Raw genomic sequence first — 533,122 nt, 5'->3', positions numbered from 1 at the left:
CATTTGGTAGTAGTGGCAGGGATCCCAAGAGCAGCAAATGGGGATGCTTCTGTGCACAAGGACTTGTCAGACATCTGCCTGTGTCATGTTTACTAAAGCCTGTCTGGAGCAAGTCAAGAGGCCAGCCTGGAGTCTGTGTGGGTGGGCTCTACCAAAGAGTGTGGGTAGAAGGAGGGGGTAATTTGTGTCCATTTTTACAATCTACCACAGTCTTTACTGTTGCATGCTTCTTACGAAAAGTCCTTTGTACAGAAATTATGCCTCCTCCTGTCCAGTACTTCTACTAGAGAATAGAGAGGGAGTTTTCCCCATTTGTGTTAAACTGATAACATAATTTGGTGCTTTTTTGTCACTTGAGGCCCTTTGCTCATGTAGTTGTTGGTCTTCATGGAGCCTAGTTATGCGCTAGGATAACCCCTCTGGATCCATTCCTAAGACAAAGTGAACCCCTCCACTCAGGTGTCCTGGACAGCTGAAAATTGTGAAGAGTTCCTCCTTTGTCAGAGATCTGGAAATAGTGCAAATAGAGAATGAAGGAATAAGAAAAAAATAATATGTTGACTTCTCTCTATCTCTTGGTATCCTAGAAATGTCTCATTGCAGTTAAAGGATTAAAGCAGTTTCTAGCTCAGGGAGGCAGCCAGCCCTTAAATTTGGCACACTGTAGGACAGTACCACCCATCCAATGCTACATACCATTTCGGGAGGTTTGCTGATACCCTGAAGCCAAGTCATCCAGGCTTAGAAGTTGGAGGAGGCAACAGTTACATAGGTGAGGAGACTAAACTGAGTTTCTTAAAAGTGGTTAGGGGCTAGGGTACAGAACGTACAGATTTAGAGTCAGTTACCAGAGCTGAGAACCAACATGTGCCAGCACTTTTAGTATACCAAAACATTTCATCATCACAACAACTTCAATGGATATTGGATGCGTATATGTGCGTGTGCGCGTATGTACGTGTGTGTGTGTGTGTGTGTGTGTGTGATTATCATTAGTACTTCACTTTGGCACTTAAGCGTCCGGTTGGTGAAGGGACTTGTTGGAATGCAGACCAAGATCGCCTGAAAATGAGCTCAGAACTCCATATCCTCACTGTTGAGGCAAGTATGATTCAACTCTTGGAGATTAAGGAGATACTGTTCATTTAGCGTGTGACTTTCCAGTGTCCTGTGTTGTGGCCAGTTTGTCAAATGGCCGCACAATCCATGGCCCACCTGATCCTCCTAATAGAAAGCTAGCTCTTTACTTCTTTAGCCCGACCACCTTCTGCCTGATGTTATGTGTATGTGAAATCCTTGTTTTTCCGTGTAATTTATCAGCCATTGTTTTTATGAACTAGAAGATAAAGGATGCTATGGACTTAGAGGCTCAAAACGTAGATTTGTGACCATTTCTGACTGTTTGAGAAACATTCCCCCCTCTAAAATATTCCCTAATTCTCCTTAAGTCTGGGATTGGTTGCTCCCCAGTCATTTGTGCTTTTTGTGTGTCTCTCTATTATGGCACTCACCTGCTTTTCTTACTACCATTTAACAGTTTTTGGAGAGCAGGCATCATGTCTGCTCATTGGGGTTCACTTGTGTCTAAAACACAGTGGGCACTCAGAAATGCTGAGGGAATTGGCATAAAGACATCTGTCATAATCATATGCTGGTATAGTGAGTGCATGGGTAATTGATAATAATTGCGATGCATATGATCAGAATGGTTTTAGCTAAAAAGACTCAGATAATTAACAGGTTTATATTACCAAGAGCTTCAGTGGTAATCTTGGGAAATGGGAGGAGTGGCAAAATTGGCCTAAGAACATTTTATGTCCTGTATGGCAAGACAGTTTGCCTGAGCATCCATTAATGTGACTGAAATCCTCCTTAAAGTAAAAAAAAAAAATTTGCTCACAAACCAGAGCGCCAATTTGAACAAATAATGCTCATGTCCCAAAGATGCTGAAAGTTGATTGATGTAGCACAATAGGTGTGATGAAGGCAGCTGGTGAGACAGAGCTGAAAAGCTGGCGTGGAAGAGGAGCTGAGAGGAAAGCTGTTTTGAAGAAATGCTGCACCGAAAGTAAATCAGTATGCACACTACCTTTCTCAGGTCCACAGTCATTGTACAGACTTGGTTATCTAAAGTGTAACAGACCATGGCAGCTGTAAACTTGGAGAATGACAGTCATGAATTGGATGTTTGAGGATAAATATTTAATGTGCTATAGTTTGCCTTTTTGTGTTTGTCTCAGCCCTTCTCACTCAAAATTCTTATTGTAGAAAATGAAATTGTTTCATAAGTACTCTGAAGGTCACTCGTAATGGCTTATTTTATCTCTACTCATGCCTTCTGTTTGTGTTATGGGCTTGAGGAATATTTAATGAGTAAGTGACAGAATTTTGTCATTTTTTTTGTTGTCCGTACACAAACTACCTAACTCTTATGTCACCTTCCTATCATATACTAGGAGTGGATGGTAGCTGTCCCAGTGAAGTAAAACAAGTAAACAAACCAAAAGGCTGAAATAAGTAACCAAAATATCAAAATGAATGACATTCAAATTTGACTTCTCCATGGTATACCTATTTACAGCACCATAGATGACCAAGAATTAACCATGGAAGTAGGTACTCTACAGAGCTGCAATTAAAAGAAAAAGACAAACAACATTGATGGTGGGTACCAATTCCCATCTTCCAGATAAAAATATTATTTTAAAATTTATATTCTCTTTATGAAAGCTCAATTTATAATAACAGTACCTGGGTCTTAAAAATATAGAGGTTGACCAAATAGTAAAATTTGTAACAAGAGAAGGCAGGCAGTCTGCAGTCTTGGTATACAGCAATGTAATGAAGAGATGTACTTGAAGAAAAAAATTATAATAATTCAACTCTGAGGAGTCTTGAGAAAAAGTAGGTTATTCTATTCTCCTGAGTTTGTTAATACTAATGAGCAATCTGGTTAAAAGTTAAATATGAAATCTTAAAAGTATTGCCTATCCACAAATTTCATTTTCTAGATCTTTATCCTTCAAGAATGTTTTCTAGAGAGCACCCAGTGCACCAACTAGAGAAACATAGGTGACTTCCTTTGGAGGAGAAGCATTAAAGCAGTCCCACAAATTGGAAGGAAAAGGGCCCTGGCCTCTCCAATTGGGCTTTTGAGAGGCTGTCCCTTCTGCACCTTGTTACATCAGTTATGCACCCCACCCCTTAATCCTGCTACTCTTTCAAACCACTGTGTCATTCTCAAAAAATGGACAATACTTAGTTGTCTGCACCTTCTGCCCACCCACTCCTTCCTGTCTGGCTTCTGCGTTCATCTGTGCTGCATATCAACTATTGCCCTTCGGATCCACTCCCCACACTTCTTCCTATTCTGGACCCTGAGAGGCTGTACTTTAGAGATGCTTTAGTAGACTCCATTGCCCTCTGGCTTAGGGTTGACCGGTTTAGTAAATGAAAACACAGGTCACCTGGTTAAATTAGAATTTCCAGTAAATCGATAATTTTTTAGTGTATGTCCCATGCCATATGAATATAAACACTTAGATTTACCAGAAATTCAAATTTAACTGTGTGTCTTGTATTTTATCTGGCTTCCCATTGGTTTAGTCAATGGGAGTACTAACAGGTAACGGAGGAAATGAGAGTGAGGTCATAGTATTTCCCTGCCCTGTTCCCTCTTGGCTGGGTTGATACAGGCTGATTTTATCCCTTGACAGATGGTCACAGCTCCTGTCAGGCAGTCATTGTGTTCCAGGAACCTTTCCTTTCCCAAGTGCCTTCTGACCTAGGGAAGGTAAATACTTCTCCAATGTTCACATTCTTTGTTCCTCCTTAATAGTACCTGGGTACTTCGTTAACCCTTGTCATTTCCCTACTTCCTTCTCACACTGCCCATACCTTTTAAAAAAATTTATTTATTTGGCTGTGTCGGTCTTAGTTGCAGCATGCGGGATCTTTTAGTTGCGGCATGCGGGATCTTTAGCTGCAGCATGCAAACTCTTAGTTGCTGTATGTGGGATCTAGTTCCCTGACCAGGTATCGAACCCAGGTCCCCTGCATTGGGAGCGCGGAGTCTTAGCCGCTGGACCACCAGGGAAGTCCCCCATACCTTTTTAATACTATCTTTATTAAATGCTTCTTAAATAGCCCAGATTGAGCATGTTATCTATTTCCTGCTTGGATCCCTAAACAGATGAGCTCTTACAGATCTAGTCCCAACATTGTCTTTTGGACCCTGGCACCCTCTGTTTCTCACAGCAGTGGCAATGTTGACCCTAGACTCCTTTTGTGAACTGTGGATGCACTGCCCCTCCCTTCTTCAACTCCTCGTTGCTGGATGTCTTCCTTTTCCTACCTCTAATATCCAGGTATTTCCCTGGTTTGACTTTTACCCTGTTTTCTGTATACAATATCTTGGATTCAACTATTACCTTTATGTAGAACTGATTTTATTCTTTTATTTATCATGATGCCAATGACAGAAAATATTCACATGTATGACATAATGCCTTGAATTTGCCCAAAGTGCGATGAGGTCTGAAGAAATTGGTTTGGAACTAAAAAAATAGTTGTAATGGTTAATTTTATGTGTCAACTTGGCTGAGCCATGGTGCCCAGATATTTCATCAAACATTATTCTGGATGTGTTCTGTGAGGGTGTTTTTGTATGAGATTTACAATTAAATTGGCGGACTTTGAGTAAAGCAGATTGCCCTTTATAATGTGGTGAGCCTCATCCAGTCATTTGATGGATAGAATAAAAATGCTGACCTCCCCTAAGGAAGAAGGAATATTGCAGTAGACTTCAACAGCAACGTCAGCTCTTCCTGGGTCTCCAGCCTGCCAGCCCACCATGCAGATTTTGGATTTGGCAGCCTCCATAATCACAAGAGACAATTCCTTAACATCTATCTCCTATCTATCTACCTATCTATCTATTTATCTATCTACACACACACACACACACACCCTATTGGTTTTGTTTCTCTGGAGAACCCTGACTAATGTAATAGTGCATAGAATGCTTTCAGGTGGGGGAAGAGGGTGGGCATGACAGTCATGCACTAAAGCAGTTTCCAAAGGTATGATATGGATTAGATTGACTGCAGATTATAAAATATTTAGGTCGGGCTGGGTTTAACTGTGTTGCTTTCTCGCCCACCTGGGAAAGCTTTTCAGAATGCGGGTCAGTGAGAACGAATTTATTATTGGCACACGTAGTTCATATACTTTTGCCTGCAAGAAACAAAGTTCTTAGACTGGCTTAAACAATAAGCACATTTATGATCTCATGGAACAGGAAGTTCAAAGGTAGGACAGGCCCTTGGTCTGCTGTGTCTAGGCTCTTGAGTTCTCTTGCCTCCTCAGACTGGCTACATAACGGGTGAAGCTTTTCCAGGCCTCATGTCTGGAAATGCATAAAAATGTTCAGAGGAAAGAGAATGATTGTCTCTTCTTTGATGCATTTCTCAGAAGCTAGGACAACTTTCCTGAAAGTCTCCTTCATGTAATCTCAGTGGCCAGAATTGGGTCATATGCACATTCCTAAAACTATCCCTGGCAAGGGGGATACCATGATTGGCTTAGACAAACTGGAATCTCCTCCTGAGCTGCAAATGGGGTTGGCTTCCACTGGATCCTGTTGCATGGTTACCTGAAGCAAAGCAGGGTGTCAAGAAGAAAGAAGGAGCAAGCAGATGTTGGGCACGTAGCCAACAAAGTCCATCCAGTGAGTCACCTGGATCTTGGCTGTCCCTTTTTTTCATGCAGCTGGGTGTTGTCTTGGTACTCTGCTAAACAAATGATTGCTTTCTTTAAAAAAAGAATCAAACCACACTCATTATATGGTTTCTTGAAAACTTACTTCAGTTACTGGGATGTGAGGATGTTAAATCATATAGCATGTGACAGTTTAATAGGAAACCCCCATTAAGTGTCTCTGCTCTCATGTCTCTTCCTCCTCCCCCTTCTCTTGCATCCCTCCATTCATCAAATCCTCATATAGTTTCTCTCCCCTTTTCTATTTCAGGAATTGAACTCACACCCTTTTCCTTGTCTCATGCAGGGAATCTCTGCTTACTACTATTGATTTGTGGCCCTGAAAGCCCAGCTGCAACCCTCAGATTTATCAAAGTACCCATTTCCTCAGCAGTTGCTGAGAAAAGAAATTTTCTTCATACCATTATGTAGAGAAAAGTCTATAATACTCTATTTTCTTTGAAAGTGTAAAGCTTTTGCAAACTTGGTATTTTAAGCAATATTAGTAAAAGTGTACTTGTGACCTATCTCACAGCAATTGCAATGGATCAGAGTGCTGAGACTGTGTAGTAGAGGACTTCTAATCAATAATAACTGATAACCTGACCTCTCTCCTGAGCTTGAGTCTCATATATGCTGCTCATCTCCACCAGACAGGAATTATGTTCAATTATGTTCAAAATGAAATAGTCTTCCATTGCAAACTTATCTCTCCTGTTTCCTATTGCTATTAACAGCATCACTGTCCTCCCAGCAGTCATTTTAATTTCTTTCTCCATTGCTCTTTCTATTAATCTAGCACTTCCCAAAATTTGGTCTGGGGATTTAATAGGTGTTGCTTGAAGAAAGTGTTCTGTTGGCCAAATGCCGTTGGGGAATACTATATACCATATCCCTGTCTTGGAGCGTTACAATGCACATTCAAATATTAAAGACCCTGAGAAATTCTGTAGAACAGAAGGCAGTTAACCCCTATTTGATCTAACATTTCCTGGATTTATTTGATCACAGAATCATTTTTGCTGGGAATATGTTTTCATATATCCTGGGATATTAGTATTTCATGGAAAATAGGGAAAACATCACTCTAAGCATTTTCTAAATAAGGATGGGGAACAAAATTAATATTTATTGAGTGTCTAGTAAGAACCATATTCATAGGTGAAGTAGATTTTTGAAAAAATTCCAATACTGGGGCCTGCCAGCCACAAGTGCCATGCTGCAGGCCTTCTGTGGGTGGCCTGCCTTTGAGACAGAGGGCTGCCTCTGAGACAGAGGCCAGCCTCAGTGAGCCACAGATGTGTGTGGGCTGAGCCTCCCTCACAGGGCTCACAGGTTTCTGGGACTCAGCCTGGGCTTTAAATGTGCCGGAAAAGCCTCGGGCTGCTTAAGACAGCCCTGGTTCTACCTGCTGTATTCTCTGTCCCTCCTTCCTGCCCTGTGTCAGCTATCATGGAGCCCTGTCTAATTTAGGGCGGGGGGTGGGGGGGAATTCTGTAAAGAAGGTGGAAAGTCATTTTTCTATAATTTGTGAAGTTGTGAAAAAGCCATTATCATGGCTTTTACCCTGAATATTGGAACATTTCAGAAATAATAAAGGTATTTTCCTAATTTCCAAAAAGAATTTCCAATACCACTAATAAGGAAAAAAAGCCCAAGTACTTCTTTTAGTAAACAGACTTAGACAGAAACCCAACTTCATGATGACAAAGTGTAGATTTACCTTAAATATTACGGTAATTGGCATTTACATGTTCTACTCTTTCTCCCTTATCTTTCTAAATGAAGGGTAATGGCTAACTCTGCTTTACCTTCTGAAAACTGCTTGTGTCACATTTCACTCTGAGATTTTCATTAAAAGCCACTAGAATTTGTGGCCTAGGGTTTCAATTATCATTTTATTATAGGCAGAATCAAGTATTCATAGGTCATAAATATTTTATTCTATATTGCACTACCAGACCAAGGACTTAACAAGTCTTTTTATACCTTAAAACTTTTTTTTTTTGCAGTACGAGGGCCTCTCACTGTTGTGGCCTCTTCCGTTGCGGAGCACAGGCTCCGGACGCGCAGGCTCAGCGGCCATGGCTCACGGGCCCAGCCGCTCCGTGGCATGTGGGATCTTCCCGGACCGGGGCACGAACCTGTGTCCCCTGCATCGGCAGGCGGACTCCCACCCACTGCACCACCAGGGAAGCCCCCCTTAAAACTTAAAAAAAAATTATTTTGGTTGGAATTTTTTAAAATTTTATTTATTTATTTATTTTTAGGCTGCATTGGGTCTCCGTTGCTGTGCACGGGCTTTCTCTAGTTGTGGCGAGTGGGGGCTACTCTTTGTTGCGGTGCGCAGGCTTCTCATTGCGGTGACTTCTCTTGTTGTGGAGCACAGGCTCTAGGTGCACTAGCTTCGGTAGTTGTGGTGCGCAGGCCCTAGAGCACAGGCTCAGTAGTGGCGCATGGGCTTAGTTGCTTTGCGGCATGCGGGATCTTCCCGGATGACGGATTGAACCTGTGTCCCCTGTATTGGCAGGCGGATTCTTAACCAGTGCACCACCAGGGAAGTCCTACCTTAAAATTTAATGTGTTGAATTCATGTAGATGCCTAATAAATGTCCATTTATTTATTGAACATGAGAATGTAAGATTCTATAGGTTCTTAGCCTAACCTTAAGAACTATCAGAAAAAAATTGCATTTAATTAAACTTAAGTCTATACAAATGGATAGAGTTGCCAGGTAAGAAAACAAACTGAAAGGGGTAATCTGAAGCAAATTTAGAAATATTTGGGAGAGGAGAAATTCAAGTAGTAATTGGAAAGTGAGAAGAGAAAAAATGGATTAAAAGTAGCATATTTTTCAATATTGTACACTTTTGATTATTTAATTCACATTTTTATTAAAAAAATATACAAACTCTGAGTAGACATTTCAGATAGTATATTGATAAGCTAATTGATATAACACTGGCCATTAAAGAGTTGATTGGGCTTTTTTTTTTTAATGAGACCCAAGAATTGGCCACATGAAAGCCCTTAGTCAATGCTTGAAAAACAAATTGCATAGTGTAAATAATGGCTTTTTAAAAACTGAAGTACATCAAACAAACATTTCTAAAAGGCTCCAGCAAATATAGGAATCTGAAAACACTTTTCTGTTCAAGCCAGCTGAAGAAAAGAAAAGAACATAGGGAAATCATAAAGCAAAGAGCATTTCTTTTCAGAATGCCTCTTTCTCATAAGTAGTTTAAAGTCCAGTGGAGTATGCAAAAAGCTCTTTCATAAAGCAGGAAGATAGGGAAAGAAGCTGTTGGCATTTCTGATTTTATTGAATAACTGCAAAACAGTAGCTATGAAAGACAAAAAAAACCTCAAGGAAATGGGTAATTGAGAGGCACGATAAGACGGTTTAAAAAAAAGTAGATGAAGTAAGTGTGGAGGCAAATTTAATGCCTCTCACTTCAGAGAAATCAGGCAGAGAAAAGTATCTCAAGAGATTGCCAGACAGATGGCATGCTAAAGAACCTTCGATTTCTCTGAAGATGAGCTTGCCTCAGTTGAAGTCCTGGAGTAGGGGAAGGAGTTTTTCTGAGTAGAGGATAAGTGGATCATCTCACCTTTCAGTTGCTGCTGATGTGGAGTGAAGGTGATGATTATTCATGGGAAAATATCAATGATGAAATTTTTAAATATTTCTAGACTTTTAGAACTAAACAGTAGAAAATATTTCTAGAATTTTAGTTCTAAACAGAAGAACTAAACAGTAGAACAGTAGGGCATGTGAGCATAACGTCCAATTTATTCAGTGTATGCGGCACATAGTGACTTTCTTCCAAACTGTACCATATGTAAGTGCGGAAATAAGAGTAACTTTGTAGTGGAGACTCCTGATAAACATTACCTCAGCCAGGTGATCAAGGTCAACATCAGCAGTGATAAGTAATGTTGACAGTATATACCCTTGATACTATATGAAGAAAATGGCACTTGACCTCTGTGGTCTTCCTGTAAAATCCCCTAACTCCAGTTGAATCATGGGAAAAAATCAGATAAATCCCAATTAAGTGACACTGTATGAAATATCTGACCAGTATTCATCAAAGTTGTCAAGGTCATCAAAAACAAGGAAAGTCTGAGAAACTGTAATAGCCAAGAGGAGCCTAAGGACACGTGATTACTAAATGTGATGTGACATCGTGCATGGGATCATACAACAGAAGAAGAACATTACATAAAAACTAAGGAGAGCTGAATGAAGTAGGGACTTAATCATAATGCACCAACATTAGTTCTTTAATTGTGACAAATGTACCATTCTAATGCTAATAATAGGGAAAACTGAGTGAGAGATATATGGGAACTCTGTACTATCTTCACAACTTTTGTGTAAATCTAAAACTATTCTAAAATGAAAATTTTATTTAAACATTTTTAAAAAAGCATTTATGATGAATGCTGGCACCTGAAGATGTTGGCTGAGAAATTGTCACAAAGATGTGATATTTAATATTTGATAGCCAAGGCTTGTGATGTGAAACTTGTTTTTTCCATAAACTGATTTGCTTGGATGAAATACCTTATTTTTTAAATGGCTAAAATACTTCTACATGCATTCAGCAAAACTAGCTCCAAAAAAGAAATCTGGTAGGCAAAAAAAAAAAAAAAAAAAAAAAAAAAAAAAGTGAAAAGGGTCCACAGATGAAAAAAAGCACTCTGTAATTTTATTTATAAAAAGTTCAACATATAATTAAGGGAAAATTAATCTAGAATGTTAGAAGTTGAAATGGTGATTATTTGGGGGGATATGACTAGGAGGGGCATTAGGGCTGCTTCAGGGAGCATAATGCTCCTTTTCTTGATTTGTATGGTAGTTACCACACTATATTCACTTTGTGAAAATTCACTGGGCTGTAAGCTTTTGTATGCTTATTTTCGATATGTATATTATACTTCAATTTAAAACTTCATTGAAGAAAACAGCTGAACTTGAGAAGTTTGCCAAATTGCTTTTCAACATTTAAAAAAATGTGGACTATAAATGGTTTCTGAATAGTAAACACATTTCAAAGCAGAAAACCTAGTAGTGCTGTGTTGTTAGAAATGTATGTTGTCCATACACTTACTCACTCATTCCACAAATATTTATTAAACACCTAGGACTGGCTTGTATCTAAAACCATAGATTATATGGGAAATAAATCTATAAATAGACAGTAATATGATAATTGCTATAATGGATATGTGTGCAAATGTAATGGAATTCTAGAGATGTTCTTTGGTCTGTTAGGGGAAAGTCAGAGAAGGCTACTCAATAAGGAGGGACACATGAGTTGAAACATGATGAAAGAGCACACATTTGCCTAAAAGAGAGTGAGTATTGTTAACATTGAACAAGGTGAGATGAGGAGAGAATTCTAGACAGAGGTAACAGCTAGAGTAAAGTCACAGAGGCAGGATGAATTTTGGAAAATTTTTTGATTGGGAGAGTGGCAGGAAGTGATGGAAGCTAAGTGTTATTGACTAAATGATTATGTCCTCCCTGAAATTCGTAAGTTGAAGCTCTGGCCTCCAGTGTGGTGGTATTATGAGGTGGGGTGTTTGGGAGGTAATTAGGTTTAGATGAGGTCATGAGGGTGGGGTCCTTACTTTGGGATTAGTGTCCTTATAAGAAGAGACCAGAGCTTGCCCCCCACCACCCACTTCTCTCCCCACCTGTGAGGACACAGTTAGAAGATGGCTGTCTGCAAGCCAGGAAGAGAGACTTCATCAGACACTGAATTTGCCTGCATCTTAATCTTCGACTTCCAGCCTCCAGAACTGTGAGAAATAAATGTTCATTGTTTAAGCCACCCAGTCTATGGTATTTTGTTATGGTAGTCAAAACTGACTAAGACACTGAGGCAATAGAGGAAGACAGGAGCCAGATCATAAAAAGCCATATATATCATGGAGAAGAAAAGACTTTATCCAGGAGATTAGGAGCTTTAAGCAGTGAGTAATATGATAAGAAATATGATTAGAAAGATAACTCAAAGGCAGTGTGGAGGAATGCTTGGAAGGAGCATGACTAGAAGCAGAATGACCAGTGAAGAAGCTACTGTAAGAGTGAGGAGAGAGATGATGTCAGTGTGGACAGAGAGCAGCACACAGAGAAGGTTAAGATTTACAGTTGGCAGGTCTTAGTGATTAATTAGTTAGGGAGGGCGACAGGTAGGAGTCCAAGATGACATGGTGGTACCACTGATGAGGATAGAGAGCACCAAAGGAAAAGTGGGAATGTGGAGGAAGATGAGTTCTGTCTGGGACATGTTGAATTTGGGACCTCCAGGTGGGGACGTCTAGCAGGTAGTTGGATATAATGGGAATGGGGCCCAGAAGAATGATCTGGAGCTATGAGAGTTTTCTGTGGTGGATACATAGTTAGTAATTAAAACTGAGTTTACTTGTGAAGAGTAAGAAGATCATCATGGATGAGGGTGTGTAGATAAAAGGGTTAAACAGTTGAAACTGTTAAGAGCGTTGCTGAAGTGCTGTACTATATGTATGGGTCCAAACACTTTAAGAAGGAAAGCGTGGTCAAGTGTGGATGTATGGAGTGGCCAAGAGACCGGAGGACCTTGTGGGATGGAATTATGGGATTTGGAAGAGTGAGGGGATGAGAAAATGAAAAGGGTGTGAGCTTGTGATGAGAGAGTATATTACCAGAGGTTAAGATATTCAGGCTGGGCTAGTTCTGAGTATAAATAGAATGTGAGTTCCATGAGAACAGGAGTATTTCAATTCTGTATGCCCAGTATGTAGGACAGAGTATGGCACATAATTAGTGCTCAATAAATATTTGTTGAATAGATGAATGGGGCATCACTAAAGTAGCCTGAGGGGGAAGTTAATGGATTGGATGAGATCGAAGAAGTCTGTTGAAGTTCTTAGAAAACTTGTATATGACTCTCTGTTTTTCTCTTGCTGCTTTTAGAATCCTCTCTTTTACTTTTGCCATTTTAATTAAGATATGTTTTGCTGTGGGTCTGTTTGGGTTCATCTTGTTTGGGATCCTCTGTGCTTCCTGTACCTAGATATCCATTTTCTTTAGGTTCAGGAAGTTTTCAGCTATAATTTCTTCAAATATATTTTCGATCCCCTTCTCTCTTTCTCCTCCTTCTGGAATCACTATTATGCATAAGTTGGCACACTTTATATTACCCCCATAGACCTTGTATGTTGCTTTCATTTTTTAAAAATTTGTCTTTCTGTCTGCTGTTCTGATTGGGTGATTTCCCTTATTCTATATTCCATGACACTTATTTGTTCTTCTGTGTCATTTAGTCGGCTATTCATTGCTTCTAGATTGCTTTTTGTCTTGGAAGTTGAATTATCTATTTTTTATTGGTTCATCTTTATAGTTTCTAGTTCCTTGTTACAGTGATCTGCATTTCTATTGATGATCTTTCTTAACCCAGTTGGCGTTTTTATTACCTTTTTGAACTCAGTGTCTGGTAGAGTAGTGAGTTCTGTTTCATTATTTGTTCTTTCAGGGGATTTCTCTTGCTCTTTTAATCACGAGTAGTTCCTCTGCTTTTTCATTTTACCTAACTTTCTCAGACTCTATGAATTTAGGAGAAACAGTTATCTATTGTGGTCTTGAAGGAGTGCTTTTATGTGGGAGCATCCCTCTGTAGACTGTGTGTGTCCAGTGTCTTTGGTGTGAGGGCTATTTCTGATATGGACACCAGCCACGTCTTTCCTCAAGGTTTGCTGGACGTTATCACCTTGATAGGGCGTGTGGTTGGTGTTGAGGGATCTAAAGCCTGTGCAGGGTGTGAGGTGGGACTTCTCTGCTCTGTGGCTGTCACCACCTTGTCAGGAGTGTGGTCTGCTCCCCAGTTGTTGGAATAGAAGCCCTGAGGGCCAATCTCAGTCAGTCTCCATTCCCCTTGAGTGCATGCTGTGCCCTAAAGGAGGCGATTGCTAAAGCAAGTGGGGCTTGTGTGCTCACAGAGGACTGATGTGCCACCTGTGTGGGTGTCCGTGGCTCTGTTTAGGCATAGCCCAAGATAGCATCCCTTCCCTTGTTGCAGTCATCCCAGATCTAGTGCAAGGCTGTGGTGTGGAGTGGGTGGGGCCAGAATATTCGCTAGGTTGGGACTGGGAGTCAGGGTGTTGTGGCTGTAGGAATTGAGGTGGCTGTGCTGCTGCTAGAGATGTGGGCTGCCTCTGTGGCAGTCTTCTCCCAGGACCTGTCTGCCCCAGATGTAGCACTAAGCTGTGGTATGGAGTGGGCAGGGCCAGAGTGCTCTGGGAGATGACCTGCTGTACACTCCTGCAGCACTACCGCCCCATGCCTGCACTGCCAATGGCCACCTCTGCCCCACCCAGATCACACCCCAGGCCCCCCAGTCTGTCTCTGCATAGCTAGACTGAATCTTTTCCCAGGGCTCAGTTGGCCCAGATCTCACACCAGGCTGTGGTGTAGAATGAGCAGGGCTGGTGTGCTTTCCCCTTCGGATTGAGGAGTGCGGCAAGGCGGCAGCCATCAGTGCAAGGCTTTCTCCGCCCTGACTGTTGGCAAGCCAGCACGCATACACTCCTCACGAGTAGCGTCCAGGCTTCTCCAGCCCTTCTGTCTGTCCCAGCAGTTCTCCCAACAGCCATGGAGGGGGGGTTGTCTCCTCTGCACAGGACCCCAGGACTGGGATGCCCAGACTGTGGCTCAACCTGCTTGCTCCCCAGGGCAAGGGTCCACCCATGTGGACCTTCTCTTCCTTTCAGAACCCTTCTGGGGCGCAGGTCCCAACCTGATGCCTTTTTTTCCAACCTAGTCGGTTACATGGAGATCTTTCTTATAGCTTTGATTGTGCAGTTCTTCTGCCAGTTCCTGTTAGTTTTTCACGAGAATTGTTCCACATGTAGATGTAGTTTTGATGTGTTTGTGGAGGGAGGTGAGCTCCACATCCTCCTACTCTGCCATCTTGACCTCTTCACCCAAAATACTGTAATGAAGACTTTGCAGCTAAGAATTTACAATGGGGAGGTGATAGTCTCTTCAATAAATGGTGTTGGGAAAACTGGAGAGTCACATGCAAAAGAATGAAACTGAACCCCTATCTTACACCATACACAAAAATCAACTGAAAATGGATTAAAGAGCCGAATGTAAGACTCCAAACCATGAAACCATAAAAATCCTAGAAAAAAGCACCTCCTTTTTTTAAAAAAAATTTATTCATTTTACTTTTGGCTGCATTGCGTCTTCGTTGTTGCATGCGGGCTTTCTCTAGTTGCGGCGAGTGGGGGCTACTCTTTGTTGCAGTGCACGGGCTTCTCATTGCGGTGGCTTCTCTTGTTGCGGAGTATGGGCTCTAGGTGCGAGGGTTTCAGTTGTTGTGGTGTGTGGGCTCAGTAGTTGTGGTGCGCGGGCTCAGTAGTTGTGGCACATGGGCTTAGTTGCTCCACGGCATGTGGGATCTTCCTGGACCAGGGCTTGAACCCATGTCCCCTGCATTAGCAGGTGGATTCTTAACCACTGTGCCACCAGGGAAACCCGAAAGCAGCTCCTTGACATTGGTCTTGGCAATGACCTTTTGGATCTGATACCAAAAGCAAAGGCAACAAAAGCAAAAATAAACAGGTGGGACTACATCAAACTAAAAAGCTTTAGTTTTTTTTTAACATCTTTATTGAAGTATAATTGCTTTACAATGGTGTGTTAGTTTCTGCTTTATAACAAAGTGAATCAGCTATACATATACATATATCCCCATATCTCTTCCCTCATGCGTCTGCCTCCCACCCTCCCTATCCCACCCCTCTAGGTGGTCACAAAGCACAAAGCTGATCTCCCTGTGCTATGCGGCAGCTTCCCACTAGCTATCTATTTTACATTTGGTAGTATATATAAGTCCATGCACTCTCTCACTTCATCCCAGCTTACCCTTCCCGCTCCCCGTGTCCTCAAGTCCATTCTCTACATCTGCGTCTTTATTTCTGTCCTGCCCCTAGGTTCTTCAGAACCTTTTTTTTTTTTTAGATTCCATATATATGTGTTAAAATCTTTAGTTTTTGACAGCAAAGGAAATCATCAATAAAATTAAAAAGCAACTTACATATGGGAGAAAATATATGCAAATCATATATCTGATAAAGGGTTAATATCCAAAATATATAAAGAACTCATACAACTCAGCAGAAAAAGAAAACAATCCGATTAAAAAATGGGCAGGAGAAGTGAATGGATATTGTTCCAAAGAAGACATACAGATGGCCAACAGGTACATGAAAAGATGCTCAACATAACTAATTAGGAAAATGCAAATCAGAACCACAATGAGATATTACATCACACCTGTTAGAATGGCTATTATAAAAAACAATAGATAACAAATGTTGGAGAGGATGTGAAGAAAAGAGAACACTTGTAATGCTGTTCTTGGGAATTTAAATTGGTACTGCAAATTTGGGAAGCAGTATGGAGTTTCCTCAAAAAATTAAGTATAGAACTAGCATATTATCCAGCAATTCAACTTCTAAGTATTTATCCAAGGGAAATGAAATCACTATCTCAAAAGATATCTGTACCATTATAGCATTATTTACAATAACCAAGACATGGAAACAACCTAACTGTCCACTGATGAATGAATGGATAAAACATATTTTTTTTATATATATATATATATATATATATATATATAAAATGAACTATTTTTTAGCCATAAAATGAGAAAGAAATCCTGCCATTTGTAACAACATGGATGGATCTTGAGGGCATTATGCTAAGTGAAATAAATCAGAGAAAGACAAATACAAATATGATATGACAAATATGATCTCACTGATATGTGGAATCTAAAACAAAGAAAGAAACAAACAAAAAACACCAAACTCATAGATACAGAGAACAGATTGGTGGTTGCCAGAGGCAGGGATGGGGAGTGGAGGAAATGGTGGTCAAAATGTACGAATTTCCAGTTATAAGATAAGTAAGTCTTGAGGATGTAATATACAACATGAGAAGTATAGTTAATACTACTGTATTATATATTTGAAAGTTGCTAAGAAAGTAAATCTTGATTTACTTGAAGAGAAATCTTAATTTTTCTTTTTTTCTTAAAAATTAAGAAAAATCTTAATTTTTTCTTGTGTTCTCATTACAAGAAAAAATTGTAACTATGTGTAGTGATGGATGTTAACCAACTTTATTGTGGTAATCATTTCACAATATATACATGTATCAAATCATTATGTTGTATGCCTAAAATGAATACAATGTTATATGTCAATTATATCTCAATAAAAAAAAAAGACTTTTCTCTTTACCTGTAAATGAAAAAGTTCCCACTTAAAAAAAATGACCAAACTGTAGTGACACCTTTATATATCTAAGTTTTACTTGAACTTGAACTCACAAGCTGAGTTGATGTTTGTAAAACTCCTACCACTTCTGATGAAATTGATAGAGAATGGTTAAAACAGAAGAAAAAATTACTATTTATTGCTAGGAAAAATCTTGTCTTTAGTGTCGGTCTCTATGATACCATTTTTACTGTGTTATTTAAGACCCAGAAATGAAGATTATGTATCAAAATGCTTATTTTCTCTTTCTAGATCTGGCACCCAGTACTATGGAATAACTTGTGATCTGGTTAACGCTTAAAGTCTGGCTCCCTCTACTGGAGGATATGATACTTTCCCTCCCTTCCGTTTAACTGAGGTCCAAAAAGCATATGCAGGACAGGGGTTCATAGCTCAGGTTTTTCCAATCTTCATGCATATGGAAATTGCCTGATTGACCAACTGTGCACGTATAATAAATTATGTATGATGCATGTCTCTAACATTTTATAGCAATTACTGCATCAAAATAAGTTAATAAATATTTCTTGATGGCCTACTACGTGTCAGAAAAAGAGAGATATTCAAAAATGTGTGAGACATGATCTTTGCTCCTCAAAGAGCTTGTAGTTCATTAAGTTGTATGAATGATGATTCCAGGTTAAACACAGCTACCTGGTCTGCAACTCCAAATGGCCAAATTAAGTGACCTTTTTCACAGTAAGAAACACTAATTCTTGACAGACGATTGATAATTTCTTTGCATAGCCACTTAATCTCCTTGATTGGGTGTTGGTTCCTATATAACTAGCTGTGAGGATTGACTGGCTTTCTGAACTGGAAATTAGTGATTTTAATGAGAGGGTGATATTTGTGTTGGGATGGGTTATAAAATTTTGATTTCATTATTACTGTAGAAGATGATTTTGAATTCTCTCAGTGAATAATCTAAAGTTGTTTTTTAATGGAAATATTAGACTCTTCATAAGTTGATTCCTTAGAAAGCACATCTGCATATCTGGTTCTATTTATTGGTCCAGCAGTCTCAACCTTAAGCTCATCTTGCAGTGCTAAAATGCCTACGTAAATCTTTTGTAATCAGTTCAGTATGTTACTTTTATCTGCCCACTGGAACTTCCACATCCATTATAGTAAAACCATTCCTACATACCTGTATGTGTGTATACAGACCCTCACCTAATAGTGAGCTAGTAAGCAGAGAGAATAGAGCCCTAAAGCCATTCTGACTTTGTTTGGACCACTCTACTGTTCACTTATTCTGCTGCCTCAAGAAGCAATGTTAAGTTATTATTCATATGGAGGCAGTCCATTGTAGTGATTGCCAGAGCTTCAAGCCCCAGCTCTGCCTTTTGCCAGCTGTTTCACCTTGGGAAATTTACTTAACCTCTTTATGCCTCACATACCTCCTGAGGTTGTGGTGGTGAATAGTAAACTAATATACACGAAGCCATTAGAACAGATTCTGATATATAGTAAGCACATATATGTATCCACTTACATTATTATCACTCGATTTGTAAGTGCGAGGAAAACTAATATGGTATATATAAATTCTAGGAAAGGATTAAAAAGACAACTTACAAAATGAGACCCAACTAAATAAATACCACCTGATGCTGGTGCTGGACACACAGATGTGGGGGAGAGGTTATTCTCTGGGGAGAGTGTGCCTTTTCAGTACCCAGAGGCATCACTGTGGGAAACCTCAGTTCCAACCTAATGAACTAAATGTCCGTTCCCTGCTGTTCCCATATTTTCCGCTTAGAAGATATAAAATCATTATGGGAATGATTTTTTTGTTTAAGTCCACTGGGAAATAGCAACCCCTAGAGTCAAAAGTCAAATAATTATATCTGAGCACAACACATCTCTCTTCCTCCTGAAACATCTTTTTTTTTTTTTTTTTTTTTTTTTTTTTTTTTGCGATACGCGGGCCTCTCACTCTTGTGGCCTCTTCTGTTGTGGAGCACAGGCTCCGGACACGCAGGCTCGGCGGCCATGGCTCACGGGCCCAGCAGCTCCGTGGCATGTGGGATCTTCCTGGACCAGGGCACGAACCCATGTCCACTGCATCGGCAGGCGGACTCTCAACCACTGCGCCACCAGGGAAGCCCCTAAAACATCTTTAGAAAACATAGACTCTTCTATTTCAAACTCATTCGTAGTTCTTGGGTGCTAGGTTTTAGCATCAAAGGAAAGGCACAACTGGAAACAAAAGGACTCTGTGTTCTTAATATTCACAATGTAACATCAGGTGCTTCCTCGGCACCTCTCTGAAGACTTTAGACAACATGAAATGCCTTCCAGAGCTGAGAATGATTCTGAGGTTTAGCAGTACCTCATTTTCATCAAGGTAGATGTAAATGTGATTATTGCAAATGACTAGAGCTTTTCCAAGCATTTAGCTTTTAAAATTCAGATGAGATTTAATCAACTGTTCCCTGTTTTATATCACTGACATCTCTTATTTTCAGCCCAGAAATCAAGCTGAGCTAGAATTAGGATCCTGTTTTCCAGGCTGTTTCTGAAAGATAAAAAGACTAATTGGTTCACAGCTTCTTCAAAGCCTGTACAACAGGTTGAGTTTTAGAAGTTTAATCATTTGTGTTAGTGTACGGTGTCTATCTGATTACTGACAAACCGACAACTTCTATGAGCTGTTTTCTCTTAGTGCCTGTGATCTCACCAGCGCAAAGCATGGTTTCACCATAAGCATCTTGCCGGTTTAATTGGGGACCTCACATCATGTTACTAGTTGATACAAATCCATTTGGCATTAATGAATGGACAGCATGTACTTCATAGCCATTCTGCTATAAGTTAGCAATGAATAAACCCATTAAAATGAAAGTTTGCTTTACTTCTTGCATTACAGTGTGAGGAGATCTGATGACTTGCTTCACAGAGAAACTGCTGAAAACTACTTTAAAAAATATTAAAGCCTCTGGAAATGGTCCTAAGAACAAACAGCAAGTGAAGAAACATCTATTCAAGAAAATCTGCAAAAATTTGGTAAGAAAGGTGAACAAGGAGCACTCTCTCCTTCTCTTCTCCCAGCTCAGTGAGGCAGACTTCATGCCAGACTGCTGCAGACAACAGGACAGGGATCTCTCTCCTCCCTGTTCCCAGTTGGAGGGCTTTCTTCCCAGGAGAAACAGGACTTCAGCATTTCTTTCTTATTTTTAAAATTTCCTTTATTCAAGTATAGTTGATTAACAATGTTGTATTAATTTCTGCTGTGCAGCAAAGTGATTCAGTTATACATATATATATATATATATATATACACATTATTTTTCATAGTCTTTTCCATTATGGTTTATCACAGGATATTGAATATAGTTCCCTGTGCTATACAGTAGGACCTTGTTGTTTATCCATTCTATATATAATAGTTTGTACCTGCTAATCCCAAACTCCCAGTCCATCCCTCCCCCACTCCCTCTTTCATTTGGCAACCACAAGTTTGTTCTCTATGCCTGTGAGTCTATTTCTCTTTCATAGATAAATTCATTTGTGTCATATTTTAGATTCTGCATATAAGTGATATCATATAGTATTTGTCTTTCTCTTTCTGACTTACTTCACTTAGTATGATAATCTCTAGGTCCATCCATGTTGCTACAAATGGCATTATTTTATCCTTTTTTATGGCTGAATAGTATTCCATTGTATATATGTACCACATCTTCTTTATTCATTCATCTGTTGATGGACATTTAGGTTGCTTCCATGTATTGGCTATTGTAAATAGTGCTGCAATGAACACTGGAGTGCATGTATCTTTTCGAATTATGGTTTTCTCCATATATATGCCCAGGAGTGGAATTGCTGGATTATATGGTAGTTCTATTTTTGGCTTTTTGAGGAACCTCCCTACTGTTTCCACAGTGGCTGTACCAACTCACATTCCTACCAACAGTGTAGGAGGGTTCCCTTTTCTCCACACCCTCTCCAGCATTTGTTATTTGTAGACTTGTTAATGATGGCTATTATGACCGGTGTGAGGTGGTACCTCATTGTAGTTTTGATTTGCATTTCTTAATAATTAGCGATGTTGACCACCTTTTCCTGTGCCTGTTGGCCATGTGTATGTCTTCTTTGGAGAAATGTCTATTTAGGTCTTCTGTCCATTTTTTGGTTGTGGTTTCTTTCTTTCTTTCTTTCTTTCTTTCTTTCTTTCTCTCTCTCTCTCTCTCTCTCTCCCCCCCTCTTCCTCCCTCCCTCCCTCCTTCCCTCCCTCCCTCCTTCCCTCCTTCCCTCCCTCCCTCCCTCTCTCTCTTTCCTTTTTTCTTTCTTTCTTTCTTTCTTTCTTTCTTTCTTTCTTTCTTTCTTTCTTTCTTTCTTTCTTTCTTTCTTTCTTTCTGTTACTGAGTTGTATGAGCTGTTTGTATATTTTGGAAATTAAGTCCTTGTTGGTTGCATCATTTGCAAATATTTTCTCCCAGTCCATAGGTTGTCTTTTCATTTTGTTTATGGTTTCCATTACTGTACAAAAGCTTGTAAGCTTGATTAGGTCCCATTTGTTTGTTTTTGCTTTTATTTCTATTGCCTTGAGAGACTGATTTAAGAAAACATTGGTATGATTTATGCCAGAGAATGTTTTGTCTATGTTCTCTTCTAGGAGTTTTATGGTGTCATGTCTTATATTTAAGTATTTAAGCCATTTTGAGTTTATTTTTGTGTATGGTATGAGGGTGGGTTCTAACTTTATTGATTTACATGTGGCTGTCCAACTTTCCAAATACCACTTTCTGAAGAGACTATCTTTTCTCCATTGTATATTCTTGCCTCCTTTGTCAAAGATAAATTGACCGTAGGTGTGTGGGTTTATTTCTGGGCTCTCTCTTCTGTTCCATTGATCCATATGTCTGCTTTTGTGCCAATACCATGCTGTTTTGATTACTGAAGCTTTGTAGTATTGTCTGAAGCCTGGGAGGGTTATGCCTTTTGCTTTGTTGTTTTTCCTCAGAATTGCTTTGGCAATTCTGGGTCTTTTATGGTTCCATAGGACTTCAGCATTTCTCATCCTGCTCTCCAGCTCTCTGTTGTTGAGGCTAAGGCCTGGGTCAGTACAATCAATAAATGAGGGCACCCTTCCCATCAGGCCCCACTCACGGAATGGTGACTTACCTTGCGCGTGACATGCTGAGAGTACCGGGGCTCCATCACCCTTACCCCAGCTTATGACATAGTGGTTTCATGCCAGGATAAGCAAACTCAGGCTCCTGCCTCCCCCATCCACCAAGTTTGCAGCTCCTAGAGCACAGGTGTCACTCAGAGAGAAATTTGCCTTTGTTCCCACCCCCAGCTTCAGAGCCTTGGCTCAGAGATTTTCACCTGGGCAAAGAAGCAGGCCATAAAATAGACAGCAATCAATCTCTTCGCCCCCACACTGACTTCATTCACAATAAACCATGCAGAAATACAAGCCAAAGTGCACTCTTAAGAACAGTGGAAATAGTGGTGAAATGTCATTGTGAGGCAAATTTGTGGATTTAATAAAATAGAGCTTAGATGGAGGTTGGCTACATCTTGGCTACTTTGCAAGAGAGCACCAGAATAAGACAGTTGGAAGGAACCCTCCTGGGGTGAGAACAAATACCAAATGCTGATATCAGAAACCATTCCTTCAAAGGAGCCATAATTTGATAGGATTAATTTATGGAGCTGTTTATGGGTGTTATACAAAACAATAGTACAACTAGCTAGCAATTAGTGGATTTTAACAGCTGGTTGTGGTCAGAGAAAGAAAAAAAAAAGAGGGCCCTACCAATATCACTGTCATCCCAGGATTACTGAGGGCATACCCAAAGTTTGAAGGATACAAATCAATTGTATTTTTATATACTTTGCAACATGTAAACCAAAAACGAATTTAAGAAAACTCTATTTATGGTAGCATCAAAACGAATGAAATCTTAGTAACAAATTTAACAAAAGAAGTTCAGCATTATACTCTGAAAACTACAAAACAATTTTGAAAGAAATTAAGATCTAAGTAAATGGAAAACCTTCCCAGATCTATGGATTGGAAAAATTACGCTGTTAAGATGGCAATACTCCCCAGGTTGGTCTGCAGATTCAACACAATTTCTACCTGAATCTGAGCTGATTACTTTGTAGAAATTGCCAACTGTGGAAATTGACTTATGTTAAAATTCATATGGAACTGAAGGGGCCAAAAATAGCCAAAAAATCCTGCAAACAGAATAAATAAGAGGATTCATACTTCCTGACTTCAAAGTTTACTACAAAACAATGGTAATGAAGACAGCATGGTACTGGCACAATAATAGACATATACAGACTTATCCCTGTTTTCATTTTCTGTAGTTTTAGTTACCTGCAGTCAACCATAGTCTGAAAATATTAAATGGAAAATTCCATAAATAATTCATAAGTTTATAATTGTGAACCATTCTGAGTAGCATAATCAAATCTCACAATATTTCATTCCATCCCACCTGAGATGTGAACCATCCCCTTGTCCAGTTTATCCCACCTGTTAGTCACTTAGTAACTGCCTTGGTTATCAGATTGACTGTTGTGGTATCACAGTGCTTATATTCAGGTAACCCTTACTTTACTTAATAATGGCCTCAAAGAGCAAGAGTAGTGATGCTGGCTGTTTGGATATGCCAAAGATATGCTTCCTTTAAGTGGAAAGGTGAAAGTTCTCAACTTAATAAGGAAAGAAAAGAAATTGTATGCTGAAGTTGCTAAGTTCTACAGTAAAAACAAATCTTCTGTCCATGAAATTGTGAGGAAGAAAAAGGAAATTCATGCTAGTTTTGCTGTTGTACCTCAAACTACAAAAGTTATGGCCATAGTGCATGATATGTACTTAGTTAAGATGAAAAGGGCATTAAATTTGTACAATAAAATACTTTGAGAGACCACATTGACATAAATTTATTATAGTATATTGTTATATTCTCTTGTTCTATTTTATTATTATTGTTGTTAATCTCTTACTGTGCCTAATTTATAAATTAAACTTTACCATAGGTATTATGTATAGGAAAAAACATAGTATATAGAGGATTTGGTACTATCCACGGTTTCAGGTATCCACTGGGGATCTTGGAACAAATGTACCCCCTTTAAGGAGGGCTACCACAGATCAATGGAGTAGAATTGAGAGTTCATAAATAAATAAATACCTCTATGGTTAACTGATTTATAACACAGATGCCAATGATCACTCAATGGGGAAAGAATAGTCTTTTCAACAAATGATGCTAGGACAATGGGATAACCACATACAAAGGAATGAAGTTGGAACCTTACCTCACACCATAAATAACTGTCAGCTCAAAATGGACCAAAGGTCTAAGTGTAAGAGCTAAAACTGTGAAATTTTTGGAATAAAATATAGGGTAAATCTTCATGACCTTGAATTTGTCAAAGGATTCTTATATATGACACCAAAACCAGGAGCAACAATAGAAAAAACAGAAATTGAATTTCATCAAAATTAAAAACTTTTGTGCTTCACAGGACACAATCAAGAAAATAGAAAGACAAGCTACAGAATAGGAGAAAATATTTGCAAATCACACATCTGATAAAGAACTTGTACCTAGAATATATAGAGAATTCTTATGACTTAATAAGAAAAAGTCAAATGAGCCAACTAGAAAATGGGTAAATGGTCTGAATAGACATTTCTCCAAGAAAGATATACAAATCATGGAAAGATGATTGACATTTTTAGTCATTAGGGACATGCAAATCAAAACCACAGTGAGATACCTCTACACTAACTAAGATGGCTAGAATTAAAAAGTCAGGTAATAACAAGTGTTGCTGAAGATGTGGAGAAATTGGAACCCTCATAAGCTGCCAGTGGGAATGTAAAATGTGGCTGCTTTGGAAACAGTTCCTCAAATGATTAAACATAGTTACCACATGCCCCAGCAATTCTATTCCTAGGTATATATCCAAGAGAAAGAAAACATATGTTCACACAAAAACTTGCCTATAAATGTGTATAGCAACATTATTCATAATAGCCTAAAGGTGGGAACAACCCAAATGTCCATGAACAGATGAATGGATAAACAAAAGGTGGTATATCCATACAATGAAATATTATTTGGCCAAAAGGTAAAAATAAAACAGTGGAACATGCTGTAACTTGAATGAACCTTGATAACATCCTAAGTGAAAGGAGCCAGTCACAAAAGACCACATATTTATGCTTCTACTCAGAAGTAAAATCCAGAATAGGGAAATCTATGGAGACAAAAAGTAGATTAATGTTTGCTTAAGGCTGGGGAGGGAAGTTTGTTTGTTTATTTGGCTGTGCTGCAGGGCTTGCAGGATGTTACTTCCCCAACCAGGGATCAAACCCATGCCCCCTGCATTGGAAGGGCGGAGTCCTAACCACTGGACCACCAGGGAATTCCCCCAAATCTTTAAAAGATAAAGTGTTGCTGAAAGAAGGAAGACAAATAAATATAGGGATAAAATACGTAAAATAGTGAGGATGTTGGCCAGTGTGGGGTTTTGAGCATCTGTGAGGTCAGGATGCCTGGTCATTGCATCACCTGTAACATTTATTGATATGCCGGAGTAACACTGAAAATAATAAATACACATTCAGATTTATCTCCCTAATACTTTAAAATAGAAGGCATTTAGAAACAGAAACTATAAAGCTTTCTTGTATGTTAGGGACCACAATCTTTCCTGGGTTCCAAAGTGTTCGCACATCTAGCTTAAAACTTACAATGTCCTTCCAAATCCAATAGTAATTAAGAGTTATCTCTGCTATATTTTAGAGAAATGAGGCACAGGAAATTTATGATCTTACCTGGCACATATTCCTAAGTATTATTTCATTCTAAAAACCTACATTATCTCCCACTAAAAAGTAAACTCCATGATTCATTCATTCAACAAATGTTTATTACAGTGTTCCAAGCACTGTTCTAAGGACAGTTTTTCTCAGGGAGCAAAACACAAAATTTTATGTCCTCATGGAATGTACATTCTGTTAAGAGGAGACAATAAGCTTAATAAATAAGTAAATCATAGGTGTGTTTGAAGGTAGCCAATCCTGTGGAGAAAAGAGACCATGAGAGCAATGGTTTAAAGTGTTTATACATGAAAACCACAGTGCTCAGAATAATGCCTGGCTCAGGGAGGCACAATGAATATTTGTTGAATAAATGAATGAATGAATAGATGTAATTCAAACTGTATGTTTGGCTCCTAAAGGTTTGCAGTTTGCACTTTTGGACTGGTTTTATTTTATTTTTTTAATTACTGCAGCTGTAGAAAGAATTTAACATCCGTCCTCCTTTTCTGTTCTGCTTTGCTCTAAAAGGTGGCATAGTACAGTGGTTAAGCACAGAAATCTCTGGAGGGACTTCCCTGGCGGTCCAGTGGTTAGGACTCCGAGCTTCCACTGCAGGAGGCACAGATTCCGTCCCTGGTTGGGGAAGATCCCACATGCTGTGTGGCCAAAAAAAAAAAAAAAAAAAGAAATCTCTGGAGCCAGGCTGCATAGATTCAAATTCCAGCTTTATCATGAATTTCTGAAAACTTTAATTTTATTTATCTTTATTTATAACAATTTTTAAACTGCATTCCTTTCATTAACTAAAACTTGAGGTTTTGTGTTTTGAAGATCTCCCTCTTACAGATAATTTCAACGTTGTTTGTTAGCTTCATCCTGATCATACCCTTGAGTTCTTATATTCAGTCAACATTTATTTTGTGTCAGTTGTTTGCAAAAAACTGTCCTGGGTACTAAGGATATTATATAATGATGTGCCCATCATAGATGGATGTTAATGAGTCTCTTCTGCTCTTAGTAGAAAATTTGATATATCTAGGTTCCACACGAGATGTGAACCTCTTGTCAGCTGGGACTGCCTTGTTCACATCTAACATCCTTAGCACCTTACACACACAGTGACTGGTACATATAGACATACAGCAAATGTTTAATTAATGAAAAAAGTTATTCTGTAACTACAATCAATTATATATGCAAAAGGCACACCTCTGTCAGTGGTTGGACATTCTGTTTAAAATATCTTTGGTCTGTCTGAGGTTGGCCTGACTGGGTCTGGACTCCCTTTCAAACCAAGCGAGTCTGCATGGTCAGAGGACCAGGTGACCCGTAGCTTGGCAGGAGCCCAGAATATGCTTCTCTGCCTTGGACATCAGCCAGGATGGGGCCAAGTTCAGAGAGTAACTCCTTCCCTCTTTAGATGTGCTGTTGCAACTCTCCCTTGTGAGCTGATTTTTCATTCCTGTGTTTTGGTTACATTTTCTTATTTCTTCTCTTTTTTTGCGGGGGGGGGGGGGGGGGTCCAGTTTTTAAAGTAAAACAACAGTAGGGTTTGTTAAAGGGTCTCATCAAATAGTGATTTATTAGCTATGATATAATGACATCAGGAAATAGCAAGCTCTTTGGCTATTTATTTCCCTTGTTATGGATAGAAAAAGTAAGTATAGAGATGTCTCAGTTGCTATGGATACCAAGTCTTCGAGATAATAGAATTCTTTTAACATAATCCAGTTCAGTTAGGTTGGCTTTTTTCTTAACTATTATGTCTACCCAACATACTCTTTATTTATTTAATTTATTTTTTTAACATCTTTATTGGAGTATAATTGCTTTACAATGGTGTGTTAGTTTCTGCTTTATAACAAAGTGAATCAGCTATACATATACATATCCTCTCCCTCTTGCGTCTCCCTCCCACCCCCTATCCCACCCCTCTAGGTGTTCACAAAGCACCAAGCTGATCTCCCTGTGCTATGTGGCTGCTTCCCACTAGCTATCAGTTTTACATTTGGTAGTGTATATATGTCCATGCCACTCTCTCACTTTGTCCCAGCTTACCTTTCCCCCTCCCTGTGTCCTCAAGTCCGTTCTCTAGTAGGTCTGTGTCTTAATTCCCGTCCTGCCCCTAGGTTCTTCGTGACCTTTTTTTTTTTTTAGATTCCATATATATGTGTTAGCATACAGTATTTATTTTTCTCTTTCTGACTTACTTCACTCTGTATGACAGACTCTAGGTCCATCCACCTCACTACAAATAATTCAATTTCATTTCTTTTTATGGCTGAGTAATATTCCATTGTATATATGTGCCACATCTTCTTTATCCATTCATCTGTCGATGGACACTTAGGTTGCTTCCATGTCCTGGCTATTGTAAATAGAGCTACAATGAACATTGTGGTATATGACTCTTTTTGAATTATGGTTTTCTCGGGGCAACATACTCTTTTTAAATACAAAAAATTACACCCTTTTCTCCCAACATCAGAAAGTGTATTTTAATTTTTTCTCCAATTTTGCCCTGAAATTTTTCATTTTCTTATAGCTCCTCTTTTTTTTCACTAGAAAAGATGATTTGGAGAAATAAATATCTCTGGCTTTAATTATATCTAAGCAGGAAAACTGATTTCATTGGTTCCACATAATTACACACAAATATCACAACAAGATTGACTCAGTTGTAATGTTCAGATTTTTTTAACTCAATCTTTGAAAACCAGGTTGATTATTAAAAGGTATATAACCATTTTATTGGTTTATTGAGTCAGAATTCTTTAAAATAGAATCTCTTGGGCTTCCCTGGTGGCACAGTGGTTGGGAGTCCGCCTGCCAATGCAGGGGACACGGGTTTGTGCCCTGGTCCGGGAAGATCCCACATGCCGTGGAGCAGCTGGGCCTGTGAGCTGTGGCCGCTGAGCCTGCGCGTCCGGAGCCTGTGCTCCGCAACAGGAGAGGCCACAACAGTGAGAGGCCCAAATACTGCAAAAATAAATAAATAAATAAATAAAATAAAATAGAATCTCTTTAGGATGAATACTTTTGAACACAGCATTAATTCATTGTTGCAGAGGACAAAAAAAATCACCAAATCTACAAAATAAAACTCCAAAAATGACAATTCATAGTTCAGGAGTGTGAGAAAAGTCTATTCCCATATGTAAAAGTAGTCAGACACCTCGTTAAGAACATACATTTAAAAATTTTTAAATACCAGTTAAATCCTCATTCATCTATTTTTCTTTTTTCTTTTTTACATCTTTATTGGAGTATAATTGCTTTACTTACTAACTAAATGGTGTTAGTTTCTGCTTTATAACAAAGTGAATCAGTTATACATATACATATGTTCCCATATCTCTTCCCTCTTGCGTCTCCCTCCCTCCCACCCTCCCTATCCCACCCCTCCAGGCGGTCACAAAGCACCGAGCTGATCTCCCTGTGCTATGCGGCTCCTTCCCACTATCTACCTTACGTTTGGTAGCATTCACCTATTTTTCAAACGAAGTTGTTAGAGTGAATTTATCAAAATCCAGTATGTTTTGTTTTGTTTTTTGCGGTACGCAGGCCTCTTACTGTTGTGGCCTCTCTCGTTGCGGAGCACAGGCTCCGGACGCGCAGGCTCAGCGGCCATGGCTCACGGGCCCAGCCGCTCTGCCGCATGTGGGATCTTCCCGGACCGGGGCACGAACCCGTGTCTCCTGCATCGGCAGGCGGACTCTCAACAACTGCGCCACCAGGGAAGCTCTCCAGTATGTTTTTGAACTCCTACTTTGGTGCCTCGTTCTTCATTTTAACTTATATATATACTTTTTTAGAGTAGCGTTGTGTTCATCATATAAATTTAAAATTTGTGCAATAAACATTTTTCTGGACTTTTTTTTTTTAAACAATAGAAATTTATTTTCTCACAGTTTTGGAGGCTGGGAATTCCAAGATCAAGGACTGACATGGTTCTGTTTTCAGTGATAGCTCTCTTCCCGGCTTGTAGATGGGTGCCTTCTTTCTGGACTGTTTTGCTGGAGGCTGCCATGTTAGAGATGAAAGGGCCAGTTTATGAGTCCCAAGGCCTGGATTTTAGTCCCAACTCTGCCTCTAGTTGTGTGACCTCAGATGAGTCATTTAACCTCTCAGATCTTAAGTTCCTCATCCAAGAATTAGACATCAGACTACATAATTTTCCAAAGCCCCCTTGACATCCTAGAATATCTACATTGCTTTGAAATTTATCCAAATCTCCAATGGATATCCAGCATCAAGGTTAGTAACTGTTTTAAATAGGCATACTGAGTTCAAAATGAAATAGAAAAGAGAAAGCTTTAGAAGTACAAGCCTGCTAGCAACTTTTTTCTTTTTTCCAGTCCTGCAGTACATTTAAAATAGTTTTAAATTTGCAGTGGAAAATAGGAATTATTTCCTATTTCCTAAATCCAACGTTCAGGTGGATCATTTCAAAACCTTTATTTTTGGTGATACTTTCCCCAGATGGAAATTAAGTGTGTAAGAGTAATACTGGCTAATACTAGCACTTATTGCCCTTACTAAATGTCAAGCACTTTGCTAAGTGCTTTATATGGGTCTTCTCATTAATCCTCACAGCAACACTATGACACAGATATTGTGATGTTTATTTTACAGATAAAAGTGGACATGATAAGGTCCTAGGTGGCTCAAATAATAAGGTGGCAGGGCCAGAATTTGAATCCAAATTGACTGACTTTATATGTCCAGAGCATATAAACTCTGTCATGCACAGATATTCATGTTTTTTTTTTGTGGGTTATGCATTCTTCATATGTCATAACATATGTTATCTCCTGTGCAGTGGTCCTTCTATGCATGCCTGATCTCAGTGAAAGGTACCACACCCATCAATAAACAACAAGACAGAAACTTGGGAATTATACCTGATATTTCCCATTCTCTTATTTCCGCTCCCTACCCATGCAGCCCATCACCAAGTCCATCCCATTTTATTTATTAAATAGCTCTAAAAATGGATTTATGAGTCAGGGTCCCAGAGCAACACTGGCACACTTGAAGGGTTTCACCAAAGAGACTTTAATGAAGGGACCATTTATAGTGGTGTGGAAAAGCCCCAACTAACGTACAAGAAATGGTGGAGCACCATGGTGGAGCATCAAGGGACTGGCAACAGTGGAATGCTGTTAGCATGTGTTATGAGTTGAATTGTGTCCCCCCACAAAAGATATGTTGGAGTCCTAACCCCCAATGCCTCACCCTCTTGCTTAAGACTTTAACTGGGTCCTCATTGCTCTTAAGGTAAAACACAAATTTAAAACTGGGCTATAAGGGCATGTGGGGTCTAGCCCCTCACCTAGGACTTCTTTCTCACTCTTGCTGTGTGTGTGTATGTGTCTAGCCTCACTGGCTTTCTCTCATTACCTCTAATGCATTGTGCTCCCTCTCACCAGGGAAACTTGGTATGTGGATGCTTTTCCTTCTGCCTGGGTACAGTGCCCACCTTTGTTCCTATTGTGTTAGCCGAGGTTTCTTTCAGGAAATAGAGCAGTCCAGTCAACAGTCCTAATTTTCGAGTCATCTGAGGCTCCAGAATGTGAGTGATCAAATCTTCAGTTGGTTTCAGTCTCCAGCACCAAGTGAGAGAGTCTTCCTGAATAATCAGCTGAACCCAAAACACTGTGAGGTGGGACAAGTCATTCTTATCATTCCCTATCTAAAGTCCCAAACTATAGAATCCCTGTGCTGAAAGAAAAAAATATTTTTTTCAGCCACAGAATTTTGAGATAACTTTTAAAAATCAGTGATGCGTATCTACATAGAAAACGTTTTGGATATATATTTTTTAAAATATTAAGGATGGGTTTGTTTGGGGGGTATGATTGGGAGAAGATACATAGTAGGAAAAGGGAGGAAATGTTTACATGTTAAAGGGAATATGTTCTTTTACAGTGACATGAAGTAGTAGAAGCTTTGTGTATTTGAATGAACCAAGAGTTCTAGAGAGAAATTGACATGGTGGAGGGAACAGTGTTGGAGATGGAGTGGGAGTGGTCCATGCGGCCTCAGAGAAGGTTTTTGCAGAAGAAATCTCAGCCCTCCCTTCCTTTCCCACTACCACCTTTGATATTTTGGTTTGTGTCAACCAAATGTCACTTCAGAGAGTCAAGGGGAGGAAACAAGCTAGCAGAGTCTTCTATTTGGGGGCTCTCCACAAGAAGACCCTCTTTATTACCGTCAATTTCTACAATAGCTACTGCAACTACAAACCAAAAATCTTTGCATATGGCTGTTGAAAAGCTATGAATAGATTTAATGAGTGAGATCTCATCCCTGCTCTGTAAAAATTCACAGTGAAAGAATGAGTCCTAGTTGACACTCCACTGGCTTTTGTTTTTAGTTACACTACAGTTCCCAGAGACTAAAAGGACCCTGAGGTGGGAATAAGCCTGATATGTTCAAGTGACTGGGAGAAGGTTAAAGCATCATAAATAAGAGGAAGAGAGAAATGAAATCTGAGGCTTAAGTACAGGGCAGAATATATAGGGCCTTTTAGGCTTAGATAAGGGATTTTATTCTTAACGCAACAGACAACCATTGGAGGGTTGTAAACTGGAAGGTGATATGATCTGATTTACACATTGTACAGAACTCTCTGAGGTGCCATTTGCAGAATGTGAGCAAAGGGACACCACTCAGGAGATTGTTGCAGCTGTCTAGGTGAAGGTTTATGGTGCAGAAACCCAGACTCGAGTTTGGGCAGGGAAAATGGAGAGAAGTGGTTGGATAAAGGGTGTCCTTTTGGGGTAGTGCTGTCAAGACTTCCTGATGGATCAAATGTTGGGGTAGGAGTAGGGGAGAAGTCCAATGTGATGTCTAGTTTCTGATTGGAGGGACTAGATCGATGGTGGTACCATTTATTGAGATGGGGCAGATTAAGGGAGGAGTATATTTGGTGGGAAAAAAAATGAAGAGTTCTGTCTTGGTGATCTTAGGTTTGAGATGCGTGGGACCATCGAAGTGGAAATGTTGTAATGGCTCTAATGGGGCCCCCTGATTCCAATCCTGACTCCATTTCCCTGCCCTCCCCTGACTTCTCTATTCTGTTCTGCAAGCCACTGCTCTGTTAATCTTCCTAAAGCCTGGCTCGAATCAAGCAAGGTCCATGCTTAAAAATATTCAGCATGCCCTTATTGCCCTCAGAATCATGTACAGATACTTCAGTCTGGTTTTCAACCCTTGATTTATATTCTGAGTGTCTTCTTTCAGCCTTATCTCTTGCTCTGCTTTATTATCTACTGTATGACTTAGCCAAACTGGACAGTTTTCTGTTCCTCAAATGTACCTTGCATATTCCTGTTTCCAAATCCTGGCTCAAGTTTTCCCCTTTACCTGGACTCTCTTCAAACTCAATAGTCATAATCAATTAGGACTCAATTGAAATTATAAACATATGACTCTAGACCTTTATGGATGTTGGTATAACACTGACACTGAATTATTGCTTTAGTTATTCTTCTTATGTGTGCCTACCATCTTTCTGGCATTTAAAATGCATTAATATCAAGTAATAGTTTCAAGTGCATTTTATTAAACAGTGAAGGGGTCATGTGGTTCCAAATGAATAGAATGAGAGGTACACATCTTTGAAGTCTCATTAGTCGTTACTGAGGAGCCATGAGAGCAAAACTCACCACTCAGAAGTTCAAAATAATTTTTGAAAAGTTAAAAGCCTAGGGGATGATTTATGGAAAAATCCAGTGGAAACCCCCTCTCATAAAATAAAATAAGGGCATCAATATTATTAAAGGAAAGCGGGGTGAGAGTAGGATTTTAATAGTAATAATACCCTTGAATAGCAACTTAAATGCTAGCACCAACATTCTTACTGATGTTGGTGTTACTATTCCTACTTTAGTGAGAGGCCCTGTGTTGCCTTTTGAAAAAGTTTACAAAGCCCTGGTACCTTTAACAGAGTTTTGTGCTCTGTGGGCTCACATCATTACATCCATCAGAAAACACATCTACTAATGAGAAAGAAGAAGTAACATGGTGGTTAGGTGCCATCCAGAATATAAAAAAAGCCACTTCATGCTTGTTGGAATTTGCATATTTATATTCTGTTGGAAAAAAAATGTCACAAGTATAATAACTGTAGGTTAGTAAATTTTGCCATCAATTACAAAATATTTTTAAATTCAGTGTTATGTAGAGTACTTACCTAGTCTCTACAAATTTTTTTTTAATGAAGTGTTTTTATTGGTTGCATCATACGTGACTAGAATAGTGGTTATTATTTTTGAGTCTGTGGCTAAGGTGACATAGAATAAATTGTACCTATTGATCATCAACTTGATTCCCATTAAGATTCATAGTTCAACACAGATTGAGCTATATAGTGAACACAGGATCGGATCTTCTTTTAGCCTGGGGTTCATAATTCCAACCCCAGGCATTTAAAAATTGCCCTTTGAATAGCTCTCCTGTCCACTGGTGCTATTTGAGGCCTTAAAATTTCATTACCCCCTTGAACATGTTAATTTAGTTTAGAACAGATGTGTGTGACATCTGTGCACATATGTTTCCTGCAGAATTCTTGGGAGTGGAGGATCAGTCCTCCAAATTTGAAGCAGATCCCTTATGATGAACACACTTGAAATCACTATTTCTGGATCTGAGAAATTACACTACCTCCCTATCTCTAAAACTACCAGTGTTCTATGTGGCAGGCAGTCATGCAATTTAATGAGTTGCCTTTTTCTTCCTCCCAGATTTTTCCCCTAGCACATTACAGTTTTCCAGCTGGGATTGGGCTTGGGACTCACTCATTCCTGGGCCTGGAAGTCAGTCTGGCAGGCCCAGTCCCAGAGCTATGGCCTCCTTACAAAGCCAGCTTTCTAAGGGAGCTCCTTGACTACAGAGAAACCCATCAGAGCATGAAGTTTCTTTCAGCAACTTTTGAGAGCTCTGACAAATGTTCTGCACATTTTCACCAGGTGTTCTGACTTCCCAATGAGGTTTCTATGGCTCCACAGTCAACATTTTCTAATGCTGACTTTGGAGCTTAGGAGAGAGCTCCAAGATATAATGTCATTTTACATTTAAAAAAAAGTCATTTCAAAAATGATAGGAATGTCAGTTATAGTTGAGAATGGCACTGAAACGTCTTCTGCCAGGGCAGGCATACCCTCCTAGAGAGGAGCCCCCCACAGTCCAGTGTTCATACTCATCATGCAGGGGTGAGTGATGCTCACCACACCAGAGTCCACAGTCAAAGTGCTCCTGCCATCTGGCAGATGACCATGGAAAGGTAGGTATAGGAAACCAGAATATGCCGCCCCAAAATATAACTTTGGGAGACCAGAATATGCCATTTTAAATAGGCCTCTTTGGCATAAGGATTATTTTGAGAAACAGCAGACAAGGGAAAAGCTCTGAAAACAGAGTAGAAGTTACCCTTGGGAAGGGAAATTTACATTTATAAAGGAAACTACCATTTGTAAGGGTGTCTCTTTCTCTGTACCAGGAAAAGAAAGATGACTCTAAATCCTAAAAGACTCTTATTAGTGGAGAAGACACTTACATCTGCATAACAAATCTTACCCTTCTTTACTGTACTTGTCTGGTCATTTTCCCATAACTGGCCTCCCCTGTACCCGTCTTCCTTTTTTTTTTAGCTGAAGATGGTTTCTAAGCTCAAGTTCTAGCCACCTCTTTGAATTTACTCATCCCTGAGTTTCTCCCATGTATATGAGAGATATACATGTTAATAAACTTCTGTTTGTTTTTCTCTTGTTAATCTGTCTTTCATAACATTGGTCCCAGCCAAAAAACTAGAAAAGCAAAAGGAAAAATGTTTTCTTCCTCTTCATAGGGATGTAACAAACTCGAGCCCATCGTCACCCACAAACTGGCCTTTTTTGGGTGCAGATTTTATAACACATAGATATTTTTCTATTGCTCCCATCTGGGGAATCAATCAGCTTTAAAAAAAGTCTCCCAAAGTGATTCTGTCAAAATCCCAGTCCATAATCCTCAGCGTCTGTCCTAAATCTCTCCTGCTATGTCTACTATGACCTAGTGTGATTTATTGCAGGGCCAGGTAATCTTGGAAACACATCAAATCATTGGGTTACAGTTCAACAACCATTAGTTTCTACAGGTAGTTCAGCACTCATTTAAAGATAATTCAGATTTTTTTTTTTTTTTTTTTCGGTACGCAGGCCTCTCACTGCTGTGGCCTCTCCCACTGCGGAGCACAGGCTCCGGACACACAGGCTCAGCGGCCATGGCTCACGGGCCCAGCCGCTCTGCCGCATGTGGGATCTTCCCGGACCGGGGCACGAACCCGTGTCCCCTGCATCGGCAGGTGGACTCTCAACCACTGCGCCGCCAGGGAAGCCCAATAATTCAGATTTTTATAATAACATCTAGAAGTTATTATAAACACTAAGGTTATACATTGTGAATAATTAAGAATTATGGAGCTCGGCCCATGTAGGAGGCATGGACTAAGTGCTTTGACTGCATTATTTTACTCTCGTGAAATCTCACTATCATAGGTGCTAGTTATGCCAATTTTACAGATGAAAATAGAGATTCAGAGAAGGGTACCTTGCCTAGTTAGTCAGTGGTAAAACTAGATCTGGAACCTAAGGGTATCTAAGACCAAAATACGTCATTTTAGCTACCGTGCTATGTTTTTCCTCACAGTCCTTATCTGGTTTGTTTTTACTTTCCAGTCAAAATTTGAGCTAATCTTTTCCATTTCCCTGGCCTTTGGGAAAGCACTTGGACCCCAAATATCATCCCTTTCTTTGGGTTTCAAGCAGTTGTTGGGAAAACATAATTAAAAGCCAAATCTCTCAATCCAGAAAATCTTGCCACAAAGATGGAAGAGAAAGAGACAATTTTAATGTTGAAGAAGCATTAAACCAGAATGTGATGAGCATCACCGGCAACCCACTGAAGGGACTGCAAGACAGAGGGAAATCTCGCTCTTTTATGTAGCTGAGTGGCAATTACATGAGATAGGTTTTGCAATTTGCGGTCAGGTGACAAGTTAGACCCGTCTCCTCCCAGGATGCTGGGGGATGGGCCTTACTTTTCTTAATGATTACATTCCAAAGAGATGGCTGCTGGGTCCTTGAGGAAATTTTTCCGAGTTGTGAGACTGGCAATTAAAGTCATTAAGAAGATTTACATACCTCTGAGAAGGACAGAGAAAGAAATTCTGAAGGAAAACAGAGGGGAGGGAGGAAAATCTTCTCCCTGATTTTCAACAGGGAGAATTTAGCCTCTTATTTCTAATTTGCACTTGCCTCTTACACTATCTAAATCTTAATTCTTCAGGATTACATTAAGCTTGATCCACCCTTCTCCATACACCCGGCTTTTGGGGTCAGTAACTCTTTACTGCCCCTTCTCCAAAAATTTCCTGAAGAGTTCTCACCACACCACTCCACCTAGGATTTCCCTGCTTTGGTCTCTCAGCTGTCTCTAAAGCAGCTACCACTCTGAGACACAAGTTTCCTTAGGAATAGCATTAGAGTGATCATTAGCTTCTCTTCAAATGAATTTACATTTCACTCACTCTGGGTGCTGGACTGGGAAAACTCCCAAATACACATCCTATGGAGGACTCTTCCTGCCCCCCAGCATTCAGTGACTCAGATTATACTTTCTGGAAGAGGTCAGCCTCCAGGAAGAATCTCTCCAGGAGAAAGATCAAAGTGGCCTGTCAGACAGAGATCCAGTTTCCAGTTAAGTGACCAGAAAAAACAGTTCACTGCCTGAGCTTTATATAAATCAAGCCTCAGTGGAATCCCAGGATTATGTAGGGGAGGAAAAAGTTTTCCTCCAGCCGCTTAAGGTTCCTGGCTGGGTCTGAAAGTTAAATTGACAAAGACAGAGTAACAAGGGGAAAGCATACAAGCTTATTTAATACACGTTTGACATGACATAGGAGCCTTCATTAAGGAAATGAAGACCTGCAGAAACCATTAAACCTGAGTATTTTATGCTAGGTTTGATGACGGGTGCACATTTGAGAAGGAACATGATAAGTTAAGGACTATGAGGTTAAGTGTAGTAAATTGAGGGAAACTTAGCAAGGCCTGTTTCAGTCCGATTCCTCTCTGTGTGCCTTTGTCTTGGAGATCAGGATGCTCCTTTCCTCTGGGAGTAGGGAGGACACCTCTCACATGAGGGTCTTATGACCTGCTTGCGGGGAGAGGGGTGGGAGGTCAGAGAGACCAACTTGTTTCTACTGTTTTCTCAACCTCCTTCAGTCAAGGTGCCATATTTTAGGGTGGTGTGTTCTGAACCCCATCACTTACCATGAATTGCATTGTCCAACACGGGAGTGCAGCTCCTGAGGGTGCCTCCCCTCCAATTCTCCTTTTGACAATTCTTGTCCCCCTAGCATCTCTTTTATACACAGAGCTGTTTTTTAAAAACAACGAATTTCATCTATGGATGAAGTGATATGATGCTGAAGGGGATCAGGATATGCCATCTCAAAATATGTCACTTTAGCTTAAGAATTATTTTCAGCTGAAAGCATTTGAGTTGCTGAAATCCCTTATCTGCCTCAAAGCAGTGCCTCAAAATTTCACCACTCCTTTGGGTATCCGCTTCCTTCTGTGATGTCTCTGTGCAAGTAAATTTAAAAATTAGTAAACTTATATGCCTTCTCTCCTGTTAATCTGTCTTTTGTCTTTTAAGTTTAATTTACAGGCCTCCCCAGCCACTGAACCTAAGATGGCAGAAGAAAAGTTTTTCTTCTTCTATGTCTAGGATTTGCTTTAAAATAATGTGGAAGGGGAGAATGGGTGGGAAAGAACTGGCAATGGGTGGATGGTTGTTTAGGCTGGTGATACCTCATTTTGTATATATTTAACATTCTCCATACTGAAAAGGTTAAAAAAAATAGTTGAGTTCTTTTGTTGCCAAGAATTTGCTGATTCGGTTTGCTTTCTTTGGTTATGATTTTGATTATTAGGATAATAACAAGGAAGAATTTATGGTTGAAAATTCACCACCAGATTTTTGCAGGAGAGAGTTGGTTGTCTCTATGGGTAGTGTAAGTGATCACCTGCACGTACACTAATACCTATTATGTATTGAAGGCCTACGATATGCTAGACACCATGTGCAGTACTTCATAAACACTATTTTGAATCTTTGCCAAAACCTGCCAGGTAGGTATTATTATCTCCGTCTTCCAAGCATGGGAACTGAGACTCTGATATTAAGTTAGCCAGGGTCACCCAGCCAGTAAGTGACAGAGCTGGTATTCAAACACAAGCGTGTCCCCCTCAACTCTCTGCTCCTTCATTTATATATTTGACAAATGTTTATTGAATGCCTGTCACGTACCAGGCATTATTCAGAGCCATGAACTTGGAAAATGCCATCTTTGCCCAAATCAGCAGAACCTGCAATCTCCTTCTTCTACCCTGAACCACTTCCAACTCATGGATTTGACTCTGGGCAGGAAAGCAGGTTCTGACGCTTATCTTCTCCCAACTATATGGAAAGCCAAGGTACAGCAAAGTTATTGTCAGGAAAAATTATCCAAGACTTGGAAATATGCTAAAAAGATTATTGAATGTTGTTTCAGTGAAGTGCTGGGCACTGTGTAGTGGATGCTTTGGGGATTAGCTGATTACATAGAGGTGACAACTTTTGGTTGTCTTTTGATTGATGGATATTGTCCCATTTGATAAGGATAGAAGTTCTTTTATGGAAAACTGATAGCAATGTAAATGATTCCGGCCAATAGCAAGAATATAGAGACAACTGATTTTTGCCCTGCAGAAAAAATCATCCTAAACATTACACTTTATTACTTGATAGGACATTAACCAAACTTGTTCTTATTAGCAAAACTGTGTCAGCCTTCTTGATTGCCAGTGTCTGGCTGGTTTGGAGAAGTCAGGGGCCAAGTCATGGTTGGTCTTGCAGACTGTGAGGAGGAGTCTGGATTTTACTGAAAGTGTGATGTGAAGCCATTGGAAAGGTTTAAGCAAAGGAGTGACATAATGTGAATTATGCTCTCTAAGGACCACTGAGGCTGCAAGGTGTTCTGAAGTCAGATAGACATGGGGCTTTGGGAAAGCTATTCCATCTCTCTTGACTACAGATCCCTCACAGTAAGTAAAATGATAACTGCATGCAAGATTGTTGTGAAGATTACATGAGGCTAGAGACATGCATACCTACCCCTCCTGACATAAGTCATGGGTCACTTACACGAGTGTGTCTGCACTAAGCTAGGCTGGGCTGACTTAGCCATTAGAAGCATCCAGGTGGCATCTTCTGGATGATCCTTACTTCCTCTCTAAAGGGAGAGGGGGTCATGGAGGTAGTTAGCCTAGGTAGGGGACAGGGGTGAAGGTGAGAATAAGAATTTAAACTCATGCTTTATGAGCCCTGGCAAATCTGCAAATCTAGATTGAATAAGGAAGAGCTGAATAGGGGTTTTGTTTTGTTTTGTTTTTGTAGACAAATGTGAAATATTCCTTATTGTTATTCTTGTGAAAGCCAGAAAGGAAGGAGGGAAGGAAGGAGGGAAGGGAAGGGAAGGGAAGGATGGAAAGAAGATGCCCTACATTGCAGATAGGTTTGAGTTGAAGAAATTCTCTCATGCATAGGTTTCTTGATCTTCCTTTTTGAAGGTCCCTGAGTACTGACTTTCTATCCCTTTTGCTTGGGGCAGTTCTTTAGGCCTAATTATAGGAAAGGGAAACCTGGCCTGAAAAAACTCTGAGAAGAAAGAAGAAAAGAAAGAACCTTTGGTTCCCCAGAATGTCTGAGGATTCTCCTTACCCTTTACTGGTGGGGTATCACCAAGGGTGTCTTATACCTGGTAGAGCACCTGGTGCAGCAACACCACCATGAGGTTAATATCATCTTCCCCACTGAACAGTTGTTGAAACTGAGGTCCAGAGAGCTTGAGTAATGCATAGCTGGTCAGTAGTGTGGCTAGTACAGAAAACATATTCTACCTGACTCCAAATCTCACACTCTAAACCTCGTGGTAGGTATGTATCAGCATTTTCATATGGTTTATTTTCTATTTGAGACATTGCCAGAAACCAGCAGTTAATAAGGCACATCTTGGCTTTATGCCCTGTATTAGCTCAGGTCATATTTTGTATCATTGAATCTGATGGCTATTTCTCTGCCATGTGATCATTTCTGTGATCTTAGGAGAGTCTGTCTTCCTACCCCTGAATTGACAGAGTGGGATATGAAGCATTAAGACTGAGGAAGGAATATGTGTGTGTGTGCGTGCGAGAGGGAGAGAGAGAGAGAGAGAAAGAGAGAGAGAGGCAGAGAGGCTCTGTGTGTTTTGGGGGCAGGGAGAATATGCTTATTTTAATTTTTGGAGACAATGCAGTAATTCATCATCACATAAATTCTGGTCTGTGGTAGCCCTTTGTGGTATTTAGCTCACTAGTAAAACTTTCTGCTTTCATTTGTTCCAATCGTAGCCATTTTTGTAAATGACTAAAGCAATTGGCTCCTTGGTTTATTTCTCCTCCTGAGATGTATGTAGGAGAAAGTAGAGTAAAACAGAGTTGTTTTTGAAACTAGCAAGAGAATCTCTGACACTCCTCCTTACATTTTTAAAAGAGGCATTTAAAAGCAACTTTCTTCTTTGGTTAGTTCTTGCATATTTGCCTACAGAAGTGAGGCACTAATGGTGGTGGGTGAGACAGTGGGCTGCCAAGGCCATGTTCCACCCAAAAGCCATGTCATCACAATTCGGACTCACTCCTCAGCACTGGGCCTTATTCGTCATGACTCATTGGTTGTATGTGGACAAAACCCACCCAAACCAACTTAAGCAAAAGAATTTATTAAAAGGGCAAAGAGATGTTTTAGAATATTCCAAGGCAGGGATGCAGCTAAGCCAGGAGCAGATGGGAACCACAAGAGTGTGTCTCTGTGTCTGCTTCATTTTTCTGTCTTTCTGCAGTCTAGCTTCCTCTGATTTTTTGATTTTGTTGGAAAAAACTAGTTTTCAAACAGCTTTTGAGCTTAAATGTTATAGTTGTGATTCTCCAGAAATATTTATCTTTGTCTCTTTCTGTGCCACACCTCCCACCCCTTTCTCTCTTTCTCCAGTGAGAAAAGAAGAGACTCTGATTTATTAATCTCGGTCAGTTGCCCACCCCCAGGCCAATCACCCATGGCCATGGTATTGCAGAACTTTATACTACAGAGCAAGGCTGCATAGAGCTCGGTGGCTATGACCATGTGTATGGGGCTGGGGTGGGGGGTGTCCACTATACATGTGTTGGTTTGCAAAGGTATATTTAACTGTGCTTCTTGGGATTTTCCAGGAACGATGGAAGCTGATGGCTATGTAGTGGTTGGTCTGATCAGACAGGCTGACCCTCATAACTGGAGTCATATCTCTCATGATTGTGATGTATTCTGTTTTATTTCCTGTAACTTTAATAGTGGTTCCATGTCATCTCATGAGAAATTTATTCACTGTAGCTTTAAGGAGGCAAAATGGAGCAGCAACAGCTTCCAAAGATGAGCTTAAGAAAGAAAAACAGTTCTGGGAAAAGGAGTATATAGTTTCCCATGATTTTCTTTTAATTCAAAGATCCAGAAGCCTCCAATATTAAGATGTAAATTGAATAAAATTTGTGTCCTCCATGGCCAGCACTGGAGAACAATTCTCCAAAGGTGAAGGGGCTGGACCTCATGGTCCTGACTCTTGTCTTCTATTATCATCCGACTTTTAAGAATCTCCTATCATTTTCCACTGTTACCATCATTTTATTTGGGCTGTAGGTGATCTTTAATATTTCTTATGGATGGACACTTGATTGCCCTGACACCCCAAAACTCAGTGGTGACAAGGTTGGCACGTTCAAACAAGATTTTACTTAAGGTCAAGAGAAATGAGATAACATAGCTTACGAAATAGAGTCACCCTTTATGAACATTTGGAAGAGGGTGCTTTCAATTTCTTTCTATTTGTATTTCCATCTTTGCTTTTCACAGTACTGAGGAGTGTGATGAGCACGTGCAAAAAAGCACTGAGTTCCATCCACAAGTGAGTGTTACTAGGCAGTGGGGGAGAGGATTTGTTGTCAAAGAATGGTTGGGTAGAATATTCCTACTTCACTCCCGTGGTTTCTGTCATCACGTATTTTTAAAAAATCTTCTCTGCAAAGTTCACTTTTGTCATTGTATTTGTTTTCTAATACTGTTGCAACAAATTACCACAAACTTAGTGACTTAACACAAATTTATTATTATGTACCTCTGGAGGTCAGAAGTCCAACATGGGTCTCACTGGGCTAAAATTAAGGTGTTGACAGTCTTTCTTTCTGGAGACTCCAGAGGAGAAGTGTATTTTTGCGGAGCCTGTGCCCCGCAACGGGAGAGCCACAACAGTGAGAGGCCCGCGTACCGCAAAAAAAAAAAAAAAAAAAAAAAAAAATCTATAAAGTGTACAAGTAGCGTATAACTGGGCCACAAGTGGGCCACCAAGCAAACTGCTCCGCCTAAGACAGTGCCGCCTTCCAACTGGGAGGTGGTGCTCTGCCTTATAAGTGGCTCTCCAGGGTGGCAGTTTCAAATTTAGGAAGATGAGCCTGTCTTTCACTCAAATCCAGTGGAGCAATTAGCAACCCCACAGCCAAATACATCCTGTCCCGAAGAGTGGCCTATTTGAAATTTCAAGCAAAATGTTTCTGTTAGCAACTTAACTAGTAACTGTAAACTAGTACTCCTAAGCCTTGCCCATACCACATTTTAAAAATCCATTCATTTATCAATGGACATTTAGGTTGCTTCAAACTTTTGGCTGTTGTGAATAATTCTGCAATGTACACAGGTGTACAGATATCTCTTTAAGATCCTGTTTTAAATTTTAATTGGATATATACCCAAAAATGGGATTGCTGGATCCTATCGCCATTCTATTTTTAACTTTTTTGAGGAACCTCCATACTGTTTTCCACAGTGGCTGCACCATTTTACATTCCCACCAACAGTGCACAAGGGTTCCAATTTTTGCACGTCCTTACCCAGACTCTTTTATAGCTGGGTTTTTCATGTGGCTTAAGTGGTACCAAGCACATGCCACTGAGAGATGTGGAAGGCAGAAGTTCACATTGTGAAGCTGTTCCTGGGCAAGCGACGTGTGAGATGTTTGGTTTCCTGTGACAGAAGTAGCTGAGGTCCCAGTGGCTGGTACTTAGCTTTGGGGATGTCAAGAAGCAGAACATGGGACATCGATTTCTCTTGCACGGAGATCAGCAGAGGCAGTGGGCAGCCTTCTGACTGTGGCAGCAAACTCCGCAGTATTGTTCTGGAAGTTGTTCCTGGAATCTCAGCCTGGTGCCTGCATCTCCAGCTCTTCCAGTGATTTTGTAAACACCTAATTCTAGGAGTGATGGAGGGAGTGGGGATCACATGGTAAAACCTGACTCCCAGTTGTCTGCCTTCTGCTTAAACTTGTTGGAGGGGTTCCTGTTATCTGTGACTGAACCCTGACTGACATAGACCCTCCCTGGTAGGAGCCGCAACGTGAAATAGGGGAGCTTTCAATGCTTATGTCTCAGCTATGCGAGAATGCTTATTTCTCTAAGAGAGAATGGAGATAGCACAGACAGAGACAGAGAGTTTAAGTAAGACTGAATTTAGGTTCCCACTATCCAGGAGGCCCCTCAACGCATATTACCAGTTCATAATTTGGTTATACAACCTGCCTGTGATTACAAGAGATACCCCCAAATCTTTACTATGAATTCTGCCTTTTGCTTAAGCTCATTCGAGATGGATTTCTGCCACTAGCCAATCAAAAGTTGCATTGGGGTGTAGAGTACCTTGGAGATGTTATTACTGGATTATAACTTTAAATAATTAGCCTATTAATTGAGTCCTCCTCTCTACTCTGCCAAATTTACTGTAACTTATTCTGATCATTCAGAGTTTGGAGTGAGAAGGTCAAACCCAAGGCCAGGGCTTGCGTCTGCTTTGGTTCACAACTACAGCTGTCATCCTAACAGATCTTTCACTGCTGGAAAATCACGTCAAATTAAGGGGCCTACTGTTGGCAGCTTAAAAATCTATAAAGTGGGGCTTCCCTGGTGGCGCAGTGGTTGACAGTCTGCCTGCCGATGCAGGGTACACGGGTTCGTGACCCGGTCCGGGAAGATCCCACATGCCGTGGAGCGGCTGGGCCCGTGAGCCATGGCCGCTGAGCCTGCGTGTCCAGAGCCTGTGCTCCGCAACGGGAGAGCCACAACAGTGAGAGGCCCGCGTACCGCAAAAAAAAAAAAAAAAAAAAAAAAAAAATCTATAAAGTGTACAAGTAGCGTATAACTGGGCCACAAGTGGGCCACCAAGCAAACTGCTCCGCCTAAGACAGTGCCACCTTCCAACTGGGAGGTGGTGCTCTGCCTTATAAGTGGCTCTCCAGGGTGGCAGTTTCAAATTTAGGAAGATGAGCCTGTCTTTCACTCAAATCCAGTGGAGCAATTAGCAACCCCACAGCCAAATACATCCTGTCCCGAAGAGTGGCCTATTTGAAATTTCAAGCAAAATGTTTCTGTTAGCAACTTAACTAGTAACTGTAAACTAGTACTCCTAAGCCTTGCCCATAACCACCACTGGGTGGCAGCCAGCTGCCAAGTGTCAGATCAGCTATAGGAGACAATTTTCGGCCATGTGTGACCACCCTGTGTGTGCTTTTTTGTTTGGAACGATCCCTTACCCCTACCCCTTGCTGAAAGCATACCCCTGGGGGTCATGTTTCTCCATGTGATCCCTGCTCCCTTTGTTACTCCTGCTTTTCAAATCCTTTGACCTGCCCTTGGAGGAGCCAATCTTTGATTAGCCAGTGATCCACCAGACTTGTTCTCCAGAAAGTGAAGTAAGGAAGATACGACCTCATTGGTAGTGAGGACTGGAGTTCAAAGAGCCTATGGACTAAAAGCACAAGCAGTGAAGGAAAAAAATTAATTGGATTTCATTGGAATTAATAACTTTAGTGTATCAAAGAATACTGTCAAGAAAGTGAAAAGACAACCCATAGAATGGGAGAAAATATTTGCAAATCATATATCTAAGGGACTAATATCCAGAATATATAAAGAATTCTTACAACCCAATAACAAAAGACAACCCAATTTAGAAAATGAGCAAAGGATATGAATAGACATTTCTCCAGATAAAGTGTACAAATGGCAAATATGCACATGAAAAGATGCTTAACATCACTAGCCATTAGGGAAACGCTAATAAAACCAACAGTGAGATACCATTTCACACCCACTGTGGTGGCTATAATAAATTTTTTAAAAAGGAAAATAACGAGTGTTAGGGGTTGGAGAAATGGAACCCTTATACATTCCTGGTGGGAATGTAAAATGGTACAGCTGCTGTGGAAAATAGTCTGGCAGTTCACCAAATAGTTAAACATAATGTTAACATATATGACCCAGCAATTCCACTCCTAGGTATATGCCCAAGAGAGTTGAAAACATGTTCATACAAAAACTCGTATATGAATGTTTGTAGCAGCATTGCTCATAATAGCCAAAAATAGTGAAATCAACCCTGCCCGTAGTGGCTTACAGTCCTGGGGTGGGGTAGGGAATTAGACTGGGTTATATGTGCAGAGAAAGATGTGAGAGGCAGAGAGGTGGTCCCTGCCTGGGGGTGCTTACACTCTGCTGGGGCAAAGAGACTAAAATCAATAGAAACAAACACACATGTAAACCCTATACATAATCAGGAACTGGGCTGAAACAAGGATAAATTTTGGTAAAAAAGCTGGACCTTAAGCAAGGTTTAGTTTGGCGGGGAAGTGGGCTGAGGAGAGACCCTCATGATGTGGAGGAACAAACCAGGGCCAGGGCTCAGGCACTGCAATGCTAATGCAAATGTCAGCTTGGCCACTAGCTGTATGAGTATTTGTAATTTTCTGGGCCTCAACTTCCCAGATTGCAGAAGGGGGAGGTAGATTAGTTAATCTCTATGGTCCTTTAAGAGTTTTTACAAGTTGTTTTTTACAGGTATAGTGAAAAATGGAATTGGTTTAATAAGGGAGGAAAGTCTTGGGAAAAGAACTATAAAACTTATTCGCAAAAGCTAATTCTTCTGATTAGGGGCCACTATTGGCATCTGAAAAGGGATGTTTTGTAGTTTTATTCTTATGGATGTGTGTAGGATTCAGGAATATTTATGTACATGACTGAAGGGGAGGAGGAATGGAATTCCATGTACATCACTGATATTTGACTAAGTGATCTAGTTGATTCTACCAACTGCCCAGATATGGCATATTTGTGCATAAGATTGAAACTGAGACTGTGGAAGCAAAAAACTGTGGGGAAATATGGCATTTTGAAAGAATAACTCCTTGTACTTTTTGTAGTGTGCATAGAGGCAAGACAGAAAGTAGAAGATGAAGCTAGAAAGTAGAAGATGAAGCTATGTGGCTAGAACTCAGGGCTCCCTCACTGACCACAGCTGTCCCCCGCAACTCTCCATTCCTTCATTCCTGCCAGACAACCTTTTCTCCACATCACTTCTCATCCCTCTGTCATTCTTTATTCTTTCAGTCCGTCAGTCCTCTTTTGACTCCTCTTGACTCCTTATAAACTCTGAACTCCAAATCAGTTGTTGCCTTACCCCCAACAATTCTCAAATTAGTTGTCGCTTTGCCCTCCCACCCTGTCTTCCACATCAGTGGGAGCTCCTTCAATCCCCCTCTTCCCTGACAAAGTTTGCCCATGCTTCCTTTTGGGACTTATACCCTGGGAATTTCTCTATATCTTTTCAAACCTCCTTCTCATCTCAGCCAAAATTCTACCGTGCCCCCTAACAAGACTAGTTCCTGATACCTGTCCCTTTAATAATGCTGTATATCTGTATATTTTGTCCCTTCCCACTGGCATTTTCCAGTTTACAAAAACAAACCACTTCTTTTTGTCCAGCTTTAATACTCAGAAATATTGGTAATAAACAAAGTAAACTTAATATTTTAACCCGATCTGTTAGCTGTTGTTGAAATTTGAGGGAACAGAGCTTCAGATCAAGTTATGAAGTAGAAGGACACACATTTTGAATAGAAACCCCAACTCAAAGGGGCTTCAACACTGAATGAAAATTCTAAAGAGGGGCTGGCCACAGGGAAAACTTGATTTTGTGACTCACTGATGTCATCAAGAACCTGGTTTCTTTCATTTTGTCTGTTTCCCCTTCCATGGTGTCAATTTCATTTAAAATAAGCTCTTCTTGTGGTCCCAAGATGCCTGCAAGCACTCCCTGAGCCATGGGCTTTCAATACAGGCAAGAGAAACTTCATTGCAACCTCCCCAGCCAAAGCCCTGATGTTTATTCTGATTCGTCTGACTCAGGTTGTGTGCTCACCTCCGATCGCTGTGGTTATGAAGGGAAATGTAATGATTACCATAGCCTCAGTCACATGCTCTACTCCTATAGCTGGAGTGGAGTTTTCTTTCCTGAAACTATATGACTCCCTTAAACTAAATCATAGTGCTTGCCCTTTGCTCATTTACCTACAGGACATGCAGATAGGTTTGGACCACTTACTGACTGCTCTCTGATCCTACGTCTAGTTGGTGCTCTAACTTTTCTTAGCTCCAGCCCTCGCACTCAAGTCAGAGCACTAGATGTTAACAAAGTACCATGTGGAAAGCTCCAGAACCATGTGTGGAAGCCTCTGGGCAGAGATGAAAGGATGCAGGGAAGTGATGGGGTGTGGGGTAAGGACTGCTTAGCCATATAATAGTCATGTGGTGATGCCATGACTTTAACTCTCCAAACATCTGCTGGGAGGCTCCTATTGCTAAAAGTGGAACAGCTGATTAGAGGACAAAATGAATTCTGACCAGAAAGGAAAAGCCAGTTGGTGAAACAGAAGGTATGGGAAACATGGCAGGAAGTGTGAGTCACCTTGAAATTCATCGTGGCAGAGAAGGGGAACAAATGGGTATGTTCAGACACATCCGTTGGCTTTTTTTTTTGGTACGCGGGCCTCTCACTGTTGTGGCCTCTCCCATTACGGAGCACAGGCTCCGGACGCGCAGGCTCAGTGGCCATGGCTCACGGGCCCAGCCGCTCCGCGGCATGTGGGGTCTTCCCGGACCGGGGCACGAACCCGCGTCCCCTGCATCGGCAGGCGGACCCTCAACAACTGCGCCACCAGGGAAGCTCTTTTTTTTTTTTTTTAATCAGAGAAAGGCAAAATGAGTCCATAGTCAGTTTCTAAAAGGGACTATCACTTAAGAAGAATAAGTAGCTTTTAAAAAAGGAATGCTTACTCTGTAATTTTGGGTTAGCCTAATGAGAAGGACACTGAGAAGACATTAAAGAAATAAAACATGCTCAAGGAACAACCCAAGCTTAGATTTAGAAAGAACAAAAACAACCTCAGAAGCAGGCCACATGGTTAAGGATGCATATAAGACCACAGACATGGCACAAATCTATACAGATGCTACATCCTGAACGCTAACTGTGAATATGTTTATGTAACAATCCAATGTTACATCAATAATAATAAATAAAAATTCTTTTAAAAAAAGTTTGGTGTTTTCACTTATTTTTTAAAGCAAAAAAAAAAAAAAAAAAAAGCCCACAAAAAAGGAAGAGATTATTGTTTGGGGAAGATGTATAAAGAGAAAGCAGAACCCTTCAGCTGCCTTTTTTGTCTACCTTTCCCCTCTTAAGGAAACTTTTTTTTTTAACATAGAAATGCTAGTACGTCAGAGAGAACTGTAGTCCGAGAGAATAAAGATGATAGTAAGAGTATTAGCCCATTAAAATGCATTTCAGTACTTAAGCCAAATGAATTATAGCCAAAGACATTGAAGCAACTTGCTTATGTGTTTATCTTGGGATCTGTAATAGGCAGAATAATGGCTTCCTCCAAAGATGTCCTCATCCTAATCACTGAAATCTGTGACGATGCCACCTGACACGGCAAAAGGGACTTTGCTGATGTGATTAAATTAAAGATCTTGAGACGGAAAGATTACCTGGTTTTCTGGATGGGCATAATGTAATCACAAGGATCCTTATAAAAAGGAGGCAAGAAAACCAGAGAAGATGATCTGATCATGGAAACAAAGGTCAGAGTGATGCGATTGCTGGCTCCTGGCCATGAACCAAGCAAGTAACATGGGGGCCTTTAGAAGCTGGAAAAGGCAAGGGACTGGGTTCTGCCTTCAGAGACTCCAGAAGGAATGCAGCCCTGCTGATACCTTGATTTTAGCCTGGTGATACTGATTTCAGACTTCTGAACTTCAGAACTGTAATATGACAAATCTGTGTTTTTTTAAGCCAATAAACATATGGTAATTTGTTACAGCAGCAATAGGAAACTAATACAGGATCATTACTTCAGACTTGGAAAACCACTGCAAAAAGAAAAGTTACCCAAGGCTGGTGGTGGGCATGTTCCAATTTTATAAGGAGAATTCACAAACTTGATATTAATTATTGGTGAAATTTTGAACTAAATTACTAAATAAGTAGTTTGCAAGCACTTAGAAAGGTAGGAAATCATCAGGAACAAGTATAAATTAACTAAGACTCAAATATCTCCAAATAGGTGACTGAGGTTTTCAACCTATTAGAGTTATTATTAGGGATATGTCTGTGTGGAGCAAACAAAAGATTCAGCAAACCTTTTGATAAAGTGCCCTATGATAATTATGCAGACAAAATAAATAAATGTAGACTAAACCACAGAAAATTTAGATGAATTCATAGTTGACTGAACAAATGTACCTGAAGTATGTTGATTTAATGGATCAAAGCCAATTTGGAAAAAAAAGTCTTCCTTACTTTTTTTGACCAAATCCTATTAAGAGTTTTTAAAATCAACAACATGGATGGCTGTAAATGTATCCTACTGAGACAATATTAATAGGTGGGTGGAAAGAATTAGTATTTTAGAAATCTCAGGGTGGAAAAGTTGGACATAAGCTAGCAAGATAAAATTGAAAAGGGATGTATGTAATATCTGGCACTAGTTTTAAAAGAAACATTTGCAAAATTACAGTGTAGGAGAGATCTGGAATGGCAGAAATTCTTATTTCAGAACAAAATGATTCTTGGCGATTTTAGTCGATGATGAATGAACTTTGAATCAAGTAGAGTGTGGTCTAACTACGAGTTAATCTTGGGTTGCATTTTTGGAAGCTAGGCCTTCAGATCTGCCGTGGTCTAACTGCTGCTGGAGTAGGGACCTCGTTTTGCCACCACACAAGCAGGCTGTGATCTAAAGGCCTCTGGAAGCCATATCTGTGATCGTGGGTCCTGAAGATATAAATATGCAGGTGTCTCATGGGGCCAATGCATAGACCAGCTTGGTTAGAGTAGAGGGCTCTCGTTGGAGAAGAGATGAGAGGAATCAGGTTGGCAGGGTAGGTTAAGGCAGATTGCGGAGGCTAAGCTCTTGAATTCCCAGCCTAAAGAGTGTAAGTCATCTTTTAGGCAATAAGGAGGTTTCAAACATTCTTAAGGGGTGGAGGGCAGATGAGAATTGTGTTTTTGAGGTTATATCTGACATTTTGAATGACACAGAGGCAATGTGATGGAAAAGTAAGGGTGGGGTGGTATTCTGGTCTTCAATTTACTGGATATTTAACTCTGAGCAAGATTCTTTACCTCTCTGTCTCCTTTACCTTCCTGTCTCCTTACCTGTGATATGGGAATAATAATAGAATTTACCTTATAAAGTTGTTTGAGGATTAAAGACTTAAAATGTATGAATTGCTTGGAACAGTTCCTCGTATAAAATAGTGCTCAACAAATTCTAGCAAGTCACTACTATTAGAGTTCAAACTGGAATGTGTGGGCACTAAAAACTACAGAAAGGGAGGGACAGCTGCATGGAGCATGATGAAGGCAAAATCCAGAGACCTTGTTGCTTTCCTGGACCTTAGCCTGTTCTTAGCTGTCTCTCTTGCGTGTTCTCGCCTTTGCTCTCATCATGGCTGCAGGGCTGGGTCTGCATGGTGTTCCACCTGGTTGCCTTGCAGCCTGAAGTCTCCCCTTCACCCATGCCCAGAGTGATCTCCATAGCCATTTAACTCTTACATTATATTTCCTTAATTATCTTTTCATGTGTGCACATGTCTCACTCTGCTCAGTTCAGCCTTATTGAGGTCAGGGACTGTTTTACATATTCCTTTTTATCTCCCACAACATCTGGCGCAGTGTCTTGCAGACGCTCCAAAACTGAATATTATTAATAAAGGCACAGGTTAAGTTAGTGATGATTCCAAGCTTCCAAGCATTTGTTATGGGGAAAATGGTGGTGCTGAGGATGAAAGAGTGAAGCACAATGAGAAGCAATTAGCTTTAAAAGTCAATGTGTTCCGCTTGGGGTATAGTGAGGTCATAAATTACTTGGGGTTAGTTTCCAAAAACACTAAAGCAGAAATCTAATGGACACAAAATTACCATTTAAATCCCTTAAATCTCCAAGTCTCTCTCTAAGTGATTTCAGTTGCATTGGAACTGGTCATTCTCTCTTCAGTTGAACACAGATAAAGTTACTGGGTTATGTTTGGAGGACATGCTGCACCAAAAGTTATGCTTTCCTGAGTGTGTATGTGGTGAGGGTTCTGTCTGCATCTTTCCAAAGTGGGTCTTGTGAATTATGCATATTCACAGTGTGTATGATTGGACTCCATTGTAATTATGTGGCTTTCAGGTAGAGAGGATGAATTCCCTCCGCTCTTTTTACTCTTCCCTCCTTCTCTCTATAGTTGTGCCTCCACTTTCTACACTATCCCAAATACCCATACAGGGTAAGAAAGCAAAGGATATTCAGGAAATGCTCTTCATTCCTTTAGCAGATGTGGACTATTGCATCAATCAGCAGATTAGTAGACCGTTTGGGATAAAAAAACTATCAGCCTAATACTGTGTGTAACTATTCACAGTTATAATTCAGAGGGGACATTTTTAAAACATCAGTTAACTTTGGAAGGAAAGGTGCAAATCCAAGTGCAATGTTTCACTAAGCTAGACTTAAGAAACAATTTTAACAATTCTGATGAATATGGAAGCCAGCAATTGAATAAAACAACCCTTTAGGCATCTCATCCTGGGAACAATCTAGCCATGCAGTGGTGGTCAATAGACAACAGTTGACTGATAGAAATTAGCCATGAGCTAAGCCTAAATATGAGCAACATGAGTTCTTCACCTCCAGTGCCTGAGAAGGGTTACCTTGTTTTGTTGATATTGCTGTTAAGGAAAAATAAAATCATGAATCTGGATATCCTTCCCCTTGATATTAACCATCTGCCCAAATGTAACCCACTTATTTCCTAGCTGACATTCGACTTTTGTGGTTCTTTCTTTTCATAGTGATTATATGAAAAGTCCCTAATGGTGACTGGTGTTCACTAATGTAAAGTGGAACCATCGTTTGGAGGCTGGCTTCAAGTTCTTCTTCAACTACAAGCCCCTGTCTCCAAAATTCCTTAAATTCAAATATTAAAACTCCAAGAGGATGGCAAGGCAAACCCATGTTCCTTGTGAAAACCTCCCAAAGGAAATCTGTTTTGAAAATTCTTTTAGAAGGTGAGAAGGAAGAGTTGAGCAAAAGGATGCAAGGCCAAGGTCAACGAGCACTGACTGAAGGGAAAAGGGATGTCAGCCTGTTTTTTAGGATCCCCCCCAGGTGCAGAGAGGAATACTTACTCTGCTAATGGTGAGCAGCTGTTCAAACAGAGGGGCTAACCTCAACTGTCTTAACTAAAAGTGGTTGAAAAAATAATGTTTAAAACAAGTGACAAAAAAATAAAAAATAAAACAAGTGACAAGAAGCTATCTCTAAATTTGAAGGATTATGCAGCAAAGGTGGGATTAGAAGATACTCCTTAAACTAAAGCTACTGAATATTTTGCTCAAACTTTGACTTTTGTTTGGTTTATTGCCTGCATGCGGTTAGTCCCATTAGAGAGAGAGGTACTTGCTTCCATGAGCCCAAGTGTTTATTGCGTGGGTAACACTGGGGAGACTCCAAAAAAATTTGGAGTGATACCCATAACTAGTCACACCCTTGGAAGTTTTCTCATCAGCCTGAAATATGACTGAGTCTTAAAATGTTAAACAGAAGGGAGAGTTAATTTTTGTTGAGCCTTATTTCCATTGGTAAGAGAATTACAAATAACTGCAATGAGATGCCTGGTGAGGGCATTGCTCCCTAGATGGAGATGCATTCAGTGTACCCCTATTTATCTATCAGTATTTTCCACTTCCCCGTAAGCCTTTTAAATAACTAATTCAATGTGCTCTTCTGGAGGCTTCCTGGGTCAGAGGCTGTGTGGCATCTGCTTTTGTGTTTTTCCAGCCCCTACCTTTTCTGCAGTAGGTTTGATTCACAGTGACCCAGGAGGATCTCATGAACATTTAAAGCCCAAATGTAGGTGGAGGAAGTGGAGAGACTGGCTTTTTTCTCACTTGGTGGGTGATGACGTGTTGGAGATGGATGTGAATGCCAAGAGTCCAAAGGAGAGAAAGACGCAACTTGAACTGGAATTCTAAACTCTTTCCCAGCAACTGCTGTGTGATGGACACAGTTGCTCTTGAAGGTAGAAATCTGTTCTGTTCCAGATTCTCTGGTTTTTATTCTCAGATGTTGACCAGAATTTCAATCCAGTTGAGATGGATACTGTGTTAGTGGAATTTACATTGCACCACTTAGAAAATGTTTCCCTTTCAGTTGGCCCTGACCTATGTGTTTCTCCCTCTGTCTTCCTCTTGCGGAGATAAAATGCTCTGCAAAGACTTAATGGTTTTACAGCCATGCAGCTGGCAGCAGTAGATCACAGAGCTCAGTGCAGAAATCCAATTATTTCCTTTGTCTGAGATGAAAACCGATACTTTGCGGGTGGTGGGGGAAGGGCCTCTGCTGCAGGGTTGCTTTTTTTTTTTTTAACATCTTTATTGGGGTATAATTGCTTTACAATGGTGTGTTAGTTTCTGCTTTATAACAAAGTGAATCAGTTATACATATACATATGTTCCCATACCTCTTCCCTCTTGCGTCTCCCTCCCTCCCACCCACCCTCCCTCCAGGCAGTCACAAAGCACCGAGCTGATATCCCTGTGCCATGCGGCTGCTTCCCACTAGTTATCTACCTTACATTTGTTAGTGTATATATGTCCATGCCTCTCTCTCGCCCTGTCACAGCTCACCCTTCCCCCTCCCCGTATCCTCAAGTCCGTTCTCCAGTAGGTCTGTGTCTTTATTTCTGTCTTACCCCTAGGTTCTTCATGACATTTTTTTTTTCTTAAATTCCATATATATGTGTTAGCATACGGTAGGGTTGCTTGATGTTAAGATTTTGTTCTAGAAAGGACAGGTCCTCTGATGCAGCTTGATTCCTGGGTCACAGAAGCTTACTTTTCTCTCCAGTTGGTGCTGGCCACCTGAACACACTTGGGATCCAGAAAATAGGATAAAAGAACCCCTTAGTCTACTGGCTCCTTTAGGGCTTAAGATGAGTGGTTGAACTAGCATTAAATAGCCTAGGCCAATGATGATGGTGATTCCAACAACTTACTGTCAATGTAGGAGATATTTGGGGAGTAATTTGAAAAGAAAAGCTGCCACTGAGAACACCTAAGCCTTGGAAAGCAAATGTAGAAAGAAATTCATTCACAGAGAGGTTAAGATAGCCAGAAACACCACTCTCTGGGGTGTTTCATTTGCTTAGGGTAGGTAGGAGAATTTCCAACTCCAAAACAAAGAAAGAATATTTATGTCTTAGTTCTGAAAAGAAGTAGCCATTGAAAAATGCAAAAAGAATAGAAACAGCTACATAGTTTCATAGTTATCAGAAACCACTCTGTCACCCTACCTGATACTCTCATATGTTCCCTCTCCATTTTGTCCCAACAATCTTGTAAAACGATATGATTATGAGCTTCTTCACAAAGGAGCCCAGAGAAGTGACTTATTCAAAGAATTAAATAATTAAAATTAGAGCTGGGATCAAAAATTGGGCAGGATAGGATAGGGCAGGAGTGTGGACCTTGAAGTTAAAGAGATCTGGGTTTGAATTCCTGTTCTGCAGCATAAGAGCTCAGATCTCTTATCCAAGCATTCATTCCTTTATCTATAAAATGGTGAAATAGTTCTTACCTTGGTGATATGTTATGAGGATTACTGATAATGTACATAACTGTATTTTCCCCATAATAATCCTGTAGAGTAGGTGAAAGGCAACAGTGAGTAATAAGACAGAAAGGAAATTGGACTCATTATGGAGGAACTAAAATCCATCAGCTCTGCCTGTCAAGATGCTTGGCCACAAGGGATAGAGATGGGCTTTGACCAACAGTGATATGGCATGGCTGAGCCTATTATAGGCTTAGTGGAAGCTTATAGGAAATATAGCACTGTAGAATAACAAAGCTTTTCCTATATGGCCATAGTTAGACTTTTTTATTTTTTTAAATTTATTTTATTGACGTATAGTCGATTTACAATGTTGTGTTAATTTCTACTGTACAGCAAAGTGATTCAGTTATATATACATTCTTTTTCATATGCTTTTCTATTATGGTTTATCAGAGGATATTGAATATATTGTAGTTCCCTGTGTTATACAGTAGGACCTTGTTGTTTATGCATTCTCTATGTAATAGTTTGCATCTGCTAATCCCAAACTCCCAATCCATCCCTCCCCCACCCACCCCTCCCTCTTGGAAACCACAAGTCTGTTCTCTATGTCTGTGAGTCTATTTCTGTTTCGTAGATAAGTTCATTTGTGTCATATTTTAGATTCCACATATAAGTGATATCATATGGTATTTGTCTTTCTGACTTACTTCACTTAGTATGATAATCTCTAGGTCCATCCATGTTGCTGCCAATGGCATTAGCTCATTCTCTTTTAGGCCACAGTTAGACTCTTGAATACAAACTCCAGCCTAAAAGTATAAAAGGCAGGAGTCTTACTTTACATGGGATGCTTTGTCTTCTGAACCTCAGCCATGCCCCTATGAAGAGCTAGGACCCACTCACTCAAGTATCCTCTCCTATTGTCTACAATTTGCTGTTGTCTACAATTTGCTGTTGTCTACAATTTGCTTATTGGCTGGTTTGGGAATAAACTGAAGTTAAAGCATTGTTAAAACCTCATCCAAGTCATCATGCTTGTCAGTCCTCAAACTTGGACCATCCCTTTATGGTCTGGCCTAGCTAACTAATTTATGCCAAAGAATAATGAATTTAAAAGATACAGAGTAGTAGGTCAGGGGATGAAAAGAAATGCTGAGCAACCAGACCTCCATAGAAGGGAGTCTGGGCTAATTTGAGATCTACTGGAGGCAGAAATGACTGAGCAGTCTTTCAGGGGTTCCACTGATGGGTTGATTAGTTTCAATGATTTTCCCAAACTTGGGTCACTCCCCTGAAGATTCAAAGTCCTAGGGGAAAAAATCTGACTGGTCCAGTTCAGGTCACATGTTCACTGTCTCACCCAGACCCTATCCAATGAAGGAGGGGCATTTTTTTCAAGGAAGCTAAGGTAGAAGGGAAGCTGAGTAGGTCAAAACATCTGGCTGTCTCTCCTCCTGTTAGGATACTCAGTAGAAAAGTTACAGTCTCCTGATGTTGTAGCCCCACAGTCTTTCTCTGAGGAAAGCTGCCTCTGCAGAGTACAGTGAAAGAATGATTAACTAAAACCTGTCCACGTTTTGCATATCACTCCTGGGCTAAGTACATCTATGCCTGTTAGTGAGTGAACAAGCTTCAGTATAATCTAATATGAAAACTGCAACTGAGTACCTCACAGTTCAAACGCTGCAGGGTTGCATTTTGAACAAGAAGTCAGTATTTTGGCATCTATGCACATATCTGGAAATACGCCTCCTGATACGTGAATAAGAAGCTTATTCGATTCTAGGTTTTTTTGCTTAGAAAGGTATCTCTCCTAAGCAGCTGGAAAACAGGAGCTGTTTGGGATTGCAGCAGGAAGCGTCACAGAAGGACTAATGTCTTGGCCACCTCAGTTTTCTGGGGAATGGCAGATGAGTCTCAGCTGTTCTGTCCCTGCAGCCTAATATTCTGGTTCATCCTAGGTCAAAGCATTCCAAAACAGCTCTTCAACACCCAATCCACTCCCTAAGCAAAGTGGCTTCACTCTGAGGCCTGATTCTCTATCCCTGCCCCTCTCCCTACATTCTCAGGGGCCAAGGACTTTCTCCCCACACAGCCCTCTCAGAATCTGTTTTTAGCAAAGGATGTGAAGTACTCATTCATAAAAAGAGTAAACAATAGCTAATATTTGTGTAACACTTCATATGCTTTTAAATGTTATCTCTTTCAATCTTTGCAATGACCCCAAGAGCTGGAATGCTCATTTCCCCCTTCATATCCTCTCTGTACCTTTCTCTATCCTTCTGACTGTCCCCAGGAGATTGACTTTCTATGGACTATGTCACAGGCTTCCTTGCCCATTGGTTTTTTCTTGGGTTTGGCCAGTGGGAGGCTCCAGCAGGATAGAGGTGGGTGAGAGGAGAAGGAAATCAAGGTATGTTTTCCCCTGGCTCCCTCCGTGCTGGACCAGGGATTAATACCATCTGTATTTCCCTTGAAAGGCCACAGCTCCTGCTGTGTAGCCCTTTTCTCTAGCTACAGCCATAGCTCTCTCCTCTCATGGTAACTGTCCTCTCTCCTTGTCCCTTCACATCTAGGAGTGATAAGGGCTCCCTTCCCGCAGTGCTTCGATACATCTTGTTGGTTTCTCTGAACCCTTAACTGAGCTTTGTAAATAGTCCCCCATTTAACCCTCCTCAGTTACCCTGTTTGAGTGTATTATCTATTTGCTGCTGGGATTCTCCCTGTTCCAGCTGAGTATTACTGTCCCTATTTTATAGGCAAAAAATCTGTGGCCCAACAGTGTTGAACACAGGTTGTCCATCTACAAAACCCAGTCTCCCTCTTCTAACCTTGTCTATGCAACCGTCTTCATATTTAAGAGAGCTCATTGTCTTTAGCTAAAGTATTACTCTGGCCTTTCAGGCCTTAACTCATATGTGGGGATGTATTTTTGGAAGAGAAACTCTTTCTTCTTCCCACCAGGAATAGGTTCCACTCTGTCCCACCCACCACATGTGATCTGGGACCTCATTTTCAGTTTGTGAAGAACCTTTCCTTCTTTAGTTTAAAAAGAATTATTGTGAATTCCCTCTTTTCACTAAGGAATACCTCCTGAGATTTTGATATTTTCAATCCTATTAAGCAGAACTCTTAAACTTAATTATTTGAAAACAACATTAACAAAATCTGATTCAAGGCAAGTCCTGAAATGCCAGATCAAAAAGGAAACTTATTAGCTATCTTTTTTTCTATTCTAGATGCTACAAAACACATTAGAGCTGGAAATGCCTTTAGAGATTATCCAGATTCTTAACCTCATTTTGAGTAACATAGACCCTCTTAAAATTTGAAAATCTATGAACTCTTTTCCCTTAGAAATGCAAATTCTCTCTCTCTCTCTCTCTCTCTCACACACACACACACACACACATGCATGCACACAAAATATTACCTATAATTTGAAGGTTCATTGTCATCCTGAAGCCCACTCATTGGCCCCCATATTAAACCTCCCTATCCTAGGCTAATTCCTTAGTTTTACAGATATGGAAGCTTATACTCAGTCAGTAAAGTGCAGTAAATGACTGGCCCAAGGTCACACATGTCATTAGTTGGTGTATCAATCAGGTTGGGCTAAGTTATGCTACAGTAACAAACAACAAACTGTCCATGTCGTAAAACAACATATTTATTTCTCATTCATGCTGTTTCCACTGTAGGTTAGCTAGGTGCTCTGCTCCATATAATTTTTACTTTGGAATACAAGATGACAGACAGATGTCATCTAGAACATCATCTGTCAACATGACAGAAGAAGAGAGAACATTGCACACGATGTGCTGATTCTAAAGCTTCCGCCTGAAAGGGACACATCACTGCTATTCATATTTCATTGGCCAAAGCAAATCATATGGTCATACCTAACCTCAAGGGTGGCAGAGGAACCTTGGTGGATAGTGCAATTGATGAAGAAAGCTGGAAAACCCAGAAGTAGAACCAAGGCATTTTAATTTTTTGTCCAGCACTCTGTACACTCCCAAGGTTTCCACAGTATAATCTAATTCTTCTGGGTGTATCCCACAGGTTTGTCATTAGCTTGGGAAGGCTGTATTTCTGAAATGCAATCAAGACAAAGTTGGAGGCTTCTGTTTATCTTATTCGTAAATGCTGATTTTCTGGCACAGTTCATTTAAGATGCTACAGTAATAACGGAGGCCTGTTCACACTGGGTGTGTTGTCTTTAATTTTATAGAACACTCATTTTTCAAACTAAAAATCCTTTCTACTGTCTGAATTGTTCTTATGCTTCCAATACTCATTTGCTGATTCTTCATAGCTTGGGACCCATGGTGTTACCAATGCAAACACAGAGGAGTTTCTGGATTTTTCTACTTTAACAATGGGTGATAGTTGTGGCTCTATTTTTTATCTTCAGTTCTTCATTCATTCCCCGATTTACTGAATACCTGCTTTGCCCTGAGGGCTGTGATGAGAACTAAGTTAGAAAATTCACAAAGCCTGGTGCAGAGTAGTTCCTCAAAACATGTTGGCTGGTTTGTTTGTATGTGTTTATTTTTTATTTTGAAATCAATGTAGGATTAATGCTTGAAAGCACACACTTACTATAAGATTTAGATGATTTATTAACTTCTCTGTGCCTCAGTTTTCTCATTTATTAAACAGGAACAATAATACTACCGAACCCTTGGGCTGTGATAAGGATTAATTGTAATAATACATGGAAAGCATCTACCCTAGGACACCTGGCTTGGAGAAAGTCCTTGATGGCATTAGCTATTGTTCCTGTTATCAGGAAGATTACTAGAAAATATGATGGCTATTTACCAAGTGGCACTGTAGCAAGGAGAAAAAAGTATAGGCTTTGGAATTAGGTAGCTTTGAGTTCCAATCTCAATTCTGTCGTGGTGTGAATTTAGGCAAGTTACTGTTCTGAGCTTTGGTCTCTTCTACAGCATTCGTACTAGCCCTGCTCCCCTTGCAGGGTGCTTGGCAGTCCCTAGGGGGATACAGTATCATAATGTATCACCCAGTGCATGGCATGTTGGAGACAGTGAATAAATATTAGTTCTCTGGATGCTGTGGGGCATACAAAGATGAACAAAGGAAACAAACCCTCTCTTTCCCGACTTCCAGGGGTTTTTAATCTTGCTGGGGAGATAAGACATGTCCACAAATAACTATAGATACCCTAAAATGGTGAGTGCTGTGAAAGAGCTACAGCTAATGGGCTGTGGGTGTTTGCAGTCAGTGGGTTACTAAAAGAGGGTCATTTGAGCTGGGCTGTTGGCTTTGGCTGAGAAAAGGAGCTCTTTACTAAGGAGCTACTTTAATTTACAAACCCCGCTTGTTTTCCTTTTTCTCTCCCTCCTCATTACCACCTCCTCACCCCCAAACCCCAGAATACCCTATTATGCACCACTGGTAATTTTTGTGTGGAGGGGAGAAATTCATTATCCTCACTGCCAGTAGAGTTTGCTGATGCACTCTGTTTTCGGGCTGTGATATTTACAGCATCTCAGTTAAGATTTAATTTTCTATTATTCTCTGAACTTTGCAGCCCTCATTTTTCATTTGCTGTCTGAGATGTGTTGCTCCAGCACCCTGGAACCACTGCTGGAAAGACTTATTTAACATTCAGAATCGATGAACAAACAGGAGAAACATTTTCCCAGAGACAGGCCACAAGGGATGTGAGCTTTAGCTTTGATTCTTAGTAATAGTTTTATACTCTTCTTTCTGCTTTCTGTGGCTAACTGCACTTCTCTACCTAAGTATCAGATAAGATGCCTTGGAGGTACCTGAACTTGGGTGTTCTTGCCTGGAAATGTTATAGTCCAGGATCTCTCTGGTGTTGTTATTATTTCCTTTTAATCTTGGCCTCTGGATTTGTTTGATACCACAGGAAATCTTTTTTTTTTTTTTTTTCCTTTTTCTCTCATGAGTCTCTTGCTAGAATTGCCCTATGACACAAAAACTTGTCTAAAGAGATCTCAGGGCTAGCAGACCTTTTTCCTGCCTCATTATTTTTGGATTCATTTAGTTGCTGAAACAGAATTGTGATTAAAGTGTTTATCCACTCCGGGGCTCATTGCTTCCTACACAGCACCTTCCTCTTGACTCCATGAGAGTGTTCATCAGGGATGGAGGTGGTTGAATATTTTCTCATTCCATTGCTTTCACTCTCAGCCCATCTACTAAGGTGTTAGCAGACTTACTGTTATTCTTGACCTGTGACATTTTGGTAACTGCCTGCTCTTCTCCAATGTATATATCCACATCACTGCACTGGAAGCAGCCATTTTATACAACTTGACTATGCCTTCCTAGCCATACTTTATCAGTGGGTGGGAACTTAACAAAAACAGTCTTCCCTGGGATATTGGATTTGGGACTGAGAGAGAGTTAGGCCAGTCTCTTTATACGGGCTGGAGCCATGAATGTGAAAGTGAGGGTGAAACGGAGCAGGACCCTATGGTCCTTACCCCCATGTCCTCAGCCTGCCTGCCATCTGCGGAAAATTTTAGCCAAAGAATAAGTTTAATCAGAGAAGTGAGAAAATGCAGAAGCAAAGGAAAACAGTCAAAGGAGACTGAATAATAATAGTTCAGTCATTAATCAAAGTCAAGGACCTTTAGTTCCTCCTCAAGGGCTGTAGATAATATCCTGAGCCACATCCTGCGAGCTGTCTTATAGATACGGAAACCCCCACCAGGTGGAAGAAGTGAACTACATGATGACCAGGCTGCAGCCATGACATAAGCTGCCACAATTCCGAGAATTGGCCTCAAAGAAATGGGAACAAATGGACCACGGAACTGAAGATTAACTGTACTTAAAACATCAAGATGATGCTGGTCAGACCACTGATGACCAGTTTCAGAGCTGACTGTGCTGTTTCTGCATGTGGCCCCCTCCCTCTGTCTACAAAAGCTCTTGTCCACTGATTGTGTGGGGGGGAGTCAGCCTTTGGACAGGAGTCCACTCTCCGCCCTGCCCCCTCCACTGGTTGCCGGCCTCAAAAATAAAGCAAACTTTCCTTTCCACCAACCTGGCCTCTTTATTTGCTTTTGAGCAGCGAGCAGCCGGACCCCACTTTTGGTTACAAGGGGAGTTAGATGCCATTTTTCTTCCAGGTGGAACCAGAGCTCAGTGAGAAAAAAAATAGAGCAGGCATGCAGAAAGGCGAGAGTGGAGACATAGAGATGGAGGGTCCTGAGGGCAACTTGGAGCTCTTGTACTATTTGTTCCTACAGCCAAGTAGTGTCTTTCTTTGAGTGAGATTGATTCTTCATTGGGTACCACAGATACCCTCAAACCTTTCCAATAAATCTCCTCATTGGCTTAGACTAGTGAAAGTTGGTTTCTTCATAGTTAATCAGAGTCCTATTTGTCACATGTTTTTCTATACCAAATTGCTGGTTTCATGTTTCTGGTGATAGCTAACAAGAGAAAGTTTACACCATTATTCAGTACCTTTCTGACCACAAAGGAAAATGTTGAAACTTAAATGTGCTCAAAAAAGAACCATTAGGTAGACTCAAAAAATTGAAATCAAGGTCCTAAAGAGATATCTATACACCCATGTTCATAGCAGGATTATTAACAATAGCAAAAAATGGGAAGCAACCAAAGCAACCATCAGTGACGGAATGGATAAACAGAACATGGTCTATACATACAAGGGAATATTATTCAGCCTTAAAAAGGAAAGAAATTCTGTCACATGCTACAACATGGATGAAACTAGAGGACATTATGCAAACTTAAATAAGCCAGTCACAAAAAGACAAATACAGTATAATTCCATTTATACAAGGTACCTAGAGTAGTCACATTCATAGAGACAGAAAGTATCAATAGAATGGTGGTTGCCAGGGGCTGGGGGGAGGGATGAATGGGAAGTTATTGTTTAATGGGTACAGAATTTCAGTTTTGAAAGATGAAAAGAGAGATCTGGAGATTAATTGCCCAACAATGTGAATGTACATAACACTACTGAACTATATGGTAAAAATGGTTGACAAGGTAAATTTTACACTATGTATTTTTTATCACAATTTTAAAAAATAATAAAATTCCCTGAAGAATATCACTGATTTCTGGAATGTGGACAGAGGTAGTGGGATGAGCCTGGGCTATGAGTGAGAAGCCCTTATTCTATTCCTGGCTTTGGACTCAAAGAAGCATGACTTGTCCAGCACCATTTAACTTCCTTATGCCTCACTTCACTCATATGTTCCTTGAATTCATTCATACAAGTCTCTGCTATGTAGTTTCTAGGTCCCCTGCAAAATGCTGGGAACATGAAGATGAATAAGATGTAGGTTGCTGGAGAAGCTTATCCATAGGGAGTGATCTCTGAGCATGTCTAGAAAGATGAACTGAGGAATTCACCAGGTGGGAAAGTGAGAGATTGGCATTCCAGGCAGAGAAGCAGCATGCCCAAAAACCCAGAGTCATGAACAGGCCTGATACGTTTAGAGAAATCTGAGAAACACTTTTGTGTTGAAGTCTGGGCAGCAGATGGGGACAGATAAGACAGTGGTGGGAGATGGTGCTGAGTAGGGAGACCAAGACTGGACTGTGGAAGGGCTTCCTACCGATTATTTTAGAAACAGGCAATGTTTCCCTCTACATGTTCTGTGGACCTCTGGCCCCTCAAGAGGCTCTTAGGGAAATAATCTGGGAGATGTTCCACACTCTACCTCCTTCTTGGATATTTTGGATATCCCTTAGCATACAAAAAGTTAGAAGAATTCCTGTTATAAAAATCCTGACTGACTTTGTTTAACACAGCATTTCCCAAATTTATATCCATGGAATTTTTTTGTATATATCCTTTAGTGGCAGACCTACATTTTAAAAAATCACTTTGGAAAATCTGTGTTAAGTCTGGGACCCTGGAATATAGGGCACACTTAATTTTCGTTTCATCTTTTAAAACATGAGGGAGTTTTACTGGGAGATGATCTCTCATTCTGTATTTTCAAGACTCTGGTTCCTTAACTGCCTTCTTCTGCTAACTTTCCCAGATGGGGAGATGTCATATAGGAGAAAGCTACAATGTAAGAGGCAGCTGGATTAGGCATCTGTGTACATGTTCTGCCCCAAAGGCATGCCCTACTTCTTCCCTTTACCTCCAGAAGCAGGTCTCTGAGACAAAGATTTAAGTGCAAGTAATTTATTTGGGAAGTGATCCCAGGAAACATTTGTGGTGGACTGAGAAAGTGAAGCAAGGGAGGTAAGGCAGTGGATAAATAATGTGTTATCAAGCAATTTTTTTACTGGGGACAACTGGGGCTTTGGGGAGCTCTGAGAGGTAGTGTAGACTTTGCACCTCCAAGTTATTCTACTGGAGTGGCGAGGGATCTGGGGCATCTGTCCACCAGCTCCTGCCAGTGGGTAGTTTAGGGTTGATCCTTTTAATTCCCTGACACTTCTCATCTCTCAGCCACGTGGACAGAGCAGACTCCAGGGGCTAGAGAAAGCTGGCAGAGGCATGCAGGGGCTGGCATCTGGAAGTCAGACTGACTGGTATGGACCAAGGGGATAAGGATGGGGCACTTGAAAGTGTCCGCTACAGTTTGGAAGCTGGAGAAGCTGGAGAGAACATTGTTACTACTTTAGTCTGTTTATCGTGAAGGAAGAGTCTGATAGAGTGGTACCTTTCTGTTCACTGCTTCAAGATTCTAGAATTTTACCTGTAGCTCTCTTCTTTTACACAATATCCCAATGATCTCATTTCCAATTATTTGCTGATTTAACTCTCATTTTCACCTTTTGTACTCACCTTTTGTATTCACCTAAATTTAGGTCCCAGATTTTTTATTTATCTGATTTTTACTCTAAACCATATCTTAGCCCTTCTGAAGAGGCACTGTTGTTACCATCAAGTTCCTGCTTTTGTTTTGGGCTGGAATATCCTTTCTAAATTGCCTTTAATTTTTTATGGAGAAAGGTTCCTTGTCCTCACGTCTTCTGACTATTGAATAGGAGAAAATTAGATGGGCCACTTTGAACTATGTCCCTAAATCTATCCTTTCAATTCCCTCTCAGCAGCCCTCAGACCAAGCCACTTGGACATCCCAATCTCAGGGCTTATTTTTTCATCATTAATCAACTCACACTTCATTTTTATCCATGTTTCATTTATTCATTCAACAATAATTCATTGAGGTTCTGCCATGTACACGAGGCACTGCTGCCAATGATCTTGGAGTAGGAGGTGAGAGGTGAGGATGCAGGGGAACAGTGGTTCCACAGAACAGATTCTGGAGAGATAGGCTTGAGTGAAAGGTTCATTTCTGCCTTGGGCAAGTCATTTTGTCTTTCTGAGGCTCAGATAACTCATCTATACAATGAGAATAATCATAATACCTCTACGATGGGCAGAATTATTATTCATATCCATATGTTAAATTACCAATCCCCGGTACCTCATATTTGGAGATAAGTTCTTTTTATTTTAATACATCTTTATTGGAGTATAATTGCTTTACAATGTTGTGTTAGTTTCTGCTGGACAATAAAGTGAATCAGCTATACATATAAATATATCCCCATATCCCCTCCCTCTTGCGTCTCCCTCCCACCCTCCCTATCCCACCCCTCTAGGTGGTCACAGAGCACCAAGCTGATCTCCCTGTGCTATGCAGTAGCTTCCCACTAGCTATCTATTTTACATTTGGTAGTGTATATATGTCAATGCTACTCTCTCACTACGTCCCAGCCTCCCCTTCCCCTGCTGTGTCCTCAAGTCCGTTCTCAACATCTGCATCTTTATTCCTGCCCTACCACTAGTTTCATCACTACCATTTTTCTAGATTCCATATATATGCGTTAGCATCTTTTCATGTGCCTCTTAGCCATCTGTATGTCTTCTTTGGAGAAATGTCTGTTTAGGTCTTCTGCCCATTTTTTGATTGGGCTGTGTTTTTTTTTGATATTGAGCTGCATGAGCTGCTTGTATATTTTGGAGATTAATCCTTTGTCAGTTGCTTCGTTTGTAAATATTTTCTCCCATTCTGAGGCTTATCTTTTTGTCTTATTTACTGTTTCCTTCGTTGTGCAAAAGCTTTTAAGTTTCATTAGGTCCCATTTTTTAGTTTTGTTTTTATTTCCATTACTCTAGGAGGTGGGTCAAAAAGGATCTTGCTGTGATTTATGTCATAGAGTGTTCTGTCTATGTTTTCCTCTAAGAGTTTTATAGTGTCTGACCTTACATTTAGGTCTTTAATCCATTTTGAGTTTATTTTTGTGTATGGTGTTAGGGAATGTTCTAATTTCATTCTTTTAGATGTAGCTGTCCAGTTTTCCCAGCACCACTTATTGAAGAGGCTGTCTTTCCCCCATTGTATATTCTTGCCTCCTTTATCAAAGATAAGGTGACCATATATGCGTGGGTTTATTTCTGGGCTTTCTATCCTGTTCCATTGATCTGTATTTCTGTTTTTGTGGCAGTACCATACTCTCTTGATTAGGGAGATAAGGTCCTTGAAGACGTAATTAAGCTAAAATTGGCCATTGAGGTGGGGCCTTAATCCAACGTAACTAGTGTCCTTTTAAGAAGAGGAAGAGACACAGGGGTGCATGTATGTATAGAAATGACCATGTGAAAAAGCAACAAGAGGGTGGCCATGTGCAAGCCAGAGGAATTCAGCACTGCCAGCACCTTAATCTTGGACTTCTAAGCCTCCAAAACTGTAAGAAAATAAATTTCTGTTGTTTAAGCTAGCCAGTTTGTGGTATTTTGTTATGGCAGTCCTAGCAAACTAATACACCTACTTTCTGTGATTATTAAGAATGCACACATAACAGTACAGTCCCCGACACACATAAAATGATGAATACATGCATAGAATTATTTTTGCTATTATTATTACAGAGATAAACTAGACTTAGATGCCATACTGAAACTACGCTTCATTCAGATGGAGAAACACAGACTGAAATATCTATAAAACAAGATGGAAAATGCTAAGTGCCAAAAAGAGGTAGAGAACAACCCATGGTAGTCAGAGGAGGAAGAGCTGGGAGGAAAAAGCCAGGGGAGGCTGAGGTGGGTTTGACAGAGGTAGCATTTGACCTGGGGCAGATAGGATTAGTGCATACAGATGGCAGAGCTGGGATGTTAATTGTATACATATTTTAAATTATCTATATTATATGTTAATATGCTGCATGCATAAATATCTATACTTGATTGACCTGTAACAATATACATGCACTATTCATTCAGTCAATAGATATTTATTGGATGCCCACATGAAGGTACTGTTCTAGATGCTAAGGAAACAGCAATGAACAAGCAAAATCTCTACCATTATCAAACTTATATTTCAGGGAGTAATGTTCATGATTGTTAAGAATAAAAAGATTCTGAAATGGTATGTGCAGTATGATCCTATTTTTAACATATATTTGAATATATAAATTAATATATTAGAACAGTGATATCATGTGTGTACAATTACACATAAATAGAAAGTGAGAGAGCTAGAACAACAGAAATTTGGAAAGATAGATACAAAAGTGTTAACTGTGATTATATTTCAGTGCTAGAATTATCTTTTCTCATTTTTGTTTATCTGTATTTACCAAATTTGGGTGCAGTAAACTTATGTTTTATACATAATGTTTAAAAAGTTGTGTATAGTGTGTGCAATTAAACAACTAAGCTATAAAAGTTAGAACTTTAACAGAAGTTGCAAAGAGCCCTTGCCTACTTTCCTTATTCCCATCTCCTAGATAGTTGTCACTTCTCCCACCCGAAGGCTTGTTTTTGTTATTCTTCTCGTTTCCACCTGAGGGACTCTTGGTGTTCGACTTTCCCCTACAGCTGCTACCACCACCTTGTTTGTAGTCAATAAATCCTTTTATTTCATAAAATAAAATCTTCAGTGGAGGGGATTGCTTTTCCCAGACAACATTGTGCTCAAATTCTGAATTTTCAGGCTTTTAGAAAGAAAAATACTCAATAGTAATAATAAATGCAGATGACTGCTATTTCTATTTGCTTTACAGTTCTCAAGCGTGTAGAAGATGTTCAGATAAAGCTGGCTAGAAAGTAGCTCATGGATTTTGTCAAGACAGGCAAAGCCCACAGAATTTAGGATCCCCTTGACAGTGCCAGTCTCCCATTCACAAAAGGGCTTCTGATATAAAAACATGGTGCCCTTCCAGGCCCCCAAATGCACAGGAGGTGGACCCTGACTCACCAGCTCTTGGCCCAGGACCTCAGCCATTGACTGCATTGGCAGAGCCAATTTCTAGGCTGAGGTTCAGGAAAAGTTGGTCATGGCATCACTTCTGGCAAACACAAGTATGTTTTTTTTTCCACTGAGGACCCAATTTCCTTGGCATGACCTGGTTTATCTGGCAAAGTTAGTTAGTGTTGTTGTAGCTTTCCAGAGCTGCCCTCATCCCGTAAATAGGGTGGGTATGGTGATTTTAATAAGCTTACAGCTTCGAGTGTATTTTCACATTTCCTTCTGTTTATTTACACTGGTTTTTTACCCTAGTCGTTCCTGTCTTTTCTCCTTAAATCAAATGCTGGAAATTTTAACTACAACTTTGCAGTGCATGTATTTATCCCATAAATATTTCTTTAACCTGATTTGTCACTTATGATTGTGGGCCCTGCTGTCATTTTTTTTTTTTTAATTTTATTTTTGGCTGTGTTGGGTTTTTGTTGCTGCGTGCGGGCTTTTCTCTAGTTGCGGCGAGCGGGGGCTACTCTTCATTGCAGTGCGTGGGTTTCTCATTGCGGTGGCTTCTCTTGTTGCAGAGCACGGGCTCTAAGCACGTGGGCTTCAGTAGTTGTGGCTTGAGGGCTCGTAGTTGTGGCGCACGGACTTAGTTGCTCCACGGCATGTGGGATCTTCTTGGACCAGGGCTCAAACCTGTGTTCCCTGCATTGGCAGGCGGATTCTTTTTTTCTTTTTTCTTTTTTTTTTTTTTTTTTTTGCGGTTCGTGGGCCTCTCACTGTTGTGGCCTCTCCCGCTGCGGAGCACAGGCTCCGGACGCGCAGGCCCAGCGGCCACGGCTCACGGGCCCAGCCGCTCCGCGGCACGTGGGATCCTCCCGGACCGGGGCACAAACCCGTGTCCCCTACATCGGCAGGCGGACTCTCAACCACTGTGCCACCATGGAAGCCCCCTGCTGTCATTTTAAGTAAAATTAATCAATTCGCCTCTGTAAGTTTTAAAAAGATGTAGGTCTGGTGGGGGTGGTTATTATTTGAGTAATGATTTATGTGGATTCTGGGCAAAAGAGAATGAGCTATTTAAATATTGAAGTGAACACACATAGGTATATTCATGCCACTGGGGAAAAAACCCTCAAAGTTGAAAAAAATTTTTTATTCCTCATCAAGAAAGCCATTTATGTGATTGTTTCACTTTGTTACTTAAAAAATTTCAGTTTTCTATCGCCTTTAAGATAAGTACATTAAACTGGCCTATCGGATCTGGATGCACTGGCCACTGTCTCTTCTGCAGCCTCAAGCCTCACACTCTAACCAGAGTATAATCAGTTTCTTTCATTTCCTCTAGAACATGAAACTATTTCACCTCCAGTTCTTCACGTTATATTTTTTTCTTCCTGGAATGCTCTACCCATTACTCTTGGTCTAGGTAATTCCTTCTTATTTGTCAGGTCTCATCTCACAAGTGGCTTCCCCTGGGGAGCCTTCCGAAATCCCCTTGGCCTAAATTAAGGTCCATTCCTCTGTGCTGTGTCATCATAGCAAGTCATTGCTTGTCTCCTCCCTTAGTCTGTAAAATTGCTGAAAATAGAGACCATGCCTTTATGTTACCATTTTACCCCTTGTACCTAGCACAGTGCCTGACTGGCACATAGTAGGCACTCAATAAATATTTCTTGACTGAATGGATACCTTGGAATAATTTGTCCAAAGAATCAGGTTTAAAGTGATTTTATGAGTCCCATGCTGCCATTTATTTGGTTGACTGACTTATTCAATCAATCCAGATTGGACAGTTATTACTGAACACCATTATGTGTCAGCTGCTTCCACCTACAGTCTTTCATTGATCATCCCATTACCTTTCTATTTCACTGCTGAGGACATGCAAGCGCAGTGAGGCTGAAGTACTTGATCATGGTGACTGATGAATAAAAAGAATCCTGAACTTCAGATATCTAACTTATCCCTCTAGACTCTGTGTCAGGGTGCTGCCTCTTTAAACTTCTGACCGTTACCATGTTTTGTTGCTACAACATTTGCTAAGCTATCATGTGAGAATTTAGGAATCTTTGAATTGCCTACATAAAAGATACAACTGAGACAAAAGTCAAAATGGAATCCTGGAGGGGAATTGAGGAAAGAAGCACTGGTCTAGGGATCCAGACATTTGGGTTCTCTTCTTACTTGTGTTACTGACCATCTGTGTGACATTGGGCATGTCACTTAGTCCCTCTGGGCCTTAGCCTTCTCATCTATACAATCAGTGAGAGTTACTGGATGATTTTTTAGGGGCCTTCCAACTTTAAATTCTATGATCCTAAGCATGAAAGCTGGTGTGAGGCATCAGACTCTCACAATGATTACTGCTCAGGGTATCATCAAGTCTACCTGAAAGAGTTCACGTCTCGAGGACTGTTCTGAAATTGCATTCTGAAGGTAAGAAGTGAAGAGAATCAACACAATTTCATATCACCTTCTTATTTACTTTTTTGTACATACATAGGTAACAAAATAATAACCATGAGTCATAGGGGGAATTGAATGAAAAGAATGAATTACTAGCAATCAATATGCCACCTTTTCATCAGCTGTCATTATGGGCCTTTGAATAAGCCCCAGTGAATGCTGGCCCTCTTCTGTATGCCTTCCTGTATTCATCGAACAGGCTCCTTCTAATCCAGACTTATTCTATGAAAATTGTTTGTAGCTCTGTGCTTCTTTTTTTTTTTTTTTTTTTTAATTTTGCGGTAAGCGGGCCTCTCACTGTTGTGGCCTCTCCCCTTGCAGAGCACAGGCTCCGGACGCGCAGGCTCAGCGGCCATGGCTCACGGGCCCAGCCGCTCCGCGGCATGTGGGATCTTCCCAGACCGGGGCACAAACCCGCGTCCCCTGCATCAGCAGGCGGACTCTCAACCACTGCGCCACCAGGGAAGCCCAGCTCTGTGCTTCTTGAAGCTACCTTACGTATTTAAGCAATTAGTAATCATACTTCACATCTTATTGCTGCACAAGCATATCTGAAATGTAAAAATGCAAACTGTAAGGAATGAAAATAGACTTTATTTGCACATAAATTGATTTCCATGAACAATTAAAACTTACCATATTTGTAATGATTTTTAGAGGTTCTAAAGTAAATAGAGTAATTACATTACCCACATGTGAACATAGTAAAATAACAGAAAAACTGTCATTCTGAATTAAAAACGAGAGCTAATTTTGGCTTTATTGTAGTTGAAAACAACAGAGTAAATTTAAAATATATGTAACTTTAAAACTTGAGGTTATCATAGAACGTATATCAGTGAGTACCTTAAAACTCCCTTTGAAAATTGAAGTTGTAGAAAGGGAAACAGAAGGAAATTAAAATTAACAAGACTGAATTTGAAGATTAGTCTGAGCTAAAACAGTAGGCATGGCCAAAATGATAGAAACTGGAATAGAAAATGAGAGTATGTATTTTTCCTGTTTTCTCTGTTTGTGTGACTTTGAAACTACATCAAAAAATCAGAAAGTTCATTTTTTCCTGTCACCAGCTGTGTCAATTTAGGCAAGTCACTTTAAGTCTTTGGAGAGAAATTTTGCTCTGCATGGAATTAATATTTTATAAAAAGCTTTAAGCCTTAGTAACTTTAGGAAAATGCTAAAAGGTCCTACCCGGAATGACACCATAGATTTCAGCCTTATTCTAAGTTAAATAAATTCTGGAAGTAGGTGTCCACTTTTTATGGAAACAATGATGCATTTTGTTCCCGTATTGGATCAACTTCCTGTCTTAAAATGGGATTTCTGTTAAGAAGTGGCCTGATCATTGACACTGTGGTATAGGAATGTAAAGGACAAATCCCACAGAGCATAGATGGGAAAATTCCTGAGGTTCTTAACCTATATGGTAAAATGTAGAATATGCTCCATTAAAAGACAGACTTAGAATCAAGAGATATATTTCTAGCAGTGTTTTTGTAGTACTGAGACATCTCATGAAAAGTGGATCTCTTTTCTCTTTTAAGATTGTTGCGCATTTTAAAAAAGAAGTTAATTAAGAAGAGCATTGCTTCCTTGTTGACCAAAAATCAATAATAACATCGCAGAGTTTTATGGCACCTTTCTCAAAAGAACTTAATATATTCAAGTGAGAAATTCTATTTTTCTTATTCATAAAATTTCTAATTTGATTTTTCTCAGTGATAACGTAAAAAAAATATATAACCTATGGATCATAGAGAGTGTTTATTTTAATTGGTTGAAATTCAGAGAGAAGCAGGAAATGGGGTGAGCTTCAGTGTTAAAATGTGGAAGGGAACTTCACTTAAGTTTCAAAACAACCATAACTGCAACAACGTAGATTTAGGAAGCAGGGCTCATTTTGATGTTGAACTTGAACCAAGCATTCAGGAGTGAACTCTGGGTGAACTATAAGAGTTAGCTGAAGCAGGATGAACTACAAGAGTCAGCTGAAGCAGGAGAAGCGGGAGAAAAAGATGATGAGCATGAGAAAAGGATTCAGTTAGTGCAAGAGAGAATGGTGCTGAGCTATGTGGCTCAGATGGGAGAACAGGGATGGAGGGTGTATGAGGCATTGTGGATAATATGGAAGTTATGGCAAGAGATTGCTAAGGCTATAAACATGAAGTCAGAGGGAGAGGGACGTAGTAAACATGAGGGTGGTGATTATTGGAGGGTACATCTGACTTTTCATCAAATATGCATTACTGAAAAGTGTGAAAATCTAATTGTCATAAAGTAAAAATGTATGTAATAGTTAGCTATTTAAAGGAAATTTGTGGCTCTAAGGGAGAGGGTACTTTTGTAATATGAATGCCAATCCCCTAACTTCTTTGAAAATTCATTTTTTTGTGTATATTGAGTTTTCTTAGAGCAATGGGCAACCGAATTAGGCAGTTGAGAGGGAAATACACATTACTTAAGCTTTGGGTGTGGCATCAAGAAAGGACAGAATATTCCCAACTGAAAGAGGCTATTGCAATTTTTTAATTCAACTCCATTCTCTGATGAATAAAACTGAAGATTAAATGCTTTGCTCCAGGTCAACCTGGGGTTCACTGAGAGTTAACCAACTCTTAAGTGATTTGTTCATGGCCCTCAGATGGCTGGCTGAAAAATGAGTGCTATAACTCAGTAGCCCTGCTTCCCACACAGGCCTCATTCTCCGCATCTCACTTGGACTGGATGGTTTGTTATGTACAGAGAATGAAACAAAGTCACAGAGCAGCTGTGAAATTTTGTCCTCAGGGGCCCTTTCCAACTTCAAAATTCTATGATTCTATATCATCCGTGCATCTCTTGTTTTTTAAGACTGTTACCTAAAAAGATCCATTGTAAGATCAGGAGTCAGCCAAAAAAAGAAATAACTGTATTGGCTCCCAAATGGCCAGGTAGTATAGTAATATATCTCATAGAAGGAGATAGATAATGTTCAAAGAAGAAATTTATCTTCCAGAAAGCAATAAAGCTTTAAAAAACACCAGCCTAGTTTCCCTTCAGTTCTGCCAGAATCTATCAAATATGGCACCTTAAATTGGTCCAAGTTTCACAGATACTAGGAAACCACAAGTGTGATGTTTTTGACGATGCCATACATCTCCCAAAACACATCATTTTGTTCCAACTTTCTCTTCTGCACATGCCATTTAACTTAGCTTCTTGTCATTTCTTCTCAGAGATCACATGTATGTCTAGCTCCCCAGAAATGGAACCCTTTATTTGTAACTGCAGAAAATACATTATTTGAGAATTCAGAAGAGAGACAGAGACAGAGAGAGAGACAGAGATACACACAGAGAGATTAAACACCATTCTCAGGCACCCACTTTTCTATTCTCTGCAAAGTGCCATAGAGATGATCCACGAATAAGGGCTCCAATTTTAACCTCAGGGTTTGGAAATTATTTTATTTCTAAGTAGCAGCCTTACATCACCTATTTCTCATTTTGATCTCTTTTTTCCCTTATCTCACATACATATTTCTTGATAAAAATATTTTAGGTTGGGACTTCCCTGGCAGTCCAGTGGTTAAGACTCCACACTTCCACTGCAGGTGGCAGAAGTTTGATCCCTGGTGGGGAACTAGGATCCCACATGCCACACAGCATGGCCAAAAAACAAACAACAACAACAAAAAGCTGCTCTAAAATATATTTTAGGTCATTATGCATTCATGTGAAATTTTTAACGTAGCAACATTTTGTTGGGTTATCCAAAGAAGAATAGGAATGACTGTTCTGAAAAAGTGTTCCAAAACTAAACTACCTTTAAATAGAAATCATGTTCTGTGACAAGAACATTGTCTAAGTTTTAAATTGTATGTAAAATATCAAAACATTTAATAATTAGCCATTCTATGCTTCAATATAAACAGAACCATAGAATCAAAGAGTGCTAGAGCTGGAAGAAACATTAGAATTTCCAGGGGATTTTTCTCATATTACAGATGAGGAAACTGAAGTCCACCACAAGCAGATTAGGAGGAGAGCTAGCTAGCCCTGCCTCAGCTGCCAGTCTATAAAGAGCATTAAACCATCACTAGGATAAATGAGAAATCAGAGCCAGATAACTCAGCTGTTCATATACAGCTCCTTATTTGTACAGTCAGCTGAAAGTTGACAGCCTGCTAAAATGTCTGGAATTAGAGAATGCATGGCGTAGTATGTTAACCAAGTGTAAATGACTTATTTTATTATCTGAATTTCAGTTTCCTCAATTTGCCTGCAAACACACTAATTTTTAAATTCACAAAAGAAAGGAGAACAAGAAATACAGAAGAATAGGTGACATATTCCTAGAGCTTTTAGAAACAGTGATCCTACTTTGGCCAATAGAAAATACACTGTTAATTAAATTTACTTCTGAAAGCGAACACTTTAAATTTCAAATTCTCTCTAATCTTACAAAATAACAAGCATGAAAAAATAATGGTTGACCAAGTGCCAAATCATTAGCTTTCCTCAGATTCCCACAATTCCTAGGAGAGGCTTTTCCAAGATCATGGAGCCATTGCTACATTCATATCAACCAATATAATTAAACAAATATTGGTGCTGTGCCTGCACTAGAATGCTGGGGCTACACAAATCAAGTAGTGATCCAGTTTCTTCCCCCAGGATCTTACATTCTAATCATGACAAACACACACAGACATGAAAATACCACAGACTAAATCTTGGCAGAGATAGCTGGAGGTCCCTAGGATCACAGGAAGTGGAAAGCCTGTGTCTACTGGTGGAAACTGAGAGGCTTCACAGAGGAGGCCACATTAGACTGATAATTGAATGATAAGTAGGAGTTTGTCAGGTGGAAGAGGGCAGGAAAGGGGAACCAAAAGGTCATGGGGTCAATGGAAACATCAGCATAAGCAACCATAGCCGAGAAGACTGAGAAACTTATTCTGATGAAATGTTCGGCTAAAATATTAATATTATTCTTCAAAAACATCAGCAAAAGAAAGTGAGGACGTGTAGTGGTTATAATGATTCACCACCCAGATCCCCCTTTGGACCTTATGGACTTATTCCTCCAGTTGCTGAGAGTGATGCTGAGACCATCCTCAGCCATCAGCCTTCTCCAGGAAGACTCATCTGAAAGGAGTTCCATTTCCTAAGGTGTCATCCTTTCTCTGAGGCATATGTGATAACAGGTCAAGGTGGAGGTGCCCCAACTTGAGACAATGCTGAAAGGCTCACTCCTATCTCAGAGCTCCCCCAGGGACTGGCTGAATCTATTTGCATCACAGCCTAACTTCTGTCTCCGCCCAGTCCTGCTTCCATCTCTTTCCATGACTGTTGATCCCAGGAGCACTCTTTAATAAATTTCCTGCATGCTGATCTCCATGTCAGTGCTTTCTCCTGAGGTATAGAGGGATAACTAAATAGTATAGGATCAAGGAAGATATAGAATATCACATCTCGACAATCAGGAGCCCACCAAGTCCTGTACTCACTGAAGGGTGGTAGGATTGAGAAGCCAGGATCAGTCACCAGCTTAAGGCAATCACATCTGAACCTTTCCTTCTAGCACTTTCCACTTAGAACAATTTTGCCCTTTTAGTCCTCTTTCTGACAATCTCCAAACCCTTTCCCCCATTCCTACCTTCAAGGGCTTCTAGGAGTTTCTTGGGCTCCTGCTTCCAGATGACCTTCCTGTGAGCCTTTAGCTGAGTTCTACTCCTGGAGCTCCTCCAGATACTTCCTCCAGTAGTTCAATGTAGTAATTCTCAAAATGTGGTCCTCAGACTGCCTGAATCAGGTGCTTCTTTAAAATTCAGATAACAGGCTCCAGTCCACTAATTCAGCTGGAGAAGCAGAGTCATGGGGGGCAGAATCTGTATTATAAACAATCGCCCACTAAGGTTTGAGAATCTTTTCCTCAGAATCTGGGGAATGTACTAAAGAGAAACAATGACAAGTGTTTTGGAATTGCCTGTGGAATCAATTGTTATATAATTGTTAGAGATCTTTATAATTCAGTGACAAAACCAGTGTAGATAATGCATTTACTCCTGTTGGTGAAGATACCGGGGCTTCAACTTGCTGTCAGTGGCTGGGATAGAGGCCCTCTGAATCTAACCAGGCTTCAGAAATCAGAGAAGTCTGACCACATCTGCATCTGGGATGGTTCTGGGTATTTATTTATTTATTTATTTATTTTTTTTGCGGTACGCGGGCCTCTCATTGTTGTGGCCTCTCCCATTGCAGAGCACTGGCTCCAGACACGCAGGCTCAGCGGCCATGGCTCATGGGCCTAGCCGCTCCGCGGCATGTGGGATCTTCCCGGACCGGGGCACGAACCTGTGTCCCCTGCACCAGCAGGCAGACTCTCAACCACTGCGCCACCAGGGAAGCCCGGTTCTGGGTATTGTTTGGATCTATGGTGGGGTGCTGGGGGACTGTTTTTCAGAGAGTGTAGTGTCTTGCTGAAAGACGGAGTTGGGTAACTGTCAGGCAACTTTCAAAGGCTTAGTTCCAGGTCATTCACAAGTATCTATTCAGCTGGAAGATAAAGAGCTGAGTTTTAACTAGGGTAGAGCAACCAAGGATTTGCCAAGGGGCACTGAAATATCGACAGTGTTGTTGTAAATAATTGTTGTTTAAATAATTGAAAATATTTGTTGTTGAAAATAATTTTTTTAAAAATCAGCTTGAGGTAAAAATTAAATTTAATTAAACACACCTCTTTTGAGTGTATAGTTCAATAATTTTGGACAAATATACAACCATGCAACCATTGCCATAATCAGATAATGAACATTAATATCATACCACAAGTTCTCTCGTGCGCCATTTGCAGTCAATCCCCACCCACCATTCCTTGTGTAAGCCAACCATTGGGCTACTTTCTGTCACAGTAGATAAGCGTGGACTTTTCTAGAACATAGAAGGCTATCTCCACTAGATATATAATTCTAACAGTTTTTTCTTTTAGCATTTTAAAGATGGTGTTTTATTATTACCTCACTTGCATAGTTTCTGATAATTTCTGTAATCATTTTTATCTTTGTTTCTATGAACTGTATCTTCCTCCTCTGGTTGCTTTTAAGATTTTTCTCTCATTGATGTTGTTCAATTTGATTATAATATGCTTTGGTGTGTGGGGTGTGTGTGTGTGTGTGTGTGTGTGTGTGTGTGTGTGTGTGTGTGTGTGTAGTGATACTGCTTGGGATTCACTGAGCCTTGGATCCATAGGTTTATGGTTTTTATCAAATTTCAACATCTTTTTGACCATTATATCTTCAGATATTTTTTTAATGCCTTAGTTTCTCATCTATGAGATGGGGATAATGACAATATCTATTTTATAAAGTTATTATTGAAGATAATAAAAGTCTGCTTCAAATAGGATGTCATATAATGAATTGTATGAAACTGATCAAGTTTGAGATTGAAAAGGGATACTATTTTTTCCAGTTTTATTGAAATATAATTGATGTATAATTTTGTATTGGTTTAAAGTGTACAACATAATGATTGATATATGTAAATTTTGCAAAATGATTACCGTAGTAAGTTTAGTTATCATCCATCACTTCACATAGTTACAGTTTTTTTCCTTGTAGTGGGAGTTTTTAAGATCTACTCTCTTAGCAACTTTCAAATGTATAATACAGTATTGTTAACTAAAATCATTGTGTTGTACCTTTCATCCCCAGGTTTTATTTATCTTATATCTGGAAGTTTGTACCTTTTGACAACCTTCCCCCACTTCCCCCACCTCTCACTTCCTGCCCCCACTTCTGGCAACCACCAGTCTGTTCTTTTCTATGAATTCACTTTTTAAGATTCCATATATAAATGAGATTATACAGTATTCATCTTTCTATGTCTGACTTATTTCACTTAGCATAATGCCCTTGAAGTCCATCCATGTTGTTTCAAATGGCAGGATTTCCTTCTTTTTTAAGGCTGAAATATCTGTCTTACTAGCTAGCTAGCTACCACATCTTCTTTATCCATTGATGTGTTGATGAACACTTAGGTTGTTTCCATGTCAAGAGGGGCACTATTAATGTTTATGCTGGCCACGGGCATGAGCCAAGACTATTCCAGGCAAACCAGTATGCATGGTCACCCTAGCTATGAGAATAAAGCTTCTGGTATAGCTTCCATCTGTAACTTGAGGGACAGCTCTGGTGTAGAGGAAGATTCCTCCCCACTCCACCTCCCCCTCACCTTCCTGGAAATGAATGTATTTGCCCTGAATTGGAGTGAAGGCACCAGGACTGTAGCTTGGACTGTAACACTAATCAGCTGTGTGGTGCTGAACAGCCCTTGCTGACCCCCAGGGTTTTGTTTTATTGTGTTTTAATTGACTGTTTTTTTAGAGCAGTTTTTTGTTTACATGAAACTGTGCAGACATACAGAGAGTTCCTGTATATTCTCTCTCTCACCCTTACAGTTCCCCTATCATTAACATCTTGCATTAGTGATGCACTTGTTATAATTGATGGCCAATACTGATACATTATTATTAAAGTCCATAGTTTACATTAGGATTCACTCTGTATTGTACAGTTCTATGGATTTTACCAAATGCATAATGTCCTATATTCACCATTACAGCATCATACAGAAAGAATAGTTTCACTGCCCTGTAAATCCCTTGTGCAACACTTATTCACCCATCTCCCCTACCCACTCCCAGTCCCTGGCAACTACTGATCTTTTTACTGTCACTATAGTTTTGCCTTTCTCAGAATGTATATAGTTAGAATCATACAGTACATAGCCTTTTACAAATGGGTTCTTTCAGAGAGCAATATGCATTTAAGATTCCCCCATATTTTTTAGTAGCTTTTTTTTCAGAATAAAATTCCACTGTATGAATGAACCATAATTTATTTATCCATTTGCCTTTTGAAGAACATCATGGTTGTTTCCAGTTACTGAAAATTGTGATAAACTGCTATAAATATTTGTGTGTAGGTTTTTGTTTCTCATCTCATTTGGGTAAATACCTAGGAACATGATTGCTGGATTATATGGTAAGACTATGATTAATTTTTAAGAAATTGCAAAACTGTCTTCCAAAGTGGCTGTACCATTTTGCATTCCCTCCAGCAATAAATGAGAGTTCCTGTTACTCCACATCATTGGTATTGTCATTTTTCTAGATTTTAGTCATTCTAATAGGTGTGTAGTGATATCACATTTTTGTTGTAATTTCCTATTGACATGATGTTAAGCATCTTTTCTACACTTATTTGCCATTTGCAAATCTTTGTTGGTGAGATGTCTGTTAAAGTCTTAGGCCCACTTTAATATCAGGTTGTTTGTTTTCTTATTGTTGAGCTTTAAAAAGTTTTTTTTTTTTTTTAATATATTTTGGGTAGTAGTACTTTATCAAATAAATGTGCCTTTTGCAAGTATTTTTTCCCAGTCCATGGCTTGTCTTTTTATTCTCTTAGTCTTCAAATATTTTAATAGTCCCCTGCCCTTCTGGGAATACAGTTATATGTATGTTAGAATGCTTCACACTTTCCAGAGATTACTGAAGCTCTGTTCATTGTTTCAGTCTTTTTTTCTCTCTTTGTTTCAGTTTGGATAGTTTCAATTTGTTCTATCTTCAAGTTCACTGATCTTCTCTTTTGCAGTATCCAATCTGCTATTAATCCCACTCAGTGAAATTTTTCTTTCTACACAGTGAATATTTTTACCTCTAGAATTTCTTTGGGTTCTTTTTTTATTTTCAATTTCTCTTCTCATTATATTTCCTTTACATACTTGAAAGTGTTTATAATAGCTATTTTAATATCTTTGTTAATTCCATTATTTTTGTCATTTTGGGGTCCATTTCAATTGACTGGTTTTCTCTCCAAGTTGTGGGTCACATTTTGCTGCTTTTTGTGCCTTGTAATTTTTATTGAATACTGGATATTGTAAATTTTAGGATATTGAATATTGGATTTTGTTTTTTCTCCTTAAAGAGTATTAGACTTTGTTCTGGTAGGTAGTAATACTTGCTGACCAGCTTTATCCTTTCAAGGCTTGTCTAAACCTCTGTTAGGGCAGGTTTGGGGTAAATTTTAATCTAGGACTAGTTTATCTGATTATTAAGTGTGACCCTTCTGGAGTTTCTACTGAATGCCCTGAGTATTCTCCTCTTTGGTTGATCAGAACTTCAGTATTTCCCAGTCCTGTGTGAGCTCTGGGAATTTTTCAGTGTGCAGTTCCCTAGTCATTCTTTGCCTGACATAAAGGAATTTCATCCTATACACTCATGGCTTAATATTAGCAATGGACTCTAAAGGAACTCTGTGCAAATTTCTGGAGCTCTTTCTCTGCCACATGGATTCCAGCTGCCTTCACCTCCCTGAACTCAGTGATTTTATTGTACTTGCTGTGAACCTCCTCCCTGCACTGCTTTCCTGAAGGTGACTCCAGACAGAAAGCCAGGGCAATCATTAAGACTCACGTCATGTTTTTTCCTTTCTCTCAAAACAATTATAGTCATATCCTGCCTGTTGTTCAATATCTAAAAATGTTATTTAGTATATTTTTCTAAGTTCAAATTATTTCATCATGGTTGGAAACAGAATTTCCAGTATTAAATATTTTTAAATTATTCAATCTTTCTCCAGCTGTGGTTGAGAGCTTATTCTAGCTCTGAACCAGCCCCTTTGATAACTGGTGAAAGACCTAGGCAAGAGAGGTCTCTCCTCTGGACCCCACCCTTTAGAGGAATACACAAGCACATACACAAATGAATTTATTAGGAACATCTGGGCAGTGGTGCCTTTGTCAGTTGAGATCTGATTTCAGGTGACTTACACTGTTCAGGCCCAAGGGGACTGCTTCTTTACATCTCTGCCCCTGTGTCCTTGAATCAAAATGTTTCCAAAAGTGACTACATTTGAATGCCAGGAAGGTTTGTGGGTGGTGCCACTGATGATTTCAGAGGCAGACACTGCTTTAGGGAGCTGGGAGGATTTGAATGGCAGAAGCACTTAGTGAGAGAAAAGACAAATTGTCAAATTCTTCTTCTTAGACAGCATGAATGCAAAAAATTCGTATTTATCATTTGCCAATAATGTCAAGTGTTCATTTTCTCTTGCTTCTCTTTGTGCTACAATTTACTGTACCAGAGATACTCACAAATTATTGTAGTATCTGCAACAGTTGCACATGACAACTGAAGAATGCTTGGAAATAGTAAAAAATTAATATTTATGTTAAATTTGTATGTATGTAGATGTGGATGTAGATATAGCATGTGTGAAGTGTGATACTGATTTTTTAAATTAATTAATTAATTTTTGGCTGCGTTGCACCGCATGCGGGATCTTAGTTCCCCAACCAGGGATCAAACCTGTGCCCCCTGCGGTGGAAGCATGGAGTCTTAACCACTGGACTGCCAGGGAAGTCCCTGATACTGATTTTTTACCTCACCAGCTAAACCAATGTTGAATTCTAGAATTTTGAATAGGTTAAATTTTGCTAAAATATTAAGATTTAAATAAATTTCCAAAAGAGCAGTTTTTATAATTTCAACATTATTTAAAACTTTTTAAAATTTAACATTTGCTATTCATTTAGTTATCATTTGCCTTTTAATTTTAATATATAATTTTGAATATGTCAGAAGAAATAAAATTCCAAAAACATGAAAAAATTTATTTTTTAACATTTAATTTAAATTTTTGGTAAAAATATATTCAAGATTTTTGTACTTTGAATAAATTATATTTTAATATTTTATACCATTGGGAGTGACTACAGGTTGCAATCATGATAAATGAGTATAAGTTACAATCATTATCATAATAATGCAATCATGACAAAATAAAAGTAATCATAATAACCATACCAAAATGTAGTTCAATTAAGTAGCTGAAGAGGAAAAACTAACCCTCATTATGAAGATGTATTTGTCAAGGCAGGAGGGTAGGATGTATTTTATTTAATGGTTAGTTAACTTGATTTGTAACTTTTAAATAGTTGTGAGGTGAGAGCCATCAATTGTATTCCTGCTCTGAACCCCATGAACATTAGGGGTGGGCCTGGTTGAGAGGGATGGAGACAAAATCTCCTCCCCAGTTGGGAGAGGGTCTCGTTGTGTGTGTTGTGTCCAGACTGGGCAGGGTGACGTAAGAAGTGTAGGAAGACTGACTAGAAAATATTTGTCCCCAGGATTGCTAGCTATGCCTCTGGTCTGGGGTTTGCTTTCACTAACCAGTGGTTCTGTGATGGAGGTCAAGGGTAAGCAGGCTTGGCTTGGGGGCAGAATTCTAGCCAGCAAAGGACTTAAGGGTAAACAGGGACACTAAGGCAGACATCTGTCCGTTTAGACAAGGTTGGGGGTAGTGATGGTGGTGGTTGGCGGGGAGGAGAGGACAGACAGGAGATGCCTGCCCTATCTCCCCTCTCTCCCCTCTGGAGAGAGGTCCAGTGGGACACCAGCACCCCTTGGATACAGGCTCCCATTGGCCAGTTGTGCCAAGACTCCTGGAATACCTCCTACACTGGTCACAATCGGCCAGACTCTGAGCTGGTGGAAAACATGACTGACTCCTGCTCAAAAGGATGAAAGACAAAAAATAATAGGGGATATTTTCATCTATCCCATGTGATTAAGAATAGTATTTGCAGTAATGTTTGATAAACAGTTTAGTCATAAGCACTTCACTAGGCATGTCTCCTGTGACAAAATTGATGTTCTGTCTGTGATTGGCTCTGCTGGGTGACTTTGGCTGAACCAGGACTGATGGTGTGTTGTCTTTGTGCCAGTTCCTGTGCTAGGCACTGGGAGAACTTTGAGCAGGAGAGAGTAGGTATCAGTGTTTAATGGACTGCTCTAGCTGCCAGAGGAAATTGTGCCTGTGAGAGACAGTCACTGAAATAAATCAGAGATGTTTTGAAATAACCATGCGGCCCATTCATTTGGCTAGCAGATGGTGCGTATTTCTCCCCAAAGTGATCCATGTCCTGTGCACATAATGTCAGTAAAGCCCAAACTGATGATTGTCTTACCCAAGGTGAAACGCTAGTGCCAGTTACAAATTAGCCAAAGACACATGATCTGTTAGAAGGGAGGGACTGTGCCACCTTGGTTTCTGTATCTCTAGTTCCTAGCTCGGGGGTTAGCTCTGGCTGCACATTACAAACACCAGGAAGCCTTGAAAGTACTGCTGCCCAAGTCTCCAGACCAATTAAATCAGAATCTCTTAGAGATTGGGCACTGGCACATTATGTTTTTTAAAGCTTCCCAGGTGATTGCAATGCTTGGTTAAGGCTGGTGTTTGCTAAGCTAGCTCTCAAGCTGGACACATAGTAATTACTCCATAAACGTGCAATAAACTCAACGGGGAGCATTTAGCTTTTGCAGATACCACTTTAAGGGAGAGACAGAAACTGATGAGGGAAGGGCTGTATTCTTCCAGTTAGCAAACTGCAGAAGTAGGGAAGGGTTTATCTAGAGGTGTGACCTCCTGGCTGTTAACAAGGTATGTGCGTAAGGGGGAGGGGTGGCGATTTTAGGCCCTTTTGGGAAACAGTGAGGCAACAGCCTTTCTAAGGTGAGTATACCTCTTCGGGGCAGAAGTCCAGGGCTGTGGTGGAGTCATTAGAATTTTAAAGTTGTACCACATCTGCTGCTTTTTGTGGAACAAATAACCTCTGTTCAGATTTTCCAATTTGCTCATGTTTCTGAGATACATCAGCTTCCTCTAGTACTGGGGGAAAGCTTGGCCCGCTGACCCTGGCAAAGGGACAGGAATGGCCGTTCTTGGTGTGTATGAAATGCACAACCCCAGACTGCTCAGTCCTGTGAGCTTTGTATTTGTACCAAAATGTGAGTCTGGGCTTAAAGGGGGTCCTTAAAGGGGTATTTGAGAATTTCCCAAGTCCACAGAACAATGTACAAGTTTGTGTACAAGAAAAACATTAAAAACAGTGAACTAACTGTTCTAATGAGAGGATTATGAATATACTGTACTGAGAGGCCAACTTAATGGCTCTTACTCTTCCTTTTTCTTCTTCCCTGGGAAGGGGAATTAGTGCACAGCCACGCACAGATGACTACTTTAGGCAGTATTTACACTTAGAACTTGTTCTTCATGGGAATTTCCCTCATTTTGATTATCGGCTGTGTATGGCTGAGTTCCAAGAGTGGGCCGAATGATGACTCTCCAAAAGGAAAGAATGTCACACCTCGTGTTGCAATGTTTTTCATTGTTATTCTGTATCCTCTAGTAACATGTCTTAATAGCAGAGACACGTCTGAGCATTTTGAGGGTTTGCTTAATACCTTAGATATTCTACTTTATCAAAAAAATAAAAATAAAAGAATGAATGCAAAGATGAATAGACAGATGGATGAAGGGCCAACAACAGTAACCTCCAACATCTGTGATTGAACCATGACTTGTTCCGTCATGCAAATCTGACCCATCTTGGTTTTAGTCTCAGTTGGGTTTTGTCTAGGTACAAGGAGCATATCTGCTGATTGATAGTGAACCCAACATTGATTTCACTTTGTGTCAGATTTTGTTCTCTTCTGATTATTGACTCATAATCTCAGATGTTTATTGTGTCCTTATGTCTGTACTTGATGGTGAGGGTAGAATAAGATGAAATGTTTAGGGTACATCGCAAGAACAGAACTGACTTTTTAAAAATATGTAACTTTATCTTTCATTCTATTTACAACTTTACACATCTAATAAACAAATGACAAGCTTTTTGGAAGCTGGCTGCCACTTGTAATATCAGAAAAATGTTATGAAATCTTGGGAATTTTACAGCTAGGAACCTGGAGTTACCTAGTACATTTTATAGATGAAGAAACCAAGACTTGGCGATAGATCCTGCAACAGCACATTCAGAACTAGGACTCAATGGGATATAACTGGTCAAACTGGATCAGGAAGCAAAACCTAACATAGACCCTTTGTCATATGACAAAGGATCCTTCTTTTTTTTCTTCCACTATGAATAGGGGTAATCTATTTGTCAAGGCAAAGAGATTTGGGAGGTGGGGGTAAGTGGGAATAAGAAGGTAGGGAGAAAGGAAGGGTGAATGTTTGTTAGGAATGAATTTCCTCATAGCTATAGCGAATGTTATTCTAGTAACCTTGAACACTGTTGAGATTTCCATAAACCTAGACTCAAGACTACTTAGGAATTGATGGTGGTGGTGGTCACATCTTATTGGTGTCAGAACCAGCTTAGGGTGCCTCAATTCTGTCCTTTTGACCAATTGACCCCTTGGCCATGACAATCATACTCCTCTTGCTGTGGTATTAACTCCCGCAATCCCTAGTTGCATGTGGCCCCCAACACAGTGTATCACTTGCATCAATTTAGTTTTGCAGCTGTCTCTAGGGCTCAACTCCCAGCCCAGACATTTTAGGGATAAAATAAGAGTAAGTATGTTAAATGAAACCTTAAGTATCACAGCAGTGAATGACAATAGCGTTCCTCAGACAAACAGTCTGCTGAGGAAGGAAGGAGTGAATTAATCAGTACCAGTTAGTGTTATTACTTAGATTGACTTGAATGGGGGGATGTGGTCCATGAGTTGCTCAACCTTGGCCAAGTCACTTTCCCTCTTTGGGTCTCATTTCCTCATCTGTGTAATGAGATAGTGAGACTAGCAAGCCTCTAGATATTCTTTTGGTTCTAACATTCTAACTAGTATTTTATTAGCCTATTTATTTCTTTTACCCTTTTTCCTCCATACATGGTTCACTGCAGGCAGTAGGTGGAGAGGTGGACTGTATGCTGGCCAGTGCTTGAGGGTTAAGCACTGGCCCATTTACAACTGGTTCACCAACTGTGACATCCTGTACTGTCTCTTCAACAGGTCACTTCCTCTCTGGGACCTGCCACCTATAAACTGATCATGCTCATCATTGCTCTTTTCCCTTGCAAAATCCATTCATTTCTAAGAAACTTCAGTCTTTCTCCCCAGCCATAGCCTCTCTGCCCTTTAGTAAGACAGAGTCTGGTACGATGATTCCCCCTTTTCTGTGCATCAAGAAAACAGTCCACTTGGAGACCTGTTAATATAGCCTGATGAGACAAGCTATATTTCGATTTGGTGACTTGGGGATTTGAAACACAGAGCCTACTTTAAAATTAATTTTGAACATTAGATTTCATTTTTGGTTCCAAAAAGCACCCATCATATACAAATCTTTACTTGTAGATGTATCCTACATATGATCGGCTATGCTTTCTGTCGATTTTTACTCTTCTATAGTTCCTTGAGCTTTCTTTGTAACAGGAATTAATACATGGACATTCTTTGGTCCCAGAGGAAGCATTTTTCCCAGGAAATGAAAGTCTGCTGTTTTCTCTGACAACTTTTATTTTGTGTTTCTTTGAGGTGGATTCCTGAGTCATGTAACCAGTGAACTATGCCAAGTTCTTTTATTAAAATCTCACTGAAGCCTGTGAGATCAGTGAAGAACCACAGCATTACAACATTATTTGACCTGAGAGAAACTTTGAAGATTATAAAATCCAATCCGCTCTCTTCACAGATAAAGAAGTAAAGCTCAGAGAAGTGCAACTTGTCTGAGGTCACACAGCTTACAAGTAACACAGAATGAGAGCTAGAATCCAGTTCTCCTAATTTTTAGCATACACACTTTAGCAGGCATGGGGGGTGCCGGAGGGCGGTAGAGTAAATGCAACAAATACAGTCACCTCTGTGGTAACTTTATGTTCTAAGGAAGCCCGTTTTCCAGTTGTGTATTTTAAAGTTTTTAAATTTGATATTTAACAAATGTCCGAGATTATAAAATAATCTTAGTACTACTGTGTATTACAAGAATATCTTCCTAGTCCAGGTAGTAAACTCTGGAGACAGGAAGGTAATGGGGAACAAAGCCAATAGGGTGGAGGGGTACGCCTTGCCTATAGACCTTCGAGTCCCTTCCTGCCCACCGTCATCTTTCAGCTCCTCCTCCATAATCTCCTCCTCCTGCTTTTCCTCTGATATTTACAAAGCGTTGGACCAAGAAGACAGTGCATGCTGGGTGACCTATTTACTCCCCTAGTGGAAGCTGTAGATTCTTTGACTGTAATATTAGCAAGGATTTCTCCTCACTCACCAGTTAACCCCCAGCACAGTATCTGTCAGTCAATAAATATTTTCTTCAGTGGGTCAGTGATTAAATATGTATTGAAAGCAGGATCTTGAATTCAATGTAATGATCTGCTTTTGTGAAGATAAACTGGTTCAGAGCTTGATGAAAATTTTTCTAAAACTTACCATATAGAGTATACCAATTCTTAAACCATGAGTACCTTGGGAAGGCCATCAGTCATTCACAGCTTGATACGGATTCATCTCCCTGGGTTTGCTTTCCTCCTTGCCGTGAGTTGAGATCAATCACATTTGGAGGGAGAATGAGGCAAAGGTAAAGAATTGTATGTGGGCGTGGTGGGTGGCGGGCTTGGGGAGGCTGGCCTCACTGCACAGTGATGACAGGGAGAAGGGGCTTCAGAAGACAGAACAAGAAGCTAAAAGGTTGACGAGACTAGCAAACAAAGCCTATTTCACAATTTTGTTTGAGGCTGATACTGCTAGATTCCAGTATGAGGGAAGTGAGCTTACTTTTAGATGCAGATGATTCATTAACAAGCTCATTATAAATTCTCAGGAAGAAATTTGACCCTGTGTTCTGTTTTTTGTCTGAGAATCCTTTCCCTTCTGCAGTCTCCAACCCCCTCTTACCTCCCTCCCTCTGTCTCTGTCTCTCTGTCCTTCTTTCTCCCCCACCTCCTTTTCCCTCTTTCCCTCTCCCTCTCTCCCTCCCTCTCCAAACCTTCATACTGGATAGAAACAGATTCTCCCAATTGTCGCTGGGGCCAGGTATCATCAGTTAAATCCTGATCATTTCAACAACAACATAGCCTGCAGTTCACACACCGTCAGGCCTTCTGGCAGCACTCCAAACACATGCCCTTGTTCAGGGGAAATCAGGACCAGCAGTGCTCTGAACTGCACTTTTCAAAAACTGTTGTCCACTTGTGCCAACAGAATGGGGAAAATTTCCTTTCAACGCTGCCATGAAGAGCATCCAGATGTTTTCGCTGAGCTAAAGTGCACCTTCACCAGAGGCTGCTTCTTACCGCAGCTGCCAGGATCCCTTGGGAAGGCAAGCCATACTTAGCTCCACGAAGTGGTGTCATGGGCAACTTGGGGCCAGGAAGTCTCAGGGGAAAGCATGCTGGGTTTTGCACCAGGTGATCTGAGTTTAACTCCTCACCTTTTCTTGGCAGGTGGCGTTGGGTAAAAGCCCCTGAGCTCCACCCCGCTTGTCTGCAAATAGACCCCAAGCCCTGCCCTGCCCGTCAATAGAGCTGTTGTCGTTTCTTTAGCTTACACTCTATGCTGGGCACACTTGTGCCTCCAGTAACGCACTTACTCCTCACGGCATCCCTGTGGGTGGTTAGACACCATCGCTATTCTCATATTACAGATGGTCAAGCCCCAGCTCAGAGTGTTTAGGAGAACCAAGGGAGCACGACTGGGAAGGGGAAAACTGAGGTTTGCAACCAGGCCTGTTTTCGAGTTGTTGAAAAGACCATTGTATTGCATGTGGAAGGGCTTTGAAAACCATAATCTAGAGACTGCAAACCAGAGTGATTCAAAAGCACAGGATTTTATAGTCTGAGAGGGCTCTGGCTGTGGGTGTTAGGCGAGTTATTCATCCTCTCCAGCCTCAGATTTTCCCTCTGGAGATGATAAGAGTAACTACCTCCTGGGGTTACCATTGGGATGAATGAAATTGTACATTTAAAGCATGGGGCACAGTGCCTGGCACGGTAGTCCCCCATAAGTGTTTGCCTCTGCTAGTATTGTTGGGAGGATGATTTAAGTTTGTGGTTCTAAATTAAAGGAAATAATGTTCACAGCCCTTTTCTCATCTTACACATGCCGTCATCTGTTTACTTCTTATTCCCACTGAAAAGCAAAAGCCAGAAGGAAAGCTGATTACTGATATCAATTTTTAACAAGAACATTTTTTGGTATGAGTAACACATGTACTTAAGCTTCTTTGTTCCTCAGACTGAATGAGTGAAATGCAACACACAGTACATCAATAAATCATGGCCAGTGCCCCTTCCTGTCACATCCATCCCCTGCTGGCCCTCAACCAGGGTTCTCAGCATCCACCCCTCCTGCCTTTCATCCCAATCTGCTTTTGCTTTTTGCCTGTTTCTTGACTCTGCACTCCTCTCTCACCTCTGCTCCTCTGGGTTAGTATTCACCCCTTTCTTTCACTATTGGGTCCCAGTAGTCCATTATCACCTCTGTTTTAGTGGAACCTCTGGCCCTCACCATCACTTTGGTCTCAGGCCCAAACTTCAGGTCCCAGCCAAGGTCCATGGGGCCCCACTCCATTGTAACTGATGGTGGAGACACACTGGTTTTCCTCAGGCTTGTGCTGCTTTGCCTTCTACTGCTCTCTATTTTTAACTTTCATTTTTTTTGTGGAGGGAATTATTTTATTTTTTTATTGAGGTATACTTGATGTACATTTTTTAATTTTATACAGCAGGTCCTTATTAGCCATCAGTCTTATACACATTAGTGTATACATGTCACTCGCAATCTCCCAATTCATCCCACCACCACCACCCACCCCACGCGGCTTTCCCCCTTGGTGCCCATACGTTTGTTCTCTACATCTGTGTCTCAATTTCTGCCCTGCAAACCAGTTCATCTGTACCATTTTTCTAGGTTCCACATATATGTATTAATATACAATATTTGTTTTTCTCTTTCTGACTTACTTCACTCTGTATGACAGTCTCTAGATCCATCCACGTCTCTACAAATGACCTAATTTCGTTCCTTTTTTTGGCTGAGTAATATTCCATTGTATATATGTACCACTTCTTTATCCATTCATCTGTCGATGGGCATTAAGTTGCTCTATGGCCTGGCTACTTTAAATAGTGGTGCAATGAACATTGGGGTGCATGGGTCTTTTTGAATTATGGTTTTCACTAGGTATATGCCCAGTAGTGGGATTGCTGGGTCATAAGGTAATTCTATTTTTAGTTTTTTAAGGAACATCCATACTGTTCTCCATAGTGGCTGTATCAATTTACATTCCCACCAACAGTGCAGAGGGTTCCCTTTTCTCCACACCCTCTCCAGCATTTGTTGTTTGTAGATTTTCTGATGATGCCCATTCTAACTGGTGTGAGGTGATACCTCATTGTAGTTTTGATTTGCATTTCTCTAATAATTAGTGATGTTGAGCAGCTTTTCATGTGCCTCTTGACCATCTGTATGTCTTCTTTGGAGAAATGTCTATTTAGGTCTTCTGCCCATTTTTGGATTGCTTTGTTTGTTTTTTTAAATATTGAGCTGCATGAGCTGTTTATATATTGTGGAGATTAATCCTTTGTCTGTTGATTCATTTGCAAATATTTTCTCCCATTCTGAGGGTTGTCTTTTCATCTTGTGTATGGTTTCCTTTGCTGTGCAAAAGCTTTGACGTTTCATTAGGTCCCATTTGTTTATTTTTGTTTTTATTTCCACTACTTTTGGAGGTGGATCAAAAAGAATCTTGCTGTGATATATGTCAAAGAGTGTTCTTCCTATGTTTTCCTCTAAGAGTTTTATAGTGTCTGGTTTTACATTTAGGTCTCTAATCCATTTTGAGTTTATTTTTGTGTATGGTGTTAGGGAGTGTTCTAATTTCATTCATTTACATGTAGCTGTCCAGTTTTCCCAGCGCCACGTATTGAAGAGACTGTCTTTTCTCCATTGTGTATCCTTGCCTCCTTTGTCATAGATAGTTGACCATAGGTGCGTGGGTTTATCTCTGGGCTTTCTATCTTGTTCCATTGATCTATGTTTCTGTTTTTGTGCCAGTACCATATTGTCTTGATTACTGTAGCTTTGTAGTATAGCCTGAAGTCAGGGAGCTTGATTCCTCCAGCTCCGTTGTTTTCCCTCAAGACTGCGTTGGCTCTTCAGGGCCTTTTGTGTCTCCATACAAATTTTAAGCTTTTTGTTCTAGTTCTGTAAAAAATGCCATTGGTAATTTGATAGGGATTGCATTGAATCTGTAGATTGCTTTGGGTAGTATAGTCATTTTCACAATATTGATTCTTCCAATCCAAGAACATGGTATATCTCTCCATCTGTTGGTATCATTTTTAATTTCTTTCATCAGTGTCTTATAGTTTTCTGCATATAGGTCTTTTGTCTCCCTAGGTAGATTTATTTCTAGGTATTTTATTCTTTTTGTTGCAATGGTAAATGGTAGTGTTTCCTTAATTTCTCTTTCAGATTTTTCATCATTAGTGTATAGGAATGCAAGAATTTCTGTGCATTAATTTTGTATCCTGCAACTTTACCAGATTCATTGATTAGGTCTAGTAGTTCTCTGGTGGCATCTTTAGGATTCTCCATGTATAGTATCATGTCATCTGCAAGCACTGACAGTTTTACTTCTTCTTTTCCAGTTTGGATTCATTTTATTTCTTTTTGTTCTCTGATTGCCATGGCTAGGACTTCCAAAAGTATGTTGAATGATAGCGGTGAGAGTGGACATCCTTGTCTTGTTCCTGATCTGAGAGGAAATGCTTTCAATTTTTCACCATTGAGAATGATGTTTGCTGTGGGTTTGTCGTATATGACCTTTATTATGTTGAGGTAGGTTCCCTCTATGCCCACTTTCTGGAGAGTTTTTATCATAAATGGGTGTTGAATTTTGTCAAAAGCTTTTTCTGCATCTATTGAGATGATCATATGGTTTTTATTCTTCAATTTGTTAATATGGTTTATCACATTGATTGATTTGTGTATATTGAAGAATCCTTGCATCCCTGGGATAAATCCCACTTGATCATGGTGTATGATCCTTTTAATGTGCTGTTGGATTCTGTTTGCTAGTATTTTGTTGAGGATTTTTGCATCTATATTCATCAGTGATATTGGTCTGTAATTTCCTTTTTTTGTAGTATCTTTGTGTGGTTTTGCTATCGGGGTGATGGTGGCCTCATAGAATGAGTTTGGGAGTGTTCCTTCCTCTGCAATTTTTTGGAAGAATTTGAGAAGAATAGGTGTTAGCTCTTCTCTAAATGTTTGATAGAATTCACCTTTGAGGCTATCTGGTCCTGGACTTTTGTTTGTTGGAAGATTTTTAATCACAGTTTCAATTTCATTACTTGTGATTTGTCTGTTCATATTTTCTATTTCTTCCTGGTTCAGTCTTGGAAGGTTATGCCTTTCTAAGAATTTGTCCATTTCTTCCAGGTTGTCCATTTTATTGGCATAAAGTTGCTTGTAGTAGTCTCTTAGGATGCTTTGTATTTCTGCGGTGTCTGTTGTAACTTCTCCTTTTTCATTTCTAATTTTATTGACTTGGGTCCTCTCCCTCTTTTTCTTGATGCGTCTGGCTAATGGTTTACCAATTTTGTTTATCTTCTCAAAGAACCAGCTTTTAGTTTTATTGATCTTTGCTGTTGTTTTCTTTGTTTCTATTTCATTTATTTCTGCTCTGATCTTTATAATTTCTTTCCTTCTGCTAACTTTGGGTTTTGTTTGTTCTTCTTTCTCTAGTTCCTTTAGGTGTAAGGTTAGATTGTTTATTTGAGATTTTTCTTGTTTCTTGAGGTAGGCTTGTATAGCTATTAACTTCCCTGTTAGAACTGCTTTTTCTGCATCCCATAGGTTTTGGATTGTCATGTTTTCATTGTCATTTGTCTCTAGGTATTTTTTGTTTTCCTCAGTGATATCTTGGTTATTTAGTAATGTATTTTTTAACCTCCATGTGTTTGTGGTTTTTATGTTTTTTTCCCTGTAAGTCAGTTCTAATCTCATAGCGTTGTGGTCAGAAAAGATGTTTGCTATGATTTTAATTTTCTTAAATTTACTGTGGCTTGATTTGTGACCCAAGATGTGATCTATCCTGGAGAATGTTCTGTGCGCACTTGAGAAGAAAGTGTAATCTGCTGTTTCTGGATGGAATGTCCTATAAATATCAATTAAATCTGTCTGGCCTATTGTGTCATTTAAAGCTTCTGTTTCCTTATTTATTTTCATTTTGGATGATCTGTCCATTGGTGTAAGTGAGGTGTTAAAGTTCCCCACTATTATTACTACTGTCGATTTCCTCTTTTATAGCTGTTAGCAGTTGCCTTATGTATTGAGGTGCTCCTATGTTGGGTGCATATATATTTATAATTGTTATATCTTCTTCTTGGATTGATCCCTTGATGATTATGTAGTATCCTTCCTTGTCTCTGGTAACATTCTTTTTTTAAAAGTCTATTTTATCTGATATAAGTATTGCTACTCCAGCTTTCTTTTGATTTCCATGGAATACCTTCCTCCATCCCCTCACTTTCAGTCTGTATGTGTCCCTAGGTCTGAAGTGGGTCTCTTGTAGACAGCATATAGATGGGTCTTGTTTTTGTATCCATTCAGCAAGCCTGTGTCTTTTGGTTGGAGCATTTAATCCATTCACATTTAAGGTAATTATTGATATGTATGTTCCTGTGACCATTTTCTTAATTGTTTTGGGTTTGTTTTTGTAGGTCCTTTTCTTCTCTTGTGTTTCCCACTTAGAGAATCTCCTTTAGCATTTGTTGTAGAGCTGGTTTGGTGGTGCTGAATTCTCTTAGCTTTTGCTTGTTTGTAGATCTTTTGATTTCTCTATTGAATCTGAATGAGATCCTTGCTGGGTAGAGTAATCTTGGTTGTAGGTTCTTCCCTTTCATTACTTTAAGTATATCATGCCACTCCCTTCTGGCTATAGAGTTTCTGCTGAGAAATCAGCTGTTAACCTTATGGGAGTTCCCTTGTATGTTATTTGTCGTTTTTCCCTTGCTGCTTTCAATAATTTTTCTTTGTCTTTAATTTTTGCCAGTTTGATTACTATGTGTCTTGGTGTGTTTCTCCTTGGGTTTGTCCTGTATGGGACTCTCTGCGCTTCCTGGACTTGGGTGACTATTTCCTTTCTCACGTTAGGGAACTTTTCAACTGTAATCTCTTCTAATATTTTCTTGGGTCCTTTCTCTCTCTCTTCTCCTTCTGGGACCCCTATAATGTGAATGTTGTTGTGTTTAATGTTGTCGCAGAGGTCTCTTAGGCTGTCTTCATTTCTTTTCATTGTTTTTTCTTTATTCTGTTCCGCAGCTGTGAATTCCACCATTGCGTCTTCCAGGTCACTTATCCGTTCTTCTGCCTCAGTTATTCTGCAATTGGTTCCTTCTAGTGTAGTTTTCATTTCAGTTATTGTATTGTTTATGTCCGTTTGTTTGTTCTTTAATTCTTCTAGATCTTTGTTAAACATTTCTTGCATCTTCTTGATCTTTGCCTCCATTCTTTTTCTGAGGTCCTAGATCCTCTTCACTCTCATTATTCTGAATTCTTTTTCTGGAAGGTTGCCTGTCTCTGCTTCATTTAGTTGTTTTTCTGGGGTTTTATCTTGTTCCTTCATCTGGTACATAGCCCTCTGTCTTTTCATCTTGTCTATCTTTCTGTGAATGTGGTTTCTGTTCCACAGGCTCCAGGATTGTAGTTCTGCTTGCTTCTGCTTTCTGCCCTCTGGTGGATGAGGCTATCTAAGAGGCTTGTGCAAGTTCCTTGATGGGAGGGACTGGTGGTGGGTCTGATGTACAATATTATGTTTCAGGTGTACAATATAGTAATTCACAATTTTTAAAGATTATACTCCATTTGTAGTTATCATAAAATACTGGCTATATTCCTCATGTTGTACAATATATCCTTATAGCTTGTTTTTAAAAAATTATTTTTTGGCCACACTGCACAGCATGCAGGATCTTAGTTCCCTGACCAGGAATTGAACCCATGCCCCTGCAGTGGAAGCGCAGAGTCTTAACCACTGGACCACCAGGGAAGTCCCTCCTTGTAGCTTATTTTATACATAATAGTTTGTACCTCTTAACCCCCTACCTCTATATTGCCCCATCCTGCCTTCCCTTTCCCCACTGGTAACCACTAGTTTTTTCTGTCTGTGAGTCTGCTTCTTTTTTGTTAATATTCACCAGTTTGTTGTATTTTTTTAGATTCTACATATAAGTTATATCATACAGTATTTATCTTTCTCTGTCTGACTTATGTCACTTAGCATAATACCCTCCAAGTCTATCCATGTTGCTGCAAATGGCAAAATTTCATTCTTTTTATGGCTGAGTAGTACTCCACTGTATATATATGTATATATATGTGTGTGTATATATATATATTATATATATATATTATATACATATGCCACATCTTCTTTATTCATTCATCTGTTGATGGACACTGAGGTTGCTTCCATATCTTGGCAATTGTAAACAATGCTGCTATGAACATTGGGGTGCAAGTATCTTTTTGAGTTAGTGGTTTTGTTTTCTTCGGATGCACCAATTTACATTCCCACTAATAGTGCCCAAGGGTTCCCTTTTCTCCACTTCCTTGCCAACATTTGTTATTTTTGTTCTTTTTGATGATAGCCATTCTGACAGTTGTGAGGTGTTATCTCATTGTGGTTTTGATTTTCATTTCCCTGATGATGAGTGATGTTGAGCATCTTTTCATGTGCCTGTTTGCCATCTGCATTTCCTCTTTGGAAAAATGTGTATTCAGTTTCTCTGCCCATTTTAAAATCAGGTTTTTTTTTTAATGTTTTTGTATGAGCTGTTTATATATGTTGGATATTAACCCCTTATCATTTGCAAATATTTTCTTTTATTCAGTAGGCTGTCTTTTCCTTTTGCTGATGGTTTCCTTTGCTGTGCAAAAGCTTTTGAGTTTAATTAGGTCCCATTTGTTTATTTTTGCTTTTATTTCCTTTGCTTTAGGATACAGATCCAAAAAACTATGATTTATGTCAGAAAATGTTCTGCCTATGTTTTCCTCTAGGATTTTTATGATTTCCAGTCTTACATTTAGGTCTTTAACCCATTTTGAGTTTATTTTTGTATATGGTTTTTAGCTCTCTTATGATTCATACAGGGGTATGTACCAAGCAAAATAGCAATTGAGGCTCAGACTGTGTCTCTCAATGTCAGACCTCCAGATGTTTCCCCAAACCCAAAAGTTTGGATCATGTAGCTAAATTCCTGTTCCTGAGTGAATTGTTAACTTTTCCTCCTCATGTGGCATCATGTAGGCACAGCCTGTGACTCATGAAAGTTAAGAGCAGGATCTCTCAGAGCACAGACACTGGAATCATCTCTGATGAAATATGCCTTTTCTAAATAAGCAGCCAAAGAGGTCTTTTCAGGCTAGTGGCAAAACTGGAACATGTAAAGTTTTCATAAAGGTCTTATGTAAGTTTTAGTAATAGGGAAAGACAGTGTAGCATTAATCTCTTTCATGTGAGCAAAGAAGCATGCATGCTCTTTCAAATAACTTTTTCCTCAGTGTCCTCCAAGGAATCTCCAAGTCTTCCTTCTACCCACACCTCCCTGGTTCACATGGTGGAATGGAAATTGCATGAATTACAGAGGAGTTACCCAGACCTGGGATGGAAGTCCAGCTCAAACACTGATACACTGCGTGTGTGCCGAGCAAAGTTTGTTCATTTCTACAGCTCCTGACAACAGAGGTGTAAGACCTAAAACCTACCTCTTAGGAGAGTTAAAAGAGTTAATATATGTAACATACTAGCACAAAGTCGAGCTATAAGTGTGTGATGTTCGTCCAGGTAGCTACATGAATGGTATGTGTCCTTGTGTCTATATAGGTCTACATAATGCTGTCACTTTATATCCTTCTCATTTTGGTGGGCCGTTTGATACAAATATCATTCTCTAATCATAGGGATCATTTGAAATTTCATGTTGATCCCAGTGGTAACTCTCGAGTGAGTTGTCCATTAAAAAATTTTTTTAATAGCCTTCTTTTTAGACACTATCAGGTTGTTGGGTTTGTTTTGATTGTGTGTGTGTGTGTATGTGTGTGTGTGTGTGTGTGTGTGTGTGTGTGTGTGTCTCCTAATTTTTCAGTTCTTTCCACTGTCAGTTTGTCTCCTGCAAGTCTCTGTTAGAAGTGGTCCTGGTGACTATCCAGTTGGTCTGGCCCGTGGGGCTCTTCCAACTCGCTGATTTCAGAATTTCCATTGCCCTCTAACAGCCACTGTCCTTCAAATGTGTCCTTAGCTAGTTTAGTGCTAGGTGGCCTGTTTGCTCTAGCAAATACATCTGAATGCTTTCTTTTGCCAGAAAAAGTTTTACTAAGGTGCTCTTTTTTTCCCCTGAAAAATATCCGCCTGGTGTTTGATGGTTTGGAACTTTATGCTTGATCTGTTGTCAATGAGTAAATTTCCCGGGGGGTTAATAAAGCCCTTGGGCAGGGTGTTAACTCTTTAAGGGTACCACTTTATTACTTAGTTATAATTTGAGAGTTCTAAAAACGTATTATTTTCCTTCTCATTGAGAGAGGACTTGAATTTGTCTCAAAAATACATGCCATACAAATTAAATAAATTGCAAAGATGTCAGATATTGGTAAGAATTCAAAACAAGAGAAAGAGTAGCACTTGGCCCCGTATAGTTGAAGTTGTCAGATAGCCAGTTTGTCTCCAAGTTTCCCAGTAACCAAAGCAAAGAGGAAAACTCCCTCAGTTTTAACTGATACAGTTTGATAATATAAATCTAAACTTTTTCTCAAGCCAAGAGGGAATTCTTTGTGACCCTTCCCCAAGAAAAGCCATTGCAATAATTCTCAAAGCTCTAGTTTGACCTGAATTGCTGGACAACTAAAAACCTTTGGGACAGTTTTCAGCTGACCTGGGCCTAGGAAAACACTATGGCAGTTTTCATGGGTGTATAAACGGAACAAAGCTATAATGTGTAATCTCCTATGCATGGACATAAGAATGAGGGTATTTTAAAAAAATTTTTATTGAACTATAGTTGATTTACAATGCTTTGTTAATTTCTACTGTACAGTAAAGTGATTCAGTTATACATATATATATTCTTTTTCATATTTTTTCTATTATGGTTTATCACAGGATATTGACTATAGTTCCCTGTACTATACAGTAGGACCTTGTTGTTTATCCATTCTATATATAATAGTTTATATCTGCTGATCCCAAACTCCCAATCCTTCCCTCTGTCTCCCCCGACCTTGGCAACTGCAAGTCTGTTCTCTATGTCTGTGAGTCTATTTCTGTTTTGTAGTTAGGTTCATTTGTGCCGTATTTTAAATTCCACATATAAATGATATCATATGGTATTTGTCTTTCTCTTTCTGACTTACTTCGCTTAGTATGATAATCTCTAGGTCCATCCATGCTGCTGCAAATGGCATTATTTCATTCTTTTTTTTGACTGAGTAATATTCCATTGTATATATGTACCACATCTTCTTTATCCAGAAAGAGGGTTTTAGAGAGCAATGCAAGCATGTTCCTGGCTCTTCCATGTAGCAGCATTATGCAGTGTGGTGTAACTGAAAATAATACTAAATTACTGAATGTGTATAATTTCAGAACATTCAACTCAAGGGAAAGGTTTATTCATCTTTCAAGGGCCTGCTGAAGTGTCTGTATCCTGTGAAGTTCTGAGACATTTCAGGGGCCCTGGCATAATCTACAGCGAATTAGGGAGGGCTGTCTATGTCCTCTATGTCTCAATTATAATATTATAATGATTTACTTCCATGTCTGCTCCTCAGCTAGATTGTGAGATCACTGAGAGGAAACTGTCTTATTCATCACTGGATACCAGTGCCTAGCATGGCGCCTTCTATAGTAAATGCTGAGTGTAAGAGGAGTAGATATTATGTGCTCATCAGAGTTCTAAGTGCTTTACATGGTTTTCCTCATTTTGTCCTTCTCACAGCTCTGTGAGGTAGTTACTATTATTACTTCCATTTTACAAATGAAGAAACCATGGCCTAAAGAGTGATTTGCTTGTTTAATTGAAGTAAATGGTAGAAGAGAATTTAAGCCCATTCTCTCAACTAGTACACTAGTATGAAGACCAAGTCTTAAGTGTTTTGAGTAGGTAAACCAGTTGTGGGTTTGGGAGGCACTGCACATGTCAGCGGGTTGTGTCACAGGAAAAGAGTAAGATACAGTGTTTATTGAGACGTTTGAATCTGAATTCCCTTTCATTATCCCAGGAGTGGAGAGCCCTCTCTGACTTATGGCAAACACTTTATAGATCCTCATTTCTTAAATTAAAATTTGGTAATATAGCTAAACAGGTTTGTGGATGGTACTATATTAACTGATTGGAAGCTACCAGATAGAAAAATAGAGACAATAATCTCTGCTTCTAATTTCTCCTAAATGTGTACTCTCTCTCAATGCAAAGTACTATTTACAACTTCGCATTACTCTAAACTCAGCACTTTTTTAGCTGGCCTGACATCTTCTATTGTTGTCTGGGGGAAAGAATGAAACAGTTGCACTAATCTAATCTTGGTATTTACTCTAAGATTTTGATAAATAAATCCCTGTTCTGAAAGGGAACAATGCCCTTTTGATATGCTTCACATATTTCTTTTCCAAGGGCATCCCGAATGGGTTGACTACAAATATTTCTGCTAATGAGATGGCCTTGAAATATCACTGCTGTGATTATAGGCATAAATAGTGAATTTCATTAGGTTACTTGAGTCCCACTTTTGATGGCATAGTAAATCTCAGAACAGCAGTGGGCGGTAGATAGATGAAGGGCTTTTTTGGATATAATTAACTTATTTGAGTGCAACTACTAGCTCTCTTAGCATAGCAATTCTAACTCAGTCTCAGGCTACTTTAAGTACATAAAACAATTCAGCACTGTTATAGGAATTCTACATGAACCCAAAGGATTAATACGTTTAAAAAACAAAGACTCTAGTTTGAGAGAGGCATGAAGATATTGATTAAACTCTCCCTTTACTTCATAATATTCACTGTAATTTGGTTATAATCTAGGCATTAATACCTGGTACCTCAAGTGATATTACAAAGTATACTCACAATAAATTTAATTTAATCAAATCCTTAATGTTTTGTCCTAAATGATACTCTTCTTTGTCAGTTCTTAGATGATTATTCCTCTTGTTGTATATTCTGATGAACTCAAATTTTATTTGTGAATGTGTGTTGGCATTCAGGGTGAATAAAGGGATTTTTCTAAGCCAGGAATGTGCATGGTCTTGGAGATACATCTAGAGTTACAACAATAATGCATGAAAATGCCTGTTTCCCCACCTCTTCACCAATGCTGTTTTGAAGAGACCAGGCCAATTATCTTGTAGAGTGTTCCATATTCTGAATTTTTCTGATTGTTTTCTCATGGTGGTGTTTAATTTGTTTCTCTATCACTTGCACTTCCTGTAAACTTGAAGTTAGATCTAAAAGCCTGAGAAGTTTCTGGTTCAATGTTTTTGGAGCAAATTGTTCATAGGTGATGCTGTATACTTCATGTTGCATTGCATCCTGGGGCATATCATGTCACATTAGCCCTCTATTCACAATGCTCGGTTATGATGGTACCCTCTATTGTGAAGGCACACTTCTCACTTCACAATTAGAAAGTAGTTGATGGAATGCATTTATTTAATGTTAAGAATATTGATCATATTTGCATATGTTATTGGCTAAGAAAGTAATTTCCATTGTTGAGGAAGCAAAGATTTTTGTTTGTTTGTTTGGAGCCGGGGCAGGGGTATTCCAGCATTTCTCAATTCACACCAGGCAGATTCCTACTTATCAGTAAGTCCTTGAGGATAATCAGGCCAAGGAAACCTTAGACAATTCTGTTACTGAAACCATTTTAAGGGTTAAAGATAGATAAAAGATTAAGCCAGGGAATTTGGAGGATAATTTTAGCTTTATTTACTTTTTTAATAGGAAAAACATTCATGTGATTCAAAATTCAAAATGTATAAAGGGTAAACAGTGAAGGGCTCTGTTCTAGTTATCTCTTACTGCCTAGCAAACCACTCCAAAATAGTGGCTTAAAACAGTAATGATGTCATTAGTTGCTAATGAAGCTGGGGGTCAATGGGTCAGTTCTCCTTCAGGGTCTCTTATGCAGTTACTGTCAGAAAGTGGCTAGAGTTGGGGTCATCTCAAAGGTTTTTCACTTGCACGTCTGGTGCTGGAGCTGGGAAGACTCGAGCAGCTGGGGCTTCTAGGGCATTTCTATTCTCTCTCTCCTGGAGTGACTGTCCCATGGGGAACCTGCAGACGCTGCCGAGACTTTTCAAACGCTGCCTTGGGCACCACCACTTCTACTGCATTCTGTTCATCAGGGCAGTTGCAAAGGCCCACCAAACTCCCAGGGAAGGGTCCTGTACTCCACCTCCTGATGGGAGGAGGGTCAAAGGATTTGCAGCTCTGCTTCAAAACCATCATGTACCCTCTCATGCTTTTTTTTCCCCAGCCACTCAGTTTACTTTTACCAATGCAACCAATGTCACCAGTTTCTTTCGTTTTTTTTTTTCACAAAGAGCATTTAATTAACTAATTCATTTCTTTACACATAACTGAAGTGATGTTACAGTACATAAGTTATTTACAACTGTGCAGTAACATGTTGCAAAATAAATTATCTAGAAGGCAGCAAAAGTACATTGTGAACGTGTATAAAACTGTACAGCGTTTACCGGTACACTTTTTATATGATTATTGGCTCTGTAGTGTTTCAAGTTATGTTCTCAGAAAGAGTAACAAAATGCCCAAGATTAAAGGAAAAAATATAGAAACCACGTGGATTTGACTCCATTAAGAACACAGCCGAAAGTCCTGCCTCTGTGTCCCTGTGAGGCGGGCGGGCGGCGCAGCCAGACCCTCACCCGGCCCGGCGTCCCAGCCCAGGTGCGAGGCCGGCACCGTCCGCAGGCAGGTTCGTGGCGACAGGACGGCAGCCGGTCCGAAACTCTCCCCACCCTCCGACCCGGAGGCCGCTGTTGGTGAGGGGTGGACGCCTTAATTTTATTCTCTTTAGTCGATCAGAAATGGAACAAGGAATTTTAAAAACGCTCTTCGTCCTGCAGCTCCTGAGATGCCTGTGCAGCCGCCGGAAAAGAGCCTGAGGCTGCCGTGTCCGTGCACGCGACCCCGGCTCCGCGTCCTCCCGCGGCGGCGGGTGTGAAAGAGGCGCGTGCCAGGGGCCCAGCGCGGGGTTCTCACTGGGTGTCCCCACCGGGGACGTGGTCTCCTTCCACCTCCCGGACTCGGCGGCAGACGTAGGGGGCTCGCCTGTGTCCCGGGCAGCTGTCTCACCGCGTCAGGCCGGAAGGAGCACGAAGTCATCGTTGACGTCGACCATGGGCACGTAGAAGGACGGCACCTCGTTCACACACCGGGACTTGCGCCCGGCGGGGCCCAGCTCCTGCACCTTCACCTGCCACTCCATCCTCTGCACGCAGCCTCGTGCTGCTGCCGCATCAGGAGACACTGTCACCAGTTTCTTGCGACGCATTTAAGAGCTGCTCTATAGACAAGATGAGCATACATATTCTTCCCACTTAGCATGATGTATGCGGTGTACTGTACCTTGTTTTTTTCTTAACAATATTTCATGGAGATTATTCAAATCAGTCCATAAAAAGAATCTTAATTTTGAAAATACTCCTACAGTGTTGCATTATATAGATATACCATGATGATTTAACCATTCCCTTGTTAATGCATATTCAGGTCATTTCTAATCTTTTAATATTACAAAAAACAATAATATGAATAACTTTGGACATACATACATCATTTTGGATATATATAAGCCTATTTGATTTATAAATTCCTATATATAGAATTACAGGGTTAAAATGATATGAATATTTAAAATTTTGATAAATATTTCCACATTGCCCTTCATATAGGATGCAAACATTTTTACTTCCACTATGCATGAGAGGGTCCACTGCCTTACACCCTTACAAAGCAAAATTTTCTCAAATGTTTTGAGTTTTGGTACGTAAAAAATTACTTTTAATTCAATGTGGTTTTAATGTGCATTCTTTTTTTTTTTTTTTTTTTTTTTTTTTTTTTGCGGTACGCGGGCCTCTCGCTGTTGTGGCCTTTCCCGTTGCGGAGTACAGGCTCCGGACGCACAGGCTCAGCGGCCATGGCTCACGGGCCCAGCCGCTCCGCTGCATGTGGGATCTTCCCGGACCGGGACACGAACCCGCGTCCCCTGCATCGGCAGGCGGACTCTCAACCACTGCGCCACCAGGGAAGCCCTTAATGTGCATTCTTTTAATGAGTGAGTTTGAGCACTTCTTTTCCTATGTTTAAGAGCCAAGGGCTTCCCTGGTGGCGCAGTGGTTAAGAATCCACCTGTCAGTGCGGGGGACACGGGTTGGAGCCTGGGAAGATCCCACATACCGCAGAGCAGCTAAGCCCGTGTGCCACAACTACTGAGCCTGCGCTTTAGAGCCTGCGAGCCACAACTACTGAGCCCACGTGCCTAGAGCCCGTGCTCCGCAACAAGAGAAGCCACAGCAATGAGAAACCTGCTCGCTGCAACTAGAGAAAGCCCACTCTCAGCAATGAAGACCCAACACAGCCAAAAATAAAAAAAATTATTTAAAAAAAAAAACTTGTATTTTTCTCAATTCCTGAAAAAAGTTAAAAGATCATTTTAACAAAATGTTTGAGATGAGTGAAAAGTGAGATAATCCACATTTCTGATAAACCTAAAGACCTTTTAATCATTCAAAAAGTGCTCTTTTCCTGACTTCTATAAATGAGTAAGTGATGAAGATTTATTACCTTTGTGATTCTTTTACCTTTTTTTTTTTTTTTTCAGCTGCACTGCACAGCATGTGGGATCTCAGTTCCCTGACCAGGGATTGAAGCCGGGTTCCCTGCAGTGGAAGCTAGGAGTCTCAACCACTGGACCACCAGGGAAGCCCCCCTTTGTGATTCTTAGACTCTGTCAAACCCAGCCTTCAATTCCCAGGTGGGCAGTAATGGATTTGAGATATTATAATTAGATGATAACCACTCTTTATCAGTAAAATTATTAATTTAAGAAAGGTTTCCTCTCTATCCCTTAGGGCTTACTACAAAACTTTCATTATTTCTGTGAACCGTTCTCTAACATCCTGATTTGAGATGAATGATCTGTCTTTGGATTTTGTGTGCTTTTCCTTGACTTCCTCCATACACACCACTTTTACTGTCTCTTCCTCTCCCTCCTCAGCTAATATTTTATTTTTTGGATTCATGGGATTCATGGCAGTTTAGTCGGGTACAGTGACAATGTAGTAAGTAACAAACAGAATTTTGGTAAAACTCTGTAAGCAAGAGAGAGGACAAATTGGTATGGTTGAGAAGATACTAGTACTGGAGCCAAAAAACCTGCCATTCACTCACCTGGCTGTGGGCTGGTTGGTCAACTTTTCAGGGAATCCATTTATTCATAGGAAAGTGAGGATAATACTTAACTTGCTGGGTTGTTGTGAAGATGAAGAGAAAGAATGTTTTCAGCGAACGTTTATCGAATGCCTCTCATGTGCCGGTGTCTTTGTATTCTTGATCTCATTAGTCCTCAGAGAGGTCCACTAACTTTCCAACTTACTGATTGTATTACTTTCTTAGGGCTGCCATAACAAATTACCATAAAATAGGTGGCTTAAAACAACAGAAATATATATTTACACAGTTCTGGAGACCAGAAGTCTAAAACTAAGGTGTCAGCAGGGTTGATTCCTTCTAAAGGAGCTGAGGGAGAATCCATTCCGTGCCTCTCACCGAGCTTCTGGTGGCTGCCCACAGTTCTTGGAATCCCTTGGCTTATTGATACATCACTCCAACTCTGCCTACATCTTCATGTGGACTTCCCGTCTGTGTGTGTCTGTCTTCTTTTCTGTCTCTTATAAGGACACTTGTCATTGGACAAGTGTCTAAAGTCCCTAAATCTGAGATGATCTCATCTCAAGATTTTTAACTTAATTACATCTATTAAGACCCTATTTCCAAATAAGGATCACATTCACAGGTACCAAAGGTTAGGAACTGGACATATCTTTTGAAGGCCAGCATTCAACCCACTATAGTGACCAAGCTAAGAACTGAATCCAGGTTCTTTCTGATTCCAAGATCAATGTGCTATGGACTCTACCATGCTCTCTCCTTCCTTGAGACTTCTTTGCCAATGTTAAGGACCACATCACAGTTTCTTCTCCTTCTTGTTCTGCAATTATATAGTTCCCTGTACTTCTAATTCATACCAGAAAGTAACCTTGGCCCCTGAAAGAGATCACTGAATTCTACTAATTTAGGCAGGTATTCCCTGCCTAAATAATTTTTGAATAATAAGTTGAGTTGTGCATTTGGGAGTTGTTAAATTATCCAAGTTTGTAGCAAAAAACAAGAAGATAGTTAACATTTATTAACCGCTTATTATGTGTCAGGCCTGTGCTGAGTGCTTCACATGCATCATCTCATTTCATCTTAGAACAGTGACCGTTACTATCTCTCATTTACAGTAGAAAATGAGGTTCAGAGAGGTTAAGGACCTTAAGCAGCTTTTAAGTCACAGAGTTGCTAAGTGGTGGAGCTGAGATTCAAACCCAGGCATCTGACACCAAACCTTATGCTCTTGAAACTAGAGTACAGTAACATTACCAGTGGAGCTCCTGACATGGAATTCATATCTCCCTACCACCAGGCTGGGCAGGAGGCAGTGGGGCTTAATGAAAGAAGACTTGTTAATCATGAAAATTAACCATGTATTTCTAATGGGAAGAGATCGGGCGTTCAGATGTCTCTTTCTTTTCCCTCATTTCATTTTTGTAGTGACACTGTTGAAAGATATTTGGAACCACTGAGTGAAAAGCACTTGGAGCTTCAGCTCAGTTTTTAGGGAAAAAAAAATCAGGGTATTTCCTTTCTGTCATTACTGTTCCAATCCCTTCAGTCTGGAGTTTCCCTATGCATTCATTACTCAGAACAGTTGTTTTGAATTTGTCAGCACATTATAATGTAATTTTGCTGAAGAAATATAGCATTCTTCCCCCGCCACAAAGGCCAAATTTGTTTTCATTTGCTATTAATGTAAAACAAATTTCCCTTCACCAAGGTACTATAGTAAAAAGCCACCTAACTACAAGAAAGGATGTTGTTAAGTCAGATGTAGTCAGCCTACAATTCTTTCTTTCTGACTAATATTTTTAAATTATCTTTAGTTGACACAGAAAGATGAATCATTAATATGATCCCAAAGTCTAAGCAAAAGTTTATTGCTTGACAGTATATTCATTTATTTTTAATGCTTATGTCTATTTTTAACGAACGGCTTTGTAAAAATATCTTAACTACTCAAAACATTAACTACACTGTCTGCCATTCCATCAACTTAAGTAACTGCTGAACTTAACCAGAACTGCTCTTTGTCTTCTCTTGCCTGTAATGCAATTCGTTAATGATGGCATGTTTATAGCTTATACGAAAAAGGTCATCTTCTTTTGTATATTGTCCTCTTTAATTAACTTAGGATCCTTGAAAAAGAATTTAAGCCTAAAAGTCCTTCTGATAGATTTCTTATTTTCCTCCTAAGGTAACAATGTCACTTGTATTTAAAGGATCAAGGTAGCTTGCTTCAACTCCAAAGCAGTCTTTGTAAATCACGCACTTGAGAGGTTCTTGGGAACACACGCCTGGATTCAGGGTTGCACCATTACTGCGCTAGGATGAGTGAGATTAGGGAAAACAAAACAAAACAAAACAAAACAAGAGAGCTGGCAAGAAAGGAGAAGATTGGCACTTCTGCCCCTTTGCTCAACTACTTTTTCTTCTCAGTATTTGATACAGTAAGTCACCAGGACGACAAAAGGCAAAGAGACAGAAGGTGGAATTGCATTGCAACTGGCAACCAATGTGTGTTGACTTCTGAGAGTCATAAAAAAGAAAACTAACAGTTGTATATAAAGCGTCTATTTTCTTGTTTGGAGCATTACGTGCCCAAAATGAACACTTGATGATTCTAGCTCAATATACTGTTTTTAGATTTTCTATAAATTTGAAAGAAACAGAATATCTCCCCTGGGTTTCTGCAGGCCATGGATTTGCTTGACAACAGTGAATTCAGGGAATTTCCTAACACCTCTGTGGGGAAGCTGTGTTTTTCATTGTGGAGTCAGGGAAGCTGAAGAGCAGAGAGTTTAAGTGATTCACTCAAGGTCAACTGGAGATCAGGGAATATTTGGCTCCAAAGTTCCTGGGCTAATTATTATTTGGTTATTCTCTCTCTCTGATTTATACATATATTAATAATTGGTTTTTATTTAAAGCTGGAGAGAATGAGTCTGAAGACCTTTTAGAAAAGAAAACCAGCTTTTGGGACTTCCCTGGTGGGCCAGTGTTTAAGACTTCGCCTTCCAATGCAGGGGGTGTGGGTTCAATCCCTGGTTGGGGAGTTAAGATCCCACATGCCTCACAGCCAAAAAACCAAAACACAAAACAGAAGCAATATTGTAACAAATTCAATAAAGACTTTAAAAATAGTCCACAAAAAAAAAAATCTTAAAAAGAAAAAACCAGCTTCTGATATTTTTCTTATCAATAAAGCACATTCTCCTCTTCTTGATTCAAGGCCTTTTAAATCTTCTTTCATTGCTCAAGGACTGTCCCTGTTAACCGCTATTCTGTTTTTGTTTCTATGAATTTGACTGTTCTAGGTACCTCACGTAAGTGGAATCGTGTACTATTTGTCCTTTTACGTCTGGTTTATTTCACTTAGCTTAATGTTTTTAAGGTTCATCCACGTTGTAACATGTACCAGAATTTCATTTGTTTTTGAGGCTGAATAATATTCCATTACATACACACACACACACACACACACACACACACACACACATATACCATGTTTAATTTATTCATTCATCTATTGATGGACATTTGGGCTGCTTCTTTCTACCTCTTGGCTATCATGATAATGCTTCTTTGAACACTGATGTACAAATATCTATTTGAGTACCTACTTTCAATTCTTTTTTTTTAATTAATTAATTTATTTATTATTTTTGGCTGTGTTGGGTCTTCGTTTCTGTGCGAGGGCCTTCTCTAGTTGCGGCGAGCGGGGACCACTCTTCATTGTGGTGCGCGAACCTCTCACTATCGCGGCGTCTCTTGTTGCGGAGCACAGGCCCCAGACGCGCAGGCTCAGTAGTTGTGGCTCACGGGCCTGGTTGCTCCGCAGCATGTGGGATCTTCCCAGACCAGAGTTCGAACCCGTGTCCCCTGCATTGGCAGGCAGACTCCCAACCACTGCGCCACCAGGGAAGCCCAATTCTTTTGAGTATATATATCTAGAAGTAGAATTGCTAGATCACATGGTAATTCTATGTTTAAAATTTGAGGAACTACCATATTGTTTTCCACAGCAGCTACACCATTTTATATTGCTGGCAGCAAATGCACAATGGTTCCAGTTTCTCCACATCCTCTCCAACATTCGTTATTTTGTTTTTTTGGTAACAGCCATCCTAATGAGTATGAAGTGGATAATCAATTTGATTTTAAACAATATTAGCTATAGTGGACATGTGTCACATTTGCAGTGACCCATCTTCTGAATAGCTTTTCTAACTATGGAGAATTTCCATAAATTCTACTGCTCCAATGTAGATCTCAGAGTTCAAATCCCCAGCTTCTTTCACAGCTAAATGGACCTTGCATGATCCATTAATCAGATGCACCTATGCAAGATTTTAATTTCTAAATGACTAATAAAAAATATAAGCTCAGTTCAGTGCTTCCATTTGTTGGCTTGAGTGGTGGCAATGGAGCCTGGCTTTGGGGGGCATTCACAGTGGCAACAGGTCCAATGCTGTCAAGTTCCTGAAGTCTAGGGTGACAGTGGAATTTCCTCATCAAGCTATTTCTGTGGCATGATTTTGGGCATTGTTCCTGGAAACCCAGCCTCAAGCCTATTTCTCCAGCCAAAAAAGTCCACTACAATCTAATTTAGTTGCATATCCAATTGATTACTTGTCTTCACCCTGCCCCATACTACCAGCTATGCTTCTGCCTGGGGGCCTTTGAGTGGGGAAAGGGCATTTTCTACATGTTCACGCTTCCTTCTGTCTTTTTCCTGTAGTCTAAGTTCTTGCATTACAGGAGCAGGGGGGATGGATAAAGATAAAAAAGAATGTTCACCTAACTGGTGCTTTTGTGGTTCCCTCTCAGAGAGCATTACCCTCTCTGTGGCCTGGATCTAAATGCTTGTCCTCTGGTGGTAGACTTTTCTATATATGCAAGTGACCAGAGAGCTGTGGAATCTGCACAAGACTCATAGACATAGAGAACAGACTTGTGGTTGCCAAGCAGGGGAGAGGGAGAGGGATGGACTGAGTCATTAAAGAATAATGAGTCATTATTATCATATCATATAAGAATAATCTGTCATTAAAGAATAGGGAGATTCAGTAAAGCATGGTTGAAGGCAGTAAATGGAAAAAAAATCCAACCAGTTTATATTTATGCCTCTGTGAATTCAGGTTGTCTAACATGCTAGTTACTGAAGATGCCTCCATTTGAGAGCCCTGTTTGTATATGCGAGTCTCGCTTCCAGCTCCTCACATCCCCTGAACCCATCTGCTGACCTGAGAGGTCCACTCAGACTTGACTTTACCACCCCACCCCCGACGCCAACATAGTCCATGATAGAACACCCCACAGACTCCAGCTACTGGAGTCCTTGCTTGATGGCTCACCCTCTTGGTTGGGGTGCTAGCAAGGCAGCTCAAGCCTGGCTACTTGTGAACCCACAGGAAACTGACACAGCTTTGCCCCCACCAAATAGTGAGAGTACAGACTGCTACACACTTGCATCCTCTCTGCCCTGCCATCTTTTTCCATTTATTTATATAGGTACAGGGCACAGATCAGCAAGCACACTGTATAAACAGAAGCCAAGCTAAGGAATAAGATGTCAAAAAGACACTTTAGATCTGAGAGTTTCATATTTGGAGCCCTTTTCACATTGTGGGGATTTGGAAAAAAGCAGCTTCCCTTTCCTCTCCCAAGGGGAGAGGAGGGAAAAGCCACAGTACTCTCATCCTTCACCAGCAACACCCCACTCTCAAGATTCTCCTTTCTCGCCCTGATCTTCTCTTATATAAACTAGAGTTGGAAGGGCATGCGGGGCAGAGGCTGAGAGTTCCAGAGCCCATTTAACCACTTCTTAATAATCCCTGGAAGAAGTGCCACTTGGTTTCATTTCTCTTTCAAATCTGGGGCATTTCATACCTCTTTTATCTCTGAGCACTAGGTCATGTCCCACCAATATTCTGTTACATCCATTCCCTGGATATTTGTTCTCGTGGTCTCTGGACAATAGCTCATGTCCCACTCAGCAGTCTATTACATCCAGTCCCTGGATAGTTTTCCTCAAATTATTTCTTTCATTTTTTTCTCATTCCTTTTCTCTGTTTTCTCTTTCTGAAACTCTCATTATTCAGATATTGGCCTTCCTAGACTGTTTTATACAATGTTTTATAATATAATGTAAGGGTTTATACTTTCTATATAAAATACACGCAAATATAAATTTATGTAACATAATATAATATTTTATATATTTCTCATATTTCCCTTTCTTTGGTTTATGCTCTGCTTTTGGGGAGATTGACTCACCTGAATTTCCAAACTTTCTATTGAGTGTTTTAGTTCTGCTATCATGTTATTAATTTCTAAGGGCTCTTTTATGTTCTCTGAATGTTCCTTTTTAAATAGCATTCTGACCCTGTTTCTAGGATTTAGTATCATTGCTTATCTCTTTGAAGATACTAATAATAGTTTTATTTTGAAGTTTTCTCTTCCCTTCATAGTTTAATTTTCCTCCAAGTTGTTTTTCTCTCTTTGTGGTTTGTTTGTTTGATCTTTTTCTTATTTATTAGAGGCATTCTGCAGCTGTCTGGTAATATTTAGGTGTCTGCTTATGTTTAATTGTGGGTGAGTAAAAAAGCTGATTGGAAGGTCTGAGTGGGTTTCATTGGAGGGTGATATGGCTGGACTATTTGTTGGGGGAAACCTCAATATCAGTATCTTAAGTTCTTCCTCTGGGTCAGATATCCCAGAGGTAACTCTTCTTCTAATTCTTCCACCTGGAGAGAAAACGTTTGGTCATAACCATTTCTGGAAGGTAGGTGGGTGAACAGGGTTTGGAGGTGGGGTCCCACTCAGCTTTCAGTGTCTGCGTATTCATCTACTCACCCTGGTTTCAGTATGGTACTCTTGCTCTTAACCGGGTCTGTGTCATCCAAGTCCAATATACTTCTGTTTTTCCCTTTTCACAGAATAAACATCCATACTTTTGCTAGGGTGGTGTGATGGTTAATTTCATGATGTAACTTGACTGGACTAAGAGATGTTCAGATAGCTGGTAAAACATTACTTCTAGATGTGTCTGTAAGGGTGTCCCTGAAAGAGGTTAGCATTTGAATTGGTGGACTGAGTAAAAAAGATCACCCTCACCAATGCAGGTGGGCATCATCCAATCTGCTGAGGGCCTGAATGAAAAGAAAATGTAGAGAAAGGGTGAATTTACTCTTTGCTTGAGCTGGGACATCCATCTTCTCCTGCTCTTGGACATCCGTATCCTGGTTCTTAGGCCTTTGGACTTGGACCAGGTGGATCCTTTGGCTCCCCTCGTTCTCAGGTTTAGGTTTGGACTGGAACTCTACCACTGGCTCTCTCGGGCCTCCAGCTTGCAGACAGCAGATCATGGGACTTCTCAGCTTCCATAATTGCATGAGCCAATCCCTCATAATAAATCTCTTTCTGTATATGTATATATACTTTTGGTTCTGTTTCTCTGGAGAACTGACTAATACAGGTGGGGAGGACAAGTCATCCATAGCATGGGGTATGGAGGGGATCGAGGAAGGTAGTGCTTCCCAAATGGCTTTCTAACCCTCCTTATTTTAAGCCACCCTCTTCATGCCCATTTCTAATGTTACCTGGTGTCACCATCTCCTGGACTGTTGATGGTGTTGCAGAATTAACCAAGCCAGCTTCAAATCTGACTTCCTTTGATCTGCTTAGTCAGTTTTTATTTTTCCATCTTCTTTCTAGCTTCTAAAACCTTGTTGTTGTCTCCTCTCCCATTTTCCATATTCTTAAATGTTCATACATTTCTAAATAATATCTATCTACTCATTGTGGTTTTTATGTGGTTTCTGGAGAAGCAAAATTTGGATGAATATGTTCAATCCACCATCTTTACCCAGAACTTTAATCTAGAAGCCTACATCCAACTGAACTATTTTTTATGACAGATGTTTTCAAAGGTTTGGAGAATAGACCTCTCTAGATCTTTGCTGAAAAAGGTTACTAAAGGATATATTTCAAAAATCAGGAAAATGAACCTTGAAGGAAAGCATGGACTACAAGAATCAATAGACTTGGTGGCCTGGTGGAGATCCAGGTGGATGCCACCTATGGGGAAGTTATTCCCTTCTGGAAGAATGTGGGGATGTCTTTGTTTTTTATTATTTATTTTTTTATTGAAGTATCGTTGACTTACAATGTTGTGCTAATTTCTGCTGTACAGCAAAGTGACTCAGTTATACACATATATGTCTTTTTAAATATTTTTTCCATTATGGTTTATCCCAGGAGATTGGATATAGTTCCCTGTGTTATACATTAGGACCTTGTCGTTTATCCATTCTAAATATAATAGTTTGCATCTGCTATCCCCAAACTCAGTCCATCCCTCTCCCTCTCCCCTGCTTGGCAACCACAAGTCTGTTCTCTATGTCTATGAGTCTGTTTCTGTTTTGTAGATAAGTTCATTTGTGCCATATTTTAGATTCCACATATAAGTGATATCATATGGTATTTGTCTATCTCTTTCTGACTTACTTCACTTAGTATGATAATCTCTAGGTCCATCCATGTTGCTGCAAATGGCATTATTTCGTTCTTTTTTAAATGACTGAGTAGTATTCCATTGTATATATGTACCACATCTTCTGGAAGAATGTGGGGATGTCTTTGGCCCAGTATGGAAACTTAGCAAAGAGACAGAAGGCAGCCCCCACTATAAAGCATTTCCAAAGCTAGAGTGAAGGAAGCCACCCCGGTCCACTGCCTCGTTCTGGAATGAAGCCTAGAGGTGAGGGAATCAGTTTCCCCAGTTCTCTGCCAAGCCTAGAGGTGAGGGAATCAGTTTCCCCACAGAACATCCCCATTCCCCACCACCATGAGAGAAATTCTGCATCCAATGAGTTAGATATCCAGAAGTCTAATTTGAACCTGGGTGAGTGAATAAATAAAACCTCCTCATAACAAAATAAGTTTAAAATGTGCATATAAAGTTGTCAAATGGGTCATGAAAAAAACCACCTTTTCACTTTGGGAGGAGTTATGAGGGCTCCAGCAATTCAGAAACAATATGTCTCACTTAAAAGTTTCTCTCTGTTTCTTTTTCTTGGAACACACATTTACTGGGCACAGACAGACTTGCCCCTCAGGCTATGTTATAACCAGGGCCCAAGATAACTTCCTTTAGCCTCTAGAAACACAGTCCTGTAAGATGCCTCTTGATATATTCCATCCCATTTTGTTTGCTCCACCTCAAGTAGTGTCAAATAAAGATTTCTATTTTAATCCTAAAACTATCTTCTTTGTTTTAAATTTAAGTATATAGTTGATTTTAAATATTATATTAGTTTCAGGTACAGCATAGTGATTCAGTATTTTTACAGATTATACTCCATTAAAGGTTATTACAACATAATGGCTATAATTCCCTGTGCTATATAATATATCCTTCTTTCTTATCTATTTTATACATAGTAGTTTGTATCTCTTAATTCCATACCCCTAATTTGCCCCTCCCCCTTCCCTCTCCCCGTTGGTAACCACCAGCTGGTTTTCTATATCTGTGAGTCTGTTTCTGTTTTACATATACATTCATTTGTATCATTTTTTTAGATTCTACATATAAGTGGTATCATACAGTATTTGTCTTTGACTTATTTCACTAAGCATAATATTCTCTATCTCCATCCATGTTGCTGCAAATGGCAGAATTTCATTTTTTTAATGGATGAGTAATAGTCCATTTATATAAATATAAGTATATATATATCTCACCACATCTTCTTTATCTATTCTTCTGTTGATGGGCCTTTGGGTTGCTTCCTTATCTTGGCTATTGTAAGTTGTCCTGTTATGAACATTAGGGTACATGTATCTTTTCAAATTAGTGTTTTAATTTTTTTCCAGATATGTACCCAGGAGTTGCATTGCTGGATCATATGGTAGTTCTATTTTTAGTTTTTTGAGGAACATCCATACTGTTTTCCATAGTGGCTGCATGAATTTACATTCCTACCAACAGTATACAAGATTCCCTTTTCTCCACATCTTCTCCAACAATTTGTTATTTTTATGCTTTTTGATGATAGCCATTCTGACAGGTGTGATATCTCATTCGTGTTTTTATTTGCATTTCTCTAATAATTAGCAATGTTAAGCATCTTTTCATGTGCCTGTTAGCCATCTGTATATCTTCTTTGGAAAAATGTCTCTTCAGGTCTTTTGCCCATTTTGAGTTTTTTTGCTTAAAACAACAGAAATTTATTCTTCCACAGTTCTAGAGGCTAGAAGTCCAAAACTAGTAACATAGGACCAAAACTCCCTTCTGAGGGACTAGGAAAGAATCCATTCTTTGCCTCTTCCAGTTTCTGGTGGCTGAGGGCATTCCTTGGCTTATGGCCACATCACTCCTATCTCTGCCTTCATAGTCACATATCGTTCTCCCTTTTGCCCGTATTTTGACTGGGTTGTTTGTTTTTTTAATATTGAGTTGTATGAGCTGTTTATATTTTTTGGATATTAACCCCATGTCGATCATATTATTTGCAAATATTTTCTCCCATTCTGTAGGTTGTCTTTTCATCTTGTCGATGGTTTCCCTTGCTGTGCAAAAGCTTTTAAGTTTAATTAGTCCTATTTGTTTATTTTATTTTATTTTTTTAACATCTTTGTTGGAATATAATTGCTTTACAATGGTGTGTTAGTTTCTGCTTTATAACAAAGTGAATCAGCTATACATATACATATATCCTCATATCTCCTCCCTCTTGCATATTTGTTTATTTCTGATCTCATTTCTTTTACCATAGGAGACAGATCCATAAAAAGATTGCTATGATTTATGTCAAAGAGTGTTCTGCCTATGTTGTCTTCTATGAGTTTTATGGTTTCAGGTCTTAACATTTAGGAATTTAATCCATTTTGAGTTTATTTTTGTATATGGTGTGAGGAAATGTTCTAATCTCATTCTTTTACATGTAGCTATCCGGTTTTCCCAGATCCACTTGTTGAAGAGACTGTCTTTTCTCCATTGTATATTCTTCCCTCCCTAGACTAAAACTATTTTCTTCATTACTATTTTTAATGTTCTAGTTGTTGGTAATTATAATGGAATTCACTCAATACTTTACATTTTTCTTCTCTTCTGATAGAAGATCAAAGCTACAGTTTACCAATAGTCCAATTTGTATTTCTAGTTTCTGTACCCCCTGTACTCGACCTCCAAAGGCAGGACACTATGTGAAAGGCTATTTTGATGACTAGACTACATCTTCAGTTTCAACTACAAGCCTAGACCCGTGAAAAACTTAGGTGGGTAGAAAATTAATAGTAAATATTTGTATGGTGCTTACAGAGTGCCAGGTACTCTTTTAAGTATTCTAACAATATAAACTCATCTCGTATTCACAACCACCCAGTGAGATAGGTGCTATTATTATTTTCATCTTACAGAAGAGGAAACTGAGGCATAGAGAGACCAAACGATGTACTGTAGGTTCACAGGTAATAAGTGACAGAAGACAAGTTGAACCTTAGTGGTTTGGCTCCAGAGTCCACAGTCTCAGTGACAAAATCATGTTCCCTGTTCTGATACAATACTCTCTTATTCTTTTAAAACAGCTTTCCCCCCCCCTGTTAACACTAAAATTATTTAATTTTGCTGCTGATGAAAAGATTAAGTCAGTGCCTTCTTAACCCTGGCTCAATAGAATCACCTTGGAGAGCTTTAAAGAAATAGCAATGCTTTGGTCCTATCTCACAAATTATGATTTAATTGGTCGGTGGAGCCCAAACTTTGTATTAAAAGAAGCAACTCCCCAGATGGTTCTATTGTGCATCCGGAATCATGATGCACTGGATTAGCTCATTGAAGCATCTTGCAATACCTGGTGGTAGAATTTCTTCATTATCACCAATTACTTGGGCCTTTAAATCCCCAGTGTTTCAGCCCTTTGCATTTCAGTCTTCCAGATTAGTAGTAATAGTGTGAATTGGCTTCTCATGGATAATGTGTCTTTGCACAGCATGCACTCGTGCATGCATGCACACACCTCATATGCCTGTTCAGAGCTGATATTCGCTGTCTGTCACCTTCCCAGTTGGTGTTCATTCTGTGTCTCAGTGCCCAGGACTTACTGGTTGTGAATATCATCTTGTCCCTCTTCAGTTTGTTTGTTTGTTTGTTTTAAAAAATATTTATTTATTTGGCTGCACTGGGTCTTAATTGCGGCACATGGGGTCTTCGTTGCCACATGCGGGATCTTTTTTAGTTGTGGCATGTGGGATCTAGTTGCCTAACCAGGGATTGAACCCAGGCCCCCTGCATTGGGAGCCCAGTCTTAGCCACTGGACCACCAGGGAAGTCCCCCCTATTCAGTTTAGACCAAATCACGTAATGTGTAGATCCCCAATCTAACACATTAATAACGTCAGAGGCTAAGCTGGGATTTCACTCCTCTTTTCGGAAATATTTTTGGCTACAGAATGCTTTTTCTTCCTCATTTTCCCCATGCCACAGCACTCAGACAAAACTTGAGGAGAAAGCATACCACCTGGGTTTAGCCCAACTTGCCCACGGGCCTCACTGGTCTCTGGAGCCACCATTAACTGTAATAAATCAAATTCCAATGTCCTTCAGCTCCCTCTTAGCCCCAACAGGTGACATAGAGCCTCAACTCCCAGGACTGGGAGGAATGTCCCAAGGGAGCACATACACCCTCACAAACTAACCTGTACCCATTCTCGCTGCCCTGAACCCTGAAATGCTAAAGGGCTGGAGGTCTGTGGCGAAGTGCATTGTGACACTGCTCACCTGCTCTTTTCTTAATATGGCCACGGGGGTCTAGAGCTCTTTGTGGCCCAGTGTTTTGTAGAGAAGAGAGCTTCCTGGCTTTCCCAACAGCCTAGCCTTCCTCCTGGACCCAAACAAGAGTCCACAGGGTGAGGCTGGGACAACCCAGGAGGCAGGATGCAGGCTGTTGCATCATCTCTATTTCCCTGCAACAGCCAAGGCTTGGTGCCTCCTTCCAGGGGCCGAGCCCTCTCCCTGGAGCTTCCTCTGCCTCTCATGAAAGTAGGCTTCTGAGAGCCTTCCCCGCTCCCCTCTCCCCAGTCCCAGCTGTGTTGCTCTGACACCAGAAAGCCTGCTCTGACTCCCTGTTCACACTGCACATCTGTGTAGCTCATTCGTTTCTATAAACATCCCCAAGGATGACCTACAGTTTACATTTAGCTCTTTTTCTTCCAACCACAGGGATGAAACTTAGGCAGGCCTCCGGGCTGTGTGGACCAGTGAGCTATGCCGGTCCTTAGCCTTTCCTTCAACAAGCATTTATTGAGTGCCTACAATCAGCTGTGCACAGACATGACACAGGAGCAGACACAAAGATAAAGCAGATGTGTTCTCTGCCCTTGAAATCTCAGCCTCCATTGCAGAACAGAGACATAAATAAAGTCATTGCGATACAGCGCAACACACGCTGCAGCTTGGGTGTGGGGGACAGTGAAGAACAGGCTTGGAGAGGGGGACGTTTGAACTGGGTCTTGAGAAATGAATAGGAGTGCGTGAGTTTCCTAGGGTTGCATACAAAGTACCACAAATTGGGTGGCTTAAACAACAGAAATGTCAGTTCTGGGGCCCAGAAATCCAAGATCAAAGTGTCAGCAGGGTTGGTTCCTTCTAAGGGCTGTGAGAGAGAATCAGTTCCAGGCCTGTCACCTAGCTTTAGTTTGTTGGTTGCTGGCAGTGTTTCTCTTACCTTGGCTTGTAGAAGCATCGCCCTGATCTCTGCCGTTGTCTTCATTCACGTGGCGTTCTCCTTGTGTGTGACTGTGTCCAAATTTCCCCTTTTGTAAGGACAACAATCATATTGGATTAGGGCCCACACTACTCCAATGTGGCCTCATCTTAACTAATTACATCTGCAATGACCCTATTCCCAAATAAGGTCACATTCTGAGGTGCTGAGGGCTAGGACTTGAACAGATCAACGTGGGTGTGAGGAGATGATTCAACCCATAATAAGGACTTTACCAACTAGGGAAGGGGAGGAAGGCGTTCTGATTCTCAACAAAAAGGAGCACGTGTGAACATGTGAGAGGGATAAGACGATGCAGTCTGAGAAAGGGAAGTGGGTGCACAGGTATTGGTGTGGGATGGAGAGGTAGGGCCTCTGATTACAAAGGGCTTTTCCAGCAGGACTCCGGGTATCGACACTTCACTGGGACAGAGAGAAATTTGCCTCTCTGGCCTCAGCCCAGCCTAGGGTGGAGGAAGGAGGTGAGGGATCCAGGAACAGGACACTTCAAAGTGTCTGCTCACACCTCCCCTGTGTTGGAAGATTAGAGAGATCAAGAGGGCTTTGCTGGTAGCTAGATCTGGGTTTACGTCCAGCCCCCCTACCCTTGGGCGAATCGCTTCAATGCTTTGGCTGTAGTTTCTTCCTCCATAAATTGAGCATGAAACCACCTGGCACATCATAAACACTCAACAAAAGGTGGTATCATCACTGTGATGAGTCAGCCTAGAGAACTTTGACCAAAAAAAAAAAAAAATTAAAAGGTTTCATTCAAATCATAATGAAGGATGTCTGACACCAAGCTAGGATTCGGAGTAAGCTGATGAAGAAGAGATTAATGATGGAGAGAAAGTATCTATTCAATATCTATTTCCTTTTAAATGCTCACTCTGAAAGAAATATCTACTTTCCCAGTTCAGGTCATTTGAGTGCAGCAATTTAAACAGTGGGGTATATATTTTGTAATAAAAGGAGATTTGTAATAACTGGTTAACCTTGGGCCTTGTTCCCTCACGGGGGATGATTCTGACCCACAGCAGGCATGTGACTGCTCCTCAGGGGTGAGAGGCAGCTGGTGCTGGGCAGGAAGCAAGGGACAATGCCAGCCGGCCTCGGGGCAGAGCCCCCAGACACCTCCTGCTGGAATGCGACGAAGGTCACTGGCAGGACAAGCCACAGAGCCTGGAGTTATTTTACCAGCTCATTTTCAGCCTGATGGTGTACATGTTCGTGTGTATGTGCGGAGAGAGAGACAATGCGAAAGTAAGGTAGCAAAACACTGAGGCTAGAGTGGGCATGAGAGGTAGAGGCGAGCCCAGACAGAGACCTACAAAGAGACAGAGACAAAACAGCGACGAGCAGTGGGATGTGCCAGGTTCTGTGAGAGGCGAGCCTCGTGCCCACAGAGACAGCAGGTTGCTTTGCCTGCCTGTGGTGTAGGCGGCCCTTGTGAGGAGAGACAGGTCTTTGCCAAGAGGAAGATTTTAGGGGCACTGCAGCGTATGCCATCAAATTCCAGCTTCACACTGGCTGGACATGTGACCTTGAACAAGTTAAATGACCCTTCTGGTCCCGTTTCCTTGTCTGTAAGCGAAGATAACAGGGGTCTTCACCTGATAGAAATGTTGCATGGATTAAATGAGATAACACACATAGAGTGCCAGGCATGTGCTCGCTTGATGTATAATACTCTGTATGAGTTTCCTACGGCTGCTACAACATACTACCACAGACTGGCTGCTTTAAAACAACAGGATGTTATTCTCTCACAGTGGAGGCCAGAAGTCTGAAATCCAGGTGTCTGCAGGGCTACACTCCTGCTCTAGGAGAGAATCTGTTCTTTGCCTCTTCCAGCTTCATTCTTTGCCTTGGGGCTGCATCACTCCAATCTCAGCCTCCCTCTTTACATTGCCTGTTACTTCTCTTCTCTCTCTTATAAGGACACTTGCCATTAATTTAGGACCCACCCCATAATCCAGGATGAACTCATCTCAAGATCCCTAATTTAATTACATCTGCATAGCCCTCTTTCCAAATAAGGTCACATCCACAAGTTCTGGGATATAAACATATCCTTTTGGGGGGCTACCATTTAACCCACTACACTACCTAATGTTTATTGAGTGCTTTCTAAAATCAGAACTTTATGTGCATTATTTGATTATTCAATTAAGCTACATCTTACGGAGAGAGGCCCAGGTAGTTCTTACCTTGGGGCCTCATGCTGTTTTCCCAAATGATGTGGCAGTGAACAGCCATGTGGCTTTGTGAAGTGTGTTGACACACATCATTTCTAGATTTTCCAGATTCCTTCCTTGGCCCTCTCCACATACAATATCCTTTCCCTTCCCTGTAAAATGTCTTCAGGAAAGAACTTGTCCCAGCTGCTGGGAGTGTTGTCATCAAACAGCCTTCAGCTGTTCGCCCCTTTGGGTTGGCCTCCGTGTAGAGAGCCGCCTCATTGGAGCTCACTGTTCCAGTGTGGGCCACATCCAATGACAGATGGAGGCAGCTGTACAAAGAGCCAGGCCATTTTAACCTAACATGGGGCAAGTTAAATGGGCCATTTAAACTCCAGAGTTTCCTGTGGGGTCAGAAGGGGCTTCAAGGGACCTGATTGCATTGTCACTTCTCCCTGGACCCAATCCTGCTTCTTCCCACTCCCTTCCACAGGAGCTGATCCCAAGGGTGCCCCCTAGTGAACATTCTGTGCACTAAACTCCAAGTCAGAGTCTGCTCTCCAGAGTCCCCGGTCTGTGCCAATGTGGAACGGTCATCTGTTCTTGGGATCATGCAATTATATGTGAAATAGAAATTTTACTCCAACTAATTCTGCACTTACGTGTAATGATCCAGTTTCTCATAGGTGGCAATAAACGATGTCACCTTTAAGTATTAAATCGTAGTTTTAAATTTTTGGAGATCTCTTTAGGGCTTTGAAGTTTTTCATTTTCCTAACACCTGGAACATGCAAATGAATCTAAGGCAACCCAAAAGCTTTGAAATACTCCATAGGTACCTGGGAAGAGGAGAACCGGTTTGTTAGTTGCTGAAAATTTGTTTGGTTGAAAATAGTGTTTTGAAGTTTCAACTGGATTCATATCCATCTTTAAATTTTTAATTAAGTAAGTTGATGAAATTCATCAGATATGTAGCACCATCTGCGAGCAAGAAATCAAAAAAGAAAGACAACGGAGATAGGCTACTGTATCCGTTGAGAAAATAGGCTTTTGGAATAAAGCCAATCTGAGTTTGAATCTTGTCTCTACCACGTGCTGTCACTGAACTCTGCACTTCGGTTTCCCCATCTATTAAATGGGGATAATAATGGTGCATACCCCATAGAGTCTTTGAGAAAGTTACATGAGATTATCTATCTAAAATGTTTATAATAGTAAACATGATAAGTGTTTTTATTATCATTAGCTACTCCCTGAGGCAAAGCATATAAACACACACACTAAACAAATTTTAGATCATTTGAGCCACTGCCTACAGAAAACTCCTGAAACCTTGTCTAAACTTATTTTTAAAAGGATCCGGGAGCTTTATTCTTATTAGAGAGAAGGTTTTCAAGTTTTCTCATCATGAAGATGACATCTGAGTCAAGACCTAGAGGTAGTGCCAGCATGAGTCCTGTGGCTCTCCCGGCATGAGCATTTCAAACAGAGAGAACAGCCAGTGTGAAATTCTGAGAGGACAGCTAGACTGTGTCTGAGGACCAGCCAGGAGGTCCATGTAGCTGGAGGGAAGTAAGCAGGGCAGAATAGGTCAGAGATATAAGTGGGTGGGGATAGGTTTTGTAGGACCTGGTAGGCCATTGTGAAGAGTCTGGATTCTGCTAAATGATTGATGGAGTTGTTAGGAGTCTGGAACCAAGGAGTGACATAGTCCGACTTCTCTGTCAAAAGGACGCCCCGACAACTGTGTTAAGAATGGAATGGAGGTGTGCAAGGCAGAAGCAGCAAGGAGACCACCTTTCGGAAACTACTGCAGCATCCCCAGCAAACAGCAGTGGCGACTGGGATCAGGGCAGTCATGTGGGCTTGGAGCACGGTCAGTACCTGCTATGTTTTGAATCCTGAACTGACAGAATTTGGTAATGTCCTGAGACGAAGAAAAGAGTCAAGGATAACACTAAGTATTTTGTCCTGAGCAACTGGAAGGGAAAGGCTCCTTTCACTGAGATGAGGAAGATGCAGGGGAGAGACAGGTTTGGGAAGGAATATGAGGTGTTCATGCTGGGACCTGTTAAGTATGAGATAGCTCTTAAGCATCCAAGTGAAAATGCTGAGGTGGCAGTGAGACAGAAGAGTCTGGAGGCAGTCGGCCATCTGGACTAGAAAAATGTTTGGGAGATATCAGGTTTTAGTTGGTGTTTCAAACTATGAGACTGGATGAAATCGCTGAGGAAGTGAGGAGAAAGGGAAACAGGAGCTGAAAGGATAGAACTTGGAGGCACCCTAGTATCCGGGGGTCAGAGAAAGAAAAATAAACAGCGAGGAGAAGAATGAAAGACAAGGAAAACAGAGTCTGGAAACCAAGTGAAGGCATGTGAGCAGGGCTTTGATGGTTGAACAAGAGTTTGTTAGGCCCGTGGTCCTCAAAGTGTGGTCCCAGACTAGCAGCATCAGCACCTGGAAACTTGTTAGGAATGTGCAGAATCTTGGACCACAGACCAGAACTACTGAATCAGAAACTCTGATCGTGGGCTTCTGATGTACCCTAAAATTTGAGAATCATTGCCCTAGGCATAACATTGCCTGCCCAATATAATAAAGAGCATTAAGAAGAACCCCCACCCCTATCACCACTTTCTTTACTGGAGGAGACTATTTTTAAAGACCCACTTAGTGCTCAAAGCAAATTTGTAGCCAATGGGTACTTCACCATAACCCCCTCCCTGACATCACTACCCCCATCCCAATTTAGAAACCTTCTACTAATTTATCATGGCTCTTTGGAGAGGCGGAATGCCCCCATTTCACCGGACAGAGGGAATGCTGAGCACCAGACATGCCAAACATTCCACTGCTAAATAAAGGCGGGGGGGGGGGGGGGTGTTCCAAGGTTAGCGTTAACGGGCCATAAACACTGAAACTCTTAGATGTAAAGCTTATTCCACCCAACCGTTCCCAAAATTTCCTCTAGGTTTTCCTAAGAGAATTCCACCCTCTTCCATTCTGGGGAGAAAAGGTTAAAATTAGGGCAAGCCCCGCAGGACTGGCATTCCAGATAGAGGGAGGCTGTCCCCAGAAATAAGCTGGTTCCCACTAGGATGGGCGGGGTGGGGCGGGGCGCCTCCAGTCCCAGTTCAGCCGAGGGGCTCCCGGGAGGCCTGCCCTCTCCAGTATCTGCCAGGGGTCTGGTCTCAAGCTTTAAAAATCTGAGCCGTGGCACTGCATCCCGACCTCTCCTCTCCCAGCCAGTTCTGGCTGGCTTTTCAAAAGTGTGCAGTTGTCTCCTCCCTGCCCAGCCCCATCCTCGCCCAGGACCAGCTGTGCGGCCGGCCGGCTTCACTTAGGACGCGAGCGCACCGAGCGGCGCTCACAGTTCAGGCACCTTCGGCTTTCCGCTCTGCTCGCGGGGCCGTTTTGCAAAGTTGGGCAGCTCCAAGCGCAAGCTTTGCCTCCGACTTCTCCCTCCCCCGATTCCAGGCGCCCCCGCTTCCCACACTCCTTCCACCCGGAGCAGCCTGTCCCAGCGGGCTGGCGGCTCGCATCCCTGTCCAGTCTTCCTCCCCGACCATGCTGTTCGGGGGCGTCCTGCTGGCGGTGCAAGGTAAGGCCTGGATCCGGGGTGGGGGGGTTCCTCCGAGGGGCGCTCTCGTGACCCTCTCCCAATCCCGCAGCCCTGCTGGTCGGGCTCGCGGTCCTAGGCTGGGCCATCCGAGGACGCCTACGGATCCATCTCCACAGCCGCTAACCTCCCTCCCCGAGCCCAGCGACCGCGCACGGGTCGCGCAGTGCAAGCGCCCTGGGCGGGGGCGGCAATACTGCCTCCCTCTCCCGTCCCCTCCCGCACCCCTTCTCACTATCACCAGGTGGTTCCCCAGGGTGCCCTGAGTTGGTGTAAACGCTCCTGAGACCGAGCCTGAACTGAAACCCGCTTTGTGCCAGCAGCCCTGCAGCTTGCCGGTGCCCTGGACCTGCCCGCGGGATCCTGCGCGTTCGAAGAGAGCACCTGCGACTTTGACTCGGTGTTCGAGTTCCTGCCATGGATTTTAAACGAGGAAGGTAAGGGGGTCAGTGCACAGGGGCCCAAGGTGAACTTTCCTTTTTTGCTGGTTGGCTCTTTCGCATGGGCAATGTTATCATCTTGGAGTTAAGTACTCTCAGGAGGAGAAGTGTGAGTCACGGATCATCTTTCCAACTCTCAGCTGTGCTGCATGGATGGCCAATGAAGAGATGGAGGCCTTTGTTTACCTGGCCTGTGGGTAGCGGCTCTGCGATTTTGCCCACCCCCTCCCCCCATGGAAGGGAGAAAGGGGGCACAGCTGATGATTGTCTCCCACCGGCTGCGTGCCCTCTGCAGGTCAACAGCCTCTCTGGTCCGCAGTAGACACCTTGGTGAGCTGGGAAAGTTGGGTGAGGTTAGTTTTCTTCTCGTCCTGCAGAAATGGTGCCCTAATTCTGTGATGGGACCTCAGTGCTAAACCTCACATTTATGTTGTGCTTGACAGCGTTTTGTTGCATGACATCACCCTCATGTTATTGTTGTATTTATAATCCAGTACTTGGCGAAAGAGGATACCAAGTCCATGGCCATGTGCCTGAGGTCTCTCAGCTGGCTGGCATTGGTCATTGTCTTACCACTCATACCGTTCGGGTTCGAGTGACAAAGTTGAAATGTGGGCTCTTCAGATATAGCTTCTTGCCCTTCATTTATTTAGTAAAAAATAAGTAGTTCTCTAACTCCCAAGAGGAGGCACTTCTTTCCCTTATCTCTCACTTGTGCCACCCCATTAAGAAGCTTGATGCCCCAGGCCACTGGGACTGGGAAATAGCCTCCTTTAAAAAACACTGCAGCATAAAAGAGACCAGCTAACCTCCTTCCCAGGAATCTCAGTTGTCCTCAGGCCCCCACATTATCTAAGCTCCCTGGAGAAGGTGGAGGTTCAGAACCCCTGCTTAGCATGTATGAACTGTCATCACAGCTTTTCTGCCTTGGGCTTCTGTTTGGGGCTTTGCATATACTAGCTTCTCTGACATTGGCAGGGAGGTGATGTTAGCCCCATTTTACAGAGGAGGGACTCTCAGTCTTACAATATTCAAATGGCTGGCCCATGTCCCAAGCTACCAGTCAGTGGCCAGCTCTGAGCTGACTAGATCAGGGAAAAAACAGGAGGGAACTACTCAGTGGTAAGCTTTATTTATTGCCAACAATTGCCAAGTCTTTCCTACAGAGTACTTAGGGGTAGCTGGGAAAAATCAATTCATGATTTATCGTTTGAAGGATTCCTACCTTGCTGATTGCCTTAGGGAAGTCTCTTTCATCTCACCACCTTACCCCTTTCCCTGTCTGGTTGTGTTTGAAGCACTTTGAGCAGTGGCCTGACCTGGACCACATGACTGGCTTTGGAGAGCATTATTCTCTAGCACAGTGCTTTAGCTGCATCAAAATTACCTGGTGGGTATGTCAGGACACAGGTTGCTGGGCCCCACCTCTGAGTTTCAGAGTCAGTGGGTCTGGGATGGGCCTGAAAATTTGCATATCTAACAAGTTCCCAGGTGATGCTGCTGGTCTGGAGATCACATTTTGAGAACCATTGACCTTTGAGAACCCCTACCTCTGCTGGTGGCCCTGTGCAGGGCTAGGACTAAGGTGAAAGAGCCCCTTGCATGACCCTGAGAGTGAAAACCTCCTTAAATCTTGTGCCCTAGACACCCCTCTTGCCTCGCCCTAGCCTGTCTCTGAGAAAAGGAAATCAACATCACCCCTTAATCCAGGAGCCTCAGTCCTGTGCCCCCATTGCCAGGCCTCCGTCAGGATGGTGGCCCCCTGGCAGCCTGCTCCTGGGTCAGTGGGCAGGCCACAGCTCGCTGCACTCAACTGCCACCCAGACCCGCAGGAAGTGCTCTCTGCTGAGTTGGCACCTCTGCACCAGTGGCAGTTAAACTGTGCCCCTCCAGGAAAACAGGACGATACTTATAGGGAAAGGTGATTGTGGTTTATAGCAAAATGAAGACACTGTTGCTTTCCTCTTTGCTTTCTTTTTAACTTCTAACAGCCACAGCTTTCTGGCTCAGGGTTGGGGAAAGTTCATTCATTCTCCTCTGAGCATTCCCCGGGGAGCAGGCTGGTTAGGCTTCCATCCTTACGTATCACGTTTTTCGGAGGCCAGAACTTGGACATAACAGTCCACTCCAGAGGCACAGCGAGGTAGGGGTGTGGCAGCCACTGCTGCTGCCTGCTGAGAAGCCATCACTAAGAATTTCCGGCATAAACCCATTCCTAGGTTGGTAGATTAAAGACAATACAAGTGTCCCAGGCTGAAATCTGTTCACAAGCCTTTCTGCAAATTTACTTCATCTGGCTGCAAAAACCCTTTGAAGCTGGTTCCATCCACCTCCGTGTATTGTATGGCGGCATAGAAAATTATAGGTTTCAGTGACTTTTGCCCACAAGTATTTGGAACGCAAATAGCACTTTCTAGATGTCCTTGGTCAGTAGGTTAATTTACAGTGGAGAGATCAATGCTAAAGCCCAGTGACGAGAGTTAAGTAGAGAAAAAAATCTGCCAATTAGAATTCCATTACAGGAGATTCAAATCGGGAGTCATTGTCTCAAAATATCTCCCAGCTGCCCCAAGTTGTATTTGAGGTCCACCCCTTTGGTTTACTTAGAGTATTAGGTCTCTAAGCCTCTCCAATTACAATTCCAATGTCCCTAGCTCATGGCCATTTTGAAATATGCTTGATTTCCACTGGGCACAAAATGGATGAGTTTTGACAAGGCGATGCATTGACTTGGGTTGCATACCATAGGAAGGGTATCCCCAGGGACAGAGGGTGGCACCAGAGCAGGTGACTGGGCACGGCAACCTAGCCTCGTCTACTTTCCAGTTTCTTGTTTTCTTGATTTACCTCCATGTTTTCGGTAGGATATTTTAATTTTCTCTCACTTGTCAAGGCAAGTGAGATTGTGTCAGAATCAAACTTTGAACTTGCATCTAAATTTTAGGTTTGAATTAAACCCTGGAAAGAAGAGATCTATTTTATCCTATAAAAATCTCCCTTATTCATTCATTTATCATCTAAAAAAATCTTTATTCATTCGCAGTTCAGAGAATATTGGAACCCCTTTGAACAGTCGTCCTCAGCTGAAGTCGAGATTGTTGGTTCCATTTCCCCACTGCCAGCTGTGGGGGGCAGAAGCCCTCCGGCTGAGCATTCTTGGACACTGTAAAGTTGGCCTCACATCAGAATGGTCACGACGAGTCATCGGCTGGGTGTTGGCTTCATTCCAATCTTTGGACCCCTTGGTTTAGCATCTTTAAGCTGGCTCTATGAGGAAGTCATTGGAGGAACTGAGGGAGGGAGGGGGTAAAATCCAAACCCAGGTACTGCTCCTTAATTAGAAGTTTGGAACCCTAAGCCACCCCAGAGGGAAAGGTAGGTGTGGACATGTCAGGTTAAGAGGAGGTAAAAAAGGAAATTCAAAGCACTTGTAGAGAAAGTATTTTTTTTTTCTACAACAGTGGGGGTCAGTGTTTGAGGAATTGCCTAATACAGGAAGAATTTGGATGGTATTTGTACCCAGGAGCAAGTGATGGTATCTGAGGCAGGCTGGCCAGCTAGAAGTTTGGCATAACCAATGGGGGGCGGGTGGTAGAGTAGGCCGATATTTCAGTGTACGTACATGTGTGTGTCTCTTCCTGTCAACCTCCTTTCTTCACCCAAACCCCTTCCTTCTCTCTTAAGGACACTTTCAGTTACTTGGTCAGCTGAGTTTCACTTCTTCACTCAGTCATGTGCTAGTTATTAATACTGATAAATCCTGCCTGATATTTCTTGAGGCCCGGCTGGAGCCAGAAGTCTAGCCAGCATCCCCGGGGGCCTTCCTAGAGGAGGAGGACCAGTCCCCCCTTTCTGTGGGTTACAGCTCTCTTTCTGACTCAGCATCCCACCCTGACATCAGGAGTTCATCAGGCAATTCCCACCCTCTGGATCTGCTTAAACCTGCATCACCTCTGCTTGTTGGTCTCTTGATGCCCTTTATACAGAAACACAGCCCCCGTGTTTTGGAGAGGCTGAGAGCAGCACAAGTCTGGGGTGTTCCTCAGATGCCTCTCGGAGTAACAGTCGACCCCAGGAACTGGCCGAGTTCTTCCTGCAATGCCCTGTGGCGTTCCCCGGCCCGCCCTGGCTACTACTGATGTCAGGTTGAACCTGGCTCTTGTGAGCTGTGCCTGAGCGTGACCTTGGTTCTGCCCTGGCTCTGCCTGGGATCCTAGATCCTAGAGCTGGGCCTTGGAGTTCATCCAGTGCAACCTTCTCATTTTACGGAGGCGTGCACTGGGGCCCAGACAGGCTCCCAGTCAGGGTCAATGACCAAGTCAGTGGCAGCCCTGGGGCAGGGCCTCATTTCCTCAGCTCTTCACCTTTCTTTCTTCTAGCATTGCTGCCTCTCCCAATGTCCCTGTCTTCACCAGCTCCTGGACCTTGACACTTTGGTGTGTTAGTTAAACTCTGCAACGTGTTAGAAACTCTTCATCAGACATCTAATTATATTTCATACATGTGGAAGAACATGGGTTCCGAAGATGCAGTGCTTTGGGCCTACCAAACCCACAAAACACTATATTTTATGCCAGACCATGCATTTATTCACTCAGATGTGTAGGGATCCCACCTGCCTGCAATCTTTAGCATATAAAAGAGTGCCTGGCACATAGTAGATGCTCAACAAATATTTGTTGGATGAATGAATTTGCTGAAGGAATAACTTCAATATTGGATGATTAAAAAGTCCTTATGCGTTTCGTGTGTGCCTCTGGTTCATTCTGCCCCTTCAAAGGTAGTTCCTTAGCATAAGAAACAATGTAAGCCTAGTGGTTAATATGAACTCTAGAGTTGGACAGCTTGGATTAGAATCCAGGCTCTACCCTTATATGCTGTATGGCTTTGGGCAAATTATTTAACCCCTCTGTGTCTCAGTTTCCTTGGCTGTAAAATGGAGATAATTAAAGCACCTATCTCCTAAGATTGTTATGAAGACTAAATACATTAATATATTTAACACATAGTGAGCACTTTATACATGTAGCCTATTATTATTGTTACTCTTATTATTACTAGTTTTGTATTTTATCAAACATTATTTCTTCAATTCAGACAGCTTTCCAACACAGCTTCTGGATTGCTCAGGAGAATGTATTTTTCTTTTCATTATAGTTTTGCCATTTGTTCTCTATTCCAACCAGAGGAAGAGCTTTCCTTTTCTTATTGTTTGGCTCTATTTTATTTATTTATTTAATAATTTAATCATCCGTTAGCCTCCTGGGCCATCTAAGTTTTGTGTGGCTGACTGAAGTGTGGACATAAAATAATAAGACTAAGTTTCGCACTTGGTTTACAGTCTCTCCCTATGACTTAGACCTTTTTCTCTATAAATTCTTAGTTTTTGTCAGGAATGCTTTGGTCCCTGCCCCAGCCTGTTCTTCCCTACTTATCTGTCCCACGGAGCTGGTGCCTCAGCATCTATCAAGTTCCATGCTGGTCCCTTCTAGCAGACCTCTGAACTCTCACCTCCTAAGCTCTTAGGCAGGTCCCTAACCCATGGCCTCCCCGTCAATCAATCTGAGTTCTTGGGTTCTCTTACCTGGCCCCTCCACTTGGGACTTAACCTACCTGGACTGGTAATCTCTGCCTGCTCCTCTCTACTGTGACTCACTTCTCTGGATGTAGGCTCTGTCTGGCCTTCCTATCAAGGCCAACACCCAGTCTGGGTTCCTCCCTACTCAAATTAGAGTTGCTGAATGGGAAGTTGCTACCCATCTCCTGGTCTGATCCCTGACAAGGCGCCCAGGATTTTTGGGATGTTTTCCTTCCCATAATTGCAGAAGTCAGCTGTGGTCACAATATATTGGGAGGAAAAAGTAATTTCTTGTCACAGGACTTTCTGCTTTCACTGTCATCTTCAAATCTCTTAGCATGCGGTCCCCAGGTTTTATGACTTGCGTTTTGGGATATGCTATTTATAAAAAATCCTGGTTCTTAAAATAGCAGAACCTATTTGGTAGGTCACCCCAGCAATAGTCCTACTTCTGTCTCTTGTTAAACAATGTTTGATTTTTAAGAATTTGAGTGAAACCTATTTATGTTAATAGAAGTGATGGGCATCTTGATATATAAGCCCAGCAGGTAGCTGAACATGTGTCGGGCGTCTTTGCTGGTCAATCCTGATTTTTACTTCTACCAGTTATCCCACCCACTCTTCCTCAATTTCTCTTATGCTTGTCTTAATCAATTCAGTCATATAAATGTATTCATGCATTCAGATCTAGGCTCTTGCAGCATTTGATTATATGTTTAATTTCATATATATGTAGGTATGTATATGAAATACCTACAGGAAGACGGTAGTACTTAACACAGAAGAACATATGGCTGGTGATAAACGAGGAAGTTATTTAAGACCAAAGAACTTTCACAGTATATCAGAAATTTCTATCATATCCGTTAGGCCATACCTAATTAAGGAAAGCATAATGTCATAACTAATATCAATAAGACATTCCTGACAAAAAATAGGAATTTATAGAGAAATTCTCACACCTGTGCATTAGGCCAATGGTTCTCAACCCTGACTGGACATTAAAATCACCTAAAAGTTTCTTTAAAAATAGTTGTCTCCAGCCCTACCCCAAGAGACTCTGATTTACTTGGCCAGACATGGGGCCAGACTTGGTGCTGTTAACAAATAGACATTAAGAAATGAACAGACCTGGTGTTGTTAACAAATAGACACTAAGAAATGAACCAACTCCCTAGGTGATTCCAATATGCAGCCAGGGTTGAGGGCAGTGATTAGAAGAATGGCCAACTGCCCCCATCTCCCCGCAACCAGATGTAAAAAGAAGGAACGTCCTCTTATTAAGGATCCTTTAATGATTACCAATTGCCAACATGGTAAAGTGCAAACTGCCTAGCTTGGCACACAAGGTCCTTCGTGATTTGCCCCCAGCTGTATTTCTACTCTTCCCTCCCATTAATCCCCAGCGTGCTGTTCATTCAACATGCTCTTTACTTTCTTGCCTCCCCGCTCTATTTGTGCTGTTCTCTACGTCTGTATTATCCTGCTTTTCCATTCCCCTGCCCCATCCCGGCCTATTTAAATCTATCCGTGCTTTGATGTAGGGCTCTTTTTTGAAACATTCCCTGATTTTCCCAAGTAAATGAACCTCTCCCTTTCCTCTTTGTCCTCCCTTCCCATGGCTCTCTTCACGTTCCACCATGTAAATCTTCTTAGTGTCTCCTTATCGGCGTCCCCACCTCTTCACCTCATCAGAGTGTTACACTGTAAGAACAGGGATCACATGCTTCACACAACACCTGACAGACAGTGTGTGGTACAAACAAACATTCTGGATTTAATCAATCTCTAAAGCCCTTATTGAGATTGATTTAAAACAAAACAAAACAAAACAAAACTTGACATTTTCCCCTGTAGTGAAAGAGGTTGTGTTTAAAAATCCTTCCTACCATAGGACTTCAAAGACTTTGGAGGCTTCTGTGGTAATTTCCAGATATAACAGTGAAGCCGTAGTTCAGCTTGCCTCACCAATGTGTGATTTGTTTCATCCCCGACATACCCATGGGCAAATAGCCCTTGGATTATTTACCCATCAGGGCTGCCCGAATCCCTTGATCCTCTGCCATCACAAACAATCATAAAGCAGCCTTGAGAGTGACACTGATGGGTCTAAAAAGTATTTTTTGCAAAAGATGAACAGACTTTGAACTAGCTGTTGAGAACTGTTGTTTCTAAGGAACTAAAGTGCGAGACATCAGTATAGTACCCACCCTATGGGATATTTGTCTGCTCCTGGAAGCAGCTCTTGCATACTGTGGTGACTTATGGAGAAACCAAAGGATTAGGTTTATGATTCAGTGTTATCTGCCAGAATATTTGCTTTTTCTACTTTCTGAGACATTTATCTGTGTTTTGGGGGATCCTGAGGTTTAGAATAAAATAATAAACCAAAACAAGTGGTATCATGCCATAATGTCATAGTATCATGAATGAATCATATGTTTTACAGAAAAAGTTTCTAAAGAATATTAAAGCAGAAACTAACACACCATTGTAAAGCAATTATATTCCAATAAAGATGTTTAAAAAAAAAAGAATATTCATTCTATCAACACACATTTGAGTGCCCACTACCCATCAGGCACTATATTAGTTGTTGGAGTACAGAGAGTGCATGAAATACATACGCAGTCATGGTCCCTGACCTTTGTGGTCACCAGAGACCAACAGGAAGAAATATAAATCTGTAATTATGGTAGAGAGCAAAAGGAATTGTATACTAGCCCAAGAGTTTCATTGCAAACTGCATAAGTAGGCTGTTTAAATTAAGCAGAAAAGAAATTTATTGGAAGGGTATTAACTAGCTCTCAGAATCAGAAGGAAGTCTAGAGAGCTATATTTGGGCAAGGGTAAAGAGATACATATTGTAGGCAAAATCCTACTGGAGGAGCCATTTGTGGACTTTACCACTAGATATTTGTTACTGCACTTCTGGGCCTGCCTGTTCGTTATTCTGTAGACAATGAGTAGTGATATTGCTTGCTCTCCAGTCCAGTAGCTGAGAAGAGGATTGATTTGAGGAAGATTGGCAATGGAGAGGCTAGTTAGGGAACTGTGCAGTGGACTAGCTAAGAGATGATGAGGGCTTGAAATAGGACAAGGGGAGTAAGGTAAAAGGGAGAGAGTAAATAAAACACCAGAAAGGGGACTAAATTGACAGGACTTGCTAATTGATTGGGCGGGAGTAACAAGTCAGGGAAAGTGACTCCCAGATTTCTGGTTTGGACAGCTGTTTGTTTGAGGGTGTCAACAGTTGAGAGAATTTCAAACTGAAAATTATGTTAGGGTAGAAGAAGTTGTGTTCAGTTCTGAGTTACCTGGGAAACATCCAGGTGGAGATTTCCAGCAGGACTTTGATGTAGGAAGCTGAAGGTCAGGTACAGTCTGGGTAGTACTATGGCTGTGGGAATCCTTAGCATAAAGACAGTGGTTGAAATCTTGAGAAGAGGTAAGATCACCCAAAGAGAATGTATAAAGTGGTAACAGCAGGAAGCTGAGGGTGGAGCCTTAAATTCATGTTTAAGGATTAAGCATAGGAAGGAGATGGTGGAATAAATGAAACAGAAGGAACTAGACATAGAGGAGGAGGAGAATTAGGAAAGTGCAGGGCCTCAGAAGCCAAAGGACTTAGGAGTTTCTAAAGCAGAGAGGTGGGCACAGTATGACTTGTCTGTTGGAAATGACAATTAGGTGCTTGAATGAGCGCAGTGTCAGTGAAATGATGAGGACAGACCCTGAATGCCCTGGTGGAAGAATGAAGGGAGAATGTAAACAGTTAGCAGAGTTCTCAGTAAGTTCAGATGTTCTCTCTTTCTCAGAGAGAGGTTCGACCAATACCTCTAAAGAAACTTGAGATGAAAGAGTTTTTGTTTTGTTGGTTTTTTTTTTTTTTTTTTTTTTTTAGGAAGGGGAGACTTGAGCTTGTTTTTGAAGTGAGAGGAAAGGATCGGTAAAGAAAGAAGATTCAGGAGACAGGGGGGCTCTAGCTCTGCACTAGAACCAATTTCCACTTTGACGATTCAGAAACCTCAAGAACATACCGATTTCTTGGACCCACATAACCCAAGATCCCTCCATTGAATGGCTCAATAACACTTGTGTCAACTTCAAAATGTGTGAAATTTTATTTCTACTGTAAATGCAGAGGATGTAGGAGATTGGGCTGAATCTGTGGTAATTAGGATGCATCCTAGAATATACTTATCAAAAAGCAAAACCAAACCTTTTATAGGCTACAGGAGAATGTTTGGGTATAAGGAAACTTTAACAGCATAGCATATTCTATTTCTGTTATAGGAATAGTTCCCAGCGAGAACTGTGAAGTAAAACCTAGTGAAATAGTTACACAATATAGCTTCCTATGCAGCCATGGTGTGTGACCCATAGGTGGCCTTTCATGGTACCTGTCGAGTACATTTATCGTCGTCGTCTGTAACCTTCACAACAGTCAACAGTCCTGGAGGTGGTTTTTATCAACATCAACACAAAGAGGCAGGATATGGACTGAAGCATATGTGGCTCCAAAGATTGGAGCTTCACTGGGCCCTAGGCTCCTTCCCATCAGAGAGTAAGTTGTTACCTTCATATTTCCAGAGGTCATCACCGAGGAAGACAGACCTGCAAGATTTATGCTTCCCTAGAGGTAGTGGGAAACCTCTGCAAAATACTGATGGTGTCCCAATATTCCAACTCCTGCCCTGGGGTTCCAGGCCCCAGATACAACCAGCATGCCTGCCATGTGGTGGTAAGCCTTTGGAACCACGCAAGCATCAAGCCAAGATAGGGAAATATACTTCTACTTATTTTTTCCATAACAGATTAAAGTTTACTCTTGGAACCATTTGAAGGATTCTCTTCTCAGTCCTCAGCATTATCTTGGCAGAGAACTTTAGGGAAAATTTACAGCTTGACCTAAAATGCTTTGGCAGTCTTAAGGAATACTCCTAAACTTCAAATTCATCCATTCGTACTGTGAACGAATTAAAAGAATACACAGATAAATGTGTTTTTGCAAGCCAGTTGCCCTACTACACGAGCAGTTTGGTACTCACTCGTTCCATTACTCCTAACAGAATGGCAGTGTTGCTATCCAGCAACATTATATAATATTGTAATATATAACTTAGCTCTATGCTCAGAGAAATTTCCATTCCTTATTTGAAAAACTTTTGCCTCACTGCCAAAGAGAGCTGAAGTGTTATTTGGGGCCACATTTGTAATGAAGATGACTTTAATATGCTTTAACTTCACCAAGAAGATGCCTTCTTTGCTTACCAATATTTTATGACTAAGACCATATTGTCTGATACCATAACTTAATAAGTTTTCTTTTTTAAGCTTCTGCAGATTTCTTTTAATTTTGTGACTTTATGAAAAATGGGTAATAGACTAGAGTGTGTTTAAAGTGTATTGTGACTCTGCATTAGCCCATTTTAAAATATAAGCTTTATGGAAAGCTTTTGATTTTCCACTACAAATCCTGAAAGTTGGGAATACGCATCTGAAAACATTTTCCCTTTTCCAAAAATTCTGATGAGGAAAATGTGAGTTACACATTAGTACCGTTTTTGGTTTTTTTTGAGAATCAGCACTGAAGAGCAGACCCTTTGTTTTTGTTTTGTTTTTTTTTAAATCTGTAGCCTTTGTTTAATTCACAGTTTCTTATATTTAAAGGATCATGGGTATTTTAGGTAAAATCTATTAATGTCCTGAAAACATTTTGGCTTTTTGAGAAATCCTGTCTTACAGAGGAGTATTCATCAGACACAATCCCTTCTACAGGAATAACCTACCGTAGGAGACCAAAATATAGGTAATAAAATATTATGCCCTTTTGTTAGTGCACTCAGATCCAAGAAGCAGAATTAAAAGCAGGATTAAAAAGTCTCCATGTGTATATACCTGGAATTTTATCTCTTCATTCTGCCTCTATCTGCACACCTATTCCAAGAAATAACTGAGTTCTTCACAGTTTGATGTTTGTCTGGGACTCGTTAAGTAGATATAACAATTGCTGATATTCTTGTTTTACTCATTGTCTTTTTTCTGAGTTATGATCTGTCCATTCAATTCAAAGCGCATCTGCTTCTTTGGTCCTCTGAACCAAAATTCACATTACCATACACTAATTCCATGTTAAATTCCATGGTCAATATCCCTGCTGGTATAATTTCAGTCACATTGATAAGAAATCATTCATTCAGGAGGTAGAAACAGTTTGCAGGTACATACATTGCCAGAGTTAATCAGGTGATAATTTTGTATATCAAGTTATTATGTACAAATGTTGTTATTAACAGTAAGGGACAGAGCTGGAACTCAAAGCTAAATTGTCCAACCCTATTTTCCAAGTGACACTGATCCATTTTTATAAAACATCACTCTGCATTACAGAGTACTTATTATTAGAAACTGAGTTTCTTGGGAAAAAAAGTCAGCCAAATCTTCCAACAAAAGTCATTATAACATACAAGCATTTACTAAAGAAGTGACTTCTCAAAACTTTCTTGTCACTTACTACTAGCTTAGAGCATATACTTTCTAATGGTGGTAAAATATTTATTAGTTTCACATATCTTTGTCTCGTAAATACAGTTCTATACATAGAAAAGTGAACAAATTATTTTAAAATATTCAGTATTCTATTTGGTGATTTTAGAATAGATTTTTTAACATCTTTACTGGAGTATAATTGCTTTACAATCGTGTGTTAGTTTCTGCTTTATAACAAAGTGAATCAGTTATACATATACATATGTCCCCATATCTCTTCCCTCTTGCATCTCCCTCCCTCCCTCCCTCCCTCCCACCCTCCCTATCCCACCCCTCTAGGTGGTCACAAAGCACCGAGCTGATCTCCCTGTGCTATGCGGCTGCTTGCCACTAGCTATCTATTTTACGTTTGGTAGTGTATACATGTCCATGCCTCTCTCTCACTTTGTCACAGCTCACCTCCCTGTGTCCTCAAGTCCATTCTCTAGTAGGTCTGCATCTTTATTCCCATCTTGCCCCTAGGTTCTTCTGAACAAATTTTTTTTCTTTTTTTTTTTTTTATAGATCCCATATATATGTGTTAGCGTACGGTATTTGTTCTTCTCTTTCTGACTTACTTCACTCTGTATCACAGTCTCTGGGTCCATCCACCTCACTACAAATAACTCAGTTTCATTCCTTTTTATGGCTGAGTAATATTCCATTGTATATATGTGCCACATCTTCTTCGTCCATTAATCTGTCGATGGACACTTAGGTTGCTTCCATGTCCTGGCTATTGTAAATAGAGCTGCAATGAACATTGTGGTACATGACTCTTTTTGAATTATGGTTTTCTCAGGGTATATGCCCAGTAGTGGGATTGCTGGATCATATGATAATTCTCTTTTCAGTTTTTTAAGGAACCTCCATACTGTTCTCCATAGTGGCTGTATCAATTTACATTCCCACCAACAGTGCAAGAGGGTTCCCTTTTCTCCACACCCTCTCCAGCATTTATTGTTTGTAGATTTTTTTTTTCTGCAGTATGCGGGCCTCTCACTGCTGCGGCCTCTCCTGCTGCGGAGCACAGGCTCCAGACGCACAGGCCCAGCGGCCACGGCCCACGGGCCCAGTCGCTCCGTGGCACGTGGGATCCTCCCAGACCGGGGCACGAACCCGTGTCCCCCGCACCAGCAGGCGGACTCTCAACCACTGCGCCACCAGGGAAGCCCATTTGTAGATTTTTTGATGATGGCCATTCTGACCGGTGTGAGATGATATCTCATTGTAGTTTTGATTTTCATTTTTCTAATGATTTACATTGTTGAGCATTCTTTCATGTGTTTGTTGGCAATCTGTATATCTTCTTTGGAGAAATGTCTATTTAGGTATTCTGCCCAGTTTTGGATTGGGTTGTTCGTTTTTTTGATATTGAGCTGCATGAGTTGCTTATATGTTTTGGAGATTAATCCTTTGTCAGTTGCTTAATTTGCAAATATACTCTCCCATTCTGAGGGTTGTCTTTTCAACTTGCTTATGGTTTCCTTTGCTGTGCAAAAGCTTTTAAGTTTCATTAGGTCCCAGTTGTTTGTTTTTATTTCCATTTCTCTAGGAGGTGGGTCAAAAAGGATCTTGCTGTGATTTATGTCATAGAGTGTTCTGCCTATGTTTTCCTCTAAGAGTTTGATGGTGTCTGGCCTTACATTTAGGTCTTTAATCCATTTTGAGTTTATTTTTGTGTTTGGTGTTAGGGAGTGTTGTAATTTCATTCTTTTAAATGTACCTGTCTAGTTTTCCCAGCACCACTTATTGAAGAAGCTGTCTTTTCTCCACTGTATATTGTTGCCTCCTTTATCAAAGATAAGGTGACCATATGTGTGTGGGTTTATCTCTGGGCTTTCTATCCTGTTCCATTGATCTATATTTCTGTTTTTGTGCCAGTACCATACTGTCTTGATTACTGTAGCTTTGTAGTATAGTGTGAAGTCAGGGATCCTGATTCCTTTGGCTCCATTTTTCATTCTCAAATTGCTTTGGCTATTCAGGGTCTTTTGTGTTTCCATACAAATTGTGAAATTTTTTGTTTTAGTTCTGTGAAAAATGTCAGTGGTAGTTTGATAGGGACTGCATTGAATCTGTTGATTGCTTTGGGTAGTACAGTCATTTTCACAATGTTGATTCTTCCAATCCAAGAACATGGTATATCTCTCCATCTATTTGTATCATCTTTAATTTCTTTCATCAGTGTCTTATAATTTTCTGCATACAGGTCTTTTATCTCCTTAGCTAGGTTTATTCCTAGATATTTTATTCTTTTTGTTGCAATGGTAAATGGGAGTGTTTTCTTAATTTCACTCTAAGATGTTTCATCATTAGTGTGTAGGAATGCAAGAGATTTCTGTGCATTAATTTTTTATCCTGCTACTTTACCAAATTCATTGATTAGCTCCAGTAGTTTTCTGATAGCATCTTTAGGATTCTCTATGTATAGTATCATGTCACCTGCAAACAGTGACACCTTTACTTCTTCTTTTCCAATCTGGATTCCTTTTATTTCTTTCTCTTCTCTGATTGCTGTTGCTAAAACTTCCAAAACTATGTTGAACAATAGTCGTGAGAGTGGGCAACCTTGTCTTCTTCCTGATCTTAGTGGAAATGGTTTCAGTTTTTCACCATTGAGGACGATGTTTGTTGTGGGTTTGTCATATATGGCCTTCATTATGTTTAGGAAAATTCCCTCTATGCCTACTTTCTGGAGGGTTTTTATCATAAACAGGCGTTGAATTTTGTCAAAAGCTTTCTCTGCATCTATTGAGATGATCATTTGGTTTTTCTCCTTCAATTTGTCAATATGGTGCATCACATTGATTGATTTGCATATATTGAAGAATCCTTGCATTCCTGGGATAAACCCCACTTGATCATAGTGTATGATCCTTTTAATGTGCTGTTGGATTCTGTTTGCTAGTATTTTGTTGAGGATTTTTTTTTTTTTTTTTTTGGTATGCGGCCCTCTCACTGTTGTGGCATCTGCCATTGTGGAGCACAGGCTCCAGACTTGTAGGCTCAACGGCCATGGCTCACGGGCGTAGCCACTCCGCAGCATGTGGCATCTTCCCAGACCGGGGCGGCAGGCAGACTCTCAACCACTGTGCCACCAGGGAAGCCCTTGTTGAGGATTTTTGCATATATGTTCATCAGTGATATTGGCCTGTAGTTTTCTTTCTTTGTGATGTCTTTGTCTGGTTTTGGTATCCGGGTGATGGTGGCCTCGTAGAATGAATTTGGGAGGGTTCCTCTCTCTGCTATATTTTGGAAGCGTTAGAGAAGGATAGGTGTTAGCTCTTCTCTAAATGCTTCGCCTGTGAAGCCATCTCGTCCTGGGCTTTTGTTGGTTGTAAGATTTTTTGTGTGTGTGTGTGGTATGCGGGCCTCTCACTGTCGTGGCCTCTCCCCTTGCGGAGCACAGGCTCCAGAAGCGCAGGCTCAGCAGCCATGGCTCACGGGCCCAGCCGCTCCGTGGCATGTGGGATCCTCCCGGACTGGGGCACAAACCCGCATCCCCTGCATCAGCAGGTGGACTCTCAACCACTGCACCACCAGGGAAGCCCTGTTGTAAGATTTTTAATCACAGTTTCAATTTCAGTGCTTTTGATTGCTCTGTTCATATTTTCTGTTTCTTCCTGGTTCAGTCTTGGAAGGTTGTGCATTTCTAAGGATTTGTCCATTTCGTCCAGGTTGTCCATTTTATTGGCATATAACAGTGCCAGTTGTTACTTCTCCTTTTTTATTTCAAATTCTTGATTTGAGTCTTCTCCCTTTTTTTCTTGATGAGTCTGGCTAATGGTTTATCAATTTTGTTTATCTTCTCAAAGAACCAACTTTTAGTTTCATTGATCTTTGCTATCATTTCCTTCATTTCTTTTTCATTTCTTTCTGATCTGATCTTTATTATTTCTTTCCTTCTGCTAACTTTGGGGTTTTTTTCTTCTTCTTTCTCTAATTGCTTTAGGTGTAAGGTTAGGTTGTTTATTTGAGATGTTTCTTGTTTCTTAAGGTAGGATTGTATTGCTATAACCTCCCTCTTAGAACTGCTTTTGCTGCATCCCATAGGTTTTGGGTCATTGTGTTTTCATTGTCATTTGTTTCTAGGTATTTTTTGGTTTCCTCTTTGATTTCTTCAGTGATCTCTTGGTTACTAAGTGGTGTGTTGTTTAGCCTCCCTGTGTTTGTATTTCTTACAGATTTTTTCCTGTAATTGATATCTAGTCTCATAGCGTTGTGGTCAGAAAAGATACTTGATACGTATTCAATTTTCTTAAATTTACCAACGCTTGATTTGTGATCCAAGATTTGATCTATCCTGGAGAATGTTCCATGAGCACTTGAGAAGAATGCGTGTTCTGTTGTTTTAGGATGGAATGTCCTATAAATATCAATTAAGTCCATCTTGTTTAATGTATCATTTAAAACTTGTGTTTCCTTATTTGTTTTCATTGTGGATGATCTGTCCATCGGTGAAAGTAGGGTGTTAAAGTCCCCTACTATGAATGTGTTACTGTCAATTTCCCCTTTTATGGCTGTTAGTATTTGCCTTATGTATTGAGGTGCTCCTATGTTGGGTGCATAAATATTTACAATTGTTATATCTTCTTCTTGGATTCATCCCTTGATCATTATATAGTGTCCTTCTTTGTCTCTTGTAATAGTCTTTGTTTTAAAGTCTATTTTGTCTGATATGAGAATTGCTATTCCAGCTTTCTTTTGATTTCCATTTGCATGGAATATCTTTTTCCATCCCCTCACTTTCAGTCTGTATGTGTCCCTAAGTCTGAAGTGGGTCTTTTGTAGACAGTGTATATACGGGTTGTTTTTGTATCCATTCTGCCAGTCTATGTCTTTTGGTTGGAGCATTTAATCCATTTACATTTAAGGTAATTATTGATATGTATGTTCCTATTACCATTTTCTTAATTGTTTTGGGTTTATTATTGTAGGTCTTTTCCTTCTCTTGTGTTTCTTGCCTAGAGAAGTTCCTTTAGCATTTCTTGTAAAGCTGGTTTGGTGGTGCTGAATTCTCTTAGCTTTTGCTTGTCTGTAAAAGTTTTAATTTCTTCGTCAAACCTGAAAGAGATCCTTGCTGGGTAGAGTAATCTTGGTTGTAGGTTTTTCTCCTTCATCATTTTAATTATGTCCTGCCACTTCCTTCTGGCTTGCAGAGTTTCTGCTGAAAGATCAGCTGTTAACCTTATGGGGATTCCCTTGTGTGTTATTTGTTGTTTTTCCCTTGCTGCTTTTAATAATATTTGTTCTTTGTATTTATTTTTTGATAGTTTGATTAATATGTGTCTTGACATGTTTCTCCTTGGATTGATCCGTATGGGACTCTCTGTGCTTCCTGGACTTGATTAACTATTTTCTTTCCCATATTAAGGGAGTTTTCAACTATAATCTCTTCAGATATTTTCTCAGTTCCTTTCTTTTTCTCTTCTTCTTCTGGGACCCCTATAATTCGAATGTTGGTGCATTTAGTGTTGTCCCAGAGGTCTCTGAGACTGTCCTCAATTCTTTTCATTCTTCTTTCTTTATTCGAGCAGATCCTTTTGAACTCACATTTTAAAAGCCCTAATATATCATAGGTTATATGTTTTATCTGAAGATTTTCATCTTTGTTTTCAACATGAAATAGTTAATAACCTACCTACAGGTGGTTCTCTACTGAATATTGTGTAATAAAGGAGAAGCGATATTGAAGATGATGTATCTGAAGATGCATAGTATTCACATGAGTTATAATTCATGTTTTTTCTTCTAGTGTCATTGAGATGTAGTTGACATACAGCACTGTATAAATTTAAGGTGTACAGCATAATGTTTTGACTTATATATATCATGAAATGATTACTGCAGTAAGTTTAGTGAACATCCATCATCTCATGTGGATGCAAAATAACAGAAAAAGGAAAAGATATTTTTTCCTTGTGATGAGAACTCTTAGGATTTGCTCTCTTAACAAGTTTCGTATGTAATGTACCGCAGCACTAATTGTATTTATCATGTAGTACGTTATGTCCCTAGTATGTATTTATCTTATAACTGGAAGTGGTACCTTTAGACCACCTTCACCCAATTCCCTTTCCCTCCAAATCCCACCTCTGGTAACTGCAGATCTAATCTCTTTTTCTATGTGTTTGTTTTTTTGAAGTATAAATGACCTACAACACCTTGTGAGTTCCTTTTGTACAACATAGTGATTTGTTATTTTTGTACATTACAAAATGATCACCACAGTAAGTCTATTTACCATCTGTCACCATACATGGATATTACATTATTATTTCCTCTATTCCCCACACTGTACATTTCATCCCCATGACTCATTTATTTTGTAACTAGAAGCTTGTACCTCTTAATCTCCCTCACCTATTTCACTCATTCCTCCACCCCCCATCCTCCATGGCAACCACCTGTTTGTTCTGTATATCTATAAGTCTCTTTCTGATTTGTTAGGTTTATTCATTTGTTTTGTTTTTTAGATTCCACATATAAGTGAAATCGTATGATATTTGTCTTTGTCTGACTTATTTCACTTAGCATAATATCCTCCAGGTCCATCCATGTTGTCACAAAAGGCTTTATTTCATTCTTTTTTTATGGCTGAGTAATATTCCATTGTATATATACACCACATCTCCTTTATCTATTCGTCTATTGATAAGCACTTAGGTTGCTTCCATATCTTGGCTATTAGGCATGCATGATTCATTTTTAATCTTGGACTTGTGAAGTAGGACTTATTTGCTTTCCATACATGTATGCTCTAAAGAGTATTGAATGTAAAAGGAAACTAGAGTAGCTATAGAGAATAAATCCCAGGTTTTTAGACCACCCTCCATTTAAAGAACACATCAATAATTACCAATGATTTCATGCTCAATTTTGATCCACGTGGGCCTCTTGTCTGTCAAGTATGTCGTTAAGCAACTTTTGAGAGAGGTTGAGGGCAACCTATTGTGTAACAGCTGAAAATGGACAGCTTAGTTGTTAATAAAATTTCTCTGTCCCTCAGAATATCCCTCAAGCCTCTTGCCTCTCCACAAACTCAGCTACTCACAATAAAAATTTCTGGGAGATGAAAAGGGTGTGAAATTGTTTATATTTTTAATTAACTCTGTTCATTTGTCATTTTGGTGATCAGGAAGTCATTCATAATTTTGTGACAATATTCTGTCATAAAATAAGTTTCGATACATTAATGGATGATCTCTTGCTGAGCGTAATATTAGCCTAGTAGTCTAAGATTTCTTAGAAAATTAATGGGTCTTGGAAAAATAGATAATATTCACCATCATTCTATCCAAATGTGCAGTGAAACATGGTCATACACAGTAGACACTGCATTTGAGGCTCAGATGATTTAAGAACTTTTCCTTAGAAACACTCGACAAAGGAAAAATCCTGAAGAATAAACTGCAGGGATTCAGAGTTCTGATCTCCTTTCAGTCTTGATCACCAACCACCAGCTGCATTGCAGAATGACTTGCCATCAAGGTACTCTCAGCTGGGAGCTGAGGATGATACCTGGCGTATTTTATTTAAATATTTTGAGAATGGACACATCAATGATCATTTTTTATGTTTATCCTTAGATCTTTTTTCAGAGTTTCTAAAACTCAAAGACCATTTACAAGCATTTACTGAGCACTGGGTGAATGTGTTGGCATTGAGCTAGAAGACCCAGTAGACAAATAATGATAATTATTTTATCTAGCATTTATCGGGCAATTCTAATATGCCAAGCACTGTGCTAGATGCCTTGCATGTATAATCTCATTGAATTCTTACAATAACCCAATGAGGAGATACTCATTACAGATGAAGAAACTGGGATTTAGAGGGTTTTTTTTTTAACATTCCCAAAGTCATGGAACAAGTAATTGATGGAGCCTGGATTTTAACCTACATTTGTCTCCAAAGACTAAGAAAAGAATCATTCTGCTATTTTATCTCTGTTTCCCCATTCTCCCCTAACATGGGGTCTCAAAGGATCTTTGTGATAGAAATATTAATGATAGCTATAATAATAGCTAACTTGTAAATACTCATCTATATATTATTCTGTATTTGATGTTATTAACTAATTTAATTCTCCCAACAGCTTAGTGAGTTGAGTCTTATTTTCATCCTCATTTTAGGGTTAAGGGAAGTGAGGCATACAGAGGTAATATAACTTGCAGGTCACAGGGATCCCAGGTGGCAAGGCTGTATTTTGTAACAGGTCTTCTTGTTCCAGTCTGTGCTCTGTGAAGGAAATAGCAATTATAATACTCATTTTTTTCCAGTGCACTTTGAGGTGAGAAACTTTTCTACTTAAGTTCTGATGTGAATGACTAAGAGAACCATGAAAGGGCATTGTTTCTTCCAGATTCTTCCATACACAAGGGCAGTATCACCAAATAAATTCTAATTTGAGGAAATTTTAAATCAATCTTTTCCTTTAGAAATGGCACGGAACCCTGGGGCAACAGAAGAATTCCTGCTTGGTTCCAAGTTCTAAATGAGATTACATTGGGAACTCCTATGAGAGTCTCGCAGTCAAAGCATCCCCACGACTGCCCCACATTCTCTGGACAAATTCCAGTAGAACTTATGTTCCTTGATAATCTTATGGTCTTGTTTTAAAAATATGTCAAGTATCCTCATGCAAAAAAAAAAAAAGAAAGAAAAATGTAATATCTGTCTGCTTGGGTTATGGAAAAAGACATTAGGCACTCAAATCAGTAGGGATATAAGCAGGAGACACCAAACAAGCAGAAGGACAATGAAAATCCCTCAACCTTGGAGCAAAAGCAACAAATGACCCCTTGGTAAAACTTACATTTTAGCTTAGCTAAAGAAAGACATGCATTTCGGTCTTGAGGTTTTTTTTTTCTTTTCAGTCATGACTATGTATGTATTTGTTTACTTTTGAATGTCTAATTTCTTTCTTTAAAAATTTTATTGATGATGGCTATTCTTACAGCAGAAACTAACACAACATTGTAAAGCAATTATACTCCAATAAAGATGTTAAAAAAAAATTTTACTGAAGTATAGTTGATTTACCATGTGTTAATTTCTCTGTACAGCAAAGTGACTCAGTTATACATATATATAGATTCTTTTTCATATTCTTTTCCATTATGGTTTGTCGCAGGGTATTGAATATAGTTCCCTGTGCTCTACAGTAGGACACTGTTGTTTATCCATTCTATATATAATAGTTTGCCTCTGCTAATCCCAAACTCCCATTCCTTCCTTCCCCTCCCTGCCCTTGGCAACCACAAGTCTCTTCTCTATATCTGTGAGTCTGTTTTTCGTAGATATGTTGATTTGTATTGTATTTTAGATTCCACATATAAGTGATATTTGGTCTTGAGTTTTGACTAAAAATATAAACTCATGAGTAGTCAGCAGTGAAAGCGTAGCCCTAGGCAGTTGATCAGTGAGTTTGCATCTGTCAACAAAATGTAAGGGCCTGGTGGACAATATGCTAAGAGGCTCAGTATTCAGCTCTTATATGACTGGTCAGTTATTTCTGTGGAGCTGTAATATATAGTATGGTAAATTACTTGTCAGTGAGATCCTCAGCCATGATATAATAATAATGACCGCTTGTCACTATGTTGCAGATACCATGCCCATATTATTTCTAAACCCTATTATAACCTTGTATGATCTGTGTGGCTATATCCATTTTAAAGATATAGCAACTGAGACCCAGCAAGGTGACTCAGCTTGCCCCAGGTCACACAGCCAGAGCAGGATGGGGTCCAGGTCTGTCTGCTCCAAAGCCTGTGTCTGTTCCACTATCTTGCCATTGGATGTCTGGCGCTGGATTTGATGCTGAAGGGGCTTCCAAAGAAGGGCAGGACTTAACTTCTGCCCTCTAGTAGTGAATAGGATTCCAACCTCTCAGATGTTGACCATTTTGACAACCTTTTCTCCCAAACCAGCCTCTTTACCTCTTTGCCTTTGCCAGGAGCTGTTGGCCTTTGCCATCATCCATCATAAACATCTCTCCCAAACTCCACTGGGGCTGGGGATTGCTTTGTGTCCCCAGCACCTGGCCTCATCATGGTAGGCATTTAAGGAGGGCTTATTGGACTCAATTCAACTCATCTTCCTCCCTCCCTTCCTGTTAAGCTCAGCTTTCATGATCCCCTCCCCTCTTTGTTTCTCCCACTGGCTCTCAGTCCTTTATGACTGGCTCTTCCAAGCCTAAAACTAGTTCTTTCTTCAATCATTCAGGGGACCTAGTGTTTCTATCATAAAACTGCCATCATGTCCCACTTCCCAAAGCCAGCTTTGGTAAAGTTCAAGTGGAGAGAAAACTTTTGCCCACTAGTTCTTTTGGTCCTCAATCCTTGAAGAATAGATTTCTTCATCCTTTCTCCAGGGACGGCGTGATGACTCATAGCTCTGTTAGCTAGAAGAGATGCTTAAAAGGCTCAACGGTTCTGTCCCCATGAAGCCTGCCCTCCCACACTTAATACCAATTCACAAGATCCATTTACTGGAGCTCACGACATGCTTAATTCACTGATAAATGAAATAGGCGAGAATGTTCAGTAGTGCCATTTCCTATCCTAGAACCCTCTTCCCCCAGACCCTCATGTAGCTGTCTCCTTCTCATCATCTCAGCCTGAGCTGAGATGTTACCCTCTTCCTGGGGCACCCCATACCCCAGGTATGACCTCCCTCATGGTCACTATCACATTGCCCAATTTTAATTCTCTCTGTAGCACATTAGCTCTGATATTTTTCTTGTTTATTTAATTATGTATTTATTGTCTGCCAACCCTGTTAAACTGTAAGTTTTGCGATAGCAAGGAACCTGTCTCACTTGTGTCACTGTGGATTCTCCCATGCCCAACACAGTGTTTACCACCAGAAAGGTACTCAATAAATATTTGACAAGTGGATGAACAAATCTTAGTCACTGCGGTGCTGCTGCCTTGGAAATGTATGAAGGCCAACACATTATCAGGATTTGCTGAATGAAAAGAAATACCAGGTGAGCCTGGGCATCACAGAGACATTCTGTGAATGTGTCTAGGCAGAAGCATCAGATAGAAAAGGTGAATTTTTCAGTTACGTTTTGGTCCTGCCATTATGATGCCACCAACTCTCCCATTGTCTGCCAGTTTGAGCAAGTGTTTTACTGGAGAACAGAGATTTATCACACAGACACAGGATAGTATTTTCTTCCTTTTTTTTTTTTTTTTTTTTTTTTTTTTGCGTTACGCGGGCTTCTCACTGCTGTGGCCTCTCCTGTTGCGGAGCACAGGCTCTGGACGCGCAGGCTCAGCGGCCATGGCTCACGGGCCCAGCCGCTCCGCGGCATGTGGGATCCTCCCGGACCGGGGCACGAACCCGCGTCCCCTGCATCGGCCGGCGGACTCTCAACCACTGTGCCTCCAGGGAAGCCCAGTATTTTCTTCTTTTGACAAATGTGGAAGGCAATTTGTGGAACAAAGAAAGATATAGAACATTTAAAAACTAAATTCTAAGACATTGCCCAAACATGAATTAGAAGGGGCGTGTGTGTGTGTGCGCGCGCCTGTGTGTGTGTGTGTGTGTGTGTGTGTGTGTGTGCCTGTGTGTGAAGAATAAATCCTTAGGTAGTCTGTGGTGTGAGAGTGATTTTTCAGAAAACTGGCTAGTTCCTTGTAGTACAGATTGTGTGTAAATTATTCAAGCAACTGTTGTGATTTTCTTCTCTTCCCCTAAGATCAGCCAAGCTGATACCTGAAATCCATCATGGTAATCAGATTCCAGACCATGTGGAAAACATTCTCCCTTATCACAGATTTTTCTTTTATGATCCCAATAACACAGACCTCCATGTGAAGCCCTTGAAGCAGTTTGAAAAGAAATTCCCAAATAATGGATGTGATTGTCTGGCTGTAGCTCTCATGCATTCTTGTAAAAATGCACACAGCGTGTTGCGTCTCTCCACCCTTCTCTCTCTGGAGGCATGTGATAACCAGTATCACAACCAAGGTCTTAGATCTGTGTTCCCCAGGCGCATTTAGAACCATGACTACTCATTGCTGTCATTTATTTTGGGCCCCTGTGTGCTTCACCTCATTTCATCTCACAATCACCCTCTGAAGTGGGTGACATTCCCTCTAGTTCACAAGTGAGGAAACGGAAGTCTCTAGTGGCTAAGTGGTCTGCCTGACCTCACACAGCTAGAAGTGGCAGAGCTGGGGCAAGAAGGCTTATCATGGTATCTGTCCTGCCACAGCACTCCCAAAGCACTGGCAGTATTATTGAACCTCTCTTAAAGCATTTATTGCTCTTTCATTTTATTGGCCTTATTTAAGAACATATCTTTTCCCTCCTATTATGCTATGATTCTAGAAGTTAGCATCCATGTCTCTTCCTTCTCTTAATCTCCTATATACCTTACCAAATGCCCTGCACATAATAAATCAGGGCCGGGACTGGGGTGAGGTAAGTGAGGCACTCATCATGGCTGTAAAAGTTCAGGGGACCCCATAAAAACTCAGTCATCAAAATACATAATAATAATATTTATTTATGTTTTTACCTTTTGACCCTCTTTACCCATTTCTCCCATCCCCCATCTCCCACTTTTGGCAATCACCAATCTGTTCTTTATGTCTATGAGCTTGTTTTTTTCCCTTTACATTCTACATATAAGAGCGATCACATGGTATGGTATTTGTCTTTCTCTGTCTGACTTACTTCACTTAGCACAATACCTTTAAGGTCTATTCATGTTGTTGCAAATGGCAAGATTTTGTTCTTTTTTATGGCTGAATAATACTCCATTTTTTGTGCGTATATGTATATATATACCACATCTTCTTTATCCATTAATCCATTGATGGACACTTAGGTTTTTTCCAGATCTTGGCTTTTGTAAAGAGTGCTGCAATGAACATGGGAGTGAATATATCTTTTCAAGTTACTGTCTTCATTTTTCTTTATATAAATACCTAGAAGTGGAATTGCTGGATCATATGGGTCATAGTTCTATTTTTAATTTTTTGAGGCACCTCCATACTGTTTTGTTACATTCCCACCAATAGTGCACAAGCGTTCCCTTTTCTCCACACCCTTGCCAGCACTTGTTATTTGTGGTCTTTTTGGTTATAGCCACTCTGACAGGTGTGAGATGGCATCTCATTGTGGTTTTGATTTGCATTTCCCTGATAACTAATGACGCTGAGCATCTTTTCATGTACCTGTTAGCCATCTGTATGTCTTCTTTTGAAAAATGTCTATTTTAAAAATGCAAAACTAATGCAAAAATTCCATGATGAAGAAAATATTAAAATTTAAATAAAGACAGACTCCGACCCTGGACTTGGCCTCCCTTGCCTAGTCCCAGCCCTGTAAAAGCACTTAAAATATATTAAATGAATGGACTATAGAATTGGTGTTTGGCTCACGTGAGCTAAATGTGCCATTAATGATCTAGTGAAGTGTTACCATTCAGAACTCATTGATGAATCAGATGGACTAAAGCTCTTGGACTTTCTTGCTGTCAGTCTGTCCATAAAGATGTTGATTCAGCTGTACTGGTCACACTCACCCAAGCCTGGAAGAGCCACCAGAGTCCAGCTTCCCTACCAGTCTGAGCAGCAGTCTACCCAACAGGGGGAGTTTTCTTAGCAATTCTAAATTAAAAACTGCCCTTGGTTGTCTAAGATTCTGAAGTTCCTGGAATTTCTCTTTCATTTTGTTATTTTCCCACTTTCCTTATTCTTGTTATTTAAAGAAATCAGAATAGTTATTTTGGAAGAACACACTGTAAGATATATAAATATATGAGTTATATAAATATGTGTGTGTGTGTGTGTGTGTGTGTGTGTGTGTGTATCGACATCTCTCCCACTGTTCCCATCCCTCCACCAGGGCTCAGTAGATTATAATAAGTTCAGTAAATATTTGTGAATTTACTAATTGGACTGTAAGAGATGGACTGGAGGAAAAAGAATAGTTTAATTTTGAGGATATTAAATTAATATCTGAAGTCACCATTTTACAGCTGGCAAAAAGCTTTATACCAAAAAGGTCAGCAGGCTTAATTTGTTTTCACTTAAGCCTATTTTTTCATGCTGTTTTCATTATTTGTATTAGGAACATTGAAGACTTAGCCAAGTGAGGAATCTGTAAGTGGAATGCAGTTGCTTTGTCATTCACAGTAGCAATTAATAAGACAGAAATCTGGGGTCTAAGTGTCCATTGGGCAGCTTCTCATCTCAGCAAACATGCTCATTACAGAATGAATCACCACTTTCAGGGGGAACTTTAGTCTCTCTTCAGAGACATGTCTCTCTAAGCCATAGAATTAAAATGTTGAAAACAAGCTTCAAGTCCACAAATGGTAAGACCAACTAGAAATGGAAACTTCAGGGAAAAGAGGTGCCCTTGGTGCTGTGCCAGTGAGGGATTGGGTAGAGGCACCTCTGTTCTTTCCCTCAGGTGTAGCTGTCCTATCTGGAGCTTGGGTGTTGTTGCTCTGGGCCTAGACCATTGAAAAGAAGAACAATTGCCATTAGGATAAATCTTTCTATGCTTATGTATAATCTACCTAGACAGGCACAATTTAGAAAGACTTAGCAATTTTCAGAAGACCAGATTATTCATGCATTCAACAAATACCTACTGAAGACCTACGTATGCCCAGTGCTGGGGATTCAGGAGTGAACAAAATAATAGTCCATGTCACATAGAGCATGCATCCTGGCGGGGAGAGCTTGAGATAAATGATGCAACTAACAACAGTACAACATGGCAGAAGGTGTAAGTTTCATGGAGAGAAATGGGACAGGGTAAGTGTGGGCTCAGGTGGGCAGGGAAAGACTCTCTGGAGAGGAAACGTTTGATCTGAGGCTGGAATGCTATGTTGGGGGAAGGCAAGGAGGTCAGTGTAGCTGCTAGTGAGAGAGGGGGCTAGGGAGAGGAGATGAGGCCACACAGGAATCTGGGGGCCAGATCATGTCAGCCTAGTGCAGGCCATGGAGACTTACGACTTTATTCTGAGAGAGACGGAAGCCTCTGGAGGTTTTTAGCAAGTAATGACCTGATATGACTTTTGTTTTATAAAGGTCACTCTGACTTCTAGGTGGAGAAGGGCTAGTGCCTTGACCCTGGATACCCAGAAGCCAGGCATAATCCTGCCCTTGTGGAGCTTATAATTTGGTGGGGAATTTTGGCAATGGGCACATAAACAAAGAAATAAAGTCAGTTCAGGTACATTATGAATAAAATGAAAGAGGGTGATGGGAAATCATGAAGGATGGGACTGCCTGCTACAGTTAATTGTTAGGAGAGCTTCTCTGGTGACGTTGAACTGAGAGCAGAGTGAGGAGAAAGAGCAGCCATGCACCAGGGAGGGAGGGCGAGGAGTATACCAGGTGGACGGTGAGCAGTGCAAAGGCCCTGAGGTAGGAGTGAACTGCGTGTGATGGAGGAACAGAAAGGAGGCCCGTGTGACCAGAGCACAGTGAGCTAAGGAGAGAGGTCGAGAGGTAGGCAGGGCTCGATCTTGGGGAGATATGTTCAGGCAATGGTGAGAAATTTGGATTCTAATCTATAATAATTGAAGTGGACATCCATTGAAGGGATTTAAGTATGAATTCTATTTTAAAAGGGTCACACTTCTGCTTTGTGGAGAATAAATACGCAGTGAGAATGGAAGTTAGGACACCAACCTTTGCAGTAATGTATACAAGAGATAATAGTGGTTTCGATACTGGTAGAGTTTGTAGAGTTGAAGAGTAGGTTTGGGACATATTTTGGAGGTAAGCCAACAGGATTCATTAATGCAGTGGATGTGGGAAGTAAGGAGAATCAAGAATAATCTCTAGGTAATTGACTTGAGCAACTGGATAGATGGTGTGCCATTTACAGAGATGGAGAAGAATGGGAGAGGGACAGATGGGAGAGGGCCAAAGTGAGGAGAGGGAAAATCAAGAGTTCTGATTTGACATGTGACATTTGAGGCCCTTGTTGGAGCTTTAAATGAAGATGTCCAGCAGACAATTCGATATGGGTGTCTGGAGTTCAGAGTAGAGGTCTGATGGTGAGACAAAAATTTGGGAATTATCTGCATGCAACTAGTATTTAATGCCCAGGACTACATGATCAGCTAGCAAAATAATATAGATAAGAAGAGAGAGAGGGTAGAAGACTAAGCCCTGAGGATGTTCCAAAGTTTAGAGTGGAGACATAGAGAAGGTGCCAACCAGGAGGACTAAGAAGAGGTGGCCAGGTAAGCAGAAGACAAGTCAACACAGGGGGATGCTGTAGAAGCTAAAGGAAGAGAGTGTTTCTAGCGGGAGTATCCAACTGTGTTGAATGCAGCAGAGAAGTGAGATGAAGACAAAGAGAAAATATTGGATTTGGAACAACACTGAAGGTTTCTGGTGATCTTGGCAAGAACAGTTTGAGTAGAATAGAGAAAGCAGTTTTGAGCAGTTTCCCTTTGGCTGGGGGAGCCAAGTTTCATGACCCCTCCTGAAGTCATCTGTAAATTTTTATCTCTTAGAGCACAGAGAAATATACAAATTTCCTTCCACTGTCGAGCAGACTGAAAATGGTTGCATTCTCTGGCGTAGAATTAACCAGTTTTTGTTTTCTTCCGTTTCATTAAAAAACAAACCAGGGTCTGATTTCTTCACTTGTACTTATTGCTTTTTTTGCCTATTAATTTTGAAATTATTGGGATCGTGGAATGGCACAGATGGAGGGGTGTTTGTAATCCCTTTATTTTATGGATGAGGAAACAGAAACCTGGAAAAGTAGAATGATAGAGGCAGGTTAGAATCCAGGAATCTTTTAACTACTTTATATTTAGGCTTTATGATCCATGTAACTCTCCCCCTCATTCCCAAATGCACCCAGTTGAATCAGATTAGAACAGTGGTCCCGGGTAGCTTGAGATAAAGGCATTCTGCCTCCAAGATTGCTTCTGATCTGAGACTGTACTTGTAAACTGGAATCAGCTTCATTGATTTGGTCATTTTTTAGGATATTACAGAAGATACTGTTGATGAGGGTCTGGAAAACACTCAGTGTCCTGTATCTATGGCATGCACACTCTCATAGTTCTCTACTTGCTCAGATACAGCCCCCTGCAGATTTCCAGGCAGATACCAGTAAACGTTTCACATGGCTGTGCAGTGAAACCTGTTTGACTTACACTTTTTGGGTGGAAGTTGCCCGTGCTCCTAGCCTCAGCAAGCTTAGAGTGTACAAGGGTGAAAACCATACACAGAGCAAACGAGTAATGAATTCAGAGGTCTTTTATCTGACAAGGTGCTCAGGTGGTCCTCGGGACCAGTCATTGGCTGGTATGGCCTTTATATGAGTTTATTATTTAAAGATAGGATCCTTCTCTTTGGTGATACAAGTGGAAAACTCAAGTGGGAGATGCAGCGCTTTTGGATAACTTAAGAAAATCACTTTGTATATGAGGAAGACATCTCTTAGCCTTTCTTTGTGGCTCTAATAGACTGCCTAACTATATGGATCACCAGTATGGTATCACTGTGATGAGAGCTCCTCACCAGAACTTGCATCAGAACCAGATCTCAACCTACCACCATGCACGCCCCACCCAGGGTCTGAGTGTGCTCAGCCATGTGGTCTTATACAAGGCATTTATCCTAAGTCTTATTTTCAACATCTGCAGAAGGAGGAGAATTCCCATAAAGAGTACTGTGAGGCTCATGTGAACTGATTTGAGTGGATGAACATTACAAACTGTAAAGCTTTATACAATTGTGAGCTGTTAAAAGACTTACAAAGAGAATCCAGAGCTGAATTAAGCTTGACAGTTTGACAACTCAAAAGTATAAGACACTATAAAAGTAAGGAAAATATTTATTTTAGTTAAATTGTAAATTAGGCAAAAGGCTGTTTTATGAATATTCAGGGCACATGTGCTACTTTTTAAAAGGCACACTAATGACTCTGAATCTAGCACAGCCTGTATTCCGAGGTACCACCTGGAGCTGGGGACAAGGGAAATAGCATTTATTGTGTGTCTCTTCTGCAGGGGTGTGGGGCTTTGGGCTAGGCAGGATTCAGCAATGATGGAGACAGGGATCTTTCCTGTGAAAGATTATAAGCCAATAGGGAATAGGAGGCAAACATCCAGGTTCCAGGACGGAATGTGGTATGTGTAACAGAAGAGGTACAAAGGTTCACAGAGTCCAAAGAGTGGAGAAGTTTTGTTAGGGAAGGGAAGGCAGCAGAGAAGTTTTCTGAAAGAGGTGAAATTTCTGATGTGCTGTGATGGATGAATAGGATTCTGAAAGTTGGGTAAGGCAAGCCAGGTACACGGCAAAGACACAAAGATAGGTTGCAAAGTTTATGCCAGTATAAGAGTGGTCCAACATGAATGGAGCAAAGGTCAAAATGGGAGAATTATCATAGCTAACACTTATTGAGTGCTTACTGCATGTCAACCTGTCCTAAAGGTATTAAGCATATTTCTTCAGGGATCATCATAGTGACCCTATGGGACAGGTATTATTGATGCCATTGAGTTGATGAGCAAAGTGGGGCACAGGCAGGTTGAGTAAATTGCCCATGGTCACCCTGCTAGTAAGTGACTGAGGCAAGACTTGAACTCAAAACAGTGTTATTCAAAGGTCTAAACTTTAGACCACTGTGCTATGCTGCACTCCCATATTCTAAGAGATGAAAAGCTGAAATGAGACTGAATATCTCCTCTGGGGTTACACTACCACGGAATTATTAGGAGCAGGTACAAGTGTGCTCTTATTTCGGTAGACCAGTGTTCCCCCAAATTGGCACATGGACTACTAACGAGACATTGCCCAACAGTTTTGAAAAGTTATATATTTATCTTAATATGTATTTAGCATGTCAAAACCTTGATTGTGGAAATTTTTACTTAGAATGCTACTTTTTTTTTTTTTTTGCGGTACACGGGACTGTCACTGTTGTGGCCTCTCCCGTTGCGGAGCACAGGCTCTGGACGCGCAGGCTCAGCGTTCGTGGCTCACGGGCCCAGCCGCTCCGCGGCATGTGGGATCTTCCCGGACCGGGGCACGAACCCGCGTCCCCTGCATCGGCAGGCGGACTCTCAACCACTGCGTCACCAGGGAAGCCCTACCCACAGGTATTTTTAATGTGTTTTTCTAATCATAGCACAAGTTTCTTGTGCAGCCTGCTTTCTGGGATGATAGGCTAACATAAGCCTCAGGATCCTCCGTAGTTTTGTGAGTCAAATAACCAGGGCTTGTCTTTGTAAACATTTCATAGATACAACATTTCAGAAGCAAATTGTGAATTTACACAGCCTTCTGATAATTAGTTTAGAATAGGGTACCTGACAAGTTTGTATAAATCGAATGCTACTTTGTTCCTTAGTGACTAGCACAATGTTTCTTACTGCTGAGATGGGGAACTCTTTGAAGATGATCGAGAATATTTAGCATTCACACTGATCCACACTGGAGTAACCTGGAAGGGAACTGCTTTGCTTTCTGGAACTTCTTGTTCCTAAAGAGTTTCAGGAAAAGTTGGAGAAGAATTTTAGCCAGACGTATATACAATGGAATATTACTCGGCCATAAAAAGAAACGAAATTGAATTATTTGTAGTGAGGTGGATGGACCTAGAGTCTGTCATATAGAGTGAAGTAAGTCAGAAAGAGAAAAATAAATACCATATGCTAACACATATATATGGAATCTTAAAAAAATAATGGTTCTCGTGAACCTAGGGGCAGGCCATGAATAAAGACACAGACGTAGAGAATGGACTTGAAGACACGGGAAGGGGGAAGGGTAAGCTGGGATGCAGTGAGAGAGTGGCACTGACATATAGACACTACCAAATGTAAAATAGATAGCTAGTGGGAAGCAGCCGCATAGCACAGGGAGATCAGCTTGGTGCTTTGTGACCACCTAGAGGGGTGGGATAGGGAGGGTGGGAGGGAGACGCAAGAGGGAGGGGATATGGGGCTATACGTATGCATACAGCTGACTCACTTTGTTATACAGCAGAAACTAACACAACATTGTGAAGCAATTATGCTCCAATAAAGATGTTAAATTAAAAAAAAAAGAATTTTAACCAGAAACATTTGTCCTTTTGGTTACTCTCCCCTTGTTTCCTAGGACGTCATTTTTATGTCAGCATGATGTTGGCTGAAGAAGAATTTATTCCTCTTAACAATTTCCTCAACTAAGATTAATGGTCTTAATGTGCCTTTTTGAAGTCATGTCCCTACCACGTCCCTCATGGGGGAGGTGGTTTCAAAAGGGATAAGCTGACTTTTGGAAATGGTGTAGGGTGAGTGAAGGCTGCTGGTGGGTCATCGTTTCACTGTGTGTTGTTAGAAACAGGCATGCTCTTTGGGAGATCCCATATCCTTCCTTGCCCAGTGACCGCTTGATTTCTTTAGGTTCCTGAGAAACACATAGGTACAAAGTGGGCATGGGCCTGACTGCTTCTTGGGAGGAAAGGAAACGAAATCTAGACTCACCCTATGCATGTCTGGGCCCAGACCTTTACTAGTAGAAGCATATGGAAGAAGGAGAAGGAAGACTAAACCAACATGAGCTTGTGGACTTCAGAAAGCTCCACTACTTCAAAATTGTGGCTCAGTCCTTATCATAAATTCTAGGAGCTTCCCTCTTTTTTTGGAGAGTGGACTTTCTTTCTCTTAATTTTAATTAATCCTTTGGAATAAGGAAGGTGAGAGGTAGGGAGTTTGTACCTTCAACTCTACCCCCTGCCCCCATATGGCTAGTGTTGTATAAATCGCTACAAGTGTTGAGCGATGTCCAGGACTTGAGTCACTGAAAGCACAGGGCTGAACACATCGTCGGTGTCCAGTAACTTCCTATTGACTGCATGTTTGATTGATTTGGGAGACAAGAAGATCTTATAACAATATATTTTACATATGATGTGGTCTTTGGGCCTGGAACTTGAGTAGTAAATTATATTCAAACTCCAGGCCATTTCTAGACTCTTTATAGGCATTTTTTTGCCATAGATCCTTGGCTGATACACTCACTGTCTTATCCCTTTTCTCTTTTTCCCATTTCAGCAGAATATATTCTTCTCCCATTTCCACACTCAATTGTCTCCTCCCTGCTTTTTATGGTAAATATTCTGAGATTTAATATATAATGTCAGTAAAATATTTTTTCAATAAATAGTGTGGAAAGGTGTTCAAAAATCATGACCAATTAAATATTTGCATATCAATGGTCAATGAATCTCTTAACACCAGATATCCCAAGTCTAGAACACTGTAAAACTGAGGAAATAAAAAAGAACCTAACGGAATCCTTCCGTTAACAGTGATTTTCAGAGGTTCAGAAGGAGATCACTGGTCTACCAGGGTGGGAGACACTTACTGACACTAGTTTTGATGGTTAACTTGGGTTACATTGGGTTAATAGTGTGTATTTTACCATACACTGTGACCCATTCCTCCTCATAAAGGAGACCAACTGTGAGATGAAGGAAAACTTGAAAGCAGTACTTGATTTACCCAAGATGTCATAGTTTCTTTTCATGAATCAGGAAATTCCCTGATGGGGACCATGCTACATCCCAGGGGTTCCAGAATTAAGAGATTGCTCTATTTTTCTTTCCATTCGAGTAGGAATAATTAGCTAACGAACATAACAGGAGTCATAAGTCTAGGGTTTTTGGTGAAAATTTTATGATCCTCAAATTTTATAAGGTCAAAATGCCTGCTTGTTTTTGTTTTAACATCTTTATTGGAGTATAATTGCTTTACAATGGTGTGTTAGTTTCTGTTTTATGACAAAGTGAATCAGCTATACATATACATATATCCCCATATCTCTTTCCTCTTGCGTCTCCCTCCCTCCCACCCTCCCTATCCCACCCCTCTAGGTGGTCACAAAGCACCGAGCTGCTTGTTTAATTTCTCTGAATTATCATATACCCTCCCTTCCTCCCAGGATTATTGTGAGATCAATGGAGACAGGGGAGATATAAAATGTTTTATAAAACTTAATATTCTGTAGACACTTGAGGTATATATATTTTTTATTTTTTACTTATCGATAAGATAAAGGCAAAGAAAGAAAATGCAGCACACAATATTTGGGTAATTTTTTGCTTCAGCACTGTTTGAAATCATTTCCATTGGGGAGTTGCCGATAGGGGAAGAAATCAAGAGTCAGCAATTATAGAAAGAAAGCAAAGTGATGATATATTAAAGAAACTAAGTTGGGGAGCAGAAGGGGAGCACCTGGGCTTAGAGAAGATTGTTTATAAATAGATGAACAAAGAGGCTGAAAGAAGGACCAAAATGAAATTGATGTTTTTCTTTACTTGCCAAAAATTCCTGGGAATATATTACAAAGTAAACTTATGCAATATGAAGGAGGCACATTGCAAGTCTGAATTTAAAATATAAATGTGGAATATTTAAAAGAGCCCTCATTTCAACTATTTCAGGAACCACTCAGATTAAAACCTCATAGAGCTTATTAAAGATTGGCTGCCCATTAAGTAGGTGCCATCAATATTGTGACTGATAATAATAATTTAAGAATCATTTATTATTAGGAAGTTTTTAGTGTTATGGTAAGTTGGAGAGGGCAGAAGATGCTGACCCTCATCTAGTTTATCTTGTCTTTAATTCTCTCAACAAGAGCAAGGTATGGAGATTTCCTGCCCAGCAGCACCATCTCCATATAAAACCAATCTCAAAGAAATTTGGTTCCCAATTGTACTGATCCCACCATTGTGTGACTCATCTGCCTGGATCCCAAGTTCCCAAGGAGTAAACGTCCGGTTCTAGCTGAGGCCCCCTTTCCTCAGGATAAGTTCTCAATAAGTGACCCTGAATTCTAGTCCCTTCCAAAGTAGATTATAAATTCTTTTCATTTTAGAATTATGATAGTGCGTGTGCTAGGATAATAGTGGTAGCTTCATACTTATCAAATATTTTCTGCATACCAGCCATAACTCATTTAATCCTCACAACAGATCCATGAGCTGGATATTAGTACTGTTATTATTCCCACTTTACAGAAGAGGAAATTGAGGCACAATGAAAAAGCTAAGTAACTTGCCCAGATTATACTGAACTAGATTTGAATCTAGGCAACTGAGTTTTTAACTGATAGACTGTATTGTCTCTCTAAATACTTGCATTCCCAAACTTCTGAACTATTGGAAGATTAAAAAATAGTACTTGTTTCTATCTCTGCCATATTAAAATGGAAAAGTGAGATAAAAAGAGTACACCAAAAATTAAAGGCGAGAGAGGCACATTTTAAGAGGAAAGATGAAAACATATTTTTATTACTTCTGTTTAAGATGCAACAGAAATTTGTGTAAGGGAATGAAAAATTGGCTACAAAAGAGTAAAGCTCTCATTTCCAAGCTTAAGTATGTGCAGATATGTGATTTAGAAGGGAGAAGGCTTGCACTTTTGACAAGCCAAGTTTGTTTTAATTTGTGGTACTTGTACATCTTGTACCTGAGCAGCACTGAGTATTTGTAATAAATTGTCCTAGTTGGTTTAAAACCAAAATAAAACCAAGAGCTGGTGTCAGGGCTGATTCATTCCAAAGGGAAGACTTCCATCCAGGCAACAGAAAATTCTGTGGGAGTGGACCACTGACTTTGTCTTGTCTAGATGCCGGGCTGGCCACTGCAAATGTCAGTATGCTCCCTGTAGCTCAGATGCCTCCCCTGAAGTTACGGAAGGGATTCTTAAACTCTGGCCTTTGGCCAAGGACATTGAAGACTTGTTGGAAAGAGCCACTACTTTGCAGTGATTTATAGACAGTGTGCAGCAGCTTTTGAATAATAAATTGTATCCAGGGACCTGGCAACTTTCAGATCATGATCAAGTGGAAGTCCTTTATATTTCTGGTGTAAACCATGAATCTCATCTCACCAAAACAGTGCTGGGCACAAAGGGGTTAGAACCTCTCTCCTGGCCTGGCCACAATCCCCTTCTTTCATCATTCCAGTCCTGTTGATGTCTTATCCATGTTGCTCACTTCAACATTTTACATGGCTCTGGTTAGTGCCTTGGTATTACTTCAATAGGTAAACAGCTAAAGAAAACTATGTCTGCAGCTGCTCAAAGCTCAGTCCTTAAATGCTTAGGGTCATGGGCCTCTTTGAGAATCTGATGAGAGCCATGGATTCTCTCCCAGCAAAATATTCAGACACATAATGGTTTGTCTACAATGTCATGAACCTCTGAAACCATCCCTGTACCCAGGGTAGGAACCGTGGCCCTAATAACTTTAAATGAAAGGCTCTATTTTGAAATCCAGGCTCCTTCTAGCTCACACTTTGCCATCCCCAGGTGTAGCCCTTATCCTCATGGCCTCAGATAGTGGCAAATGTTCCAGCCATTGTAAATGCATCCAAGGCAGGAAGATGGATGGGAAAGATAATTTTAAGGGCATCTCCCGAAAGTTGCCCATACGACATATACTTATGTGCAGGACTAGCTCCGTGGGCATGCAACCAGTACAGTTACATGAGGCCTTTTGGTTTGGGTTTAGGGCTCTGTAGCCACCATCTTGAATTTCTTAATAAATTCATGTTTGTGTTTCGTAAGTGAAGTTCAGTGGAACAGTGGAGAACGCGCTGGGGGCTTGAGGCCTCAGCTCAGGCAGGGTTCCACCCACTGCCTCCTCTTACTTCCCCAGGACGAGTTCTCCACAGCTGACCCCTTTCCCCCTGGCGCCCTGGGCCTTCCCAGTCTCCCCATCTCCATCTCCACCTAGCAGTTGCTGTGGCCCTCTGCACCCAGTTGCAGTTGCCTATGCGTCTAGGGAGGATTTGTGTCAGGTGAAGTGTCCCAAGGCAACTTGGAGCAGGGCATGGCGACTGTGGTCCCCACCCTGAGGCACCAGTGTCAGAGCACACAAAGCAGGACTCATTGGGGGCTTAGCAACGCACTCACCTTCACCACAGACACCAAGACCATCCCAGCACGTAGAGGTCGTAACACACTTGGGGGTCCCCCATCTGCAGTGGGCGGTGGCAGCGGGACTGTGGGAAGAGTAGATGCCTAGCCTGACTTCCCAGCCCCCAGTGTTGAACAAGATGGGGAACCCAGTATCCTCTGGGCTGTCCTCCTGGTGCCTTTGAGTGTCTCCACTTCCCCCCCAGAATCTGCGTGCCCCAGGGAGCAACATCAAACAGCAAATAAAAATCATCCTGACAGGTCAAGTGAGAAATTTCAGAAGAAATGTAAAAGCTTTATATTTAATACCTTTAATAGCGCCCTTTTCCTGCCTTTTCAGCAAAAGGCTCTTCATTTTCATTTTGCACCAAACCCTTCAAATTATGTAGTCAGTCCTGCTCTGTCTCACTTGCCAGCCACAAAGAGCTGCAAGAGAGACTGATAAATACAATCTTTGTTCTGGGTGGCTATGCCCAGCCCCAAATCAAGAGTTCAGTTACCATGGAAGATGGGGGATAATGGATATTGGGGTAGATAACTAGCAGTTTCCACCTTGTAAGATAACACTAAAAATAATTACCAGGGATCAAGCATTATTGAAAGTGTTAACAACTTTTAGCTCATTTAATCTTGAAGGCAATAGTACTATTAGCCCCAGTTTACAGTTAAAACAGCAGCACCCAGATATGAAATCACTTGCCCCAGAACACGTGTCTAGCAAGTGATGGAGCCAGGATTCAAACTTGGGCAGTTTGGATTTTAAGTCCAGGATCCCTGTGTGGCACTGCCCTTGCAGTTTAGCCAGCAAAAACCACGCTCTGTGGCTCAACAGGGATGCTCCAGTTTACTAAGACAGTGAAGATCTTATAAAAAGTTAGGTCATGGGATCACCTGTACCAGAATTGCTACAGTGCTTGTTTAAAATGTGGCTTCCTCGGCTCTAATCCAGGGTACTGAATCAGAATATCTCAGGATAGATCACAAGAATCTTCGTTTTAAACAAATTCCTCCAGGTGATTCTTAGGAACTTTAAGAAATGTTGCTCGAAAGTTTATGTTTACAGTAAACTTCCCGAGATGAGTGTTGTCTGGGAATTTGTGAGGAACGGGATACTCGTATTAATACATTGCGTCAGGAAAGCAAAAGGTGACAACCCAGTGAAAGGGAATTTGGCAATATCTACCGAGACTCCAGATGCTTTGGCCCTGTGATATAGCAGTCCCACTTCCTGACATTTATCCTACAAATAGACCTACACATGTATGAAATGGCAGAGGTACAAGATTGTTCATGGCGGCATAGTTCATCATAGCAAAATATTGGAAGCAGCCCAGGCATCCAGCAGTGGAGAGCTGGCCAAGTCGCTCCACACACTGGCACAGAATGAGGAAGAACGCTAAGTTCTGAGGTAGGGAAAGCTCTAGGACATCTTGAGAGGTGAAGAAAACACAGTGCCCATAGTGTGCATAGTACAGCCAGGCCAGAGAATCACCTCCCGCAAACGATTCTCTCTTTATGAACTCTGATCTCAGGGCTGGCACGGCAGGTGCGGGCAGTAGAGTCAGCTGTGGCCCCTCTTAGTAAGCCCTAGGTTGCTGAAGGCTCCCTGACAGCTGTCTTTAGAATTAATGGAGGTACTTAGGGCCTCTCTGCCCTAGGCAAGGTGGGTCCTATTCATCAGTTCCACGACAAAGGAAATCATTCTATTACATCTCTTGGAAACAGTAAACCTAGCTCTTGAGTGTAGAATGATTCCAAGACTGCACAAACTTTTTCATCATTTCCCATTGGAAAAGCTGCTGCCTCAGACCTGGACTGGATCTGGGGGGAACAAACTTTATGTATTTATTTTTTAAGTGGTTTGGATGATTGGTCCTCTTCTTCTAGCTCTGTATGATGCCTATCTCCTCTTGAATTTGGATTGCTCTCTCCTGGTAGGGTGTTTTCTTTTGTACCTAAGAGAATGCTTACACTCTTGACTGGAAATATGAGGGAGTTTCAATAACAGATTGTTCTCTAAAAATAGTCCTCTCAGTTTTTCCCATTAAATTAGGTGTCAAATCTCAGAGCTAGTAGAGCAGTTTATTAGAGCAAAAGCAGCACAGAGTGTTCCCTTGGAGATCGTCATATATGGCCGTGAAACCCCAAGAAGGCAGAACTTGGAATTCTTCATGAGTTAGAGAAACCCAAATAACAAGTCAATTTTTTTTTCTTTATTTAAAAAATAAGGGTTAAAAAACACTCTGGCAACAAGAAGTAGATAAATAGTACATGATCCATTAGCATAATAAAAATTCTGTTGCTTCCTGTGTTTGGGGCCTGAATTAATTTATTCTGAGTTCTGTCATGACCAGTAGTGGTTCCAGAATGTGGGGTGGGGAGAGCTTGAAGCTACATTTTCATGGTCATTTATGTAAGATCAAAGAAGTATAAATTGACCGTGTCAAGGAGTGAAGGGGTAGCCGATGGACAGTAGAGGTGAAGCTCTCCTTCACCATCCCCTCAGGCTTCACCTTGGCACTTTAATTGCTCTAATTGGTAGATGATTCTCATCACAAAGGCCCAAAGTTATATCCAAGGTTAATCTGAACCAGCCAAGTCCAGTAGAACCTTCTGTGATGATGAGAATATTGTGAACCTGTTCTGTCCAATAGCCACTGGTCATTGAACAGTTGATATGTAGCTAGTATAACTGAGGAACCAAATTTTTAATTGTATTTCATTTCAACTACTTTACATTTATTTTTATTTATTTATTTATTTTTTGTGGTACGCGGGCATCTCACTGCTGTGGCCTCTCCCGTTGCAGAGCACAGGCTCCGGACGCACAGGCTCAGCGGCCATGGCTCATGGGCCCAGCTGCTCCGCGGCTTGTGGGATCTTCCCGGACTGGGGCACGAACCCACGTCCCCTGCATCGGCAGGCGGACTCTCAACCACTGTGCCACCAGGGAAGCCCTCAACTACTTTAAATTTAAATAGTCACATTTAAATGGCTAGCAGCTACCATTTGGATAGCGTAGCTCCCAGAGCTTGGAAGAGGAGTCAGGAATTATGATTTCTGAACTCTTCCTTTATGGCAAATTAAGATGATGGTAATGTCATATTAGTGCTGTGTGCATTCATTGTCCATCTTATAGAATAGATATAACTGACCCTTGCCTCCCCCTTTTGGACGTTCTGAGAGGGGTGGGCCATCCCAACTTCCTTATTGGGTTCCGTGAGCCAGAGATGTCAATGCCAAGCTGTTCTTTGATTGTGTTTGTCCATTTGCAAGAATCAAACCAGGGATTCAGTCCCTGGAGGGGCAGATGGGTATGAAAGCGCTGCTCAGACAATAGAGGTGTGAAATCACAACACTGCACCTGATATTCACAAGTGAGAACACCTCTCTTGTGTATGTGTATTCCTTTAAAGTCAATCAATTCATTAATATCAGGGACTTGCCTTGACTTACATAAAACCCAAGCCCACCAATTCCTGCTTATAATTTTTACCAGAAAATAGAAAAAAACTAATTGCTGTAGCACACAGTGTGTGTGGTTATAACAATTAGGGGCTAATTTATTGTTATAAAACAGTCTTGTGTGTAGTGTAGATATCCAAGGTGGCTTTGCAAAAGCAAACATCATTCAATCTTGTGTATTTTACGAACCCTAAGTCAATCTGATCACTCTCTCCTACCTCCAGTTTCTCCCTTCAGAGTATTCATGTTTTATCGTAGTCCATTCAGTGGTATTTTCCAAATCACCTGGTACCTAATTTTTTTTTTTATGCTGCTGATTAAGAGACAATGCATAGTCGAGCCTCCCATCATGTAACCCACCAGGTCCTGCCAACAAAAGTCCTCATCTCCAACCCTCACACACTTACATCTCTAGGCCTAGGCTCCAGAATTTTTAAGATATAGGTCTAGTCATTTTTTCCTTAGGAATTCTATCTCCTTAGGAAGTGGGGAGGTTCGATGGCCCAGAGCAAGCCCAGCCTGCTTCAGATCCTCAGCTCCTGCTGACCTGTACTCCTAAGACTGTCCATCTGGAAGGCCCAAGACCTCCAGCGTTAGCACAGAGGGAGCCATCCTCCAGAGCTAGTCTTCACTCCAGCCTCCACTTAGCCTGTGTGCTTTGTGGTCAAGGCCTAGTGTTGGGCCACCATCTCTTGGCTTCTGATGCATGCCCATTGGTAATAACATGCTTTACTTGACCCCCTAAGGGGAAGCCCTAAAATGCCATAGACCGGTAACTACTGTAGTTGTTAGAACTCCCGAAAGAGTTGAATCCTCTTGGCATAGATTAATGAGTTTTACATAATAGTCTAAGATGTTTTTGTGACATTAGGACATAGAAGCTCTCCAAAGGGCTTATTCAAGGAACAAATTTATAACACTTACAAGCTGCTATAATGACATTAACTACTCTCATCTCCTACTGAGCAAGACACCCAGCAGAGTGCAGTGAATATAAACAGGCCTAGAATTTCAGATCTTATTGTTCTGTTAATGAGCACATATGGTCCTTGAGCATACAGTGTGGGTGGTCCGATGGGGGTTATGAATCAAAGCCAAGAGGTTTTGTTCTCTGGTCAACCTCTGCATGTTATTTGTGAGCACTTGACTAATTGATCCTAAACTGCACGTTTAATGGCCACTTTTGGATTTTTGGCAGGAAAATGGCTACTTTTTTATTCTCAGATGTCATAATATATCCACCCTTTACAAACCAGAGCCCCAGCATGGACATGTGAATGGTCTCTTGGGTGAGATTAGAGGCCCTCCCTTTGATCCACAGCCCACGGCGTGACCTTGAGGAAGTCTTGGCCAGGTGTGCCTTCAGCCTTCCCCAACGCAAGCAAAACACACCTGCTCTTTATCTGGCTGAGTGGGAACGTGTGCAGCTGCGGTAGATTAAAACCAATGAACGTTTATCTGCAAACAGAGCTCCTTGGTGGTTAGATGTTATGCAATTACAAGTGCTATTGCTAAATATTACCCTGATTTACTTTGTATATGTTGAAACATTTAAAATTGATCACGCATTTTGTAGAAAATAGAATATTTTCCCAGTCTCCTGTTTTTGCTTTAAGTGATCAGAACAATTCAAATAATACAGAAGTGTATAAATGACTAAGTCTTCTTGAGGTAACGAATGTTAACGTAGAGCATTGCAGGTAACTTTTCACAATCCCTCTATGTGTGTAGAAATAGAAATTCTTATTTTTATAGTTTATAAAAGCACAAATATGCCTTTCATATGCTATGGCTATATACACACACAAATATATATATATTTTACATATACTTACATATATATATTTACATTTACATATATTTACATATACAGTACTTATACATATAATATATCTCCAAGTCAATACAGAGATACCTCATTCTTTTTAGTAATTCCCTAGTAGTCTATAATACGGTCCAGCATTTCCCCAGTGCTGGCCACTGTAGTGTTTCCTCTGTTCTTAAGTGATAAGGACAAAAGCAAAGGTTGTTACCTTGGCTTTATGATTTTTTTCATGTACTTCATTTTGACCTTCAGTTTGTTTTAATCTCCTCTTAATTAGGTTTTCTGTCCTTCACATGCCCGGTGATTTTTTTTAAAAATATGTATTTTTTAATCTTAAGGCCCCTTATTAAGAAAAAAGGAAGAGAAAAGTGCCTTGCTCTACAGTGATAGAGCTTGCAGGGATAGTTGGTTGGTTGCGTGAGCATTTGGCAGTATTGCTTGTTTACAAGGTCTGTTTCCTAGGTTTCCGTGTGTCATTGCCAATCTGTGTGACTTGGCAGCCAACAGCTCTTCCTAAACCATGTCTTGTGGCCAAATGCAAACTGAATGTCAAGGAACGGAAAATATTGCAAAATTTTTAAATGGTCAGGAAGGTTTTAATTGCAAGACAGGTCTAGTTTTTATTTTGTGAAAAATAGTGTGGAAACACCTAATTTTTAAAAATTCCCTTGAGCATTTACATTGCACACAAGGACTGAGAATATTTTTTAACATAGTACTTCTGTACTAGGCTGTTAGCTCACTGAGGTAGGCCTCTTTATATATTTTTGTATTATGTGTGGCTTAAAGTAGGTACTCAGTAAATGTCTTTTGAGCTAAATGGACCATTAAAAAAAAAAGTCTTGCTGAAGAGGGACTCTTGGATGTTTGTCTGATGCAGAGAAGAGGGCTCGGTGAGACAGTGGGGAAAGGACAGCCCAGGCATAAGATTCAATTTGAGATTAGGAGGAGACCAGGAAAGTGAGGTAATTCCATTTGCTCTAGTGATTGGCGCTAAATCAGATCTTGAGGATGTTTATCTTGGGCCTGAGAGCAATGGAAAGCCACAAGAACCTTTCTGGTGGAATGGGGGCAGGGAGGGAATGGCCAGATCAGTGAGTGGAGAAGCTGACTGGGGCTTTTATGCGTCATTGTGATTGATGAACTGGGAGGGACCGTCCTCTCCTGCCCGTTGCATGGAATGAGTTTGTTGTACCTTGTTTTTATAGTTTGTTCTGCCAGGTTTCCATGCATCAAAGAATATTCAGAACAATAGAAACAAAACTCTAATTTTTCATACTGTGAGTTGGTCTGTAGTCTGATTTTTGTGTATGTGTATACATACCACATATTTCCACAGATCCATCAAGAAAAATATAATTGGGGAACAACTCAAAAACCCTTCAAGAACAATGAAACTTCCTCCCTAGTCCTCAGTCTTCCTGAGTTTCTTGGTGGCCTCCAAAACGTTAGCCAGTCTCTCAAATGCTATCGAAGCTTGTGGATAGATTCAGCACTCTGGAGGTCCTATAATTCATTGTATGAGCCAGCCCAAGACCCAGTCCACTAACAAGCTTCAAAATATCATCTTTATTTTGGAAGTCTTTGTAGTCGGCCAGAACTTCCTCCCAGGAATATCTAAGTAAGCTGACCAAATAAAATTGATTTACCTAATACTTGCCTCTGTCCTACTGTGCCTGTTCTGGATGTTCTCACTTGTGATGACCTCATTTCTAGGCAAAATAAAAGATATCCTGCCTGGACATTCCAGGCTATCCCAGTTCTGGCGAGACCCATGAGTTGGGTGTGGCTTAAGCCTAACAAGCAGGGGAAAATGCCAAGAGAAGGATAAATAGTACTTTCCATCTTGCTTCTTGATACAGACCATGAAGTGTTAAGATATAAAGAACATGGAGTAATGACAGCAACTTCAAATGATTATTGCAAAACTCAAATAAAAGAGTGTGGGTAGAAGCTCTATGTAAACTTCAGAAAGCTCTGTGAATTATAGTTATTACTTGTTCCGGAATGCAAAATTCATTAGGTAAAAAAATTCTAAAACCAGCTGTCTTGAAAAGCCTAGCTTCAGTCTACTGTAATTTCCCCATGAAAGTCTGTTATCCACCTATTAGAAAAGTTGGTGAAAAGTACGTTCTCTCATCTAATGTCACTAGTTTTTTATGATTTTGCCTCAATTATTTCTGATTTGGAGTGTTTTCTTTTAATCTCTGCAAAAATATTGGGGTATACTTTTTTCTGTATATGTAAATCCTTCGTCTTTTAATCCAAGAATTCAAAGATGTGGCTGGGCTTCCCTTTAAAAGGCAAGTCAAGAGTTCTTGCAGCCTTACATCTAAAGAGCCTGCTACAAGTGACCTAGTCCAGATTTGGGTCTGTCTTTGGCATGATTCCTGTTTAGAAAACAGTGCCAATCATGGAAGTTACTTTTCTTTGAAGAGAGGCAATTCCCTCTTTCAGACCTGCAAGCTTAAGAAGCAATTTCCTCTACCTGGCTTACTCTTCTTGGTGCTTAATACAGCACCACCTGCAAATCGGAACTTTCTAATAAATGCCAACCCTTCTGCACCAGAGGAATGTTGAAAATATTAAAATATATATATATATATATATATTTTAAACTACCATAGGAATATTCTAGGAGACATTATCATCGCGAAATTTCAAAACATGGGTTTTTTTTTTTTTTTTTTACGCCCTAGCATCTCCCACCAAGGATTGAATTAACAGAAAGGAAACATAGGGCATTTTATTTTGTGAGTAAAATCAGCGTCCAGAATAGCCAGTGTGACCAAGTTTTGAAAACCATGGAAGTGAGCAGTGGCTGTGATTGTCTTTTCCCAAGAATGAGAACAGTTTCAGATATGAATGGGTGGTTTGTTTGTTATTGTCCTCACCTCTCTATACTCATGTTGCACCATTGGTTTAGCAGTAAAGAATCTAGTCTAATATGTTCATTTAAAAGCGTATATCTGGGCTTCCCTGGTGGCACAGTGGTTGAGAGTCCGCCTGCCAATGCAGGGGACACGGGTTCGTGCCCCGGTCCGGGAGGATCCCACATGTCGCCAAGTGGCTGGGCCCGTGAGCCATGGCCGCTGAGCCTGCGCGTCCGGAGCCTGTGCTCCACAACGGGAGAGGCCACAATAGTGAGAGGCCCGCGTACTGCAAAAAAAAAAAAAAAAAAAAAAAAAAAGCGTATATCTAAGGGATTCTCCAATTTTAGTTTCACAAAGTTATATTTGTTTTGGACTGAATTTTTGGAAAATAGAGCACATTTCAGTTTTTGATTTTAAGTATTGTTTGTTCTATAATCAAAGCAGTGAAGGACTCCGAGTCCAGTGACAATTTTTCTGCATGGATATACATAATATGTCTTCTAAGCCAAAGCAAGTCCTGTCTGATGGATCACTTATGACAATCTCTTCTGTTAAAGAGTAGTAACAGTCACCAGGCCAGAGGGAGTTGTAACTGAAGACAAGGATGATCTTTCTCAATGAGGGAAGCCAGCCAGCTCCAGGTCAAGCCTTGCATTCCATTCCCTTGGCTTCATTCCTCTTCTCCTCGTTACCCATGATTTCTTCTTTCTTACACCCCTCATCACAAGCCAAAGCCCAGTCTCTCAGGGACCTGAGGAAGCAACAGAGACAACTGCCTTGTAGTCCCTCAAGTTTATATTTATTAATGTGGATTCTGTTACTTATTGTTAGTGAGAAGATTCTTTAGCCAGACACAATTAAAATGTAAAAATCATACAGAGAAACATCTTGCTTCCATTGCAGTAAAGATGAGCATGTTCTGGCTTTAACACTAATTAGCTGAGAGACTTAAGAAGAGTTCACAGAGGGGGTTGGACTCAATGACATCTCAAGTCTTTTCTAATGTTAATATTTTGTGATCTCCAAGAAACCATACAAAGAAACCCAACTAGACATTACCAATATCTCCTTTAATATGTCAAGTCCTCTTGGGCTTCAAAATACCAACTAGAACCCACTTCCCTTCTTCTGCACACTCTCAACTTACATAATGTGGGGCTGGTTTTTGTGAGGGACTTACAACTCCCAAATTTCTTATCCAGGTCCCTCACATCCCCCACTGCCAGATCTGACATCTCCACCTCTTATTTTGCCACCTCCTTATGTTGTATCTTGGCTATAGTCTTTGAAGAGTTGCCACTCAGCTCTCACTCAAGGTGACCTGACTTAAGCTCACCAGGGAGGAGTAAATAATGCCATGAGCATCTATTTTGTTTATAGCTATATCTCCAGGACCTTAGAACAGTGCCTGGTACAGAGTAGATGCTCAATAAGTATTGTTGAGCTCAGAGCTGGCACCACATCATGATGTCTTGGGCCCCACATAGTCACAATCACACACTGGATAGGTATCACCAGTCATTCTCTTCTCTGTTACCACCCCACCCCATGCCCAACTATTATTCCACTTGCAACCTGTTTTTTTATTTTTTCTTCCTTCTGCCTGATTCATTTCCTAGGTTAATCTATAAAAATTTCCTATCCACTTAATTAATAATCTAAATGTCATGTTTTCATTTAGTGAATAAGCCATTTGGAATGAGTTTGGTTTCCCAATTATTGTTATGATCCACTGACTCAATAAGGCGAATACAGCCAAAGAACTTTGAGATAAATGACACTGCTTGTCCTTGAACCCAAGGGACTTTGGGCTCTACTACTGAGGAGTCAACTGAAGCAAACTTTTCTACACTATTAATAGTACTTGGTCAGAGGGCAATAAAGTCTAACAGTTGCCTGCATAAAGGTCACACCCAGGGATTGTTATTATTATGAACTATCAGTGAAGTTGTAGTAATGGGAAAAATTAAACTTGTTTTAATATAAGACTTTCTAACATCTAATAAATACTATATCCCATTTCCTCTAATCTACAAGTGTAGGTGCCCAGAAGAGCCAATATGAAGTCAAAGGTGAACATTAACACATTAAAACTGCACCACAGGGCCCCTTGTTGTTCACAGCAACGTTGGTCCTGGGATGAACTTCTGTTCCCAAATTAAGTGGGATAGACTCTTGAAAAACAAATTATATGAACTTTGAGAGGACAATATTTCCTGTCACAACCTCATCCACTCCCCACCCCTCCAGCCTTCCTGGCCCATCACCAAAGAGGCTATTACCACAGGCTGTAGACATCATCCCTAGAGCTTTAAGTCAAACCTTCCAGTAGAGTGTTGCAATTGGTTCCCTAAGCCTCCAGGGACCAAGTTCATTCCATCAGGGATGGTACCAGTTGGGAATTCTGGGCCGTAGAAGATGAGATCCTTCATTTCTTAGGGTCTTAGCTTTGTCAGAGCACCTCTTGCCCAGGGAGCTATCCAAGGTGCTGTCTGAAACTCCTTGTCTTCTGGTAGATCTGAATATTTTGTCCCAGTATTGTCATATATTTCTGCCTCTCTTAAGCCTCACCCTTCTGTATTTGTCTAATCCTGAAACAATCTGTCTGTCTCAATTTGGATCCTTCCTGACCACTACTTGCTTCCAAATCCTGAGATGTGTTGTGACACATTCATAGCTCGCCCTCAACTAACCCTTTGCCTGCGTCTTGTCTTGACTCTGCCTAGTCTGACTTAACTCTTGTCCTCTCTCACCCTGTTGCCCATCTGGGCCTTCTGTATCTATAACACATGTAAGCACAGTAATATAAATCAGAAGTTAATCAATAAGAGAAAGTACACCTCAAGTTATATATGATTTTATTTTTGTATTAATATAAATTGCCTAAGTTATTGATATATATGGTTGACAAAAAGCTCTCTAATGAGAAAACTTCTAGGTATACAGACTAGAAGGACACACTGAGAAATAATTTTCATTCTTAATTTATTGTCTTTCAGCATGTTTCCTAGAGTAAATTCAATATTCAGCTACTGTGGGCAAGATCAACATTATTCTAGGAACATATATTTGTCATACAGACTCTAGTCACATTGGCAATTATGTGAAATAGAACAAAGAGAATTGTTTTGACTATACTAGTAGACAACCCATTCTGGCAATTGGTGCTAAAATGTATTTTTAAGATACATTTTAAAAATATTTGGAACACTCCAAATTTATATACAGTGTCAAATTTGCCTAGAAGTTAATATATTTTTAATGTAAGATTAGTAATTTATGTTCCCATAAAAGTGCTTTTACGTACTTTCATAAAAATTGTCTCATTTGATTTCCTCTACATGTGTACGTTGTCTCTATAAGGAAAAGCAAATATTAACTTATAGCACTGTGGATACACATCAGGTGTTGTGCAATTGATTGTGTAGCAAGTACTCTGCTGTTTTCAGCTTCTTCTGCAATGATTGCACTGTCTTGAGAAAGAAAAACAAACAAACCTCCAAGCACAACAGCCTCTGTTTTCTAGCTATGAAGAGATTGTCTGCCTTGAGTATTACCAGTGGTGTTTGTATTGGCATTTATGGCAAGGCTAATGACTGCATGGAACTATGTCCATTCCTTTTCCCAGTCCCTGTGTGACCAATGACCCACATCTCTAAGATAGTTCTCAAGATTAGAGGTACAGATCATTGCCCTTAACAATTTTTTATGTCTGTATGAAGCTAATAAGCCTTCCAGGGACTGAGCTCTTGACCTTGGCTTCTGACCAACTCTTAGCATAGAGGGACCACATCCCAGATTAGCCTTGACTCATTTTATTTATTTATTTATTTTTAGTTATTTTTGGCTGCATCATGTCTTAGTTGTGGCACGTGGGATCTTCGTTGAGGCATGCAGATCTTTCGTTGCGGCGCCCAGGCTTCTCTCTAGTTGTGGTGTGCAGGCTCCGGGGCGCGTGGGCTCTGTAGTTGTGGTGCACAGGTTCCAGAGTGCATGGGCTCTGTAGTTTGTGGCACACAGGCTCTCTAGTTGAGGCCCATGAGCTCAGTAGTTGTGGTGCACAGGCTTAGTTGACCCCCGGCATGTGGGATCTTAGTTCCCTGACCAGGGAATGAACCCGCGTCCCCTGCATTGTAAGGCAGATTTTTACCACTGGAAGTCCCAAGCCTTGACTCATTTTAGACTTCAATATAAATAGAACTGGAATGGTCAAATAATCCGTTGTAGCAGTAGAGCCCACTCTTCCAATAAAACCTTATTAGAGATCCTGGTGAATAATATAGATAAAAGGAGATTGAGTTCCACGAAGGAAAGTCTGGGAACTTGGGTCCCCATTACCCTCCCATCGCTTGAGACACTACAGGGCTCCACAAAGCTCTGTCTGAGGACTACTGATTGTTCAGTTCCTTTACTTTATAGATGGGTACACTCAGGCTTGGAGAGGTGAACTCACAGTTCGAGGCCACATAGCTAAGAAGGAGTAAAGCTGAGACAAAAGACTCGTCTCCTGACCACCTTCTGCTGCCCACTTCACATCCTCTGCCTCCTCCCTTCCCATTCCCTGATGCCTCATGGTTGAAACCATACATCATGCACTAACTCTGGATTCTGTATTGATAGGGCTTTTTTGTCCTCAACCAAAAACTACTCTAATTTAAACTAGCTTCAATTAAAGGACTTCGTCACCTAACATAAATTAGAAGTTCAGGGATATCTGACTTCAGGTGCAACTAGAAGCTTAAAAATTCCATCCATTTCAATCTTTGTCTCTTTATAGCTCTTGGTTCTGGCTTCTGTTGTGCTAGCTTCATTTCCAAGGGGCCTTTCATCACGGACTCCAGCAGGTGGAGGCATCCAATGTTCTTATAACTGATAGTTCCTGTGAAAAGGAAGTTTCTCCTAACTTCTTCAGAATTCTCATGATTGAGCCTCATTTACCTGAGTTGGTCTATGTGCTCATTCCTGAACCAACCTCTGTGGCCAAAAGGGTTTAAATGATCTGATTGGTCAAGCCTGGGTCAAGTGGCCACCCCTGCAACGGGAGGTTGAAGTCAGTCACAATCGAACCATTTAGGTTGAAGATAAGGAAGGGCTGGTTTCTCAGGGAAGAAACAGGTTGCTGTTAACCAGAACTAGGAGGGAATGGATGCTGGGAAGGTAAAAACAACATGGATCTACTGAAACACCCTCAACTCTTAGGTGGCTTTTCAGACTGATACTTAGGAACAGAGGTGAGAGGGCTCGCCACAGAGCTAGCTGCCTGCACAGTTGCTACTTCTGTAGGACCCCAGACCCACCTCTATTATGAACTCTTTATTTATTACACAGTTGGAGAACATACAGGGATTTCTTGATTTTTTTAAAAAAAAGCACAGGGCCTTCCCTGGTAGCGCAGCGGTTGAGAGTCCACCTGCCGACGCAGGGGACACGGGTTCGTGCCCCGGTCTGGGAACATCCCACATGCCGCGGAGCGGCTGGGCCCGTGAGCCATGGCTGCTGAGCCTGCGCGTCTGGAGCCTGTGCTCTGCAACGGGAGAGGCCACAACAGTGAGAGGCCCGCGTACCGCAACAACAACAAAAAGAAAAGCACAGAGTTTAAACGTACCCTATATGTTTGGAGACAGTTGGTAGAGATGTCCAGATAATCCATTAGAAGGCTTGATACATTTGAGAGTGTTTGGTTGGGAGAGGACGGAACAAGATCAGAAAACTTCCAGAAAAGTCTCTAAACAGTACGTAGTATTGATAACCCCAGATTGCTCTGCTCTCCTCTGTCTATAGCCCCACCCCCACCCCACCACCTGCTGGGATGGAGTATGTTCCCATACCAAACAAAGCTATGAACTGAGCAAGGCTCATAGCTAGGTCAGCTCAGGTGTACACACTCTGGGAGGGAAAGGCTGCCTTTCAGGTTTCCTAGGTGACAAAATAATAACAGTGGTGGAAGAACAAGATTGCTTTAGGATATTACAGTGTTAATCCTGTAGTTTTACAGCAGGATTCTAATTTAGGTTTCAACTAGAGGTATTTTAGGAGACTGATTAATGGAGATGTGGACCTGGAAATGCAGACACTTGGGTTCGTCTCAATTCTGCAATAGATTATCAGGTTGACTTTGATCAAATTTCTCACCCTCTTTGGGTCTTAGTTTCCTTTCCAAAAGGAAAGGTTGAAAATATAATAACAACTAACTTTGATAAAAATTAGTGTTTTCCAAAGTGGAGTATGCATGCCATAGTAGTTTATAAGGTTATTTTAGGTGGCACATGGCCATATTTTACAATTTTGATAATTATGTATTTTCCCAGTTTTATTGAGATATAATTGACATATAATTTATGTATGTATACTAGATTAACCAGCACAGCAACTCCCCAGTTTCATGAACAGTATTGCTAAGGAACCAGATAAAATAAGTATTATATTTTTTCAAAGATGAGTACAGTTAAAGAAAAACATAATATAACATTAGAACCTGTGGTACACAGATGTGGAAAAACCCCAAGCATGGTGCATGAATTATACAATTTAAGAAAACTCTGATATACATAACCTCAAAATTTTAAAAATTTTGTTAGAGTAGTATAATAATGATTTGACAAATATGAAATCTGAGACCACTCTTTATTGAGAACCTACACTACACCAGTTGCTATGCTAGGCACTTCCCATGCATGAGATTTTTGAATTTTTACAAACATCCTTCAAGGTACATATTTTTATCCCCATTTTACCCCTGAGGAACTAAAGCTTAGAGGAGGTTAATTAACTTTTCTGAAGTCAGGCAGTTATTGGCTGAGTTGTTATTTTAAGTAAGAACTACCTGATTCTAAAACCATGCTCTTTCCACCAACAACACTATCACTCCAGGACTCGTGGCTGACAGAAAAGTAAAACCAGGACAGGACCTCATATCTTCTGACTTCAACTCCTGGCAGGTTTTTCTCTAAAATTCACAGTGCTTCAAATTCCAGAGGGGCTTTCTGATGCTTTTCACAGTCTAAACAGGGCTGGACACATGAGCAGACAGGACATGAAGCTTCCTACTTTGTCTGACTCTGTGAGTACTCCCCTTCCTCTATCCTATAAATTCATCATTATAGCTCTAATTTCATATATGTTTGAATTTTTGCATCTCAAGAAGATTGTCTTCCCTCTCTGCAAGTTTGAGATTACCGTATAGTTTACACCCTAGTAGGGAATGGGTGAGAGCTGGCAGGAAAACGCAGTGAATTATAAACAGGCTGTTCCTCAGAGTGTACACAGGAGGATGTGTCAGGAGGGGAGTAAGGATGGTGGGGGAAGAGAGAAGAATGAAGAAGTGCCACGGTGAAGGATGAAGGTTGACTAAAAACTTGGGAAGACACCAAAGACAAAGCCCCCATGGTTTTGTAATTTTCTCTCAGTCTATCTCTAGGCCCAAAATAAATCTTAGGAACCATTGGTACAATGACTCAATTGTGCCTTCCTCATAGGTCTGCTGTTATGATTTAAAGAGATAAACATTTAAATGATTAGGGCTTGACCCATAATTAGCCCTCCTGAAAATGGTAGCTATTATAGTTATGGTGGTAATTATGTGTGCTGTTGAAAATGATCATTTTCTAACCTTGACATGTCTTATGCTCCTGTAAATATAAGATGTTTTGAAAACTCATTAAGGGGCTCCCTGGAGGCTCAGTGGTTAAGAATCCACCTGCCAATGCAGGGGACCCAGGTTTGAGCCCTGGTCCGAGTGGATCCCACATGCCGCAGAGCAACTAAGCCCATGTACCACAACTACTGAGCCTGCGCTCTAGAGCTCGTGAGCCACAATTACTGAAGCCCGTACGCCACAACTACTGAAGCCCACGAGCCCTGAAGCCTGTGCTCCGCAACAAGAGAAGCCACCGCGGTGAGAAGCCTGTGCACCGCAACGAAGACCCAACACAGCCAAAATAAATAAATTAAATTATTTAGAAAAAAGAAAACTCATTAAATTCCATGCTAAAAAAGTCATAAATCAAAGGACAAATGATAAACTGGGGAGCGTTGCAACAAGTGACAGATATTAGGCTAATCTCCTTATTATGTAAAGAATTTCTGTAAATTAATAATGAAAGACTAAAAACTGAATAGAAACATGGGCCAAAGACAACACAAAAAGGAAAATCAATGACTTTAAAACATGTAAAAAGTTGTTTAACTTCACTCATAATGAGAGAAATTCAAATTACAACTACAAGGACATACTATTATACATTTGTATAAAAACTCAAAAGCTATGTTTAAATATACATATATGTATTAGTATATGAATAAAGTATTTGTGGAAGGATGTCCCAGAAATTGAGAGTAAGAGAGAGGCTTACCTTCACTGTGTTATATCTTTCAGTTTTGCATAATTCAGTACCACCTATTCAAAAATAATCATAATAAAATTAAAAAACACTGAAACCACATGAAGTGTGTGGCCCTGGAGTCCTGAGACTCATGGCTCGTGTCCTTCTTTGCCACCCCTTTCCCTGCCTGGCTTGGCTCTCTGCTGTGCTGGAGTAAGGCACACGTCACAGGCCAGCAGGTGCAGAACCTTCAGGAAGGGTCAGAAGGGGAGGGGAAAAGAGCCACAGCCTCAGCCCTTTTATCTGAAAGGGTCCCCAGTGACCCTCAAATCTAATATTCTCTTTTCACAGAAAAAGAATTGGCCTGGAGCCTAGAGTTGCCAAGTAAATAGAGGAAGTCCAGTTCAGTTTGAATTTCAGATAAACAGGCAATTTTTTAGCATAAGTATGCCCCACGCAATATTTGGGACATACATCAGTATTTTTAATTGCTTAATCTGGCAATCCAAGTGGGATCCTGAACCTGGCTTCTCACCAGGCTGCATGTATTCTCCGAGCCTGGCTTTCCTGATCTACGAAATGAAGGGTAATAACTCTCCAGCTTTATCGTGGGGTTGCTGTGAGGATTAAACATGCCCCGGTGCTTAGTGAATAACTAAGTCTTCTAAAATCGTAAAGAATGAACACAGCTTCTCTCAGCATCATTGTTATCAAAACCCTAGTCTCCATGGCAGACAACTTATTGAAACCCACTGTCTTGTTTTCTACCAACTTTGCTGTGATTTCTTATAAGCTGTAGGCACATAGTCATACATTTATTTTCATGTTTAAGGAGGATTCTAAAATATTTTAACTGGGACTTCATTATTGTTTTTGGACTTAAACTTGTTGCCTTTATTTTAACCATATTTATCGTAAGTTGAGTGGCAGAATGTCCTGCTTAATTCAATTAGCATATATTTATTGAACACCTAGTATGTGGCAGGCGTTGGAAGGAAGGGGTGAGTAAAACAGACACAGATCCTGACTTCCCTGAATGCATGGTCTGGCTGAGATTCAGCAGTGGTAGGGCCAAAGGAAGAGGTAGACAGGCAAGATGAGTGTTTCTCAAGCCTGGCTTGACTTTAGATCATCTGGGGGGATTCTGAAAATTCTACTGTTAGTAGGGTGAACAACCAGGCCAATTTGTCCAGGATGCAGGGGTTCCTCAGGACATGGACTGATGTCTAGACTACACTGCAGACCCAGGTCTCCCTTGGTGATTGCAAGGTGCACCCAGGGTTAAGAACTCCTGGCTTAGAAGGAGCATAGAGCATGTTGGCTCTCAAACTCAATAGAGTCTATTTGACAAATGAGAAGCTCTCAGCCAGCGTGAATGTGGTTACTTACATAGACATGTAGAGAGTGAATGCGTGCACTAGACCCAACGCCCAGCTAACTGGATAAAACAGACATGAAAGGAGCAGGAATCCAGCTTGGAGTGGGCAGTGTGGGGAGTGGCTCTGGTCAGTAGTGTACTAGACTGCTGTGCTGTGGAGACCCAAGACTGTCTAAGTCCAGGGTGTCCACGCCTGGTCCTGAGGACAAGTTTTAGGGCCCCTGGAAAGGAGGTTGATTGGAAGGGAACAGAGTTGGTAGGTAAAATTGCCCTGGACCACAAATGACTGTATCAAACTCTTGAGCCCACCTGACAGTCACAGCCACTTTTCTTTGTTCTGTTAATAGGTGGACATCTGTGTTCAGTTATGTTAGAGAAACAAAAAGAAGCCACAAATCTAGATGAGATCACTCATTTTACAGATATTACAGGGTTTACTTTCATCTAAACTCCTCTTTCTATTATTATGCTCACACCAGTGCAAGTTGTATCTTCTCTGTAAGGCAACAAAATAAAATGTGTTTACCTCTAGAGCTATAATTTCAAGTTGAACATTCTTGTTCGTACTTGCTTTAATACTTTATAATAGGTGTAAAATGCAGAATTTGAAATGAGGAAGTGCAAATAAAAGTGATGTGTATGTATAAATATTTGTTTAAATTCAGATTTATTTATTTACCTGTACTGTGGTGAAATTTTCATAGGCACTCCTATTTTATTCTGGTTTGAATGAAGCTAGAATGTGTATAACTCCTTTTGTTTGGCAAAATTGCCTTGCATAATGCATAAGCAAAAATATTCAGCTGTGCTCTTGGTGGTTATTATTAGCAAAACTGTAAGATAGAGAGTCACAGTCTCTTGTAAGTCAAAATAAGAAAACTTCCTTATAAATGAATGTATATTCCATGGAAGAAGAATACTTTTTTCCTTCCAGGTACACTCAGGGAAACTGAAGAGAGAATCCAGTTACCTATGCATACCCATCCCCTGATGTCATCGCTCTCTGCATTTCCTTTATCTTAAATAGAGGGACACTTCCAAGTTTCCAAGGAATATCTTACCTACTTGGCAATTCATGTAGTGGAAAACGTGTTCTGAGAACTGGTCTTTGGTAGAACAAACACTATCTGGTAACGCAGCCTTTTCTTATACTTTCGTACTTCTTTATTAAATACTACGTAAAGTGTAGCTCCCTTTCCAAATACCCCATGACCTTTCACTGTGGGCTCATCTCTTGGTTTTCTGTTGGTAGTTGCTAAGGTAAACTTCTCTTCTAAAACTGCCACTGGGGCCAAAAGTGTTCAAAGCTACGCCCTTCCCAGACCCTGTGAAAAAGAGTGAAGCAAACATCTGTGGTAGTGGCTTCAAATGTTGGCGTACTGTTTACACTGGAGATTGCCTCCTGGCATTTGTTTTACTTTTGCTAGGCTTAATGTTTCATAATCTTTTAAGACTACTTTTGCGGTGTTAGCCAGGATATAAGAGTAATTTTCCTGTTGCCAGGGGGAACGAAAATGACATTTGAGACATCTGAGCAATGCTGACCTCATCACTTCCTGATGTATTGCTGATCCCTGCACTTCGGAACTCCTTGAAATTTGAAGCTGATAAAACTATAGCTCTCTTTAATCCAGAAATGTCACACACTGAAACATTTCCTGAATGCTTCTCACAGACTCTGCGTTCCAGGAAGGCAAAGAATTATACACTTTAACAATCCTTTATGTATCTTGACATAATGAGAATTTGTGTTTCAGAAAGTATTAACAGTGGGAGCATATGTGAAAATATTAAGTGTGGTGTGAGTTGCCAGTGAAGTTACAGCTCTCATTAAATATCATTTTTTCCAGAATAATAGTAAATTGAGTAATTTATGAAGTTCAAACCGAATGAGAAATCTCCATAATAAAAAACTTTTAATGCGTCCTTTATGTGTAAACATAACTGTATCTATCATTAGGAAGGAGTTTACCCATTTATTTTATTTTATTTTATAAATTTATTTATTTTTGGCTGCGTTGGGTCTTTGTTGCTGTGCATGGGCTTTGTCTAGTTGTGGCGAGCGGGGGCTACTCTTCGTTACAGTGCGCGGGCTTCTCATTGCGGTGGCTTCTCTTGTAGTGGAGCACGGGCTCTAGGTGCGCGGGCTTCAGTTGTTGTGGTACGCAGGCTCAGTAGTTGTGGTGCACTGGCTTAGTTGCTCGGTGGCATTACCCATTTATTTTAAAATATAGAAAGTATCTACAAGGAAGCAGGTAGATGTGGTATATGCCCTTATATGCTTAAAGCCTGTGAGGAATACAGATAATCAAAAAATTAAGAATAAAAATTTTAATACTGGGACTTCCCTGGTGGCGCAGTGGTTGAGAGTCTGCCTGCCGATGCAGGGGACACGGGTTCGTGCCCCGGTCCGGGAAGATTCCACATAAATTTTAATACTGATACGAAAAGAGACTTAGAAGAGACATTTAACCAGGTTTGGAGGTGGAGGTTAGCAAAGGCTGCTGGAAAAGACAGTATTTAAACAGGACCACCGTGTACAGTTGTCTAGGTTGTGCATTGCACAACTGTACTTTTTGGCTCTGTTAAGTTAAGACGTTAATGACGTGTGGTGGTGAGTGACCTAGGAAAGGAGGCAGGAAGTAGTGGAGTGGAACGTATGAAGGGAAGCCAATGAAAGAGCATCCCAAGTAAAGGAGATAGCGTGTGAGAAAGCCTGGAAGCAAGAGAGTAGGTGATGCCTTAGCTTAGCAGAACTAAAAGAAATTCTGTGGCTGCCACGTAGACTGTGAAAAGAGTATGGTGGTTAAAATATGAAAGTCAGAAAAACAGGACCTTATAAATCAAGGACAGTGGGGAACCCCTCAAGTGTTTTAGGCCAGAAAGTAATATGATGAGTTAGGCACAGTAGAAGTAACACTCTGGACACAGTGTGGAGATCAGATTAGAGTAGGGCAAGACTGAAGCAGTAAGACCTATTGGGAGTCTCTGGCAACAATATAGACAAAAGATGGTGTTCCAGACTGGAGCAGTGGAGGGAACTTGGTGGAATGGATGGCTGTGAGAGAAATTTAGGAAGTTAAGTCATCAAGATTGATACAATTTTGGAGAAGGAAGGAGGTGGAGGAATCAATGAAAATACTGAGATTTCTCAATTGGTCATTGGATAGTCAGGGCTCCATTCACTTGGATTTGGAGCACAGAGGAAGAGCAGGATTTTGAGGAAAGAGAGGAGTTTGTGTCTATGACGTGTCCAAATGGAGACACCCAGCAGGAAGTTAGATGTATGGGTTTGGAGGATAATCAGGGACCCAGTTTGTGAACTAGACTTGGGAATCACCTGTATAAAAATTACGCTGGAAGACATAGGAGTGGTGAATCAGGTAGTTTGGAAGCCTGAAGCAGAAAAAAACCTAAATAACGGTGGTTTAAACTGAGATTTGTTTTTCTCTTTCATAATGAATAGTGCAGAGGTAGGAAGTCAGAATGTTTAGAAGACTCGACAATATAAGTAAGAATAGCCAGCTCCTTCTGGGTTTCTGCCCTACACACAGCAATGGCTTCCATCCTCAGGGTTGCCTGCTAGGTTGACCAACTGTGTTGGTTTGCCTGGGACTGAAGGGGTTCCCCAGACATGAGACTTTCCATTTTAAAACGAGGAAAGTCCCAGGCTACCTGGAATGAGTCAGTTACCTCTGCACATCCTAGTTTTGTGATGGCCACTGCAGCTCCAACCTGCTGCATCCACACCTCAGACAGGAAGAAGAAGGAAGGGAGGACAAAAGAGACAGGCCAACTGACTGAGGCCCTCTTTAAGGAGCTTTCTTGGAAGCCCCATCCAACAACTTTCTCTTACATCTCTGTCTAGAACTCAGTCATTGGCCACCTCCACGTGCAGGGGTGGCATGGCAACAGCAATGTCGTGGCTGGGTACATTGGCAGCCCCATCAAATTATGGTTCTTTAGAGAGAAAGCAGAGATACTGGGTGTGCAATTAGCAGTTCCTGCCACAATGAAGAAGACTCATCAGGGCAGAGAAACCAGACCCAGACCCAGTGAAGTACAAACCCTGAAGAGACAAACAAAGATGGAAATCCCCACAGAGAAGAGCCAGAAGTAGAAGGTAGGAGCAAAACTACTACAAAGGGTAGAGCCTCTTTGCTGCACCATGGAAGGTTTCATTCTGGGAGGGGTTTCTTACCGCTTGGGACCAAAATAAAACTGCAAATGCTACTCACTTCTCAATTATAGATTATTCCATAAATTGCATTTCAGAAGCGGGTCATGTCTATAAAGTTGTGCTACAAATCAACCACCCTTGGTATATTGATTCCTGGGAGGATTTAGATTTAAGCTCATGCCTCTTAAACCTCATTAGTCTCCTTATCCACTGAAGCTAACCAAAAGCCAGGTGTTTCGTGCAGTTTCATTGAATGGGACTGAGAAGTTTCTTGAAACTGTGTCATTATTAAGGACCTCATATGGCAAAAAGAAAGAAGAAAGGAAGCTATTCCCATTAAAAACATTGACTGAAAACAGATATGACTTGCAAAATTTGTAGAGCGATCCTTTCTAGCCCAGCAGGGAGATTGGGAGCCTGATGGACTTGTTTTATGTTAGACAGTACAGAGCACCCTGTTGTCTGGCACCTAGGGGTCCAAATACAGCATGGAAATGGATTACCCGTGAGAAGCACACATGGTGCCTTCTGCTCTGTATAAGTTAGTAAATACTTATTAAGACACTGGGTTGAAATTCTGGGCTGTGCCTTTTACTTACAGGTCTCTGGTCTGTCAGTGTTGCCCTCACTCTGAGTGGCTTGAAAACCCTTCATTTCCATGTTGCCCTGCTCCCCACTTCCCAGCAATATTTATAGGTGAAATTGGCTAGGGTCCTCTGAGCCCAAGACTGTGGGGTCTCTCTGTCCACTGTCACTAACCAGAGTGCAGGTGCAAAAACTTATCCTGTATGCATTGATTCTAACCATCGATTTGTTAACATCCTTTTGGTGGGGGAAATGTGCCCTACTGTGGGTCAGTTATAAGGCATACCCTAATTTTAGAAAACTATGTATTTAAAACCCTTTTAGATGTGAGGCAATGTGATAGAAAAGTTCATCTGCTTACTGTGTTATGGAAAGGAATAGCATTTGTAGAAAAGTCTATACGGGCTACCATATAAAACTATCCATCCCTTCAGGATCCCAGTGTAAGGAAAAGGAGGAAAACTTTGCTCTCCTGACATAGGAAGGTTAGTACACTCATGAAAAGGTAAATTAATAAAGAGACATACAGGGAAATATTTGGAAGCAGCACAGAGCATAGGGAAATGCATGGACTCAGAGCCAAACCTTCACTTACTAGCTGTGACCTTGGACTGCTGAATTAGCCTTCGTGAAGCTCTGTTTCCTCCCTTGTAAAGTGATAATTCCCACCTGACAAGATCATTCGTCAGGATTAAGAGAGAAGAAAGTATGTCGAGAACCTAGTGCCTGCAGTGCAATGAATGCTAGTCCCCTTTGAACTTTGTTTCTTAACAGATGACTTGAGATGCATTCTGTTTTTTTAAAATTAATTAATTTATTTTTGGTTGTGTTGGGTCTTTCGTTGCTGCGCGCGGGCTTTCTCTAGTTGCGGCGAGCGGGGGCTGCTCTTTGTTGTGGTGCGCGGGCTTCTCATTGCGGTGGCTTCTCTTGTTGTGGAGCATGTGGGCTTCAGTAGTTGTGGCTCACGGTCTCTAGAGCGCAGCCTCAGTAGTTGTGGCACACGGGCTTATTTGCTATGTGGCATGTGGGATCTTCCCAGACCAGGGATCGAACCCGTGTCCCCTGCATTGGCAGGCAGATTCTTAACCACTGTGCTACCAGGGAAATCCGAGTTGAATTCTTGAAAGCTGTCTTCATTTTCATATCAAAATTATACTCATATAGTGAGTATAATACAGAGGATAATAGTAAAGTTGGAAACTTCAAACAGAAGGTGAGAATAGTTTATGTAAGTCAGAGACATTTGTGATTTTTCTTAGATATTTTCAGAACAGAACATTCTTCTGCCAGAGGTAACCAGTACATTTATAAATAATTGTCAATCTGACTGATAAACAAACATTTAATACAGTTTTTACATTTGGGGAATGCTATACCATTTGTTTTCTAATAACACAATCAACTGTTTTTGAGACCCCCTGTACCCATTGCATTTTCTATACTTTTTAATTTTTGCAAAGTCTTTGATGTGCAAAGAAAGCAAGACTCCTTCAAAATGTAAGCTGATGGCTGATACATAATTCAGGATGCAGTTGCATGGAAGCCTCCTCTCTCCATGAAAGGAATCTGGTTCTTTGCAAAATACTTTATGAGCATTTGCCAGATGCTTTGCATGTATTGTTGTCCAGGCTGATTTGATCAGCTGGTGGAGCCTAAAGATGATAGCCAACAGAAAATATAGTTGGGCAATGGGACGGGACAGACCGGGAGGGGCTGGGACCTAGAAAAAGATGTGCCCAGAGTAGTAGAGCAGGCACTAGGGAGAATGGATGCAGCTGCACATGGATCTTCCATATAGTGGGCAGAAGTTGGTGTCAGAAGGGCAGGACAATAGGCAGCAGGCAGAACTAGTAGCAGTTAATATCAGGGAGGTCCGGTATGAGAAGATGAGATGGGCTAGCCATCAGGAAAATCATGCTGATCAGATCTTTGGAAAAATAAGACCTAACATTCATTAAGAGCTTACCACATGCCCTTGGACACTGTGCTAAGAGCTAATCTTATTTAATCTTCTTTAAAACTCTACAAAGTCGGTATTTAGCATCCTCATTTTACCTGTGAAGAAAGTGAGTCTCAGCATATGTGACTGGCTGAAAGTGACATGATTTGTAAGTAGTGTGTTTGGGATTTCAACCAATATCTGGCTGGAGTGATAGCCACAGAGTTTTAACCACTCTGCTTCCACAGACAGGGCCCAATCCAGACAGGCAGGCAGTAGGGCATTCAGGAAATCTGGCAAGAAGATCCTTGCCTGAGTTCAGGGACTGGACTTCAGCCCTGGGAAGGAAGCTGCCAAAAAGAAGGCAGTGTCTTTGTCTTAGACATGCGAGACACTAAGAGCTAAACAAACAGAGATGTAGGCAGCATTATCAGACCTGGGTCACAAGGTTTCAGCCAGAACGATATCAGGGGTAAATATATTGAATTCTACTTCAGATGGTGGTTAATCCTGGGTGAGAGCCGTGGGGCTTAGCTGTGAGGATGGGAACTGCTGAGGATGGGCAGCCAGGAGAGCCCTAGTACTCAAGAGGACAAAGGTGTAGATTTCAACAGCAGAGTCAATTAGGTTGAAAAGAATGAAGACTGTTCTCACGTCAGCATTGTGAATGTGCTGCTGGTCTGTTACCTGAACGAATATCACCTCTGAACCATAGTGGAAAAAAAGTAAGAAGACAATATAAATTTCTTTCTGTTGAACAACTAAAGGACTCCCCCCACCCCTGCCGCCATGATGAGAAGAGAAATAATTAACGATTAACATTACACTTTACAAGGCATTTTTATATATATCATTTTCATCAGGTTTCCACAACAACTCTGTAGATATGAAATCATTTCTCACTTGAGCTTTACATTCTAAAGTCAGTATGAAAAGTGAAAATTGGATACCGTCAAAATTGCCCTTGAAAGTTCCTTAAATTACACAGAGTATAGCATACATGGTTTTCTATATGTTATACCATTTCTATGTACAACACAGCCGATTTTCGTTTTTGTGTTGAAATACATAAAATAAATTTCATTTAGTGGCTATTCGTATGAAAAACCTATTTCATACAAGTATGTATGTATTGCACTGGTTGGAGTGCTTTAGTTGGTTTGTCATTTTCTAAGTATACTGAGTGATTTCTCAAATATTGAATGTATATGTAATAGGACTCCACTGTTTATTATTCCCATTTTGTAGGTAAAGAGACTGATGATGCATTTAGCATATGCATGATGTAGTTTTAAGCCAAGGTTATGCTTTGCAACCACTGTTCCATACAGTCACCCCAGCATGATTATCACACCTGAATGCCAGTACATTCATTAGCAAAAAGAATTGCAGGGATACCAAGAAGTCCCTCGTGATTTATGCCCTGGCCATACCACCATAGTGATGGCCTGGGATTTAGTCCCATCACACTGTGGCTTGGCTAATAGAAGTCATTAATACATTGAGCTCGAGCTGTGCAGATATGTGTAGCATTTGAGGATGACCTCGAGACTCAGTTTTTATGTCTGCCTTCACTGGAACAGAAAAGCCTTTTCTGTTGTTTTCTGATGCCTGCCTGTGACTAGAAGACACCTTCAGACCCTGAGGCATGTGGAGCCTGTCCATTCTGGCAGGATGGTTTAATTATTGGTTTTGACTGCTGACTTTAAAAAAAAATCTGTTTGGAAGTTTATGGCCCTTTTCTGACCCCTTATAAAGATTTTATCATTTCCAATAACTATCTCATAAATTAGTTCAAATTACCTAAGCAGCAGTATTTGAAAAGGGTCCTTCCCTCCCCTCCTGTCATCATGTTTCCAACACTGGCTAGTAAATCTCCCCCAGACCCTTGGCCCCATGCGTCATAGTCAACAACACAGTCCACATGTGATTTCTGCCATCCTTTGCCTTTTTCTTGTTTGTGTTTAACATCTCTGAATGATTGTTTTCTATTCTTACTGGTTAAAAAGTTGGGAAATGGAGTGATGTCTGCAGGAATGGTAGAGTAAGGACTTCAGAAAATCCTCTCCCCATAAACATTTATTCAAGGAAAAGGATTGAGTATCAGTAAGAACAGTGAACTTTGTGGTATTTTAACTTACCCTATCCTATCCTGATCTTTAGGTGCATATGGAAATGCAAGGGACCCAGAATAGTCAAAACAGTCTTGAAAAATAAGAATGAAGTCAGAAGGCTCATACTTCTCAATTTCAAAGTTACTACAAAGCTATAGTAAGCAAGACTGTGTGGTAATGGCATAAGGATAGACATAGATCAATGGACTAGAACTGACAGTTCAGAAATAAACCTTTATATCTATGCTCAATTGATTTTCAACGGAAGTGTCCAAATAATTTAATGGGCAAAAATTAACTCAAAATATATCAAAGACCTAAATGTAAGAGCTAAAACTATAAACTCTTAGAGGAAAACATAGGTGTAAACCTTCATGACCTTAAATTAAACAATTAATTCCTAGTTATGACACCAAAAGTACACACAACCAAAGAAAAAATAGAAAATTGGACTTCATCAAAATTAAAAACTTCTGTACTTCAAAGAAGACCATTAAGAAAGCGAAAAGACAACCTACAGAATGGGAAAAAAATATTTGCAAATCATGTGTCTGATAAAATCTAGTATCCAGATTATGTAGAATCTCTTATAACTTAACAATAAAAAGATAAATAACCCAATTTTTTTAAATGAGCAAAGGACTTAAATAGACATTTCTCCAAAGAAGATATATAAATGGCCTATAGGCACATGAAAAGATGTTCTACATCATTAGCCATTAGAAAAATGCAAATCAAAAGCACTATTAGATACCACTTCACATCTACTAGGATGGCTGTAATAATTTTTTTAAAGATGGACAGTAACAAGTGTTGGTGAACATGTAGAGAAGTTGAACTCTCATACGCTGTTAGTAGACATGTAAATGGTGTTGCCACTTCAGAAAACAGTTTGGCAGCTCCTCAAAGGGTTAAATGTAGAGTTACCATATGACCTAACAATTTCACTCCTAAGCATATACCTAAGGGAATTGAAACTTATATCTACATAAAAAGTTGCACAAAAATGTTCATATTAGCATTGTTAATATTAATCAAAAGTAGAAACAACACAAATGTCCAACTGATGAGGGGATAAATAATAGTGATATATCCATAAAATAGAATATTATTCAGCTTCAAAAAAGAATGAAATTTTGATATATGCTACAACATAATAAACCTCAAAAACATTGTGCTAAGTGAAAGAAGTCAGTCACAAAAGACCACGTATTATATAATTCCATTCATATGGAATTTCCAGTATAGGTAAATCCATATACACAGAAAGTAGATTCGTGGTTTCCAGAGGCTAGGGGGAGGGAAAAATGAGGAATGACTATTAATGGGTATGGAATTTCCTTTGGGGGGGATGAAAAGATTCTGAAAATAGATAGTGGTAATGGTTGCACAACTTTGTGAGTATACTAAAAAACACTGAACTGCATTAAAAGGGTGAATTTTATTGTATGTAAATTATGTCCAAGATTAAATTCCAGCTGTCAATCTCATTAGGATGGAATAAATGAAATATTTCATACACAGAGGAAACTTCATTAACTAAGTGGTGAAATGATTTTTTTCTTTCTTTTTTTCTTTAATTGAAGTATAGTTGATTACAATGTTGTGTTAATTTCTGCTGAACAACAAAATGATTGTTATACATATATACACATTTTAAAATATTCTTTTCCATTATGGTTTATCTCAGGATATTGAATATAGTTCCCTGTGCTATACAGTAGGTCCTTGTTGTTTATCCATTCTATACGTAATAGTTTGTATCGGCTAACCCCAGACTCCCAGTCAATCCCTCCCCCTTGACAACCACAAGTCTGTTCTCTATGTCTGTGAATCTGTTTCGGTTTCATAGATACGTTCATTTGTATCATATTTTAGATTCCACATATAAGTGATATCATATGGTATTTGTCTTTCTCTGTCTGACTTACTTCACTTAGTATGATAATCTCTAGTTGCATCCATGTTGCTGCAAAGTAGCCATACTACATATGGCTGAGTAGTATTCCATTGTATATAAATAACACATTTTCTTTATCCACTCATCTATCAATGGACATTTAGCTTGATTCCATGTCGTGGCTATTGTGAATAGTGCTGCTATGAACATAGGGGTGCATATATCTTTTTGAATTATAGTTTTGTCCATATATATGCCCAGGAGTGGGACTGCTGGATCATATGGTAATTCTATTTTTAGTTTTTTGAGGAAACTTCATACTGTTTTCCATAGTGGCTTCATCAACTTAGATTCCCACCAACAATGTAGGAGGGTTCCCTTTTCTCTACACCCTCTCCAGCATTACTTATTTATAGACATTTTTTAACGTCTTTATTGGAGTATAATTGCTTTACAATGGTGTGATACTTTCTGCTTTATAAAAAAGTGAATCAGTTATACGTATACATATGTCCCCATATCTCTTCCCTCTTGCGTCTCCCTCCCTCCCACCCTCCCTATCCCACCCCTCTAGGTGTTCACAAAGCACCGAGCTGATCTCCCTGTGCTATGCGGCTGCTTCCCACTAGCTATCTATTTTAGGTTTGGTAGTGTATATATCTCCATGCCCTTCCCCCTCCCTGTATCCTCAAGTCCATTCTCTAGTAGGTCTGTGTCTTTATTCCCATCTTGCCCTTAGGTTCTTCAGAACTTTTCTTTTTTTTTTTTTAATTCTATATATGTGTGTTAGCATATGGTATTTGTTTTTCTCTTTCTGACTTACTTCACTCTCTATGACAGACTCTAGGTCCATCCACCTCAATACAAATAACTCAATTTCGTTTATTTTTATGGCTGAGTAATATTCCATTGTATATATGTGCCACATCTTCTTTGTCCATTCATCTGTTGATGGACACTTAGGTAGGTTCCATGTCCTGGCTATTATAAATAGAGCTGCAATGAACATTTTGGTACACGACTCTTTTTGAATTATGGTTTTCTCAGGGTATATGTGCAGTAGTGGGATTGCTGGGTCATATGGTAGTTCTATTTTCAGTTTTTAAGGAACTTCCATACTGTTCTCCACAGTGGCTGTATCAATTTACATTCCCACCCAAGGAATACTTCCCAAGTGCAAGAGGGTTCCATTTTCTCCACACCCTCTCCAGCATTTATTGTTTGTAGATTTTTTGATGATGGCCATTCTGACTGGTGTGAGATGATATCTCATTGTAGTTTTCATTTGCACTTCTCTAATGAATAACGATGTTGAGAATTCTTTCATGTGTTTGTTGGCAATCTGTATATCTTCTTTGGAGAAATGTCTATTTAGGTATTCTGCCCTAAATAGACATTGGATTGGGTTTTTTGTTTTTTTGATATTGAGCTGCATGAGCAGCTTGCAAATTTTGGAGATTAATCCTTTGTCAGTTGCTTCAGTTGCAAATACTTTCTCCCATTCGGAGGGTTTCGTTTCATCTTGTTTATGGTTTCCTTTGCTGTGCAAAAGCTTTTAAGTTTCATTAGGTCCCAGTTGTTTATTTTTATTTCCATTTCTCTAGGAGGTGGGTCAAAAAGGATCTTGCTGTGATTTATGTCATAGAGTGTTCTGCCTATGTTTTCCTCTAAGAGTTTGATAGTGTCTGGCCTTACATTTAGGTCTTTAATCCATTTTAAGTTTATTTGTGTGTATGGTGTTAGGGAGTGTTGTAATTTCATTCTTTTACATGTAGTTGTCCAGTTTTCCCAGCACCACTTATTGAAGAGGCTGTCTTTTCCCCATTGTATATTCTTGCCTCCTTTATCAAAGATAAAGTGGCCATATATGCATCGGTTTATCTCTGGGCTTTCTATCCTTTTCCATTGATCTATATTTCTGTTTTTGTGTCAGTACCATACTGTCTTGATTACTGTAGCTTTGTAGTATACTCTGAAGTCAGGGAGCCTGATTCCTCCAGCTCCGATTTTCTTTCTCAAGATTGCTTTGGCTATTTGGGGTCTTTTGTGTTTCCATAAAAATTGTGAAATGTTTAGCTGTGGTTCTGTGAAAAATGCCAGTGGCAGTTTGATAGGGATTGCATTGAATCTGTTGATTGCTTTGGGTAGTAGAGTCATTTTCACAATGTTGATTCTTCCAATCCAAGAACATGGTATATCTCTCCATCTACTTGTATTATCTTTAATTTCTTTCATCAGTGTCTTATAATTTTCTGCATACAGGTGTTTTGTCTCCTTAGGTAGGTTTATTCCTAGGTATTTTATTCATTTTGTTGCAATGGTAAATGGGAGTGTTTTCTTAATTTCATTTTCAGATGTTTCATCATTAGTGTATAGGAATGTAAGAGATTTCTGTGCATTAATTTTGTATCCTGCTACTTACCAAATTCACTGATTAGCTCTAGTAGTTTTCTGGTAGCATCTTTAGGATTCTCTATGTATAGTATCATGTCATCCGCAAACAGTGACAGCTTTACTTCTTCTTTTCCAATCTGGATTCCTTTTATTTATTTCTCTTCTCTGATTGCTGTGGCTAAAACTTCCAAAACTATGTTGAACAATAGTTGTGAGAGTGGGCAACCTTGTCTTCTTCCTGATCTTAGTGGAAATGGTTTCAGTTTTTCACCATTGAGGATGATGTTGGCTGTGGGTTTGTTATATATGGCCTTCATTATGTTCAGGAAAATTCCCTCTATGCCTACTTTCTGGAGGGTTTTTTATCATAAATGGGTGCTGAATTTTGTCAAAAGCTTTCTCTGCGTATATTGAGATGATCATTTGGTTTTTCTCCTTGAATTGTTAATATTGTGTATCACATTGATTAATTTGCATATATTGAAGAATCCTTGCATTCCTGAAATAAACCCCACTTGATCATGGTGTATGATCCTTTTAATGTGCTGTTGGATTCTGTTTGCTAGTATTTTGTTGAGGATTTTTGCATCTATGTTCATCAATGATATTGGCCTGTAGTTTTCTTTCTTTGTGACATCTTTGTCTGGTTTTGGTATCAGGGTCATGGTGGCCTCGTAGAATGAGTTTGGGAGTGTTCCTCCCTCTGCTATATTTTGGAAGAGTTTGAGAAGGATAGGTGTTAGCTCTTCTCTAAATGTTTGATAGAATTCGCCTGTGAAGCCATCTGGTCCTGGGCTTTTGATTGTTGGAAGATTTTTAATCACAGTTTAAATTTCAGTGCTTGTGATTGGTCTGTTCATATTTTCTATTTCTTCCTGGTTCGGTCTCGGAAGGTTTTGCATTTCTAAGAATTTGTCCATTTCTTCCAGGTTGTCCATTTTATTGGCATAGAGCTGCTTGTAGTAATCTCTCATGATCCTTTGTATTTCTACAGTGTCAGTTGTTACTTCTCCTTTTTCATTTCTAATTCTGTTGATTTGAGTCTTCTCCCTTTTTTTCTTGATGAGTCTGGCTAATGGTTTATCAATTTTATCTTCTCGAAGAACCAGCTTTTAGTTTTATTGATTTTTGCTATCCTTTCCTTCATTTCATTTTCATTTATTTCTGATCTGATCTTTATGATTTTTTTCCTTCTGCTAACTTTGGGGGTTTTTGTTCTTCTTTCTCTAATTGCTTTAGGTGTAAGATTAGGTTGTTTATTTGAGATGTTTCTTGTTTCTTAAGGTAGGATTGTATTGCTATAAACTTCCCTCCTAGAACTCCTTTTGCTGTATCCCATAGGTTTTGGGTCATCGTGTTTTCATTGTCATTTGTTTCTAGTTATTTTTTTATTTCCTCTTTGACTTCTTCAGTGACCTCTTGGTTATTAAGTAGTGTATTGTTTAGCCTCCATGTGTTTGTATTTCTTACAGAGTTTTTCCTGTAATTGATATCTAATCTCATAGCGTTGTGGTTGGAAAAGACACTTGATACAATTTCAATTTTCTTAAATTTACCAAGGCTTGATTTGTGACCCAAGATTTGATCTATCCTGGAGACTCTTCCATAAGCAGTTGAGAAGTATGTGTATTCTGTTGTTTTAGGCTGGAATGTCCTATAAATATCAATTAAGTCCATCTTGTTTAAAATGTCATTTGAAGCTTGTGTTTCCTTATTTATTTTCATTTGGATGATGTGTCCATTGGTGAAAGTGGGGTGTTAAAGTCCCCTACTGTGATTGTGTTACTGTCAATTTCCTCTTTTATGGCTGTTAGTATTTGCCTTATGTATTGAGATGCTCCTATGTTGGGTGCATAAATATTTACAATTGTTATATCTCCTTCTTGGATTGATCCCTTGATCATTATGTAATGTCCTTCTTTGTCTCTTGTAATAAATAGTCTTTGTTTTAAAGTCTATTTTGTCTGATATGAGAATTGCTACTCCAGCTTTCTTTTGATTTCCATTTGCATGGAATATCTTTTTCCATCCCCTCACTTTCAGTCTGTATGTGTCCCTAGGTCTGAAGTGGGTCTCTTGTAGACAGTGTATATACAGGTGTTGTTTTTGTATCCATTCTGCCAGTCTATGTCTTTTGGTTGGAGCATTTAATCCATTTACCTTTAAGGTAATTATCAATATGTATGTTCCTATTACCATTTTCTTAATTGTTTGAGTTTGTTATTGTAGGTCTTTTCTTTCTCTTGTGTTTCCTGCCTAGAGAAGTTCCTTTAGCATTTCTTGTAAAGCTGGTTTGGTGGTGTTAAATTCTCTTAGCTTTTGCTTGTCTGTAAAGGTTTTAATTTCTCTGTCAAATCTGAATGAGATCCTTGCTGGGTAGAGTAATCTTGGTTGTAGGTTTTTCTCCTTTGTCACTTTAAATATGTCCTTCCTCTCCCTTATGGCTTGCAGAGTTTCTGCTGAAAGATCAGCTGTTAACCTTATGGGGATTCCCTTGTGTGTTATTTGTTGTTTTTCCCTTGCTGCTTTTAATATGTTTTCTTTGTACTTAATTTTTGATAGTTTGATTACTATGTGTCTTGACATGTTTCTCCTTGGATTTATCCTGTATGGGACTCTCTGTGCTTCCTGGACTTGATTAACTATTTCCTTTCCCATATTAGGGAAGTTTTCTACTATAATCTCTTCAAATATTTTCTCAGTCCCTTTCTTTTTCTCTTCTTCTTCTGGGACCCCTATAATTTGAATGTTGGTGCATTTAATGTTGTCCCAGAGGTCTCTGAGACTGTCCTCAATTCTTTTCATTCTTTTTTCTTTATTCTGCTTTGCAGTAGTTATTTCTTCTATTTTATCTTCCAGGTAACTTATCCGTTCTTCTTCCTCAGTTATTCTGTGATTGATTCCTTCTAGAGAATTTTAAATTTCATTTATCATGTTGTTCATCCCTGTTTGTTTGCTCTTTAGTTCTTCTAGTTCCTTGTTAAATGTTTCTTGTGTTTTCTCTATTCTATTTCCAAGATTTTGGATCATTTTTACCACCTTTATTCTGAATTATTTTTCAGGTAGACTGCCTATTTCTTCTTCATTTGTTAGGTCTCTTGGGTTTTTACCTTTCTCCTTCATCTGCTGTGTGTTTCTCTCTCTTCCCATTTTGCTTAACTTACTGTGTTTGGGGTGTCCTTTTCGCAGGCTGCAGGTTTGTAGTTCCCATTGTTTTTGGTGTCTGTGCCCAGTGGCTAAGGTTGGTTCAGTAGGTTTTGGAGGCTTCCTAGTGGAGGGGACTGGTGCCTGTGTTCTGGTGGATAAGGCTGGATCTTGTCTTTCTGGTGGGCAGGTCCACATCTGGTGGTGTGTTTCGGGGTGTCTGTGGCCTTATTATGATTTTAGGCAGCCTCTGTGCTAATGGATGGGGTTGTATTGCTGTCTTACTAGTTGTTTGGCATGGGGTGTCCAGCACTGTAGATTGCTGGCCGTTGAGTGGAGCTGGGTCTTGGCGTTAAGATGGAGATCTCTGGGAGATTTTTGCCGTTTGATATTACGTGAAGCTGGGAGGTCTCTTGTGGACCAGTGTCCTGAACCTCAGTGGCACAGCCCTGACACCTGGGTGGGGCACCAAGAGCCTTTCATCCACATGGCTCAGAATAAAAGGGAGAAAAAAAAGAAAGAAGAAGGTAATATAAAATAAATAAAATTAAGTAAAATAAAATAAAGTTAGTAAAATAAAAAATAATTTTAAAAAACTTGTTAAGTAATAAAAAAAAGAAAGAAAGAAGAGAGCAACCAAACCAAAAAACAAATCCACCAATGATAACAAGTGCTAAAAACTATACAGAAAAAAAAGACAGACATAACCCTAGAACAAATGGTAAAAGCAAAGCTATACAGACAAAATCACACACAGAAGCATACACATACACACTCACAAAAAGAGAAAAAGGGGGAAATATATATATACATTCTTGCTCCCAAAGTCCACCTCCTCAATTTCGGATGATTCATTGTGTATTCAGGTATTCCACAGATACAGGGTACATCAAGTTGATTGTGGAGCTTTAATCCGCTGCTCCTGAGGCTGCTGGGAGAGATTTCCCTTTCTCTTCTTTGTTCGCACAGCTCCCGTGGTTCAGCTTTGGATTTGGATTCATCTCTGCGTGTAGGTCGCCTGAGGGCGTCTGTTCTTCGTCCAGACAGGACGGGGTTAAAGGAGTCACTGATTCGGGGGCTCTGGCTCACTCAGGCCAGGGGGAAGAGAGGGGCACGGAGTGTGGGGCGGGCCTGCGGCGGCAGAGGCCGGCGTGACATTGCACCAGCCTGAGGCGCGCTGTGCGTTCTTCCGGGGAAGTTGTTCCTGGATCCCGGGAACCTGGCAGTGGCGGGCTACACAGCCTCCCAGGAGGGGAGGTGTAGATAGTGACCTGTGCTTGCACATAGGCTTCTTGGTGGCGGCAGCAGCAGCCTTAGTGTCTCATGCCCGTCTCTGGGGTCCACACCGTTAGCCGCGGCTCGTGCCCGTCTCTGGAGCTCCTTTAAGCAGCGCTCTGAATCCCCTCTCCTCGCGCACCAGGAAATAATAAAGCAAGAAAAAGTCTCTTGCCTCTTCAGCAGGTCCAGACTCTTTCCCGGACTCCCTCCCGGCTAGCTGTGGCACACTAGCCCCCTTCAGGCTGTGTTCACACCGCCAACCCCAGTCATCTCCCTGCACTCCGACCGAAGCCCGAGCCTCAGCTCCCAGCCCCGCCCGCCCTGGCGGGTGAGCAGACAAGCCTCTCGGGCTGGTGAGTGCCGGTTGGCACCGATCCTCTGTGCGGGAATCTCTCCGCTTTGCCCTCCGCACCCCTGTTGCTGCGCTCTCCTCCGCGGCTCCGAAGCTTCCCTCCCGCTACCCACAGTCTCCTCCCGCAAAGGGGCTTCTAGTGTGTGGAAACCTTTCCTCCTTCACAGCTCCCTCCCACTGGTGCAGGTCCCATCCCTATTCTTTTGTCTCTGTTTTTTCTTTTTTCTTTTGCCCTACCCAGGTACGTGGGGAGTTTCTTGCCTTTTGGGAGGTCTGAGGTCTTCTGCCAGCGTTCAGCAGGTGTTCTGTAGGAGCTGTTCCACATGTAGATGTATTTCTGATATATCTGTGGAGAGGAGGGTGATCTCCACATCTTACTCTTCAGCCATCTTGAAGGCCCTCTCTATTTGTAGACTTTCTGATCGGTGTCAGGTGGTACCTCATTGTAGTTTTGATTTGCGTTTCTCTAATAATCAGTGATGTTGAACAGCTTTTCATGTGCCTACTGGCCATCTGTATGTTTCTTTGGAGAAATGTCCTTTTAGGTCTTCTGCCCATTTTTTGATTGGGTTGTTTGGGTTTTTTTGTTGTTATTGTGTTGTATGAGTTGTTTGTATATTTTGGAAATTAAGTCCTTGTCAGTCGCATTGTTTGCAAATATTTTCTCCCATTCTGTAGGTTGTCTTTTCATTTTGTTTATGGTTTCTTTTGCTGTGCAAAAGCTTGTAAGTTTGATTAGGTCCCATTTGTTTATTGAAATGATTATTTTTAATAAAGTAAGAGAAATAGCTCACCAAAAACATTATCATTTTTTTCTAGAATAGCAATTTTATTAGTGGCAGTCCAGGGAAAGTCACCATCCCTGATATCAGTATCTTCCTCATTCTTTCTTAATTTTCTAAAAGCTCTTCAAAATGTGCCACATTCCTTTTAGTTCAATTTGGCTCTAATATGACCACAAGATGTAATCTGACCACAAGCAAGGATAAGAAATAGTTCCAGCTTAGGTGCCAGTTCAGATTAATTGGTAGTGATTACATGGAACACTGTATTTAGAAGGATTCTGAGGCTATATCCAGGCTGAGCAAAAAAAAAAAAACTGTAGTGATTAACTAAGAACTAAGAATCTCTGTTTTGAGATTGGCAGTGGTAGTGGAGGTGGGTAGCTCTTGAGCTAGTTATTTGATCTAGGAAAATGCATTATTCAGCTGAGTGGATGCAAAATCACTTGGGTGGATAAATCTTTGGATGGACTGTAATGCAGCTAATATGCATATCCACACAGCATGACCTAAGAGCGATTTTGAGGTCTGTAATTTGCATGCAGAATCTCAATAATTTGAAACAGCCAATATTTATGGCCAAGATGTCAAAATCACTCAATAAATAGCATTAACTTTCATACTGTATAACATCATGGTATTTAAAATAATACATTTTATATACTGTGTGTTCTCAAAGGCTTTTAACATAAGAGCATTAGCATATGCTTATAATAAAATCTGATATAATAAAAGATTATGTCAAGAAAGATTGTTTTATGGCATTCACTGAAAAATCAAGATAATCGCCAGTAGATGTAGTCATTGAGCCTACTATAACACACATTTACTTAAGTTTGAGTTCTACCTCCATGTAAAACTATTTCCTCCCTCCTTTGCATGCTATCAGTACTTACATGCCTGACCTTTCTTTGATAGATAAGAAGTGTCCTGAGAATGAGTCCTATTTCTCTGTCAGATGTGTAAATCAGTGGTTCTCAAATTGTGACCCACAGACCAGCAGCATCGGCATTACCTGGAACTTTTCAGAAATGCAGTCTGTTAGATGTGCAGCATCACCCCAGACCTACTGGATCGGAAACTCTAGGAGTGGGCCCAGTAATCTGGGTTTGAACAAGCCCTCCAGGTGACTCTGGGCTCAAGTTTGAGAGGCCCTGCTGTGAGTTGTTCCTTTCTAGAATGGGGAAAGGAAGGAGGGAAAGAAATTGGGCAAGTGCCCCAGGGAGAAGTGGGCCTCGTACGGCAACTAAGTTGGCATGCAATGTAAACATCCATAGGACACAGCACGGACTTTCTTTGTTTCTTTCTTCTTTTATATCCCATGTACCAACCCTCTACTTCCTCAGAAAAGGTTTGAAGTGCTCTCAGGATCTCCATCAATTCCCATCTCCACCCCACCCCACTACCAGTCTGCTTAGAGTCCCTTCTTTTGGGGTAGTAGCAGGGTGGGACAAGGAGGATGGTGCTTATTCATTCCGTCGTGTCATAATGAAGCAACATTATGTTTCAAAAAAGGGTTGGCATCAAGAACCCCAGCTTAGGGGCTTCCCTGGTGGCGCAGTGGTTGAGAGTCCGCCAGCCCATGCAGGGGACACGGGTTCGTGCCCCGGTCCAGGAGGATCCCACACGCCGCGGAGCGGCTGGGCCCTTGAGCCATGGCCGCTGAGCCTGCGCATCTGGAGCCTGTGCTCCACAAGGGGAGAGGCCACAGCAGTGAGAGGCCAGTGTACCGCAAAAAAAAAAAAAAAAAGAACCCCAGCTTAGTTAGTGCTTCAAAACCCAACAAACCCCACAGCTAGTAAATCTATGTGAAGCACTTAAAGCAGCACCTGGTTCATAATGAGTGTTCGCTGTACCTAGGCGGTAATGGTGTTGCTGGTGATTACTGCCAGGACCAGGTTTATCCACAGAGGGTGCCTGGGTTGGCATCTAGAAGCAGTCGTATTTGCACCCAGTGGGTAGTTGCTATGTTGAGAAGACTGCCAGCTGGAGATAGATCTTGATCTTGAAAGCTTCCACAGGCAAGTGAGGCTCCTTGAAGTCAACGCCCTAACTGTTCCTTAACTGTGAGGGAGGTCATCAGCTGAGCTGCCACTGGCCTGTCTGCACTTGCCACAGGATGGGGCTGGGATGAGCATTTGGGGCAGCAAGTGTGGGAAGAGGGGCTGAAGAACATCAAGCAAAGAGGCCTTTTAGGGCCTTTCCAGTAAGAATTTAGTGTTGGGAAGCCCCAAATGCAAGGGGTAGGGTGGGTGGTCACATGACAGAAGACTGCCTATTAGATGCTGGCCACGAATGTGGGAACCTCTGAGCAAGCATGAGGGTTCAGGTCAGAAAGGCAGAGGGTCCCCAAGACCCACAGGCAGATCAGATTAGTGTTAAGGAAGCCAACGACCAGAGTTAGACTTGGAAGGCTCAAGTGAGAATTCTCGGTTCCAACCCCTTTTTTTGTCATAGAAATGCTGTTTTACAGCCTGCTGTAGCCAGCAGAGCACCCCTTGTCCATATTAGGAGGATGAGGGGAGAGGGGGCAGGAGGAGGGAGGGGGAGTGAAAGAGGGAAAGGAAAGGAGGAGGGAGTGGAGAGGGATGGGAGAAAAGGGAAGGGGAGGACAGAAGGGAAGGGGAGGAAGGAGGGAGCGAGGAAGGGGACAAGGGAGGAGAGGGAAATAATGCTTGCTGGCCCCAGTGTGTCTACTGATTTCCAAGCCCTGTCCTACATGTTTTGCACGTACTTTCTCACTTAGTTATCAGAACTATGAGATTCGGTCATGGAAGAGTCTAGAGGAAGAGAGTCTTATGCCTAATGAACTTGCAATGAACGTTTTCTGCCTAGGCTCTAAGATCTAAGGTAACCAAATCAATTTAATCTACAATAATGAGGCAAGTCAAATGCAGATTGAGTCATTAGGGATGAGGGAAGCTATGGAAAGGGAAGGGAGGCTTTCTGACTCCAGTAGAGGAATGCTGCTCCTCCAGATTCTGAAGCCCCTTAGCCTGGGTTCTCAAACTCATATGCCTATGGGGACCAGGAAGATGAATGCAATGTGCTAAATGGGCCTATTATAAGGTGATAATAGGCAACAGACACTTGGCTTCAATGTCAGAAGGTTATAGGGAGTAGTGGGGATTGTGGCAAAATGGAGCCCGCATACCACCTCTGAAGAGGCAGCACTACTCAGCTCTGGATTGTTCTTGTCATGTGTCATGTGCAAGTAGCCTCAGTGTTACTGGACCTTCTAATTTTTCACCAGAAGCAGAGACCCCGTGTTCAGGCAACATTCAGTGGCCCCACAAAATGCATCTGCAGGCAGTATCTGCCCTCAGATTTACGGGACCACAGTTGTGTATTTTCCTGAGTTGTGAGCAGAAGATTGATCTCTTCTCTGTGTCCCTTTCTCCTTCCAGGCCATTACATTTACGTGGACACCTCCTTTGCCAAGCAGGGGGAGAAAGCCGTGCTGCTGAGTTCTGATGTACAGACTGAGGAATGGAGCTGCCTTCGACTGGTCTACCAGATAACCACATCTTCGGGGTCTCCATCAGAGCCCAGCCGGCTGAACCTCTATGTGAGATTTGATGATGAAAGCTTTGATCGCTTGCTTTGGTCAGCCAAGGAACCTTCGGACAGCTGGCTCATAGCCAGCTTGGACTTGCAAAACAGTTCCAAGAAATTCAAGGTAGGCAGAGTTTATGTGCAGGGCTTCTTATTTGGCAGTATGCTATTCTAAGATCTTATGAAAACTTCTGCTATTGAAGTTAGTTTTCTCCTGTGTTAGGATGTGACATCTTATGGGAGCTGCATCATAGAAAAATATCAGTAGCGTAAATTAGTATTTTGTTGATTCCTTAAAAGAGTTTCTTCCCAGATTTGTTTTGTGTGTATTTAAGTGGGATTTCTGTAAGACTCTAAAAGGGGCTCAAACCAACCTCTTCAATGGGAATTTATTTTCCAGTGGGCTTTAGGGAGCATTCTCATTTCTTATAATTTTTTTTCTTATAATTTTGTTTCATCCTCCTAAGTTATGTGTGATATGTGTTTATGTTGTCTTCCTGATGGTTTGTTTGCTATAAATTTTGAACAAGACATTAACTGTAATAAAAAAATGAAAATACATTGAAAGAGGAAAGATACTTAAAGGACATGTTCTGATTCCTTTTCAGAGATGGAAGTTGTTCCATCAGAAGTAATGGGAAAATAAGGTAGAGAAAGTAAGATAAAGTTGGATGTGTATTGGAGCAGGGAAGGAAGATGTAATCTGAACTCGGCCATGAAGTGTGATATTTAGTGAGAACATGTCATGGGGGACAAAGCGGAGCCTTCAAGAAAACGTTCTCCATTCCTAGTCCGCTTTTCAATTCCCTATGCCATATCTCTTCTTCCTCAACAAGCTTTGAAATACGGTATTCTCCTACATTCCCTGTCTACTTGTAGTCCCTCCCATCAGGCAGCAGGGTGGATTAAGGGACGGAGCATTGAAGGTCTGAGCTCCCTATTTCACAGCGTCCTCCGGACAGTGTATCACACCCTAGACCTACCAGCATAGCTGCAAAATATTGGACTAAAATCACATAAGGAGAAGCAAATATTTTCAGAAGCAGGACCTACTGTGAACAGTGCTTGAAATCAGCCACATAAGTTGTTATGCTTCTCTCTGTTCTTTATGTAAAATTTTCAAATTTTCAGTAATATAGAAACTACAAGATGAGTTTTGAGCGTCTTCCACCTCATGCAGAAATCCCCCACCACTAGTCAAATGACACTTCCTACCTCCTCCTGCAAGGGATTTATTTTTTTCCCCGCTGAGGCCTCTGCCTTCAGTTCCTGGCTAGTCTCAGAATGGATTTCCCCAGGGACACAAGCTCTCCTGTCCCTCTGCAGCCAACTGGTGCCCCACAAGCACCGGAGAAGGTGGTGACTGCGCTTATGATGGAAGACAGCTGACTCTGAGCTCTTATTGGAACCTTGATCACCTCAAAGTTCTGAGAATATGTGTATGAGCTTGTACACACATGCACACACACACACACACACACACACATGCCTTCTTTCAGTAAAGCCCATCATGAGATTGGTATCCTATAGCAATGAGCCGAGACAAACAATCTCGTTTTGCCTTGAATCGCTGAACAGCTCCTGACAAGTAGCTGAAATACTAATAAAGGACACGTGGTGTTTTAAAGTCTAACTCCCTTCTCCCGCATGTGTTGTACAGATTTTAATAGAAGGTGTGCTAGGACATGGAAATACAGCCAGCATCGCACTCTTTGAAATCAAGATAACAACTGGCTACTGTATCGGTAAGTGGGTTTCCTTTTCATTGCATCCGAACATGCATCTTTTTCTAAAATCTCCTGTTGCCAGGGGAATTGAATCAATCTGAAAAGCAGGGCATTTTATAAAGGACACCATGCAGTGCATTTTGAATTTTGCATCACTTGCGTGTTGTATGATGTTTCTCTGTCTTTAGCAGAGGAAGGCTCATTAGAGTTTGCCTCGATTGACTGGGTTGATGAAAGAAAAGTAGATGCAGCGACTGTAACCTGAGTTGCTGCCTTAAGCTCAACATATTCTAATAAACGTGACATCCAGTTTGCTGCATATTCAGATTTTTGTAGCTTTTGCCAGAAAGCAGGCATCCTGTTACCTCTTTATTACCTCTTTCCTCACTTTCCTCCATTTCTCTCTTACACACCATTGCTCTGTCTTTATACTCACAGTTGTCACTTGATTCCACTTGAGCAGGGTTGGTAGGTGCCTCTTCTGTGCCAGCTTCTGAGAGGGCATCAAAAGCAGACATACTCTATGTCCTGAGGTCACTCACCTTCCATTCGCCTCCTACTGAAGCTGTTTCTGTATATGACAAATTCTGCTGGAGAAGGACAAGCCATGCTGTGGAGGTGTCGGGAGGAGGGGAGAAAATTGGACAGGACTGAATCCAGGAGATGCATTTGAGCCGTAGTTTCAAGAAGGAGTAGAATTTAGTCAGGTAGAGGAGCAGAGTAGGAAGGAAAGCACTCTTTCTGGGCAGACCCCATAGTGGGTGGACAGCACCGAGTGTGTCCAGGCAAAGGCGAGAGGCTGGGTAGTGTTTGAGGTGAGAATCAGCACTGTTAAGGGAGTCTGTTAAGGAAGAGTCTGGAGCCCAGCTGTGGAGCTTGGGTTCCGGGATTATGTGGTTGGGAGGCCTTAGAAGTCAGTCATCAGGGGAGGGGCCTGCAGCTGCGTTTTCAGATGATGACTGGCTGCCGCATGGAAAATGAGTTGGAAACAAAGAAAATAGGTCAGAGATAGAAAAACCCTTAGGAAGTGATTGTGACCTTACAGAGGGGACATACGAGGGTCTAAAATTGGGGTTGGCAGTGGAATGGGATAAAGGTGGTAGATCTGAGGGATTTTTCAGCACTGACCGTACTTGGAGGCTGAATGGCTGTGGAAAGGAAAGAGGCAAGAGAGTCAAGGGCAGTTCTGAAAGAAAACCGACCTAGATTGCGACCATTTTCTGAAGATTGTGACCATTTTCTGAGTTAAGACTGTATCTTCCTTGGAGCTCCTTAGTGGCGGCTGCGGGGATCTTAACACTCTACCGACTTGAGTCGTACCTACCTAGTGGAGCGCCACCTACTGGCTTAGTCAATGCACTGCTGCCCTCAGCCTCTGTTTCATTACCGGCAAAATGGGGATAAAATATTTCCCTCGTAGGATTGTTGTGGGGACTAATAAGATCAGGGATGTGAAGGTTATTGTCACAGTGCTTGGCACTCAAAAATGTTAATTGCTTTTCTCCAAATCACTTGATGGAGAAATAGGAGCGCTGATATTTCTTCTTGTTGAACTGTATGATCGTACTCTCACCTTACCTTTCTTTCTGTGCACTCTTTTTGCTCCCCTTGTTTGTAAAATGAGGTTAATAATAGTACATACCTTGTAGGGTTGTTTTGAGGATTAGATAATTTAATTTGTATAAAGTGCTCAGAGCACTGCCTGGCACATTGAGGAATATTTTGCTTTTCCTTTACTCTGTGGCAGCCTTTGGCACCGACTCTTGGGCATGGGTTAGCGGATGCTGTAGTGGAAAAGTTGAAAATGAAAATCTTAAAAATGTTCAGTGCTTGTTAATACAAAAGCACACTGATAACTCTATCAGTCAGGACCCTGGCAGGAAAGTGGAAACAGAGTACATTCAACCTGAGTAATTTGAGGAAAACTCACTAAAGGGACTACAAAGGTGTGGGTGGGTGAAGGAAACCAGTCAAAGCTAGTGCAGTAATCCAGGACTAGTCAGAGTGATGACTCATGAGCCATCAATATCTTTAGGTCTGAAGGGGCAAGGGAGAAGGGGTTACCAGAACCTGGAGACAGTAGCTGTACGGTCCCTCAGTAGAGAGACACAGCCAACCCATGGCAACCTGGCAGAGAGGGAGCTGGAGGAATAAACACCCCCAACCTTGCTCTCCTCCTACCTTCCATTGGTTGAATCCAATGAGAAGCCAGAAGGCAGGGAAGTCCATACAAGGCCGCACACGTCAGCCTCTGGAGAATGGAGCCCCGTGGAAGAAAGGTGGGTGGGACTGGAGGGGCCAATAAGAGATGACCAGCACAATCACACTTCATATTTTTAATTGATAATTATGGGGGTCAATGAAAGAACTGGCTTGTGAGTTTCTTGTTCCCCGTAAAGGAGTCTGTTGACTGGGAACAATTTATCTGTGCAAACATGTCAGTGCTATTGAAAAGGGGAAAGAGAGTCTCTTTGTCTTCTCTTTTATCTCCACTCCGGAGCTGCAGAAGGACCCAGTGCCTAAGATATTCCTGTCCCGACTACGCTGACCAGGTTCTTGTTTATAAGCAAAGCAGATGATTTTAGAATCTAGGAAACATGCCCCTTAACCCTTAGCTTAGCACCTTGTCTACTATCAAGAGAGAAGGGGATGGGGGAATGGGCTACCAGAAAGGCGGTGGATAAACTTTCTGGAGCTAAAAGCATAGCTCTAAATAGCGCTTTGACACAGAGTTGGCTGATTGACCAAGCACTAACCATGTGTCTGGCACTGTGCTGGCAGCTGTCCACACTTACCACAGCCCTGTGCAGAGGGAGTGTCCCCCTATTTCTCCTAGGAACAAATAGAGGCTAGGAGAGGTCACACAGCAAGCCACATGGCAAGTAGGCAGAAGGGCCACAATCCAAAGAAGCAATGATGAATTATAATCTCTGTTCATTACAGGATCTCTCTTCTTGACCGACATTGTCCAGGGGTCCTGGTACGAAGATCCCAGTGGTCAAAGGGAGTGAGAAACATATCTGAGTATCTAATAGCAAACTGCAGTAAGCCTGGGTGTACCCAGGCATAACTACATCTACATGAAGTCTGTTTTTATTTCTCTCTTGCCAGAATGTGACTTTGAAGAAAATCATCTCTGTGGCTTTGTGAACCGCTGGAACCCCAACGTGAACTGGTTTGTTGGAGGAGGAAATATGCGGAACTCCCACTCCATTCTTCCGCAGGACCACACCTTCAGGAGTGAACTGGGTGAGCTGGGGACAAATGGAGTCCTTGTTCCAGGATAACTGTTTCTGCCATCTCTCTCTACATTGACCTGACTGTGGCTTGTCGACAGAGAAGGAGACAGAGAGAGGAGGGTGAGTAGGGACCGAGAGACCTGGTGGAAGAGAAGAGTAAGCCGTGAGAGAGAGGCAAACTGCAGACACGAGCTCTGTAACTAAGGAGAAGGCCACCCAGATAACAGCTTTTCTTCCCCTGTGACCTGGTCTTGCTATTTTCTTTTTCTTTTTTTTTTAACATCTTTATTGGAGTGTAATTGCTTTACAATGGTGTGTTAGTTTCTGCTTTACAACAAAATGAATCAGTTATATATATACATATGTTCCCATATCTCTTCCCTCTTGCATCTGCCTCCCTCCCACCCTCCCTATTCCACCCCTCCAGGCGGTCACAAAGCACCGAGGTCTTGCTATTTTCACATTTCCATATTATGCTTGACTTTCTTCTGTTTGCTGTTCAACATTTCTTATTTCTAAAGACAAGGCTGGAATAATCCTAGGTTACTTTTCACTAAAAATACATGGAGTGATGGGAATAAGTTTTTAAGAACTTCCCTGGTGGCAGGGAGGGGAGCCAATAGTACTGATGGTCAGTCCTGAATGCGGTGAGCAATAGGGCCCCCTAGTGGCCAAGCGGGCTGGTTCTCTGTAGGGAAAATAGGGAGGAGAGGTCATCAGTGAGCAGTGGGCTGGAGGAGAAAGTCCCCACAGAGACAGGGCAAGGGCTTGCATCCTTGTGAGTTATGGCAGCTCTCACCGGGACCTTGGTAGGCTTCATAAAAGCCTAGGTCTCCCTGCAGTTGCAAAACATTCCAGTCATCAACTGTAAGTTCTTGTTGACCAGCGAGAAGATTCTGGTGACTGGCTTTCCATCAAGGACAGAATAGGAATGTTGGTTCTGCTGCAAAGGGTAACATTTTCCCCTTCATTCCTTTGCCATGCAGATATTGAGGTGATCTGCTCAGTCACAATAAATTGCTGATGATGACAGTGTGTCCCCTTCAGCTGCCTGAAGACATGGCAACTTTTTATGGTTCTTTACTTCATTCCTCATTCACTGTAGTTTCTCTTCATGTGAATATTTTTAACCACGTCTCCAACTTTTTTAAAGTGTCCATCCTATGGCTTATCTTGGCTTTGGACAGTCTTCATTCTGTCCTTATTGTTATCTTTGCTCCTGTTCTGTCTCCTTTATATCCAGAGTCTCAGATTCAGTTTCCCAAAGGGGCCAGGCAGATGGTATAAAGAGAGTGACATATAGGCTGGGTGAGGACGGTGGCAAACTAGAGAGCATGGACCACATACAAAGAGTACTCAACTTCAATTAGTTGCCACCATGCGAGAATGCAAGCCCAGGGAACCAGGTCTTTCAGTTTTGCAAGATAATCAGCAAGGCGTGGGTTTTATGTGAAATTTCCCCAATTTTTAACTTGGTGAATATTCTCTTAAAAAACACCACAAGGCCAACCAAACACATCTTCAGGTCAGACCCAGTTAGCCAACTTCTACTTTGCAACCTTTTTTGTAAGTTCCTTTTCTTTTTTAACATGCCCAGTCTTCTTAGAACAACATATTTATAAGTAACCATATATAAGAAAGATTGGAGTCTCCTGTCTCCTGTGGTTTACCTGTTTAAGACTAAGCCAACTTTTTTTTTTGCGGTACTCGGGCCTCTCACCGTTGCGGCCCCTCCCGCCGCAGAGCACAGGCTCCGGCGCAGGCTCAGCGGCCATGGCTCACGGGCCCAGCTGCTCCGCGGCATGTGGGATCTTCCCGGACTGGGGCACGAACCCATGTCCCCTGCATCGGCAGGCGGACTCTCAACCACTGCGCCACCAGGGAAGCCCTGGATCTAGCATTTTCATTCATTCAACACTGTATTAGGTATGATTGGAAAAATGACAATTAAAATGACAGGTCCTCTATGGCCCCTGCCTGGTTTCAAGGAACATACATTTGAGAAAGAGGAAAAGATTTCTACCACAAATGGATGTAAGACAAAGTAGTATGTGTCGAGTGCTTCCAAAAAAAAAAAGAAAGGTGCTTGGTATTCAGCGACAAGAGGGATCACTTACTGTTTGGATGTTCTAGAAGACATGATGCGAGAAGTCAAGTGTATTTGAAGGATGGGCATGATTTGGACAGGCAGAGACAAGAGAGGCAGGAGCCATGATGCCTCTGGCAAGCGGTAGCAGCTGAGAAAGAGAGATGAGTGAGAAAACAGTATGGGGGCAGTTCTAAAAGGCTTTGAATGCCAGGAAAGAGATTTTAACTTTATTCCATTGATGATGGGAGGCCATTGGAGGTCTTTGAGAAGAGAGAGTTGCAATCACAGCAGTGTGTTAGTTTGATTAACCAGATGGTGATTATCTCAGTAGATACAGGACTGAAAGGTAGAACAAGAGAACGAAAAATGCCCCAGAAACCATTTCTTTAGATACATCTATGGTCACTTACATAAGGAATTGAAATTAGAAAAAGACCAAAAATGTATTCACTTCCTTCTTTTAAAAGTAAGGTTTAGCACTCTTGGAGATGACAAAAGATTTGGGTTTCCATATGTATATCCATATTTTGGTCCTAAAGACACACAGCCCATCACTACTTGTGGCCATTGTAGGAACCACACGTCTAATGAGTGTTATGTGTAGAGTGAATGATAAGCTGTTATGACAGATTAATCCATGAATCTGAATGAGTATTTTAAATGACAGTTGGGTTAACTCAAAACAATAAAATGTTACTACCTCTTGAAACCTTTGTTTAAATGAATAAAACAACTAACAATGTCTTGGGGTTTCAAAAAGAAATGCCAGATGACATTTTCTTAATTTATGGAAGTTGGCTGATTTTGAGATTGTTTTTCTGCCATATTTAAAAATTCTAGTGCAAGGAATAGAGAGAATCTTGAAAGACTAATGCATTAAAATTGCAATAATCCTTGGTGTCATTATCACAGATGTATAAGCTTCAGTGTTAGATAACTGTTCCCAAATTACTTAAAAATTAGTTCCAAAGTCAGATCCTCTGGGTAACCAATATCATGACCTAATAATTACTTGTTCAGTGCATCATTTTTCATTCTCAATGGTGGCAAGGACCAGGTGGCTTGGAGAACACGTATTTCTTGGGAGAGACAGCAGATCTGTGGACTAGTGTCAAATCATCCACTTGACTATGTTACCTGAGTATCATCTATTCTTTGAAGAATGCATCACCACTAGTTCTTCCTCACTCTCATTTGTGAGCACAGAACATTCTGACCATATTTGCATCAACAAGAGACAGAGGAGGACTAGGCTAGAGGTCAGAAGGCTTGTGCTCCAGACCCAGTTAGTTATCAGAGCCCTCTATTACTTTGGGTGATCAGTGGACATTTGGTCCTGTCTAGAACGTCCAGTAAGACATTTGGCCCATGCCATAAGGTCCTTGAAATTTGGTCCTCTCCAAAACATCCATAAGCATATTTGGTCCATGCCAAATGGTTTTGGACAGGACCAAATATCAAGGACCTTTGGCGTCTACCAAATGTCATATGGACCAGATATTTCATGGATATCTTATGGACTTGAGGATATGGGGAAGGGGAAGGGGAAGCTGTGAAAAAGCGAGAGAGTGGCATGGACATATATACACTACCAAACGTAAAGTAGATAGTTAGTGGGAAGCAACTGCACAGCACAGGGAGATCAGCTCGGTGCTTTGTGAACACCTAGAGGGGTGGGATAGGGAGGGTGGGAGGGAGGGAGACGCAAGAGGGAAGAGATATGGGAACATATGTATATGTATAGCTGATTCACTTTGTTATAAAGCAGAAACTAACACACCATTGTAAAGCAATTATACTCTAATAAAGATGTTAAAAGGAAAATTACTGAAAATATGGAAGACTGACAATGACTGAGAAACAATATTATTAGACTATGTAACAAAAATAGACAATAAATAATGCCAAACTAATCATTTTTTAAAAAAAGCAATCTATAGATTCAATGCAATCCCTATCAAACTGCCAATGGCATTCTTCACAGACTTAGAACAAAAAATTTTACAATTCACATGGAAACACAAAAGACCCCGAATAGCCAAAGCAATCTTGAAAAAGAAAAATGGAGTTGGAGGAATCAGGCTCCCTGACTTCAAACTATACCACAAAGCTACAGTAATCAAGACAGTATGGTGCTGCCCCCAAAACAGAAATATAGATCAGTGGTACAAGATAGAATGCCCAGAGATAAACCCATGCACTATGGGCACCTAATTTATGACAAAGGAGGCGAGAACATACAATGGAGAAAAGACAGCCTCTTCAATAAGTGGTGCTGGGAAAACTGGACAGCTACATGTAAAAGAATGAAATTAGAACACCACCTAACACTATACACAAAAATAAACTCCAAATGGGTTAAAGACTTAAATGTAAGACCATGCACTATAAAACTCTTATAGGAGGAAAACATAAACCATAACAAGATCTTTGACATAAACCACAGCAAGATCCTTTTTGACCCACCTCCTAGAGTAATGGAAGTAAAAACAAAAATAAACAAATGGGACCTAATGAAACTTAAAAGCTTTTGCACAGCAAAGGAAACCATAAACAAGACAAAAAGACAGCTCTCAGAATGGGAGAAAATATTTGCAAATGAAACAACAGACAAAGGATTAATCTCCAAAATATACAAACAGCTCATGGGGCTCAATATCAAAAAAACAAACAGTCCAGTTAAAAAATGGGTGGAAGACCTAAATAGACATTTCACCAAGGAAGACATACAGATGGCCAAGAGGCATATGGAAGATGCTCAATATCACTAATTATTAGAGAAACGCAAATCAAAACTACAATGAGGTATCACCTCACACCAGTCAGAATGGTCATTATCAAAAAATCTAGAAACAATAAATGCTGGAAAGGGTGTGGTGAAAAGGGAACCCTCCTGCACTGTTGGTGGGAATGTAAATTGATACAACCAGTATGGAAAACAGTATGGAAGTTCCTTAAAAAACTAAAAATAGAACTACCATACGACCCAGCAATCCCACTACTGGGCATATACCCTGAGAAAACCATAATTCAAAAAGAGACATGTACCACAATGTTCATTGCAGCTCTATTTACAATAGCCAGGACGTGGAACCAACCTAAGTGTCCATCAACAGATGAATGGATAAAGAAGATGTGGCACATATATACAATGGAATATTACTCAGCCATAAAAAGAAATGAAATTGAGTTATCTGTAGTGAGGTGGATGGACCTAGAGTCTGTCATAGAGAGTGAAGTAAGTCAGAAAGAGAAAAACAAATACCGTATGCTAACGCATGTATATGGAATCTAAAAAAAAAAAAAAAATGGTACTGATGAACCTAGTTGCAGGCAGGAATAAAGAGGTAGACATAGAAAATGGACTTGAGGACATGGGGTGGGAGGGCAAAGCTGGGGCAAAGTAAGAGTAGCATTGACATATATATACTACCAAATGGAAAATAGTTGGCTGGCGGGAAGCAGCAGCACAGCACAGGGAGATCGGCTCGGTGCTTTGTGATGACCCAGGGGGTGGGATAGGGAGAATGGGAGGGGGGCTCAAGAGGGAGGAGATATGTGGACATATGTATGCATGTAGCTGATTCACTTTGTTGTGCAACAGAAACTAACACAGTATTGTGAGGCAATTATACTCCAATAGAGATCTATTTAAAAAAAAACAAGAGTGCTTTGGGTCCCTCTTGAGTACATATAAATACATTGCATTTGACATTAGAAAAAAAGAAGAAGGGAGACTAAAGGGACTAAGGAATGGGAAAAAGAGGACCTGGCCTTTCTAATATCTCGACCAGGAGATTTTCTAATATCTATATCAAGAGATAGGCATGATGACATGGTCATCCCTGAGGAGCACAGAGACTTGGTAGTAGGGTGTATTACCCCTGCTGTAGGCACTCGCCTCTCTCCTCTCCCCTCCCTCTCTCCATTCCATCTCCTCCTCTTCATCTTTTCTATCTTTTCTCTTCTTCCTTGGCTATTCTAAAACACCTGACAAAGGCAGGCAGCTTTGCCCTCTAGCATTGTTTAGTCCCCTGACATCAATACCAAGGCCTATAGAAGTCGTTGATCCTGAGCCTGAAGGGAAGGAATCCAGGAAGACTTTTATCTCCCTTCCAGCAAAGCATCTGATTATAGTCATCCTAGTCAGAGCCTGAACATCAGAATGACGCTTCTTCATTGATCACTCATTCATTCATTCAACAAACACATAATAAGCACTCTTTATAGGTCAGGTATTCTTGCATATCCTGGTGATACAAAAACTGTCACTGACCTCAAAGAGATCACAGGAACCAATTCTTCCAAAGTGCTATTCCCTAGAATACCAGTACTTGAGTATAAAAGTCTATATATGAGAGAAGAAGGGCTATATATGTGATCAAATAAACTGTGGAAACCCAGAGCTAAAGAAAGCTAAACAGATTTATTTCAGGACTTCTCAGTGCCTTTAATATAGTTCTGTGTTAATGTATATTATGGCATTTCTCAAAATGTTCAAATACTGAAATGCTATGTAAACATGCATAGTGATGTATGATCAATAGAGGTATGAAATAAATGATATGGGATCATAGAGAAGTGAAAGACCACCTTGGTTTTGGGGGTCAGGGGAGGCTTTCTACAGGAAGTCATATCAGAACTGGAATTTGGCCTGATGGATAAGGAGAAGATAAGTTTAGCATATGCAGAGGTGTACAGGCATGAGAGTGAATGGTTTCTTTGATGTCTAGGGAGTATTTGAGAATGCCAGTATGGAAGATGATGGCAGAGTAGGCCCTAGATCCTAGGTTATGTTTCTGCTTATGATCATCAGGAATCTTGAATACTTACTTTCCACTCACTTCTTCCAGCTCTTCTCTGCTATTTCACTTCGACTTCTCTTCAACTTTTGGAGTGAGGTTTTGCCCAATCAGTAGCCAAAGAGCCTTCTCATTCCCACCCAATACACACACACACACACACACACACACACACACACTCATTCATACTCCTCACACGTAGACTCCTATGTTAAGACTTCCCTGCTGCATAGGACAGGGCTAAAAAAGATGGGTTCTAAAAATTTTAAAATGTTTTACTTGAAAAGCTCTGTGCTCATATGACTCAAAGGTTTGACCAAGATCACTCTTGGGGAAAAAAAAAAAAACCTCCAATGCTCTAAACAAGAGAGAGGTTGCCTTCTTATTACATTTACCTTCTACCAGGTATATTGATTTTCCCTGAGCTCCATCAATTTTGGTGGCAAAGGAAAGATTAAATGGTTCAGATGTCTGCCCGCAGCAGCAGATTTGCCTCTATATAAACTCATCTCCTGTTCATTCGTTTCCTGGAAGCAGCTTATGCTTTTGCTTTCAGATGAAAACTGGAGAAACAAACAGCAGGGGTGAGGGCAGCTGTGTGCCTGCTCAGAAACTTCAGAGCTGCCGAGCTGCCGAAGGAAGTCTTCCCCGGAGGCTCTGGCTTCCGTGTTATAGAAGAGGGAACAGTGTATGTAATATCTGAAAAATATTATGTGGATATAAGTTTTCCTTCATTTGGCTGTGTGTTTTTAACAGCCCCAAACAGTGAGTCAGATTTTTCAAATGAGCACCATGTCTCCAAATTCCTGTCTTATGGTGGAAATGACTACCACAGTAAGATTGTGGTGGAATACTGAAGGGGCTGGGATATTATGTTGCTTTTTCTTACTCAGTTTGGATTCATCACATATGGATTTTTTTTCCTTTTTTAATATTTTATGAAGTGAAACAAAATCCTTCAGGGGGTAACCTACTGACAGCTCAGATCATTACTGTCTCCTACCTGCCTTAGCAAAAAGAAGATAATTGCTGGAAAGATAATGAGGGAAATCTGTTTCTTTGCTGAGATTTTAGAAATCAGGTCTGCATATGGTGCCATCGTAGAAGGAGCTGAACAAAGTTTCAAAATGTAAAATAAGGTCAGAACTGTTTTATTCCATCAAAGACCGTGAGATGGACGGATCGTCTTTCCATAACTCATGACATTCTTTTCCCATTTCAGTTTGGATTGAGTTCAAGCATCATCTTAACAGCACCTGTTCATTGTCTCTCCGCACTGATCCATTTGGTTCATTGCATAAGCACCCAGTAGGGGAGCAGCTTTATTAATTTTCTTACCATTGCCTTTGTGCAAGCTCTGCTGGATCTCCTTTCTCTGTCCTTGGGTGACTTTACCATGGCTTTCCAGGCACTTTCAAGTATTAACAAATAGCTTCGTTTTTAAGGATTAAGTTCAGTCAAGTCAAAACTCCATTTTCTCATCCAGTTCAAATTTTCCCCCAGACCAGACCACAGAGCAGCATCAGAGAAGGGATTGGGCTTTATTTCTTCATACTTCTTCCCTTTGCTCTTTTCTTCCTCTTTCCCCACTCACATGGCTGCTTCTAGTTCCTCCAGGGTTGGGAAAGGTGGGATGGGGGTGGAACAGAAATGGAAGGGAAGGTGACAAAAGGTTGTATGTGACCAGTGCTGTTTAATCTGGGGTCGATGCCCTTCACACTGCAGGTGGCCAGATGCTGGCCATTTCTCTCACAGCCAATGACAAAAATGATGCACTCTCTGGCCATCTATGAATCTCCCTTAGTGCCTGTCACTAGGTACACCACACCAACCCCTTTCTTTTTTAACATCACCAGCCCCTTTCTGTTGGGGTTAACACCCTGCATGCAGTCTCTTTGAGAAGAGTTGTTTAAGGCGCTCTAGCCCAGCTACCTTCTGAGTTGCCCACTTAGGCTTAGGGAAAACTCAAATCTTTGCCCCATCAACCTCTAGAAGTACAGCTCCCTGGCAACAAAAATCCTTTCTCTCCATTCTGCCCTCACAGGCCCCTACAACCTCTAGCTGCATGCAGCCAAGAGTTAGGCCCCAGCCTCTGTACCCCACAAACTCCAGTTCCACTGATCAAATTCTCCCATTAACTCTGCCACCCTCCTCTCAAGGCCCAAGGCAGTCACAGAACCCAGGAACTTGCAAGCATGGGTGGGGATGAAATTAGATGGTAGTTTCCCTCCCCCATCCTCTCTACAAGTGGTTCCCTGAAGCCCCCTCCCTTGGATCAAGGTAAGAAAGGGGAAGCAATCTCCTCCCGTTCCCTTGGGGGGTCAAAAAGAAACACATGACAGGTCAGCTCTGTGACAATTCTCTTCAAAGAAACTCTGTTTCCAGTCTCTCTGATCCCTCCTTGGCCTTCTCATATATACAGGCTGGCAGGGTTGGTGGAGAGATGGGCTACTCTGGTAGAGCTGGCTTAGATTCCAGGTCTGCCACAAGGTAGCACATCCAACAGGGATGGTCTAGCACCACTCTGTAGAAAGTAGAGGGACTTGTCCCCCATCATTCTTGGCACTGAGGTCTTAGCAGAAACTAGGAGAAGTTCCATTCAATCTGACTCTACTATAGAGTCAGACTTTATTATAGTAAAACTTACCCAAACCCTTAGAACTAAAGGTTCAGCAGATGACTCTCAGCTCCATAGACTGGAGAGCGGGCATGATAACTTGCTGTCTTTGGGTACTGTCTCCTCACGACGGCAGCAGACCAGCTGGCATACATTCCTTCAAGTTTTCTCCCTTACCTGGGAGACAGCTTGTCCAGACAACCAGGACACAGATGCAGACGTTGCAACTGGAGCACAAATGTGGCCAATGGGACCAAATCATAGATGAGTCAGAGGACGCCATTGGCATCGCAGGCAAGCCAAGGGCAATCTCTGTGGAATGCTGGTTAGCCAGACTCTTTGAAAATAAAAGTTCAGGAGCTGCCCTCAAAGTTCTTTTCCTAAGTCAAGGGAAAATGGCTGACTACCAGTGGGCCACTGGTTCCACAACAAAAGTTGAGCTAGTACAGAGGACTGCTGCAAGAAAGTCCTCTTCAGAAGCAAGCGTACATGTGCTGTTATCGCAGGCATTATGCCAGAGGGGCCTGAGCTTTGGCTGGCATCACCGAGAGTTTTGATCTTTCAACAGGATCCCCAGTGATTTTGTTGATTATAGGATCCTTTCCACCTAAGATCTATCTATACCTACTTTCATCTTTCATTTAAAGAATCTGATAAAAGTTGCTTCTTCTAGAGATTCTACCAGCTCTAGAACCCTGGACCAGATAGCAGGGTTGGCCTCATTGAGCTGGGCAGGAAAATTCTCATAATATCAGACACTAGACATAATTTCCCGAGGACTCCAGGCTACCTTTTTCATTCCCCTTGGAAGTGTACACAAAACAGTGCCTGCACACTCCCCCCCCCACCAACCACTGGCTCCTCTTCCTCAGAGCAGATTGTACCCGATGCCACACACTCAGCCTGGGCTGGTGGTCATTTCTCTGGCCCAGCCCCCTGGGGTAGACACCTGGTGATTTCTGAATCATCTCCACCCTTTCAACTGATATGATAAACTTCTGATGAGCTACCTTTTATTTCCCAGTGAAAAACAGTCTTAGTAAATAATACCCAACTTGGCAACAAAGGAATGATGGAGAGGAAAGGGAGGGGCAACAGAATGTGGTCTAGTCTAGTGGTTCCATATGAGACTTGGTGTCAGCAGTCCTGGTCTGATTCCCAGCAGGCTCTCTGACTCACTTTGAGCAGGTCACATTGTGTTTGCTGTTTTTTTGCATCAGGAATGGGATTGTGGCTCACTTGGCCTAGTGTCTTGTGCATGGGCACAAGGCACTTAACTGCAAATTCAGGGGTTAAACTATTGTCCACCCAGGAGGTGAGTAAGTAGCCTTGAAAGAACACTGTCAGATAGCTGTGAACTGTGAGGAAGATACATTCATAATGGGTTAGAGTGTGAGACATTGCCCCTAAACACAGTTATCGTGCACTCCAGAAGTAGAATGAATAATTTCTAGTGGATTTGTGAGGTCTCCTAGATTTACTGAGAGTCTCGTGGAGCCTTTGGAGGTGCCCGTCACCCCGGGTAGACTGATTTCCTGCTTCATGGCTGTGGCAGTTTGGGTCCTCCAAGAAGCAGTCACTAAGCTGGGATTAGGTGGAAAGAGACTTATTGGGGGAAATGGCTGGGAAGCATAAGTGGGGAGAGAGCTGGAGCAGCTGGAGGCCAGGACCATGTGTCCATTAGGCATAGAAGTCCCAGTGCCTAGGAGACCTGACATTTTTAGGAATCCGTGAGCATGTTTTAATTTGATTTATTTTAAAATCAGAGGGAAAAAATGAATGTCATAATAACAAATATTATAATAGGTCCAGCCTAGATCATATTCATCTTTATATGAATGCAGTTATAAAATAAAAATTTTATATATTTTGTGGAGAAAGGGGTCCAGCGCAGCAAAAGTGCCTAGGGCCCCAACAAAAGTCCTAACGTGGCCTGGGTGGGGAGAGCCTTCAGCACAGGATGGAAGGCTAACACCTGTGAAAGAGGGGGGCCAGGCCGATGGGGAGTTGCTGAAGAGCCCCAGAATGGCCTTGCCCTGGTACCCCTGCTCTGCTTGGTCATCAGCTGAGGACACCCGATGTGGCATGGCCTTGGCACACATTGCTGTTGTGGATCCAAAGGTGAAGCAGCTGGACACTGAATGGAGAGTATGTCAGGAGCCCGCCAGCATGGCCCCGCAATGAGGTACCAAGGAAACAAAGTATGACAGCTCCTCTACCCTTTCTCCCTGGCTGGATATCTTGGAAAGAGATTGTTTCACCGGTTAGACAAATTACAAAGGGCATAAAAACCTCCTCTCTGCCTTTGACACTCACATGCATTCTCAGTGAGCAAAGGCGTGTTACAGGGCTAGCTGGTCACACCCATTCTGCATTAGTCGGAGCTACCTGGCCACCAGCAGTGCTTTAGAGGACACCCGAGCTTAGGAGGGGGGTTCATGGCCCTGCTTCCTTATCAGAGGTTCTTGGATTCTGCTCGGTCTGACATTCTGATTCTTCCTTTAAAATCCCTCCCCAGGGGTGGCCAATTGGGAGCCCATCAGCTGTTTCCAGTCTTGCAGATATGTTTATTTGGCACACACAAAATTTAAAAAATTATGATGGGAGGTGTTATGGGTTGAATTATATTTCCTCAAAATTCATATGTTGAAGTCCTAACCCACAGAAATTCAGAATGTGACCTATTTGGAAATGTGGTCATTACAGATGTAATTGGTTAAGATGAGGTCATACTAAAGTAGGGTGGGCCCCAAGTCCAATATGACTGGTGTCTTTATAAAAAGGGGAAATTTGGACACAGAGAGATACATGCACAGAAAGGAGAATACCATGTGAACATGAAGGCAGAGATCAATCCGTCAGTGTCAACGAGTGCCAATGCCAAAGAAGCTAGGAGAGAGAGAGGCATAGAATAGGGTCTCCCTCACAGTCATCAGAGGGAACTAATTTTTCTTGTACATTGACCTTGGACTTCTAGCCTCCTGAAGTGTGGAACAACAAGTCTCTTTAGTTTCAGCAACTCATTTGTGGTGCTGTTATGGTAACCCTAGCAAACTAATAGAGGTATCATTTTTAAATGAATGGATTTGCCAGAAAATTCTGGATTTTGAGTTTCAATGGGAAAAGCTTGCAGCACCTGGCTGCATGTCAGGGCATCAGCTGGAAGTAGAGGGATGGGCTCTCAGGGAAGAGCACAGGTCCATGCACGGGGCTGGCGCCCCTTACCACCAGCTGGTTGTTGCAGCCCGAGAATATGGACCCAGCACTATCAGATTTTCTGATTTTTTCAGAGAAGCCTAATTTCTGCTTCTCGTTGCTGGTAAAATGTGATTTTCAATGTTGGCAGCTAATCCATCACTCTATTTTCTCCCTGACCCACTCCACTTCAATCATATACTTGATCTGGCTGGCTGCTCTGATCATCTGAGTTTGTGATTTCTGGTTATTCACAGTTGCATGGCTTGGCAAGATGATCAGACAATTCTGTTTAAGCAAGGGAGATTTTTCAGAGGGGTTGAACAATTTGCTACCAGGAGAAAATGAGTTTTAATTTATTCACCTTTCCCCTCTGCCATGTTGCAGTGAGGATCTTTCTGAGACCCTGTATGTGTTTTGAATCACCATTTGTTGAGGACCTACCACATACTAGGCAGTGTGCTAGATGCAAAGTAAGTCTCCAGTGTGTGAATTCATATATTCTTCCTAATATCCTTACTGCTATTTTGCTGAGGATAAAAGGAATGATTATAAACCTGTCACCAGGTAATAAAAGCAAAGACATTAAGCTGTAATTGTTCTGAGCTTGTAAATAGAAAGGCCGTTCTATCAAAGCTTCATTGCTATTACTCCTCTGTCACTGCAGCTCAAATAAATTTAGACAAAATTGCTGGTAATAATAGTACCATACTGGGGAAAGCATGGTACTAAAAACATTAATGGCATTGCTTTACTTCATTATAATCATGTTAGGCAATTACAATGTGCCAGGCACATGCTAACCACTTCACATACATAATCTCATTTAATACTCAGATCAACCATATGAGAGAAATATTTGATTCCTATTCTAGAGATCACAAATTGAAGCCCAGAGATATTGAGTGACTTACTCAAAGTCCCAGGGATGCTAAGATATAGAGCAGGATTCAAAGTCAGTTCTTTTTTTTTTTTTTTTTTTTTTTTGTGGTACGCGGGCCTCTCACTGTCGTGGCCTCTCCCATTGCGGAGCACAGGCTCCGGACGCGCAGGCCCAGCGGCCGTGGCTCACGGGCCCAGCCGCTCTGCGGCATGTGGGATCCTCCCCGACCGGGGCACGAACCCGTGTCCCCTGCATCGGCAGGCGGACTCTCAACCACTGCGCCACCAGGGAAGCCCCAAAGTCAGTTCTTTTAATGTCCAATCCAAGCTCTCCCCATTCTGCCTCACAGTTTCTCTCTTTCACCAAAATGCCTCTAATGCAGTCAGCCTTTGGGTCCGGAGCCCACCAAAGCCTTGCCACGGGTGGGGTCCCAAGTTCAACTTCCCCAATCCTAACCCTGTCAACAGTGTTGACTGACCTACACATTCTATTAAAGAGGTACAAATTGTCATCTAGTTTGAATTCATATCAGTTTCACTCAAAGAACACACAGCGACATTTTGTGTACATGGGAAAGATGTACAGGAGGGTCACTGCGATTTTAAGAACAGATGGTATGTTTGGTATGCTCTTAGAAACCGTACAACTCAAAGAAGGCTTGTTGGAGGGGGACTTCTGGGGTAATGTCCTGCTTTTTTTTTTCACAGCTGTGTTCAGCTTGTAAAAATTCAAACACTTTACAGATGACACATCGACGTTTCTCTATGTATGTTTTACTTCAATCAAAATTAAGGGGAAGAAAAAGAATGGTGCTTATCTAGTATTAAGCAGAGCACAGGGAACTCCACTATTTATCTCCAAGCTGCAACATTCATCAACCCGTGGCCAAACTTCTTTCCTCAATAACTCATTCGCTTCCTCTCCTCCACTCCCGCTGGATTATTGTGAAGTAAATCCCAGATCATGTAGTTGTGTCTGAGACTCCGCCCGCCTGTCTTAGGCTGTTTTCTCTGTGTGATTTCAGGCCACTACATGTATGTGGACTCGGTTTACGTCACGCATTACCAGGAGGTGGCACAGCTCATCTCCCCAGTGACCACGGCCCCCATGTCTGGCTGCTTGTTGTTTTATTACCAACTCCAGCAGGGGAATGACAGCATCTTCTCCGTGTATACGAGGGATGCGGCTGGCCTGTACGAGGAGATCTGGAAAATGGGCAATCCAGGGAATGCTGACTGGAACCTCGCTGAGGTGGAGTTCAGCGCCCCATACCCCATGGAGGTAGGTGTGCCAGGTGTGCCCTGGCCTGGCCGCTCTACAGGGATGCCACCCACACCCAGGCGTGGAATTCGAGAGATACTACAGTCTCACACTCATTCTTTCTTTTCCGCGGTGTCTGTCTTAATCTTCCTTTTCCCTTCCTTGGCCTTCTCCACTTTTCTCCCTCTTTATTCCCTCTACCTTCATCCCTTATCACTTCATTTTCTAGAGAGAGTATTCTCTAATAAGGACAACTATGGGAAAGCCAGTCAACCCACTAGATTTCTTGGGCACACGCTCCCTCTGAGCCTTGCACTGTGGTCACGTGAGTTCAGAAAAGGAGATCAGTGAAACGCCTTCTACGTGAAACTCCCCCTTGAACTTCCATTCCTGACAGCAACTGAAGGTTTCCCTTACTTGAGGGAATACTCTCTCTAAATTTAAAAAAAAAAAAAAAGACTTCTTTTCTCCTTTACAGTATAAATAATGTCATAAAAGTCAGAAATAAACTTACGATTGTGGCCCTAATTTGAAACAAGCCTTGGGGGCCTATAAAGTTTTTTAACTTTTTATGGTTTAAAACTCTTTATAGTTACATGAGTGGTAAATGTCCAGTGCAGAAGAATTAGAAAACTTAGAGAGGCAAATCAAACGAAAACACCCTATGCCAGCCCTGCAAAATAAGAGCTACTAACATTTTGGTGTTTATCCGTGCACACCCGCAGACCTGTTTTCAAAGCACATATATTAATACATATCTATGTATGTGTCTGTTGGATGGTCCAGTACTGATGACCATCCAACCAAGTAGATAAAATTATCCCCATATGACAGATGAAAGAGGAGGAGATGGAGAGTGCAAGAAGTCTGACGTTTTGTTCTGGGTCACACTGCTGGTGCGTGCCAGGGCACTCAGAAAAGTTCCTGCGTTAAATCTGACTTAAATTTGAAGCAAGATGGTTAGCTCTGTCCGGGGACCCCTAGGACCTCTAGAGTCAGTGGGTGCAACATTGTGGTTGCAGATCTGGAGCTCTAAGCACAGTCTTAGTCCCCACAGGTTTTAACGTCTCCTGCTTTCGCTTTGCGCTTTTGCAATATCTTCCCTAGTTCCGTTTAGAGTGCAAAAGAAGCAGATTACCCTCTGGATGCTTTTCAGCGGTACCATCTGCTCACCTGATGTGGAGCTTCAGTGAGTGTTGGGCTTGAGTCTCAGTTTCTGATGGGTCCTGTCCAGTGCCTGCCACTCCCCTTCCCATCCTTCTCCTTCCCCCAGACAGCCCCGGAGAGGGGCCTGTGGCAGTATGTGTGCTATTTCCTATCCCAAAGTCTAACCAGGGCTTGATTGGCTCTTGCAGCCCAGTGGAAAATTTTCTGTGAGTTTGGGTTACAAGGAGGAAAAGAAATACACATACTGCTTCAGAAAATTTTCCTTCTATTAAAGTCAAATGAGTCACACACACAGTGAAGGCGTCGTCTTCGCAAATTCCTTTCATCCAACCGTAAACTCCCGGGGCAACGTTTAGATGAGTGAGACTTTGCTGAATTTTCTTTTTAACCAATGCTTGAAAAGTTACAGTGTCTGTTTACTGCTTAAGTTCACTACTAAACTTCAATACCTATCCTTTTGGGTCACACGTGTGTGATTTTGCCCTAGCAGTCGGGACTCATTACGCCGGGATTATTTGCTCTTGGTAATTGCGGGGGGGAAAGAAATTTATCCTGTGGAAATCAGAGAATTTAAGGTCCCCATATTCTCAAGTGAATTTTTGAAAGGAAAACAAACATTTGAGACCCTCATTCTGAACAAGAGAGAACATAATGGCACAGAGGCTGTGATTTGCCAATTATGATCGGAAATATTCTTATTCTCCCTTACTGTTCAGTAAGATCACATTCTGTCGTTGGCTTTATCAGCTGGAACCTTGAAAACGAGATGTCACAGACCTGTGTTGAGTCTGTAAACTTAATTAACCCCTCTTCATTCGTCCACATCTGTTTCCTTGGTTCTCAGCCCTTCCTGTATTGCCAGAGACAAGCTTCCAGGGCCCCTCTTAGATTTTGCAGAGGCCAGGTGTCTAAGGACCATAGTCATTAAGCCGAAAGGGATCGTCTTGTCCAAACTCTTTTTTAAAAAATTAAGAAATTGAGACCTAGAGTGGAGAAGGGACAAGCTGGAGTTACTTAGTGGCTGACTAGCCTCAAACATGAATGTGAGTTCAGGAGGGGGTGTCACCCAGGAGGAAAAGGCATGGATTTAGTTCAGAGCTCGTTATGCACCTGACTCCATGCTAGGATCTGTATATACAGCATCTCATTTAATGGCATCTACAGTCCTACAAGGTAGGTGTTATAATGCCTATTTTATAACTAAGAAAAGCGAGGTCCCAAGAAGGTTAGCTATGTCCCCAAGGTCACCTAGGTAAGTGACAGAAATGGGATTTGAACTCTGGTCTATCTGCTGTCAAGACACCATTCTATTTAGAAGAGGTTGAAGACTAGACGCCTATGGGTCAAATCTAGCCTATGATGACTTGCCTAGCTGCTGTAGTGGTATATGTTTGTTTCTTTGTTTTTGTTTTGCATGTTTGTTTTCGTTTTTGAATTAATTGCTAACATTGAAAAGTCCAAAGATTTCAAATAAAAATCTAGAGATCCAGGTCCTCTTGACAGTTTGGTAAATCCAGGCATGTTAGTCCTAAATTCCCACACGTCAGCAATTGACGAAGCTGGGTACCAGTTGCCCCCTTTAGATGAGACTTGCTCCCCATTTCACACCCTTTCCTGCTGCATCAGACCAAACCCATGTGACACATTTACCTGCCTGGCCCGGGTAGGCACTTGAGTTTCCACCCCTGCTCAACACTGTATCTTCTCATGTTATCAATTCAGCAGAGTAGACTGCACACTGGGGTAGTTTTCCCAACACAGGTGAGCGCTGGGCTCACCACACCTGATCCCCATGGTCACAAGCAGAAAGTCGTCCACTGACCTCAAAGTTACAGTTGGTGGCAGAGAAGAGAGTATAACTAAAGGGAGCTGAACTCATTAACAACCCCGTGTTCTCTTTAACCATTTGAGCATGCCAGGATATGCTGAAATCCTAATATCCGTACATAGGATTTCTGGGCCTGATTCTGACTTAGGCATCAGGAAATCATCTCTGCATCTTTGTCCAGATGGACATGGAATTTTAAGTACTTGATTTTTTTTTTTTTGGTACACGGGCCTCTCACTGTTGTGGCCTCTCCCATTGCGGAGCACAGGCTCCAGACGCACAGGCTCAGCGGCCATGGCTCATGGGCCCAGCCGCTCCGCGGCATGTGGGATCTTCCCAGACCGGAGCATGAACCCGTGTCCCCTGCATCGGCAGGCGGACTCTCAACCACTGCGCCACCAGGGAAGCCCTGGACATGGAATTTTATGTATGAAAAAGGGAAAGGACCTTGGAGGGGCCTAGGTCTCTGTGAAGGGCAGCAGCAAAATTAGCCTGCCTTCTGCAAGCAGGCTGTTGTTTCTTTAATTGAAGTTCATAATGCAAATTGTCAATTCTGTAGTTCTATCAGAAAGTGATATAGGTACTTTGACACTCAAGGGGCAGGATGGGGCGGGGGGTGGAGTCCACCAATAAAATGCAATTTAGGGCTTAGTATTCACTCTCCCCAAAAGAAAACTGTGAGTTAAGGAGGGAGCTGCCCAAATGCCTATACACCTGGCTGGATTGACACACCATTTTAAATCATAGTTACAAGCACTTAAGCCTAAAAGAAAATATAAACATGTAGCAATATTGTCATTCTCCTCTGCAGGTTATTTTTGAAGTTGCCTTCAATGGTCCCAAAGGAGGGTATGTTGCCCTGGATGATATTTCTTTCTCTCCTGTTCCCTGCCAGAATCAGACAGGTAAGCATTCTCTTTTCCTTCTTCCTCACATCTGGAATTTTCCTTTCTCAACAGATGCCTGTGGTCAAGACTTGCTTTAATTCCTTCTAATTTCCCTACCTTTTCCTCTTATCCTTACAAATTATTTAACCGAATAGTCATTTTTCTGGCATATTACTCTTTTTTTCTCTCACAGAGTGAATTTAATTTTTCTGATACCAGAGGTCAATTGTCATGGGTTAAGAAGCTTCTATCTTCTCTACCTACTAAGAAATTAAAATTAAATAATGCTAACTCACTCCCACTCCATCTTTCTCTTTAAAGGGTATCTTGGGTCCATAGACAGGTGGCTGAGTAGGTGGAAAAAACTCTCAAAATCTACTGAGTAGAATTATAAAAACTTATAAAAAACTAATTTTATGAATCTAATTTTTAAATGTCCTCCTGTTTAAAGATGTTAGTATTTGGTATACATTTCTATGATGGCTTTTGGTCTCAGAATATATACTCAATTTAATCTCTCTAAGTGAACCCTCACATTATTTTATCATGGCCAATTTTGTTTCCATAAACTTGGTGTTTGGGAAAAAGAGGAAATTTTTACTTTCTGGGAAATTAGGGAAACAAATTGATTCAAAGTGAATTAGAAAACAAATGTTTTAGAATAAGAAGGGTGACACTATATTAACGATAACCCAGATACATGCAGTCGACCTTAACTTTTAGTGAATTTGTTTCCTTAAGAGGCCCCAGGGAGACACTGTGGTCATCCGACTTATTAAGGAGCCCTCATTCTGGGTTTTGGAGTGTGGGAAGTAAATTTTTGAACTTGGCCTTGGTAGTCCAACTTTCACTTAAGGTAGAGTTAGTCTCTAATATGGTTTCAAATATATATTCTATAGGCAAGGGAACTGAGAAAGAATGTTTTCTACTCAAGCTAAACTGTTACCCTCAAATTACAGAGAAACTTGCTAATTAGCTAAAACCAAATATTATTTTTGACTAATTTTTTTTAAAAAAACTAGTGAAACAGATAGAACCAGACTGGATTTACATACTTATATTTTTTCATTAAAATGCTTTAATCCAGCTATAATCAAAAATTAAAAGAGTCTCTAAATTTGACAGAACACAGAAAGCAAAATTGTTTTACTTCTCTAAATCTGATTACTCCCTAATTCCATCAGTTAATATTTCAGTGATGTTAATAGTAGTTTTACAACATCTTTGTGATTACTTTCAGAAAGTTCGTCTTCTCAGTCACTGGGCACTTACACTGAACTTTTTTCTATATTTCCAAGTTATACATATGGGAGAAGAGGTATTTATTCAGCGTCTCTACTGGGTAGCAGGTGGGGTGAAGCGGCAGCTGGAAGGTGATAGAATCTACTAGGCCACCTTAGAAGGAATGTTTAGAAACGTTCTCCCCTTTAAAAATATATAGAATATATGTGAGCTCTTTCCCACTGACTGGTGAAAAGAAAAGAAAGATTCCAGCAAAATAAGGACCGCTTATTAAGAGAGTTGGTGACCCTTCAGTCTGTAAAATCCAGCCCAGACCCTCCCTCCGTAAGGACCACCGAGGATTCACATTCTTATATGAAGTTAACCAAGGTCCTGTATTGGTCTTCAGAACTTCCCAACATACCAACTTTGCTTCAAAATGGTTTAATTACATGATCAAAGTGTTATGCTTGAGAGCCAGCCTTTTGGACTCACATCCCTACTCTGCCATTTACAAGCTGTGTAACCTTTGTTAATTAACCTCTCTGAGACTCTGTTTTCACCTTTATGGGACAGGGATGGAAGAATCTGTTTCATAGAGGTGTCGGGGTGAATGATGAGTTAATAGTGTCTGTGACAGCCTTAGCAGAGTATGGCACACAGAAAATGCTTAGTCATTAGACCTAATATTTACTTAATTTTCAAAATATTCCCATCCATTCCCCTAGAGAACAGGGGGTCAGATTGAAACCAAAGAGAACCAGCAAAGGGCACTGCTTTGATGAATGTGTAAGCTGGAGCCTGCTTTATGCCCTTCATTAAGCAGCTGTGGGCCAGATTCTGAGTCTTAGAAGCTGAACCCTCTGGTTTTCATACTTCCTCTTGCATTTCACAAATAGTTTATGGCCTTCTGTTTCGAAACAGGTGCCAACATTTTTTTCTTTATCTTGGTTAGCTTCAGACTTGTTGTCTCTGCTTTTCCCAGATGGATCTGGTGGTTTCTTCCCTCATCTCCCTAGTAAGCTGAGACAGGAATTATTTCAACATATGAAGCATCTTGTTCCCACCATCTGGTTGCTCTTAGAGTTAATCCAGTTTCCCAGACCTGAGACCTATCTCAGAGTAGCAGGTATTAAGCACCAGTGGCTTGCTACCGCGCCAACACCCCCGCCCCAAATAGTCCCCCAGGATGCTTCCAGAGGACAGTGAGACCTTACCCCATCCCCGCAACTTGAGTTACCACACTTCCCTTTCCAAGCCTTTTCCACCCACAAACTCCCCATCTACCGCCACATTTAGCCTAGAATCTAGATCATAGGGATAAGCTCTCCTCTTAGTCTGTAAGTCCTTGAATGCCTAACAGCTGATTCCATTCACTTCTAGGAATCCTGCCTTAATGCCCAACTCCCACACTGAGCGCTCCAGCCTGTGCCATATGCAGACCTAACTTCCTCTCTGGGCTTGGGTTCGCCCCACACCCAGGCCAGGGTCTGGGAGGATCCTGACACTCATGGATATACATCTGAAAGGATGTCTACCTGGGCCTAAGTCCCAATATTGACCATTCATCAACAACACACTGCCCAGACCTCTTGTCTAATTGGAAACCTGGCTCCAGTTGTTGTGTAGGTTACAGCCGAAGGTGTGACAGTCTTCCTTAGCTCAGAGGCCCTCAAAGATCTCCACAGCCTGATCAGTGGCCCAGTCTACTCCATCATGATTCCTCAGTCTGGTGGTAGTTCCCACTCACTCTCTTCCCTCGCCAGCCTTGAGCTGTCCCAGCTTGCTTTTGGACTGGCTTGTGCTAAAATAAGAACTACTGTGCAAGTTTAGCAGCCTAAAGAGCACCACGCCCAAAGTCTCTCTAGCACTACAGGGGCTGATAAGCCTCTTAGATCTCGAGGACTGATACTGAGTCCATCTCCATGAACTCTATGAAGCAGAGGAAAAGATGAGAAATACTCCTAACCATTCTTCTCAAACCGCAACACCCTCTACCTGAGTAGTATACCTTCAGAGCCTCCTGATTCTAAAAAGTTCAAATGTCAGAAATCAAGTAATTAACTAAATCGTACATTATGATGCTCAGAGAGACTTTATTTCATTTTTTGGATGGGGCGGGGATGATCAGCTGATGCTCAGCGACTTCCAGTTGCCTCTGATTCCTCCCTATGCTTCAAATATGTCATTAACACTCCCCAAATACAATTGTGATTGCCACTTGGCTCATGCTTCTGAAACAAGCCTGAAGCAAAGGCTCTTCATTCACCCCAGATCTTTGGGGAGCTCATTTTAGGTCACACATAGGCCCTCTGGCCTCATCTTCAGTAATTAGATACTATCTCACGCTAGAAGCAGCATTCTGGGTGAAAAAGATTTAGGCTTTGAGTTATGCTTTTGAGGTTTTCTTTTTATCAGACCTTCTTAGGACCCCAGAAAAATCCATTGCTCAGACTAAGTGTTTAGCAAAATAATATAATTGCATCCTCAGAAAAATCTTCTCTGTGTGACTCAGCTTGTCACTATGGAGACAACAGAGGCTTGCTTACTTTCAAGCTTTAATACCACCTCTCACCCCCTCCCACACACCTAGGAAATGGGTTATGGTTCTCTTGTGGATGCCCAGGTGTATATGCCTTAGGATGTATTCCTGATGAATAATTTCACTGACCTTCCGTTCTCTTTATGCATGGCTTTTGGGAGTGCCACACCATTTTCTGAGCTGGATGGCCAGCTGTAGATCTGAATTCCCATCTGCTTTTTCATTACCAGGTGGCAGAGGGGTGACCAAGACCGGAGACCATAGTGGGGTTTCCCATGGGCTCAGATCTCCACGGGGGGATGTCAAAGGATCCTTGTTTGTATGACGTTATATTCATTTTCAAATGAATACCTTCATGACTTTATCTTCGCACCTTAAAGAGTTACCATGATGCTGACAGAGTCAGACAGAGCAGTGTGTGGGTTAACCCACCAGTCTCAGAGCACTGAGAATTCTCTTCCTTTCCTATCTGGCTCATCAGGGTCCTCTCCTTGTACACTTGCTATAGGAGCATTTTCTTTCTGTTCTCTCTTTGTAACGTGGTGCTAGTCACTTTTCTTTTTAATTTAGCATTTTAAAACTCTTCAGTATCATTTTAAACTCAGACAGAATTTGCAAGAATATGTTAAAAAACTCCCGTATACTCTCTACCCAGACCTCCAAACGTTTAACATTTTGCCACGTTTGTTTTATCAACCATTTAAGAGTAGGTTGCAGGGCTTCCCTGGTGGCGCAGTGGTTGAGAGTCCGCCTGCCGATCCTGGGGATGTGGGTTTGTGCCCCTGTCCGGGAAGATCCCACATGCCGCGGAGCGGCTGGGCCCGTGAGCCATGGCCGCTGAGCCTGCTCATCCGGAGCCTGTGCTCCACAGCGGGAGAGGCCAAAGCAGTGAGAGGCCCGCGTACCGCAAAAAAAAAAAAAAAAAGTAAAAACAAAAAGGGTAGGTTGCAGATATTATGTCCTTTCACCACTAAATACGTCAGTGGGTATTTTCTAAAACCAAAGACATCCTCCAACATGCTATGGAATAATTATAAAGTTCAGGAAACTTAACACTGATACAATATTATCAATTAACCTATAGTCCATATACTAATTTCACCAATTGCGCCAATAAAGTCTTCTATAGGTATTTGTTTTTCTGGACCAAGATGGAATCTTGGACCCCTTGTAGCATTTGGTTGTCATGTGTCTCTCATCCCCTTTATCCAGGCCAGCTCCTCAGCCCACTGGAATGTTTTCTTACTTTGAAAATTAACAAATTGAGTCTCTGTCCCTAAACAGCTTTTTGTTTCATCACATCTCTGCACCTAGAACTCAAATGTTTCTCTAGAAGTGATTTTCTGCTTATTCAAAATAGTGCTGTCTCTGGCCCTAAAAGGTTAGACCAGTGTATGTCAGTGTGCAGAACAAGATAACACTTGGCTGCACTGAATGTGTCCCAAACCGCTGCAGTCACGTCTCCTCTGGACACAGAGGGCAATCTGAACAGTGAGGTTTACAGTTACTTGTTGCTAGGACCACATCATTCTTGAAAGAGCAGAAATCTTTTATGTTCCCTTTCCTCCAGGCAATCTGGGATGAGGTGATGTTTATAGACCAGAGTAAGTGACACCAGAACTCAGCAAAAGCCAAAATAGTATCAGAACGGGTGACAGAATTGGTGTGACTGTTTGAGCAGTGTGATTTATACTGAGTAATGATCCTCTTCCAGCAGATCAGATCTTACTACTAATGTCAATTATAAATAGACAGTGGCTGTGCTTCTGACAGAGATTGATCAACAAAGGAAAACTATTTCTAGAAAATATTATTTCTGAAATATCTGTCAGAAAAAAATTAAGAATTCTATAAAATCCTTACTTTTTCTCTTTATTTTTAATTTTGTATTAATGAATTTTAAATTGTGAAGAAGTATGTGAATAAATGCTTTCAGTCTTTAATCAAGAAAGGAAATTTCTTTTGAAGTCTGGTACTTCATTTTTGTAGAGAATGTGAACAGAGCTCCTTCTTTCCATCCCTTTAGGGAGGAAAAGAACAATTTTACTGTCATGCTGAAATGTGGATTTGATGCTAACCTGTCAGCATGCCACTAGGGTAAAAATATTTTTGTTGTGTGTTACTTCTCTGAGCTCCCCTGGTACAAATGTCTACATATTTGTCAATCAGTTAATGTAGTCCTTTGAGATCCTTGGGTTTGGCTCACTTTAACTTTGATTCTCCTTTGCTCAGAGCGTCCTTTTAGTGCCGTAGAAGCAAGCTGCAATTTTGAGGAAGATCTCTGCAACTTTTACCAAGACAAAGAAGGTCCAGGCTGGACCCGAGTGAAAGTAAAACCAAACATGCATCGGGCGGGAGACCACACTTCAGGCTTAGGTAAATCAGAGTCTGTTGTGTGGGATGTCATGTTGGGGGTTGGGAGCGGGTAGTATTCGTCTCCATTCGCCAGCCGTTCTCACCAGGACACCAGCTTGAAAAAGGGAGGTGAGTGTGGGAGCAGCTGTGAAGAAGCAAAGACAATAGGTAACCTTGTGTCTGGCCATTTTTCAAAACTGGAATTCAAGCTGCTGTGCTAGCAGGAGTATTTACCAGTTTATTAAATAGTCAAACCTTTGGAAATTATCTTGCTCTTCACTTTAGATGGAGAAGTACCTTTAAAAAGCTATTAGATTCCAATTATATGAAACATCCAGAAGAGGCAAAGCCATAGAAACAGAAAGCAGATTAGTGGTTGCCAGGAGCTGGGGAGGGGGATGGGAAGTGACTGTTTAATGGGTATAGCGTTTCCCTTTGAGGTGATGAAAATATTCTGGAAGTAGATAGTGGTGGCTGTGCAGCATTGTGAAAGTACTAAATGCCACTGAATTGTATGCTTTAAATGGTTAAAATGGTAAATTTTATGTTATGTGTGTTTTATTGCAATAAATAATATATAGTGGGGCATGAAAGCTATCACAGCTGTTAGACAATTTTGGATGGACCTACAAGGAACTCTTAGAAATCAGTTTGAGCTCCCCTTATGTAAGGATTACCTGTCTCATTAAAGGGAGCCCTTGTGAAGCCCACTCCAGTAGAGACTGGTGGAAAGAGCTTATTCTCAAGGGGTTAGTGTCTAATTCATTTATTCAACAATTATTTATATACTGGGCACGGGGGTGACTTACCAGAAAGCTGATGAAGCTTGTTTCAGGGCCCCTCACTTTCGAGGGGCCCTTGCAATTTCATACTTGTAATTTTGTATTCTTTGCTTAGGGGTTGGCTAACTTGTAGAATTACAGAATAAAAACCTATTCTGACCCTGGCCAGCCTAACCCCTGGGGGATACAATAGTGAACAAATCAGGTATGTATCCCACCCTTGCTGGCTAACCGTCATTTCAATGGGCAAGAGAAACCCTAAACAAACATATACGCAAATAGACTCAAGATTACCAGTTGTGGAGTGTGCTGAGAGACACGAAGAGTGACCTCTGAGAGAGAATAAGGAACCACATTTTGGGTGGGGAGTTTATCTTTGTGGCTTTTATGTGTGGAAGCAGGAGCAGCCCAGGCAGAGGAATCAGCATCTGTGAGGCCTTTGAGTTTGGAAAGAACTGGATACTCCCAGGAATTAGAAGATTAGAGTGGCTGCACTGTGGGGAGGAGAGTGAAGGAAAATGAAGGTAGAGAGGAAGATCTTGGGCCTGGCAGGCCAGAGTAAGCAACTGGAATTTTACTACAAAGGAAATGAGAAGCCATTGAAAGAGTCTAAGTAGAGAAGAGAGGGATTAAATTTAGGTTTAAAAAAAGATTGCTCTGGCTGTTGTTTTGGCCACCTGTGTTAGTCTGCTTGAGCTGCCATAACAAATACCATAGACTGGCGGACTTAAACAACAGAAATTTATTTTCTCACAGTTCTGGAGGCTAGAAGTCCCCAAATCAAGGCATCATTGGTGTTGGTTTCTGGTGAGATCTCTCTTCCTGCCTTTTCCAAAGTGCCTTCTCATCGTGTCTTCACATGGCCTTTCCTATGTGTGTACACATGGAGAGAGAGAGAGAAAGAGAGAGATCTCTGCTGTCTCTTCTTCTTATGACACCAGTCACATGGGAGTTAAAGCTTCACCCTTGTCACCTCATTTAACCTTAATTGCCTCCTTAAAGGCCCCGTCTCCAAATACAGTCACATTGGGGGTTAGAGCTTTAACATATGAATTTTGGGGGACATAATTCAGTCCATAACACAACTCATGAAATAACCAAAGAATCTTTTGCCGGATTAAATAAAACTAAACTGTATAGCAAAGAATGAGGCACCCAAAAGAAAACTGATGAAGGAGGATCAAAAACGGGAAAGGAAAAAGAGTAAGGTATTATTCTTTTTCTTTCTGCCCCAGCTTTATAGGACACATAATTTAACATGGTAAACTGTTTTAAGTTTACCATGGGGTTGGTGGAGCATGTGGGAGGGGAGGGTCTTGATCTTATTTTTTCATGTTATTTAGGAGAAATTGGGGAAGATCAGATCTTCAGCACCTGGGAGGGTCTATCTGATTTAAAACCTGCTTTTTCGGAGCAGGCTTAACATATGAACAAGAGAGTAAGCTCTGCCCAGATACACAAACCACCCTCCACCCATCACCCCCCCAAGGACTGCCAGGCCCTGTAACCTCTCCCCCTCCACTGGTCACTGCAGGGGTAAGACGGAAAATCTGCTCTGGGCCTTGTGTTCTCTATGACTCAGTACTACTCAGTCTAGTTGTCAGTTGGTTGTCCAAAAAGTGGGGAACCCCACATCATCTTGGGATGATTTCATCCTTTTTGTTTCATGAAAAGTGTAAATCCTAGGAATTCCCTGGCGGTCCAGTGGTTAGGGTTCCATGTTTTTACTGCTGAGGGCTGGGGTTCGATCTCTGGTCAGGGAACTAAGATCCTGCAAGCCACGACATGGCCAAAAAAAAGAAATATAAATCCTGATTGATGACTAGAATCTGGACATATGCAGTGTACAGGGAATCTGTACAGGTTTACTTAAAAATGGAGAAGGTTTGGGCTTCCCTGGTGGCACAGTGGTTGAGAGTCCACCTGCCGATGCAGGGGACACGGGTTCGTGCCCCGGTCCGGGAAGATCCCACATGCCGCGGAGCGGCTGGGCCTGTGAGCCATGGCCGCTGAGCCTGCATATCCGGAGCCTGTGCTCCACAATGGGAGAGGCCACAACAGTGAGAGGCCCGCGTACAGCAAAAAAAAAAAAAAAAAAAAAAAAAAAATGAAGAAGGTTTATTAGCAATAGAATCACACAGATATTTTCAATATTTTAAATGCTTTCTATCATTTAAAGCCTGTAGAAATAGTCTCTGTTGGCAAACTCCACTGCTTGAACCAAATTTTCCCACTTGATAATCTGGGCTGAATTATTTAGGTTTCTCATTGCTGATGCACTGAATGTTTTGTCCTATTTGCAGGGTATTTCTTGATGGCCAACACAAAGTTTACGTCTCAGCCTGGCTACATTGGAAGGCTCTACGGTCCCTCCCTGCCAGGAAACTTGCAGTACTGTTTGCGTTTTTACTATGCCATCTATGGGTTTTTAAAAATGAGTGACACCCTAGCAGTTTATATCTTTGAAGAGAACCACATGGTTCAAGACAAGATCTGGTCTGTGCTGGAGTCCCCAAGGGGCGTTTGGATGCAAGCTGAAATCACCTTTAAGAAGCCCATGCCTACCAAGGTACAGTAGAACCTTTCTGCAATTTTCAGTTGCTAAACTGGGTTAGTGAATTTCTGTTTAATTATTTTCAGCTGGTGATGCATTGTTTTTCTTCTGTTCAAGCTGAGATCCCCACTCCCACACCCTATCCACAGCCATGCGCGAGTTATATCCTTCAGTTCTTTTCAGTTTTCTGTCTCTCAGAGTCATGGTCACCTAGGGAGTTTGCTTGTTTAGTCCGTAGATTCCTTGAGGATAGTCCAAAGACAGAGAATATGTGAATAATCCAAGTTCAACAGCTATACTTTAGTTCGAAGCCACAATTCACACACACACACGCATGCACACGCACACGCGCGCGTACACACACACACACACACACACACACATATGCTAGTACTTTCAAAATGTGAAATCAGTGAGCCTGGTTCTACATTGAGGCTTTAAGGTCAACAACCTAAACCTCTAGCTGAACACAGGATGGGGAAACTCAGTAAAATATGAGAGCCAACGCAGACAGAGAGAATTTAAATAATGGAACCATCAGCAGAGTATTTGATAGCAATAAGAAAATAGAGATCTTCATTGCGGGGAAAATACAAAAGAAAACTGTGATCTCCTGAATTTTACAACTCATAAACTTAAACTTAAGCTTTACAGGTGCAATAAATTCTGTCAACTAACCCAGATGAAATTAGAATGGGAAAATCCATTTTGTTTCATCTGTCAGTTGGTCAGAAGATCTCTCTCATGTACCCTCTGTGCAAAAAAGAAGCTAAAAGAAGGTCCCTTCCTACAAACAGATGCCTCACACAATGGGAGCTCAATAGATATCGCTGAAGAATGGATGGGTCAGTTGCTCATGTTCATTAACTAGGAATTACCCAAAGTCCAGGCTCCCCAGGGGAAGATACATGCCTAGCAGAGCTGTAGAACCTTCTTCATAAACATTAATGGCCCAAACTTCTCTTAGCTATAACCATCTGGACAGAACCATAGCTTTGTCTATAACTTCCTGTTAAATTTTGTACACCATTCCCATCATAATGTTGCTTGGTTACTCTTAGTTCATTGGAATACCCACCAAAGCATGATTAAATCTTTACAATGATTAATCAAAGATCTTTGAACATATTTACAAAGTTCTTTTTCATTGCTAGGCAAGAAGAAATTATGATTATAATGACATGGCAGCCTCCTTGACTTACTGATTTCTAAAAGGGTCAAACCAATTTGTGATACCTGTAGCAGAATATAAGCACACAAGTTTTATCACAATCTTATAAGCACTGATGGTATTGTTTTCATGCTGACTAAATAGGTTGTTGTAGGCATCCTCTTCTTAATCCCATCATATTTTGGTCACCTGACTAAACTGAGCTATTTGGCTCATCCCCCTGAGCAACAGAGGAAACAAATTGATGTTTCTGTTGCCAAGTTCCAACTCCTAGCCTAGGCTTATGTTTTTTAAGCCTATTTCCTAGCCAGTTCCAAACATTTCCTGAATGAGACTATCTTTCTATAAATGTCATCTCACATTTGCAGCATTTTTGCATTTCCTCTTTGAGCTCTTAGTCCTTCCCTGCACCTCTTAGGGATCCCAAAGGCTTACATTCTTTCCCCATTACCATTTATTTAACTCTCTCAAGTAGTTATGGCAACACACACACACACAGAGCAAACATGCACCAGACCCACATAATCAGGGATGCACCAGAAAATAAGAGAATCTTTGTTGTACTCCACACCCTCTGTTGCTAACGTTTTAAAAAAAGAAGAACATAATAAACATTTTATTCATTTATTTGACTTTATTCATTTATTTATTCCTTAATTCAACCATAATTTATTAGGTATATGCTCAGTGCAGGGCATATAAAGATGAAAGAGGCTCAGATCCTACTTCTGAGAATGAGATCACAGATGATAGAACATTAAGCTACAGATACGTAAAATAACTACCAACAGTACAATCTCACTGTCTCACAGAAGGGCTATATAGAAAAGTAGAGGAGTAGTTCTACCAATTGGACATATAAAAAACAGTGATTAATAGAGGCCCAGCTGAGCTGGTGTTCGGAGGGTTAACGTTCAGGCCATGCTGGATTCTAACTCCTGCTCATGCCTCACTCCACTCCTCCCTTCTCCCCAACGCTTAGCCCTCCCTCTCTGCCTCCAACCCTCCCCCCATCCGCTACTCACAAAACATGGGTGTTAGTAATCTTCCGGCTCGTCAGAGTGAGTCTCTGCTCTTACCTGACTTCCATGGAATGGGAGCAAGCCCCTCAGCAAATAAGGGTGCCCCAGAGAATTTGCCCTTTCTTCTTTGGCTGACTTCCAGCCCTCCCAGCGACCACAGAGACCCTCCCCAGCCACTTCAGGAAAACTGGATCTAGACCCAGTGGGGACAGAGAAGTTCTTATAGCCTATTCAGGGATTTGGCCCCAGTGCAGGTGAGGAGATGGTAGGTACAGTTCAATGCCAGGAAACTCTGGACACGTATCTGAAGGTGGCCAGTAGTTTTTGGCGGGTCCCTTCTAAACAGAACCAGCACAGAGAGTGAGAGAACCATCTAACATCCATAGAGGCAGCATTGAGTAAGGCAGGAAACTAAAGTTCACTGACTTATGGAACACATACAGGTGGAAACAAACATACAAACAGTATCTCAGAGAAGGGACAAGATGAGAAGCCAGAGTTTCCCTTAAGCACCCCTGAACTCAAACTCCACTTCTACTTCTTTTTCTAAAGAGTTTTTCCTGATTTTCTGACACCTTCCTCTATACTTCTAAATATTCTATTTCCACCTCATTGCTTGCTTCATTAACCTTAGCAGTATCTGCTGACTCCCTGCTATGAAAGACAAGAAATTTAGCTTATTTACGCTATTTCCTTTTGTTTTCTCTCTCCTCCTCACAATTTTTAGTTATATTTTTAACTTTTCTCTTGGTTCCCTTTGTAACTTTAATACACCTAGCCATCTATTTTTGGTTCCATAAACTTTAGGTAGTGTCCCTTGACATCCCACTATGTGCAGTGAGTGCATTTTCACCCCTCTATTTCCCCTCACCTTGCTTGCCCGCTTCACCCCTCAGTTCTCTCAGCTGTACAATTGCTTTTACACGGTCATGGCTGAAAACACTTATATTCCTCCAGTGAAGCCTTCAGTGCCTTGCCAATGGCAGGATTTCCCAGTATGGGCCCCCTTGGCATTTAGAAGAGGACAGTTCTGCCTTTGTGAGGGGCCATGCCTCACACGGTTGGGATTTTGACATCTGCAGTGACAGCAACAACCCAAATTATTTCCACACGGCCCCAGAGGTGCGTGCAATCCTCAGATGAGAACTGTTGCTCTCTAAGCCGATTCTGAAAATTGAAATTAAGAGCCAACCCCACGTGCAGTCCATGCCTGCCACCTCCGATCTGCGCTCTGCCCAGAGGCAGAGTGATGATGAGGAAGCCTCCCATGCAGTGACCCCCTGGCTTCCCGTTGCTCTGAGGGAAAAGGCTCTCATGCTCTGACACGATCCCCTCCCCAGCTTGGCCGCTTCTCCCTGCATTCTAATCCCATTGCACTCAGTTCCTGGAACATGCTGCCCTCTCCCACTTTGAGCCCTTGCACACATCTCCTCTGCCTAGACTCTTGTTAATTCAGTCACCGCTGAATGTCCTTTCCACAGACACCCCTCCTCTGGCTCACTGCCCAGAATAGGTTAGGGTGCCCTGGGCCTCCTAGGCCTCTCCTGCGTCGTCTTGGAGACGGGATAGCACAGCGATTAGGGATAATGAGACAGGAGTCTCTCTGGCTTCAAATCTCCACTCTACTACTGAAATGGCTTTGCAATCTTAGTTTCTTTCCTTAATTGAGGTATAATTGACATATAACACTATATTAGTTTGAGATGTACAACATAATGATTTGGCATATGTATATACCGTGAAATGATCACCGCAATGTTTACTTTACTTCTGTCACCTCACACAGTTACAAATTTTGTTTCTTGTGATGAGCACTTTTAAGATCTACTCCCTGAGCAACTTTCAAATACACAGTACAGTGTTGTTAACTATACTCACCATGCTGCATGTTTATAAGTTTACAGTTGAAGAAACTGAAGTTTCAAAAAGTTAAAATAGTCCTATTCTTGCTGTCGCATTGCCACTGTCCCTCAAATTCCAGACAAAATCCTTAACAGTTATACCTCAAAACTACATCTCAAATATGCCCACTTGTGTCTCCCCAGCCACCTAAACTGCTTCGTATCTTTCTATCTGGTTTTTCTGCTTCCACCTTGCTCTCTCTACGCTCTCATGCAGCCACCAGAATCATCATCTTGAAACAGAAATAGGATCAGGCCACTCTCCCGCATGAAACTGTCCTATGGTCTTTAGAATAAAGCTCCATTCCCTCCTGGGGCTTATGAGGCCATGCACGATCTGGTCCCCGCCTCCTTCACCGACTTCATCTCCCTTCACTCCGCCCATGATCACATAGTCACACAGTCCTCATAGTCCCACCGGCCTTCTCTCTGTCCCCTGAGTCCCAAGGCCTTTCCTTCACCAGGGCCATTGCACTTGCCATCCCCTCTGCCTGCGATGCCCTGCCCCCATCTATCCTACGTCAAGCCCGGTTCCCATTCTACTGTCCCAGTCAAATGTCTCCTCTTAGAAAGGAACTTCCCTGACCACCCAGTCTGTAACTGCTTTTCCCATCCCCAAGTTATTCCCCATGATATTTCCTATTTTATTTTGCACATAGCATTTACCTCAATATGAAATTTTCTGATTTGTTTGTCTACTTGTTCACTGTCCATTTCTCTTTTCCCATAAAAATATAACAATGAAAAGGAATAAGTAAAAGAATGAAAGAGTGGACTTTCTGAGGATGGTAAGTGGCAGAGCTGGGGTTTGAACCACGGTCTGTAGACTGTCTGAAGCCTGCCCTTTGCCGCAGGTATCTTTGGGTGCTCAAGGTCTCCATCCAGTCTTGGGGAAAGCCTGTTCTTGTGCAGCTGGAAAAAGTGAGGCTCCCAATATGTCTTGGGGCATAGGCACCGTCTGTTATTTTATTTAATTCTCACAGCATTCCCGTAAGGGAGGTAAAGTATCTCCTTTTAGTGCTCTTGGCATTCTAGAATACAGTTAGACTAACCCAAGGTCATGTTCTACTAGCAATGAATGCCTAAACTCAGAGCTCACTGAATGTGCGTCACTGTTGTGGGGAAGACCCTTCCCTGTCTCTGCTTTGCGTCCTCGCCACGCCATTCCTAAAGCCGGTCAGGTGTGAGTGGTCAAGGCCCAACTCAACGAGAGTAAATGGCTGCCTTTTCACACCTGTTCCCTGGCTGGGAGCCTTGTATTTGAATCTTGACTACACCTGGCCTAACCCTAATCCCGGTGTGAGTTTCACCGGTGGAGATGTTTGGTAGATATGTTTGAGTATCTGTGCTGCACAAAATAATAACAATAATCTCTTCCCTTCACATTGCTTCTTAGTATAGCCTGCTTTCATGAACATTATTTTCACCTCTCAGTGAGTTGTCATGTGAGATCAGAGCTGAGTGGAGTGACGGGCAGCCTGGACAGAACTGTAAGGTCAAAACTGTCGGCCTCTTTCCCTTTGTTTCTCCTCCTGCCTCAATCCTAATCCCTGCACACTAGCTCACCTGTGCCTTCCCGGGTACCTCCCACTCTGGATGTTTCTTTACCTTTATTTCCATATTAGTTCTTACCCAGACCATTTTAAGGACAATGGGCTGATTCGATGAACAAGTCCCTGCTCTCTCCCCTATACAGTCTAATGTTTGATGGAAACTATAATATATATTTCTACTTAAGGAATGATAGCAATGGTAAGAATTTCCCAGAGACCATTCTAACAAAATAGCCGTATGGATGGCTGTGTAATGTCACAGCTGCCAACAGCAACAGGAACTTTTATTGAACACTTTCCACGCGCCAGACACCGTGCTAAGCACTCAACATGCATTACTTCATTTGATGCCGCAGCACGCTAGGAAGGAAAGCTGTGTAGCCCTATTTAACAGACAAAGAAAGCTTGTGCAGAACATTAAGGACGTTCAACAGCACACAGCTATTAAGAGGCAGAGCAGAGAGGTAAATCCAAGTCTTATTCAATCCAGAATCCATGCTTTTTATACCATACCTTAATGCCCCCACCCCAGCCCTCTCCTGGCTAATGTGGAAAGTGTAGGATCAGATAAGAAGGGGAAGCCAGCCCTAACTCAAGACTTCAAAAAATCTCTGGGGCTTCATTATTAACTCTCTGTTGTTCTATTTTAGAAATCACTTTGGCTCCTAGGAGGGGGTCAAAATTCAAGGTGGTTCAGCACAGACAAAGGAGATCTGTGGGGTAGAGGGAAGTACAGCATAATGCTCAAGAGACTTGGCTGTGGGCTCTCTGGCGCTTACGCCTTTATAATTGGGGCTAGTTATGTGAATATTGCTGAGCCTTGCTTTTCTTCATATGCAAAATGAGTGTATTAGTAGTACGTGCCTCATAGGATTACGGTGCATCATGTAAAACCCTTAGCATAGTACCTGGCACATAGCTGACATTAATGTAGCTGGAGAGAGAATGACAAAGAGACTAAAGAATTTTTTTCCTAGGTCCTGATCCTTATAAGGTTTCATAGGTGACATCTCTTCAGTACCTGGGTAATTCTGTCCCTGAACTTTTGCTGTGAAGTATTCTTTAAATTAAAATCAGGTCGGAGTTAAATCTTTATTTTAATAGTACTAGACTACTGCACTTACACAATCGTGAACTGCTGACAATATATTTGTTAACGTTTTAGAAACATTTTGTAAGGGCATGAATCATGAAATGGTTTTCTTGATCTGTTTTTCCTCAGCATGTTACTAAATAGAGAGCAGGTAATCAAGAGTTACCTTGAGACTTTCACACACTAGAGATGGTAATGCGGAGAGGGAACAATTCACTCCAAAGTGCTTTTCTTGAAAGCTAAATGTCAGGAGAGACTAAAGAGTCACTGTCAGAAAGTCTGTAATGATGAAGCGCAAACATTAGCCTTTTTTTTTTTTTTTTTGGATGGCTTGATGTTCTTTTAATGTATGAAAAAAATGTTTGAGCCTAGTGTAAACATGCTTTTGGTCCCTGAATTTTTTTTTAACATCTTTATTGGAGCATAATTGCTTTACAATGGTGTGTTAGTTTCTGCTTTATAACAAAGTGAATCAGTTATACATATACATATGTTCCCATATCTCTTATGTTCAAATCCTTGGGCTGACATTACGCTTGGTCACTATAGCACCTATATCAGGTCCCGCAATATCTTTTGACTTGAAGCAAGTTTTCCCTGTAACAAAAGACCATTAAGTGGTCTGTTAATTAGAGGCACTGGGAGGAACTCAATATCATGTTCATCAAATCTTTCTTTTGGAAAAAATGTTAAATGTCCCATAAATGAGAGCATGACCAGGCATTCTCTTTCATCTGGGTCTGGCTTAATGATCAGCTCAGCAGTCATTAAAGTCTGCATGGTAAACCCTTCTAAGTCTGCATCCTTATTCTGTTGTAAGATTAAAGAACAAACTTCAAAAGTCATTTATGGAGATGGAGAAAACCCCCATCTGGCCAGTCTGAAAAAAATATAAATACATTTTTTTTGACCAGGCAAGAACCTTATGTCAGCACTTCTCAGAGTATGTCCCGTGGAGTACAAATCCCTTCAGTTATTCCATTGAAAAGGGGTTCTGTGGTCAAATGAGTTGGGGAAGTTTTGTATGCTAGATCTCTACTTCCACATACACACATGAAGATTCACCCTGCACAGTAACATGTTAGAAACTCTGGTAAGTTCTACATTAAGGAATCCTGTTCAACCTTGTGTAAGGTGGCAGTTTCCTCAGAGTACTTGACATAGAACCCTTGTGTTGTGCATCATACTACTATCATAGCATTATGTATTGTATGGAAATTGTCCATTTACCTGCCTACCTACATTAGCTTACATCAGACTGTAAGCTTCTGGAGAACAGAGATCCATATCTTATTTATTTTTTATTTCTTATGTGAACACAATTTCTGGAACAGAGTGGGTACTCAATAAATAGTTGGAAAGAGAACCGAACTCTCAACGAATATGTGTTGATGGCAAGGAAGAACAATGTAAATACATCAAAGGAAGAAGAAAGGTGAACTGTTTCTGCCTTTCAATCATATAAACCATAATCTCTTATAACGTAGCACCTGTGCAATTGGTCCTGCAAGGAATTTGAATGTAAACACTTAAAAGCAGGAACATCCTGCTGGAGTGGATACAAGGATGCACATAAACACATATATGCCAAGTCTGGTTTGGGGCTTTTTATGATGATATTTATTAAAACCAAAAGCTGTAACTCTTTTCTTTGGAACAACTTACATCGCACCATTTCCCTATTCCCAAAGACTGATATGAGGTTTTCCCAGCTCTCTTGATTTTCGTGATCCCTTTCCTGTCCCCCAACACAGCTTCTCCAGCCTCCATTCTGTGCTGTGGTCCACGGAGCACCCACTTCCACATCATAGTCTCCCCACCCACAGGTCCTTCTGGCTTCTCCTACCTTGGTCCTCTTAACCCCTGGGAACCCTCAGCAGGTATTTTCATCTTCTTTTCCCTAAGCTTCTCAGCACAGCTGGAGAAAATGAGATTAATCGCCACTGTCCCCTCCAGGCTGCTGGGATCCATGCTGCTGGGAAAGCCTTTTATTCAGATCATCTCTCACTGACTTCCACGCTCGTTCCCCACCCCAGATATTCAGATCCATTTTCACTCGCAAGTTTCCAACTCGATCCTACCTGCCTCATTCTTAGGATGTGACCTCATGGGTTCAACTGCCAAAAGAATGAAGACATTGAACACAAGCCCCTTCAATTCTGTTCCTCTCTGAATCCTCACTTGCCTCTCTTTGAATCTGACAGTTGGTTTCTCAGTCAAAACCAACCGGTCATCTATACGTTTGATTTCGTCGTCCTGCCTCCTCTGGGACCTTATTTCATAAATTGTTCCCTCTCTCATAAATTTTCAATTTCCATTAGTCCTTTGCATGCTGCCAACATATGTTGGTCATACAAATGAACACCAAACCTTCCTTTCACCTTTTTACCCATTTAAGTTGCCACCCTATTCCATTCCTTTAGTCTTCAAACTCCCTGGAACACATGTCTTCAATTACTGTCTAGGAACCAGTGCAGTTTCTCCTTCTTCAAATCCTTGCCTTCCTCCCCCACTGCTCCCTCAAGGGTTTATCAACAGCAAATATTTCCCATTGATCTTGCTGCAGGAATCATCATACCTGAGAAAATCCTACCCTTCTCTCAAAGTCCATCTCAAGAGCCCCTTCCTCTCTGAATCTTGTATAAGTCATTAATTTGTGTTTTGTTGGGATGAGATTGTATGATAAAAGATCCTAGGTCAGGGCTAGGAAGACTTGGCTTGAAGTCTTGACTCTGGCATGAAATGACACAAATCAGAATGTCATGTCACCTCTCCATGAAATAAAAACATGTTTTAAGATGTCCACTCAGTCTCTTCTAATTCTTATTATATTTTTAGACATCTTAATGTCAGGAACTGTCTTTTAATATTGTGCAGCACAGTCCTTGTGGATAGCTTTCTCTATTACTTTATTTCCTCTCGCAATTATCTTCTCATTTTAGCAAAAAGTGAATGAAATTTGTCTGTGATTTGGATTTCTGCTTTTCACTTTGCCCTTTAATAATGAAAATGAAACTAGTTGTAAAATATCTAGGGTTCTAAAATTTTTAAAGACAACACTTAGCAGTTTGCTTGGATAGAAGAACAGGTCTAGTAAGTTTCTGGAGAGATTTTATAAATAGGTGGCTATTTAATAACAAGACACTCTGCTATAAAGGGACTAAGGAATCAGAAAACCAATGTGTAGATAAGATACATGAGAAAAGGTGAATTTCCTATCACATTTCATGATGTCTGAGAACATTGGGAAATGGCTGCTCCAGGATATTAATGTTCCAGCATAAGTAAAGCAGGGCAGCTGAGTGCAAAGCAGAAACTGCAAGATCATTAATTTCTGACACAATAATCAACACATTATAGAACAGATTAGGGTGGTTCCATACACAGAGCCAGGAAAATTATACTGTCAAATGGAATATGTCTTAATGTGAAATTGGATAGAGGAGCTAAGTATGGAAAAGGAGCCTACTGTTGAGTTTTTCCAAGCAAAACTCAGTGTCAGCTGTCAGTCCAGGAATTCTAAATTACTTTAAATATGCATAAGGCAGAGTTGAGATACTCTGATTTTCCTTCTCTTTCATTTCCTTTCAGATATTTGTTGTTGGGTTTCTGTGTTTCATGTCAATTTATAGGGAAATGACTGGAAAGACTGATTAGCACAACTGGTAGTTGCTAACACACAGCTTACATGAGTGTGGTGTTTATGTCAGTGCATTCTTTCATGACTTTCCCAAGGAATTAATTTCATAGAATATGGCTGGATTACCACGTTTGTTCTCTCAGCACCATGGAGATATCTGGGACATTCTTTCCCCATAGTCTTATTAGTAAGCTTAATTAAGCAAAAATGTATTCCAAAGATTGTTTGTAAACCTAAAAACACTACCTCCCTCCACACTTCCAGATTCCTAATCTTGTATTTCACAGTCTCACGATGGCTGCCTTTATAGGGAATCTTTTCCCGGGTTTTTTGGATGAGGCAACACTGACTAATTTGCACTTTGAGATTCTCTGGTGATCCTCTGGTTTCCTGAGCTCATAGACCAGGTAAGTATTTGCTGGACACTCTAGGTATAAGCTCAATTCACTTACTTGGAAATCGGCAATTCACATATTAGTAAAGACTCGCTACTTTCTCCCACAGAAGAATACCTTATTTCCTTTTGCATAGATATCCCCACCTTTTTCTCCCTCCCTTGTGTGGCTTTCTCTGGGCATTCTGTGCTCTGTCTTTGCAGTACCTACATCTAGTAGAAGTCTCTCTCCAGGTGGTCAACAAGCTACCTCCCTATGCATCTCCCACCACACCCTGAAGGGTCATGAGCTCCTATTTTCTCTTCAACATTGGCTTACATGTGAACGTAGGCAATGCTCAAAGACGCATTACTATTTGTGGCCTGCCTATTTCATCTCAGTCTCTGAACCAAGACATTTAGTTCTCCCTTAGTGTCTTTCTCCAAATAAAGATTGCCTAATAAACATATCTGAAAGGCAAATGTCAAGCCAGAAAAAACAGTTTGCAACGTATATGACAAACTCCTAATACATTTAAGCTTTAAATTTAATATATCAATAAGCAAAACATGAACTAAGAAGTAGGAAGGTGGGCAATGAATATATATAGGCTAATCAGAAAAAAAGAAATATGACTAGAAAATAAATGCACAAACATGTCCAACTTCATTTATAATCAAAGAAATTTAAAAAGTAATAAAATAGCACATTTGTCTATCAAATGGATCAAGATATTTTTAAAACATAATACTCTGGAGTATGATATTTGTATTAATAGCTGCATTCATACTGCCTATATTGTTCAGTTTATCAATTAAAAAATCTTTCACTTTAGGCCAAAAATATATAGATGTATATATAATATAGGAGTTATTTATATACTTAAATTTCATTTATTAAATATTTATATATATATATAATTACATATGTAAGTATATTATATATAAATCATTGCCCTGGAGAGGTGAGTATTCAAGGAAATAGGATTCTCATAAGCTCTAGCGTGAAGGTAAATTGATATAATATTACTAGATGACAATTCAATTACCTGTATCAAAAAGAAAGATCCCAAACATGCATATCCTTTGACATAATAATTCTAATTCTAGGATTTTATCATCAGGAAATAATCATGGTTATGCACAAAGGTTTATCTACCAATATTCATCACAGCAGTATTTGTAATATTGCAAAATTGGAAACTGCCCAATTATCCATCAGTAGGGGTTGATTAAATAAGTTGTAACACAACTAAAAAGGGCTTAGCATTATACAAGCTTTTAGCCACAGCTCTGCCTCAAGTCAGGATCTCCACTTTGCCCTGGGAGTTAATGAAAATAAGACCCACACTGTCTCTATGTCTCATACATGAGCAGAGTGAAGTCATTATTCCTGTTTGGCTATTAGCTAAAGTCACTGTCTTCTCCTGACCCAGAGAAATTCATCCAGAGCAGGGGTGAGCCCTTGAGAGTCAAGACAAAGACGTAGATTCCGCCTTTTTTGCAATTGATTGTGTTCTCCAAGTCTCCTGGTAGGACTGACGTTTTATATCTCCATCCACGTGTCACAATAGGACCGTATTATGATGTTCATCCTTGGGCATGACAATTAAATTGATGATTACATTACATTGCTCAGGGAAGTGTTTGACCAGGGGTCCTCCCTAAGGGAGGTGGGCCGGAGATGAACCACATTGTATGTCCAGGAAGGCATTCACACCTATTTCCTTTAGTGACGATGAAAGGCTTATAGGAAAATTTTATATAATAATGTTCTCGTTATTAGGGTGTGAGATTAGATCCTAAAACTCTAAAAATGATACCATCTCACCTTTAGTTCTAATGTTCATTTTTTCAGAGGCTTTTCATGTTTATTTTCCATTTAGACCCTCAATACTAATTGTACAGGATTGTGCAGGATCTATGTCCCACAAAAAAGAGAGCATGAATTTTGGAGTCAGACAGACCTCACTCCCAAAACAAAGGAAAGGAAGTGAAAATGGGTGCAAATGAAGATAAGATTGAAGGTGTGGATGTGGGGAGTTGAGGGGATTCTTTCCTATGGGCTAAATTTTCCGTGTGGAGCAGACATAAGGTCATCGGCTAAGAGAGAGAAGGACATCAGTGAAGTTAGGGAACACCTGCTGTGGAGAGGCGGGGTTACTGCCTGCGAGGAGAGGTTTCAACACTCACCAGCCCTGAAATTCAGTCACGATCTATGTAAGATTCAGCTTCTGGTGCCAGGTGATGGAGAACTCTTTATAAACATACATAAGGCAAAATGACAGGAAGCTAGTTGTAATATAAATACAGGTCAAAGACATACTTGTCCTCTGCTATTAATTGGGGAGTTTCAAGCCTTTCAGAATCATATTCTAAAATACCTAAAGCAAAAAGGAGAAAATGAGCAGATTGGTATAATGAAATATGTTCTATCAGATATTCGGAGTGTCATGTTTCATGGCCGGGTCTACAGCTAGCTGTTATATGACCTTGAGCTCATATCATAGGGTCTCTGGGCCTTTTCCTCATTCTAAAAAAATATCTGATTCTGAGGTCTCTTCTGGAAACTCCTTTTCCTTTTCAGTGACCAAATGATTTGAAAATAATGCAGATTTCTGAAATCAGTGAGTTGAGAGATCTGGGTATTTACCACACAAATAACAATGAAAAACTTTGCTGCTGATCTGCAAATCTACCACAGGGTGCCCTCTACCCTAAAATGGAAGGCTCTTACAAGCAGACGGACTCATGCTGGGTAAAGCTGGAAGCTGTTCACTCTTTGTTGCTTGTGAAAGCCAAGAGCTGAATTAAATCAGATGGGTCTTTAAGAAAAGAAGAAACAAAACAGATGGATCTTTTAAGAAAAAAGTGTTGGTCAGCTAAAGACTTATTTAAAAACACATGGTCATTCTGCCTTTTGTGGGATCTGAAGACCAAATATAGTATCTGCAGGAGGCATGCTGTTACGGTTTAGCAACTATTTCCCCAAACATGGCTGGAATTCTAAAAATACTAAAGTCTTATACTCATTTTTCTAGATAAAGCTCCACTCAGCCTGTCTTTAGGGATTTGTGAAAATTCCACCCTTTTAGCCAAGTGTCTAATGTCAGAATTTTTGTTTTGCTTTATGTTTTCTTTTTTAATTCTCTTAACAACTTATTGTCAAACAGTTAAATGAATGCAGTTGCATTACATAGTATAGTATATCCTGCAATTGTGTCAAAAGCATCTTAATGAAGGGCTCTGGAATTCCACTGACTGGATTATAGTAATTTTGTGAGTAATTATTCCACCAGCTCTGCAGTCGCCATATCCAAATTTATCTGTGCAGATGATTCCAGAAGATTTCAAACCTCGTCAGAATAGAAGTTAAATTTAACCCAGAATCAAACTCTCTGGTAAATTGTTGAGGTCCACTGCTTATAACAAGAACGTAACTAGGTTTGTTTTCGAACATGGGTAATTTATGGTGTTGTTGGCATAAGATTGAAATGTTTCTATGTGAAGATAGGAGGCCATTTCTGGAAACTATCATTCACATACTAATTATAGGCCCAACTGGGGCTCTTCAATTGGTAAAGTAGGTGGTGGATTAACCCAACAACCTGGCCAGCGATGTCTCTCTGGAAGGCCATGAAACTACTTTAAAAGTCAGTGAAAAACCAGTCAGTTCAGCCAGTGTTGAGCTCTTTAATACCAACGATGCTTTTTTAACTACACAACAAAGGTTTGTGGTTCCCTGCAAAAGCTTTCATTACTTCCCTCCCTCAGCAAAGCCCTATTCATTGTGTTGGGTACCACTTAAACTATGACACTTCATAAAGTTATAATTAGTAACCCTAATGTTTTTTCTTTCCTGCATGCTTTAATCAAGAACTTTTCTGGACTTTTACAGGTTTAGGGGCAGTCTAGCCCCTCTGAGTAACCCAGCCTTGTGGCTGCGTTTCTGTACAGACTCTCTCTCCACCCCACTGTCCCCACCCCCTGGGAGGGAAAAACTTTAGGAGAGAATTAAAATTTGTATACTATGAGGAAAGTTTTCTCAGTTACCCTTAGGATTTGCTCCCTGTCATTATGTTATTTTGAGGGAGTAGATCATTCTTTTTTGAAAGGGAGGCAAGTGAAAACAAAGAAGATACTCCATTGCCCTTTGACAATTTGCAGTTTTCTGAAGAAGGAAATTGGACGAGTGAACCCCTGATCATCTCCAGGATGATTATTCAGCTGGAGTGTCAGTCCATCTCCCTTGCTTTTTTGCTCCTTTGCCTTTTCTTTCCAGAGCTTGAGGGTATTTCATTGCTCCTTAGAACTACCACCTGGTGATGTGCAGAGGCGAAGAAAACTAATTCAATCTAGCCTGCTTTTAACATGTAAACAACTGTCCTGCTCTGCCTGGGAAGAATTAACAGGTTGAAATTGACAGAGAATCCAAAAAGGAGGTAACAGATCTGAAAGTTCCTCACATAGGGACTACACGTAATAGAAATTTAGCAAGTGGGGTTTGATAATCCACATAGCAGTTTTCTACCACCTTTGACTGGTGGTTCTCAGCCAGAAAAGATTTTGCCCTGGCCCCCCTCCCCAAAGGGACATTTGGCAGTGTCTGGAGACATTTTTGATTGTTATAACTTGGGGGTGATATTGATATCTAGTGAGTAGAGACCAGGAATGCTTAACATCCTGCAATGCACAGGGCAGTCCCCTACAACAAACAATTATCTGGCCCCAAATGTCAATAGGGCTGAGATCAGAACACCCTGCTGTAGATAAATGAGCATGTGCAATGTCTAATTTTAATATGATAAGAAGTAAGTTAAATCATGTTTTTGATCCTTACTTGACTATATTTAAAATTATTTGTTTGCAAATATGTATTTATCACTCTCTCCATTCACTGCCTATTTGTATTTCCAAAGTTAGTCTAGCTAAGTTTTCTCAACAATTAATATTCTCTATCAAAAAAAATTTTAAGTATCACTGGTCCCTAAGGACTGGAACCTTTAGTGCACTGAAACAAATTCATTTACACAAATCTAATTTGCCCTAACTTTTAAGAGATTTGCATAAAATCAAGAACACTGTCTAAGGGACAGCAATTTACTTTGTCCCTCTTCTCCCCTCTTAAATAGATATTAGTATCTATTCAAGTTGCCTAAGATTTTTTTCCCAGTCTTTAGAGATATTCTGTTTACTTTGAAATACTGCCAAAAATGAAATAAACACTGTTTTTTTAAAAAAAAATCTATAAATAAACAAGAGGTTAATCCCCTTAAGAATTTAGACTATGGACAATTTCCTTCTTGTCACATTCTTAATGGGACCCAGGGAGAGAGTTCTTAAGAACAGACCAAAATGTTTGGCTTTCTCTTCGCCTGTGTCAGCCAGGCCCAATCCTCAGCTTACCCAGTCACCAACTACCCTAAAATAACCTCTCCACCTCAAGAGGCCCTCAAAATGCAAGATGGCGGCACAAGAATAGGAGACGACGTTATCAGCATTATTTATAGCAGGGTGGAAATCCAATGTGTTAGACCAAACAAGCTGATCTTGTCACGTTTCTTTTGTGTGTTGGCATGCTGATAGACAACTGCCAAACAGATCTGAGGTTTGAGGCCATAGTTTCAATCTAGTACATAGCTGACTGACTTTGTGGCTCTTTTATCAGAACAACATGTGGTCTGGCCGGTATTCTAAGTGTAGAAAGAGTTCTAAGATAGGAATAACCTAATGGCCTGCTGTTGTCCAGAACATCTTTAGCATTTCACTTAACCCACTGTGGCAGTTCACAGATTTGTTTGGAATGTCCAAAAGGAGCCAGGAAGCTCTATCCAGTGGAACATTCTGCAATGAGGAAATGTTACATATCTTCCATAACCAGCTCACTTGATCACTGGCTCTATGTGGCTGTTACGCACTTGAAATGTGATTAGTGCACCTAAGGAAATGAATTTTAAATTTTATTTAGTTTTCATTTAAATAGCCACATGTCCTCGTGGCTACTATAATAAACAGTGCCAATCTGAAAAACAGTAACTCATTATTCCACATCTTCATTATAGATATTTTGATTCCTTCTTCTTTTCTCTCAATTATAAATATAGCAAAATTAAAGAATGTTTAGAAAATGAAATTCTATTCAATACCCGTAATTTCATGAACCTAACAAAACTGTTATACATTTGGTAAATTTTCAAGGTTTTTTTCTATGTATTTTTAGATGAGTTCGATATAATTTGCCTTATTTTATTTTGCTTTATTTTATCTATTATAACCAGCTTTTTTTCACTTAACATTATGAAAGGAATATATTTCTCTACTACTAAATAATATTCACAAGCTGTCAGAGTGAATGATTGCCTATTTCTTAGATTGTAGCACCATGATTTGTATATTTCCTCTGTTTTTGAAATCTTGGGTTCTTTCATTTGTTTGCTTCCTTGCTTGCTTGGTTTTATGGTCATTATAAAATAATGCTGTAGTAAACATGTGAAAGCATGTTTACATTTCTCCTCTTTAAGATATGTTTACCTGCCAAATGTTTGAGTCTTATTTAGGTAATACTTTACATGGTGAATCATTTCACTACCACAGAATCATTTTGAAAAAGTACTTTTTCACCATTCATGTCAAAAACAGACTTTAAAGAAGCGAAAGGAAAAGAAAGCCAAATCTTTTCTAGGGGCAGCACTATTAATTCAGTAAATTACGAGACAGATTACTACTCCTTCCCATAGAACAGGAAGAATTGCTGATAAAATGTAACTGTACTCAGGGCTGATGCCATAGACCTCTGCTTTGCAAACGGGGAACAAGTTCCCACGCATAAATCCTACAAGGAAAATATTTTACATAGTCAGATCATGTCTAGAATTTATAAAGATAAGAAAATTAATGGAAGTTAAATTAAAAAACCCAAAACGCCCCTTTTATTTTGTTCCTTGTAAATACATATAGTTATATATTATCACATCTCCAAACTATCCTTTTTATAATTTAAAGTAATATGAATACAGTCCAAGTAAACTTTCACACATCTTACGATTAGGAGTTATTCTGAAGATATTGGCCTAAGACATTTTATATTTTGCATAGTGATAAACTGTCATGAGATTTTTCAGTTTCTTTTTAAATAAATTCTATATTCTGGTGGCTCTGATCATCAAAGAGCAGTTAGATCCTATTGATAACACAGATAAATTGAAGACATAGCATACTGTATATTAGAACCTAAAAAGAATCAAATGTTCTCATTATTCATAATTTGGGTTGTACTTTCTGTAATATCTCTTTGTCTTTTTTGAATTAAGATTTGTATTTGAGGGATTGACCATGGACTGAATGACCTTGTGCTCATTAAGCATTAGGTTATACCTGTGAAGCAGCTTTGTAAACTGCAAAGTACAGTGAAAATCTAGTATAAATGTTTTGAAAAGCGCTCTTTGCTCATCCTATACATGAAAAGGAGACTTTTAAATTGGCTTAATGGAAAGAAATCCAAGACTTTTCTCTCTGTCTTTGGCACAATAAATTTAATAATTTATAGTAGAGATTTATTTTTCCTTCACATACAACAGTAAAAATGTTTGGCCTGATAAAATAACTGCATTTAGGGCTTTTATTAGTGATAACACTCAAGGACATAGATCTTTACTTTGGAAATGGAACTTGGGTCTCCAGATAGCAAATCACTGGGACTTTGTTCACTCTATGAATGAAGCACATTGCCAGAAAGTCAATTCCAAAGAATCAATAGTGTGTTTACACTGGAAATGTTTGTAAAAAAGCTTGGACTGCCATCCACCCTGTACGCGCTTTGTGGATTATCTGGGGAAAATATTTAAAAGTTGACTGGTTTTCCTCTGCCACCTAGTTAACTTCTTGCTTTCCTCTCCCAGTGTTTTAAAGAATGTAAACTAAGTTCAGCATTAGTGTACACAACATATCATTGTGAGCTTGATTCTACTGAAAAAAATGAGAGAAGTAGTCCCAGGGTCATATATAAATGGTTAACCATTACTCATGCCACTGTGATCTGTGGTTCACAGACAATGAAGAGGTGCCTGTAGTTTGCTTCTGCACATCTGTTGTGTCAAGTACATCCCAGGTCGTAAGTGTTTCCAATTTTTGGTTGACAGAACTCACAGTTTTACTTTTCTGAATTGCAGGTGGTTTTCATGAGCCTGTGCAAAAGTTTTTGGGACTGTGGACTTGTAGCCCTGGATGACATCACAATAGAATTGGGAAGCTGCTCGTCTCCAGGTAAGACGGCGGTCATTTCAGCTTTCTTTTGTCTCCCTGGCCATTTCATGGCATGTCCTGTTTCTCTAAGAACATACCACGTACATTTAATCTGTGCTAGTCTGTCCTTTGCCTTTCTTGTCAGAAGTGCCTCTCTCATTTAGAAATGATGCCTTGAATGCAATGTGTGACTTTGTACATATGACTTGACCCCTGTATCTTCATCTATAAGAGAGGTGGTAATACCTACCTGAAAAGTGGGGATAATACACTTAAATTCCCTAGTGTAGGACCTGGCACAAAACAGTGCTTTAAAAACAAATACCTTCTATTATAATTCCTTTTGTTATTATTATTGTTGTTGCCTCATACGCATGCAGGTTTTCAAGAAATATTGGTGAAATTATTATACATAGACTAGGTAAACATATCATATCTAAATGATAATAAATAAATATTTTCCAAGTGAATTAAATGACAGTGGAGCAATGGAGCAAGCATTGATGATAGTGACAAATATTGTGGCTGTGTGTTGGACCTTATGTCTAATGAGAAAATTGTGCATACCTCAACCCAAATCATTGGTTTCTATCTACTAATTACCACTGCATCCTAAGTCTCAGGGTATCCATTTCTTTAACAAACAGGCAAATTGTGGCATCAATTTGGCACCAGAGAATAATCTCCGTGTTTATTTAATTAAAAGATAATTTGTTTGTAGTCGATTTGTGTGGCATTGCAAGAACAACATAAAACAAGATAAAAATCTCTACACTCAAGACGTAGAAAAGGGAATGAGCCTTCATTAGCTTGTAGTGTATATAAAATAAAATGAAGTAAAATAATTATCATGCAAGAGATGGAAAAGATAAGCTATTTATTAGAGAATCTAGAGGTAGGGAGGTACAACCAAAGAAGTCCCCAGGAAGTTGGGAGGTGACACCACTCTAATAATAATCATTATTACAGTTATTGAAGATAGCACCCAAAGACATAAACATTTGTTTTTGGAAATGGAAAATAAACCTCCAGGCAGCAAAACACCAAGTTCTAATTTATATTTAGCTAATATTTATTGAGAACTTCATGTTCTAAATATTTTACATACATCATCTTATTTAATCCTCACAACCCCCTGAGGTGGATACCACTAATATTCCCACATTACAAATAAGAATGCTGAGGCACAGAAAAATTCAGTAACCTGCTCCTCACATATTAAGCTATGTCTCCAAAATCACATTTAATTCTTTCACATTCTCCCCCTCCTCCAAAGCAGCTATAGAGTTGCTCTGAGGATTCCCTTCACTCATTCTGGATTTCTGAAGAATGCTCCTGCATGCCGTTTTATTATTTTTATGTTTCCATAGAGGCAACATACCTCCAGTTTTCAGAGCTTTATAAGCTCATTCACACAAATAAATTCACAAGTCAGAGAAAGTTTCTTTCTCAAAGTATTCCCATACTTTTGGATCTAGATTTCTGATTGTTCTCTGCCTCTCTGGCAGAACCTAGGGTGGAGTCCAGCCTCTAGCTGGAAGCACCAGCGTGGCTTAGGTGGGCTTCTGGTGAGGGGGGCTGCCTCTTCATGTGGGGCATGTGGCCAGGCGACACCCATACGTGCAGCACGTGCTTCCAGTGAGCCTTGGAATACATATTCATTGAAAGAGCCTCAGCAATTGCATCACCTGCTGTTCCTTGCAGAGAAGCTTCCAACTCCACCTGGAGAGTGTACTTTCGAACAAGATGAATGTGCATTTACTCAGGAGAGAAGGAACCGGAGCAGCTGGCACAGGAGGAGGGGAGAAACTCCTACCTCCTACACAGGACCAAAGGGAGATCACACTACTGGGGTAGGTGAGTTATGCCACATGGTGCTGTTTCCTAAGGAAACCAGAAATAGCATTCTAGGGGTCATTTACTGCATTTTGAAATGGGAAAAATGATGTGTCTAGAATGAACTGCGCGTGGGATGCTACACATGTGGGGTAGGTAATTCAGTATGTGCATTTAAAATCATTCTTTCTGTTTATTACATTGCTTATATATCTTGCTGGAAAAAGGATTTAAAGAGCTTACAAAAATATGCACGCAAAGACAATTTAATTAGAGGTAGGTTTAAAAATAAAAGAGAGATGGACAAAAATGAAAAAAAAGTATATGATGATGTAAACTTAAGCCCAGGACTCAGACCTAGTATAGAAATATGCTGGCAGACAGGGGAGGAGATATATCAGTTTGAGTCCTCACTTTCTAGAAACTGAAAAAGATGGAAAACTCATCTGTAAAACATGACTTACAGTGTTCTTAGGATAGAAACAGATGAAGCAGTCCATCAATGGGTGGAGGCAATAAGGAGTTGCATTTTCTGTAGAAAATGTATAAACTACAATAAACTAGGCTAAAAGTTGATCTACTTCTTATTATCACCATGTGTCAGCAATTGTAAACAATGTCAGTGATAAAAATACTCCCTAAAGAATAGACCTTGGGGCTTCCCTGGTGGCGCAGTGGTTGAGAGTCCGCCTGCCGATGCAGGGGACACGGGTTCGTGCCCCGGTCTGGGAACATCCCACATGCCGCGGAGCGGCTGGGCCCATGAGCCATGGCCGCTGAGCCTGCGCGTCCGGAGCCTGTGTTCCACAACGGGAGAGGCCACAACAGTGAGAGGCCCGCGTACCGCAAAAAAAAAAAAAAAAAAAAAAAAAAAACAAAGAATAGACCTTTCTCACTGATCCTCTCAATTTTACTTGGTATACCACTTGGATAACAGCACATCATTTGGCCCAGAAAAAAAGAACTATCCCTGATACTAAGATTATAGAGATATTTCCTGAAGGGTCCTTACAGAGAGTTGCATAGTGCTGTTTCTTATGGTCTACCTCAAGATAAGTCTAGGGAATAACACCACAGAGCAACCTATAGCATAACCTATTTGTTGAATTGGCTTAATTTGGTAGGGTGCAATCAGGAACAGCTTTGTTTTTTCTTTCCAACACTCTCTTCAAACATACCCTAGAGAATTCTCCCTTCCCCACCCCTTGGCAGATCCCATAGCTTCTCAGTCTGGTTGAGGTATAGGAGCCGCCACACATTCAGGTATGTTAAAAAGTCCAATTCAAATTAAAACTTCAGTTTCTCATTCAAGCAAATCATCTTTCTCCCTCAGCATGGGCCTGATTCAAAGTTTGGAGATGATAAAAGGGAAGACTCTCTGTGCTTTAACTGTGTTTAACTTCCTCCTCTGCCCCTCATCTTCATGATCATTTAGGCAGGGTGAGTGGAGGAGGGATTAAAAGAAAATAACTTTTAAAATGTTTGGTGCTATTTCAAATTCTTTCTTGGATATTGAATACCTTCTGTTATGACAGATATCTAAATACTGACTCTTTGGAGACGGTATCTAAATACTGCCCCTTTTGCATCTTACCATTTTTGGCACTGTACTCTCTGGCTTATCTCCTATGGCTACCCCCTCTTCCCCTAGCGCTTGCACTACAGAGGTACAACTCACACAGATTTTCTGCATACGTTCCTCCTGACAGTTTTGACTTGGGTCCTTCTGAGAGCCTTTGGTTCCAGCCACCTTCCCAGTGAGTATAGATTTGGCCTCGGATCCTAAACGCACCTTTGCCTGACTAAGAAGAAGATGTGCAGCTTGGTCCTCCCACTGACCTCTCTTTCCCTCCTGTTGCTTCGGAGAGTCTGGGACAGTGTTGCATCAGTTAGGGATGCTGTTGAAGAGATTCAGCCTTGGTTCGACCAGGTTCCAGCACTGAGTAGAAGATTCTAAGAGAGCTCTAAGAGTGTGTGAGACTGTATCTGGAAAGACAAGGAAGTTAAAAAAGATGACAAAAAAGACTTGTATATGTTAGGACTATTTTGGTTGGGAACAGTTTGTTACCCTTTGTAACAGAAAGAAAGGCCATTTCAGGGCCGACTTCAGGCATAGCTTGATGTAGGGGATAAAACTATGTCACTGGGATCAGTCTCTCTCTCCATCTCTCTGCTCTGGTTTTTCAGAGTTGGCTCCAATCTCAGACAGGCTGTCCTCTCATGGTAGCAAGAAGCTACCACAGCTGCAGCCTCATGGCCTTTCAACACTGAATCTAGTGAAAAGAGATAACTCAAACAAACAAACAAAAAATGAGTCTCATTAGCTCTGATTGGCAGTGTATTGAGGGCAGAGTACTATCAAATTCCCGTTTGAATCCCCACAGGGCTTACTATTGTACCTTACACACTACAGAGGCTCAAAAATGTCCATGGAGTGAATAAATGAACCTACAAGCCTTCATTGATGTATATAAGAATAACTAACCATTTAGTTAGCAAGACCCCTAGAAAATGTTATAATGGGGAGAAACTAAATTACAAGAGGAGTAGAGAAAGATCAAGAATAAGTCAGCTTTATTTCGAGTCCATTGTATTCACGATGTTGTCTGTATGTATGATTTTCTCGGGGAGGGAGTTGATAGTTTTCTTCCATTTCTCAGGAACACCAAGAAGGCTAGCAACAACAGATCTGAGAAGAGGGCCATGCTGTGGTGGACGACCACAAGGGAATCCTCTGGGTAACAGGCCGTGCCATGTCTTAGACACGGAAGAGAGGACAAAACAAAAATAGTGAGCAGTGGAGAGAGGGAGTCTCTGAAAAGGGCAAGGAGGGTCACCAGGCCTGGTTATAACAGACCCATGAACTATGGTATCAAGGCTCCCCACTCACTAGGTATGAGACCTTGAGAAAGTTACTTAAAATCTCTAAGTCTCAGTGATGCCATCTAGAAAATGAGAATAATTATAGCTACTTATCTGTTTGCTTACTTCAGAGGTTGAGTTTAAACTTGTTTAACTTGTAGATGACATTCTACCTCCTCCCCATACACAAAATCTATGAAAGTCTTACAAAAGCGCATGCAGTAGAAATTCCATTACTCATCATTTTGCTCCTTTATTTACGTTGTTCCTGGTTTAAGGGCACATGTTAGTTAACTTGGTGTGGTTTTGTTTAAAGAAAATGATATGATTGTGTTTGCATTGTCTCTTTGAAAACTTCGAAGAATGTTTCACCTGGCTGGGGTGAAACTTCATAAGAAAAATTGCAATGCAAAAACTTCTTAGTGTGTTCAATACTTATTCCAAGAAAATAATTGACACAGTGTACAACACAGAGAATTCTGTTTTTGTATTTTTTTTTTCCCAGTAAATTGCTTCTAGGATTTGCCTTCTTCTCCATCCTTCATTTCACCTGTTTCAATGCAAACTTCCTAAAGGTTCTCAAGACACCTTTCAATTTTCTAACCATATAAAATTTTTTACAGATTGTATCTTTTTATTCCTATGTACAACAATGCAGAGGGGTAGCAAATTTTGCTATGTGGTGCCCAGGATACCTACAGATATAGCACTGGAATTTTATGTCTTGGTTTTGTTCTTTAAGTTACTTTAACAGTTATTCTTCTGGGGAAATAGTAATATCTAGTGATCATTTATGGAGCGTTTACCACATGCAGGCACTGTGCTGGGACCTTTATATCCTTAGTCAGTTTGAGATGCTATAACAAAAATACCATAGACTGAGAGGCTTAAATAACAACATTTATTTCTCACAGTTCTGAAGGCTGAGAGGTTCAAGATCAAGGTGCTGGCAGATTCGGAGTCTGGTGAGGGCCCACCTCCTGGTTCATGGACAGCAGTCTTCTTGCTGTGTCCTCACATGGCAGAAGAGGCAAGGGAGCTCTCTGAGGACTCTTATAAGGGCACTAATCCCATCTATGAGAGCTTGGCCCTCATGACCTAATCACCTCCCAAAGATCCTACCTCCAATTACCTCCAATTACCATCATATTGGGGATTAGGATCTCAACATATAAATTTCAATAAATAAACATTCAGTTGATAACACATCCTTACCACAACTTGTAAAGTATGTGAAAGTACCCATTTTTCATATGAGAAAACTGAAGGTTGGAGAAGTGCCTTTCCAGGGCCACACAGCAACAAGTGGTAGAGCAGGGACTGAATCTCAGGAATATTGGGCTCTAATGTCCACATTCTTTCCGCACTGCCTCACCACCAGAGTTTACTACATGATAGTAAGAGACCACACATGACCTGGGACAGTTGTGACAGCTTATACGTGAAAAGCACAATTCTTCACTTAGCAGTGTAATCTCAACCCTATTACCCTTCGCACCAAAGAGGGGTGTCTGCTCTTGGAAAGGATATATTCAAACTGATGGTAGTTTTAGACATCCACTGAAATGTATCCAGCAGAAAGTATCTAAATTTTTTCTGACCTGTTTCTAGTGTCAGTGAACAAATATTGTCAGTTTAACTCCAGGACTGCAGCTCACACACCCACTGTGTATCCTAAACCTTCAAAGGGTGGCTTCCCCTTTTCCTGGCCTCTAATGGCCTAATGTGGGCTGATATATTGTCTCTCAGATCACAGTATGACAAGGATCACCCATTCAAAAATTAAAGCATAAGCAATTAAAGGCCCTTTTAAAACAATTGTTTATTTGTTAAAACCACCACTGTCATAAGCTACATGTGCATAATGTAAGATGAAACATCTTAGGACTGGGGGCAACCATAAATGTTATTTAGTGTAGGCTCTCTACGATCTTGATTTATTCCATATTTTCTGAGGACCCACTATGCATTAGGCCGCAGAACTATAATTGCTGTGGAATTACAATAAGTAAGGTAATAACAGTTAAATTCTAGAGATGATGGAACCACGCAGAGAAGAACAGTTAGCTCTCCTTGGGAGCATCTTAAAGAATGAGTGGGAATTCATCAAGAAGAACATCAGGGAGTAGGGAAGCATTTCAGGATGAGGGAATGACAGGTGCAAAGCATGGAGCCATTAAGCAGTATGGCAGCTTCAGGGAACTGCAAGTGATTCTACCTGGCTGCCATGTAGAATACTGTCAGAATTCCCAAGATTGTGAAGTATGAGATATAGGCTTGTATGCAGGTAGTACATTTGGAGATGTGATCCCAAGGAGTACAAGTGTGGGGCAAAGGCATCAAAGCAGGGAAAGAGGGAGAGCTGATACGAGGATGCATCCCTGACTTGGCCACTGCTATGACCATCTGGCTGCTTGATCTGGGGGGAACAGCTGAGAAACCATGTTGAAGTATGTCCCAGAGCCATCACCCAGGGGAAGAAAGGGAGAAGCATTTGTCCACAGGTTCCCTTCCTGCACTGGCCAGGGATAACTGTCCATTCAGCATTGGCTACTCTCTCTTCCCTTATTTCTAGGTTACATTTGCATGAGTGCTGAGTGATTCTGCCGAGGGCCAAGCCCAAAATGACTGCACAAAACTTAGCATCAAATACAGGAAGTAACAGGCAGTTGGCATGGGCCCAAGACAAGGCATCTATCAGGTGCATCTGAGTGAAACTGTTTAAAGGCTGTGTAGAATTAGTTGTAGTAATAGTGACTAGAATAAGAGACCAGTGAGACAGAAAATCTTTAGTAGTGAACAGAAGCATCTCATATGGCCACATCTAGGAAAGTGGTGGGAGATGACAGTGGACAGTCAGATGAGAACCAGATCACCAAGGGCCTCGTCTACATGCTAAGGAATTTGCATATTCACTCTTTGTAGAAAAAGCATTCATTGAAAAGCTTTAAATGGACCATTTTAGTGGTCCCAAAGCAAAATGATGAAGCTTTACTTGATAGTTTTCCCAATAGACATCATACTAGGCACCACTTTCTTAGCCATCCTGCTTAGGGGCTTTACATCTAACACTATCCTCGACATCTGTCTAAGTCATCACAAAGGTCTGGGAAAATGAGAAGCAGTTCGATCTCAGAAAAGGCTTGAAACCCTTCTCTAGTGGCTCTCTCATAAAGATGAGGATAGACAGAGGCAAATTGGGTATGAGAGCCAGGACTCAAACACAGTTCTCTTGATTCCGCCTTCATCTCAGGTGATACGTAAGGTGAGGTCTTGGCCATTTATATTCAGATCAGCTTGAAAAGAAACAGGCCAATACCATGAATGAATGACTTTTGTTGAATGTTGTACAATATGAAAGAGTATCAGCTTCATAAATCAGAGACCAGGTGTCAAAAACATTATAAGAAAAAGGATTATCACATCTAACTCCTTTATTAGGATTAGAATTGGTTCTATATCAGGTAGCTTTTAGTGTATAGCAAACACCCCAAAGCTTAGTGGCTTAAGATAATAACCACTTATTTCACTCACTATTCTGCAAGGTGGCAATTTGATCTGGGCTGAGCTGGGCAGTTCAGTTCTTGGTTGGGCTCATTCATGCACCTGAAGCCATCTGCCAGGTTAGTGAGGAGCTGGCTAGTTTAGGGGGGCCTCAACTGGGATAACTTGTTCTGCTAGCTCAGATTCAAAGAGTGAGGAAATGGACTCTATCTCTTGATGGGAGGAGCTACTGGATATAGGGAAGGAATAATTATGGCTATTTTTGCAAACAATCTACCATAGATTATATCAGCCTTCAAAATGGTCCCTCCTGAACGGGTTATTATTGTGGAATCTTGTAAAGTCACTTGCATTGATGGTAGAAGTGCTAAATTTAGCAAGTAAAAGTACGTGACACCCAGTTAAATGTGAATTTCAGATAAACAATGAATAATATTTAGTAGAAGTATATCCAGATTTTGGACATAGTTTTGAGTGCAAGTCATGGAAACAAAGAACATTAAAACCAGAAAGGACCTTAGAAAACACATGGCCCGGAGGTTGCAAATTCAGATGCAGTCCTGTGTTAGGAAACCATGTCTTTAGCAGGAGGGCTGTTATGTAACAGAGTGCAGTGGGGACTGTGGTTTGCTGATGTATGTGCATCATCTAAAGGTACTCAAAATCAAGTTTTAAAATTATTGTGATACCTAGATAAGTATCTGCAACCAAGTTTAGCTCAGATGCTCCCAGGTTTTACCTCCTAACTGAGGTTATTTGATTCAACAAGCTGACATAGTTAAAGGGGGGTCTAGGACTGGAACCAGATGATCATGACACCCAGTTCTACACTCTTTTCCTACACTGAGATGCTTTTCCTTTAGCCTTACTTTGACAACTACTCAGTATTAGTTTAGAACTTGGGTTGTAATCCAGGACCCCTAAATACCCAGCCAGGGATCTCCTAGATACTGCTAGAAAAGTACATTGCTCTTCATTATTTTAAAGTAAAATACTTACTGAAGTATAACATGTACATAGAAAAGTGCTGCAAATTTCCCTCTAAATGCAGTTTTAGCTGTAACCCACATGTTTTAATAAGTTGTGTTTTCCCTCTCATTCAGTTCAAAGTATTTTCTCATTTCCATTTTGCTTTTTTCTTTTATGCATAGGTTATTTATAAGTGTATTGCTTAATTTCTAAATATTTGGGAATTTTCTAGTTACTGTTTTTAACTTGTTTCTAGATAATCCGACTATGCTCAGAGAACATACCCTTAATGATTTCAATCCTTTGCAATTTGTTGAAATGCCCAAAAAAGAGTCAATTTAGGTAAATGTTCTATGTGTGTTAGAAAATAATGTATATTTTGTTGTTGTTGTATGAAGTGGTCTGTATATGTTGACTGAATCAAGCTTGTAATCCTGTTCCTATTTTCTATATTTTTACTGATTTTTATCTGTTCAGTTGAGAGGTGTATTAGTTTCCTATTATGATTGTGAATTTATTTCTCCTTTCAGTTCTATCAATTCTTGCTTGTATATATTTTGAACCTATGTTATTAGGCATATAGAAACTGTATTTTTTAAGCCCCGAAAGATATGACTGGTTTGGTTGCTTCTATATTTATTCACATATTTCTCCATTCCATTAGTATTCATTCCTTCCTGCATTTCCATGTTTCTCTCTTGAATTTTTTTTTTTTTTTTTTTTAGGAAATATTTCTCTTCTGCCAGAAGTATTTTCTTCTGCATCTAGTGTTTTGTTTGGTTTTGGTTTTGGTTTGGGGTTGTGTGTGTGTGTGTGTGTGTGTGTGTGTAAGTCCACTGCTAATGAATTCTCTCAGTTTTTGTTTGTCTGAGAATGTCTTTATTTTTCCTTTACATTTGAAGGATGTTTTTGCTGAGAATAGAATTCTAAGTTGACAATCATTTTTTTAATCAGACCTTTAAAGATGTCATTCAGTTGTCTTCTGGCTTCCATCATTTCTATTGAGTCAGTTTTCAGTCATATAGTTGTTCCTTTGAAAGGGTACTTTTATTCTCTGGATGCTTTTAATATTTTCTTCTCATGTTTTGTTTCCAGCATTTTAAAATGATTTGCATGTGTGTAGTCTTCTTGGTAGTTATTCTGTTTGGGGTTCATTAAACTTCCTTAATCTTTAGGTTGAGTTTTCAAAAATACTTGACCTTTATCTTGTCAAATATTGCTTCTGCCCCACTTTATCTCCTCTCTTCCTGAGATTCCAATTACATGTACATTAAAAGATCTCACCATGTATTATATATCCTTTATGCTCTTTTACAAAGATTTTCTTTCTTTTTGTTCTCCTTTCTTCAGCTTGGATATTTTCTATTGACCTATTTTTTTTTTAGTTTGCAAGTCTTTTTTGCTATGTCCAGTATGCTGTTAAATTCAATGATTGATTACTTAATTTTAGTAATTCTATTTTTCAGTTACAAAATTTCCATTTTTTTTACTATTAGCTTTATTAAGATAGAATACACACACTATACAATTCACTCTTTTAAAGTATACAATTCTGTGGTGCTTAGCATATTCGCAAAGTTGTGCAATCACCACTATCTAATTCCAGAATATCATTATCACCTCAGAAAGGAACCTTGTATACATTAGCACTCACTCCCATTCCCTCCCCAACTCTTGCCACCCCCATCCCTAGATAATTACTAATCTACTTTCTGTCCCTATGTATTTGCCTATTCTGGATCTTTAATATAAATGCAATTATACAACATGTAGTTTTTTGATTGGCTTCTTTCACTTAGCATAATGTCTTCAGGGTTCATCCTAGTAGCATGAATCAGCACTTTGGTTTTATTGTGATTATATTCCAATGCATGTAAATACCACATTTTGTTTATCCATTATTTAGCTGATGAACATTTTGTTTATTTCTACTTTTTGGCTATTATGAATAATGATGCTACGGTATTTGCGTACAGGATTTTGTGTGAATATAAGTTTTCATTTCTTTTGGTTGTGTTGGGTCATATGGTAACTTTATATTTAAACGTTGAGGAATTGCCAGACTATTTTGCAAAGTGACTGCACAATTTTACATTTCCACAAGCAGTGTGTGAAGGTTTCTCCTTCACACATATTTCTCCATATACTTATCATACTTGTTGGTTTCTGGTTTTGATTATACCCATCTTAATGGATATGAGGTGGTATCTCATTGTTTAATGTCTGTTTTGTCAAATATTACTATAGCCACTCCATTTCTATTTTAGGTACTGTGAGTGACATATCTTTTTCCAACCTTTCACTTTCAACTTATTTGTGTCTTTTTTTTTTTTTTTTTTTTGTGGTACACGGGCCTCTCACTGTTGTGGCCTCTCCCGTTGTGGAGCACAGGCTCCGGATGCACAGGCTCAGCGGCCATGGCTCACGAGCCCAGCTGCTCTGCGGCATGTGGGATCCTCCCGGACCAGAGCACGAACCCTTGTCCCCTGCATCAGCAGGTGGACCCTCAACCACTGCGCCACCAGGGAAGCCCCTTATTTGTATCTTTGAATCTAATGTGTGTCTCTTGGAGGTAGCATATAATTGAATCTTTTGAAATCCATTTTACCCATCTCTACTTTTTGATTAGAGTGTTTAGTACATTTACATTTAATGTGATTACTAATAAGGCAGAATTTATGTCTGCCTTTTTTCTATTTGTTTTCTGTATTGTATGTATTATAGGGGTTTCTTTATTCCTTTATTCCTCTATTACTGCCTTCTTTTGTGTTTAATAGATATTTTCTAAGATAACATTTTAATCTCCTTATTGTTTGTTTTACTATATATTTTAAAAGTTATTTTCTTAGTATTGCCCTAAAGATTAACATTAACATCTTAAGACAATCTAGATTATATTTAATATTGACTTAATTTTTTCATGGTATACAAAACCTCCTCCTTCCTTTGTACTATGATTGTCATGTACATGATATCTTTTACATTATAAGCCCATAGACATGATTTTTAAGTTATTGCCTTATGCAGTTGTCTTTTAAATCAGATATTTTAAAAAGAGAAACAAAAATACATTTATTCTGTCTTTTATATATACCTATATAGTTACCTTTATCAGTGCTCTTTCTTTCTTCATGTGGATTGAGTTATTGTCTAGTGTCCTTTCATTTCAGCTTGAAGGATTCCTTTTAGTAGCTAGTGATGAATCCAGTATTTGTCTGGGAATGTCTTAAATTCTCCTTTGCTTTTAAAGGATACTTTTTCTTGATTTAGAATTCTTGGTTTTCTTTCAACACTTTTGAATTATGTCATCTCACTGCTTTCTGGTCTCATGTTTTCTGAGGAGGAGTCAGATGTTAATCTTATTGAGGATCCCTTGTACATGATGAGTTACTTGAGTCACTTTTCTCTTGCTTTCAAAGTTTTCTTTGTCTTTGTCTTTTAGCAGTTAACTGTGATTTTTCTAGGTGTATGTCTCCTTGAGTTTATCCACTTAAAGTTGTTTGACCTTCTTGGGTGTGTAGATTAATATTTTTCATCAGGTTTGGAATATTTTTGGCCAGTATATTTTTAAAATGTTCTTTTTGCGCCTTCCTCTCTTTCCTTCCTTCTGAGACTCCCATTGTGCATATGGTAATACACTTGATGCTGTCCCACCAACCTCTGAAGCTCTGTTCATTTTTCTTCATTCCTTTTCCTTTGTTCATCAGATTGGATAATCTCAGTTTACCTGTCTTTGAGTTTACTGCTTCTTTCATCTGCTAGTTCCAATTTGTTGTTGAGCCTCTCTTGTGAATGTTTCATTTCAGTTATTGTGCTTTTCAAACCCATAATTCCTAGTTGGTTTTCTGTAAATTGTCTTTTTAATGATACTCTCTATTTGGTGAGACATCACTCCCATACTTTCTTTAATTCTTCAGGCAGAGTTTCTTTTAATTCCTTGCACATATGTATAATAGCTGACTTAAAGTCTTTGTCTAGTAAGTTCAATTATAGGTTTCCTTAGAGACAGTTTCTATTGACAGCTTTTTATCTTGTGTATGAGCCACAGTTTCCTGTTCCTTTGTGTGTCTCATAATTTTTGTTAAAAACTGGTTATTTTTAATACTACAATGTGACAGCTTCCCCTCCTCCCAACATTTTGTTGTTGTTGTTGTTCCTGCTACTTGTTTGTTTAGTGACTTTCCTGAACTAATTATATAGAGTCTTTATTCTTTGTTGTGTGTGGCCACTGAAAAATATGCTCAGCTTAACCATCAACTAACGACTGAAGAGAGATTTTTCTTAAATGACTTGAACCAATACATCTCCCAGCACTTGCAAAAGTGCTCTGTGTTTGTATTGGGGCATGGTTTCAATGCTCAAGTAGACAATTTACATCTCTGCTAGCCTTCACTTTTTTCTTTTTCAGAGACTCAAAGTCAGCCAGGTTAGGACCTTCTCAGTTCTCTCCTGGGTATGTGTATATCTCTGCACATGTACATCATTTTCTAGATTGACAAGAATATTTTGGAGTTTTGCAAAGTCCCCCACAGACATATCATTCCCTAATTTTTTCCTGAAAAATTTTTTGTCAGCCTTTTGTTAGCTTCCATTGTTAATAGCACCTTAGGCAATTGCAATGTTAAACAATTGTTTGATTGTTCTTGGCAAATGCCCATGAGATAAGGCTGTTCATACAGAATAAGGTTTACCTCAGTTAGGTTAAATAAAGACAAGGTGTGGGAATGAAACTTGCCAAGCAAGTCAAGTAATGACAGTTTTCTGTATGTATGTATGTATGTGTGAATATTTATCTATATAGTATATAGATATATAGATATGGCACTGGAATGCTGTTCAGGCATAAAAAGGAATGAAATCTTGCCATTTGCAACAATGTGGGTGGACGTTGATTGCATTTTGCAAAGTGAAATAAGTTAGAGAAAGAGAGACAAATGCCATATGTGCTCACTTATATGTGGAATCTAAAAACAAAACAAAACACCAAATTCATAGATATATAGATAGATTGATGTTTGCCAGAGGTAGGGTGTGGGGGGTGGGTGAAATGGGTGAAGTGGTCAAAAGATATCAACTTCCAGCTATAAAATAAAGTCATGGGTATGTAATGTACAGTATGGTGACTATAGTTAGTAACACTGTATTGCATGTTTGAAAGTTGTTAAGAGAATCGGTCTTAAAAGTCCTCATCACAAAACACACATACATAATTTGTAACTGTGTGTGGTGATGGATGTTAACTAGACTTGCTGGAGTGATCATTTTTAAATATATACAAATATCAAACCATTATGTTGTACACCTGAAACTAATATAATGTTTATTTACAATTGTATCTCAATTTTAAAAAAAGGAAAAAAAGAATTTGGGTAGTCTTAGTCTTGGGAAGGCAGAGGAGAGGAAGGGTATTGCTTTGCTAAATGTGGATAACTTTAAATGTTTTGCCTTATCTTTTCAATCTATGCTCTATTGTTGAGGCCAGTAAGGAAATGTAAAACCTCAAAATGAAATTTTAAACAGCATTTCCAATGGAGTAAAAAAGACTTTGTTGCATAGTCGCGACTTAGCTCACCATTTCCTTGGAGGAAGGACTACTGGCTGCTCTATTTCTGGAGAGGAGAGAGTGGAAGGTACACAGCAGAGTCCAGAAGAAATTCCATCCTGGCGGATGAGAGACTCCCTCTTGCAAGAGCACCGGAATCACAACCAACTGCTGAACAATCATCGTCAGGGAGACACTGGAACTCACCAAAAAAGATACCCCACATCCAAAGACAAAGGAGAAGCAGCAATGAGACGGTAGGAGGGGTGCAATCACAATGAAATCAAATCCCATAACCACTGTGGGGGGGGGTGATTCACAAACTGGAGAATACTTATACCACAGAAGTCCACCCACTGGAGTGAAGGTTCTGAGCCCCACTGTCAGGCTTCCCAACCTGGGGGACCAGCAACAGGAGGAGGAATTCCTAGAGAATCAGACTTTGAAGGCTAGACGGATTTGATTGCAGGAATTTGGCAGGACTGAGAAAGACAGAGACTCCACTCTTGGAGGGCACACACAAAGTAGTGTTCGCATCAGGACCCAAAGGAAGGAGCAGTGAACCCATAGGAGACTGAACCACACCTACCTGCTAGTGTTAGAGGGCCTCCTGCAGAAGTGGGAGGCAGCTGTGGCTCACCACGGGAACAAGGACACTGGCAGCAGAAGTTCTGGGAAGTACTCCTTGGTGGGAGCCCTCCCAGAGTCCGCCATTAGCCCCACCAAAGAGCCCGGTAGGCTCCAGTGCTGGGTTGCCTCAGGCCAAACAACCAACAGGAAGGGAACCCAGCCCCACCCATCATCAGACAAGCAGATTAAAGTTTTACTGAGCTCTGCCCACCGGAGCAACACCCAGCTCTATCCACCACCAGTCCCTCCCATCAGGAAGCTTGCACAAGCCTCTTAGATAGCCTCATCCACCAGAGGGCAGAAAGCAGAAACAAGAAGAAATACAATCCTGCAGCCTGTGGAACAAAAACCACATTCACAGAAAAATAGACAAAATGAAAAGGCAGAGGACTATGCACGAGATGAAGGAACAAGATAAAATCCCAGAAAAACAACTAAATGAAGTGGATATAGGCAACCTTCCAGAAAAAGAATTCAGAATAATGATAGTGAAGATGATCCAGGACCTCGGAAAAAGAATGGAGGCAAGATCGAGAAGATGCAAGAAATGTTTAACAAACACCCAGAAGAATTAAAGAATAAAAAATCAGAGATGAACAGTACAATAACTGAAATGAAAAAAGCACTAGAAGGAATCAATAGCAGAATAACTGAGGCAGAAGAATGGATAAGTGACCTGGAAGACAGAATGGTGGAATTCACTGCCATGGAACAGAATAAAGAAAAAAGAATGAAAAGAATAGAAGACAGCCTAAGAGACCTCTGGGACAACATTAAATGCAACAACATTTGCATTATAGGGGTCCCAGAAGGAGGAGAGAGAAAGAACCCGAGAAAATATTTGAAGAGATTATAATTGAAAACTTCCCTAACATGGAAAGGAAATAGCCACCAAGTCCAAGAAGCACAGAGAGTCCCAGGCAGTATAAACCCAAGGAGAAACATGCTGAGACACATAGTAAGCAAACTGACAAAAATTAAAGACAAAGAAAAATTATTGAAAGCAACAAGGGAAAAACGACAAATAATATACAAGGGAACTCCCATAAGGTTAACAGCTGATTTCCCAGCAGAAGCTCTACAAGCCAGAAGGCAGTGGGACGATATATTTAAAGTGATGAAAGGGAAGAACCTACAACCAGGATTACTCTACCTGGCAAGGATCTCATTCAGATTCAAGGGAGAAATCAAAAGCTTTACAGACAAGCAAAAGCTAAGAGAATTCAGCACCACCAAACCAGCTCTACAACAAATGCTAACAGAACTTCTCTAAGTAGGAAACACAAGATAAAAAAAGGACCTACAAAAAGAAACACATAACAATTAAGAAAATGGTAATAGGAGAATACATATCCATAATTACCTTAAATGTGGATGGATTAAGTGCTCCAATCAAAAGACACAGGCTTGCTGAATGGATACAAAAATGAGACCCATATATATACTGTCTACAGGAGACCCACTTCAGACCTAGGGACACATACAGACTGAAAGTGAGGGGATGGAAAAAATATTCCATGCAAATGAAAATCAAAAGAAAGCTGGAGTAGCAAGACTCATATCAGACAAAATAGACATTAAAATAAAGAATGTTACCAGAGACAAGGATATTACATAATGATCAAGGGATAAATCCAAGAATAAAGATATAACAATTTATAAATATGTATGCACTCAACATAGGAGCAGCTGAATACATAAGGCGAATGCTAACAGCTATGAAAGAGGAAATTGATAGTAACACAATAATAGGAACTTTAACACCTCACTTACACCAAGGGGCAGATCACCCAGACAGAAAATTAATAAGGAAACACAAGCTTTAAATGACACAAAAGACCAGATATAGATAATTGATATTTATAGGACATTCCATCCAAAAACAGCAGATTATACTTTCTTCTCAAGTGCACATGGAACATTCTCCAGGATAGATCACATCTTGGGTCACAAATCAAGCCTTGATAAATTTAAGAAAATTGAAATCATATCAAGCATCTTTTCCAACCACAATGCTATGAGATTAGAAATCAATTACAGGGGGAAAAAACGTAAAAAACACAAAGATATGGAGGCTAAACAATACATTACTAAATAACCAAGAGCTCACTGAAGAAGTCAAAGAGGAAACCAAAAAGTACCTAGAAACAAATGACAATGAAAACATGATGATCCAAAACCTATGGGATGCAGCAAAAACAGTTCTAAGAGGGAGGTTTATAGCAATACAATCCTACCTCAAGAAACAAGAAAAATCTCAAATAAATAATCTAACCTTACACCTAAAGGAACTACAGAAAGAAGTACAAACAAAACCCCAAGTTAGTAGAAGGAAAGAAATCATAAACATCAGAGCAGAAATAAATGAAATAGAAACAAAGAAAACAATGGCAAAGATCAATAAAACTAAAAGCTGGTTCTTTGAGAAGATAAACAAAATTGATAAACCTTAGCCAGACTCATCAAGAAAAAGAGGGAGAGTACTCAAATCAATAAAATTAGAAATGAAAAAGGAGAAGTTAAAATGGACACTGCAGAAATACAAAGCATCGTGAAAGATTACTACAGGCAACTCTATGCCAATAAAATGGACAACCTGGAAGAAATGGACAAATTCTTAGAAAGGTATAAGGAAGAAATACCTTTTCCAAGGTATCTGGAAGACTGAACCAGGAAGAAATAGAAAATAGGAACAGACCAATCACAAGTAATGAAATTGAAACTGTGATTAAAAATCTTCCAACAAACAAAAGTCCAGGACCAGACGGCTTCACAGGTGAATTGTATCAAACATTTAGAGAAGAGCTAACACGCATCCTTCTCAAACTCTTCCAAAAAATTGTAGAGGAAGGAACACTCCCAAAATCTTTCTACGAGGCCACCATCACCCTGATACCAAAACCAGATAGAGATACTACAAAAAGGAAAATTACAGACCAATATCACTGATGAATATAGGTGCAAAAATCCTCAACAAAATACTAGCAAACAGAATCTAACAACACATTAAAAGGATCATACACCATCATCAAGTGGGATTTATCCCAGGGATGCAAGGATTCTTCAATATAGGCAAATCAATCAATGTGATACACCATATTAACAAATTAAGTAATAAAACCATATGATCATCTCAATAGATGCAGTAAAAATTTTTGACAATATTCAACACCGATTTATGATAAAAACTCTCCAGAAAGTGGGCATCAAGGGAAACTACCTCAGCATAATAAAGGCCATATACCACAAGCCCAAAGCAAACATCATTCTCAATGGTGAAAAACTGAAAGCGTTTCCTCTAAGATCAGGAACAAGTAAAGGATGTCCACTCTTGCCACTCTTATTCAACATAGTTTTGGAAGTCCTAGCCATGGCAATCAGAGAAGACAAAGAAATAAAAGGAATCCAAATTGGAGAAGAAGAAGTAAAACTGTCACTGTTTGCAGATGACATGATACTATACATAGAGAATCCTAAAGATGCCACCAGAAAACTACTAGAGCTGATCAATGAATTTGGTAAAGTTGCAGGATACAAAATTAATGCACAGAAATCTCTCTCATTCCTATATGCTAACAATGAAAGATCAGAAAGAGAAATTAAGGAAACAATCCCATTCACCATTGCAACAAAAAGAATAAAATACCTAGGAATAAACCTACCTAAGGAGGTAAAAGACCTATACTCAGAAAACTATAAGACACTGATGAAAGAAATCAAAGAAGACACAAACAGATGGAGAGGTATACCATGTTTTTGGATTGGAAGAATCAATATTGTGAAAATGACTATACTACCCAAAGCATTTTTGGACTACAGATTCAATGCAATCTCTATCAAATTACCAGTGGCGTTTTTTACATAACTAGAACAAAAAATCTTAAAATTTGTATGGAGTCACAAAAGACCCCGAATAGCCAAAGCAGTCTTGAGGGAAAAAAATGGAGCTGGAGGAATCAGACTCCCTGACTTCAGATTATACTACAAAGCTACAGTAATCAAGACAATATGGTACTGGCACAAAAACAGAAACATAGATCAATAGAACAGGATAGAAAGCCCAAAGATAAACCCACACACCTATGGTCAACTAATCTATGACAAAGGAGGCAAGGATATACAATGAAGAAAAGACAGTCTCTTCAATAAATGGTGCTGGGAAAACTGGACAGCTACGTATAAAAGAATGAAATTAGAACACTCCCTAACACCATACACAAAAATGAACTCCAAATGGATTAAAGACCTAAATGTAAGATCGGACACTATAAAACTCTTAGAGGAAAAAATAGGAAGAGCACTCTTTGACATAAACCACAGCAAGATATTTTTTGACCCACCTCCTAGAGTAACAGATAAACAAACAAAAATAAACAAATGGGACCTAATGAAACGTAAAAGCTTTTGTACAGCAAAGAAAACTATAAACAACATGAAAAGACAACCCTCAGAATGGGAGAAAATATTTGCAAATGAATCAACAGACAAAGGATTAATCTCCCAAATATATAAACAGTTCATGCAGCTCAATATTAAAAAAACAAACAACCCAATCCAAAAATGGGCAGAAGACCTAAATAGACATCTCTCCAAAGAAGACATACAGATGGCCAAGAGGCACATGAAAGACTGCTCAACATCACTAATTATTAGAGAAATGCACATCAAAACTGCAATGAGGTATCACCTCACACTGGTCAGAATGGCCATCATCAGAAAATCTACAAACAATAAATGCTGGAGAGGGTGTGGAGAAAAGGGAACCCTCTTGCACTGTTGGTGGGAATGTAAATTGATACAGCCACTATGGAGAACAGTATGGAGGTTCCTTCGAAAACTACAAATAGAATTACCATATGATCCAGCAATCCCACTACTGGGCATATACCCAGAGAAAACCATAATTCAAAAAGACACATGCACCCCAATGTTCATTGCAGCACTATTTACAATAGCCAGGTCATGGAAGCAACCTAAATTCCCATCGACAGATGAATGGATAAAGAAGATGTGGTACATATACACAACGGAATATTACTCAACCATAAAAAGGAACAAAACTGGGTCATTTGTAGAGACGTGGATGAACCTAGAGACTGTCATACAGAGTGAAGTAAGTCAGAAAGAGAAAAGCAAATATTGTATATTAATGCATATATGTGGAACCTAAAAAAATGGTACAGATGAACCGGTTTGCAGGGCAGAAATAGAGACACAGATGTTAAGAACAAACGTATGGACACCAAAGGGAGAAAGTGGCGGTGGGGGGATGAATTGGGAGATTGGGATTGACATGTATACACTAATATGTATAAAGTAGATAACTAATAAGAACATGCTGTATAAGAAATAAATAAATAAAATAATTTGGCACATGCCTCAAGGGAAGATTGCTCACTCTGCTGTGTGTCATTTCTCACAAAACTTGATCCTCAAGCCCCAGCTGCTTTTGCAGCCCTGGACTCCAGTTTTTATCATCCCACAGTGAGAACTGTTGGTTTCTCTGCCTCTTAGCTGCCCTCTGCTTAACTTCTAAACTGAATAGGCAAATGCCCCAGTGGGGAAAGCAGCTTGAAGAATGTTGAGTTCACTTCACTGACCTTCCCTTGTCTCAGGGATCTTGGCCCCTCAAGTTCTTGCTGCTTGGGAAGCTCTCTGACAACTTCAAAACAGATGTTTTCTAAAAAAAATTTATCCATTTTAAAAATAATTTTTCTCAGTGGAAGCGTAGGTCAGCTACAAGTTACTCAACATATCCACAAGGGGATGTCCCTGGTATTTCATTTTTTTAGCATCATATATTTAAGAGCATGATTGTTATACTCAAAATTTGAAGGCATTTGCTGTTTTCTTCTGCACTACAAACCAACCCATCATAATGTTTTTGAATGAGCTCTATGTGTCTCTGGTCTCTTTCAACTGTATTCTTTTGTTGATATTTCCTGGCTGTTCTACCCAAGATCTTGCTGTATCTGGTATTACATTATTGCACGGTGTTCTGTCTTTGGCAAGGAGTAGTAGAAGCAGAATATTAAAATTTACATTTATACTGCCTTTGGCTATGAACTGTCTGAGAGACTATTCTACTTTTTTCCCTTTATAACTCTCAATCTTGAGTAATAAATATTGGGGACAACTATCATAGTAAAAAAAATACTGCAAATGCCTTTTAAATTTAATTATGGTAGAAACCACTTAACAATTACCTCCTATTTTTTATTTCATTTTATTTATTTTTGGCTGCGTTGGGTCTTCGTTGCCGCATGCAGGCTTTCTCTAATTGCAGTGAGCGGGGGCTACTCTTCATTGCGCTGTGCAGGCTTCTCACTGCGGTGGCTTCTCTTGTTGTGGAGCATGGGCTCTAGGTGCATGGGCTTCAGTAGCTGCAGCACGCAAGCTCAGTAGTTGTGGCTTGTGGGCTCTGGAGCACAGGCTCAGTAGTTGTGGCGCACGGGCTTAGTTTCTCCGCGGCATGTGGGATCTTCCCGGACCAGGGCTCGAACCCATGTCCCCTGCATTGTCAGGCGGATTCTTAACCACTGCGCCACCAGGGAAGTCCACCTCCTATTTTTTTAAAGAAGTGACTTACATAGTAAATGTACTTACGGTTGCTTAGATGAATGTCACTAGAACTTCTCTTCAACAGGGATATGGTCTGAAGTAATAAGAAAATGTAATTGGCTTAGTAACAGTTCATAGATTTATAGGATGCTGGAGGTAGACAAGATCTTATAGATCAGTTAAGACAACATACACATTTTAAATATTAAAGCACTGAAACTCATTCAAAGTAATTTTAATTATTGTCTGCTTGGATCCTGGGAGAGCAATAGCAAACCTGCCTGTGATTAGATGTACAATTTAAACAATAATGAAATTACATCCAAAAAGGTCTTCTATTGCCTGCATTGTTGAGTTTTTGCCAGTTTTACATTTAGTCCTAACAATCTTTTCTATGTCTCTTTTTTCAAATACAGGCTTTAAAATAATGGCAGGGTACAAAATTGGCTGAATTTCTTATTCCATACTTTAATAAAGTGACAGGCTCAAATGCTGGACCAGCAACAGTATCTTTCTCTTTGATGACTGGAGGGTATTTGTTAGGTGTTAGTGACAGCAGAATCTTTTTTGAATGCAATGCATTCTGGGACTTTCAGAGGATATACCTGTACTCATATACTGCATTCTGCCTTTTTACTTCCCATCCTTAAAGCCTGTCAATTTACACTTGGAAGAACATATACAAGAGAAAATAGAGGAGAGGCATACAAAGCTATTTTACAGACAACTACATTAGATGGTCAGTAAATATAGGTTCATTAAATTAAAAAGGAAGTTCAGAAAGGCTACGATATAGTTTATTGTGTGTCTATCAGAATCAATACATCATCCTACATAGCAATTCCAAGGGAGCCGTAGTTCCTGATTCACTAACTGCTGATGCAGTTTCCAGTTCTAGGGCGTAGCATGGTGTATGTGGTCTAGTGGAAAGACCAATGGGTACACAGTGAGCTGACTCTTCCACTTGCTACCTGCATAACCTGGAAAATGGTCACATAGCTTCTCTGAGCCTCAGTTTCCTCATGTGTAAAATAAATACAACAGTGGATGCCCTGCTAATCTCTTAGGGCTGCTGTGATGATTAACTGAGGTTATATTTCTGAAAGGCTTGATACTATATAAACTCCACTGAAGTGAACGGTATTACTATTTTTATAATGAGTGACTAGTTTACAAAATCTGATGCTCATCTCTGGGATACTTTCTTGGACTCGGTGTTTTGTGTCACTTGTGCCTTTATAAATAGAAAATCATGGCCTATGCTTCCAAATAAAATGACTTAGTAGAAACCAGAAGGTTTGGTAGACCTTAAACCAATGTTTTCCAGAGTACCACTGGGTAATTTAAGGGGTAAGTGGATGAATATTTTTGATAGTAATATTTATGTATAAGAAAATATACAATCAGTACAGCAAAACCATTATTTCACAGATTTATAGCTTGTTTTCTGTTTTCATGCTAACATGCATTTCCTATTTGAATAAATGGATTTAAGTAGCAAAACTGGAATCTATTTAAAGAAAAATATTAAATGAATAACAGTGCAGGTAGTATGTGGATAAGTAAATATATATATCATGATGGTAGTATTTGTGTGACTAAAGTTGGGGAAACATTTTCAATGTTTAAGTCAGTCATCTCATAGAATATGTCATTCTACTAGAACAACAACAAAGACAAAAAAAATTCTAGCTCCACCATTCGGTTCCTTATTTAATAAAATAATAAAGGCACTTGTGACAGATAAATCTTGACTTGCATTGAGCTAGACTGGACTCTGGTGGATTTGTCTATCCATTTCTTGTCACCATCTACTTGAGTAGCTCTATCCTGGCAGAATCAGAAAGTTCCCTGACACTAATGCTATTTCTTTACAAGATAATGAAGACAAGTCTTAACAAAATTCCAAGGGTTTTATTGGCTATTGAAATTTTATTAACATTTATATGATGCCATGCTGTCAGAATTCTTTTTTTTTTTTTTTTTTTTCGGTACGCGGGCCTCTCACTGCTGCGGCCTCTACCGTTGCGGAGCACAGGCTCCGGACGTGCAGGCTCAGCGGCCATGGCTCACGGGCCCAGCCGCTTCGCGGCATGTGGGATCTTCCCAGACCGGGGCACGAACCCGTGTCCCCTGCATCGGCAGGCGGACTCTCAACCACTGCGCCACCAGGGAAGCCCCGGAATTCTTTTTAAACAATTGTTTTAGTTGCCCTGGAGTTTACATGGATTTTTGTGGCCAAAAGATAGTAGAATAAATAAAGGAACAGATAGCTATCCAGTTTAGTGAGAAAATGCCTTCAACTGTAGCATTTCCTAGCTCACTGAGTCCACCAGTGAATAGATTAAAAGTCATCCAGTCCTCCCTCTCTTCTCCCTACCACCAAATCCTAGAAAAGTAGCTATTCATCATTTTCTTAACAATTTCCAAAGAAAGAGATGCCATCAGTTTCTTTTGTGGTACCGTTCAGTGTTTCAATACATCTTCTGTACTTCTGACAATTAAATTCTCTTCCGACACGCTACTTACTAAACGTAGGAGTCTTATGCACTTCTAAGAACACCCCCTTCTTGTGTGGTAGAAATATCAATGATACATTAAAATACCAAATAATGACATTTATTTATAAAAGTGTACTGTCAGACAAAAGAAATTCAAAATTATATCTTTAATGTGTTGGTTATATAGCTGAAATTTAATAGCAGTCTCATTCAAGTCCTTGTCTTTTAAGAATTTTGGTGCTAATATCCATACATGTAATGATGCTACCCAACTAGGCTGTAACTATTGGGGCAGTTGGCTCCAGATTATTAAAATCTCCAATCTCCCTCAATCTTTTCATAACTTGTCACACTAGTTTCTGATATTGTCAGACTCTGCTTACACAAGAGAAGGCTTCTATGACAGGCTTTTAAAAAAAATAGTGGTAAAATATACATAACATAAAATTTACCATTTTAGGCATTTTTACATACGTAATTCAGTGGCATTAAATACATACATCTTGTTGTGTAACCATCACCACCATCCATCTCCAGAAATTTTTTTCATTTTCCCAAACTGCAACTCTGTACCCAATAAATAATAACTCCTCATTTATGACGGAGCTTTAAAGATCATTTAAAAGATATAGCAAAGAACAATTTTAGAGAGACGCATTTAGCAGTTGTTCTTCCCAAAGCATTGGTATCTTTTTTCCCTGATTGTTAAGAATCCTCTTTCAGCTTAATGAAGCAGCTAGCTATTCATTCCACACGGCCCCCCACTCCTTCCTGGCCCTGGTGAGAGGAGGCTGCTAGACTAGAGGAACAGCTGCTTCACTGCTCCAAATTACAAATACGGTGTGTGTCTCAACACATCACAGCTGCTGAGCAAAGAACAGATGGGACCCTCATCTCCCAGTAGACCCATTGGAACCCCCGTCTTGAATGTTAAACAGTGATCCACAGAGAAAGTGATTTGTTTTCTCTAGTTAATAATCCCTTCTGCAGACTGGAATCCTTCATGTGCAGGAACACGTAAGCCAGTCTGAGGTTTCAGCACTGGGGCTCCTGGCTCCAATCCATAGCTTTTGTTTGCTGAGACAGACAGCATTTGGAGTTGGAATGTGGCAAAGCTTGTCAACACACAGGGCTTTTCTCTGCTTTCCAAACACATGTGAGGCAGACTGGCTCTCCGTGAAGCTGTGATCTTTTCTGGGGAAAGGAAGTGTCACATGCAAGTCAAGAAGCAAAACATATTTGGAATCAAGAGGAATAATTGGTCTGGGCATCAAAGGGACAAATTCTGATCAGTTGACAAATATGTTACAATTATTTTTAGGTATAGATGTTGATCTAGATTAGTCTAAATCAGTATTGCCTTATGGAATATGCATATGTCCTTAAAATAGAAACCGTTTAAAAAAACAGCAACAAAAAAACCTGAAGGATTTTTGGAACGGTCAGCATTACTCAAGAAAAGCAGACTGGTGCCAGAGGCACAGTTATACTGACACTCCCCAGGATGTTACCCCTCTCTTCAAAAAGCAGCACAATTACACATGTCACACACCTTAGGAGCTTTCATTTCATCTTTCATGGTGCTAAACACAACAATCTCTGGAACTGGAAGCCTTAGGTAATGGCTTCAGTCAGATACCCAAGACGCAGAGACGCATGAGCTGAAAGCATTACCAGAGTAATGCTTCATCCAGTTGAGGCTAAATGATTAGTGCACAGTACTCACAAAAGAAAGAATTCAGTTAGATAATCCTGGAGGTGATTAGAGGTTTACCTCTCTTCCAGGACCTCAGGCTATTTTGGCCAGGACTCATGTCGTTATCACTGGGATGCACTATCATCACTAGACGGAAGATACTTCTTGGGTCATCTCTCACTTATGATGGATCTATTGCTTCCTTTCCACTCTGAAAAGACTTCATGTTTTACACCCACAATAGTCTCTACTTTCCAGTTTCCCAGTGACAGCATCTTTCAGAGGAGCCCTCCCCACCCCACAATTGAGTGTTTCATCTTTAGCCAAGGTCCTTTTCTTAGAATTCAAGTAGGCTTTTGAGTGCCCCAAAGCCAGGCACCAAAGTTATTTTTCTTTGACTTTCTTCTTATTTACCTAAGAATTATTTCTGGAGGAAATATTTTTTAATTCAAACATGCATTAAAGTAGGGTTTCAGTTCACTGTGCTATACTAACTTATGTATAGGATAGTATGGAATACCTTTGTGCATAGTAGGTGAGAAACTGTGGTCATTTCATGCTTTGACTTTATTTTCCATGGAATTAAATTAAATACACCCTTCTGTAAGGATTTTGTGTATCTGTATTTGTTTATATCTAGTCTTGCTTAAGTTAGGAAATATTAGAGAAAAGAACAACAAAATTTCCTCTCATTGCTAAAGGTGTAAAAACCCCAGTGCTTCTTGTGTAGCAATTTTATTGCCAATGAAAGAATGAAGATAATGAAGTTAAGAATGTGTGTTTGGTTAAAAAATACATCAGATGGTGTGGAACTAGCTTGAGAACACTTGCTTTGATGTGACTTTAATTTTTATCAAAACTTGGACTTGTTCCGGCTTTGCCTTGGAGCATCCTATTCAAGTACATGTCTCATTGCCAAGATCCTCATGCAACTGGAGAGACCTTGGTAGAGCCATGTGCTTTGGAAATGGTCAAACTGGTCTGTGGCTTAGAGCTGTGGAAAAAATTCATTTGTTCATTCAACAAATATTTATTGGGCATCTACTATGTTCCAGGCACTGTTCTAGGACCTGGAGGCATAGTGAAGTAAACAAGGAAATATCTCTGCCTTTGTGTGTTCCAGAGGAAGGAGACAAACATAAAAAATAGGAAAATCATACAGTATGTTAAGAGGCAATTAAATGGTGTGGAAAATAATAAATTAGGGTATAGAGAAAGAGGGGTGCCAGAGGAAGGGAATTGCTATTTGAAATGGTGTAGTCAGAATAGGCCTAATAGAGAAGGTAATATCTGAGCAGAGTTAGAGGTGAGAGAGTGAGACCTGAGATTATATGAGAGAAAAGCCATTCTAAGCAGAGTTTAGCACACACAAAGGCCCTGAGGTGGTAGTATACCTACTGTATTCCAGGAACACTAGGGAACTCAGTGTGACCACACAACCCAGAGTGAGTGAGGAGAAAGGTGGTAGAATCAGAGAGCTAAGAGAATGAGCAGGAGATCGTATGGGGCCCTAAACATTTTCAGGCATTCAGCTCTCACTCTGAGTGAAATGCTGAGCCAATGGAAGGTTTTGAACAGAGGAATGGTAAAAGCTAGCTTTTGTTTTAGAAGGTTTACTGTGGATGCTATGTTGAGATTAGATTGCAGAGAACAAGGGTAAAAGCAAGCAGACTAGTTGGGAAGTGTTGTATTAATCCACCTGAGAAATGATACTGGCTCAGACCAGGGGGTAGCAATGCAGGTGGTGAGGAGAAAAATGACTGGATTCTGGACATATTTTGAAGGTAGAACCAACAGGAATTCCTGACCATCTGGATGTGAAGAGTGAGAGGAGGCGAAGAGTGGCATATGATGGCCAGGTTTGGGGCCTGGTCAACTAGAAAGGGTAGGATAGGCTTTAGGGCAAGGCTGTTAGGAGCCTCGTTTTGACCATGTTCAGTCTGAGATGTCTACTTGACAATATGTGGAGATGTCTACTAGGCACTTTAAATAAACAAGTCTGGATTTCAGAAAAGAGGTTGGAAATTTAAATTTGAGATATGACAACACAGAGCATTTAAAGCCATGAAACAAGATGAGATCACCAAAGGAGTGAGTGAGAATAGAGAAGTTCAAAAACTGGGCCTTGGAGCATTCCAGGGTCAAGAAGTCAGAGAAGAAAGGGTGAACTAGCAAAGGAGTAAGCAGTGAGGTGGGGGAAAAACCGGGAGAGGTCAGCTTCCCACAGACCAAGATAAGAAAGTCCTTCTAGGAGGCAGGAGTGATCTACTCTGTCCAATGCTACTGATGACAAGAATGACCAGGACTGAAAATTGACCACTGGTTTTAGTAATGAGGATGTCATTGGCGAGCACGCCAGAAACATGACAATATTTTCCCAATATTTTAGAGCAGGTCATGGGGATGACTGGTTGACAAAGCCCACACCCCATGACTCTGATCGCCCAGTTTTTCAGGGTGATAACTTTACTGAGTGAAACGCTGGGGGAAGGGGTTGCACAGTGCACACTATTTGATAAGACCAAATTGGGTAGGACTCTTTCTCCCACCCTTTTAATAGCATGTAGGATTCTCAGGTCTTTACGGAAATGAGGGAAAGGAAGAGGAGGAGTGCCTCGAAGGAGCGTAGGTGGAACTTCTGATCAGTTCTGGTTGGGGTATCTCATGCACTGCCTTTTGGGAAATGAATGGACCTCATTGATTAAACTTCAAACTATAAAGATGCTCTAGAAGCCATTTCATTTGCATGCATTATTTGGGATCTCTTTTTTTCCCTCAATGCAGCCATTAATTTCTGTGTGAAATAATAGATAACACTATGTAAAAATTATTTTTACATTGTGTATGTAAAAAAATCAATATTGGCAAAGAAGACAATGAAATCACATACAAAAACCTGTGCATATTTTTTCAGGTAGAAGAGATATAAAGTTTTCATCAAATGAGCAAAGATTAAGAGCTACTTATGTAGAGTGCAAGCCTTTTTTAAAAATGAGCCACAGATGCACAGAATTATATTATGTATTATATAATATTTCTGTATTATTTCTAGAAATTCTGTATTTCTAGAAATACAGCCACAGATGCACAGAATTATATTATGTATTATATAATAATTCTGTATTATTCTAGAAATTACTATTAATATATTGCCTGTTTCAGTAGCTTCATGGTAATTATTTAATACCAACCAGCTCAATTTTGCGGGGAAGGCTGATCTGTAGTTATGTCCCATTTCTGTGGTGTAAATACTTCCGTCATGGCCCATTTCAAACTACCAATGTGAAGCCATTTGGACCTACCAACAGAAATCACACAATTGATTGTTGGGAGCCAGTGGAAACAGGCTCCAACACACCACTGCCTTATTTACATGTGAACAATTTCCGCTTCTGCCTGAAACCAGTAAATTAAAAAGCAAACTAAAGTTAGGAAAGGAAAATGGAAATGTAAAGTGTTATATAATTAACATGTATATGATGTACAGTATATAGTATAAGATATATAATATATAAAATGTCATATATAATTATATTAAATATTATATAATTATATTTTCAAGAAGTGTCACAGAAAACCTCAGGAAAGAGGGCAGGACAGGAAACTCATATTTGAATATGTATTACATGTGAGCATATGTCACACACATTATTTAATTCTCACACCTCTGTAGCACAGGTTTATTAATCCTTATTTTTAAATTGAAAATAGGTTCAGAGAGGATAATCCATTAGACCACAGTCACACAGACAACAAATGTTAGAGCCAAGACTTGAACCCAGATCTACCTGACTATTCCCCTAAACCAGTGTCTAGAAGCTCAGAGTATTGTCCACGAATTAGTAGGATAAATTCTGATATGTTAATTGCCACCTCAGTGGCACAATACTAGTATATTTATTACTTCCTGTATATTAAACTGAATTATAAATTATTACATGAAAACACTTATTTTGATGGTCTAAATTTTGTAGCATATTTATCCTCCTTGGATTATACATATTCTCCAAAATTATAAATCCTTTATCAGTACTGTAGTCAAGTCATTCATTGACTCTGATTTGTTTCCAAGAACACTATTCAAAAGAGAAAGAAGAGGGGAGGGATAACTTAGGAGTATGGGATTAAGAGATACAAACTGCTATACATAAAATAGATAAGCAACAAGGATTTACTGTACAACACAGGGAACGATATTTAATATCTTGTAATAACCTATAATGGAAAATAATCTGGAAAAATATACATGTATATATAAGAGCAAGAAGCGAATATAATTAGTGTCCTTTTTAACAATACCTGATGTTGCATTGCTGTCAAGGCTACTACATGTACATCGAGGCTTCCCACATGGTGTACGGACAAAAAGCACGACTCTTGTCCAGGCCTCTACGAGGAGTCACTGGAAAACACTGCTTGACTTTTTTCTACCACATGTATGGAGCAGGGACTGGCCTCCTGAATGTTTATTTGAAAAAGGAAGGTGACAGTGAAGAGTCCCTCTTATGGAGAAGAAAAGGTGAGCAGAGCATCTCCTGGCTACGAGTGCTGATTGAATACACCTGTGAGAGGCGACACCAGGTAAGCCAAAAGAGATAAGAATCAAGTGATGGGAAATGTTCCTTTAACCTTCTGATGCTCTTTCTTTTTCTTGCTACCATCAAGAATGTTTTGTTCTTTTTCAGGGTCATAGATAAAGGCAGTACTTGTTTAAGAGTAAAAATAATTAGTCTATATTGACTGAACCTAAGCAGTGAATGGGAAATTAGGCAGAAAGAGAAGGCTTTGGGTATTTATGCATAAAGTGATTTTTGCAACTCAGTGATGAAAGTGTATCTATTTTTGTCTTGGTGCAGTCTGAGTGTCAGGTATATTCCGTGTATCCTGCAAACTTCCAAAACAGAGTCTCTCTTTCTTCTAAACATGGTGTTACCTAATTAGTTGTTGCAGCTGCATCTTTCACTCATCATTAGCCACACACAAGGGCTTTTGTTGTAAGCTTCTATTTAACAGAGTATGTGGTCCAGAGTAAATTTTTAAGCCTCTGCCCGCACTGATGCAGAAGAAACTAGTCTTGATCCTATGTCCTGGGTCTCCCCTTGGGTCTTCTCACAGGCGGTAGAAGACCTCCATCCTACAGGATCCCAATTATAAGGGAATCTGGACAGCAATAAGAAAGAGCTTTTTCAATTCCAATGGGTGAGATTAAGCAGCCAGTTAGTCTAGAAATCAGCAGCAGCCTCCTGAAAGCCACTGACTTCACCTGCCTGCCATGAGCCAAGGCTCCAGAAAGCTCTGGGGAGATATCATCAGACCCCTGACTATTCCTGAAATTGCTCTATAGAATTCCAGGTGTGACCTTCAGCTAAAAGCTCTACTTCCTCCTCATCCTTGCTTCTGGACCAGCACCCCTCAACTTCAACCACTGGCCGCTTGGTTTAAGCAAATCTTAAAGGAAGATTTAAGGAAGAAGTATCCAAAAGAAAGACATTATTTTACACCAGCCCTTAACCAAAATTAATTTTCTGCAGATCTAAATGGGAATGAATTGCAGAAGCTGAGGTGACCAGGTTACAGTGCCATCTAGGGTGCTGGATTGCTAAGAACAAATGACAGAGGGAAGATGTGCCATTCTTTACTGTTGGCCCATTATCTCGGCATGGATAAAATTATCTAAAACTTTAACAAAGAAAAAAAGCCCCAGGAATAATTTTGATAGTGATTTAATATCTGCTTACAGAAGGAAAATGGATCACTCAGGAACTTATTGATATCATTGATCATCATTCAGAGATGATGAATTAATTTTTTAGGCTATCAGGGCACTCATACTCCTACCCTATTCAAATGTCCTCAAAGTGTGGTCCTGAGACCAGCAGCAACACCTGAAATGCATATGCACCTAATATGAAATTCACCTGAAATACACATTCTCAGACCCCACCTCAGAACTACTGAACCAGAAACTCTGGGGATTAGGGCCCTGAAATCTATGTTTTAACTAAGCCTCCTGGTGATTCTGATGCACTCTAAAGATGAAGAATCTCTGTTATTGGGAGAAAGGAATCTGAGTCTCTCAGGTGGAGCCTGAGCACAGATGTTATTTAAAAGCCCCAAATGATGCTGATGCAGAAGAGCTCTAGAATTTGAGTTCTGTGGAACAGGTGACTTCCCAGCATCTAACCTGGGGGCCTCTAGAATTTGAGTTCTGTGGAACAGGTGACTTCCCAGCATCTAACCTGGGGGCCAGGTACAGGTCCTTGCATATACTAGACTTGCTAGGTGGCTTGTTGTTTGAAAATATTTTTGAGCACAAAGTAGTGAGGCACCTGGGGTGGCATCTTGGGGTGTTCAAGTTCAAAGGTGAGGAATGACCTGAGAGACTTTCAGCTCTCAATTTGGAAAGAAGATTCCAGACCATTCCCTTTGGCTCAGATGTGAATCTGCCATGAGGAATTTTCTTCTTGATTTTTTGATTCCCTCAGGACTGTCTGGAGACCACGATGAACTAGGTTCTCCAAAACATCCTAGTGTCTAATAAAACACAGAGACACTCATGTGCAAATGGCCATCTTCTATGTGCCAGGTACTTACAGTGCTGAGAGCTGTGCATGAGTTCTTCCAATTGATATTATAGCTCCTCTTTAAAGATGGGGAAAACTAAATCTCCAGCTGGTCAGTGGCAGAGTGAGAACTCAATCCCAGATCTAACTGGTTCCAAAGTTTGTATCTCTAAGCCACTGTTCTACGTTCCCTCCCACCATAGAAGTCCCAAAATACACTCATTGCCCTGGGTGCCACAAGCACTGAGTGATCTTGGAGAAATGTTATCCTCTCTGAGACTGTTTATACATTTTCAAAATGGGGTAATAATGCCTGCCGTGCTGATATCACCAGAGTTAGAGTGAGGGTCCAATGAGATTATGCTTGTGAAAGGGTTTATAAACTTTAAAGTACCAAACTATAAAAAGATACTGTTTCTAAAAATATATTCTCTCCCAAATATCTCTGGTCTTTATAACCATGGCAGACTTGGTAATCTCAATAGCTACATCAGGCATCCAGACTGAGATCCTATAGTATAAGGCCAAAATATCTCCTTTTAATAAATATTTATTGACCATTTACTATTTTTAAGTGCCGGGGAATACTGCAATGCACATAGCATAGAGTTCCTACTCTTTTTTAGTTTACATTTTAGTGGTGGAGAGGTAGAAAATGTGAAACAAAAATATACAATGTAACATCAGGTGTTAATAAGTGCTATGGAAAAGAATAAGTCAAGCTGATCAGGTAATGAGGTCAAAGAAGTATCAGGGAATACTCATGTAAGGCCTTGGGTGACATGGTAGAGTTTGAAATTTATTCCAAAAGCAATGAGAAACCATCAGATGGCTTTAAGGTAATACAGTCTGATTTATATTTTAAAACGATCACTCCAGGTACTACATGGACGGTAGGCTGCAGTGGAGTAGACTCTGGGGGCTCCTGCAAGAGGAGTAGGAGTGGTGGGTTGGGCTGTGCAGCAGAAGTGAGATGTCATCAGAAGCCCACAGGACTTCCTTCCGTGTGGAATGTGGGGTTTGAGAGAAAGAGTCCAGATGACCTCAAAGTTTTTGACCTGAGCAACTGCTAGAGTGGAGTCACTCTTTGTTGAGATGAGGAAGACCTTAGGTGGAGCAGATCTGGAGGAGTGAGGGCGGTATGTGCAGGAGGGAAATTAACAGTTGGTTTGGTCTGGCTTGGTTTTTGATGTGCAAAGCTTTTGATGTCTATCAGACATCCAAGTGGGTGTGTCAAGTAAAAAAATAGGCTATGAGACTGGAGATCAGGAAAATGCACAGAACTAGAGAAGTAAATGTGTACATCACTAGTGGTGGTGGGCAGGTGTAGGTGATTTTTAGAATGCTGTAGTACTGCCGTCATTTGAGATTTATCCTATAGGGGAAATACCTGGGTGGCCTCTGGATGATATTCCAGTCATCAGACTTTTTTCTTTGTAGAAAAAAATGCATTAAGTGGCAAAATTTTAATCATGTCCTTTCCTAAGGGATTTATTAAAGTGCTAACCAGAACCTGACTCACCATTGATCAAAAACACAAAATGATTTTATTTCCTTTGGATTCCTTGCTTACCTTTCCTCCTCTGCTCTCAGGTATTTTCCTCCCTGATTTCTTATATTTTGATACCATTGAAAGAGAGTGTTAGACAAATTCTCAGCTCAATGAAATATTTATATCATTCATATTGTTCATTATACTGCCTAACATTTAGTAGGAATTATTATGTGCTGGGTACTGAGCTAAGAGCAGGTCTTCAAATTTTCTTATTCATGGTACCCTTAATCTCAGTAATTTTTTTCCTGGTGTCCCTAGACCAAAATATAGCTAATGTTCCATTTATCAAGTAGTGGAGTCCCAACAATTAGTATTTATGTGCTAATGACTTAGTAACCTTTTGAAAAAAATACTATACTTAAACTGAAAGAAAAAAATAATATTTCTATCTAATTCTAAAATAACCACAATTATTTAATAGAATTTCTACAGATACAAATAGGGGAATAATACAAAGGGGCAATCATGATGCTATAAAACGGTGATCACTCAAATATGAAGGAAATTCAAAGGAGAGGATTGTATGAAATCAAGTGTTTGGCCCAACTGAAGACAATTCAGGGTATAATTCCATCAGGTGATTTTCCTATTATACTTCCATTGCAGAGGTAGAGGTCAAAAAACAGATTTTACTGTTGTCCAGAAAACCAAAACACTTATTAACTACACTCATATGTCTTCCTATCAAGATGTGTTAGGACATTTTTTCCTCTTTTTGCCATTTATTTGGATTCTTGTTTAGGGTCATATCTTTAGAATTTCTATTAATGTTATTTTGCAACATTTCCGTCGTTAAAGCTTCTTTGAGTCATTAATTTCAAGATAGTTTCATATGCTTATTAATTATCCACTTTATAGTCTCTGATTTAGTTTAAATCATAAACTAGTCCAATGGGGAGTCATTTGCTCATAAAATGAGTAGAGCAAATGTGTCTTCTGGACGATTTTCATTACCTACAAGCCTCCCTGGAGTATTTGGTGGTTTATTAACCATTATCAGAGCAGCCTTAGAGCTGGTAATATGATCTATTTTCCTTAGAACCTGAATATTTGATCAGTTATTTTCTTCTAGGCTCTAAAGTCATGAAACTGGTTTCCTCTTTTTCTTGGGCTGTGTCTTGGATGTTATGGTATTTAACATGATAAGTATTTAACATGATAAGTGTCTTTTTGGTAAATTTAATTGTTATATGTTGCTGTTCATACTTGGGTCTCATCCGTCATTTTAATTCTCCCACCTAGTACTAGTATGAAGGTAGCTTTAGGGAGAGCCTAAGGAAGCTTAGGCTTCTGGGCCCCTCACTCTCATAGGCCCTGTGAGTACCGGGAGTAGAATGTTCTAGGTGGGGACGGAAACCAGGTCACCACCAGGAGGCATTTCTAGGTGGGCATTTCTGGGAAATTGCCTAAAAATGTCTCAGAAGAAAGGAACTTGAATCTCCAAGGCTCCAGTAATTTTTGTGAATTTCTTTAAATTTCAAATAAATATTCCCTTTTGTACCTAAATTTGAATTGGTGATTTTGTATTATTTTCCTGAAACGGGGCCCCTGAGAACAATCTAGGCTTCCAGACCCATACAGCCTGGATTTGCCCTTGACCAGCATTGTTTCACCAGGCTGACTCTATTTCTAAATTCAAACTTCATTATTTTTCAGATAATTTTTGAAGCCATTCGGGGAGTGTCAATAAGAAGTGATATTGCCATTGATGATGTTAAATTTCAAGCAGGATCCTGTGCGGGTAACAATATTTTTACAATTATATAAGTTTGACTGAAAAGGGATTTTGCAATAGTCTCAAATCATAAGAATGCAAATTAAGTATTTTCTGCAGTAAAAATAGAGAAAACTATTATTGTCTATTTGTTTTTCCTGACAGAAATGGAAGATATAACTCAGCACTCATCAGGATATTCTGAGGACTTAAATGAAATTGAGTATTAAGGAATGATCTGAATTGGATTAACTAAACAAAGCCATACCTCTCTTCAATCAAAATGAAAAAAAAAAAAGACAAATGAATACTGGACAGTCTTAACCATTTCATAAGTTATAAAATGACTTCAGAGCACTCTTTTTCATTACTTTTGCAAAAAATACTGACTCAGGGCTTTTTTTTTTTTTTTTTTTTTTTTTTTTTTTTGCATATGACAACTGTTACTAGAAGTACAGGCTGCTGGTTTTGCCTAGATCATTCATCTTAATTTTGGTACCAGTTAAAAATACAAATGTACTATATTGTAGTCATTTTAAAGTATGCAAATAAAGGGCACAATCAAAATGAGATGTGCTCACTTAAATCTGCATTCAGTGAATGTACTGGGAGGAGAATAGGTCTTGTGGGTTTTCTTTTGAAGTTCAAGTATCATAAATATTTTTGAAGTAATAATGTGAGGTGTCAGTAATGTCTGCAGAATGAATGCAGCTTTTCACAGTAACAAGTTAATCTAAGAAAATAAAGTCTTATTTTCTATGTTTTATTCATAGAAATGGAGTATTAATTTTTAAATATTTTTACCATATGTGATAACAAAGGATCTTTCATGAATGTCCCAAGGTATAAGTCAGTATTAATTATTGCTGTATTACAAGGCAATGCTACCTTCTTTTTTCCCCCTTTAAACTACTTTTGAAAGTCACTCTGAACACTTGGATAGAAATTGCACTCTTTTTTTGTAAAGCAAGCTTAAAAATGTTTATGTACACATACCCCCAGATTTTTATAATGAGTTAAACAATTTTACTGATTTTTAAAATAAATGTTTTAGTAATATTTTGAGTAATATGAATTCAAGCAGATATACTAGACTACTGCCTTTTATTTACATGTTTAGAAAATTGTATATACATATTTGTATACCCAAACAGCTGTTATGAAATTACGATTACCTAATAAAAAATAATTTGAAAATCTCTTCACTAGCAATTAACTTTTTTCAACATTATTTTTCTTTATCAGAATATCTTCACTGTATAACTGCCAATTCTAATTTGAATCTCTCCTCTGCCACACTTAAATGCTTCTTAAGCCTTTTTATGTGTGACATAAGCATTGCAAACATGGATGCAATAATTAATTTTTAAGGAGTGTTTTATTTCACATAATCTCAATTTTCTCCCAAATTTTATCTTATTAGAATGTAAACTCTGTGAAGACAACAACTCTTTCTTGTTTTATTTGCTATTGTAGTTTCAGTACCCAGAAGAATGTCTTGGTATATAGTAGGTACTCAACAAATAAATACTTGAATGAATGAATGAATGAATTTAACCCACCAAACATCCCCCAAAGTGGATATATTATTATCCCTTTTTATAGATAAGGAAGCCAAGGTGCAGAAAAGTGAAAAAATTACTTAAGATTTTTACCACTGTTAAGTGGAGAAATTTAACAGTCAGGTCTCTCTGACCCTAAAGCCCAAACCTCTTAATTGCTTTGTGTGGCCAAAAATCCACTGTGCTCATGGATTTGGGAGGTTTTCCCACTCAAGAATGTCAAAACCCGTAAATTAATCTGTAAAAAGCATTATAGCTCCTCAAATGCCACATTACTTAGAAAACAAAATATACTCCACTATACAAAATAAACATCCTGAAGTTCATGGAGAAAATAAAATAAACTTTTATAGTAAAGCAAAATTTTGTAACTCAAATCCTTTCTATTTATGATGATTAATTACCAATGGGGGGACATCCCTAAACAGAGTTGAAACACTGGGGAAGGAAGATTTCAAGATGTTGACTAATTCATCAGCATATTAGACATTATAGTTTCTTCAAAGCATTATTCCTGTCCAGAGCTTAGTTATATTTGCTGAATAAAGAACTGAAGATTGTGTCAGGACCTAACACAGTATGTAGTGCATAATAAGGGATTTATAATATGTGGTGAAGGAATGAAGTCATTCACCAGACTCCTTGCTTACAGATTACATAAATCCATGGTAATGATCATTGCTAACATTTATTGAATACCTATTATTTTCAGACATCGTTCAAAGACCTTTACATGTATTTGCTCATTTAATCCTACAACAATCCATGAGGTAGAGCTAGTGATATTTCCATTTTGTAAGTAGGAAAACTAAATCTGTCCAAGTTCAGCAGCTAGTGTAGGGCTTGGCTTTGTACCTTGATCTGCTTCACTGTTCTTGAAAAAAAGAAACAACAAGCCCAAAACAGAGTCACTCGTGCTAAGCCCCACATCAGCAAACCAAGACTTAGTAGGTAACCTAACTGCAGTTATAACCTCCCCTAGGACTGTAGTCTTAACAGGTCAGTCTGGAATTTTCTGGTTAGCACCAATGAGGTAATCAGCCACATAGGCCCTTCCCATCCCTCACGGGAAGATGAAGTAATCCACTCTCTCCTTTCGCCTTTCCCCTCCTGTCTATAAAAGGCTTCCACTTTATACAACTCCTTGGAGCTCTTCTCTACTTGCTAGATGGGCTGCTGCCCAATTCATGAATTGTTCAATAAAGCCAATTAGATCTTTACAATCGGCTCGTTTGAATTTTTACTCAACACTGCCAAACCTGTGCTGTAATCCTCACAAGACTGTCTCCTGAACTTCCTAACTCTCCTACCAACTCCATCCCCAATACCAAAGGTTCCAAGTTTCCCTCACTCAAGAGGATTTATTGGCTACCAAAATTGCTCTGAAGGTTGCCAAACCAGAGATACTACTTGGAGCACTAGCTTTGGGAAGTGGAGTGGGGAGCAGGGGTTGGGGGCTAATTATTGACTTAGGGCAAAAAGGCAGGAGGTAACTATTACCAATTGTTGCTGAGAAACAACCTGAAGTTCATAGAAGAGAAGAGAGGAAGTGGAAGGTGAGCAGATGAACTTACCCTCCCTTACTCATGCCCCTTTTGCAGGATTCGCTGATTGGATACTTCTCTTCCTTTTCCAGGTTGCCTTGGCCTTCATTTTAACTGTACTTCACCTGGATGAAAATATGGAGGAACGGTAAGCACAGTATCATTTTCTCAGGTTTAGAAATGCCCCAGGGGAAGGCATACTAGCTAATAAATACTGCTTAACCATTTAAACCCAGGCTTAGCATTTATTCCAATTCTCACCTAAACACATAAGTCCTTCAGATGGAAACTACTTTTTCACACAAATTGCCTTCTCTCCTATAAGTTGCTGTCTGGGTTGGAGATTATGTATAGTAGGGAGCAAAGGAGATGCTACTGGGAAAATAGCGACTCTGATGCAAGGTCTGGCTTAACGTGGAAGAAGAAAATGTTTAGCAAAGATTTGTTGAGAAATTTATGCTCCGGGCATTATACTAAGCATGGAGATTACATGTTAGTGAGGAAAATAGAGATGTAAACCCGTCAGCACAATCAGAGCGCTAAGTTCGATGAGACCAGATGCCCAGGGAGGGCTTAGGAGGGGCATCTGCCAAGGGAGGGCAGGACAAACCTCCGACTGCAGTCTGGGCAGAGCAGTGAGAACCAGCTCTAACACAGTGTTCCGGGTGCCCAATGTCTTCTGTCACTCTCTGGGGGCTAAGGCATGGGTTCTTTGACTTCTTCTCATGCAAGGGACTTGTTTTCCTGTGTGATTTAGCCAGAATGGGGGCTGGTGGAGGTGGGGGGAGGGTTTTTGTACCGGTCATTCTAATATTGTGGCATTTTCAACGTGGATTACTATAAAGAGGGGAAACATAGTGATAAGTGCACGGTTTCCAGATTCAGGCTGTCTCAGTTTAAATCCTGGCTTTGCCACTTATAGGCTTTGTGACTGAAAGCAAGTCACACCATCTCTGACTCCTATTACTAATCTGAAAAATGGGGCAAATACTTGTCTCTACTTCTTAAGGGTGCTGTAAAGATTAAATGAAAATAATACATACAAGCCCTTAGTGTCTGACACACAAAAGCCTTTCTAGTTTATATTATAAGGGTTGTGTGAAATTTTTGGATAAATCACAGTTATTTTTATGTATCCTTTCTCTACAAAGGAATTGTGAGTTTATAGTGCCATCTTAAGGATAAAGCAAACATATGATTTTGTCATTTTATCATCTTTTTTTAAAGTTATTACTCGCAATACAAGGCTCATTTTAACCAGCACCTGGGCAATGCCCACTTTGCCCTTCCTATTCCAGCCATTGTTAATGGTTCTTCTTTGCTGCTTACCTGTATTCATACCCCTTGCAAGATTTATCATGCTAAAGCTAAATTCCTGCTTTTACGTCCATCTCCTCAAGAATGGTTGCATATTCAATTATGTACCTACTCTGCCTAGCATACTCAACAAATATTGCTGAACTAAATAAACAAATTCTCAATAAAGGCATTTAGTTTAGTACAAATATGTGTGTGGATTCCAAAAATCACGAAGGATATAAAGATTCTCTTTGGTCCATCAAAATTTCATGGTCTGGAAATCCACACACTAAAAATTTAACTTAAAAATATGTCACTGGCCACTTGGGGCACCTGGTAAAAACAAATATAAAGCTTCTTTGGAAGGCCATGCATTCAACCCAGGCTGTACAAGTTTCCCATGTATAAAACTGCATGGAAGGACTCACAATCCAAAAGCACAAAACGTTTAGTGAAACAGTCCACTAGAAGCACAAGTCAGCTGCCAACAAACAGCATAATTAGATACCCAAGACTTATGGCCCCCATCCAGCTGTGCCATCACTCTAACATCTCTGACCCTCTTGTCTCCCTCTTATAAGGACCTTTGTGATTATATTGGGCCTACCTGAATGGTCCATGATGATCACCCCATTTCAAGACCTCTAATTTAATCACATCTGAAAATTCCCTTTTGCCACGGAAGGTAATATATTCACAAATTCCAGAGATTAGGCTGTGGGCATTTGGGGGGAGCCATTATTCTGCCTACCACAATTTTCTTTTGCTATTAGGTCAGCTCTCTTTAAAAGGCCAATTTTGGTTTTTCCTTTTCAACTCCTCTATCTGCTTTATTTTCTTATCTGGCAGGCTAAGACATCCAATATAGTGCTAAATAGAAGCAGTGATAGTATCATCCTTGACTTGTTCCAGAACCTGAGAACATTTCTAAACATTTCATCATTAAATATGAGTTTGCTGAAGGTTTCTGGTGTTGCCTTTTATTGGTTAAATGAAGTTTTCTTCTACTCATAGTTTCCTAGAAATTTTAACCATGAATGTGTGTTGAAAATATGTTTTTTCCTGCTTCAATCTTTCTCCTGAAATCTTTCAATATGAAGAATCATATTAATTGATTTGATTTGCTAATATTTAATCACCCTTGAATTCTTGTAATAAACCCAATTAAGTAATGACATTTACTTTTTTGAACATTGCTACATATGTGCAAATATGTTCATGAGAAAGAATGACAGAAAATTTTCTTTAATTTCCTTAGAAATTAGGGCATTTAGACAAGGTTAGACTCATAAGATGAGCTGAATGAAAAATCTTCCTTTTTTTTCTATTCTCTGAAAGAGTGGGTAGGATTAGAGCAGTGGCTCTCAACTGAGGGCAATTTTATCCCTTACAGGACATTTGCCAATGTCTGGAGACATTTTTGGTTATCAAAACTGGGGAGATGTTACTGGCATCTAGTGGGTAGAGGCCGAGGATGCTGCTGACCATCCTGCAATGCACAGGACAGCTGCCTCCTCTCCCGCCAGCAAAGAATTGTACCCAGAATGTCAATGGTCAGTGGTGCTGAGGCTGTGGTTTATTTTCTTATTCTGAAGAAATAATCACTCTCCTCATTTTGTATGTGTAATTTGGTATTTTTTCAGAGAGGGCTTCAAAATTTATATAAGCTTCAGGCCCCATAGAACCTGGACCTGGTGGGAGAAAGAGAGGGCACCATATAGAGGTGGTGTGTGTGTGTGTGTGTGTGTGTGTGTGTGTGTGTGTGTGTGTGTGTGACAGAGAGAGAGAGAGATCATTGAGTCAAAGCCAATGCTAGAGAGAGGGGGAAAAAGAGAGAAATTTTGTTTAGACATAATTTTCAAATAATCACAGTGACTAAGAAATTGGCCACAAGCAACAATTCCAAGAAACTGAAGGAAAATAATTAGTGTGGTATATGGTCTAGCAATTCTAATTTTTGGTATCTATCCTAGAGAAATGCTAGTACACATACATAAAGACATGTCTGAGGATGTTCCCTGAAGCAATGTTTGTAAAACTGAAAAACTGGAAGCAATCTACATTTCAAATCAGTAGAGTAATGGATGAAGTGTGATATATTCATACAAAAACTCTACAGCAGTTAAAAGGGAGCCGGATTTATATCTGTCAACATGGATATATCACAGGAATATATTTTTTAAAATAAAAAAGCCGTTGCATAACTATTCTTACCATATTTTTATGTTAATACATTTACATATGTATGCATGTACTACGTTGTGTGTTTATATAATACATTTTCATAATGCACTCACACTCAAAATATTATTACATATTTTCTGTAGATAAAATGCACGTAAATATTGAAATGGCCTTAAAAGGCATTACATTACACACTGAACAAGTGTATAAGAGTAGTTAACTCTGAGGGATAAGGAGTACAGCAACATGATTGAAGAAAAAAATGTCAAGTGTATACTAATTTTATCTGTATTGTTCTAATTTTTAAGAGAAGAATGTGTTCAAATGTTTCATATGTAATGTTTTTAAATAGATTAAAAAAAGATAATGAAATCATGCCAAATTGTTCAGGGTTAATTTCTTTTTTTCCTTCCAGTTTTATTGAGATATAATTGCCGTACAGCACTGTATAAGTTTAAGGTGTATGGCATAATGATCTGACTTACATACATCATGAAATGATGACCACAGAAAGTGTAGTGAACACCCATCATCTCATATAAATACAAAATATAAAAGAAAGAAAAAAAATTTTTTTCCTTGTGATGAGAACTCGACTCACTCTTAAAAACTTTCATATGTAACACACGGCAGTGTTAATTATATTTATCATGTTGTACATTACATCCCTACTACTTACTTATCTTATAACCAGAAGTTTGTATCTTTTGATCACCTTCATCCAATTCCCCCTCTCCCCACTCCCTGCCTCTGGTAACCACAAATTTGAATATTTTCTCTATGAGTTTATTGTTTTTGAAATATAATTGAACTTAAAACTAACAAGTTATGGGAGAGTTCAGCACCCCAGCTTGTGGAAATATTGGGAGGAAATGTCACTCTCGGTTCCTGATACCAAAGGACTCACTTATTTTATAATTTATGAAGCTGATTTCAACAGATTTAGCACCATGCTGACAATTACCAACTTTCTTTCCTTTAGGAAGTAACAGGGTGTTAGGGGAAATGTTTGCTCTCCCCCCAGAGGCTTCCAACCCAGCCTGCGCAAGGAGGACCATCAACTTGAAGTTGAGCGTAAATTCCTCCTGGAGTGGTTTAATATTGTTTTCCCAATTTATATCCTCCAAAGAAATGAAGGCCCGTTTAGCTCTAGGCTTTCTATCATGACACATCACAAAGAACACCTGAAACCTAATATTAATTCCTAATTATTTTTTTAATCTTTCAGTTGGTTTTTGTATCCAATAAATGGAAATTTGAGAAAGAGACAAATCTGTTGAGACATTGATCCAGAATATAAAAATGAGTTATGAAAGAGTGCTTAGAGCAGCAGCTGGTATATGGTAAATGCTGTTAGTATTAGCAATTACTACTAATATGATAGCTATTATTACAACCAATTCTAATACTAATATTGCTACACCAAGAAGAAGCAGATATTTTGATTGTTTTCAACTTTTGTATGATGTTAGAAACAAATTTTTAAAAATTAAGAACTGTAGATATAAGGTATTCTTACCGCTAGCAGAACTTGTTTTATGGGGTTTCAGTTCCCTGTGGGAAGGGTGTTCATTCTCTTCAGAAACCCTCATCCCTGCCTAGATCTTCCCCATCAGTTCCTTAACTAGGTTGATGAGAAAGTGTGTATATATGTGTGTGCGTATGTGCTGGGAGCGGGGAGAGGGGGGAGGGTTGTTCCTGGGAGCCAAGGACTTAGGTTTTAGCATCTGATTTCTTCCCTCCCTTTCAAGCCAGGATGGTTCACTTTTCTACTTTATGAATTTACCAAAAGCAAAAGAAATATTCCCTCTCACTTGGTATATAAACCAGAGGAGAGTATTCCTGTTAACCTGTGAGGGTTCTTGTTAGAACTGGAAGAGAAAACTGTCTCAGTCAGAGATGGCCTCAGCGGTGTCCCATTCCAGGCATTGTGCCCCCACCTTCTTGCTATTGTGGCATCATTATCCAAAGCTTGGAGTGAAGCCAAGAAAGAGAACATAGAATATGATATTCTACTGGTGAGGTGAAATATATTTATAATCCTTGACCCTACCCCTGTCTGCCAGGTTTTTGTTTGTGTCAGTTTTAAAGTTTCTGCAGAATTGGAAGGCCATCACTTAAAATGGCCCCTGGTCACTTATTCCTCGGTCAATAAAAAGTTAAATACAGTTGCCTTGCCACGTCTATTACCTAGCAAGGATGGCACGATGAATTGAGCTGACGACTGGACTTTAAATCATGGATGTGTAGGATTAACCGTTTTGGCTCACTCATTCATTCATTAGCATCAGATTCTGGTTAATTGATATTCTATTTCCAAAGACCTCCTTCTGCCTCTTTAACACAACCCCTTTCAAGACAGTTTTCACCAGTGGAATTAAAGAAACCAGACGTGGCTGGTTAATAAATAAATGTGTATACCTTTGTGGGTGTATGAAATTGTTAATATTAGGAAGCACTGAGCTAGTATAACCTGCCAGTGTCTCTCTGGTTCATGCTAACTTCCAGTCATAGAGTCCAACAAAAGAGGATTATTTAAATCTGTTTGGTGGAATACTATATACTACCCTATACTATATAGTTACCTAAAACTGTGTTACAGAAAAATATTTAATGGCATAGAAAGATAATAAGTGAGAAAAAGGGGGTTAAATAACAGTATATATAATTTGTGCAGTATAATCCTTTTTTTTTTTTTAACAAAAGGGCCATAACATACATATACAAGGAAAAAAGATATCAAAACATACACCAAAATCTTAACAATGATTAGTCTGGGTAAAGGAATTATGAGTAATTTTCCCCTTTGTGTATGTTTTTCTCTGTGTTCCCAAATTTCGGCATTTAACACAAATTGTGTTTGCGAAACCCAGTAACATTTTCCTTTTCAAAGGATGATGGTAGAGTATGACTGGCTGACTGTCTAGACAAGAACTCATAGTGTGTGTGCATTCATGGGGTCATCACAAGTTCAGGGGCTCTTTCCCAACTTTCAAGTTTATGAGCACAATTTGAGTAGTTCACTAAAGAACTAATGATGATATAAAATGATTAGATATGTTCCTTGCTCTCAACTCTCATTACGCCTACATTATTTTTCCATTAGGATAGGTTTCCCTAAATGTAATCATTTCTTCAAAGAATTTGACTCTTCTAAGGCTCTTGAAGCAGGGTACCAAGTCACTTTTCAAAAAATTTGTACTAGTAATGTAGCAAATGACAGGATAGTGCCCTCCTAAACACTATTTTTTAAATTATTTCCTGCCTTTTGAACAGTTATAAAGGTATTCTACTTTATTTTAATTTGTATTAAAATTTTCTAATAACAAGTTCACTTTTTTTAAAAAAACTTATTCTACTTTTCTTTGGTTACAACTTTTAGAGAGCACAGATTTCAGTTGTGTGAGAGGAAGAAGCAGGAGCCTGGGAAAGGAGCATTTGTCCAGGAGTCAGGAATCAGGGTTCTACTGCAATAGCTTCCTCAATGGCCTCCCCACTCCCATGCTTGACCCTGTCGAATCAGCAGAGTGCTCACTTAAAAACTTTAATCAGATCACGTCTCTCTCCTGCTTAAAACCATCCAATGGCTTCCCATTGCTTTTAAAATAAAATGCATGATGGGCAAGGCTCCCCTAAGCAACCTTGCTCACTTCACTGCAACCACGCTGCCTTCCCTTCGTTCCTCATTCCACTGTTTCCCACCTCAGAGTCTCTGTCCTTGCCTGGAATGCTCCTTTCTCATTTCCACACCTGGCTCGTGTTCCTTCAGGGTTTAGCTTAAATATCACTTCCTCTGACAGGCCTTTCCTGACTCTCCATCACATTCATTCTGTTTTTTCTTCCTGGGACCTATCACCGCCTGAAATTATCCTGATCATACGTAGGTTATCTTGTTCTGTTCCTGTCTCACACACCAGAACGTAAGCTCTGAGACATGCAGCATTGACTGGATCCCTTAGTACCACAGCCCAGCCTCTCGTAGATTAGACATTATTAGTTGAGTGAGCGAAGACCTATGTAGACCTCAGGGAACCTCATCTTTAGTAAGGGAGTTAACTAGATGAATGTGAGTAGGTTTAAGTGGAAGCACCCGCTCAATGACGCCAGCGGGGATTTCTAGAAACCTGAGGCGAGGAAGTCTTAATAGAGAATTAGGGAGCGAGGGGGTGGAGAGTCAATGAGGAGAACCTTTGCGGTGTAGTCGTTCCATCTGTTGGAGAGCGCAGGAGACCCTAGCGCGATGTTTTAGGGGAGAAGCAAGCATAGAGCCATTTGAAAAAGTCTTTTTTTCTTTTGTGGTTTTTTTTTTTTTTGGACACGGAGACCTGATTGAAAGCAAAGTAAGAAGACTCGCCGGACTCCAAACCGGCGAGTCCCGGCGCACTCGGGACCCCGGCCCACCCAGGTACCACCGCAAACGCCGCCCTCCGTCCCCTCCCGGATCTGTTTCCTCGGAGCGCTGAAAAGTCTTTCAAAATACTAAATGCAACTGACATCTTTTTCTGAGTTAAAAACAAACAAAACCTCTGAAAATACAGAGCAGAAAATCCCGTATCTGCTTCCCGCGAGTTCCCAAACCCCGCCGCGCTATTCTCGCCGGCTCAGGTTAGGCCCTGCACAGGGCGGTGGGAGGGGCGGGGTATGCCCGCTGACGCTACGGGCCTGGACTGCGCAGGCGCGGGGCGGGCTCGCGGGGGAGTCGCGCGCCGCTCACTTCGCGCGGGAGTGGGGCGGTGGAGCGTCGGAGCTGCGGGTCTGTGGGAACGGAAGCCACGGCCAGGAAGAGAGGCAGCCAGGATGGCGACTCCGAGCAGGAAAATGTCCACCCCAAGTCCCCTGGCCCCCAAGAGAGCTTTCCCGAGAGATCCCTCGTCGGAAGTCCCGAACAAGAAAAAGAGTTCGGCCCCACCGGCGGCGCTGCCGCCACTGCCGCTGCAGTCGTCCGGGCCTTTCGTTGAAGGCTCTATCGTCCGCATCGCTATGGAGAACTTCCTGTGAGTGGCCGGAGGCCGTGCCGCGGCGGGGGAGGCGAGCGGGCCCGCACACTGGGGGCGCGGGCTGAGTGCGTGCGCGGCCGGGTGGGTGGATGTGTGCCTGGCTTGTGCGTCTGACAGTAAATTCTTGCCGGGATTGCCGTGAGGATATTTACTTGTGGGCCGTGGAGATCGACGTGTGTGTTGATGCGGTAGTCGTGTGTGTAGTGTGTTACGGTTTTTAAATTCTTAATGCCAACGTTGCTTGAAGGCGTCATATGGCGGGCCTTGGAAGTAGTAGGAATTAGATCTCCGCCCGCTGGGAGTCACGGCCTAGAAAGGTAGGACATAATCTGTAATTCACAAAACTATGCGTTCTGGGAATTTAGAGGCTGCAACAGTTAAATCAGAGTGGCAATGATGCTGCGGCAGATACGTGAGGACTAGGCAGTTGCCAGGTGGACAAAGATGGTGAAGATTGTTCTGGATGGAGGTTGAAATGTACAGGAACACTGAGCCTTACTTTCAGTTGTTGCGCCTCCCAACAGACCCTTGACTCCTTTAAATCTGGCTTTCTTCCCTGGTTCCTTTCTTACCCTTCAGACAACTAACCATAATACTCACTTTAGAATTGAGTAAACATGTTCTAACACAAATACCGTGTATCCGTTTAGCACCTTGGAGTTCGTTTGATCAAGGCCTGTTTTTTTTTTTTTTTCTTTTTTTTTAAGCTTTCACAGAGCGGTGTAGGGAAAACAGAATTGCAGTAACAATAGGAACATTTTTTTTTCCAAGCATCTATCATGTGCCAGGTATAGAAGTAGGTGCTTTATTTACACAGTGCCCTCATTCATTCCTCATAACAACTCTTTATATCACCTGCATTGATAAGCTTAGAGAGGTTAATTTGCCGACGTTTACACAGCTAATAAGTAGGTGAATTGCTGTTTGAATCCAAATCAGGAAAGATAAATATAATTAAATGAAGTACCTACCATAATAATATATATGCGTCATGATGCCGTGCGGGCACAAAGGATGCAATGATTAATTTCGTCCACAGTTGTGAGAAGGGCTTTGTACTGAGGGTTATGAAAGTCTTAAAAGAAGGGAAGAGCAAGGAACTGCCTGAAACAGTTTGCTATATTGGGGAGATTTCCAGTATTTTAGTATGGCTAGAACATAGGATGTGAGCTAGTATGTGGACAGAGTAGACACTGAAGATGTAGACAGATGTTGAGGGTCTGTGTTTCCTTTGCTGAGGAATTCCAACTTTATCCTGTAGGCAGCCAGGATGCATTTTAAGCAGGGCATGACGTATGATTTATATTACTTTGGAAGCAGAGTGAAGGATGATTTAGAAAGGGTGCAAGATTGTAGGCAAGAAGGCTTTTACAATATGAAGGCAGAGATGATTAGGGTTTGAACCTAGCAGTGGGAAGTAGGATCGGAAAGAAGAGATTTGACAGGATTTGGCTGTAGATTAATTGTGAGGCATGAGGGTAAAGGAGGAATGGAGCATTTTTCTCAAGTCTCTGCCTTGGCAAGTTGGTCATATATAGTGCTATGCAGAAGGAGCAATTTGGGGAGGATAATAATAAATGCCTTTTGGATCCTGTGAATTGAAGTTTCCTGTGGGGCATCTTAAAGATCTTTTATAGTCAGTAGTTTTAAGGGTTTGGAGCTTACAGGAAAATGTGAGAGGTGAGAGACTTGAGAATCATGCATATAGGTGATTGTTGAAATTGCAGAAATGGTTGAGATTGCCCAAAAGGGAATATAAATAGGAATAGAAGGCTGAGTACGGTGTCCTGGAGGAATGACAACATTTAAAGGCGAGCAGAAGAACTCACAGACTAAGAAAGAACTGTTCAGGAAAGTAAGAGGAGAACCGTGGGAGAGTATTATCAAAGAAGCCAAGGAAAAAGAGCGCTTCAAAAATATCATCTGCTACATTGAAGTCAGATAACAGGACAGAAAAGAACCTGCTGCATTTAGCAGTTAGGAAATCTTTGACACTTTGAAGTAGTGGAAGCAGAAAACTTTGCAGTCATTGAAGAATGAATGAGTGTGAGGAAGTAAAGCTTGGATGTGAAGAGGAGAAAGAAAAGGTAGCTGGAAAGTGCAGAGCTAGGGGAGGTTTTGTTTATTTTTACAATGAGAGGACTTTGAGTTTTAGGAATGAAGTAGGAAGAGTAGGCTTAGAGAACCGAAATGGCCTGGAAGAGGGTAGTCAGAGGAAGGATTCCTGGTAGTTAACCAAGTCGAATGGGATTGAGAATGGGGGGAGAGATTTCTAGGCAGAAGGAATAGCATGTGCAAAGGCTTGGAGAAAGAAGGAAGCATAAGATAGTCAAGAAACTGAAAAATTCATTATAGTTAGAATATAGAGGTCTTATTAGAGAATAGGGGAAGGAGATAGAAAGTAGAAAACAATGAGCTAGAGCTAAGTTATGAAGGGTCCTATTTTTTCTTTTTCTTTTTTTTAAAAAAACTTTATGTATGTATGTATGTATGTATGAACGTATGGCTGGGTTTGGTCTTCGTTGCTGCGCGTGGGCTTTCTTTAGTTGTGGCGAGTGGGGGCTACTCTTCGTTGCAGTGCACGTGCTTCTCATTGTGGTGGCTTGTCTTTGTTATGGAGCACGGGCTCTAGGCGTGTGGGCTTCAGTAGTTGTGGCACATGGGCTCAGTACTTGTGGCTCGTGGGCTCTAGAGCACAGGCCCAGTAGTTGTGGCGCACGGGCTTTGTTGCTCTACGGCATGTGAGATCTTCCCGGACCAGGGCTCAAACCCATGTCCCCTGCATTGGCAGGTGGATTCTTAACCACTGCGCCACCAGGGAAGTCCTTCTTTTTCTTTAAAACAAGTTGTTTCAGATTTGCTTGTCTACCAACATGATTTGGTGATTGATTGGATGATGGGCGGGTGGGTAGTGTGGGTAGAGGTGAAGGAGATGGTAAGAATCAAAGATGATGCAAAGCTAATGCCTAGGTTTCTGACTTGGGCAGTGAGATGAATGATGATATCCTTCACTAAGAGACTATAAGAGTGGTTTTAGATGGAAAAGATGGTGGGTTTAATTTTGAATGTGTTAAGTTTGAGGTGACTCTATCCAAATAGAGTTCTTGAGGTGGGAATTCCATCTATATAGGTCATCTGGACTGACTTTCAGCATACAGATGCTACCTGAGGCCATGGAGAATACATGAGGTACTAGGCAAAGTATGTAGACTGAGAAGAGGGTGGGCCTCTGACATTAGCTCTTTCAGGGCGAGCTCAGAGCAAAGGGAACTCACAAAAAGGGAATTCCCAGTAAACATATTTTAGAGTCAGAAAGGTTTTTTAAAATACAGAGGCTTGGGCTTCCCTGGTGGCGCAGTGGTTGAGAGTCCGCCTGCCGATGCAGGGGACATGGGTTTGTGCCCCGGTCCGGGAAGATCCCACATGCTGCGGAGCAGCTGGGCCCGTGAGCCATGGCCGCTGAGCCTGCGCATCCGGAGCCTGTGCTCCGCAGCGGGAGGGGCCGCAACAATGAGAGGCCCGTGTACCGCAAAAAAAAAAAAAAAAAAAAAATGCAGAGGCTTTATTTTGTTTTGGGCAATTTTTCCTGTTTATAATATTTGTGTGTACAGTATAGGCCAGAAGTTCTCATGCTTCTTCCTGTTGTATTTATTGTTTGCTTAAATACCAGTTGCGTTACTATTTTAGTAAGACAGTCACACAGAGATTTCACATCAGGAAATTCCAGTATTAATAGAATGGGGCTTCATGTGTTGGGTTAAGAAGTTCCATGTCAGATACTTTTCCAGATGTCTGAAATTCCCAAACTAGTTTTATTTTAGCCGTTGTAAAGGATTGCTTTAAGACTCAGCTGTTACTAGAATAAAGCTTCTGAAAAGATAGATAGATAGGTGCTGTACAGAGATGTGGGGTTGGAAACCTGCCAGAAAATACCTCTCTTTACCACCTGTATTTATTTTATTACCACGTAGCATTTCAGAATTGTTAATTTGTTTGAGTGTTAAAGTTAAAGTGTGCTTGGTTAAATTATTTAAATACTTAGCAGGTAACAGGCTAAGGTTTTTTTTACTCTTGGGGAATTAGTTGGCAGCTAACTGAAACCCTGTGGGAACAGGACATTATTTATGGGTTCCAATTCAGAATATTCAAAGACAAGGTAGAAGGATATCTGAGTCAGAGTTCACTTCACATTTTGCCGTAGCTGTCCCGGAGTACTAATATGGATTAGATGCTACTGTTGCATGTAGAGTGCTGGACAGCATGCTGCCTTCTAGTATGAGGGAATGTTACAAAAGTGCTTGGTGATGGTGCACTCTTGTTTCCTCCCATAGGAATAAAATTTACTTGAATTTGTACTAAAAATAGATCCTTTGGTGAATGTCTGGCAGCATATTAAAGGAATTGGATGTTATTTTTTAAGTAATAATAAAAATTAAACTATTGGCTTGATATATCTTCAGTTTTCTAATTAGAATAGAAATAATTTGGTTGACTATGAGAAGTTGCTAGTAAGCATTTTAATTCAAGAGAAATATAAATGTAAAATCCACAGATTCAGGATGAGCCATGGCTTCACTTACATATAATTTGGTTAAAAATTATCTTATTTGTATAGTAGCTTTGATGTACTCTCTCATGTATTGTAATTATTAAAGAGTAAATAATATGAAACTTTGCTTTATTCAGCAGACTTAATATTTGAAAAAAAGCACATGAAGTCTTATTTTCCCATGAATGTTCTATTTTAGATACACATTATCACTTTTTCATTTCTCCCACTGACAGATTTTTTTCCCTCTAGTTTATTAACAACCTATAAATTAACCTGACATTAAATTTGTAAGGTTAGGTGGTTTTTAAAAGAATTTGAGGAAGCCTGCAGGTAATGATAAGGGTAAAGGAAGAAAAAGTGCTTTGGTAAGAAAATATTCTTCACTTCTTATCTCTGCTTAGTAATATCACCTCTTTATAATTTAGAACATATGATATCTGTGAAGTATCTCCTGGGCCCCACTTGAATATGATTATTGGAGCTAATGGAACAGGGAAGTCCAGCATCGTGTGTGCCATTTGCCTTGGATTAGCAGGCAAACCTGCTTTCATGGGACGGGCAGATAAGGTGAGTTAACATACGTACTTTTTAACAGAATTCAAAGCCATGAATTGCTTTTAGTAACAAATCAATTTCTATATCTCCATTCCTTGAGTATAGCAAATGTGTTGTGCTTGAATATAAATAATGAAGTTGGCAGGGCCACTGTGGGGAGATTTCCATTTCCAGAAGTAGTGTGCACTATATACCTAGAGAATTCTCCAAGTATGTAACACCTGCAACCTTAGAAATAATGTAAAATATATCTTTTTAAATGTATTTCTGGGCTTGTGGAAAGGTGAAGTAAGTTTACAAAGGGCACAAACAAAGTAGTTTGGATCTAAAGATTTCTACAAGCTCTGGGGTTGTTTACCCAGGGACATTTGCTTTACCTTGCACCCTAAAGCCTGGCTTTGAATTGGTTGCATAGGATTGGGGGTCCTGAAGGTGCAGAAGGGTTAGAAGATAAAACTAGAAGCCACTAGAAGCACTGCATGTAGCAGAAGAAAAAAAAGATCACAAAGTGGGACAGTGAGGTTACTTATCTCATTGTTAGCTCTGAATACAGTAGATAAAAAAAAGAAGATCTTCCAAACGAGTCTTATCACATACATTGTAATTTTAGTTTAAAGTGGTCCCAGTTAGTAACATCTCTCTTCAGGCAGAAGCAAATGCAAATCCTCTGAAGGAAAATATCCTCAATCCAGTCCTCAACATAAAGCTCTAAGAAATTCATGAATCCATACCTAAAAAAATCACAAAGCATAGGAGGAAATGAATCACCAAAAATGAGAGCTAACAAAAACAACAGACTATACAATCAGACCTGCAAAGCTTGTAGACACAGAATGTAAACTAGGAATACTTAATTTATTTAAGGAAGTGAAAGAAGATTGCAAGTATAACAAAAGAATAAGTAACAAAAAAGATCAGGTAAATTTGAAAAATTTGATCAGGTAAATTTGAATCAAATAGAACATAAAAAAATAACAGTACATGGGAGGGAAACTTCATGGACAGGTAAAACAACAAAGCAGACATATTTGAGAATTTGTGAACCAAAATACTTGACAGTTTTTCTAAAAATGCAATATAGAGATAAAGTGAGAAGAAAGTGTGAAATAAAGATTGTGACCTGATAGTTAATGGACTAAGGAAGAGGCAATATTCAAGAAAGAATGACTAAGAATTTTCCAGAAATGTTGAAAAACTTGAATCCTCAGATTCAAGATACCTAATGTATCCCAGACAGGGTAAATGAAAGAAATATACAAATAGACACATTGTAGTAAATTCCAGAATACCAAACATAGTAGTAATATTGTCTCAGAATGGAAACAGAGGGGCAAAGAAAAGAACAGTTTGAGATGCCCATAAAGGAACTTTGAAAGTATATAATTTAGGAAGAAGGAAAATGATCCCAGAAGGAAGTCTGAGAGGTAAGAAGAAATGGTGAGCAAAAAAATGGTAAACATGTAGGGAAGTAAACTGTGTAAAATAATACTAATGTCTCATTTGTCAAGTTTTTAAATCAAAGAAGATAGTACTACATGTCCTTCCTGGACAACAGGAAGGAAGTGATCAGAGTTGAAGTATTCTTTGAATTTGTATTGTTGGGAGGAAGTTAAGATAATTGGTTAGCTTCAGAGTTTATTAAGCTAAATATGCATGTTAAAATTTCTAGGGTAAGCCAGTAAAAAAATTGAAATACATAATCTCCAAACAAGAAAGGTTAAAGTAGGAAGAGAGAAGTAGAGAAAAAATAACCACTGCCCAAACAACCCAGAAGGAGTCTCAAGAAAGGAGGAGGAAGAGAAAAGAAAGAGAAATATAGAAAAGGATATTATTAAAAAACATAAAAAAGATAGTGGAAATACATTCACAATAATAATAAATGCTCTACATTCTTGTTAAATGAGAAAGTCAGAGTACATAAATAAAACAAAGTTCCATTCTGTTTTGTTTACAATAAGCATATCTAAAATAAAGAACTACAGAGAAGTTGAAAGTAAAAGGATGAAAAAATACATACCAGGCAAATATTATACAAAACAAAGTAGGTGTAGCTGAATTTATACCAGGCAAAATAGAATTTAAAGGAAAAAAGAACTTTTAGAGATAAAGATGGTCGTTAAATATTGAAGAAAGTTTCAGTTCAGCAAGAAGATAATTCAGCTCCCAACTTAAATTCACATTATCTAGTTCCAAAATATATAAGCACAATCACAGAGTTCTTAAAGACAAGTTAACAGCTCCAGAATTATAGTGGAAGAGCTAGTGGTAATCAGTAGATCCAATCAGATAAAAAATTAGTAAGAGTATAGAAGGTATGAACAACAGTTAGATTGAACTAATGGACATGTTGTAAACACTGCACTCAACAATTGGTAGAGCATACATTCTTTTTAAGCAGAAATGGAATATTTCTTAAAATTAACCATAAACTGAGCCATAAAGCAATATCAAAAAATATCAAAGAATTGCTACCACGTAACTATGTTCTCTGACCACAGTGCTATTAAGATAGAAATAATAAAGAAGATAACTAAAATTTTCCCATTTGTTTAGAATGAAACATGTACTTCTATATTATCCACAGGTCAAAGAAGAAATTTTAATAGAAACTGAAAAGTAAGAGCAGAAATTAATAAAATAATAAACAATGATTCAGTAGGAACCACAAAACTAAAAATTGCTTTTCAAAAATACTATTTAAATCAGTAACTTCTGGGGGCAGGGAGAGAAAGGAAGAAAAAAATATAAGGAATGGCAAAAAGTAATAGTTAAGATATGTTAAATTGTGATCCAGAAAACCCCCAAATTTAAGTGGTTTAAATATACAAAAGATTAATTCTTGCTGCTTATCCAGTGTAGGCCCTTTGTGGTCACTTAGGTACTTTAGCCTTATAGAATCTTCATTTCAGTATATACAGTTTACCCTTGAAGAATGCAGGTTTGAACTGCACAGGTCCACTTATATGTGAATATTTTTCAATAGTGAATATATATGTTGCGCTCATATTTCATTGGACAAAGCATGTCGTGAAGCCATAACTTGGATCAGAGAGAAAGAGCAAGTGCAGTCGTTTGCTTGAAAGGAGAATCAGAATATTCACGAACTGCCCTGATGACTACCACGAGGGTGTTACAAGAATGCAGCAGAGGTTTGAAAGATTATATAAGAATATTATGAGAATCATTATGCCACTCAAGTTTAAATTTTTAAAAAGTTGTAACTATAAATGTTTCTACAACTACTTAAATTATCAAAACTGACTAAGTATAAAAGATAAATTAGCTGGTAAATTTTTTCTCATAGAGAAAGACAAAGACAATTGTGGATTAGTCCTAATAGCAGTAAGTTTCTATTTTACACAGAGAATGTGACCCTAGGTACCGAAATCAATCAAGGATAGAATGAAAAAATTACAAGCCTGTCTCACTCATGAATCTAGAAGCAAAAATCACACACAAAAAAGAAACTGTAGCATTTTGAATTTAATAGTACATAACACATCATGACCAAATTGAATTTATTCAAGGAGTGAGAGATGTATTATGTTAATTTTTTCCTAAGAATCAACCACATTTTAAAGGAGAAGAACTCTATGGTCATCTTAATAGATAGAGAAAAAGCATTCAGTTAAATTCCACAGTAATGTATGATTAAAAGCTCTTAGCAAACTAGGAATAGAAGGGACCTTTATTAATTTCACAAAAGATATCTATGAAAATGTACAGCAAGTTCAGGAGCAAGTCAAGGTTGCCTACTACCATTACTATTGAACATTGTACTGGCAGTTCTAGGTAGAACAGAAAAGATACATGTTGGAAAGAAAGAAAACTGTCATTCACAGATTATGTGAGTGTCTGCATAAAAACCACAAAGAAACTCCAGATAAGCCTCCTGATGGATCGATATGCAAATTTATCAGGATTACTAGATATAAGATTGTATAACCCAGACACTGACTCTGTAGGCACCTTGATCTTGGACTTCCTAACCTTCAGATTTGTGAGAAATAAATGTTAAAGCCACCCAGCCTGTGGTATTTTTTTTATAGAAGCCCAGACTAAGGCAAGGACCTTTTTACATTCTTTAACTTACTGAGGACTCCAAAACCTTTTGTTTCTGTGAGTTATATCTATTGATTAGAATTAATAATAAACTTAGGGTTTCCCTGGTGGCGCAGTGGTTGAGAGTCCGCCTGCCGATGCAGGGGACACAGGTTCGTGCCCCGGTCTGGGAAGATCCCACATGCCGTGGAGCGGCTGGGCCCGTGAGCCATGGCCACTGAGCCTGTGCGTCCGGAGCCTGTGCTCCGCAACGGGAGAGGCCACGGCAGTGAGAGGCCCGTGTACCGCAAGAACGAAAACAAAAACAATAATAAACTTAAAAATAATTATCAGATTAGAAATAAAAACTGAGACCCTGCCAAAAAAAGTTGTATAACAAAAATCAATTGCATTTCTATATACTAACAAAGACCAGAAAATGCAATTAAAAATGGACATTACAGCCACAAAAGTACAAGTTTCATAGCAGTAAATTAATAAAAGACATGTAAAACCTATATGCAGAAATTACAATTTTTATTTAAAAACATTGAAGTTTAGAGAGATGCACTGTATTAATGGACAAGAAGATCTAGTATAAAAATGTCATTCCAGTCAAAATCCCTATATTGTCTATATAAATTACAAGCTGACTCTAAATTTTAGGTGGAAGAATAAAGGGCCAGAAATAGCTAAGATACTTCTAAAGAAATAGGACAAAATGGAAAAACTTGCCTATCAGATATCAAGACAATACAAAATTACAGTAAATTAAGACATTGTGGTATTGGTGTAGGATAGACTAGTGTGATGTGACAGAATAAAGAGCCCAGATACAAAGCCATGATTAGTAAAAACTTGATTTATGACAGAACTGACACTGTGGATGAGTGGGGAAGAGATGAATAAATACTACTGAGACAGTTGCTTATTGGTATAGGAAAAAATGAAATTGAGTCCTTTCTTCACACTACAACAAAAATCAGTTCCAGGTATATTAAAGATCTAAATGTGATTGAACAGAAAGTTTCTGGAAAAGATTGGTAGTCGAAGAAAATATCCTTGTGACTTCAGATTAAAGAAGAATTTCTTAAATAAAAATATAGACTGCAAAGGAAAGGTTGATAAATTCAACTACAGTCAAATTAAGGAACTTTTGTTCATCAAAAGACACCTTGTAGAGAAAAGACTAGTTACAAATGAGAGAAGGTATATATATAGCACATATAACAAGATTGGTATCCAGACTACATAATCAAAATAATGGCAACTGAGAAGATAAATGAGCAAAAGATATGCTCAGATGTCTCACAGAAGAGGCACCCCAAACAGCCAGTAAATACATGAAAATATGCTCAGCTTCATTAATTATCAGAGAAACGAATTAACCCTGGCATGGTGCATCCATTAGACCCACAAAAATTCTTGTGGTGCCATGTGGCTTATAAGGATATAAAGCAGTGGGAACTCTGATACATTCTTGGTGGGAATATGAATTTGTACAACCCTCTTGGAAAATATGGCATTACCTAGTAAATCTGTAAATGCCTATATCCAGTCCCTCAAAAATTCTACTTCTAGGTACCTTAGTAAGCTTGTGTCCATTTATACTAGGTGAAATTATGGAAATATTTATAGAAACATTGTTTGCAATAAAATTTAGTATAGTCAAATAAAATTGAATATTATATGACAGTAAAAGCAAACTTTGGCTCATTGGTTAAATCTCAAAAACAGAATTTTAAGGAAAAATGCCATCACAGAAAAATACATGTGATGTGAATTTGTTTCTGGAATGGTCAAATATATATATAATATATATTTAATATTTGGAGATTTATACAGTAAAAATAAAAGCAAAAGAATTATCAGCAAATCAATTTAGAGATTACATCTGTCGAGAGAGAAGGACATAGCTGGCATGAATTAAGAAATGTCAGATACACTGGTAGTGATCAGTTCCTTAAATAGGTAGATACATGGTTGTTTTGTTATTTCTTAAACAGTGCATAAAGTTCATATTTACTGTGTGGTATGTATTTCACATAAAAACATGTTTTAAAAAGAAAGTCTAGGGGCTTCCCTGGTGGCATGGTAGTTAAGAATCCGCCTGCCAATGCAAGGGACATGGGTTCGAGCCCTGGTCCGGGAAGATCCCACATGCCGCGGAGCAACTAAGCCCGTGCGCCACAACTACTGAGCTTACATGCCACAACTACTGAAGCCCGTGCGCCTAGAGCCCGTGCTCCACAACGAGAGAAGCCACCGCAATGAGAAGCCCACACACCGCAACAAAGAGTAGCCCCTGCTCACCGCAACTAGAGAAAGCCCATGCGCAGCAACAAAGACCCAAAGCAACCAAAAATACATAAAATAATTTTTTTAAAAAAGTCTAAAAGTTGAGTTGTTACTTCACTGTAAAATATTTTTAAAACTTGAAGTGATTCATTTTTCTAAAACTGTTGTAAATATTACGATATTATCAAAATGATATTACAGGTTTCTTAGCCAGGCTTAAAATTTAATGTAGGTTACAAGATTGAGCTTTACACCCCTTATGATTATAAATAACGTATTCAAAATATGATTTTTTTAATGCTCTGTGGGAGGCATTTATGAGGTAGAAAAGATATGCTTTATTAATGATTGGCTTTGTAACCTTAGTCATTTGTCTGGAACTCAGTTTTTCTTTATTTCAAAGAACGGGTTGGGGTAGATAATTTCCAAGGACCCACTCAGATTTTTATAAATATTGATACGTAGTTTTGTCTGTTTTGTGGCCGCACTGCCCACTGCTCGGCTTGTGGGATTTTAGTTCCCTGACCAGGGATCGAACCCCGGCTGTTGGCAGTGAAAGCACGGAGTCCTAACCACTGGACCGCCAGGGAATTCCTGATATGTAATTTTCAGAAATCATTTATTGAATCCTTATCTCTGTGTAATGGTCTGCTGGATTGTGCTCCAAGGGCTGTATGGTCAGAATGGATTGGGCTGTAACAATGTTCACCAATCTTCCTATTTATTTGTGTCATAAAGAAGACACATCTCTCCTCACCCTTGAGTGGTAGGCTTTTTAAAGGAAGCTGTGGAGTGCAGTGCAGTGTTTCTTAGATGACAGATTGCAGACCTTGTGTTTAGGGGATGTCCAAGTTCTTAGCAAAAATACCTTTTTAATGTTGTATTTCTATTTAAATGCTAACATAAAAATTTAGTACAAGCATGTTCTGTACCACCTGTACAGATACTTTATAATAAAAACTTCCTCCTGATCTTTTCTTCCATTTGGTACGAAGTATTTTAATTGTTGCAAGCTAATGAGTAGATGACCCACTCCTACAAAAATGCCACTGTTTTCCCTATCTATGAAGAAACTGAAACAAGAGGCTAAGTAACCTGGTTAAGGTCAAACAGCTTATATATGGCAGACTTGAGATTTGAACTAGACACGGTAAAGCCTGTACTCTTGATCATTAAGCTGTACTTTCTTGTTACAGGAACAGGCTTTTTCATATTTCTGGGTTTCACTTTCATAATCTATAAAATGGATATAACATATAGCTCATAACTTTGCTCATGAGTATTAAATGAGAAAATTGTATATAAAGTGCTTAGCACAGAAACATTTAGTAATGCTTAATAAATGTTAACTGTTGTGGTTATAATTGTCATCATCACTATTAAAAAGACAATTGTTTGCAAGGTGCAGTTTTTGCCTTTTTTTAAGTATTACTTACTTACAGCCTAATTTAAGATCCAATCTGATTTTTTTAGGCCCAGGGTCTTTTTTCATACTTATGCTCAAATATATAGAAACTAGCTTAAATATGTCTATTATACTATATAAATTGTACTTACTTAAATTGTATTTACTACGTTTATTGCTCTTTTTTTTAAGTGCTGGGTGGTAGGTGTATCCTAATTAATAACAGGATGAGTACTTTTAGAGTGATTGTTAATAATATTTAATCTGTGCAACTCCATAGAAGTACCCAGGGTCTGGAGCTGGGCTACCTGGGCTCAGATCCTTGCTCTGCACTACTTACTGGCTCTGTCATGAACTTTGTAAGAGGCTATTAGGCACATAGAAGGTTCAATAAATGGTAACTTAGATGATGACTATCTGTGAGTGGAACCAATGGAGGAGTCTAAATCTGGGAAGGGTGCAATTAGAAGGTGATGGGAATGAATGTACAGAGTAGTTATTGAAAGAATCTGACAAATAATGATGACTTTGCTAAATCGCTCATTGTTAACCTGGGAATGTCATCACACAGCTCACTTTGTCTTTCTTATATCTTAGGTTGGCTTTTTTGTGAAGAGAGGATGTTCCAAAGGCATGGTTGAAATTGAATTGTAAGTGTTAAAACCACATTTCCCTACATAATTTCTTAGTTTATGTTCATGCTTTCCTGATGACTTTAGTCAAGAGTAATAATACAGTATTGTGGCATAGATACTGGAAATAATATTTAAGGGATACTTTATCTAGAGAGGTAAGGTGTTTTTTGTTTTGTTTTTGGTTTTTTTTAATGCATCCTTTTTTAAAAAATATTTATTTATTATTTATTTGGGTTGTGCCGGGTCTTAGTTGCGGCAGGCGGGTTCCTTAGTTGTGGCATTTGGACTCTTAGTTGCGGCGTGCATGTGGGATCTAGTTCCCCGACCGGTGGTTGAATCCTCGCCCCCTGCATTGGGAGCATAGAGTCTTAGCCACTGCGTCACCAGGGAAGTCCCTTAATGCATCTTTTAAAACCTGAATTGTAAGAACTTTCTTCTGGAAAAATTCTTAAGGAAATTAGAAATTTATGGGAGATAATGAAATAGAAATATACCACTATTAAATATTCATTAAGAAGTTGCAGTATTTTTTACAAACTTAAGCTTTCTTTTTTCTGATTTTGAAAGCAAAATATTTGCTTGTTTAAAAAAATGCAAACAATGTAGGAGTGTAAAAAGATGAAAGCCTTCTTGCCATAATTCCACTTCCAGAAACGACCACTGTTAGTAGTTTGGTGAACTTCATGTATGGCAGATACTTGGCATTTATGTCACCATTTTCCATTCCCTCCCTCATGGTAGAAATCGATAATTCATTATGGTGTTCTTTTCCCTTAAACCTAGATGTTCTGAGTTTACCACTCTTGGCAGCCATTTCTGATGGATGAGAGTTACTCTTCAAGATGAAACCAGTTGACCATCCTTGGCGCAGATACTTTGTCTTTTATATATGAACATGTACATCCTTTAGGTGATTTTTAGAGTGTTGTTTTTTGGAGTGTTTATAGAAAGTTATTGAATTTTCTTAGCTGAAATAGCTCTTAAAGATTATCTAATACTTTATTTTGTAGGAAATGAGGAAGTGATCTTTATTCAAAAATTGTTGAAAATTTTAGAATTTATGTAGAGATGAGAAATAGGCACACATGGAAGAAAACAGTTAAAGAGGTTATGCTCAACTTATTAAAATATAATGGTGGTATTTTACTGAAGGATACAAAACCAAGACCTGAATAAATGGAGAAGCATATTATGTTCTAAAAATATAAATTTGTAGTCACCATTAACATGTCAGTCCTTTCCAAGCTAACGTATAAATCTGATATAATTCCAATAAGAGTCTCAACAGGTAAATTTATAAGTTGATTATAAAGTTCATCGGGAAGAATAAACCCAAGAGGTCTTGAAAAGTAGAATCATGAATAAGACATTTATGTAACAGATGTTAAAGTGTAAAATAAGCCTTTTCTTAAAATTTAATTTTTCTTTTATATTGGAGTATAGTTGATTTACAGTGTTGTGTTAGTTTCAGGTATATAGCTAAGTCATTGTTATACATATACATATATCCATTTTTTTTCAGATTCTTTTCCCATATAGGTTATTACAGAATATTGAGTAGAGTTCCCTGTGCTATAGAGTAGGTCCCTGTTGATTATCTGTTTTATATATAGTAGTGTATATATGTTAATCCCAAACTCCTAATTTATCTCTTTCCAAGTCCCCCCCCACCCCACAATCCCAAGTCTGCTTTCGAAATCTGAGTCTGTTTCTGTTTTGCAAATAAGTTCATTTGTATCATTTTTTTTAGATTCCACATGAAAGTGATATATGATATTTGTCTTTCTCTGTCTGACTTACTTCACTTAGTATGATTATCTCTAGGTGCATCCATGTTGCTGCAAATGGTATTATTTTATTCTTTTTTATGGCTGAGTAATGTTCCATTGCATATATGTACCACATCTTCTTTATCCATTTCTCTGTCAATGGACATTTAGGTTGCTTCCATGTCTTGGCTGTTGTAAATAGTGCTGCAGTGAACATTGGGGTGCATGTATCTTTTCAAATATGCATGTGTGGTTTTCTCTGGATATATGCCCAAGAGTGGGATGTATGGTAATTGTTGGAACATATGGTAATTCTATTTTTAGTTTCTTAAGGAACCTCCGTACTGTTCTCCATAGTGGTTGTACCAATTTACATTCCCACCAACAGTGTAGGAGGGTTCCCTATTCTCCACACCCTCTCCAGCATTTATTGTTTGTAGACTTTTTGATGACGGCCATTCTGACCCATGTGAAGTGATAGATACCTCATTGTAGTTTTGATTTGCATTTCTCTAATAATTAGTGATGTTGGGCTCTTTTCATATGCTTTTTGACTATCTGTATGTCTTCTTTGGAGAAATGTGTATTTGGACCTTCTGCCCATATTTTGATTGGGTTGGTTGTTTTTTTGATGTAGAACTGCATGAGCTGTTTGTGTATTTTGGAGATTAATCCCTTGTTGGTCGCTTTGTTTGCAGATATTTTCTTCCATTCTGGGGGTTGTCCTTTCGTTTTGTTTATGGTTTCCTTTGCTGTGCAAAAGCTTTTAAGTTTAATTAGGTCCCATTTGTTTATTTTTGGTTTTATTTTCATTACTCTAGGAGGTGGGTCCAGAAAAGATACTGCTGTGATTTATGTCATAGAGTGTTCTGCCTGTGTTTTCCTCTAAGAATTTTATAGTATCCGGCCTTACATTTAGGTCTTTAATCCATTTTGAGTTCATTTTCGTGTATGGTGTTAGAGAATGTCCTGATTTCATTCTTTCACATGTGGCTGTCTAGTTAATAAAGCTGTTAATAGTATGGAATTCGTACAGAAAATTAGAGGAGCAGAATGGAGAAAATAGGAACAGTTCTAAATGTATATAAGAATTTTTTTTTGAATTTTATTTATTTTTTTACAGCAGGTTATTAGTTATCCATTTTATACATAGTAGCATATATATGTCAATCCCAATCTCCCAATCCATCCCACCCCCCCCACCACCACCACCACTTTCCCCCCTTGGTGTCCATACGTTTGTTCTCTGCATCTGTGTCTCAATGTCTGCCCTGCAAACTGGTTCATCTGTACCATTTTCTAGGTTCCACATATATGCATTAATATACGATATTTGTTTTTCTCTTTCTGACTTACTTCACTCTGTATGACAGACTCCAGGTCCATCCACGTCTCTACAAATGACCCAATTTTGTTCCTTTTTATGGCTGAGTAATATTCCATTGTGTATATGTACCACATCTTCTTTATCCATTCATCTGTCGATGGGCATTTAGGTTGCTTCCATGTTCTGGCTATTGTAAATAGTGCTGCAATGAACATTGGGGTGCATGTGTCTTTTTGAGTTACGGTTTTCTCTGGGTTTATGCCCAGTAGTGGGATTGCTGGGTCATATGGTAGTTCTATTTTTAGTTTTTTAAGGAACTTCCATACTGTTTTCCATACTGGTTGTATCAATTTACATTCCCACCAGCAGTGCAGGAGGGTTCCCTTTTCACCACACCCTTTCCAGCATTTATTGTTTCTAGGTTTTTTGATCATGACCATTCTTACCGGTGTGAGGTGATACCTCATTGTAGTGTTGATTTGTATTTCTCTAATAATTAGTGATGTTGAGCAGCTTTTCATGTGCTTCTTGGCTATCTATATGACTTCTTTGGAGAAATGTCTGTTTAGGTCTTCTGCCCATTTTTGGATTGGGTTGTTTGTTTTTTTAATATTGAGCTGCATGAGCTGTTTATATATTTTGGAGATTAATCCTTTGTCCGTTCATTCATTTGCAAATATTTTCTCCCATTCTGAGGGTTGTCTTTTTGTCTTGTTTGTAGTTTCCTTTGCTGCACAGAAACTTTTAAGTTTCATTAGGTCCCATTTGTTTATTTTTGCTTTTATTTCCATTACTCTAGGAGGTGGATCAAAAAAGATCTTGCTGTGATTTATGTCAAAGAGTGTTCTTCCTATGTTTTCCTCATAAAAATTTAATTTATTGTAAAGGTGGCAATTTAAGCATTGGGTATAAATTACTCAAATTGAGTTGAAATAATTAGCTGTTAATTTTTAAAATGGATAAATATAGAGCTTTATCAGCCACCCTGTACATCAATAAAATCTCGATGTGTTAAAGGCTGAGTGAAAAAAATATGTAACTTTGAAAATGATAGGAAAAATGTAGAATATTTTTTAAATCTCAGGAAAGGGAGGGGCCTTTCTAAGTAGAACAGGATAGCCAATAACAATATAAAGGAAGATAGGAAGAGCTCTAAGGAAGAGAAGGCTCTGATGACTGGAACTACACGGCCTCTGCCAAATCACGAGGAAAGCTAGGCTGAGAACAGCAGGTCTCCACTTGAGATAGGCTGGGTACCTGGGACCCTTTACCAGAGCACTTGAACCTGGACAAACTTCCCCTGAAGCGACAGAATACAAAGTAACTGTAAGGGACTAAAAATAACTGCACACATGGCAGTTGGGGCAGTTATGAACAATAAGATTAAAAAAAAGCCACAAACCAGTTGAGGTGCCAGGAGCAAAAGCAGGGCATTGTGCATAATCCCTGCACAAAGCACCACCACGGCAGTGGACAGGTTACCTAAGCTGTACCTCCTGCCCAACCCACGTACCTGCCCCTGTTGTTACCCATTTTAAGGACCCAAGCAGCTCCTCTTGTGGAGTGAGCATGGGCACCTGACTCTTGTTTTCACCCCCTTATGCTGCAGCATTAGACCCAATAAAGCCTTGCCTCGAAAAAAATAAACAAATAAAGGAAAATAAGAAATTTAGGCTCCATAAAAATCTAGCTAAATATAATGGTGCCATAGTTAAAAATGAGTGACAGATGGGAGGAAACATTCTCAGTACAGATAGCATGTACATGTCTCAAAATTATCAAAATACCAATGTTTCATCAAGTCAGTAAAAATTATAAACCACTTAATAGAAAATAAGCAAAGAAATTTAATGCAAAGTAAATGGCCAGTAAATATATAAAGAGGCTACACCTCACTAGTTATCAAGGAAATCAAGGTGAGGATTCTTTTCTTCTCAGCTTAGAAAATTTTTAAAATAAAATTCAATCATATGAAGGTATAGGAAAGTGAATCCTGTTGTGCACTGTTTGTGGGAGTACAGGCACTATATCCTATTCGGCAGCATCTGTCAAATATTAAATACAAATATTCTTTGGTCAGTCACTATTCTAGAGATTGATTGCTCATTGACACAAAAGTAGCTTTTTCCTAATTTTAATAATGAAAATTATGAATAACTCAAATGTATATCACCTGATAAATGGGTAAACAGAATGTGATATATCCATACAATGACATTTTATTGAGCCGTAAAAAGGATTGAAGTACTGATAGATCCTATAACATGGGTAAACCTTGCAGAGATAATGCTTGGTGAAAGAGGCCAGACACAAAAGAATACATGTTGCATGATTCCATTTATATGAAATGTCCAGAATAAGCAAATCCATAGACAGAAAATAGATTAGTGGTAGCTGGGGTATGAGGAGAGGAAAGAATGGGGAGTGATTGGTTTAACAGGTATGGGCTCCTCTTTTGGGAGATGAAAATATTCTGGAATTAGATGGTGGTGATTGTTGCACAACCTTGTGAATGTATTTAAAAACCGTTGTTGCTACACACAGTCTTTCAACTGTATACCTGAAAATGGTTAAACTAGTAAATTTTATACATTTTACCACCATTTTTTTAAAAACCATCAAATTGTAGACTTTAAAATGGTGGATTGTATGATATGTGAATTATATCTCAATTTTAAAAAATACAAGCATACCTCGTTTCATTGTGCTTTGCAGATACATTGTTTTTGTTTTTTTACAAATTGAAGGTTTGTGGCAACCCCGCATTGTCAAATGATGGTTAGCATTTATTAGGAATAAAGTATTTTTAATTAAGGTAGGTACATTGTTGTTTTAGATGTAATGCTGTTGCACACTTAGCAGACTACAGTATAGTGTAAACAACTTTTATAAGTACTGGGAAACCGAAAAATTCGTGTGACACACTTTATTGCAGTATTCACTTTATTGTGGTGGTCTGGAACCAAACTCGCAATGTCTCCGAGGTATGCCTGTTGCCAAAGATACTCCTGGGTTAGCCTTGGTACCATTGATTGATCACAATGGTTTCTTAGATATTGAAACTGAAAAAATATACTAAGCCAGGTATATTTATAAAATACAGAGGAAGTATTAATATTTAAGTTTCAAAAGTCCATTATGGATGGCTGCAGGTCTTAAGCACTCCTGACTTTCTACCCTGAATCACCAAAGCCCAGTTGTCTTCTTAGTTATCTAAATAGGTTAACTACTTGGTGTGCAGTAGCTGCTTGCTCTAATAATCTAACCAGTGACTATTAACCAGAGTTCTGTTACCAAGTCTGGCACAAGGGGAGATTTCCCTTTCCCCATACTCAACATGGTTATGTTGTGCTCTCTTGTTCCATTAGGGTCCATTTGGCTTTGAGAGTACCAGACACAAAATGGCTCATTTTTAGTTGTTGGAATTGTCATTGCTGTTGAACGGCTGCATTAACTGACCACATATCCATTGAAGGCAACAGTGGATAGAATAGTCTCTGACATGCACTTATGCAATCATTTTTCAAATATTTATTAGTTCATTGGGGGATACAGCATTCTGCCATCATGGAATTTATGGTTAGAGGCGAAGAGGAGACATAAACAAATAGGTAATAAAATATGTTAGATGGTGATAAGCACTGTGTAGAAAAATAGAGGCAGGAAGAGAATATAGGGAATGCCAGAGTGGAAATTACAGTATTGAATAAGGTGATCAGGAAAGTTCTCCCGAGAAAGTATTATTTGAACAAAGACTTGAAGAGAATAAGGGGATGAGCATGGAGATATTTGGAGAAACAGCATTTCAGGCAGAAGAATCTGTTAATGCTAAGACTCTGAAGTGGTACCTAGAGTCACTGGATTGCATTGAACAGGAAAAGGTAAGTTCTGAAAATATCAGGGAGGGAGCCAGCTCATAAGGCCTTGTAGACCTGTAAGGAATTTGCATTTATTTTGAATAAGATGGGAAGCCACCAGGATTTGAGCAGAGAGGTGACATAATCTAACTTAAATTTTAACCAGACCATTAAAGTTGCTGGGTGAAAAATAGGAAAGAGAGGCAAAAGCAAGGATACCAATGTAGTGATGAATAATAATAACCCTAAGAGAAAATTAAAATAGTTTGGGATTTGCTCACAAATTGAATATAGGGTGTGAAAGAGAGGCATCGAAGAGGACATGTACCTATATAGATAATCTGGCATGCTTAAGAGTGGAGTTTCTGTTAGCTGAGGTAATGAAACGTGCGTCAGGATGTTTTAGAGTAAGATCAGAAGGTCATTTTGGAGTAAATTATATTTCATCAAATTAAGATGGCACCATTTGTAAAATGCAGCTTCCAACTGAACTATGACACAGTTTGAAATGTGCAACCCAGTTTCAGAAATGTTAAGATGGAAAAGAACAATAACAAAAACAGATGCTTCTCAGGGTCAGTAAAATACAGAGTAAAGTTTGAGATGCCTATATAGCCATTCAGGTAGAAATGTTGCATGGGCAATTGGATTTTTTAACCTATCGTTTGGTGAGAAGTCTGGGCCAAAGATAATACGTTTGGGGAGTTGGCAGTAGGGTGATTGAAATCTCCAAGGGAGAAGATACAAAGCAAAGAAGTCTAAGAGCTAGACCCTGTTGTACTGCAGCATTTAGAGGCTGAATATAGGGAAAGGAAACTGGGAAGAATGCTAGTGAGTCCGAAGAATATAGTACCTGGAAAGCAGTACTTTGAATGGCTCGAATGGCTTGAGGAGGAGGGATTGATATGTGTCCAGTGTTGCCGATAGGTCGAGTAAAATGAAGACAAAGAACTTAGATTAGATTTAGCTCATTGTAGGCCTTGGCAAGGTTTAGGGGAGGTGGTGCTTTTATTTATTTCTGTTGAATGTTCAGGAAAGGCCTGTTGAGAATATTCATGAGTTGAGAACTAAATAAGAACTATAAGAACTGGGAGTAGAGTGTTCCAGGCAGATGGAAGAGTTTGTGCTCAGCATCTAGGGCAGAATTAAATTTGTTGTTTCTGAGGAACAGAAAAATGGTAGTGTGGCTTCGGTGAAATGAGGTATTTGTTGTAGGACTTTGGAAGATACCATTTATTTGGTTCCTTGATACCATTTACTTTTTGTTCCTGATTTGGTGTTCTTTTAATTATGGCTAGCTAATGAATTTTATCAGCATCTATTGAATTGATCATATTATTTTAATTGTTAAATTCAGTTAATTTCCTGATATTCACCCAGTTTTGCATTTTTAGAATAAATGCAGTATAGTCATAATTTTTGCATTGCTAGATTTGCTTTTCTAATGTTTTATTTAGGATTTTTACATCTGTATTTTGTTTGTGAAATATTTGTTGTTTGAATGTTTGGTTAAACTTACTGATAAAATCATCTGGGCCTCGAGTTTTTTTGTTTTTTAATTTTTTAACTATTTAATTAATGATAGTGGATTATTTAGTTTTTCTATTTCTTGAATCATCATGGTAGTTTATACTTTTCTAAAAAAAATTTTCATCTTAGCTTTTAATTTTATTGGGCTAAATAATAGCTTCTTATGTAACTTTATTATATTTGTATTATGTTGTCTCATATATAATATATATTATCTAAGTGTCTTCTGTAGTTGTATTCCCCTCTTTCATTCATGTTTTTTTCATGATTTGGAAAAAATTGATTTGTTAGTTTTATTAGTCTTTTTTAGTGAATTAACTTTTTGCATTGTTATTTCTGTCTTAACATCATTGCTTTCTATTTCATTAATTTTTACTCTTACCTTTACTAATTCTTCTTTAAACTTTTGGTTTCTTTTATTCTAATTTCTTGAAATGGATATTTATTGTACTAGTTTTCAGTCTTTTGTTTTTTCCCTGATATAAATAGTTAAGGTTAAAAATTTCCCTCTCAGTATTGCTTTAGTTCCATCTCCCAAATTTTGGTATATTGTATTTTCGTACTTTTCAGTTGTGAATGTTTTCTTCATTTTCTTTTTGAGTTCATAAATTAAAAGTTGTTTCAGATTCTAATGTAGTGATTTTCCTGTTACATTTTAGTATTGATTTCCACCTTGACAGTAGTGTGGTAAAAGAAAGAGAGAGAGAGAGAGAGAGAGAGAGAGAGAGAGATGGTCTTTATGTTCCCATTCCTTTGAAATTTGTTGAGACTTACTTGTACTGAGCTTTTGTAATTGTTACTTGTTTGGTTGAAAGAATGAGAATTCTGCTGTTGTATGTGCAATGTTCAGTATTTGTCCATTAGTTCAAGCTTATTAGTTATATTGCTAAATCTTCAGTATTTTAGCTGATTGCAGTTGTCAGATCAATTCCTTAATTACTGAGAAAAGTGTATTACACTATTCCTTTATGTAGATTTGTCAATTACCCTTGTTCTGTCAATTTTTGCCTTATATATTTTCAGGACATTATTGAATTCTTTATTGTTATGTGCTGATTTCTTCATCTTTCGAGACTTTTTGCTCTAGAATCTGTTTAACTTGCTATTAATGAATGTAGTTAGCAGCTTTCTCTTTAAATATTTTCCTGGTTATCTTTCTTTCATTCATTTCAAGTTTTTAATATCTTTTTTATCTTATTTAAACAAGGATAGTGGGGTGGTGTTTTTCATATAGTCTTTTAAATAATACATACAGTTCATTTACTGTAATTACTTATACGTTTGGACTTATTTTTACTGCCTTATTCTGTGCCTTTAATTTGGCCCACTTTTCAGTATTTGTTTCCTCTCTTGCCTTCATTTGGATTTTTTTGTTTGGTTAATTTTTCCTTTTTTATTGTTTTGGAAATTATGCATTCTTCTCTTGTTTTAATGGTTATTAGAATTTTTAACAAATACTTTAATAGAGTCTAGACTTAAATTTTCATCTTCCTACTGAATAAATATCTTAGAGTGCTTTTTATAACTTTTTCTCTGAATTTATGTGCTACTTTAATTCTGTCTTGTTTCTTAAACTCTTCAAGATATAATAACTATTATTAATTTAAACTGTAATGTTTGTTTAGAATTACGCCACATATTTTCTGTTTGCCTTGCTTTTCATTCCTTCTTGCATTTGTTTTCTTCCCTCTGGGATCACTTTCTGCCAGAGGACATTCTTTAAAGTTTCCTTTAATGAAGCTCTTCTAACACTCGGTTTTTGTCTGTAAATATTTTGCTCTAAATCTTGAAAGATGTACTTGCTTTATATAAAATTCTACACTGATAGATATTTTCTCAGCACATGCAAAGTATTCCATTGTCTTCTGTTGTGAATCTAATCTTAGTTTCTTTGTTGGTAATTGTTTTTGGTGTTTTATAGTTTCACATCATATATTTATGTGTGGATTTATTTTTTATTAATACTGTGATTTATTCTTAAATCTGTAGTTTGGAAAATTCTTATCTGTTATTTCTCCAAATACTGCCACTGACCCATTCTTAGCCTCCCTTCCTTCCAGAACTCTTACAAGACAGATGTTAGGCTTTCTCAGTCATCCAAGTCTCTTAAGATGTTTCATATTTTTCATCTTTTTATGTCTATGTTGCATTCTAGATCCATTTCTCTTTGGTTCTTTTTCAGATCTATTGTTTATTTATATTTTCAATCTTTTATTTCTTAAAATATAATAAACGTACTTATACTTGAGTCCTTTGATTCCAATACGATTTTACTTTCGATTTCTGCTAGTTCTTACTATTGAAGCTTTGTTTTCTTGCATGTGTGTTTCCAGCGAGCTTCTCCTTTCTCTTGGAACGTTATCTGTGTTAAACTCTTTGATGATAAAGGTAGATTCCTGCAGAGAAAATTTTTGTTAACTTCTGTTAAAGATCATTGGATACTATTAAACCAGTATCTCAATATACAGAATTCTCAGTTTGAGGGTTTTTGAACCTCCTTACGTCTGTCATGTAACTTCAAGATACAAATCTGTTTGAGAGTGACTTGGGGTTAGTAACTCTCAGGGTAAAATTTTTCTTCATTTCACAGTTCGAGTCATAGTTTGATACAGGCAAGTTGGCCTTGCTGTGGCTGAGGGTGGTGGTGGAGGTAATGGTGTAATTCTAGTTTACCCTCACAGTGACAGTATAGCCTTTTGGGGATGGTTTCTTTTCTCCTTTTTTTTTTTTTTTAATTAAAGTATAGTTGATTTACAGTGTTGTGCTAATTTCTGCTGTACAGCAAAGTGACTCAGTTATACACATATATACCTTCCTTTTTATATTCTTTTCCATTATGGATTATCCCAGGAGATTGGATATAGTTCCATCCCCAAATTCCCAGCCTATCCTTCTCCCACCTCTTCTCCCCCTTGGCAACCACAGGTCTGTTCTCTATGACTGTGAGCCTGTTTCTATTTTGTAGATAGGTTCATTTGTGCCATATTTTAGATTCCACATATAAGTGATATCATATGGTATTTGTCTTTCTCTTTCTGACTTACTTAGTGTGATGATTTCTGGTTACATCCATGTTGCTGCAAATGACATTATTCTGTTCTTTTTATGGCTGAGTAGTATTCCATTGTGTGTGTGTGTGTGTGTGTATATATATATACCACATCTTTATCCATTCATCTGTTGATGGACATTTAGGTTGTTTCCATGTCTTAGCTATTGTGAATGGTAGTGCTCTGAACATTGGGGTGCAAATATCTTTTTGAATTATAGTTTTCTCCAGATATATGCCCAGCAGTGGGACTGCTGGATCATATGGTAATTCTATTTTTAGTTTTCTGAGGAACCTCCATACTGTTTTCCTTAGTGGCTGTACCAAATTACATTCCCACCAACAGTGAAGGAGGGTTCCCTTTTCTTCACACCCTCTCCAGCATTTATTTGTAGACTTTTTAATGGTGGCCATTGTGATCGGCATGAGGTGGTACCTTGTTGTGGTTTTGGTTTTCATTTACTCTAATAATTGCTGATGTTGAACATCTTTTCATGTGCCTACTGGTCATCTGTATGTCTTCTTTGGAGAAATATCTATTTAGGTCTCCTGTCCATTTTTCAATTGGGTTGTTTGTCTTTTTGTTATTGAGCTGTATGAGTTGTTTGTATTATTTTGGAAGTTAAGCCTTTGTCAGTCACGTTGTTTGCAAATATTTTCTCATTCTGTGGGTTGTCTTTTCATTTTGTTTATGGTTTCCTTCGTTGTGCAAATCTTGTAGGTTTGATTAGGTCCCATTTGTTTATTTTTGTTTTTATTTTTATTCCCTTGGAAGATTAACCTAAGAAAACACTTATACGATTTATGTCAGAGAATGTTTTGCCTTTGCTCTCTTCTAGTAGTTTTATGGTGTCATGTCTTACGTTTAAGTCTTTAAGCTATTTTGAGTTTGTTTTTGTGCATAGTGTGAGGGTGTGTTCTAACTTCATTGATATACATGCAACTGTCCAACTTTCCCAGTACCACTTGCTGAAGAGATTGTCTTTTTCCCATTTTATATTCTTGCCTCCTTTGTCAAAGATTGACCGTAGGTGTGTGGGTTGATTTCTGGGCTCTATTTTATTCCATTGATCCATATGTCTGTTTTTGTACCAGTACCCCACACTGTTTTGATTATTGTAGCTTTGTAGTATTGTCTGAAGTCTGGGAGGGTTATACCTCCTGCTTTTTTTTTTTTTCCTCAGGACTCCCTTAGCAATTCTGGGTCTTCTATGGTTCCGTATAAATTTTTGTATTATTTGTTCTAGTTATGTGAAAAATGTCATGGGTGACTTGCTAGGGATCACATTAAATCTGTAGATTGCTTTGGATAGTATGGCCGTTTTAACAGTATTAATTCTTCCTGTCCAAGAGCATGGGATATCTTTTCATTTCTTTGAATCCTCTTTGATTTCCTTTATTAATGTTTTATAGTTCTCAGCATATAAGTCTTTCACCTCCTTGGTCAGGTTTATTCCTAGGGGTTTTTTTGGTGCAATTTTTTTTTTTTTTTTTTTTTTTTTTTTGCAGTACACGGGCCTCTCACTGTTGTGGCCTCTCCCGTTGTGGAGCATGGATGCGCAGGCCCAGCGGCCATGGCTCACGGGCCTAGCCGCTCCACGGCATGTGGGATCTTCCCGGACCGGGGCACAAACCCATGTCCCCTGCATTGGCAGGCGGACTCAACCACTCCGCCACCAGGGAAGCCCTTGGTGCAATTTTTAAAGGGGTTGTTTTTTTACATTCCCTTTCTAATATTTCATTGTTAGTGTAAAGAAATGCAACTGATTTCTGAATGTTAATCTTGTATTCTGCTACTTTGCTGAATTCATTTATCACTAGTGGCTTTTGTGTGGTGCCCTAGGGTTTTCTATGTATACTATCATGTCATCTACATATAGTAAATATTTTACCTCTTCCCTTCCAATTTGGATACTTTCTATTTTTCTTTTCTGAGTGCTGTGGCTAGGACTTGCAATACTATGTTGTTGAATAGAAGAGTTGAGAGTGGTGATCCTTGTCTTGTTCCAAGTTTTAGCGAGAAGGCTTTCCACTTTTCACCACTGAGTATTATATTGGCTGTGGGTTTGTCATAAATGACTTTTATTATGTTGAGATATGTGCCCTCTATACCCACTTTGGTAAGAGTTTTCATCATGAATAAATGTTGAATTTCGTCAAATCCTTTTTCTGTATCTATTGAGATGATGATGTGGTTTTTGACTTTAGTTAATGTGTATTAACATTGATTGATTTGCATATATTGAGTCATCCTTGTGAACTTGAGATGAATCCCACTTGGTCATGTTGTATAATCTTTTTTATGTATTGTTGGATTTGGTTTGCTAATATTTTGTTGAGAACTTTTGCATCTATACTAATCAAAGATGTTATAATTTTCTTTTTTGGTGATGTCTTTGTCTGGTTTTGGTATCAGGGTGATGGTGGCTTCATAGAATGTTTTTGAGAGTGTTCCCTCCTCTTCAGTCTTTTGAAAGAGTTTTAGAAGGATCAGTATAAGTATGATCTTCGTATGTTTGGTAGAATTCGCCCGTGAAGCCATCTGGTCCTGGACTTTTATTTGTAGGGAGTTTTTTTGCTTTGTTTTATTTTTTAATTACAGATTCTATTTCACCTATAGTGATTGATCTGTTCAAATTATCTTTCTTCTTGATTCAGTTTTGGTGGGCTCTGTGTTTCTAGAAAGTTGTCCATTTCTTACAGGTTGTCAACTTTGTTGGCATATAATTATTCATAGTATTCTTTTATGGTTTTTTGTATTTCTGCAGTATTGGTTGAGATTTCTCCTTTTTCATTTCTTATTTTATTTATTTGGATTCTCTCTTTTTTCTTCTTGGTGAGCCTGGCCAGAGGCATGTCAATTTTGTTTACCCTTTCAAAGAACCAGCTCTTGGCTTTACTAATTTTTTTCTGTTGTGTTTTTAATGTCTATTTTATTTATTTCCTCTCTGTTCTTTATTATTTCCTTCCTTCTGCTGACTTTAGGTTTTGTTTATTTTTCTTTTTCTAATTCTTTTAGGTGGTAGGTTAGGTTGTTTATTTGAGGTTTTTCTTATTTTTTGAGGAAGGCCTGTATTGCTGTCAATTTCCCTCTACGAACTGCTTTTGCTGCATCTCATAGATTTTGTATGGTTGTGTTTTCATTGCCATTTGTCTCCAGGTATTTTTAATTTCCTTTTTGATTTCCTCGTTGACCCATTGATTTTTTAGTAGCATGTTGTTTAGTCTCCGTGTAATTATTTTTTTCTCATTTCTTTTCCTGTGGTTGATTTCTTGTTTCATGCCATTGTGGTTGGAGAAGATCCTTGAAATAATTTCTGTACTCTTAAATTTGTTGAGGTTAGTTTTGTGCCCTAGTATGTGGTCAGTCCTAGAGAATATTCCATGTACACTTGAAAAGAATGTGTTTTCTGGGTTTTTTTTGGATGTAATGTTCTGAAAATACCAATTAAGTCTAACTGTTCTATTGTATCATTCAGGATCTCTGCTACCTTATTGATTTTCTGTCTAGAAGATTTGTTTGTTGACGTGAGTGGGGTGTTAAAGTCTCCTATTATTGTATTCCCATCAATTTCTGCCTTTATGTCTGCTAGTATGTTTTATGTATTTGTATTCTCCTATATTAGGTGCATATATGTTGATGAGTGTAAAGTCCTCTTCTTCTGTTGACCTTTTTATCATTATATAGTATCCTTCTTTATCTTTCTTTGTGGCCTCTGTTTTAAAATCTATTTTGTCTAATACACGTATTGTGACTCCCGCATTCTTGTCATTTCCGTTTGCATGAAATATCTTTTTCCATCCCCTTGCTTTCAGTCTGTGTGTGTCCTTTGTCCTAAGGTGGATCTCTCTTAGGCAGCATATTGTAGGCTCTTGTTTTTTCATCCAGTCGGCCACTCTGTCTTTTGTTGGAGCATTTAGTCCATTGACATTTAAGGTAATTATTGATACCTATACATTTATTGCCATTTTAAACCTTGTTTTCCAGTTGATTGTATGTTTCTTCTTTGTTCCTTTCCTTTTTTGTTTTTCTTTTTGTGACTTGATTACTTTCTTTTATTTTATGCTTGTGTCCTCTTCTTTTTGGTTTTTGTGAATCTATTGTATGTTTTTGATTTATGGTTGCCCTGTTTTTCAAGTATGTTAACCCCTTCTTATATCTGCTTGCTTTAGACTGATAGTCATACAGCCTTAAACACAGTCTAAAAAAAAAAAAGAATCTACATTTTCTTAACTCTTCTTCCCCAACTTTTATGATTTTGATATCCTTTTTTTACATCTTCATGTTTATTCTTTTGCTGTTCCTTGTCTTTATCGTCGCTTTCACAAATAGGTTTTTTCTTTTTTTTTCTTTTTGATCTGTATACTGGCTTATTTAAGTAGTTTACTTTCCAATTGTGATTTCCTCATTCCTATATCTTCTTGCTTTTTTCTGTTTAGAGAAGACCTTTCAATATTTCTTTTAGGATAGGTTTAGTATTGCTGTATTCTTTTAGTTTTTGCTTGTCTGAGAAATTCTTTATCTCTCCTCCTATTCTAAACGATAATCTTGCTAGGTAGAGTATTCTAGGTTGCACAATTTTCCCTTTTAAGACTTTGAATATACTTTGCCACTCCCTTCTGGCCTGCAGTGTTTCTGTGGAAAATCAGCTGATAGTCTTATGGGGGTTCCCTTGAATTTAACTCTTTGTTTTTCTCTTGCTGCCTTTAGAATCTTCTCTTTATTTTTAACTTCTGCCATTTTTATTTTTTTTTATTAGAGTATAATTGCTTTAAAATAGTGTGTTAGTTTCTGCTTTATAACAAAGTGAATCAGTTATACATATACATATGTTCCCATATCTCTTCCCTCTTGTGTCTCCCTCCCTCCCACCCTCTCTATCTCACCCCTCCAGGTGGTCACAAAGCATCGAGCTGATCTCCCTGTGCTATGCAGCTGCTTCCCACTAGCTATCTACCTTACATTTGGTAGTGTATATATGTCCATGCCTTTCTCTCGCTTTGTCACAGCTTACCCTTCCCCCTCCCCATATCCTCAAGTCCATTCTCTAGTAGGTCTGTGTCTTTATTCCTGTCTTACCCCTAGGTTCTTCCTGACATTTTTTTTTCTTGAATTCCATATATATGAGTTAGCATACGGTATTTGTCTTTCTCTTTCTGACTTACTTCACTCTGTATGACAGACTCTAGGTCTATCCACCTCATTACAAATAGGTCAATTTCGTTTCCTTTTATGGCTGAGTAATATTCCATTGTATATATGTGCCACCTCATCTTTTTTTTTAACATCTTTATTGCAGTGTAATTGCTTTAAAATGGTGTGCTACTTTCTGCTTTATAACAAAGTGAATCAGTTATACATATACATATGTTCCCATATCTCTTCCCTCCTGTGTCTCCCTCCCTCCCGCCCTCCCTATCCCACTGCTCCAGGCGGTCACAAAGCACCGAGCTGATCTCCCTGTGCTATGCAGCTGCTTCCCACTAGCAATCTACCTTACGTTTGGTAGTGTATATATGTCCATGCCTCTCTCTCGCTTTGTCACAGCTCACCCTTCCTCCTCCCCATATTCTCAAGTCCGTTCTCTAGTAGGTCTGTGTCTTTATTCCTGTCTTACCCCTAGGTTCTTCATGACATTTTTTTCCTTAAATTCCATATATATATGTGTTAGCATACGGTATTTGTCTTTCTCTTTCTGACTTACTTCACTCTGTATGACAGACTCCAGGTCCATCCACCTCATTACAAATAGCTCAATTTCATTTCTTTTTACAGCTGAGTAATATTCCATTGTATATATGTGCCACATCTTCTTTATCCATTCATCCGAAGATGGACACTTAGGTTGTTTCCATCTCTGGGCTATTGTAAATAGAGCTGCAATGAACATTTTGGTACATGACTCTTTTTTTTTTTTTTTTTAACATCTTTATTGGGGTATAATTGCTTTACAATGGTGTATTAGTTTCTGCTTTATAACAAAGTGAATCAGTCATACATAAACATATGTTCCCATATGTCTTCCCTCTTGCGTCTCCCTCCCTCCCACTCTCCCTATCCCACCCCTCCAGGCTGTCACAAAGCACCGAGCCAATATCCCTGTGCCATGCGGCTGCTTCCCACTAGCTATCTACCTTACTACGTTTGTTAGTGTGTATATGCCCATGACTCTCTCTCGCCCTGTCACAGCTCACCCTTCCCCCTCCCCATAACCTCAAGTCCGTTCTCTAGGAGGTCTGCGTCTTTATTCCTGCGTTACCCCTAGGTTCTTCATGACATTTTTTTCTTAAATTCCATATATATGTGTTAGCATACGGTATTTGTCTTTTTCTTTCTGACTTACTTCACTCTGTATGACAGACTCTAGGTCTATCCACCTCATTACAAATAGCTCAATTTCGTTTCTTTTTATGGCTGAGTACTATTCCATTGTATATATGTGCCACATCTTCTTTATCCATTCATCCGATGATGGGCACTTAGGTTGTTTCCATCTCCGGGCTATTGTAAATAGAGCTGCAATGAACATTTTGGTACATGACTCTTTTTGAATTTTGGTTTTCTCAGGGTATATGCCCAGTAGTGGGATTGCTGGGTCATATGGTAGTTCTATTTGTAGTTTTTTAAGGAACCTCCATACTGTTCTCCATAGTGGCTGAACCAATTCACATTCCCACCAGCAGTGCAAGAGTGTTCCCTTTTCTCCACACCCTCTCCAGCATTTATTGTTTCTAGATTTTTTGATGATGGCCATTCTGACTGGTGTGAGATGATATCTCATTGTCGTTTTGATTTTCATTTCTCTAATGATTAATGATGTTGAGCATTCTTTTATGTGTTTGTTGGCAGTCTGTATATCTTCTTTGGAGAAATGTTTATTTAGGTCTTCTGCCCATTTTTGGATTGGGTTGTTTTTTTGTTATTGAGCTGCATGAGTTGCTTATAAATTTTGGAGATTAATCCTTTGTCAATTGCTTCATTTGCAAATATTTTCTCCCATTCTGAGGGTTGTCTTTTGGTCTTGTGTATGGTTTCCTTTGCTGTGCAAAACCTTTGAAGTTTTATTAGGTCCCATTTGTTTATTTTTGTTTTTATTTCCATTTCTCTAGGAGGTGGGTCAAAAAGGATCTTGCTGTGATTTATGTCATAGAGTGTTCTTCCTGTGTTTTCCTCTAAGAGTTTGATAGTGTCTGGCCTTACATTTAGGTCTTTAATCCATTTTGAGCTTACTTTTGTGTATGGTGTTAGGGAGTGTACTAATCTCATACTTTTACATGTACCTGTCCAGTTTTCCCAGCACCACTTATTGAAGAGGCTGTCCTTTTTCCACTGTACATTCCTGCCTCCTTTATCAAAGATAAGGTAACCATATGTGCATGGGTTTATCTCTGGGCTTTCTATCCTGTTTTGTTTTTGTGCCAGTACCATACTGTCTTGATTACTGTAGCTTTGTAGTATAGTCTGAAGTCAGGGAGTCTGATTCCTCCAGCTCTGTTTTTCGTTCTCAACATTGCTTTGGCTATTAGGGGTCTTTTGTGTTTCCATATAAATTGTGATATTTTTAGCTCTTGTGCTGTGAAAAATGCCAGTGGTAGTTTGATGGGGATTGCATTGAATCTGTAGATTGCTTTGGATAGTAGAGTCATTTTCACAATGTTGATTCTTCCAATCCAAGAACATGGTATATCTCTCCATCTATTTGTATCATCTTTAATATCTTTCATCAGTGTCTTATAATTTTCTGCATACAGGTCTTTTGTCTCAGGTAGGTTTATTCCTAGATGTTTTATTCTTTTTGTTGCAGTGGTAAATGGGAGTGTTTTCTTGATTTCACTTTCAGATTTTTCATCATTAGTGTATAGGAATGCCAGAGATTTCTGTGCATTAATTTTGTATCCTGCTACTTTACCAAATTCATTGATTAGCTCTAGTAGTTTTCTGATAGCATCTTTGGGATTCTCTATGTATAGGATCATGTCATCTGCAAACAGTGACAGCTTTACTTCTTCTTTTCCGGTTTGGATTCCTTTTATTTCTTTTTCTTCTCTGATTGCTGTGGCTAAAACTTCCAAAACTATGTTGAATAAGAGTGGTGAGAGTGGGCAACCTTGTCCTGTTCCTGATCTTAGTGGAAATGGTCTCAGTTTTTCACCATTGAGGACGATGTTGGCTGTGGGTTTGTCATATATGGCCTTTATTATGTTGAGGAAATTTCCCTCTATGCCTGCATTCTGCAGCGTTTTTATCATAAATGGGTGTTGAATTTTGTCGAAAGCTTTCTCTCCATCTATTGAGATGATCATATGGTTTTTCTCCTTCAATTTGTTAATATGGTTTATCACATTGATTTTTTGCATATATTGAAGAATCCTTAAATTCCTGGAATAAATCCCACTTGATCATGGTGTATGATCCTTTTAATGTGCTATTGGATTCTGTTTGCTAGTATTTTGTTGAGGATTTTTGCATCTGTGTTCATCAGTGATATTGGCCTGTAATTTTCTTTCTTTGTGACATCCCTTTCTGGTTTTGGTATCAAGTTGAAGGTAGCCTCATAGAATGAGTTTGGGAGTGTTCCTCCCTCTGCTATATTTTGGAAGAGTTTGAGAAGGATAGGTGTTAGCTCTTCTCTAAATGTTTGATAGAATTCGCCTGTGAAGCCATCTAGTCCAGGGCTTTTGTTTGTTGGCAGATTTTTAATCACAGTTTCAATTTCAGTGCTTGTGATTGGTCTGTTCATATTTTCTATTCCTGGTTCGGTCTCAGAAGGTTGTGCATTTCTAAGAATTTGTCCATTTCTTCCAGGTAGTCCATTTTATTGGCATAGAGTTACTTGTAGTAATCTCTCATGATCCTTTGTATTTCTGCAGTGTCAGTTGTTACTTCTCCTTTTTCATTTCTAATTGTATTGATTTGAGTCTTCTCCTTTTTTTTCTTGATGAGTCTGGCTAATGGTTTATCAATTTCATTTATGTTCTCAAAGAACCAGGTTTTAGTTTTATTGATCTTTGCTATCGTTTCCTTCATTTTTTTTCTTTTTTTTCTGATCTGATTTTTATGATTTCTTTCCTTCTGCTAACTTTGGGGGTTTTTTTGTTCTTCTTTGTCTGATTGCTTTAGGTGCAAGGTTAGGTTGTTTATTCGAGATGCTTCCTGTTTCTTAAGGTAGGATTGTATTGCTATAAACTTCCCTCTTAGAACTGCTTTTGCTGCATCCCATAGGTTTTGGGTCGTTGTGTCTCCATTGTCATTTGTTTCTAGGTATTTTTTGATTTCCTCTTTGATTTCTTCAGTAATCACTGCGTTATTAAGTAGTGTATTGTTTAGCCTCCGTGTGTTTTTTTTTTTTTACAGATCTTTTCCTGTAATTGATATCTAGTCTCATAGCATTGTGGTTGGAAAAGATACTTGATACAATTTCAATTTTCTTAAAGTTACCAAGGCTTGATTTGTGACTCAAGATATGATCTATCCTGGAGAATGTTCCATGAGCACTTGAGAAAAATGTGTATTCTGTTGTTTTTGGATGGAATGTCCTATAAATATCAATTAAGTCCATCTTGTTTAATGTATCATTTAAAGCTTGTGTTTCCTTATTTATTTTCATTTTGGATGATCTGTCCATTGGTGAAAGTGGGTTGTTAAAGTCCCCTACTATGAACATGTTACTGTCAATTTCCCCTTTTATGGCTGTTAGTATTTGCCTTATATATTGAGGTGCTCCTATGTTGGTTCATAAATATTTACAATTGTTATATCTTCTTCTTGGATCGATCCCTTGATCATTATGTAGTGTCCTTTTTGTCTCTTCTAATAGTCTTTATTTTAACATCTGTTTTGTCTGATATGAGAATTGCTACTCCACCTTTCTTTTGGTTTCCATTTGCATGGAATATCTTTTTCCATCCCCTTACTTTCAGTCTGTATGTGTCTCTAGGTCTGAAGTGGGTCTCTTGTAGACAGCATATATAAGGGTCTTGTTTTTTTATCCATTCAGTTAATCTGTGTCTTTTAGTGGAAGCATTTAGTCCATTTACATTTAAGGTAATTATCGATATGTATGTTCCTATTCCCATATTCTTAATTGTTTTGTGTTTGTTATTGTAGGTCTTATCCTTCTCTTGTGTTTCTTGCCTAGAGAAGTTCCTTTAGCATTTGTTGTAAAGCTGGTTTGGTGGTGCTGAACTCTCTCAGCTTTTGCTTGTCTGTAAAGGTTTTAATTTCTTCATCAAATCCGAATGAGATCCTTGCTGGGCAGAGTAATCTTGGTTGCAGGTTTTTCTCCTTCATCACTTTAAATATGTCCTGCCACTCCCTTCTGGCTTGCAGAGTTTCTGCTGAAATATCAGCTGTTAACCTTATGGGGATTCCCTTGTGTGTTATTTGTTGTTTTTCCCTTGCTGCTTTTAATATGTTTTCTTTGTATTTAATTTTTGACAGTTTGACTAATATGTGTCTTGGCGTATTTCTCCTTGGATTTATCCTGTATGGGACTCTCTGTGCTTCCTGGACTTGATTAACTAATTCCTTTCCCATATTAGGGAAGTTTTCAACTATAATCTCTTCAAATATTTTCTCAGTCCCTTTCTTTTTCTCTCCTTCTTTTGGAACCCCTATAATTTGAATGTTGGTGCGTTTAATGTTGTCCAGAGGTCTCTGAGACTGTCCTCAGTTCTTTTCATTCTTTTTTCTTTATTCTGCTCTGCAGTAGTTATTTCCACTATTTTATTTTCCAGGTCACTTATTCGTTCTTCTGCCTCAGTTATTCTGCTGTTGATCCCATCTAGAGTATTTTTAATTTTATTTATTGTGTTGTTCATCATTACTTGTTTCATCTTTAGTTCTTCTAGGTCCTTGTTAAACGTTTCTTGCCTTTTCTCCATTGTATTTCCAAGATTTTGTATCATCTTTACTATCATTATTCTGAATTCTTTTTCAGGTAGACTGCCCATTTCCTCTTCATTTGTTAGGTCTGGTGGGTTTTTATCTTACTCCTTCATCTGCTGTGTGTTTTTCTGTCTTCTCATTTTGCCTATCTTACTGTGTTTGGTGTCTCCTTTTTGCAGGCTGCAGGTTCGTAGTTCCCGTTGTTTTTGGTGTCTGTCCCTAGTGGCTAAGGTTGGTCCAGTGGGTTGTGTAGGCTTCCTGGTGGAGGTGACTAGTGCCTGTGTTGTGGTGGATGAGGCTGGATCTTGTCTTTCTGGTGGGCAGGTCACGTCTGGTGGTGTGTTTTGGGGTGTCTGTGGCCTTATTATGATTTTAGGCAGCCTCTCTGCTAATGGGTGGGGTTGTGTTCCTGTCTTGCTAGTTGTTTGGCATAGGGTGTCCAGCACTTTATCTTGCTGGTCGTTGAGTGAAGCCGGGTGCTGGTGTTGAGATGGATATCTCTGGGAGATTTTCACCGTTTGATATTATGTGGAGCTGGAAGGTCTCTTGTGGACCAGTGTCCTGAAGTCGTCTCTCCCACCTCAGAGGCACAGCACTGACTCTTGGCTGCAGCACCAAGAGCCTTTCATCCACACGGCTCAGAATAAAAGGGAGAAAAAGTAGAAAGAAAGAATTAGTAAAAGAGAGAGAGAGAGAAAGAAAAAGTAAGGTAAAATAAAGTTATTAAAATAATTATTAAGAAAAAAAAATTTTTTAAGAAAAAAAAAGACCAATAGAACCCTAGCACAAATGGTGAAAGCAAAGCTATACAGACAAAATCTTACACAGAAACATACACATACACACTCACAAAAAGAGGAAAAAGGGAAAAAATCATAAATCTTGCTCTCAAATTCCACCTCCTCAATTTGGGATGATTTTTGTCTAAAGGGGGGGGAGGGAGGGAGGGAAGGAAGGTAGGAAGGAAGGAAGGAGGATAAAGTAAAATAAAATAAAGTTATTAAAATAAAAAATAATTATTAAGAAAAAAAATTTTTTTAAAACAAAAAAACAACAACAAAAAACGGATGGATAGAACCCTAGGACAAATGGTGGAAGCAAAACTATACCAACAAAATCTCACACAGAAGCATACACATACACACTCACAAAAAGACGAAAAGGGGGAAACGTCATAAATCTTGCTCTCAAAGTCCACCTCCTCAATTTGAGATGATTCGTTGTCTATTCAGGTATTCCACAGATGCAAGGTGCATCAAGTTGATTGTGGAGCTTTAATCTGCTGCTTCTGAGGCTGCTGGAGAGATTTCCCTTTCTCTTCTTTGTTCGCACAGCTCCCAGGGCTCAGCTTTGGATTTGGCCCCGCCTCTGTGTGTAGGTTGCTGGAGGGCGTCTGTTCTTTGCTTAGACAGGACGGGGTTAAAGGAGCCGCTGATTCAGGGGCTGTGGCTCACTCAGGCCAGGGGGGAGGGAGGGGCACGGAGTGTGGGACAGGCCTGCGACGGCAGAGGCCAGCGGGACGTTGCACCAGCCTGAGACGCGCTGTGCGTTCTCCCGGGGAAGTTGTCCCTGGATCCCGGGACCCTGGCAGTGGCAGGCTGCATAGGCTCCTGGAAGGGAGGTGTGGAGAGTGACCTATGCTCACACACAGGCTTCTTGGTGGCCGCAGCAGCGGCCTTAGTGTCTCATGCCTGTCTCTGGGGTCTGTGCTTTTAACCGCGGCTCACACCCGTCTCTGGAACTCCTTTAAGCGGTGCTGTTCTGACATTTTTATTATAATATTTCTTGATGTAGGTCTGTTTGGGTTCATCTTTTTTGGGACCTTCTTTTTCCTGTATCTGGATATCTGTTTCCTTCTTTAGGTTTGGTAAGTTTTCAGCCATAGTTTCTTCAAATACATTTTCAATCCCCTTTTCTCTTTCTTCTCCTTCTGGAATCCTTGTTATCCGTAGATTGGCATGCTTTGTATTATCCCATAGGTCTCTTATATTGCTTTCTTTTTTTTTTTTTTCATTTGGCTTTCTGTCTGCTGTTTTGATCGGGTAATTTCCATTATTCTGTCTTCCAGATCGCTTACTCTTTCTTCTGCATTATTCATTCTGCTCTTCATTGCCTTTAGCTCAGCTTTTGTCTCAGCAAATGAATTTTCTAATTTTTCTTGTCTCTTCCTTATAGTTTCTACTTCCTTTTTACAGTAATTTGCATTTCTGTTGATAGCCTTTCTTAATTCCTTCAGTATTTTTGTTACCTTCTTTTTGAACTTGGTGTCTGTTAGACTGAAGAGGTCTGTTTCATTGTTCCTTCAGGGGAATTCTCTTGGTCTTTTCACTGGGAATGGTTCCCTTATATCCCTCTTACTCTGTGTAAATACACAATTATATACTGTAGTCTTGGAGGGCTATTAATAGGCAGAAGTGTCCCTGTGTAGCTTGTGTGGGTTTAATATGTTTTTGGTGTGAGGGTTGCTTTTGGTTTGGATGCTTGCCGTTTCTTTCCTCAGCGTGTGCTGGCTGTTATCCCTTGATAGGGGCTATGCAGGTGCACTGCCTGCGCATGTTTCCAGGAGGTGGGGGAAACAACCAGCATCCACTCATGGGACCCTTGGTAGCGGCAGCAGTCCACGCCCATCTCTGGAGTCCTAGATGGCAGTGGTGGCTCGCACCCATCCCTGGAGCTCTTGTAGGTGGTGCCCTGCCGCCTGAAAACGCGTGCAGAGAAAGGAGCTTCTATGGTGGTCCCACCCCTTTCCTCACACACACCCAAACAATGGCACCTTGTCTCTCTGGTGGTCCCAGGTCTTCTTCCATGCTGCTGATTGCCAGTGAAGAAGATGGATGAGTAGATAGGAGATGTGAAGCAGTAGTACTTTTAAATCAAGAAATAAGTAAATACCCTTCTTTCAGATTTTCTATTTTTTAATGTTCCTTATAGTCATGTGGTACAGTCTCCTCTGAATTTAGAGTGGTGGAGTGTAAGATGAGGAAACCATGGGCCACCTGTATGGGCAGGCTGGTTTTGATGTCTGGAAATGCATATGTAAGAGTTAGTTTTCATTCATACATTTTCCAAGTAGAGAGAGTTTCGAGGTTTAACTGTTGTATGCTTTTATATACCAACCCATTTAAAATTGTAGTCAACACGTGATTGGAGTGTAGCATAATGATTAAAGGATAAATAACTCCTCTGGCAGTGTTTGGGAATTAGTATTGGCATTTGTTTTAATTTTATTTTAACAGTTTAAATAATTTCAAATGTTGAAAGAGTAATAACCTACAGGTGGTCAGTTACGTATTATCACTAATGTCAGGCTTTTCTTCTTTGGAGGGGCCAAAATGTCAAAAGGAGTAAAAATTATAATAATAATCCTATGTGGCAACCTTTGATGCAAGAGAATTTTAGAAATTTTATTTCTAAAATTATGTATTTTGAGTATAAATATTTTTAATTTATTTTTTAACTAGGTTCAGGACTTCTGGAAATCTTGTAATCACTCGTGAGATTGATGTGGCAAAAAATCAGTCCTTTTGGTTCATCAACAAAAAATCTACAACTCAGAAAGTAGTAGAAGAGCAGGTTGCAGCCTTAAATATTCAAGTGGGCAATCTTTGCCAGTTTCTACCTCAGGTATGAGAGAATTAAATGTAAATGTGGGGAAATTTTGTGTATGTTTCCTCTTTATGTCATATAAGAATGTAAATACTTTTTAAGAGTATTGTAATGGTTACTATTTAAAATGAGCATAGTGGTCTTAATACTTACAGTTCTTTGTAAAAGGTAGCATCTCATCTCTTACAGTATAATCTTACTAATTTGTAGTAATTTGTAAATATTCAATTAATGAGCCTGTTAAAGTATTGTAAAGGAAATAAAGGTATTATTTTTAAGTACAGAGAGTAGCTTGAACAGCTGTGTGCTCCCATTCATAGACTCATAAAATTTTGTTAATAAACAACTTCTTAATCAGTGTGTTTATATAAAATATTTTATATACTAAGACTTTTAAATCTATAGGTGTGCCTTCTAAAAACCTTTCATATTTTAAGTTTGTTTAGTAAAAATAAAACATCCTGATATTGCATGTTATATGTTAAAATCAGATCTTTTAAATTTGTCTTTGAATGCAGTCTAGTGACCGAATTATAGTTCATTTTTTTCTTCAGAAACTGATGATTTGATTACTATATCCAAGTGAAAGAAAAGTTAAAATTTTAAAGTATTTATCAGTTGTTATAAGACTATCTGCAGAAGTAGATGTTTTAAATTGCTCTGTGTGTGTTTTTTTTTAACTTCTAGTATTTCATTCCAAATTATGTGTAGTAGATAATCATTTCAGTCCAGGGGAGTATTTTTTCTTTTCTTTCCAAACTATTTGTTAAATGTGTATAAAACTTAAAACCTGGAAATGTTGACATTGAAATTTTTTTTAGGTTCTCAAAAAGATGACAGTTTATACCTAAGTTTATTATTTTAAAGAATGATATATGAAGGACAGGGTTTATATTAAGATACACATCTCAAAATAAAGGGGATTTTTTCTTTTAAATGAGTTTCTTCTTGACAAATATCATTGAAGGAAAAATGTTTTGAAGATATTTATAAACGATAATATTAACTGATATTTAAGTTTTTTGCTCTAGGATAAAGTTGGAGAATTTGCTAAACTCAGTAAAATTGAACTCCTTGAAGCTACTGAGAAGTCAATTGGTCCTCCAGAAATGCACAAATACCACTGTGAACTCAAAAACTTCAGGGAGAAAGAAAAACAACTAGAGGTATTTCTAAATAGACAACTCATTTTATGTCTCTCATTGATTTCTGTGTCTCAAAATGTGGGAAAGTAAATAGTAGTTTTGATTCATTGAGTGCATTCATATATTTGTGATTTTTTTTCACCTAGGATTTTGTTGCTAACATTAATTAAGTTAGGTGACAAAAAGTGGGAATGGATTTTATATAAAGTTTGAAAATTTTGACTATCATTTCATCAAATATATGTTATTAATTGAATTTCTAAAGCAGCAGTCCCCAACCTTTTCGGCACCAGGGACCGGTTTCATGGAAGGCAGTTTTTCTACGGACGGGGGGAGGGGTGGGAGATGGTTCAGGCAGTAACGCGAGCGATGGGGAGCAGCAGATGAAGCTTCACTCGCCTGCCTCCTGCTGTGCGGCCTGGTTCTTAACAGGACACGGACCAGTACCGGTCTACAGACTGGGGGTTGGGGACCCCTGTTCTAAAGAACCGATAATAGTATTATAAAGTATTTTTTTTCTCTCAGGAGGTTTCAGTGTTATTCTTTTATTCATTCAGTATTTACTAAACACCTACTATATGCCAGGCACTCTGTAAGGCTTTGGGAAATACAGCAGATATGTAGCTTTTAATATAGTCTCTGTTGAGCCAGTTCTCATATTGTTTTCAGTTGTGTGAGGATGGACTTTGTAAAAGAACTGTACATTTAGTTGCACTGTTTGATTTTTATTTTCACCTTTAATAAATAAATTAAAATGTTCTTTTTAGCATATCATTCGAAAAGGTGCTTTATTTAATGAATCATTTTCCATATCTCAGCAGCTAAAATAAATTCAGTAAATTTTTGTAATGAGAAATCTTGTAAACAAATGCTTTCTCTTAAACTGTAACTGTCTGTACTTGATAATGAGCTTTATTATAATTTAATACTATTTTTGTTATACTTATTCAGAGCGAATGGCCAAAGGAGTTGTAATTATTTTATCCTACTTTATATACTCTGTCGGTCCTTTTACTTTTTGCCACATCAAACAATCTTAATACTCCCCTCTGAAACACTCACTGAAACTACCTACCAAACTCTGAAAGAAAACAAACGTATTTTACTAAGCTCTGAGTACATTTTTGGCATTTGTTAAATCACAATATAAAGGCTGAATTTTAGCTTTCCTTTATCTCATTTCTAAGTCCTTCAGTCATTGGTATTTATAACATAGTAATCATAATAATACCACTCTTCATTTGTATGTCATGTTACAGCTTTTGTTGAGCTTTCACCTGTAGTAGGTTGAGTTGCTTCTACCGTTGAGGTGAATGGGGCAGATACCTCTCTTCTCTTTAGGCAAGAAGAATCCAGGCTTAGAGATGTGGCAGGGCTTCCTCACAGTCCCATAATTAATAAATAGTAGAACCTAGACCAGAATTTAGGTGTGCACATTAGTTGCACACAGTTAAGAACTCCTATGGAATCATTTATTGTGAAATTTTGTTAGCACGGTACATTTTTCATTATTAAAAGCTTTGACCTTTTGTCTTTCTTCAGTTAAACTAATTGTTAAATAAATATTTATTTTAGACCTCATGCAAAGAGAAAACTGAATATCGAGACAAGATGATTCAGAGGAATGAAAGATATAAACAAGATGTGGAGAGGTTCTATGAACGTAAGCGACATTTAGATTTGATTGAGATGCTTGAAGCAAAAAGGCCATGGGTGGTAAGTGTGAGTTATTAAAGGTGAAAATAGTGATTCTTTAATTAGCAGAAAAGTTATAAAGAAGGCACTAATTGCTGTGTATTCAAATTAGGTGCTTTTGTTCATTTTTGCTTTGTATATCATACATAGTAACATTTTTCTCTTTCTTTGTGTTATTATATAACTGTGTGCTATGTTGTTATTGCATGTTGATTAAGTCTGTGTCCTTAATTTTTCCAGATTTGAGTCAACAGATAGTTTTGTTTTATAAAATGTTAATCAGCTAAAATGTTTACATATGTAAAAATTAAATCTTTGAGTGTCCTCAGGTCACTGAGAATTTACTTTGAGTGTGCTACTAATATCAGCTTCAGCTACAGACAAAGCTGAAGGATATTAATTGTAATCTTCTACTCATTATGCTTCATAAGCTTACTGAAACTACTGTTTTTAGTCACTCTGTAGTGTATACTGTTTAAAACCACAGTTTGGGCCAAAGATTCATTTCCCTCAATACATTACTTTTCAGTGGGTGAAACAAAATAAGAAAGTTTAATAATGGTTTTTTTTGGGTTTTTTTGGTTTTTTTTTTTTGCGGTATGCGGGCCTCTCACCGCTGTGGCCTCTCCCGTTGTGGAGCACAGGCTCTGGATGCAGGCTCAGCGGCCATGGCTCATGGGCCCAGCCGCTCCGTGGCATGTGGGATCCTCCTGGACAGGGGCACGAACCCGTGTCCCCTGCATCGGCAGGCGGATTCTCAACCACGGCGCCACCAGGGAAGCCCTAATAATGTTTTTAAGGCTAGGATGGAAATAATTATTAGATTGGAGAAATATGTGGCTTTATTTGTGAACTTCTCCCACCCACCCTAACCCCACCACCCCTGCTTCACCCTATCCTTTCCCATAATTCCATTTTCTTAAACTTTTTTCTTCCTTCAGCTCACTTTGATTAGGTTTATCCTATGTCCATTATTATTCTTGCACCTGCTTTATGTTTGTCTTTTGAAGTCTTTTGATTTCTCCCTTTTCTTTCAAGATTGATTTCAATCTTTTTTCATTTTTTCCTTTTTTGGTTTACTCTAATTTTATTTGTATTCTTTTCTTACCTTTCTTCATCCCATTCATTCTTACTATATGCTCTCTTAGCACTCCCCTTAATTTTTTTTAGCAAATATTTATTAATTCCTGTGATGTGACAAGCATCATTTTCACCTGCATGCTACATTTTGCTTTTCTCTTGAGCCATTTTACTTTTTGTTTTTTCATTTTTATTTTTCATAACTGAGTTTCTTTTGGTTCTTTATATGTTTTTGAATGCCTTCTTTATTGAGAGACTAGAGGAGGTCCTACTGTTAGAAGCCATTAGGATGTAAATTTCAATAACAGGAAGGGATGGAAGACAGAGAGTCTGGCCTAGTGATAGAGATAAGTGCTCAGTGAGTATCACTGAGTTAATCATTATGTTGGTATTTACTATTTCTGAAGTTGTTTCAGAGGGCAAATTTTTTATTAATAGACCTGCTAAAGGGATTCAAAACCATCTTTTTCATAGATTTGGTTTCTGCCTGTACCTTGATTTTTGTATTTGTGTTACTTTAAGCTAGGAGTGCATTAACTTCTCTTTCTTGAATTCATTACAAGGAATATGAAAATGTTCGTCAGGACTATGAAGAAGTAAAACTAGCTCGGGACCGAGCGAAGGAAGAGGTCAGGAAACTTAAAGAAGGGCAGATTCCTATAACACAACGCATTGAAGAAATTGAAAGGCAGCGTCACAATTTGGAGGCTCGAATCAAAGAGAAGGTACTTTTCTGGCTCAATTTTGGATTTCCTGTATTTTATTTTAGCAAATACAAAAAATATTTTGCAGGTCTTTTAAAATGCTTTGTAGATTTACTTGTTAACTTTAGTTCCTTAAGTTCTTTTACTAGGAATTCTACTACCACAGATCTTTCAAGGTCCTAATCATCACTTGCTACTTTATAGGAGCTTGCTACTCTATAGAAATTCCAAGACATAAAAAGAGAAAAATGAAATGTTATTGTTTTAATAACAGGAGGATTCAGAGTAGTATTCCTAGAAACGTTTAACTCCTTTTGTGAATTTATTATACATGCTTTGTAACTATATACCCTTTTGGAGGAATGTAATATAAAAATCCTGATGTTTCTTGGAATAAATAATATAATGGCCTATGGAATATTCTTGATATTTTGAAAATGTAAATTGAAATTTTTTGTGATCATGGCTTTTAACCTTTAGGTGAGATTTTGGCGTCAGATATTGTTTTGAGAATGGACCCTGCAATTCTATGTAATCGTTTCTAGGATAAAATAACATGAGAAAATAAATGTGAAGAGATACAGAAACATATGTATACATATTGCTGCAGCTATTTTTAATATCTATAGGAATAACCTTTCATAGATTTTCAAATAATTGTTGGTATTTTGGGTGATAATTATGAATTTAGTTGGAAAGAAACCATAGAAAATCATTGTGGGTAAACTTACATAGCAACTTAATATTTGGATGAGTGAGGTCACATAATTGCCTTGCTTGAATTTTTAACTAACTTCCCCTCTTCTGGTTCAATCTTACAGGCAACAGATATTAAGGAGACATCTCAAAAATGCAAACAAAAGCAAGATGTTATAGAAAGGAAAGATAAACATGTAAGATCTTGTATTGAAATTTTTGTTATGTTAATTTGCCCTAACTTTTGTGTTCAGGTGTAGATTATGAGACACCTTCTTGTTTGGGAATTGTCTGAGATCCTCCTCATTCTCTTTCTTATCTTAATCTGTGAGGGGAACTAAGCTTTGGAAGTATAGCACTTGCACGGAGGATAAATGGGGAAAATGGCTCTAAACTACTCATAGATATGCATTATAGGGTGCAATAGATATGTATTTAATAGGGTGATGGTAAAGTTGGATTTAGTTATCTTAATAGCAGAAATTAAATTATAAGGGATTTATTCTGTTGTTTGTTTATATTAAGAGTTGGGTATTAAAAAAGCTGATTATAAATCCATTGTGCATGGATGGGACTTGATGACAAAATTATTTTAGGATAATTGGGCAAGAAAGTGGGCTTTTTAGCTAACAGATCCCAAAATGTATTTGGGGTTCTGTTCTCCAGGACCATTCAGAAACTAAAGTTTGTATTACCTTTCTTAGGGATAGATGCATGTCTTGAAGCATTCCTGGTGTTTAAAGCATGACGTTAATCTCTCAGTTTTCAGCCTTACCCCTTTTCCTATGCCTTTATCTTCAAGTTCCAATCCTCTCTCATTTAACTTCTCCAGAGAATAAACCTCACATTTTCATGACAGAAGCTTGCTTGCTAGCGTTAGTGCTCAAGGTGTGTGCATAGAGGTGGTGTGAAGGCATTGGGGTAGGAGGGTAGTGTAGGGTTGGTAGGGGTAATTCTCTATGTGGGGTGTGTGTGTCTTTCTCTCTCTCTCTTTTTTTTTTTTTTTAATTTACTTTGGAAGGCTCAACAATAATGTATTTATAGCAAAATCTCCTTTCTCTAAATCCCTCTAAAGTATGTACAGGGCAGTCACCATTGTGTCCAAATACCTGGTAGAGAAATAGAGACTCAACAAAATTAAACAACTTGCAGAACTCAGAAGTAGCTCCCAGTGCCGCACTCTACTTTCCCCAATGTAAAATAACATTTTCCATAAAAATCTTACTTAATATGTAATGTCTTTTTACTTGATATTTCCTAGTTCTAAGAGTCTCCAGGATATTTTTTTTTTAAGAAGAGTCAGTTCTTTTCTTGTTTCTTTCTCTTTCACTCACCCTTTACACTGTGGTTCCTATAATAGGCTGCTAAATTAGTTGTCCCTCTACTACATTTACTCTTCTGAGTATTTATTGAAATCTCCAGTTATTGATGTCTCCTCCCTTACTCCTTTTGTTCTTGTGAGATTGAGCCCTTTTTGCTCCGTTTCTGTTATTTAGTTAGAGTTTAGAAGGAAAAAGGCACAAAGATTCACCTTTAAAACCCCAAACGGGAATACTAGGTTGATAGGTTGTCTAACATTGAACCGTCCTTGCATTTTGTCATAAATCTTACTTGGTATTTTAATATGTTCCTGGATTCAAATAGAAAATCTTCTTTTTAGGATTGTTTTGCACCATCTGAGATTGACCTAAAATTTTATTTTATTCCATCCTTAACTGTTTTTTTTTTAGTGTTATGCCAACCTTTTAAGTAGTTTAGTACTCCTAAAACCAATGTTTTCTTTTTTTCCCTTATCATAATTGCCAGTTTGTCACTTTCGTAAGTTCTTGAATTTTTAGCCTTTCTTAATTTTTAATACATTTTAGGGTATAAATTTTTTTCTGGTTATCATTTGGTTATACATTTCATATGTGTGATATGTACTGCTTTTCTGTTTAAGATTTTATAATTCTCATTTAAATATTTCTGTTTAAGCTTACATAGGAGTTCTTACTGTTTCAATTTACTTGGATATGGAATTTTTAAGCTTTTTAAAAAATGTGTAGTTCCAGTTATATTGCTTTATGAGTAATAAATGTGGCCTTTATGACTTTATTTTAGAATTTTTGGAAACCTCTTTTGGACTTTTATATTTGGTTTTGTATGTGTTCTTCATACATTCATAAAGAATGTATTCTGTCTTTAGGGGTGGTTTTTTATACATATAAATATAGATATATAGCTATATATATATCAAGCTTACTATAATTATGCAAATGTTCTACTTATTTTTTTTTCTTACCAACCTGACATCCATTTTAAAGTATCAGTACCTTCTGTGAATGTAGATTTGTCTATTTTTCCTTGTAATTGTATTAGTTCTTGCTTTCTAGATTTTAAAGCTTTATTGTTTGTTCTTTCTGCATCATGTTTTTATTTTATCTGCTGTAAATAACATATACTGGGTTTTGCTTTGTAATTTTTTCAGTTTGGTGTGAGAGACACTTTTTCATACAGTAAAGGAGTTTAACCAGTTCACATTTACCATTGTTTTCTACTTCCTATGCTTTTTGTTTGATTCTTCCTATTCCCCTTTCTACTTTCTGTTGCTGTTGATCAAGGTTTTCTTATTCCATTTTTTTTCCTAAAGTTATATATTCTAAGCCTATTCTACTGATTACTCTTGAAGTTTAAATAACATATTTTTCTTAATAAAAAAAGTTAATCAGTATTTTCATTCTACTTAATTAAGATCAGAATCTTAGCAAGCTTTTATTTCTTTTTCCTCCTCTTCATGCCAGTGTCATCAGAAATTTTACTTGTCAGTTATTTAAGATGTTATTTTCTACTATCTGTATTTATTTAGACTTAATATATTTATTGGCTTATTTGATCATGTTTCTGCTTATATTACACTTCTTATGATTCTTTCTTTTGAAGAGGTAGGAATTTTGGGGTTTTTTTTCTTACTGGCTATCTTCTGTAGGTGTTTTAGAGATGTTCTTTGGGTGATAAACTTTCTGAGTCCCTGTATGTTGCAAACTATCTTCTTTGCAGTCACTATGGAATATTAATATGGCTGGATATTGGATTCTAAATTACAAATTTTTTTTCCTTAGCACTTTGACAGTCTGCCTCAGTGTCTTGGGTCTAATGTAGTTGGCCCTCCATGTCCATGGATTTTGCATTTGTGGATTCAACCAACCACTAAGCAAAAATATTTGGGAAAAAAAATATTCCAGAAAGTTCCAAAAACCAAACTTGAATTTGTTATACACCAGCAACTTTTTACATAGCATTTACATTGTACTAGAGATGATTTTTTTTTTATTTTTTACATTTAATGTAATTTTTTTTCATGTTTGCTTTGGGATGGGGAATAGATCACTCAGTAAAAGCATACAATAAAAACAAAGTATGTCTTACGTACAGCTTTAAAACTACAATAATGATGTACCTTTGCATCCCATAATAATGATGTGTGTAGGTTGTATGCAAATACTATGCCATTTTATGTAAGAGACTTGAGCATCTGTGGATATTGGTAGCTGTAGACGAGGGGGGAATGGAGAGGTGCTGGAACTAACCCTCTGAGGATACCAGGGGACAAGTGTATTGTTCCTGAAAAGTAGCAGATATGAGAAGTAGCCAGAGACTATGTTAGGTAGACCCTTGAAGAAAAAAGAAAGCAATTTGAATTTGATTGTAAATGCAGTGAGAAACTATAAGAAGGCTTTGAAAGTTTTTAAGCCATAGAGAAACAGTATTTCATATATTCTATTTATTTGTGCATTTATTTATTTTTGGCTGTGTTGGGTCTTCATTGCTGTGTGTAGGCTTTCTCTAATTGCGGCGAGCAGAGGCTACTCTTGTGTTAAATATTTTCTATTGTACCATTTTAATTTCCTTGTTCTTTTGCTGTGTATTTTTTGAGCTATTTTTTTAGTGACTGCCTTTAGAATTATAAATAACATCTTAATTTATGATAATCTATTTCATATTAATATGAACTTGAGTAGTATACAAACTTTGTTCCCATATAGCTCCATTCCCTTCTCCTTCCTTTGTGTTATTATCATACCAGTTACATTTTTAATCATTATAAGCCTATCAACATAGTTTTATAATTATTTATATAGTTTCATTTTTGTGGCAATAATTGTGTGATTCTCTGACACCAACTTTGTGTCCTAAAGTTCAATTCAGTTCTGATACTAACTACTTGGAATTAAAGCAGATTCTACAATTTCATGGCTCAGTCTCACAAGATAGTCCTGGCTTTACATGCCAGTCTCAATTCCCCAGACCTCAGATTTCCTACTCTTCTCTCTGACTTTGCTACAGATTCAGGGATTCCCACAACCCCCCTCCACCGCCAACTTCAGGTTCAGTATTTGCTAGAACGACTCACAGAATACAGGAAGATGTTACACTTAACAATTACCTGTTTATTATAAAGGATACAACTCAGGAACAGCCAAATGAAAGAGGTGCATAGCACAAGGTATGGGGATTAGAGTGGTGCAGAGCTTCTAATCCCTTTCTGGGTGCACCACCTTCCCAGCATATGGACATGTTCACTAACCCAGAAGCTCCATAACCATGTTGTTCAAGAGTTTTATTGAGTTTCATTACCTGGATATGATTGATTAAATTATTGGCTGTTGGTGAGTGAGGTCAATCTCCAGCCTCTCTCTACTCCTTGAGGGCAGGGGGTGAGGCTGAAAGTTCCAACCCCTTAATCATGTGGTTGGTTCTTCTGGTAATCAGTCTCTATTCTGAAGCTGTATAGGGACCCTGCCAAGATTCGTCTTATTAGCATAAAATCAGGTATCTGCGAAAGGGGCTTAGTGTGAATAACAAAAGACACTTCTGTCACTCAGGGAATTCTAAGGTTTTTAAGACCTCTGAGCCAGGAACTGGGGACAAAAAACCAAATATATATTTTTTATTATACCACAACAGTTGTCTTTTATATCAGATAGGAGAAAAGAAGAGTTACAAACAACAGATACATTTTTACTATCTCTTATTTACATATGTAGTTACCTTTACTGGTGCTCTTTATTTCTTTGTGTAGTTTCAAGTTACTGTCTAGTGTCCTTTCATTTCATTCTGAAAGACTTGCATTAGTATTTCTTGTAGGGCAGGTCTACTAATGATGAATTCTACCAATATTTGTTTATCTGAGAATGTCTTAAGTTTTCTTTCTTTTGGAGGGATAGTTTTGCTGGGTATAGAATTCTTGGTTTTCTTTCAGTACTTTGAATATAACATCCACTGCCTTCTGACCTCCATGGTTTTTGATGAGGAATCAGCTATTAATCTTATTGAGGATCCCTTGTACATGATGAGTTACTTCTTGCTTTCAAAATTCTCTCCTTTTCTTTTCAGCAGTTAACTATGTAATTTCTAGATGTGAGTCACCTTTGGTTTATCCTGCTTGGAATTAATGGAGCTTCTTGGATGTGTAGATTAATGTTCTTCATCACAATTGGGAAGCTTAGGGTCATTATTCTTCAGATATTCTTCCTGCTTTCTTTTTCTTCTCTCCTTCTGAGACTCCTTTTACACATATTTTGATATATTTAATGGTGTCCTACATTCTATTTATTTTTCTTTTTCTTTTTTCTGTTCCTCAGACTGAATACTTTCAATTGACTTATCTTCAAGCTCACTTAATCTTTGCTTTGCATGTTCAAATCTGCCATTGAGCTCCACTAGTGAATCTTTTATTTCAGTTACTGAACTTTTCAACTGAGGATTTCTACTTGACTCTTTTTTTATAATTTCTCTCTTTATTGATATTCTCTATTCAATAAGACATTGTTCTCTTACTTTCTTTTCCTTAGACATGTTTTCCTTTAGTTCATTGAACATATTTAAAATAGCTATCTTAAAGTCATTATTTTGTAACTATTTCTGGGCTTCCTCAGGGACATTTTTTGTTGACTGCTGTTTTTTCCTGTGTATGGGTTATACTTTCTTGTTTTGTTGACTGTGTTTTAATTTTTTTTTGAAACTATAAAGTTTAAATAGCAGGATGTGGCAACTCTGAAATCAGATGTCCTCCTTTAACCCAGGCTTGTGTTATTTTTGTTTGCTGATGATGTTGTTACTGTTTTTTTTTTTTAATTACTTTCCTAACTCTGTGAATTCTGTATTCTTTGTCATATGTGACTACTGAAGTCTCTGCTCAGTTAGTTAATGGTCAGCTAATTATTGGACAGGTATTTTCTCAAATGACTATAATGTCTCCCAATCTAGTATATCTCCCAGTGTTTGTTGAGGGTCTCTGAATGTATGTTGGTTCACACCTTCAACACTCAGCCAGGCATTGTTTTCACTTTCCACCAAGATTCTGTCCTCAAATACTCCCTGAATTGTTGAAAGTGTTGGTTAAGTTCCACTGCTAGTTTACAACTCTGTTTCAGCTTTCACTTCCTATTTGCACAGAATGTTGTGAGAGATAAGGGCCTCCTCAGCTCTTTCTAGGGCATGCATACAGCCTTGGGCATGCACAGTCCTAACTCAAGCATGCATTTGACCTTCTAGATTCCCAGGAGCTACCAAAACTTCCTATGGGCATCGTATTCTCCAGCTTTTTCTTTTAAATTTTTTGGTTAGCTTATTGTTTGCCACACTTTTATCTCACACCAGGCAGCTCTGTCGTTAAACAATTGCCACTGATTGTTTTTGACAGCTTCCTCCAAGGAAAAGGGTCTTTTGCAGTGTGCAAGCTATGGAGTCAGGTCAAATGGAGACAAGCTTTGCAAGTAAGGTTTTCCTGGAAACTGCCAGACAGATCAGATAATGATAGTTCTCTGAGATTGAGAATGTGAAAGTTCTCCAGCTTTGTGATCTCTCCCGTAGCTCCTAGGCTACTGATTTCACTATGACTGTGGGCTGTTGGTTTTCAAGGCTGCCAAGGAACTGAGGAGAGGGGAATAGGAATAGGGCATATTCAAAACACCACAAAGCTTGTTGCTTTTACCAAGATTCGAGCATTTTTCTTGAGTAAATGCTCTCTGGCTTGTTGAAAAGCCTTTGGTTAAATTCCAGAGTTCTGAAAGAGTTAATTTTGATAATTTTTGTCAATGTTTTCATTACTTTTCTGGAGGAGAGGATTTTCAGAGTTCCTTTGCCATTCCTGTTGACAGCCAAATCTTTTCTATATCTACAGAAAAATGTTGCTAGGACTTTAATGGGACTTGCATTAAACATATGTCAATTTGGGGAGAATTGAAATCTTTACTATGTTGAATCTTCCAAACTGTGAAAACGGTATGTCTCCATTTATTTAGATCTTTGATTTTTTTTCCATCAGTGTTTTGTAGTTTTCAGCATATAAGTTCTCTATGTTTTGTTGGATTATACCCAAGATTTTCTTTTGATTTTTCTTTTTCTCTGTTCCTTCTTCTTTTTTTTTTTAACATCTTTATTGGCGTATAATTGCTTTACAATGGTGTGTTAGTTTCTACTTTATAACAAAGTGAATCAGTTATACATAAACATATGTTCCCATATGTCTTCCCTCTTGCGTCTCCCTCCCTCCCACCCTCCCTATCCCACCCCTCAAGGCTGTCACAAAGCACCGAGCCAATATCCCTGTGCCATGCGGCTGCTTCCCACTAGCTATCTACCTTACTACGTTTGTTAGTGTGTATATGTCCATGACTCTCTCTCGCCCTGTCACAGCTCACCCTTCCCCCTCCCCATAACCTCAAGTCCATTCTCTAGGAGGTCTGCGTCTTTATTCCTGCCTTACCCCTAGGTTTTTCATGACATTTTTTTTCTTAAATTCCATATATATGTGTTAGCATACGGTATTTGTCTTTTTCTTTCTGACTGACTTCACTCTGTATGACAGACTCTAGGTCTATCCACCTCATTACAAATAGCTCAATTTCGTTTCTTTTTATGGCTGAGTAATATTCCATTGTATATATGTGCCACATCTTCTTTATCCATTCATCCGATGATGGGCACTTAGGTTGTTTCCATCTCCGGGCTATTGTAAATAGAGCTGCAATGAACATTTTGGTACATGACTCTTTTTGAATTTTGGTTTTCTCAGGGTATATGCCCAGTAGTGGGATTGCTGGGTCATATGGTAGTTCTATTTGTAGTTTTTTAAGGAACCTCCATACTGTTCTCCATAGTGGCTGTACCAATTCACATTCCCACCAGCAGTGCAAGAGTGTTCCCTTTTCTCCACACCCTCTCCAGCATTTATTGTTTCTAGATTTTTTGATGATGGCCATTCTGACTGGTGTGAGATGATATCTCATTGTCATTTTGATTTTCATTTCTCTAATGATTAATGATGTTGAGCATTCTTTTATGTGTTTGTTGGCAGTCTGTATATCTTCTTTGGAGAAATGTCTATTTAGGTCTTCTGCCCATTTTTGGATTGGGTTGTTTGTTTTTTTGTTATTGAGCTGCATGAGCTGCTTGTAAATTTTGGAGATTAATCCTTTGTCGGTTGCTTCATTTGCAAATATTTTCTCCCATTCTGAGGGTTGTCTTTTGGTCTTGTTTATGGTTTCCTTTGCTGTGTAAAAGCTTTGAAGTTTCATTAGGTCCCATTTGTTTATTTTTGTTTTTATTTCCATTTCTCTAGGAGGTGGGTCAGAAAGGATCTTGCTGTGATTTATGTCATAGAGTGTTCTGCCTATGTTTTCCTCTAAGAGTTTGATAGTGTCTGGCCTTACATTTAGGTCTTTAATCCATTTTGAGCTTACTTTTGTGTATGGTGTTAGGGAGTGATCTAATCTCATACTTTTACATGTACCTGTCCAGTTTTCCCAGCACCACTTATTGAAGAGGCTGTCCTTTTTCCACTGTACATTCCTGCCACCTTTATCAAAGATAAGGTGTCCATATGTGCGTGGGTTTATCTCTGGGCTTTCTATCCTGTTCCATTGATCTTTCTGTTTTTGTGCCAGTACCATACTGTCTTGATTACTGTAGCTTTGTAGTATAGTCTGAAGTCAGGGAGCCTGATTCCTCCAGCTCCTTTTTTTGTTCTCAAGATTACTTTGGCTATTCGGGGTCTTTTGTGTTTCCATACAAATTGCGAAATATTTTGTTCTAGTTCTGTGAAAAATGCCAGTGGTAGTTTGATAGGGATTGCATTGATCTATAGATTGCTTTGGGTAGTAGAGTCATTTTCACAATGTTGATTCTTCCAATCCAAGAACATGGTATATCTCTCCATCTATTTGTATCATCTTTAATTTCTTTCATCAGTGTCTTATAATTTTCTGCATACAGGTCTTTTGTCTCCTTAGGTAGGTTTATTCCTAGATATTTTATTCTTTTTATTGCAATGGTAAATGGGAGTGTTTTCTTGATTTCACTTTCAGATTTTTCATCATTAGTGTATAGGAATGCCAGAGATTTCTGTGCATTAATTTTGTATCCTGCCACTTTACCAAATTCATTGATTAGCTCTAGTAGTTTTCTGGTAGCATCTTTAGGATTCTCTATGTATAGGATCATGTCATCTACAAACAGTGACAGCTTTACTTCTTCTTTTCCGATTTGGATTCCTTTTATTTCGTTTTCTTCTCTGATTGCTGTGGCTAAAACTTCCAAAACTATGTTGAATAAGAGTGGTGAGAGTGGGCAACCTTGTCTTGTTCCTGATCTTAGTGGAAATGCTTTCAGTTTTTCACCATTGAGGATGATGTTTGCTATGGGCTTGTCATATATGGCTTTTATTATGTTGAGGAAAGTTCCCTCTATGCCTACTTTCCGCAGGGTTTTTATCATAAATGGGTGTTGAATTTTGGCAAAAGCTTTCTCTGCATCTATTGAGATGATCGTATGGTTTTTCTCCTTCAATTTGTTAATATGATGTATCACATTGATAGATTTGCATATATTGAAGAATCCTTGCATTCCTGGAATAAACCCCACTTGATCATGGTATATGATCCTTTCAATGTGCTGTTGGATTCTGTTTGCTAGTATTTAGTTGAGGATTTTTGCTTCTGTGTTCATCAGTGATATTGGCCTGTAGTTTTCTTTCTTTGTGACATCCTTGTCTGGTTTTGGTATCAAGGTGATGGTGGCCTCGTAGAAGGAATTTGGGAGTGTTCCTCCCTCTGCTATATTTTGGAAGAGTTTGAGAAGGATAGGTGTTAGCTCTTCCCTAAATGTTTGATAGAATTCGCCTGTGAAGCCATCTGGTCCTGGGCTTTTGTTTGTTGGAAGATTTTTAATCACAGCTTCAATTTCAGTGCTTGTGATTGGTCTGTTCATATTTTCTATTTCTTCCTGATTCAGTCTTGGCAGGTTGTGTATTTCTAAGAATTTGTCCATTTCTTCCAGATTGTCCATTTTATTGGCATAGAGTTGCTTGTAGTAATCTCTCATGATCTTTTGTATTTCTGCAGTGTCAGTTGTTACTTCTCCTTTTTCATTTCTAATTCTATTGATTTGGGTCTTCTCCCTTTTTTTCTTGATGAGTCTGGCTAGTGGTTTATCTATTTTGCTATCTTCTCAAAGAACCAGGTTTTAGTTTTATTGATCTTTGCTATTGTTTCCTTCATTTCTTTTTCATTTATTTCTGATCTGATTTTTATGATTTCTTTCCTTCTGCTAGCTTTGGGGGTTTTTTGTTCTTCTTTCTCTAATTGCTTGAGGTGCAAGGTTAGGTTATTTATTCGAGATGTTTCCTGCTTCTTAAGGTGGGCTTGTATTGCTATAAACTTCCCCCTTAGAACTGCTTTTGCTGCATCCCATAGGTTTTGGGTCGTTGTGTCTCCATTGTCATTTGTTTCTAGGTATTTTTTGATTTCCTCTTTGATTTCTTCAGTGATCACTGCGTTATTAAGTAGTGTATTGTTTAGCCTCCATGTGTTTGTATTTTTTACAGATCTTTTCCTGTAATTGATATCTAGTCTCATGGCGTTGTGGGCAGAAAAGATACTTGATACAATTTCAATTTTCTTAAATTTACCAAGGCTTGATTTGTGACCCAAGATATGATCTATCCTGGAGAATGTTCCATGAGCACTTGAGAAAAATGTGTATTCTGTTGTTTTTGGATGGAGTGTCCTATAAATATCAATTAAGTCCATCTTGTTTGATGTATCATTTAAAGCTTGTGTTTCCTTATTTATTTTCATTTTGGATGATCTGTTCGTGGGTGAAAGTGGGGTGTTTAAGTCCCCTACTATGAATGTGTTACTGTCGATTTCCCCTTTTATGGCTGTTAGTATTTGCCTTATGTATTGAGGTGCTCCTATGTTGGGTGCATAAATATTTACAATTGTTATATCTTCTTCTTGGATCGATCCCTTGATCATTATGTAGTGTCCTTTTTTGTCTCTTTTAATAGTCCTCATTTTAAAGTCTATTTTGTCTTATATGAGAATTGCTACTCCAGATTTCTTTTGATTTCCATTTGCATGGAATATCTTTTTATATCCCCTTACTTTCAGTCTGTATGTGTCTCTAGGTCTGAAGTGGGTCTCTTGTAGACAGCATATATAAGGGTCTTGTTTTTGTATCCATTTAGCCAATCTGTGTCTTTTAGTGGGAGCATTTAGTCCATTTACATTTAAGGTAATTATTGATATGTATGTTCCTATTCCCATTTTCTAAATTGTCTTGGGTTCGTTATTATAGGTCTTTTCCTTCTCTTATGTTTCTTGTCTAGAGAAGTTCCTTTAGCATTTGTTGTAAAGCTGGTTTGGTGGTGCTGAACTCTCTCAGCTTTTGCTTGTCTGTAAAGGTTTTAATTTCTCCATCAAATCTGAATGAGATCCTTGCTGGGTAGAGTAGTCTTGGCTGCAGGTTTTTCTCCTTCATCACTTTCAGTATGTCCTGCCACTCCCTTCTGGCTTGTAGGGTTTCTGCTGAGAGATCAGCTGTTAACCTTATGGGGATTCCCTTGTGTGTTATTTGTTGTTTTTCCCTTGCTGCTTTTAATATGCTTTCTTTGTATTTAATTTTTGACAGTTTGATTAATATGTGTCTTGGCGTATTTCTCCTTGTATTTATCCTGTATGGGACTCTCTGTGCTTCCTGGACTTGATTAACTATTTCCTTTCCCATATTAGGGAAGTTTTCAACTATAATCTCTTCAAATATTTTCTCAGTCCCTTTCTTTTTCTCTTCTTCTTCTGGAACCCCTATAATTCGAATGTTGGTGCATTTAATGTTGTCCCAGAGGTCTCTGAGACTGTCCTCAGTTCTTTTCATTCTTTATTCTGCTCTGCAGTAGTTATTTCCACTATTTTATCTTCCAGGTCACTTATCCGTTCTTCTGCCTCAGTTATTCTGCTATTGATCCCATCTAGAGTACTTTTAATTTCATTTATTGTGTTGTTCATCGTTGCTTGTTTCATCTTTATTTCTTCTAGATCCTTGTTAACTGTTTCTTGCATTTTGTCCATTCTGTTTCCAAGATTTCGGATCATCCTTAGTATCATTATTCTGAATTCTTTTTCAGGTAGACTGCCTATTTCCTCTTCATTAGGTCTGGTGTATTTTTATCTTGCTCCTTTATCTGCTGTGTGTTTTTCTGTCTTCTCATTTTGCTTATCTTACTGTGTTTGGGGTCTCCTTTTTGCAGACTGCAGGTTCGTAGTTCCTGCTGTTTTTAATGTCTATCTCCAGTGGCTAAGGTTGGTCCAGTGGGTTGTGTAGGCTTCCTGGTGGAGGTGACTAGTGCCTGTGTTGTGGTGGATGAGGCTGGATCTTGTCTCTCTAGTGGGCAGGTTCACGTCTGGTGGTGTGTTTTGGGGTGTCTGTGGCCTTATTATGATTTTAGGCAGCCTCTCTGCTAATGGGTGGGGTTGTGTTCCTGTTTTGCTAGTTGTTTGGCATAGGTTGTCCAGCACTGTGGCTTGCTGGTCATTGAGTGAAGCTGGGTGCTGGTGTTAAGATGGAGGTCTCTGGGAGATTTTCACCGTTTGATATTATGTGGAGCTGGGAGGTCTCTTGTTGACCAGTGTCCTGAAGTTGGCTCTCCTACCTCAGAGGCAGAGCCCTGACTCCTGGCTGGAGCACCAAGAGCCTTTCATCCACACGGCTCAGAATAAAAGGGAGAAAAAGTAGAGAGAATTAGTAGAAGTATGAGGAAAGAAAGAAGGAAAGGAGGGAAGGAAGGAAGGAAGAAAGAAAGAAGCAAAAAAGGAAAGGCAAGAAGGAAAGAAAGGAGGGAGGGAGGAAGGAAGGAAGGAGGGAAAGAAGGAAAAAAGACAGAAAGAAAGAAGATACAGTAAAAATAAAATAAAGTATAATAAAGTTATTGAATTAAAAAATTCTTATTTAGAAAAAGAAAAGGGACGGATAGAACCTTAGGACAAATGTTGGAAGCAAAGCTATACAGACAAAATCTTACACGGAAGCATACACATACAACCTCACTAAAAGAGGTAAAGGGGGAAAAATCATAAATCTTGCTGTCAGAGACCACCTCCTCAATTTGGGATGATTCGTTGTCTAAAGGAGGGAAGGAAGGAAGGAAAGAAAGAAAGAACGAAGGTAAAGTATAATAACGTTATTAAAATTAAAATTAATTATTAAGAAAAAAAATTTTTAAAAAACCATGGACGGATAGAACCCTAGGACAAATGGTGGAAACAAGACTATACAGACAAGATCTCACACAGAAGCATACACATGACATACACATTCACAAAAAGAGGAAAAGGGGAAAAAAATCATAGATCTTGCTCCTAAAGTCCACTTCCTTAATTTGGGATGATTCGTTGTCTATTCAGGTATTCCACAGATGCAGGGTATATCAAGTTGATTGTGGAGCTTTAATCCGCTGCTTCTGAGGCTGCTGGGAGAGATTTCCCTTTCTCTTCTTTGTTCTCACAGCTCACCGGGGCTCAGCTTTGGATTTGGCCCTGCCTCTGCGTGTAGGTCACTGGAGGGCGTCTGTTTTTTGCTCAGACAGGACGGGGTTAAAGGAGCCGCTGATTCGGGGGCTCTGGAGCACTCAGGCGGGCGGGGAGGGAGGGGAGGGAGGGGCACGGAGTGCGGGGCGGGCCTGCGGCGGCAAAGGCCAACGTGACTTTGCACCAGCCTGAGGCGCGCTGTGCGTTCTCCCGGGGAAGTTGTCCCTGGATCCCGGGAACCTGGCAGTGGCGGGCTGCACAGGCTCCGCGGAAGAGGGGTGTGGAGAGTGACCTGTGCTCGCACACAGGCCCCTTGGTGGCGGCAGCAGCAGCCTTAGCGTCTCCCGCCCGTCTCTGGGGTCCGCGCTTTTAGCCGTGGCTCGCGCCCGTCTCTGGGGTTCGCCCTTTTAGCCGCGGCTCGCGCCCGTCTCTGGAGTTCCTTTAAGCAGCGTTTTTAAACCCCTCTCCTCACGCACCAGGAAACAAAGAGGGAAGAAAAAGTCTCTTGCCTCTTCGGCAGGTGCAGACTTTTCCCCGGACTCCCTCCCGGCTAGCCGTGGTGCACTAACCCCTTCAGGCTATGTTCAAGCCGCCAACCCCAGTCCTCTCCCTGCGCTCCATCGGAAACCGAAACCCGAGCCTCAGAGCCTCAGCTCGCAGCCCCGCCCGCCCCCGCGGGTGAGCGGACAAGCCTCTCGGGCTGGTGAGTGCCCGATCCTCTGTGCGGGAATCTCCCCGCTTTGCCCTCCGCACCCGTTGCTGTGCACTCCTCTGCGGCTTCGAAGCTCCCCCCTCCGCCTCCCGCAGTCTCCGCCCGCGAAGGGGCTTCCTAGTGTGTGGAAACTTTTCCAACTTCACAGCTCCCTCCCACTGGTGCAGGTGCCGTCCCTATTCTTTTGTCTCTATTTTTTCTTTTTTTTTTCTTTTGCCCTATCCAGGTACGTGGGGAGTTTCTTGCCTTTTGGGAGGTCTGAGGTCTTCTGCCAGCCTTCAGTAGGTGTTTCTGTAGGAGTTGTTCCACGTGTAGATGTATTTCTGGTGTATCTGTGGGGAGGAAGGTGATCTTCGCGTCTTACTCTTCCGCCATCTTCAAGGTCCCCCCCTTATTCTTTTAATGGTTTACTTGGGGTGTTTCCTTATAAGCAGTCATGTCATCTACAGATGGAGACAGCTTTATTTCTTCCGTTCTGATTTTTATGCCCTTTATTTCTTTTCTTGCCTATTGCACCGGCTAGAAGTTCCAGCACTGTGTTGAATAAGAATGGTTAGAGTGGACATCCTTGCCTTGTTCCTGGTCTTAGGAGGAAAGCATTCATTTTTTCACTATCGAGTATAATGTTAGCTGTAGGGTTTTTTATGGTTCAGGAAGTTCAGGAAGTTCTCTATTCCTGCGTTTCTGAGAATATCATGAGTGAGTGTTGGATTTTGTCAGATGCTTTTTCTGCATATCTATTGATACGATCATGCACACGTTCATTTTTAGCTTGTGAAAATGATGGATTACATTGATTTTTGAATATCAAATCAACCTTGCATTTCTGAAATAAACCCTACTTGGTTATGGTGTATAAATTTATAACTCCTTTTCCGTATTGTTGAATTCTGTTAGCGAACATTTAAAGGATTTTTGTGTCTATCTTCAGAAGCAATATTCTGTGGTTTTCTTTTCATACTTGCCTGCTTTTGGTATCAAGATAATAACTAGCTTCTTAAAATGAACTGGGAAGTGTTCCCTCCTATTCTCGGTTTTGGAAGAGATTGTGTAGAATTTGTGTTAATTCTTCTTTATATGTTCTGAATAATTCTCAAATAACACTATCATGGTCTGGAGATTTGTTTTTGGAGTTTTAAAATTATGGATTCAATTTACTTAATAGTTACAGGGCAATTCAAATAATCTATTTCATATTGGTTGAGTTGTGGTAATTAGTGGGGTTTTTTAGGAATTGGTCCATTTTGTCTAAATTGTTAAATTTATGTGTGCATAAATTCTCTTATTATCCTTTGGATGTCAGTAGGTTCTGTAGTGATACTGTTAACCCTGTTTCATTCCTGATGTTGGTAATTTGTATCTACTTTGTCTTTTTTTTTTTTTTTTTTGGTAGGGTATGAGGGTGGGGATCATTCTTGCTAGAGGTGTGTTAATTTTATTGTTTTTTACAAAGAACTAGCTCTTTGTTTCATTGGCTTTTCTCTGTTATTTTTCTGATTTCATTAAAGTCATTCATATTTTTATTACTTCCTTTCTGCTGCTTGATGTGGGTTTGTTTTGCTCTTTTTCCAGGTTCTGCTCAGATTATTGATTTGAGACTTTTCCTCTTTTCTCGTGTGTATGCACTTAATGCTATAAGTTTTCCTCTCATCACTGCTTTACCTGTGTCCTGCAAATTCGGATATGTTGTATTTTTATCTTTGTTCACTTTGATTTTTTTTTTCCACCTTTCTTGAGATCATAGTTTGTTTATCCATTCATTTGTTGATGGACATTTAGGTTGTTTCTGGTTTAGGGCTATTACCAAAGAATGCCGTGAGTATTCTTGTACAAGTTCTTATGTAATATAACATATGCTCTCATTTCTTTTGGATAATTTCCTAGAAGTGACTATCATAAGTGTACATATAACTTTTGAAGGAATTGCCAAACTGTTTCATTAGCAATTGATTATTGCTAATTGACCAAAATGATTATTAGCAATTTTTTGTAGCTGTAATTGATAAAAGTTGACTTGTGATTACTTAGAATTATTTTAATGATTCTTCACCATAAATAATTTGAGAAACACTGCTTGGAGTAGCCCTGGAGGGGTAGATTTAGGTAGCTACAAGAACTCTCCTTACATTGTATAAGATAAAGCAGAGTGAGTACGGATGGAGGTAGGTTGAAGGTTTTGAAAGGAGGAAAAGTACTCTGATCAGAGTGCTCTGACTTTAACACTGCTGTTAATGAAATATGAGACAGGGTCATTAGCTGGGTGAGTAGAGAGCCTTTAGCAATATAAGATTGAGGAAGGAGGAAAAGATGTGAATTCATCTTTTGATGAGAACATACATTTATTAGAAAAATGTAGTAGGTTTTTCTGAGAGTTCTGAGTGCCTCTTTAAGTTTTGTGGCCATAAATTTGAAGTAAGACCTGTTTTCAAGAGTTTCTCCAATTAGTTTAGTTGTTTAGATACAGATAAATAGAAAATATTTATTTAGGTTTAATAAGGACTAAGCTTTTTCCTTTGCTAATGTGAAATAGGAATGGTGGAGGGTCAAGAGGCTTTTGCAAGGGAGTGATTCTAGAGTTGTGGAACCTCAGCCAGTTAAGGAAAGGAATGAGGGGGATGGTGGATTGTGAAAAGATAGTAGGGTCAGTGGATTACAGGACCCTGTGCAGTCAAAGGATAGTTGCAGTAGGAAGACCATAGTAAGTAAAAATGTAAGGAAAGGAGATGGTGATCAAAGAGTAGGATTGTGGAAATAGTTTTCAGAGGTGGTATGATTTTTGGTGATCTACATGATCTAGTCAGAGATATAACTATAGATATAATCTAATATAACTGTAGGAGAAGGTGGCTGAGGTGGTGTTTAGGAAAAGACAGTTGAAGAAGTCAAGGAGCACAGAGGCCAAAGAGTTAGACTGATTTTCTGTATGTATGTTGGAGTTCCATTATGGCCAGCATAATGGTGGAGAGAAAGACAGTGAGTCATGTGCTAAAGGCATCAATGAATGAAGAGGGTGAGGAAAGACTTTGAGGGGGGTAGTTAACATAGCAAAGATAATGGGTGTTAAAGTCTGATCATATGATCTTCAAAGATCTGAAGTGGGGCTCAATTAACGGAGGAAGTAGTACAGTGGAGATTGATGAGGACACCCTCCCCACTTTTGAGTCCTGAAGTGCTCTGAAGAATTATGGGAGGAAAAGGTCACCATTTGAAAGGTCTCTAGGGAGAAGTATCTTCCAGGAATAGCCAAGTTTTAGCTAGAACAAGAAGAGAGAGCATTCAGAGAAATTGAAGATAGAGAGCAGTAATGGGGATGGTATCCTAGCGAACATGCATGATCCAGGAGGCTTGGACTTACTGTGCCTGAGCTAAACATGGTGTGATGGAATTAGTTAGTTATGGTAGTTTTTTGGATGAAGGTGGCAAATGAGTTAAAGTTAGAACTCAGAAAATTTAGCTAGGACATGGGACCATCAAGCTGCTTTTCAGTTTTTCAGGTCAACGTCAGACAAAGACCTCTTGATATAAAATTTATTCAGCAGCCCAGTGATTTTTGGTAGCTTGGTGGTCTCTATTTTTCTGGGATTGTAGCGGTTATATTTGTTAAATTTCTTGTCCCTTTTTGATGGACTTGGACTTCCTCATGTGTTTGGTGATTCTTAATTCTCTGTCTCCCGTGACATGCCAGTTTATTCTTCTAAAAGCCTTGGACTCCATGGGTTTCCTGGCTGAACACTGTGGCTTCTTGTCTGCTTCCTTCTTTTGGGCTCATTGAACATTGTTAATTTTCAGTCACACACACACAGTGTTAATTCTTTCAAACATAATATTTTATCTTTCACTTCTGCATGTTTGTTATAGGAGAGGAGATTTTGGCATGTATTCAGTTCATTATCTTCACACTGTCAAAGCTAAACTTTTAGAAAAGAAAATTGATTATAACCCAAATTTCCAACCGTAGGGAATGGGATAGAATGTGGTATATCTATATAAAAGAACATTATGCAGGTATTAAATTTTTGTTTTGCAAGGACATGGAGGTAATGAGAAACTGCTCTCGATAAATTTTTAGTGATGCCATTTGCTAAAATGTATATGCTCTATTGATGGATATAGGCTGGCATTAAAATGTAAATGTTTAAGGACCTCAAGATTTTAGGTGTTTTTTATTTGTTTTAAGTTTCTATATTTTTCATATTTTCTATATTGAATATGTCATAATATACATTTATAATGGGGAGGAAGAGGGAGTAAATTTGACTTGGAAAGAAAGGTAACTAATAAGCAAATTATATGATACGATAACCTTATCTAATTTAACACAAAATTCTATTTTTGCAAAAAATACATTGGGTGTATGCATCTGTGTCTTGAAGAAAATCATAACTCTGTCTTAGGTAGACCATGTATGGTTTTGATAAAAATTCCACTGGTAAGTTGCATGATCTGGTTTTTTTTAATGACTTACCCTGAATATAAACATACAGATTGAGGATTAAAATCTCAAAATACTAATTTGAAGTGCTAGTAGAAAATAATTTAATGGAAAGAAAATAGTTTATTGTGGTTTTAAACTAGTAGGGTGACATAATCTTCACCATCATTTCTATTGCTGGTTTATTGAAAGTCTGTGGTATACCATGTGACTGTTTTCAGTTTTATGATATATAGTATGTGAAATCTTCCTATAAATATTTAGAAATCTGCTGATTGGCTTTATAAATATTTCATTTATTTAGCAAATATTTACTGAATGCTAACTATATGCTAACCACTGCCCTAGGTACTTGGAATGTATTGCTGAACAAATAAAGAGACAGGTGGTCTGGTAGGAGTAACAGTTTAATTCTAATAGGATACCTTTTAGTGAGAAAAAAACCCATGTTCTTAGGTTGTTTGCATTTTTAAAACTGTTTTACTAAAGCCTAATAAACCAAGAGAAAAAACAATCTCCAGTGCTAACCTGCTTTTGTTTTATTAGATTGAGGACCTTCAGCAGGCTTTAACAGTAAAACAAAATGAAGAGCATGATCGACAGAGGAGAATAAGTAATACCCGCAAAATGATAGAAGATTTGCAAAATGAACTGAAGACCACAGAAAACTGTGAGAACCTTCAACCCCAAATTGATGCCATTACAAATGATCTGAGACGAGTTCAAGATGAAAAGGCATTATGTGAAGGCGAGATAATTGATAAGCGTAGAGAGAGGGAAACTCTAGAGAAGGAGAAGAGGAGTAAGTTTTTTGTTTTGTTTTTTTTTAACATCTTTATTGGGGTATAATTGCTTTACAATGGTGTGTTAGTTTCTGCTTTATAACAAAGTGAATCAGTCATACATAAACATATGTTCCCATATGTCTTCCCTCTTGCGTCTCCCTCCTTCCCACCCTCCCTATCCCACCCCTCCAGGCTGTCACAAAGCACCGAGCCAATATCCCTGTGCCATGCGGCTGCTTCCCACTAGCTATCTACCTTACTACGTTTGTTAGTGTGTATATGTCCATGACTCTCTCTCGCCCTGTCACAGCTCACCCTTCCCCCTCCCCATAACCTCAAGTCCGTTCTCTAGGAGGTCTGCGTCTTTATTCCTGCCTTACCCCTAGGTTCTTCATGACATTTTTTTTTTCTTAAATTCCATATATATGTGTTAGCATACGGTATTTGTCTTTTTCTTTCTGACTTACTTCACTCTGTATGACAGACTCTAGGTCTATCCACCTCATTACAAATAGCTCAATTTCGTTTCTTTTTATGGCTGAGTACTATTCCATTGTATATATGTGCCACATCTTCTTTATCCATTCATCCGATGATGGGCACTTAGGTTGTTTCCATCTCCGGGCTATTGTAAATAGAGCTGCAATGAACATTTTGGTACATGACTCTTTTTGAATTTTGGTTTTCTCAGGGTATATGCCCAGTAGTGGGATTGCTGGGTCATATGGTAGTTCTATTTGTAGTTTTTTAAGGAACCTCCATACTGTTCTCCATAGTGGCTGTACCAATTCACATTCCCACCAGCAGTGCAAGAGTGTTCCCTTTTCTCCACACCCTCTCCAGCATTTATTGTTTCTAGATTTTTTGATGATGGCCATTCTGACTGGTGTGAGATGATATCTCATTGTCATTTTGATTTTCATTTCTCTAATGATTAATGATGTTGAGCATTCTTTCATGTGTTTGTTGGCAGTCTGTATATCTTCTTTGGAGAAATGTCTATTTAGGTCTTCTGCCCATTTTTGGATTGGGTTGTTTGTTTTTTTGTTATTGAGCTGCATGAGCTGCTTGTAAATTTTGGAGATTAATCCTTTGTCGGTTGCTTCATTTGCAAATATTTTCTCCCATTCTGAGTTTTTTTAAACTTACAGTGAAGACATGTTTATAAAATGGAGATATGTCTCTGTTGATGGGCTTTCTTCTTCCCCTGATCATGTCTCTAAATGTTCATGTCTGCTTGTTGAGGAAGCTCAGTTCAATTCTTCCATTTTAGTGTCTTAATTACCTATATCTATTGTGTAATGATTTGCCGCAAGCAGACCGTTGTCTTATGTCAGATTTTGGCAGTTGATTTAATTCTCTAAAAATACTTTGCTTTATTTTCTTTACAGTCACTCACTTTTCTGTTTTTTCTCAGGTCAAATTTAAGCTCTTCATTCTAGCCTTCATAATCTTCCATTAGCTTTGCTCCTTGAAGCCTGTCCAATTTCATCTTTTTTTTTCTTTGCTATAGACCATGTGGCTAGATCTGTAGCATTATTCAGTTAGAGAAGATCTTACATTCTGTCTGCTCAGTATATATGACTAAGGTCAGTTAGTAAAAAAATTTGTTTATATGTTTAGCAAAATGCTAGGTGTATGGTTTAAAAAAAATAATAACACTAGACAAGAAGGGTGGCCCAGTGCCTTTCCAACTTCCAGACCCACTGTCAAGAGTAAGCACTCTTAACTATTTCAGTAACTTTTTCTAATAGTCTTTCATATATCTTAATCATATTTTTATTTTACCATGTCTTGGTTAATCAACTTTAGATATCATCTTTTAATGTTTTGTTGCTTCAGATGTGGATTTCAACTCATGACACCTCCCCTACCTATTATTGTAATTCCCCAAATGGGATTATTATATTAATATTAGTAATCATTAACATTTATTAATGTTTATTACCAATAATATTCTTTTTTTGTCATTTAATATTTGTTGATAATGCTTGAATGCACATTTATAAGCTAAAAATACTGATACTCCTAGCCTTTCTTTTTACTTTCCTCCCTTTAATTCTTTAATATGTACTCTGGTTTTTATAGTTTAAAGGCTGAAAACATACTTTATTGAGAACCATAATTAAGTTTTATATGGTCTGTTTATGGGTTGATTCTACTAGCTAGAAATATTAAGTATTATTTATGTTATTACAACAAGAAAACTTGCTCACAGCAGAGCCAAGTAGTGCATTATGATCTAATTTCTGTTCATTGATAATTTTTTTTTAGGATTTTAATTTACCATTTTTTAGAAACACCATTTACTTTAGCATTTCCTTAAATTGGGAAAAAAATTATCAAGCATTCTCTTGAGTTCTGAGACCTTCCATCCTCCTCCCAACTAAACTGATTGTTCTCAAGGTCTCCTTATGGCTGTTACCTAGGACTTCTCTCACACCTTTTCTGTGTTGAATAAAAAGCTATTCCTGAATTCTGTGTCTTCATTTTTCTTAAATTACTTCCTTGTTTTGTAAGAGTACATCTTCACATAACCTGCTAAGAAGAGATATTTGGGAATTAATTTGAGTCTTTGCATCCCTGAAAAATCTTTACTTCATTATCCCCTTTTTTATTTTGGTGTTATAAAAATCTAGCTTGAAAATAGTTTTTCTTTCAGAATCCTGAAGGCCTGTTGCCATTGTCTTTTGATAGGAAATCTAGTGTTTTCTTATTATTTTGTATGTGACCTATTTATTTTTGGTAGTTTAAAGATCATCTTTTATCCCAGGTGTTTAGAAACTTAAGAGTGATTTGTCCAGGGTGGGTCTTTTTCACTGTGTTGGGTACTTGCTGAGTGGTGTTTATAACCTTTAGATCTAAGATACTCTTCTATGTTATTAATAGATTATTTCACTAATTAAAGTGTTCAGAGGAATAATGCTTTATTTTCCAATTTTAGGTGTGGATGATCATATTGTGCGTTTTGACAACCTTATGAATCAAAAGGAAGATAAGCTGAGACAGAGATACCGTGACACATATGATGCTGTTTTATGGCTGAGAAATAACAGAGACAAATTTAAGCAAAGAGTCTGTGAACCCATAATGCTCACGGTAAGAAATTTGTTCATCTTAGTAGTATCTGTTATTTTTATTATTGTAATCATTGTAGGTTTTGTTGTTTTAAGAATTCTTAGTCTTGTTAACACCCTGCTTTTCCATTAGTAGACTTGTGGCATCTGGTATGCTGCTGAATCCATACATGAGCTTTTTAAAGGGTCCTTGATAATAAACCTATGAACTTTTTCTTGATAGAAGTATGAAACTGGCAACTTATTGACCAAGAATCATGTGTAAACTTGGTTAGCTGGTTTCCTTCTGGCAATTGCTATTCTTCGGTTATAACAGGCAATATATTAAATGCTGCCAAAGGGGTAGAAAACTGCTATAAATAAATACAGTTGATATGGAACACCTGACAGGATAGACAACAAAATCATCTGCTACAAAAATAAAGCATTCTGAGGATTCTGAGAATGAAACCAACAATTTATTGACCTTATAAACATTTGATAAGTCTTATTAGTGATCATGAGTCATCAAGAATAGGGCAAGCTGTATTTAGTAAATCATTTAATGAAATGTGGGTGTGGATTTACTAGGAAAATTTCCGTCTAAAATATTTTAAATGGTAAGTTGGGCCATGAGAAGGAATGAAAAAGTAAAACCCACATTCTTTGCTAATGACATGTTTTATACACACACACACACACACACACACACTTAAAACTTCAAAATGATAAAAGGATTATTTTTGCTAGATGATTTTTTTTTTTTGGAAAGAATTCACTGTAGATCCTTGTAGGATTCATGAAAAGTTCTATATTCTGTAACTCCTGTTTATATTATGCTTTATTCAAAGTCATTTCATATAGTTTGCATTATATTAGCAAAATTAGTGTGCATAATACTGTATTCTCTTCTTGCTCAGGTATGAATCATTAGAATATTTTTGCTCGATCAAGAAGGGAATACCTATTTTGGATGCAGACATTACTGTTTTGATTAATCCAGTAAGGATTGAAAGAAAACACAAGAAGAAATACTGTGACCGTTAGTATTATAAATTAGAATGCAAGTGTAATTTTCAACAGATTCTTATTAAAGTGCCAAACTCAAAACAATACCTCTGGACTTTATTAGATTTGTCATCCTCTTGTCACTTGATTTCCTGATAGTAGCCTATCACCAAGTCAGATTACTAGCTGGCATATATTTACTTTTTAAATTACATTTGAGTCTGAGATAAAGGGAGATACTCTGTTATCTTACCCTTCCTGGAACAACCTTTTACTTTTACTACCACCTTCTTCCAACTGTATCCTGCCCATACACTTACCTAACCCTTCAAAATCTAGTTGAAATGCATTGTACCACCTCCATAGGCCTTTAAAATGTTGCCATAGGTCTCTATTTACTAATATAAAGGGACATTTATGATATGTTAATGACTTATAAAACAGATTACAGGATAGGGTATATAGAAAGATTTCATTTTTAAAAATTGTGAAACAGGAGTCTGCCATCAACCACCAGAACATCTTGGAAAGCTACACCTCCTATGTCTACCTGTCCATGTCTTACTACTTTGTAAAGATGTGGCTCTGAAGAACTTTGCCAGATATTTTCTTCACCAATCTCATGAGGAGAAGGAGCTCGCTAAGAAGCTGATGAAGGTTCAGAACCAAAAAGGGGCCAAATCTTCCTTCAGGATATCAGGAAACCAGACAATGAATGCAATGGAGTGTGTATTACACTTGGAAAAAATTGTGAATCAGTCACTACTGTAAATGCACAAACTGACCAATGACAAAAATGACCCCTACTTGTGTGACTTCTCTGAGACTCATTACCTAAACGAGCAGGTGAAATTCATCAAAAAAATAGATGACTGTGTAACCAACTTATACAAGATATGGGCCCCAGAATCTGATATGGCAGAATGTCTCTGATAAATGCACCCTGGGGGAGAGTGATAACGAGAGCTAAGTCCTATGCTGGCTTATCCATAACTATAAAAAAAGATGACTTCCTATGGTGATATTGGGATTACTTTACCCTTTCTGTAAGTTGTAGCAAACACCCACTTTATTTTTTTTTTCATTTGTACCATTCCTTACAACAAAGTATTGAGTTGGCCAAAAAGTTCCTTTGAGTTTTAAGTAAAAACACATTTTTCATTTTCACCAATAACATTATTGAACAACGTATTCACCCTTTTGTTCCACTACCTTTTATCATTTTTCAGGCGACTTCATAATTCCGTCTTCCAAAAACTTTCTATCTTTTTGAGCAAAGAACTGTTCTAGGTGCCTTTTACAGTCTCCCAGGGAATTGAAAATTTTTCCATTAAGAGAATTTTGTAAAGACTGAAATAAATGGAAATCCAAAGGTGCAATGTCTGGTGAATATGGCAGATGAATCAGAACTTCCCAGCCAAGCAATAAGCATTTTTGCCTGGTCATCAAAGAAACATGCCATCTTGCATTATCCTGATGGAAGATTATGCATTTTCTGTTGACTAACTCCGGACGCTTTTCGCCAAGTGCCGCTTTCAGTTGGTTGAATTTGGGGCAGTACTTGTTGGAATTAATCGTGTGGTTTTCCGGAAGGAGCTCGTAATAGAGGACTCCCTTCCAATCCCACCATATACACAACATCACCTTCTTTGGATGAAGACCGGCCTTTTGTGTGGTTGGTGGTGGTTCATTTCACTTGCCGCACAGTCTCTCCTGTTCCACATTATTGTACAGTATCCACTTTTCATGGCCCATCACAATTTTTTTAAAAAACAGAACGTTTTCATCACGTTTAAGTAGAGAATCACATGCAGAAATACGGTCAAGAAGGTTTTTTTCACTTAACTTATGTGGAACCCAAACATCAAAGCGATGAACATAACCAAGCTGATGCAAATGATTTTCAACACTTGATTTGGATACTATGAGTATGTCGGCTATCTCCTGCTTGGTATAAAGTCAGTTGTTCTCAATTAATGTCTCGATTTGATAGCTGTCAACTTCAACTGGTCTACCCGACTGTGGAGCATTGTCCAGCGAGAAATCTCCAGCACGAAACTTCGCACACCACTTTTGACACATTCAGTCAGTCATAGCACCTTCTCCATATGCTGCACAAATCTTTTTTTTGCATTTCAATTGCGTTTTTACCTTTCTTAAAATAATAAAGAATAATATGCCGAAAATGTTGCTTTTTTCTTCCATCTTCAATATTAAAATGGCTACACAAAAATTCACCAATTTTGATTTTTTTTTTAAATACACGCTGATATGACAGCTGTCACAATATAGTCTAACAAAGTTGTTTTGAACAAAGTTAAAGACAACTAAGCACTAGAGCCATCTTTTGGAAAAACCAAATGAACTTTCTGGCCAACCCAATAACTTGGTACCAAAAAAATTGTGAAACAGGGGCTTCCCTGGTGGCGCAGTGGTTGAGAGTCCGCCTGCCAATGCAGGGGACACGGGTTCGTGCCCCAGTCCAGGAGGATCCCACATGCCGTGGAGTGGCTGGGCCCGTGAGCCATGGCCGCTGAGCCTGCGCGTCGGGAGCCTGTGCTCTGCAACGGGAGAGGCCACAACAGTGAGAGGCCCACGTAACGCAAAAAAAAAAAAAAAAAGTGAAACAGTAGACATCTAATGTTTGTAGTGTTTATGTCTGGGTGATGGTATTTTATATGGCTTTGATTTTTTTCATTTGTTTGCTTGTTTTTTTAGTTTTCCCATCTTTCTATACTGATCAATATTCTGTAATTTAAAATAATACCAACATTTATGTGACAAGCAGTCTACTAATTTTTTTTGTTGTATTATTTCTTTTAATCCACATTTAGTCCCTTGAGATATAGACTGTTTTACTCTACCCATTTTAGGATGAAGTAACTAAAGCTTTCAGAGATTTAGGTGGTACTTGATTAAGGTCATACATAGGAATGGAAGTGACATCTGTCTGATCCCAGAGCCCTAGATCTTGAACTATCTTAGTATCTTCCATAGCACTGAGCCTCAAGTGCAAAAATGTCTAACTAGTTAGTATTTTTTGAGTGAGTAATTAAGTTTATGCTCTAGTAGTACAAACCTAGGGTTTCTCTTGAAAGCACCAATAGTTATAATTAATCCATAGCAAGTTTTTTCATTAGTTTCATAAAGTTTTATTTAGGCCTTTGTATTTTTATACTAATTAGTTTTTGCCATAGATAGCATGAATTCCTCTTAAAGATTAAGAAGAAAAATATTAAAAGTTTGGGGACAGATGAGAAATGTTTATACTCAGGTTACAATCTAACCCTATTTCAAATGTTTTCAGTGAGCTGGCCAGAAGAGAACTTTTTATTTCTTAGATGGTATCAAAATCAATATGCATTAGGTGCTGTTAAAGTCTTGGCTTTTGTTTTACTATGTCTTGGACAGTAAATTAAATAGATGTTTAAAAATGTTGACTCTTCAATACCAAACAGTTCTTTTTTGGTCTACTTTTTTCTCGAGGATTTATTTAACCTAATTAAATAAATCTAAGTTAAGTATATGTTCTGGTAGTTATGTTCTGGTAGTCACTTTGGGTTTCATGAAAATCAACTTTTATTTTCTTTTTGTTTTGTTTAGATCAATATGAAAGATAACAAAAATGCCAAATATATTGAAAATCATATTCCATCAAATGACTTGAGAGCTTTTGTGTTTGAAAGTCAAGAAGATATGGAGGTTTTCCTCAAAGAGGCAAGTACTGTAATATTTTAATTCACTTCACGCTTAGCTTCCAGTGCTTGAGTTTTCAACCTCAACCTAGAGCAAAAAATGATAACGACCTATTTTACCATCAGTAACTCTTGTGTAAAATTATTCAAATTTGCTAATTTCTTTTGTCTGTACCACTGAGGATTGAATTAGTTTTATAAGAGGAACAAGAGCCCATAATTCCATCTTTAACATTTTTTGAAATTACCATTGGGAATTAATATGAAGAGTAATTCTGTCACATTGTTTTAAGAGAAACATCATAATGATGAGACTTTGGTCTTGGACATCCTTTTAGGAAATGTATTGGAATGAACTCCGTTTTTCTTTGGAGGGGCATATAATGTTGCTCATTATAAATAAAAAACTTTAAAAAGAATGAGAATTCTGTATCTGACTAGAAAAACACTACTGACAAAGAATATAAGCCACTGGAAGACATCATGGCTTAGTTAAGAGTATAGACTCTACAGATAGGTACCAGGCTTTGAATTCAGACTTTACTGCTGATTTCAGCAAGTTGACTAAATGTTCTGTGTCTTAATTTCTTCACTATAAAGTGGAGATAATATCTACTTCAAAAGATGGTTGTGATGATTAAATAATTTATTAAATGAAAAAGTTTAGAACAGTTTGTTGGGTACTATTGTTTTTATTATATATTGTTATATATCTGTATAATACATATTGTTAGCTATGTATGTTACTATCCTTGCCAGTAAGATTTCTTTTTCCTTTTGCAATATGCCATCTACTTTTTAAAAAGCCCTGGAAAGATGAGGTTTAGATTTTGTTTTGTTTAAACTTTTTCTAGTAAGTCTAAGTGAGGACAGGACCATGAATCGGCTTAAGTAGTCCTCTATTTCTCTGGTACACAAGTGATTGGAAAGAATCTTTACTTTCTTTGGCTTTTACGTATTGCCCTCCTTCTGGTTTGGAGTTGACAGGGAATGTGAATAAAAGGTGACTGGATAAAAAAGTTGAATCTACAGAATTATAAAATGGTCTCCAAAAAATTAAGCATTTGTGTTATTTAGAACTATTTAAGCCTAAACAGTGAGTTCTTGAACTGATGTCACTGAAGAAGTAGGTTACTTGGATTACAAGTCTGTGAGACATGACACAGTGTGAAGGGTCTGTCTGGAGTCAGGTGTAATTAGATGATTTCTATTTTGCAAATGGCCAGCTTAGCCTACACTGAGTAACTGGATTTGCCTCAAAAACTCATGCTTCTTCCCCTGTGCTAAGAATTTGAACCATATATTAATAATATGTCAGGTTCCTGGAAATTTGACCTTTTTTTTTTTTTTCCTTGTACTGTGACAACTTTCCATAGGGGTTCATCATTAGGACTAGAACTTCCTCTTACATGTATCACTTTTTGTATGTGTATTTTAAATTTTGAAATATATTGTATATAACCTCCTCCTGTAATTATATCTACTAGAGTACCATTTCCCATCCTTCAGTAACTTACAAACCTTCTTCATGGTGTTTGCCATTTCTGCATACTACCGTGTACTACCATCACAATTTTTTGCCATATCTGGGTACTAACTATATTATTATTGAAAATTTTTCTTTAAATCACTTCACTTGTTACTGAAATGAAATATTCTGAAAGGAAGTATAATGTCATTACCAACTTAGAAGAACAAATAATTTACATTACAGTAAAGACTGTAAAGGCAGTGTTAGTAAATCCTAGATCTGTACTGTTGCTTCTCAAAAGCAGATAATATGATTTTTTTAAAAGGAGGTAATAAGGAGTTAAAGACATGATGACACTGTATGTAACTTACTCATTGGTATGATTGAAAGGGAATTGAAAAGGAAATTACTTTCTCATTGTATAATTCAATTTTATTTAGTGTAGCCACTAAAACAATAGATTTTTAAAACTTAAATGAATTCTGCATACTAGTATCATTGATACATTGACTCATGGCCAATATTGTTTCATTATACCTCCACTCTATTTTTTTTAATAACTTATTTTGATATAACTTCAAACTTATAGAAAAGTTGCAAGAGTCATACATATGCTCCTATATACCTTTTACCCAGATTTACAATAATTATTCACATTTTGCCCTATTTGCTTTATTGATTTTTTCGTTTTTTTAATTTATGGAGTATAGTTGATTAACAGTGTTGTGTTAGTTTCAGGTATACTGCAAAAGTGATTCGGTTATGCACATACATGTATCTATTCTTTTTCGAATTCTTTTCCCATTTAGGTTATCACAGAGTATTGAGTAGAGTTCCCTGGGCTATACAGTAGGTTCTTGTTGGTTGTGTATTTTAAATATAGCAGTGTGTACATGTCAATCCCAAACTGCTAATCTATCCCTCCCCCCACCCTTCCCCCTTGGTAACCATAAATTCATTCTCTAAGTCTGTAAGTCTGTTTCTGTTTTGTAAATAAGTTCATATGTATCAATTTTTTTTAGATTCTACATAAAGCCATATCATATGATATTTGTCTTTCTCTGTCTGACTGACTTCACTTAGTATGATAATCTCCAGGTCCATCCATGTTGCTGCAAATGGCATTATTTCATTCTTTTTAATGGCTGAGTAATATTCCATTGTATATATGTACCACATCTTCTTTATCCATTCATCTGTTGATGGACATTTAGGTTGCTTCCATGTCTTGGCTATTGTAAGTAGTGCTGCAGTGAACATTGGGGTGCATGTATCCTTTCGAACCATGGTTTCCTCTGGATATATGCCCAGGAGTGGGATTGCTGAATCATATGATAGCTCTAATTTTAGTTTCTTAAGGAACCTCCGTACTGTTCTCCACAGTGGCTGTACCAATTTACATTCCCACCAACAGTGCAAAAGGGTTCCCTTTTTTCCACACCCTCTCCAGCATTTATTGTTTGTTGACTTTCTGATGATGGCCATACTGACTGGTGTGAGGTGATGTTTCTTTTTTTAAAATATATGTATTTGTTTATTTATTTATTTTTGGCTGCATTGGGTCTTTGTGCTGTGTGCGGGCTTTTCTCTAGTTGGGGCAAGCAGGGGCTACTCTTCGTTGCGGTGCACAGGCTTCTCGTTGCGATGGCTTCTCTTGTTGTGGAGCATGGGCTCTAGGCACGCAGGCTTCAGTACTTACGGCACGTGGGCTCAGTAGTTGTGTCTCGTGGGCTCTAGAGTGCAGGCTTAGTAGTTGTGGCACATGGGCTTAGTTGCTCCACAGCATGTGGGATCTTCCTGGACCAGGGCTTGAACCAGGTTCCCTGCATTGGCAGGCGGATTCTTAACCACTGTGGCACCAGGGATGTCCTTTTTTTTTTTTTTGAGGTGATATTTCATTTTAGTTTCTAAATGCAAGTCTTCTTTGGAGAAATGTCTGTTTAGGTCTTCTGCCCATTTTTTGATTGGGTTGTTTGTTTTTTTGGTATTGAGCCGCATGAGCTGTTTGTAAATTTTGGAAATTAATCCCTTGTTAATCTCTTTGTTTGCAAATATTTTCTCCCATTCTGTGGGTTATCTTTTCGTTTTGTTTATGGTTTCATTTGCTATGCAAAAGCTTTTGAGTTTGATTAGGTCCCATGCTTATTTTTGTTTTTATTTCCATTACTCTAGGAGACAGCTTGAAAAAGATATTGCTGCGATTTATGTCAAAGAGTGATCTGCCTATATTTTCCTCTAAGAGTTTTATAGTATCTGGTCTTATATTTAGGTCTTTAATCCATTTTGAGTTTATTTATATGTATCTTGTTAAAGAATGTTCTAATTTCATTTTTTCATGTGTAGCTGTCCAGTTTTCCCAGCCCCATTTATTGAAGAGACTGTCTTTTCTCCATTGTATATAGTCTTGCCTCCTTTGTTGTAGATTCATTGACCATATGTGTGTGGGTTTATTTCTGGGCTTTCTATCCTGTTCCATTGATCTGTATTTCTGTTTTTGTGCCAGTACCATACTGTTTTGATGACTGTAGCTTCTTATTGCCATTTTGTTAATTGTTTTGGATTTGTTTTTGTAGGTGTTTTTTCTTCCCTTCCTCTTTTTTTCTCTTGTGATTTGATGACTAACTGTAGTGTTGTGTGTGGATTCCTTATTCTTTTCTGCATGTGTATCTATTGTAGATTTTCAGTGTGCAGTTACCATGAGGTTTTGGTATAGCATTCTATATATAAACAAGATTGTTTTCAGTTGCTGATCTTTTAATTTAAAATGCATTTCCAATATCCTGCCTTTATGCTCTCCTCATAATTGCTGGTTTTGATATCATATTTGTTTAGCAGATGATTTCCTACCTTTACTGTATGTTTGCCTTTACCAGTGAGCTTTTCCATTCATAATTTTCTTGTTTCTAGTTGTGGCCTTTTCTTTTCCACCTAGAGAAGTTCCTTTAGCATTTGTTGCAAAGCTGGTCTGGTGGTGCTGAATTCTCTTAGCTTTTTCTTGTCTGGAAAGCTTTTGATTTCTCCATCAAATCTGAATGAGAGCCTTGCTGGGTAGAGTATCCTTGGTTGTAGGTTCTTCCTTTTCATCACTGCCTTCTGGCCTGCAGAGTTTCTGCTGAGAAGTTAGCTGATAACCTTATGGGAGTTCCCTTGTACATTATTTGTTACTTTTCCCTTACTGCTTTTAATATTTTTAACCTTATGGGAGTTCCCTTGTACATTATTTGTTACTTTTCCCTTACTGCTTTTAATATTTTGTGTCTTTAATTTTTGTCATTTTGATACCATGTATCTTGGCATGTTCCTTCTTGGGTTTATCCTGCCTGGGACTCTGCTTCCTCTGTGCTTCCTGGACTTGGGTGACTGTTTCCTTTCACATATTAGGGAAGTTTTCAACCATTATCTCTTCTAATATTTTCTCAGGTCCTTTCCATCTCTCTCCTCCTTCTGGGACCCCTATAATGTGACTGTTGGTGTGTTTAATGTTGCCCCAGAGGTCTCGTAGACTGTCCTCATTTCTTTTCATTCTTTTTTCTTTATTCTGTTCCACAGCAGTGATTTCCACCATTCTGTCTTCCAGCTCACTTACCAGTTCTGCCGCAGTTACTCTGCTATTGATTCCTTCTAGTGTATTTTTCATTTCAGTTATTGTATTGTTCATCTCTGTTTGTTGTTTAGTTCTTCTAGGTCTTCGTTAAACATTTCTTGTGTCTTCTTGATCTGTGCCTCCATTCTTTTTCCAAGATCTTGGGTCGTCTTTATTGTCATTACTCTGAATTCTTTTTCAGGTAGATTGCCTATCTCTACTTTCCTTAGTTGTTCTTCTGGGGTTTTATCTTGTTCCTTCATCTGGAACATATTCCTCTGCTCTCTCATTTTGCCTAACTTTCTGTGATTAGAGTTTCCATTCTGTGGGCTGCAGGCTTATAGTTCTTCTTGCTTCTGCCGTCTGCCCCTGGTGGATGAGGCTGTCTAAGAGGCTTGTGCAGGCTTCCTGGTGGGAGGGACTGGTACCTGCCCACTGGTGGGTAGAGCTGGCTCTTGCCCCTCTGGTGGGCAGGGCTGTGTCAAGGGGTGTGTTTATCAGGCAGCTGTTTACTCAGGAAGGCTTTAGGCAGCTGGTCTGCTGATTGATGGGGCTGTGTTCGCACCCTGTTGTTTGTTTGGCCTGAGGCATCCCAGCACTGGAGCCTACAGGCTGTTGGGTGGAGCCAGGTCTTGATGAGAAAATGGCAGCCTCCAAGAGGGCTCATGCCAATGAGTACTCCCCAGAACTACCATCACCAGTGTCCTCGTCTGCACAGTGAGCCACAGACACCCCCCCCAACCTCTGCAGGAGACCCTCCAATACTAGCAGGTAAGTTTCTTATGAGGTCATCGCTTTTTTACCTGGGTCCTGGTGCACGCAAGACCCTGTGTGTGCCCTCCAAAAATGGAGTTTGTTTCCCCCAGTGCTGTGGAATTCCTGCAATCAAATCCCGCTGGCCTTCAAAGCCACATTCTCTGGGGGCTCCTCCTCCTGTTGCCAGACCCCCAGGCTGGGGAGCCTGACGTGGGGCTCAGAACTTTCACTCCTGTGGGAGAACTTCTGTAGTATAATTATTTTCCAGTTTGTGGGTCACCCACCCAGCAATAATGGGATTTGATTTTATCGCCATTGCACTGTTCCTACCATCTTGTTGTGGCTTCTTCTTTGTCTTTGCATACAGGGTATCTTTTTTGGTAGGTTCCAGCATTTTTTTGTCAGAGGTAGTTCAGCAGTTAGTTGTGATTTTGGTGTTTCCGTAAGAGGGGGTGAGCTCACTCCTTCTACTCCGTCTTGTCTTCTCCTGCTTTATTATTTCTCCATAGCAAAGTACAGGTGGTTTTGCTATAAGCAATATATAATTCCTAAAAATTACTGTACTGCAGAATTGTATAATAAAAACCCACAGGGGCTATGGTGTGGAGGGGGGGAAGCACAGCTTTACATATGTTAAATTATTAAGAAATATGCAGATACAATAAATGTGCTTTTTCTTTTTTATTTGTTTATTGAAGTATGGTTGACTTATAAGTTTCAGGTGTACAGCATAGTAATTTGATGTTTTATGGATTACACAATGTGCAAAATTAGTATGAAATATTGACTGTATTCCTTGTACTGTATGTTACAACCCTGTGCCTTATTGAAAGACCTGAAGTTGGCTTGTGGAAGTAGGCATTGGAAGGGTTCCGTATGTGAATTATGTAGTAGGTAAAATAATTATAAAGCACTTACCTGAAATTGGATGGAAAGTTGTAACACCAGATGTGCTTGAGGGGTGGCTTATAATATGTAGTGAACTCAGGCAGCTGGTAGATGTTTGAGAGGGATGTGTGTGTGTCTGTGTATTTGTGCACAAATTACATCTATTCCTACACAGCTCCATTCAGTTGGGTGCCATTTTTTGCATTCACCTAGAGAAAAGCTTATATTTGTTATGGATATAATTGTACCTAAGCAAATGTGAGAATCACATAATGTTTAAGTTGTCCCCTAATATATAAATTGCTTGGAATAAATTTGTCCTCAAAACAAGCATTACAGTAAAACTATTTTTCTGTTTGTAATTATGTGTGAGGAAATACTTTGAGCCTTTAAAAATATCCTGTTGCTCATGTAACTGCCTAGTAGGTTTAAGAACCATTAATGATTCTCATCATTCTTTCTATATTTATTAGTTGGTATTCTATAAGGAAGAGCTCTTTCTTCTCCATTTATTTAGTCATTATATCATATAAAACTCATAGAATTTTGTTTTATAGATTTTAATCCATTACTATCATTATTTATTTTAATGCTCAAATTGTCCCACATTTGGCCAGTGAGACCTTCAGCTTGACCGCTGTATGTTATTTTACCAACATTTTTTTTTTTGCGGTACACGGGCCTCTCACTGTTGTGGCCTCTCCTGTTGCGGAGCACAGGCTCTGGACGCGCAGGCTCAGTGGCCATGGCTCACGGGCCCAGCTGCTCCGCGGCATGTGGGATCTTCCCGGACCGGGGCACGAACCCGTGTTCCCTGCATCGGAAGGCGGACTCAACCACTGTGCCACCAGGGAAGCCCTTACCAACATATTTTGAGCAGTACTTACTTTTGGGGAGAGCAGTGTGTTCACTTATACCTTTACCTTGCTGTGTCTGGGCCTTACAATCAGCCTTTTCCCCAAAGAACCCTAGTTTTTAGAAACCAAGATCTGTGTGTTAGATGTGTGCATTGCTGCTAGTGTCTCATTGCTTCTTAGCCCTTGCATGCAAACCCTTAATTTATATTTATCTGGAGAACAAGAGTGCATAAGGGCACCATGAATTCACACTGATGCTTCCAATTACAGTCGAACACAACAGGGTACCTTCTACTCTTTCTCCTTTGCATATCTGTAATTTCCTACTGTAGCAGTGAAAAACACCTCCTTCTCCCCCTTATCATCAATTTATTTACTAATTTGTTCAAGTGTAGAGTGCTGTGAAAGTAGTCACAGCATTCTAGGCTGTGAAAGTAGTTTGAACATTGCTAATCTGTGCCACCATGAAATTCCTCCATTCCACCATCCCATCTTGTCTCACAGCAGTGTTTTATTTTTTTGTGTTTATGTCTTGCACATCTTTTGTTAAATGTGCTCCTAAGTATTTTATGGATTTTTGACACTCTTAGAAATGGATTTCTCAAATTCATTTTTCAGCTGTTAACTGCTAGTACATAGATATAATTTGATACTTTTTCATTTGATCTGTATCTTGTGACACTATTGAATTCACTTCCTGAATTCTAGTAGTTGCTTTATAGATTCCACAGGACTTTCTGTGTAGAAAATCATACCCTTGCAAATAGATCTTTTTACTTGTTCCTTTTTAATCTTTTACCTCTTTATTGTGCTTCACCTCATTGTCTAGTACCTCTAGGACAATGTTGAAAAGAAGTGGTGTGATTTGATACCCCTGCTTATTCCCAGACTTAGGGGGAAAGCACTCAATATTCCACAATTAAGTATTATGTCTGCTGTATACTTATCATAGATGCCCTTTACCAGGTGGAGGAAATTTCTTTCTATTCCTAGTTTGCTGAAAATCATATGGCTTTTGTACTTTATTCTGATAATACAATAACTTGGATTGATGTAGCATTCAAAATCAACCAATCTCACATCCCTGGGATAAATTCTACTTGGTCATGTATATTGCTGGATTCTGTTTACTAATATTTTGTTAAGGATTTTTGTATATGTGTTCATGAGGGATATTGTAATACTTTTGTCAGGATTATACGGGAATCATAAAATGACTTGTCCCTTCCTTTTTGTTCTGAAAAGGTTTTTGGTATTACTGCTTCCTTATCTGTTTGATAGAATTTATCAGTGGAAATAAAAAAAGAAATGTACTCTTTGTGAAAACACATAGCTACAATATCATCACACTAAAAAATTTTCTTATAAGTACCATTAAATAGCTAGTCAGTGTTCAAATTTCTGATCGTCCCATGAATGCCAGTAAGAATACCATAACTTTAAAAATTCTTTTGATTGAGTATATGGTAATTAAGGTAATATTTTCTTTTCCTTATATTAAGGTTCGTGACCATAAAAAATTAAGAGTGAATGCTGTTATTGCTCCTAAGAGTTCATATGCAGACAAAGCACCTTCACGGCCATTGAATGAACTTAAGTAAGTCTTGAAAATATTATTAGAACTAAGCTGTTACTTTGAATATTGAATAATCATTTCTCTCAAATATATTTTAATTATTTCTTTGTCACATAAATATGTTTTTTATAGGCTGTATTATTCCCTTTTAGGATGTCTTCCTAAGTCTAAAATAAGGAAAAATCTAGGCCCAGGAACAGACCATGGTATCAGTTAGTATATGATGGTGATTTTTTAAATCAGTGGAATAATATTGGACTACTTAGTAAAAGCTACTAAAATAGTTGGTTAGTTATTGGGAAAATAAAAGGGTAAATCATCACTTCATAATATAAAAATAATTTCCAGAAGGATTAAATGGAAAAACTGCAATTATAAAACAGCTATAAGTAAATAAAGTCTTAATTCTGTATAAAAGCAATGGTAGAAGCAACAAAAGAAGAGATTAATGGTTTGTAATTATAAATATTAAACTTTTCTGACAAGGAAATAAATCTGAATATTAATCACTTAATATTAAGTGGCTAAACTATACAAAGAAAATACTTTCTGTACCATTGTTAATTTATTTTTTATTTATTGTTTAGTCACCACATGTCAACTAGGATTTTTTTTTAAATGATATTTTAAGAAGAAAAACCTAATAGTTGCTTTTCCTTTCAGACAATATGGATTTTTCTCTTATTTGCGAGAGTTATTTGATGCACCTGATCCTGTCATGAGTTACCTCTGCTGCCAGTATCACATTCATGAAGTTCCTGTAGGAACTGAAAGAACCAGAGAAAGAATTGAACGGGTAAGAAAGTACTGAATCAGTACCAAAAATGTAGTTTTGTTAAAACTTCTTAGCTTAAAGTCAAGGAAAACTTGTAATTTAAAGAAACATGCCATTGTTTTTAACCATACAGAAATTATCTTGGTATTTTCCATTTTTAATATGACATAGGACAGTGAATGTTGACTAATACTTGACGACAGGAGTGGTGTGGAGTTACCTAGAGCAGGGGTCCCCGACCCCCAGGCCGCACACACAGCAGGAGGTGAGCGGTGGGCAACTGAGCGAAGCTTCATCTGCCGCTCCCCATTTCTCCCCATCGCTTGCATTACTGCCTGAATCATCCCCCCCACCCACCCAGCCCAGGTCTGTGAAAAATTGTCTTCCATGAAACTGATCGCTGGTGCCAAAAAGGTTGGGGACCACTGACCTAGAGTAAATAAATAACTTAATACATGTAGGGTAGTTAAGTTAAAACCTGAAGAGACACGTGGCTCTCTTATGTGATTCTGCCTTGCTTGACAAACATTTGTTCAAACATTAACGGTTTAGTCATTTAAATTCTTGTATTATGTTTTTCAGACAAATTATACTTTAGGATGGTAGGCTAGGATATGTAACTGCTTTGGTAAGCCCTCCCCTTAAAGTTTCCATTTAAGATTATCTCATGTGAATGACCACCCCTTAATAGGATTTCATTTTCCTGTCTAGTACAGCTACATAAACTCTTAAGTTCCTATATTCTGCTAATGCTGCTTGGAGTTTTCTTCTCCTTACAAGTAATCTCTAAGACTCCAAACCACCTTCATTGCTTTTATCAAAGGGAGAAACAGGGAAGAAGTCTCCTCTAGAAAAGATTTTTCCTTAATACCAAGTTGCCATATTAATACTGCTTGTAGGACCCAATTACAGACCTAACTGCTATTTATAATAGTGAACTTATTAGAGAATGTGTTTTAAATTTTTTAACAACCATTCTACAAGTATCCCTAGGATATTCATTTGTAATTTCGGGGCCTCTATATACCTCATTAACAGAAGATAGAAATGGGGGCTCATTACTAACCCATTTTGCACAGACAAGCCATTATTACTTGTGGTAAGTTGCCTGTGTCTTTGATTAAAAATTATATTATGGTGACCATTTTGGGAAACCAAAAATACAACTCTCCATGTGGGTGTACCTCTCTCTTTGGTCTTCATAGATGGGGTTTAAAAAAAGAGGACAAGACTATATACATAGACCAATCCAATTTCTGTCATAACTTCAGAGGTAGGTAGGGTGCTATCTCTGAAGCTTAGGATAGTAGGTATTCTTTACTGTTGCAGAAAGACTATAGAAAATTTGGTAAGGGCTTTCATAGCTTTACTTTGGGGCAGAAAGGAGCAATACTGCACTTGGAAAATCCTTTCACTTTTTGAACAGTGCTTCAAGTTGATTTTTATGCACTTTTTAACATTTTGGTTAAGTCATCTAGAGAGCTTTAACTCTACTGTCTGTACTAGAAAAATAACATTGTATATAGTAAAGCAAAGTCAGACACCTAATAAAGCCCTTGACATTGTCTTAGCCATCTTTCAGAAGATACAAACCTTCACTGAGGAAATTCACTGTCTTAATGTTTCATGTCTACCTAATGACAAATAATGGCTATATTTCTTCCTTAGAATAAAAATAACATTCTTTAGTGTAAGTTTTGCTTTATTATCAAGTCCTGACATTTTAGATTCTGTAAATGATTATGCTCTATTTATGCAGTTGTTCTCGTTAATTTCCAAGGCTGGTCTCTGGTTAAATTGTCTGCTGACCTCCTTAGCTTAACAATGTTCTTTTTGCTGAGAGCACTCCCACCATCTCTGTCAGTTTCAATTTGCTTAAAACTTATTTTCATGAAATGTGGGTAGGCTAACCTCATCTAGGCTTTCCCTTCATTTCAAATTATTCAGCATTTGTGGATACCAGTTTATACCCTATTAAACTAAGTATGCTTAAATATGTCTTATCTGTTCACTTAAACTTCTAGAGAGAAGCCACAAGAATACTGGTAGTAAACCTTTAGAGATTGGAAAAAACTACAGCAGCCTATTCTTTATAAATAACAGTAACAGATCCAATGTTAGGGTGTTTAGAATGTGCATTAGTTTATGAAACTCCTTAAATAAATTCTTGAGAGAAAAGATCTCCAAAAAATGCAAAGTCTTTGAAGTCCTTGAAAAGTGTGTGCATTAAGTATTCCCCAAATATACAGGAATTAAATATAAGATTATGTATCTTTGAACAATATAACTGAGGGGAGGGGAGAGTAAATGTGTTAGTTAAGATAACACAGTTCAGTCTACAGGGAAGTTGACTCCTGGTATCTCTTCTGTAGATAAAGTCCCAAAAGTACACTTACTTGGGAGAGATTGTATAGTGAAGTAGAAGTATAGCCAACTTTGGTTGTTGTTTTGGTTTTCTCCCAGTTCTCTCTTTCTTAGTGTTGTTTTCCCAAATAATAACCTGTTTTATCACTCACCTTTTTAGAGATGTTGGGTACATTTTTTAAAAACTAAAGTATATCCTAGTATATTTTGATCTTCTAAAATTCATGAGATCTGTATTTTTAATTCTTTAGTCCTTTTAAAAATGTCATAATTATTCTTAGATGTGCACTGAATGCGTATTTTACATTATAGGTAATACAAGAAACCCGATTAAAACAAATTTATACAGCAGAAGAAAAGTTTGTGGTGAAAACTTCTTTTTATTCAAACAACGTTATTTCTAGTAACACATCACTAAAAGTAGCCCAGTTTCTCACAGTCACTGTGGATCTAGAGCAAAGACGACACTTAGAAGAACAGCTAAAGGTTGGTCATTTAAAAAAAATTTTTTTTTTAATTGAAGTACAGTTGATTTACAGTGTTGCATTAGTTTCTGGGGTACAGCAAAGTGATTCAGCTATAGATATATACGTTTTCATATTCTTTTCCATTGTGGTTTATTACAGGATATTGAATATAGTTCCCTGTGCTATATAGTAGGACCTTGTTGTTTATACATTCTACCTATAATAGTTTGCATCTGTTAATCCCAAACTCCCAATCCATCCATCCCCTGCCTCCCCCTTTCCCTTGGCAATCCCATATCTGTTCTCTATGTCTATGAGTGTGTTTTGTAAATAAATTTGTGTCATATTTTAGTTTCCACGTATAAGTGATATATGGTATTTATCTTTCTCTTTCTGACTTCACTTATAATCTCTAGGTCCATCCATGTTGCTGCAAATGGCATTATTTTGTTCTTTTTTATGGCTGAGTAGTGTTCCATTGTATGTATGTACCACATCTTCCTTATCCATTCAGCTGTTGATGGACATTTAGGTTGTTTCCATGTCTTGGCCATTGTAAATAGTGCTCCTATGAACACTGGGGTGCATGTATTTTTCAAATTATAGTTTTGTCTGGATATATGCCCAGGAGTGGGATTGCTGGATCATATGGTAACTCTGTTTTTAGTTTTTTGAAGAACCTCCATACTGTTTTCCATGGTGGCTGCACCAAGTTGCATTCCCACCAACAGGGTAGGAGGGTTCCCTTTTCTCCACACCCTCTCCAGCATTTTTGATGACCATTCTGACTGGTATGTGGTGGTACCTCGTTGTGGTTTCACTTTGCAGTTCTCTAATAATTAGCAATGTTGAACATCTTTTCATGTGCCTATTGGCCATCTGTTTATCTTCTTTGGAGAATACCTATCTAGGTCTTCTGCCCAATTTTTGATTGGATTATTTTTGAGTTATATGAGCTGTTTGTATATTTTGGAAATTAAGCTTTTGTCAGTTGCATCCTTTGCAGATGTTTTCCCCTAGTCCTTAGGTTGTCTTTTCGTTTTGTTTATGGTTTCCTTTCATGTGCAAAAGCTTGTAAGTTTAAGTCCCATTTGTTTATTTTTGCTTTTATTTCTTATTGCCTTGGGAGACTGACTTAAGAAAACATTGGTATGATTTATGTCAGAGAATGTATGGTGTTATGTCTTATATCTAAGTTAAAGATTGGTTATTTTGAGTATTAATAAAGAATATTAACTGGAGTTATAATACGTTAGCCTGTTTTTTAAATATACTAACAATATTGCATATTCCATAGGAAATTAATAGAAAATTGCAAGCAGTAGAATCAGGGTTGAGTGCCTTATATGAGACAAACAAACATCTAGAACACAAAGATAATGAACTTAGACAAAAGAAGAAGGAGCTTCTTGAAAGGAAAACCAAGAAAAGACAACTGGAACAAAAAATTAGTTCCAAACTAGGAAGGTATCTTTCAGCCTATTTTGGGGTAAGGGGGCTGGGTGGGTGGTACAAAAGCACTATAAGGATATTGTTAGTTATACGTTGTAATGACACAATTCCCACCAGCACTCTGCGTACAATTTCTCTCTCAAACTTACACCCTCCTACCCAAAACATGGGACAAAGGGAGGTGAATCTTAAGTGTTGTGAGTTTTTCTGTTCCCTGATCTGCTGTTCTCATCCCTGGACCCCTTTCTGTTCTTAAAAATTATTGAGGACCTTGAGGGAGTTTTGTTTCTATGGATTATATCTATTGATATTTACCAAATTAATTAGAAATTAAATTCATTAAAATGATAATAAAGCCATACATTAACATATTTATGAAAAAGTTTTCCAAACAAAATACATTTAGCAAGAAGAATGACATTGTTTTTACATTTTTGTAAATCTCTTTAGATGAAGTTAGTTGTTTTTCATATGTGCTTCTGCATTCACTGGGTTGTGAGATGTTTTGGTTGAAGTATATGAAGAAAATCTGACCTCACATAGATATGCAGCTGGAAAAGGGAGAAGTGCTTTAATAGACTTTTCAGTGTATGTATTATCAAAACTTGCCAAGGTGTGGTTTGTGAAAGTTTAATTGCAACATGGAATGTGACCTCATCAGTGAAGTTGTGCACTCCTACATTACGTTAAGTGCATCATTCACCCATGAATGACTTTGTTACTTTATGCTAGCTTACTGTGAGAGCCCAGGCAATTGTTCTCAGAACTTATTGTTTATTTTGAATTTAGATATTTTATAGAAACTTGGAATATATAAGATGGGATAAAAGCTATTAGGGTGTTCAGTCTAGGGGAAAGGAACTGTGGCTTCCAGTTTCAAGGCTTTTCCCATGTCCTGTCATGACACAGCACAGACCTTTCTGTTGTGATTGTTCTTTTATGCTTCTTTGCTATAGAATAAAAATATAGATATCAATAACATAATAAATGACAGCTCAGTCTTGAATAAGGTACAAGTTTACCTTGATCTAATATAATAATGTTTCTAAACACATTCATAAATTATTTAAAATGCTTTAAGAAAAAAAATTTTAAGCAAACAATTGCCCATTAACTTTTGTTTAAAAAGTCAGTAATGTACCTTGGTTGCTTAAAGCAAGATATAGCTATTTAGTCTAACTGACTGCCTAGAATTTTTTTCTACTTTAACCCTTCACTTCTGTCGTCAGTCATCTATAAGACATTTACTGTTGGACTGCTGTATTGAACTCATTGTCTAAAGCGAAACTTTCTCCTCATAAAGTAATGTTGATTTTTGTAGTGCAGTAACCTTTCATAATCATTGTCATCCTGCTGTCTCATACCTCCAGTTACTCACTTTGGAATACTGCAGTGGTGACATGGTTAGTGGTCTCTACTTGACTAGTCTCCTTCTCTGTTCAGTGCATCCAGAATACTGTCATCCAGTTTATCTTCTTTTCACGTTCCTACCCCCTTCAAGAATATCTTATAGCTCCCTACCTTTACTACATAAAATTTAATTAAATACTGCTTTCTTTTAGATTGGCTTTCACGTTTTTCAAAATCTTATTTCACTCCACCCATTCTAATTTCCTCCCTGTCTTCACCAAAGTCTCTTCATGTACCATTCAGTCCACTCTCTGCAGCATCCACTGAACTTATTCATTCTTGTTTATTATTGCTTCCATCGTTTGTTCTTGATTTTTCCCTTGAGGCAACATGATGTAGTGGAAAGACTTGGACTTTGATGTCAAACAAACACATCTTACAATTTAGTATCTGGGATCTTAGGTAACAACTTCTGAGCCTTAGTTTCTTCATCTTAAAGAGCAAAGTATTAACCTTTAGGATTGTTGTATTGCCTTTTCATTATATATATTTTTTACCTGTTAATCAGATCTCCACAGTTAAGCTCCATAAGGGAAGGGACTATATTTATAAACAATGTTTATCAGTTATGGGCCAGACACTACACTAAGTGTGTTGCATAATTTGCCTTTTTTTAGTATTCACCAGAGCCCAGTGGAGAAGTACTATTATTATTTACAGTTTATAGATGAGGAAACTGAAGCTCAGAGAAGGAAGTTGTTCAGTTGTATCGCTCATTAGTGGCAAAGAGGAAATCGAAATCCATCTTTCTGATTCCAGATCCTATACCATTAGCCACTAGCATTACCTAGACTATGCTGGGCACATAATCTATCTCAAAAAATATTTTCAATCTTGAGTGGTTACACAAAATGATTGTTTAACCTAGAAGCTAGCAGTTAACATCTGAGTAGCATTGCTAAATAGCCCACCCATAAAGCAGCAGGGGGCCTAAGAATTTGGGCTCAATCCTTGTGTTTTCTCTGATTTCCACATCATTATGCATTTCATACAGTTTAAAGCTGATGGAACAGGATACTTGCAACCTTGAAGAGGAAGAACGAAAAGCAAGCACCAAAATCAAAGAAATAAATGTTCAAAAAGCCAAACTTGTTACTGAATTAACAAACCTGATAAAGGTAAGCCATTTTCTTAATTTTAGTCACATTTTTTTTGTTGCAGGTCGACAGCAAAATCTTAGCAAGAGATTGTATTGTTGGACATTTCTCATTATAGATCAGTAAATTGGTTTAAAGCACTCATTAAGCTAAATTATTTTATTCCAGATGACTCAAATATACAAGAAAACTTTCAAATTCTCTTAGAATAAAATTATAAAAAGAATTATTTGAGAGAGGTATCAGTCACATTAGAAAAATGTTATTTTTTTCATGGTTTATAATTTTGTTTTTTAAAAGAAACTGTATTGTTTTTCTTAGTTGTAAAACAAACTCATAGGGGTTTTTTATTCCTAGATTTGTACTTCTTTGCATATACAAAAAGTAGATTTAATTCTTCAAAATACTACAGTGATCTCCGAGAAGAACAAATTAGAATCAGATTATATGGCTGCTTCATCACAGCTACGTCTCACAGAGGTAAAATGTTTGTTTTTATTTTTTATTTTGGGGCTTCAGACCAGTTTGAAAATGTGTGTGTGGGGGGGGGGGTGTATGTATACACACACACACACACACACACATATATATATATATATATATATATATATATCATGCCTTGCAATATGCAGTTTTTTTATGCTCTTTAATTTACAAATTTAATGCATCCTGCTGATGAGGAAGCAATATTTGAAACCCTTTGTACGTATTCTGCATTTTATGTTATTTGATTGGGGGAGGTGTGGTAATAATCAAAAAAGAGAATTAGAGTCCCTGATTTAGTCACTTGAAGACCAAAGTCTCATGTCTGCTTTCTTAACCAATATAAATTATAGTTGTTACTGTTACCAAGCAGCAACTAGTAGCTTTTATTGCAGTTTGTATCCCATAAAGTAAACTGCAGATCAGTTCTAATCAACACTGAGAGTGGCCTTAGTGTGTAATCTTGGTGATTTAACCTTCTGTTAATACCTGTGAAACGATGATAAATATCGAAATAGTGGGGGGTTGGGGGTGCTGTACTAAGTTAACATAAATTCCAAAGAAGAACTAGCAACAAAATGAGTTAGTATAACAGTGGGATAGTTTTTGAGTCTTTCAAATCCTTTCCCAAAAACAGAAGAGCAACTAGGATAACATAACAGTTAACAAACAACCCATGGACAACATATACAACAAACCAAGCTTTAAGGTATCCCTATAGGTGTACTGCAGTATATTCTCACACTTAACCACCCAGGGTTAACATCAGGCTAGTTAAGGGCTTAGTCCCCAATAAAACTACCCTTACTTCAAATGCTAGCTGCAAGTTCAGAGGTCCCCAGGCCACCTGCACTTCTGACTAATTGGCTACAAATTCAAGAGCTCTTATGACTCCCCCAGGTTCTGTAATTAACTAGAGTGACTCACAGAACTGAAGAAAAGGCTATATTTAACAATTACAGTTTTATTATAAATGATACAAATCCCTACTAGTCAAATGAAGAGACATGTAGGGTGAGGTCTGGGAGGGTCCTGAACACAGTTTCTGTACACTTTTCTGGTGAAATCAGGATGTGTCACCCTCCTACCATCAGTGTGTTCACTAACCAAGAAGCCTCTATGGAGCTTCAGTGTTCAGGACATTTATTGGGGTTGCATTACCTAGGCATGATTGATTGGATCATTGGCCATGTGGTTGAACTCAATCTCCAGCCCTTCTCCCTGGAATTCAAGAGATTGGGAGGACAATAATAAGACTCAAAGCCCCAGCCCTCCCCTCTAGTCACATGATTTGTCTTTCTGGCGTTGCCTTCGCCCATCCTGAGTCACTCCTTAGCATAGTAAAGTCAGGTGTGATCCTAGTAGGGGCCCATGAAAAACAAAGACAGACACTCCTATCACTCAGATAATTCCTAGGGTTTTAGAGTCTTCGTCCCAAGAACCAGGGACAAACATCAGTCAAATTCTATATTTTACAACACCTGTGAACTCCAAACTATAGGTGGGTAAGATCAAATCAGCAGCAGCATCAAGACTGGTGTGGTATCAGAAAGTATGTGGTAAGAAGCAGAGGGAAGGCTCCAAGAATCCAAAAATCAAGTCACCAACAGGTACTCATCTCTAAAGAAAAGAGGCCCCATTTGGTGTGGAAAGTTCAGCAGACCAATTTGAGAGCAGCTGAAACTGGGAGGTGACCATAAGCTCAAGAAAGGTCAGGTGGCGCTGGGGTGGTGGTTTAGGCCCTGTGAGCTCTCAAATTAACCGAAACTGCTTTGCAGAACAAAGCTGCTTACTGAGGAGAACTAGAACTACAGGATAGACTAAGGAGATAGTAAGCATGTATCATGTGATTATAAGGCTGACACAGCTAAAGGCACAACAGTCTAAACATGGGAGAAGGGAGACAGTGTAAGTAAAATGGAATATATTTGCTGATTGTCCTATAGGTACTATCAGGAAATAAAAGGATACTACTTAAGATTAGATGCTTTGGGAGAGGGAAATGAGGGAGAATTTCAATATTGTTTATAGTAGGAACCAGTATCTCAAAAAAGATATTAAGGCCGTAAGGATATTGTATAAGATATTTTGCACATAAATAATCTTTCAAATAAAAATAGCTTTCCTGGGCTTCCCTGGTGGTGCAGTGGTTGAGAGTCCGCCGGCCGATGCAGGGGACGCGGGTTGATGCCCCGGGAAGATCCCACATGCTGCGGAGCGGCTGGGCCCGTGAGCCATGGCCGCTGAGCCTGCGCGCCCGGAGCCTGTGCTCCACAACTGGAGAGGCCACAGCAGTGAGAGGCCCGCGTACCGCAAAAAAAAAAAAAAAAAAAAGTAGCTTTCCTTAAATGCCAACAATAGATGAAAAAGGGAGAAGGGGACAATATAAAACAGATTACATCACTGAAGATTAGATATTTAATTTATATACATATTAAGACAACACAATGGCAGAACTTAGGCCAAACATCAATCATATCATTAAATATAAATGGAGACAATTTATCTTTTTTAAAAATTTTTTGAAGTAAATTCCAATACTATGCATAATATGAGAGGCACATCTAAAAGAAAGAGATTCAAAAAGGTTTAAAATGAAAGGACAATGAGCACAAGGGATCTTTTGGGGTCAAAAAGGCTCAAAATATTAATCAAAAATATATGATAAACCTATTGATTTCATAATTGATGCTTAAAATATTAATGGTCACCTTTGGAGGATATTAGGGAACAAGCTCATGATTTTCAAAAATGGCAAAGAAAGAATCTAGCATTTATGCTGTCTTTTTTATGTGAACTATTTAGGATAAACAAATGAGATGGGGAAGTTTTTCTTTACAGAAGTATTTCAGTTAATAAATGCAGAAGGAAAAAAAAGAAAGAAAAGAAAAGATGCAAATGGAATTATAGTGTTAGAATATCACCACCTTGTAGCTGCTAATGAATCAGTGGATCACATTAGCTGCTAACATCACAAAAAGATAGCCAGATATTTATTTATGTGTATCCTGATGGAAGGACATAACACAACACCATCTATGAACTAATGTTGTGAAAAAAATCAAATTTCAACCCGATTAAACCTCTAGAACAAGGTTTCTCCATCTCAGCACTATGAATATTTTGAACTGGATAATTCTTTTTGTGGGGGGCTGTCTTTACCAGCATCCCTGGCCTCTATTTGCTAGATGCCAGTAGTACACCATTCCCTCAGCTGTGACAACCAAAAATATTTCCAGACACTGCCCTGGGGAGCAGAATTGCCCCCATTCAGAACCATTGCTCTAAAACTACCAGTTTACAGGAAATACAGGAGAGCAAAAAATATGCTAAATGACTCCACAGGAATACAGTCAGCAAAATCTAGAACGTAAGGGACTATATAGGGACAAATCATTTACTTTAGCGCTGTCCAATAGGAATATAGTGCAAGCTGTATGTCATTATAAAGTCTCTAGTGACCAAATTTTAAGAAGTAAAAAGAAATAGGTAAAATTATCTATCCATTTAATAGTATATTTAACTCAGTAAATTAAAATGTTATTTCAACATGTAATCAATACTGGAAAATTATTGAGATATTTTACAATTTTATAATAAGCACTCAAAATACTGTAATAAATACTTACATCTGAATTTAGATGATAAATTTTCATCACAAATATTAGATTTTATAAAACTTAAGAGTTGCAAAAGTAAATTCATATACTCAGATTATTCTAAACATTTTCTGGTGGCTAAAGTGAGTATTGATTTTAAATTATTTTAAATTAAAAATTTAGTCTCTCAGAACTCTAGTCACATATGACTTGTGCCTTACTTTATTGGGCAGTGCAGTACTGTAACTAAGATAAAAAGGGGAGAGGAAATGTATAAGCTAAAAGGGACTTAAAAAACGTACTAACCAAATACTATGTGTGGACATTATTTTGATCCTGATTTGAGCAAAGCAACTACTTAAAGAAGAAGTTCTAAGAAATGGAATTTTGAATATTGACTTAATATCTGATAATATTAGAGTTTACTGACAGTATTTTTTAAGTTTGATAATGTGGTTATGGATTTTTTTATCTTTTAGAAATACATTGCCGTAATATTTACAAAGAAAATAATGTTTGGAATTGCTTCAAAATAATCCAGGGAGGGGGCCACATGGGGAGCGAGTGGGGATGGTCATGAGTTGAAAATTGTTGAAGAAGCTGGATGGTAGATACATAAAGGTTTATTATACTGTTCTCGCTCCTGTTTCATATATTTCTACATTTCCCATAATAAAAAGTAAATGTTTCCATTCTTGGCCATGATGAAACAGGGGCTCAGTTTACCCTCTTATTTTAAACCACTAAAAGATGGGACAAAGTATATGAAACGAAGATTTTCAGACATTGAATAACAGGCAGCACAGGACAGTGATTCCGTAAGAGAAGGGAAAACAGAACCAGGTGAGCTCTACAATTGCCTTAATTAGCTTATTGCCTGGAGAGTTTCCAGGCCACGATGTAGGGAAGAGGGATTTAATAGGAGAGAGCATAACAGTACAAATCCTACAGACATTAAAAGGATTTGTTCATTGAAATGAACAAATTTCTTAAAAGATACAAGCTGTCAAAGATCACTGAAGAAGGAGCTAATTAGAATAGCCCTATGTTTACTGAAGAAATCATATTTGTAGTTAAAAGTCTTCCCATAAAGAAAACTACAGGCCCAGTGGCTTCACTGTTGAATTCTACCAAGCATTTAAAATAATATCAATTCTACCTAAAGTCTAGAAAAGGTGAAAAGGAAGGGAATACTTGACACATTATATGAGGCCAGCCTTAGATATCAAAACCAGACAAAAGAAAACTACAGACCAATATCTCTCATGAACATAGATGAAGAAATTCTTAATAAAATGTTAGCAAATCAAATTCAGCAGTATATAAGAGTAGTATATCCTAACTAAATGAGTTTATCCCAGAAATACAAGGTTGATTCACTTTAAATCTTTAAATCTCTACTAGAAATGTGCAACAAGGCAAGAAAAAGAGAAGGCTTACATATTGAAAAGGGAGAAGAAACTTGCCCATTTCAGACAAGTATGATCATTTCTGTGGAAAATATTAAGGAATGTACAGAAATGCTTCTAGTTGAATTTAGCAAGGTTGCAGGATACAAGTTTCAATATGTAGAAATCAGTTGTGGTTCCGTCTGCTAGCAGTGAACAATTTGAAACTGAAATTTAAAAATACTGTGTACAATAGCATCAAAAATATTAAGTACATAGGGATGTATATATTTTGGCCAAAAAGTTCATTCGGGTTTATTTGTAAGATGCTACAAAAACCCGAACAAACTTTTTGGCCAGCCCGATATATATGACCTATACACTAAAAACTATAAAAGTAAACGGAATTGATTGTGTTCATGGATCAGTGATTCAAGACTTGTTAGAATGTCAGTGCTCCTCCAAATCTGTAGATTCGGTAAAATTCCTAGCAGGGTTTTTGGAAGGGTTTTAGTTTTTGGAAGTTGACAAGCTTATTCTAGAATGCAGTGGGCTTAGAAGAACTTTGAGAAAGAACAAATTGTATGACAGAAACTACCTAATTTTAAGACTTATTACAAAGCTACAGTAATGAAGACACCATTGTATTGGTGTAAAAATAGACATATGGATCAGTGGAACAGAGAATCCAGAAATAGATACACATATATACAGTCAGTTGTTTTTTGGCAAAGATACTGAGGCAATTTAATGTAGAAAGAATAGTTTAACAAATAGTGCTGGGACAATTGAATAGTCACATACAAAAAATGAACCACAACCCTTACCTCATACCATATACAAATGGATCATAGACTTAAATGTAAGAACTAAAGCTATAAAACTTCTTGAAGAAAACATAAGAGAAAATCTTAGTGACCTTAGTTTTGACAAAATAGAATAAATAGAACACTAAAAGCATGAATTATAAAGGGAAAGAAATCAGAAGTTGTACTTCCTCAAAATTAAAAATTTTTCAGTAGACACTGCTAAGGCAGGCTACACACTGGGGAAATGTATTTGCAAAACATACATCTGACAGAGGACTTGTATTTAGATGAAGGGCTCTTACTATGGGCCAGATCTAGCCTAAGGTCTGTTTATGTAAAGTCCCTGCAAGCTAAGAATAGTTTTTGCATTTTTAAAAGCCTCCACCCAAAAAAAGAAGAACATGTAACAGACTGTATGTGGCCCTCAAAACCTAAAATATTTACTTAGTGGCTCTGTATAGAAAAAGTTTGCTGACCCCCGATAGATACTATAACAAGAACTCTTAACAATCATCAATATAAGCAAGACAATTCAGTCAAAAAAACAGGCCAAAGATTTAAACATAGTCTTCACTAAAGTATACAGAGAGCAAATGATCACATGAAAAGGTGCCCAACCTTATTAGTCAGTAGGGAAATGTGAATTAAAGCCATAATGAGCTATCACCACAGACCTACTAGAATGATTTAAAATTTTAAGACTGACCAAACCAAAGTGCTGGTGAGGGTGTGGAGCATCTGGCACTTGCATACATTTCTAGTAGAGATTTAAAGTGAATAACCACTTTGGAAGACCACTTGAGAGATTCTTAAATGCTAAACATATACCTGCCGTGTGAGCCAGCCATTCCTCTCCCAGTATTTACCCAAGAGAAATAAAAGTATATGTCCATGGAAGACTAGTACACAAATGTGTAGCAACTTTCTTTGTAATAGCTAAAAAATATGAAATTCTACAAAATGCAGAATGCTTAGTGACTGAAATAAATCAGTGGTTACCTGCGAAGGGTACAGTGGGATGGATTACAGATGGATACACAGTTGTTGAAGGCGATAGACATGTTCATTATTAGTGGTGATGGTTTCACTGATGTACATATTTGTCAAAATTCATCAAGTTGTACACTTTATGTATGTGCAGGTTATTTATCCATTAGTTACACTTCAGAACTGAAAAATTTAAGGAAAAAACTTATGAAGTCTTTTTTCAAGTATGAAATTTTATATACAAAAGTAAAACGAGTAATATAACATCCATGTGTCCACTGTCTCTTCTAACAGATGTAACACTTCGCCATATTTGTTGCAGGGTTTTAAGACTATTCATGTATTCAGAGTCCCCTTGTACCCTTTCCTATCTATTCTTCTGCTTTGCTAGAATATACTCCTTTCTGGCAGTGGTCTGTACATGATTCACTTTACACTTACTAGAAACAAACGTGTTGTGTAAAAGTGAACTATAGTAGTATCTTTCAGTGGAAAGAGTCTTTAGAGGCTGGGTAGCCATAGGATTGCATAGATGAATGGAAAGATTAAATCAGAGTAGAAGAAGAGCTTCATTATTCTGAAGCCAGCTTCTTCAAAATCTCTGGCTTCTTGAAAAAGCTTATGGCTAGAAGAAATGGGAAAAAACCAAGAATTTTGCTAGCAGGTAAGCATCTTAAAGTATGCAAGCACAAACACACCTAGCCAAAAGGAGCTGAAGGTCAGGTTCCATATCCTAGGGTTGTGGGTAGTTCAGTTTGAGCAAAAACCGGAGGGTTGGAAGAGGGGAAAGTTCCACCCCACCCAAAGAAAAGGGGTGGAGGAAGACAGGAAGGCAGCGGGTGTAGCAGTAGTCACTCTGAATATGTAGAAGAGATCCGGCAAAGAAACTTGGGTGGCGGGTGTGGGGGTGGGTGCTGGATGTGAAACAAGTTTCCAACGGAGAGCTCATCAGTGTTTACTTCGTGGGAGCATAAGGGAAGTCATCTGCAGATCGTGTGTTCTCTTGGTAAATAATGATAGAGCCCATGCCAAAGTTTCTTCATTGATTGAGCCTGTGAACATGGTTGTTGAGTATGGTGTTACAGAAGAGATTTCATGAAGGAATTGACCCCTTATGCAGATATATGGAGCTTTCCGTCCGGGCACACGAGACAGTATTTGATCCTGCTGCCTGAAGTTTTGTTTTTGAATTAACTGTCAATGAGAACTTAAGAAAACTATGGGTGTCATGTTACATAAGTATCACAAAATCATGTTCACTTTGGAGTAAGCCCTCTCCCAGACTTCAGCCCCTGTTGACATGGTTAGAGATACTCTTCAGCAGCCTTAGTTCACATAGATGTACTAAGATTAGGTGCAAACTGTGACTGATCCATTTTGTTAGTAGTAGCAGAAATAGTAATATTTTGAGTTGAGCTAATTACTCTGGAGAGTAGGAAAGTACTTGTGAGGAGGTTTTGTTTTCAATCTTTGAGTCACTAATTTTTTACAAAGATGGCCACATTATACTGTCTAGAGAAATAATCTGATTAGCTGCGTGTCACTCTAGATTTTGTTACCTGGAAATAATACCCACTCAGTTTTCAGCCTCTTACCATACTCACACACACATCTTGTCAGGTTTTTCCATGCTAATCTTACTTGATACTACCCCTGGCTTTATTTTGTATTTCCTCAACATATTTTGCAGCATGGTTTCCCTTCTTTATATGTTGATCTGAAAGTTATTAAATGCTTTTTATTCATAATTGTCTTACCAACCCTTTTGTAAGGTTCTTTTATTTCTTACACTATGTTTTGATAAGTTTTGTTACTGACTGATCATAGTCACCAACCACACATTTTAAACAGTCAAGAATGATGAGTAAAAGATACAGAGAATAAGTGTTTGGTAGTTCATTTTCTCTTTCATTTGCTCTTTTTCCTTCTCATGTTTGCTGTCACTTACCCATATTTGCTCTTACCTATTCTTCTGCTGTCCTACTGCATTTGAAACAAAAAGAAATCATTTCCTTCCTTCCTTCCCTCCCTCCCCTCCTCCTTTGGACACACTGCAGGTTGTACTAAGGAACCATTACTGCCACTTCAGGGATTGTCTTTTACCCTGATCATGAAAACAAGTTCACAAAAGAAGACTGACACAAAAATTCAGTAGGGATTGTATTCGTGAAGGAACTTAGGGATAGGGATAACTAACCACCACTGAGTTTCAAACTTCCTCAAATTATTGGAAGGCAAATAGGGGAAAAAGGGTTCCAGACCCATAAAACATCTCCAGAGGTATGTCATTACCTTCTGGAATATTTTTATGACAAGTTAATAAGCTGACTGAATCCAGATGTGGAGGGGACAGATGGATGTACAGGTTACTTGGTTTTTTACTTTGGGCAGCGTTCCTAACCACTCCAAGCCTACTGTCTTCAGCCATAGGTATTATGGTACCTAACTTGCAGGGCTATTTGTGATAGTAAATTCAATAATATATATCATGATGCTTAGTGTGTACCTAGCATGAAACCCATATTTCCTTAAGAAGTATAGATTTACATCAGGTTTAATATTACAAGAATTGGAAGTTGTTAAATTTATTTATCCTAATACTAAATTTAGAAATTCTGTGCTTTCATCTAATGTTCTTTCCTCTGCCTGCCTGCTTACTACTCTCCCACAAAAAACAACTTCAGAGGACTTTTTTTCCAATTTAAATGAGATATATGTATTTGGCGGGAAAAAATCCTTTCCCAAGTAAATAGTATTATTGTCACTGTTTACTATTAGATTGATTGAAATAGAATTTGTAAGCTTGTATATTAAAACGTCAGTGAAGACCACTGATTTCTAAACTTCAAATTCGACGTTAAAATTTTAAGCTGCTTAAAGAAAAGATTAAATACTTTTCATATTTCTAAAATATATATGCAGTCCAATATGAACGAAAACTTATGGTTAACATTTGAATTTGCAATCAATTAAATTGGAATGAAGTTTGATTCTTTTCTTTATATGAAAGGAAAATTGAGGAAGAAATGTTTTTGATCTACAACCAGTTTTTAAGCATAAGTTTATGCTACCTAGAACGTAGTTTAATTCCTTTCACACCAAAATGGCTTTCATTTTGTTTCACTCTTATTTTAATAAATTAAGTAGAATATTTACTGTGTTAAGTTTATGTGCAACATATATTCAGTAAGAAATTCTGTGAACAATCTGATTTTTTCCACTAGAGGGCCCTCTTAGAGAAGCTTTTTCTTGTTTAGTGTCAAGGTATTTCTGTACAACTTTCATAACAATTGAACTTTATCAAAAGACTTTCAGAGGAAAAAAAAAAAAGACTTTCAGAGAAAAGATAATACTTATTCATTTCTTTCAGGGTATGTACCTACAGAGTAATCTTTTCTAAGATGTTGGTGGGGGATATTTTGTAAGTTTGCCATTTTCTCCCCTTATGTTTTACACAGATGAACTGTTTCTGTGGCCTTTTAACTGTTAAAGGCTAGATTCTATGAAGAAATGTAAATAAGCCCTTTTCACTAGCCTGAATTTACAGTGTTATCTTATATAATTGGACTCTTTCTGCACCCCACCCCCGCAGAAAAACTCAGTAAGAATTATGGGGTGGGGGAAGAACAGGTGCTATGTGAATAGTGTCACAAACATGTATGTATAGAAACAACATTGTCTCTTTTTTTTTTTTTTGGCTGCATTGGGTCTTCATTGCTGCGCGCAGGCTTTTCTCTTATTGCGGCAAGCAGGGTCTACTCTTCGTTGTGGTCCATGGGCTTCTCACTGCGGTGGCTCCTCTTGTTGCGAAGCATGGGCTCTAGGCACAAGGGCTTCAGTAGTTGTGGCTCGCGGGCTTTAGAGCGCAGGCTTAGTAGATGTGGCGCATGGGCTTAGCTGCTCTGCGGCATGTGGGATCTTCCCGGACCAGGGTTCGAACCCGTGTCCCCTGCATTGGCAGGTGGATTCTTAACCACTGCACCACCAGGGAAGCCCTCTGATAAAGATTTTATCAGACATGCCACCAAACAGAGGGAAACTATTGAATGAGCTTTTGTCCTAAGCCCAGAGCCCCAGATATTCAGCTTGGGAATATTTCTTTCCCATAATGTTCTAATACTTCACTTTAGCAAGATCCAGAGGAATAGGAAGTAGGAAGAGAAGACTTGAGGAGTGTTTAGTTCTGTCTAGCTGTCCCATGTTTTGCATTTGCCTGAGTATAATAGGCTCTAGAGAGCAGAGTAAGGGTGACTGGGAGTCTTTAATTTTCTTTTATTTCTCTTGCTGTGTAGGAGCCAAGGAATCCATTTAAGGAAACTTTATATTGATACTAACTGATCAGTATAAAGGCTTGCTTGCATTTTCAGATCAGTCCAGTATATATATACTTTTACTAACTTTTGTCTTAGTTTACTTTCTTTGCTCTCAAACTTGTGTGCATAAAAATTACCTCAGGACATTATTAATAATGCAAATGTCCAAGCCTTGGCCCCAGAGGTCTTAATTGTTAGATCTGGCTTGTGGCTGGGACATCAATACTGTTTAACAAATCTTCCCTCTATCTCACCCCTGCTCTGGTACTTTTTGTGCAGACCAAAGTTTGATGGAAAGAGCAAGCTAAGACCTGTTTTCTTTTTCATTTGCTATTTCCAACTTAATTATCTCTGAACCACATATAAAAAAGGAGATAATACATTTCTTTAAGATGGTAATGAGGATTATATTAATTACCGTATAGGATGGGGGTGATAACCATGGTTGGCACACAGAAGGCATCCCATGATGCCCTTTGTTTTTTTCTTTTTAACATCTTCATTGGAGTATAATTGCTTTACAATGGTGTGTTAGTTTCCGCTTTATAACAAAGTGAATCAGCTATACATATACATATATCCCCATATCTCTTCCCTCTTGCGTCTCCCTCCCTCCCACCTTCCCTATCCCACCTCTCTAGGTGGGCACAAAGCACCGAGCTGATCTCCCTGTGCTATGCGGCTGCTTCCCACTAGCTATCTATTTTACACTTGGTAGTGTATATATGTCCATGCCACTCTCTCACGTCATCCCAGCTTGCCCTTCCCCCTCCCTGTGTCCTCAAGTCCATTCTCTACATCTGTGTCTTTATTCCTGTCCTGCCCCTAGGTTCTTCATGACCATTTTTTTTTTTTTTAGATTCTATATATATGTGTTAGCATACGGTATTTGTTTTTCTCTTTCTGACTTATTACTTCACTCTGTATGACAGACTCTAGGTCCATCCACCTCACTACAAATAACTCAATTTTGTTTCTTTTTATGGCTGAGTAATATTCCATTGTATATATGTGCCACATCTTTATCCATTCATCCGACGATGGACACTTAGGTTGCTTCCATGTCCTCCACAATGCCTTCTTGTTACACATGAAACTTTTGCCACCTGGCTCTTGCCCACCTTGTCACTCTCATCTTTTACACGCTTACCTCTTCTCCAGCCACGTTGAATTTCTTGTTCCCTAAATAAGCAGGCCCTGGAGGCTTCCATGGCCTGTACGTTTTAAATCACCTATCCTGGGAATACCTTCTGCTGCTCCCTCTTAGTAATTTCTTATTTGTCCTTTAAGATCATTCACTTGACATAGCTTCTGTGGCCACTCTGACCTTCCTCCATCCCTTGCCCACACCACACACATACTCTCTTTGTGTAATTCCTCTTTCTTTTTTAATGTGCAAAATGGGGATAATAATACTATACAGTGCTGTGAAGCACCTAGCACATAAGCTTTCAGTAAATAGTAGCTGTTTCTTGTATGGTAATTAATGACTTTGTGTATCTTCCTTCTTATTCACCTTTCTGTATGCTCAGTGCATAATAAAATACTGACATTTGATAGGTTCTCAGTAATTATTTGGTGAAGGAACGAATGGGTCCATGAATAAATGATAGCTACCTGAAAGGTGCTTGGAAAACTATCAAACATTATTTAAAGGTTCTGCTTACATTTGAATGCTGAGTATTTGGATATGAAGCCTACATACTGTATATATCAAATTTTATTAGAGTGTAATTATACATAGCTAAATTAAACTTTCAGAAAAAGGCAGTTAAATTTAAATTTCAGAGCTCTTACAGATTCAAGAAATGCCATATTATTAATGTCCCGATATATTGTGAAGTTTAAGTTCAAATTTAACCTTTACAATAAAATCAGTCATGGTTTGAGATATGTTTTCAGATGATTTGCTTATCACAATCAAAATTCAATAATATATTTGATATAATGTGGTGGTTTAATAAAATAGCCCTCTGACTTAACAGTAACATACAAATTTTCAAAATATTTCTTTTTCTTGTATTAGCAACATTTCATCGAGTTGGATGAAAGTAGACAGAGATTATTGCAGAAATGCAGGGAACTTATGAAGAGAGCCAGGCAAGTATGTAACCTGGGTGCAGAGCAGACCATTCCTCAAGAATATCAGACAGTAAGTATAAAAAGTATATAACGCTACAAGCTAACATATTTCAGACAGCTATTTGTAAGCTTAAAGTGTGTTAGGCATTGTACTGGGCCATGAAAAACACGATGTGCCATAAAATATGAGATCTCCCCACCCCCCCCCGCCACCATTTTTAAACTGAGTATGTATGTAAAGTAATTTTGCTCAACCAATTTTCTTCACTATACTCAGACTTGGACACCAGTCAGTCTTAGTGCTTCATACTAAAGTTGTTAAAACATGGGTATTATTTTGCAAAATTATTAATGCCATAACATTCATTCTTCCAGTAAAAAGCTTTTTTCCCCAAGCACCCTTTTAATAGGTAGGGTCAGGAGACGGGTTATAGCTTTTCATGGAAACATAGTACCAGTAATTGATATATAAGGAACAGTAAAGAGAGGTGATATTTAGACAAACGAAGGCAAAATGAAAATGTTTTCCTGGAAATGAGGGTGTTTATTTACGGTTGAGTGGGAGCTGAATCTTTATGGCTGACATCTGTTGCTAAGGAAAGGAAAAAAAGAGCCTTTCTTTCTTTACATTATGTGTATTTTATATTCTGACATATCATTCAGTTAGTAAAATGAGAAGATGCTGCCCTTTCTTCCAAGTTCTACCACTAATTAGGTAGCCCTGTGACCCAAAGCTTTATCTGACAGGTAGGAATAATACCTTGCCTACATACTTACTCTCTCAGAATAATGTCAAAGTAAAATTAGAAATAAAATTTTAAATATCTGGTATTTGTGTGGCTTTTTAAATTTCAAATGTTATCTATTTCAGTAGATAATGAAATGTCTGCTAAAGATATAAATAGAACTGGAAATAAAACTTATTTGGATTATAATTTTCATATCCTCAAAGATTGTGCTTTATGCTGTCAGACCCAGAAACTAGGGAGAATGGATCTGTTTGGATACATAATAGGAATTTAGTAGATATTTGTAAGAAAATTGAGGGGCTATTGTTTCTAAAAATAAACCTTCTCCAGAATACATTGTGTTTATAAAATAAGTAAATACTAGTACAATATCTGTACTAACTTTTTCTTCCAGAAAGTAGCATGATTCTGTCCTTGATACATGGTACTGTTTTTGAAAGAAACAAGATTAGAACATAGTTCATGTGTTCATTAAAAATGTATTGATTACCTTCTATATATCACATGCACTGAACAAAACACACATACTTTCTTCTCTCTTGAAATTTATATTCTAGTCTGGAGGGTGGGGAAGACAAATCAAAAAGCAAACAGATTATGTCGGGGATAGTAAGAGGTACTAAGAAGAAGAATAAAACGAGGTAAGGGGCTGGAGTGTCAGGGAAGGCTCCTTTGAGAAGATACTATTTTAGACGAGTCTTGAATGAAGAGAAGAAATCAGTCAAGTGAAGGTTTGAGGGAAAAGCATTCCAGGCAGAGGAAACAGCTCATACAAAGCTCCTGAGGCAGAAGTATACTTGGCCTGTTTCAGCATAGAAAGAATCTCAGTGGGGCTACAATTTATAATCCAAGCAGAAAGGGGGGGCAGAAGCCAGATCCTGTAGGGCCTTATACACCATAGAAGGAATTTTGGCTCTATTTTGAGATGGAACCCACTGGAGAATTTTAAACAGAAGAGTTATAGAGGTAGGACAACTTCAGTTTGTAAAAGAGCACTCCAACTGCTGTATGGAAAATAAAGTAGGGATACCAGAATGGAAGCACAAAGACCATTTAGAAGATTATTGCTTTGGACCAGCCAAGAGATTTTTGTGGCATGGATTAGGGTGGAAGCATTAGACACAGAGCAGTTTACAGACTTGAGGTATCTTTTAATGACAGAACCAGCAGGACTTGGTAATGGATTTGAGTTGAAGGGTAAGAGAGAGAACCCCTTAATTTGTTCATTTACTGAGATGGAAAAGATTGAAGGACAAATCAGTTTGCTCAAATTGGTGGGGAAGGTGAGGAAGTTGAAGATTTGTGTTTCACCATCTTAAATTTGTCTATTAAAGAGTCAAATGAAGATACCAAGTGTTCGGCACGTGAGTTCAAATCTCAATGGACAGGTCAGATTCAGAAAAATATACTTAACAAATATCTGAAGGCCTATAGAAGTTGAACTGCTTTCCAAAAGGTTAGGGAAAAAAAGACAGGTTAAGATATTAGATTAATGCAGTGTGTTAGGATCTTTTTCAAGGTTTCAATATTCATTTTGTACATTGTAGTACATAAACTTTCGCAGGTTGTGGTGAAAAAGCAATGTACTGCTTTGCCTCGCCCCACAATAAAGTATCTCCTCTAATTTGTCTCTGTGGCATGGTCTCAGAAGATAGTACTGTGGTGAAATTCTACTGTCAAAGTAATTGGATTCTTAGGATGCTTTTGTAGTTCTTCACAAGTACAGTATAAAGTTCTAACTTCTTGCTCTCTTTCAATGCCCCACATATTCTGGACCCATTCTACCAATTCAGCAAGTACCCACCATTCCAAATGGACACAACTCCTCACCCCCCATGGTATGCAGTGCTCATTCTTTTTTCCAAGCTCCTGTCTCCCCTCTGCCTTACTTTTCCCTAGCCATTTGCTTTAAGGCCCAGAGATGGAATCTGGGCCTGAATTCTCTTACTCTCTTGTAGCTGCTGTAGCATGAACTGATACTTCCTTTCTCTGAATTCCATAACCTGTATGATATGTACTGCTTATTTTAATACTCAGCATCAATACATTGCCTTAAGGTGTTAGCCCGTGTTATTAAGTATATACATTTTGTTTTCTTTTGAAGTATAAGCTTTTTGAAAGCAAAAAGCCGTGTTTATAATTCCTTTGATTCCTTATTGTGTGCTAGCATGCTGTTCAACACATAGTAGATACTTACTAACTCAGCAGAATATTTTTCTTTTAACTATTTGAACTGTTTTCACTGTACTATCTATAATAATGGACAATTTTTTTCTTCTTTAGGCTTTCCAAGATCTTCCAAACACCTTGGATGAAATTGATGCTTTATTAACTGAAGAAAGATCAAGAGCTTCTTGCTTCACAGGACTGAATCCTACAGTATGCCTCTTTCCCTAATGCCCACTGCAGCCACCACCGTCACCACACCCTGCCCCAAACAGAAACGCACGTGCGCGCGCGCACACACACACGCGCGCGCACACACACACACACACACACACACACACACACACGCTTCCCTCCAGTACTTGCCTCCCACTCTGTACCGGAGCTCTTGGTAATAATAAGCTAGACAGCAGGAACAATGTGCTTTTAAATGCCAGATTCTGAATCTATTAGAATTTTAAATAGATTCTTCCTAAGGAACACAGTGTTCTGTGCCTTTTCTTTATAAAAAGAATACTTGGGCTAACCTGAAATACTGCAATGTCTATTTTTTCAAGGATAAAAAATGGCATTTTCAGTATGTTACAAGAACATAAATTAACTGCATACAAACAATGCAACAAAAGTGGCATTTTCAGTTAATGTTTTAATTGATGCAAAATTTTCTATAATTTTATCCTTTGGTAGATTAATCTTAAAGATTTTTTTTCTGCCAGGTTGTTGAGGAGTACACAAAAAGAGAAGAAGAAATAGAGCAATTAACTGAGGAACTAAAGATAAAGAATGTTGAACTGGATAAATATAGGGAAAACATTTCACAGGTAATTATTCCACCGTTTTCTTTTTCTCATGTGCTTACCATTATCATATGGGAATGTAGGATAATGCAAAATGAAATGATACATTGCATTTTTTCTTAGAAGCGTATGTTCTCATGACGAGATTGATATTGATATTAAATTTGTTTTATATAAAGTTTTGTATCAATGCAAGGACACTTTTTAAATTGTGTTTTTATATTGCCTTTACTTGCAGGTAAAAGAAAGGTGGCTGAATCCTTTAAAAGAGCTGGTAGAAAAAATTAATGAAAAATTTAGCAATTTTTTTAGTTCCATGCAGTGTGCTGGTGAAATTGATCTCCATACAGAAAATGAGGTAAAATTGCATTTGAAATGTTTCCTGGCAAGTAATTTTAATTATATGCTAAAAGTACATGTAAATTGTTTATTTACTCTAAAGTTATATCTGTGAAAATTTTGCTTACAAAAAAATTGTCCTAAGGAAGGAAAAGACCATATATGGGATTCCATCAGGCTCATTTTTTTTTTTTTTTTGGTGACGTTGGAGATTAGTGACTAATACCTTACAAAGTCTTTTCATATCCAGTCTAAGTAATGGTTGCTCAGGTGTGGTAAGCAAATGCATTGCTTTTTGAATTTGCTACTCGTTTGAAGAGTCATAAACAAATTGGTAAACATAACTGAAACATAGTATAGTATCAGTGGTTTCCTTTTGATCAAAAATTTGAGTTCACAAGAATAAAAATATTTAGAAATTTGGTACTAATTTCTTGAGCTACGTTCATGCATTGCAGTTGTGGATAAAATAAGATTTCCATTAAGAAATGTGTAGGGGCTTCCCTGGTGGCGCTGTGGTTGAGGGTCTGCCTGCCGATGCAGGGGACACGGGTTCGAGCCCCGGTCTGGGAGGATCCCACATGCCGCGGAGCGGCTGAGCCTGTGTGCCACAACTGCTGAGCCTGCGCATCTGGAGCCTGTGCACCGCAACAAGAGAGGTCGCGATAGCGAGAGGCTGTGCACCGCGATGAAGAGTGGCCCCAGCTTGCCACAACTAGAGAAGGCCCTCGCACAGAGACGAAGGCCCAACACAGCCATAAATTAATTAATTAATTTGAAAAAAAAAAAGAAGTGTGTAAAGAGGGACTTCCCTGGTGGTCCAGTGGTTAAGACTTTGCCTTACAGTATAGGGGGTGTGGGTTCAGGCCCTGGGTCGGGGAGCTAAGATCCCACATGCCTCTCAGCCAAAAAGCCAAAACATAGAATAGAAGCAATATTGTAACAGACTCAATAAAGACTTCAAAAATGGTCCACATCAAAAAAATATACATATAAAAAAGAAATGTGTAAAGAGATGAACTAGGATGTGCTTCAAAATAATTGGGAAAGAGGAGTGGGTGGAGTTATAGATGAAACAAGATTGGTCATGTATTGATCATAGTTGAGACTAGTTGATGGTAGATACATTAAGCTTATTTTAGGGTTCTAATTTTGTAAATGTTGAAATTTTTCCCTTATAAAGCAAGGTAGCACCTTTATTTCCCCTTAGGAACTTTGCCCCATGACTCCTTTATCTGCTTAGTGTGAGACATAAGGATAGCAAACATCATTTCACTTTAAGTTTTAGTAAGATATTAGACCTGCCATGAGAATTGTCATCTACATAGTGTGGGCTTGTTAGAAGGAAGGGATGTGTTATAACATATAATTTATAATATACTTTCTATGTACCAGACACTGTGCCAAGCACTTCTAGGTTTATCTTGTTTAATCCTCAGAACCATTCTATAAAGCAGAATGGTTTAAAACCGTATTTTATAAATAAACTGAAACAGTAAAATATTAGAACCACTTACCCTCTGCAAGCTCTAGAGGTCTCCAAGGATCTATTTAGATAAAACTAATATCATGAGGTTTTAAGTTCTTTACTCTTATAATTGATTCAGTCTATTTTCAAAAAAATGTATGGAATTACCAGAGAAAACTCTCACCTTTCATCAACTTTTTAAATGTTTTATAGGAAGACTATGATAAATATGGAATTCGAATCAGAGTCAAATTTCGCAGTAGCACTCAACTACATGAATTAACTCCTCATCATCAAAGTGGAGGTGAAAGAAGCGTTTCTACCATGTTATACTTGATGGCACTTCAGGAGCTTAATAGATGTCCATTCAGAGTAGTTGATGAAATCAATCAGGTATAGCTTATTCTTTTATTGGGTTTCACTGTATCTTGTAATAGATTTAAATCTAATCATTATTATTGTCATTGTTTAGGGAATGGACCCAATCAATGAACGGAGAGTGTTTGAAATGGTTGTAAATACTGCTTGTAAAGAAAACACATCTCAGTATTTCTTTATTACACCAAAGGTAGGTAATAAGTAACCTAAAAATACTCATACTCAGAAGTCCCTCGTGGCTAAAACATGTAGCAGATTTTGGCCCAGTATGTAAATATGAGCAGGAACACTCCCAAAATAGAACTAAAAAGATTATAGTAATATTTATATTATTAAAGGGGACAAGTTCCAGTGACATACTTAATCAGAAACCTTGTTAGATGTTGTCAGAGGAAGAAACATAGGAGGCATAGTATTATGGTCTAGAACTGAGATTTCCTCCATGCTTTTGGCACTTATTCTTCCTCTAAAGAAGTTCCTCTTTTAGCACTAAAAAATGACAGGAGAATATAAACCCTAGAACGCTGGTCCTTCTCATTTCTCCAGAAAGGTCTGTTTTGGTGCTGTGCTCTACCCTTTTTTAATTCACCACTGCCACTGACTTGGCCCAGAGGCAGTCCTAAGTACCCCATGATCTTCTGTTCATATATTAACTTTGGAGAAAGAAAAAGAATTATCTTCACAGAGAATTTTCCATAAGCTAGGACCATTACAATGGGAAATTTTCTTTTGTGAGTCAATTATAAAACTGATGTACAGTAATCAAAGATGTATTTATTAATGTAATCAGATTTTTTTAACTAAAGTGTTCAATGAAAAATTTCATTGGAAATCCTATCTTAAATTCAATTTTTTATTGAATAGTATAATCTGTCTTCTTTTTCCAGCAGATACCCTGTGGAGTAGCTAGATCTGTTAATTCCCTATTTACCAAACATGTTGGCCTATAAACCAAACCTCCCTGTTACATACACTTTTCAGGCTACGAATCTATCACAGTGCCTCACCACAGAAGTTGCTTGAGAAGTGTTTTGTGGATAAAACAGTGAAAGTATCCTAGGAAAATTCTGGAGGACACACTTTTCCAGGGTCAACCTAAGAAGTTGTATGATCCCATTTGGCCTATGAATATAGAGGGCTCCCAAGGCATGTTGATGATTCCTTAGGCCGCGCTTCAGATGCGCTAATTCAAATGAAGATCACAGTCGGGCAGGGTGTGTACTGAATTGAGAACTTAAGAGTTTCATTCATATTACAAATAAAATATTTGACTACACACATGTAAGGTTGGAAAGTTGTGCTTCTTAACGGAAAGCATTATATGACGGTTTGTTTTAACACTTACAGCTCCTGCAAAATCTTCCTTATAATGAAAAGATGACGGTGTTATTTGTCTACAATGGTCCTCATATGCTAGAACCAAACAGATGGAATTTAAAGGCTTTCCAAAGGAGGCGGCGCCGTATTACATTCACTCAGCCTTCTCAATAAAAGTAAAGGGCAAGAACTTTGGGACTTTTCTGTTAAATCCTGTATATAAGTGTGGCTCAACTGAATAAAAGTTAGGAGATTCATTAAGACTAAAAGATCAGTTATTTTTGGAAACCCACTATTAGATACAAATGGGTCGATGAAAAGAGACCATAATAACTTCTTTCTGTGGAACATCATCTGGTAGTAAAAATTAAGTCTTCTTGAGTCCTTAGCACTCTGACCATAAGTCATTGGGTCCCCATTTTTAAAAGTATTTGCTACTCAAATCAAAGGTACAGTGGAAGGGCTTATCAATTACAAGAAGTTTAATTGACATGGTAACCCTGAGCTTTACTTGCAAAGTAGTTTTAATTACTTTTAGAGTCTAAAGATGACTCTACAGCTTAAGCCACAGTTTTTCCCAGTGTTATATTTAATTTTTAAAATTTGATATGGAAATGTCTAGTCTAATGTATAGTAATAATTTATGGCAAATCTATTCATTTCTTCCTATTAAAAAGATACCTTATCTCCACTAGGAAATGGAATTTTATGAGCCTTTAAAAAAAGTTTTATGAAACTTGATACTATATTGGTATCTCAAAGAAGGGAAAAGTATTGGGGTTCAAAAATGGTAGCAGGACTTCTTTGAAATGCCACAAGGTGGCCACTAGATGATGCAAAAAATGCAACCAAAAGATTGACAGAGAATAAAATCAAGTGCCAAGGGTTTTTAAAGAATAACCCTGTAAAATGTGGGTGAGGTTTTTTGGGTTTTGGTGGTTTTTTCCTTTTTTTAATTTAAAGTCAATTGTATTTTACATCTTAAATTTCTAAAGCATTTTCTTAATTATTTTTAGTAAGATTTTTCTTAAGATTTCATATACTGGTTTCTACAGTTTATATTTGAAATTTCTCAGTGTTAATGTAAAGAGTGAGGAAAAGTATTGATTTGTTTAAAACCATAATGTTTTTAGAATCTAAGCTTATATAGGTCCTAAAACTTAGTGTTGATCCTACCCCATTATCTTAGAAAATCTAGTTTAAACTGTTCTTTCAACGTGAAAGAATTAGATGAGAAAATCATTTATCTCTGCATTATATTAATTAACAGTGCCAAAAAAAATTCTATTCTTTTAAATATTGTAAAATAACGGACTAGATCAAGGACATATCTTTGAACAATGGACTGGATCTGTGCCGGTAGTAACAGAATTATTTTTTTGACTTGGCAGCTTGACTAAGTTGAAGAATTGCAGTCAGTTTGGGTTTTGTATGTTCTTAAATAGCCACTGAAATTATTCTTGTTAGGTCAAAAAATAAACCTCTTACTTGGACATTTTCTCTTTAAAAAGCTATTTTTTTCTTCATAAAATTTTTAAAAGAGCCTTCCCCTCTTAAACTGAGTCTAATGCATATACTATGAAAATATTTTAAAATAACATTTTTACTAGTGCAAACAGCTCATGTAAACCTTGAAAACCTTGGTAACATATTAGTAAATGGATGTTGTTACCAAATGTTTTTGTTGTTTAATACTTCGTTTTCCACCAAAGTATCTTTACTAATATGTGCTTGGTGTAGTTTGTTTATTGTCTGAGTTAGTTAGTGCCAGTCATCTTATTTCTGCAAAATGATTATCAATGTGAAAAAGAAGTTTGAAGATTAGGTGTGTTTGAAAATAAAATGGTCAACTACCTTTCAGTTTACATATGCCAATAATTATTTCATACCTTGTTTATAAGCATTTCTCTCTTTCTAGTGGACAAATATTTGGTTTTTACATTGAATGTTGACCTGTGAATAGTAAGTCTAGCGCATTAGTCTCAGCCACTTGAAGCTTCACATATTTTCTGTAAAAGTTGATTTTAATTACATACAAATTGTAAAAACTTCAAGTAACAGTCTGATTTGATGAATAAAATATTTAAAACCCTAAGGTGACAAGCAAGTATTTTTAATGACAAAATCTTCATTGATTTGCATAAGGAGAGAAATTAAAAGGTTTTTAGCATTAAGTAAAAGGAAAGATTTCTTGCTGCTTTCTAACTGTCTTTTGGACATGTGCTTATTTTCTTTGGAGTATGAATCTTTAGTGTGTAAAAGAATATAATTTGAGGGAATTCCCTGGCGGTCCAGTGATTAGGACTCCACGCTTTCACTGCCGAGGGCCCGGGTTCAATCCCTGGTCGGGGAAGTAAGATCCTGCAAGCTGTGCAGTGCAGTGAAAAAAAAAAAAGTGTAATTTTGTCCTGCTATTGTGTGTGTGTGTGTGTGTGTGTGTGTGTGTGTGTGTGTGTGTGTGTAATTGGAAAAAAACTCTGTGGGAAATGCTACTTTGTTGGTAATAAATGCATATTTTCATATTCTTTTGGTGTATGTCATTTTAAATGAGAACTGTTTTTATATACTTTGAACCTTCGTAAGAGTCATTTTGGTTTTCAGATTTGCTGAAAAGTTTATTGAATGCCTACCATTTACAGAACAGTGTTTGGCTGTCCATGTTCAAAAGGATAGAAAATGTAGTCCCTTGTCTGCCTGCAAGGAAATTAGTCTAAATGAGTCAAGAAATAAAAGAAAAAAAGGTTTAAACCACCTAAAGAAACCAGTTATAAGGCAAGTATAAATATATTTAGGTTGAAACCTTAGATGGCCTGCAAGAGAGCCTTGAATATGTCATCTTTACTTATGTGTCTATGTAACTAGTTAAACTTCAGCCACTGTTACTCAAGAGGGGGATGGTGAATACTGGGGACAAGCAGGAGTCTCTGCCACAGACCCAAGGAGATAACTGATTACCCTATGGCCTATTGACATTGTTTTCAGAGAAAAGACTTGGTAGGTTTTCCATCACACTCATAAAAATCCAGTTGTCACAGCCTTCAAGATTTCTACAAATCTCCCCACTCTACCCTGATCTAAAATAGCATCCCTAAGCTGCTCTACTGTGCTCTTACCCTGGTTTCTCTTCATAGCATTTATCACTACTTATCATTATGTATTTTGTTCCTTGTCTGTCTTCTTCACTAGACTCTGAGTTCTCTGAAGACACAGACTTTTTTGTGTTGATTGCTACCTCCCCAGGACATAGAAAAATGCTTATCAGTACATAGTAAGCACTCAGTAACTGTAGCATGAATGAATGCCCTTTCTCACAACATTGACAGATATTTGAGCATATTTATTCCATTATTCACGTAGTCAATCCTTATTTACGTGTACCACTGGGAAAGCACTATGCTGTGTATTTTGAATAAAAAATAGAGCCTGCATATGATTCCACTATCAAGAAACTTAGTTTAGGGTGGAGATTCCGGTTCAAGATGGCGAACCCCATCTTGAAGATCTTGAACTCACCTTTTCCCACAGACACACTGAGTCTACAGCTACATATGGAAAATTCCTCTTAAAAAAAACCTAAAGGCTGGCTGAGTGATGACTACACATCAGGCAAGCAAGAAAATCACATCGAAGAGGGCAGGAGAGGCTGGAACACAAACTCACCATAAACCCCACCCCTGGCGGGCCCCAAATTGGAAGAGAACTCACAACCTGGAGCTTCTTGATGAGAAGTGAAGGGTTGGAACCCCACATCAGGCACCCCAACTTTTAAGACCTACACCTGAAAGACAAGCCACAATCTAATTTTGATAACCACTGGGGCTTATGTCCCAAGACCCAAACTGCAGTGATCTGAAAAATGGCTCTTAAAAGGTTGGTGTGCTCAAACTCAGCAACCCCGGGGCCCAGCTTAGAAGCAGCATATCACACCCAGACATAAAGGGAAGAAGGCTCACCTGCTTGAATTGAAGCATCAGCCTTCCTGAGGGCAGGCATCTACTTTGACGTGCACATCTGGGAGCTGGCTAGGACATTCCGGGGACAGAGACTGGCAAGTGCTATTTTCATGCTCTCCCTTTGCCATGCTCCAGAGCATAACTGTCCCTCGGGTGAGAGCTTTCACATACATCTGATGCCCTTATTTTGCTGGCCACTGCCTGGAGAACACCTCTTGATCGCCTAGCTCTGGAGGCCAGGGTAGCTTGTGTTCCTGGTCCCATAGGACTATAAGAATCAGTGTCACCAGAAAAATCCGGTGCCCCAATTTGCCCCAATTGTGGCTGCTGCCAGCAAGCACCTCTACACTGCCTGACTCTGGTAGCCGTGGGGCCTATGCCAGTGGGTCCCACAGGACAATAATCAATGGAGAAAGAGTTCTTAAATAGCTACCATCCCCAGAGAATGGCAAGAGGCAACAGACCCAGGAGTTCAGTCTGTGCAGGAGACCTATAAAAAATCATGGCTGCAGCCTGAGGGACAGGCTTCTGATTAATCACACTTCTGGGGGCTGTCAATATTTTCCAGAGGTCTGGGAGAGGGGTACTATCTTCAAGTTCTCTCATTGCCATGCTCCAGAGTGCCAGTGTCTCCCAGAGGGGAGCTTTACATATGTCTGGTACCCTGGTTTTTATATCCAGTCCTCACTTTTTGCAGCTTCTGCCCAAGAGACGGCCCTTGACTGGCTGGCTGTGATGGCCAGGGGGGCTTGCATTCCTGGGCCCCACAGGACTGTGGCTATCACAGAGACAGTTCTTGGCAGAACACTGCACACAGAGCAGACTGAAATATACCCTCACCCCAGTCTTTCTGTGAAGTTGGCCTCTTTACTTGTCCTGGAGCTTTGGCCTGAGAAGCAGACTTCAAATTTGGCACACAGCGAGTGGCCTACGAAGTTCTCAAGGGATACAGGCCATGGATGCCATCCTGGTGCTCTCCCTCTGCCTTGCTCCAGCTGGCTGGTATCTCCCAAAAAACAGCTTATACACTTGTCTGGAGCCACAGCTTTTTTGCCACCCAGGGATACCTCCAGATTTCCTGGCTCTGGGAGCCAACAGCGTTTACACTTGGAGTCCCACAGGACTCCATATATTTCCATAGTATTAAAAGCTGCTGCCTGAGGATCTGGCTTCCTATCAGCCTGAATCTAGGTAGTGAGAACCTCCCCCTGGGACATGGACAGGTCTTGGCACACCCTCAACTACTGGGAGCTATTAACAATATAATAGGTGCTTGGACAATCACAAAGGTTTGAGAGGAAACCAAAGGCTAAGGCAGGGTTGAACAACTTTCATCTGCTACACAAGGCCATTCCTTTAGGACTGAGAGAAGTGGTGGTTTTATCTACTGCACATAGGGAGTCAAGAAAACAAAGGGACAGAGGAATATGTTCCAAACAAAATTACAAGATAAGAGCTCAGGGGGAAAAAAGGCTTAATAAAATGGAGATAAGTAATTTATGTGATAAAGGGTTAAAAGTAATGATTATGAAGATGCTCAACAAACAGGGGAGTAAAATAAATGAACACAGAACTTCAACAAAGAGTTGGAAAACATAAGGTATCAAACAGAAGTCACAGAGCTGAAGAATATAATAACAACTGAAAAGTACACTAGAGGGTTCAGCAAGAGACTAAATAAAGTAGAAGAAATAATCAGCTAACCTGAAGACAAGGCAGTGGAATTCTCCCTATCAGAGCAGCATGAGGGGAAAAAAATGAAAAAGATAGTTTAAGGACTTAGGAAACCATCAAATAGGGTAACATTCACATTATAGGGCTCCCAGAAGGAGAAGAGAGAAAGGGGCAGAAAAACTGTTTGAGGAAACAATAGCTGAAAAGTTCCCTAAATTGAGGAAGAAAACAGCAATCAGATACAAGAAGGCTAGAGAGTTCCAAATAAGAGGAACCCAAAGAGATCCACACCAAGACACATTTTCTTAAAATGTCAAAGCTTAAAGATAAGGAGAGAGTCTTAAAAGCAGTAAGAGAAAGCCAACTGGCTACATACAAGAGAATCCTCATAAGATTATCAGCAGATTTTACAGCAGAAATTTTGTAGGCCAGAAGGGAATGGCACTCTTTCACAGTGCTGAAAGAAAAGAAAAAAAAAAAAAAACTTCCAACAAAGAATACTCTACCTGACAGTGTTATCATTCAGAATTAAAGGAGAGATAAAGAGTTTTCCAGAGAAGCAAAAACTAAAGGAGTGTATCACCACTAAACTGGTCTTATAAAAATGTTAGTGGGACTTCTTTAAGCTGAAAAGAAACTGTATTAATTAGTAACAAGAAAATATATGAAAGAATGAATCTCACTGGAAAGATAAATACAGAAAAGGGTTAATCAATTTTAAAGCTAGTATGAAGGTTAAAAGACAAAAGTAAAAATAACTGATTACAATAATTAAGTAACACAAGATAAAAAATATAAATGTAATATCAAAAACATAGAAGTTGGTTGGTTGGAATAGAGTAAAAATGTAGAGCTTTAAAATGAGATCAGTCTTAAACTGTTATTGACTTAAGACTCCTACAGATATAAGTTGTTATATGTAAGCCTCATGGTAACACAAGGCAAAATTTTGTAGTAGATATATAAAAGATAAAGGAATTTAAGTCTACCAGTAAAGAAAGTCATCAAACCACAAAGGAGGAGAGGAAGAGAAGATGAGAACAGAGAGGAACTACAGAACAACCAGAAAACAATGAACAGGTGGCCATAAGTTCCTACTTATCAATAATTACTTTAAGTGTAAATGAACTAAATTCTCCAATCAAAGACATGGAGTGGACGAATTGATTAAGAAAAACAAGACCCATCTATATACTGTCTACAAGAGACTCACTTCAGATTTATAGACACACACAGACTGAAAATGAATCAGTGGAAAAAGATATTCCATGCAAATGAAAACAACAACAAAAGCAGGGGTAGCTATACTTATATCAGGCAAAATAGACTTTAAAACAAAGAATATTATGAGAGACAAAGAAGGGCATTCCAAAATGATAAAGAGGTCAATCCAACTAGGGGACATAATATTTGTACACCCAACATAGTAGCACCTAAATGTAAAAAGCATATATTAAAGACCTAAAGGGAGAAATAGACAACAATACAATAATGGTAGGAGACTTTAATACCCCACTTATGTCAATGGATAGATCATCTAGGCAGAAAATCAATGAAGAAACCACAGCCTTAAATGACAAATTAGATCAGGTGAACTTAACAGATATATACAGAACATTCCATCCCAAAGCAGCACTATATACATTCTTCTCAAGTACACATGGAACATTCTCCAGGATAAATCATATGTTAGGCCACTAAACAAGTCTTAATAAATTTAGGAGAAGTCATATCAAGCATCTCTTCTGACCACAGCAGTATAAAACTAGAAATCAGTTACACAAAGAAAACTGGAAAATGCAAAAATATGTAGAGATTAAACAAGATACTACTGAACAATCAATGGGTCAAAGAAGTCAAAAGAAAAAAAATACCTTGAGGGACTTTCCTGGTGGCACAGTGGTTAAGAATCTGCCTGCCAATGAAGGGGACATTGGTTCGATCCCTGGTCCAGGAAGATCTCACATGCCGTGGAGCAACTAAGCTTATGTGCCACAACTACTGAAGCCCATGCACTCTAGAGCCCATGTGCTGCAACTATTGAGTGCACGTGCTGCAACTACTGAAGCCTGCACGCTCCAGGGCCCGTGTGCCACAACTACTGAGCCCGTGTGCTGCAACTACTGAAGCTCGTGCACCTAAAGCCTGTGATCTGCAACAAAAGAAGCCACTGCAATGAGAAGCCCGTGAACCACAATGAAGAGTAGCTCCTACGTGGCACAACTAGAGAAAGCCTGCGTGCAGCAATGAAGACCCAATGCAGCCAAAAATAAAGATAAAAATTGAAAAAATTTTAAAAAATACATTGAGACCAAAAAAAAGAGAAAGAAACAGAACATACCAAAATTTATGGGTTGCAGCAAAAGCAGTTAAAGGGGGAAGTTCATAGCTATAAATGCATACCTCACACAACAAGAAAAGTCTCAAACAACCTAACTATATACCTCAAGGAACTAGAAAAAGCAGAACAAACAAAGACCAAAGTTAGTAAAAGGAAATAACAAAGATCAGAGCAAAAATAAATGAAATAGAGACTAAAAAGACAATAAAAAAGATCAAGGAAACTAAGGGCTGCTTTTTGGAAAGATAAACAAAATTGACAAAACTTTAGCTAGACACACCAAGAGAAAAAAGAGGACTCAAATAAAATCAGAAATGAAAGTGGTATCAATTATAAAATATAATCAATTATAATTGATACCACTGAAATACAAAAGATTAGAAGAGACCAATACGAACAATTATACACCAACAGATTGGATGATCTAGAAGAAATGGATAAATTACTAGAAACATACAACCTTTCAAGGCAGCTGTGAAGAAACAGAAAATCTTAACAGACCGATTACTAGTAACAAGATTGTATCAGTAATCAAAAACTCCCCAACAAACAGAAGTTCAGGATTAAGTGGCTTCATTGGTGAATTTTATCAAACATTCTAAGAAGAAATAATACCAACCCTTTTTCAAACGCTTCCAAAAAACAGAAGAGGAGGGAACTCCTCCAAACTCAATGTATGAGGCCAGCATTACCCTGATACCAAAACCAGACAAGGATGCCACAAGAAAAGAAAATGTCAGGCCAATGTCCCTAATGAACACAGATGTAAAAATCCTCAACTAAATATTAGCAAACCAAATTCAACAATACATTAAAAGGATCCAGTGGGATTTATATCAGGTATGCAAGGATGTTTCAATGTCCATATTAACAAAATGAGTGGTAAAAATCATACGATCATCTCATTAGATGCAGAAAAACATCTGACTGAATTCATCGTCCATTCATGATAAAAACTCTCAACAAAGTGGGGATAGAGGAAACATGCCTCAACATAACAAAGACCATATATGACAGACCTACAGCTAACATCATATTCAACAGTATAATGCTAAAAGCTTTTTCTCTAAGATCAGGAACAAGACAAGGATGCCCACTTCCACCACTTTTATTCTACATAGTATTGAAAGTCCTAACTAGAGCAATTAAGCAAGAAAATGGAATAAAAGGCATCCAAATTGGAAAGAAAGGACTAAAACTCACTATTTACAGATGACATAATACAATATGTAGAAAACCCTTAAGACTCTACCAAAAAACTGATAGAACTAATAAATGAATTCAGTAACGTTTCAGGATACAGGATCAATGCAAAAACTCTCTTACATTTTTATATGCTAATAATGAACTATCAGAAAAATAAACTAAGAAAACAATCTTTTTTACAATTACATCAAAAAGAATAAAATACCTAGCAATAAATTTAACCAAGGAGGTGAAAGACATGTATACTGAAAAGTACAAAATGTTAATGAAAGAAACTGAACACAACACAAATAAAAAGATACCCTGTGCTAATGGATTGGAAGAATATTGTTAAAATGTCCGTACTACCCAAAGCAATCTACTAACTCAATAAAATTCTTAACAAAATTCCAGTGACATTTTTCACAGAAATAGAACAAACAATCCTAAAATTCGTATAGAACCACAAAAGACGCTGAATAGCCAAAGCAAATTTGAGAAAGAAGAACAAAGCTGGAGGCATCACATTCCCTGATTTCAAACTAGAGTTGGCTCTTCAACAATGGAGGGGTTAAGGGCACCAACCTGCCACACAGTCATCTGTGTGTATAACTTAACAGTCAGTCCTCCATATCTGCAGTTCCACACTGCTTGCGTAGTACTGTAGTGTGTATTTAGTGAAAAATCCAGGTATAAGTGAATCCATGCAGTTCAAACCCATGTTGTTCAAGGGTCCACTTATATTACAAAGTTATAGTAATTAACACAGTACGTTATTGGCATAAAAACAATCACACAAGTCAATGGAACAGAAGTAAGAGCCCAGAAATAAACCCACACATATATGATCAATTAATTTATGACAAAGGAGCCAAGAATACACAGTGGGGAAAGGACAATCTCTTTAAGAAATGACGTTAGGAAAAGTGGACAGCCACATGCAAAATAATGAAACTGGACCGCTATCTTACACCATACACAAAAATTAACTCAAATGGATTAAAGACTTAAACATAAGACCTGAAACCACAAAACTCCTAGAAGAAAGATAGGTGGTAAGCTCCTTGACACAGGTTTTAGTAATGATGTTTTTAATCTGACACCAAAAGCAAAAACAACAAAAGCAAAAGTAAACAGGTTGGACTAGATCAAACTAAAAAGCTTCTGCACAGGACAGGAAACCAGTAACAAAATGAAAAGGTAACCTACTGAATGGGAGAAAATATTTGCAAATAATATATCTGATAAGGGATTAATATCCAAAATATATAAAGCATTCATATGACTTAATAGGAAAAAATACATATACCTACTTAAAAATGGGCAGAAGATCTGAATAGGCATTCTTCCAAAGAAGACATACAGATGACCAACAGATACATGAAAAAGATAAACAAAGTTGATAAATTTTTAGCCAGACTCATCAAGAAAAACATGGAGAGGGCCCAAATCAATAAAATTAGAAATGAAAAAGGATAAGTTATAACAAACACCACGGAAATACAAAAGACATTAAGAGACTACGAAAAGCCACTATGTGCCAATAAAATGGACATCCAAACAGAAATGGACTAACCCTTAGAAAGGTACAATCTCCCAAGACTGAACCAGGAAATGGAAAACATGAACAGACCAATCGCAACTACTGAAATTGAAACAATCATTTAAAAACTCCCAACAAACAGAAGTCTAGGACCAGATGGCTTCACAGACGAATTACATCAAACATTTAGAGAAGAGTTACCACCTATCTTTCTGAAAATATTCCAAAAAATTGCAGAGGAAGGAACACTCCCAAACTCATTCTGAGGGCACCATCACCCTGGTACCAAAACCAGACAAAGATACCACAAAAAAAGAAAATTACAGGCCAATACCACTGATGAACATAGATGCAAAAATCCTCAACAAAATACTAGCAAACCAAATCCAACAATACATTAAAAGGATCATACACCATGGTCAAGTGGGATTTATCCCAGGGATACGAGTATTCTTCAGTATCTGAAAATCAATCAGTGTGATACACCACATTAACAAATTGAAGAATAAAAACCATATGATCATCTCAATAGATGCAGAAAAAGCTTTTGACAAAATTCAACATCCATCTATGATAAAAAAAAAACACAGAAACAAATGTCTCCAGAAAGTGGGCAAAGAGGGAACCTATCTCAACATAATAAAAGTCATATATGACAAACCCACAGCTAACATCATTCTCAACAGTGAAAAGCTGAAAGCATTTCATCTAAGATCAGGAATGAGACAAGGATGCCCACTCTCACCCCTTTTATTCAACATAGTTTTGAAAGTCTAGCCATGGCAATCAGAGAAGAAAAAGAAATAAAAAGAATGCAAATTGGAAAAGAAGAAGTAAAACTGTCACTGTTTGCAGATAACATGATACTATAAACAGAATATTCTAAGGATGCTGCCAGAAAACTACTAAAGCTCATCAATGAATTCAGTAAAGTTGCAGGATACAAAATTAATACACAAAAATCTCTTGCATTCCTATACATTAACAACAAAATATCAGAAACAGAAATTAAGGAGACAATCCCATTTACTACTGCATCAAAAAGAATAAAATACCTAGGAATAAACCTATCTAAAGAGGCAAAAGACCTGTACTCTGAAAACCATAAGATGTTGATGAAAGAAATCGAAGATGATACAAACAGATGGAAAGATGTACTGTGTGCTTGGATAGAAAAAATCAATATTGTCAAGATGACTATACTACCCAAGGCAATCTACAGATTCAGTGCAATTCCTATCAAATTACCAATGGCATTTTTCACAGAACTAGAACAAAAAAAATTTTTGATTTGTATGGAAACACAAAAGACCCTGAATAGCCAAAGCAATCTTGAGAAAGCAAAATGGAGCTGGAGGAATCAGACTCCCTGACTTCAGACTATACCACAAAGCTACAGTCATCAAAACAGTATGGTACTGGCACAAAAACAGACATAGATCAATGGAACAGGACAGAAGGCTCAGAAATAAACCCACGCACCTATGACCAATTAGTCTAAGACAAAGGAGGCAGGAATATACAATGGAGAAAAGACAGTCTCTTCTATAAGTGGTGCTGGGAAAACTGGGCAGCTATGTGTAAAAGAATGAAATTAGAACACTCTCTGATACCATACACAAAAATAAATTCAAAATGGATTAAAGACCTAAATGTAAAACCAGATATTTTAAAACTCCTAGAGGAAAACATAGGCAGATCACTGTTTGAAACATATCACAGATATCTTTTTGGATCTGTCTCCTCCTAGAGTAATGACAATAAAAACAAAAGTAAACAAACGGGACCTAGTTAAACTTAAAAGCTTTTGCAAAGCAAAGGAAATCATAAACAAAATGAAAAGACAACCTACAGAATGGGAGAAAATATTTGCAAACAATGTGACCAACAAGGGATTAATCTCCAAAATATACAAATAGCTCATACAGCTCAATATCAAAACAACCCAATAATAAAATGGGCAGAAGATCTAAACAGACATTTCTAGGGACTCCCCTGGTGGTCCAGTGGTAAAGAATCTGCCTTCCAATGCAGGGGACACAGGTTCAATCCCTGGTCAGGAAACTAAGATCCCACATGCCATGGGGCAACTAAGCCCGCATGCCGCAACTACTGAGCTCGTGTGCCTCAACGAGAGAGCCCGTGTGACAGAACTACAGAGCGCACGCACCACAACTGGAGAAAACCCGCACGCCACAACCAGAGAGAAGGCTGCAAGCCACAACAAAGACCTGATGCAGCCAAAAAAAATAACAGACGTTTCTCCAAAGAAGACATACAGATGGCCAAAAAGCACATGCAAATATGCTCAACATCACTAATCATTAGAGAAATGCAAATCAAAACTCCAATGAGGTATCACCTCACACCACTCAGAATGGCCATCATCAAAAAGTCTAGGGACTTCCCTGGCAGTCCAGTGGTTAAGAATCCACACTACCATCGCAGGCGGCACAGGTTTGGTCCCTGGTCAGAAAACTAAAATCCCGCAGTGCAAAAAAAAAAAAAAAAAAAAAAAAAAGTCTACAGATAATAAATGCTGGAGAGGATGTGGAGAAAAGAGAACCCTCCTACACTGTTTGTGGGAATGTAAATTGATACAGCCACTACGAAGTACAGTATGGAGGTTCCTTTAAAAACTAAAAATAGAGCTACCAGGACTTTCCTGGTGGTCCAGCGGTTGAGACTCTGTGCTTCCAGTGCAGGAGGCATGGGTTCGATCCCTGGTCGGGGAACAGGGATGCTGCATGCTGCGTGGTGCAGTAAGTAAGTAAAGAAGTAAAATAAATAAATAAATAGCTACCATATAATCCTGCAATCCCACTCCTGGGCATATATTTGGAGAAAACCATAATCTGAAATGATACATGCACCCCAATATTCATTGCAGCACTATTTACAATAGCAAGGCATGGGAGCAACCTAAGTGTCCATCAACAGATGAATGGATAAAGAAGATGTGGTATATATATATATATATATACATATATATATACATATATATATATATATATACACAATGGAATATTAGCCATAAAAAAGAATGAAATAATGCCACTTGCAGCAACATGGATGGACCTAGAGATTACTATACTAAGTGAAGTAAGTCAGAAAGAGAAAAATACCATATGATATCACTTATATGTGGAATCTAAAATATCACACAGATGAACTTATTTACAAAACAGAAATAGACTCACAGATATAGAAAGCAAACTATGGTTACCAAAGGGGAGGGAAGGGATAAATTAAGAGTTTGGGATTAAAATATACACCCTACTATATATAAAATAGATAACCAACAGGGACCTGCTGTATAGTAGGGACTCCCTGTATAGTACAGGGAATTATACTCAATATCGGTAATAACTTATAATGGAAGAGAATGTAAAAAATATATACACACACACACACACTCATATATATAACTAGATTACTTTGCTGTACACCTGAAACTAGCACAACATTGTAAATCAACTATGTTTCAATAAAAAAACTTTTTAAAAAAGAATCTCAACATCACTAATGATCTGGAAAATGCAAATCAAAACCACAATGAGTTATTACCTCAAACCTGTTAGAATGGCTATTACTATAAAGACAAAAAATAGCAAGTGTTGGCAAAGATGTGGATAACAGGGAACACTTGTGCACAGTTGGTGGCAATGTAAACTGGTGCAGCCACTATTAAAAACAGTATGGAGGTTTCTCAAAAAATTAAAAATAGAACTACCATATGATCCAGCAATTCCACTTTTGGGTATTTATCTGAAGAAAGCAAAAACACTAACTCAAAAAGATAAACGTATCCCCATATTCATTGCAGCATTATTTCCAATATCCAAAATACGGAAGCAACCTAAGTGTGTCCATCAATAGTTGTATGGATAAAGAAAATGTGAATATATATATATATATATATATATATATATATATATATGGAATAATGGAATATTATTCAGTTATAAAAAAGATTGAAATCTTGCCATTTGTGACAACATGATGGACCTCGAGGGAATTATGTCAAGTGAAATACTGCATGATCTCTCTTAAATACTGACTCTAACAACAAACAAACAAAAAACCGACCTCATAGATACAGAGAATGAATTGATGGTTGCCAGGGGTAGTTGGGGGAAGAGGGAGCAGAAATGGGTGAAGGGGGTCAAAAGGTAAACAATTTTTTTAAATTTCTTTTAAGAAACTTAGTCTACCAGTGGTATAAAGTGGACCACAAAGACAAATTTTGAAATGCACTAAGTGATATGCAGATTTAATACTGTTGGAATTGAGAGGGGAGTTCACGATGTTATAAATGTACATCCAATTATTCCCAACTGATCCAAGACAATGTCGTCATGTACAACTCTTAGGGATTTTACTGGCAAAAAAAAGTTTAGCATGGATGAGAGGTAGCTATTCCCCCGCACCCTTGTTTAACACGATATGATGAAAGTCAGTCTTAGATCAAATTCTGCCTCTCACACCTTTGCTGAGCATTACTACAAGCAAGCACAAAACTGTCATACAACTTGTTTTGTAACTCTGATGAAGTCCTGCTCTTCACCAGTTTGGGTGATTTGATCACACTTTGCATGACAGGTTCACTCATACCAGATGTGATAATATTCCTTTAAATGGACGTGAAACAACCAGAAATGCGTTAGACCCGAAGTCTGACCATGGAACTGCTGGGTGTTCAAAATTTGGGAACCACCTCTAAGGGTAAAGCTCATAGAACTTACACCCAGTTCACAAAATAATGGGGAGTGTCTGAACATTTTAGCCAATCTATTAATACATATCTTGAATATCTGTAATTTCTCAGTGAGAGTCCATTTCTAACATTCATCATGCTAATGACAAGCCATCAATTTAATAAAAACCCATTTCTGACATTTGCTGTACTAATTAGCAAAGCATCTGTCTGGTATTAATCAATATATGGATAGCAGATGCACTTGTGATAGCACCTCTCTAATCACTTAGGAAGGTAGAGTGGGGCTAGATAATGGAGAATACGGTACAGAATTTCCACTTAGTTACACAGGTTTGGCTTTGGCTTTGTTTTTGTTTTTTAAGGCAGGGGAGTAACAACTAGAACTTGAATTCAGGAAGATTCATTTGACCATCAGATTTGAGGGAAGGGGGGACGACATGTGAAAAAGATACTGAAAGCAAGTAGGTGAATAATAAAGCCACAACAGTTGCTGTCTAAGAATAGAAGTGGAGAAGTGGAAGAAAAGTACAAGAGTTATTTATATGTAGAATATATAAAAATACTGATTCTGCCTACCATGTGTGTAATGTTTGGTCTCTCACATATCACCTTTGATAGAAACTATGGAAAATGGATATTATCTTCATTAAGGGTGAAGGTTCAGAGACATTAAATTGACTTCCAAAAGTCACAAACCTAGTAAATGCTAGAATTGGGACTCAGAGCCAGGCAGTGTGCTACACTAAAAAGAGCATGGGAAATGGCAAAGTTTAGGAAGTAGGCAAGCTTGGGGTGAAAGATATACATGCTTTTTTTGGTGAAAGTGTAAAACTAGGACTACCTCTGAAGTGAGTAATTTAGCAATATACTTTAAATAAGTATCCCCTTTGACTTAGCAAATCCACTTATAGCAATTTATCCCACCTATATACTCTCACATGTATTTCTAAGCATATGTGTGAGAATATTATTAAGTTCAATATTCTTTGAAATAGCAGTAGGTTGAGGATGAGTTAATAAATCATGGTGCAAATATCCATTTAATATAATAATGTACAGTTGTTTGTTTTCTATATACTGACATGATCAGATCTCCAGGATGTATCAATGAAAAGAGCAAAGTACTGAAGAGTGTGTGTGTGTGTATTTGTCATTTGTGTTTAAAAACACACACACACACACACACACACACACACACACACACACACACACACACACACACACACACACACAGAGCTACATTTTCTGTCTCTTGAAGGATACAAAGAAACTAACAGTGGCTGCCTCTGAGGAAAAGAACTAGATAATTGAACAACAGATTGGGAGGAAGATTTATTTCTCACTAGTCCTTTTGTATGTTTTGAATTATATACCTTTTATTACTTTTTAAATTGTTTTAAGAGAAAAAAAGAGTATGGCCTCTGAACTCAAGGAGAATTTGTTTCTTCTACTTAATTAGCTATGTGGCCATATCCAAGTTATTATCTTCTAGTTTATTGTGACCACATTATAGAACATATAAAAAAGAAACCAAAAAGTCTCTTAAGAAGCCAACACTCAAGACACAATCACTATAAAACTTTGGTGTAATTCTTCCTAGTCTTTTAAAAAACCTGTACTTCTTTCTGGTTACAAAGTAAACAATTTAACTTTTAAATGTATTACAAAATTTATTGGTCCATGTAAGGTACAGAGATTTATTGATGAAGATTTAGAATAATGAGTAGAAAGTACTTAAATATTTGTTTATTGTTTAATAAATGCATCATATTTTCCTGTTCAGGTCCAGGAACTAGCTCTTCTTTATTGACAAATCACCCTTTCTGGCTAATATTATATCCCACCTGGAGAAAAAAGTAGCAACTGTGTTATTACTTTAAATACCATAACTCTTGGGAATTTATACTGAAACAATATAGGTCATCTCACCTATGCAGTCCCCCAGTACCAATTATTTAATGCTGGTTACATTATTGCTCCCTAGAGTGCAGCATCCAGCCACTTCCAGTGACTGTCAGAGAGGGACACTGTGCTCTTTGATGATGAGAGCAAGTCTTACCCTGAGTATGCAGGAAAACAAGAACCATCATTCATTTTCTAGTCATGTAAAATTTACCATTCGGAATTTTATAGCATGAAAATAGAACAACAGATTTTCCAACAGTGACTTCTCTTGAGCTCTTTAGGCCAGAATCACTGCATTCCTAGACCAGGTTCTCACTCTCTGTTGACCACACGCCTGCCTTCCACACAGTACTGCCAGGAGAGGAGGAGAAGCAAGGGGCCCATGTGCAACATGAGAACAGCAGCCCCATTCAGACAAGAAACGTCTGACCCTTGTTGGGCATGACTTAAGACCAGCCTGGGAGAGCACAATGTAGCCACATCAATCCAAGGCAAGACAGGACATAAATTGGAAGGGGCTGTTGGCATTATGGAGCAAAAGTTGCAAAAGCCCTGAGAGCAGGAAGACAGATCATCTTTGAGCATCTTTGTTAAACCACTTTGTTTTGTCTCTGTTACAGTAGTACAGAATTATCACACTCCCATATACAACTGTCCCTCGGTATTCTCAGGGGGATTGTTTCCAGGAACCCTATGGATACCAAAATCCTTGGATGTTCAAGTCCCTTACATAGAACAGTGTAGTATTAGCATATAAGCTATGCACATCCTCCCTGATACTTTAAGTCATCTCTAGATTACTTACAATACATAATACAATGCAAATACTGAATACATAGTTGTAAATACAATGTAAATGTTATGTAAAGAGTTGCCAGTCCTTGGGGCTTCCCTGGTGGCGCAGTGGTTGAGAGTCCGCCTGCCGATGCAGGGGACACGGGTTCGTGCCCCGGTCCGGGAAGATCCCACATGCCACGGAGCGGCTGGGCCCGTGAGCCATGGACGCTGAGCCTGCGCATCCGGAGCCTGTGCTCCGCAACGGGAGAGGCCACAAACAGTGAGAGGCCCGCGTACCACAAAAAAAAAAAAAAGAGTTGCCAGCCCATCGCAAATTCAAGTTTTGCTTTTTGGAACTTTCTGGGACTTTTTTTCCCTGAGTTTTTGTGATCCATGGTTGGATGAATCTGTAGATGCAGAACCCAAGTATATGAAGGGCTGACTTTATTGGATATTGAAAATCTTTTTAATATTCATAAATCCGGTAGGCAAGAAAAATAGTATTTTATTTTTGCTCTAATTTAAACCATCATTATATTACTGGGGTTGAGCCTATATTTATGTTTCTCAATCATTTGTATTTCTTCTTTAAATTATCTGTTCACGTTCTGTGCCCATTATTTTCTACTAGGGACTTTTTCATTCTGATTTTTAGGAAATCTATCTATATCTATCTATAAATATATATATATATATAATCTCCATTTTCCCATGATATAAGTTATAAAAAGTTATAAATAGTTTTCCCAATATACCTTTTGATTTTGTTTATGGTGTTTTTAGTTGTTCTAGATAAGACTTGTTGGCTTTGTGGGGTTTTTTTTCAATTTTGTTTTAATCAGATTTTTCAATTGGTATTTTATGTCATTTCAGAAAGGTCTTTCCTACTCTTAGATGATATCAATAATTTACTCATATTTTCTTATGTTTATACTTTTGCTTTTAAATTTTTGTTTTGTCTATAGTTGACTTTGATATAAGAATGAGGGAGGGATCAAGCCCCACCCCTACCCCCCCCAAAAAAAGCCCAATCAGTCGTGCCAATACCATATACTAAATAGTCTACCTTTCCTCCATTAGTTTGAAATTCCATCTTTATCATCTATTAAACCCCAATCTGTATTGGGTTACATTGGTCTATTACCATATTTTTTAAATGACTAATTCTCGACAAAATATTAGCAAACCGAATCCAACAACACATAAAAAAGACCATACACCATGACCACATGGGATTCATCCCAAGTTCACAAGAATGGTTCAACGTATGCAAATCAATGGGATACACCACATAAACAAAAGACAAAAACCACACCATCATCTCAGTAGATGCAGAAAAAGCATTTGACAAAATTCAACATCCATTCATGATAAAAACTCTTACCAAAGTGGGTAAAGAGGGAACATTTCTCAACATAATAAAAGCCATTTATGACAAACCCACAGCCAACATAATACTCAGGGGTGAAAAGCTGAAAGCCTTCCTGTTAAAATCTGGAACAAGACAAGGATGCCCACTCTCACCTCTTCTATTCAACACAGTATTGGAAGTCCTAGCCAACGCACTCAGGTAAGAAAAAGAAATAAAAACTATCCAAATTAGAAGGGAAGAGGTAAAAGTGTCATTATATCCAGATGACATGATACTATAGATAGAAAACCCTAGAACTGATCAATGAATTCAGCAAGGTAGCAGGATACAAGATTAACATACAGAAATCGGTTGCATTTCTTTACACTAAAAATGAAATATCAGAAAGGAATGTAAAAAAAGAATCCCTTTTAAAATCACACCCCCCAGGCTTCCCTCGTGGCGCAGTGGTTAGGAATCTGACTGCCAATGCAGGGGACAGGGGTTCGAGCCCTGTTCCAGGAGGATCCCACATGCTGCGGAACAGCTAGGCCCGTGTGCCACAAATGCTGAGCCTGCACTCTGGAGCCCACAAGCCACAGCTGCTGAGGCCTGCGTGCCTGGAGCCTGTGCTCCACAACAGGAGGGGCCACCGCAATGAGAGGCCCGTGCACTGCAAGGAGGAATGGCCCCCACTCACTGCAAGTAGAGAAAGCCCACATGCAGCAATGAAGACCCAATGCAGCCAAGATAAATAAAATAAATTTATATTAAAAAAAATTGCATCCCTCAAAAATAAAATACTTAGGAATAAAACTAACCAAAGAGGTGAAACACTTATATACTGAGAACTATAAAACATTAATAAAGGAAATTGAAGATGATTCAAAGAAATGGAAAGATATCCCATGCTCTTGGATTGGAAGAATATTGTTAAAATGGCCATCCTGCTCTTTCCACCATCTTTCTGTGCCGCCATATTGGTGTGCATGAATGTCCTGGCTGATACGCTCAACAGTATCAACAATGCCAAAAAAAGAGGCAAACGCCAGGTTCTTATTAGGCCATGCTCCAAAGTCATCGTCAGGTTTCTAACTGTGATGATGAATCATGGTTACATTGGCAAATTTGAAATCATCGATGATCACGGGGCTGGGGAAATTGTTGTGAGCCTCATAGGCAGGCTAAATAACTGTGATCAGCCCCAGATTTGACGTGCAACTCAAAGATCTAGAAAAATGTCAGAATAACGTGCTCCCATCCCATCACTTTCTTTTCATTGTACTGACAACCTCAGCTGGCATCATGGACCAGGAAGAAGCAAGACGAAAACACACTGGAGGGAAAATACTTGGATCTTTTTCTAGGGATGTAATACACACATGCAAATAAAATGCCTCAGAGGACATCCAAAGCAATCTACAGATTTAATGTGATCCCTATCAAATAACCCATGAGATTTTTCACATAAGTGTAATAATAATAATCTGGGAAAATATTATGAACAACCTTATGCTAGTAAATCCAACAACTTAGATAAAATGGGCAAATTTCTTGAAAGACACAGATTACCCAAGCTTACCAAGGAAGAAATATATATAACCCGAAGAGCCTATCTATTAAAGAAATTGAATTTGTAGTTTAAAACATTCCCACAAAACTGCAGGCCCATAGGGCAGCACAGGTGAATGCCACTGAACATTTACAAATTCTTCATAAACTCTTTCAAAAAATTAAAAAGGTGAGAATACTTCCCAACTCATTTTATGATTACAGAATTACCCTGACACCAAAACCAGACAAAGATATTACAGAGAAATGGCAAACCAATATTCCTATGTTATAAACACAGATATCAAAAATCCTAAACAGAGGGCTTCCCTGGTGGCGCAGTGGTTGAGAGTCCGCCTGCTGATGCAGGGGACGCAAGTTCATGCCCCGGTCCGGGAAGATCCCACATGCTGTGTAGCGGCTGGGCCCGTGAGCCATGGCCGCTAAGCCTGCGCGTCCGGAGCCTGTGTTCCGCAATGGGAGAGGCCGCAACAGTGAGAGGCCCATGTAACACACACACACACACAAAAATCCTAAACAAAATTTTAGCAAATTGAATCCAAAATTTATAAAAAGGGTAATACATTTGACCAAGTGAAGTTTATCTCAAGAATGCAAGATTGTTTTGACACTTGAAAATCCACCAGTGTATAATTCATCATATTAACAAACTAAAGAATATTCATCTATAAATATATAAATAATTATTTCTGATTATGTCAATAGATGCAGAAAATCATTTGAGAAAATCCAACATCCATTCCTGACAAAAACTCTCAGAAAAGTAGGAATAGAAGGAAAAGTCTTCAACGCATTAAAGGGCATTTACTTAAAATCCTACAATTAGCATCATACTAAATTCTGAAAAACTGAATCAATTTTCCCCTAAGATTAGGAAGAAGACAAAGATGCCAAACCTCAACATTAAAGATTCCAGCCAGTGCAATAAGGTCAAGAGGTAAGAAATAAAAACCACCTATATTGGAAAGGGAAGAAGTAAAACTGCCTTTTTTTCACAAATGTCATGCTCCCCTATATAGAAAATCTGATGAAATCTATAAAAACTCTACTAGAGCCCGTAAGTGAGTTAAGTGAATTTACAGGATACAAGATCACTATATAAGAATTCGATTTCCGGTTCAAGATGGTGAAATAGAAAGATCCTGAACTCACCTCTCACAGACCCACCGAGTCTACAGCTACATATGAATAAACTTCCTCTGGAAAAAAACTTAAATGTTGGCTGAGCATGGACTACACTGGGCAAATGAGAAGAAAACCACATTAAAATGGGTAGGGGGCTTCCCTGGTGGCACAGTGGTTAAGAATCTGCCCACCAATGCAGGGGACATGGGTTCGAGCCCTGGTCTAGGAAGATCCCACATGCTGCAGGGCAACTAAGCCCATGTGCCACAACTATTGAACCTGCGCTCTAGAGCCTGCGAGCCACAACTACTGAGTCCATGCACCTGGAGCCTGTGCTCCGCAACAAGAGAAGCCACTGCAATGAGAAGGCCGCGCACTGCAATGAAGAGTAGCTCCCACTCGCTGCAACTAGAGAAAGCCTGCGCGCAGCAACAAAGACCCAACGTAGCCCAAAATAAAATAAACAAAATTTTAAAAAAAAGGGGGTAGGAATGGCTGGGACACAATCTTGCTATACATACCACTGTTGATACAGTGACCCCAAATCAGGAGGGAATTCAAAACCCAGAGCTTCTCCCTGAGGATTGAAGGGTATCAATCGCACATCAAGCACTCCAACTTTTAATACTTGCACCTGAGAGATGAACCCCCAAATACCTAGCTTTGAAAACCAACCAGGCTCACATCCACAAGACCCACAAAACTGTAGCAATCTGAGAAATGGCTCTAGAAGGGCTTGCACACTTAGACTCTCCCTCCCCAGGGCTCAGCTGAGGCAGCAGATTGCATTTAGACCTTGAGTGAAAGAGGTTCGTTTTCATGTATTAAAGCATTGGCCTGGGGGGCAGGCATCTATTTTTACACACACATCTAAGAGCTGTTGAAACACTCTCCAGAAACAGAGACTGGTGGGGGCCATCTATGTGCTGTCACTCCGCCTTGCTTAGCCAACAGACGCCCTCTTTTTCTTTCTCTTTTATTCCTATAGGCCTCATTTTTATGCTCCCCTACTTCCTCACTACAGCCAGTGGGCATCGTCTTCATGCTCTTAATTCTGCTGTGATCTCGAGCACCAGGATCTCCCAGAAGGGAGATTTTACATGTGTCTGATGCCCTGAGTTTTGCAGCCATTGTCTAGGGGATGCCCCTTGATTGCCTGACTCTAGAGGCCAGGAGAGCATGCATTTCTAGGTCCCCTGGGGCTGTAACAATCAGAGAGACAGTTTTTGGTAGGCTACCACGCCCAGGGCACTGCACAGCAGACTCAAACACCCTCCCAGTCATTCTGTGAGAGAAGCCTATTTGCTGGTCCAGGAGCTTTGGCCTAAGAGATGGGCTTCTGGTTTGATACACAACTAATGGCCTAAGGAAGCGGTCTCAGGGAACAGAGGCTGGTGGGCACAATCTTTGTGCTCTCCCTCTGCCTCACCAGCTCACCAGTATCTCCCAGAGAGGAGCTTATACCCTTGTCTGGCACCCTCATTTTTGTAGCTGCTGCCAAGGGACACTTCCACATGATCTGGCTCTGGTAGCCCGTAGAACTATAACCAAAGAAAAAGAGTTCTTAAATAGCTAACATTCCCAGGGCACAGCAAGAGCAAGAGACCCAGGAGCTCAATCTCTCTGTGAAAGAGGCCTATTAACTAATCATCACATCACAGATGCAGCCTGAGGGGCAAGTTTCTAATTAAACACACATCTAAGGGCTGCCTGTAATCTTTTCCACAGACCTCAGAAGGGGGGGCTCTGCCATCCTCCGGAACACCAGCATCTCCCAGAGGGGAGCTTTCACATGTGTCAGGTGCCCTGGCTTTTACATCTGGTGCTCTGGTTTTTGCAGCTACCAACCAGGGGACGTACCTTGACTGCTTCTGCTCTGGTGGCCAGAGGGTCTTGTGTTCCTGGGTCCCAAGGGACTGTAAGAATTGGAGAGGTAGTTCTTGGCAGGCTACCAAATCCAGGACACTGCGCAGACAGAAGACTGAAACACACCCACGGTCATTCTGTGAAAGAGGCCTAGTTGAATCTCCTGGAGCTTTGGCCTGAGGGGCAGCTTCAGGTCTGGCACACATCTAGGGGTCTATGGAGCTGATCTCAGGGAACACAGGCCAGTGGATGCCATCCTTGCACTTTCCCTCTTTCTCACTAAGGCTCAGTGGTACGTCCCAGAAAAGAGCTTATATTCTTGTCTGGAGCCCTGATTTGTATGACTTCTGCCGAGGGGACACCTCCAGATCACCTGGCTCTGGTGGTTGGTGGTCCCACAGGACTGTAGACCAGCCTGTGGTCCCACAGGACTGTAGATATTTGCAAACTTTAAAATCTGCTGTCTCGGGGTTTGGCTTCCAATCTGTCTGAATCTAAGTGTTGACTGAGAGCCTCCCCTTTTGGGATGTGTAGTACAGGTCTTGGCACACCTTTAACTACTGGGAGCTATTAAAAGTATAATAGTTGCTTGGACAATCACAAAGGTTTGAGAGACAACCAGAGGCTAGGGCAGGGTTGAACAAGATTCATCTACACAAGGCCACTCCTTTTACACTGAGAGAAGTGGTTGTTTAATCTACTTCAAGAAACCAACACAGGGAGTCAAGAAAATGAAGAAACAGATGAATATGTTCCAAACAAAAGAATAAAAGCTCAGGAAAAAAAGAAAACCTTAACAGAATGTAATTTACCTGATAAAGTGTTCAAAGTAATGGTTATAAGGATGCTCACTGAACAGGGGAGTAAAATAAATGAACACAGTGAGAAATTCAACAAAGAGATAGAAAATATAAGAAAGTACCAAACAAAAGTTACAGAGCTGAAGAATAACTGACCTGAAAAGTACACTACAGGGTTCAAAAGGAGACTAAACAAAGTAGAAAAAAGGAACAGTTAACTTGTTGACAAGGTACTAAAATTCACCCAATCAGAGCAGCAAAAGGAAAAAATAAATATAAAAAAGAAGATAGCTTAAGGGACTTATGAGAAACCATCAGATGGGCTAACATTCATAACATTAATGGGCTAACATTATAGGGCTCCCAAAAGGAAAAGACAAAAAGGGGCAGAAAAATTATTTGAAGAAATAATGGCTGAAAACGTCCCTAAACTGGGTAAGGAAAGAGCATCCAGATCCAGGAAGCCCAGGATCCAAGTTCCAAATAAGAGGAACCCAGAGATCCACACCAAGACACATTTTCTTAAAATGTCAAAAGTTAAAGACAAGGAGAGAGTCTTAGAAGCAATAAGACGAAAACAACTTGTTACATACAGGAGAATTCTCATAAGACTATCAGCAGATTTTTCAGCAGAAATTTTGTAAGCCAGAGGGAAAAGCACTATATGTTCAAAGTGCTGAAAGAAAACAAACAAATTACAACAACAAAAACTTCCAACCAAGAATACGCTACCTGACAAAGTTATCAATCAGAAGTGAAGGAGAGATGAGGAGTTTTCCAGGCAGGCAAAAACTAAAGGAGTTTGTCACCACTAAACTGGTCTTTCAAGAAATATTAATGCGACTTCTTTAAGCTGAAAAGAAAGGGTATTAATTAGAAACAAGAAAACATATGAAAGAATAAATCTCACTGGAAATGTAAACATAAAAAAGGTAGTGGATTAATCACTTTTAAAGCTAGTATGAAGGTTGAAAGACAAAAGTGGTAAAAATAACTATGATTACAACAATAAGTAACACACAAGATAAAAAGATATAAATGTAATATCAAAACCATGAAAGTTGGATGGAATAGAGTAATTGTGTAGAGCTTTAAAATGAGATCAATCTGGGCTTCCCTGGTGGCGCAGTGGTTGAGAGTCTGCCTGCCGATGCAGGGGACATGGGTTCATGCCCCGGTCCGGGAGGATCCCACATGCCGCGGAGCGGCTGGGCCCGTAAGCCATGGCCACTGAGCCTGCGCATCCGGAGCCCGTGCTCCACAACAGGAGAGGCCGCAACAGTGAGAGGCCCGCGTACCGCAAAAAAAAAAAAAAAAATGAGATCAATCTTAAGTTGTTATTGACTTAAATAAGATTCTTATTATATGTAAGCCTCATAGTAACACAAAGCAAAATCTTATAGTAGATATACAAAAGATAAAGAGAAAGGAATTTAAGTATACCAGAAAGGTATCAAACCACAAAGGGAAAGAGGAAGAGAAGATGGGAACAAGAGGAACTACGAAACAACCAGGAAAACAATGAACAAATGGCAGTAAGTCCCTACCTATAAATAATTACTTTAAATGTAAATGAACTAAATTCTACAATCAAAAGAGAAGAGTGGCTAAATGGATTAAAAAAAAAAAGGTCACACCTATAGGCTGCCTATAAGAGACTCACTTCCAATGTAACAACACACAGAGACTGAAAGTGAATCTATGGAAAAAGATATTCCATGCAAATAAAAACAAAAATAGCTGGGGTAGCTATACTTATATCAGACAAAATAGACTTTAAAACAAGGACTGTAATAAGAGACAAAGAAGGGCATAATGATAAAAGGGTCAATCCAACTAGGGACATAACATTTGTAAATATGCATCCAACACAGAAGCACCTAAATGTAAAAAGCAAATATTAAAGAGCTAAAAGGAGAAATAGACAGCAATACAATAGTAGTAGGGGGCTTTAATACCCCACTTATATCAATGGATAGATCGTCTAGGCAGAAAATCAATGAAGAAAGCATGGCCTTAAATAACATATTAGACTAGGTGAACTTAACAGATATATACAATATACAGAACATTCCACCCCAAAGCAACAGAATATGCATTCTTCGAGTGCACATGGAACATTCTCCAGGACAGATTAAGTGTTAGGCCACTAAACAAGTCTTGATAAACACAACAGGACTAAAACTATATTGAGCATCTTTTCTGACCACAGTAGTATGAAACTAGAAATCAATTACATGGAAAAAACTGGAAAATCCAAAAATATGTGGAGATTAAACAACATGTTACTGAACAACCAATGTGTTGTTCAAGAAGAAATCAAAGGAACTTCCCTGGTGGTACAGTGGTTAAGAATCCACCTGCAAATGCAAGGGACACGGGTTTGATCCCTGGTCCAGGAAGATCCCACATGCCGCGGAGCAACTAAGCCTGTGCACCACAACTACTGAGCCTGCACTCTAGAGTCTGTGAGCCACAACTACTGAGCCCACATGCTGCAACTACTGAAGCCCACGTGCCTAGAGCCCATGGCCCGCAACAAGAGAAGCCACTGCAATGAGAAGACTGCACACTGCAACGAAGAGTAGCCCCCACTCACTGCAACCAGAAAAAGCCCACGTGCAGCAATGAAGCTCCAATGCAGCCAAAAATAAACAAATAAATTTATTTTAAAAAGAAGAAATCAAATAAGAAATTTAAAAAATTTCTTGAGACAAACAAAAATGGAAATACAACATAGCAAAGTTTATGGGTTGCTGCGAAAGCATTTAAAGGGTGATGTTCATACCATATGATCCCACTTTTATGTGGAATCCAGTGCAAACAAAACAAAAACACAAAAAACAACTAACCTAACAGATACAGAGAATAAATTGGTGGCTGCCAGAGCAGGGGGGTTGGGAAGTGAGAGAAATGGATGAAGGGGGTCAAAAAGGTGCAAACTTCCAGTTATGAAATAAATAAGTTATAAGGATATAATGTACAGTAATGGTGAATAGTCAACAATACTGTATTGATTATATGAAAGTTGCTAAGAGTGGATCTTGAAAGTTATCACAAGATAAGAAAATTGTTTTTAACTATGTAAGGTGACAGATGTAATCTAGATTTATTGTAGTGATTATTTCACAATGTATACCAATATGGAATCATTATGTTGTACATCTGAAACTAGCATATTATATGTCAGTTATAGCTCAATTAATTTTTTATAAAGAGAACTAGTTGTATTTCCATATTTTAGAAATGAATCAGAAATTGAAAATTAAAAATATGGTTTATGATGTCATCAAAACCCAGAATTCTTAGGAATAAATCTATCAAAAAATGTGAAAGACATACACTGAAAACTACAAAACATTGCTGAGAAATTAAAGAAGATCTAAATAAATGGAGAAATACATATTGTTCAGAAGTTGGAAACTCAGTATTGTTATTATTTTTCCAAATTTATCTCTAGATTCTGCACAAGCTCAATCAAAACCCTAGCAGACATTTTTATAGAAACTGACAAGGTGATCCTAAAATTCATATAGAAATTTGAAAGACTGAGAATTCTCAAAGCAACTTTGAAAAAAAACAAGGTTTGATGGCTAACACCAGAAGATTTCAATAATTATTATAAATGTAAAGTAATCAAGACAGTGTGCTATGGAGATAAAAATAAACAAATCAATGGAACAGAATAAAGAGTCTATAAATAGACACACATACATACAAACAACTAATTTTCAAGAAAATTGTCATGAGAATTTAGTGGAGAAATGGTAGCCTTTCATCTGGAACAACTGAATAGTCCTATTAAAAAAACAAAGCAAATAAACCAAAAAAACAACAAAAAACCCACTTTGATCCATATTTTGCAATATATAAAAAATTAACTCAAAATGATCATAGACTTAAATATAAGATCCCAAACCATAAAACTTCTAGAAGAAAATGGGAAAACTTTTGTGATCTTGGGTTAGGTAAATATTTCTGAGATATGAGACCAAAACACAATTTATAAAATATCAAAATTTTCAATTAGACTTCATCAAAGTTTAAAACGTTTGCTCATGGAAAGGACTGGTAAAAGAAAAAATAAAAAGACAATACATCAAAAAAAAAAAAAAAAGAATACAGATTCTTTTCAAGTGCACATGGAACATTCTCCTGAATTGACCACATACTGTAGCACAAAACAAACCTCAACAAATTTAAGACTACAGAAATTATTTCGAGCATCTTTTCTGACCACAACAGCATAAAACTAGAAATTAACCACAGAAAAGGCAATGAGAAAAAAAACGATTACATGGAGACTAAACAATATGCTACTAAAAAGACCAATGGGTCAATGATCAAATCAAAGAGGAAATTTAAAAATACCTTGAGACAAATGACAATGAAAACACAACCAGGGACTTCCCCTGGTGGCACAGTGGTTAAGAATCTGCCTGCCAGTGCAGGGGACACAGGTTCGAGCCCTGGACCAGGAAGATTCCACATGCCGCGGAGCCACAAAGCCTGTGCGCCACAACTATTGAGCCCGCATGCCACAACTACTGAAGCCCATGTGCCTAGACCCCCTGCTCTGCAACGAGAAACCACCGCAGTGAGAAGCCCATGCACCACAATGAAGAGTAGCCCACGCTCGCCGCAACTAGAGAAAGCCCATGCACAGCAACAAAGACCTGATGCAGCCAAAGATAAATTTAAAAAATAAATTAAAAAAAACCCACAACCATACCAAAAGTATGGATGCAGCAAAAGCAGTTCTTAGAAGGAAGTTCAGAGTGATACATGCCTTCCTCAAAAAATAGAAAAATCTCAAATAAACAACCTAACCTCCACATAAAAGAATTAGAAAAAGAAGAACAAACAAAACCAAAAGTCAGCAGAAGGAAGGAAATAATAAAGATCAGAGAGGAAATAAATAAAATAGAGATTAAAAACAATATAAAAAAATTAGTAAAACCAAGAGCTGGTCCTTTGAAAGGGTAAACAAAATTGACAAGTCTCTGGCCCAGGCTCACCAAGAAGAAAAGAGAGAGAATCCAAGTAAATAAATTAAGAAACAAAAAGGAGAAATCTCAACCAATACTGCAGAAATACAAAAATACCATAAGAGAATACTATGAACAATTACATGCCAATAAATTCCATAACCTAGACAAGTTTCTATAAACATATAGCCCACCAAAACTGAATCAAGAAGAAATCGATAATGTGAACAGACGAATCACTAGAAGTGAAATAGAATCTGTAATTTAAAAAACAAAAATCTCCCTACAAACAGAAGTCCAGGACCAAGTGGCTTTACAGGTTAATTCTACCAAACATACAAAGAAGAAATTTTACCCATCCTTCTCAAACTCTTCCACAAGAACGAAGAGGTGGGAACACTCTCAAAGACATTCTATGAAGTCACCATCACGCTGATACCAAAACCAAAGACACCATGAAAAAAGAAAATTACAGGCCTATATCTTTGATGAATATAGATGCAAAAATTCTCAGCAAAATATTAACAAGCTGAATCCAACAACACATAAAATAGATCATACACCATGACCAAGCTGGATTCATCCCAGGGTCACAAGGGTGGCTCAACATATGCAAATCAATGTGATACACCACATCAACAAAAGAAAAGACAAAAACCACACCATCATCTCAGTAGATGCAGAAAAAGCATTTGACAAAATTCAACATCCATTCATGATAAAAACTCTTACCAAAGTGGGTATAGAGGGAACATATCTCAACATAATAAAAGCCATTTATGACAAACCCACAGCCAATATAATACTCAGGGGTGAAAAGCTGAAAGCCTTCCTGTTAAAACCTAGAACAAGACAAGGATGCCCACTCTCACCTCTTCTATTCAACACAGTATTGGAAGTCCTAGCCAAGGCACTCAGAAAAGAAAAAGAAATAAAAAGTATCCAGATTGGAAGGGAAGAGGTAAAAGTATCATTATATGCAGATGACATGACACTATAGATAGAAAACCGTAAAGACTCCATACAAAAACTACTAGGACTGATAAATTCAGCACAGGAGCAGGATACAAGATTAACATACAGAAATTCGTTGCATTTCTTTACACTAACAGTGAAATATCAGAATGGGAATGTAAAAAACAATCCCTTTTAAAATCTAACCAAAAACAAACAAACAAAAACTTAGGAATAAACCTGACCACAGAGATGAAAGACTTATATGCTGAGAACTATAAAACATTAATAAAGGAAACTGAAGATGATTCAAAAAAATGGAAAGATATCCCATGCTCTTGGATTGGAAGAGTTAATATTGTGAAAATGGCCATACTACCCAAAGCAATCTACAGATTTAATATGATCCCTATCAAATTACCCATGACATTTTTCACACAAATAGAATAAATAATCCTAAAATTTATATGGAACCATAAAAGACCCAGAATTGCCAAAGCAATCCTGAGGAGAAAGAACAAAGCAGGAGGCATAACCCTCCCAGGCTTCAGACAATACTACAAAGCTACAGTAATGAAAACAGTGTGGTACTGACAAAAAAACAGACATATTGGCCAATGGAACAGAATAGAGAGCCCAGAAATAAACCCACACCCCTATGGTTAATTAATCTTTGACAAAGGAGGCAAGAATATACAATGGGAAAAAGTCTCCTCAGCAAGTGGTGTTGGGAAAGTCGGACAGCTGCAAGTAAATCAATGAAGTTAGGACACACCCTTACACCACACACAAAAATAAACTCAAAATGGCTTAAAGACTTAAACATAAGACATGATATAAACTCCTAGAAGGGAACATAGGCAAAACATTCTCTGACATCAATCATACCAACTTTTTTTTAAGTCCATCTCCCAAGGCAATAGAAATAAAAACAAAAATAAACAAATGTGGCCTAATCAAACTTACAAGTTTTTGCACAGTAAAGGAAACCATCAACAAAAAGACAATCTACAGAATGGGAGAAAATATTTGCAAATGACACAACCAACAAGGATTTAATTTCCAAAATATACAAACAGCTCATACAGCTCGACAACAAAAAAGCAAACAACCCAATCCAAAAATGGACAGAAGACCTAAATAGACATTTCTCCAAAGAAGACATACAGATGGCCAATAGGCACATGAAAAGATGCTCGACATCACTAATTATTAGAGAAATGCAAACCAAAACTACAATGAGGTATCACCTCACACCAGTCAGAATGGCCATCATCAAAAAGTCTACAAACAACAAATGCTGGAGAGGGTGTTGAGAAAAGGGAACCCTCTTGCACTGTTGGTGGGAATGTAAACTGGTACATACTGAAAACAGTATGGAGGTTCCTTAAAAACCTAAAAATAGAATTACCATATGATCCAGCAATCCCACTCCTGGGCATATATCCAGACAAAACTATAATTTGAAAAGATACATGTACCCCTATGCTCATAGCAGCACTATTCACAATAGCCAAGACATGGAAACAACCTAAATGCTCATCAACAGATGAAGGAATAAAGAAGATGTGGTACATACATACAATAGAATACTACTCAGCCATAAAAAAGAATGAAATAATGCCATTTGAAGCAACATGGATGGAACTAGAGATTATCATACTAAGTGAAGTAAGTCAAAACGAGAAAGACAAATACCATATGATATCATTTATATGTGGAATCTAAAATATGGCCCGAATCTAAAATATGGCCCAAATGAACCTATCTACAAAACAGAAACAGATTCACAGACAGAGAGAGCAGACTTGTGGTTGCCAAGGGGGGCGGGGTGGGGGAAGGATGGAGTGGGAGTTTGTGGTTAGCAGGTGTAAACTATTATATATAGAATGGATAAACAACAAGGTCCTACTGTATAGCACAGGGAACTATATTCAATATCTGTGATAAACCATAATGGGAAATCATATAAAGAAGAATGTGTGTGTATATATACATATATATGACAACTACTTTGCTGTACAGCAGAAATTAACATTGTAAATCAACTGTACTTCAATTAAAAAATTAAAAACCATCTGACATTTGCAAAAAAAGAAAAAGAAAAAAGACAAGTCACGAACTGGACAAAATAATTTCAGGGCATATATCTGATAAAGGGCTTATATCCAGACCATATAAAGTACTTCCAAATTAGAAAATAACCTAATTTTTTAAATAGGCATAAAGTTTCAACAGAAAATTCACTAAGGAAGATATACAAGCAAATAAGCGCATTATGAAGTTCTCAACATCATTAGTCATTAGGGAAATGCAAATTAAAATCATAACTGGATACAACTACACACTGACTGAAATGGTTAAAATCAAAGAGATATAGTACCAAGGGTCAATCAAGACACAGAGGAACTGAAACTCTCCTACAAGTGTTGGGAAAGTAGAATGACATAGCCACTTTGGAAAACAATTTGCCAGTTTCTTAAAAAGTTATACATACACATACCATATGATACAGTTATTCTACTCCTAAGTATTTCAAGAGAATTGAAAGCCCATGTCAATGCAAAGATTTTTACATAAATGTTTATAGAAGCTGTCTTTGTAATAGCCAAGTGCCCATCAATAGATGAAAGGATAAGCAGTAAGCTATGGTATATCCGTGCAATGGAATATTACAAGGATAAAGCTCAAAATAATTACGCTGAGCAGATGAGGCCATAGTCATCACCCCAAAATAAACAGAACTGTATTATTTCATTTATATAAAATTCTTGGAAATAAAAACAAATTTCTAGTGTTAGAAAACAATCAGTGGTTGCCTGGGTATGTGGCAGAGGTGAGTAGAAAGGAATGGGATGGAGCAATTATAAACAGGCGTGAGAAACTTTTGAGGCTGATAGGTAAGTTTATCTTGATTGTGATGGTTTTCATGAGGGGTATACGTATGTCAAAATAAATTGTGCACTTTAAATACATGCAGTTTCTTGTATGTCAATCCTAACTCACCAAAGCTATTAAAATTATTGATTTGATAAAATATCGAGAACTTAAAAAAAATCAATCTGACAGATTGGGGGATAAAAAGAGACTTTCATTCCAGAGCAAATCATAGCATGAAAGTTAATTCTTGCAAAGTCTTGCCTACTTGTTTATGTTTGTTGGTTGTTTTGCCTTATCTATTGTTGATACTAATTCCTTGGAGTCTCCAAAAGAGGGTTTTGATATAGAATGAGCAAAAATTCTCTCCTTTGAAATTAAAAATGACCCATTTGTCATCATTATAGAGGGAGGAGAAGAGTTTCTTGGCTGATTATAACCCAAACTTGTTATGAACTGTGGAATTAAAGAAACCTCAGCTAAAGTTGGAGTTGGGACAAGCCTGTAGGGGGAGCTGTCATGGGTGCCATGTATCATCAGTTACTCCAAACAGGAAGAAACCTACGGATACAACTCCGACAGGAAAGTGTTACCTATATTACTATTCAGCAGGAAGAAAAAAACTCTGCCCTGGGACAGTCCAGCCAATCAGAAACTGTAGCAACTCAACCAATGGGAAGCCTTCATACTTGGGACTCCCAACTTCCTCCAAGGGATTCTTTATTACAGCTGCTCCAACTCTCCCCTTTTTCCTATAAAAGCAAGTTCCCCTTCCTTGTTTCTGGATTTGCCTCTTGTCCACCATAGTTCACATATTCTGAATCCAACTCCTCCGACTGCCCCTGAATAAACTAGTTTTGCTGGTAAAATAGCTATCATATTATTAAAATTGACAGAAGTTATAGCCAAAGTCTAGTCTTAAAAATCATTACTGAGTACGAGGGAAGTAGACTGCCCAGCTTGATAAATTGATTACCATTGTGTCTTCTGAGGGAGATAAGAATATAAAAGAAGAAGAAATACACCTAATGTGGAAATATAAAACTACTCTGCATAAACCTGGATTCATTTTACAGAAATAAGTAGGAAGACTTTGGAACCCATAGTGCTCAGGTGGAGAGATTCTGTTCATTATCCGTCCTCTTGCCTCAGCTACAGCTTCCAAATGGATGAAAAGTCTTTACAGAGAGGCTGCGTTACCATGGAGTACAGTTTTCTGTTGGATTTGGGTCTAAGGAGAACACAAGGGAGGAGTATAGAGAGATGGCTGGCTTGTGTCTCAATGAGAATTATGAAAGGCAGGTGAACAAGAGGACAGGACACCAACGCTTGTTTTCTTGCTTGGACTTCGCCATTTGACTGTTCATTATAGTATTCTGGAACTGTAGTATACAGTTACTGTTTTCTTCTTGTGATATTCTCATCACATTCTTTCTGCTGCTCAGTTCCACACATTCTGGCTCTTCAGAAACTAAATGTTAACGAATTTAAAGTGACAATACTGAATGAAGCAACCTGTGAGATGCATGGAATATTAAAAACTTAATGACTGGGACCAGGACTGGTTGCTATTGGCATAAATTTTGTATGTATACCCAAATAATAATGCCACCCTTTGAGACTGTCTTGGAACGGTCATTTGAAGTTAAGAGAGACACCCCCGCCTAAATCAACAAAAAACAAGAACATGGAAATGAGGAGCTGTTCGGATAAATGCATTCTTTCCACTTACTGTGCACCAAACTCAACTTTAAAAAACAGTTAAAAGATTAAAGCCATTAAAACCTGCCTTAGTTAGAACATTATCAAGAAGCATTTAAAGAATACTTCATTTCTAATACTGTTTTATGGGTAAAGTACCTTTAATTTTGCCAAAGCAATTTCGTATCTCTTTCTCACAGGTTTTAATTATAAAAGCTATCTTAACACTTTACACATTTACATACAATTTCCTCCATCACCTAGCCAAGAAAATTTCCACCAACATTGCATTTTTTAACACAATATACGTATGGCCATTATTTTTCCCTTTTTTTTTTTTTAAATTCTCAAATGTATTTTACATCCTGGTTCCCTTCTTCTGACTCATAGTCATTTATAGACTTTCACATTTCTATTCTTTCTAAGACCCATTGTTCTTCCTCTCCTCTCTCACTTGAAAAATATCCATTAAGGAGTAGCAAAGAAAAGCATCTTGGTATAGGACAGCCTGGAGGCTTTGGAGCCATGGAGACCTGTACTTGGAAGCTGGCTTCAATGCCTACCTTGGACTAGTGACAGAACACCTCTGTTTCTATTTCAGCATCTGTAAAGTGGAGATAGTAATGGTATCCGCCTCACAGGGTTGTTATGGGGATTAAATGAGATGATGCACGCTCCAAAACAGCCACCCTCACTCCTCCCTTTTTTTGCCAAGTACTCTCAGGATCTTTTTATATTAATATGTTAATACCAGCACTGGTTGAACTCCATACCCTGTGCTCAGTAGATTATATATACTATCTTATTTAATCCTTACAACCACTATATAAGTCCTGGTATCATCTCCAGCTTGCAGAGGAGGTATCTAAGGCTTAAAAAAAAAAATCAAGTCACTTGTTTACTCAAAGTTACACAGTGGGTAAGTGGCAGGACTGAGACTTGAGCATCCCCTTTCTTGTTTCAGAGCCCGAGCCCTGGTCTACTGACTGCCTTTTTGCTGAATTTCTGTATCTGACTGACCTCCATATCCTTCTTTTGGAGAGACCATATTTTCCTTCTTGTTCTTTTTTAGATATATTTTCTAACTTTGGTTTTATATTGGTCTTATCACCTCAAATATTTTGCCAAGCCAAAATGGATATAAACAAATTTAATACTGAAATTAAATTTTTTTTTTTGGTACAAAACCTGTCCCGTGAGTTCCCATCTTTAACTTTGAATTCTGTAGCCACTTTCTGACATTGTAGCAATCTTGCCTGCAAATCCACTGACTCCTTAAATCATCTTTGAGATTGCCTGGCATTTTAAATGTCTTGTATCATCCTTCTCATGACTTTTTCACGCTGTCTTTGTCCGTTGGGTATCTTTTTCTCTCCAGAGCCATACTCCCTCCTTACCAATCTTAAAACATAGGCAGTAGAAATTCAGAATTTTCTCTCCCATTCTATCTTTTTCACATGGAAATGGAATAATGGAAAATTATTCTAAATTCATCGGACCTTGTGCAATAGAGCCTGACTGAGTTGTTGATATTTGACTTCTGAGGCTTATAAGCCTCTTCCTCCTGTGCCCCACATCTGGGCAAGTTGACAAGACAGCTCAGGTGCCCCCTCTTTCGATGCCAGCAGGTGGTTCAAACCTCACAAGCCCCTACCCACCTGCAGAAAGCTTCACCCTGACCTCAGCCCCTAACCACAATAAAACCCACACCACTCTCCTCTCCTTGCTCTCAAGTCATTTTGAATAAACTTGGGGCCTCCTCTGCTCTCTCCAGAAAGTCTTGTTATATGAATAATAAACCTTTCCATACCTCTTGCTGTGGTGGAGGCATCATTAATCTTGACGTCTGAACCAAATTTGGGGCAGAGGGTCCATTCTGTTCCTGCAGAGTCTCCACAACACCTTGTATTGAAGGAAGCCTTGGTTCTTCTTCCTCTCATGAATCGTCTTCTGAATTTGCTACCTTATAATATTTGGTACCCAGAAATTGCTCGACTGCCTCACTGCTGTTCTAATGCTGACTCTTAAATCTCCCTTGAGCTCAGTGTATCTCCTGATTTTTTTCCCCTTGTTTTCTTAGTGTAGACCAAAAATTCTCACCAACCCATTCCTTATTTTGTACTTCTTTATTACTAATATTATTCCCCCTTTCTTCTGTGTTTATGCTTTTCTACTTTGGGTTGCCTCTTGCTCCAGTTTCTGTACTGTACTCTTTATTCACTTCCCACAAGTATTACCGAATGCCAGACATGATCACACAGAAGCAGACAGATTTACTGGAAAATGAGTATTTCCAGTCATGGTTTCACAATTTTTCAACCAGCAATGACTCTTCTACCTTAACAAACAATGGTTATATATGTAGAGTGAAGGTTACAAATACTGCCTATAATTATTGGAAAGTTATACTTTAAAAGTCACTTATTTTCAATTGGAAAGGTAATATATATATATGGTACATATATAGTAGACAAGGAAGGCTCCCTCTTACCTCAGAGTTCCCTCCCCTTCCCCAGAGGCAATCACTGTAACAGTTTATTAGGTATACTTCCAGAAGATTGCAAAGCAAACATTTTATATGTACATATATGTGTGTGCATATATGTGTGTATGTGTATACGTACATGTGTATACATATACATACAAGCATATTTTTAAATTATACTTTTATATATACTTATAGATACGCTTAAAAAAAACCTCACAAATAGAAATATGCGATACTAATGTGGACATGAGAATCAGAGAGCTTGTCTATCTTAAATTCTGTGTCCCCAGTGCTCAGACACTCTCTGGCATTTAGAAGGTACTCAATAAATAGTTTTTGAATGAATGAATAATGCTATTCACAACATCTATCCTGAGAAGTGTCCCATATCACACGTATGTTCTACCTCATTCTTTTTAACAGCAAATTTTATTCCATTTTCTAAATTTGTCATAATGTTTTTAATTGAGGCTGTGTGATGGATATTTTGGTTCTTTCCAACCTTTTCTTTATAGCAGATTAAATTTATGACAAACTATGCAATGCTTCTCACATGCTGCTTTTACACTCTGATGCTTATAAAACTTTTTCAGGAATATGCCATAAAAAACTGATCATCCTATTAGAGGTTTGGGGTTTTCTGTTTTGAAGAAAAGCTGCTTAAACGTGACAGAGATACCCAATAGAAAATGTGGAACGTGTTGACAAACAGGCAAAGTGGCATCCCTGACTGAAAAAAATTTTAAGTAGTTTAGAACAAAGCAGCTGCTTAAAAATTTTTAACTTGTAAAAGCTCCCTGGGGTTTCCCTGGTGGCGCAGTTGTTGAGAGTCCCCTGGTTCGTGCCCGGGTCCGGGAAGATCCCACATGCCGCGGAGCGGCTGGGCCCGTGAGCCATGGCCGCTGAGCCTGCGCGTCCGGAGCCTGTGCTCTGCAACGGGAGAGGCCACAGCAGTGAGAGAGAGGCCTGCGTACAGCAAAAAAAAAAAAAAAAAAAAAAAAAAAAGCTCCCTGGAATGAACAGATGTTATCTATCTGTGAATTGACTGTAGGAGACAGTGTTTTGTTTGTTTACCAGTTTGCTCTTGGACAATTTACTAGGAATTAGAGATTAATAATTGTAAACAATGAAAGTATTGCTTACATAGCAGAATAGGTATAAACAATTTAAAATAACTCAAATATATCAGATTGAGAGGAACAAAAAAGTCTGGGAGGGAATCCCTGATACATTAAAATTACCACCTGGGTCCCGGACTCCCTCTCATTCTGGAAAAAACAGACCCTAAAAGAATGGTTGGTCAATGTAACATTGCAATGCTGTTTGATTTATAATGGATAAACTAAGTAACACAGTCTAAAAAAATGTGAAATATACTTGGAAGATGCAAAATGGAGAATCTCACCAATGTGCCCTCCGAAGAAGGAAACTTAAGAACTGAGAGATTGATTCCCCATAAATGCCTGATTCACAGAACCAAGATGATCTCCTGACCAATGAACACCCGCCAAGAATCTCTCTCCTTCCTCAGGGTAATGAACTCACTGCTTGGACTCCGGCTGGATGCCCCCTCTTTGCACTCCCTGTCCATAAATACAGCCCACCCTAACCCTCAATGGACTGGCCTGTAGCTTGCTGGAGCATGCATTTCCCAAATTGCAGTTCCTCTGCTATTCCTGACTCAATTTCTAGTAATTCGAGTTTGCCTTAGTTTACCTATTTAGGTTGACAAAGTTATATCATTAGAAGCTAAATTTAAACTAGCTGAGACAAATTAGGCAATTCACTTACACACAATTGGGAAGTACAGGGTGAAACAGGCTCAGCTGTATCCAAGGTTTCACATATCTTCAGGGTTCACTCAGGTTCTGCTTCTGAGCTCTTCATCCTCTGTACGTTTGTTCTCTTTTTCTCCCTCACACACAGTTTTTTCATGCAGCCAGGAAAGATGGCCCTTCGCCGTCCCAGACTCATACAGTCCAACTTAGCAAATGCAGCAGACAAGCACTTCTTCCCCAACATTGTTGGGGCCAATCTGAATATCTGGGAGAGACAAGGTATGGAAGCCCTCAAAGGATGGGGTTGGGTTGGAGGGATGCTACATGAAGATAAGGTCAAGCTACTAAGAGCTTCCGGGCAAAGACAAGAGTAAGCAGAAAGCTGTAATTTCATGATGCTGTGTGCTCAGGAGCCCAGAAGAATGAGCAGCCAAGTCTTTGTTTTTAAAAATGGACTCAACCTTCCATGGTTAATAACAATGTTGCCTCATCTGAGTAAATGCAGAGTCTTTTGACCTTTCTACTTCAATTCTCTTAAGTGCAACATTTTCTCATGAAAAACTGTATAGTAGTTTACTCAGCCCCTTTCCCCACCTTCCTCCCACCCACCACTCCCCCATCTCAAGAAAAGAAAAGAAGCTTATTCTGACTTTCAAATGAGCGACGTTTTCTAGTCTATTTCCCCAGAATATGTTGACCTTATTGTTTCAATTGTGTTTCTGTATATGTTATCATCAAGATTTCAAATAGTATTTGGGGGGATGGGGGAGCACAGAAGCACCGGGAAAAATAAATGCCAGTTTCAAAAGTAAACTTCAGGCAGCCTCATTTTGAAATGCCTTTTGGAGTACATGTAAACTCTCAGATATTTAAATTGGACAACACAAAACGTAAATATTTAAATGTTGAGACATTCCTTCATAGGATTCTGAAGAGAAAAAAATGATAAGACTTGATAATAAAAATAAAACTGAAACACGCATAAAGGATGACTCGTTTAGGTAAATTTCTCAGAGGCCAACTGGGATTTCCATGGGTGGTGATAACAGAAAATCATTTTTTAGGATGCCCAAAGCTGATTACCTAAGACCAGCAGAGAAACACAGAAAGTGATTGTAGGCTTTTAAAAAGTGACTTTGATTTCTATAGAAAAAGAAAACATTTTTAGCCATTACCAGAGGTACTTAGGAACAGTACCTTTCACATCAATGCTGATCTCGACCCAGAAAGATGATAGAGAACAAGCGGTTTAGAATGCATTTATCCGTGGCTCCCTTAAAAATGGGGGAAGTTAGCTGGAATCTTCGGCGGCATAAACACTACATAATGAAATTAATCAGCGCATCCTAGAAAATAATAAAAGCTTGGAGAAGCTACAGACGATTTAGCACTTCCTCTCTGGGAGATCTCTGTCTATTTATAACTGTTATGCAAAAGAGTAAAAAGTCTGGCCTCGGCAGGGGTCTAAAGTCTGCAGGAACCTCTCGGAAAAGACCCCAGTAGAGACAAGGCGCGGAAATCAAGGGGCTAAAGGGAGTAGGGAAGGGCTGGTATCCTGTTGCTTTAGGAAAATGGGGAAATTCTGCCAACACTGATGGTTTGCAGCTAGTAAAAATGCAAAGAAGATACAAGATCTTAAGGTTTTTCCTAGGACTAACAGAAAGCAAGCGTATTCTAAAACTGGTCAAATATGGTTGTTGAGAGCTGGCCACAGAAGAAAACCTGCCTGCTCTGAGTCTCCAGGCGGTGTGGTATTTCTGCCTGAGAACAACACAAAGGTCTCTCAGAATAAGCAAATCGAATTCGGTTTGGCTTTGTTATTATCACTCAAACACAGGGCTGTGGCCCTTTAAATCCTGCTCACATGTGTAACATTTTGCTTAGTTAGTTGCATTTAATAGATTTTTATTTTATGAAAGAACTATAAACGGAATGGACGATATGTTGGACTCACCCTCCAATTATTTAGGCTCATTGTACCTATTTATAAAATTTACGCAGCCAGAGCTGGCCAGGTTGCAGATAGTCTCCACCAAAATACCCATTCTCAGAGGAGAAAGGAGGAAAAAAAATCTGCAGAGGCTCTACCCAAGACACCCTACTGTCCCTGTTAGGGGACTGCCCTTTGCACTATGCAACAGAATACTTACCATTAGTATCTGAACATCTCACCTACAGAGAAACGTGACAGTAACAGTGGTCTCACTGCATAGGAATCCTCACATGACAAAGAGATCATAGGGTCCCTTGAAAGCAGCATCTCCTCAGATGCTTTTTTATAAGCTAAATAACAAGAGAGGCCAACCACAAAGGCAGTGTTCTAAGGCACTGCTGATTAAATATCAATTGAAACATATGATAAAAAACAAATCTGAAGTAATTACTTAAAAATAGGTATATAACCTAAAAGCTTAACCCTAAAAGCTAGTCTTGACCACTAACTTGGTGGCTCTTAACTAACAGACAGGCAGAGCATCTAGAAAGAAACATGCAGCCTTAGCTGTACCAGGTTTGCATTTCAAACCTATCACAGACTTCACTGAAGTTAAAGAAAAAGGGTGGAAATGGAAACTTCAAAACTCAAGCCTTCAAGAGACATTCATTTTGATTACTTACAAAATGCAATCCTGTGAGCACCATGTCTCATATTTAAAGCTGGTCTTTAAGAAATACTTAAATAAGAAATAGCCTAGAGCCTAGATAAGAGCGTAGCCTAGGGTCTAGAGCCTAGACTTTTTCTGCAAAGAGCCAGATGGGAAATACGGCTTTGTAGGCTGTACAGTCTCTGTCACTGATCCTCAACACTGAAGGTGTGTGACAGCAGCCATAGACAACATGCAAATAAGTGAGTGGTTGTGTTCCAATAAAACTTTATTTATGAACACTGACATTTGAATTTTAAATCATTTTCAGGTGTCTGATATAAAATTCTTTTTGATTTCTTCAACCATTTAAAACTGTAGCAGCCATTCTTAGCTTGCTGACTCTATAAAGACGGGCTGTGGATCAGATCTGACCAGGGGCCATAGTTTGCTGACCGCCACACAAACACCACCTGCCCATTCCACTTCACACTCTTTTGTAAACAAAGCCTAATGTAAGAAAACGGGACCCACCCATGAGAGAGAAACCAGGTGGTAACTCCTAGGATTAATGGAAGGCCATGTTAATTCTACGGGTGAGAGATGGAGAGAACAAATATTTCTTGAAAACCTAGTACTGTGTTTAAGTCTTACTGATTTACTGCTCACAACAATACTACTACACTGTGTGTACTAATGTACTACTAATACTATAGTATTACATGTACATGCACACTTTTCATAGTTGAGGAAAGCGAGACTCAGAAAATTTAAGAGCCTTGCTTCCACCTGGTTCCCAGGTAGGGTTTGAACATGCGTTGGTCTTTTCAGAAAACCTTCAATGTGGTATTGTGACCTGGGAAGAACTGAGTTGATAGTGAAGATGGGAAGAACAAAAGTTGCACTCGGAAGAGATGAAGCTCGAGAAGCAAGGGCTTTGATGCCGGGGTGACGAGAGCACAGCAGCTCCAGAGGCCACCCCAAATCAACCCAAACCAACGGGAGGATGTGACCCCCCCAGGTTGGCCTGCCATGGTAAGAGAGGCAGCCCAGAAGCAGACCATTAACAAATCTAATTTAATTAAGGCCAGACCATATAACAAGTTAACCCCAGTTGAAGAGCTAGGGCTTTAATGTTGCCACTTTTTACAACTGTAATCTATATTTACTTTCTAGAAACTTTAGAAAAATACAGATAATATAAAAATTGCCCATCGAGATAATCACGTTTAACATTTTTGTGTAATTTAAATTCTTCTAGCCTTCTTCCTTTATGTTTTAAAGTGGGACTACGCTGTTCGTACCACTTTGCACCAAATATATCACGAACATGTCTCTGTGTCATTTCTCAAAGTCTAATTTGCAAAATGTCCCCCAAAACAAAGCAAACTGATCATAATCAAACAGGTTTGTGCAATTCTGCACTGTCAGCGCCTCAGATGTTAACAATGCCTGCTTGATTAGAGCAAAGGTTTGCAAAGATCTCCATTGGAGAAACCTGGTTCACCTTGCCCAGAGTATCCCTTATTTAACTTATTTAATCATGGGATCCTTCTATAATGTAACATTTGGAAAATTAATGTTCTACAGAATATCCTTTGGTGAAAAGCTGTTCTATATCATTTGTAATGGATGCACCATATTCCATTGTTATTTAAAGAGTTCATGTGAGGGCTTCCCTCGTGGCGCAGTGGTTAAGAATCCGCCCACCAATGCAGGGGAGACGGGTTCAAACCCTGGTCCGGAGAGATCCCACATGCTGCGGAGCAACTAAGCCCATACACCCCAACTACTGAGCCGGCACTCTAGAGCCCGAGAGTCACAACTACCGAGCCCACGCACCCAGAGCCCGCGCTCAACAAGAGAAGCCACCGCAATGAGAAGCCCGCGCACCGCAATCAAGAGTAGCCCCCACTCGCTGCAACTAGAGAAAGCCGGAGCGCAGCAATGAAGACCCAACACAGCCAAAAATAAATAAATAAAATAAATAAATTTCTAAAAAAAAAAAAGATTCATTAGAACTAAATATTGAGATTGTTTTCAAATTTTCACTATTATAAACAATACCACCATTTACATTTTTGCAACTTAATCTTTGCAGACTTTCATGATAATTCCTTGGACATGCAATTGCTTGGTCAAGGATATGAACATTCTTATAGTTTTTAAGAAATGGATGTTATCATTTATAGAATTGTTTCACATGAGAAAGTGAATGCTACATTTCACTTTCATTTCACTAATGATTAATACTTAGACATTTAATCAGGCAAATTTTTACTAGGTGCTTTATATTGTGACTATGCTAAAAGCAACATGTACTGATTTTACAGAGCAACTGAAACTCATACACGGCTGATGGCAGCATCTACTAAAATGAATACATGCGAACTCTATGTATTAGTATTCTACCGCTGTATAACAAATTACCACAAACTTAAAAGCAAAATCATTATTAGCTCACAGTTCTGTAGATCAGAAGTCCGACCCAGTGTGGCTGGGTTATCTGCTCAGGGTATCATAAGGCTGAAATCAAAGCGTTGGGAGGATAGCATCCTCATCTAGAGGCTTTGGGGAGAAAGCCATATCCTATTTGTTGGCAAAATCCAGGTCCTTGAGTTTGTAGGACTGAGGTCCTGTTTCCTTGCTGGCTATCAGCGGAGGGCCACCCTCAGCTCCTAGAGACTACTCTTCAGTCCTTACATGTGGACCCCTGTATCGTCAAGCCCCCAAGGACGCAGCAAGGATCCCTCGCACTTCAAATCTGACGTGCTCTTCTACTCCCGACTGGAGAAAACTCTTGCTTTTAAAGCAGTTGGTGTGATTATATTAGGCCCACCTGGATATCTCCCAATAAAGCCCACCTGGAAAATCTATCATTAGGGCATGGATTCTTGGGGGCTATTTTTAGTATTCTGCTGACAGCCTCCTATGATTTCAGCAGTTCCAGTCCTAGATATATACCCAACAGAAGTGAATACATATGTTCACCAAAACACATGCACAAGATTGCTAATAGAAGCACTATTCATATTAAGCAAAACCTGGAGAAATTATTCAACAACAGTTGTGGAATATTCTTATAGTTGAATACAGAAATGAAAGTGAATAAACTACACCTACTTACAATGACATGAATGAATCTCATAAACATCATGTAGAGTAAGTAGATAAATGTGTTTTGTGGGAGCAAATGGAGGGGTACCTAACCCAGCCCAGAAAGTCATAGAAAGCTTCCTGGGGGAAGGTACAGCTTTCACTGCAAAGTATTGGGGGAGTGATGGAGGAAGGGGAGGACAGCACTGAATTTTAAATTTAAAGAATAATATGAACAGAAGTAACACATCTGTAAAAATTATAAGCAGATGGGTATTATGAATGGACGGCAAAATAGTGGGGAAAAAAGGTGTGCCTAGCAAATTTGGCAGGGATCAGAACATAGAGAACCTTGAAAGCCATATTAAGAAGATTGACCTTAATCCTGTAAGTGATGGGGATATGGGCGGTCCTTGTGAAAGGAAGGACATGGACAGTTTATATTTGGGACACTGACACTGCAAAGTGGAAGATGATGTTAAAAGAGGAAAACATGGAGGAAACTAGACTAGTTAGGAGGCTATTCAAGGAATACAGGTGAGAGATGATGGGAGCCTGAGTTAGCTGGAGGGAAGAGGAAGAGGGACAATATAAGAAGCATGGATGCCTCATACCCACCTCCCTTCCAGACATCTCTTCTTAAAGTCTTAAGAACATTTTTATAGTTTTTAAATTCTTATGGCCCAACTGTTTCCTAGAAAACATGTACCAATCTGGATTCCCACTAACAATATGCCCATCTCCCCCAGTTCTTGACAAAATGGGTGCTTTATTTTTTAAATCTTCACTAAATGCATAGGCAAATATAACTGTACCTCATTTTTTTATATTGTGTTTTTCATTGAAAGCATGGTGAACATTTTAAAATATTTATTGACTTTTTGTCAATAAATAAAGTGTCAATTCATACCATTTGCTGGATTTTTCTAAATATGTTTTTTCATATTGACCTGTAAGAAGTTATATATATTAAAGTACTAACCCTTTTTTAAAAATATTTATTTATTTATTTTTGGCTGCGTTGGGTCTTTGTTGCTGCGCATAGGCTTTCTCTAGTTGCAGCGAGTGGGGGCTACTCTTCGATGCAGTATGCGGGCTTCTCATTGCAGTGGCCTCTCTTGTTGCGGAGCACGGGCTCTAAGCACGCGGGCTTCAGTAGTTGTGGCATGTGGGCTCAGTAGTTGTGGCATGTGGGCTCAGTAGTTGTGGTTTGTGGACTCTAGAGTGCAGCCTCAGTAGTTGTGGCAAATGGACTTAGTTGCTCCTTGGCATGTGGGATCTTCCCGGACCAGGGCTCAAACCCATGTGCCCTGAATTGGCAGGCAGATTCTTAACCACTGTGCCACCAGGGAAATCCCAATACTAACCCTTTTGAAGTGCATTTTTCCATATCTGTACCTTTTAATTTTGTTTAGGCTAATTTTTCATTTATAATAGTTTCACATTATAAAATAGTTAAATCTATTAATCTTTCTGTTATTGGTTTCTACCTTTAGATTTGTATATTTGAGTTCTCCCCCAAATCATGATTTATGAATCTTCATCTATATTTTCTTCAAGTGCTTTAATCATTTTATTTAAAGCTTTAATTGATATAGGAGTTAATTGGGTATATAGTATGATGTACCTTGATTTTTTTCAGATAATCAACTGGCTAAACACAATGGATACTTCCTGTTTTCCCCATTGATCTGGACTGTCACTCTTACAAAATATATTAAAGTATTATGTCTTTAAAACAGGCTGTAATTCCTGGTAGGGCAAATTCTCCCACTTTTCTTTTACAAAATATTCTTGACTATTCTTGTAAGTCAGGGTTAAACTAGCTTCCTACAGTGAATTGAGTCGTTTCCCATCATTTTCTATGCTTTATGTTTTAACAGTTTAAATTCTAAAGAAAATATTGGTTCCCTAAAGATTTGAAAGATTTTGCCTATAAAATTATCTGGGTGCTGAAATTCTCTGACATTTGTCAACTTCTTTTATAGTTTTTGGTCTATACTGTGCTATTCATCAAAATTGTTCTTCTCCTAGGAAAGCCATTTAATCAAAATGTCCAAAATTATTAGATCATTATATCTATAATCTCTCTTTTCATTCATAATATCATGCATTATTTAGATTTTCTATTTTTCTTGTTTTGCTTTTCAAAATTAACTTTTACTGGTCTTTTCAAAGATCCACCTCTTGGGTTTATATGTCAATCTCACTTTAATTTTATTCTCTCCTCATGCTTTTCTCAGATTTTGCTCAATTTCTGGCTTCTTGAATTGATTGTTTTATTTGTTCATGGATAATAATAAAAACATATCAGGCTCTGAATTTTTCTTCTAAGTAAAGCTTTTGGGTATATCTTGGATATACAGTTTTCACTATTTATATTGACTTAAATGCTGATTATAATTTGTATTTTCTCTTTGATCTAAGAATTAGGACAATATTTTAATTTCTGGTATTTTAAAAATTATTCTTTTATTGTGAATTGTTCACTTTATTGCCTGGTGGTCAGAAAATGTAGTCTCTAATATGTTACTTACAGTCTTATTATATCATATTTTTGTACACATTCCACGAATATTTGAAAAGAATATGCATATTACCAAAATCCTCTCTTTTTTGGATAAGACTGTAGTTTTCATGAAATTCTCCTGCTGTTTTTTGTTTGTTTTTTATTTTTCTTTTTATGTATTTTGATGGAATGTTACTAGCCACTGTTACATCTTCAACATAGAATGTGCCCGTATAAAGTAATCCCCTTTCATCCAGTTTTTTTTACATTAAATTCTATTCTTTTTTGTTTTCAGTATGACTACTGCTGAATTATTTTTTGTTGGCCTCTGCCTTAATCCTTGTCATTTCATTATAGGTGAGGCTCTAGTGAAATATGCTCACGCGCACATGCGCACACACACACACTTTCATATTTTGATCCAAATTGAAAAATCTAACTTTAAATAAGGAGATTTAGGTGACACGTGGATTCTAATTTCCTTATTTTGTTTGGTTTTCTTGTGTCTCCTTTCTTTTTCCTATCTTGTGCTGTGTATTGATCAAGGCTGTTTTTGTTTTGTTTTCATTTTCTACAAATTGTGCAAGACATGACTATACTTCCTATTTATGATTTTCCACCTCCTGATTACTCTTCCCCCTACCCAACCAGAGGTCTATTTCCACTATTCTAATGTACTATTCCACTATTCTAATAAGTCACCAATAACCTCAAATACCTAAATACTGTGGACACATTTCAGTACTAGTCTTACTCCAGACCCCAGTGACATTCAACATAATTGATTACTCTGCCTCCCCAACTGCCCCTTATCCTAGGACCCTGCAGTTTTCTAAGTTTTGTTACTTCTTGAGCTAACTTTCTATCTCCCCTCCCCTCTGTTCTAGACTCTAACCCTCTCTCTCTATTCTACCACAGGTGATCCCATTTCTGTGGCTTCAGTTACCATCAGACATGATTGTGACTTCCAAATCTCCACTCCACAGCACTTTTCTGAGCTCTAAACTAGTATACACAATCGTTCTCTCAACATGTCCACGTGATGTCTGACGGGCACATCAACCTCAACATGTCCCCGGACGAGTCCATGACTTTCCTTCACACCAGCTTTCTCCTTTCCTCCACCTTATCAAACTTCACTAACCTGTTGCTCAGGCCATAATAACCTGAGGGTCATGATGGGACCTTTTCATCATTCACCCCTGACATCCTAACATCTTCAAGTCCAATGATTCTGCCTCAGAGGTGTTTTTGGAACTATTCACTTCTTCCTACTTCCACTGGTCCAAATAACCATCATTTCTTGCCCGGACAAATGCTAGTCTCCCTGCTTCCACTCTTGCCCCTCTAAAATCCATTTTCCACCCAGCACTCAGAAAGAGCTTCTCGAAATATATATCTGATCATAACCTTCTTCTGCTTGCAAACTTCCATGACACTGCCCGGCCCTGCCCTTAGAATCAAAATCAAACATCACATTGTAGCCTGCAATACCAGGCCCCGTGATATGGCCCGTGCCAACCACCCCTACTTCCCATCCCCTCTCATCTTCCTTGTTTATACTCCAGCCACCCCTTGAGTTCCTCCAAAATCCTGATCACCATCCTGCCGAACTCCTCGTACTGGCTCTCCTCACTCCCTCTACATCTGTAGGCCTGGCTCCTCCGTGTCACCCAGGTCCCAGCTCAAATGTTTAAGTCCCCTCAGGGAGACTCATTCTAAAGTAGCCTTTCCCCAACACTCAAGTCACCCAAGTCTATTTCCATCATAATTCTTATCACCATCCAAAATCACATGGATAATTTGTTTACTTGCTTATGTGTTTCCATCCACTAACACATAAACTCCTTGAATGCAGAGAGCTGGTACGTTTTTGTCACCTTCCTGTCCTCAGTGACAACAATGTGTGGCACTAACAGTTGCTCAATAAAATGAGTCAAATGCAAATAACCTGCTGCAGGCATAGACAGATGGAGGGTTGGATTCAGCAGATCCAGATTTAAATATGGTGTATACCACTTACTAGATGTATCTTTTAGCAAGTTAGTAATTTCCTCATCTGAAATATGTGGATAACAATGGTATCTTCTGTAAGGAGCTGTACAGAGCTGCTGAAAAGATAAAATGAGAAAAAAGTCCTAAACACTCGGCACTGTGACTAGCATACAATAAAACCTTAACAAACACTAGCTAGCTAGTATATATCTATACTAGATTATACTACAATGACAGGTTTTAGATTCTCTAGACTAAATTACACACACACACACACACACACACTTTGGTGTTCATCTTCACTTGGTTTAATGGGTCTATTGTTTTGCCTTTGAGACTTCAACTTGTGTGTTCTTATCAATATCATATCTCAAGAGAACAATCTGAGTAATATCCTCTGACTAGTTCCTGGCACACACCAGAACAGTTATGAGCTTTATAAACCTCTTTAAGTGATTTACCTGAAATATAAATATTCCCCTCCAGTATAATACAGTGATTTCACGTGGCCTCCGTTCCATCTACTTCCTCAGAGGTCTGTGAATAGTAAATACACACAGGTCTACACAAATATCTCACGTGTTGAAAGGCCCAGGGTAAATCATCTTTGCACTCATCACAAGTTAAAGAAGTAACCCCCGTTTGACAAGAACATGTCCCTTTTATAACACATAATGGCTGGAACAATTCAATCTTTATCATTTATTATTTTTATTTGGACAACATATATACATATGTACAAAATACCTACTGTCAGAATCCTCTTTTATAATTTCATTTGATTTACAAAAACGGGACAGCAAAATAACTTAGGTCACTAATACTGTACAAAAATAAAACTGATTAAACAGTTGTAAAGATCAGTATCTTACAGTGTTACAGATCATTCATCTGTTGTGAAAGAACATCTCAATCTATCCAGAGTGATGAGTACTGTGCTTAATCTACCTGCAAACTGACAACGAGTCAGTTTCTGTAATTATAACTATACCAAATATAATTCTCAAAAGAAGCATGATGTAGGGCTACACCTTAAAGCCACGGCATCGTTCCACAGTGGTGAAGGGCTTTCTTCTTCCCTAACCAAGGAGAGGAGTTATCTTAACTCTAAGACTATTAAATTTTCCAGAATATGACAGCTACTTACAGTATTAGATAAAACAATTTTTCTTTCTTTTGAAACACCTGCAACAGTCTTTCAAAAAATTCAGTTTGGTTAAAAAAGTAAACAAAAATTACTATCCTCCATTTGGATTTTTTTAAGTTAAATCCATGGTCTTTTTAATATAAAAAGTAATTGTTTCATAGTTTTAGTGTTCAACGAACTCTAGTAGTCCTATTTGAACCATATCTTGATAGAGTAAATCTAATTAGAATGCTGGTTCCTGTTTTGTGACATTTTAAAACAGGAGTTATCACAAGGAATAAAAAGCCTTGAGTTTATACGTTATGTTACTATAACATAGAAGAGAATATCAAATGTGTGTTCTTCAACGACTTGAAAAGGCAAGTAGCAACTTTTTGGGGGAAGTAAATTGTGCATTTTTTTTTTTAAAACAAGTTGCTGCATTTACAACCATCTAAGTGCTGGACAAAAGCCACATGTAGATTTACTCCTGAAACTACAAAGATTGTCTTTCACTGACTTTGCTTGGTTTTCCTTCATTTCGTTCTGTGAGGGAAAGATGAGTTTGTACAAGTTAGTGGGTTGCTAGGCAACGCCAAACTCCTCACTCACTAAAAGGCAGCATGCAGAGGGTCACAAGCAGAACCATTCCATGAGTTCAGTAAGAAATAGGCAGCCTAACCTATTTCATATGGAAGAACAGATGTCCTTAAAACTTATTTTGGACACAGAAATTAAAATTTGGTTTAAAATAAGCGTTTCAAAAATCTGAAACAGAGGTAGAAAGTGTTCTTTATTTTTCCTGACATGTTTTCCCGTGAGAAAACACTTTCCTTTTTATCCCATGGACTGCTCCCAGTCCCTAATGTTAAAAGCAGTTCTCTTTACAGAACTACTAATACAACTACGCTGGTTAAACAAACAAAAGAAAAACACCGTGCTAGTGATGGCTACTGTATTGGAAGTTGGAGTCAGCTGTGACCCATGCTGGCTGCAGGAGCCCACACTGGTTCTGAACTGGAAACAAGCATGTGTCAGGTGAAATGATGAATTCACCCCAGGTTTACACAACACATCTCATAGCACACGTATAAACTAGAGTGCACCATAACTCCCTGTTTTAAATATCAGATAAAATTGTCAGAAAACGTTGTTTCTGATGAAAAAGAAGAATATGTAAACATTTCCCCCACGATCACTGCTGACTCCCCTATTTGAGGTTTCTTCTCAACGATGAAAACTCGGTTCATTTTTCTGACCACGTAAAGGCCAAAATTAAGTTTTCAGGTAAATGGCATATTATGCATATAGTGGCTGAGGCCATTTTAGACCCCTGGATACGAGATCTTATAGTGGTGAGGCTACTGATGTAAAAGATACAGTGTTGTGTTTTCATTCCTATATGTTCCATGTGCCTTCCTTCTCCAAAAGGGATGATTTTGCGCAGTCTCCTCTGAAATCATCGTGGTATCTTCCCTTAGTGCTCACTACTTATAGGGGTATGTTATTTTTCTTTTCACATTTCAGCTCCCTTTTCCTTTTACGTAACTCTTGCACCTGTTAGTGGCGGTTCTGTAGGAACATGGGACGGTAACCGACAAACCTCTTCCCCAAAGAATAAACGTTTCCAGAGCTAGTTACTGTTATGCACCCATTCAAATAAAACCCAACAGAGTCAAAGCCCTCGCCCTTCGTGGCATTATGGTACAATAAGAAGAGGTTAATTAAAAGGACCGGAAATTTTGGAAAAGTTAATAGAGTTAAAATTGTTTGTTCTTTTTTAAATTAAAAAATATATATACTACCCTCCTTCTCCTTCAGCGTCTGTTGTATATATTCTGCCCTCACATCTCTGCCATGATTTCATAGGGAAACGTGTATACTGTAAAATAAGCAGATTATAACGTGGTTCCAAACAGAATGTCTGCTTCTATCCTTAAAGCATGTATTTAACTTATTCATCCTCTGCGTTAGAAAATAAAAGTGCAGCTTATGTTCAAAAAGTACAATTCATACAAAGCAAGGTTTGAAAGTTCTGTACTTACAGTAACCTTTCAAAGGTGTGTCTTGATTAGTATAAATTCATACTGCTTACCCATTGGCTATAAGTAACTTTTTTGTTTTCAAGTCTTTAGATGACAGATCATGCTGGAGTAGATGTGCTCTTGCTTGCATAAAGACAGCTGTGCTATGGCGTTTCGTATCTCAAAAGGTAACGTGATTCAAGAGAGTGGTTTTGCTAAAGAAACTGAAGCACACTCGTCATTACATTAAAAGGTAAGAAAACAATTCTGAGAGACAGCAAGCAGAAAGGGCCCAGAATCACTGCGTGATGCTACAAGTCAACTCACCCAGTCAGACATATGTACACCAGTGTTGAATCTTTAAAATTCTACCCCAGTCTTGGCTTTAACCCCCTCCCCACACCTGCCACCCCTCCACCCACCCCCAAAAGAAAATTAAGGAGAGGAAAAAAAAAAAAAGCATTTATCTTCCCTCCGACAGTCAGAGACGGTTCAGAGTTGCCTCTGCAAGGGGGACCAAGTGTTGACTTTGATCTTAGGCTACAATGTGCTTTTTAAAAACAACGCAGGGAGAGGAAAATTAGACTAGTGACCAAAGAACAGCGACTTCCTGTGCTGGCAGCGCGCCTCTTCTGGGCCGTGGTTCCCACCTGTCTGTCTGTTCGCTGGGAGTAGTTCGTCCTTCCGGGTCCGTCCCTCCCTGGCTCGGGTGGGCAGCACCTCACAAAGGGTTGGCCAGCGCCTTTTTGGATCGCTTGATCATGCTGGGGTGGAACTCCGTGTGCCGCCGGGCGTGCTTGGTCAGGTGGTCGCTCCTCATGAAGCGCTTCTCACACAGCGGACAGCGGAACTGCTTCTCCCCCGTGTGGGTCCGGTAGTGGCGGGTCAGCTCGTCGGAGCGAGAGAACTTTTTAAGGCAGTCTGGCCACGTGCAGGGAAAGGGCCGTTCACCTAAAAGAAGAGAATCAGGGATACAGGTTAAAGAACGTGTAACCGAAATTCTCCAGGCTGGTCCTGGTCAACCATCCCCATGACTCAGGAAATAACTCCTTTGTGTTCTGGGCTGAATTGTGTGCCCCCCATTCATAGGCTGAAGTCCTAACCCCCAGTACCTCAGAATGTGGCTGTATTTGGAGATAGGGTCTTTAAAGAGGTGATTAATGTTACATGAGGTCATGTAATCTAATGACTGGTGTCTTTATAAGAAGAGGAGATTAGGTCACAGACTTGCAGAGGAAAGGCTGTGTGAAGATGCTGGGAGAAGACGGCCAGCTACAAGCCAGGGAGACGGGCCTCAGAAGAAATTGACTCTGCCAACATCTTAATCTTGAACTCCCAGCCTCCAAAACGGTGAGAAATAAATTTCTATTGTTTAAGCCACCCAGTCTGTGGTACTTTGTCATGGCAGCCCTAACAAAGTAATACCATGAAGAAATTGCTGAGAATCATCTTCTCTAGGTAAATGAGCTTGCTATTTGTACCCAATGGATCCCCAAGAGCCCTGGAAACTATATTTTCCAGTTTTTGTCTACACGGTTGCTGGTTTCACGAGTTCTCTCCGAGGAGTCAAAAACCTTAGCCCTTTGCTAAACTTCCTGGCATTGTACAGATGGAAGAGAACTGGGGCATCTAATCCAACCAACCTCCCACCAGAGGCAGGCATCTCCCCTTAAGCTCCTGAATGTTTGGCCACCCAACCTCTGCCTGAGCAGTTCCGGTGGCAGAGCCCCTTACCTGCCAAGGAAGCCTGCTTGTTTCTGAGCATCCCTGTAATAAACACTCTTATTGATGTGAAACCTGCCTTCCTGCGAAGGCCATATCTTAAGTTATATTGTCTTAACACTAAAAATTAGTTTTTTCCCTCTGCCACATAATAATCCCTTAACTATCTGAAGACTGCTATCATGCCATGCTCTAATCTCTTCTGATCTAGTTGAAACAATCCCAGTTTCTTCCATATTTCTCATAAAAGAAGAACTCACATAATTCTAAAATAATAACATAAGCGCAGGCACAGCACTAAGGGTTTCACACGCATTATCTCACTGACTTCTCACAGGACACCCCACGGAGGTGGCCCATTTTACAGATGAGGCTTAACACTTGTCAGAGTTTCCACATCCCTCCCATTACGGTTGCTCTCCTCAGATTCACGCTATTGTCTCCCCGTCCCACTTAAAACGCAGCTAAGCCCGCCCTCCAGACATGATCAGGCCAGCACTGGGGGCCTCCTGACCCCTGCATTGGCAGGGGAGAGTCTGTGTCCATGTTTGTTGGGCAGGACACACACAAGCAGAAAGGCAGAAAGAGCTGCTTAAGATCAGAGTCTTGCTTGCTCTTCTTTTGAGTGACTGTCACCACCCCCCAGCTCTGAGCACCTGCCTACCTACTCCTCACACCTTTCCAAGCACAGCCCAAAGCAGCTGCTTCACAGACTCAGGACACAGACTCTGGTTTCCACAGAACTCTCCAGACACTCCTTAGGTAGGTGTGAGGAGTGAATCTTTTCTCACTCCTGTTCCCACCTTCCTGGGACCCAGAGAGAGGCTCAAAGGGCCTGGAGCTGCCCAGCGTGGTGCATCTGAGTCATCCAAAAATGATTCTTTTCCCTAAGCTTCTCCTAACCTGTGCCAGAGATGTGAAAATAAAGATAATAACAACAAAATACCTCTATCACCTTCGTGACTAAGGTTTTACTTGCTGTTCTCTAAGCAGAGATACAGCCATCACGCCATGTACAACCTACCTGCTCTTATGGGAAACCTGATGTGGGCAAAACAAATTTGTATAAACAGATTCACTATACACAGGTCTAAGTATAAGTATTTCCTCACTGAGCTCTAAGCTGAAAAGCCACAGCAGCAAAAGGCAATAGCAAGCCAGTGAGCCCTGAGCCCTACCCAAGGTGGATGATGCACGAGGATACTCAGAGGGCCAAGATGAGAGGGAGAGGAAAAGAGGAGCTTCAGACTGAAGCCTCTGAAAAATCCAATGACATGGAGTTGAAAACTACACTTCTGCAACTTCTGTTGGATTAAAAAGCATTTTTACCCAGTTCAGCAGAACTTTTGAGCAAAAGGCAAAATGCAGGTTATCATAACCCAACAAGGTTAAGCTTCGCTGGGCAAGGACAGCATCCCATCTGACCTCCGTGCTACTTGTGCTGTCAAGCATTTAGTAAAGGCCTCAGCTCTGTGCGCGTGTGCGCGCTGAGTCTGCTCAAACTCCAGGTCGCGCAGGTGACCAAATCCTGCTCAGAAGTTCCCAGACCACAGGAATATTTCCGGGCTATTTCTGAATCAGACTGCAGCCAAGTCCTCACTAACCCAAATGAAGAATCTATGGGAGAAGTGTTCTTTAAACATGTTATGTTAAAAAATATAATGAATAGTTAGAATTCATAGCGTGATAAGTTGTAAAAAAAAAAAACAACAGACCAAAAACCCCTGTCTGTTGTCCCTTTCCTGAAGCCCTCTCTCCACTGCTTGAGGATTTGCTGGGGAGGAAAACAATGACAAGGAAAAGTTCTGTGTTTTCTCAACACTTGTTAGGACAGACACCCAGCAGAGGTTGTTTCCTTGAAGGAGTGGTAATGTGGTTTAGTTATTCACCGGCACATGTTTCTTTCAAGCGAGTCATGAGGGGAGATTAATTTATTTGAACGGATCTGTGTCCATTGTGGGAAAAATGGGTCAGAAGACCACTCTACTGTGTGCTAAGACTGGAAAAGAAATAAGGCACCCCTTGTTTTAACAAGATGGAAGTGATAGTCAGTGGGAAATCGTCATGAAGCCTGAATCAGCTGCATGTACTGGAGATCTATTAAGCATTTATATGCTTATGATTTACAAAGATTTCAAGTGTAATCAGGGTCCATTCCCATCGGATTCCCTTTCGGTCTAGCTTATGGCTACACACTCTTCACTGCCCCTCACAGTTGGCATGTGATTGTTCTCATTGCTTCTAATCCAGGTGCTGTCATTGACCTAGCATCCTTTTCCCTGAGTGCTTCAGAGACACAGGGTCACCCACAGAGCCCAGAGCAAATAAGAGCCAACAGTAGCCTTTGTTAGATTCATATAACGTGTATAATTCAAGCTTACAGTTTCCAAGCGTTTAAAAATAGATCTACTTGGAAGTGAGTTGCTGGTCTAAAAGCTCTAGAATCATTTTGATTTTTCTCAGATCCTTTGGAAAAGCATTAGGGGCTTTTGGTCAATGATCTAAATCAGGGGTTAGCAAACTATGGACCATAGGTCAAATCTGACCTGCTGGAATAAACACCATTCCTATACTTAGTTTTTACCAAATGGTTGAAAAAAACCGAACAGTAACATTTTGTGGCAGGGGAAAGTTATATGAAATTCAGGTTTTCATGTCCGCATAAAGAGTTGCACTGGAACACAATCATACTCATTGTTTATGTATTACCTATGGCTGCTTTTTCACTACGGCAGCAGTGTTGAGTAGTGATAAGAGATCGTACGGACCACAAAACCTAGAATATTTACTATCTGGTCCTTTATAGAAAGTTGGCTGACCCCTGATCTCAACCTGCAGGCCTGAATTTCTATCTAGTGTACACCAGAATCTGTAATTCCAAATGTCTTCAGGAGCCAGACACATAAGAAAAGTGGGTGAAATGCCAAGTATATTAGACCATGGATTGTAGAGGAATCTGGGGCCAACTGGGGAGTGCTTTCCACACATAAAGGCATTCAAATTCGACACTTGATGAAACACTGTGCCAGCCAAGCAGTGTGTGTTCAGGGGACCTGGATTCTTCTTGGGGATTTGCAATTTGCAGCCCTATGAAATCAACCACCTCTTTAACCCAGTGGAGAGTTTGCATACAACCTATACTATAGGATGCACTTCCACATGTTAGTTACTGATAGACACATATTAAGGTATCTAGAAAAAGATACGTGTTTTTTTTTTGTTGTTTTTTGTTTTTGCGGTACGCGGGCCTCTCACCACTGTGGCCTCTCCCGTTGCGGAGCACAGGCTCCGGACGCGCAGGCTCAGCGGCCATGGCTCACGGGCCCAACCGCTCCGCGGCATGTGGGATCTTCCCGGACCGGGGTATGAACCCGTGTCCCCTGCATCGGCAGGCGGACTCCCACCCACTGCGCCACCAGGGAAGCCCCAGGCCCTTCCTTTCAGCTCAAGGCTAAGGCCCCCAAAAGAATGGTTAACCTTCTTTATACAGAACAAATCATATGGTAAAGCAACTATCAGTTAAAGAATATTTAAACTTGTCTTTCGTATTAATGAGAGAGTTACCATCCTCCTGGGGGAAAAAAATAAAAAAGGACAGACATGTACTCGTGCTTTATTTCTGGTCTTCACAGGAAAACACACCCAGAGGCAGTGACACAATAAAGTCTGCTTTACTGGAGCAGAGCTGGTAACAGCACAAGTTTCTGTGCATTCTCATTATTTATATACCACTTCCCTTCCCCTTCAGAACAAGCTCAGCGCCTCTCACTGACAGACTCAGCTCTGAGTATAAAACATACTGGATCAAAACGGCTACTGAACACTGCATCAAACGTGTAAAAGGCTTTCTTTGCAGAGACAGGTCAGGCCTCCAGAACTCTCCTGGGTCTTCAGTGGGTTCAAGAGAAGCGGAGGGGGGGCCTTCTGGCTATGCACTCGCTAACTTGATGGCTCATTGCTTTTAAGGAGCCTCCACCCTACCCGGTGATTAGTTGATGATGTCAAGTGAAGCTTATTCTTCTCGGTAAAGTCGTGAAGTGAACAGTGGTGAGCTTTCCATATAGAGGGAGAATGAGGACAAATACGGGGATTGCTAACTGGATATATCCAGCCCTGTCCAAGCTCCCCAGAGCTCAGATGGACAGCCATTGCAGTCCTGGCCTAGGGTCTCGACCCTCCCCCTCCCCCCTCTGATCCTCTCTCTTCCCCTCCCACAACTCCACAGAAGAGCCCCAAATGGGCTAAACTTAATTGGGTTTAAGAGGGTTAAAAATACCAACTCTGAAGCTTCCACTGCTTTGAGGAAAAGTAACCCAATCTAGTAAAACAAATCTAAGGGAATTGGGCCTCCTTTTCAAAATAGAACTCTAAAAATGTCAATTAATAATCATAGCTTCGCACAGATGTACAAAATCAAGGCTGTTTCTTGAGGAAAAATAGTGTTTTTCTTAATTACAAAAAAGCAACTAGGATTCCAGAGATAAAAGGATAATTTGATATTGGAAAATCATAATGATATTACATGTCATTTAATAGGTTAAATTCACCCCCACCCACACTCATATCTTGCCTTCATAAATGCAGAACAATATCTGATAAAATTCAACATCCATCCCTAATAAAAGCTTTTAGGAAAACAAAATAGTTCCTTAACAGGATAGAAAATATAGATTCAGACCTTTCCCCAGCAGGGTCAGCAGTAAAATGAAGGCCGCATTCCCACGGAAGTCAGGCAAGGCAGGAATGGACTCCTGCCCCAATCACTGTAGCTATTTAACGTTGTTCAGGAAATGCTAGTGAGTGCAATTAGATAACAAATTAAGAAGTAAATTGTGGGAAGGAGGAGGCAAAATAAGAATTACTTGCAACTGATACAACTTCCTATTTGGAAAGTCTAAGATAACAAAAGTTAAAAATGCAGAGCAGAGACTGGCACAGCACTGTAAATCACCTATGCTTCAATAAAACAATTGAAGAAAAAAATGCATTCATAGGTGTAAATATACAAAAGAGCAATGGTTTTCTTATATGCTAAGCATAGTCAGTCAGGATAAGCCCACCAATAAAGTTCAGGACCTGCATGAAGAAAATCATAAAACTACGATATGAAAGGAAATGAATAAATGGGACATTTCCCATGTCCCATTGATGGCAAGACCCAATGTTCTGAATATGGCAATTCTGTACAAATTCATCTATGAAATTAACACACACCATAGAAATTCTTTTTTCTTGAACTTGACAAAATTATTTTAAAGTTCATTGGGAAGAATAAATACCCTCCACTTGCCAAGACAATTTTGGAATAGAACAATAATAAATGAGCACTTGCAATACCAGTTATTAAAATGTATGATTAAAGCTGCAAAAATTAAGATAGTGCGATACCAGCATAGGAAAAGACAAATCAGTGGAGCAGAGTCAAGTCTGAAGATAAACCCAAGACTACAGGGATGGGCATTTCAAATCAGTGAAGAAAAGAATGTTTAATTCAATAAATGGCATAGATATCTGGTAAAAAAAAAAAAAATTAAATCTGGATCCCTACCCTTATACCTTACACTTAAATTCCAGATGGAATTATTTACATTTACTGTACACGTAAATGTAAAAAATAAAACCATAAAGGTAAAAGAAAATATAGGTGAATATTTTTAGAATCCCGGAATAGGGAGAGACTTCCTAAACATGAAATCAAAGGCAGTACCCTATTTGAAGGATAGTTTTAAAATACTTAAAAATGTTAAACTTCTGCATGGTAAGATACATATGCACACACACACACACACATAAGTAAAAAAATTTAAGAACCAGGGGAGCTTCCCTGGTGGCGCAGTGGTTGAAAGTCTGCCTGCCGATGCAGGGGACACGGGTTCGTGCCCCGGTCTGGGAGTATCCCCACGTGCCGCGGAGCAGCTGGGCCCGTGAGCCATGGCTGCTGAGCCTGCGCGTCTGGAGCCTGTGCTCCGCAACGGGAGACGCCACAACAGTGAGAGGCCCGTGTAGCGCAAAAAAAAAAAAAAAAAAATTTAAGAACCAAAACAGTGAACAAATAAAGGAAATTGCAGCCTATGACAAAAGGTTAAAATCTGTGGTACAGAAAGGACACTAGCAAATCAAAATGAATAGCCCAACTTAATAAAATTGGGCAAGGATGCAAACAAGTAATCTATAAAATAAGAACTACTAACATCCAATTAATAAATATATGAAAATATAGTCAATCTCATAAGTAATCAACACATGCCAATCAAGACACCAATGAAATACACATCAGGCTGGTAAAAGTGTTAAAAAGTATGTTCATATACCTATCATTGATGGTGGCATGAGGAAACAGGCATGGGTGGAAATCAGAATTGTTCCAGGACCACCTGGCGATACATTTGTCCAGGAATTATTTGTGGTAACAATTAGGGAGGAACACAAAAATATAAAAGGATACCAACATTGTTTATAAAAGGTAAAGCTTGGTGACAACCTAAATGTCTAACAATAAAGAACTGGTTTAATACTTTAGTGTTCCATACAGTGGAATAATATGTGCCTGTTAAAAAGGTACTAGATTATTCTCTACAGAAGATGTTAGCAATACACGGCTAAGTGAAAAGAGCAGTGCATGATCTGCTGTGTATGTGTGTGAACTTCTAAGGAGAGGAAAAATCCTGGAAGAATATATGCAAAATATGAACAATAGTTATCTACAGGTGAGGGGATAACCTCTACTTCTTTTTGTAATTTTCCCCTATGTTTTCTGATTTTTTTAAGCAAGTACAAATTTCTTTTATAATCAGAAGTCAGAAAAGTCTTACACAAAACAAAGGTAACAACTGTTTTGATGCATATGAGTTCAAATTTTTCCACCAATGGGTTGATCAAGATTCGATTCCATTCAAGGGGTGGGTGGTTTACACTCTATTGAGAAATAGACTCCAGTGTCCAAGACCAAAGAAAGGCAAAGAATCCTTCTGCTTCCTTCTCAAATTGTTATAAAGTGAGAAACTTTCAGAGTAAGCTACATGTGTTTTCTCACTCCTCCCCCACCTCCTCCTCTCCTTCGAGAAGAGACAGGAATCTCCCTTCAGATACCAAGTGACACAGGCAGCGATGGCAGGGCTGCCCCACCAAGGAGCAGGCCCCTTAGGAAGCAGGGGGAGAAAGAGGCGCACATACACAAAGCCCAGAGCCCAGCGCAGTGTTCCTGGTGGAGCACCAGCCCACACAGTTGCCGCAACCCGAAGCCATTGACACCCCACTGTCCATTATGATCGGTCCTCCTTCCCCATGGGAAAGCAATGCTAACCTGCAGGTACAAAAATGTGAGCTTTGCTTTACTGTTTTTCATTTCCACACCCAAGTGCAGAAGCACCCATACACTTGCATCGTCTGGGTACAGCCAATTCTACATTTCCCTGCATAAATCATTCCAATTAATATCAAACTCAAAAATCAAGAAGTTAAAAGCCTCCTGTTTGCCAGAAATGTTGCTACTACCTACACAGGTAGATGTCCTAAAAAGATAAAAATTCTTGATAGCTTCAGAAGAATCCTGCCTGAATGCCATCCCATCACATTATGGTTTGCTCCTGGCCTCTCTCTCTGAATCCCTCTTGTGGTTTGGTTTCCTTTTACATTTCATTTGTTGATACAATGGACTCACTATAGAGTCTGGATGTGAGATTTTACTTCTTGGTCCCTGTGATTATCTGTGGAAAGCAGCCTGTCTCCATACTTGAGGTTCTGAACTGGGAAGTGGGTGTCTGTAACGTCTGCCATGCAGTACTTCCTCACCGGAAGCTGGTGCCTAGCTATTTGGAAGCAAGCCTGTCCGAATATTGCTTGCACATTCCCAACCTCAACTGATCTGTGAGATGGCACATGTGCCAGGACCTCAGAAAGGAAGACAACAGACAATAGAGTCTTGACTCTTTAGGTTCTCAACCCAGCAAGAGATATATCATTATGCCTTGATGTCTCCATTACCTGGCCCCCAGCTCAGCCACTCTGAAATGGCAGAGACGTAAGGTGACCTACCCACGTCCACACAGCTAGGTCCAGGCCCAGATTAGCCAATTCCCACGACTGCATTCTTCCTCCCATCCCAGCCTGTACTGCCTCTGCCCAGTTCTTTGTGGAAAAGAGAAATAGTAAATAACCTACTAGGCACTAAACATTGAACAGGATATGTAAGTTTGATGGCAAAGCTATGCTGAGAACGTAGATTCTTTGAATCTTTGCATTCTGGGTTATGTTTATGACCACCTTAATTCAAACCCATCCTGTTTCAGATGAAGCCAACTCAAGAGAGCCAATGACTCGCCCAAGGACATCCTTAGAACCAGTTTTCAAATTCTAGCTTCAGTTCTGAGCACTGAACAAGATTAGAGGTGAAAGCAGAACACAGGCCTTAACTAAATGTAGAGACAGCCTTTTCCGTGTTTTTCTAATCCACTTACTCCCAGGCCCTCCTTTCCAGATGCATTGCCTCGGGGAGGGAAGAGACAGTTTAAAACAAGTAAGTTGCTGCTAAGCTTGAGGTTTCAAAATAGAGCTTTAAAAATGTAAAGCAGACCCTGAAATCCTCAAATTCTCTTAATTTGCCAGAGCTTCGTAGCAAGACCTGAGCTATAGGGAGAGAAACTGGAGGAGCTGTGTTTAGGGAACAGATACAGAGGTCTGAGAAGTGCAAGCGTTCTGGACTCTCCTATTAGAAACAGTCTTGGGCAGTCCCAGAGGCCGACCACTGCTGCCTGGCCCACAGCATGCCTGGAGCCTGTCTGAGCCTCTCTAGGGAAGTCGCCACACACACCAGGGCACCTGAGGAGCTGGGTAGCCACGCTGAGAAAAGGGTCTCAAGTGTTTGCCTAAGTTTCCACCCCTCCTAATGTTTCATCTGAGGACCAGGACCCAAGCTGGTATAGGGCACCCTGGGGGAGACCAGCAAGGTCAAAGGATGGCACGCAACACGGACAGCCCTTCCATGATGCCGGAAGAAGAGGTGAGGCTCTTGCCCACCAAGTAGATCACTCCCAGGAGAAAGAAAGGCAAAAGGAGAGACAGAGAGAACTCTGATTTTGTGACTATGTACCCAAAAGAGAATAAAACTTAACACAAAAGAGACTGAGAGACCCCAAATTGCCAAGATAAAGTTTGTCCACCAACAGCAGAAATGGTGGGGAGGGCAGGGGGGCTCAAGAGAACTCAGTTCTCTTTGGCTCAGAAAAGACAATGAGCAAACCAGGAAGACACAGGAGGCTGTTGTCTGGTTAGTGGATGCCTCCTCTACCTGCCACTCAGGTCACGGCACTCGCAGTGACCCAGAGTGACTAGTGACGGTGCTCCAGCATCAGGTTTCCAGCTGTTTCTCTCCGGGCTCAACCTCTGTACACTGCTGGCATGAGAGTAAGGCTGCAATGACCACAGATCCTACTCACACATGCCACATGCGCCATCAACACATCATTTTTCCAGCTTTTACGGAGTGAGCCACTAATTCATACAGTCTGGTGTTTGTCACCAAAGACCACGAAGAACGGCAGGGTTGAGCTGTCCAGCTCTTACCAAACAGCCCCTGCCTGACTCCCTCAGCCCTCCTGGGGCAGGCGTTCCTGGACAGCGCTTTGAAGTTTGGGAGCAAGCAGGGCACTGAGAAAACATGACTCAGGTCAGAGGTGCAGACTGTCTCTTTCACACTGGGAACCCCCGCTTCGGTGGGCAATGCTCAGCAGACAAGCATCCTGTGGCTGGCCATGGGTATGAATTGCAACACCCACGGGGGAAAGCAGCTGTTTGCTTGTCATTCTGCTTATTTTCATTAAAACAGCAATGGTACAAAACTACTGTAGAATTACGACAGCATAGGGATTTAAGTCATTTTTATATGTTTTTTTAAGTTATTTTTAAGATCTAATTTTTGCCTCTTACGATTTATTGCGGTGTTTTTGGGCATTACGTACACCGAATAGATTTCTGAATCCCATTGGGAACCACCATATAAACAGCTCGTCTTTGTAAAGACAAGGCCTCTCTCTATTAGCACACAGGGTGACAAACGTTCATGTAAACACAATTCATTTCTCTGGGCATTAAAATAGACGACTGGAATTAAGACCAAGTGAACGGTGCCACTGATCACATTGTTGCCGCTATACGTGTTCCGTGTGAGGTTTTGGGTACTGGCTTCTAGAACATCCACTGAGCAGGGCCTATGGGGCTGATCCTGACGATAAGAAATACGTGTTGAAATAATCTATCTTTTACAAAGAATATTTAGTATACAGTTATCTTATAGGTTGAACTCCAGAGAGAGTTCAGAGCTCTTTCTCTTCAAAGGGGAGAAAAATGAGAGAAATTGTTGTCATACTAATCTGTCTCTCATTTTGTCAAACTCTGCCTTTGGGAATATCCTGTCTGTAGTTCTAAATGGGTGGATCGAATGAACAGCTGCTGGTTTTGCCTGTCTGGCACCTATTGCCTCTTTGGGGTGATAAACAGCACACCTTGAATTTCCTTTTGGAAACCATTCCTTCCTCACTCTGAGTTTACGTAATTCCAGGCGGGCGACCCCACATCCCAGGCCCAGAGGTTGGATGTGACCCAGCTGTGCCACAGTGACTGAGTTCAGGGACAGGCACAAAATTCTGTGTTCTGAAGCCTGAAGCCTGGGGCTTTTGCTGGAATCACTAGGAAAGGGGAACTGTCTTTCCACAGGGCTTGCTGAATTGGCAGGATGGAAGTCCGAACTGCTGGCAGCTATCTTACCACCGTTCAGAGACAGCCTGCGGGTGAATGAAGCCAAAGCAGAGGAGAGCAAGGCTGGGCCAGGGAGAGAGGAAGGCACTGACCACCTGTATCCAGAGATCCCTAACACTAGAGTGACCCCAAAGGCGGTGGAAATGGCAACCTATGAAGTTCTCATTTTTACTAAGCCAGTCCAAGTTTGGGTTCTGTTCCTTACAACCAAGAGGCTTGATTAAAACAGCTGTGGACCCACAAATGGGATCTTTTTCAATTGGAAGGATGAAGGTTCTGGATAGCTACTGGAAAATACAGGATAGGTTTGGCCAGGTCCATGATTTCTGAAGGTATTCCTCACCAAGCTTCATAAAAACAAACCAGAAGCCAGAGCTAGAACCCAAGAGTAGAGACAATGGTGGCTTCGGGGCCAAATCCAAGAGAGCCATGCAAAACACAGGGTCTCTTACTACTGGCAAAAACCCAAGGAGTCCTCGTCAACAACCATTCATGGTGCAACTCCAAGCACCTAGAAACATAGTAGGAAAACTTCAGAGTAACCTTGGACTAAGTTAACTAACTCCAATTCCTCCTATAAAATGAGAATAAGAGTACCTTCCTATCGCATAGGACTTCTGCGAGTTTAAATGTAACAATGTGTGTAAACCATCTGGCTTGGAACTTGGAGTGTAATACATGCTGGATGCTTCATTATTGTCACTATCAATAGCATTATTACTAGTATTAATAATTTATAATTATTATTACTATCAACACTATTATTATCCACAACATTCACAGTACCTGCTGTCAACATCTAGCACACCTCTTTGCATGTAACAGTTACTCGATAACAAGTATTATTTAAATGAATGAGCTGCTGCTGGATTAATGTGGAACTGTAAACAAAAATTCTAAGCACCTCAAGGGCTTCTGGCCAACACATGTAGATTATTTTTAATTGTAATACTTAGTATATGGAGACACTGTGCTAAATGCATTAAATACCTCATCTGAATTAAGTTTCATAAAAACTCTATGAATATATAATTACTGAACTCCATTTTACAGATGGGAAAACTGAGGCTCAGAGAGTTCTCATAATTAGAAAGTGGCAGAGGCAGGATTCAAACACAGGTCGGAGGGACCCCTAAGCCGGTGTTCTACTGGCTCTACCTACTGTCTCCCTGCTGAAGGTAGAGACCTCTCTGGAGACCCCTCATCTTCAAGTTCCTTAGGGTGGCCTGGTTTCCTTCTCACAGGCCTTACTCTGCTTTTCTGACTGCCTCTGTCTCATCAAAGCTGGCTCCCTGGAAGGGAGAGATGGTAAAAATCTCCATCTCTCTGATGAAAGAGGATCTGTAAGATTCCTTCCAGTTATTAAATGTCCATAATTCTCAGGCAGGATTTTTGTGCTTTTGTCTATTGCCTGCCTCACTGCCCCACTTCGGTTCAAGTCAGGTCCTCTGGGAGGCACTTCTAAAACAACGGAGACTCGCCATGGAAAAACGTTCACACTTTGTTTAATACAAAATACTGCTGCCTGCTTTTCAAATCCTTGTCATTAGTTTTGTATGACTTAAGCTCCCGTCTCTTTATTTTAATCTATTTAAATAAAGTCCTCACTTCAAAAAAAAACAAAAAAAGGGCTCAATCAGGGCCGAATTCCATTCTGCTGTTCAAATTTGCGATCATTTTCAATTTTGGTTAAAAAAAAAAATTCACATGCCCAGTGGTCCTGGGCTTAGATGGTGAGCTTACTGGTTCTTGCAGCTCTAGAACCTTCAGATTTCAGATCCAGATGTTCAATGCTCATCTCAAGACTCGAAAGGCTGATAAACTGAGATTACAAGGGAAGCCTGCGGGTGCACCGTTGTAAACATGGGCTTTAATCACAAATAGAAAGGATGCCTTGGAAAATCCCACGCATGAAAAATGGATGCCTCTCACTCCCTTACTGGGAAAGGCATTCTTTATGAATAATAACTAACGTTAGTCCTATTATTTGCTGAGGGGACCATTTGAGGCTGGGATAAGACAAATGTCTACTCCTGGCCTTAAAGCACCAAAAAGGTATTAAAGTTTCGGGAGGGCTCCAGGAAGGGAGGAGTAGGAAATCCCACAAGCAATGGCCTTGGCCGCTCCCATAATAAAAGGGCAGAGCTTCCCCCACCCCCACCCCCCCCACCCCCCCACCCCCCCCACCCCCCACCCCCCCGACTGACTCCCCCTCTGCCCTTTCACTCCATTAATTTGGTTAATGCAAAGCAGCTCTTTAAACCAAGGTTAAAACAAAACAAAAAAATGTTAACCAGATTGAAAAATCCTCAGGAGACCATGGGGGAAAGGAATCCAAACCTAAGAACTGCAAAGAATTCACAGTGAAGGAAGATCTCCATTTGGCTAAGCTCCGGCCTGGAGCACTTCAACTTCCAAGGACCCCATGTCCTCATTGTGCTGCTGAGGAAACTGAGGCTCTGGTAGCTTCTACGCTCTGCCCAACGTTACGTGCCTGCCAAGGCAGAGAGCCAGACTTTGAACCCTGGTGGTGTGCTTCCAAACCCTCCAGAGCACCCCCAATGCTTCAATGGAACAATCCTCATCTATCTGAGAGGGTTAAAAAAAAAAAGCATTCACTTTTTTACAGACAAAATGATGGATGTGATGACCTCTCAAGGTCACTTCCAACATCCAAATTCTATTCTTTTGATACTAACAACTGCTTACACCAAATGCTCTGAGTTGGGCTTAGGCCTGTGACTAACTTCCCAACAAAAAGTGGGGCAGAGCAAGAGACAGGACTGCTCAAAGACCACAGCAGAGGATCCCATTTCTTTCCCTTTTTAACTGTCTGTGGGCTTTTCTCCTTCCTTTGCCCCTCCTTTTTGCATGTGTTGCATAGAAACAGAAACTGCCTTTGTACCAATTACTAGGCACTAATTTACGCTCTTCAGTGGGGGCGGGGCTTGCTGGAGAAACATTAGGAAAAGGTGGGAGGGTCGGACGTGGGGGAGGATTCTAGCAGCAGAGGCCTGGAATGCTGCAAGCTCTTTCTCCAAGCCTGAGAACAGACAAGAGGAGGAAAGAAAATTTAAAAAGTAACTGGAAAAAATTTTTGGAAGACTAACAAAATTGACAAAGCTGGCTTTTCTTTTCTTTTTTTTAAATCAAGTATGCTCACGATCATAAGGCATTCTGAAATCAAAATGATGGTCAAGAAATCCGACTCTAACCAGGGCACCACGTCAGGTTGCTTTAGGGGCTCCTGAACGAGTGAATACTGGGAAATCACCCACCCACTTTTTTTCTCAATGAGCTTTTTAAGGAAGACCATTGTCAGCCACTTTCCCAATATGTCACATGATGTTTCTCCCTGGGAAGTTAAATCGGGGAATTTCCCACAGACATTGCAGAATGACTAGTTCCTAGGATAAGCGTCAACAGTTGAGCCAGGAATGTATATCTGACCCTTATGTTCAGAGTCTCAAGAATTGATTTCCCTCAGGTTACATCTTTGCGTCTGAAGGTAATGGGGTGTTACCGTCAAAACAGCACGCTGTGGACTCTGGTACCTCCCTCCCTGACCCAGGCTCCACTTGCATTCCTCCCCTCTCTCTTCTCACCACTCACAGATTTGAGAGGAAAATCACGGGAAACAATGGTTTCAATCTGTAATTCTACCCCACTTGTATTTTCTGTTGTGAGACAGTAATCCCGCCAGCAGCAGCAGTTCTTCTAAGGCAACCCCGCTTTGTCTTGCTAGGGCAGCTAGGTGCAGGATGATGAAGGATGGGGTGGGGGGGGAGGGAAGTGAGGAGGGAGCAACTGGTCCTTCCTACCTCCAGGACCAGGAATAACGAGCTGTTAGGCCCCCTCACAGGCCTCAGTCCCCAGGGTGAGATTACAGCAGTGAGCTGGGGCTCAAGCAGCTGTGGGTCATCTTTCCTTGGAAGCAAGGGAGCCTCTAGCCTCTTGTCTGAAACCCAGAAGCAAACCCTGCAGGACATCTTTGCAATTCTTAGACTCCTATCATCCTCCACAGCTAGAGCCTGTTTGCAGTCCTTTGCTCTCATTTTTTCCCGACAGGTTACATGAGCCTGGGTCTAGACAGTCTCACTGGGGATGGGGATGGGGGTGAAATCGCCCCCACAGGGCAAAGATTGTCTCTTTGGCAGGTTATAAAAGTCTTAGCTATTACAATGGTTTGTGGCCTTATAAAGGGGCACAGTACATAAGCAGCTCTACGGTATGTCTGTGGTACTAAAATGTCAGGGGGAGGACAATTATGGGGAAAAAATGGCTAATCTCCTTAGGGGAGAGAAAGTGGAAGAAAAGGTGGCAAAACGATGATCTATGCAGGCCCCACTCAGACTTAATTGTAAATACATCTTGGATGAAGCATGTCAGGCTATGAAATACCACTCTACATCACTTTGGGGAGCATTATGGAAAGAAGAAGGGGGCAGAGAGGTGGTTTCCTTCAGGACCAAGGCACAGGGCCTCCCTTCTACTCAGGAAGAGAAGAGCAAGTGGGAAAGACTGGGCAGGGGCGAATTAATGGGCTGCCCAGAGGCCATTTCAACACCCTGCCCTGTCCCTCAACCCCTGCCTCCTGGGTAACGGAAGTGGGTTCTTCTCATACCTCTGATGGTACTAGACTCTCCCGAACCAAAAAGTTGACTCTAAAGCTTTCTGTAGCAATTAAGGAAGAAGAGTTCACGAGGCACAGAGCAGGCCTGGCTCCTGTATAAGCAAACTTTTAAAACTTTAGTCTCAGGGAAGGAAATCCGCCTGAGTTAGAGCTAGCCAGTGATGGACGTTGCTAGAGGGGCCAGAAAATCTATTTCCTGTTTGGAGGATAACTTCCATGGTGGGAGCTACCCAGGTCCCCTCCACCAGATATTATAGGTAGCCCAGAGAAATGTTCAAACAGGATAAAGAGAAACAGAAGCAGCCACTGCTGGCTGCTTTTGCAGCTCTTGTCTTTCCTTGTTTTTCATGAACTTCCTTCTGCCCTATTAAAAAAGTACGTTGTTTTAAAATTTTTCCCACAAAACTGGGGTGTGCTGATTGGGATTTAGGGCTTTCTGGTTTGCAGAATCCTGTAAGCAGTGCCCTTAAGCTCAACCCACTGTCACCATTTGGGGACAGCTGATTTAAGTCCCTCCAAAAAGATAGTAAAATTGTACCCGGCATGGAAGTGAGGCCTAAGGTTTCTATCACTGCGATGGCAACCTAGCATGACTCTACATCAGCTGGTTCTGATGACTTTTGAGCTGGAATTTGGATGCAGTTGTTTACCTCTCCAAAAGATTCCCCCATGTGTCTATGTGTGCGTGGGTGTGCCTGTGTGCATGCGCAGGGTGACCACAAAGTTAGGAAACTTGGGATAATCCTTTTTTCTTTTTTCTTTTCGCGGTCCTAGAGAGGCTGAGGGGACGTGGGAGAGGGTCTGGGGAGTCAGTGGGTTTGGGTGCGGGTTTGTGGAGGCCAATTTGGGGTGTGTGCTCAGAGGTGGGGGGTGGCGTGTGGATGTGAGGTGTGCCAAGATAAACTTAAAGTGGGTTGCATTTTCAAATAATAAGCTCAGTATGTTTTCAGGAAAAGTACTCCAATGGGTCTAATACTTAATCAGAAACAATAAATACACTCTAAAGTGTCCAAAAGGTCTGGAGACAGAAAAGTTCATATTCCTTGTACTTTTTCTCAGATTAACCATGGATCCACTGCTTAAATTTTAGAGGTACATCACCTGAGAAGACATCTGATCTAGAGGGTGAAGAAAAACAAACTGAACACAGTATTAGAAAATGTAAAGTACTGTACTACTTAAAAATAAGTTTCTTCTATGTTTCCCGATTTTAAGCTCTGCCCAGTACACACAAACTATTATCTTTGCACAAGAATCCAAGTTCAGAGATAGTACCCTATCTTGTGGATTGAGAAACTGAGGCTCAAATAGAGAAGAGACTGCAAACTTAAATGCCAACAGAGACCATGTAAATGATTAAAATAAGGGACACTGCCTCATATAAAGAACCGTCAGTTCAAGCCAATTGTTGCTGGGCAGGAATTCAGACGCAGTATTGCCAGTTCATTCGATTTTTCCAGAGAAGCCAGAAATCTGGATTTGTGTGGAAATCCTGATTTTTCCATGTTAGTAACAAAATCTTTACAAACCCTGTGCTAGTCAAGCCAAACAAATTTGCAAAGCAAATTCCGCAGCAGACCTCTAGTTTACAAACTCTGAACTAGGTTAACATCTCACAACTGGGAAACAGAAGGACAAATCTGAACCCACCTCAGTCCACCTCAAAGGGGTCTTTTCTCTTAGGATACTCTAGAAATAACTGCACTGAACTAAACACAATTTTAAGTGTCTCAACTTCTAAAGCCACTGGTTCTGGAACTTCCCAGGTGGTCCAGCGGTTAAGACTCTGCGCTTCGATCCCTGGTCAGGAAAGTAAGATCCCGCATGCCATGCAGCGTGGCCAAAACAAATAAATATATAAATAAAGCCACTGGTTCTATAAAAGTGGCATCTGTATGAGACTCTAGGAGGACAGGAGCAAGCAGCAGGAGGGATTCTGGTTGGGCCACATTGTGCAGGGGGGGTGTGGCTGGAATTTTAGTTCTTAAAAAGTCTTCACAAAATACAGACATTCCAATTGCTATCTCTTGACCATCTTCTGGGTTTAATACCAGCAAAAAATAGAAAAATTTTAAAAAAAATTTTCAATCAAGATGCTACCCCACCCTAAAGACAATCTAACTGGAAGCTGAATGGGAAACTTCCAAATGCATGAGACCTCCTACGAGCCTCTTATTTAGAGTATCCCTTGCACACACCTTCTCTAGCAGGAGTACACTTCTGACAGTCTTTACAGAGGCTGAGGTTTTTGTCCAACCATGTCCTAGCATTACAGAGCCCCCAAACATAAATAAGACACCTGCAATTAACCACATCACTAGTTTCAAAAGACTGACTGTAGCATATAAAATGGGATTAACACTTCACTTCGTTTTCCACTCTGGACTGTGTAAAAGGTTCTCCTGAAACAACTGAGCTCACTTGCCTCATGGAGAATTAAAGAGCAGCGTGCGTGCACGCACACATTAGCAGCCATTTCTATATGCCTGAGAAAATCACTCAGCAGAACGGCCCAGAATGCTCTTCTGAGTTGGACAGACTCAGGGAGCTAACAGAGAAGCTCCGCAGGCCTCCCCAACTGCACAACTGGGCAGGTCCCTGAAGGAGAAAGTGCCTTTGCTCAAGGTGGCAGTGGGTGTCCCTGTGAGCTGAACTCTGGGAACATGGCTGACACAGCCAGGCCCGCCCAACAGCTGTTGGTGAGTAACACCCTCTGGTTAATATACCCCTACTTCACCCTGGGAGCCTCGCTAAAGGTCACATCCCCCAAGCCAGGCACATCAACCTTACAGACACAAACTTTAAAATGTGCTGTTTTACGGCAACCTAGATGACAACCGCAAAGAGAACCTGATTTTGCATTAACCATGAGGAGGAAATTCAGCTTTACTCCTGTGCCAGCAGCCACCTCCACAAGAAGCACTTTCCAAAGGAAATAAAATATGAGATGCAGTTACGTGGCCTCTCTTTAAATAAGCAAAACCAAACCAAACCAGCCAATGATCATTTTGAAACCACAGGCCCAGGGCCTCATCTTAAAAGTACCAACAATTACACCAAAAAACGACAATACTTTCCAAGTAACTCCAACAACCTCCTCTTAAACATGGTGTTATAGGACAGAGGGAAAGGAGTTCATGAGAGGACCAAGCACTGTGCTTCCTTATCAGAACAGCAGCTGTAAAGGAACCTTATTAAAGATGGGGAGACAGCATGGTCAAGTGTGAATGCTTTCCAACTTTTTCTGAATATGTGAAACAGAACCAACAGAATTGGCTGACCAAGGTTCCTATAAGTCTCCAAAGCCCATTTTATACTGCAGATGTCTTACCAGCCACATGCATCTGATCAGCCCTGCCTTTGGCTCTCCCTGGGAGAGACCCTTCCACGGGGCCTCCAGAACATCCCAACGTTCATTATCATCAGCCTTGACCTCCGGCAAGAACCACACCTCCTCACTAACTGCTCTATTCAGGGTGGCGGGTGCGACCTAAATCACGTGGGAAAAAATCCACTCTGAAATCTCATTAAAAAAGCTAACTAGTTGTGAAGTTAACCAACCATCACTTGATCAAACTTCTCTGCTGCCTGAAGCAGTGTTATTTTAAACCTCTCTGGGGACTCTTGGCCAAATTTAAAACCACCTTGGCAGGCCCTGAAAAGTAGCAAGCATACAGCTAACCGAGCCCTTAGTCATCCCTAAAAGGTTCCATATAATGTGCGCCGCTTCTCCAGGTTTCGGCCACTTCGCGGCAATCCCACAAGACAGTAAAATAAAAGATACGCCATTTGACTGTGCCCCCCAACCCCCGCCAGCGTCTGTCCAAGTGGGGTGGCCCCAGAGTCGCCGGGTGCGGGAGTCCTGGGGGGGGCGGGGCGGGACAGGGGAGGGGCGGCACCACTCCCCATGAAGCCACGCACATCGGCTGGCACTCGGCACTCACTCTGCCCGCCAGGTTAAGGCTCTCCGTGGCTTCTAGAGGCTGGGGACGATTAAGGAGTGAGCTTTCCGTCTCTAACCGGTTCAATCATTTTAAAGAGTTAAACAGCATCTCATCCTAAGTATTTGCACCCTTTCGGCCGAGCGTGGTGTCCTTTAACGCCCAGGAAAAGGCTGCCCGGCCAAAGGTTAACTAACCCGAGAGTTGGGTGGGAGAGGGAGACGCCGCTAACCTGTATGCACTCTGTAATGGGCTTTGAGATGGGAGGATTTTCCATAGACTTTCCCACAGCCACTGTAGGGGCACTTGTGCCTCTTTTCGGAGGCGTGTTTCCCCTTCGCAGCCACTCCAGGGTGGAGGAGGGAGAGCGGGCTGGGCGCGCTGCCAGGATCCTGTCTCTCCTCCGGGCTGTGGGAAGGACTCGACCCAGATTCGGTGGTCACGTCGCTGTCGGATCCCATATCCTCATCTGGACTCTCCAGGCTGTCGCTGCACACCGAGGGGGTCTGGATAGGTCGATACTTGTTCAGGTCCAACAAGCTCTTGGCGATGGTGACCAGCGTGCAGTAATCCTTCCAGGTGTCCCCCGGGTCACCATGCTCCTTGGTCACCTCGCGCTCAGGTAGTCGCAGCCGCTCGGCGTCCGGAGCGCCCCCATGCTCCGGCACCGCAGCGCGGTTCGAAATGGAAACCAGACACTGGGCAGCCACGAAGTCCATGTAGGCGGCCGCGGACATGGTGCGGGCGACAGCAGCCCCGGAGGCGCGGCCAAACTTGGCGGTGGCTGCGGAGGTTCAGCTCGCCGTGCCCTGGCCTCGGACGACGAGCGCGGCGCGGCGCGGCGCAGCGGCCAAGGGGGCGGGGGCGCGGGCGCGGGGCGCTTCCGACTCGCAGGAGCGCCGAGGCGACCTCAGCCCCTCATCTTTACGTAACCGGCAGCGCCTCCGCACGCAGCATCCACGGCCCCGGGCTCCGCCGCGCTGCCGCCTCTCGCCGCCTCCGGTGCCCAGAGCCGGGCGCAATCCGCCCGACGGGCGCGCAGTCTGCTCCGAGCCGGCTCCCCTGGAAAGATGCCACACGTGGCGGTCGTCGCAAGTTTATTCGACCGAAAACGCCCCGAGGCGCTGGGAGAGGAAACTGCAAGAGAGGTACACGCCCTCGGCCGCCTTTTCAGTCCAGCCAAAGCCCTAGGACATTCACCCAACCACCCGGACGTGGGTGGCAAGGGCCGGACCAAGCGCCAGGTCTAAGAGACACTTTTCCCCCAGTCCACTGACGGCTTCTGAGCCCCTGCTCTTGCCGGTCCGCACCGTTCCGGCATTCTCTCGCTCAGTAACAATTTCGCAGAATCCCATCACGTCACAATCCAAACCCCCTCCAATTGGCCAGTGGGGAGGGTGATTCAACTCTGTTTACTTTCTTCCTCTGCCAGTCAGAACAGTCTTTCGGTGGAGAGGTGCGTCTAGAACTGAGGCGTGCGGCCAATCCGACAGTTCTGTTTCGATGCCTCGTGCTACCTCTACAGCCTCGAACGCTGACATTTAAAAGGGTAACAGCCGGGAGGCTGGAAAGGAGCAGCCGCGCATCTCTGGGAGTGTCTCTCAATCCCTTAGCCGGTCCAGGCCTCTTGGCTCACGTTCCAGCTTGCGGAGCTGTGGGATACACCTTCCCTACTCGGTTGCGTTCCTTCTTACGACAAAAGAGAACTTCAGTTTCATTTTCCAGCTCGCAAACAGTTAAGTGACTTCCTGCAAACGCTACAGTCCCAGCAACCAGTCTTCCAATCAAAAGTAAGTTGGTTGATGTCACTGACATTGGCTCAGCCAATCAGAAGGGCATTCCGAAGGCCAGCGCTGCACACTTGTAAACGCGAAGAGCTGTAGTGAAACTGAACACATCCTTGTACTTTGTGTTGCTGATGGGAAAATCGAGATATGTATGGGAGGGCAGTGGTGATAAATAAATGCAAAGTGAGTCAATAATTTAAAAAAACAACAACTAAATATGTCAGGCCAAGTTGCTCAAGAATAAACACAAATGAGAAAGCATCAATTCGTTTTTCCGTTTCGGGATGCAGCATACTTTGGGGCAGATTTTTAATAATTCTTCCACCCAATACATTAACTATGACTAATTCATCTTAAAAATGCAGAGCTGACAAAAGTTCTGTTTTAAAGCATAGTCCTTCTTCTGTCTGGCTAGTCTTACTTTGAAACGCTTCATCTTTTCTTTTGTGATACCTCAATTCCTCTCCTTCCCTCGTGCAATTTATTCTAAGGAAGCTGTTTTTGTTTTGTTTTGACGCTATTGTAACCTCCCTAAAATAAATGGAGACAAAAATCCCTGCATAACTTTTAAAACTTTAAAAACAACATTCTTAGCTCATTTTCTTTCCACAGACTCCTGTGGGATGTTAGGGCGTGTATCCCTTCCCTCACTTAACAGATATGAAGACTGAGACGCAAGAAAGTGACTTGTGACAGAACTCCATTGGAAACATAAATCTGATTCCTAGCTCTTCGGGCTTCACAACTGAACTCTTTTGGTTTTGTGAAATATTAACTCTGCTTAACAGATTCTTAAGAACTGGAACCAGCCAGAGATCCTTAGCCATTGAATATTGTGGCATTACTTGATTAACAATTAGTATGACTCTTAGAGTCTGATTAACTATGTTCGCCTCTCCCTCTGTAGGAATGATGGGGTTGTTTTCCATCTTGATAGCTGAGAAAAGAATCTATCTAGGGCCAATGTCTCTTCCAGGAGGTGTACTATCCGCAGAATTGATTAAAAATACATTTATTTTCCTAAGTGGGTGTGAGGGATACCTGTTTCTCTGTGATGTAGATCCAGTGAGGTCTAACCATACCCCCCACTGGCGATTAGCCTTTGTTAAGGTTTGGGAAAGTTACATCAGGTTCTTGGTCTCTAAAGGAAGGGTCTCAAATTTACCCTTCTAGTTTGAAGTCTACAGTAGTTTATTTCGACTTTGCTTTTAAAGTGGTACAGAAAGATCCTGCAGTAGGTGACTACACGGGAAAGGGAAGCTTAGAAAGGGGGTGCTGGTCAACTAAGAATATCATCGTCACCATCCTACTAAGGTAGGTGGTAGGTAGATGTAAAGTGAAGCCATCTTAGAGTTCTTGTATTCCAATCCCCTTAATTTTAGAAAAGAATTCACTGAAGCCCAAGGGAGTCTGCCTACTTCATGATTTTTCTGGGACAAACTCTGTCCCCAAGGATACAAGATCAGTTAGAAATTTCACATTTGCTTGCCTCTTTAAGGTCCACCACAAATACCAGCAAGATCTCTCCAGGACTCCCATGAGCACAGCCTATACAGTCTCTCAGATTTGCATTGTAACTGGCATTGCAGTGGGCACCTTCAGAGAGCAGAAAGCCCTAGAGTTAACATCGGGGTTATTCCAGAAAAGAAGGAAAGTTTGTATCTTTCCTTGAAGATTGTAATCCAGGAACTTGAATAAGTCAGTCATCATAGGTTTTTGTGTTTTTTTCTATGTAGACTTACTTCTTGCCCTCTTCTCTTTAACTCCCTTTAATTTAATTTTGTTTGGAATGGACATAAACCCTGAACTCTTCCAACTCATTCATTTCAGAGCTATACAAGAAAGTAATAAAATACAACTCAGATTTCATTTACATGAATTTCTCTCACACACTTAAAAACATAACTACTACTTGATTTAGAATATCTTTTTAAACCCAACAATTCTAGAACTGTAGACTGCTTTCTCCTTTTTCTCCTCTTCCACGTATTCACTCTCCAGATATTTATGTTTCTGTCAGTGAGTTAGGCATGGGGGAATACAGAAATGAAAAGGCAGTCTGTCCTCAATGAGGCTTATATGTTAAAAACAACTATAGATATAGATAGATACAGATATCTCACAAGTAATAATTCCTACATCAGGATTTTTTCTTGTGTTTTCAACAATAGGATTTCCTTTCTGTACTAGAGTGCATATTATAATTTAAACCAATTAATGCTGTTTTGCCAGCATGTGGTTGTCCCAATTAAAATTCTGGCAAAACAAATTATCCCAGATCAATGTGAATCATTCCAAATTGCAATGAATAATTTATAGTAAAGTATATATTATGCCACATAAATATAAGAAGTCTGTTTTCCCCCAAGTTAATCTTTGTAAATACACATTTCAAATCCACACAAACCAACTGGGAGGAGCACGGGCATTCGAAGACTAGAACTGTGCTTACAGTTTGTAAGTATGCATTTTCCTCCCTAATTTCTGCCTAAACCTTGGCTTTATTTTCCCAGTTCTCAAGAACAATGGCTTGTAGCAAGAACATCTAAGTCTGATTTTCTGTGCATCCTAAAGTTTTTATTATCATTATCACCCTCCTAAGAGACAGTGCCTACAGTGAGCTGATTTTCAGTTTAGGCCAGCAAGGGGCAGGGAACTGGCCTCTTGGGCCTGCGAGTGGCTGTGTGACCTTAGGCAACCTCTTGGAGCTACGTCCTTATCTGTGAATTAATGGGATTAGATGAATACATCTCTGTAGTCCCTTCCAAACTCCAGATACTCCAGGGGTCCTCCCTCCAACCAAAAAATTCTAGGCAAGACTTGGGTTCTTTAAACACCACCTCATCTGCTGTGCATTTACAAATGCAGCTCTTTAGGACAGTGAAGGTGTCTTAATTTAATTGGCTAGCAGACACAAACATAAATTCGTCCCAAATCCCTTAAATCCTTTATTCCTTAATTTCTTGTTATAATGCTGCTTCTTTCTTCAAACTAGTTTGTGGGAAGCGAGTGGGGAGGGGGAGGGGTCACAGAATCCCACCCTTCTTCCTAGGCCAGTTTTCCACCCCAGCTCTTAGTGAGATAGTTCCAGGCACACGCAGACCATTCCCAGGCCCCTTCCCTGGAGGTTTTAATTCAAATGGAGGGAGCTAATCACCTGGAGCTTAATCTAAAATACACATTGCCCAGTCTCCCCCTTGCCCAAGGCTCAGGGACTTTTAGGTTAAAATCGCACTCTGTAGGTAGTGGGTTCCAACGCTGGCTTTTCTCCCTCTTTCCTGCTGGGAGGCGTGGACGGTGCTGGGCAGAGCTGCCAGCCTCCCGGTTGGAAGGAAGAAGAACAGATGGCCCGCTGGGGGTAGGGGATCACGTGTCGGACCTCACTCTGGGCTGGCTCCAGACTTCTTTCAGGACCCAGGTCCTTCGGCTTCATTGATCCCACCAAGTCATACAGGGCATACTGGGGGGCGGGGGTGCAGGAGGAGAAGCAGTGTTTATTTTAGTGAAACCTGGGTAATTAGGGGAAGGTGGCAAGTTTGGGGAGAAGGGAGGAGGCAAGAGGGGCTGAAGGGATCAGGCTTCCAACAATGGCGGTGTGCCTGGATTTGAAATGCAATCAGGTAAAGCCCTCCCTATCTGTTGTAATGCCCGTGGCCATAACGACAGTTAACACGCAGGTGCTGGAGAGGGAGGGGGGCCTCCGGCCCGCGCGAAAACTTGCACGACGCCCTACTTTGCTCTCGCTCCACTTAGCAGCCTTCCGCAAAACTCCAGGCCTCTCCTTTGCCGAGCCGAAAGGCCACCCGTTCATGCATATGTAGGAGGATAAGTTTAGCTCTCAGCCCCGCGCGCTCGGAGGAGCCCCACGCCGCGCGCACGGTGAATCACCCGAGCTCGGGGGCGGGCGCTCGGCTGGGGCCGCAGACTGGCGGGCGGCGCAGCCACTCGCCGGCCGCGCGCCCCGGCCTGGCGTCGCCCTTTTAAAAAGTCTTCCGCGGGCGGCCGCCGCAGCAGCAGCCGGAGGAGGCGAGTTCATCTGAGGACAGTCCCAGTTCTCAGAAATCCCTTCCCTGCTGGAACATCAAGCTCCCTTTACTGCAGTTGAACAAACTGCCCTAGATTAGGGGATGAGGAACCCGCCCCAAACTCGTGCAAGAAGCTCTGGGCGCCCGCGCCCGCGTGAGCTAACCTTGAAATTAGCCCCTGCACCCGGTCGGGAAGGGGTGGGAGTGGGCGGAGGCTGCTCGTTGGGCCCTCGCGGCCCAAGCCCTAGGGTTTGCGCCCTCTGTGCGTATGGTCCCCGTTTCATAACCCTGGCGGGGTTGCATTAAAAAAAAATTCCCTGGGGGAAGACAGGTGTGTGGGGGGGGGATTGGGGGGAGGAGGCACCTTCTCCATCACCCACGCCCGCGAGGAAGAGGAAAACCTGCCCTACGGTCCCCTTGGGAACACTGCGGAGTAGGGTGTCGGATGACATCAGCTTCTAAACATAGCCCGCACCGCACCCCAACTCTGAGCGCCGCGAGCTGGGCTAGCGCGGGGGAGGGGGGAGAGCGGGGGAGGCGTGTGCTGCCGGCCGCCGGCGGGGTGGGGCGGGCCGGCTAGCCAGGCTGTGCGGGAGGAGATGACTTTGCAGGAATCGTGCTCACGGAGTTTGCAGGCAAGCCTTTCCCGCGGTGGTCGGGCCACTGGATGCTGGGGCCACGGGGTTAGGAAACATTCGTGCCATTCCGCGCTCTCCCCTGCCCCACAAAAGCCACACGCACGCACGTAGCCCTTGGAGCTAAGCTGCCTTTGTTTATATAAATCAACCCATCCCCCAGCTGTAGCCGTAGCGCCGGGCTGGGTCGGTCCGGGGACCCTCCGCGCCCTCCAGCCCCGCGCCGGCCTCCAGGCTAAGCCTGAGAGGGGGTCGGCGGGCCATCCCGGTGAGTCAGATGGGCTGTGTTTCCTGTAGTTGTTGTGGAACAGTTTGTCCTTTTTAACCCCCCGCCCTCCTCCCCCCCCCCCCGCGCTCGGTCTCCACCCCCTTGGTAAATATAGCGCTCACGTTTCATCATCTCTTTGTCCAACGAGCGCTAGACACCCCGGCCCGCGGCCCCCGCCGCCTCCCTCCTCCTCCCGGCTCGCGGTTACCTCACATAACCCCGCGCGGGCAGGCGGCGGCAGCAGCCTGCCCCGCGGCCCCCGCCAGCCCTGCACCCCAGCGCTTCCCGCCGCAGTACACTCCAACCTCCCTCCCAGCCCCTCCCTTGCTTCCAATTCCCACTTAAGTTGTGTCCCCAGGCCCTCGTCCCACCCCCGACCCCCGACACCCCCGTGTCGTGGGGACCGGGTTGAGAAATGTGCATGTGTTGGAAGGGAGACACCCTTTTCCCCAGCCCCAGGCGGCACCCCACGCCCAGGCCAGTACTGGATCTTCCACTTACCCATCCTCCCCCTTCCCCAGGCCGCCCCCTGTTCCCCTCCTGAGCGCAGGTGACAGCTGCTTAGACAGTGTCTGATTCACCGACAGCTGAACCAGCTACGAGTACTTGGGGGTGGGCGCTTCGTGAACCGTCTCCCTCCCACCCCGTCACCCCAGAGGGGGAGTGGGCTGGTGGGTCAGGAAAGGCGAGGTGGGTGGGTAACAGCCGAGGAGCGCTTGCTTACTGTTTGTTCCCTCTCTCCCTTCCCCTCCCAGTTTCATTTCCACACATACAGCCACCCACCGGGGACCGGAGGCGGCTGGTGTTCTCTGAACGCAGGGAACTGGCTCTCTCTGTGGTCTTCTGTTTACTTCCCTCCTCCTCTCCCCCTCCCTCGTCCTCGCCCCCACCACCCCACGCCGCCTCCCCGCCCCGAGCAGCTGGGAAACCTGCAGCAAAACACTGCAGTCATGAGACTCGAGCTGCGACTCGAGCTGCGGCCTGGGTTTGCCCTGCCCTGCCTTGCCCTGTGTCCACTTGGGGCACGTTTTTGTCCTGGAAAGGCTCTTGGGGCTCCCCATCCAGGAATGTGGCAGAGGCCTCCCTCCCTCTTCCTCTCCCCTCTTGGCACCAGGTATCGTCCTGTGGGGGCCCTGCCGGGCTGCCTTTTGGGCCAGGGCTCTGGGCCACTGCCATGAGTGGCCACCTGTCCAGGGACAGGTAGTGAGAGAGCTGACGGTGTGTAGGAATTCGGCATCCAGGATGCCGCAGAGCTGGCTTACTTGTTATCACAGGCTCTCCCGTTCATGACAGGGTGCCCAAAGTTCCCTGCTGACCAAGGTTTCAGGCAGATCCCCGAAACCTGCTCCCAGGGACACACCCTCCCCATAGGGAATCTGGCAAAACCTTCCCTTTCAAAGCTTGCTTCCCAGCGGGGAAGAATTCAGGCTCTCTCCCTAAGGAAGCTGAATGAACAAAGAGCTCTGAGGAGGCCATGAGGGTTGAGCTCTGGGTGCCGCCTGCCTGAAGTTCACCCCATTTAAAAACCACCGCTTCACCACTGCTCTGCTCCACTACCATGGTTACCAGTTCCCTGTCCTTCCGCAGCACAAATGTTGCACAGAGGCAGAAACAAACGACGGCATTTTAAATGTTCTTTTAAATATCCAAAACACTGCCTTGGTATTTTGGTAGCAGAGAAGAGAGAGTGAAAATCCTGACAGTTCCCTGGTTTCCTTCTGACCCTGTAACCCTGAATAAATCCCTCACCCTGGCTGGCCTCTCAGAGCCAAAGGAGGGAAGGGAGCTTACTGAGATACTAGAGAGTAGAATTCAGAAGAGTAGGTCCACCTACACCCAGAGAATTAATACCCAAGTTAGACTAGTTCTCCCCTCTGCCCTCCAGCTGTAAACCCCCAGCTGCTCTGAAGTACCTGCCACAAGACCATACCAAGCCCTGCTTGTTGCTATGTTCTGCCACATCTCTCTCTTGTGCACCCCCCCCCCCCCATCTGCCATTCCCGGAGATTCTAGCATCTGACAGCAGAGTTCCGCACCTCCACCTCATTCCTGCTGACATTTTCGGTGAATTTAGCATCCTTGTAGAATAATGACCCAACTGAAACCCTAGTATCTGAACTGCAACCATATCCCCTTCCACCCTACTGTCATGTGGGTACCCTGGACCTTTGCATCACCAAATAACAGCACCACCGCTGAACTGTTCATTTCAAGCATCCTGTTCCCTGATCAACACGTCTTTCCCTTCCAGCTTATTTACTCTAATAACCCCATTTGAACAATTCTTTGCCCCCATTTTGACCTCTAATCTACTTTCCCACTGTTCTTCATTGCCCTTATATTCTCATATCTCTCCTACACACATTAGATTTCATAGTCATCACTATATCATCCCTTTGCATACACTCCTCACTTCCTTGTTCCTGGGACTACCTGCCAGGCAAAACCCTGATTCTGTCCAGCTTAACACGCTGGACAAAAATAACAGTGTTAACTGTTGTCACTAAATTTATGACCATAAATCTCAAGTGGGCTCTCAACACTGCCCTTCTGCATTTCCTTAGTCAGTTTACTTTCCCACACTCTGAAACGACTGCATTGCACCTCTATCCTCAAATATCAACACCTCTCCCCTTCCCCACTCTGAGCTGAAAAATTTACTTCTCATTTCACTGAGAAAAATAAAAGCAATTTTACAAGAACTACCTCATCTTCCCACCCCATGGCTTCCATCCTACCTGCCTCTCTGCTCGACTCTGCCTTCCCTCCTGTCTCATGTATGTAGTGTCCCTGCTCTTATCTAAGGCAAGCCCTTCCATTTGGCACCATGATCCCTTCCCCTCTTGACTATTTAATGACTGCTCCTGAAATTATCTCCTCATCTCCTGCTCATCAATTGTCCTCTCCTAAATAATTCACTTCAGCACAAAAACATGGTGTACACCCTCCTGTCTTTATATGTACACATATGTCCCTTTAGCCCCATATTCCCCTCTAATATTACTCTAATTTGCCATTTTTCCTTGGCTGCAAACACCTCAAAGTTGCCTGTATGCCCACACCTCCTATTGTCTCTTGATCTCATGGCAATCAGACTTTCACCCCCATCAGTTCACCAAGACCACTCTTGTCAAGGTCACAAATGACCTCCATCCTATGAAATCTATTGGACAGTTATTTCACTTCATCAAAGAAGACTAAGAAGAGTGGGCTGCGAAGTAAGAGGAAAACAGGAAAATATGGAATCCTAGAAGCCAAGAGAAATTGTTTCAAGGAAAAGAGTTTAATTAATTCCTTCTTAGTCTCCTTAGAGGGACTCTTTCAGCTCTTCTCCTGGCTCTCTAAGAACTGGGGTGCCCCAGGGCCCTATCCTTTGCCCTTTTCTACATCTATATTCTCTCTTGGTGACTTAATCCACCCTGAAGACGTTAATACCTTCTATATGCCAGTGGCTGCCAAATCTTTATCTTCAGTCCAGACCTGTCTCAAACGTCACACTTGACTAACCATCTATTCCTCACCCCCACTTGAAGATCTAACAGGCATCTCAAACTTAACATTTTAAAACTGAACTACTGAGTATAACACAGGGAATTATATACTGAATAGCTTATAATAACCTATAATGGAAAATAATCTGAAAAAGTATATAGATGTGTATAACTGAATCACTTTCCTGTACACTTGAAACACAACATTGTAAGTTAACTATACTTCAATAAAAAGAAATAAAATTGAACTACTGATTATTTCCCCCCCAAAAGGCTCAATTCAAAGACCCCCCCCCCATCTTAGATAAAGGTACTCCTGTGATTCTGATTGCTCAGGCCAAAAACTAAGGAGTTATTGGGATGCCTCTCTTTAATCTATACCCCACAGCAGATCCATCAGGAGCTCTTGTTAGCTGTATTTTCCAAATACAGCCAGAATCTAGCACTGCTATCACCTTCATCTCTTGTATAGATAACTTCAGTGGTCTTCGGCTGGTCTTCCTGCTTCCAACCCTGTCCTGGTTCCTTTTCTCAACACAACTGCTAGAGAGCTCTTTTAAAAACACACAACAGGTCACATCTCTCCTCTGCTCAAAACTCCACAGTGATTCCTGTCTTAGGGTGACTGCCGAAGTCCTCACCATGGGGACGGGGCCCATACCATCCACCTGAAAGGTGGCTGTCTGACCTTCTCTCCTTCTTGCACCCCCTGCCTCATTCCGCTCCAGCCACCCTGCCCACCTTGCTCAGCTGGGAACTTTCCAGCCACATTCCTGCCTTAAAACATTCGCAATGGCTCCCATCCACCTGGACCCTCTTCTCCAAGATCTCTGCCTGCCTCACTCCCTCACCTCCTCCAAGCCTTGGCGCCAATGTCCCCTTCAAAGCAAGGTCTGCCCTGGCTGTCCTATTTGTAGTTGCAACTCCTGCAGTTGCCCTTTTCTACATTGTCTTCCCATGGCACTTATCATTCCCACATGCTACATACTTTGCTTATTTGTTATATTTGTTGTTTATTATCAGTCTCCTACTAAATACAAGCTGTTTGTTCACTGATGTATTCTTAGTGTCTAGAACAGGGACTGGCAGATAATAAGCTCTCAGTAAATTCTGCTGAATGTAAACAGGGGATAAACAGCTGTAATTCTGTTTGAACCTTGCTATATACCAGGCACTCCAAAATACACTCTGTGTGGTCTTAGTACCCCTGGTTTATAGATGAGGAAATTAAGGTTAGGAGAGAATCAATGACAAATCCAGGCTCACACGGTGGCGAAGCTAGGATTTTAACTCAGTACTCTGAATCCAGAGCGCGTGCTCTTTAGCACTCTATTATCATGCCCCTGTATATGTAGAAGCTGTAAGGCAACAGTGAGTTCTTTCAGCTGTGGCGAAGCACATTGTGACGTATGCAGATGTCACCTGAGTGTGTGGCAGCCAGGTGGGTCACACAGGCTCCTTCCCTTACTCTAGATACTCGTGCTGAAGAAAGGGTGAGGGTGATGGGCAAGGACATGGCCATGTATTCAGCTTGCACTACAATATTTTGGCTACTTATGAAGATGCTGAGCGTATTTGTAGAACAGAGGCAGCATGGTGCAATAGATTTGTTTCTTGTTCACCATGTATTTTGAACAAAGACTGACTGGAGTCTCTTAATTCAGGACCCAGGTTGCTGGAACAGCCACTATTTGGAACATTCAAGTCATAGTTTCTAATTACATCTCATTTGTCACATCTCATCCATAAAGGGAACAAGAAGAACCATAATCCTTCCATGTGCCCAGATGGCAGAGAGCTAGAAATAGTTGTTGGGCCCATGTCCAGTATTACTGACTATGCTTTTTGTTGGACCAACCCTCTTAATAGATACCAACTATAACTCTGGATAAAATATAACTGGATAAAATTACCTGAGGCTCCTGAAGAGTGAACAAAAGCAGGCAGATAGTGGAAGGGAGTTACATTTGGAAGAAGGGAATGACATGAGGAGAATTTCCTGTTTATTATGGCTTTTAGCTTGTGTGTAGGTCCCAAATTGTACCATTTACAGTGGCTAAAATACTGACAGAAAGGCAACAATCTTACTGGCTTAAAGAGCCAGGGGATAAGTTTTGGGGCACCCACAAATGCTGGTAAGTAAGGGAAGAAACTCCAGAAAAGAGAGAGCTAGAGAGGAGGAGCCCCAAATTCTAGGTATAAACTCTGCCCAAATCTCTGGCTGATCGCTGAATCATACATGCATGCGACAGACTACAAGCACCCCAGGTAAAAAGACACAAGTGACCTGAAATCTGAGCAGCCACTCACTGTAGGGGAAATGGAGTTTTGCCGTTTGAGTTCAGCCAAGTTAACTGTTCACTTAAATGAAAAAAAATCAATACTCTTTAGAGGAATATAACAGAATCCACAGTGTTTACAACCTGTTATCCACAGTATCCAGGGCATATTCCAAAGTTACTTGACATATCAAGAAACAGAAAAATATGACCCACTCACATCATAAAAGACAGTCAATGGACAACAACCCCTGGATAACTCAGATGTTGCATATTGCAGATATGAATTTTAAAGCAGCCATTATACTCATGCTCATGGGCAGAAAGAAAAATATTCTTGTAATGAATGGACAGGAGGTCTCAGTAGAGAAATTGAAACAAACAAAAAAAATCAAGTGGAAATTTATAGAATTTAAAAACAGCAGGTAGAAATGACAAGAGCCAGTGAACTTGATGATATCAATAGAAATTACCCAATCAGAAGACAGAGAGAAAAAAATGGGGAAAAAAAGAGCCTCATGGATCTGTGGGTCAATATCAGAATATCTAATACATGTGTCATTAGAGTCCCAGGAGAAGAGAGAGAGAGAATGGGACAGGCAATGTATTGGAAGAAATAATAGACGTAAAATGACATATTCAAAAAGGTCAGTGAACACTAAGCAGCATTAATACAAAGAAAACCACACCTAAGCACATCATAGTCAAGCTCCTGAAACATAAACACAAAGAGGAAATCATAAAAGCTGCCAGAAAAAAGTCATATTGTATAAAGAGGAATAATGATTTGAATGCCACTGACTTCTCATCAGAAGCAATAAAGACTGGAATACAATGAATGACATCTTTGAGGTACTGAAAGAAAAAACTCCAGTCAAACCAGATTTCTACATCTAGTGAAAATATCCTTCAAGAATGAAGGCAAAATAAAGATAATTTCAGATGAAAGAAAACCAAGAGAATTTGCCACCAGCAGGTCAGCACTACAAGAAATGCTAAAGGAAGTTCTTTGGGATGAAGGAAAATCAACTCTGATAGAGACTCAGCTCTTTAGGAAGGAATAAAGAAAATCAGAAATGGCAAATACGTGGGTAAATATGAAAGACTTAAAACATTTCTTTAAAATACATATTAACTATTTAAGGCAAAAATTATAACATTGTCTTGTGAAGTTCACCATAATGTATGTGTACTACATATAATAATTATAGCATAAAAGATGGGGGAGGGTAAGTGAAGCTCTATATTACAAGATTTTTAAATTTTATGTGAAGTGGTATAATATTAACTCTAAGTAGATATACTGATGTACAGGAAATTAATGACTACATGGTATACCTTCCCAAAGAGTTCACAGTATGGTGGAAGAAGATATATGTCCAAAAAATTACAACATAGTGTGGTATGTGCAAACAAAACAGGTTGTACAAAGACAAAGACCTCTGGGATTCCAAGGAATCAGTAATTAGCCCTCCTTGGGGGGTAGATAAGTAAAGGCTTCATGGTAGCAGTTATATTTGAGCTGGGTTGTGAAAGATGATTAAAAAATACAAGAGGAAGAAAGGCATCCCACACCTGGCATAGATGTGAGGGCAAGATGGTGCGGAATGTGTTTGGGGCACCAAGAGTCATCTAATTCTTCCTCTGGGAGTGGCAGGAACTATGAACCTGTCAAGAAGGGCCTAAAAGAGAAAGATAACTGTAGGGTAAATATGGAGGATCAACTGAGGCAGAGAGAACCTGGAGGCAGGAAACTAACTGAGAGGTGATTACAAAGAGAGATGGTCACAAAATAGCATCGTCCAAGCTTAGTAACCAACTGAATATTAGGAGGAGTCCACAGTAAGCCCCAGGCTTATGAATGTGGGGACTGGTGCCATTAACTGAGATAGAAAGAAAACACTGGAGGAGTGAATTTGAACATGGGGGCAGAGACTGGAGTAATTAACTTAGTTTTGACACTTTGAGTGTGATGAGCCTGAGGGCCATTGGGTGTCCACCCAATATCAATTCTCCCATTTCTTGGGAGATGGCAGAGTCTGGAAGATCTTCATGCATTCTGTGGCCATGAGGGAAGCCAGCCACAGGGTGAGTTGGACAGACAGAAGTCAGATCAGAGAGTTGGAAAGGAACTGGGGTCTTTGATCCAGTGAGTTAATTACTCAAATTGACTCTAAAGCTTATACAACCTGCGTATTTTCACGGTACATGAACAAATAAGTACTCTATTTTATAAAGCCAGTTTTGTTATGGTGTTTGCAACACAAAGAGCCCAAATGATCTATTTAGACAGAGATGGCCAGTAGGCATTTGGAAAGATAGGACTGGATCTCAGAAGAGTCTTAGGGCTTAGAGAAGTCAATTATCCATCTAGGTTGAGACTGGAGTTATGGTAGTGGATGAGATTGTCCAGGGAGCAAATGTCAAGGGAAAAGAGAAAATGATGATGTACATGCTGAAGTGGAGAAGAGGAGAAAAGGTGTGCCTCAAGAGCCAGAGGGGGACTTCCCTGGTGGCGCAGTGGTTGAGAATCCACCTGCCGGTGCAGGGGACGTGGGTCTGATCCCTGGTCCAGGAAGACCCCACGTGCCACGGAGTAACTAAGCCCTTGCGCCACAACTACGGAGCCTGCGCTCTAGAGTCCGTGAGCCACAACTACTGAAGCCCGCGCACCTGGAGCCCATGCTCCGCAACAAGAGAAGCCACTGCAGTGAGAGGCCCGCACAAAGCAACGAAGAGTAGACCCTGCTCGCCTCAACTAGAGAGAAAGCCCGCGCACAGCAACGAAGACCCAATGCAGCCAAAAATAAAAATAAATTAATTAAAAAAAAAAAGAAAGACAGAGGAAAAGAGGGTCCAGAGAAAGGGAGCTGTTGCCCGTGATTAAATAGGATGGGGACTGGATTTAAAAATTAAGAGGTGATGGGGCAGTTTGGTGAGTCACACAGTTCACTTCCTAAACAAAAACTACCCCTCCCCTCTCCTTTCTGGCAGAGATCCCTTGATCTCAGAAAATGTAGGCTTATCTCTGCTCTGGAGGTGGGCATGTGACTCGGTTCTGACAACTGGGTGTAAGGAGAAGAAATTCTGTTCATTGAGCCATTCAGATCCCCTCACACAGCTGTGTGAGGGTAGGATGTTTAGATCTGTTATGACCATGAGAAGAAGGCCAAGAGGATATCTGAGACCAACCCAGAGCCCTGTCATTGGTTAAGTGCTGAACTGCTAGCAGTGACCTACTTCTGGGCCTGTTTATGAGGAAAATCATAGTGTTTGTGTTTAAGCCACTGCCAGTTGGATGCTCTGTTATTTGCAGCCTAACAGACACATTTAGCAAGAAATGTTTCAATAGATTAGGGGCACATGAATCAAACTCAAATGAGCTGAGGTGTGAACTATAGGTAAACACATATCATCAGAGCCTATGGTGTGGTTTTGCAAGAAGTTGGAAGGTTAAGGGTAAAAGCAGATGTAGGGGTATATGGAGGGAAGGAAAGATCATCGGAACATTTTTTCTAGATTGCAAATACTTGAATACGTTTCATCGAGAAGGAGAGAGTGGTTAGGCACAAATTTAAAATATATGAAGGAGGAGATCACCGATCAAACAAGGTACAGAGGGAAAAGTGTCTCGAGAGCCCAGAAGGAAAGTGTAAAGCTCTGTCTTCCTTTGAGGCAGAAAGAAGACTGTGAGCCTGGTTGAAATGCGGAAGTTTGGAGGTGGAAAGAGGAAAGCCCTGGGGAGTTCATGCCTGTTTTCTTTGTGAAGTAGAAACAAGGTAATCTGTGCACGGGAGATGATGGGGAATGTGACAGAGGCCACGGGGAAAGTAGCAAGGGTTTGGAACACCTGTCATCAGAATAAGCCACCTTACTTATATCTCCTTGCACCGTGCCTGGCACATGGCAGGTTCTGTCTGCTGGAAGAATGAATTGACTCAATATGAGTAATAGGATCGTTAAACAGCAACAGCTGCCCAGCTGAGATGGTAAACCATGCATTTGTGGGGCTTTCTTAATAACTTTTATTTCTTGTTACGCAATGAATGTATTTTCGTTGTAAAAGAGTTAAAAAATACAGATAAACTCAAAGAAAAGAAATAAAAATTAATCATACCCCACAAACCCAGAGGTAACCGTGGTTAATATTTCAGTATATATTGGTTTTGTCCTCTTTATGCACAGCTATACATTAAAAAAAAATAAAAGCGAGATCAGGCCATACATATTTTTGTATAACCTGTTTTTCAGCTAACAAGTCAGCTGAACAATTTCAGCTAACAATTCTATGAATGTTTTTCCACATTATTTTATTCTTCTACCTTATTATTTAAAAGAATTATCTTTTGAATAAGTAAGCATTCACATGGTTCAATTTAAAAAGTTTAAAGGGATATGAAATGAAAAAACTCTTCCCCAACCCTGTCCTTCAGCTAACTAGTTACCCTTTTCAGAAGCAACTAAGTTTTTTTTTTTTAAATCCCTCCGGCGATATTTTATATATATCCGAGAAATACATATATCTTGCCCACATTTTTACACAAATGGTGATATCATAGCAGTGTTCTGCATCTTGCTTTACAAACTTAATAATATATCTTGACGATCACTACAGATCAATACATACAGTTTCCTCACATCTAAGGACTGCCACAGAATTCTAATACAAATGTACCTTAACGAGTCCCCTGCTGCTCAGCATTTAGGTTACTTTCGGTCTTTTGGAATTTCAAAAAAGACTACTTTAAATAACCTTTTTTCACTTTCGAGCAATATACTAGAAGGATAAATTTCTTAGAGTGTAATTCTGGGTTAAAAGCTACGTACGTGCATTTGTAATTTTGATAGATGTCAAACTGCTCTCCCTAGAGTTTGTACCATGTACATGAACAAACTCCGTACAGCAATGTATAAAAGTATAAACTAGCAATGTATAAAAGTGCCTGTTTCTCCACATCTTCATCAATGAGTTGGTTAAAAAGCTGTTTGACCTTTGCCATTCTGATTGATAAAAATGATATTTCAGCCTTTAAATTTTCATTCTCTCATTAGAGGTGAGGTTGAGAACTTTTTCATATGTTTGAGAGCTTTGGATGTTTCCTTTTTTAACCCATAGCTATTGTCCATTTTCTTTTGGACTGTAGGCTTCTTCCCTCTAGAGTCTTTTTATCTTAGGATATTAGCCCTTTGTCTTTGGTATGAATCACAAATATTTTTGGCCAATTTGTCATTTGCCTTTTATCTTTGCTTATTGTGTTTTTGCCATGCAGAAGTGTTTTTTTTTTTTTGTTATTATATTTATCAGTTTCTTATACTTCTAGATGTTATTTCATAATTTTAAAGTCCTTCCCCATTCATATTATAAAATAATTGTCCCATGGCTTCCTCTAGAGCCCTTATGATTTCATTGATCAATTTTAAATGTTGTTTTTTTTTTTTCTGGTGTACTTTGTGAAGTATGTACCCGATTAAAATTTTTCCAAATGATATCTAGCTATTCCAATCCTGTTTTGATTTTATTTTTTTAAAGATATAATCATGTCATCTCTGAATAAAGAGTTTTTCTTCCTCTTTTTGAGCTTCATACCTTTTATTTCTTTCTCTTACCTCATTGTACTTGCTAAAAAGTCTAGTAAAATGTTGGCTGAAGTAGGGGGAGTGAGCATCTCTGCCTTGTTCTTGATCTTACCTGAGAGCAAACAGGTAAAGGACGAGCTGGCTCTGTGTTGCCAAACTGCTCTCCACAAAGTTTATGACAATTTGAAGTACTTTGCAGTATATGGAGTTGCCTAGGAAACCATAACCATTAAGTATGATGTTAGCTGTAGGTTGTAGATACACTTTATCAGATGGAGAAAGTACCCTTCTATTCCTAGTTTGTTGAGTTTTTATCATGAATTTTGAAAAGTGCTTTTTCTACATCTATGGTGATTGTGTGCTTTTTTTTGGCCTTTATTCTGTTAATGTGGTGAATTATATTAATTTATTTTTGAATGTTAAGTCAACAGCATTTCTGGAATAAACCACAGTTGGTTATAATTTATTATCTTTTCATATACTGCTTGGTTCTATTTGCTAGTACTTTGTTAAGGATTTTCATATTATTTTCATGAGGGATATTGATCAGTATCCCTCCTACTGGTCTTTCCTTGTAACGTCCTTGCTATGTATTGATCTGAGATACCACTTTAGTCATATACTAAATTTCCATAAATGTTTGAGTCCATTTCTGGATTTTATGTTACATTTTGTTTCATTAATATTTGTCTTTCCTACCTCATTATCATTAATGGATGCATTGTTGGATATCTGGGAATTGGCTTTTTCCAGGGTTCTGCTACTACAGACAATGCTGTAATAAAGAGTATTTTGGCTAGATCTTTTCCCACTCCATGATTATATACTTAGTATAAGTCCTTAGAGGTTGAATAGCTGGGTCAAGGAGTAGATATAATTTTAAGAATTTAGCTACTTTTCAACCAGTGTCCCATCAGGAAAATAAAAACCATGGTAATTGTTTCAATCAGGGTACCTAATTTAAGGAATAATTATTATTGTTGGAAGGACTGAAGAAGCAAAAAGCGGAAGGTGAGATAACCGCTACATTAGTAACTGCAAGAAGCCACTACCAACACCAGGATTACAGGAGCAAACAGGAGGAGGTAGTGTTGCGAGAACCCAGGACACTCTCACACCGGACACTGATGAAGACTTGTACTTAACTGTTGAAACCACTCACGCTACTGCTAGAATCACTGCAGGATGCAGGAACCACAGTCACCACCACTGCAGCTGCTGGAACCAAGGGATGCTCCACTGCTTCTGGAGATGGAGCCAGAAGCAGAGGGGGATACAAATGCCTTCTTCCTTCCTCCCTTTCAGGTGCCCCTCCCACCCCACCAATGCCTCCCATTGACTGAACCCAATCAGAAGCAAGATGGCAAAGAAGTCTGGAAAAATAGTTTACAGAGTCCAGCTCCATGTGATACAGAGACACAAGGCCAAGCAAGGTCAGCTTCATGGCCATTCCATCTGTGCAGCTGCACAAGGCTTCATCCTTAGAAGAGCCCCATGCTGTCACTCTTTTGAAATTTGTGTTGAACAAACAGTCTAGCATTTTTGTTTTGCACTGACCCTGCAAATTATGGATTTGGTTCTGCAGAGCCACAGATGGGCAAAAATGGAGCTGACAGCAAAGAGGAAAATGCCAGGACTGCTACGTGTTGCCAAATTGCTCTCCACAAGTTTATATCAATTTGAACTTAGTACTGTAAAGAGGTGTCTGGGAAACCAACCATAAATTAGTTACAGCACTGATAGGCAAGTTCCTAAGTTTCCCCTAAGCAGTTCCTAACAGTTCCGAAAGCAGAAAAGTTGTCGAACTAGTTCTCTGGCCTCTCAATTCAGAGAGTCAGATTAGTAACCCTCTTTGAGATTTGGTATGTAATTTTCCTACCTCACCCCTTCAAGGAGGAAACAGATCTGACTGGGGAATGTGCTGACTGTGATAAAATTCATTATGTAATTGCTTTTGTATTTGCATATCTGGTCTATCATTACATTTACCTTTTATTGCTCTTCTCTCTATGTCTTGTTGGAGCAGAGAAAAGGGTGAGTCAGATACTCAGCAGCAGTTGGGGTTTTGTGAGGCTCAGCAGGCCGACTTCCAGATGCAGAGCCTCTGGACATGCTCCTGGATGCAGACAGCAGTCTGCACATTGGCCCTGAATAACCCAGCAACAGTATGGGAATGGGGGAGGTGGTCAGAGAAGGGCCTTGAGATTTTGGTATGGTGGTTACATTACAGCAATGACCAGAGCATGCCATGTCACTGAAGGAGGTGGGCAGGTGATGTGGAGAGAAGTAGAGGGACCTCACAAGGAGCTCAGAACCAATGCTCCAGCCCTTTAGGGACCAAGAAGAGGCCACTCTGGGATAAGACACTTTCAGATATACGCCCCCTATAGTCTCCCCTTGTCTGTAGGGGATACATTCTAAGATCCCACTGGATGCCTGAAACTGTGGATAGTACTAGACACTATATATACTGTATTTTCCGGTACATACATACCTATGATAAAGTTTAATTTATAAATTAGGCACAGTAAGAGATTAACAATAACTAACAAATCAAGAGAAAAATGATAACAATATACTCTAATAAAATATATGTGAATGTGGCCTCTCTCTCTCTCAACCTATCTCACTATACAAATTTAATGCATTTTCTATCTGAACTAAGCACTTATCATGCACTGTGGCCGTAACTTTTGCAGTTTGAAGTGCAACAGCAAAACTAGTACAAATTTCTTTTTCCTTCTTCACAATATCACGAATACAAGATTCGTTCTCAACCATAGACCTTAGCAACGTCAGCAAACGATTTTTAAAAATCGTTTATTTAACTATTAAATCACGAACTTCCACCTTTTCACTTAAAGGAAGCACTTCTGGCTTCTCTTTGGCATATCTGAATGGCCAGCATCACTACTCTTGTGCTTTGGGGCCATTATTAAGTAAAATAAGGGTGACTTGAACACAAGCACTGAGATACCACGTATGATAACCAAGATGGCAGGATACTCTGGACAAAGGCATGATTCATGAATCAGGTGGGATGGAGCGGGACAGCACAAGATTTCATCACGCTACTCAGAATGGCACAGAATTTAAAACTTATGAATTGTTTATTTCTGGAATTTTCCATTTAATATTTTTGGACCCCAGTTTACCGTGGGTAACTGAAACCATGAAAAGCAAAACCTTGGATAAGGGGGACTACCATACCTGCTACAGTTGTCTAAAATGTCCTCCTTAACAATCCATTTCCTGAGCTAGAGCATGGAGCCCGTAAGTAAGTTTTTACAGTTACTCATAAAGGAAGCAAGTCATTCACTCATCATTCATTCATTTTTCAATAGATTGGGCCTCCATATATGCCAGCATTGGCACAAGGGATATAATGGTGAACAGAACACACATGACTACTGTCTTCCCAATCCTATGTTCTAGAAGTGGCGGGGGTGGGAAAGGGGGATAATCAATTGCAATACAGTGTAATTAATGTTATGACAAGAGGATTAAAGGGTGCTACAAATAAAACATAATAGGGGTCCTTCACCTTGTCAGAGCATCAGAGAAGGACTGAGAGCTAAGCTGAGTAGGATTTAGGCAAGCAAGGAGGGGAACTGGGTGGAAGAACGTTCTAGGAAGAAGGAATAGCAAGTATGAAGGTCCTGAAGTGAGAGATCAGGCTACATATAAGGAACTGAAAGTAGTGTAGCCTGAGAAGGCAGGGGTGAAGAGAGGTGAGGCTGGGAAGGACGGCATGGGTCAGATCTTAAATGGCTGTGAATACCCATATGGCTTTAATCCTAAGGGCAATGGCAAGCCATTCAGGTCTCTATCCAGGAAAGAGACATAGACTTGTATTTTAGAAATACCACTCTGCCTGCAGTCTAAAGAATGAATCAAAAGGAGCCAAGATTAGAGGAACGGAAATGAGAGTCCAGGGAACAGATGGAAGTAGTGTGGAATAGGACTGTGGCAAAGGAATGGAGAGAAGTAAGCAGATTCTGGATACAGTTAGGATGAAAAACTGACAAGACTTGGGAATCAGGTTTGGTGGAGAAGGGCAAAGGAGAGGGTAAGGATGTCTCCTAGGTTAACGGATTCAACAACTGTGGAAAGCAGATTTGTAGGTGAGGATAAAGAATTAGGTTTGGGGGGAGCTGACTTTGCAGTGTCTGCGGGACAGTCCAGTGGACAAGCCTAGTAGACAGCTGGCTAATTATTAGCCACTAACTCCTCACCTTAAATTACTTTATTACAGATTAACAACCTAGTTAACTTAAAGTTCTAAAGGAACAGGATACAAGTACTTTTGTTTTGCTGAAGGAGAGAGGGCTAAGTAAAAGCCCTGAACTATCTCCTACCTCAAATTCATATGCCCTCCTAGAGTTCATCCTCCTACCTCTGGCTGACCTAAACTTTCTCCTTGAATCTCTAGTGTAGCACTCTCTCATTGCTTTCCAAGTTGTCTGTTGACTCACCAGTGTCCTTTATCAGATTATGAGTTTGAAGCAGGATCTCTGTTCAATTCATCTTTGGATTTCCAATGCCTTATAGGGTGCCCTGAACAGGGTATACCCATCTCTCACTCAATGACTTTAATTTGTACTGAAAATTCTGCTACTATGTGAAAAGCTATTACATGAAAAAAAATCTCTATTCATTTTAACGGGAAAAATTGCGTTGTATCCCATCCCAAGATACCAAACAACTTTACAGATAAAGAAAAATGTATCAGTTGAACAATGAAAATAAATTTAGTTAAGTAATAAACAGCAATTTGAAAGCTAAATCAATACAGTTCATACATAAAACAATGTATTAAAGGCTTACTGTACTTCTTTATCTTCTTTCTTGTTCAATTTTTCAACACTTTGGAGACTTTTGCACTTACACGGGGTTAAAAATAAAATTATAGCATAGAAAAATACCTCTATGGCAAAATAAAAGTCAAACATGAGAGTGCTTCGAAATATGTGGAAATAGTGCATGCACTCAACAAGTCAAAGAGTCATAGATGCTGCGACCTCTTCATTCCTCTCATTGGGCCCATGTACACAAAACAAAATGTTTGGAGTTTATATAAACATGGCTCACAATTTAAATTGGTTCCAAATAATATTCCCTACAATAAACCTGTGTCAAGAAAATTGGTGAGTGGGTTTTTTGCTTGAAACCCCAGTGAAGAAATATTACTTCTTGTTCATTATTTATTTAGTAAGGTTTTGAGTGAAAAAGTTGTTATATCAAAAATAAAGTGGTATGACCCAGCAATCCCACAGCTGGGCATATACCCAGAGAAAACCATAATTCAAAAAGACACATGCACTCCAATGTTCACTGCAGCACTATTTACAATAGCCAGGTCATGGAAGCAACCTAAATGCCCACTGACAGATGAATGGATAAAGAAGATATGGTACATATATACAATGGAATATTACACAGCCATAAAAAGGAACGAAACTGGGCCATTTGTAGAGACGTGGATGGACCTTGAGATTGTCATACAGAGTGAAGTCAGTCAGAAAGAGAAAAACAAATATCATATATTAATGCATATATGTGGAATCTAGAAAAATGGTACAGATGAACTGGTTTGCAGGGCAGAAATAGAGACACAGATATACAGAACAAACGTATGGACACCAAGGGGTAAAATGGCGGGGGGTGGTGGTGGGATGAATTGGGAGACTGGGATTGACATATATACACTAATATGTATAAAATAGATAACTAATGAGAACCTGCTGTATAAAAAATACATTTAAAAAAGGAAAAATAATAAAGTGGTATAACTTTTCAAAGGCTGGGATGGTGAAAAGTTGTTAATATGTAAAAGAAAACATGGAAGTTGAATCAATAAACGAATAACTGTAAGGCTCTCTGTCAGTAGGAACCCTTGTTGTATGAGAGAAGCCTGAGAAGACTGGGGAGCAGACGATGGTGGAGGAGGTGAAGGTATGCTCAGAGGAACATGGAGAATTCCAGACACCATTTATTGACCATTTAGTACATGTTAGGTGTAGTGACAAGATGATCTCATTTGAGACTTCATTCTTCCATCTTGTCATTTTGTGGAAAGCTGTATACTGTTCAATCATCGGCCTTTTTCAGTAGTATAATTCCAATGAATCAAATATTTTCTAGGATAGTACTAATTTCAAATATTTTGTTCTATTGTCAGATCATGTGTTTCATACTTTGGAAAATATGGTGCTCACAGGGAGACTATAAAGACCTGGGACAGGGCAAAATAATTTTTTGGTGTGAATGAAAGAAAGGAAGGAAACAACTGTTGGCTGGTATACTTTGGGGTAGAATATTTAACTATGGGGTGTCCTTACTTCTATGCACACAGGTTTTTGTGCCTGTTTTAGAATTAACTAGAAATATTTGAAGTAAAGAAGACTAAACTCTCAGGCTTTAAACAACATCCTAACCACTGACTCTTACCTTAAGTCCTGGCCTCCTTGGTTACAAAGTTGGGAAAACAGGAATCTGGGGTGAATGAATGAGTAAGGAATGGAGGGTTCATTCCACCTTATATTTTACTTCATTCATTTATGATGATTCTTCTCCAACTTTTCTACCAAAATATCCTAATAGGCCAGAAGAGTGAACCACTGAGATTCTAAGGGCTTGCCACAAAGAAAAACAGCAATTTCTTGTCATTTCTTTGACGACTGGTGTTTTATTATAACGACTGAGGAACTTTGTATTGATGCTACATATCTATATGTATTTTAATATAAAAATATAAAAGTTTTTTTTTCTTACCCAAATGTAATGGTAAAATTGTCCCCCCAGAGAGACTGGTTGTATAGTACTTATTCAGTGGCTTTATGTGTAGTTCCCACCGCCATCACTGCCACATGACCACATACTCCTAATTAGGGTGCATATCCTTATGAGTTCAAGGGTAAATTGATCTTTGGAGTTTCGTTTTAATAATTTAAACATGTGTTTACTTACCAACAGTATGTAAACTCTTTCTTTGACTGGAAACCTCAGAGAGGATCTCTCTACCAAACAAAGGGATCGTTAAGCAGTGGGACAGCTGGGGTAAACCCTGTGATGGCCACTATCACTTCTGATGTTGATCAGGAACACAATTACTGGCAAGGCTAAACAAATGCACTCCCCACACACACAAATTTAGGGAGAATATGTGGGGCAACACCGAAAGTTGTGAGCCTCCAATCATTAAAAACTCTACAAATAAAAAATGTTGGAGAGGATGTGGAGAAAAGGGAACCCTCCTACACTGTTGGTGGGAATGTAAACTGGTGCAGCCACTATGGTAAACAGTATGAGGTTCCTCAGAAAACTAAAAATAGAACTACCATATGATCCAGCAATCCCACTCCTGGGCATATATCCAGACAAAACTCTAATTCAAAAAGATACATGCACTTCTATGTTCATGGCAGCACTATTCACAATAGCCAAGACATGGAAACAACCTAAATGTCCATCGACAGATGAATGGATAAAGAATATGTGGTATATATATGCAATGGAATACTACTCAGACATAAAAAGGAATGAAATAATGCCATTTGCAGCAACATGGATGCAACTAGAGATTATCATACTAAGTGAAATAAGTCAGAAAGAGAAAGACAAATACCATATGATATCACTTATATGTGGAATCTAAAATATGACACGAACCTATCTACAAAACAGAAACAGATTCACAGACATAGAGAACAGACTTGTAGTTGCCAAGGGGGAGGGACACAATGGGGGACTGGGGTTAGCAGATACAAACCATCATATATAGGATGGATAAACAACAAAGTCCTACCGTATAGCACAGAGAACTATATTCAATATCCTATGATAAACCACAATGGAAAAGAATACTAAAAAAAAGAATGTATGTAAATGTATAACCAAATCACTTTGCTATACAGCAGAAATTAGCACAACATTGTAAATCAACTATACTTTGATTTAAAAAAATTTTTTAAAAAGAGCATATGGGATGGGGAAAAGTAAAATAATATTCACAAAAAGAAAGCTGCAGGCCTCCAAACACAGATTTTGAATCAACATTTGGAACAACATCCCTGTCCCTTCCATAAGGGTTAAATTTTTCCATGTAGACAAAGGCTTTTGTGTTTTGAGGCTTGGTATAAGAATTAGCTGGAGAATTCTGTAAAGATTGTATTGTAAGTTCATCCTCCAATCAGCATCTTTGCTCCAATGATACTGATGATAGATAAAAAATAAAATGAGAAAGTAAAACTACATAGCCATGCTCAAAGGCAAGATAAACATTTGTTGATCAGAAATGGAGCAGAAAGACAAATAGTGAGTAGGCCTGAAGCAGCAGGCCCTGGGTCCAAATCAGGCAGAAGCAGTGAAGAAAGTTTTTGCTTGAAGTGGGGCATTCAGCACACTTAATTAGATGTGAAGAAAGGCTCAAATTAAATATTGTACTTGAGAAGGTAAAGAGAAAATAACAGAGTAAATCCAAAGAAAGTAGAATCAAGAAAATAGTAATTATAAAACTGAAATTAAGTAAAACAGAAAACTAAGAAACAATATAGAGTCTCAACAAAGCCCAAAACTGATTTTTTTTTTTTTTTTTTTTTTTGGCCACACTGCATGGCATGTAGGATCTTAGTTCCCTGACCAGGGATTGAACCCATGTCCCCTGCATTGGAAGGTGGAGTCTTAACCACTGGACTGCCAGGGAAGTAACCCAAAACTGACTTTTTGAAGAGTTTAATAAAATAGTCAAATTACTGGCAAGATTAATCAAGGGATAAAAGAGAAATGTATAAATAAACAGTATTGTGATCATAGCTATAGACACAGATTTAAAAATTCACAGGTGATGAATATGAGCTAGGTTATGACACTGTATTTTAAAACTTAAATGGAATGGACAATATGCTGGAAAAATATAATGCACCAAAAAGTGAATCAGGAAGAATTATCAGTAACTATTTAAGATATTGGCTTAGTAATTTTAAAAATCTTCACTTAAATGACACTAAACCCAGATAATTTTACAAACAGGTTTTACTAAATCTTTAAGAAACAGATAATTCCTCCTGTACAAATGTTTTACAGAACATCAAAAGACAGAAAACTGACTACTTCGTTTCTTAAAACCAGAAAAAATATCTTTAAACCTAATTTCAGAAATGACATACCATCCCATCTGCCACATTACCATTAGAGATACATCACTAGGTCCAGCCCACACTAACGGAAGGCATTACACAAAGGTGTGAATACCAGGAGGTGAGGATTACTGGGGGCATCTTGGAGGCTGGCTATCGCAATCAGAATATAGGAGAAAATGTTCATATTATTCTAATAAATGAAACGAAAACATCAGTTAAAATTTAAAGTATGTTCATGATAAAAGACTTAAATTAGGAATAGAAGGAAAAGTTTTTACATTAATATAAAGTACATTCCAAAAATCTGTAAGAAACATGATACTTAGTGGTGAAATTCTATAAGTAGCAGGTATACTTTCAACAGACGTACAGAAATCAAATCCTATAAATCATTAGTAATCAGCTAAGATATGTAACACTAAAAGATTCCATTCAAAATATCAAACAAAATTGTAAGGTACTTAAGGTTCAATATATGCGCAAGACTGTTCTGGAGAAATATATAAAATGTGTCAAGAGACATAAAGGAAGATCTGTATAAAAGGAGAGATAAACTGGTTTCATGGATGGAATGACTAAATATTTTAAGGATGCCAATTAGTCTAAATTATTCTATAACTTTAAGCCATTCCAAATAAAATCCCTGAGGTAGCTTTGAACAGTGTCAATTTAGCTAGGCAGGAACTTTGTTACCCAGACTTACCTTCACTGAATGGTCCTAGGTTAGGATGAGCCATAGGAAAAGTCTGCGTGAAGATTGGAACGTGGAGGTAAAGCAGTAGTAATTTTTTATGCTCTGAAGTTCTGTCTAGGGCCAGGCCCTGTTGCAACTCATGAGGTAGCAGCTGCACCAAGTCTGTTGACAATTCTATGGTGAAGGGTGCCAGCTTATCCTGAAAATCACCTGTATCATGGAGGTTGGGGGCAATGAGAGAGACACAGGTTTGCCCTTGTGGTTTCCTACTTGTCTCTGCTCTGTCCTTTTTTTCTTGTTTCCCTACTACTGGCCTTGTTGACTTCAGGTCCAACACCAGACACAGCCCTAAAAAAAATCCCTATTCTGTATCATTCATAGTGGTTGTGTGTTTCTGATCAATTCCTAATTAATGCAACTCTTAACTAATGCAGTCCCAAAGAGGCATTTCATAGAAATTGACAGGCTGATCTGAAAATTAATTTGGAAGATGAAGAGGCCAAGAACAAGCTAAGAGAATTTTGAAAACTTAAAGAAGGTGGGTTGGGGGAGACTTGCTCTGGCAGATATCAAGACTTATTATACAGCTATTTAATCAAAACAGTATGATACTGGTGGAGTCTAGGCAAAAAGACTAATAGAACAGAACCGAGAGACCTTAAAGACACACAAACATACATGAAAACATAATATATGATAAAGGGGCATTACAAATCAATAGGGAAAATGAACTATTCAACGTTGCTGCTGTGGCATTTGGATATCTTATATGAGAAAGAATTAAAATATATCTCTACATTCCATCATACTAAAAAAATACATTCTAGAATATCTAAAGCTCTAAATATAAAAAGCAAAACTTTAAAAAGAATTATAGCAGACTATCATTTAGGATAAGGAAGAATTTCTTAAACAAAGCAAAAATTACAACCATAAATGAAAAATTAATAAACTTAACTATACTAAGAAAAAGAAGAAACTTAGTCTAAGTGATAAAAGACACCAAAAAAACAGAGTTAAAATATAATTGTATTTTGGGAGAAGACTTTGCATTACACACAATATACAAAAGATAAGCAAAAAAAAAAAAAAAAAACAACCCCAAAACAAAAAAAAATTCCCGAAGGATTAGCATCCAGAATACACAAAGAACTCCCGTAAATACCTGAGAAAAAACCTACTAACAAAAGAAAACGGAAAACAAGAAAAGAATACAGACAGGAAATTCATAGAAGATGCTGACCTGAAGGGGAAGATGCTCAGTCTCACCAGTCATCACAGAAATACAAAGTAAAATTAAAATGAGATATTATCTCATACCCATCAACGAAAATTAGAAGTCAACAATTATAGTGAGGGTGTGGAGAAAAAGGAAACCTCACACACTGTTGGTGAACATAAATTGGGAGGACTGTTACAGGAATAATTTGGTAATATCTATGAAAGTTGGAGATATGCATACTCTACCACCGAGCATATATCCTAGAGAAACTCTCACGAGGATTTTATTGCAGTGTTGTAGCAGCAAAAAATGAAAACCAAAAGTCTATTAAAAGAAAAATGAATAAAAAAATTGAGGGCTATTCAGATAAGGGAATAGCATACAACTAACTGAATAAATTAGACCTGTAAGTAGCAATATAAATGAATCTCAAAAGCATAATGTTTAAATTTTAAAAAGCAAGTTTCAGGATCCTATGTACTATCTTTTATGCAAAATTTAAAAACACCCTCAAACAATGCCAGCTACTGTTTATGGAAGCATATATATGTAGTAAAAAAAATAAATAAAAAGATAGATTTAAAGGGTAAACACGATTTTCCTGATTGTGGTTACTTCTCAGGAAACAGGATCAGAGAAGGGTCCAGATAAGTTTCCAAGTGTAGCTGTAACATTTAGAATAAAGATTTAAAGCTAATACAGTAAAGTATTAACATTTATTAAGTCTGGGTGGTGGGTACTATGGCTTATATTATACTTTCCTATGGTGTGACATTTTTCATAATTAGAGAAAAACAAATACTAGTGGTGCTACAGACTGAATGTTTGTGTCCCCCCAAAATTCATATGTTGAAGCCTTATACTCAAGTGTGATGGTATTTGGAGTTAGGAGTCTTGGGGGGGTAATTAGATCATGAGAGTGGAGCCTTCACGAATGTGATTAGTGCCCTTACAAGAAGAGAAACAACAGAGATGATCTATTTCTCTGTCAGGTTAAGGATACAGAGAAGGCAGCCATCTGTGAACCAGCAAGAGGGTTCTCACCAGGAATCAAATTGGCCAGCAGGGCAACTTGATCTTGGACTTGCCAGCCTCTAGAACTGTGAGGAAAAAAATGTGTGTTCTTTTTTTTAAACAGATTTTATTTTTATTTTTCCATTTTTAAAATTTTGTTTATTTTTGGCTGTGTTGGGTCTTTGCTGCTGCACGCAGGCTTTCTCTAGTTGCAGTGAGCAGGGGCTAATCTTTGTTGCAGTGCATGGGCTTCTCATTGTTGTGGCTTCTCTTGCTGCGAAGCATGGGCTCTAGGCGCGCGGGCTTCAGTAGCTGTGGTTCGCAGGTTCTAGAGCGCAGGCTCAGTAGTTGTGGCGCACAGGCTCAGTTGCTCCGCGGCATGTGGGATCTTCCCAGACCAGGGATCGAACCTGTGTTCTCTGCATTGGCAGGCAGATTCTTAACCACTGCGCAACCAGGGAAGTCCAAAATGTCTGTTCTTAAGCCACCCAGTCAGTGGTATTTTGTTATGGCAGCCCGAGCTGACTCAGACAAGTGGACAACCTGTGATTCCCCTAGACCTGACTTCTCCCAGAGATGCAGGCTCTGCAGAGAACCTTGGCAGGTGGTCTGATTTTACATCCTGAGGACCTGCTCTGCACACCAGTCCAGAAGGCCTTCATGCGATCTCCCTGTAGCTTCCTTGGCCCAGGGCTGTGTTGCTATGGTCAGCACACGGGCTGACATGACTTTCCTCTCCTTGCAGCCAACAAAACTGCTATCACGTCCCATCTCTATTCCTACTGCCTCAGCTCAAAACAATCTGGAACAGAGAACTGTCTCCTTCTCCATCTACCATCTACCTGGCATGTGGATTCCTTGAAAGGTAGATATCTTATTCTCCCCTCTTTGCCTTTTCTTCTTCTCCCTTCTCTGTTTTTGCATTTGCTTCTCTAGTTTCCACACATGACCTTATTGTTTCACTGTGCGTCCACTTTGCTCTCTCTGGTCTGTCCTGGTGCTCCATTTTTTTGGATCTGTTTCCTCTGTATTTCTGCCCATTTGTTCCCTCTGCAATTTCCCAATACATGTATGTGAAGACTGGTGAGAGTTTCCTATCCACAAACCAATGGGAAAACCATAGGAATCTCTGAGTATGAGCATTACATGGACAGAAGTAGATCACAATAAATTGCAAAACAACTTCAGCATTGTAGAGTCTTAAAACCCCCAAGACAGTAGCCACTGAAATTCCATATATCTAAGTGAAATTTTATTCAAGGCTTTCTTTCTTTTCTCTCTTTTTTTTTATTTTGGCCACACCAGGTGACATGTGGGATCTTAGTTCCCCGACCAGGGATTGAACCTATGCCCTCTGCAACGGAAGCACGGAGTCTTAACCCCTGGACCGCCAGGGAAGTCCCTCAAGGCTTTCTTAAGCTTTCAGTTCTATCCAAGGCATTCTACTGATCAGGCCTAAGTGTTTCCCTTCAGTTCATTAGATTAGTGAGAGTTGGGACAAAGAAGGAGTAGAAGGCTAATACAGACGTTCTCCCAGGGATCTACAATGATTATAGCAATCTTCTTTGGATCAGTAAGCAGTGGTCTTCAGTCAGCTCTTAGCTTCTAGCTCCTTGAGTCCAGTGTTTGCAGTTGAAAGGTTTATGACTTTTGCCTTGGAGGCACCTTCCATACTGCAAGATCTATAATGGGGTTTTGGATTTGACTGGAGACTAAAAGAATCAACTGACCAGATAAAATTTTATCTTGGTGTTAGGCTGATTTCAATAAATTATAAATTGAAGTAGCCACAAGTAGGCCATCCATGCAGCCCAAGTTCTATGAACAGTGGTTTAAGATGTCAGTATTCTCATAGTTCATATTTTCATGCTGGATCTAATGGAAATTTTACTCAACACAGCCACTTAAGAGGGAATAGCATGTGAGTTATTTTAAAAAGACAGTCTGTCTTCCCTTAACACTTTTATCCTTTTGGTGTTTTATAAGCATCTCTGTCACCTGAAATAGAGGCAAGCATTACCACTCTCATGTCATGGATGAAGAAATGGTGCACAGACATTAATTGACTTTCACCTTGCAGGGCAATGGCTGAGTCATCCAGTGTCACAGGTCTCCTTTTTGCTGCTTATTCTATAGGACAGCATCACCTCGTGGTCAGTGAGTTAAAACTGCTGGGCTCTCCTACGGAGGCAGGCAGTCTGTTGGTGACCTTGAGTGACTTTCATTCTCTCTGGATGCTCACTTTCTTGCTAGAAGTCTGGACAATGAACCCATACTTCTGATTGTATCTTTCTTTCTTAAAATTAGGAATGACAGATTGCCAGTAAACCACAGGTAAGGTATTCCATACAACATTTAAGCACAGAACCTCCAGGTTGGAAAGGACCTAGAAAGGGCAGCTGTCAGGGTGGCCCTGAAATTTTGCCTTACAAGGGAATTAGTGAAGGAGTTTAAAAACAAACAAACAAAACAGATTCATGAGCCCATCCTACTGAAATGGAAAATACTAATATGAGGACCAGAATTCTATATTTAAAAAATCACTCCAGGTAGTCTGGTGCAGGTTTAGAAACCATGGCTTAAGTGGAAGCCCTCCAAGTGCACAGGAGAGGGGACACGGTCTGCAGCTGCTGGGGGTCAATGTGCACTGTAAATAAATAAGCAGGGGATCAGAAATGCAACCCATTTAAAAGCAACTGAGCAGATGAAAAGATGGACTGGGCAGAGGTGTGGAAAACCCTGGAGTCTGTTTTTGCCAGTAAGTCCTCCAACTTAAGTATGGAAGGATGCTGAAAAGAGCCCAAATGGAGTGAGGCTCAGTGTTGACTGGCCGTGTGATATGGGCAAGCCATTCCCCCTCTCTGTGCCTCAGTTTCCTATATGTAAAATGAGACCATGGACTTGTTGATCTATAAGTTGCTCCTACGACATTTTGAGATTTACCTAATGTCCTTTTCGACGTGAACATGCTAATTCTAAATGTTGCCCAGTATCCTAATCTTTTAATATAATGCTTTGTGGACCCAGTGCTTGTCCCACTGTTTTCAAGTCCTGGGTGTCCCCGAGCAGCTGAATGAAAGCTGTGCTCAGCCTCTGAGTCAGTGCAATTGCCCACAAAACTCAAAGCATTCTAAGATGGCTTTCTGCCACCTTAGGCTGGAAAATCAACCTCCAAGAAGGCAAGTTCCAGGGAAGGGAGGCAGAAGCCTAGACTGCAAAGGCATTTGGAAGAAAAGGTGGTTTGGTCTGGAGGAAGGTAAGTATCCTGCCACACACCTCTGCCTCAGGTGAGGGTAATTCTATCTGCTGCTTGCTGATTCAGAAGGTGACCAGAGAAGGTTCCATCAACTGGCAAAGACTGAATGCTTTCCAGTGACCATGCTCATCTTACCCCTGGGTCATGGCTGCTCTTGGCAGGAAAAGCGTGTAATGGTTATAGTTGCTGGCACCAGTGTTAGCTGCTCAGGCCCAAGCTTGGCCAATGAGAGGAGGCTTAGTAGAGAGAGACTTGCATTAGGAGAAGCATCTTGGTAGGCCAGAAATGATCAAGTGTTCACCCTGACTGGAAAGGAACCAAAAGAGAGGAAAGGAACCAAAAGAGAACAGTTTAGGTAAGAGAGCCCAAGGCTGAGGAGGCAAGTGCTAGGTTTTATAGGGTTTTTGTTAGAGTCAATTAAATTCAATGGAGAAAACATTTGTTGAGCACCTACTATATATCTCAAACTGTGCCAGGATTCAGGAATTCAAAGAGAAACAAGGCAAGGTCCCTTTCTTTAGGTGTTTATAACCTTGTAGATAAGTTCTCCATAAGAACAGAAACAACATATCATTCTAGTGGTGAAGCCATGGCAAGGGAGGAGCTTACAGGGTCTCAGGCAGCAGGAAATGAAGGCAGATAAGGTGACATCTGAGTAGGACTTTGCTTGGAGAAGGGAGTAGACAGCCTTCTAGGCAGGGGAGACAAAATTAGCAAAGGCAAGAAGGTACAGGGAGCAGGTTGGAGGTGCGGGGGCCCTAGGTACACTCGGGAAAGAGGAGGGTGGAGAGGTACAGCTGTAGACCCAGCTAAGGAGCTGGGCTGTGTGTGTGGAGGGGGACTTTAGCAAAGGGGGTCTCTTATCATAGTCATGTTTGTGTTTCAGAAATATTGTTCTGGAAGCAGTACAGAGGATGAGGGGGTGGAGGGCAAGAACAGAAATTGAACACGTATTAGGAGGTCAGGGAAGAAAGGCAGCAGTAGAGAGGCTGCGTCAATTTTGTCCTGGGCCACAGAATGGATCTGGTAGCTGTCTGGATGTGGGCGGTACATGAGAGGGGTGCACAAAGGCTCGTTCTTGGTTTTCTGGCTTGGATAATGGGTTCTGGAGAAACCACTTCTCTCCCTCCTTCCTTCCCTCCCCTAAGTCTGTATCTGTTGGGCTGGGTGGGATCCCACTTTCTGCTTTTATAACAATCATCTCATATAACTCAGAAGCAGGCAGTCGAGGGACACAGTTTACGGTACAGGGAGTTCTTAGAGGCGCCCATAAGCAGAAAGTACTTAAAAATAAACTTTTGGGGCTTCCCTGGTGGCGCAGTGGTTGAGAGTCCACCTGCCGATGCAGGGGACACGGGTTCGTGCCCCGGTCCGGGAAGATCCCACATGCCGCGGAGCGGCTGGGCCCGTGAGCCATGGCCGCTGAGCCTGTGCGTCCGGAGCCTGTGCTCCGCAACGGGAGAGGCCACAACAGTGAGAGGCCCACGTACCGCAAAAAGAAAAAACAAAAACTTTTGTAAACTGGTTTTAGGGACTGTGCATTATATGGACTGTCTATTAATCTTGAAAACAAAATACATAAATAATTGTGAAGCACTCTCACATACTAAGAAGCATACAAAATAGGAATGAAAACTCTGTGACTGATCACAAAGCAAATTTTGATGCGGCCATCATGCTGGGCAACACTGCCAGCACCCCAGCAGCCCCTTTCATGTCCTCTTGTCCTGCCACCTACCACCCTCCCCTGCAAAGAGAACCACTCTCCTCATGAAAGTACTTTAAAAAAAACACACATTTGCAAATTAATATGACATAAAAGCAAATCTTACTTTCCCTTTTCCAGTACAGGTTAATTTTTCTTCACCTTAGTCTGACTTTAGGGGTCCTGAGACAGTTATTTGGTTCAATACCTACAGTAGTTGCAAAATTGTGATCTGGGCTGCCTGTTGCCCTGTGTCTGTGTAAGCTAAGCTGTGGTCTTGATCAATTAATCACCTCTGTAACTTTTTGTAGCTGATACAGCTGTGAGTTTACAGAAAGTCCATTTATCTTGAGAGAGGCATTTGCTTCTGTGTAAACAGTGGTGAGTACCAAATCATTTAAAGGGAGGGAGGAGAAAAGAAAAGAAGTCTGGAATCCTAACATTTACTTATTTAGGTCCTGAGTGTCTTTATAGGCTTGAGGAGCTGTTGTTTTGTTTTGTTTTGTTTTTTAACAGGCTCTTAGAATTACCGGCTCCAGCCACCACTGATACATCCGACACTTTCATTCATCGCAGAGGGAGTTTTGTATGGAGAGAGGGTCTACCTAGAGGGAAAGGGTGGACGGCGCAGATCTTTGGTCCACTGGAGCAAGCCAGATCAGGAGAGGGGCAGGCAGTGGAGCAAGAGGCATTAGGAAGATTTGGAAAGACCCCAGAACTGGCAAGAAGGCAAGCAGCCCCTACCCCCTCTGCCATCCTGAAGGCAGGCTGGGCCATCCTCTCCAAGTTCATGTCAAGGTTTACGAGGGTCAGTGTGTTTGTGCTGGCCTGGACATTTTCACAAATTGCTCTGTAGTTGTTTTTATTAGTTTTATTCCAGCTGTTGCTCCAGGGCCCTTCTGGCAACCAGGCCTTCCAGGCTGGCTTGGAATGACTTGTTAATTGACTCAAGTCATGAAAAGGTGCCATCTGCTTTGAACTCTTGCCTGTTCCAAGGCTGGACAAATCCCAGGCATGCACCGTAGGAAAAGCCATAATGAGGCTCACACCTCCAAGTTTGCAGTGCCCAGCTCTGTCTGGTCAGGTGTTAAGTGCAGGGGTGAAATGCGAGCCCAGGGTGATGGGTTTGAAGAGTAAACAGGCCCTGAGAATGTGTTTCCTCCTGGGTCCTAAGCGACACCAGGCTTGGGAGGAGATTTCACAGCATTCCTGTCAAAACCCTGCAGTTAATAGCATCTTGATGTCCCAAATAAACTCACAGATATCAGTTACTCCCTGTGTTTTCACTTCACACCAACTCTCCACAGATGCGTCTCCACTTGGGAAAAACTTGGGAAGAGGCCTCAGTGAGATTTTTCCTGTGAAGCTATTCGTTTTATCCCACTTCAGAGAAAATAAGAAAAATCTTAAGGAGGTTTAGAAGGAAGGCCACCTGATGTAAGTGATGTGTACTGCTGTTGAAATACTTTCTCATTTCATATATATTATTTACAAGTTATGGCAAGGGCAGCATCAATGGACCAAAATATTTATTGACTTTTGTGAAATATCTCCCAATAGTAGCATTTTTTAAAAGTGTTACATCAACTGTAGTGTGAAATTGACTTCTATCTCCTCCAGTACGATGTGTAATCAGACTACCTCTCCTTGATAAATTTTGATGCTTTACAATGGACCCAAGTTCAAGCATACCTCTTAAAGTTACACCTTAAAGAAGGGGGTCCAGTGTGCTGTTATTTGTGGATCAGGAGAGATGAGTCACTAGTGGAAATCAGAAAATAGAATGTTCACTAAGGTCAGAAAGACTGCCTCAAAATGCACCACTAGTGCAGGGTGTGGCAGGTGGGGAGTAGTGACAGACGGAGGAAGAATGAACAGATTTAGGAGACATATCAACCAAATGCCGTGTGTAGACCCTGTGTGGATCCTCATTTGGACAAACCAAGTGTAAAACAAAACATGAGACAATTGGAGGAAATAAGACAGTGACTGGATACTTGATGACATTAAGGAATTCTTTAAAAAAAATTTTAGGCATGAGAATGGTATCATGATTATGTTAAACAAAAAGAGTTCTCAACTTCTCATCTTTTGGAGATATGTATTGAAGTGTATACAAATGAAATGATACGATGTCTGCAATTTGTTTTAAGATAACCCAAAGGGTCAGGGTGAGGGTTAAGTGTATGGTGAAGGAAGGGAGGCAAGCGATGAAATGCAGTTGGCCTTGAGTTGATAATTGTTGAAGATGAAAGATGGATGCAAGAGTTCTGGGTTTACTGTATTATTCTCTCTACTTCTCTATGTTGAACATTTCCATTATGCAAAGTTAAAAGTGAAAGAACTCAGTGGGCTCTTGGCCCTGTTAGCTTTCTTTGGTAGGGGAGGGAAAAGGTATTAAGGATTTCCTCTGTAATTGGGCATACAATTTTTACCTTTATTAAATTTAGAGTAAAGAAATCTCATTGGGGCTCTTCCTAATCTTATGATTCTTTGATGATACGATTCTGTGAGATTGTGATCAGCTGCTACACCGGTCACAGCCATCATCAGTGGTTGCTCCACACTAGGGTTGGTGGAGGCAGAAAAGGAAGGGATTACTTCCCACTGGGAAGCTGCTGGTTTTTTACTTACAGGAAGTCAGGGACCTTGTCTGAATATTCATGATGGGGTGGGGAGATGTGAAATAACAGAATGTTATGCTTTGGGGAACTTATATAAACGTGGGTCAGGAGAGTAGTTGCAGCTTGTGTAATAAAGCTCATTTTAAAGAAACACAATATCTTAGGCTCAAAAATAATTTGTACCTTGTAGTGGATTTCCAATGCTATCACAACTGTATCAGTTACCCATGTCACGTAACAAATTCCACCAAAGTTTAGTGGATGAAAGCCACAAACGTCTATTATCTCACAGTTTCTGAGGAATCAGGAATCTGGGCCCCAGAAGACACGCTCTTGTCCCCTAACAGCGCTCAAGCAATGGCTGGTAAGATTGGGTCTATAAATCCCCCAGTCCTCTCATCTCTCAAGTGTTCTAGTGCTCTACTTCTTGGGTTCAGCAGTCTTTCTGAATGAGTCCACCCTATTTCTCTACTTCCTGTTTTCCTTTCAGGGGTCAGCATGTAAGAACTTCTCTGCTTCTAGTCTCTGGTGGGGTATAAACATGCTAGTTACCGCTGGCCAGTCCCAAAGTCACTCTGTGCTTGTGGAAACCTGGACAGACTGTGGCTTGATCTCTGGACATTCATTCATTCAATAAGCCCTCACTGGACACCTACTATGTGCCTATCTTCATGTTAGGTTTTGTAATAACAAAATGAATGAATGAGTAAATGGCCTCAAAAGTTTTGCTTATTAGAAAGCTATAAATAACACCTGAGTTTCTGGCCATGAACTTTTTGGCTCTCTGCCCTTCATACACAGTTAAACTGAGACTAAAGGAAAGAAAGGCCTTTATTCTTTTACCTGCTGTGTTGTTTTAAAATTTTACCAAATGTACAATGCTCAGAAGAAACCCAGACAGAAAGATATCTATGGTGTCTAAAAATGTACAAATCCATCTCTCTAAGAGCCATGGTCAGGTCAGCAGTCACACCTCCGTCAAGGGTGGGATGCAGACTCTCAACCCTTTAACGTTTTTAAAGCCACCACGTATTATTTTTTAGAATGGTTTTACCTACCCAAGAGTAATGCTCACTAGCCCTTCTTCAGAAGTTGTGCAGTCTTCCACGAGAGACATTTAATTTTAGTTAACTGAATCAGCCATTTACTTTGTTTTTCTAAACCCTCCACCACTCTCAGGCAATCTGAAGAAATCTCTCCCCAAAGGAAACCGTACTTTTGGACACTTCATGTAAGCGCTTTCCACTGCTGCATTCAGCAGGTTGGCGGGGGCAAATCTCAGGGGTTTGCTGAATATCTGGCACAACGGGGTGCATAATAAATGCTCCTAAATTCTTATTTGACTAATGGATTGATATAAGTCTCATTACGGCTTGGACTGTGCCTGTGTCCCCCGTACCTAGTGCCTCATACCTTTTAGGTGCTCAACCAAAATGCTGAATGAACACATGAGTAAATCTTACTGGGAACTAACGAGCTTTGTAAATCCAAAAGTCTGCTCTTAGGTCGACTCATTTGATTCCTTTCTAGCTCTGGGCAGTAAAATAAAGCAAGGCTATGACTTTAGGGTAATTTTGCTTATGTTCTGCATCCTTTTTGGGAAGAGGGGGAAAAGGTTATCAGGCAGAGGCACTGTTTACCAACCACCAATCTGACCTGCCAGCCCATCCTCTATCCTCGGGAAGTGCCACTCCAGCCAAGTCACTGAAGAGAAAAACAAAAAAAAACCCCCAGGTTTCATTGTTACTCCTTTCCCTCATGCAAGAGCGTCATGACTCAAAATCCAGAGGAGTGGCCCAAGGGGCTGTAAACAAAGTGAAACTAGAAAGTTAGGACAGGGCTTCCCTGGTGGCGTAGTGGTTGAGAATCTGCCTGCCAATGCAGGGCACACGGGTTCGAGCCCTGGTATGGGAAGATCCCACATGCCGCGGAGCAACTGAGCCCGTGAGCCACAGCTACTGAGTCTGCGCGTCTGGAGCCTGTGCTCCGTGGAGAGGCTGCGATAGTAAGCGGCCCATGCACCGCGATGAAGAGTGGCTCCCGCTCGCCGCAACTAGAGAAAGCCCTTGCACAGAAACAAAGACCCAACACAGCATAAATAAATAAATTTATAAAAAAAAAAAAAAAAAAGTAAGTTAGAACAGAAGACGACTCTGGAAGAAGAGCACCATTTCTGAGCCATTCTTGGGGACCTCCACTGTCACCTGAAGCCTGGCTTGTGTCTTGGCTCATGCTGGGGAATGCTTACTCCCTACTCATGATGTTCCTTCCCTGTGGACGGCCTTTTATTACGGCAACATTCCTGGCCTTTCCATACCCTTTTATTCATCCCTCCCAGGAGAGGCTAGGTGACGTAAGAGAATGATGAGCTTGAGACAGCGAATTGAGTCCTGTGGCTCAGTTTCTCCCTATCCTTGGGACTGGCCGGTCGGCAGGCAGCCCCCATTCTGCTCTGCTCCTGCATCGTCTACATAGAGCAGCCTTCGCCTCGGTTGGGGTTTGTAATCACTCAGTGCTGCCTATGACTGGGTGAGTTAAGTCTGCCTAATTCTGGGATTCAGCATTAGAAAGCTCATTATTACTGCACACCCCAGACACATCTTCCCACCCAGCCTTTCTGAGTAATGTCTTAGTTTCGGCTGCTATAACCAATTATCATAGACATAAATATCAACATTTATTTCTCACAGTTCTGGCGGCTGGGAAGGTCCAAGATCATGGTCAGGTTCTGGTGAGGGCCCTCTTCCTGGTTTGCAGGTGGCTGTCCTTTCTCTGTGTCCTCACATGGCATAGGGCAGAGAGAGGAAGCAAGCTCTACCATATCTCTTCTTATAAGGACACTAATCCCATCTTATATCCCACCCTCATAAGGCCCCGTCTTCAAATACCATCACATTGGGGATTAGGGTTTCAACATGTGAATTTGGGGGGCACACAGTCAGCCTATAGCAAGCAATAAAGATGGTATTTTCATCTCTATCTCCCTAACTCCTCTTTTTCTTGATTGGTTCCAAACTTGGGTGAGGAAGGGATTCCCTCAAATAACAACAGCTGAGGTCTAGTATTTGGGTGTAGGGGTCCTGATGTGGTTGAAAGGACCAGGGACAAGCAGACAATGTTTCTTTGGTTCAGTCTTTAACCAGTTTGCATGGAACAAATCCCAGTTTCTTTCTTTGCGTGCCTGCATCCAAGACTGCTATAGCACATTCCTATAGTTGTCACTCCCTCCCCTACATGAGCTGTAACACTCCACTGTTGCTGTTTTGATGCAGCTGCTGCAGACATTTTTTCCCCAGCATCCACCATATGATAACATCATCAAAGAGAGGGGGGAACTGTAGGAACACAGAGCAGGAAGAATGGGCAAAAGCACTCCAAGGAATAGCCCTCTAGGCATCCTTCTTTAAGGCAAACTGACTCTTCTTCAACAAAGCAGATACTCTGAGACTCATGTTTCATTAGGTTAAATTTTTCCAATAAGGCATCTTGGTTCTACATGCAAATAAAAATCTTCCGGAGCCAATCTCAATAGCTGAACGGGCCATGTCTGAATCTGACATATATATGCAATAATGTTATATATAATAATATACAATAATGCTATATATACACATATATCTTAGGATTTAACACTACAGGTGAACATACATATGCACAAAGAAATATGTGTGTACACATACATTTGCTACATATAATAGAACAACTCTTCCCCAATAGCCTTTAAAATTCAAAGTCAACAAAGGTAAGGAAGGGACTGTTTCCATATTTCTGCTGCCCTCCAGGTTAGCTCTCTGAATCAAGCCTCTCTCCCAAATTGGGATTTAATTTCCTTGGAAAGGGAGTATATGGAAGACAAGAAGTTAGGAGCCAGGTCCTTTTCCTGACCACATCACTGGCTGTATGACCTGGAGCATCACCCTCCTGCTTCACTACCTGAATTTCACTGCATAGTAAGCATGGTGGAGGCTGTGCTGTACTGGCTCCTTTAGCTCCAAATAGCCAGTGATTTATAGGTAGCCAGAGGAAGATATGATTGGAGGGAGAAGGTGGTGAGGTTTAAAGAAATAGGAAATATGACAGTCCTCATTCACTGGAGAGCTATGTGTTACACAATTGGCAAACGACAGGGGTTCAGACATTCCAACTGAATGCACTGCCCATCTCATCAATCAGCACAAGAATGATATAAGAAACGATGGTCAGTTTTGCACCCTTCAAAAGAAAGGCCTTTATAGGTGTGACAGCTGTAAACAGACTTAGTACAGTGGGGGGGGGTGGCGGGAGGGAGGAAGGGAGGGAGCGGGGCGGGGGAGAGAAAGTGTGGGGGAGGGAGAGAGAGGAGAAAATATGCTGTGTGTGTGTGTTTGGCAGTCTTTTGCATACTGTGAGGGACAAAGTGGTGGACCAGCCATGGTCCCATCCCAACTGCTTGCCGTCTCTGGCAAGGGAGGTCAGCTATAGGCTCAGGAGAAACTGCTCCCTAAGAGTGGGACAGGTAAAGTGCTGTGGAATTTGATAAACTAGAAGTGAAATATAAAACTTCCTTTTTTAGTCAACAAGCATCTACCGTCAGATTCCTTCAGGGGAGGGCCCCATGTAATTCATGTTTGGTTCTCTCACCTTGTTTATGCCACAGAAGCATGATGAATATTTACTGCATGTACTGGCAGCACACATTACTTACAAAACATTGCACTTGAATTGTGGTTAGGCAGGGACATACTTAGAGAACTTTTTTTTTTTTGCGGTACGCGGGCCTCTCATTGTTGTGGCCTCTCCCGTTGAGGAGCACAGGCTCCGGAAGCGCAGGCCCAGCGGCCATGGCTCACGGGCCCAGCCGCTCCACGGCATGTGGGATCTTCCCGGACCGGGGCATGAACCCGCGTCCCCCGCATCGGCAGGCGGACTCTCAACCACTGCGCCACCAGGGAAGACCTTAGAGAAGCTTTTGTGCTCATCACAACTCTGTGCTAGAAAGATCTGATTTGAGATGCTTAAACTGCGTTTCTTATGTATTTACCTTGATCTTTTGTGCTTTCTGTTTTCCAGTTCCTAATCATCCAAGCTTTCTCTTTCTCCAAAAACATTCAGATGGCTTAGTCTGATGGAACTGTGACTGTCTTACTAGAAACACAGCACTTTGCAGAGCTTGCTTTGTATAAAATTTCTTTTACTGTCTTACCAGTGGCAAACTGACTGTTTCCCAGATACAGGAGTCTAGGCCTTAAGGCTGGAAAGAACATTCTTAAAGTGGGAGAAGCAAAATGGCTCTAGGTTCCTGGTGCACATATTATGCTCTGAGCCATAGCTATTGCTGCTATTATTACTAATTAAAACTACTCATTTAATGTTCATGGCAAATCTCCAAGGTAGGAATTGTGACCTGTAATCTACAAAGGAAGGGACACCCAATTTGATGAAGGTTCTATCACTAATAAAAGGCAGAGCCAGTATTCAGACCAGACTCGAAGATCTTTTCCTTTGTTGGACGAATGATTTAATGAATGGATGACTGGTGATATCACGACATGCACCAGCTGGACTTTCACTAGGAGTTGACCTGATTGTTGATGTTCTGCAATTCTTTTGGTTTCCCCCAAATGTTGGCATGATTCATTATCTAAATTCAAGGTAAGTTATCTGATGGGTCTAAGCCACGGTACTCTGGTAAATTCATGAAGTCGCTTCTTAACTAAGCATTTTAGTGAAAGAGGCACCATCAATCAATGAACAAATTTAACTCTTTGTATGTTGAGACCTAGGTGCCCACCAAGGTGAATTTATGGAAAGTTGGCATTCAGATACTCTCAAATGCTCATTTTCACTGTTCCTTTCCCCATTCTAACGTGGATAATATGGAGCAGCACTGAGTAAATTTAAGCTCTCCGGGCTCTCTCCTCACTCATGTGGAATGAAATGAGCCCAAGGTGAGCACCCAGGAGGCCATGGGGAAGAAAAAAAGGACTGGGGTGGTTTATATCTTGGAAGTCAATGTTTGAAAAATGAGGAGTAACTTATGACTTTTATTTAGAATTTCCTCATTCTTCCTCTTCTTGTTCTGTCGATTTTAAAGTCCTAGGTGTACTTTGTTGTTTTTCCTGATAATACAGGCAGCTAAAATGTGTATCATCCTTAAGGACTTACAGATGAAACTCTGTGGGAGGTGTCATTACTGTCATTTACAGAGGTTCTAAGAGTCTCGGTGCCCAGTCTGGTCCACTGGCTCCGAGTTCAGGGCTTCTCTAGAGTCGCAGGGTGTTCTCCTGGGAGCCTCTCCTCTCTTCCCTCCACCCCCACTTAGGGACTGTCACTTGCTTTGGAGGAGCTTTTTTTTTTTTTTTTTAATTTTTGGCTGTGCTGGGTCTTTGTTTCTGTGCGAGGGCTTTCTCTAGTCGCGGCGAGCGGGGGTCACTCTTCATCGCGGTGCGCGGGTCTCTCATTGTCGCGGCCTCTCTTGTTGCAGAGCACAGGCTCCAGACGCGCAGGCTCAGTAGTTGTGGCTCACGGGCCCAGTTGCTCCGCGGCATGTAGGATCTTCCCAGACCAGGGCTTGAACCAGTGTCCCCTGCACTGGCAGGCAGATTCTCAACCAGCGCCACCAGGGAAGCCCTGGAGGAGAATTCTTATGTAGAGTTCCTAAAGCTTTGGATTTTCCAGACTGTTCCACAGCCTCTCAGAGATCAGATCACAAGAGTTTGCCCTGAAACACACACAGTGATTTCTGTGCTAGATACTGACTTTTTGGTATTTCCTGCTGGAGCTCTGTCTGGGTGGAGTTCTTTTTGGAAGCACCAGAGTTTTCCTGTCTGTGCAGTTGATTTTGAAAGCCTTAAATAAACTCTGTTGTGATGTGTTCAGAATCATAACAACTCATCAACTATTTATTAAGCACCTACTATGAGCCCGCCACTGTTGTAGCAGCTGGGGATACACTGGTGACCTCAGCAGACCCTGCTTTCAAAGAGCTTTCAGTCGGGTCCAGGACACAGATTAGTAAACAGGCATTTGCCCTCCACGTGGTGAGTGCCATGAAGGACAAAGTCCAGGGTGCTGGAGGTGGGAGATGCGGTGCAAATAGCAGGGGCTGCGAACCCAGCCTTGGGAGTGGCAGGGCTGGGAGGGGCGGGGGGTGGGGGGGGTGCCAGAGGCTTCGCAGAGCCAGAGCTGGCTAAACTGTATCCTAAATATAAGAAATCAATTTTTATAGAATCTGTTCTCAATTATCTGCATGCAAGTAGATGATTCCACTTGGTTTGCAAGAAAACTTTTTTCAAGCCTGCTCTTCAATGGCTTGAGTGTCTCAGCTCCCTCTAGGTACACTGCATGTTAACACAGAGGCACCAAATCTCACAAGGTAGAGGCACCCACTGAGAGAGAACTTGTCTGAAGGAAGGTTTGGGCCCAGGTGAAACACTGCATTTCCTGCTTGGCATGAGAAGGGAGAAGGGAGGTCAGGCGGGGAAAGTGAAGTGCTTCCCAAGCTTCCAACAATTCAGGCCTTTATAGGGAACTTCATTATTTCACCTGAATTGTATTTTCAGGAGGCCAAGCAGGCACATCTCTATTCAAATACCAGATAGGCAACAAAACACATTCTAGAGCCACCAGATGTAAATGGTTCGTGGATTATTCCCTTTTTAGATTCTCTGGGCCATTGTTCCCCTCCATTGGTGCAAATAATAATGACCAACTTCTTGCCAAAAGAAAAAAATAGGGGGGGTGGCGGATGGGGAACAGTACAAAGGCATCTGCATGTCTGGCCACGTGGAGGTCCCTGAGACTGGTCTTGGATCTACTTCTGATCCCCTGGTCAGGCAATAAAACGCCTATTTGATTTTGAATAAACTTTACTAAGGTATAATTTACATGCAGTAAAACACACCCATTTTAAGTATACCACTCTGTGAGTTTTGACAAATGTATACACTGGTGTAATCAAGACATGGGACATTTTCAACTCCCAAAAGTTTCCTCACGCCTTTCTGCAGCTGCCCCAGCCCCTGCCCCAGGCCCTGCCCCAGGCAATCGCTGACCTTTCTGTCACCACAGATTAATTTTGCCTGTTACAGAATTTCCAACATACGAAATCATACCATACACATTCTTTTGCGTCTGCTTTTTTCACCCAGGATAATAGTTCTGAGATTCATTCTTGTTAGTGTATCCATAGTTCATTCCTTTTTATTTAAAATGCTGCTTTTTGAAGAAGCAAACAATTGTTCGGTGTACCACTTAGGAAGATGAGCAGAGCTAGGAAGTCCCTCTGGTATAAAAATTCTATCAACTTGTCCGGGTAACGCAGCCCTGAGAATTGCATCAGGCTGGTACAGATCTCATTTAAGAAGTAGCCAGGCACATAAATTTTCAGGAGTCCAGAAGGACAGGGAGAGATGCGGCCTCAGTGAATGATGGGACGTATTACAGAGGATGACGGGGCTATTTGTTCAGTTCTATTATGAGCTCAGCGAAATGTGACAATCCTGGGAAATATAAATATATACTGCTATATTTATACATGTGTTTGTCTCGGGAGACCTGGCGGGGAGTGGTGGGTGGTAGTGCTTCCTTCAGGATTGGAGCAGGCAGAGATGACTGGGCAGAGTAAGCCTGTTCCAGGCCACATCAACGCCTAGTCAATAAACAAGACTTACAAGGAGAGTATTTACTGAGCA

General features: G+C 39.8%; 3 protein-coding genes and 2 pseudogenes across 6 annotated transcripts; 4 read left to right on the top strand and 1 right to left on the bottom strand.

The window, feature by feature from the left end:
- The first annotated feature begins 105,534 nt into the window (after window positions 1–105,534).
- On the top strand, window positions 105,535–291,581 carry MAMDC2 (MAM domain containing 2). Its single transcript, XM_060013422.1, has 16 exons — window positions 105,535–105,622; window positions 123,707–123,851; window positions 125,453–125,576; window positions 125,918–126,031; window positions 203,012–203,283; window positions 204,820–204,904; window positions 207,998–208,135; window positions 222,736–222,992; window positions 226,778–226,871; window positions 232,849–232,992; window positions 236,057–236,322; window positions 255,229–255,322; window positions 257,006–257,158; window positions 285,724–285,983; window positions 291,177–291,261; window positions 291,400–291,581. Exons 2-16 carry the CDS (start codon window positions 123,834–123,836, stop codon window positions 291,462–291,464), a joined length of 2,169 nt encoding a protein of 722 aa, XP_059869405.1. The 5' UTR covers window positions 105,535–105,622; window positions 123,707–123,833; the 3' UTR covers window positions 291,465–291,581.
- A 10,976-nt stretch (window positions 291,582–302,557) lies between these two features.
- SMC5 (structural maintenance of chromosomes 5) lies at window positions 302,558–418,687 on the top strand. Of its 3 annotated transcripts, XM_060014637.1 has the most exons (25): window positions 302,558–302,817; window positions 307,798–307,939; window positions 316,269–316,321; window positions 342,188–342,350; window positions 343,364–343,498; window positions 345,053–345,193; window positions 346,816–346,977; window positions 347,778–347,849; window positions 367,187–367,442; window positions 370,370–370,524; window positions 375,093–375,206; window positions 384,242–384,336; window positions 384,979–385,111; window positions 387,767–387,940; window positions 389,219–389,388; window positions 391,778–391,901; window positions 392,238–392,360; window positions 405,486–405,611; window positions 408,084–408,128; window positions 408,574–408,669; window positions 409,173–409,277; window positions 409,492–409,611; window positions 411,274–411,453; window positions 411,533–411,628; window positions 412,786–418,687. In XM_060014637.1, the coding sequence occupies exons 1-25, from the start codon at window positions 302,621–302,623 to the stop codon at window positions 412,927–412,929; spliced, it is 3,321 nt and encodes a 1,106-aa protein (XP_059870620.1). In that variant the 5' UTR covers window positions 302,558–302,620; the 3' UTR covers window positions 412,930–418,687. The 3 variants fall into 3 exon arrangements, with proteins under 3 accessions (XP_059870620.1, XP_059870621.1, XP_059870622.1); XM_060014638.1 differs by lacking the exon at window positions 408,084–408,128; XM_060014639.1 differs by lacking the exon at window positions 302,558–302,817 and having other exon boundaries at window positions 307,872–307,939; window positions 316,269–317,216.
- Window positions 371,124–372,535, top strand: LOC138414103 (ferritin heavy chain pseudogene; annotated as a pseudogene).
- Window positions 418,688–432,850: 14,163 nt separating the features above from the next.
- On the top strand, window positions 432,851–437,613 carry LOC132427309 (small ribosomal subunit protein uS8-like; annotated as a pseudogene).
- Window positions 437,614–458,456: 20,843 nt separating this feature from the next.
- On the bottom strand, window positions 458,457–487,991 carry KLF9 (KLF transcription factor 9). 2 transcript variants are annotated; one of them, XR_009519870.1, is made up of 3 exons: window positions 486,966–487,991; window positions 462,997–466,636; window positions 458,457–462,648 (listed from the first exon to the last, which is right to left on the bottom strand). XR_009519870.1 is itself a non-coding variant. In XM_060014640.1 (2 exons), exons 1-2 carry the CDS (start codon window positions 487,468–487,470, stop codon window positions 466,407–466,409), a joined length of 735 nt encoding a protein of 244 aa, XP_059870623.1. In that variant the 5' UTR covers window positions 487,471–487,991; the 3' UTR covers window positions 458,457–466,406. The 2 variants fall into 2 exon arrangements, 1 of the variants encoding a protein (XP_059870623.1); XM_060014640.1 differs by having other exon boundaries at window positions 458,457–466,636.
- Window positions 487,992–533,122: the final 45,131 nt, after the last annotated feature.

The sequence above is a fragment of the Delphinus delphis genome, chromosome 6 (assembly GCF_949987515.2).
Source record: "Delphinus delphis chromosome 6, mDelDel1.2, whole genome shotgun sequence".
In the NCBI taxonomy this organism is placed as follows: Eukaryota; Metazoa; Chordata; class Mammalia; order Artiodactyla; family Delphinidae; genus Delphinus; species Delphinus delphis.
This window is presented reverse-complemented; position numbering and strand designations above follow the sequence as displayed.

What these genes read in the sequence shown, in the direction of transcription:
- SMC5 (XM_060014637.1), top strand. Translation starts at nt 302,621, where the DNA reads ATGGCGACTCCGAGCAGGAAAATGTCCACCCCAAGTCCCCTGGCCCCC. An exon ending in AAGCAAAAAGGCCATGGGTG is followed by an intron (nt 345,194 to 346,815) that starts GTAAGTGTGAGT and finishes ATTCATTACAAG; the next exon opens with GAATATGAAAATGTTCGTCA. An exon ending in ACTTAGAAGAACAGCTAAAG is followed by an intron (nt 387,941 to 389,218) that starts GTTGGTCATTTA and finishes CATATTCCATAG; the next exon opens with GAAATTAATAGAAAATTGCA.
- MAMDC2 (XM_060013422.1), top strand. An exon ending in CGTCCTGCTGGCGGTGCAAG is followed by an intron (nt 125,577 to 125,917) that starts GTAAGGCCTGGA and finishes TTGTGCCAGCAG; the next exon opens with CCCTGCAGCTTGCCGGTGCC. An exon ending in AACAACTGGCTACTGTATCG is followed by an intron (nt 204,905 to 207,997) that starts GTAAGTGGGTTT and finishes CTCTCTTGCCAG; the next exon opens with AATGTGACTTTGAAGAAAAT.
- KLF9 (XM_060014640.1), bottom strand. Translation starts at nt 487,470, where the DNA reads ATGTCCGCGGCCGCCTACATGGACTTCGTGGCTGCCCAGTGTCTGGTT. An exon ending in CCATTACAGAGTGCATACAG is followed by an intron (nt 466,637 to 486,965) that starts GTTAGCGGCGTC and finishes CTCTTCTTTTAG; the next exon opens with GTGAACGGCCCTTTCCCTGC.